This window comes from Phocoena sinus, chromosome 16 (genome assembly GCF_008692025.1).
Source record: "Phocoena sinus isolate mPhoSin1 chromosome 16, mPhoSin1.pri, whole genome shotgun sequence".
In the NCBI taxonomy this organism is placed as follows: Eukaryota; Metazoa; Chordata; class Mammalia; order Artiodactyla; family Phocoenidae; genus Phocoena; species Phocoena sinus.
Window position 1 is genome coordinate 13,188,539 of NC_045778.1, and position 576,716 is coordinate 13,765,254.

The window sequence follows — 576,716 nt, forward strand, 5'->3', positions numbered from 1 at the left end:
TGAGATGAGAGTTCCTCTGGCAGAGGGTAAGTACAAATAGGAATGAGATGAGGAGGAACTTGGCATTATTTGAGGAACACAAAGGAAGCTAGTATGGCTACAACTGTGCTATGCAGAGTTCTGCACAAGATAAGGAACAGTCTGTGACAGGATAAGGAGCTTGCACCAGATTGTAAGTCTGTGCACCCTTTCCTTCTCAAGAAAGACTTACTATATTAAAAAAAAAAGTTAACTGAAATAAAGAACATGCTTAGTAACACAGTTGCTTTAAAATCTGGATCAGGTTTTGTTTTCTTTTTTAAAAAATTTTATTTGTTTTTGGGCTGCATTGGTTCTAAGTTGCTGCGCACAGACTTTCTCTAGTTGTGGCGAGCAGGGGCTATTCGTTGCGGTGCTCGGGCTTCTCATTGCAGTGGCTTCTCTTGTTATGGAGCACAGGCTCTAGGCACATGGGCTTCAGTAGTTGTGGTGCACAGGCTCAGTAGTTATGGCTCGCGGGCTCTAAAGTGCAGGATCAGTAGTTGTGGCGCACGGGCTTAGGTGCTCCACAGCATGTGGGATCTTCCCGGACCAGGGATCAAACCCATACCCCCTGCATTGGCAGGCGGATTCTTAACCCCTGCACCACCAGGGAAGTCCCTGGGTCAGGTTTTTTATCTCATTGCAACAGGCAACAAAAAAATCCTCAGACTAAGACCAGTCCATGGACTATACTTTATCACTGGTTTGGAGTGTAGTGAGAGAGAAGGGCAGGATGGGAGGGTTTGGTTATAGAGGTGGGCAGAGCCACATTAGGCCCAGGTGGACAAGTGAAGGTCAACTCTTCACTAAAATGCAATAAAATGCATGTAAAAAAGTCAAGTGACTTCTTCAGACACTTAATGAGAGTTTCAGCGTTGGCAATGGTACTTAGAGAACAACCACGCTGCACTGAGGTGGGGGTGATAAGTCATCCATCAGCTGACTCAGGAATTCAGACACTTGCTTATGCACACCAGCTTCAGACTGTGTAGTTCAAAATCACATCTCAGGAGGTGTGTATAGCATGATCCAGGCGTGTGTGCATTCTGCAAATGCCAAGAGCCAGTGGCTGCGGTTGAACACCAGTGGCCCATGTTTTGTTTGATCCACACAACATTACTGGGTAAAAATAATCAAATTAACTGCCAACGTTTAAAAAACTTGACAGCTGGGCTTGTACTCCCACAAGGGAGACTCTTAGCAGGGGAATGGGCTTACCCAGTACCTGCCACCCCTTGGTGTCTTCTGCCTGACCTGTATATTAATTGTGGGTTATGCTATACTAACGAATGACTGAAGAATCTCAGTGGCTGACTAGGAAGGTTCATTTCTGGCTCACACTGCATGCCCAGTGTGGGTCGACTGAGGTTCGTCTTCACTGCAGGCCAGGGAGCAGTCCCTCTGTGGAGCAACTCTGGTGTTGCAGTAAGAGGAAAGGGAGCATGAAGAAAAGTACACTATCTACATGGCCTCGAATGGGTTACGGTTTCACAGGCTTTTCCTTAGATACCCATTATTGACTTGCTTTCAGCTCCACCTGGCAAGGCGCGCCAACCATGATGGCAGTGTTAGTGAGCCAGGCTGTGAGGCAGCTCTCGCGCTGCTCTTTATGGCACTCAAGCATTGACTTCCAGAGGGTGGGATGTATGCCCAGACTGAGCATCAGTGTGTACTGCAGCATCGCTGGGTTCTGGCAAGACAACCATAAAGAACAATAAGTGATGAAGCCTGTGAAGGGCATTTATCATACCCTCTGTGCATCCAGCTTTGCTCTTGGGACTGTGGAAAACACAGTCCTTGTTCTTGGAAGTGCCAGATGTCCAGAGGAACCATCAAGGATGTAGACTCAATGAGTGCTGGGTACTCATGGGGTACTCGTTTAGTTCACCTGAGCTACCAGTGTGGGTTGGCATCAGCGGGGGAGGCTTGGTGAGGCCGTCAGAATTAGGGGGGACTTGACGTAGGGAAGGTGAAGAACACGGAACATGAGTTGAAAGTTTCAACTGTTTTCACCTAAATTTAGAATCTTTGGAAGCAAGATGGCTTGTATTCCCTTGTAGAGTTTTAAAAATACCTTTGAAATGTTTTAAAGTTTTCTACCGAAATTGATACTTTTGTCAGGCTCGAGTCTCACTTAACTGTGAAGAGCAGGTGTGCGCAGGGGCTGCCTGAGCAGCATGGGCCGTTCCTCTCCATCCGTCACGGCCTGCCCTGTTCTCCGGCATGCACTGCTGCGGAGGGGCTGCTAGGAGTTTTGTTTGCACAAGTCATTCCAGGGCTTCCTTTCCCGAGGAGCCCTAGATTTCGATTTCACGCAGAAGCTATTTATGTCCTCCTCATTTTGAAGGCAGTGGGCAGGAAATTGGTGTATCCTGTCCCCAGGAGAGCACCTGAAAAGTGGCAGGCAGTGACTACACGTTGTTGAATGAGATGGATGGATGGATTTGGAGAACCACATCATTCATCTTCCTCTTTCCAGTCACTCAGTCTTCTATCCCATCTTCTTATTGGCCCCGAGAGAGACAGGATGAAAATGAGGTTGACGTTTGGCTTGCCGTAAAGAAGGAAGAATTTAAACAGGCTCTCATCAATTTGCCTTCTTCTCCTTCCTCCCGTTAGATCAGAGACTGGGGATAGAAATGAATAAAGTAGATTGAGTTTTGGAAGCTATAGGGTAAGGAGGGACGGTGGTGAACAGTGAAACACAGCTCGTCCAAAGGAGGCAGGCGTGGTTCAGCTTTACCTGGCTGTTGTCCTAAGGCATTTCAGGAAGAGCACTGTCACTTCTTCAGATCTTAAAAAGAAGCTGAAATCCCCTTTTCATCTACAGTCTCCTGATTTTTAAAAAATGTTGGTTTTTTCCAAACTCTTTGTGGTCCAAACAAAGCGTTGCTGTAGGCTGGATTTGGTCCAGGGGCTTCTAGGGTGTCATTTCTGGACCTCCGGTCGTTTATGGGCCTAACGCTTAGCAACGCTGAGGTGGGACTCTTGAGGTGGTCAGACATTTTAAAACTTTTGGATATTATGTCTGAAAGAGAGGAGGCTCAGCTGACTTTTTTGATAGAGATGAGGGTTCATGATGGGTTCTCCACTCTCTCGCCTGGTTTCTCAGTGGCCTGTCAGTGAGGAGGACTAAGGCCCGTGACCGTGGGAGAGACGCTAATTCAGCAGTGTGACGGACGCGCTGTTTGCTTACGAGGTAAACCCAGGTATTTAAGACTTTGTGGCTAACAAGGGGATTGTGCACCTGGAAAGGGCTAGTGCAGGACGGTGACACAAGTCAGTCCTTGGTGAGTTAAGTCATTAGAATCAACAACAGTGTTTTCTTTTGATTCACAGCTTGCTTGAACCTGTAAAGAAAGTGGTGCACAAGATGGTGCCCAGAGTGACATTTCCCGTTTACTGTTCCTTGCCCTTCGACATCCGTTGATTGATTCATTCATGTACTCAGTGCATGTTTTTTGAGTACCTACGTATGAGGCGTCAGGCAGTATTCTAGGTTTTGTGGATACAGCAGAGAACAAAACAAAGTCCCTCCCTTCAGAGTGCTGTGCGGTGTGGTGTGAGGACCTGGTGGTGTGCCTCACGTGCTGGAACTCTTTTGAAAAGCTGGCAAATCATCATTCCTTCCCAGCTCTCAGAATTACGCCCTTGCTTGAGTTAGATGTCAGGAGAAAAGTGGCAGTTGAGGATGGCGGGGGAAATTAGGCCAGGAGATCACCTGTTTTTCTGGATGTCAACAAGATGTTCTAAGGTGGTCCTGGAGAAAAAGCCCTAATAGTCCTTGCGTCTGGGGTGCCTCCTGTGGGCCCAGTGGTTCCTCAATCCTTTCGAACCCCCTGAGGGTATTCATCTCTGCTGTGCTTGGGAACTCCTCTGGAATTGGTGAGGAGTCTCAGGATGTCCTGTGGGAAGTGTAGCCCTCAGGGTGTTTATTCCTTAACCCAGGAAGCACCAAGGGATAAGGAAGAAAATTTCTTCACTGCAGGTTCACCTAGTTGTCGTTATTATTCGTAGCCGTCCGTCATTGAGTGTAGCAGATATAATGGCAAATTTCTTTTTGCTCCTATGTTGAACTGTCTGCATTTAATTCTCTGGAAAAGAGGGAAAGCTATTGGGCCTGTTACTAAGAATGCTCGTCCGAGTCCACTCTGTTACTTACTGATTGACTTTGTATTGGTGCATGGTTAGCCGGATAACCTTTTGTCTCCGTTATTGAAAGAACTCTTGTAAAAAGTTGGCCTCGAATCCCAGGGTTGGAAATGTTTACTTACGGCCTGTTTGATGATTAATTCGTGAAAGAGAAGCAGTGCCATATGACCAGGAAACCACACACCTTTTAATATGCCAGGGCCTCTTTAACAAATCAAGAGCATCCAGAGCCACCCAGATAGGAAGTTATCGTTTAGATCACTGGTTTCTTCAGAGACTCACAGGGTGAGTTATCATTCCTGTGGTTTATATTTCTGGGCTTCTCACATATCCCTGTCGTATAGCCAGATGGGACTTGATGCTCATAATAATAAAGGCAAGCAGACAACTTTCTCTGTTTGTTTATTTGCCCTGGAAAAAAACATGTCTTGATGGGACCCCAGGATGGTACCAAAATGAACATGGTGGAACATCAGGATGCCAAGGCAGAATTTATTAATAGAAGGCTGGCTGATTATGTGTTCAGGGAAGTAGATCCCTCTGAGAAATGGTGAAATAACCCCGCACAGTATATTGCCATAACTTGGCAATACAATAATGATAATACATTTTTTTTTTTTTTGTGGTACGCAGGCCTCTCACTGTTGCGGCCTCTCCTGTTGCGGAGCACAGGCTCCGGACGCGCAGGCCCAGCGGCCATGGGTCACGGGCCCAGCCGCTCCGCGGCATGTGGGATCCTCCCGGACCGGGGCACGAACCCGCGTCCCCTGCATCGGCAGGCGGACTCTCAACCACTGCGCCACCAGGGAAGCCCTGATAATACATTTAAATGTAAGAAACTCAGGAGTTTGGTAGGATTATAAAATTGAAAAACACAGCAAATATCAGAATCTGTCAATCACAGTTCATTTTTTTTAACAGCAATGTAAATCAAGGAAAGCTAAAATATTTTCATAAGCTAGCAGGCTGGAGACTGTATATAACGCATGCCCGCATTCAGTCCACGCACACATATATAAATATATACATATACCTATGTATATGCAAATAAAATCGTGATTATCCTACTTTGGATACTTCCCTTTTTGAGTAAATTTATGAACTTTTGCTTGGCCTGAAGTTTAGCCCATCACGTGTCCCTGAAGTCAAATTTTCAGGTATATAAACGTAACAACCATTTAATACCCAAACAAGTACACTTCACTGAATTTCTAGTTCAGGGTAAATACCTTTCTGTCAAGGACTGTGAGTCAGAAATTCATAACACTTAGATGGGAAGTTAGGATACCTGGATTTTAAAAAATCTTCCTGGGGTCTCGGTTTGTTCATCATAAGATGATTGTGATGCAGGGCTAAGGGCGCCAAATGAATATCTTTTTATTGGGGATGCCGTGCAAATGCAGTCTAGCCCCATTCTTTATGCACAGTAGATTCCCTATACACGTGTTCTGCATTGATACTGAAACCTGACTGGGAACAACTTGTCCCGTTTGGCAATAATCCTAAATGGCAGAAAATCTGTGCCATTGCTGGATGGCTCTAAGCACCCATTGAATATTTATACAGGGACGATTACTATCAAAGACAGTATCTACTTCACAAAGTTGCTATGAGGACCGAGTTAATAAGCGCAACATACTTAGAATCGTCTGGCATACTGTGAGCATTCCAGTTGCAGCAATGGTGATGACAGTTGCTCCTACCACCGTTACTATATGCCAGGCTCTGGGCTAGAATAAAAATGAAAACAGACACGGTCTCCGCCTTGTTGAGTTTATCATGTAGTGTCTGATCACAGACTGCAGCACCTACAGGCCAGCCAGGGCACTCACAGTGTGAGGAGTGGGGACGGGACTGTGGTGCCTGGAGACCCCAGGCCTGGCTGGAGCGGGCAGGGGCAGTGTGGCCCAGCAGGTTGGGCCTTCTGGCAGTGAGACTCGTGGTTGCTAAATCTTGCTTTTCAAGAGAAGTGAGAAATTTGGGTTATTATGTGAAATCTCCCAGCTCACAAGCACGGACAGTGAAGGTCAATTTAAAAACGATTGCTTTATGGGCTACAGACAACTGCTGTCTGAATGGTTCCTGGAAGTGCTCTTTTACAACTTCTGTACGTGCCAGCTGTTACAGCCCCGATTCTCCACGTTTTGGGGTGGGGGGCAGAGCATACCAGCTGTGGGCAAAGATCACTTGTCAGTCAGTCTGTAATTGTTGGCTTCTCAATGAAACGCACAGAATTTGTGTTAAGTTGGGAGCTGGCAGGGCAGGACTGAATGTTGGGGCCTATCTCTTTAGTGACCACAGAGGCAGAGGCACGAAACGGGCTGGTGAGGAAGACGGCTGCGGCCAAGAGACAAGGAGTTAAGACAATTACCTTTTGCCAGAGAACACAAGGACACTGTAGAGCACAGATAGGTGAAGAGTTTAACACAATTTATTTTATGCTTAAATAATCGACTAGGTCATCCAGTGTATGGTTTCTCATACATATGTCATTAGAGCTATGTGTCAATAAATGCCGATTTTATATGAATATAATCAACAAATTAAAGAATTTCACCAAAACCCAAATAAAAATGCCCTTTAAAACACAGCAGCCTTATTAACCTAATATGACATGGCTAGAATGGTTACAAATGATTGGCTTACTGAAAGGTGTCTACATCTTACAGCCAGTACACGATACAGGAATAAGTTTACAGCGTGCTGCCATTCTACTAGCTAAGAATTTCTGTGCAGTCCACTGAAAATACCCCTGACAGGGGCCTCTTATGAGCACCATCCACCTCTAAAGCGGCAAGCATTACCCTTTTAAACACTACCAGCACCCCCCTCCCCCTAAAGCAACTACCGTATAGGTTATTTTTTTTTTTCATTTTTAGGTCATTTCATTGAAAAATTGGCAATAGCAACAAATATTAGATGAAGGGCTTTGTGTTTACAGATAAAATCTTCTGTGTCGCAGTATACTGTAGTGTTTGCAAAATTGGAAAAGATTTAATCAAAATAAGGTCATACACATGCATCAAAATATTAGTATTCTGAAGAAAAATTTTTTTCACAGAACTACAGAATTCCTCATTTGGGGAATTATTTAAATTTGCAGCAGATTTTAAAGATTTGTTTTTTTAAAATCAAGCTAGCAGTTTTGCGTATACAAACATTATAATTGCTAATATACAAGAATCGGTGAAGATCCCCCTACCCATCACCCCTCCTCCTCCTTTTGGGGTGAAGTCACTTGAGACCCCCGTTATGTTAAATGCATCTGCAGTACTCTCGTTGTGTTCTAAGAGGCAGTGCCTTATTGACATTTATTCCATTTTTTCTGTTAGAATTTATACAGTGTTATTATTTACAGCAAAACTATAGATGTTTTAAAAAAGAAACAAATAGTGTTTATACCCTGACAGTTTGGGTCCAAGAAAAATAAGGCGAGCTGTTGTGGATTTTTAGTAATTTTAGTGTTTCTCCATGATTTGATCATTCCATCTCCTTCTGTCTCTTCTGGCGGCAGGAATTTCTTCCTTTTGTAAATGACACCAAATTACTTTGAGATAAACTGGTAACAGCATGGCTTCTCGTATATACACTGCATTGCTAATTGCACACGTGCCAATCCTGGGAATGAAAGTGAATTTTCATGCTCTGTAAATTGGCTCATGCTAAATTAAAATGTGGGTGGTTTTCTTTTCCTTTTTTTTCTTTGTGCATTAAAAAAAAAATCATGCCATGAATGTGTGGAAGCAGCAAACACACACACCCTTCTCCGTGAATTTTTACTTCCTGCTGACTTATCTTCCATGAATTTCTCAATACTGGCAATAAAAACAATATGATCCTGTGGATAGAGAAACAACAGGTGGTGAGTTTAGCTTTTCCCCCCCTTCCTTTTATTTATTTATTTATTTTAAAGAACTTGCCAAAATCTTCCTTGCCCTTCAGCAGAAATGCCTCAGAGAATGGGGGCCCTCGACTTCCTAACGGGGTGGTTTAACATACTTTTGACTGAGGCGATTTGCTAGATGCCTCAGAGAACAAAGCCCTGAAGTGTGCTAGAAAGCTCTTGGAAGGCAATGACCTTCTCTGGGTGACCCTGTCCCCTCCACAGAACATTGTTTCCCATATTAGGGGTTTCAGGGATGGAGTCGGAAAGACCCTCTTCTAGTTCTGAAGTCTCTGATGCTCGGGTCACTCACTCAGGAACTGGGGAAAGCCATTTGCAGACCTCTGGGTCTCAGTCTTATCTGTGAAGTAAGGAGGCTGACAAAGGTGCTCTGAGATTTCCATCAAAATGTCTGGGGTTTTCAAGGGCACACTGGGCCAGGGGTACGGAGTCAGGATGGAGCATCTCGGTCATGCCTCTATGTTGTATAATAAGCCTCCCACCCTGCAAAATGCAGCCTTTCGAGACGGGAGAACAGTGTCCTTACTTCATTTACTATGAAATTGCTTTTCCATGTGCAAATTCAAATCAAAGACTATCTTCTGCCATTGCAAAGAATACCTTCCCTTCTCCTGCCTCATGTCAGTCATGACAGGGTAAATCAATTTTATTCGAGCTTTTTTATGGAGACTCCACTAAGAACGTCTTGCCTTACTGGATAATACCTGCATAAAGTTATCAGTGTTTTAGAGCCAGTCTTAATAAGTCAAAATAAATCAACATCCTTTGGCAGAGGTTTTCATACTCTTGTGCAGTATTGTTCTTGGTAGGAACTCCTCCTCCATAAAACAAAGTTCTTCCTTCGTATGTCCCTTCCTCCCCAGCAGTGTGAAAGGGTGACACCTGAATGCCTGCCCGAGAACAAGACATAGGCCCTAGAGAAAAGGCGAGTCAGGCAAGATGAATTTTGGGAACAACCCTGTTCACTCCCATACATGCAACAGACTATTTTTGCAGGTCCAGGAGAACCTCTAGAATTCTGCTTCTGTTGGGGCCTAAAAGTGTTCTCAGTGACCTTGAGGTTGTTTACTTACCCCAGAGAAGTTTCTTTCCCTTTAGATGGGTCACCCAGGCTACCTTGGCTTCTGTAAACATGTTAGTACAGCACTTCCTCTGCCCCACCATGGTCCTGCCTTCCTTTTTTGAATTAAAAGTGGCACTGACCTCCAGGCCCCAGGTCACTAAAGCTTGGAGCCAAGAATATCAAAGTATCAATTCCTTCTGGGGTGATTTCAACACCTGCCCCACTCCCATGACTCTGCAGAGGTTCCAGAGAAGGAAAGTGACTCATTTGGGCAGGCCATGTCCCAGAGAATGTGCAAATCAGAGTAAGAAGATCAGGATTTTCTCACCTCTGCTTTTACCATCTATTCCTAACCTTCCAGGCACCAGGCTTCTCAGATGCTCCTATGATAATGTTACCCTGGTGATGTCACTTTGTTTTCTTAGGGAGAATTCTTAGCAATTTTTTTCTAATTGACCCTCCCCCCAACTTTTTACAGCTTAACTGATATATAATTTATATCCCATATCATTCATCTATTATATATAGCTTGATAATTTTTAGTAAATGTATATAGATGTGCAGTCATCACTACAGCCCAGTTGAACTTTTTTTGTTTTGCTTCATCTTCCAAAAACCAGTCCAGCTTCCCAATTAATCTTGCAATAAGAAGCAAGGTCTTTCTCTCAGCACCTCAATGCACGCGAACATTATCTTTCTAGAAATAGTGGATGTGTTTCTATAATTTAAAAAAACTATTACTGATGCCCATTTATATTCAGGTATAATGTGGGTGATAGTTTAAAAAGTTGGGTGTTACTTGCCCTTATAAATCTCTCTTGTTCTTGGTCACGCAATCAGGGTGTGTAGACCCCAGCTACACGGGGTGCAGGAAGGTTATTCACTGGGCAAAAGCCTATACCAAGTACAGTGTTGCACAAAAAGCATGAGCGCTTTGGCTGCTTGGCCGTGGACCTGTTATAAAATACTGACAGTGTATAAACTGTGATGAGATCGCCATCTGATGGAAAGGTGCAAGGGCAGGATCCATCAAGATGACATTTCAGAAATAGAATTTGAGTCATCTTCTCTTTCTGGGTTTAGATAGTGGATCTGAGAGAGAAGCATTTGCATTGAGGAATCTGTCTGTCCTTGGGTTTTCATGCTTTTCAAACCCAAGTGTAGTGGAAAACAAGTCAGAAAACCAATCGTTCCATTTAGTCATTTCACTATACATTTTAAAAAAATTTTAAGAACCATTTAAAATATAGAAAAACAGCTGTTCATTGGATTCTCATGGTTATAGTTCAGGTTATATTTCACAGATGAATGTTGTACTTTCCATGTCACATTTTCAAGTCAGGAATATATTTAGGTTAAAACCAACCTTTCCTCTATAGGTTCACATACTGGTGGTATTTAGCCCCTAGTGGCTAGCTAAAAAAAACCCAACAACAACCCCCCCACCCCGGCTCCACACACACCCCCTTACGCCTTTAGCGCTCTGCAGTTCATCCCAATAAACCTTTTCATGCTTAATGACCATACTCTCCACTGAAAAGCACTGTTTGACAATCGCCACTGCTTCTCAAACTTGGGTACACATTAGAATTATCTGGGGAGATTTAAAAAATCCCAGTGTCCAGGCCACTTCCCTTACCAGTTTATTTAGAATTTCTTGGGGTGGTGCCCAGCATCAAACACTTAAAAAAGAAAACCAAAAAACCTCTGTAGATGATTCCGATGTTCAGCCAAGATTAAGGGCCAGTAATACGTTCTGGAGCAGCACTTCCCAAAGCTTAAAGTGCATACGTGTCACCCCGGGATCTTCAAATGTGGATTCTGGTCGAGGAGTCAGGGTGAGCCCAGAGATGCTGCGTTTCTAACAAGACTCCCAGGCGATGCTGATACTGCTGGTCCACAGACCACACTGGAGGGTCTAGAGCATCTAGACTACAGGCCAGTCATCAACCCGTTGGTTTCTAACTTCCTTTTCCTTGCTCACGATTTCATATCCACTTATAATCCCCTGCTGTCATCTTCATTTATCTCTAACTTCTCTTTACTCTTCAGGTCTGTTTCAAATGCCATCTCCTTGAAAGTGTGGTCTATCTTCTCCCTAGTGAGATCCACCTTTGCAGGCTCTTTTATTTTTTTAATATTTATTTATTTATTTGGCTGTACCGGGTCTTAGTTGCGGCATGCGGGATCTTTAGTTGCAGCATGTGGGCTCTAGTTCCCTGACCAGAGATCAAACCCAGTCCCCCTGCATTAGGAGCGCAGAGTCTTAGCCACTGGACCACCAGGGAAGTCCCTGTAGGCTCACTCTTACTCATCTTTCAAGACTTAGCACTGTCATGCCCTAAGGAAAGTCTTTTCTGATATGCCTTCCCTATAGCCCACTGAGAACAGAGAATTTGTTGTTCTAGTTCTCTTCCTAACCCACCTCTCTCTTTCCTTTCCTTCTCCTTTTCTCTCTCTCTTCTTAAGGAAGTCATGGAGCTAAAAACATTTTTTCCTAAGCATTAATTCTAACTACTTTATGTAATCATAATAAACTACTGCACCATTTAAAAATAATTCCCAGTTTGTGTAGATTTGTTCTTCAACTAATACCAATAAGTGGGACTTAATTTTTGTTTGTTCTTCTCTAGTGACTTGTGATTAAAAAAATATCTGAGGTCACAGGGCCAGTTTTAAAAAAATGAGAAGTAATTACTGGTAAAGTACTGATGTACACGTTGGCTACAGAAGAAAAATATAACCCTAATAAAGTTGTATAGTTAACTTAGTAGTACAACTAATAATGTTGTTATTATTAACAGGCACTGTTCTAAGGTGGAGCTCATTTAATCCTAATAACAGCGAGGTACTATCGCTTCCATGTTACAAATAAGAAAATAGAGCCATACAGCTATTATACTGGTGGCACATTTAGTACATGGGCGAGCCAGAATTGGAAGTCAAGCCACCTGGCTCTAGACCCCTGCTTTTGGTTAATTAGGGATTTTTTTAAAGGGAAAGGAAAATGAAAAACACTACCTAAAAACATTATCTACTTCAGATGAATTCTGGAAAAGATTCTGGAGGGCAGGGTCCTGAATCGGGAGTGAAGCAATTCAGACCATAGTTCTGACTTGCTGGAAGCAGAATCAGGAGGTCTAGGTCACAAACCAAACCTGTCATTTATTAACTATAGCTCTGGCGATTTTGCTCTCTCTCCTTAGTAAAGAGGAATGAGAATACCTATTTTAATGATTTCCCAGGGCTACTGTGAGAAACGAGTCATAGGAAATAACTGAAAGTGTTCTGAAGTATAAACTGACGTGACATGCAGAGGACTTCAGCGATGCTGCTGTCCCGACCTCTCCCACTGTTGTGTTCTAGCACACCTGGCGGCTGCTGCTCTGTCCACTGGCCTCCTGAATCCAGGCTCTTCGGGTGCTTGTCTCGGCTCTTGTCTCACCTCTCTTTAAAAAATCTACATCATTTTTAAAGAATTGAAGTAGAGTTGATTTACAGTCTTGTGTCAGTTTCACGTGTACAGCACAGTGATTCAGTTATATATACATATATATTTTTTCAGATTCTTTTCCGTTACAGGTTATGACAAGCCATTAAGTAGAGTTCCCTGTGCTATGCAGTAGGTCCTTCCTTGCTGTTTACCTATTTTATATACAGTGGTGTGTATATGTTCATCCCAAGCTCCTGATTTATCTTCCTGCCCCCACCTCTTAGCACTACTACTAATAGCTGAATTTACTGAGGGCTTACTATGGGCTTGCCAGTCACTGTTAAGTGATTTACATGGATTCACTCGTTTAATTCTAACAACAGTTCTGTGAGATATGTTACTCTTATCCTAACAGAGGCGAGGAAATTAAGGCACGGAAGTTAAATAAGCTGGCTAAGCTTACACAGCTAGTAAGTGTGTGATTTATGTTCACTCAGGCCACTTCTGTAACCACGTTAAGATTGCTAGCCCAGATTTCTCTTCCTCATCACTGACAAATATTTAAGGCACTACAGATTGACCTATTTCAGTCCCGAATTTTGTTTTCCTTTTCTTAGCTTCTATATTTTTGTTAGTAATTACACACAGGATCACAACCCTCACTCCCTCTATGGAATTAATCTGGTTGTTATACTTCTGAAATGTCCCTCACATCAGCCCTCTCCTTTCTGTCGTCTCTGCCCAGGGTCAGGCCCTCATCCTGTCTCATAACTGGGGTCCTAGTGTTCAAACTCTCCTCACCGCTAACTCCTTCTCCTACCAGTAGAGTTACCTAAATCCCATCTGACTGTATTATTCTCCTTCGACAACACTTCCAGTGGTACCTTACTGTCTCTGGGATAAAGGCCAAACTCCTGGGCATAGCACGTATCACAGTGCCCAGTCTTAAATCCTACCCTTTCTTCAAAAGCCAGTTCAAATACGCACTTCAAGAAGCTTTGCAAGATCTCCTCCATTGCTGTTTACTACATCTTCCAGTGGATTCTCCTAGTGATATTTTTATATCTTTTATCATAGCTCTGTACTTTGATTTGTGTAACTTACTATCATGTTTGCCTCTTGGACTAGACTGTACAGTTATATGCCCTCAAGTGAGTGGTGATGCTGGGGATAATGTCTTTTTTTTTAAAATGTATTTTTAAAAATTGAAGTAGAGTTGATTAACAATGTTGTGTTAGATTCAGGAGTACAGCAAAGTGATTTAGTTATATATATATATATATATATATATATATATATATATATATATATTCTTCTTCAGATTCCCTTCCCTTATAGGTTATTACAAAATATTGAGTAGAGTTCCCAGTTCTATACAGTAGGTCCTTGTTCATTATCTATTTTATATACAGTAGTGTGTATATGTCAATCCCAACCTCCTAATTTGTCCCTCCCCCTGCCCCCCTTTGGTAACCATATGCTTGTTTTCTATGTCTGTGAGTCTCTGTCTTGGAAATAAGTTCATTTGTATCTTTTTTTTTTTTTTAAGAGTTCACATATAAGCGATATCATATGATATTTATGTTTGTCTGGCTTACTTCACTTAATATGATCATCTCTAGGTCCATCCATGTTGCTGCAAATGGCATTATTTCATTCTTTTTTTAACGGCTGAGTAATATTAGGATAATGTCTTCAATGCTGGACTCCCCCGACCACCTACACAGTGTGTGTCACAAACTAAGAAGTAAAGGGGCTCTAAATGTGCATGGTCAGTTATTTACAAAAGCTTATCAGCTAATCTGCATTATAGTAAAGTTCCTTTCATCCACTGATACTAAACTGCATGGATTAAAATATTTTGGGTAAAACCAAACAAATATACTAGAGGACCAGGGGCACAGGGGAAAAAATGAGCAAGAACCAGCAGAAACAGTCCTGCACTGGGTTCCAATTTAGAATTATTATACACAGAATATGAGAGAACTACATTTATAATGCATAAAGGAATAAAAGTAAGATTAGAAGTATCTTCAGAAAAGAATATGCTATGAAAAAAATGTTAAAAATATATACTAGAGGGCCGAGGCTGAATATGATTATAGATTAGAGGAGCTAGCACAGCTTGGAGATCTCTAGGAAGGAAGAGGTCAGAGGCAACCTTTTACAGCTCTCTATTCCTCTTCAAAATGTTGTTCTTTGGGGCTCGACCCTGAGCCCCTTCTTTGCTCACTTTCACCTTCTCCCTAGGTAATCACACCTATTCTCTGGTGTTCCCTTTCTCTGATATTCAGTATTCACCTCTTTAGTGATAACACTCACGTTTTTATACGCCTAGTCCAACCTTTCCTCAAAGCTCCAGACTTGTGTATCGACAAAAGCCTGAGTGCTTGATATTCTTCTTAAAACCCATCCTGTTTCTTTTTCCATCACCCACCTGCTTACCCTTGAAACCTTGAGTCAAGGCATCATCCTTGACTCAACCCTTCTTCTCCATCCTAACCGCAAGCCATCAGATACTGTTGACTTTCCTAAAACTGCTGCCCAGGTCCTAGCCCTGCCACCATGGTGGCTTAGTTGGACTACAGCAATAACCTCCTAGCTCACCTCCTTCAGTTTATTCTTGTTTTCCCTCCAATCCTTCTCTACATAGCTGGTGTGCTTAAAAAAATAAGTAAAACATCAGGTCAGACTCTTGCTTGAAATCTTTCAAAGGCTTCACATTTTTTTAGAATGAAATCCAAATCCTATATTCTGGCCTATGATGAGGCATTTCTCACTTCATCATGGGCCTGCCTCACCCCCCACCAGCTCATCAGGCTCTGTTACACTAATCTTCTTTCATTTCCTCAAATGTGTTAGGCCTTTTCCCGCCTCAAGGCTCTTGCACACTTTGTACTCTTTGCTGGAGTCCTCTTCTCCTTCTCCCCATTCTTTACATTGTTGGCACCACCTACGAGGTCTTAGCATAAATGTCATGACTTCCGAGGGAGTTTCCCCAGCCCCCAAGTCTAAATATGTTTCTGTGTTATTCTTCCATTGGATCTTGGAGTTTGCATTTTTAGCCCTTAAACAATTCATGTTCCATCTCTTTCCCCCTTGCATGCTGAGAGATGCAGAAGGGTAGGGGCCGTGGAGGTTTTATTCACCACTGTATATTATTACTAGCCTTTTCACTCTAAACAAGGTGGAAGGTCAAGTCCTTATTTTTTTCCAAACTGTATCCAGCTTTATTAAAGATACTTTTCATAAACAATCGTGGTATTTCAGGCAGGACATGGGCAGACAATCGTGAACAGTATACAACAACTTTCAAACTCCCTTTTGCAATGGACTACCAAAATCAGAAAGCCACTATAAAACCCCATGAAGTCTTCATGTGATGCTCTGAACAGGGAAAGTTTAGAGTGAGGGTTGACATTTCACATTTAGTATGTTGTTTAACAACTTTTCACAAGCCGACCCTGACTTTCAGGAAATGGAAATGAAAATGGCAAAAGTATCAATCTGAAGATCCACAATCTAAAAAAGGAGCCGCTGCTCTTCTGAGGGACGCCATCTCAGTGGTGACAATGCAAAGTCCAGATTGCCTGACATACTGGTAACCAATTTTGGGGGGTCAGCTTCCAACAGGTCTCTGGGTTTAAGAGAGTCAAGTCTATGCTGAAGGTGGAGAGGGAGAAGAGGACATAAAAACTAATTTTCGTTTTTCCACACCACAAGGCGTTTGTGCCAAGGTGGCTACTGTGTGTCAACATCAAGGAACCCCTCCTTCCTGAGAACCAAGAGGAAGTCTCTCAAAACCAGACGGGAAAGGTGTTTCTTTCCCATGTCAATCCAGCTTCAGAGACAATCTATTAGTGACATGTGCTCTTTCCCCAAAAAACAACAATGAAGTGTTCTGTATGCTAACAACATAGCTTAAAAGAAGAAAAAGTAAAACAAAATTCTGCATTTTTATAAAACTTGATAAAAAAATAGTATTTCAAACTGTACAGTCACCAGAAGTACACAGTTGTCAAAAATGCACACTTCACTTGGCCTCTCCAGCACCCTCAGCTTTCTGTGCCTGGTCTGTTTCGGCATCTCTGTTTTCTGCAGGGTTATTCCCATCCTTGCCAGCATCAGCTTTCCCCCTTTTCCTTTTAGGTACCTTCTCTCCCTTCTTTGCAGGGGTCTTTTTAGGCTTGGGCTCTGGCTTTGGAGGAGCAGGTTTAGCAGATAACCTTGCAGGTCTTCTCTGTGGTTCATCCTTCACCTTGGTTTTATCTCCTTTAGCATCCCCTTCAGCCTTTCTCTTGGGCATGGTGGCGACGGCGGCGGGACATAGGCGCTGGGCACGGGGATGCAGTGGCGCGCGGCTTTGGCCAGTCCAGGGGTCGCTCTCGCCTCTTCTTCACACTGCTGGCCAAGTCCTTTTTAGAAGGTGTGAATGAAATGAGTCAACTTTTTGGCCTCAGATAAAGTGTCTCCCCCGGCAAGCCTCGTGCTGTTGCTGCTGCTCTTGGCTTCCATGTGGCTGTGAGGTCCTGAGCATTTCCCTAAAAGAGGTTTACAGTACAGCTGTTCCAGTCTTTTCCAACGTGTGTCTGGGGTACCTCCGTTGTCACAGCCTCACTAATCAGTTCTCTAAGGGTATTTTTGAAGGTTATGGCTATGAAGTTTTGCTTTATTTAAAAAAACAAAACCAAAATGAATATTTTCACTGTGTATTGTATGAAGAAATTAACTACAGTTTGCGTTTGTACGTACATTTGATTCAAAATTTGCTTTTAGGTTTCTGATAATCATCAAGTACTATTCAACTATTAATATGAATAGTTAAGAGCTAGGCTCTGGTTAAGTTAAAATTTTATCCTTTTGCTCATTAACTATAGGACCTTGGGTAACTCATTTAATTCTTCTAAGCTTCAGTTTCCTTGTTCATTAAAAAAGAGATAATAGTACTTATGTTATAGCATTGTTTTGGGGACTATATGAGGTAATGTATGTAATGATCTTACCTAGTACTTGGCATACAGTAATCTTTTATAGAATATGACTATTATTATTATTATTCTAACTAATTTTAGAAAGACAGCTTAGTGGAATCGGACACTAGGTGAAGTGTCAATAATCTTGAGGCCAAGTCCTAGTTCTTCCAGTCACAGCTGTTTGAAAGAAGAAATGTCAGATGACCTCTCCGAGCCATAGTATCCTCATCTGTAAAAGGTAGCAATCAAAATTGGTCTACTCTTCCTGGAGGCTTGTTTGAAGGATTAAATAAGACAAAAATGTAAACGCATTTTATAAACTATAAATCACTATATATTACGTATAAATTTTATACTTATTTTAAGCCATCAGCTTTTCCCTTACATTAAAAATAGGATGGCTGTGACTCGGTATTAAAGAAAAGTAGGTATAGGGTTCAGATAGCTCAAAATTCAACTGGTTGCAGAATAAAAATTTTGATGTCACCATCTGAGACTCAGTGAAATTGGGTCACATTCCATGTGCTTAGTTGTTCTTTAAAAAAAAAAAAAAAAAGCCAAGCAGGGCCATAAGAACTTTCAATATACTTGCAAATTGATTTTTCCAGAGCACACATTCAGTGTCCTGGAATTCCAGGCAGTCTTCTTGGACTCATTTCCTAAATTCACTTATGAAAGGCAAATACCACCCTGGAGAGTAAAATGAGGCTTGCAGTCAAATCACTGTTCTTTCCATCTGACACATTAAGTTTGCTTTATGCTGAAGCTATTTTCACATTCATATGAATTCTCCTAGTGAGTTTCTCTCTCCTTTGAGTGGTGTAGCAAGTGAGCCAAGGCCCTGCCAACTGCTTTACAGGGTGGATTATTTATCATCTTAGTCTCTTGTACATTTAGTGACCTAGTCATTTCTGTATTAATTCACTCTACAGGACCCTGGAAGCATAGCACTGTCATATATTTTTTGGTATCATTTATTCATAGATATTAGGTATATATTACTCTAGAAAAATGGCTCAGCTGGTGTCGATAACCTTTTTGGTTCTCTCCCACCCAGAGTCTGAGTCTATTACTGAACAAGTTGCTAAACTTTTAGGGGCATACTAAAGCTGACTGAAGTCTCTTCTAGGTTTTTTTTTTTTTTTTTTTTGCGTTATGCAGGCCTCTCACTGTTGTGGCCCCTCCCATTGCAGAGCACAGGCTCTGGATGCGCAGGCTCAGCGGCCATGGCTCACGGGCCTAGCCACTCTGAGGTGTGTGGGATCTTCCCGGACCGGGGCACGAACCCGTGTCCCCTGCATAAGCAGGTGGACTCTCAACTACTGTGCCACCAGGGAAGCCCTCTTCTAGTTTTATTTAATTTATCAGAATTGCTTAAACACAGCAATTTAAGACGGCAAAATCATGCTTAGTGTTTTATTAATCTGCTGTACAGCCAAAGCAGTCTTGAGAAAGAACAGAGCTAGAGTTATCATGCTCCCTGACCAGACTATACTACAAAGCTACAGTAATCAAAACAGTATGGAACTGGCACAAAAACAGACACATGGATCAATGTAACAGAATAGAGCCCAGAAATAAACCCACACACTTATGCTCAGTTAATCTATGACAAAGCAGGCAAGAATATACAATGGAGAAAAGACAGTCTCTTCAATAAATGATGTTGGTAAAACTGGACAGCTACATGTAAAAGAATAATATTAGAACATTTTCTCACAACATATTAAAAAAAAAACCCTAAAAATAGATTAAAGACCTAAAGGTAAGACTGGAAACCATAAAAGTCCTAGAAGAAAATATAGAATACTCTTTGACATAAATTGTAGCAATAGTTTTTTGGATCTGTCTCCTAAGGCAGAGGAAACAAAAGCAAAAATAAACAAACGGGACAGAGGAGTGGATAAAAAAGATGTGGTACATATATACAATGGAATATTACTTAGCCATTAAAAATGAACTTCTGCCATTTTCAACAACATGGATGGACCTGGAGGGTATTATGCTTAGTGAAAGAAGTCAGAGAAAGACAAATACTCTGTTATTACTTATATGTAGAATCTAAAACATATCCAAATGAATATAACAAAACAGAAATAGACTCACAGATACAGAGAACAAACCAGTGGTTAACCAGTGGGGAGAGGGAAGGCAGGAGGGGCAAGACACGGGTAGGGGATTAAGAGCTGCAAACTACTATGTATAAAATAAATAAGCTACAAGGATATATTGTATAGCACAGGGAAATATAGCCAATATTTTATAACAACTTTAAATGGAGTATAATCTATAAAAATTTTGAATCACTGTGTTGTACATCTGAAACTAATATTATAAATCGTCTACACCTCAATTTAAAAAAATCTTGTATACGTCTTTTACCAGATTCAGCTGTAAGACACGCATAATGGGTGGGTTCATTCTAGATATTGCTACACTGATGTCATCCTTAATTTTCTCATCTCTCACCCTTGTCATCTGACAAAAAGCAATTCATGTCGCTATCTCTTGATTCAGCCTACCTCTTACCATCCTTACTGCCCAAGCCAGCATCTTCAGTAGTTTAATAGGTTTTCTGCTCATCCATTATTGCCACCTCCAATTCATTCTGTGCCCTGCAACTAGAGTGTGTGATGAGAACCTAAACTTTTAGTGAAAAAAGGCTTATGAGGCCCAGATATTCCGATTTTTCCTACCTCTCCAGACACAATGACAAAACCTTCTGCAGGCTACACCGACCTGTTCTCCTTTCTTGTTTCTTCCCAGTTCTGGCCTTTGCAGAACGCTAGAGCCTGTGCCTAGGAGGCTACCCCAAACACCATCAAATTTCCTCCCCTTCATCCAGATGAATCCTGTTCATCCTTTAAAACTAATCTCAAGCATCATTTTCTTAAGGAAACCTTCTCTGTCACCCTCAGACCAGGTCAGATCTCCAGTTAACAGGGTTGAGTGTGTGGGCTCCAGAGGCAGCCTGTTAGGGTTTGTATCCTGTTTCTGCCACTTTTTATTTAGGTGACCTTGGGCAATTTGGGGCCTGTTAAATGGGGATGATAAAGACACCGATCCAAGTGAATTAAATGAAGAGTACACCTGAAACACTGGAAGAGTATGTATGGATAGCAAATACTGTTACTTCCAGAGCACGCTGCAGTTCTTAGGAGTTTTCTCAATGCCTTAAATACTGAAGTGACTGACTACCGTTAAATCTCCAAAATGTAAGGTCAGCGAGGGCCAGTACCTCCCTAGTGTTGTTTACCGATGATTTCCCAGTGCCTAGGCAGAAAGCGTCACAGAGAGGAAGTGAAATAAATCTTTAAGTGAATAAATAAAGAATAAGTTGTTTTTGGAGGTGGAGGGATTAAGAATTTCTTTGGGCCTTAGTTACAGTTACCTTGCATACAAAATTTGGGGCAGTGAGACTCCGTGATTTCTCAGTTCCTTACAGCAGCACTCCAAGTACCAGGATTCTGGTAACCGGGGAACAGCTACTGAGTGAAAGTGGAAACTGGGATCTGTTTGCTCTTTGTTACTTGGGGCTAGGAGAACTGTTGGTGAGCAGCCCTAAAGGACTCATCCTGCTTTACCTCCCAGACTTACACAGAGCTTTTCAAAGCTCTATCTGCTTTTTCACCCCAAATGGGCTTTTGAATTGTAGCTACACAGAAAGAAACAGCACAAAGTTCAGAAAACAGTGTTAAAGGAAAATATCCTTCTCCGTGAAGAAAAGTTCAGACAACCTTAAACAAAGCTCACTAAACATTTTAACTTAGAAAACATAGTAGTGCCATTACCCTCCTATTTCATTTGCTTTGGTTTATACAGAATATATGAAGTAGTATATAGGGATTTTGCTCATTTAAGCTTGGCAACCACTGTATTTCAACCGAAATTATATTCTTAGATGCTGCTGTGGTAAAATGGTGAAAAGCTGGTCAATACAAATCTCCAAATACATTTGTATGAACTGTTTGTTGCCAAATAGTCTTTAGTCTTCCTGTTAGAGTGAATAATGCTACTGCACTTCATACCGAGCCTTCGCTCTTAAGAGAAGACTCGAGATCACTATTTACATTTGCTTCTGCAACCATCATTTAGATTTAAATTCCTAATTTGAGAAGAGAAGGTTTATGGACTGTGAGCTAGAGGCCTTGGTTTTCGTGTGCAGATGTATGTGTACATGAACATGAAAATGACCACCAACTGCTTGTTGGATACTCAAAGCTGCAATCCAGTGAAAAAGAGAGGAAGGGGGTGGCGGGGGGATGGAATCACTTATTTGGTGAAATTAGAAGTTTCACAGGAAGTTACGTCTTACTGTTGTTGATAAGAGCACACTTACCACCTTGACTGACCATTTACTGTTATGAGTGACTCTTCTTTTCCACATGCCGGATTTCTTTCTTCGTCTTCATCTTATAACCTTCTCCCTGCTTTAAAAGGAATGTACACGTTAAGATTTCATGGTGAAAGGGTTTTCGTTAAAAAGCAGTTTCCATTCTGGTCCCTTGAGGCTGGATTAGGATAAGCGAAACACAGTTTCAAGTACTTTGTCACTTCACGTCCCCAGACATAATCTATCTGCCTCGACCACACAGCTCAGCAGCATCAGGGCGAGTGGGAGAGCACCGTCAGAAGGAATACGTTACTGTACTTCACAATAATGCAGTAGGTTAGTGATCAGTCAAACAACTGGACAGCCTGTCCAGTTCCTGTAAAACTAGAAGAAATCATCACTAAAACTCTCAAGGCACTCAAACCCCAATTATAAAAATATTAGTAAGTTATAATTTATGCCTTTTTAAGCCAGCAGAATGTTAAATAATCTGTTGCAATGAGACTGAAATTTCTCAGTAAAGCACTAATCGTGAACTAAAGACCATGGAAATGCTGTTGAGCATTTGTGGAATTACCAAGCCTGTCCTCTTACTCCAGACCAAGCAGGCATCCCTTTTCCATAAAATGAGACCTGTCCTCACCAAGCACCAAGGACACACTTCTCTGAGAGCAAAGTGGTTGCACAGATACTCAGCTTTTACCCTGTTTTATAATGGAACACACAGTAGCCTTTCCAATTTTCGGATTTACTCCTTCTGAGAAATTTTCAGTTTACTTTTTTCTTATGTAAACACAGGCTATTGAAGTTTCTGTTTTTTAAATGCAAAGGGTAAAGGTCTGAGAAAGGGAAAGAAATGAAAAATAACCAGAGATGTTTTCTGTGGGAGCTAGAGGTTCACTTGCTGAGTTACACGGCTCAGTGATGACTTTAGTTCTTTAACTGGCCCATTGGAAATGGGCTGTTATGAACCCAGAGAGGAGAATCCTCCTCAGGTTAAGATGGGGGAATTCATATATTTCCCTGTAGAATATACTGGAAAGAGAAAATGTATAGATTAGATGTAAGGATTTTGAGACGAGCTTTTTGTCATTCTAACTTTTAATTAAACCCTGTGCATTTGCTGGAAACAAGTGCTCTCTCTCTGGGTCCCAAGTAGGCTGCAGGTAAAGCACTGGGCAGGGGTGGGGCATGGCCGAGGGGTTTGGTGGTGGTAGAGGGTTTTTAATTTTGTCTCCCATGCTCGAACCGGCATGTTCCAACCTCCATGAATGAGATGATCGCTGTGAAAACTCTGAAGGTAGTAAGAGTATATTAAAGAATGTTAGGAAGGAAAATCTTTTTCTTTGACCCTGATCAAATGCACAAGATGTCAAAAGCAGCAAATGCTTCAAGCTGCCACACTGCAGACGCCAGCCTGTTAGCAGCCTATTCTAGAGAGTTCACAAAGCTTTTATTCTCTACTTTCTTTACGACAGTCCCTCTCCATTACCACGTCATCATATTTTCTCTCTTGTGGGATAACAATTCGTCTTAGTACTTTCCGAGTGATCTGTAGGAAGCAATAGTGAAAAGGAGAGATTTTCCTGTTTTCTATTTTAAGATAGTAGAAAATCTAAACCCCAAGAGAAGCATGAACCCCAGTGATGATTACTTTTCTGGTGATGAGGTTGCCTTCTTCATCAGTAAACTGTTCTTCTGTGACAGATTCACCAGGAAGGTTTTTTGCTTCCTCTCCCTAAAGGATGTGGCATAGAGATTAGCAACATACTAGATGGATAGATCTCCACATCACTCCATACACCACACACATGCTCTGTGGCATTTTAGAAAAAGAAAGTATAAACTCTACTTGCAATTCCAGGGCCAGGGGAAAAGGCTGACTCCATGGATGGTTATTTAGCAGTCAACAGCATTCAAAGCATTAAACCTCAAGTACGTACAAGAATGATGGTTAGCAACAAACTCCAAGAAGGAAGAATTTGAAAATATGTAATCACAGAATACAGTTATACATAGACAGACAAACAAAAAGGTTTCATTTGTTGAAAAAAGATTTAGCTAATGATTAGAGCTCTAATTAGATCATTTCACTTTGGATAATGTTTCTTCATTAGTCCTACGAAATCTCTCATTTTGGTGGATTTCCTTTTGTCTGATTTGAATTGAGGTAGCACCTTAGTTGGGGTGTTAATCACCCTTTGTTAGTTTGTTAAATTTAAAAATTCCTTACTAAAGGCAATATTTTTTCAAATACTATGAGAAAAGTTCAGAGTACAGAGAGAACCTTATTTCTTTTTTTCAGACTGAGCCTTTCATAAGTTGTAAATGAGAATAATTAATGTCTGATGAAGTACATAGTTTCAGAATATTATCAAGTGAATGAGTCTTATGTGATGACTGACTAATTACTAAAGGAATGTAAGACGACAGCCTTTCAGTTAGTGACTGCTATCTGATTTAGAAGGGGAAACTGTCAAGGATCTTCCTCTGGTGAGTTAACAAAAGAATGGGATAAATTCTTAACTTGCCAAGTGGCATCATATTTTCCTGCTAATAGGCAGGTCAGTAGATTTAGATGGCTCCTTAATGTCTGTTAGCTCTATGATTGTAGGAAAAGAAAAACCACTGAGAGAGCAGACATAGGGCTGTATTTGTAACACATTACCTTCTTCACTGGTGTCAACTTTAGGTCAGTCTCACTTACAGTTTTGGGGAACAAGGACAAACATCTTAAGTGCAGACCCACTCTAGAGACCTGCTGACTTGTTAGTCATACTTCTTTTGTTGAAGAGGTGACCTGTACAGTGCTATAGTACTGTGTACTGTAGTTATTGTACACCTGTAGGTTTTTTAGGAAAAATGGCAAATCACAAAGAAGACAGCTGCCTTTCTGGGAGAGCCAGGATTCTAACCCTTTCAGTGTTATTGTCATGGGAAAGGTAGTAGCTCTGTTAATTTTGTCAGTGGCAGCCAATGGTGAGAAAATTCTATGATTGTTTTATGTCACAACCAGTAGAAAGGCAGTTGTGGTTTAAAATAACAGAGTAGAGACTGAAACACTACCTTGTTTTGCTAACAAAATTCTGTTTTTGTTCTTTTTTCTTTCTACAAAGTGACTTTGTATTCTGATAGATTGTGGGCTCATAGGTCATGGGTGGGATATTTGACTCATTTTACCTCACTGTGGTATAAAGATGAGATGAAAATAAAACACGATGTTTCTTGCTGCTCTTGTTTGCTTCAAGGTTCACCTTGAACCTTGCGTACGATTAGTTTCAATTAGCACAGTTAAGCGAGGGAAGGAAATTGGAAAAATGTAGAGGTCTCCTGCCTGAACGCACTAAGATCTGCAACACATTCTTATGGGAGTGTTATTTATGTTTCCTATGGTTGATTTCACATACCTGGAAAAAAAAAAATTCATTTTATTTTACAAGTAAAGGCTTAAAGACAGCAGAAAAGCCAAAAAAAGGGTCATGAAAAGTTTCACTGTAGTTTAAACATGTATAAGTGAGATGTGTTCGAACTAACTCTTGCACATGTCTAGCTCTTTGAGTGTTAAGACAATTCCAGGATCCCAGGAAAATCCATTCAAATAGCATACTATTACGTATGTTATAAATTGACCCTTTGGTGGGGAAAGATGCCAATTAATTTGCAGACAGTCTCTGAAATGTGAAGTAGGTATTTTTATAAGCATAGCGAATACATTTAAGTACATTGATTTATATTAATAGCCTTAGAAAAAAGCAAAGCCCTAGTTATAAATAACAAGCCATATAGGTTGTTGAGATCTGCTGTGGTATGTGGGCATTTTCATTATTTCCTACTGAAAATTCATACTGCTTACGTATAATTAAAGGTGAAGATACTTCTCTTAGTCTTAATGGGCACTAACTATAGTCAACTAGTGCTTTACATAAGGTCAAAATAAGATATATGATTATGTAGAAACTCACTAAACTGAGGGAGTGGATTAGATAGTAGTTGACTGGATAGATGGGAAAGTTCGTAAGGAGTCACAAAATACATAAAAAAAAATTTCATCCATCTTTAATTCTGTCAGGTACATTGGAGAGCAGGTGTTACCAAGGAGAGGTCTTTAGGGCCTCTCTTTAATGAGAGAAAATAATCTCTAATTAGTTTCTAAGGTTCTTGAAAACCTTTGTACTTTTAAGTAAATAAAATTTCCCCGCTAGTTTTGGTGATGGCATTATTTTTGGCAACACCTACCCGCACTTTTTTTCTTTCCTATTTCAAAGGAAAATTACAGTATGTATGGTGTCACAGTATCATTCCTGGTGGCCACCTTTGTGAAGACTACTGTACTTTCCTTTGGACCCCTGCTGGAAACATAGCATTTTATAATTTTTATTCCTCTCTCCTTCTTGAATAAAATGAAAAAATAACATGAAATGTACCAATTTGCTTCAATGTACACAACATTAAAACTTGAACTTTCAAAAAAATGAGATGAGAGAAACTATACACATAAACTTAGCAAATTACTAAGCAATGTGTATTCTGAGAAACCCACTTGCTGGGGATGTATGTGTATATGTATATAGCACATGTATATTCTATATACACATACATATTGGTATACGTATATAAAACGATCTGAAGCTTGTGAACAATGGTTACCTTGTTCCATTGTTCCAGAACAATGGTTATCTGAAGCTTGTGAACAATGGGAAGTGGAGTGGATAGATTGAACTTTTTGTACTTTTGAGTTGTTTGATGGGGGGAAACATACACGTAAACCCTTATTTTGAAAGTCAGTAAAAAAGCTCAAAAGTAGAAATAAAAATATAGTTGAGGGCTTCCCTGGTGGCACAGTGGTTGAGAGTCTGCCTGCCGATGCAGGGGACACGGGTTCGTGCCCCGGTCCGGGAAGATCCCACATGCTGCGGAGCGGCTGGGCCCGTGAGCCATGGCCGCTGAGCCTGCGCGTCCGGACCCTGTGCTCCGCAACGGGAGAGGCCACAATAGTGAGAGGCCCGTGTACCGCAAAAAAAAAAAAAAAAAAAAAAAAAAAAAAAAAAAAATATATATATATATATATATATATATATATATATAGTTGAACCATATAGTAAAAATTCAGTTATTTGAATCTAATCAGACTTCACAATGGTTTCAGTTAGTTTAAAGTTTTTACCTTTGTAATCACTGCATTTGCTAAGCAAATAATGTAAACAAGCTCATAGGACCGGTCAATTTAAACTGCTTCCAAGCATTTGAAACCACTGTGATATTATCATATTATATAGACATAAATGGATATGCTTATAAAATTTAAAAATATGCAAACAAATGGGGGAGTTTGTTAACTTGACTCATTTCTTAAAGGACTTGAAAATATTAAATGTAAAAATACAAAAACATAAAAAAGAATGAATGCACATGTGAAATTAAAGAGAAAAATCATAAAATTCTACTTTCACTCCATTTATTATACTAGTTGAATGGCTAAGAACACAGATTTGCCTAGACTTGTGATAATGGAATCCTGAATATATCTATTGCTTTCATTGACATTTCCTGGCCAAAGCTAGCTCTGGGAAGGATGGAATAACCACCAAATAGTTTTCCGCTCTAGGATTCTAAGTGCTAGGGGAATTACTGTGGCTGGTTCAGTCCAAGGTTGGATAGCCTCCATGAAGTAGGTCAAATTCTTAGCATTCTAACCCCATCAAATAGTTTCCAGGAAAGATAGCTCAATGCTGCCTTCTCCTATGCCACCGGAAAAGTCTAAATGGCCAAGTGCCTAATTTAGTCCAGGAAAAGTTATTCCTTTTTAATTTGTCCTGGACGAGAAGGAATACAGTGTTGTGGAAAACGCAGGTAGAAGGCACTTCTCTAGAGGACCAGGGGTTAGGTTCTGGTCTCAGAACTGTTACTGCCCAGCTGTGTGGTTTTGGGTAAATCAATTCATCTCCTATCCTTGGTTTTTGTCATCTAGGAAAAGAAGTAATTTTAGTCTCAATGACTCCTTTAGGTCCTAACACTCTCATTTTATGTGTTTTGACAGAGATGGATCCCATGTCACATTTACCGTGTAGTACTGCAGTCTCGAGCTCTTTTACATTAAAAAGGTACCAACATATGGAATAAAGAGAAAAGGCAACAGAAATGTGATCTTTTTCAACTGCCCCCAAAATCTGAACAGAAAAATATTAACCAGAAAGATTTCTACGTATGTAATTGACAAAGATTTTTTCTTACACCTATAGCTTCCAATTATAATTGTAGCTATCCTTTAGCTTTTGTTTTCTCTGTCACATATGAAAGACATTTCTCAAAGCTTGTTTAAGTGATTCCATTGTTTATACAACGCCCTCCCCACTTATGAAACCCGTTCTCTGATGATTCCACTCAGCCTCCCTAAAATTACACTGACTTCAAGAAGTGAAGATTTGAAGAGAACACAGTCTCCTCTGTTTTATGAAGCCTATAACATCAGTGTATTTCAGTCTTTTAAACTTAAGCTCTTAATAAAAATGTTAATATATATAATTATATGTTAAGCTTAAATATATAAATAACTCATTCTAACAAAATTACTTAAAAGCTAACTTGCTAACGCATGTTCTGGAATTCTAGGAGACCAAAAGATATAACCCTCATTGACTTAGGGAGGGGGTTGATGTTTCTATTGTTTTGTTTTAGTATTCCCCAGAGTAAAACTTCTCTACGCTTTCTCCCACTGTCTATGCAGGATTGTGTTTATTTTCTTCTGTCATATATAGAGGAGTCAACTTCTACACTGGGCAGCTATTATAAAGAAATGAGGTGAATTTGATGCAACATGAGTATGTCATATGTTAAGCATAAAAAGCAAGTTACAAGACAGTATGTCTGGTGTGCTTTTTCTAGATGTTTCACTTTAGTGTCTTCAAGAAGTAATATTTTAATCATGGGACTAGCAAAGCCTGAACAGAGTTTGGCTTTAACATGTTCAGAAAAACCAAATTAAAGATTTCTTCCCCCCTAATCCCAGCAAATGTGTGGGAGGTGACTGATTATGAGGACTTCATAAATAGGCCAAATGCTTGCAAATATGCTAGATAACAGTAAGTAATGTGGATTGCCCATGTGGAATTTTCAAAGTGATTCATACTTTTTTTCATGGCCCCTATTGAGCTTAAGGTTGATTTGTGGATAATTTAGGATTTAGACAAGGACTTATTTTCTTCCCTAATGTTTCCAGAGTCTTAGAAAAACTATACTACAGCAGATTTGGCAGATTTTCTTCTCTTCTTTCATCTGATCTACAAGAAAAGTACAAGCAGCAGGATTAAGAAGTTTTGGATACCTAAGCCAACTTCCCTACATCTCTGGTTTGGTGTCCTGACACTTTGGAAATGGGTGATAAGTTTGATAAATGGTTTTCAATAGATATTTCCTTTCCTTTCTTTCTCTTCAGAACTGCCAACCAAGGAGCCTCAAGTTATTTGGACCACATTCAAAGGACTGTGTATTGAAAATGGCTTCCTAGTTCTCTGCACTCAATTATTCTAACATCAAGAAAGATCTCCCTAAAGGCAGAGTAATGAAGACAAGCAGCAGACTGCAAGAAGCAGTCGGTAGGGACCTCCCGTATGTAAGGTCGGTGCTTCAAAAGGCCTTTGTGGGGGAAATCAAGGTTTATTCATAGTATTCAACTGTGCTGTAACAGGCGAGAATTACATTTTTCACTTCCAGTAAGAGTTGCTTCCTCTAGTTAAAAATACAGCCTTAGAAAAAACCAGCCTGATTTTTTGTATGTCAGTCAAGTTAAAAACCTATTTCAGAAGTTTTTGCTTGGTTTGCATTATGTCATATACATCCATGCCAGGCTATAACACTGAATTCTTAGTCATTGATTGATAATGAAGAACTGGTTTTCACTTAAAAACTGTTAAGGCTGAGAAGGGAGCCTTTTAATTCTTTCACTCTCTTTCGTCTTCATCTTACCTCATACCTCATTACAGCCTCTGGGGTTTCAGTTGAACATTTCATTGGATATGAACTATTCTCTCACCAAGGTAGAATCTTTGTTCACACATAGAACACTTCTCCAAGGAAAGCAGTATACAAATGCCAAGAATTCTCGGGTAAAATTACAACTGCCACACGTCAAACACAGGCCTAGACAGAATACTCACTACCATGCAACGTGAGTTTTTCCTTTCGGTGGTTGTTTTTATAAGTTTTCAAATGTGCAAAGAAACATACAGAGCCATTTAGTTACCAAGCATGCTGAATTTTCCAAACCACAAGAAAGGTTCTAATAATACAGCGTTGCCCCATACTGATCCGGCTTCGGGATACCTTTATAATCAAACGCCGGCGAATAACTCGGGTAGTGACTCTCCGTTCTTCCTCTGAGCTTGAATCACTCTCACTGCCTTTCAAGTCCTGAGTAAATGCATTTTTAGTAGAATTTTACCATCACATTTAAAATAAAAGACATTCTGAGAAGGGAAATCAAGAAAGAATTTTTTACTTGCTGGTTCCCCACACTTGAGGAAAATCATGATGTATATTTGCGGAAATCTTAAAAAAAATTTAAGTGGAAGAAAGTTTTGAGCAGAATTCTAAATGAAATTACTCTGTATTTATATGTATATATGTGTATATAAATATATATAAATTATACATAAATAATATATATAATTACCTTGATCTTTACCTGCATATGTATATGCATATATATACTTGTGTGTATATATAAATGCAATGCATCTGTAAATGCTTAAGCATATATATGCAGGTAAAGATCAAGACAATAAAATTGTAAATTATTAAAAATAACAACGATGGAGACTTTGGCATCAGAAACTACATACATGCTACTAATTATTAGTTTGGGGAAATAATATAGATTTAAAGCTAGTTTAAAAATAAATATTATACATTTGACATGAATGTATAACCTTACAGTTACAGGCCATCTTTCACTTGATCTACAGAAAGAGGCATAGTATTTCTGACTTATATGATATTGTGGTCAGATTTGACAACTTTATCAAAAGCTATTTTGAACTTTATGAAAAGTATACAATTTATATCAGCATAATTTGCCAGGAGATTTTTATCAGCATAATTCATACCTAATACATAATTGGAACTCAGTAGGAGTTTATTCAAATGAGGAATGTAAAAGATTTGAAAGCCTGAGGTCTTATTTTAAAGAACTGATATGAAATTAGAATAGAAACAACATTGCACAGACAATAAGAATACAGTAATTACACAAAGTATTACTTTTTAGGAAATAAGGATAGGAATAAGGAAAAACTACCGAGTGATAAACAGCTCGTAAGTCAAAGGGAAAATTATCTTCAGCTTCTACTTAAATATCATGGTCAAGAGTGTACACGGAATAATTTTATTTCTAAATTTTAGTGGTGGAGTTCTGAAAACAATTCTAGTATTTTATTTTCTAAGTGTACTAGTTACCCCAAATCTGACAGTCCCAGGGATAGAAACGGTAGTTAATATCCATTGGAAAAATCAATGGCAGAATTGGTAAAAATAGGAAAAAAATAAGTAAAATTGTTACAGGAGGTGTAAGTGTTAGCAAAAATTATTAATGAAATGTTAGTCAAATAGATAATAAAGTAGGCCATTCTTCACTAAAGGTAAACTTACCAAATATTTTAAAATGTTATAGTAATATCAACCTTAACTTTGTAGGAAATTTCATCTGAACAAAATGCCCTACTGAATAATATGGTATCAAAAGGAAATAGTTTTCAAGTTTCTTACTCCTTGCAAAGATACTGGCTACTAAATTCCCCATTACTTTAAAATTTTTTTAGAAAAGGACCATAAATTCAGGACACTTAGAATGACCTAAATATTGTGAAAGGAGGCCCTACAATGGCTCAGAAAAGCAGAAAAAGGTAAGACGAATTCAGATTGCAAAAGAACTACTAATCAGCATTTAGCAATTAATAGATTAGATGAGGCAGAAGAGAAAATTCAATCTGAATTATCCATACCCAGAATCTTAGACTGGGGAAAGGTTTTTCACTTGAAACATTTAAAAGCAGAAGAACATATGTTAATGCAAACACTGACAACAAACCTAGATGTCAATTATAATCCTATCAAGAGTCATCTGAGACCAGCCCCTCACATAAAGAAAAAGTGGCCATTTGGCTAATGTTTGTTTCCATTTTCTCCATGGAGTCTCTGCCAGTCTTAAGGTGAAGGGTAGAGAGAAGATGGTAGTAGAATCTTGACCAGGATTCCTTTTAGAGAATTCTCTATGCAATGGCACAGAGGGTAACTAGGAGACCAAATGGAATTTTCTCAGTACTCCTTGCCATGGGTTGCGGCATGTATAGAGGTGGAAAGCAGCAGGATTTTTACCTTGTAACAGCAGGCAGTCATCCGTTTAAGAGCTGCACCCGGACTTTTGACCTGATTTTTCAGGGGACAAAAAGGGGGCTGTTTTCTGAGATCATACATCCAACGACCTAGTTGATTACTATTGTACTATGGTCTAGCCACAAAAAAATACATCCTGGACATCTTCGAATTTCTTGTGAGGTCAGACTTTTATATTCCAGAAGCTTTAACTTCACTGTGAATTGCTATGCTCCTGAAGCCTTTATGCATTGGAGTAGGACCAGTGACCAATGCGAAAGGCACAAACTCATTTATAAGAAATCTCGAAAACATTTTCTAACAACTAATTATTTTCCATTACTGATGAATTCAGCTGCATTTCCATTCAGGGTTAAGACTTTCTTTCTCAAATCCTCTTTATGCCTTCTCCAAGCTTCCCCAATGGGCAATATGTAGGCACATGTATGCCGTCGAAATGCTTACTTACATATTTCAGAACTTCCCTATCGATTTTTAATAGGTTTTTGCACAATACATTTTCATAGTTAAAACATCACTATGTTACTGCTCCTCCCTATATTTTGCAGGCTCATTTTAAAAGGGAACATTCCATCCAAAGTCATATTGCTTAAACATGCTACGAGTTAACTAGAAGGCAGAAAGCAATACTCAAAACAGACTTGTCAGGAAGGAAATGAAAGAAAGTCCTGAGGATTTTATTTCCTCTCACTTTCCCTCCTAACAAACAAGCAGGAAAGTGATCCAAAAAAACAGCCTGCAGGAGGGAAAAGGAAAGGATATGATTAGTTAATAAGCTGATAATTAGCTCCTGAGGGATTAGGAGTTTACTAAATTTTCCTAAACCTCAAATTAGTCACGGGCTCATTATTTTTACAAAAGATTTGTTTCTTTTTTTTTCTACCCAAAACACTGTAGAAGATCTTAAGTAAACTAGATGTTTTAGGGAAAACTTCAAGTACTACTATTCCAAAGATGTATAACTCTCAGTCTATTTCTACTGCATAGTTCATGAAAAGACACAAAAATTGAGAGAGCAAAAAGCAGTCAAAAATATAGGAGACAGAACTGATCTTAATTTTCTTATATCCATCTATGAATCATAATTTCAATTAAAAATTTTTTAATATCTAAAAATGTCTACCCTCAAAGAATAATGAAATCTATTAGATGGTGGCACAAAAACATATAAGTACAAAAAGCAAGCAAATAATTATATGACAGTAAGGTTTTTTAAATTATTAAAAACAAATATTAAGATAATTATCAACTTAGATATAAAAATAATTAAAATGATACTTTTAATGTTGCATTTCTAAATGCCGTCAACCAACAGTAGTATGCCCACCTCATTTTAGGCTTGGGAACTGTGTTTCTTCAATTTTTAAAACACCCTTTCAGGCAACAGACCTTGTAGGATAGAACTCTTAGATGGGTCAATGCTAGTGACTCTTTAAATTGTGCAAAAGAACCAGAAAGGGTCAGGATAATTATCCTCCATCCTCAAGAAAGAAGACTAGGTTGGGAGTGAGGAAACCTAAATCCCAGACAAAATTAAAACTGGGCCTTAAGCTACTTACTTAACATCGCTGTATTCTTTTCCCTCCTGAAAAATGGCTACGAAGATGTTTATTCCTTTTTTCTACCCAATGAAAGAAGGGATGACAAATAGCATATATTTTACTCATTACTTTCTTTACCCCCATTATTAGTATTACGATTTTCAATCACACATTGATAATCTGGAAGTAGTAACGAACACTGGGCCCAGTGCTACAAGATTATAAAAGAATCGAAGCGTCAGTACTTTCAGCTTAAATGACAGCACAGTGGAAAACTAGATGACGTACCTTTTGCTCAGACCCATTGGATCCCTCTTCTTCATGGAGGTTAAGCCTTGGCTTGCCATCTGCAGGAGTAGTCCTACTCATCTTTTTCATACTGACAGGCACACAGGGTTTAGGCTCTTCTATGACAAACTTGCTGGTTTCTTCTAGAGCTTTCTGATATGCCGCTAGTGGTGATGCTGGTTCATCAACACGACCAGAACCTTGTATTTTTGGTTTCAGAGTTTCCTTTGCACTCTGTTTCCCTATATCATTTTGGGATTCTGAAAAGTAAGATTTTGTCTTTGCTTCTGGAGTGACTTCTGCATGGCTTCCATTTGCTTCAAATTTTCCAGGTTCCCCTTTGAGATACGAGGTAATGGAATCTCTACACTGGTCAGGGCTGCAATAGAGAAGATGTGGAAATTTATAATGGTAACATATGGCTGCAAATGGGCTTCAGAAGCTCTAAATTTTCAACAGCCGTGTTTTTAACTACTTTTAAAGAAAGACATACAGTAGAAACGCATGAAAAATCTGGTCATCAGATTTCAAACTCTGAGGGCCTGTTGTGGGTGTGGGTGTGGGGTGAGGAGATGATACACAGGCTCCAGGCATCCCCTTCACTCCAACTCCCAAACTAGCTGGCTGGCTATGCTGTCACTGTTTTTCTTTTGTTTTGTTTAATTGTACTGATACAGCTCCTTGGATTCTGTATCTTTTAAAAAGTAATCCTGAGAGGTTCATGGACATACCCAGAGTTCCAGACCCACCAATCTAAAAGAGGAGGAGATCTCCAAATGCTTTTCTAGTGCCAGTGAGAAAACTGATGACAAAGAACAAAATGAATTCCTGTGATGAGAGCTCTGGCATCCTCAAGAACCCTATGTTCCAGTCTTTGTATGTGTTTCCAATTGTGAATCCTACCGTCATGCTTTTCCCACCGTGGAAGAACCGTGAGAACCTTCCTTGGGCTCTCATCTTTCTCCACTCCTGACCTCTGCTGACTCTCTCCGGTGATAAGGCTGTGGGTGCTCACCTGCTGCTTCTACTACCTGTGAGGACTGTTTTCCTTTTGACTCTTAAAAATCTTTCTCTTCCATTACTTTCTTTTAAATTGGTCTCTAATTTTTACTAGTTTCAATATAGACTTTTACTTTATTTTATAGTTTGTATATTGGGTTTTTTTTGTATATTGTTTTTATTAGCACCTTTGCTTATTACCTGTAGAATTCCGAAGGCAATAAAACTAGTGCAATGTTTTCTATGTACAATATATGTACTATGTATATGTATGTGCGTATCCTTATAAATCAAATTCTGATTAAACACCTTTATCAAAAAATATTAATAGCACATCCTATTCCGGATGTTTAAGGACAAACAGTCCCAGCATACTGTGAAGACCCTGTACGATAACTATAACTCCTACCTATATCTAATTTCCTGTTATGCAACTATAAATTATGTGATTCTATCTGAACCTAGACATGAAAATTAGTACTATTTCTTGTCTCCATACTCTATTCTGTAGGCTGAACATAGAATTTCATTGATGCTCCCATTCTTCAAAGGGAGTTTTGCGAACTCTTTGCAAATGTTGTCACCTCCCTCTTTGGGAATTTCCATTGAGCAAGAAGCTTATCAGCAATATGAAAATATTAAACATGGTTATAAAATAAGTTGTATGAAAAGAAGTGAGGTTTATCACTAGTTACCACTGAAGTAAAATATATTTTATGTGTGCATAAATAAAATAATGCCAGCTATCACTGAGATACTGTCTGTACCAGTCATTGGGTAGGCATGCTACAGGCTTTCTTTTTCAATCTATAAACCTGTTTGAGGAAAGTAGTAGTATTCTTATTTTTAAAGCCAACTACAGTGGCGTTCTTAGAGCTTAGAAATCAATCAAGTCGAAAAGTGCAAACCTAATGGTGGTGGGGTTTGAACCAGTGTCTCAAGGACACTAGAGGAAGATCACTGTAAAAAGAACCAGATTCATGATTAGGGAATTATTTTGGTTATAAACAAATTTCTATCAATCATGCCCATATTATTTGGGGGTAAAGAATTACATATGCCATATTGCAAATTATATAAAATATTCATGTAGAAAAAAGGAAGGATATATATACAGTGTTAGTTGTTTTTCTTAGTATGATAAGGATAGATGAGTTTTTTGCTTCTCTGCATTTTTCTGTGACATTTAAAAACACGTATGTAAAAGAAATTCACCAAAATTTTAGCGGTGGTTATTGCTAGATGATGGCATTGTATTGATTTTTTAAATCTGTATTTTAAAATTTTGTATAATAAGCACATTTATGTTTGAAGTCAGGAAACAATAGAAATGCTTATATTTCTAAAAGACAGAATTCTATTTATTACATTATTTTAAATGAGCATTAATTTCTGGCTATGTGAAAAGAATAATACTACAGGTAATAAAGTAGAAAAGAGTAACCTTCTAAAGTAAAGAAAACGTATTAATCTTTAGCATGTGTATAATAACTTTTTGCATTTTACTTCAGCTAATTATCAGTAGTTTTAAGAATTATATTTGAGTTTAATGTAACTTTCCCTCTCCAGATTAGCAGAATGAACTAACCTTTAAAGCATGTATTATCCTGAAATTGGAATGGTAATTTAGAAAAACAGTAATTGCTAAAAAGCATACATTTAAAACAAACTACTGGAATTCCCTGGCAGTCCAGTGGTTAGGACTCCATGCTTTCACTGCCAAGGGCCCAGGTTCGATCCCTGGCCAGGGAACTAAGATCCCACAAGCTGCATGGCACAGCCAAAAAATAAAGAAAGAAAACAAACTATTAACATGTAACCTGCATTTCACTTTCCTTTTTCTGACCCAGAGCCATACCTGTCATCCAGTCGATCTAGTAACCCACCAGTTATTCTTCGAGCTTGAGCAGGGGACTCTAGGTTTCCACTTGATGTCTCATTCTGCCAACCTGTAATTGAAGACATTTCCAGTTCTGCTTGCTGAACACGTTTAAGAATAGCCTGTACTTTTTCTTCTGTCATCTCCTCAGACTCTACTCCTTCTTCAAGTTGAATATCCTCAAATAGAGATTTGAGTTTTTCTTCCGTCATCTCCTCATCAGGACCAGATTTTCCTTTCTCTTGCTGCTCAGAGCTCACTCCTACTTTTCTAGTCTGTTCCAATGGCTCTGCTGGTTTAACATCTCTTGGGACCCCAGCCATCCTTCCGAGGTATTGAGGATACTCACTCAGACATACATTCTCCAACTGGCTCTCATGTACATCCACTGCTTCAGGTATTTCTGTCAAAGGCATTGAGTCTTCAAGTCTGCTGTCTTCCAAGGACGTGTCTTCTGCAGTTACGACTGGAGGTCCGTCTGCTGAATGCTCTACGTTTCCCTGGGAAGGCACTACCCCATCACTCAGTCTACTGGGGGTTCTAAGGGGAGATTCTATGCTAGAGAGATCACTAAAATAATCATCTTGCTGGAAAGGGGTGGGTGGTGTGTAGTGCAACCCTGTGGGAGTTTCCAGTTCCACTTGAAGGGGAGGATAACCTATGGAAGACAGTACATTTGGACTGACTGGAATGAATTAGAGCACATCAAACAAAAACACATGGAATGACTTAAATTATATTAGGTATGAAAATGTGTGATGAATTACAGAATAATGTTGATAAATTTATTGGTACAGTTCAAGTATATGTAATACAATGAAATAAAAGACTAGTGCAAGCTACAATAAAATAGAATACTGGTTAATTAAGATATAAATTGTTTATCGATCTTGGTAATTTTAATACAGTAACTTAAATACACAAGTTTGATCCAATATAAAGTTAGCTGTCATTACGTAAGATACATTTATTGCATGGCCAAATAATATCTTTCTACTTTTAGCATGCAAAATCCACATTGTGGTGGACTGAATACAGCAAGCCACAAGAAACCAATTTTTATAATTAATTACTTATAACTTATTTTAAGAACTGTACATAAGAGTGATGCTACCCAACTCTTAATTCTTAACTTATTTCCCATGAAATTTACAGCAAAGAAAAATGAATTTAATCTTTGGAAAGAAATGACCATTAGATTTTAGAGCAGTAGTACTGGGAAAAAAATCTAAAAAGATGTTAGGAAAAGGATTTAAAAAGCAGATAAAGTAGAAAAGACTCCACGTAAACTCTTCAGGTGTCGTAATGTGACAGAGATGAAAGGGTTGTGTACGCATGGAAGTCTTGGTGAACTTGGTGGTAGGGGTCCACTCAGAAGCATGAATCAAATAAAGAGAAAAAAGAAATGATACACAACAGAGACAGGAGGAAAGCCGTTTACAGAGAGCCCTCTGAATGTTCATGACAATGCTATGGAACAACAGAAGTTTACTACCCAGCCTACACAAAGGGGAAGGAGGGAGAAATTGCCTCGTTTTAAACTTTGCTGCGTGGACTAAGGGAGTTATTTTTCTCCTTCAGCAGAGAGAAAAGTCAGCAATGGTCTGGTCATGGTGAGGAAAGGAAGTTTCACAGAAGTTCAACGAAGAGGAGAGACCAGAACAAAAAGGCAACCAGGCACACTTTCTGACTTATTGGTCTAAAAAACTAAAGCCTAATTTTTCCATCAGTCCAAGATAAATACCAACTTAGCTTTGGTTGTAAATTCAAATTACTATAGGTACGTGAACATTTTTCTGTTACGGTCACCCATAAACCAGAATGTTGAACATTTGTCTCAGACTACATGAGGTTTATAATCTGCACAAGTAAAATTTACTTCATAAACATAAATTTCCCTAAGAATTTTAAAAATAGAGAATATAAAATATTAAGATGTAGCAACAAAAAGCCCTTGTGGATTTATTTAATGATACTCTTGATTTTAAAATGTTAAATGAAACTTTCAATTCCATTGAATACTTCCATTGTTTTCTGATCATCTTGTTTGTTAAAACTACTTTTCTTAAAAAAGTTTCCCAGTAAAGAATATTAAAATATTCTATAAACTTGGCAAAAACCCAAAATTTGATATAATACTGGTCTGTCTTTATCTTGTGCACAGAGAGTTTGGTCATCAATATATGGCCTCACATATAAGACAGGGCCTTGAAGAGAGCATTTTTCCAGGTTCTGTGATATTTATAAGCTTAAAAAGAAACCACTTTTGACATTATTACCCACATGTTTAATGTTATGGGGATAACAAGGTACACTTTAAGTTTTCTGTTGACTTTAGTAAGCAGAAACTTTCTAAGAATTTGAGATGTTTTGTCACATATGCAGAATTATAAGTTATTGATTATTGGTGGTCTAACTTTGCTGTTTAAAAATGGAAAAAAAATCACCATATTTCAAAAAAAATGAAATAGTAGAAAAATATCCCTAGCTCCTCTTCTTGCCTCCGTAGCATCAACATTTTTGTACTCAAAATTCATTATAGGAATAAATTTCCATTTATGAACATCTTGAAAAATATAGTAAGATATTTGTCATACTTTTCTTAATACTTTGTTGAAAAAAGCCCCAATTTACATAATGAAGGAAAAATGACACTATTATCATATAAATTAAGCTAATGTAAAAGAGGAATTATTATGTTATTCGCGACATCTGTGCTCATTGAATTAGAAATTACGCTACCTTTTATATATACGATGGGTCAAGTAGTGTTTTTCCAAACAAAAAAATGGCAGCATATGAAGTTAAAATAATGCTAAATAACGAAAACACCTGTTTGAGTGATACATTTGTCTCTTTCAGTACATGCTTAAATACTTGTTCTCAAAACAGTAATTAACCACTTTACCTAACAATTTGTATAATAGCCCACAACTTGGTTTTACCTAAATAGGAATAAAAGAGTTCCCTAGTTTTTTAGGTTAATATAAAAATGACAAAAGCAACATATTCTCTAGATATTAAATTTTCTTCCATTTGGTCATGTAAAACATTTGAGATACCAACTCTTTCAGTTAACTTATGCCTTTATATACTTCATTATTTGTATTTTATATAACAGAGACATTTATCAAGTTTGTTCTATCAGGGTGTTTGTTGGCAGACTCTGGCAGAGAATATGCCGTGAAAGTGAGAAATTAAGTCAAGCAAATCATAATTTAGTTGGTTTTACGTGACTGCCTTGTCCTACTGCACTTTCAAATTTTATCAAATGATTAAGTAAATATGAACGCTAAATTCAGTTACCATCCACAGGGTCGTGGAAAACGCTGTTCTCATCTGCAAAACTTCTGGTGCCTGAAATGTTTCCATAATCAAATATTGGTCCTTCTAGCAGAGTCACTATATCTATTCGATTAATTTTTGTCAAGACCGCAGTTAAGGCATCAGCTGAAAGAGGAGGGAAAAAAAAAGGTTGAAAACCCAATTAAATGATTTTCTTCTAAGTCATCACAATACCCACACAAAGGCATGGCTCTCTTGACCCTCCTAGCGTCTTAGTTCCGCCTCACTGCACCTCTGCGATATTCACTACCCAGAGGGCTCAGAAAGCTTGCTGCTCCAGGGAAGATACGTTAGGGTCTTAAGAACCATTTTGTGAAGCCGTGTGTGATGACAGCCACATTTGTTCCGTCTCTGTAAGGCGCAGAGCAGATAGGCCTCAAGACAGCGACACTCCCGTTAGTTATAAGGGGATCTAATAAACACATTCCTCTCCTGTTAGACTGTCAGAATAGGTCACCCTTATGTTTGATGCTTAGCATTCATGACTTACTAAGGTCAGGCCGACCCAGGCAAACCCCCAGTAACTGATTCCACATCGTTATGGGTTGGCATTTGTCACAGTATAGCACCACTCCCCTACCACCACCTAAACCACACAAAACCCAGGAATACTGGGGAGTTCTCTGCCATCACAGACCAGGCTGGATAAAATGATTTGATCCTATCCTTTTCTCTATTACCTCTCTGCACATCCATTTCTGGCCATAGCAGTAACTTCACATTGTTTCCCACTACTGCCCCATGACTGAACAGCTAGAATTATATTTTCATTTTTGACGGTCACAGAGAAAAATGCAAAACATGCAAATATAGACAAAATGCCAAAAAGCCCCTACTACTTGCTTCCTAAAAAGCTTCCTAAAGACGCACACAATTAAACAAGTATAACTTGCCATTACTTTATGATCACTGTGATCTTATTAACGGTAGGCTTATCTGAAATATTAGACATATGCAATTTTGCAAGTTAAAGTAATATAATTTCAGCATACTTGTAGCATTTTTTCCGTCTCTGGTAACCCATTTTTTTAATAACATGAAGCTTTGAGAAATTAAAGAATTTGGATTTTCCACACGTATTTGATTGATTTCATCCACTGAAAAATTCAGCTCCCTTGCCAGTTCTGTAGAAAAGAAAAGGAGTTACTAAGATTTCATATTGTAATTTTATCACATATATTTCATAAAAGTAATGCTCAACTGCCCCCCCCCCCCCCCAAAAAAAGGAAAGGATTTTATAGTAAAACCCAAGTACAGCCTTGGGCATTAATCTTTATATACTTGATTTCACAGGAAAATACTGATAATATACAGGCTGTGACTTATCTCTCCTAAGATAATTCCTTGGTTATAATCAGATTCCCTTTGGAGATTATTTTATAAAGATTCTTGCTCTGTTCAAAGAGGATGTTGCTAGATTCTTTTAACTCAGCCAAATTATTGTCTGCAATTTGAGCAAACTTCATACAAGATACGTAGGGATATACAATTCATAAACATGGCACAAGAGGAGCCGGTAGAGTTTTCTCTCGGCAACCTCCATGAAGTAGATCTTTTACTCACATAATACTCTATTCTATATGCCTTCAAGTTTCATCAGTGCCACTTGGGAGGTTAAATGATGACTCCAAGCCAGATCATTGTCTATGATACGCTGTCACTTGTGTAAAAAATAAAAGGGAGATAAGCTTTCTGTCCAGCTAAGTGTATATAACCATACACTCAATCTTGTAAATGCAGAGTGTGTCTTCGGAAGGATACATACGATATGCGTAGTTGCCTTGGGAGAGTTAAACTTGGGAGTCAAAGGTGAGAAGGAGACTTACTTTTCACTGTATATTTTTTGTACATTTAAAAAAGATGTGTCAGGTGTTTATTACCTTAAATGATTATAAAAAGTAAGAAATGGGAAAAAAAATCCATGGAAAAGGAATTGGACGACTCTATCCTGCTTAAGAACCGTTTCCAGCAGTTTGGCAAAATGTATTCAGAGGCTCAAAAATGTCTGTATCCTTTGACCAACTGATTTCACTCCTAGAAATCTATGGTGAGAGTACATAGGGTTGTACACAATTATTTACATACATGAATGCTCACTGTAGGCTTGTACTACTGAAAAATTGAAAACAAAGCATGTGTTGAACAAAAGGAGAGAAGTTAATTAATGTAATGCAGTGGCTGGCAAAGTGATCACAGCCCACAGTTAGAAATACATTGTATATCATGATGCTTACATAAATGAAACCACATCTTTATGGAGCAAAATAACCTTACTATATGTGATAGACAGACATTTTCTTTTCCTTTTAAAAACAAAAACAAAGCATGAACTGATTTCATGACTCACTAGTGCATTGTTACCAACAGCAAAACACCATTGTAAAGTATGGCTATTGGATGTTATTTGTCCATTAAAACCAAGATCAGAAAGTAAATAAAAAAGCAGAAAATTACATTGTGTATATAACATTTTAAAAGCTTTTTATTTAAAAAAAAACCCACCAAAGTACATTAAGTTGCTTGTTAACAGCGGTTCTGAGGGATGGATTTAAATTTTGTTTTTCTAAATGCTAATTTTCCTAATAATCTTCATTGAGCATATAGTAATTCGAATTAGAAAAGTTAATTTTTTTTAAGTGCCTTATCTCTTTGTGTTTTAAGGGCAGTAATCCTTCCTGCCCTCGTGACCGAACCATATCCTTTGTCTAGAGACTCAGTGAAGAGCAAAGACACATTGTCACTAAGAATTTTACAGTTTTATGACTTTGTCTCGCTATTCTTTTTTTTTTGCGGTACGCGGGCCTCTCACTGCTGTGGCCTCTCCCGCTGCGGAGCACAGGCTCCGGACGCGCAGGCTCAGAGGCCATGGCTCACGGGCCCAGCCGCTCTGCGGCATGTGGGATCCTCCCGGACCGGGGCACGAACCCGTGTCCCCTGCTTCGGCAGGCGGAATCTCAACCACTGCGCCACCAGGGAAGCCCTCTCGCTATTCTTATGTCACATATTCTCCAAGAGTTTACTCTGACAAACTAAGGACTGGTTTTGCTTAAAGAAAATAATCTAATAGTTATGGGTAAATAATACACAAAATCAACATTCGCTCCAGGATATTTTCAGGTTACAGTGTCCACTGTTAAAATATAATACTATTATTAATTTTATGTTCAGAAATACTTATACATAATGAATTACTGTTAACTCTCAACAGTCTGCAAAGGATTACTCAGACCCACTGTTTCTTAAGAGCTCCACTAGGCCAGGTCAGTAGCAGTGTGCCTGAGGGCAGGGCTGGGCGGAAGGAGAGAGGAGGCCTTAATATGCGGAGGGTGGGGAAGGCCTGGGATTCAGGGCATTGGAAGGAAATAAATGTAAATGACCTTTTGTGCCATGATCTAGTTTCATGTTGTCCATTTTGATAGCCTAGATAATTGTTTCCCTGAGTAGAGAATGTATGTCGCTGATAGTATGCAAGATGACTTTAAATAGGACAATAATTAACATTTATTTATATTTAACTGTTGTTTTTTGGCTGTGCATTAAAAAAAAATACACTCAACCTATAAAACTTAAAATTTCTCTGATTCATGTGAAGTAGGATTTGGGGGGCCCAGTTAACATCAAAACTACAAAGCAGGGGCTTCCCTGGTGGCGCAGTGGTTGAGAGTCCGCCTGCCGATGCGGGGGACACGGGTTCGTGCCCCGGTCCGGGGGGGGATCCCACATGCCGCGGAGCGGCTACGCCCGTGAGCCATGGCCGCTGAGCCTGCGCGTCCGGAGCCTGTGCTCCACAACGGGAGAGGGAGGCCACAACAGTGAGAGGCCCGCGTACCGCAAAAAAACCCCAAAAAACCAAAAAAAACTACAAAGCAGTATTGTCCAGTTGACACAGAGCCTTATCTTCATCTTTAATGAAGTGAAATCAAGCCAAAAATTCCTCTTCTACACCCTGATTATAAAAAGTTTCATTCATTTCACAGAGCTCAACTATTTTTGTAAATTGAATAGATTCATTCACCTGTATCCTATTTTTTTCAATTTTAATTCAAAATTTAAGCTTAACCCTCATCCTTTGTTTTCTTGTTTATCATTATCAAAATGACATGAGTTCCTTTTAAATAAATCTTTGAGCATAAAAGTGAGCCCGCTTAAAAGTATCAGCTCAATAAGCATGCAAATAATTTGTGTATATCGTAAAAATTGTGACAGTGACTCATGAATGATTAAGATTTGTGAAACCTAGGCATGGATTAGTTGAACTATTGCCTAAGAGAGCTGACCTAAGGGCATAAACCATAGCTAAAATTTTTGGATTATCTGAAAACCATAGGCCTTAGCTACGTTTTCCTATATGCCACAAAATAAATTTGCTATTAGGTAAAAGGTTATCCCATATTACCAGAAATGGCATTGTGAAGAAAGTGCTTAAAATGAAGGTAAAATAAGATTTAAATGTCTATTCTTTAGGGTATGTGCATAGAAAAGTTTTGAAAAACACAGTATACTATAATTAACTCTGGGTAGATAGAATTACAAGTGATAAAAATGTATTTTACTCATTGCTATTTGTTTTTAATGATAAACTGCTTGTGAAAAAGACAAACTAAGAAACTGTTTGTTTCATTCAGGTGTACACACACTTACCTGTCCAACTGAGTCCCAGGTGATCGGCTACTATTGCCATCCTGATATCTGTCCGTTCACATGGACTCTGTGGACCTACGATTTACAATTTCTTAATTAAAATAATCATCAAGAAAGACACGATACTGGAAAATTGCTGTTAGCAGTATTCAGATTTTACAGAGAGACTACTGCTAACACTGTACACTTCAATGTGTCCTAATCACCTACATGAACACTTCTCTTTTCACATGACTCACTTGATTTTCACCTGCATCAGGCCAAATGTCAGACTACATGGATGCTCAATGTAATGGAATTCAACATGCTGACAAGCTAGCTACTTTACAGTAGTTACAGAAGTGTCGTGTTGGTGAAAACACCACGATGGCATTTCAACATCTGTGCTCTTACTTTGACAGAATCATATCCATTAGCACACTGAAAAAAAAAAAAGTTGCTCGTCTTGAATGACACCGATATCTTCAGCATGCTTCCCTAGCTGTCTACAGTGTCGTTGGGTTAAGAGGAAGAAAGAAGAGTATATAGACAGCACGTACAGATGACAATGACAGAATGAGAAACTACGGTTAAGTCACTCCACAGGCAATCACAACAGTTCATGCACTAGGGTCTACGAGTTGGAAAGTGTTTACAAACTATGCTCGTTCTCCAGGATGTGAGCAAAGAGTGCTCGAGAGACCTGACTGCCTTCATTCTCACCAGTCCTCCTACTGCTCCATTTCTCACTGCCGGCCTTTTCACTCTTTGATTTTAAAGGTGCTGCCTCTGTTTTCTTATCTCTAGCAGACTTCGCTGTAACCGAAGGCTGGCCACCCCGGGAAGTCTCGGACAACGACGTGTTTCTTGAGGTACTGTCTTCCTCATCGGACAACTCGGACTGCATCTTTTTGTCTTCTTCCGAGAGGCGGTCCACAAGCTTTAAGGTCTCACCACTAATTCCCTTAAAATATTCAATGGAGTGTTTACATACTTCCTTAAGCTGACTTTTCCTAACTTTAACTGTGGTGGTGGTGGTGGTGGTGGTGGTGACGGTGGTGACACAGGTGGATCTTACCTTTACTGGCAACTTGGATGGAAGCTGTTTGGCCTTGCCTCTGTCTGGCTGCCCCTGCTTTTGTGTAGCACACGGTTTTCTAACTGAACCTGTGTTTTCCCTGTGTGTATTCTTCACTGGAATTCTGGACTTTACGTCTACACGTGAAGAAGCAGTAAGGGTTTTGGTTTTCTCAGATTGACTAACCTGCTTCATTTTACTCACATGAATGTTTGGCATATGATCTGGTGGGAAGAGATCTTTTGGTGAAGTGGCCTTTATGGGAAGTTTGGATTTTCGCCTAATCCCTATTGATTCCTTTGTCTTTTGCTGCTCTCCAAGAACTTTCTGTTTCTCTCTCACACAATGTCCTTGCAGTACCCCTGTCCTTTTTCCTGATGAGCTTTTCACTGGATTAGCTTTCTCTGTGGTACAAGTGGGTGCAGAATGTTCTGTCAGAACTACGTGACTTGTAATGTTATCTGTCTGTATAGTGGAAGAATCCAAATTGTTGTTGTTATTAAAGTTATCTTTTTGAAAATCATGTTTTTCTTGGGGCCTAACGCCCATGTGGCTATCGGCTGTATTTGAAATCACTGTTACAGGTTCATTCTCTAATCCCTGACCACTGGTCATCACAGCTTCTATCTTATCTGTCACTTCTCCAGGGCCTTCTTTCTTCAAGGTCATGGTGGACGCAGAAATTCCCATTTTTATAGGCGTGCGCAACTTGGGGTCAAGTTTAGAGGTGTTAGTGGCCGCTGCTGCTGCTTTCTCCTGGGAGCCACTACCGGATGTGCCTTCCTGACACTCTCCGCTGGTCGGGATGCTGGGGTTAGGTTCCACTGTAGGTGCCTCTACATTTCCCTCTAGATTGGTTTCTACAGTGGTGTCCCCTGCCTGTGGCTGTGGTATGGCAGTGACTGTACTTTTATCCCCTTCCCCCGGGTCCCCTGACTTCCCTTCAGAAGTATGCTCACCAATCTGGAAAAATTGGAGCCTCTCTTCCACAAAATCCCTCTTGCTCATGTCAATTGCACCACTGCGAGTCATCTCAAACATTTTTCCTTCATGAAATGGGAAGGGGTTAGGCTCACTAGTAGGGGTACTTTCGTCAGTTGGCGTTCGGGCTGGCGTTGTATCGGGGGTGGTGGCTGGAGAGCGGTCTTCCACAGCCAGACCAAATGGCTTAGTTTCATCTTCCCGTGATTTACTGTCATAAACGTCATCATCCCCTCGGTTATTAGACCAGGGGTCAAAATCTAGACCTTTGGTAGCTACTGTCTTAAAAGGAGTGGCAAATTCTTCATCTACTTTGTAACTGAAATAAGTATCAGGAAACACTGATCTGTCAGGATGTCTGCCTTCTAGTGTGAAAAACTGGGCCCCCGACTTCTGATCAGTCTTAGCGGGAGTCTTTTCAGATGAAGGGCTTTTGGAAGGTGGCTTCTCTTCATCTGGCCCCACCCTTCCCTCCTCCTCCTGGATAACTTCCAACTTGCTTTGGCTAAAGGAGCGATCAGCTGGCTTCAGAATGCCCTCCGTGTTCCAGACATCTTTCTTCAGCTCCAGGGTTTGACTTGGGAATTTAGAATCACTCTCTGTCAAGCCGTCATCTTCGTCTTGCAGGTCGTAGCCATCCAGAGAGTCGATCTCTGTGGCATCTGTGTCGTGAGAAAACTCTGCCGTGGTGGCAATGGAACACTCTGTGATGGACTGGTCGTTGTTCCCATTCTGGGCTGTTTCATTCTGAGGTGAATCAAGGCCAAGGCCAAATTCAGTATCTCTTCCAGATCCATTCATTTCTGATTCTTTCTGGGTGGAAGCCTTTTCAGCGGAGGCTTTGGATTTTGTCACTTCTTTTTGTTCGTCGTCGACCTCCTTTAACTTGAAGGTGTATTTTTTGACCGGGACTGGTTGATAAAGGGATTCGTCATCGCTGGAGTCACTGACGTCCGCCCCAGGAGGAACTGGGGAAGGCGGCTGCACCCTGATGACCGGTTCCGCCAGTCGGTACTTGTCGTGCTCGTCTTGCAGACTGACTTCAATCATGTCGACCTCTCTTTCAGGGAGGTAAGGATGTTTCTTATCGGACTCCATCTGGTCTGCGTCCAGCGGTGGAGGAGGGGGAAATTCAATGTAGGCAACTCTGTTAGCCCTGAGTCTTTGGTTAGAGTCTGTGCTCACACTGCTAGGTGTGTGGCGCCCGACTGCTGCCGTCTCCTCCACTGCAGTCTGCTGTAAGGAGGCTGACCTGGCCTGTCCCTCCTCCTCAGATTCCTCCGAAACCTCGGGAATTGGGCTGGGTTTGCCTGGTATATAGGCTATAAGCGAGTCGGGTGTCTTAGATGTAAATTCATAACTCACTTCCTCTGAACTGGGCGTCTCTGGGGTTAAAGGGCTTTTCCCAGAGCTGTCTAGAAAGGACACTTGCTCTAGAGTATCATCTTCTGGACTAGCCTGGGGAGAAGGGGGTTGCTTTTGCTGTCTAGTTGTATAAAAGGTCCCCCTGGTCTCTTGTACCGTCTTACATTCCTGACTTATGATTTTTTTTACACCTCCTTGTTGTATCTCCTTTTCATACTGCTTCCCCACCTGTACAAAACTGACATAAACAGGTAAAGTTTTTATCTCTTTCCCTCCCTCCGTCTGGGCCAGTGGTGCAACTTTTTCCAATCCATCAATGGGACTGTGGTCGAGTACATCACTAGAGGGCGATTCCTTTCCTGGGCTAAACTCTAGAGAGTCAGGAGACTTGGTCGGGGAGAGCTCGGTTTCATCGAGAGGCGGGCATAAGCCTACGTAACTCTGACGTTTGGAAACTTTGCTGATTTCTGAATAGGTAACTTTTTCATCTTCTGTAGCATTAAGGTGCTGTGTCTCAACTGTCTCTTTACTCATACTTGAGTGGGGTAACTTTTGTGATAGTTCATGTTTTGGAAATGTCGACTGCTTGCAAAAACCATCGGGAATGTCAGAAGACGGCGTCCTCCTTTCCTCCGCGGCCCTGACTGGGATGTGCGACACTGCCGAGCTCTCACTTCTCCTGGAAGGTTGGTCAAGAGATCCACCTGGATGTTCCCCGTCTTTAACACCGTATTCCCTGTATAAGACTTTTTTGGAGGGAGATTTTACAGTCATTTCCTTAATTTCTGAGAGAGAGCCATTTGTTAACAATTTGTGTTCTCTCTCAGTCACAGACAAAAATTCATCCCTCTGATCAACAGTTTTACTCTCCGGGTGACCAACGTGATTCTCTCTTACATCGTGAACAAGCACATGCGAAAGTTTCTCTTTCTGCGACTTATTGTTAGTGGCTCCAGGACTTTCCCACGTTCTAAAGACCTTTTTGTCCCATGGTCCCTTGGTTGCTAACTCTGCGGTTACGTGACATGCCAAGTCCTTAGGCTGTTGCTCAGAAAAATAGTCAGGCATTGCTTTACTTGAGATTTCAGTTCTCTGTTTTTTCACATCATCAGAGCCAAAATCATCTACAACCATTTCATGGCTCTGGGCATGCTCATCTTTAGCTCTGAATACCGTAAGGTCTTTTTGCACAGGGACACTTTCATCCAAAGGGTCTATGGCCTTCTGCTGTTTCTCTCTAGCGAACACTTGGTAGACAGGTAGCTTGCTCTCCTGGATTTTTTTAACTGGGATTCTAGATTGGCCATCCGGCTTTGTGTCTTCTTGAGAAACGTCCTTACTTTTGGCCTGCGCGCCTTGTTCAAATTTTAATCTAATGCAACTGAGTTTCGATTGTTTGAGCTGAAACCCAGACTGGGGCCCTTCTGATTCTTTGCTCTGTGAACGACTTCCTTTGGCTTCCTCTGTGGACTTGCTGTCCTCAGTCTGTTGGGAGGGAACCACCTCTGGGCTGCTGGGCAGACTGACTGCGTCCTTCTCGTCGGCTCTGGGGAAGCCTTGTCTGTCACAGCCACGCTGCCTCGCCTTGACCCACTCGTCACTGTTGGCCAGCAGTTCTGTCAGCAGTGCTTTCTCAGGGCTGCTACCGGTAGAGCTTTGAGATGAGTATTCTTTGCCATTCCTAGGGTGTGGCTTTTTCTCTGGGGACTGCAGTTCATCATTGAGCTTTTCGGTTCTGTCACGAAAAAACTGTGACACTTCAGTCAGTTTTTCTTCAGCTTCCTTCACGGTCCTGTCCACCCTATCTTCGTATATCAACTTCTCTCTACCTCTGTCTAATCTGTCCTCAGCAAAGCGCATCCACATGGCATGTTTTGGACTACTAACATCGCCAGAATAGTGCAACACTGTCACTTTATCAAAATGCTCATCCTTAGACACTTTACCTACACCATTTTCAGACACATCTTTATAGATTTTGGAGAGAATTTCTTTTTTGGGGGCAGTGACTACTTTTTCTCTGGCCCGCTTATCAGACCCCTGTAACTCTGAGCTAGGGGGTCCCGCATGGTCTGTAACTGATTCCTCGGTATCAGAATGAGACACATCTAGCTTTTCTGACAGAAGCATTTTCTCAGCAAACCTGTAAGATTCCCCTCTTAGTTCTGACAACTCATCGTCATGGTATTCTATTGAGTGCTGACTCCAAAGCTTCAGTGTTTTATAAGAGTCATCAGATATGAGCTGAGCAGAACTAGGGCGACTATCTTCTTCTTGGGACACGGGAGTGTTTACTCTGGAAGACTCCAGATAAGAAGGCAACGACTCTTCAGCAGTGAGTTCTTCTTCTTCTTGCTGACCCTGTTCCTCTGAACAAGGAAAAGCATCGTGCTTTTCTGGCAGAAAATCTTTTAGGTTAATATCTCCCCGGGATAAGTCTTTCTGATATACATACATTTCCTTTTCGGGATGCTTTTTGGTTTCTCTAATAATGACTTCAGTGGGCTCAGCTTGGTTACCTTTTTCGATGTGGACTTCTATTATACGCTCCAGTTTGGGTTTCATTTGGTTGTCCTTCTCTGCGTGCTGGGCTGAGGTTTCAGCAGCAGACTTGTGAACGTCTGGGGACACTGCCGACTTATGTTCAAACAGACCTGCCAGCTCTTTGGAAGGGTCTCGCCCGGACTGAAAGGCCTTCATGATGTCGTGGACTGACATGGTTTCTTCAATTCTCTCAGAGGCGCCTTCACTGCCTGGTGGAGAATGATAAACCATTCTGGTGGTTGTGGTTATGTGAGTCTCTTCTTTAACACGCATGCCTTTGCCCAGAACGTGACTGTGGTCGTCGTCTTCGCTACTGGTTTTCATTTGAAACGCTTTGACTTTTTCTTTAATACTAGAAGTGGTGGGCTTTGGTTCCAGCTCCATAAACGTAGGTGATGGTTTGGGTGACATGGGCTCCTCTGGTTGGGACGGGGGAGCCTCTCCAGCTGAGGGCTCATAGCTCCTGATAACATGAACCACTTCAGTTCTCGTTTCTGTAATGACCGGAGGGATGGGGACTTCCTGAAAAAGTGGTTTGGGACCAGTGCTTTCAGCGCTTTGTGGGGCTGAAGGTGTTTTCTCACTTCTTGTTTCAAAGCCACTGTCAGACAAGGGACTTTTATCTTGGTCATGTTGAGAAAAGTCATCTGGAGACTCTAAAATAGTATCTGTTCCAAAAAAGGAATCGGCCATCTTACATAACTCCTTCTCGGAGGTGGAAGACCTCATGGAGGCTGGAGGCATTTTGAGTTTGTGTTCCTGCAGGGCGATTGCTGGTTTTAAAATTCGTTTCTGTCTCTCTTCACCATCCTTCTTGGCATCCTCAAACTTGTACTTGAAGTTCGTCAGTGAACTACTCCCGATATCATTTGTTAGGTAATCGATAACTTGGGTCAGGTTATAATCCTTTTCGGAGGCAGCCTTTGCCTTAACTTGGGCGCTCTCTGGCGGAGATGGAGAATGGCTCGCAGCAGCCTGTTGTCTTGCCTCTCTTATTTCTTCTGAACTGAATTCTATCCAGTCGTCTTCGGGAGAATGTCCTTTGTCACTCTTTGGTGATTTGAGTGGTCCCTTATTATCCACACAGACATCCTTTTTAAGGATTTCACTAACTTTCACTAAGTCTTCCTTCACTTTCTCGACAATTTTGAAAGGTTCTTCATCGTCGATTCTCCCTTCTTTGGGGAGTTCAGGTTGGAATGGCTTCTCCTCAGGCACGTCTGTTTGGAGTATTGCCGTCATCCGCATTAGGTCCTCCTTCATTTCAGCCACGTCTTTTAGTATCTCCTGACTGGAAGACAGAGAAGATGGCGTAGACAGCTTGAGGGCAGATGGTGCAAGGAACAAAGATGACTTAACTGGAGATGAAGTTCGATTGAAATGGGGCTGAGGAAGTGTCTCCGTAGTCAATGTTTTAATGGGCGACAGCAAGGCTGCTGCTGATTTTGTAAGTGAATTAGAGTCTGGAAGTTTCTTTAATGCTGGTTCCGGCAAAACATTGACTACAGAGTATACTGGCACTGTTATTATTGATGAAGTTACAGATGAGGTAGTTGCAGATATTGACGACCCGAGGGATGTATAGAGTGCACTTGCCGAAGGAGTTCTTAGAGACTGAAAAGCTGATGGTGCTGGAGAAACATAAGACCTGAGTGGGGAAAACGGCATTGCTGTGGTGGTCGGGAACACTTTCTCAACTGTGTCAGTGGCTCCATTAACCACAGAGCTCACAGAGTGTGTAGCTGTAGCAATTTTTTCCTGTAACGTGGCAGTGGCTTTGCATCCGTTAATTAAAGTTGAAGATGATGGATATTTCAGAGGGGAAATAGATCCGTTGACTAATGCTACCTCTGCGTGTCCAGGCATCTGTTTCACGGGTGATGAGAGAGAAGAGGCCATCGTAACTTTAGCTGATGAAATGATATCAGCTGTTGATTTAGCTGGAGACACCAGTGACATTAAAGGTGAAGAGATTAGCGGTGCTGTGGATGTGATAATTGACTTAAATGGCAGACTCGAGGAATACATATTAATGTTTGATTTGGGGGAAGCAGGGGGTGTCATGGTAATGGACGACCTCTCCAAAAGAGATCCTGCTGTAGTCACCGGGGACGTTCGAGAGGAAAATGTAGAATTGGATGCCAGCCCCTTTAAAGGCGAGGCCTCCGTGACTGTGGGAGCTCTAACCAGGGTACCAGAGGAAACTTGGATATTGTATGGAGACTGTGACACCACTGTTTTTATTGGCGAAGAAATTGTCCGAAAGGATCTAATTGGAGATGCCACATCACTAATGGATTTAACCGAAGATGTAGTTGATGCACCTAGCGTGGATTTGATTGGAGAAGGAGTCGAAACAGACCATATTGATTTTAATGGAGAAGCGGATGGCGTATTGGAGGAGGAACTTGATAAGGAAGTGAAGCCTGACGTGGCCGGCCCGGGCACTGTCATCGGAGCTGCTGTGCAGGACTGGTATGCTCTTGCAGAAAAGAATGGCTTGTATGAGTAAGTGGTGGGGAGGGATCTCGTTGGTCCTGCGCTCCGTTCAACTGTTTCTTAAATTTTAAAATGAAATCAAACACAAAAATCAACAAAAATGGTTGAGAAACAGAGAGACCAGAGAAAAAAATTGGTCAGTAAACTTTGAAATATTACAAAAGCAAGTACAATTGTTTGCATGATTTAGAATGGAAGAGGCAAAAGGAACAATTAAGAGGAAAAAAAAAATTGCTACAGACATAACTAATCCAAAGTTAAAAATAAAACTAAGTAAAACACAGAGCAGTGTGAAATGAAAAGACAGGAAAAGCACGTTGCAACCAAATAGGCCAACAGTGAAAAAAACAACAAAAACAGAAACACAAGGAAACGATGATGAGAAAAATAACCACAATGGAAAAACTGTTCCCTTACTTCCTATTGACTTTCTTATGTGCTGGTTTTGAAATATCAGTAGCCGTTCTGTTTTGCCCGTATAGGTACATGTTTGTTTCGTGCAACCATATAACTCTCAGTTTAGTAAGTTCTAATGTTCCATCTCCTTGGACCTCTTGGTGATACAGATTGCACCTACTTAGAACCATATCAATGTGTGTAGCTATACATGAAATGTCTAAAACTCTTATTTTAGAAAACCACTCAAGCCTATTTCATGCAGAATCCAAAATAACTTTTAAGTGACAGGCAACTGATGTGCAAACTGTGAAGCCACTGGATTTTAAGTTTGTATCTTCCATGCACAACTCGGTTATGCTTCACACCCGTAAAAAGCCAATAAGAGCAAGAAGTTTTCTGAGTCAGAATTTTAAAAGAAAAAAAAAACAAACAAAAGGAATGTTTGCATTTATCTTTTCCATGCAGTATATTCCTTTTGGTGAGGAAAAAAGGAACGTGACATGAAATGATTTTAGAATGCATGTGTACGCACACACAAAGGGGGGAAAAAAACCCAGAAATATGGTTCATGGTTACCATAAGCAAGCAAAGCAACTGAAAACATTTTCTCATGCGCGATATATCACGGCAAACGAGCCAAAGAAGTAATACAATTTTTATGCCATATTATGCACAATGTGTAAACTTTAAAAACACTTTCACAAGAGTATTTAGAAAGAAGAGTACACTTTTTCCATGAGATGTGAAGTCTTGGTACCTTTTGAGATTTTTTTTTTTTTTTTTTTTGGCCGCCCCTTGCAACTTGTGGGATCTTTAGTTCCCTGACCAGGGATCAAACTCGTGCCCCGTGAAGTGGAAGTGCGGAGTCTTTTAACCACAGGACCGCCAGGGAAGTCCCCTTTTGAGATTTCTTTAGGAAAATATTTAATACTGCATATGAAAAATCCATCTGCAACTGAATATATCCATGTCTGGTGTTGTCTTCATTACGGATAAAAGCACATAGTTTATATGTCAGATATTTTTCCTAATCCATTTACTTCTAATTCTCAAAAGGTATCATGGTGGAAATCTTAAAAGCAGTCATATTTTTAACACCCCGTATTTAACTCTCTACAGTAGGATACGGTATATATCCGTGTATATATTTTATCGATAGCAAAGGGACCAATTCTGGCTCCTTCCCAGAATATTCATGGGACTCATGGATACCCCAAACACTGGCGCAACCATGAGGCAGACCTACCACTAGGAAGGATGGATTTAGTACCAGCATTCTTCTGGCAACGGGATAAGAAACATACGAATGAGGTAAGCACCCTCGCTGGGGGAGAGCAAGCACACACTGAGTCCTCTCTACTTCTACAGTTCTAGGAAACAAACTGAGCTGGTCACAGAGGTTCGGAATGCCTGCCAAGCGCTAACGTTCTATGTCAAAGTTGAGTAGAGTTTCGCTTCCAGAAAGCACTGGTGTTCAGAATAAGAGTGAAACTCGAAGAGGAAATGAGAATCTGCTTCATCTTTACGCTCTTCATGCTGTGCTCGTGCCATTGCTACAATCCAGTCCTTGGATTAACAGCGACTCCCACAAGGGTGAAGATTTTCATTCCTGGTGTACATTTAAATTCAAACATTCAGAACATATCCTTTTCTAGGCTTACATATTATTCTAAAGAAAAGTGGAAGAACTAAGGAAAAAAACTCACCCATTCATTACCCCTCCTAGTCACAATTCTCCATATTGGCTTAATTTTGGAAACACCACACTGCAAAAGGAAGGTTTGGGGATTCCTTCAATTCAGTGATTTGGGCTCCGTTTAATGGCTCAAGAGAACTTATTTTTATAACTACCAGAAACTGGCAAAGCATCTCTCCTTTACCACTGATGTCTGGCTTCACCAAGCAGAGCAGTCTTCTGAGCCACATCTAGGGTTTTATACTTTGCACGAAGCAACCAATTTACTGATTAGTTACATATTTTATGCTTTAATGATACATATTTTGTGATACCCTTTATAACAAAGGGAATTCTGGGTGTCAGGCACTGAATTACAGCAGAATCTTTCTTCTGGAGGGGGGCGTTGGAAAGGACAGGGTAGTACGGGAAAAGCTGCTTTCACTTGGAGTTCTAACACCAATTCAGGGGCCATAACATTTCCTTAGGTTTTCTTTTAGTCCTTTCTTAGTTCTTCCCATTCTTCTGTCCACCATTCTGCTCCCTCTCGTAAAACAGAGAGAAAAGTACCCTCTTCCTTCTATCAAAAGTCAAGGAAGACAAACTACATTTACCTTAACTGAAGCTAACCAAGAAGTAGCAACCCTTTCAGAGGTGGGAAAAATTCAGTTGTCTCAGCACACACACCTGACCTTACAAATCATATATTCCCCAAACAAATACCTTAGGGACCAAAATCGGATAGGAGCTTGCCTGCCCAGAGGTACCCCAACCTGAAGTAGCTGGTCCATGGAGACTGTCCAAAGCTCAAGGCTACTGCCTGGGAGTGCCAAGCATCTACACCATGAGAACCTTAGCTTTGGAGCAAAAGAGCATCCCAAGGAAAACTTCCACCCAGGAGACTCAGTTGTATTGAAAAACCATCTAGTTACATACACACATACGTTCCCTGCTTTGTAGCATAATGGGAGTTAATTTCAGCTCTTATGGTTTTGGAAAGATTTAGACATTTATGCTAGAGGAAAAAAAAGAGATCTGGAAGAACATTCATGAGAGTGCTTGGGTTTCCTTTCTCTTATGCTCCCCATTTTGTGTCTGAATATAAAAGCTTCCCTAGTATGTACACTCCGGGAGCTAGACTGCAAAAGATTATGCTAAGACCACCCGAGCAAAGCAGTAGAGTAGTTTCCTGCTGCACATTTAATATGCTATGTTGGCCCACAGAAACAAGAATTCAGGAAAGATGGGAAAAACCAGAGTTGTGGTTCTTACTGGTAAATTTCCAATCCTCCCTGAATTCAAGTAACTGTGAGTAATGGAAAGCAGCTAGAAATGATTCACTAATTTAAAAATAATTTTTGTATAAATCCTCCTCTGATGGTTCAAGTGGCACCATGCTACATCGGTCAAACACACTGCTGCTCTCAGCACTCTTAGTTCCTGTTGGTGGAGAGGGTTCTCTTGAAGGCAGTGATCACCAGAGGTGATAAACATAAGGATGAGGGAAACACAGGGACGGGGGGAGGGAGACAGAGAGAACGAACGAATATGACTGAATGAACCTATGCCTCGATACTTGCAAGCCAGTTAACGATGGACCAAAACAATCACTGAGAGAAGAAAAGGGTTTAACCCGTCTCGTGAAGGCCAGCCTTAGAGCTGATATTTAATAAAGAGCAGAGGGAAAGGGAGAGAGAGAGGGAGGGAGGAAACAGCAATCAGCAAACAAGTGCTACCTCAAGAAGGTAGGAAAATATAATTCTTGCCAACTGGGACAAAAAGGAATCAGGACTAAGATATAATGACCTACCTATATTAAGAAAAATGAGATGACCAGAGTTACTTTATCATCCTTTATACCGTCCCACATGGATGAAAGTAAATATTCTCTCTTTTGAGCACGGATTTAAAGCAACCTTGGTACAACATTATCTCCTAACACAGTTAACTACCAAGGTGAAATCAAGGTTTTCGTATTCAAGTGATAGATGTTTCTAATTAAAAAAAAAAAAAAAAACTACTGGCTTAAAAACACTTTTAAAGCTACGATCTGGGGGTGTTTGTACCTCACATCTCCAACTATATACAATATATTACTTATATCTCATGATAAAGTTTTCCCACAGGCAATTTTCTTCTGCCATTGGGTTTTCACATGACCCCAAAGTTCAGTTAGTATAGAAAAAATGTCTCTTCTTATAAAAATCCACATAGATTAGTAAATGTGTTAGGAAACTCACTCATTCCAGGCTCAGTCAAGTAGCTGTAGCGCTTACGTAAAGCCAACGATGCAAAGCTCTGTCGTCTATCCGTTTTCTCGTTCTGGAAAAGAAAAAAAAGAGGAAGATTATGTTCCACTTCCTTGTGACACTTTCATCATTTTGAAACATTCTGTAGAATGGCATGTTGATATCTTGTTTATCCTTATTTTTCTTCTTACGGATTTTCCTCAGGGAAATGCTAATTTCCTACTGTGGTTCTACAACCCCACCCCAATTCTTAGCCAAATAACCATCATTTAGCAAAATATAAGAGCACCAACACAGCAGACTACAGGGAACTACAAATAAAAGACAAGCATTACAGAGACTTCTGATGCTGAGCAGTAAATTTTCCCAAATTTGTTCGTATTGAAAGCACATACATCATGATGTACACTCACTCGTTGTGAGTACATTCAAGGAAAAAAAGGCACACAAAGTTTATTATTATGATTACTGCTGTTGTTTCTATATGTTAATAGGTGTAAAACGTAGACGAGGAGATTAAGAAGAGGTTAATGGTTTTACTGAAGTAATGTTACTGAGTCTTAAGGCTACTGATTCTATTTATTATTACTGAGGTGTGAGTTTTAAAAATCCAGTGATCTGATAACTTGGAGAAATACTAGGAGATAACTTATAAGAAAAAATTTATTTAAAACTTAATTGAACAATTATACTCTTAAAAAATGGCCAAGATAAATTTCTTTAAATAGAATATCAAATATTTGTCAATAGCCACTGAGCGCATATTTTATAGTACATAAAACATGTAAAATGTCATATATTATCATCATCTTAGATTTAAAAGTTATAACAGTGGATACTAGGTGAAAATATGCACAAATGTATATTTATCCATGCCAATCTATCACATTTAAGAAATGCTTAAAGAACTTTAGCTCCTCTTTTTAAGTCATTAGCTGGATTTTGATTCTATTGATTGTACTAAAGTACTCTTCTGTACATGTGGAAGAGTAAATTATTCTTTAAGGAAAAGTACGCTTTACCTCATTTAAGCTAAGATCTGCAAAAATATAATACATTTCCCACACTTCAGCCCTCTGCAACTTCGTTTATACAGATTCCATTTCTATTCTATCTCTGATAGAGTAAAAGCAGAAGTGTTCATATTACCTCATCCTCTTGATCTGACTCTGTCTCCTTTTGGTTCCAAGATGCATTGCAGAGACAAGGAATATTATAATGGACAGCAGGGAAAAGAATATCAGGATATGAAAAGGACTGAGTAGGGAGCACAAAATGCAAGCTGCTTTAGAAAGCAAAGCAAACCAAAAGAAGCCAACAAAAAATATCAAAGCTATACATCCATGGCAAATTAATGTGTGACATTATTTGAAAACAAACAAAATCTATGAACTACCAGCAGAAGCAGAAGCAATAAACAGAGGACTCCATCGTACAAACCATAAGAATCTGACACCACAGTCACAAGACTTAGTCAGTCTACACAAAGAGACTAATAAAACTTGAGTTTCAAGAGCTTTAATCATGTTACAAAGCATTCCTTAATTGCATACCAAGGGCCCACTTCTTCAAGGCCAGGGAAAGAAAGTTAAAATAAACCAGTATTAAAAGATACCTTTTTATGTGCGGGCAGAGTGATGTTTAAGTTGCAAACAGCTGTTTGAGGCAGTCCTTTTGTTGTCTTTGGTTCTTTCAGAAAAGACAGACGACCACAGGGCTCTTGGCTGGTGTCTCTAATCTAGAAGAATTTAGGTAGTTGACAGTTATAGAAAGAGACCCTTTTCTGAGGATGGCCCATCTGCACAAGAGTTAAGCGTGTTTGTTTTATGGAGCCCTTCAAGAACCAGGAATAGTAAAGGGAAAAGGTGATAACGATTACACGTCAGCCGACATGGTCACATTTAAACTTGGCAAGATTTAGAATGCCCAATTCCTAGTCTAAACACAGGAATGTTATGTCTGCTGGTCTCATCCTGACAATCCAGTGTATAGTCTGAGTTATATGTATTTTCTTCCTGTCTAATAATTGCTTTTTTTTCAAAGCCTCAGTGTTAGCAACCATAACAGCAGCAAATAGTAATAACAATAAAACAATTCTCCTTTGTCCTCTGGTTCTCTGAGGAGGAAGATGGTCTCTCCAGAATGTCCCCGGGTTCCACCAGAAATAAAGATGAAACTTGAACAATCAATTTGGATTTCATCCATTATTTGATTACGGAGCAGTCCAGATATGATGCATTTTGTTATTCTAGATTGCTTGGTCTCACAAACATTTGCCTACATATAAATGATCATTTAGCTGTTTAAAAGGTAGAGACTCTTTTTACTAATTATAAAGCCTTCCTGGCTCTAAAGTACACTCAGGTAGAACTAGGACAAAAATCTGACTTTGTTCCTATGAATTTAAGTTTGGTGGGATATTTCCAACTGAATAAATCATTAGAATCTTTTTTATTCTTTAAGAGCATTTAAAAAAAAATCCACAGAGTCTCTCTTGAAGGTGATTTACCTTGATGGAAAATGGCAGTCTATTTTCTTTGAAAGCATAAAAGTTAAAAACAAGTTGCTGTCCTCCTTTGGTAAGTGCGGCCAGGTTTCCATAACAATCAACATAAATAGGCTTTCCTTCCAGAACCTTTTGGAGTAAAAGAAATACATAATTTGATGGTAAATGGAAAGAATTCTGAGATTTTAAGTCATATAACCTTAAAAGACCGACATGTTTCTATGTCACATTTGCCTTGTAATTGGGAAATTACTTCTGGTGGTGCTATTTGCCACAAAAATAACTCTGTCGGTTCACAATTAGTAACTGCGATTGGAAACTGCAACATGGACATGTACAAGACAGAATTATAGCTTTATTTCTCTTCTACCAAATATAAATATAGATTTATTTCTATTCTACCAACTTTAAACATATTTGAGAAAGTGCCTGATATCAACCACTTACTTACCCATAGAGTTTGAAAGTTTTTTTGGACTCTTAGATACTTATCCAGTGATTGAAAAAGGAAAATCATGGTGATGTGTCTAGACAGTGAACGTGAAAATAACTCAAGTGGCCACAGGAAAATCGCAACCATGACCTAGATTCGTTGGTACTACATTTTAACCAACTAAGATAACCTCGAAGACATTTAAAATCATTTGAGAGTGAATCTGCATCACATTTTAAAACAAAAACTAAAATCAATAATGTATTTGATATTTATAGTACATGCTGTATTAGGACCTCAAAAGAAAACTCAATGTCTGGAGAATGTAACTGTTTACAGCACTTGCTGTAAACAAGGTACCTCAATATCTTTGCTTCTTGCAACTTCCTCAAAATTCTCTTGCTGCTCTAAAGTTTTGTCCACTTTATCATCTGTCATGCAGAAACATCGCAGAGACGATTCTACAGGATCATTCATTTTGGCAAAAACAACAAACTTGGCCATATACGGAACACATATTAATTCTCTGTACAGTTGTGTGGCTAACCCCACAGTTTCTAAAACTTGATGGCAGTCTGCAAGCCAAAATCTGAGGGAGACAAAAACAAAATATCAAAAGTATAAAAATAAGGAGATTTCAAAGCCAAATCACCATTAAAACAGAGAGTATATAAAGGAACTAAACCAAAACATTAACTTGTTCATTTGAACAAACAGCAAAGATATTTACTCTGTTTCTCAAATACAGAAACCCTACATTTATTATTTGTTATGCTTTTGCTAAGAAAATGCTAAGGATTTTTCTCCTCTATTTTCTTTTCCATAAAATTCTTTTTCCCCTCTTACACATACCCACGGCAAGCCTTCCTTTCTACTCCTGCTTCAGAGTTTATTACTTCACCTTTGGAAGGAACAAGAATTTTATGGGGGAAAATGGGAGAGAAAGGAAGATCCTATCCGTTTTTACGAATTGCTAAGAAGCAAGTTCACTACCTTATGGGCTCCCTGTGAGAACCGGATAAAATGACATCCAAGTGAATTTAAAATTTCTGAGTTAGGCCCAACTTCACCATCAGCATTTTACAGAACAATCACACTGGTATTAAGCACAACAATTTTTACTTTCCAAAAGGTAATAAAAATAATTCCTAGTACTTTTTGGAATCCTTTTATTTCCATACCTGGCAGAAACATTGGTTGTAAAAGAGACACAATCCTTTATAAACGTCAAAGGAGTAGTTCCTGTGATGTCTTCCCACTGAGCAGGCGATGTGCCCCCTGAGAGAACAACACCAGATATGTGACTTTATTATGGGAGATGATCCTTGTAAAATTTTTAACGTCATCCTGTTCTTTCTGTATAGCCAGTAACTCGCAAAACTTCAGCACTTTCATTAATGACACGTACGAAAGATAGTTCTCCTCTCTCCTCTCTTTCATACTTTTACCAGCCTATGGTAATATTAGGTTAGGAAAAAAATCACCTTTCTGTTTGCCTGCATACTAATGAATGGCTTAAACTTGGGGCACACAAGTTTAAGCCATTCATTTTAAGCCACAATTTACATGTGCAAAGATCTGTTGTTGCAGATAGTATAATTCTTTTATTTTTTATTTATTATAATATTATTTTTTATTTTGGCGGTACGCGGGCCTCCCACTGCTGTGGCCTCTCCCGTTGCAGAGCACAGGCTCTGGATGCGCAGGCTCAGCGGCCATGGCTCACGGGCCCAGCCGCTCCGCGGCATGTGGGATCCTCCCGGACCAGGGCACGAACCCGTGTCCCCTGCATCGGCAGGCGGACTCTCAACCACTGCGCCACCAGGGAAGCCCATTCTTTTATTTTTTTAAAAAGTCAAGAACTATCAGGAACGTTAAAATGAAAGTCATTTTATACTTCCTGAATCATTTAACTTTCCAGGCTAAAAGGGAAACCAGCCATTAAAATTACTCTTTAGAAAAAACACACAAACAGGAAAACCTATCTTTAAGTTATAAACTCATCTCAGGTTAATCAAATGATGAATTAGCTCTGGACTCTGGGTGCTTATCACAAAATGTGTTCACCTAAGTCCTGCATATTTAGTCTATTGGATTACATTTGTGAATAGAGTAGGTGAGAAGAATCATATACTCACTTGGCTCTTCCCTACTCCTGGCACTCTGTGGGAGCCTCTGTTTCCCCCAAAGTCCATCCAATTTCCCATAGCCTAAAGGGTGGTGCTAGGTCTGTTACCTCAGTCACCGAGAGATTACCTAGATGCTCCAGTAGATTCAATAATACCTCAATACCTTAAAAAAGCACTACTATTAACACTAAACTTAATAGGAAAAATGATACCACTGAAAAATGTCATGCTATCAGCATCTTAAAGAAATAATTACAGGGATAATAGAGATGAGGTGATGGACAAGTAAAATGCTTTATTCTTTTCTTTTTCTACGCTTACAATGTTGGCAGGGATGTTCAGAGGTTTTCCATCTTTGTACAGAATCATTGCGAATGCCATAGCATTAATAGCAAAAACAGCAACAACTTAACCAAACCTGTAATGCTACAGAGAAGGCGCAGATTGGGTGTGGTGTCTCCCTTGTACCCATTGGAGACACCTTCTCCGGAGGCCGGGGGCACTGGAATGGTCATTGTGATAGGCTTATGGAATTTCCTTCTTCTGGGTTCCACAGTGACAATTGGGCTAAACGTTGCTTTGTTTCCAAGGATCTTTTTCACAGTTTCATCTGGAACAGGCTGGGCCTAGAGACGAGAGAAAGGACCTTACGTGAAAGTGGACATTTTGCTCTTATCAGAAAGTGGACTTTTTAACTGAGGAGAAAAAAACCAAAAACAACCACCCAAAAAATGTCTTTCTTTTGCTATTAACATTCTTGTGTATGCCTTCTGATGGCCACATGTATGGGTTTCTGGTAGTTATATATCTAAGAGCCAAATTGCTATCTGGTACACATACGACCACCATTACGACGTAATTGCCAAAATGTTTTCCAAAATGCTCGTTGCGGTACCAGTTTTTATTCTCATCAGCAGATGTGAGTGTCCTAGTTGTTCTACGTATTTGCCAACACTTGGTAGTTTCAGTCTTTTTTTATGTTAGATATTTTATTGAGTCAAGTTTAACATTTTAATATGTTTATCGGTATTTGGAAATGGAAGAGAATATAACTTTCCAGAAATTTTGTTATTTTAAAGAAATCTTTTAAAAAATTTTATGGGGCAAAAAATAGTCGTTCTTTTTCATCCTTTCTCACTATTTCAGAAAGGCATAAAGCAAAAACAAAAACAACCTAACACTGTAGCAGGGCCTACAGCTAGAGTATGTCCCCAGTAGAACACAGACGGCATGGGCTTGCATGAAAGAGACAGGATGTCAGATCTCACGGCAGAGAAACCTCTCAGTCTAATCCAACGGACAACAAATATTGAGTCCAGTAGTTTTCAAATCTATGCAGGGCGTTCAGTAAAACATTACAAAGGCAACTTGTACCCTCAATTTTTATTGAGGTTTCTAGAGTTAAGTAACAAAAAGGCGTACAAGATTTCAAAGGATATCAGTTCTAGTCTAACAATTCTTTTCATTTCTTTGCAATTTGGTAGAATATTCAATGTGGGAGACAGTTGCAGGGAACTTCATACTACTGAAATGTAAGGTGGTATCTTTAGCTCCAAATGTTTACTGAACTTTCAGTTAAACTATTAATTACTATATTAAGTTAACAACACAAATTAAGTTATTTCAGGTTATTTTCTTTATTCAATAAGAAAAAAAAGTACTGGTTAAGTTCTAACAGAAATGAATAAATGGAAGAAAGACCATTCTTGCCAAGATTTTCAGCCAGCTTTCCAAACCAAAACAAGTTCCAACTGGTTTGGTTAAAACCCAGCATTTATGATTTACTTGAACTAAAATCTAAAAGCTTGCAAGTTTCACTATTATAGATTTTTATGATGTGGCATATTATAAACCAAATCAAATATACTTTGTTTCTTTAATGGTATATGTGCTGTTTGGTGCTTTGTTGCTCCACATACTGAGACCAATAACCTATGGTTAAAAAATGATTTTTCATCAGAAACCAAGTGATACATCTAAACAGAAAAACCCTAAAATATGTACCTTTTTTTATAAGCCAGTAGGCTAACTTTATATGTAATACTTTTAATTTAAAACAGGTTAATGATTCCCCAAATGGCCCAAATGCTTCGATTAGCAATATATCATAAGGATGAGTCATGACAGCAGTTTTCAGAGCAGAACATGCTCACATGCTCTCTCCATGTACCAAGGAGAACAACTTTTTGTGAACATTACCTGGAGGCCCACTCGAATTCTTTTGGTTAAAGCACCCTCTGGGAAAGAAGCTTGGACGAGGGGCACGGTGGTACTGCTCAGAATGCCACCTTCAGGACCAATCTGATTGCTTTCCTGCTTAATCCGTGAAACCACTGCGAAGTACTGGGGGAAATCCTTAGTGATAATCCTGCAGATACGCTTTTTCCCTAACTCTTCTGGGCTGTCAAGTTCTGAAAAGAAAAATGAATGAAAAAGCCATGAGAATAAGCCTATCTACCCAATACCTTGAGACACACTGATGTATAATGTTGACAGTTAAAATTATTTAGATTCAGTAGTACAAACAGTTTTATGATAAAGAGAAAACTATAGTGACCTTAAAATAATACCAAGCTTTGCAAAAATATTATAAAGCTATTCATGCACAGTATTTGTAGAAAAATATTTCTACTGAAGAGGAATAAACATTTTCAAAGACTGGCATTTTACCACATATGGACAAATTTCTACTCTTCAAGAAGGGATACCTTAATTCTGTGCTTCTTTACAATAACCTGCCCTCAAGATGCCCAAAGTAAGAATGAGTCAGAAAAAAGTAAGGCCTCATAAGAAAGTAAGGAAAAAAAAAAGAAGAAAGTAAGCACTTCAGTATGTGTGAAAGGCTCTAGAACTTTATTTGAAAACCTCTTTAAAATATTTTAAAATTACCCAAATGATTTGTATCATCATCGCCAATTTCTGTCTGCTCATCAATGGCCCTCATACATCAAGCTCAACCTATTTACAAGTGGACACATCTTCTTCCCTTCTGTCCACCTGCAGACCTACTTTTTGCCTTGTAGTCCTAACTCTGGTCGATTTATTTTACACTTTGCCCAGTCCTCCAGTCCAATAGCTTTGACTGAGTGGCTTTACACTTCGCATCCAAAGGTCAAAGTCCCGTTGATTCTGTCTTGGAAAGGGCTTGCTCTCCTGCCACCCCTTGTTCAGGTGCCGTTTCGACTTGCGTAGATTACCGGCACCACCGCTTAGCCGTCTCCCTGTCACTCGCCTCCCCTTTGCTCCAGTCTACCTCCCGTGGTGCAGCCAGATGGGTTTCTTTCAAAAGCCCAGCTTTATGCAGAATTCTGGTAGGTTTAATTGAAATAAACCATTAAAAAAAATCGTATGCAATAATATTTGAGAGTAACCAAGAGTATTTTGGAAAAGTAGATTTGTGAGGGGGAATTTATAAGATTTGAAAACTTAACCTAGAAGTATCACAATAAAACAGATATAGAGAGAAATATAAGAAATAGATAATAATAGACAAATAGGTCAGGGGGACAGAAACAGAGAATCAAGAAATAGATTCAACTTTATCAGGACTTCTCTGGTGGCGCAGTGGTTAAGAATCCGCCTGCCAGTGCAGGGGACGTGGGTTCGAGCCCTGGTCTGGGATGATCCCACAGGCCGTGGAGCAACTAAGCCCGTGTGCCACAACTGCTGAGCCTGCGCTCTAGAGCCCGCGAGCCACAACTGCTGAAGCCCGTGCGCCTAGAGCCCGTGCTCCACAACGAGAAGCAAGTGCACTGCAATGAAGAGTAGCCCCTGCTCACCGCAACTACAGAGACGCCCACGAAGACCCAACGTGCCCAAAATAAATAAATTTTTAAAAAGAGATTCAACTTTATATATGTGTATACATAAACACATATACATACATATAGTATATGTGTAAGTCATATATATCTACTTTTATATATATATTATGTATTTAGTATATTTAAATCAAAGTCATATTTAAACTTCAGTTCAGTGGGGGAAAGATGGTTTATTTAAAGGACAGTGTTAACATAATCGAACATCTGTGTGGAAGAACAAAGCTAAATCACTATATATCTTATCATATATTAATACAAATTCCAGCTGGACAAGAGACTTAACTACTTAAAAAATTAAAATATTATCAAAAAGATCAAGAGAATACCTTTTAGCCTTCAACAGGAGAAACTTTCCTACTCAAAACGGGATACCCAGAGGCCTAAAAGTCAGTTCTGACTATATAAAAATGTAAAGCTTTCTATGACAAGAATAATAAACTTGAATGACAAAAGGTAGACTGGGAAAGGTAATAGCCACACATGACAAATGAAGAACTGATATGCTCAATATCAATGGCAGCTACAAGTTGATAAGATGACAGAGAAGCCAATGGAAACTAGCAAAATGTTATAAACAGGCGATTCAGAAAACGGCCAATAAACTTTATGTTACAATATTCAAACTCGGTAATTTACGTGGAAATACCAATTCCAACAAGATACAATCTCCTGCTACACCCACCTCCTGGTAAGATTAAAGACCAATATCTTGTCGAGAGAAAACTGGGGGAAAACAGATGCTTTTAGTCATTGCTGGTGGGTGTGAATGGCAATAATCTTTTGACAGTGTAACTGGGCATCTTCTATTCAAAACGAAAACGCATCTACCCTTGGACCCAGCAATCCCATTCTCTGACGTCTTTCTTACAAAAGCACAGGCAAAGCGGCATTGCTTGTAATGACTAAAGCTTGGAAGAGCCTGCGTGCCCATCAGTAAGGGCTTGGTTAGATAGGTCACGGTTCATCCACACTCGCGGCACTCCTGCAACGAGTGAAGAGGAGGATTCAGGTTCGTCCATTTACCAAATATTTACTGAGGACCCACTATGTGCAGGCACTCGTCTAGTCACCAGGGATACAGCAGAGAGCAAACTAAAGTCACCGCTCACAGGGAGATTACATTCTAATGGGGGGAAGGGGGGAAGGGCACATACCACTGAGCACATAGGAAGAAAAAAGAAAATCAAGGGGTGGAAATAGAATGTGACGGGGGGTGGGGGTGGGGAGGGTCAGGAAACACCTCTCTGAGGAGGTGACAGGAGAGGTGAGCTCGGAGGGAGGGAGGGAGCCAGGCAGGTAGTGGTTGATATGTATAAAGTCAGGAAGGAAGCAGCAGGCAGAGCAACGTGCACAGTATGATCCTTTTTAGAGGAAAAGTGTAATCTGTATGTTTGTATATATATATATTTTTTTTAATTAATTTATTTATTTAGGCTGCGTTGGGTCTTCGTTGCTGTGCACAGGCTTCCTCTAGTTGCGGCGAGCGGGGGCTACTCTTCATTGTGGTGTGCGGGCTTCTCATCCTTTTTAGAGGAAAAGTGTAATCTGTATGTTTGTATATATATATATTTTAATTAATTAATTTATTTTAGGCTGTGTTGGGTCTTCGTTGCTGCGCACGGGCTTTCTCTAGTTGCGGCAAGCGGGGGCTACTCTTCGTTGCGGTGCGCGGGCTTCTCATTGTGGTGGCTTCTCTTGTTGTGGAGCACGGGCTCTAGGCACTCAGGCTTCAGTAGTTGTGGCACGCGGGCTCAGTAGTTGTGGCACGCAGGCTCTAGAGTGCAGGCTCAGTAGTTGTGGCACACGGGCTTAGTTGCTCCGCGGCATGTGGGATCTTCCAGGACCAGGGCTCGAACTCGTGTCCCCAGCATTGGCAGGTAGATTCTTAACCACTGCACCACCAGGGAAGTCCCTGGTTGTATGTTTTTATAAGAGAAATTTGCAGACGAAACCTTCTACGCTATTAACACTGGCAACTGGAGTTGGAGGTGAGAATAGGGTGGGAAATAAGATAGCATTACCTTTGGGTTTACGTAGCTGGGGTGGTTTTAGTTGCTACAAAACAAAGGGGAGATTTCCACACTTCAAGGAGGGGTGTTGGTTTTACTTTTGTTGTTTGCTACTCACAGAAGCCTCTTTTCATTCCTCTGATACCTACAGCACATGCCTACCGTCCCTCCACTATGAACACATTTGCCGCCTCTGTTAGACACAGGGCTGAGATAGCGGCATATTCCACACAGAAATGTGCAGAATGGTAAAATGGATGGTTAGCTAATTGGATCAGAGACATCTCATTTTACAGATTAACCACCGCCAAATTAATTGTCAACTAGGAGAGAAACAGGGTTCATCCCAGATCAAAAATGGAACTGGAATCTTGGTCCTTTTTGTTTTCTAACCATCTCCTTCCCCCCCCCCGCTCTGTCAAAACCTAAATACTGAGTCTCTCGTGAAGGAAAAGAAAACAAAGGTAAAGAATTTAAAAAAAACCAAAAAAGCTAGTATAGAAAAACAGGAAGAAATCAAAGTTTGCTCAGGAAAATATTCTGGGGAAGTTTTCACCTATTCACAAATTGATAAAGAATAAAAGTTTTCCATACAGAGCAGGTATATTTCCTTTCCCATGATTTGGTTTATTTTAAAAAGTCCAGGGCTTCCCTGGTGGCGCAGTGGTTGAGAATCTGCCTGCCAGTGCAGGGGACACGGGTTCGAGCCCTGGTCTGGGAAGATCCCACATGCCGCGGAGCAACTAGGCCCGTGAACCACAACTACTGAGCCTGCGTGTCTGGAGCCTGTGCTCCGCAACAAGAGAGGCCGCGACAGTGAGAGGCCCGCGCACCGCGATGAAGAGTGGCCCCCGCTCGCCGCAACTAGAGAAAGCCCTTGCTCAGGAACGAAGACAGCCAAAAATAAACAAATAAAACAACACAGCCAAAAATAAATAAATAAAATTTTAAATGTAGTGTCAAATCAGTTTATTAAAAAAAAAAAAAGTCTGGATTTCCGGAGTTCATAACTCATGCTGCAACTGAAAAAGTTCTGATAATTTGTTTAAATTGCTGTGCAACTCATCACCATCCGCTGAGTAGATACTTTTTAAATTTCAGCTGCAAACCTGTGATTATGTTCTCCTTTAGAAAAGACTTAGGACTCCACACAGTGCAAGCAGTTTACATGGACTCTGCCGTGAAAGTACACCCTTCAAACAAGACAGATTTCCTAACTCTGCCTGTAACAAGCATGTATCCTGTGAGTATTAAGTCTACTCAAGATTATTCTGGACCTACCGGTGGGAGTGGGGCATCTTTCGGAGGAATTGTGATAACGTGCACTTCTCAGCTGCTTGTGTGTGTGTTTGGGTGTGCGCACATACATCTGTGCGGAGTTAAGGTAGAGACGGAGGTATCACCCCTGGAAACTAATAGCAGTGGATTGGGAAGAGCTACACTTGGCGCACAGAGGTCGCTTGACCACACTTATGCCATCTTACCTTGGATGAAGCATTAAGGCCACCCCAAACAGAAGGTGAGGGGGTACCCCTCAGATGCAGCAGATGAGTGGTAAATGGAGAAACTCAGATTTCTGACGTCTTTCAGGATTTGCCAGTGACTCAGGGACCCTCTGTGTTGTACTCTATTTTGAAGCTTTTAGCAGTTCCTCTGTCACCATTAAAACTTGCATAATTATTGACCTTCAATGTGTATTTTAACGGGTACTTTAAAGATAAGGCTTAACCTAATGGAATAACTAACGTGTGGATAAAAGGCGTTGGCGTCTCCACGCCCCATTTTTTTTTTTTTTTTTTGCTGTACACGGGCCTCTCACTGTTGTGGCCTCTCCCTTTGCGGGGCACAGGCTCCAGATGCACAGGCTCAGCGGCCATGGCTCACGGGCCCAGCCACTCTGCGGCATGTGGGATCTTCCCGGACCGGGGCACAAACCCGTGTCCCCTGCATCGGCAGGCGGACTCTCAACCACTGCACCACCAGGGAAGCCCTCCACGCCCCATTTTTTAAGTAGAATCATACACCTTCTTGAATTACTCATATTCCCAGGCCTCTGCATGATGAAATGGAGAAAAGGTATCTTCCCTTAACCAGATTACATTCTGTATATATGTCTACTCAAAATCTTTTTAACTTTTTTCCTCTGAGAAGAAAAGTTAATAGAAGTATAAAAATACTAATACTGGTTTATAATCTTTTCAAGAGCTACAGTTGAAGGCTGGGCCATTACACTCTAGGATATCTGCACAAGTAAGAAAGTAAATGATGTGGATAAGTAGGTGAACGTGAGGAGGGAAGAGGAAGAGGTGAAACCAGTAAAGTCACTGCAGCATGCGTACGGCCTGGGCGCCTGCCACAAGATTTTACTGGCTATCGTAGGACAGAGGTTAGATAAATTATGATATATTCATACTATGGTATACTGTGCTGTATTGCTATTTGTAAGCTAAAAAGGCATATTAAAAAAAGTCAGATTTCCAGGCAAATAGGAATGAAGTCTGATCATGTAAAAATGAACAACGCCACTGTTCTGTCCAGGACTGTATTTAATCGGAGTTTAAAATGGTCTATTACTTCGACCAGAGAAGCAGGAAGATATTACCAAGAATCTTTGCTTTGTTCCCACCCTTTACATACAGAGATAAACTCAACCAAGTAATGTGCACCACAAACATGGTGCCTGGATCATATTCCTACCCACAGAGAACCTAGCTCCCAGAGGAGTGTGCCCCAGACTGGCCAGATCAGAAGCAACACCGGTGCTACCTATTTAAAGCAGAGATTCCTAGGCTTCTCTCATGGAGATTCTGAGTTGGTAGGCCAGGGGTGGAGCCTGAAATTTCCATACTCAACTCAGGTGACTTTATGACTTGACACATTTGAGAAGCGAGGTCTTAGTAGACTCTCTCCCTGTAACTGTCCTTAAAAATCCAGAACCCAAATTATTAAAAATATGACAACAGGATTCCATGAAAAACAACTCAAGGATGTTTCAGTATGAGAAGAGGAGCTTATGGGGCAACAATAAATATCTACTAGCTTAAAATAGTTTTATTTTTAAAAGGATATACTAAACCACTCCATAGCTATAGAATTAAAGGAGGCAAGGGCATAAAAAAATATTAAGAGCTTTTTAACTTTCAGGGTGATTCATAATGCCTAGCCTATGAAAGAACCCTGGATCCCTCTCTTCCTTTTTAATTTGTTACTAGCAAAGTTGCCTCTCTCTCTCTCTCTCTCTCTCTCTCTCTCTCTCTCTCTCTCTCACACACACACACACACACACACACACACACACACACACATCACAGGGAAAAGAGAGAGGTGAGTTCTGAAATAGGTTTGGCCAGGAAGAAGGTTAAAATTTACACTTACTGCATGTCTACTTTGTGGCGGGTCAATTACTCTTTTGCCCACATAGCATTTTGGTAAAGTAAGTGTCTGAAATTCAGAGAGGTTAAGTGACTTACCCAAACTGACTTAGCTGGTCTGCTTTAGAGCTGAGATTAGAACCTAAGACCAGGCTGGGGGAACGGATGAAATCACACAGACGTGGACTCCAACCACCATTTAACACAGTGTCTTTGCAGACTAGCTGGCACGTGTGTAGTGGTTGATAAACGGATGAGTAATGGACGGATGTGCAAACACCCTGGTCCAAAAGGTGACATGACTTCGTACTGGCCCACTCCAGGGGCACAGAGCTCTCGTGATAGTGGCACTTTCTGCTGCATAAGACATGGAAGCTAATGTTCTGCAGCATTCTTGCCTCGCTGATGAATGATAAGTTTCTTAAGTACCTTGTAACTCCTTTAGTTCATTTGTAAAAGCTGGGACAGCATTCTCTGTAACAGGTTTTGCAACAGAGCAAGAAGGATCATAAAATGCTTTGCAAATATGAATGGGTGTGAAGGTCATAATACAATGAATCCTAAATAACACGACTGAAATCATGTTTCCACAAAATGAGTTTTTCTTAAAAGCATTCAAATGATCACACCGATTAGTTCTGCCTCACTCTTACATGCACTAAATGTCTTGATAACATGGTCCAATGGAGCCATGACTCTCTTTCCTGTATGGAATTTGTTTTCTGAAGGCTGTATGTGATCTGGTCAGGTTTCAGTGTGAACAGTCTATAGAAGGAATACAACCTGGAGTTTTCACAAAGGACGATTTCTTTTCTTTTCTTTTTTTTTTTTTTGCGGTACACAGGCCTCTCACTGTTGTGGCCTCTCCCGTTGCGGAGCACAGGCTCCGGACACTCAGGCTCAGCGGCCGTGGCTCACGGGCCCAGCCGCTCTGTGGCATGTGGGATCTTCCCGGACCGGGGCACGAACCCGCGTCCCCTGCATCGGCAGGCGGACTCTCAACCACTGTGCCACCAGGGAAGCCCAGGATGATCTCTTTATCTAGGGTTTCATTTCTGGTCATGTGAATGTTCTCTCGGCTTGCTCTTCTACGAATGGAGTATTTGATACTGAGCGGTGGGAAAAAACGGGAGTCTTAGAATGTCAGAATTCAAAACGGCATGCTAGCTAGTATGGGTCTGTGGAAAGTCTTTGTAGACAGGTACCTTCGGTTCAAATCCAGTTCTCAAACCAGTGAGCTTGGATCTTGGAGGAGTTCCTTAACGCTGAGCCCTATGTAACTCGTTTATAAGATCAGGATAAGAAAAGTTACCTCTGGGGTGGATTTGACAAATAAATGATACAAATCCGCCAGCACAGATCTGTTGACATAATAATTTAGATTACGTATTCTTTCCAAGGTCATACGACCCTGGAGATAGAGGAGAGCCATAGAGCCAGTCTGTGGCAGATCTAAGGTTGGACTGTTTTGTTTTGTTTTTTTTTTTTAAATCACACTGTCTCTGTTTTGCATCTCTACAGGTATATAAATCGGAACTGCTATCATTTTAATTTCATTCAGTTTTTAAGGGAAAATATCACCAATCATAGAAAATTAAGTAGCAGATAAATTGGGGGAAATGAAGGCAATAAAAGATAAATTTATAATATTTAACTCTGGCTGTAGAATATGTGGAACAACAGAACAGTTGTAATATATTCACTGAAATATTTCAGAAAATTATAGACATTCATAATTCCATTCTTTGGAATTAAAGTTCAGCTCCACCAAAAATGCAACTTTTGGAACGAGCCCACCCTTGGATGTTACAGGAAAAAACCCTCAAATGATATACTTGACCCTCCTTCCTCAACATAAACACAGTAGGAAACTTTTCAATTTTTACTTTGAAATAATTAGATTCATGGAAAGTTGCAAAGACAGTACAGAAAGGTCCCATCATTTTAGTAATTTAACTCATATTCTTATTGAATTCTGGCATCTGCTATATGTGTGTCTGGTTCAGCATTATTTTACATCTTTAACTACCCAAGGTAGGGACCTTCTTTGTTATTCAGATCTGCACAAGTAACTGAGTGCTAATGATGCAGAATGTCTGGAAACAATGACATACCTGTTTGTTTTTCCCTCCAGTTTTGGCAATCCGTATAATTGCTGACAATCACATATCTTAAAGTTATTTTTAGAAAACTAATTCCTAATCATTATGTGCCCTTCCCCGGCTTCCCAGACCTCCTCTCCCCGTTTGTTTGTGGCATCTGTTCTTTTAGAAAGTTGCTTCCTGTCTTGGGTATGGGTCACTGAATTACTGAGGAAATGTATTTCCAAGAGTGGCAGCACATGCCTGGATACAACTCATTCATTTCTTCATTTCTCCAACAAATTATGACGAAGTGACAACACTGCTAAGGGCTGTTACATTCATTGGGCATAAGGACTGTCACCAGTCAGAGCCGTTCCTTGCCCTCATGGACTTTACAGTCCACTAAGGAAGGGAGCAAAGTTCAAAATTGCTTGTTACAGAAGAAGACAGGTCAGGTGCGATAGAAGTATTTACCAAGTGTATCTAACTTAGACTGGGGTTTAGGGAAGGCTTCCTGGAAACAGAGAAGTGAGAGAGGGTGTGTTTGGCCATGCTGGAATAATCATTCTAAGGTTTTCCTCCATGATTGCAGAAGCCTTGTATTCTTTGCATCTGCTTCTCTCTGTTATTTTCCAGAAAAATGTTCTTCCACATCTGCTTACTCTTCCACTTGTGCAAATGAAAAGGCTTTCAGGCAATTAGCCCCCTTACAAACTTTCTTCAACCCTTCGTTTAACCATCGGTACTATATCCAGACAAGGAACAATTTATATAATCCTATCTTCAAAATCCGGATCGTATATAATGTCTTAAAGCTAAACACCATCAATCCGTAACCCGGCATATGCAGCAAACACAGAAGTGCACTGAGCTCTAAGGGGCCTAGACCTGCCGTGTCTGGCACATCGGCCTCTATTCACATCGACACTAAAGGCGACGGAAGCTAACACCCGGTCTCTCAGACCCCTTCACTGTCCCTGGAGGGCACAGAGCCCTACTCTGTCTGACACATGGGACAGGGTGTCTCATGTCATTTTTTGACACACTAATGTTTCATAAAGACATGTAATTGCAAGAAGTACATTACACAGACATATATAAAACCTGGCATTATTAATCTTCATCTGCTTCGGTCCCGTTTTCATTTCCTGACTAGTAAGGCGTGAGGGAACTGTTCTGGCCCAGTTATGCACCTAGTGGGCATCGCTGAATCCACTTAAAAGTAAGTTTTCTGGCAGTGGACTGAAAGCAGATTAGCATCTTGTTATGGTTTAGTTAATAGTTTGGGGCTGTTTCGCTTTTTCTCTTTTTTTCTTACACCCCAACCACAGTCCTGATTTGGTTAAGTTCAATTTTTCCTTTTTCCTCCAGAATTTTTCAAAATTGTTAATCGATTTCCCCAACAGATGGTGCTGTGTACAACGTGAAACTACATATTTCACTTTTCAGTGCTCAACTACTTCTATGAGCAGTTCTTAAGATCTCTAAGGAGGAAGGATTCTTCTACTAGTAAATATCGTATTCTTTTCCATGCTGGCTTATCATAGGATATTGAATATGGTTCCATGTGCTATATAGTAGGACCTCATTGTTTATCTGTTCTATGTATAGTAGTTTGTATCTGCTAATCCCAAACTCCCCATCCAACCCTCCCCCGTCCCCGTTTCCGCCCCCCGCCCCGCCCCCGGCAGGCACAATTTTAAACATGTTGAATTGAACTTTGTGAGTTTAACTCAAGTAAGGTTTTAATTAAACTTACAAAGTGGATTCAATTTGGTGATTTTAAAGATGATGTCTTTGTGGGGAGCAGAATGAGTATTTTTTTGTTTTGCGATATCTTTCTCTCCTGAGAAAACACGAACGAACAAGTGCTAGAACAAGATCTATGTCTGCTGCCAAAGAGAAAAGTTGCTCCTGCCACATGATACCTCAGTGGTAACAACAGGTTCTTCACACCCAGACCAACTGTCCTCTGTGTCATTCTAGCCTGTTATTTCAGTAGAGCTGCTCTAACACACCTGCTTCATTAGCATAACCACTGATGCCTTTATCTCTGAGGTTGCTAGTGCCACAAATAACTCTTGATTCCACCCTATTCTGCAATGACAGTTTTTCCTGAATACATGCCATGTCCTTTGGAGTCATACAAGAACTAGGAGGGTACCTTGATTCATAATGGAAAATTTAAGGAGCAGCAGGCATTCATGTCACCTTTTGTTCCACACAAAGCATTCTCATAGGCATCCTTCATTTTAGAAGATACAGAGGCAAGGGAGTATCGTAGAAAAACGGCTAGATTTGGAGTCAGAAGTCTAGATCTGTCTGCTTACGATTTCCTGACTGGGTGGTAGTCATGGGGTAATCATCATCAACTGTGACCAGGGATTCCACTAGCCCTGGAGGTGTCCTCGTGGGATCTGGAAAAGCGTCCATGTGGAGTGGACACAGCCCTGTAGGCAACTAGAGAGTCACTTTGAAAACATTAGATAAAGGTGCCCCTTTGTCCTGAAGGCCAGTGTCGGAGCAGATGGCTTGGAAAGTGGAAGAGGCAAGATGTCTGCCCCCCTCGCTCTCCTGCACAGCTGTACGTGGCAGCCGTGGCTATGGCTAACTTTGAGAGTGGTTCTCATGTGTCAGACATCATGCTGAGAAATTCACACGTATTAGCTCATCTATTTCCCATTAGTTCTCTATGAGCTTAGAGAGATCAAGGGCTTTCTTGGAGTCGCACAGCTAGTAAGCCGTGGAGCCAGGATGGGAATTCCAGTCTGTGTGACATCCACAGGTCGTGATCCTCACGACCACACCACGTTGGGCAAACTATCCTCCTCCTTGGACTTGTCTTTCCCTGGAGTTACAATTTGTTTGTTTGTTTGTTTGTTTTTGGCGGTACGCGGGACTCTCACTGCTGTGGCCTCTCCCGTTGCGGAGCACAGGCTCCAGACGCCCAGGCGCAGCGGCCGTGGCTCACGGGCCCAGCCGCTCCGCGGCATGTGGGATCTTCCCGGACCGGGGCACGAACCCGTGTCCCCTGCATCGGCAGGCGGACTCTCAACCACTGCGCCACCAGGGAAGCCCTGGAGTTACAATTTGATTGTGCACATGGAAAGGCTTTGCAAGTTTTAAAATACTATAGAACCATAATCTAATCTTTACAATTGTGTTGTTCAGTAAAAAAATCACTGATCAAAATACTGGCTAAGATGCTTTCTAAACACTTGGGTTTTAAGATGTTCAGAGAAGACGGTGCAACAGGACTAGTTATAAAAGTAGAATACAGATTACTTATAAAGTAATGAGTTCATTTATGGAAAAGAGGGTTAAAATGAGACATTTATAATAAGACAGGTATTATCAAGGGTCACTTGCCATAGATGGCAGATAAGGCTTAATTGTTATGAACTGGGTAAACTGATAGGGTAAATAAAATAATAGTGGAATGATTTATTTCTCTTTTTCTTTAAGGAATTCTTGAGTGATCTGGTCACTGGCTTATTTTATGTACTATTTTTATCTTGCTAATTAACAGCTATCCAGGGGCACAGAGTGGTGAGGGTAGAAATAACACGAAACCTCCTAAACCATGCTTATGCTTCTCTCCCCACAAGAAGTTTGACTAGTTGGACCTTGAAGGAAAAAGAAGGCTTGGATTTTTAGAGACAGATTGATTTTTATTTTTGCCTGTCTGCTTTTAGAGGAGGGATGTTCCAGTAAGAGCTAAGTTTCTCTGGGGACAGGACAAGAGTGGTGGTTAGTGGTGAGTGAGCTTGGCATGAAATCTGATTAATTGAGCTTCAGTTATAAAATGTGTGTCTTGATTCCTTCATTATCACTGCTTTTATAGATTTAATATATGAAGAAAACCATGGTGCCTTGAAAATTTCGTCCTCAGTTTCCCTTTTGTGGCCTCCAGTGCTTGAATCTTTAAACTTGGAAGTATTTGCATTTCCTTTTAATTGTCTAAAATGGAACCAAACTTTATCTGGTCTTAAAAACTGTAGCAAAGAAACTCTATCCACTATTCCCAAGATAACATGCAGAATCCAGGATAGGGCTAGATCATCATTTCTTTAAAACATCGGACAGATGCCCCTAGTGTGGCAGTGTCTGGGGCGTCATTTGTCTAAGCAAAGATAGGACTAACTTCCTATTTGAAAACTGGCTTATTAAAAACAAAATGCAAGAAAAATCAAAAACAAAACAACAACAAAAAAAACCCAAAATAAAGACATGTCAGTATGAAATCATGGAAATCCATTCCATAAATAAACCTTAAAATTAAAAAAAAAAAAATCTGCCTGTGTCTGATACTATAATCTGCGCTCAAAAATGAAGAACATGTTATTAGAATCCGGTGTTTTTGTCAGAACTGCGGTGTCTAATGAGGTGGCCACTGGCCACAGGTGACTATTTGAAATTAATTATACAAAATTAAAAATTACCTTCCTCGCTTGCACTAGTCACATTTCAAGTGCCCAAGAGTCTCCGGTGACTAGTGATGGCTGTTGGACCACACAGGTATGGAATATTTCCATCCCCATAGAAAGTGCTATTGAAAGGACAACACTCTCTTAGAATATTCAGTATTCTTCCTAAAACGTTAATGAAGTTTGGGGGAGAAGAAACAGACTAACAAGAGCTTTCTTCCAGACAGCTATATATAATTTTTTTAATTTGAATTTTATTTTATTCATTTATTTTTATACAGCAGGTTCTTATTAGTTATGTATTTTGTACATATTAGTGTATATATGTCAATCCCAATCTCCCAGTTCATCCCCCCACACCCCCCAGAGCTATATATTATCATAAGGTTCCTCCTTCTGCCTACTCTCCAGGATTGGGTGAGCGTCCGAATCAGCACTGTGCCCGATACTGGTGACTCAAAAGCGATTAAGACACGTACTCTGCCCTCAGCTACTTACAATATCAAGGTAGCTATTGGTTAAAAAAAAAAAAAAAGAAATCCTTGTGGAGAGGATGCTGCATTAAAAAACTAGTAATCTACAATAGTATTTAAGAAATACTGGATACATGAAAATATCTTTATACCTTATTTTCCTTAAAACAGGAAAAAAAAAACTATCCTCTGGAAAACCCATTTATCTTATTCTCTCTATTTTTTATTCTCAATCACCCATATTCTTTTACTCTTTTCAAAATGCGAATTCAGTTCTTTCCCTTAGGATTTATTCATTTTAAAACTTTTGATTATGTTTTCTTATAAATTTCCTTATAGGAAACTATATTTCATGCTTTATAATAAATTAAGGTAATAACTATTAGAAATCTAAATTGCCAATGAAAGTTCCCATCCATCAGAAATTATCTGAAGTTGTGAATGGTACGGGATATACATGTCAGTATTATGTATAAACATTTAATGTATACTCATAACATGTATAACATTTAAAATGACTCTTCTGGATCTTGAAATCTAGAGGTTTGTAGGAATTTTATCCTTTAGGTTTATTTTCTTCTCCACAGGACACATATTTCTGAAGTAAGTGGGATAGTTAAAAGTTTTTGAGAACAGGTAGAACGAGATTTCAGCCCCTGTGCTGCTACTGAGTTGGGGGTAACCTTTTGACTTGTTTGAACTTCAGTTCCCCCATCTATAAAGTGGGATTAAAACTACCTACTTCGCAGTACTATGCTTTCATTTAAAATTTCCATACATAGAGGTATTTATCAGTGCCTCACGAATGCTAGACTCTCAGCAATGATTAGGTTCCCCCTACCCTGCTGTAAAGACATCTTTAAATTCTTGGTTGGCTGTGATTCGCTGTGTCTTATACAATACCTTTGGCATGACAATTTTTTCTACGGAATGAATATAATAGTGGATATTTATCAAGGGCTTAGTTTGTAACAAGGGCTGTATCTGAAAAGCGCCTCACATAATGACTTTATTTCATCTCAACAGCAACCTTATGAAGTGAGGAAGGTAATCTCCACTTTATAGAAGTAACAGAGGCTCACGGGGATCCAAGAGCTCGTCCGAGGTCGTCCCTCAAACACCCTCGAGTCTGTCTAGCTCCTTTGTCCACACTTCACAACCAGTAGAGACTATGCTAGATGCATTCCAAAAGCTAGTGAGCTAAATGCTAAGAGAGTGAATTTTATGGTATGTGAATAATTTCTCCAGTAAAGCTGTTATATAAAACAGTTGCTGGGCTTCCCTGGTGGCGCAGTGGTTGAGAGTCCGCCTGCCAATGCAGGGGACATGGGTTCGAGCCCTGGTCTGGGAAGATCCCACATGCCGCGGAGCAACTGGGCCCGTGAGCCACAATTACTGAGCCTGCGCCGAGCCTGTGCTCCGCAACAAGAGAGGCCGCGATAGTGAGAGGCCCGCGCACCGCGCACCGCGCACCGCGATGAAGAGTGGCCCCCGCTTGCCACAACTAGAGAAAGCCCTCGCACAGAAGCAAAGACCCAACACAGCCATAAATAAATAAATAAATAAAATAAAAACAAAAACAAAAAACAGTTGCTGGATTTGTAGTGATTAGCAAGTCAGTATAAAGATTAGCTTTATTTTATGATGAGCTCTCTCTCTCTCTCTCTTTTTTTTTTTTCTTTACCTTTTTAAAGGAAAACGCTGCACCAAGTACCCACTCTCAAAACAATCTATTCCCAATATCTACCAAGAAAAACTGCTACGATTCTAAGGGTCAGACAGCCTGAAGAAGGTGTGTATGAGAGAGTGACATGCTCGCTATAGGCCAGTCTTACCAGGTCAAAGAATAAGACACTGGAAGCACCACAGACTCCCCAATCATTAGCCTGAAACCTTTTCTTTAAAAAAACTGATTAGAACCCAGGAGAAATTAAAAATCCATAAGAATACTGAAATAATCTGCGAGAAGACTGAGATAAAAGAAGGGGCACGAAAATAATGATTCCAAAAATAAAAAGTGAACATATTTTCTTAAAAATGCTCTGCGTGCTTTGCATACCTTGCATTATTGTTTCACTCCCTCCTTACACATTTTTGACTTAGAAAACTTTCTTAAGCTTTGGAAAGATTGATACAGTTGATTTAAGACAGAATTATCAGAAGGTTTATACATTAATATGGGGGGGGCGGAGTTTGTTAGATTAAATGGAACTTCATGCCTTAGACGCAGAAAACAATAAATGCTGAGGAACCCGATTCCCAGTTTAAAATACAAACGTGTGAAATTCAAGTACTGTTTCCTTTAGTCTAGCCATTCCTTTGATTTCTTCCTGCAGACATTCAGAGAAACAGGGAGTCACTGTAATTACCTTCATCCATGCCATTAAGTAATTCGGTTAAATCTTCATTTTTACTGTCAAATTGATGCTCCTTCCACGTTTCACCATTTTCACTTCGAAGAACAATGAGTTCTCTCTCTTTTCCTCTCATAGACCCAAAGTGAGGGATTTCCACTATGACAGGGCTGGAAGAAAAAAGCCACATTATTTTGGCATCAAAGGAAATAGGTTTATAGTTTCATACTTTTAAAAGTGTTTCATTGACGGTATTCATTTGAAAATCAGAGGTGCCACTAAGGTTGGGAATGATTTCAAAGCTGCAGAATCATTTGCTAATTAAATAATATATTAGATACCTGAAAACATGCCATCATTCATTCATTCACAAACAATTCTTGGGGGCCTATCATACGTTAGGCATTTGATTGAATAGGGGGAAAATATTCAGCACACATAAAGTAATCGAGGAATTGAAAGTTATTAAAATAGACCATAAGAAAGAAAGTCGGTCCATTTTTTAAAACACAATAGTGTATTGCATTATACAAAGTGCTCATGATTTAAAAGGACACAGTCGTTTCTTGAAAAAAGTAATTCTGTAGATTGCCTATTTTGAAAGATTAATGATTTTTTTTTCCCTTAGCAAGAAAACAATCAATATAACAATCCACTCCTTCCAACGGTCAGTTTTCATAACTTTCATGGCCTGTATAGTCAAGACAGTTACTTTGATTTTTACGTTGTGAAATGGGCAGTGTAATTTCCTAGCTCTCGTAGGGCTGCATAGGAATTAAACTTTCTGAAAAAGCGTTATTGGTTTGAAACTGTCATATAACGATCTAGTAATTTTTGACAGTGTCCTTTTGCAAAAGAAGGCGAAAAAATGGCTGCAAATTGAAGAGAGCCAATCAAGCACAGGAATAATTTTGTTAAATTTTGAAGTAGGATAAATGCTAAAAAGGATGAATGGAAGTAAGCAGACCACAATCACACACAGTTTATGTAGCTGGATTGTGCAGCTTTATTTTATGACATTTAAGTAGACAGTATCATTATTCTCCTACAGAGGTTGTATATAACCTCACCTCTTAGCCTGTGTGTTTATGTACATGTGGTGACAGAAGATACAGGCTTAAATAGGTAATAGCATAAAAAAGGATAGTAGTTGTAATGACCAAATGACATAAATAAAAACATATTAATATTTGATTTATTACAAAAGCATTCACTTAAAATGGGATGATAAATATGAAAACTTTCCTTTGGGCAAAATAATTATAATTAATTCAAATTAAGGGTTTGAAACATTTTTTATAATCCCTTTATTTTTCAGTGGGTAAGAACAAAATCAACTATTCCTAATAGTGTTAGTAATTTCAAGAGTTATTAAGATGTTCACCTTAGTTTTTAACCACACCTGGTGATTAGACATTAAATTTTTCTTTTTTTGAAAACTAGATACAATCTTTGCAGGTTAATGCATCAGATACTGTCACTCTACATATTTCAGGAATGTGGCTTTGTGTATGACATTCAACAATATTGGAGAGGAGAAATGAACAAGGGTCTGGGACCAAGGTGAAAGCCAAGCATAACTTTTCATAACAGGTTTCTTCATGCAGACTGCCAATGCAAACACACCAATCAGACAGATAAGCAGACAGACAAATACCAACACATTTCAGCTTAAACAGAACAAAACAAAACAATTTAATAACTTTAGTAGAATATGCTACCTGCTGCCTATTGGATTTTCTTTAAATATCTTGTATTCCCAACATTTTTTCAAAATCAGTTTACTTATTGATGACTTGTCCTTCTCACAGCCCATAAGTACTTTTTAAAAAAAAATGCAACTCCACACACATACATATATATATACAGGTATATATATATATACACATATATATCATTTACAGCAAATGTTGATTCAAAGCCTGCATATATCTTCTTTTACACTGGGTTAAAATTAGACTATCAGTCTGTCTTAAAAACTATCAGCATCAGTTGAAACATTTCAAATTAAAGCAAGGTTTACAGAAGCACAGAGTTATGAAAGCAGAATGCTTGCAGTGAATTCCACATGCTTGAAAAGCACAAGAGAGGTAGCGGTGCTGCATTAAGTCAAGCCACTATGATTTTTTTTTCTTCTTTCAGTGACACACATCAACTGAAAGCATTAAAAACCAAAAATAAAATTAAGACAAGAATAAGACCATGGGTGTGACAGAAAAAAATTGAAAATGGAAAAAGAATTGTAGACATTCTGTATCTTGTCTATAAAGATCCTACCCAATAAATTTTGTTCCTTGAGGCCCAAGCTGCAGGATTCGGCTAACCAAGCTCTCACCCTCATTTACAGGGGGAGGATTGGTAGGAAGATGCAGTTTACTGAATAACATCCATGCAGCAGGAAGAGAAACAAGAAGGGGAAACTGTGAACAAACTGTCCGTCACGACAGAGCCTGCCTGATTTGCACCCAAGTGCCACCTCAGAAAATAAATGCATTTTTTCCTTTTGTAAAATACAATATCACAATGGATTGTTCCCCAAAAAATGATCATTAAAAAGACATGTACCCAAAATAGCCATTTATTCAACGTGGGATATATAAGAGTGGTGCCTTGACTTCCACGGGGGCCGCTGGGGTTCCGTGCACTCACTGAGCAGAGAACATGCTTCTCGGTTAGTAAAACCTTTGGCCAGCAAACTGAGTTAAGGAAGTACCAGCCTACCAGCTTTTCAGAGAATTACACAGCTTTGTGACCTCTGATACTACATGAAGGCTGTACTCGACTGAAATGGTCCAACTCAACAGATTTAACTGTTAACTACTTGAGTTGACAAGGGTAAAGAAAACCAGAGATGTGGTACGAGGGCCAAGATGAAAACTGACAAATGACTTACCCTAAAAATTGTGCCCCTGCAGGACCCATTTCTACCAGCCTACTGGCTAATCCCTCTCCTTCCACCATCGGGGGTGGGTTGGCCAGTTTATGTCTCTTTACCAAACGGCAGGTGATACGGGTGGGGGCAGTGCACTTGCGAGGAGGAATGATGATTCTCATCCCGTGGTGCCGGCTTCCCCTCATGGAGCCGCCTCTTGCATCCACCATAAAGCTAACCAGAAACCTGCAGGGGGGAAGATCAGAGGCCAAATCAAGGAGAGACAGAAGCCGTTTTCACAGCAAGTTTGGAAACCGAATGTTAAAGTGACAGACAAGGTAGCTATCATTCCCCCTCTTTAAGAATACATTGGAAGTAAATACAGTGGAGTCACATCAAACATGCATTTGACTTGTGAACTGAGCAAAAAGTACAACACGACACTTTATTTTTTGATGGTGTGTGGCCTCCGAACAGAAGCCAACCACTGTCAGATGCTCAAACTGAAGGAAGAGTGACTGTTTCAAAGTTGGGATAAAAACCGGCTATTGAACGACTGTCTTGCATTTAAAAACAAACCCACTGTATGTGGTCCCTGTGGGTGGTTTAAGTTTACATTCAAGGGTCATTTTAACTATCAATGGTTTTAGCCATGTGCTGACTATGGAATCTCTCCCCCTCGACAAGTAAGATGAAACTCCACAGTATGTCTTAAACATGTACAACTCATAAAATGAATGTATCTTTAATCATACCAACACTCTAATTTTTACTATTCTCACAAAGCAGAAAATAAGAATAAAAGCAGAAGGTGACTAAAGTTAGTATTAATTACTAAGGCAATTTTGATGGAAAGGGGTTTAATCTTTTCAATATCAATTTGGCTTAAAAACTGTTTAAAATAACCTACATTTGAGTATCTGTATAGCAATACAAAAATGATTGAACAGACTTTTTAGAAAATATCTCTAAGTTATATAATTCTGTCATTGGCTGTTATATTAAAGCTAGGGAGGAAAAATTATTTGTCTGCATGTAGCTATGAAGATGTAAAGAATTAACTGTGTCATATTTGGGTAATATCTTTTAAAAAAATTTTATTGAAGTATAGTTGAGTTACAATGTTGTGTAAATTTCTGCTGTATAGCAAAGTGATTCAGTTATACATATATATATTCTTTTTCATATTCTTTTCCCTTATGGTTTATCACAGGATATTAAATATAGTTCCCTGTGTTATACAGTAGGTAGGACCTTGTTGTTCATCCATCCCATGTATGACAGTTTGCATCTGCTAACCCCAAACTTATTTGGGTAATATCTTGATTCCTATCATGTGTTCGTGAAAAAAAGACCTCCGTGACTCCTCCCACCACTGTCACCGTGTTGTAAAGCACTCTGATGAATGTAAACCACTGAGCCCAACATATGAAGGAGTGCAAGTCAGAGACTGGGGAACAGAAACATGTATTTTTGCATTCTAATTTTCACATGTGAAAATACGCTTATTAGTGGAAGAGCACCAAATGTTGGTATTTAGAAAATTGTCTGAATACCTACAGTATTTGGGCGGGGGGCGGGGGCGTGGAAGGGGGATAATCCCATCCATCAAAATCCTCTACTGTTTACTCTTCTAAAAAACAGTTCTAACATCCTACAAATAGATTTCAGACCTTGCTTGGCGGTCCTAGCTGGTGACCCTTTCCTAAAGAGTGATGCCTCTTGACCTCGGAAGAGTAGCCTCTTCAACAAAGCAAATGGACCCACCATCCCCATGGAGAGAATCAAGAGCGTGGGGATCACTTTTCAGCCTATCAGATTTTCAGAACCAACTCTGGTCATCAGTGAGGTGGAATCAGCTTCACACCCTTTTGCTCATTTTGGATTTAGCTGTTTTCCTCTGGATTCATTAATGGTTTCATATGTTTTTGATATCATTATACATACTTTGAGAGACGGGAACCACTAGGATATTCAAAGTATGAGGGCAAGAGACTGAATCTCTCAAAAACAAAACAAAACAAAACAAAAATCACTCCTCCCTAGTCAAAGACAAAGATGCTTGTTCACTTGTACAAGTGTCCAGATGAATTGTCTCCAGTGTTGAGTGGTAAAAGGGTCACTTGAAACTGCTCTGGGGAGCCTATACTTTTTTAGACATATACATACTTAACAACTACTTTTATTCAGTAATAAAGACAACGTGGCATATTATAAGGAAGCCCAACACAAAAATCTCATCTTTCCCAGCTTCCAGTAGTTAAAAATCAACTTGTGCTTGGGACTAAGAGTAACAGAATGAATTACAAATGATTCAAGATAAACTCTGGGTTTGAAAATGCAGTTGTAGTAGTATTGATACAGATAAACACCGGAGTGTTTACACTGAGAGGGCTGTGTTTGCCCTGGCAACAAACAGCTGAGTCTCACTAATACAGATAATAATTCAGATCAGGTTTTGTCTCGTTCACTGCTTAACCTACAGAGCTGAGCACAGTTCCCATACATAATCAGCACACAGTAAATGTTTACTGAATAAACCAATGAACAAAACCATTTTGTTAAGTGTGCTCAGAAACTGCCTAGGTCAGACTTGGTTACTAACACTGAAAAAAAATAGGGAAAAAATATATACATATATAAATATTTTATATATATAAAGTATATATATGTAAAGTGAAGGTAGTGTAAGAAGGGTACCAGTGTCAATATAAAAATACCCCAGCTACGAAGAATATCAGAACCAAATGGAAAAACCATGGCTTAGAAGATTTTAATAAAATTGGAAGAATCTCTTTGTGTTCTGTGTAGCAACCAGTGCATAGTTGGTGCTCATTACTGATTATTTATTGTTCTATGGTTTTCATTTTTATAGAGCCAAAAGACTGCGGAAAGATGGGAGTAGATGTTTAAGCCTGATATTGAGTTCTGTTAATGGCATTATGAAATATAGTGATTTGTTTTCTAAACTCATCCCTTACATATTGTGTGCAAAATAAAATTTCATGCAATATCATTTATAGAAACAAATGAAAAGGTGATATTTAATCATATTCATTGTATCTTATTAACATTTAAACTAAAGCAGGAATTCTACAAATGATCCTAAAACTAACACATGAATGAATGTTTCTAGCTTTAGGAACAGCAGGGTGACAAATGCTGATACACTACAGACATTGACACAAGCTAACTGTGGGAAAAATTCACATAAATTAAAAATACAAAAAGGGATGGTTCACATAAAAGACACAGTTATCACCTTGAATCATACTGAGGAAGTGGAGAAGAATAGCTGCAAAATAATTTAGAAAGCAAATGGGAAAAATTAATGTAAGATAATTAGAAGCAAGCAACAGAAAATGTCAATGATAAGCAAAGGAAAAATAAAAACCATCAGAAAATGAAACCAAGGCATTTGGCATTTGTGGGACAACTTGGAAAAAGATTTGCCTTAAATGGCTATATATAAGCTCCACCATAGACCTGGCATTAGTGAGCTATTTCCAAGTGTATACCGAGTGTATATTTTCCTTTTCAAATAAGCCCAATTAGCTGCCATTACTTTTCCTTTCTTGCAGAAGTCTACTGTCTTCAGTGAATTCAAGGGGAAGGAGACATTAGTTGCCTATTCACATACTACACTGCCTCCAGTGCAGGGGAAAGCTCGTTTCTGATTTTTTTATCCTATGATCCCTCAACTTCTCAATTTACTAAATTAAACCCTAGTGCTTTTCTTTCCTATGTAGAATACAAAGTGCTGGTTCTAGATTGTTTGTCACATGGTGGCAATTCACCAAGTTTGGTTCAAAAAACTCTTCAGTACGTTTGCCCACTTAATGAATGTATTCTGGGTGTTGTTTTTTAAAATTTATTTAATTAGTTTATTTATCTTTGGCTGCGTTGGGTCTGCGTTGCTGTGCGTGGGCTTTCTCTAGTTGCGGGGAGCAGGGGCTACTCTTCACTGCGGTGCGTGAACTTCTCATTTCAGTGGCTTCCCTTGCTGTGGAGCACAGGCTCTAGGTGCACGGGCTTCAGTAGTTGTGGCACACAGGCTCAGTAGTTGTGGCTTGCGGACTCTAGAGCATAGGCTCAGCAGTTGTGGCGCATGGGCTTAGTTGCTCCGCAGCATGTGGGATCTTCCCAGACCAGGGCTTGAACCCGTGTCCCCTGCAATGGCAGGTGGATTCTTAACCACTGTGCCACTAGGGAAGCCCTATTCTGGGTGTTTTATATTTTCCTTCTCAACTTTTTTTTTTTTTGGTTTGTTTTTTGATTTTGCAATTTTAGACCCAAATACATCTACTATAAATCGTGTAACTATTTTAAGCAGTTTAAAATGTAATATTACTGTAATTAAAGCTTTTTCTAACTGAATTAAAGAAATGCAATATTAATGATTCAAAGACCACCGTGTAGTTTATAGTTTATAAGGCACTTTCATGTGAATCATTTCCATTTAAATGACATTGCAGTGACTTGTTTTTCACAATTGTGGTGTTACAAGCCACAATTGTGTAAGAATACTTTAAATAACCTGCAGCATTACTTGGAGTCTAGGACTTTTCCTCTCTAATATGGGGATAATGAGTAAAGCCTATCTCAGTGTCATTTTAAGGTTCAAATAAATATTAAATAAGATAATACATGTAAAAGATTTAGCACAATGCCAGATACATGAAAAGCACTAGGTAGGTTAGCCATTACAATTTATTGTAATTAAAAGCAGCAAAAAATACTTCATAAAATATATAAGGCACTTCACAAATGTTAATTATTGTTAATTTATTTAATTCAGGATTAAATAAATTGAATCTGCACTTGTCCTGGATCACAACTAATTTATGGCCTAAATGTCAATTTCAGAGGTGAAAATACTTTGAAATTTTCATCATCTTAATGAATTATTTCGATTCCATTTGTATGCGAATCAATTATCCCAAGTTTAATTACCTGTAATAGGCTAAGAATCCAATATCTAAAAATACAGTAATTTTCAATTCAGCAATTGAAGCAGGTCACCTTTTAGCGGCCTGCCTCAAATTTTGCTGACTAACAGGGCAGCAACAAGGAGCCTGTTTGATGTGGTTTTTACTACAGCACTTCCAGGGTACACACATTGGTACATTCACTTTTTCCTTTCTTTGAAAAATTCATTTATGCAAAACAATTTTAATTTAATACAGCTTCATTATCATTTTATTTCAGGAAAATCAGATACTCAGAAAAAAACTTCATTTGAATACAGTAAAATTAAGAGAAATGACTGTATTAAAATTTTTTTTATTGAAAAGGAAAATTAGAGACCTAAAAGTAGTGCCAGAATAGCCAGGAAGTGGTTATGCACCTCAGTAACTTCCTTTCTAACATGGTGCTTTTACCAATAAAAATAGAAATGCAGATTTGTTTAGCAAAAATATTTACTAATGACTTACAGATATATGCCACATATACTCACTAATGAAGTCCTTTAGAAGGTCAATACCTCATACATGTGAAGTTTGTCAATATGAATCTATAACTGCAAAAGTAAGTGCAATGTTAACTTAATAGGAAAAGTGACTTTTTGGTTACTTACCCAGAATGAACAGGACTTGAGACAAGATTGACATTGTCCAAGGTGTCTGCAGCCCAGCTGTAATGTCTAAGAGAATCTGAATCAAATTCTCTTGTGAATGTTAGATGCTGAAAAATAAAACGATATATTGTGTCAACAACCCATCCAAGACAGTGGTTTCTCTGTACGTACAAAATACACCTGTATGTCTCCATAGTCCAGAGAGTCTAACATTCAACGTAAGCATATATATATTTTTTTTTTTACAGTTGCCCCTTAGTATCCTTGGGTGATCAGTTCCAGGACACCCCTCCCCCCCCATCCCCGTGGATACCAAAATCCAGAGATGCTCAAGTACCTCATATAAAATAACTAGTGTCATTGGCCCTCTGCATCCATGGGCCTGACTGTAAATTCCTCCACAGGTCTACATTGAAGTTTCAAGAATTAGAAATAAAGTTCATTGATATGCTGTATTATCTCAATCTTTTAAGAAACCATCTTGAGTAACTGGCATGGCACAAGGAATATCACAGAAGTAATGCTAACCATGATTTTAAGTACTTCAACAATCTCTAAATTAATCTGACAATTGTAAATTTCTTTTCCGAGTCTCAAAATAAAAATAAAAAAATTCAATCTTGATGACTTCTGTTTCCAAGTGGGGTAGAGAAGCCAGCAGCAGCCTAGTGCTGTACTAAGCACAACACATAAGTGTGGAAATCATCTCTGCGGGCAGCAGAGAACAATTGAGGTGCAAAACTGAGGAGCTACATTTGGAGAGGTGGTTACCTGGAAGAGTTGAGTTTTTTGTTGCCATTTTTAACTTGGGGGCATTTGTCAATTACCAGTGCAGACAGAATTTGGGCTTTGTGCCTACAGGGGCTACCTGCTGGGGAACAGAAAAACCAAGGGAGTTTTGGTGGAGAGTTGGGTGGCCTCAGGCATGCTACAGATTTCCGTTCAGAACATTTGCTAAATGCTGGGGCTGGGGCTTCCCTGGTGGCCCAGTGGTTAAGAATCTGCCTGTCAGTGCAGGGGACATGGGTTCAAGCCCTGGTCTGGGAAGATCCCACGTGCCACGGAGCAACTAAGCCCGCGAGCCACAACTACTGAGCCCGAGAGCCACAACTGCTGAAGCCAGCGCGCCTAGAGCCCACGCTCCACAACAAGAGAAGCCACTGCAATGAGAAGCCCACACACCAAAACGAAGAGTAGCCCCCGCTCGCTGTAACTAGAGAAAACCTGAGTGCAGCAACAAAGACCCAACACAGCCAAAAATTAAAATAAATACATAAATAAAATAAAAATAAATAAATAAACTCTGGAGCTGTGCAGAACAGGAAGCTAAAAAACTAACCAGAAAATCTCTGAAAGGCATAACAGAGCTTTTGGGCAGTTTCATGAGAAAAAGATTTAGAGTGTGAGACTTGGAAGGGGAGGGGACCCAAAGATCATACCAGAATTTCAAATAAGGACGCTGAAGGGCCAGGGACAGACCAGAGGTAGCCTGAGATTTACCAGGGCTGCAAACCAGCCTCATTTCAGCAAAATCTTGACCGGATAAGAATCAGCCACCACTCTTTGCCTAGCAGAGGGATGGCGAGTCCTCTTTGAAGGAATATTATCATCACTGGGTGCGTCATGTCTACAAACTTGTTTTTATACATCATGTCCAGCACGCAATGCAAAACTGCCAAGCGTGGCCAGACAGAGCACATGAACAAAAACAAACACAAAACAAACCCAGATACTATAAACAGACTCGCAAGTCATCCTACATTTTGAAGGAAGTTAATAAGAACTTTGATTATAGTTATCATAATAACTATGATTAGTATGTTTAAGAAAATAGGAAAAAAGATAGAGAAAAGAAAAGGTGGATGATTCAACAGAGGACTGGAATATACGTAAGGAAATCAAATGGGCCTTTGTTCAGTTCTAAGTATAATGTCAGTTCTTAAACACAATAGGAAACAGGGTTAATATGTGGGAAGTGTTAATGGAAAAATATAAAAAATGAAGGGTAGGTTTAAAAAAAATTTTTGTTTTATATTGAACTATAATTGATTAACAATGTTGCGCTAGTTTCAGGTGTACGGCAAAGTGATTCAGTTATACGTATACATATATCCATTCTTTTTCAAATTCTTTTCCCATTTAGGTTGCTACAGAACACTGAGCAGACTTCTCTGTGCTATACAGTAGGTCCTTCCTGGTTATCCATTTTAAATATAGTGGTGTGTATATGTCAAGGATAGATTTTTTTAAAGAATGGAAAATACAGAAAATAGTAATGAGACGTAGAACACAGTGAAAGGTTTTAACGTGTGTGTAATTGGACTCTCGGAAGTAGAAGAGGAGAATAAGGTAGGGGCTATGTTTGAAGAGAGAATGGCTAAGAATGTTCCAAATCTGATGAGAGATATTGGCTCACACACCAAAAACGAAATCAATCTCAATTTTCGTCCTTCTAAAGATCTGCTTTCTACTGAAACCCCAGTAAAATGACAGTCAAGAATTCACACACACACACACACACACACACACACACACACACACACACACACACACAGGCAAAGAGAATAAGAGAAGACATCAACAGAAAAACAAGGATTGGTTGAAAGTCTCTCTAAAAAGGGACCTGATCTCCATAATCCCCTCACTGATTTATCAGTTGCCAAATAACTCACCCCCCATCAACCCTGGCAGAAATCTAGAGGCATAGAAACCAGAGGCAGAAGATTAGAAGGTCAGAGGCACCATAATGAAAATGGAGATTAATTGAAAGTTTATGTAATGAATGTTCAGACCCAGCCTTCTACCTTTACTGGTCTCCCAGACAGACAGTTAGGGACAGAGCCTTGAGGCAGAAAATGGGGAGTCTTCTCTGGGATTTTCCAGTGAAATGTCTCAGACTTATTACTTCAGTGGAAATCACAGGTGCTAAGCCCTCAACCATGCAGAGAGCATCCCATAAGCTTAGTACTCAGTCATCAAAAGCTACCCCGAGCAGTTGTCTCTGGAGAGGAGAAGTTGGGGGCTGAAGGTGTATATGGGGTTGCTCTTTTTAATCCTATTGAGTATGTCTTGTAAAAGAACATGACTTTTTTTGTTTCTTTCCCAAATGGAGAAGGACCTTTATTTGAACGGTTAATTCTCACGTGTTGAAACAGCCAAAGATCATTCTTTGCCCAGAGTGCTGCAGACGGGAAATCTTCACGTGCCCCTTTCCTTTTAAACACCAGATCCTATGGCCAGGCTAAGATATTTGGAAGCAAATTGTGAGCCAGTGTGCCAGCTGGGGGCCTGCTGAGACAAAGGGAAGATGCTCGCTGGCCAGGAGACCCTTAATCCAGTCGGAGTGACTTTAACACATTCATTTCCAGGCTGCTTGGATCTTTCCTTGAAGATGCTACTCCAAAAAGATCTTTCCTGCTTGCTATCAGCTTAGTCACAGTTTTAGATTGAGCTATAGCTCGTAGGTTGTATAATTCTAGGCCAGCTGAGGGGAAATCTCCACAGGGTTCCGTCTAAGGTATAAATAAATAGGTGATGACTTTTTATTTGTGTGTGTAAGGTTCATAATAAGAAAACTTAAATTTTAAAAATTACTGTGAATTACAAAGATTAAAAAATAGCCCTGGGCTTCCCTGGTGGCGCAGTGGTTGAGAGTCCGCCTGCCGATGCAGGGGACACGGGTTCGTGCCCCGGTCCGGGAAGATCCCACATGCCACGGAGCGGCTGGGCCCGTGAGCCATGGCCGCTGAGCCTGCGCGTCCGGAGCCTGTGCTCCGCAACGGGAGAGGCCACAACAGTGAGAGGCCCGCGTACCGCAAAAAAAAAAAAAAAAAAGCCCTGAGATCAAATGGAACAATAACTTGCAGAGCACTTATGTGTAAGTCACTGTCCTGCCTAGATCTTGGGAAAATGCAAAAATGAATGAGGAGCAGCCGTCTGTGCATTCGGTGAGAGAGGACACATCTGGTGGATGGGTATGCGATCAATGGTGTTAACAAGAGTTTACAGAACTAGGGTCCTAACCCCCAAAGATGAACACATCACTTCAGAAAGTTCCCAAATTCTTTATGGGTTAACCAAAGATTAGGTGTTGGTTTCATCTGGCCTCATTTACCAATTTTACTGACTTTTTTTTTTTTTTTTTTTTGCGGTACGCGGGCCTCTCACTGCTGTGGCCTCTCCTGTTGCAGAGCACAGGCTCCGGACACGCAGGCTCAGCGGCCACGGCTCACGGGCCCAGCCGCTCCGCAGCACGTGGGATCCTCCCGGACCGGGACACGAACCCGTGTCCCCTGCATTGGCAGGCAGACTCTCAACCACTGTGCCACTAGGGAAGCCCCCAATTTTACTGACTTTTAAAGACCCCAACCAACCCACCCTCAGAGTGGGGCAAAATATTTAATACAAAGTAGGTGGTGCCGCTCACTTTATTTTTTAGCAAACTGCAATTCCTCCATTTGGGGCAGCCCTAAGGCTATTTTCCAAAAGACCTATTCTTTTTCAAGTTCTAAGCAATAAATAATATCACTCCTCTTTGGTAATTACAGTAAATTATTTACCTTTGGTACTCTTAGAAACATGCACTGGCGACATTAATTATTGAAACAATGAATTGTATCCCACAAAAAGGTATGACCGCCGTCATGTAATATTTATCGAGGCTGGGGTGTGCCAGCACATGGGGATCCCTTTGACTCCTTTCTAACTCCCCGACTCTCACACCTCCTAGTCACTCACAGGAACTTTGTCATAACACAAATGAGCAAGTGTAGAATCAATTAAAAGACTTGTTCAAAACAATGAGCCATATGTCCCGATATTTGTCCCAGTTTTTCTTTTTTTCCATAGAGTTTTGCAGAGGCTGATGGGCAGGCCTAGCAATTTTAATAACCTAAATATAGACAAATAAAATGCTCTTCCTACAATGCATCCACTGAAACACAAAAATAAGGCACTTCATCTGAGCCTATGATTTTTATACAGATGAAGTGGTAGCTTCATTTGCAAGCTACCTGTCTCTGAACACTTTTCTCTACAGACTAATGTTTACTTAAAACAGAAACGTGCCGTTTGAACTGCTTACTTATTGTGGTCAACAATATGAATTTCAAGATGTTGTGACACGTCATTGTGCCTGGTACCATGGTACCAGGAGAAGCTCTTCTTCTGTTTGGTTACTGAACCAATAGACATTTAAAATGATAAAAAGGTCACTACGTGTGATGATGGTTAAAAAAGATGAACTAGAGATGGCTCTTAAACTTCCCACAGCAAGTAGGGGTGCTCCCAGGGCTTCATGGAAAAGACTGGCTTTAGACCTGAGGCACAGACTTGGATTTGAAAACTGCCTTCGCCATTTGTGAATAGAGAGCACTTCTTTCCCACTCCTAAGTTTTCCATTTTAGAAAGGCAACTCAACTGTGTCACTGTGGGCCTCGCCCTGTCCCTTAATGTTCAGGAAATGTGATTTCTTTATCTAAGTGGTAGATTTGGGAAAGGTAGCTGGGAAGGCTCCTCTCAGATCCAATTTTCACTCTCATGGGCCTGAGCTTGGTCACAGAGGGCAGACATCCCCCTTCTGCTCCCCTAAACAGACCTCCGTGAGGGGGCTGCCTGCCCTGGGTCACTGATGCTGGCCACTGGGTAGGGGGTCTGCTCACTTCAGGGGTTCAGTTACCAAGCCCACTTGGCTCAGACACTCAGCCAGCCCTCATCCTGGCCTCCATCAGGAATAAAGGAGGTATTTTGCCTTTGACTGTTCTTTTTCTTTATTTATTAAAAGCCCCCTTGGAGATGCCCCAACATTACTTACTGCTTTTATGATCCTCAGAATGTCTCTTAACTTTTCTCAGTCTCAGTTTCCTCATTTTCAAATTGATGATTGGTTGATAGGAAGATTAAATGAGAACGTACACCAGAAATCTGGCACCAAGGCCAAGGCTGGCAGGCTGTGGTCGCTTCTACTTTTCAAAGGATTTTCAAAGGACATATGTATGATCGCTTCTATTTTTCTTTTTTTTTTTTTTCAGTTGCTCCTACTTTTCAAAGGACTTTTATTTATGTCAGCTCATTTGTTAAAATCTGATAATTTGTGGAGAAAGCAGGGCAAAAACAAACATACTCCAGGACCAGCACTGGTCCTTTACAGTTATATACACAGGATGCCTATATGAAATCAACACAGCCCATTCAGTTAGAAGGATGCACCTTCTAAATGCCTAAGTCTTATTTATTGACTCAAAAACATTTAAATTTCTATGTTAACAGCAATACTGCAACCTACTCTGTCAACTCAATGTCAGGGACTATCCTAAGCCTTTACATTACTTTGTTCTTTGACTCTTCAGGACGGAGTGGCCTTGGGAGATAATATACCGTTTTACAAATGAGGAAACTGAAGTTCAGAGAGAGACTTGAAACATTTGACAACATAAAGTGAATACCCGGTGCTGCGTGGCTTTAGTAGAACACTACGTGAAGGAAAAGTTCACACTGACTTAAGAAGACCTTTTACTCCCAAGTCAAAAATGATTATGAATAAGCACATCATTTTTCATCTTGGAAGTGATATCAAGGATACTGTTAAAATCAAAATGCACATTACTCAATAGAGTCCAACGCCTGACTAATGATGATATCACTGTCTCCAAGAGGTTCATACTTTCCCAAAATAGTTTCTCACTAGCCCTGTTCCTCAGAGAAAAGAGGAGAGCAAGTACACACTGGCCTCACCAATGAGGACACACCCAAATGCCCAGGACTGGAAATAAATGTCCAGGCACAGAAGAAAAGAGGTAGAAGGCAAGAAAGTACTTGCAAGGAAAAGAAAAAGAAATCCAGTTCATTCCAGTATCAGCTAATTCTCCAGGCTGCTGACTGTCAACCTCCAGTGCTGGATGACACCGGTTAAGGTCCTTGTCTGTCTGCTTGGCTAGCCCTGGCAGAAGGTGGTCCTGCGGATGAACTGGTGGTCTTGATATTGCTAATGTTACCGGCCCCAGGTAAAACTCACAGCAACAGGTCCCACGGAGAATGAAGTGCATCTAATCTGAAAAACTGTAAACACGATCTAGTTGGGAAACAGCTGGATGATGTAACCAGACTGGGAGCCCAGGAGAGCAGAGGCTTCTCAAAGTCAATACCCGGCACTCGGTGGCTTTAGTAGTTATCCTTGTCAAGGATAACTTGAGCCTGTGGCCATACATCGGACAGGGCCAGGGCAGGGGGACCCATGTGGGTGTCAGATCCCCTAGACAGAGAACAGATGATTGGGTTTGAGGTGGGCTGCATCACTTCATAGCCCAGTGAGTGCAAGGTCAAAAAACCTCACTGAAGAAAACCTCATTTCTGCATGTGAGTAATGGGTGGGTAATGTTAACTGCCCCAACTCACCATGAGAATGGAATGACCCAAGTAATATGAAAGTGATATGAAAATTCTAAATCGCTCTGCAAACAGAATCACAGATAATAATAATAATAATAATCTTGATGCTCCCAGATGTTTTATAATTGAATTTATTTCTTAAATTTATATAACACTGTGGCCCCGTATATAGCTTTTTAGGATGGTGTATGTTTGATCAGAGTATAGGGAGTAGCCTGCTGGATTAACAAATAACAGTGGTCTTTTGGCCGTGACAAAATACTTGTCTAAACGCTGACGCTTCCAGCTGAATATGCTTCCCTCAGGCTGCCATACTTTGCTTATGAGAGTGGCACTGCAGCCTAGGGCAGCAGCAGAATGGGTTCAAGCAGCCATCAGACCTAAGTTTTATTCTCAGCTGTACCACCAAATGTCGCCTAATGTGACAATGGACAAGGAAAACACTCAGTCCCAGGCTCTTTTGTCTGTGAAGTGGTACTGATAGTACCTAGTCCGTAAGGTGGCTGAAAGCACAGAGTGAGATGATCCGTTTAAGAAAATGTAGGGCAGGTGCTGCCCTGAGTATTATAATTATCATGATCTATGGCAGATACTGAGTGAAATGGCAAACTGCTGCTGAAATAGACAGTAGGTCTGTCTGGACATCCACCACAACTATCTGGAAATATTCTTTTAAGAAATGGATTCCATCTTAAAAGAAAAAAAAGTCTAATTCATAGTAACAGAGAATAGAATGGTGGTTACCATAGGCTGGGGGGTGGAGGAAAAGAGGAGATATGGATCAAAGGGGACAAACTTTTAGTTATAAGATGAAGAAATTCTGGAAACCTGATGCACGGCACGGTGACTGCAATGAATAAAAATGTATTATATACTTGAAATTTGCTAAGAGAGTAGATCTCAAGTGTTCTCACTACACCCCCAAAAATGGTAATTATGAGAGGTGACTGATGTGTTAGTTAGCTTGACTGTGGACATAATTTCACAATGAAGACATATTTCAAAACATCACGTGTACCTTAAATTCCATAAAAGAAAACCTCATTCAAGTAGCAAAATAAAATACAAATTAAGAGCTTACTAAAGCAGGTCTTTTTTTCCCCTAAAGTATTTCTTTTCTTGAAATCAACTCTTATAACCCCCAAGACTTATTTGAGACCAGAATACAAACCAAAATGAAGCTGCGTTCTGGAGATTTCCAAATCGGATTGATTTCAAGATAATTTAGCTACTAACTTCAACAAGAGAAGGTGAATCAAGGTCAGCATAGAAGCTGAGAGCGTTAACACATCAGCATCTGGCTCAAGACATCCACACGAACTGCACTACCTTAAGTTACAACACAAACCTCTCTGCGTTTAAAAAAAAAAAAATCTGTAATCTTGATGACCAATCTGTGAGAGGTGTTGAGTGGATCACCTAAGTATTGCTGGCAAAGCACCCTGAAGAGGAAAAAGCAGGATATTAAATATCACTAGTCAAAGGTGCTTATCTTCCAAGCGACTATCTCTAGAAAATCTTTAATCCCAGGCTGGTGACCTTCTGCCACCATGCACATTTCTGAGAGCCCTTTAGAAATTAGCTTCAAGGAAAGAAATAGGAAAGTTAAATCTGCCGATGGAGGGGGAAGGGGGCGGGCAGGGGTGGAACGGGGTTGGCAGGGACAGGAGGAAGGATTATTAGCATAACCAGCCTGTCGGGTTGTTCATTCCTCTCCTTTTCTATTACTGAGGTCATGGGAAAGGGCGGGTCTTGAAAAAATAAACATGAATTTCTCCCAGAGAACTCTCCAATTTGCACATTCCTTGCTAATATACCAAGTATTAGTACACAGCACAATATGTAACTAAATATACATGAGATCATCCTTAGCCTGCCAAAAGACCAAGTCCAACCCAAAGGATCTGGAATCCTAGACTGGGAGATAAATGCGAAGAGTTAGGGGGTGGTAACAGTTAGGGGTAACAGCTGCTTGAGGTACAGGGACGCTATCAAGAGGCCTCCACTACTGGCTCCAGAATGATCTCCACTATTACCCAACAGCCAGTGCAACTGTTTACACACTAGTTTAGTTACATCTTCCAAACTGGTCACCATTGGAAGCCGCGCGACTAGTCCCCTTAGGCACAAACCACGTGGGCGAATCTGTTCTGAAAAGGGAAGTCTGAAAGATGAAAGCAACCTAACGAGAGAGGGACAGGGCCCCACAGCTGCCCCGTTTTCTCTCTTTTTGTAGACACATGGCATGTATGTCAACAGAACTGAAAGGCAATGGAAGATCCTCATTCCTTAGTGATCAACTGGTAAAGAATGCCTTTCTAGATATTTTTGCTGGGAAACACCCAGGTTGCTAGCTATTAAATCACAGCTCATTTTCTAAAAATATATTATTTTTCTTTATTCTTTTTTTTTTTTTTTGAGCTGTGCCACACAGCTTGTGGGATCTTAGTTCCCTGACCAGGGATCAAACCCGGGAGCCCAGCAGTGGAAGCATGGAGTTCTAACCACTGGACTGCCAGGGAGTTCCCTCATTTTCTTTGTATTTAGGTAAAATTAGATTTATTCCTAGAGAGAAAGCATAAACTAACAGAATCTCAAGGTTGAACTGTACTTTGAGATTCTAGAAGACTTTCTACATTGCCCTTGATAGGTGGTTGTTCAGGCCAGGTTTGACCACCACCAAGAACAAGCACATTGGTGAGGACGGAAGCCCAAATTAAACTGGCTTAGGACACCCCAGGGGTGGGGGCAGGTTGAGATTAGTGTACTGGCTTATATAGTGGGAAAGTCTGGGGGGTGCAACTTCAGGCATGGCTGCATCCAGCCGCGGCTCAAAAGATGGTAGGAATGCTTCGTCTTCACGCTCCATCCCCAGGAGCTTTGGGTTTACATCACCTTTACAGCTTAGCAACCCCGAAGGCTAGACAAAATCTCATTAGGCTGGCTGAGATTTTATATCTCACCTCAATGTAATCATTATAACCCAGGACAAGGAATCCTCTGAATGGCCAGGTTTGAGGCCCATCCTTGGGGAAGAGGTGAGGGAGGGATTCAGCCCCTTCTAAACTACACTGACTGAGAAGAGAGTGGGTGTAGGGGTTTGAGCATCAGATCCTGTCACTGCCACCTAAAGAAGGTGGGATGGGTGTCTGCAGGTGAAAACCCATGTCCCTAAGTGATTTCCGCTCGTCTCCCATCTTTGAGTAACTGCCAGAAATGATACTGAATTAAATGTGTCTGCCCACAGTACACATCCCAATGACTTGTGGGGTCACTCAAGGGAAGTGTAATTAACTGGGTAGCCTGCACAGTATCTTTAGAGCCCTAGTACACCTTCTACTTCATATCTATGTAAAGGCCAACTATTTCCACTCCTTTAATTTTCTCCATAATTTTCATAACTTGCTGCTGAATATAAGCTGTAACTGTTGTCAGTTCCTTTTAAAGCACGTTCAATAAGAACTTAGAAACAAGCATAATGAAGAACATGTGTCTAAATATAATCTTTCATGCTAAAAAAAGGGATACAGAGGATGGCACCGCCCCATGGTAAGAATACTAACAAGCCTGAGATCCTGGAGGGCAGAGTGTGAAGTTCTCCGCTGGCTCCCTTCTCACACTGAATCATGCACATAGAGAGTGGAGTGGTGTGAAAATATACATGTATAACTGAGTCACGCTGCTGTACAGAAGACATTAACACAGCGTTGTAAAGCAACTATACTTCAATAAAATTCTTTTAAAAAAGGAGGCAAAAAGGAGGCAACCTAGAGCCATATGGCCAGTGATTATCTGCCACTTACCAGCTGTGTCCCCTGGGGTGAGTTACTTCAGCTGTCTGTACCTCAGTTTCTTCATCTTTTTAATGGAGCAGAGAAATGATCTCATAGGGGTTTTTGTGCAACGTAAATGAGTTCATTCTAAACTATTCAGTACTAATTCCAAAACACTTAGAATAGTGCCCGGCACACAGTAGGAGCTGTTTTCAGCACCATCACCACAAGCATCACCACCTTATCTCCCGATGCCATGGCATCTAATGAACAGTACTCCATTTATGTCATGGGGGCTGGCTGACCTGGATCACAACACGGCAATTACAAGAGCCATACCAGACAGTTGCTTTCAATAGTTATGTCAGAAGAAATGAAAGAACCTGTCTATTATACTCATCCTCGACAACCAGGCTTCAGCTGAGAGTAAACCCTGTTCTTTATTACCTCCTATTGGGAAAGGAATGTTTCTTAGAGCAACAGATGTTACTCTAAGACATCCTGACACACACAAATCTCAGCTTATAAAACAAATACGTTAGACTGACCAATATACAAAAAGAACCCAGCCACAGTTGCTTTCAGGCAGTGGTTCCTAACTAAAGGTGCCTCCCAGTATCATCTGTGGAATTCTGAAAAACACATGTGCCCAAGAGCCCAGCCAGGGAGACTCCAATTCGGTGCACATCTTAATCTCCAAAGAGCCACTTGGTGATTCCAATGTGTGCCCTCAACTAAGAACTCTGACTAGGAATCAGGGGCTTTCAACTCTGGGTGCATTTAAAAATTGCATGACAAGGCCCCCAGGGCCCCGGTATGAGGAACTGAACAATCATGACCTTAAAGGTTCTCCGGGTGATTCTTGGGAGCAATTGGGGCTGAGTGTTACTGCCTTAAATAATAAAACGTTCTGACACATGCAAGACATGATTTATCTACATACACATTTTCAGAAGCGTATTTACAGGCGATTCTTGATTACAAGGTAAAGGGAAGGTAAAGGGAAACAGAGTTCATGGATAATCCAATATCACAGTACAAACATGTCAACTCTTAATATCCATGGGGGAATTAAGTAGTTTACAAACTAATCATGACTAAGGCCTAGCAAGGAACGGGGATGGGCTTCCTTCTCTCAGCCTCACTCCCCAGCTCTGGCCTCCACACTTCTGGCCTCCACACCGGCCTTCAAACCAGCACAGGTTCTTAGGAACATGGGGGTGGCAGGCCTAACCACCCTGGACCTCAACTGTACTTTAACTGTGGTTAATGTGCAAACGGATTAATCAGCGGCAGAATAATAAAGAGGCAACTATGCTTTGTATGGGTGAACGCTACTCTTGTTAAAAAAAAAAACAAAACTCACGCTAAGTTAATTTTTATTCATTTTTCACCTTTTCTTGTCAAAGCAACTTTAACTGGGCAATGACAAGGCAGTTTTAAATCGGACAGTAAGTCATATATCATTGCTAAATTTAGGAATTCTAAATATTTCAGATTTCTTGCATGCTTTCAGACAAAATCAATACTGTGGACAAACTCCATTTTGAAATTTGTCCATGCAGATTTTGAGACATGATAGACATCAACTAATAATTTTTTGTCATTTAATTCTAACATAAAGTGTTTAAATGCACTTCTGAAGTAAATGCTTCTCATGAGTCATGCCCAGTGTAACTAGACTCTTCCCTCTTAAAGCCTCTCTTTTGAGGAATTAGCCTTTTCTCTCTCTTCTATGATAAATGAGATATGGGATGAAATAAGTTAATACACCTCTTTCACAATTTGTTTTCCCCTTTCCTCCAAGTTTTAATTTTAATTTAATTTAATTTAATACAAAATTAAAAAGTTGAAAAAGCTGTATATGGAATATTCATATACACTCAGCCTAGATTCAACAATTAACATTTGGCCATATTTGATTTTTGTCTCTCACTCCATGCATACACTTTTGGCTGAACCATCTGAAAATAAATAGCTGACAAAGATTACTTCATTCCTGAAAAATTCAGCATGCATACCCCTGGAAGAGAGATATTCCCTGTATACCTTCAATACTATTATCACTGTTCGGAAAATGAACAATAATTTCCTAACAGTATAGCTTGTACATTTTCAAATGCCCCCAACTGTCCCTAAAATGTCTTTATGATATTCATATCTTTTTTTCCAAGTCTCCAGTGAATTTATCATGGAGTCATGTGATGTGCTCATTAAACGTGCTCGTTCCATGAGAAATGCCTGTCAGACCACGGATTCTCTGTGGCCATTACAGAAAGCAGCTTCCTGCTTCTGCAGTTATCAACTTAAGATTTATCTGTAAAGCTTTCAAGGTGTCCTAAGCTCTCCTTTCTTCTGACTGGCCTACAGAGGGTTTGTGATGCCCACAGAGGCATTTTTGAAATCGGAGCAGGAACAAACTATACAAAAGAACATCAGCTTTACCTCAAACGTTCTCTCTAGCCTTCATTTCTTTTCACGAATCCTTCATTCTGAGTAAATGTTGCCCCGCCATTCTACCTGAGTAAGTAGGTCTCGGCAGTAGCTGACAGGTCATGGTGTGAGAACACTCAGAAGCCTGTTTGTAACCTTGTAGCATCGCAAGCATTTATATTTTACTTTAAGGTTGATGTGCAGAAATTGAGAGGCTGTGTAACTATGGTGGTAAACGTGGTGGAGATGGCGGTGCAGGTGATGGTGGCAGTGGAGGTGAGGTCACGGTGATAATGGTGGTGGCGGCCTCCATTTCAGGCCCTTGCCCCCCAAACAAGTATATATTCAGAAATATAAACCACAATTAGGGTCAACTGACAATTTGCTACTCCATTACAATAATAGCAAAATGTTCAAGGAATCTCCTTTCACTTGCAAGTTTGTAAGTTTTGTGGGGTTCCCTTAGAGCACAGAGAATTTCACGTATTTCTACACTTTTAAGTGTTAGCAATATATCCACTAACATTTCATTTCAGTTGGGAACATAAGGAGATCAGGATTACCCAACTAGGATAATGACCACAGCCAACTAAGCAGAGCGTTCTTCAGAAAATCTCAACCAATCCCCGGGCAACACTTTACACCCAAGAACTTAGCTTCATCATTTGAGATAAGTGCTTTCTCTGGTGCTAACACCCATTTAAACCATGGCATGTACCTATAATCATTCTACAGAGGGTGTTTTTTTGACCAAACACTGAAGAGTCACTGCAGTCAGCTCTGTAAGACCTGCTTGCTGAGAATGTTCCAGAGAGTATAAAGCATTAACATACGTATCGTAGGTCCCTATGAAGTACAACGTACATCTGTGTGTCTGGAAGTCGGCATCTCCAGACAGATGGGAACCCTCAAGGTGTGACGACCCGCGGCTTGACCTCTAACTTGGTGATGATAAGTATTCATCACTTATTCATCTGCCCCAATTTACCTTCATTATGTAGTGAATCAATAAGTCCAGCATCATTTCACCATTTACATTGTTTAAATATTACAGGCCACCTTCAAAATTAGTTTTATGGTCCAGTTGCATCCATCACCAGCTCCTGACTGTGCACAGTTAACAGCAGGTATTGTGTGAATCTAGAATAATGACCCATCCTGAGCCCCTACGCAGCAGGACTCTGTTACTGAGTCTTCCTGTAATAAACCAGTATCTATTCAACCACAGCTAACGGAAAGAAGAAATTGCATAAACACCAAATGAACCTAGCAGAGGTTCTAGTAGAAAGCAAAATGCTGGCACGCCTTGAGAAGGCCCATCCCAGGCAGCTTTGAAGCGAAGGGACCAAAAACATGACCAATCTAATCTTTAACTTGCTAAAAACAATTTCAGCAAATTCCAACATGCATACATAGTCTGTTGAGCGAAACCTAACCTTCATGTGGATAATGTCAGCAACTTTAGCTACCAATTATTATTACCTCTCTTTCATTTACTTATTTATTTTATTTATTTATTTTTGGCCTCGCTGCACGGCTTGTGGGATCTTAGTTCCCTGGCCAGGGGTTGAACCTGGGCCCTCAGCAGTGAGAGCGCGGAGTCCTAACCACTGGACCCCCAGGGAATTCCCTTAACTGTCTCTTTTAAAAACTGCAAGATCTGGCCAAGAAATGAGAAAGGTATCCATGCCTTTCCTAGAACTTTTCTAAGTTCCTCTTTGTGGGATGAGATTGATATGCAGAAGAGAGGGATATTTCGATTTATGGTACAATGGATTTTTTCTTTAACTGGCAGTACAGGAAGACTTACAAATGCAAAACCAAACATGCAGAAACAGAGTTTTTGTCATGCGACAGAGAACGTGATTCCATCATACAAATGAAAGTTTAACGACGGAAGAAGATTTGACAAAGAACGCATACCTGCTCTTTGGACGGCACCAGGAGTTCTTCAATCGTCATGCTGTCCCGCGCGAAGGAGCTTCTGTTCAAGGTGTAAGACCTATCCGAACTGAAGGAGCGGAGGCTGTTGTAGTTACAGTTAACCATTCAAGAGTGGGAGATGACGATGAGATGGATAAAAGAACGTTAATGCATGCAACTTTAAGAACAGGCAAGATGGCCAAAAACATCAACCAAAGTCGTTCTTGAAAAGACATCATCAAAAATAAAATCCCTTAGACTTTAGGAAATTTCTTAAGCTTAGACAACCTCACGATCAGGTTTTGTTTAAAATTAGGCGAGTTGGTGTCCAATCTTTGAGAAGGTGAAATGTGTGAAAACTTGGATATTTCACTATGACAGTCAAACCAACATGACTCCAGATGACTGCAGATAATTTGATAACTAGAGAGATTTTTCTTGGTTAAGACCTTCTTTTAGAGTCTCCTCCCTTTCTGGTCCATATCTGTCTATCTTGCACTACTGAATGGAATCATGGTGCTGTAAATGTATCTGTTAATAAGGCTTTGGGAACTAGATGTGGATTTAACCTATCGAGAGCTCTGGTTTATAGTGGCTTGTCATGGAAAACATGAAGAGGGAAGGAGGGTTATGAATACACCTTACATTATCTTCATTGCCATCTCTCTGGCCTGGAAAAATTCAAATTCCATGTATGGTTATCTTGTCTTTCCTTACTGTATGCTTTTTTTCTTTGCTTCTTCTCTTCTCCTTTCTAGCCTCTCTCAAATCCTCTACACAGCCTTTGAATTTCCCAGAATGCATGACTCCTGACGTCCTGAAGTGCCCCTCACCACCTTGACCTCTAAACTAAATACCAAGAGGGCTGGGGGGATGGGCAAGATGGGTGAAGGTGGTCAAAACGTATAAACTTCCAGTTATAAAATGTGAATACTTCACATTTAGTTACTTGCTTATTTTCATTTTCTCAAATCACATTTTATTTTATATGACTTCCAGTTATAAGTCCTGAGGATTTAATGTACAGCATGCTGACCATCATTTATAATACTGTTTTGTATGTTTGAAAGTTGCTAAGAGAGATTTTTCTTTTTTGGCCGTGCCATGCAGCATGTGGGATCTTAGTTCCCCGACCAGGGATCGAACCCGTGGCCCCTGCAGTGGAAGTGCAGAGTCTCAACCATGGTACCGCCAGGGAATTCCCGAGAGTAAATCTTAAAAGTTCTCATCATAATAAAAAAAAAAAAGTGTAGTTATGAATGGTGATGAATGTTAACTAGACTTACTGTGATAACAGTTTTGCAATATATATATATATATATATTGAATCATTATGTTATATACCTGAAACTAACATAATGTTATCTGTCAATTATATCTCAATTAAAAAAAAAGAGACCAATAGAGTCAGGGATGCTGGTAACCCTGCATATATCCACAAAGGGCACACAGGCAGGCTGGAATGGCAGCTCATCTGAGCCTTGGCAGAACCCCTGTGATCCTTCAGGAACAAAGAGGATGGAGGCTGGTGAGCTGCTCCGAGGCCATCTTCCACTCACCTCCCTACCAGGTAGGCTGTCGTGAGGTAGCTTTTCACTGCCTCCCATTTTGAAAGAGGTCTGAGGCTTCCTGCCATGCCCTCCTTGGAAGAGAGCGGTCTGGAATTGGCTCCTTAGCAATGGGGCAGCCCACAGCTAGCGTGGCAGACATACAGCCCCTTTGGTTTCGGTGTCATCCTTTCTGGTGTGGAAGACAAGGGCCACAGGAAGTTAGCCTCGCCTAGGAAGTAATCAACTGTCTGAATTTAAACGTGGCTGCTCGAATCTTCACCAGCCGAATCTGGCAGACTTTGGCCTGGCCATGCCTTTGTCTGTGCTTGACAGGGGAAAGAGCAAAGGAGAGGCAACTAAGGAGTGATTCTGTGCTTTTGCACAAAATGATTTCTTCCCCCACTGCCTACATTAAAGGCATATATGGATATATTGTAGAGACACCAAAGAGTATCCAAAAGTGGGGATTTTTATATCAAGATACAGAGGCCCCCAAATGACAGACATAATTCTAAGTGTCTACACAAATGGCTAGGTACATGCTTCTAGGATGAGAGCCTTACTTTCTCCAAAATAACCATCATTCTACAGAGTCATTATTTGATGTATTCAGCAAATACTTACTAAGTGACTATTATGAGAGGGACACGATATCAGAAAATGGATATAGAAGCAAAAAAAAGCATTATCCCTGCATAGAGCTTACTCAGTAAGCCACGTGACTCTGAGCTCTTGCATCGTTGGGCCTCCAGTGCCCAATCATATATGACCCATCACTCTTTGTTTTTTTTCCTATTTTTGTTGCAAACTTTTGTTCCTCCTGTTTCTAGCCCCATCCCTTCTCTCAGACGCAGTATAAGCTTCCTAAAAGCAGGAATTCTCTTTCTACTTTCTAACTCAACACCATCCAACAGAACTTTCTTTTCCAACAGAATGATGGACACGTACTCAATCTGCTCTGTCCAATACACTGAGCACCTGAAGTGCGGCTAGTGTGGCAGAAGAGCTGCATTTAATTTTATTTAATTTTAATTCATTTTAATTTAAATAATCCTATGTGCCTGGCAGCTAGACCATTAGACAGTGCAACTTCCACGTACTTATAGCAAGACTCCATTTTGCCCCCGTGATGTGATTTGAGAGGCACAGGAAGTTCCACACTCTGCATTCATTTCTTCAAATTTTGGTTCCCATGGCACATGGTAATATTGGTGGTACGTGAGAACAGTTTTTTTATTGTATATGTGAACAAACACAAGTTTTTTTTTAATGATGACACATTCAGTTTAACTTTAGTTTTTAAACATATCTAAGATGTGCTTTTTATTTTTTTAAAAAACATCCTTTCTTTCTTTTAACTTACGTAGGAGTGCCAACGAAAGAACAGAGCCTAGAATTGGGAGCTACCAATGGAAAAGTCTAAAGATGTCCTCATTTTACATAATGTCACTTGACATAATTCCTACTCCTTACTAATTTACATTAGGCAGATGGAGCCGATTAACGGCATCAAGCTGCACTCTGAATCCTTGAGAGATTATTTGCATGGGGGTCCGGAAGGCATTAGGTTGTTTTTCACTGAGGTCAACGGTATTATTTGCAGCCATCAGTATACCCTAAGTGTTAAACAGGGGAAATGTTAGAAAAACACATGCTTCAGGTTTCTGAAGTTATACTGAAGTACCTAGCACAGCTCAGAACAGAACCCAGCAAACAAACAGCCCTTCCAATCAAGACTTTTCCTTTAAACCCAGTGCAATTTCTCCAGTTACTTCATGCACTATACAGCTGCGTTAAGAGAAATAAATTCCTCACGTATTCAGTCAACTTTGCGTAAGTAAACGTTACTTGTCATACATTTAGTTACTTGCTTATTCTCTCAAATCACAAAACCGATTTTCTAAAGCTGAGCAGAGAGATAAAAAAGAAAAAGCACATGGTAGCACAGCATAGCACAGCACGATGCTGGAGAAAATAAAGATGAGAAAATGAGTCAAGGAAGAGCAGAGAAACACTGTCAAGGTGCCGTATTTTCTTACCTGATCTTGGGACTATTTTTAAGTATTTTTAGAAAAAACAGAAGAAGTAGAAAGCAAAAAAATCAGACAGGGAAAAAAGAAAAAAAAATGTTATGGTCGAATGAGTTACACATTTAATGTATCCCTTTTTAAATGTTACACTCAGAATATTATACTTGGTAACAGTTTAACAGTACTTTAAGAAACATATCGGCTTTATAGATAATTTGCCTCTGAGCATAACATCAGTTGCCAATGTAAAAAAATGAGTTACATATAATAGCAACAAATAAGAATGGTGCAATCCAAACTAGAAGTAGGGAAGCCTCAGACATGTCTTGTGGAAAATTTATAAGAGACAATATACTGGTTTCAACTCTCACTGGAGGTCAGCTGCTACAATTCCCTATATACAAATGATTGAGTCATGAAATGTAGCTTTTATATATTACCTGAGGAAGAGAATCAGCTAGTTATTGGATTACAAAAGCTCTTAAATCTCTAAATAGACTTTTCCCTTGAGGTCCCTTAAGATTCTGAAATATTTTCAGTTGTAACTTGTTATCTGTGATTACCTGAAATAAGACATGTTTTTAAAAACTTATTTTCCCCTTCTTATTAATGACACCTGCTACAATAAGATTTTAAGGCCTTTTATAAATATATATATAAAGCCAAAATTCTAATAAGTTACATGAGGCTCCAAATTCTATTAAACAAAAAAAGATTAACTCAAAGAAAAATCAATTCAGTGTCTAAACTGGCCACATCAACGGACACTGAGAATAAACTCCCAGGTTTACTTTGAGGGAAATGCCCTTTACTATTAGACAATGAAACTTTTAACCACAGATCCTTAAACTATAGGAAAATGTCCCCGGGGCGCTAGCTTAGAAGGTTTAATTATTAGCTTAAACTAACTTGACTGTCAGCAAACAGGCTGTTAACCCAACCAGGGAAAAGAAGTCTCCAAATTCTGGACAAGGTTCTGTTTCTTTCAACCAGTGTCAGGCTGGAGCCAAAGCTTTCCACATACAAAAGCTGTAGCTTCAGTTTTCAGAGCTGAATTTGCTACCATTCTACCTGTAACTTTTGGTTAAGTCACTGTTTCACTCTTAACATGTCCCTTCTAAACAAAGTAATGGCATACTTTTCAAAGAGATAGTTGACAGACAATTCCAATAAACAATACGTAATTTTTTCCCAAGAATGCTCTTTTTTAAGTCTCAATCATAAATTGTTCTTTCAGTCACGAAGAGAGAACAGTGAACAATCAACACAATATTTCTTACTTATTGGAAAAGAGGATCTTTCTTTCACTATGGAACAAAACTTAATTTTAAAACATGTGACCTAGATTGGTTCTCTCCGTTTTGCCAGTGAGCTCTTTTGCTATTATGCTTGAAGCACTACTGCCACGTGGGGAAAAAAAGAACAAACGATTAACACATTCAATTGCATAAAATTAAGGACTGAAAACCACAAAAGAAGACAGCAGAGCATGTGTACATTTCACCAAATTCACAGCCTTATCCAAAGAGCAAACTTGGGGATAATGTGAAAAATGAAAATGATTTCGGTTTATGACACATCATGGTTGTTTTAAATTAACTGTGAGAAAAGAGCAACGATAAAATACCTGGCAGAGCGGGCCCCCAGACTAAAGCCCATGTAGCCCTCTGCGGGCAGAGAATCATCGCCCAATTCCTTAAGGTCTTGCGGCCCAAGATACTTGTCCGTGTCGCCTGTCATTGCATCTTCACCTGCGGATGCACAAAGCAAGCCCAAATCAGAAGCTTCCCTTTTGAAAACGTGTCTGTTGGGGAGAAAACTGTTCCTCCGGTCATTGGCCAATCACCCATTTTTCTCATGTTCATTTCCCCTCATCCCCCCCCCCCCCCGGATAATATTTGAAACTGCCATTAGAAGGAAAAAGTATAGGTAGAGGTTAGTTCATCATTTCAATAGTGAATTTATTGTGACCACCTAGAGGGGTGGGATACGGAGGGTGGGAGGGAGACGCAAGAGGGAGGCGATATAGGGATATATGTATATGAATAGCTGATTCACTTTGTTATAAAGCAGAAACTAACACACCATTGTAAAGCAATTATACTCCAATAAAGATGTTAAAAAAAAAATAGTGAATTTAAGCAGCAGAAAGAGCTCCTGGCATTAGGTACCAATTTTAAACCGTTTCTGTATCTCCTTCCTCCCTGTCTCAAGCCCCAGCTGACTAGAAAGGTTGACCTCTTCTGTCAGCTAGAGTTTTCCTGGCCCAACCATGATGAGGGCAGCTTGTTTGAATGGACCTGGATTGCAAAATAAGAGGCATCTCTTCATTACTGTTCTGCAAATTGTATGTGGGAAGGGAACCGACTTTATTTTAAATGTTCTTCTCACACCCAGGATTTCAATTTGGAGTTTATGTAAAAAACTAGCAAGTTATTTAATCTGGAACTACAACTGCTCAACTGGGGAACCTTGAAACACATCCATTTTGAACTGTTTCGAAATCTATCAAATTAACAACTCAGTCCAGCTGCCCCAGTGCTTGAACCCTGCTTGGAAAGCAGCTCTACCTTCAATAGAGATCAAATGGGGGCTTCAGTAGTTGTAAAGAAGGATGATATAAATTGCTCTTGAACCATCTATGCAAAGAGTTAATTCCATAAAGTACTTTTACTAGCTACACACGTACAACATGACCTCACACAGGAATAAACCACATTCCAGGGGTGACAGGGCAGGTTTTCCAGATGGCTTTTGCCCTCTGGGATATTTCCCATCCTTCTCAAAATGCAGCACGGGCTGTGGAAAAGTTCCTTTCACAAACAGGCAAACCCTATCTCCTTTTTCTGACTCTTGTTCTACTGGATACAAGCTTGGCTGGCCGAGCCGGATTTCAGAGGAGTACATGTTATGTTTTCTCAAAGGTAAGCGATTTCACCCACTCCAGCTCTATTTTCCAGTCCTTCATTCAGCACTGTTTATAATTTCCATTCATTTAAACTCGGGAAACCACAAGAGCTCAGCTTTTAAGCTACCAATCAAGTCTAAAAATCCAATAGCAACTACTGTTTTCGCAAGTGTAAAAACCAAACAGATCAACTTTCCATAGCTACCCGGTACCGAGAGATTATTTTCAGTAACTATTTACAGCTGGGCTATTTGCACACTCACTACATAGGAAACAAAAACAGCACACACCAAGTACGACTTAAAGAAAGATCTTACTCTGTGGCAAAGCCATTTCCACCGGGCTGGGCTGATCAAATGTTTTCCTGATGTTTCCAGGAATCCCTGAAGCAGTGATTTAGACTGTACCTCCAAATCAGCCCAAACCAATCCCTGGGTTGGATCCACTGTCTTCACCACTTCCTCCAAGTTCCTCTCAGCATCTTCGCCTCCTCGCCAGCAACTGAAGAATTACACATCTTTTCCTGCCCATCAGTGTTCAAAGATTTTCAATCTTTTAGATGAAAAAAAAAAAAAAAAAAACCAAACCCCAAATCTGGCTACATTTCATTGAGATCAAGATCCTTTTTGATCACTCCGCAGACATCCTTTTAAAACTCCTTCTGATTGGATTAAAAACTCCTCTGGCAAGCCTCTAGCAGGATCGAATGGTGACATAAATGCAAGCCCCTGAGTTATTTGTATGTAAATATGAGGACTGCTCCAGTGTAGACTTTCGGTAATTTGATACCGATGCCCGGTGCCTAACCGGGTAGCCGAGGCAGCCTGAAATCTAGGGAGGGCCGGCGAGTGAGCCACTGCATTTAATTAGGAGGCGACTCTTCTCCAACCTGAAGGAAGAAACGGCCAACCCAGGTAGAGAGGAAAAACAGGAGAAGAAAACAAAGAAGCGGCCCAGGCAGGGAGTGGCAGAGAGCTCCAGGCAAACTTTAACTTTGTTCTCAGCTGGGAGCCTGGGTTATTTATGGTCCCTGTCAGGTGGAAGGAGGGGAAAAAAAAAAAAGAGAGAGGGAGGAAGGGAGGAAGGGAGGGAGGGCGGACCTGCCCTCGGGTTGAGGTTGGGAAACTGTGGGGCAGAGGGAAGCGGCTGGGATCCTCAGAACTCTCCAAGAAGCCCTGGAGAACGAGCTCATCACCGCTGCTTTTGATCCAGAGCTGCAGGAAAGGAGAAGTGAGACAAGCCGGGAAAATGGAGTGGATATTGTTTTCACTTCAGCACAAGCTCTTTCAACTCTCTGATCCGATTAAAGTCACTAACTGGGCCTCCCTCCTTGAGGGGTCCCTGGCGAGCGGGAGAGGAGGAGGAACCGGGTTGGCTGGGGAGGTCTTGGCTGCGAGGGGCTGCAGGCAGCCAAGGAGGCGCTTCTGTCACTGCGCTGTTCCGCTGCTTCCCTCTCTCTGGGGCTCCTGGCCTCCCTTCCCAGCTGTTCCACCCTGTTTTTGTTGGCAGTGGAGGGAAAAGCTAGCCGGACTTCTGCATCCTCCATCTGGGTACACAGGAGAGGCAATTTCAATTGCTTTTTCTCAGAAGAGCTGGAGCGTCAGCCTAGAAAGGGTCAAGGGTTTGGACATTATCTTGAAGGAAGTGGTCTGCAGCACTTTTGCATATATTGCATCTATCTCTTCAACTGTTACCTAAATATACAGAAATGTCAATCTGTAGAACTGAGGAGGTGGGGTACAGATTTGTGGTTCCTGGATCAATGCGTAAATAATGACTCATCTAATATTCAGACGGTATGACACCTGGTGCTTTAATTTGACCCGCCCGGCTATAATCAACACTGAAAATACCCAGAAAGTGAAGGGCAGCCATTTATACTGCCTGGTACATATGGAAAAATATTCCCCCCAATAATAATATAAACAAAAAGAATCATTTCCAACTCTTTAAAGAATGGAAGGGGAAGTCATGGGTAACATGGAGAAAATGTCTGAAGGTCAATCTGTTTTCCACAAGTGCACTTAAAATCCAAACTACTGGGACTTCCCCGGCGTCCAGTGGTTAAGACTCCGCGCTTCCACTGCAGGGGGCACGGGTTTGATCCCTGGTCGGTGAACTAAGATCCCGCATGTCACATGGTACGGCCAAAAGAAAGAAAAGAAAAGAAAAATCCGGGGCTTCCCTGGTGGCGCAGTGGTTGAGAGTCTGCCTGCTAATACAGGGGACACGGATTCGAGCCCTGGTCTGGGAGGATCCCACATGCCGCGGAGCAACTAGGCCCGTGAGCCTGCGCGTCTGGAGCCTGCGCTCCGCAACAAGAGAGGCGGCGACAGTGAGAGGCCCGCGCACCGCGATGAAGAGTGGCCCCCGCTTGCCACAACTAGAGAAAGCCCTCACACAGAAACGAAGACCCAACACAGCAAAAATAATTAATTAATAAACTCCTACCCCCAACATCTAAAAAAAAAACAAACAAAAAAAACACAGATGCAATGCCTCAATCAAATATATGAATGAAAAAAAAGAAAAGAAAAATCCAAACTACTTAGCAAAGCCTGATTCAATGGTGCTCGCTCATTCAAGCTTCCTAACAAGACCTGCAAAGAGAGGTTCCTTCCTCACGACTTCTTGGCCAGCTTCTCTCCGGCCACTCCTACACACCCATCCTGCCCTTCTGTTACATATAATTCTTTCAGTCCCTAGAATTCCTGAAACTCTTTAGACTTTGAACCACTACATAGGGTGTACTCCCCTGATGGAATCTTTACCCCTCTTCTTCCCCTGAGTAGTTTCTCCAATCTTGGACTCTTTCTAGAACACCTCCCATCCTCCACTCACCATCCTAAGTTTGGTGTCCCTCATGTGGGCTTCCCTTATCAGAGTGTATTGGCGGGAAGAACACCTGCTTGGTCCCTCCCATGGAAGAGTGAGATGAGAACCCCAAAACTAGAACCCAGGTTTTCCTGGACCTGCCATATTGTAAATGCCCCATCAGTATTTTTGGAATTCATGATTGCTTTTATTAAAGAGGTTGGTGGTTTTGCTTTATTTCCCATCTACATGCCACAGCAACTTCGTATTCATTTGGCACGCCAAGCTTGACGACTGGTATACAGTAAAATTTCAATAAAATTAAGTTTCTGTTCTTTCTCTACATATCCTTCTTAGACTTCAGAAATGGTCTCTATGAAACCAAAAGAAGCCCAGAGTTGGGATGGGGATGGGAGGTGTTAATACATTTGGCCGAAGATTAAAGTAGTCTTATGACTATTAAGTAACAGTAATTAAGTAATTATGCATTTACCATTTTAGAATGATGAAAACATTTCTTACAAGGCATGGAATTTAGAGGTAAAGGCCATGGTCTTATTTTAATGCAATTTTGCATAGTAGGCGGTGCCTGGATTCAACTTCAAGCTTCATCACTTATTGATTAGGTGAACTCTGGGATACTGTTTACTCTGAGTCATAGTTTCAACCTCCACCAAACTGGGATAACAACTCTGCCTCTATCCTAAGACCTCTTGGGGGGATTAAATGAAATAATGCACAAAGAAAGGGTTTAGTCAGCACTGTCAGTAGTATTCAGTAACGCAGCTTTCTTTAGTGTTCAAACATCTGAATGCATGAACTCATACAGTTAGCATTTAAAATGCTACTATTGATACTGCCTGGGGCAAAATCTAACCATAGCACCAGGCCTCCCTGCTCTGCATTGCCTAACACAGGGCCAGGTTCATCACAGATACTCAACAAATACCTGTTGATTGAATGAATGGAGGAACAATGTTAATACAACTAACTCTCATTTCAATAAACAAAATATTCTATGATTATCGTATAGTACGACACACTAATATACCAAAGATTAGAAAGGAATGAGATGATCTCTGTTGAGTATCTTGTTAACTGCCTCTAATCCATTCTATAATCCCCAAATATTTTGATTAGAAACAGCTTCTGACCAACGGGTACAGATAATTCTATTTGTAATATAACAAAAGTAATATTTCTATGAATGAACAACACTCATACAATATCAGATATCTTTAGTTACAATATATGTATTACCAGAACCCACAGATTTTCACTTACGAAATACTCGTGTGGGTTTTTGTTTCCTAGAAGCGTTTGGTGCAGTGGCATAACCGTTGTGTTGAAGATAAATCTGACTATTTTCTAGCAAAGAAGGTGTGGTAGCTAGTGTTTAAAAATGCCCTCTTTACCCCATCCAATGAACCAACTCTCCTTGTATCCATGCCTGTGTACTGCCCTTGTTTAAATCTGAACTGGCTCAATCTTTGAACACTAAAATGCAGGGGAAGTGATGTTACGTGACTTTGGACTTTGAGTTCAAGGATGCCTTGCAGTTTCTGCCTGAGTCTCTTTGGAGTATTTGTTCCAAAGGGGAAGTTAATCCCAAGGCAAGAAATTTGACGACCATGAGGCCACCTCGTGTAAAGGTGTAAAGAAAGTCAAGGTAGCCATGTGGAGAGAGATGCCAGTCAGCTCTCAGCTGTTTCAGCCATCCCGGCCGAGGTGACAGACCCTCGAGCGATGACGTCACATTGAACCTCTGGCCATGTGACTCCCACCTTAGCTACCGTCTGACTGCAAACTCCTGAAGGCTGTCTAGAGCCCAGCTGAGCCCTGTTAACTCACACAACCACGGGAGACGATGATAATAAATTAAACCACTGAGCTCAGAGGTAATAAGTAGTGGGAACAGAGGGGAATGAAAAATAACAAGGTCCAAAGGTAAGGCAAAGTGGTCACAGACAGGGTGCCTAATGCACCCCTAATCAATGAGAGTGAGCTCTGCAGTGCGTTCTACGATTAGTGTAGACAAAGTCTGGGGGAAGCACATGGGTAAGTGCCACCAGAGGAGGCCTCACCTATATGGAAGGGACTTTACACCTTTCAAAATTATGAGCGCTGATGTTTTTACTGCTAATCCATTTCTGACAATAAAATACCAGAGGCTGGAAAATGTTTAAAGAAAAACCCAGGGCTGCCCTGGTGGTGCAGTGGTTGGGAGTCCGCCTGCCGATGCGGGGGACACGGGTTCGTGCCCCGGTCCAGGAAGATCCCACGTGCCGCGGGGCGGCTGGGCCCATTAGCCATGGCCGCTGAGCCTGCACGTCCGGAGCCTGTGCTCCGCAACGGGAGAGGCCACAACAGTGAGAGGCCCGCGTACCGCAAAGAAAAAAAAAAAAGAAAGAAAAACCCAAACACCCCAAATCTACCTTGATCTCACCATTCCCCAAATAATAAAAGCTGTTCAGAGGCATTTCACTTCAATTTCGCAGGTACCCCTTCCTCCCAGTCCTATGATGACTAGGTTCAGAGAACAGGTTTCCCGTACTACAGTCAATCCTCCAAAGATTCATACGCTCTGTCTACGAGGAAATAATACCAAATAGAATCAGGGACAAAGGAGAGAAAGAGAATATATTAAATGGTTATCAGGACTGTGGTTGGTCACGTAGCTGTGCCTCATTCCCTGGTCCAGAATCAGTACATGGGGGAATATACCTAACCCAACTTCCTTGCAATCTTTCATTATGCCCGCTAATGATTTTTCATGGTGAATAAATGAAACAGTTCTTGTCTTATTGTTTAAGTGTTTTTATGCCCTAGGACGTCTTTTCTTCTTTTTCTTTTTTTTTGCATGTAATTTTCTTCTATTCTTTTCCATCTTAAGACCACTACCGAGGAATACTTTTGTTGCTTTTCCAGCGGTTGAAAGTTGATTTCCCATCTGGCTGGAGACTAGAATCACAAAGAATATTCCTTAAGGTAACTATATCAAATTATATTGTCAGAAACTTTGCTCAGATCCCTCTGATGCAAAATGCAGAATCTCCCCAAGGAATGTACTTTGTAACATTATGAAGCTGAAAATAATGGTACAAAACACCTCCAAATGAAATGACAGTAGAAAATCTCCAAATTACATGGGATTTTTTAAAAAGCTAGATTAAAAAGAATAGAGGAACACAGTCTCTATGCTCTAGTGATTGATTAGGAGTTGATTACTTCATAGAACTCAGTAAATAGTCTAACTGAGAAGCAGTTAATGATCAGAATTGAGAAGACAAATTTACTGTGCTTGTTCTGAAAAAAGTGTGTTTTTTGATCATCACATAGCAAAGAGAGGAAATGTAAGCTACTGGGAAAATAAATCCTTTAGCCATTTCTAGTCTACGTTATAGAATAGTAGAATGAGATCACATCATTATAATCAACATCTATATTTATTGAGCATTTACTATGTTCTAGGCACTGTTTGGTGCTTTATAAGTATTATCTCAAGTAATTCTCACAACAACCTTATAGAATAGAATTGTTATCTCCGTTTCAAGATAAAGAGAACCCAGTTCACAGTGGTAGAATAAACAGCTAAGATTACTTAGAACATGGGGAAAATTGGATTCAAAATTAGTTGGTTTGACTACAGAGCCCTACTTTTAACTACTGCCAAACTCTACGCTATTGAACAAATACAATAAGAAATCAGTAACCAAGATATCAGCTCCATGGAGGCAGGGGTTTTTGTCTTCTCCTTCCATATCCAGTGCCCAGAACAATGCATGGCACATATTAGGTGCTCAATAAATGTGTGAGATGAAAGGTCAGTGATTGCTGTTGGAGAAAGGAACTCTATTACTGGAGCAAGAAGGAGGGAGACTTACTTTTCACCGTAAACTCTTGTACCTTGGGAATTTTATACCATGTGCGTCTATCACCTATTCAGAAAATGAATAAAATTAACAAAATAAAACAAAATACAGGGACCGCAGATAAGTCATCTGTGTGTTCCATACACCAGAAAAGGTATTTTGACAGATGTCAGTCTGCCAGGTAGACATTAAGATGTGTATGTGCACCAGCAAGTATCCGGCAAAGAGGAAACGATACGTACAACATTTGACCTTACTTGCGTCTTTAAGACATGGAAGAGAAGAAATGAAATGAAACAAGGCAGGAAGAAGGGGATGCACCATATTAATGTGGTACTTCTGGTAGCTTCCCAGGGTTCTAAAGCAGTGGTTCCCAACCTGGAGGATGCATTAGAATCACCTGAAAACTCGCATTTCCGACAAGTTCCCAAGTGAATCCGATGTTGCTGGTCCAGGGACCACACTCTGAGAACCACTGGTCTCACGGGTCCTTACAAATGACAGTGATCTAATGGCAGTACTGATTCTATAGCATTCAGTGTCTGTTTTCCGAGTGGCTATTATGAGTATAATTAAAGTACCAGCTCAGCAAGTGAATTCAAAGAATGAGTGCAGTGTTTCTCAAATTTCAAGGGCTGTATTTGATCAGCTGGGGACCTTGAGAAAATGCAGACGCTGACTCCACAGGTCTCGGGTAGGCCCTGAGATTCTGCATGGGTAACAAGTCCCCAGGAGACCTGTTCTACTGTGTAACCACTTTGAGACGGCAGACAGTGGAGCGCTGGGCTAGGACCTATGTTAGGAGTAAAGCCAACTACTGCCTTTGAGGCATTTAGCCTCTAGTGAAGAAGCTGACACCAGGACACAAACCATGATACAAATACTGTACTCCTGATGCTGCCGGTTCCTCCTGAGATCATGCCTTGTGTGTGCTCCATGCTGTGCTTGCTAACTGAGCACTTTACATGCACGTCTCGTTTAATACGCAGCCCTGGGAAGCAGGTACTAGTATTTCCAGTTTATAGATGAAGAAACAGATTCAGAGTTATTTGTCAAAACTCACACATCTAGTTAGCGGAGGAGCCTGGATTAGAACCCACGCAGTCGGGTTGCAGAGACCAGGCGCTTCCCCACCTCGCCACCAGGACAGAAGGTGTGTGTGTGTGTGTGTGTGTGTGTGTGAGAAGTTACAAAGTATTACAAGAGCACAAAGGAAGAGGGCAGCACATAGGACTGTAGACGTGGCAGATGCTGAACGGAGAGTGTGTGAGTACAGGCAGGGAGAGAGGGGTGGAAACGGGAAGTTGGCCATCCCAGGCCACAGGATGCAGCCCAGAGGAACAGAACGGGAATGCTGGAGACCAGCGAGCAGCCGGCTTTACTAAAGTTACAGGCAACTGACTTGTAGGAAATGGGCTGGTTGGGTTGGATTTTTAGGGCCCTTGAAATTGGATTATAGACTAACAATTGCCATCCGAGTGACAAGTAACATAAACCCGTTAGGGGGGACAATGCAATGACTTTGTCGACCCACATTGTTTTCGTTTTTGTTTTAACTGAAGACTTAAACACTCAAAGCTCTCTCTCTTCCTCTCGTGCTGTCCCGGCCTAATTCTAATCCTAGAGCAGGAAACAGGATACATAGCTAGTCGTATCCATCTGATTAAGGAAAAGGAAGGACAGACATTTTTTGAGCATCTACTGTACGCTGGTCACTGTTCTAAGTGCTTTATGTGTATATTATTTCTTTTCATCATCTCAGCAACTCCATGGTATTAACCCGTTTAGAGACAAATAAAGGCAAAGAAGACTCAGCCTATTTTATTTTTTGGAAGGTTCAAATAAGGAACATAAAAATCCGAATAATTTTGAAGAGAAAATCTTTTCCATAAATTCAAAACTTTATGTCTAGCCCCCCTAATGTTTAGACAGTAAGTTTTACCATGAAGAAACCAAATGACTCTATTTGCTCATGTCTTTTCCCTCAATCTTCCGATATTTGCATTGTCAGAAGAGCAAGGAAGCAAGAGTGAGAGGGAGGGGCTTCCCTGGTGGTGCAGTGGTTGAGAGTCTGCCTGCTGATGCAGGGGACGCGGGTTCGTGCCCCGGTCTGGGAAGATCCCACATGCCGCGGAGCGGCTGGGCCCGTGAGCCATGGCCACTGAGCCTGTGCTCCACAACGGGAGAGGCCACAACAGTGAGAGGCCCGCGTACCGCAAAAAAAAAAAAAAAAAAAAAAAAAAAGTGGGAAGAGGAATATGATAGTACGAGGATGCTGACCCACTCAAACTTTAGTTCCTTCTTTTCTTTTCTTTTTTTTTGGTTGCACTGCGTGGCTTGTGGGATCTTAGTTCCTGGACCAGGGACCGAACCCGTGCCCCCTGCAGTGGAAGCACAGTCTTACTGGACCGCCAGGGAATTCCCAAACTTTAGTTCTAAAAGTCTAATTCTAACCTAGAGTCACACAATAAATAAGGGAAAAGTTACTTAGATTCCAGATGCTCATGCATTTCACTTTTCATTTTGCAGTTTGCAAGGACTCCCGTGCACATTCTGAGAGGCTGATAAAAGGAAGGAGATGTCGTGTCGACAGCGGAGGGGCTATGCCACCCACTTCCCGAGGTCCCCGTGTGTGGCACAGGCACTTCTGGGTCAGGCTGGAGGACCAGTGGGCGCTTGGGACTCCATTATCTTCTGGGATGGAAGGAGGCTCAGGGCGAGGCTGCCCAAGCCCAAGGTAGAGAATGCAGTGAGCTCTCTCTCCTGCCCCCTCCCCTCCCCAGCTGCCTCCTCCGTCAGGAAGGAGCAGATGCTGGGTCTTTTGCTTCAACCTTTTGTTTTCCAGCATCTCCTGGCAGCAGCGGTTGTCCTTTCAAAACAGAAAGTAAGTTCTGGAATATACTGTTTTCTTGCTTTCCTTCTCAAAAGATGTGAGAGCAATGGGGTAAGTTGAGACAATGGTTAGATGAGCAATGGGTGACACAGGTGGTCTTAAGAAGTGCGTGTCGGGCTTCCCTGGTGGCGCAGTGGTTAAGAATCCACCTGCCGATGCAGGGGACAGGGGTTCGAGCTCTGGTCCGGGACGATCCCACATGCCGCGGAGCAACGAAGCCCGTACACCACAACTACTGAGCCTGCGCGCCACAACTACTGAGCCCACGGGCACAACTACTGGAGCCTGGGCTCTGCAACAAGAGAGGCCACCGCAATGAGAAGCCCGCACACCGCAACAAAGAGTAGCCCCTGCTCGCTGCCACTAGAGAGAGCTCATGCGCAGCAATGAAGACCCAAAATGCACCCCCCCAAAAAAAGAAGTGCGTATCATTTTAAGGGATTCGTGTATCTCTCACGGGAGGGCCACCCACTGTCTTCTTTCTTTATTTCCCTAACTTCAGGTGCCGGTAAGATCCTGGCTTCATAGATGGTCAGAAAGGAATCAGACTTAAATGGCAAAGTTTGCACATCTCTTAAGCAACGACAAGAACAAGTAGCCATTATCCCACAGAGCAAATGACTCTTTTCTGTTCAGGATGATTATTTTTTTTAAGAGTACAAAGTCAATTTGACTCTTTCCTCTCAAACATGATTCTGTTCTTTGTGGCTAGATGTACCTCTTTTTAAAAACTGTATTGCAGTTCACTATTCCTTAATCCAGGCTAGATATCGTTTCTAAAGTAAGCACGCATGACTCAGTGTTGGAACCTTTCCAGATGTAGCAATGAAAAACGTCCCCTGTGATCTTGGTTCGGTTAATAAACAAACCCATCCCAGAAAGGAAAAAGAATTCTGTGTCTTTCCTGTAAAGAGCCAGAAAAAGACAGTGTTGGGACAGACACTGTAATTTTTTCCTATTTTTATCAGTACTCCTTAACCCTAATCCAGAAATTACCCTCAGTCACCTAAGTAAGATTAGATGTTATACTGACTTGGTCAAACAGACACCGAAGAAGAGAGATGGAATGCATACCTAAAACCTATGCCCCTTTTAAAGAAGACTAGAAAATGAATAAATTACTAGCCACAAACTAGCCCTGTGAAATCAGGCACTAAAATGATTCTTATGTACAGGGAAATTAGGTTGCTACATTCAAAGTGGCCGTGTCATGCCCTTTGGTTCCTTCTGTTCAGTCCTTCTCAGCTATTCGTCTAGACTCAACCCCACATCCAGAGCTCACTGCTCTTGGTTCTTCATTACCTGGGTGTATAAGGACCGTGTGTGCAAAACAGGAAGATGCTCACTGCCCCCAGGTATAAAGCAGTGCCAGCATCATGTACGTGCTGTACGCAAGGATCTGGCCTCTTCCTTCTCCTACACCCAAAGTGCTTTTTTTCTTTTTTTAAAAAATTTTTATTTATTTATTTTGGGGGGCTGCATTGGGTCTTTGTTGCTGTGCGCGGGCTTTCTCTAGTTGTGGCGAGCGGGGGCTACTCTTCATTGCGGTGCACAGGCTTCTCATTGCAGTGGCTTCTCTTGTTGCGGAGCATGGGCTCTAGGCACATGGGCTTCAGTAGTTGTGACACGTGGGCTCAGTAGTTGCAGCTCGCGGGCTCTAGGCGCGCGGGCTTCAGTAGTTGTGGCGTGTGGGCTCTAGAGCACAGGCTCAGTAGTTGTAGCACACAGGCTTAGTTGCTCCGTGGCATGTCGGATCTTCCTGGACCAGGGCTCGAACCCGCATCCCCTGCACCGGCAGGCAGATTCTTAACCACTGTGCCACCAGGGAAGCCCCACCCAAACTGCTTTTCACCATGCAGGGCAACAAGCACCTGTTATTGGTTTGTTTTCTGTCTCCTACCTCTACCTACAGGGTGTGCACATACAAGGTAAAGACAGGCCAGGCCTGTTGTCAACTCTCATCCTCAGTGTGCTTCTGGCCCAGGTGCTCGGACCACCCCTTCCCATGTGTTCACATCTTCCCTTGGTTCTCTAACCCCTCCTGTTCCAGACCCTGTGCCCACCATCCTGCCTGCCCCCGGCCAATCATTTTCAGTGCTGATATTCCGTGGTGTCACCCTCCACTCTCTTCTTTCTCTGTAGTAAGAATCCCAGTGTCGGGGGCGGGGGTACAGGTGGCCAGGTGAGATCCCACTTCCCCATGAAGCAGGTCAAACGTTCTGGGTAGATGGGCAGGGACTAAAAGAACTGGGGGCGTGGGGGAAATCTTATTCAAAATTACAACTTGTTGGGCTTCGCTGGTGGCGCAGTGGTTGAGAATCCGCCTGCCGATGCAGGGGACACGGGTTCGAGCCCTGGTCCGGGAAAATCTCACATGCCGCGGACCAACGAAGCCCGTGCACCACAACTACTGTAGCCCATGTGTCTCAGAGCCTGTGCTCCACAAGAGAAGCCACCACCATGAGAAGCCCGCATGCCGCAACTAGAGAAAAGCCCGCGCGCGGCAACGAAGACCCAATGCAGCCAAAAATAAATAAATTTATTAAAAAAACAAAATTACAAGCTGTTTTGGGCAAATGAAGAAACCACCTATTGACCTTAGTCAATAAACATGCTAATGCCCTGACAGCTCTTCAACAGTTCCTGTTCCCCCTCGTGCTGCAGGCTGCTACAGCTGCTCACCTGTCACAGCTTCTTGAGGAGAAAAAATACACTACGTGAGAGCTACTTATTCTGGGTCTCAATCCACGAAGTCCTGGACGTGGCAGTTGCTGAGGTCAGCAGGGATTCCCAAATGGCCTGTGCGTCTGCTGGAACTCACTCGTCTGGTTTCTCTCTCCATATCCTCTGGCACTCCTCTTCTTTTTTTTTTTTTTTTTTTTTTGCAGTACGCGGGCCTCTCACTGTTGTGGCCTCTCCCGTTGTGGAGCACAGGCTCCGGACGCGCAGGCTCAGCGGCCATGGCTCACGGGCCCAGCCGCTCCGCGGCATGTGGGATCTTCCCGGACCGGGGCACAAACCCGCGTCCCCTGCATCGGCAGGCGGACTCTCAACCACTGTGCTACCAGGGAAGCCTGAGCTGGAAATTCTTTTAAATTCACCAACTATTCTTTGAGATGCAGACACCCCTTGGGAGAGTCATTAGAAAGCTGTTTATCGAGTCAATACGTAGCCTAGGGCTGTCTCAGTGAGAAGGGGTATAAAGGCAGGAAAAGGGAGCAAGGAAGCAAATTTTCTCCATCTTGCCTGTTCTCAGAAACCTGTAAGACTATCTTGTCCTTTCAGTCTCCCTCCTCTTGGATGCAGCTGTGTAAACACATATTGAAGAGCTGCTGTGTGCAAGGCCCTGTACTAGGTTCTGGGGATACACCAGAGACTAAGATTAGGTCTCTGCGTCTGGTATTTCATTTTGACTTTATGCCGAGAGTAGCGTGCAACTATGTAATGTCTGTTTGAAAGGTCAATTGCAAGCAGAGAGATATCAGGCAAGACGCTGGCTGGTTGTTAGGATTTAACGAGTATTTGTAAAATGATAAAATTTCAGGTGAAGGACAATTTCTGCCTAACAGTCACCGCTCCCTTGGAGGACGTGGAGGCAAGGTAATCTCCAAGGCTTCTTTCCAGATCCATAAAGCTAAAAACATAATAGTCTGATTTATTTATTACGATGACCAGAAGATCAGGATAGTCCAAAGCATTCGGTGAGAAGAGGTCCTATAGGACATTTCCCCCAATAAAAAAAATTCACTCTTGGGTTCTATATATAAGAACACAGGTCACATTCAAGTAGCTATGAAAGAGGTGACCTAATTCCACAGACTTTCACATCTGTCTTCTTGTCCCACTCTGCCACTAACCTGGTTGGGTAAGTCACTCAACATTTATTTGGGCTTTACTTTCTCATCATGATAATGGAGAACTTGGACTACAGGTTACTAACCTGCCCTTTGAGTTCTCTAAAATATGTGGCTTTCACTTTGCTGGGGCTTCCATTAGGCACTGATTTGGGTACAAAGCTGAGGTGAGCTTGACTCTCTCATGATATCTGATGAAACGTTAGTGCTTTATTATACCTCAAACCTATACCTACTGACAATTATTTTAAGTTTTTTAGAATTTTTAAAATACGTTTTTATGAATAACGTATCCAAAGATTTTGACCCACTACATAAAGTATTTTGTTGTCAATAGTTCCAAGGAGATCAGAGCCTGAATCACTGAGTTAAAGCCTGAATCGGTGACAAGGATGCTCCCTAAAATGAAGAATTTTTAAAGTCAGAGTTGTTCACATGGAATAGGCAGTCTGGGAATTAGGCAATTCCCATCATGGAGGCATTTGGGCACAGGACCTCGTAACAGAGGTAATTCCAGCACTGGGTGACGGTTGTTCAGACTGAGTGACCTTTAACCAACTCCCTTTCAACATTAAACGCTACAACGTTATGAAGTCAAGAGCCCTTTTATTCCAACAGCCCCCGGACACATCCGTAAAGCAAGGGCTAAGTTTAAAGAAAGATGGATAAAATGAGAATGAAAATTTGCTTATTCATTTCAAATTCCCAAGCTGAGATCAATCTAAAGGAAATGATGGTCATTTCTAGTTAAACAGCTAAATGGAATATCTTCAAATGAAGAGATTCAAAATGTCTTCTTTTTGGAAATGAGTTATCCACATGTATAAGGTTGTTACATGGTCCATTCAAACTTGGCCTCTCATCAATGCAGCTATTTGGGGATATCTTGTTAGACACTAGCAAATTTTTAGGTCTGTGACTGTCATATTATATCTCACAATAATTTCATTTGACACCATATTTTGTGAGTGTATGCATCTTTGTGAGAACATCACTTTCCTTTTATCTTCTGCACAGGTGAAATTACTCTGAAAATGTTGCATAAGAAAGCAGCGGAATATAATATGAAAGTAAGGCACGTTACTCGTAGAGTCCTAACGATGATGCAAATATTATCCACTGGGGGATAAACAGAGGTAAATATATAGTTGATGGTTTACAGAAAAAGAAAGAAAAATGATGAGTAGAAGCCTTTAATATTTATCAAAACAACATTTACAAACAATGTGACAGGTACTTTCAGGTCCCTAAATGACCACCAAGACATTAGCTCTCCTAGGCAGGCAATCCCTGGCTACAACGCACTTACACTTGGCAGTTATTGGAACTGAAAAAGCTAAAGTGACTTTGGATCAGGTAGGCTGTCCCACTATTTAGGTTTCCAACGAAATCTGGACAAATCAAAGAAGGAACCGGTAATTACAATACAGACAACCCAGAGGCAGAGAAAGACTAGCTGCACTAAGACTGATCCAAGAGAAAAATACAACATGAGAGACGGAAAATGGAGAAGCAATCAGAACACTGGGAGAGTCAAATGATAGAGAAAAGAAACATAAATATAATATAAATTCTACTCTAAGTAAACATTTCATTATTTCAGTAAAAAGGCCAAAAATTTGCCATCTTTATCATATTTATTTACTGTAAAAATGCTAGTTTTCCAAAGAACAATAAGGATGTCATTCATTAATATAACTACATAACATGACCTGGTCATACGCACTGATTTTTAAGTAAGGCAGAAAACTAGTAGTTTCTTTTAAGCATATGAAGAATAGCTACAGTCATCTATAATTTGTCTCTTTCATGAAATCAATATTGAAAACTTACATTTTGAAAGCAGTTTTGTTCGGGTTGAGGTTTCATTATGAGTTCAAGTTCAAAAGCAACTTTCACTGCAAAGCTTAGAGTACGTCTTAGAATGGGCATTTGATCCCTTCCCTTATAAACCCTCTCTTATTAAAAAAATATTTTAGATATGAATATTAATCAGATTTTACTATCTAGATTTTCAAATGTAAACAATAAAAACAATTTTTATGCTTAATAGAAACAAATAGTAAGAAAGTAATCCAGATAGTTAGTAACACTTGCATTTTCAAATTGACAAATGCGTTCAAGGAGAGGGGATTCAAAGAGACTAAAAGAAGACAGTCAGCGATACCAAATACAGGTTGTTTAAATGATACGTCAATTAATGATTGCAAGATAAAATGAAAAGTTAGTAACTCAAGGAAGGGTTACATTTCAAAGATAAGAAATGAAAGATAAAGCTGGTAGTTAAATTTTATCACAATAAAAATTCACAAATACCTTCTTCAACATCTGAGATATATTCGCCATCACTGAGCATTTCAGGGGCGTTGGCTTTACGAACTGCATGATTTAAGTGAACAATGTAAGTGTGAACAATGCACGCTCTTGATACTACAACGAAACACGTTAATGCTTCTAAAAACATTTTGCAATGAATTTTCTTCAGGAAAAAAATACAAAGTCACTCTTTGTTACTACGAACTCAAAGGAGGTTTTCATACCTTCGTCATCAGACATGTCAAGAACTTCATTCATCGTTTCTGGAACATTCATTTTGTGCTTCTCTATGACAGTCTAGTAACAAAGAAAGCAGTCATTTTAGTATGAGCAGACAGGATATTTTACTGAGACTATTCATTTCTTCCTGAATTAATCTGTTGGTTTACTGTGGGATTTGTGTGTTGAATATCTTGAAGGCCCCCTCATACAAAACGACATCAAAATTATGCCTTCATAGCACTAAGTTCCTCATCATATACATGGCAGAGAACGAACACAAGGTGAAAGAATTCTAGCGGCAAAGCGCACCAGCTTAAAAGCTTTAGGTCCGCAATAAAGCTTTTCAAAGGAAAAAAAGGAGAGAGATACTGCCTCCCTTAGTTCAATGCTATACTTCTTCATGGTCTTCATGGATCTGCCACCCCGTCCCACTAAAAGTCTCAGCTGATGATAAGCCAAATGATTGGCAAGAAGCCTGTCTTTATTGCTTGTGCCAAGCCAGCCCCTTCTCGTTTTCCCTTCCTATGTGTATGTTTAATTTCTAGAATAAATCACAATATTGAGATTCCAATAACTTTTACAACCATGTGTTTGCAGAAAATATTTTAGAGGTAATGCATTTGCAGGATAATTTTAACTGCCACAAAATTTTAGAGAATGGTATACAGTATGACAGAGCAAAGGCTATACTGAATCTTTTAATTGCTCTTTGATGACTTTTCGCCTAGATAGATTGTATCCATCCAAAGAACACTGACGGTATTACTTGTTTGAAAATATTAATGACTTGATATGTTTTAGTTTTAAAATGAATCCTCTTTTAATCTGAGCGTATAAAAGACTAATGGTACAAGTCATGTTGAAGTAAAGCATTATTTTGCATTTTTTCCAGCATGTAATACTGTCATTGAACATTTTCAAAAAATGAATATTTTATATTAGAACAGTTTTAGATTTACAGAAGAATTGCGAGGATAGTAGAGAGTGTTCACCCAGTTTTCCCTATGATTAACACATATTAGCATGGTACCTTTGTCACAATTCATGAACCAATATTGATTTATTATTATTAATTAAAGTCTATGTTTTATTCAGATTTCCTTAGCTTTTGCCAAATATCCTTTTTCAGTGCTAGCATCCCATCCAGGATACCGTGTTATCTTTCGTTGTCAATCTCCTTAGGCTCCTATGGCTAAGTTTCTCAGACTTTCCTTGTTTTTAATGACCTTGACAGTTTTGGGGTGAACTGGTCAGGTATTTTGTAGAATGTCCCTTAATTGAGATTCGTCTCATGTTTTTCTCATTGATTAGACTGGGGTTATATGTTTTGGGGAGGAAGTCCACTGCGGTAAAATGTCATTTTCGTTACGTCACATCAAGGGCATATACTGTCAACATGATTCACCAGGGTTGACATTGTACTTGGTCATGTGGCTGAAGCAGTGTTGGCCAGCTTTCTCCCCTGTAATCTACTCTATTTCCCCTGCTCTCCACACTGTTTTCTTGCCAGGGAAGTTACTACACTCAGACACACTTGAGCAGTGGGGAATCGTGAGCCACCTCTTGGAGGGGAAAGTATTTTCGTAAATTATTCGGAATTCTTTTGCCTGAGAAATCTGCCTCTTCCTCCATAGTCATTCAATCATTCATCCGTATCAGTAATGAACTCACGGATATATATTTTATACTTTGCACTATACCCCGATACCATTTTATTTCTTTGGTTCAAATTGTTCTGGCTTTGGTCATTGGGAAGTCTTTCAGTGGCTTCCCGTGTCCCTTTAACACGTCCCATCATTTTGTGTATGTATGTTTATTTATTTCTTTACAGGGAGGGCCTTACTTTTTGGCACTACCAGAGGTTGCAGGCTCATCTTGTATATTTCCTGCCCCAGTTGTAGATTTTGTCATTTCTCCAAGGAGCCCTGGTTCCCTCCATTAGAGAAGGCTGTTAGAAACCAACATCTGAGTGATAGAAGTACTCTGCTCGTTGCTACTGAGGGAATTTTAAACAATGCAATTTAAATAGCTTAATTCGTATCTTTTGGATAGCCGCTCCTAGCCACTCAGTTTCCTCCTCTGCCGTGATTGTAATGTCATTAACTAAAGCATCTTTCTCAGAATTGCCACATCCAACATGGCACTCCTATCAAAGATGCAGTGTTCTTTTTAAGGCTGCTGAAGAACTGGTGCCTGCTTAAGGAGACAACGGTCGCTGGGGCTTCCATAACGTCTGAACAGAGACCCACCTGCGGGCGGCTGCACTGTGCTTGGTTAGCTTAAGGGCACACACCCCACCCTGAATCCCGTCAGTCCTCTCTGAGCTAGATGACAGGCAACTGCAAAGGCAGGGCTGACAAGGTGGTGTCTCCGCTTGAAATAAAGTCTCAAATACCACAGTGCTGGACTAGGTCTTAGGGACTTCAATGGCCTCTTTTCTAGTCAATGTGAGCGTTTCATCTGGCGGAAGCCTCATTTACTTCACCAGGCAAACTGGACCTTCCTGTTAGCATGAGCAATCTTTTCTGTCTGGCAGAAAGTCACCTAGCAAGTCAGCTGATGATGTTGAGTGAGAAATGGCATGACTCCCGTGCACATTCTTTCACTAGGAACTGGAGCCCTAAAACCCTTTTCTCTCAGTCCACTTCCTGAGGCTGTAACTTTACTTTCCCTGTCTGTAACTTTATTTTCTCCTAAAGCTCTTTTTGATATCAAAGAAACATTTTGAACTTTCCTAACAGGTGAGAAAATCATTGACATTTAATCAAATAAGATTTATATTTTGAACTATTATACCATCTTCAATTCTCTAACACTGAAACAGGGGTTTCACGTATTTATTTCAGTGACTTCAAGTCTTTTATAGCATGGTGACACTTGGTTGTTATTTAATACCTTGTCCTTCTCTCCTTTCCTACTCTCAAGAGAGTTACATGGCATATCTATAAAATTAAGGTTAATAAACATTATTTATTTAAACTCTCTTCTCGAGAATTTAATGATAGATTTTAAGATGATGAAATACTCAAGAGGTATATGAAAGCAATATGTAGGAATTAATTTCTATTCCAGCTATATCTTAAAGTTAGAGACGTGCCCTGGCTGACAACCATTGCTCTAGTCCATTAAAGCTACTGTTTTCTCTTTTGCAAATTACAATATTTCTCTTTTGTGATCAGCAGGCTGAAGTTTTAGCTTCTAAAACCTGTACACAGCCAAATAACTCAACCGGCAGGTAGCAACAGAGTCCTTCGAGCCATGGTGTTTTGTACGAAGCACTGTATATCCAGACTGCAGACGTGAACTATGCCTTCTTCGTGTTGGAAGGTGGCATATGAGAAAAGGAAGCACAGCTGATACTTCCAAGTGCTGCAGAGTCCTAAACTGACACTGTACGGACTCAGTCTCGGGCCTGTGTGTTGAGTCACGCAGTCAGGAATAACTCAAGTAAACCTCTGACATGGGGCAGTATCTGCTATCGATTCCAAAGTTACCAAATCCTGATGGAGTTCAAAGGCACCAGACGGGGTTCCAAAGAAGTGATTGTTTTTCCTAGGAAAACTCCAATAGGTGAATGGAAGAGAAGCGAGCGTGGTGGGAAAAACTGATTTGGAACCCACCTCTAGTGTTTCTCTAACAAGGCCAAAATATGTTTACAATAATGATGACAATGTACCCATTATCATTTGTGAGTTAAAATATTTTAAAGAACCAACTTAGGGTTTTCATCTTTCTTGCACTGTCAAAGAAGGATGTCAAAACATCTCATTAAAAAAGTTTTTTATATCAAAATAAAGAAATACATTCAGCTTTCTATGGAACTAAAACCTCTGTAGCTTTTTGAAAGGTATAACTTTTGAAAAGGTATTTTTAGTGTTTTGAATTTTTCTTCCCATCAGAAATGAGAGTTTTGCTTTGCTGACTGCCATCAAGGAGGTGACAGCATTTGGAAATACGGTGCTTAGTTTCTGAATGGAGGAAAAAAGGTTCATCTCCCCAAAGCCTGGAAAAATCTACAGTCTGAGAACTGGCTCTTGGGGTAACGGGGTTACAAGGTCTGGCATCCACTACTCACAGTCGTGGTCACAGTCTCTTCAGTTACCACCTTCAGGGTGTCCACCACTGAGATGTAGCCAAGCCTCCGGGCAATGGCCAGGGCAGTGTTCCCATTCTGGGAAGAGGGAAACATGGTCAAGGAATTACAAGTCATTCCACGTGTCTCAGCGCCTGTGTGTTTCCACATGTTTGCCTTTACAAACGTAAGGTGAGTGTCTCACCAGTCCTTTCCCACTGTCATACCCAAAACGCTGTTTCATTAAAGACATACCTTGCACAAAACCCACCTAACCTGTCCCTACTCATAGAGCAGAGTCTGGGCTGCTACACATGGAATCCGAGAGGCTTTTTAATGTTTTATGTAATCAAGGAAACAAACACGTGCTTCTTCTTATGTTTGTACTCCCTACTGGGTAGCAGTGGGTTTGTAGTTTTTTTTTGTTTTTTAGTTTTTTCGGTACGCGGGCCCCTCACTGTTGTGGCCTCTTCCGTTGCAGAGCACAGGCTCCGGGTGCGCAGGCCCAGTGGCCATGTCTCACGGGCCCAGCCGCTCCGCGGCACGCGGCATTCTCCCGGAACCGGGGCACGAACCCGTGTCCCCTGCACCGGCAGGCGGACTCTCAACCACTGCGCCACCAGGGAAGCCCGATTTGTAGTTTTTACGTGGGAAACATTAATCACATCTCTGTCTCTGGACAACTCACAACAATACAGTTATTGTCCTTTTCCCTTCATTCTACTGAATGCTCTGTTTATGCCTACTAAACATAGAAAGTCAAAGAGCAAACCTGTCCAATAAAAATGTAAGAAGGCACCAGCACCCAGGCCCAGCTCCCCCCTCATCACTTAGCTGGCCCTTTGCTCTTACCACAGTGAGTTCATTGGGGGAGGCATTGTTCTGAAGTAAGACATTGATTATATGCGTGTGTCCCTGTTGAGCTGCTTGGTGTAACGGCGTATACCCATTCTGTAGAAGGAAGATGGAAGAAAAGACTCTTACTTCCTTGGACACGAGATCAATGACTTGGTAGATACAAAGGAGAAAGGAGTTTACCTTTGTTTTGGCATTCACTTTTGCAGAATGCTGGAGCAGGAAGTTAACAATCTTGATGTTTCCATAGTGGCAGCCCACATGTAGTGGTGTGTATCCCATCTGTAATTATATATATATAACCTTTATTAAGAAATAACCTTTCTTAACGAGGCAGAAAGCGTTTTTTTCCCCCTATATAAAACAAATGTCATTGACAGAGCTAATCTAAGGTATAAATAACAATACCACCTCACATGGAAATAGTTACTAAATGTCCCAAAGTGCTCACTCTAGCATCGGCTCATTTTATTTCCATAACAACTTTTCAAGATAGGACGAAAAGATGGAACGACAGCCTAGACAGAAGGATCCAGTGGCTTCTTGCAGAGGGTCAGAAGCGTGCTCAATGGACAGACATGGACTAGCATTTATTCAACACTCTACTCTCTCAAGGCATAAAATTGAGGTTAAAAAATGTGAAGTGGTTAAGTGATCATGAAAGCAGTAGATGATGATCAGAATGCATGACGGAGACAGGAAGGATAGAAACACTGAAGCAGGAGAGGCTGGTGTGAGTTCAGGAGGTCTGCGATATATGAACTTGGTCTAGCAATAGATGCTCTAGTTAAAGTCTTCTGCCTACCTAGGTAGAGCCCCACACTTTGAAAACCACTCATTTAGACAAAGCAATGGATTGCTTCTCCAATTAATATCCACTGACCCCTGAGGGGCTATAAATTCCATCTATTAAAAAATATATCGTGTGTGTATGTATGTGTACGTATATATAGATACACACACACATATATTCTAGATAATTATTTTTTTTAAAAAGGATATTCCAGATATTTTTTCTAGATGGCCATAATGTAACAGACTCCACCACACAATTTCAGTGCCCATGGCCAATCTCTGTTTACGATGACACTGGCAGCACCAGATCACTGAAAGGGAGAGCACAGACTTTTAATATTTCTAAATGGTCATGGGTCAAGGGTCCATGTTTTCAAGTGTCTGCATCTTGTATGTGATGGCATTAGTGTGTCTTTATGGTGACTCTGTGCTACAGACTGAATGTTTGTATCCCCTAAAAGTTGTATGCTGAAACCCTAATCCCAGTGTAATGGTATTTAGAGATGGAAACTTTGGCAGGTAATTTGGTCATGAGGGTGGAGCCCTCATGAATGGGATTAGTGCCCTTATAAGAAGAGAAAGGAGACAGCCTGCCCCTTCTCTTTTCTACCTGCTACCAGCACCTTGATCTTGGATTTCCCAACCTCCAGAACTCTGAGAAATAAAGGTTTGTCCAGGCTATAGTATTCTTGTTATAGCAGCCTAAACTAACTAAGACACTCCAGCAAATGGGTGTATTTGAATTTGAAAAGGGGACGTCCGGAACACAGCTGATTGTGGAAGGTGAAGACACCTCAGCAGGGATGTGCTGCCCTAAAGAACTGACTCTGGTTAGATTCTATTCCATGAACTGAACTGTAAGTGCAGCCACACTGACCAGACCCTGTTGATAAGCTCACCGTAACCACATGTATATGAGTCTGACTTAGGACCCCTAAAGCTGCTTCATGCACGATGAAGGGTATCCCATTTTGGGGACCAGAATTCACCTGCCTGCTTTGCAGGGTTCTTTCTTGGTACTGAGGAACTCAGGATACTGTGTTAGGAATCAGAATGCTGCTTAGGGAGGGAGGCATGAAAACAGTTTTCTCCTACCAGTTCTCAGTACAATTAGCTTAATTGACTGAAGTAACATTATTCCCAGTGTTAGTGGCAGAGGACTGATCCCAAACCAAAAGATTACAGAAAATATTTTAAAATTTTAAATATTAAGGAACTCTTCAAGTTTCTGGTCAACATGCCTAAGCAATGATGCAACACTTTCCAATGGCTACTGTGCTACTGTATTGATCAGATTTTTAAAAGAAATTGAATTATTCTAAGTACCTTAATGTACAGTTTCTTCTCATCCTCATAGCTTCACTGTCACTCCTAGTAAAACCCTAAGTCATTATAGTGGACTGTTAGGACATGGTTGGTCTGGACCCTGCTCTCCACCTCCCATCTATTACATCTCTGAGCTCGTCTCCTACGAGTCTCTCCCTTGTTCACGCTGCTCTAAGACATTGGTCTCCTTGCTGCTCCACAAATACTACAGTATTTTATTAAAAATACATATGCATGCCAGGAAGATTTAGTTTTCATCCAGAGAAACCAAAATTGGGGCTCCTCTATTCATTGAGGGTCACAAAGTTCCCATGGTAAATGGCACCTTGCACATGCCCAGAGAGATGTGATTTGGGAAATTCCCTTCAACTAGTGGCAATACATTTTGGAAAGACCAACTCTTCTTTCTTTAATAACTAAGGAACAGTCATAGTTCAGATAATTGAGCAGTCGTTGCTTGCTTTTTTCACTGTTGCCTACTTATACCATCATTACAAGCTGAAGTTAAGTCATCTTCTTTAGGCAATACTGAAAGGGTGTATTTGTGTAGGAAGAGCAAACAGGTACAGAAGGAATATTCAGGCGGCTGTTTCTGATCTATGGTACGTGAGCATGAGATCTTACTGAGCAGTAGTTAGGTGCCTCCCTATGCAACATGGTTTGAGAAAGCGGGAGCAGGAAATCCACACTATTTCCTCACCTCCTAAACCTGTGCTCTCTCGAGTCTGTCTTTGGCCTTCCTTGCACTTGTCATAGTCTTCCTCAGTGAACACACCCACTCACAACTACAATTATTCCCTGATTTTATTTCAGTTAAATTTTTTGTTTTCAAATTTTTTTATGTTGATACTATTGTTTTAGGGAATACCTTTCTCTTGTCACACTAAATATTACTTAATAATATGGCAGGCTGTAAGATATTTCTATAAATAGCTTTTTCATAATTTTACTTCAATAAAACTGATTGAGATTGAAAAGTTGCATTTAGTAACAGACAGAGATTTTTCCTTTAGAAAACAAACTCTGAAAATAAACTCTCAGTATCTCATTTCCTGAAGGTGCTACAGTTGAACGTCTTAGCACGCTAAAAAGGTTGAAAAAATTTCTCCTGTGATTTTTTTACTTTATTGTTTACCTCCAAAATTAGTGTGGGGTTAAAATGGAAAACAAAACAAAGATCCTCTCAGGGACTACAGAAGAGTCAAAGATTATGAAAGAGTATTTCCGTAATGATAGAAGAAAAATAAGGCAATTGTCATCTCCATCCCTAACCCAGCCTATCCCACTTCTGACATCCCTTATAACTTCTTTGACCATTTCTCTTTCTACTGGCACCTTCCTCTTAGCCTACTAACATACTGCCATACTTCCAAACTTGGAAACAATAATCACTCCTTTCAAATATTTCTCTCCTTTCCTGGGTCTATATTCTCTTAAAGCTTCTTGAAAAAAAACCCATTTTCATTCACCATTCCCTTCCATTTTCCCCATATCTCACCGTCCCCACTACTCCAGTGAGACTGCCTTCTAATAACCCCGGTGCCACTGCAGTGCACGTGTTTTAGTGCTTTCTCTTCTGTGTCACACTCTCCTTGACAGTCTTCAGTTACTTGGCATCCATGTCATATTCTTTCCCCATTTCCCTCCTGCCCTCAGTCAGGCCTGCTTCCTTCCACCTCCTCCAACCACTTTAAAATATCGTTGATCCTAGGGATTTTGTCTTTGATTTCCTCCACACTGTTCCTCAACGATCACGTCCACATTCACAATTTCAACGGATACATTTATTCTGACCACGTCCAAATCGGTATCTTTAGTCCAGACGGCCCTCCTGTATCCCAGACCAAAGCTTTAGTCATTTACTAGCTGTCTCTACCTAGAGAGCCCCTAGGTCATGTAGGAATCAACACACCCAATACAGAACTCAGGGTGCTGTTTCTCCAACCAGCTTCTTCTCCTTCACTTCCTGTCTCGCTGAATGGTCACCTGGTTACAGAGCCACATCCTCAGGTTCGTCCTGAATTTCTCACTTTTCCTTAGTCCCTATATACACATGGTCTCAAGTCTAATTGTTTGTACTTGTTAAGTATTTCTTCAATTTCTCTCTTGTTTACCAATATCCCATCTGCCCCTTACTTGAGGCCTTCTCTATTCTTCATCTGGACCTCAGCAATTGCCTTCTAATGGCCCCTGCTCCAAGCTCTTTTACCAACTCCTTCTTTGCATTGTCTCCTAGGATCTTTCTAAACCAGATATCTGATCTTATCATCTTCTGTTTACAACCTCTCAAGGCTTACCAGTACAAACAGGATTAAAAACGTAAGCATGGCACATCAAGGCCCTCTGAGATCATCTTAATTATCTAGCAGTATCTTGGGGCGTGCCCCCAATTTTTTCTCATGTTCCTGTGACGCTGAACCAGCTATAGACCCCTCCTATACTCCCACCTTTGTAAATAACTCAGTTAACGCCAATAACTCTAAATTTATTTATTTATACATGGGGTCAAAATCAGGCTTTGGACCAGCTAGCTATGTTACCTTACATGAGTAATTCCTTTTCTGTGCCTCAGTTTCTGTAAAATAGGGATACTAATTTTATCAACCTTATAAGATAGTCATAAGGATTAAACAAATTAATAAGGGTAAATGCTTAGAACAGTATCTGACACAGAGAAAATGAGTAGTAAATTTTGCTATTATTATTACATTTTTATTGTTGTGTCTCCCTCTCTAGACTATGAATTCTGTGAGGACAAGGAACGTATCACCCAGGTAAGAATCGAACAACTAGTAAGAGCTCTAGAAACAAATGTGAAATGACTATGTATCAAATAAACATTTTTCATGATTTTACACACATTAAAAGAAAGCTAATTTAACTATTTACTTGCTAATCAGTACCTCTGAGAATCAGTGCTTTGGTGTGCTTTGGGGTGGTCTAAATAAAATGTTTCCAGAGATTCTCCTTTTGAAAAGCAAAAGAGGGCTTCCCTGGTGGCACAGTGGTTGAGAGTCCCCCTGCCGATGCAGGGGACATGGGTTCGTGCCCCGGTCTGGGAAGATCCCACATGCCGCAGAGCGGCTGGGCCCGTGAGCCATGGCCACTGAGCCTGCACGTCCGGAGCCTGTGCTCCGCAATGGGAGAGGCCACAGCAGTGAGAGGCCCGCATACCGCAAAAAAAAAAAAAAAAAAAAAAAAAAAAAAGCGAAAGAAGTGGCTTCATTTCAGCTGTACGACACTGAGCATTAAACCCTGTGCCAGCCGCACAATTTAGTCTGAACTGATTTGGTGAACTTCAAATACAAAGTGAGATGGAGATATGGTGGGTCAGCAGGCCAGTGGGAAGGCTGCACGGCTGTTACCAGGATGTTCTGGTCTCCTCCCCACAAGAGAAAAGAGCTCCCGATAATTTAATTATTACTATTTTAAAATTGAAGCCAGTGACTCAAATGGTACCATACATTCTACCTGTCGGCTGCTTGGGGATGTCATCTTTACCAGGAAGAATTTGGAAGCTGATGGGATACAATCAACTCCTTATTTACAAGGCTAGGAAGCAAATCCAAGCAACCCATCTCTTTGCACTCCTGCTCTACTCAACTATGGGACAATCACAGCCTCACTTCTTTTTGGTGCTGTGATCTTTGCTGAGAAGAAAAAGGATGAGAGAGTGATTTTTTTTGTCTCTAATTTTTTTAAGAGACAGAGAGATGCTTACGGAACTACATCACTTGTAAAGGGCAGGAAAAGGTACATGCTTCAGAAATATTATACTGAGTACAAAAATGATTACAGACTGTGACCTGAGTTGGACAGGGTTAGAAGGAAACCCTGGTGGAGACCCAATACTCTTAAACCGTGGGGTTGCTTTTGCAAATCTAGAACAGAAGGTTCACAGCACCATTTCTTCTCCTCCCAACCTGCCCTTGAGAATCACTGCCTTAATCCCTGACTGAATTTTGGTGGTGTATATGTTGGATGTGTTGAGATAAAACGTACTGAGAAACAGAACCCTGTTATTGTCTTCGCAAATTTTTCATTTATAAAGGGAGAGGGAACCAAATAAAATGTTTATAAGTCTGTGTGTGTGTGTGTCAATAGAACAACACAGGGTGAATCTATTTACCATGAAGTTGCAAATTTCTAAAGTAAAGATTTCTTTTCTGATGAAAGTGTACAAGCACAGTAAAGAATATAAGCTAAATCCAGTCTGAGCTTTTCAGATTGAAAAATGCTTGTATTTTCATGGAAAGTAACAAGAAACCATTCAGCCACTACTGTTGCCTTTACTGGTTTCTCTGTTAAACATTCAGCTATCTAGGAAGGCATCCGGGGCTAAGGGGTTCTTTTAGAATGAAAAATTTGGAAAGAAACAGAATAGAGAGAACTGGGCACTTAGGCTACCAAAGAGGCCATGGGGACTTGAAGGGCACGAGGCATTTCAGAAATGGGAGTGAGGGAGGCTACCTGGGTCACAGCTCTATCTAAGACTACTCCAGCCAGGGACCATTATATTTGCTTCACTATTTTAATACAGAGTTAAAAAAGCATAAAGGATCTTGCCTGGTCACGTCTCTTTTGGGCAGATTCTTTCTAATAGAATGCAGTATGGGTGGAGAAGCCACAGCCCTAGAGAGTCAGAACACGGTGCAAAGGGTGTAGTCTACTCAGGTCTGCTTCCTGTGCTCGTCCCGTAAATCCAGCCTGGTTCTGATGCCTGCAATACCTTTTTACCTGGCTAATTCCTGGTGACCCTTCTATGTTATTAATATCTTCAATATCTGTCCACACACCTCAGAATCCATCTATATTATACACAGAAATGTTCGTATTCACAGTATAATAGGTAACAAGTATTCATTTTTGTGTCAAAAATGTGACACACAGAAACAAAGTTACATTTTGAAGTAGATACAAGTTTGACATGAAGAGTAACAAAATTAAGTGCTGAAAGAAAATATTCAGAGAAAGACTGATATGAAGTCCTATCTTTGATGATGACACAAAACACCCATTCGTCTTATGTGAGTTTGAAATGGCGGCATTCTATGAGATTAATCAGAAATTTCTTTTTGAAAAGATAACTATTTTGGCCGAGAGAGGGAAGGAGCTGCTAGCGATCATATACACCATAAGAAATTTAGCAAGTGAGTAGCAGTTGAATAAAACCTAATGTATCCTCTTCCATAGACTATGCCTGAACAAAGTTAGAAGTCATCAATTACTGACAACTTTTTCTGTATGCATTTCTTAAAAGTCAGTCACAAAAATTAAAAAAGGTACAAGCTTTCACACTCTGCCCTTGATGGGCAGATGTGTTGTAACAAGGATTAAAAAATTGCATTAACACAGGAGGCAGCAACATGCAGCTACATAAAGTATTCAGGGCAGTAAAGGTAAAAGCACCTGGGACACCACAACCAGAGACACTGGTGTCCCTTGTACAGATACACGTTTGAAATACTGCGTACAAAAGACATGATGGAAGATGTATTTTTCCCCCAGAAAATTGTATTTGTTCCATACAAGGAGTCACAATGACACTCTGGATGGGCACCATCTTTTTGTGTACCTTTGTCTGGACGTCCACGTGTGCCCCCTGGTTTACTAGGACTTCGGCCACATTCACTCTGTCTTCTTGAGCAGCCAGATGGAGTGGGGTCAGGCCACTCTGCAAAAGATGAAAGTGGTCATCTTACAGGAGGGATGGAGGACACACCGGCGTGCTGGAGAAACAATTTAGGACTTCAAGAAGAGTAAGTCTACAATTTCTATGTTTAAAAAAATCTATAGGGGCTTCCCTGGTGGCGCAGTGGTTGAGGGTCCGCCTGCTGATGCAGGGGACGTGGGTTCGTGCCCCGGTCCGGAAAGATCCCACATGCCGCGGAGCGGCTGGGCTCGTGAGCCATGGCCGCTGAGCCTGTGCGTCCGGAGCCTGTGCTCCGCAATGCGAGAGGCCACAACAGTGAGAGGCTCGCGTACCGCAAAAAAAGAAAAAAAAAAAAATCTATAGAGTAAGTTTATATACTAGCATGTGACAACATGGTTATCTGCAGGCTTAATGAAAAATTTCAAACATCCTCAAAAGTGGAGGGAATGGGCTGAACCTTGTGTACTGATCACAGATGCAGCAATTATCAAGGTTTTCCTACGTTTGTTTCATCCAGCCCTACTTCCTGTTTGTTCTTTGCTTTGCGGAAGTATTTTAAAGCAAATCCCAGACATTATATCATTTTCCTCTTATGTACTTCAGTGTTCACTTTTTTAAAATAGAGTCTTTTTATTTTTTACAAAATTATGCAAGAGTTCTAACGCACTACCAACGCATGACTAGCTTTAGAAAAATTTATTAAAATGAAAACTGTTTATAAATTGAATACTGACATATGATGATATCATTTTCTCCATTAAATATTAATACCCTAGGCTGACAAATATTTTCTTTATGTTGCTTCTGGGTAGGAAAAATGGTCTGTGAAATGTTATATAAATGCTGTCTCATGAGAATGTAATATGAAGGCTATCTTGTGAAAATTTCCAGGTCATTTAATGAGACCAGATACTTGAAATTGACTCTACCACAGAATGGACAGGCTATGTGGTTATCCCAATGGCCAAGAAAAGAATCACCAAGACTGCACCCTGGTTTAAAAATCCTCTGTAGCTGCATTTTTCATAAATAACATTTAAGAGAACGTAAGCTGGTGTAAGTGCGTCCAGATTCTTTTCTTTCATCCATTATGAGCACACAAGTTAATGTCCCGAGTCCTAACGGCCTCTTTCTCCTCCTCTGCATCTGTGTAGCAAGGCCATCAACCTGTCCTATTTGTCAGAGGAAAGGCGTGAACCAAAAGCAGCACCAGGAAGGGCACAGAACCCTCGAGATGCTGAACAGTATTTATTTAGGGGCTCCTATTCCATCAAACTAATGACAGGACTCAGGAAGAGTCATTCACTCTTGACTTTCTAATACTCTTTACAGACTTTTGGAAGAAGCTCACCCAAACTGGATAAAAGAGGAAACAGGAAAAGGAGGACTGGTGCCTTCACTTGAAATCCAAGAAAAATAAGCCTGGGGCCAAAACTGGCACCACCCAAACACTGACATAATCATAGAACAATGTTCCACGTTCCACTTTAGAGGCAACAGATATTTGCAGCTGTAACATTATGTAAAAGTGTCACAATCCCCTATTCTAAGTTTGAGACTTTCCAAACCTTCTGAAGAGCTTTACTGAGTGGTTCTCAGCACAGCTGGGGGAATGTACCGTGGCTGGTGCCCTACTTTCTCGCGTTCCCCCGTGGACATTCGTGCTGTCCACTCTACCTTTGGTCTGGAGGCACCTCCAGCTTTCCTGGGCTTCCCTCTCTCTCCCCGGTCTCGAAAAAGGCTTCACTGTTATTATTTACGTGCGAACCCCCTGCGTGCTCACTTCCGTCGAGAGCAACATAATCCTGCATTTAAACTCTTTTCTCGTCTGTATTCTTCAAACCACTGTGAGTTTCTTGAGGTAACTACTGTACCTTTAATCCTTGTATAACCAGTCGAGTATCTAGCGTTTAATCCACCCACTAATCGACTGAGTCAGAGGAAAAAGCAAGCATCTTTCGGTAACATAGTATAAATTAAATAAAGAAAAAATTATTTTTACATTCATGATTTAAAAAACAAAATGTGATGGTTAAAACAGCCCTGTGTGAGTTCAGAAGTTATCTATTAACCTTTTATAAAGGTTTTGAGCATGGCTCTTTTTAAAAATGGCATTTATTGGGCACAGAGAGAATACCACCAACTTGGAAGAGGAACAGCTCTGCTTCGTACTCTATTGGCTGTGTAAAGAAATACAGCTACTTGTGGTCTGCAGAATTCGTGTGGGAAAGTGGGAACGTCAAAAGCAAAATCGCACCAGATCAAACACTAGTACTTCGGCAGGAACGTAGGTTCATGGGCTCTTTTTCTTAAAAACCTGGGAACTGCTGGTGAATAGCAGGAAGAGAAGTGAAAACAATCAAGTGTTTGGTTCAATCATACTTTTCACGAAAGCTAAATCTTTCTTTTAATATTCATTGTTTAGCAAGTGTGAAATGGGGAAGTGGGATGGGGAAGGGGGAAGGGGTGGAGGGAGAGTAACTGATGTTTAAAACTCTGGCAGCTTAGGAAAAATGGACAGAAAACCTGTCAGAGTCCTTATTGAATAGAGCTCTGCGGATTTTCTGTTTTCACACTGGAACTTATTTAATACTTGGTACAGAAAATGACTCCTGAGAAAGGAAGCAAAGACTTACAAATGCCTTCTTATTAGACCATTTCTAGGTACTGTGAAGTTCTTGAAAGTTCCTTAAGTACAGTGTGCCAATGGGAATTTCCTTGGTGATATATTTGCTTATGTAGAGTTTGTTCAGGAAGGTGGCTGGGCATTTCCAGGCTTTCTTGGTTTGCTATGTCTTTTGGGCCTCAGAATTCCGTTGGCTGATCTCCCTCTAGTCTACCCAAGTAGACACTGAGAAATTCTTTCTGAAGTGTTCTCAGCCTAAATTTTTGAAAAATGATTTTAAGGTGAATTCAAGGCTAAATATGTATATTGCCATGGGTTAGCTAAAGGAATTTAAAGGAAATAAATGTTTATGACACAGTACTTTGGTGTCAGACCTATAGAAAATGTTCACCTGTTAACCAATTGTTCAGGCTTGTATTGTCTCTGGGAGAATTAATGAGATATAATATTCTGGGCTCCTAAGAATAAATACACTGATGGATGCCAGAATGTGGCATCATTTGAGAAGGCCACGTCCTCCATCTCATTAAGACAGGTTGAATTTTGCAGCAAACTATTATAAGGCTGGTCTATATATTAGTATATGAACCTTAGAAATTCAACAGCTCAAACAAATCCTGATTATAATGACTACTTGAAATTGCTTCGTGATTCCCGTTAATGCCGAGGCATACATTCCAAAGGAATGTTTAAAAAGAAAGATATGACAAAAGCAAATCAGTACACGAGAAAAAATAAAAGAAAATTGTGTTTGGTTTGCAGTGATCACAAAGGATTTTCAAGATACTAAAACTGATAAAAGGTTTTCCTATTCTCTTACGTATGTCTTTTGGTTCATAGAATTTGTTAAATTACCACCTTGGGAATTCAGATTAGTGCAGAGTAACCTTTTCCCCAAACTGTGAAAAGTCTAAAATTAGGACAACTATTCTTTTTCCACTTAGAAGAAGGTGCTGAATGTTAGTCATCTTCCTGACATTTCTGGGAAGTAAAGAGTGTTGTCTTTGTTTATTAGAGAATGAAACTGAGGCTCAGAGATGTCACATAACTTGTCCAATCAAGTTACACGTCAAGTAGGAGTCAGATTTCGGATTCATACCCAGGAAATTCAAAGCCTCTGTGATCACAAAACACAGGCCACATATATTAAAATATTTAAACTACTTATTATTCATTGCCATAAAACTACTGCTATCTTGAAACTCTACTCCAGTATCTGAGCTGTGGCTGAGAAATGTCATAGCTGTGCCATCACCATCCTGTAGAGGAGAAGCTAAATAACAGGGAGTTTGGATTATCGGGAATTTGGGGACACTCTTGCAGGTTGTTTTAAATCTGAAGACTAAGGAATATCTGTCTTGTATTTTGGGCAGATCTCAGACTCAGGTATTAATAAGCGGGTCAGCAAACCCAAATTCTCTGCTATACACAGTGGAGGCAGAGACCTCCTTAACATGTCTCTGGGTAACTGTGGGCTGGACTTTCACAGAGCTCTTCACTAACCATGGGGATGTCGAACATGAGGTCAGGGGAGTCTGAAGACTTCTGGGAACAGAGACTTAAAAGTTCCCTGGCACTGCCAATTTACCTACAGAGACTAAGCTTTTGATCTATGGAGTAAGACAGCTACTCTAAATTTCTGTTATTAAAATGAACTCTCTGAAGGCAGACCTGTTTCCAGTTTCTTTTTGTAACCTAGGACTTAAAACTGGGACAGGCAGTAGGTACCCCCCAAATGTCTGTGGCATAGATCAACTTACAACTTTTTATTTACAACCTACAACTTCTTATTTACTATGTTCTGGTTGCCCTTTGACTTTACATTATAACAAAACATCACGTTACTAGAACAATTTTGTGGACCTCATTTTTATGGCTCTGTCACTCACCAGTATGACTTTGCAGTTATTGACTTAACATTCTCTTATTGTTTAAACAGATTTTTTTCAAGTTCTTCCTACGATAAATAACATGTTGGTACATACTTTTGTGCATACTACACTTTGCACTTTCTTTTTGACCTGAATTTTTCATGACTTCTTAAGCGATCTTTTGAAGGTGAGGTTTTGCTGCGCTGGATGCTTTGCAGAGGAAAAAAAAAAAAGGTTACCTTATTGCTCAGGTTCATGTTAGCATTCCTGCTGAGGAGCAGTGACACCATGTCCACATGTCCTTCCTGAGCTGCAAGATGGACAGAAGCAATTCCTTGCCGGGTAACTGCGTTTGCATCAGCACCATATTCCAGCAGAGTTGTCGCTATGTCCATCTGGTTCTTTTTGGCAGCAATGTGCAGTGGTGTATAACCATTCTGTCAAGAGAAATCACTTGGTCACATGCCCAGTCACAAGATAAAAATGTGTGCAGTGCATTTTCAAATAGTATGCTTCCCTTTCTAGTGATTTTCTTTGATGGTTTAAAAAAATCATTAGCAAGTAAGCAAACACTGAGAAATCAAGAAGTGCTAGTAACATAGTGCCCTCACATCTCCCACATTCCTAAATAGGGAAAACGTACTATAGAGAGTTTAATGCAAAAGAGTCAAGAGTACCAGTGGTTTTACAAATGGATGGTAGCACCCCCTAGCACAGGTAGTTGTGTTAGTAGGTGCTCAATAATTACTTGCCTCATATATCCGGAATGAGAGGAAACCTAACTAGGAAACAAACAAATGGTACCACCGGGGCAGGTTCAGAGCCATTATTCAACCTTTAAAATCTCTTTACTAGCCTATTGCTTACAAGTGGAAATTTTTAATTTTCATGGTAGTCAAGATACTGTAATCTACTCCCATTTGCCATTCTGATTGCCTCTTTTATGAAACTTCAGTCACGCTTCAGCTAGACTGGTCCCCAAACAACATATGGCTCATGCTTCTGTCTTGCCTTACTCTACCAAGAATGCTTTTCTCCAACATGCCCTTGGGACCTGCATCTTTCATTTGAAGGTTCACCTCAAGGGTCACACCCCCATGAAGGGTTTCACCTCCCCTTCCACTCTTTTTTTTTCTGCGGTACGCGGGCCTCTCACTGTTGTGGCCTCTCCCGTTGCGGAGCACAGGCTCCGGACGCGCAGGCTCAGCGGCCACGGCTCACGGGCCCAGCCGCTCCGCGGCATGTGGGATCTTCCCGGACCGGGGCACGAACCCGTGTCCCCTGCATCGGCAGGTGGACTCTCAACCACTGTGCCACCAGGGAAGCCCCTCCCCTTCCACTCTTATACCTGCCCCTCACTTGGCTGACTCCAGTCAAAATCCCGGAGATGTTTAGTGGCACTCTTCTTCATATATCTGTCTCCTCCTACTAAAATGCAGATTTGTTAAGGGCAAGTATTGTGCCACATTTGTCTTTGTATCTCCAGAGCCTGGCAATGACTGGCAAATCCTTAGATTTGAGTCAAGCTTACTAGAGCTTTCAGAACATTCTGGGATCCTTCTCTTGGTTGACTTTTGATACTCAGAGGTGGAAGGAACCAAAATTCCTTTGACAAATTGTTAATAAGCTGCTTCAGGAGCCCTCAGAGTCCCCTGTCCTAAGAAAAAAGGTCCCCTGCCTTAGGAAACCCTGTCCTGACTCACAGTCATTTAAGAGGAATGCAAGATTACATTTTGACATGGGCCTGAATCTAATTACATAAAAAATGCCAATGAAAAACTAGAATTTTTTTTTTTTTTGGTATAGACAAGAGGATTTAGAGAAAGAAAATAGAAAGAAAAAAGAATAATTAGAATTTATAAAATACAAATAGGATTTAGATTTGGGAATATGATCCAAATCTGGACAACAGATCAGTCACAATCTTTCCAAGCCATAAGGATGGGTCAGAAATAACTCAAGAGGGCAGTGGGGGGCTACTGGTCGACCAGCCTGCTGTAATTAACCCTCATGTTTATGTCAGTGGTATGTTCTACTGTGACAGCATTGCTCCCTTGACAAACATTCTTTCTATATATGATTCTAGAAGATTTAAGGTTGCTGGATATCAACTGAAGAAAGTGGAAATGCCACTTCTAGACTCTTCTGAAACCAGCCTCTGCCGAACAGGATGGGCCAGGGTAGAAGATTTTATGCTCTTATTTTTAGTTTTGACCTATTGCCATCTGGAAACCCCAGCTGACCTCAGAAGCATTTGGCCCTCTGCTCACACACACCCTAAAGAGATCGTCTTCAGAGCCTAATGTAGATCTCGGGATTGAGCCCAACTCTACAGCGAGTGACAGGAGGGGGTGATCTGTTTTACTACCATCCCCACCCCTGAATAAAAGGGAAAATTCAAAAAGCAGTGCTAGGAAACCTGATTAGTCAAGACTCTTAACACGAACTAATTAGAGTGGTAAAGGCAAGATAAAGTCAGAGCAGCTTCTAACCATGCATCTTATCAGTCAGCAACTTCTCAACCTCTAAAGGTAAGTCAGTATCCTCTGAGATGTGACAATCCTCTTGATTACTTTTAATTCCACCAAGAAATCATTGACTCTTAGAAAACAGAGAAGCTCTGACATCTGTGTAATGCATGCCAATTCCAGACAAGTTACTCATTATTACTGAGGGGTTTATTCTGAGCTCCTTACCTGAGATACAAAGGAAAGTATAAAGCAAGGGAAAAACAATTTAGGGTATTATTTTAGAATGGCTAGCTCATCTCAGAAAGGCTTAAGAAATATTTCGAATAAGAAACAAGTAGTTTATCTTGAGACCTATGATAAAATTTTCTAAATTTCCTAACTTCTTTCTAATTTCTAGAAAGTTAAAGGATTCTTACTTGCCATACAAAAGGAGACAGATACATTTATCAGAAGAGACATAAAGTAGTGAGAGACTAAACTAGAGAATAATCTCAATCAATACTCTTTTCCTCTTGATGTAGAGGACAAAGTGCATGCCATGTGTCCTTTTGCATTTCAAGATTAAAAACAAGAGCAGATGCAATTTTAAATGATTAAAAGTAATATATTTACACTGTACTTTATATTTTTCCCCCAAACCTTCATAATCTCTACTGATCCATGCCAACAGATATACTGTACAGCTTATGAAAGAGAAATCTGACAAATAGTAAGTTAAGGCTCACTAACCCTTCCACAACCTGTGCCCAGGTTATTCCTGAACTCAAGCCAATCCTCTTTCCAGCACAGTGTCCTGTCTCAGGAAATAGATCTGGCTAAAATGGATTAGGGAAGCCCATCTAGTTTTTCAGCACCCTCCTTCCTCTTCCATCAGCTAAAGTCACATCGTGTTTCTAGGGCACATGTGGGTAAGAAAATATGCCCGCAATTCTACAAAAGGGAAGAAAGGGCAACAAGAAAGCATCATGTACTCCAAGAAGAAAGGATGTGAATAAGGAAGAGGTAGCATGGAAAGCACGGCTGTCTGTCATATCCATATGCCTGCTTAGCTCTGTTGAGTTTTTGGCCCTCCTTTCTCACCACTACCTGAATTCAGAAATGCTGTAGCCTCCCTAGAGGAAAGAAGGTTATTTGCCTACCCTATATCCATTCTCCTTCCTTCCTTACTAAAAGAACCTTTGGTGTTGTGCCCTGCTGAAAACTACATTTCCCAGCTTCCCTTGCAGAAAGAAGTGGCCAACGAGATGTAAGGAGAAATGGCTGGGTGGAGCTTCTGGCAATGCCCTGCTGTCTGACTTTCTTTCTTCTTCTTCTTTCTTTATTTTTTTAATGTTGTGTTTTCTCAATCCATCCTACTGGTGATTAGGGTACTTAATACCACGTTATGAGGGCACATTTATCAGTCTGCTTTTCAAATATTACTCTTCTACCTTCTTCCAACCCACTGTTCCTCTTTTGCGATGTCCTATTCAGTTTAAAGAAATCAGAAAAAAATGACAAAACAAATTTAATTTTGTTTAAAAAAGTTTAGTCCCTATGAAAACCCATCCTACCTATATGTGACAGGCCCTCCAAGGGGGCCTGCCTGGACAGTAAGAGCTGCCCCTGTGGGCTACCTGTGTCTGACTTTCTTTGCTACCTGGCAGCCTGAGCAACAAGAGCTGGAAGAAAGACCCCAAAAAAAATCACAGGAAATTTTCTTTACACTCTGGAAACACTGAACCAGCAACAACACCTGCCTACCTCCAGACTGGTTATGACAAGAGAACAAACAGAACCTCATCAGTTTAATCCACCGTAGCTACGTCTTTTTTCTACCAGGTGAACCAAACCCTAACTGATAGAACTGGCTTTGCTCAGGATCAAAGACTAGAAAAAGCTCCTGACCAAGGACCACAGCCTCAGAAAGTGGGGATGGTTGGACATGTGTCAGACATGGCATACAGAGACTCTTACGGAGGCAACTGCACTATGGGAATGAGAATGAATGTCCTCTTAGAAAAGCCTGTGTTCAATTGACTGTAAAAGATATGCTGAAGGCTAAAGGGCTGTTAAAGAACTGCTTTTCGACTCTTTGTCAAAGATGTTTTGCAGATAGGGAACCGTGAAGTCTTGTTGGACAAATACGAAGCTGAAAATCAACTACAAATATATCAACTATTGGCCTTTTTCAGAGGATGAAAAGGTGGATTGGACTCATTTTGTTTCACTTATTTATGACTTTTGTCAATTCTCAACTACTTGGCACTAGTTATGACAAAATTATTACTCTCATGTGAGGAATGAATAGTTCACTTATTAATTATTTACTGGTTGCCTGCCATGAGCCTGAGGGTATTTATAACAGAAGAAAAGTGGCCCAGGCTTAAAGGGACAGGAAAATAAATGAAGTGGACAACTATTAAATTTCATTGTAAATTTTTCTCATTTTAAAACTTGTGGTCAAATATACATTACATAAAACCTACCATTTAAGTGTACAGTCAATGGCATGAAGTACACTCACGATGTTCTCTGTTCATTGCCACCATCCATCTCTAAACTGAAACTCTACCCATTCAACGCTAACTCCCCATTCTTCCCTTCCCTCGGCCCCTGGCCACCAGCATTCTACATTGTGTCTCCACATGAAATCACACAGTGTTTGTCCTTTGATACGCCTGGCTTATTTCATTCAGCGTAGTATCTCTGAGGTTCATTCATGTCGCAGCACGTGTCAGAATTCCCTTCCTTTTTAAGACTGAATAATATTCCATTGCGTGTATAGACGACATTTGGTTTATCCATTTCATGCTTCCATGGACACGTGGGTTGCTTCTACACTTTGGCTGTTGTGAATAATGCTGCTATTCATTTTTTTTTTTTAAATAAAGTTTTTTCAAAAGTCAAGGGATGGCTTTATGATAGAAAGAATGTCAGGGCTAGAAATTATGGGGAAAAGCTGCTCTTAGATGAAAAGCAAGTTTGGGGGCTTGATTTTGAATTGTAGATTTCACTGGGTACAATTCTGAAGACGATGGGGCAGGAGATGACTGAGAAATACAGGAAAAAAGGTTCTGAAGAGAAATAACTTTCAAAGATCACATACTCTCTAAATAGAGAAAGTACCTGAAAACTTCATCTCTGAAAGTATCCAAAGTAATTTAGAATAGCCCAAATTCTTTGTGTACAAGAGATTTGATCTAAACTAAACACTAAGTTTAAAGGAGAACACTATAGCTGCCCCCAAATGGAAGAGCTAAACAAATATAAAAAGCCGGAGGGATGCTAAAAGTTCCTTCAACCAACAGTATTTAGGAAAAGAATGGGATAGCATTTAAATTGTGCTCTGTATCATTCCAGTGTTCTCTGATCATAACTACCTGCTCAACAATAGCGAACTCATTAAACCAACAGCACTATGCTAACCTATCTTTAAATAAACTCCTTATGATTTGCTTCTCAAGTCAGAACACCAGAGTCATAAGAAAGCCATTCACTCTAAGTACCTCTTTTCTGAGAAATCTCTGTTATCTACCGGCCAAAAATGACCTAACGGGGCTTCCCTGGTGGCGCAGTGGTTGACAGTCCGCCTGCCGAGGCAGGGGACGCGGGTTCGTGCCCTGGTCCGGGCTGGGCCCGTGAGCCATGTCCGCTGAGCCTGCCCGTCCGGAGCTTGTGCTCCGCAATGGGAGAGGCCACAGCAGTGAGAGGCCCGCGTACCGCAAAAAAACAAAACAAAACAAAAAAGACCTAACAATAAGAAGAAAGAAGAATAACGATTCTCCTACTGTATAGCACAGGGAACTATAGTCTGTATGCTGTGATGAACCATAATAGAAAAGAATGTGAAAAGGAATGTATATATCTGTATAACTGATTCACTTTGCTGTACAGCAGAAATTAACACAACATTGTAAATCAACTATACTTCAGTAAAATAAATTTTAAAAAAAGAATAAAGATTCTCCTTAGCAATAATAACAACACATGAGCAAAACCTCTCAACTTATTTTATTAAGCACACATAAACCACTTGAAGGCAATGTTTTATGGCCAGGAAAATGTAACACATATTTTATAACTTTGACAAATGAGCACTTTCTTACTCCCTCTGGCTGTTCTTACGTTTTTAGTCTGGCTAAAGAGGACTTCAACTTTTTTTCCTGGATTTTCCTCAGACTCCAGGACGTCCTGGATTTTCAAGGAATATCAATGGACGAGTAAATATTTATTGAGCATCTACCACAGGAGTTGACTATAGCCGAAGGCACAGATTTCCTAAGGCACTTATATTGCCATGATCTTTAAGGGATGCCTAAACTAGGAGGGTGATACAGACGAAGCCAAAGTAAACATACATATAGAGACTGCCCGTCAGTCTCCTCATGCTGTCACATTACAGGTACCTTTGCAGCCGCGTGGGGTGAGGCTCCTTGGTCCAGAAGCAGAAGGGCCACTTTCTGATTATCGTAATGTGCAGCTACATGCAGTGGGGTTAGCCCGCTCTGAAAACACGTGCAGAAACAACAACCAGTGTCAAAGCGCCTTAACGTCAGAGGCCTAGATTTAGGAGATGGGATTAGATTGGATACAACACACACTGTAGTTTACATTCCAGTTTCCACAACACTTGGACCCCAGCTTTCACCTCCTATTTCTGCAGTCATCTTCATCCTATGAGACTTAAATATGGATTAGTTATAATTTAGGTGGCTGTTGGTGAATGTTAGCAAGAGCTTGTTTTTTGTTATCATGGGAGTGGCCTGTTACAGGTTGGCCGATGATCCCATACCTTCCCAGCGGCATCTGGAGATGCACTTTTCTGTAGCAGGAGACTGGCTACTTCAAGCTTCCCGTACTTTGCTGCCACATGAAGGGGAGTAAATCCTTTCTGAAACGATAAACATAAAAATAATGAATAATAGGAACGATACAAAGGTATCACTCTTCTAGAACTGAGGCATTATTCTAATGGTGAAGAGCAGTTAAGCCTGTATTTAAGGACCAAGACTGGTAGATAACAGTTAAAGAATCCTCCTTTCAACACAGATGAGCAGCATATTTAATCTTTCTCGTTCTGTTGGCTCGGCCACGAGACACTAATCCTGGGGACTAGTCAGGTATCTGACAAGGATGAAGTTGGAAAGCTGGATCTGGGGCTTATTCTAGGGCCATTTGGGGATTTCACATTGTGGGAAGAATAGGTTATAGGGTCCAGGCCCAATTTGGATTTGGAGGGCTTGGAAAAATCTAGGACAAGTCTGGACCTCCCATAACCTCCCACATCACCAGACTGGAGCCTTTCTCTTCCCCTTTCTTTATTGCCACACGTATACACACGTCTGTATGTATGACCCAGTCCTTAGGGGTAGGAGTCAGAGGTTCTCACACTTCAGCCACCACAGGTGAACTGAACAATAACACAGGGTTCTATCTCAATAAATAGGCGAGAGTTGGATACTGAGAGTTGAGCAGCTCGTTCTTCTTGCTTCCAACTCTTAACAAGGATCTGGGTATCGACCGGTCAGTCACCATGCACAGCTAGGGCCCCAAGCACGAGGCAGGGATTAGAGGGTCGTCAACATATTTGACCCCATGGGACTATAGCCAGTTAGAGTAAGCTCGTATGGTGGAAAGGCCGGGACACTCAAAACCCCATCACCCATTCCTCTGTTTCACATGTTAAATGAGATCCAGGAACTTGCATGTCTACTGAGGAGCCTAAAGAATCACAGGGGGCGAATTTTGAGAAAGTCATCATTTGTTCAGATAGTTTTCCAAGTATTTGTAATCACTGTAATTAATGCGTCTTCTCTGCATCTAAAAAAGGGTGTAACACCGATTTCTAGCTTTCTAAGACATGCCATGGGCCAATTCATCTTGCTATCACACTTGCTAGTTTATGTAGGATCAAAGAAAAATGAGCTCTAAATTTTGCATTCTGCACTTGAAAAGCAACTGTGTGGTGGGTCATTACTGTAAGGCATCAGAGCTGAGATTAAAAACAAAACCAAAAACCTATAAATCAGAAAAGAAAACAACAACAAAAAAAGCAGCATCAACAAACCAAGAAAAATACACCTCCTGCTTTGAAAGTATTATAAAAGCATTAACCAACTGAGCTTTGATAATGTGGTTTGTATATCTGGCCTCGGCAACAGAAATCTGTGGCTGTGTTTTTAAAGCACCCTTTAAATCTGTCAAACAACTTGCAAGAAATATCTGACTCCAGACATCAATAAGGTTTCGTTAGAAGATAATGTACTGAGAAACGTAAGATATACACACACACCAAATCACCCTGCCCCACCCCAGGGCTTTGCTGGCCATGTTAATCCTGGGATCCAAGTATAGCTGCTGTTGTACACCTTTTGTACCTATTACCACGCAGGAAACTGTAAAGAGAATGTTTTTTTGGGGGACACAGCAGGATTCTAAGGCTGGCTTTCATACCTTTGTTGTTATAGATAAAGATGCGCCATGATCCAAAAGGAAGGCGGCTACGTCCTCATGCCCCTCTCGGGCTGCAAGGTGGAGTGGGGTGTACCCAGAAGTCGTGGCTGCATTTGGAGATGCTCCTTGCTGTAACAGCTGTTGTACTATATCTGCTTTCCCCAATCGCGCAGAAATGTGGAGTGGGGTTTGGTCATCCTATAGGACAAGTAAAAGTTCAGGGCTGATGAGCTGAGAAAACAATGGTGCCACTCTGAAAAATACAGGAAACTTCACTGCTTGGTATCAGAGGCTACATTCAACTCTTTGATTCAATACTAAAGAGAACCTCATTTATCTTTTTCTTTAAGTTTCAGAAAGGTGAGGATGGCAGATCTAAGCACCTTAAACACCCTCTGAGTAACCTATCAGCGTGAGAACTGTGAAAGGCAGTTCTATCTAGAAATTATCCCCACTCCGTCCTGCTATACTTTAGCAAGTTTTAAAACTCTGATGGCTCCTTTTTGGGGGAGATAAGGGAATGTATCCTGGGAAAACGGAAATACCTGGGAGGGATATTATACCTCCACCAGTTCTCATGTACTCATATGTAATGAATTATTTTATTGGTGCTGCCTTCCCACAGTCAAAAGTGGGAGGAGGGGAGAGGGCAGTGTAGGATGGTTGAGGAAGGTTCCCAGCTACGATGGGGGCTGACAGCCAGCCCATCCTCTGCTTGCCGAGCTGTCATCCAGGCTGCATCTGCCTGGAGTGGAGGGCACCTTATGACAGTTCACCCAAGGACACAAGGCACTCCTAAGTCCTGCACCCTGAGGGCCTTATCCCCACGTTGGAGGGGTATCTTTTCCTTGTTTGCCCAAAGATGCCCTCTGGAGAGAAATCCTCTACCGGGACGTGAAAAAGTCCCGGTAAATACTTTATGTAGGGCAAGTAGAGAGAAGAGGCTGGAGCACAGGGCACTGCTGCGCAAAGGTCAAGATCAAAGCAAGAGGGTCTGTGTAACTAGTAGGAAGTGTGAGAAGTTAGGGGAGATGCCACTGGCTATGAAAGTCAGGCTCTTAACAATGATACATACTATCTCTTTAATGAGATAACTATGCATCTTATGGTCAATTTCAGCTTGTGGGTGAAACCATTTCCTAGGCGAAATGCTTCATATGTAACAACACTCAAAAATGTGAGGTTTCTTGTAATGGTAGAGTACAGCCTCTCTTAACCAATCTACTTAACTGATTAACCAACATCCTCTAGATCAGGGGTCAGAACAGTAAAATCCAGGGGCCAAATCCGGCTGCCACCTGTGTTTGTAAATAACGTTTTATTGGAACACGGTCATGTCCGTTTGCTGATGTATTAAATTATGTACTATTGCTGTTTCCACTCTGTAACGACAGAGTTGAGAGTTTGTGGACAAAGACAGTATCCCGTGAAGCCTAAAATATTGATGATCAGGCCCTTTCCAGAAAACGTTTGCGGAGCTCTGTTTCTAGGTCCTCTGTAAAATCTACCAGCTGGCACCACGATACACTGGATACTTAAGGTTTATAGTCTGCTGACTAGAATGTTACCACTACCTTTGTACCCACCTTTGTGGATTTTATGTTTACAAAGACCTAGTTGTGTTTGTTCCCACACTAGTGTGTTTATACTAGTACTTTTCTAGCTTGTACTATGTTTACACTAATTATATAATGACATAATATGTTAACAGGTAAAGTATGAGTACGGAAGGAAAGGCTTTAAGGACACTTAAAAGCCTTGGAGAGCCTTGGTAGACGTTGATGAAAAACCAACTACGGGGGCTTCCCTGGTGGCGCAGTGGTTGAGAGTCCGCCTGCCGATGCAGGGGACGCGGGTTCGTGCCCTGGTCCGGGAAGATCCCACATGCCGCGGAGCGGCTGGACCCGTGAGCCATGGCCACTGAGCCTGCACATCCGGAGCCTGTGCTCCGCAATGGGAGAGGCCACAGCAGTGAGAGGCCCGCGTACCGCAAAATACAGAAAAACAAAACAACTATGGGACTTCCCTGGTGGTCCAGTGGTTAAGACTGCATGCTTCCAATGCAGGGGGCACAAGTTCAATCCCTGGTTGGGGAAGTTCTGAATGCCACACAGCCAAAAAAGAAAAAAAAACACCAAAAAAAAAAAAAAAAAACCCATGGGCAGGAGAGCTGAATAGACTGGGGGAAAATTATAAAAGTTGAGAAATATCCTGTACTCAAACTGCTTTGCAAATGCCTCAGTTTTCTCTTCTTTTAACCCTAAACTAGAAGCTACAAAGTATGTAATTAAATGACAAATAAATGTACATTTGTATATTGAAGGGCTAAAATTAAATGGTTGAGGTATTTACATATCTATTTACGATTCTTGACCTAAACTGCCATTTAAAAAAAAAATTGGTAAATTATAGTTTATTCATTCACTGAAAAAATCATTAAAAAAAAGCTAAACATCAATAAATAAACAACAAATTTTAAACTGCCATTTTGATAACCAGACCAACTACCATCAAGACAGTGACAGATGTTTCTTCTGGAGGGTAAATGCCAGGCAGAGAATGACGCATGCAGACTCAGCCCTTGGACTTCCCCAGCTGTCCAGTGGTTAAGACTCCACCTTCCAATGCAGGGAGCGTGGGTTCGATCCCTGGTCTGGGAACTAAGATCCCACATGCCGCAAGGTGCGGCCCAAAACAAACAAACAAACTCATCCCTGATGTTCTTCTATATTCTATGTTCCATGAACAACTCTGACCAAGTCTCAGGGTTTATGGTTTCACAACTTGCAGGGAAAAAGTTCAAACTCCCTTTTTCCTTTTGTGGCTCTGACAGCTGACATCTAGGTCAACCAAAAGAACTCAATTATGCTTCCAAACTGTGCTGGTTTTAGAAGCTTTGTGCATGAGCCCTTCTCCATAGAGTGCAAACAACTCTGGGCCAATTCTAGGTTTGTTTCCTAAGCCATTAGGGACGAGCAATGTGCCAAGGACACAAAGTTCTTGTTCTATTTCATTTTGTTAAATAATTGAGTAGATACACATACAGGGAAGGGATGTTTTCAATATCCCTTGGGTAGAGACTTTTGTCATTGGTGGTGGTTCATTACTTTAAAAGAGTGATCCTAGAAGAAAGCATGCCTATGTTTAAAGGTTTTATTAAAATCATTTCTTCTCTCGGCAGCAAACACTTCCACGCTCGGCACATACCTTAGCTTTAGCTTCTACCTGAGCGCCGTCTTGCACCAGATACCGCACGACTTCGGCCTGGCCGGACCGAGCTGCCATGTGCAGCGCTGTTTCTCCTCTCTGGGGAACAGGAGCCGTTAGGTAACTTAAGGTAACTTAACGGCAGCTCTAAAGAAGACTGGCCTATTTTCTTTGCATAAAGTTGATGATGGAGGGTTTTTTTTAAATAAAAAGTAGTTCCAAGCACTTCCTTATTGAAAATAGGAAAGATAGGAAATCAAATACACAAGAATTTCCCAGGAACCTGGTCCATGATGGAAGACATCAGTGTGAGCCCAGAGCGCACGGCAGGATCAGAAGCCGTGCTCAATGATCTACAGTGTAGCCTCACTGGGGGTTCAAAGGCAAATGCTATGGGGCCAAGCAGGAGGGTAGGCGAGTGAAGCGGGCAGATGGGGGAATGCTCCTGGAGACAGGCCAGGCCTTATCCTGGCTGCGGGGGGCGGGGGGGGGGCGCTGCTAGCTGGCGTCAGTGGGCTACTCCAGCAACTCTTTGCGATGCCAGCTGTATCATGCCATACCTTCCTATTTTTCAAACACAGCGGCAGTCTGCATATTTGTGGATATTTCTTGAATGCTGGTCAAAAAATCAGAGTTCAAAACAAAAGAAAACCAAAAATGCTGCATAGGCAACACAAAACACACCCAAGGGCCAGACGTGGCTTTTGCCCTTGGTTTGCATTTCCTGCTTTATCTCAACAGGTCATTATCCCTTGGGGCATTATCCCAAGGGGTTATTTTCTTTGCCACTGGACTTCCCCCCCCCCCGCCTCTGCTGCTTTTCACCAAATGGACTTTAATTCAGATGATCTTTTCGTTTATGTAATAATAAAAAAAGGAAAACAACATAGAAAACACATATGGATTGAAATGTAAAAAGTAATAAAAATCAAATATATTCTGCCCCACACAAGTGATGCCCACCTTTATTCTTTATTTTAAAATTATAAATTTATTTCTTTATTTTTGGCTGCATTGGGTCTTCGTTGCTGTGCACAGGCTTTCTCTAGGTGTGGCGAGCAGGGGTTACTCTTTGTTGCGGAGCGCGGGCTTCTCATTGCGGTGGCTTCTCTTGTTGTGGAACATGGGCTCTAGGCACGCGGGCTTCAGTAGCTGTGGTGCGTGGGTTTCAGTAGTCGTGGCTCATGGGCTCTAGAGCACAGGCTCAGTAGTTGTGGCGCACAGGCTTAGCTGCTCCGTGGCATGTGGGCTCTTCCCGGACCAGGGCTCGAACCCACGTCCCCTGCATTGGCAGGCGGATTCTTAACCACTGCGCCACCAGGGAAGTCCCAGTGCCCACCTTTAAATTACTTTTTATAGATATCGCTTTGCTTTATAGGACATCCACCTCCATGGAAGGATATGCAGAGATACAGTTCACACGAAACTTGTTGCTATGTTTCCTGGAAAGGTGCTGAGGATGTAGGTGACCATGTTACCCAGTGTTCTCTTTGTAAAGGAAAACCTTCTCTCCTGGTGTTAGTACCAGGAAAGACTGCATTTCAGCTGAGAGCTGGTCTGACGTGGATGTGCTGACTCAAGCTGTTGGAAGACATAGCGTCTTTCGGGGGCCCACCCTCAGGGTGAGGACACAGGACCTTATGGTTTGCCCTTTCTGTGCCAGAATGTTCCTCGTTTTATTTTTATTTCTTTGGTGCTCATGAGTCCAACAAGTGTTCTTATGCTTGTGGTCTGGGGTGCTAAGATTGTTATGATGCTAAACTTAAAATTCTGTAAAGCAATGTCAAAGGCCACATGCAGGCCGAGGGTGATAAGTTACTCCTCTGACATTTACTATGAAGTGGGTCTCACGGTTCTGCAGAGCAATGCTCAGTGTGGGAAAACAACAACATCCGATAATGAACTGAGTTCCATGGGTTTGCGATAACATTGTTGAGCACGCTGAAGAGAAATTCCTTTGAAGTTACTTGAAATCACAATAAGGAGAGTGTTGGAACCACCTTCTTGACATGCAACACTTATTTTTTAAAAAAATTTTATTCAAGTATAGTAGATTTACAATGTTGTGTTAATTTCTGCTATATAGCTAAGGGACTCAGTTATACATATTCATTTTCATATTCTTTTCCATTATGGTTTATCACAGGATATTGAATATAGTTCCCTGTGCTACACAGTAAGACCTTGTTGTTTATCCATCCTCTATATACTAGTTAGCATCTGCTAATCCCAAACTCCCAATCCATTCCTCCCCCAACTCCCTCCCCCTTGGCAACCACAAGTCTGTTCTCTATGTCTGTGAGTCTGTTTCTGTTTTGTAGATAAGTTCATTTGTCACATTTTAGATTCCACGTATAAGTGATACCATACGGCATTTTTCTTTCTCTTTCTGACTTACTTTGCTTAGTAGGATAATCTCTAGGTCCATCATGCAACATAATGCTTCCGTTGAAAAGAAACTCTCCCCGTCCACAAAACTTTATTTTTTAAAGCATGATATTCAGTAGTAACATACACAGTCCCTAAGTCTCAGCAATTTGTGACCAGCTAGTGATCGAATGGATCTTGCCTTTGAAATAAAGGAAACCACAGGTATTTTCAAAATTCTGCCCTTTTCTAAGTACTCAAGTTAAATGGGAATTAATTTACCTATAACAAAAATAAGTAGATGGAGAGCAATCGTTTCCAGTTTCATAAATGCTCACAATTAGACCTACTTTGTTCAAAGGATACTTACCACGTTGGTGGTATTTGGTGAGGCTCCATGATGCATTAGTTGTGACACGATATTTACATGCCCCATGAAGGCAGCAACATGGATTGGGGTAAGGCCCGACTGGGGAGAAAGAGGGAGATGTCAGTTTGTTGGCTTATTTTAAAAAGGGTTTGTCTGCCTGCCCACCTGCCTACCTGCCATCCATCCATCCAGGCTAAGATAACCAATTTATCAATCAGATCAGAAAACATCAAGACATCACCATGACGTCATAGATTTTATAAGGCAAACGTATCAATATTCATCATGTCTCTAAAGCACGTTCCGTGATTATGAAAGGCCTATCTCATAACCATTAAAGAAGAGAGATGTATTTCACACATTCTATATAGCTCTATAAAAAATATTTAGAGAAATACCTTGAAGGTTTTTTCCCTTTGCTACTAAGCCTTCCTTATCCATATGACTGTGTGTGTGTGTGTGTGTGTGTGTGTGTGTGTGTGTGTGTGTGTGTGTAGGGGGGACACTTGTGTGATTACATACACAATAGCAAAAATTCAACTTGTATTTCAGATCCTGTTCTGGTCTTTTAGTAAGGACTCCCATGCTCTCAGAATCACTGATCATATTACACGTGAAAGAGCAGGGTGGAAACACAAAGCCATCCCTCTAAGAAATGAGCAGATCAGCATTAACTGTCCCAATCATTTAAATTTTTATCTTTCTGCATATTATAAATCAAGGTGATATAATTAAGGCAAATAGAACAATGGTCACTAGACCTTAATTTTCATGTGTGCTTCAAAGTCCTCACACACACCCCCTCACACACGCCCCCACAACCACTGGTGCTTCTTGCGTAAAATGATTCCACTTTCAATTTTTCAGAATTTAATCCCACTTATACCATGAACATCATAATTTGGAAAAAAAATACTTAATATGGCTAGAAAAAGCTGAGAGAGAAGGAGACAACTAATTTCAACAGAAATTTGAGTAATGTCAAAAAATATGTTAAAGGAATTCTATACAATGAAAGTAAGAAAGAAAACAGAAGAGGTAGAATTTTGGTTGCCCAGACTTCAAATAGTGGGAACTGAGGAAAACAGGGGGAAGGAGAATTTTGTTATAATTCGGCACCTATTCCCATCAGCAGGGGGAGTTGTGAGGACATGGTCTGCGTCGCCTTTCCGAGGGAGTAGGGGGCTGGCAGTGGCAGCTTCTCATCACAGGCTGGCATCTCTGGACACTTATTCAGACGCCAGTGAAAAATCTTTTATTTCAGAGCCCATTTTGATCTTTAAAAAGGGCTGCCACGCACTGAGAATAAACTTACTATTTTATAATGAAAATAACTGGATGCCTACCATAAAGCCAGAAGACTCAGAAAAGAGCGAATCGGTATTAATATTTTCTATCATTTAGTATTTTGAAGTTGTAAGTGTTAGAAATCAAGGCAAATACTTCATTTGCAGATGAGAAACTGAGGCAAAGCAACAATGACTGGACTAGACCTTAGTTTTTACGTTAGCTTTGAATCCTAGAGTCTTCATGGTTGCATTCAACAAAACTACTGAATGATCTACTATGGCATCTACTGTGTTGCGGGCATATTAACACCAGTAAGACTCTGGCCTGCCTTGGTGGAGCCTGCAGTTTTGGGGCGGGGTGGAGGGGAGTGGCTGGGTCATAAGTAAGCCAGCTGGACTAGAGCTTTGACGGAAACATGCACAGGATGTGGCAATGGTCCCAAGGAGGAGCTCCTGGCCCAGGCCAAGGGTTACGGGAGGATTCCCGGAGAAGGCAGCCCCAGATCTGGTCCTGAAAGACATACAGGACTGGCCTGGAAAGGGAGGGACGTGACGCGTGGAGGGTGTAGAGATATGGAGTGAAAAAAAGGGAGTGCAGCCTAGGGAAGTGGATGCCAGGCTTGGTTTGAGTGTTGCAGGCTCAGCCCTGATCCCAATAAGTCACTTCTCTGAGTTCTATGTCAGTTTGTATGAAAGAAACCGAGAGCTACCCTTTTACTAACTTCAGCAACTCTGTGTTTCGTTAATTCTGAGTGTTTCCCGAGAGCAATCCTCACTTCATCAGTATGCAGAGGTTATGTTGTGCAGGGGTTCTCAACCGTGGCACACGTGACATTTTGAGCCAGATAATTCTTTGTTGTTGGAGGCTGGGCTGTACGCTGTAGAATGTTTAGTAGCATCTCTGGCCTCTGTCCACTAGATGCCAGTAGCACCATCCAGTTGTGACAACTAGAAATACTTCCAGACATGAACAAATGCCTCGTAGCGGGCAAAACCACCCCTAAGCACTGCATTACAGGATTTGAGAAGCAGTGCATGAATGGGTTTCATGTAAATTACGCTTGGAGTGATGGCACCCCCCCGTCCCAGCGCCTGCCTTGAGCACGACACACGTGTTTGGGTTACGCTTCTCGTCATGGTGATGTATTTGCATGCTCCTCCCACTCTTGTCTGCTCTCCTAAGCACTGGCAGCCCCTTGGATGAAGGGTTCAGAAAGTAGTAGGACACCCACACACAGTAAAACTAGCTGGTCGTCAGGGAGGGCACTGGGCCTCTGCCTGCTGAGGCTATACATGGGGAACCCCAGAAATCCTCCTCTTCTCACCTCGGTTACAGCTTGGATGGATGCACCATGTTTCAGAAGGAGTTCCATTACTTTAATTCGATTCTTCTTGCAGGCGATATGGAGAGGGGTAAAGCCATTCTGCAAGGGAAAAAGACGCAGACCTATTGGATTACGTTCTGTTGAGATCTACTTCCACTGTGTATGGTAAAATATTTTTGCAAAAGTGACGTTGTGTAAAGATTTGGAAATGGGCGGCAACAACGAGGGGTTAAACCGAATACAGATTCTTTTCTGGAAGCACAGGTAGACTACCTGCTCCCAGGAACCCAAGGTGCCCTGCTAATCACGAACAGGAAGCAAATTTTTGTCATAATCTCCTGGTAGTTAAGGCAAAATGGTCATGCGTCTTCTTAGACTATTTTATTCTGGAATTTATTTTCCAAATATGTCCCTCCTCTACCTCATTTCAAAGACAGACTAAAAACATCTCAGCCAAAATTTGTCCTCACAGCCAAAACTTCACCACTGCCCATTGTGACTTCTCTGCTGCGTTTAAAAACAACTTCAAGACCTGTTCTGAAACGTTTTTATTTCTTCCAAGTTTTAAGATTCAAGTAGATGCTTACTCCAAGGAAGCAGAAAGTTAAACAACCCAACATTAGTTGGATCATTTGGTTTAATATTTAATCTAGTAAAAGAACCTGCTTTTTAAACAAATTACTTACCAAACTGTACTGCCCGCTAAGTGAGAGAGACCACGGAGCATATTTTTGTCGCCACAGAGAACTACAGAATATCAGGGCCCACCACACAAGTTTAGGTCAGAGTCACCGCGAGTGCTTCTATGGAGGTTTTGAGACCATTTACCAGGCCTTAGTCCATCCGGGGGTGACTGCCCACAACCTCCAGAACCTCTTAATGTTGTGAAATCTTCAGTCAGAAGAAAATGAGGATGAGAGCCCACATCCTGTTGTAAGGCTTTTTTTCTTGTATGGAAAAATAAGTCACGACTGCTCATTTCTTTTCCTCCCTTCTCAGAATTCAAAGATATGCTTGATATCTGGGGCCAGTCAACAGCTCTTAAAATGCTGCTCCAGGAAAAGCATTTAGAATTACGATGGTGATGGAGCTGCCTGGGGTCTGGAGGGCTCCTCTCTGCCCATCCGTTACTGCCCACTCCAAATCTCAGGGCCCACAGAGTGCCAGAGGTGACCATATGAACCGCAAGGGAACAGAGACCCTTCCTAAAATGGTTGATCAGATGACAGCCTTTACCGCAAAACTGCTAGCAAACGCACACGTTTTCCCTAGCACTTGGTGACATATTTTTTTCCTAAACATGAGTGCTTCTTCTGAACTAAATTTAAACAGCTTACTAACTTGGGACCATTTATTTTTCTAAAGACAACAAACACCATCTCCTTGTGAAAACCAAACTATATAGCAAAGCTCAAGGTTAAAGCAGCATGGCATTCTAGGAGTTAAGACTACAAACTAGACCAAATTTTTGATTCGCAACTTGAGGAAACAATGACAGGTGATATTTCATTACCTTACATGGTTAACATCCTCACATCGAATTTCTGCTCACAAATTCCTAGACCTTTCATGTTTAAGATGAAGTTTTCTGATCATTTTGCCTCGTATTTTTAGATCTCACAAAAAACTTTTAATTCACAGTTATCACTTTACCTACCAGAAGATAAGCTGACCAGCTCAGTCCTTTTGTACTTGTACAGTCTTTGGGTTTATTTATGTAAAAGAATCATGAGTGTGACCATAAAGAAGTTAATGATTTAGCCTCACCAGTCTTGCTAATGTTGGAAATAGAAGGGTTTACAGATTTTCCAGAAGGTCATTTGAAGGTTGACAAGAAGTACACTTTACTTAACTAGACCTTCCATTTTCACCTCCCGAAAAGGAATCCCTTTACGTGCAGGGGTAGCGCGTGGTCAGCAAGACAACACAGGCTGGACTTGTGAGCTAAGCTACTCACCAGGGCTTTGGCGTTGGGGTTAGCCTTCTTGTCCAAGAGAACCTTGGCGACTTTGTAATGGCCACAGTGGGCAGCCACGTGCAGGGCAGTCAGGTAGTCATTGGTGACGTCGTCCACAGGCACGTTATGCTGGAGGAGAAGCTGGACGCAGTTTAAATGATCCCCCTGTGTAGCCATGTGCAGTGGAGACAATCCATTCTGGAACACAGAAGACAAGCAGAGTTTATTGTTTTACCTTTCAAACGCGAATATGCCCAACATAAAATACAGTACAAATGTGAACAGATGAAAACCCTAGATTTGCACACGGAAATACCTTCTCTTTTTAAAAGGTTTTGTGGCAACTGTTTTGAACTGCAGCTACTTTCCAAACTGGTCCTCCTACTTCTTAAATCAATCAAAAATAAAATTTCAACGATAATTTCTTTTTCTGATTTAAAAAACAGTGTGAATTGCACCAAGGTCCACTACTGATTGCATTTCCAGTGAATCTGAATTCTTAATATTTAAGACTGAAAACCAACTACACTTCAATAAAAAAAGTACTGATAACAACAACAAAAGAGTGAAAAGGATAAAATAAAGGCAGAAACAGAATGGTATTCACTAGACGGGTTTTTATTTTGTGCTTCTGTGTTATTAATGCTTGATATTGAATATTATATTGATCAATTTTTAGAAAAAAGATCTGACTACAACACATTTCATCTCACATCAACGTAGAAAGGAAAACTTTGCCCTTTTCCATCAATCTGGTGCCCCCATGTGTCTATGGCAAGGAAAGGCAAGACTGTGACGAACTCATTAACTAATTAATGCTTGCCTCAGTTTAAATCAATTGGGCTCAATGACAGGTCTTCATCTGCAATACGGATAAGTAAAAAATTCATTTAGAGAGCTGAGAGAAGGCATGAGTGGGGTCAAAGGTAACTAAAACCATTAAAAAGATTGGAGGGACATTTAGCATTCAACACACGTTTTCTAATGAAGGCAAAAACAAGGTATTAAGATATCAGTCTTTCCAGGCACGCTTCCTTTAAATATGCAGACAAAGTGTTGGAGCCTGGGAAGTTCCTAGAATCCAGTTATCAAGAGAGGCTCTAGTAATTACTGTAACCTAGTTTAACCTACGTGGGAGGGAAAAGTGATGGTAAATTCAGTTTCCAAAAAAATCAACATCACTGAACTTTGAAAATAATGATATACTAAGTATGCACCAAGGAACTAGGCATTTCTGAATCCTCCAGGCCGAGTTAAATTCCCCTAATCTATCTGAATGACATAAAGCAAGAGTTCAAGGGGGGAAAAAAAGCAAGCCTTCCTCTGGCCACTCTCATGGCATCATTCACTCACCATGTCATGTATTTCAGCTATTTTTGTTTCTTGAAAACAGGAGGTTCATGGGTTATAATTTCCCCATATTGCCCAGCAGAGAGCCTTGTATATATAGAAAGAGCTCCATAAATAATTATGTAAATTTAAAGCCTTCATACACTGCCACTCAAGCAGAATATTTCTGCCTAAAAAATTCCACTCCAACATTTTGCACCAAAGTAGAAACTAAGGTGCAGGAAAGGAGGGGAACATTTCTCATTTGAGATACTGCCACCCACTAGCATATGCACTTGTTTATTTCCTGCCAAAACATTCCTCCGCTTTATGTTTTGATACAGTCTTAGAGGAAAACACAAAGTAAACAAAGAAACAAAATGTGAGAGAACAAATGACAGTGGAGAGTAGAAATGGGAGGCTGTGTCAATAAAAGAAGGAGCTTCTCTAATGACACACAAAACAACCACATATGAGTGGGTAACTTATAGGCCACTGGGGAAGGACCAGAAGAAAGGAAAGATTATCTGCCGTGTGGAGAGGGGTCATATTATGTATGGCATTGTCATCAAGCTAAAAACATGGATCCAGTGTGATGGCTCTTCTTAGCTCAGAAAGATGAAAGTCTTGAAGAATTAGACAGACGGTCTTAAAGTTCAGAATGCCTTCATTCGCTTCCTATTCATTCAACAAATATTTGGGGAAGGTCTCCTATGTGCCAGGTGCTGATTTAGGTCCTTGGGGTACTGCCCTGAATAAGACAAAGTTCTTGTTTTCATTTCACTGAAGAGACAGCAAACAGGTAAAGAAACTAAGAAGGCCTCTCTGAGAAGATGACATTTGAGTTGAGAAATGTGTGAAAACTGCAGAGCTCTGGGACAGACTGAGAGAGGTCAGTCTGAGGGAATGGGAAATGAAAACAAACTTGGTGTATTCTAGGAAGTGAAAGGAGGCTGCTTGGCTAGAAGAAGGTAAGGACCCGAAGGAGAGATGAGGCAGAGAGGTGGTCAGATTCTGGTAAGGAATTCTCAGTGCAGTGGGCGGGGCAACTTCCAGATAAACATGGTAGATGTGACATGCGTGTTTATCCATCCTTTCACAAACTCCACTAAAAAACATGAACGGAATTGAAAAGGTAAAACCCACAGGGCATGCACACCCACACACTCATACAACATGGCAAAGGAAACAAAAAAAGATGTGTGATATCTATAAACTTTGGAATATGAGAAAATATTTTAAGTGTTACCTCATCCAGCAGAGAGGAAAAGGCTGACACCTAAGTGCCTGTCGAGGGGTATAATCCGTGGTGTGCTGGTAAACGTTTCACAATAGCTCTTTAAAGAACAGCCCTGAGATATGGCATTTGCCAATTTCCAAGGTGTAAAGACCTCTATGCTATGACCGATTTCAAGCTATCAACATGATGTTACTGAATATGGAACTGGAAAGAGATGTACACAACGGGCTCCAGTATATCATGGGGTATGATACAGAGAATGTTTACCTCTCAGATGCCCCAAAGGCAGACAATATGGAAACATAGTACCTTGGAGGATAAAGATGAAGCTTGGGGCCAAAAGCAGGATTGGTTTAGCTGCCTATGGAGTGGTCAGGTCTCCAAGCCCTTCCAACCCAGCAAAGCCTTATGACTGCCCCCTCATAACTTGCAGGAAACCAGGAATTTAATTTCTGGAGATTCTGGATGTGGAGGCTGGGGCAGAGCGGAGGGCAGTGGTTAGGCTCAGGACTGAGAACAGGTGTTCACAGAAGAAGGAAGGACAGCATAGGTGTTAAGAGTAGGATCTCTAGACTAAGACTGCCTGGGTTCAAATCCTTGGTCTGCCACTAGCTGAGACATCTCGAGAAAGTTACTTTCTCTTTTCGGATCTCAGTTTCCTCATCTATAAAAAGGGCATAATAGTAAAATCAGTACCTCATCGAGTTGTTGTGGGGAGTAACTGGGTTAGTATATGTAAAGTGCTTAGAGCCTGGTATGTAGTAAACACTATGTAAATGTTGTTATCATTATTACGATTAAGGTATGCACAGAGGACCAGGAGAATGACAGCTCCTTTTCCTTTTTCCTACTCAATGTATTCACCTGGATGTACACGGCAAAAGGTTAGAGGACTCATCCCTCAAAAAAAACCAAACCTTCCAGAGAAAAGGGCAACTTATCCCGACGTTAGGGACCCCTCCAACCCACCACCACCTGATACACCTGAGAGAAGCCCTGCCCACACTCTCACGGAGCTTCCACTCAAAGGTGAGTGCTTGACACGGTCAGGTACAGACATTCGTGGGCAACCCCCATCGTGAAAAAGACAGCCAAAGCCAGCAAAGAGAAAAAAGGAAATCTGAGGAGTTAGGGACAGATGAGAGGCAGAAAGAATTTTAAAGAAATGTCACCTTGAATGTTCTCCAAAAGGCAACAGGATGTATAGCATCCATAAAACAAGAACTGGATGCTTTAAGAAAAGAAGCTGTCAGAGGCCAAGAAAATGTTCTTGCATATTAAAAGCATCAAAGAAAAAAGTCAAGGAGATTTCTCAGGAAAAAAAGTCAGATAGATACTGAGATGAACGACGAGACAATGATTTGCTTTTAATCGTGCTTATACTGCTTTGATACAATAAAAATTAATTTTAAAGAGAACGACGGGAATTACTTGGAGGCTTTTTAGGCAAGAGGTTGACATGATTTGGTTGACAGTTTATATGGCCACTCTGACTGCAAAATGGGAACTGGATTGGAAAGGAGCAGGTGAGGAAGTGGGGGACCAGTAAGTGATTATGATGGTTCAGGAAGATGATGTGGCTCAAAGATAGCAGTGGGATGTAGAGAAGATAGATATGGACTGTGTGAAAAGAAGAATAACAAATAGAATGGTTTAGATGAGAAGCATTCAAAAGTCCAAGATGTCATCACGTGCAATGAAAAATGGCGGCTGCTTAATTCTGTTGGATAACATCTCCAACAGCTCACCAATCTAAACCTGCATTTCAAATGAGTGATGGAATTGTTCAGACCACCTTGACCCTGTCCATCTTCACTAGAGTTGTTGAGTAAACACCAATCAGAGTACAAACAGGAGTAATACGTGCTTTTGGGGTTTTTTTTTGGTTAATATTTAGAAATTAGGGTTCCTTATAAAGCTTGACATAGCTTCAAAAAATCACTGGTTTGATTTTAAAAAAAAAACAGTAATGACTCTGAGGTAGTGTTTATATGTCCCCAAATTTATTTACAAATATTCTCTTTTTCAAATACTGTCAAATGGTTTTACCATTTAAAAATCCAGAAGACACTTAGTAAAACATTATTTTTTTTCGGGCCATCATCACGTATTCCCTTCACATATGTCAACTTTTCCAAAGGCCCAAGCAAGGTATAGTCTTTCCAAAGTTTCCAGTCTTTTTCAGTTAAATGATATCTTGGCCTTTTTAATAGTCTGTCAACTCTCAAAAAATAAACTGAAGGGCTGGAGAAAGTGCACCAGCACCCAGACTTTAGACTGTAGATCTTGCAGTCTTTCCTTCCCCAACAAGCAATCATTTCTGAGCTATGAAAGTTTCATAGAATAAAATCAAGCAGTAAGTGTTCCTGAAACAAAACAAAATAAAAACAAAAGCAGCACACACGCAAATGACTTGGTGATAGAGGGCATGCATCTGAAGGCCTCATAAACGCAAACTTAATCTTGAGGGTCACCAAAGATTGGGTGCACAGAGCCACGCTAATTGCTAAATTCAAACTACGGCATTTCTTATGTGATTGAAAGGCTGGGTGAAATAACCAGTCAAGGGATTCAAAGCTCAATACAGCGTGATGACCAAACACCTGGGGAGAAATTACCTTGGTTTTTGAGAGAATGGGGGCAGCTCGATCAAGCAGCATCTCCACCACCTGCTCATGGCCACTCCTCGCTCCACAGTGCAGTGGCGTCAGCCCGTCCTATCAAACAAGGCAACATCTTCAGTTACAGTTGATGGGAAATTCTATAAATGAGTGCATTTGGTCAAGATTCGGCGCGGCACCCAATGTGCTGTGGGCCAGTGAGCTTCAAACGTTTACACATGTATCTCATAAAACAATTCTATATTTTCAACTAGAGGACAGAATTTTTCATAAGTTTAAGTAGTTGCCAAGTGTGTGATTCCACACAAAACTGACATTTAAAAATATAACTGTTCCACTACCCTTTCGACTATTCAATGGAATCTAAACACTTAAGTAATTTGATATCCACCATTTAAAAAAATACACAAATCTTTTTTTTTTTTTTTTTTTGGTACGCTGGCCTCTCACTGTTGTGGCCTCTCCCGTTGCGGAGCACAGGTTGCGGACGCGCAGGCTCAGTGGCCATGGCTCACGGGCCCAGCCGCTCCGCGGCATGTGGGATCCTCTCGGACCGGGGCACGAACCCGTGTCCCCTGCATCGGCAGGCGGAATCCTGTGCCACCAGGGAAGCCCCACAAATCTTTAAAACAGGAATTTGTAACAGAAATTTTACATTGGTCCTTTTTGCTCCTGCGTGTCTATTTCCATTCCACTTCCCCCATATAATTTTATCTTCGTGTAATATAATTTTATGCTTGATTGTTTTTTATTGATTACGGTATCATATTTCCCTGCTGCAAAAATACATAAATTTACTTTTTAAAAAGGTTTAAAGATTTCCTGAGAACATAAGCCTTTATTTAAGAATCAAAAATAAATCTCCTGATTGGCATTATAATTATTCAAACACAATGGATCAAAACAGCAAAAATATATTACACATTTTATGATTATTAAGCAAGAGTAACAATTCATTAAAAATTCCTCTCTGAATGAGATGTATTTTTTTCACAACTAGTTCATGGATCTGCTAATGAGTATTATTTATTGCTAAGATGAGACAGGGTTCAGCATCAATACTTCCCTAATTTTTGTTTTTGTAAATGCTAGTGCTAAGACATCTTGCCTGCATAAAGAAGTAGTTGGACTTTTGTTTTGGCAGTGCCGCTAATTCTCTAAACTCCTGAATTACATGCCAAAAGTCACTTAATAAACTTTCATCAAAGATTTCTTCCAATGATCCATCATAAGACATAAGGACCATTAGGTCCTTCCTTTTTGTTGGCAGCAATAGGACTTCTAAGCATTTGATATGCAGAGAATTGCTTATCTAATCACCAGACTCATGAGTTCTTAATAGGACACCAGTATTTCCAACTCTTCCCTTTTCCCCCTCTCCATCTCCCCTTCCCCTCAGAGGTTTTGCTCCCTGGGGCCCTGCGGCTCAGAGTTAGACTCAGGCCTTTCCTTTGGACTAGCGGACTAGTGAGAAGGGCTATTGTATTAAAACATAGGTGGGACAGCAGAATTAACAGGGAGATGAGGAAGTGGAAATTTATTCACTTAAAACTATCTAAGTGGCTCCAAATCGTATGGAGAAGTTTTCACACACCCTGGCTTATGTGTTCCCCAACTTGAAGATTCCTGCTGTTGACACTTAATACCTACCCTAAGGATAGTCACATTTTACAATACATCAAAAGTTGATTTAATGTATTCAAATCACTTTCTAGATTGTGTGAGCAGATCTTGAAAGTAAGCCTAATTATCCTAATATATAATCAATAAGGTACAATCTTATTTCTCAACTACTAGCTAAATCTCAGTAGAATTAAAATTCCTTGAAAAATGAGATATGAATTGCAAATATGACATGAGCTGGTTTGTATATTTTGAGCGTGTTTAAATATTCTACCTTTTATGTTGATTTAAAACATTTGCTCTTCGAAAGCAAAGTTAAGCAATATAACTGTCTTTCAAGTGGAAACAGCATTTTCTTAATAAAATAGAATAAAATAAAATTTGAGAATAAATTAAAAGTATACCCTGAAGGCCAAATGTCTTCCCAGTAATGTAAAACCTGAAAATATCTGAAGGAGAAATAATACAATCATCGCACCTACCTTGCGACACACAAAAAAGTCACATTCTCCGAATGTGATTGCCTTTTATGAACTAAAAGGTCAACTTTAATTCTCTCATTTTCTCATAAGTAGACTCTATGATATAAGGGGTGACAATATGTATAGGCATTTTCAAACTATGGTCACAGACATAAAATTATTTATCTTTGAAAACTCATTTATCTTTGAAAATGATCTTCCCCCAAGCAAAATCCTACATACTGAATAACAAAGTGCTTGGCTATCTAAGAGTAAAATCTATCTCAACTCCTTAATCCTTTGAAGTACATTGTTCCTTACAGACATATATTTTTGCTGACTTCATCTTTTTAAAAAAGTTTTAATTATGAAAAACGTCAAACATATTTCAGACTAAAGTAGACTGTATAGTGTAATGAATGTCTAGGTACCTGGTGGACAGCATCAATAAATGTCACCTTAAGCTCCACCTTGATTCATCTATATCCTGACCTCTTCTCCTTTCTTATACTGTTTTGAAGCAAATCCACAATATTTGATCACTGTATTCTCACAACTACCCTTATACGGAAGGTACAACCTTCTTTTTGTAAGTGAAGACCCTGAGGCTCAAAGAGGTTAAATGACTCATCCAGGGTTCCATGGGCTGAACTCAGAATGAGGCCACTGCTGACTGCCATGCAAATAAGGCATATCTTGGGAGGAGTTATTAAGACAAAGCCCCTCTGCTCAAACTTTTAGCCACTCAGCGCCTTCTTCTATCTACATTCTGCAGCTGCTACCTCTGATCTCTGGTGCTTATTTGTTAAAAACTTATAGAATCTGGAGACTCAGCCAGGAAAGGTGACTTTTTTTTCTGCAGTGTCAGAGCTGTGAAGGGCTTTCCATTCTAGCCACTCCTCCTTTCATCACCTCATTTCAATGATAAAGTCCGCAGAGTTCCCCAAGAAAGGCCTCATCATCCTTGCTCAACTGCAAAGAACTCCCTGAAGCAGAGCTCTTTCAATTGGAGTTTTACTTGCAGTGTTTTAAACACTGATTGCAAATGGCTGACTCCTTTGGATCTTCTGCAAATTTGCTTTGAAACTTTTCAAAGGTGCGTGGCTCTTCAAATAGCCAGAAGCCTGGCAGGAGAGAGCCCTTTCAGCAGGAAGCTCTACAAGATGTCACGACTATCTGGTTGCACAGACAGTGCCAGCCTGGCTGCTGGGACAGTCACAGGTCAGCGGAAAACCAGTGCCTAGAGTTAATGTAAGATCTTTAATTAGCACCACAGTTTCTACAGTGACGAAGACCGACACGACCAGCTAAACCACAGGAAGCTGGAAAAGGATCTGCCATGTAGTGATTCACAGTTCAGTTAAAAAAAAAAAAAAAAAGCAGGCATTGCCATTACTTAATACCAATTTTGTGGGTTGGGGGGAAGTAAACATTTAAATTTCGAGCTAATTTCTTTGGCTTTGAAACAGGTGTGGCTTATCATTCATGTTCCTGATGGACTGTTCTGATCACGATACCCCTGTGTTCAAGAAGATCTTTCATAACTGTCATTCATTCCTCAGCCAAGTCTGAATTCCTCAGGTTAGCATTCAAAGCCTTCCAGTCAGTCGCTGCTACACTTGACTCTCCCCTAATTCCCTCCTCTTCTACCTCAATTAAACTCTTCGCAGTTCTTGGAGAAAGCCTCTCATATTCTACTTTCTCTGCTTTGCACACACTACTTCATGTACCTTGAAGTTCCCTTTCTACTTTTGCCAAGATCCAAATCCTTACCGTTTAAAGTACAGTTTTTCTTTGAAGATTTTCCCAAAGCTAGACATAACCATTCTACCATCAGGATTCCCCTCATATTTTATCTGAACCTCTGTGGGGGAACCTAAGACTTTTTATTTGGTATTTTAGTCTTTGTGAGCTTGAATTATGATTCCAATGAGTCTGTTTCTGACGACAAAGTCACTAGCTTAAAAGGGATACTTGAATCTCACAGATACGGTAACTCAGTATCATGTTGGTGAAAGTTGCTTACTAAAAATGACTGAGTGAATGAATGAATGAGTGGGCGAATGAATGGGTTTTTGGGGCTAGTCTTCTAAAAGCGTTTTCTAGTTAGTTGCTTAATAATTCCTTTCCTTCTTATCCTTTATGTTTAAGACTAGACTGATTTTGTGTGTCAGAAGTGCTATTATAATACCTTATTGTCCCAGAAAAATAAAATTTTCAATAGATAAGTGACTTATAAATTGGAATTACACTGAAGAATATGCCTCAGTCTTCTTAGCATTAAGAACAGCAAAGTAAGACCATAAAAAAAGAACGACATAATGCCATTTGCAGCAACATGCGTGGAACTCGAGACTATCATTCTAAGTGAAGTAAGTCAGAAAGAGAAAGACAAATACCATATGATATCACTTATATGTGGAATCTAAAATGCAATACAAAGGAACTTATCTACAAGACAGAAAGAGACTCACAGACATAGAGAACAGACTTGTGGTTGCCAAGGGCGAGGAGGGGTGGGGGAGGGATGGAGTGGGGGTTTGAGATTAGCAGCTGCAAACTATTATATATAGAACGAATAAACAACAAAGCCCTACTGTATAGCACAGGGAACAATATTCAATATCCTGTGATAAACCATAATGGAAAAGAATGTGAAAAAGAGTATATATATATATAGAATATATATATTATATATAAATTGAATCACTTGGCTGTAGAGCAGAAATTAACACAACACTGAAATCAACTATACCTCAATAAAAAAAGAATACGAAAGTAAGAGAAATATGAGAATACTTGCTCTAAGATATTTTCCTCTTTGTAATTCAGAACATTGTAAGCTTAAAAAAGCTATTGTGGATGTTGTGTTTTGCAACAGTAGTGAACTGGTTTACATAGCAGAGAACTCCTTTCCTTAAAATTAGAGGAATGCTTTTTCCAATACAAAATAAGGATTCTTACCTGCTCCCAATTCCTGGAAATTTACAATTAATGTACAGTGTCACTTTGAATGGGTCCTAGGCTAAAAAGCAGTTCTTCAACCATATAGGACAGTATATAGCTTTGACCTCCAGTTGAGAAACGCTTGACAAAGGCAATTCTTGAGGCTCTAGGGAGGCTGCCTCAAGAAAGGCAGCATATGCAGTTGGACAGGAGAGAAGGAGAGAGGATGTGGAGTTGCCATAGTAACATTATGGGAAGGAAATGAAACTGCATGGGGTTAGTGATTTTTTTTTTTTTTTTTCCAATTCCCCTGATTTCTAAAGCGCTAACATAATGAACAAGTATTCCCTTGGGCAGAATTCTGAAGCAACACAAACTGGTGAGTCTAGATCTCATATTTCATTTCAGTGACAGTAATCTTATTAGTGAGGTGGGGAACTGCACTTTATTGGCTGGAAAAAAGGCTCTTTTGCACAAAGAGCACAATCCTGCACACTCGAAGGTCAAAAAGAGTTTCTTTCGAGCCTGGTTTTTCTGAAAAGCATGGAGCGGGACATTAAACCATCATACTTAGGAATAATGAACCCAGAATATGTCCTTAACAGGTTGAATTTGCCCGAAGCCAATACTGAAATGACACAAATTCATGACTTGGGAAATACTTTCAGAAAGAAACATAGTTTATTTTGATTACTGTCCTCTAGATTTCTTTCTATTCTTCCTTTTAAGCAAAAAACATACTCAATAGAAGGAAAAGGAAATCAAGCAGAGAGAACTCTGTGGATATATACTTTTTTCTGTGTCATGGAGATAAAACAGGATGTGATATTTAACTGAAGATTGAAAACAATGAAAGAGAAGGCAGGTAGTGCCCATAAGACGACAGTTATAATGATAGCCAGAGATCAATTAAAAGGCACCATTACATTCAATAGCAAAGCTATTCTCATACCTGCATTTTTCTCTAAAAATTCTGACTGTGTCCCCATTTTGTGCATGTTCGGTAATTGTAGATTTGGCCTGAGAGAAAGTGAAATAACATTTTGAAACCCCTCTGCTGTCACGGGCACTTTATATTTGTGATCTTAGTGAATTTTTATAACAGCTCATGAGAAAGTCATCAGAAGTTCCATTTATAGATGAGAAAGCTGCTCCACAGGATTAATGTAACTACCCAAGGTCACAGGCAAGTTAATGGTTCGCATTAGAACTTACACTCAAGGTTGCCTCTGCCAGAGGGACTGGATTTCTTCTACTCTACCAAGCAATCTCCTTTTAAGATCAAGAATTCATTGCTGCCATTTATACATAGGAAAGAAAAAAATCTCTTTCTAATGCTCTTCCTTGCTGTCATGCCGTACATTCTACATGTTTTGAGTTAAACTAAAATAAGGTAAAATCCTTCTGTTGTTCTTTCTCCTTGGAAAACTAGAGTTTTCTCTCTGAGCCTAGAACACATCTGTTTACTATTTGTTGTGTATTTCTCCAGTCTGCTCTTTGTTTTCTTTTTTTTGTTTTTTTTTTTGCTGTACGCGGGCCTCTCACTGATGTGGCCTCTCCCGTTGTGGAGCACAGGCTCCGGACACGCAGGCTCAGCGGCCATGGCTCACGGGCCCAGCCGCTCCGCGGCATGTGGGATCCTCCCGGACCAGGGCACTAACCCGTGTCCCCCGCATCAGCAGGCAGACTCTCAACCACTGCGCCACCAGGGAAGCCCCCTCTTTGTGTTTTTTGATCCTTCTTTCTTATCTTCTTTTGGGTTAACTGAGTATCATTTAGTATTCTAGTGATTGATTCATCATATATATCATTAACTATCTCTTCCTTTGGCTTTTTTTTTTTTTTTTTGTGGTACGCGGGCCTCTCACTGCTGTGGCCTCTCCCGTTGCAGAGCACAGGCTCCGGACGCGCAGGCCCAGCGGCCATGGCTCACGGGCCCAGCCGCTCTGCGGCATGTGGGATCCTCCCGGACCGGGGCACGAACCCGTGTCCCCTGCATTGGCAGGCGGACTCTCAACCACTGCGCCACCAGGGAAGCCCCCTTTGGCTTTTTAACTAAACTCTTTTTTCTTTTCTTTCCTTTTTTTCTCTAGTGGTGGTTCTAGAGATTAAAATATGTATCCTTGGACTTCCCTGGTGGCACAGTGGTTAAGAATCTGCCTGCCAATACAGGGGACCCGGGTTTGAGCCCTGGTCTGGGAAGATCCCACATGCTGCGGAGCAACTAAGCCCGTGTGCCACAACTACTGAGCCTGCGCTCTAGAGCCCACGGGCCACAACTACTGAGCCCACGTGCTGCAACTACTGAAGCCTGTGCACCTACAGCCTGTGCTCCCCAACAAGAGAAGCTACCACCATGAGAAGCCCGCACACTGCGGCAAAGAGTAGCCCCTGCTTGCCGCTACTAGAGAAAGCCCACGAGCAGCAAAGAAGACCCAACGCAGCCAAAAATAAATAAATAAATTTATATATAAAAAAAAGTATCCTTAACTTATCACAGTCTAAATAATATTATTAATTATATAGTTACAGTATTTATATATTATGTATTGAACCAATATTATTCTCATGCATGAGAATTCTGCAATAATTCCATTTACATTAGTAGTTTCATCTTTTGTGCTATAAATATACATTTAACTTTTACATGGATTATAAACCTCATAACAGCTATTACTTAAACAATCAACTTTTTAAAAATTTAAGAAAATAATTCTTTATCTGTTTATGACTTCTAACTCATCTCTACTTTATTTAGATCCACATTTCCACCTAGTATCATTTCCCTTCAGAATGAAGAACTTCCTTTAGTATTTCTTTTAGTATGGGTTTGATGGTAACAAGTTATCTCAGCTTTTGTTTACCTGAAACTGTCTTTATTTTATTTTTATTATGGAAATATACTTGTACTGGATATAAATTCTAGGTTAACAGATATTTTTTTTCAGCACGTTAAAGATATTTCACTGTCTTCTGACCCCCAGTGTTTCTGATAAGGAGTCAGATAACATCCTCATCATTGTTTTTCCATTTATAATGCATCTTTTCCTCTGGCTGCTTAAAAAATTTCCTATTTTTGACATCCAGCAGTTTCAGTATGATGTGCCTCTGTGTGGTTTTCTTTGGATTTATCCTCCTTGGTTTGCTAAGTTTCCTGGGTTTGCAGTTTATGATTTAATTTGGAGATATATATATATATATATTTTCCTACCCCATTCTCTTTTTCCTCTACCTCTTAGATTCTATTGTATGTATTTAGTTGGCTTGCTGTTATTCTACAGATTGTTGATATGGTGTTAATTTGATTTTTAATCCTTTTGCTTTCTCTTCTTCAGTTTGGATGATTTTTATGACTTGTCTTCAAATTCACCAACTCTTTCTTTCTTTATACTCAATCAGCTGTTTATCTCATCCGATGACTTAAAAAAATTCAGATATTGTGTTTTTCTATTGTAGGATTTCTATCTGGTTCTTCTTAAATTTTTTTAAAGGTTTCCTTATTTCTCCTGAAATTCTTCTTTTCTTCATCCATTATATCTTTTTCCTTCAGATTATTTAACATGTTTAATGAATAATAATTTTTTTTTTTTTTTTTTTTTTTGCGGTACGCGGGCCTCTCCCGTTGCAGAGCACAGGCTCCGGATGCACAGGCTCAGCGGCCATGGCTCACAGGCCCAGCCGCTCTGCGGCATGTGGGATCTTCCCGGACCGGGGCACGAACCCATGTCCCCTGCAGCGGCAGGCGGACTCTCAACCACTGCGCTACCAGGGAAGCCCTATAATAATTTTTAAATTATATACTGGGTATTGTGAATTGTATGTTATAGCAACTCTGGAACTTGTGGTGACTTGCATTTTGGCTTTCAACAATAGGTCTATTTCAGTTTTGTCCTTATTCCCAGAGTGATTCCTTTAGTCCTGGGCCAAAGATGTTTAGCAAGCCTCTCTGATGTGGTAATTCTGTCTCCTGTGTAGCAGGTAGCTGCTGAAGTTTCTTTGAAGGTTTCAATCTTTTAGCTGTTATTTTCCTCTGACCACCTTGGAGTTTTACCCTGCACATGCACAGTTCAGGGGTCAACCAAGGATTGTGGAGAGTTACATGTTGATTCCCCTCCTTTGTGGTTTCCTTCTTTCAGGGATTTCCCCCCTAAATGTCCAGCCACTCTTATAGCCCCAAACTTGATCCTCTGTCCTCAAGACAATAAAACTGACTTTCTCCATGAGCTGTCATAGTACGCTGTACTGACTAGTGAGGGCTGCCATGTAAATACAGATCTCCTCCTGTGTTATTTAGTTCTTTCAAAAGCTGAATTCACTCCAATTTATTCCTGCTGTCGATGCTTTTCAATGTCTCCAAACATGTTTCTTTTATTTTTATTTTTTTATAAATTTATTTATTTATTTGTTTTTGTCTGCGTTGGGTCTTCGTTGCTGAGTGCGGGCTTTCTCTAGTTGTGGCGAGCGGGGGCTACTCTTTGTTCTGATGCATGGGCTTCTCATTGCGGTGGCTTCTCTTGTTGCGGAGCACAGGCTCTAGGTGCACGGGCTTCAGTAGTTGTGGCGCACAGGCTTAGTTGCTCTGCGGCATGTGGGATCTTCCCAGACCAGGGCTCGAACCTGTGTCCCCTACGTTGGCAGGTGGATTCTTAACCACTGCGCCACCAGGGAAGCCCTCCAAACATGTTTCTTAAAAATATTTTTCCAGGGACTTCCCTGGTGGCGCAGTGGTTAAGAATCTGCCTGTCAATCTACAGATTCAATACAATACCTGTCAAACTACCAATGGCATTTTTCACAGCACTAGAACAAAAAATTTCACAATTTGTATGGAAACACAAAAGACCCCGAGTAGCCAAAGCAATCTTGAGAAACAAAAACGGAGCTGGAGGAATCAGGCTCCCGGACTTCAGACAATACTACAAAGCTACAGTAATCAAGATAGTATGGTACTGGCACAAAAACAGAAATATAGATCAATGCAACAGGATAGAAAGCCCACAGATAAACCCACACAATAATGGTCACCTTATTTTTGATAAAGGAGGCAAGCATATACAATGGAGAAAAGACAGCCTCTTCCATAAGTGGTGCTGGGAAAACTGGACAGCTACATGTAAAAGAGTGAAATTAGAACACTCCCTAACACCATACACAAAAATAAACTCAAAATGGATTAGAGACCTAAATGTAAGGCCAGACACTATAAAACTCTTAGAGGAATACATAAGCAGAACACTCTATGACATAAATCACAGCAAGATTCTTTTTGACCCACCTCCTGGAGAAATGAAAATAGAAACAAAAATAAACAAATGGGACCTAATGAAACTTCAAAGCTTTTGCACAGCAAAGGAAACCATAAACAAGACAAAAACACAACCCTCAGAATGGGAGAAAATATTTGCAAACGAAACAACTGACAAAGGATTAATCTCCAAAGTTTATAAGCAGCTCATGCAGCTCAATATCAAAAAAAACAAATAACCCAATCCAAAAATGGGCAGAAGATCTAAACAGACATTTCTCCAAAGAAGATATACAGATTGCCGACAAACATCTGAAAGAATGCTCAACATCATTAATCATTAGAGAAATGCAAATCAAAACTACAATGAGGTATCACCTCACACCAGTCAGAATGGCCAGCATCAAAAAATCTACGAACAATAAATGCTGGAGAGGGTGTGGAGAAAAGGAAACCCTCTTGCACTGTTGGTGGGAATGTAAATTGATACAGCCACTTTGGAGAACAGTATGGAGGTTCCTTAAAAAACTGAAAATAGAATTACCATATGACCCAGCAATCCCACTACTGGGCCTATACCCTGAGAAAACCATAATTCAAAAAGAGTCATGTACCAAAATGTTCTTTGCAGCTCTATTTACAATAGCCAGGACATGGAAGCAACCCAAGTGTCCATCGACAGATGAATGGATAAAGAAGATGTGGCACATATATACAATGGAATATTACTCAGCCATAAAAAGAAATGAAATCGAGTTATTTGTAGTGAGGTGGATGGATCTAGAGTCTGTCACACAGAGTGAAGTAAGTCACAAAGAGAAAAACAAATACCGTATGCTAACACATATATATGGAATCTAAAAAAAAAAAAAAAAAAAAAAAAAGGTTAAGAAGAACCTAGGGGCAGGACAGGAATAAAGACGCAGACGTAGAGAATGGACTTGAGGACATGGGGAGGGGGAAGTGTAAGCTGGGACAAAGTGAGAGAGTGGCATGGACTTACATATGCCACCAAATGTAAAATAGATAGCTAGTGGGAAGCAGCCACATAGCACAGGGAGATCAGCTCGGTGCTTTGTGACCACCTAGAGGGGTGGGATAGGGAGGGTGGGAGGGAGGGAGACGCAAGAGGGAAGAGAAATGGGGACATATTATATGTATAACTGATTCACTTTGTTATAAAGCAGAAACTAACACATCACTGTAAAGCAATTATACTCCAATAAAGATGTTATTAAAAAAAAAACAAAAACGAACCTGCCTGCCAATGCAGGGGATGCGGGTTCGATCCCTGGTCCAGGAAGATCCCACATGCCTCAGAGCAACTAAGCCCATGTGCTACAACTACTGAGCCTTGCTCTAGAGCCCATGAGCCACAACTACTGAGCCCACACGCTGCAACTACTGAAGCCCACACACCTAGAGCCCATGCTCTGCAACAAGAGAAGCCACTGCAATGAGAAGCCCGTGCACCGCAATGAAGAGTAGCCCCTGCTCACCACAACTGGAAAGCCCGTGCACAGCAACAAAGACCCAATGCAGCCAAAAATTAAAAAAAATTAAAAAATCAATAAATATTTTTCCAGAGTTTATGATTTTTATCGGCATGAGGCTCAGTTGAATACAAACTACTCTATCGTTATTTAAAGTCAGAACTTTGCATTTGAGGAAAAACATGAATATGTGGCTTCTACACACTATACCATCAGAGTTTGTTTTTGTTTTGATCATACACTACTTTAGGAATACTCTTTCTATATAGATGAGAGAATTCTTGAATTTTCAGTAAACAGAAACTGAATATAAAATATAATTTTAAATATGTAAAGTTGCTTTTTATAAAGTTCTTAGAAGATGTTACATGAGGAAAAAAACAATTCAAATTAAGATTCCCAATTTTAAAAAAACCCCAATAATGACATTTATTGTATCTCTCCATTAAGGAAGGAAGGTAACTGGAAGACGTTTATAGTGGATAACTGTAGAGTGCTTGTGTGCCTAATAGATACAGAGTTATTTAAAAGAAATAGGATGTGACCATTACCAACATACATCCAGGGAAAACAGGAGACATAGTAGATTACTTTCTGAGCACCAGCACTTGGAACCATATAGCAGGTAACTAAAATAATAACTGTCCTGGGCTTCTCTGGTGGCGCAGTGGTTAAGAATCCGCCTGCCAGTGCAGAGGACATGGGTTGGAGCCCTGGCCCGGGAAGATCCCACATGCCGCAGAGCAACTAAGCCCGTGTGCCACAACTGCTGAGCCTGTGCTCTAGAGCCTGTGAGCCACAACTACTGAGCCCGTGTGCCACAACTACTGAAGCCCGCATGCCTAGAGCCCGTGCTCCGCAACAGGGGAAGCCACCGCAATGAGAAGCCCTCGCACCACAACGAAGAGTGGCTCCTGCTCGCCGCAACTAGAGAAAGCCCGCACGCAGCAACGAAGACCCAACGCAGCCAAAAATAAATAAATTAATTAATTAAATTTATTAAAAAATATAAAATAAAAGAATAACTGTCCTGAGGCTGCTTTGTAGATTCTTCAAGAGAGCCAGGCTTCAGTGGCACACGGAAGTTACCCAATTCTTTCAGGTCTCTAATTTGGTAAGGCAAATGAGGGTTCCAACATGGTGTAAAATCATTAGGAAAGAGAGAAAGGGAAGAAAAAAGATGCCTCTGTCATGTTCCCAGAACTCTTTGCAACTCTCAAAAACAGTCTTTCCTTCAAAGATATTTTCATGTTTGGAAGCTAAGAGAATTTCATGATTACTTGTTCGTTCTTTATTTTTTTATTAAGACTTTATTTTCCTTAGAGCAATTTAAGTTTTACAGCACAATTTGGGGAGGGTGCCCTTGTCTTTCTGTGAATCCAAATAAATACTTTCAATTAACTTTTAATATTTATGATATAAAAATTAAAAATGAATATATTTTTGAATGACATAAAGAAATATTTTCAAATTAGTCTTGACTAATGTAGAAACCCAGAGTCTTCTGCACTATTTCAAATGTTCTTGTCAACATGTCTATGTTAGAACTCAAGGAGCAAGTATTGTATTAGAATTTTCTCTTTGACAGAGGTTATTTTATGACTATGAAATATTTAATATTTTCTTTAAGGATTTATTTTTAACCAAGGCAATCACACTCTGAAAATACAATAAAAGCAAAACTCAATACCAATATTTATTTTTCCTTCATATTTAACCTGAGAAATATAACCAGTTGCACTTCTGGGAAAAGATAAGCTAAAACTACAGGACATCTAAGTGACTCCTGACACCTTCCCAGAAGAGTAAGAATTTAACAACTGACAGATTGTTAGTTCATTCATACTCTGAAAACACTTTATCTACCTATGCACACATACCTTTATTCTTATAAAACCACTGGATGCCATTAACTTCAGGGAGCAAAATTACATTATCGCAGGACCAATATAAAGTCAAATAAAGTAAGACCTTTTGGCAAATGTAACATTAAGAAGTGTGTCTTATTTATATACTCAGCAAATACTTATTAGACATCTAGTATGTGCCAGGAAGTGTGCTAAGTGCTAGAGCTTTAAGATGGACGTGTGCTGCTGAGTGTCATGGTGTAGCTTTGGATGTAATATTATAGTAATGGGATTATATGGGGATGTGGGCAGCGGCACCTTGCTAGAAAGGCTGGAAGTTGGAAGAGGAATGGTTAGAGCAGCATTCTGGGAATCAGAGTATTATTATTAGGAACTCTACCTGGAACTCCTGAATGTTCTCTGAAGCACTAAATAAAAGCACAGCTGCCTTTATTATTGGATGGAGAAGAGTCAGTGAAAGGAGATGGAGAACTCAGAAGCTGTCACGAAGTCTTAACCTGGTTCTAATTTAGGGTCCATACTGAGCCTCTGATTTGGCTGTGAATTGATGCAAATAATCAATAAAGGAGAATAAAAATGACAAGAGACCACCCATTGCAAAGTATCTTCCTTCAAAAAGGATACAGATACACGTGCTAGCTTTGCAGAGAGAGAGTTAAACTGGAAGAAATAGCGGCTACCGTAAGTAGTCATTCTTATCAAAGCATTTCTATAAAGAAACAAATTAGGATGCTGCATATAGACCAGATTGAAGCGTTTGCCTTGACGTGTGTATATATCTTGGCACATTTGCCACCACTATTGCCTCATAAATTATGTTGTTATAGTGAAAATATGAAAGCTCTGCTCTCACAGCAACGTTCGAGTGTACAATACAGTATCATTAAGGGTACAACACAGTAGCGTTAACTACAGTCACCATGATGTACCTTAGATCCTTGAACTTATTCATCTTATAACTGACATTCTGTATCGTCTGACCAACATTTCCCTATTTCCCCCATCTCTCAGCGCCTGGCAACCATTCCATTCTCTGTTCTACGAGTTCCATGTTTTCAGATTCCACATCTAAACGATATCACATAGTAGTTGCCCTTCTCTGTCTGACTTATTTCACTCAGCATAACGCTCTCAAGGCCCATCCATATGGTTGCAAATGGCAGGATTTCCTTTTATTTTTATGGCTGAGTAACATTCCATATATATTGACCACTGATGTCATTGATGGATACTTAGGTTGTTTCCATGTCTTGGCAATTATGAATAATGTTGCAATGAACATGGGAGTGCAGGTATCTCTTCAAGATAGTGATTTCATTTCCTTTGGATATATACCCCAAAGTGGGATTGCTGACCTTTATTGAAATGTTCCAAAATACCTTTTGGAAATGCAAATGCTATATTGAAGCTTTATCAGTTAATCAATAAAGCTCTAGTGGGTTTTTTTCCCCCATAAAACCAGTGGGTGTTTTAATAATTTAAAAAACCCCTCCAATTCCTATATTTCAGGGGCACCACCTTCTTTGTCTAGTCTCCTCCCCTGCTGACTCCCAATAACTTCCCAGATTTGAGGGTGGTGTCATCAATCTAGTTTACTGATTAAGTCATCAGTGATTCTCTCTCTTCTTCTGGGACTCTCATGATGGGTAGATTGTTTTCACTTAATAGTGTTCTGTAAGTCCTGTAGGTTTTCTTCATTCCTTTTTTTAAAAAACATTTATTTATTTATTTCAGCTGCACCAGATCTTAGTTGTGGCATGCGGGATCTTCATTGCAGCATGTGGGATCTTTAGTTGTGGCATGCAGACTCTTTAGTTGTAGCATGCAAACTCTTAGTTGTGGCATGCAGGGCCTAGTTCTCCAAACAGGGTTCGAACCCAGGCCCCTGCATTGGGAGTGTGGGGTCTTACCCACTGGCCTACCAGGGAAGTCCCTTCTTCGTTCCTTTTTATTCCTTTTTCTTTTGGTTCTTCTGATTGGATAGGTTCAGATGTTCTTTCTTCTACTTGGTCCAGTCTGCTGTTGAAGCTCTCTACTGAATTCTTCATTTCAGTCACTATAATCTTTAGCTCCAAAATTTCTGTTTGGTTGTTTTTTTATGTTTTCTACCTCTGTATGGAACTTCTCATTTTGTTCTTGTATTTTTCCCGATTTTGTTAAACTGTTTACCTGTGTTTTCTTGTAGCTCTCTGAGCATCTTAAGAACAGTTATTTTGAATCCTTTGTTGGGCAATCCTTGTATCTCCATTTCTCCATTTCTTTCGGTTGCTGAAAGCTTACTGTGTTCCTTGGGCGGTGTCATGTTACCCTGATCCTTCATGATCCTTGCGGCCTTGCACAGATGCTGTGCATTTAAAGAAGCAGTCACCTCTTCCAGACTTCATGGGTTGACCTTGGTATGGAAAGACCTTCACCTGCAGGTAGCATGCTCTGACCTTGGGTCTACTGGTGCAGGGTGCCAAATGCAGGATTGGGCGGTGGGGGTGATGTCTCATCCGCTCAGGCCACTGGGGCCCACAGCATTGACCATAGTGACTGCAAGGGCTGTTGGAGACCTCAGTGGCACCACAGGTCCAGTGGCTTGGGATTTGGGCAGGCACTGGTGGTGGCTGGAATTGGTGGTGTGTACAGACTCGGTTGCAGGGGCCAACTGCAGGTGCCTATGTAGTGCCAGGTGCTCGTTTAAGACATACACATAGAGATGGGGGCGAGCGCCAGCTGCGAGGGTCTGGGCTAACTGCAGCCGTTGGGGCCCTTGGCTGTCAGCATTCATGACTGTGGCTGCAAGATCACACCGTGGGTGCACTGCAGTGGAGGCTGGTATCGGGAGTCAGGCTGGAGGCATGCAGGTACACAGCTGGAGGGGCCCACTGTAGGTGAGCCTGGTGGTGCAGGCCAGTAACAGGAGATAGGGCCAGGTCTGGCCCAGAAGAGCCATGGGGGCCCTGGCTATTGGTGTGCACTCCTGTGGCTTCAGGGTCTCCCCAGGGGGGTGCGTGGCAGTGGAGGCATGAGGGTCTGGTCGGGAGCGTGCAGGTGCACGGCTGGGGGCTTAGCTGCACATGTGCTGAGTGGTGGAGGCCAGTGACCAGAGCCAGAGCCAAGTTCAGGTCCACGAGCAGCTGCGAGGGCCTTGGTAGTCGGCCTGCCCTTCCGTGGCTGCAGGGTCTTGCCACGGGTGTGCCCACAGCCGTAGAAGCCTGTGATGAGGGTCAGGCCGGCAGTGTGCAAGGGCACAGCTGGAGGGGCCCGCGCCAAGCACATGCACAGAAGTGAGTCACCCACGGGGGTCCAGGCTGGCGTCTTGTACTTGTGCGGCTGCAGAGGCCTGGGCCGGCTGCTGGTGGGGATGCTGGGCCGCAGCGGGGCAGTGGGAGGTAAAGAGCAGGGAGGGGCCCAGGTGGCTGGTGTCTGCGAATGTGAGTGTCTGTGGGGCAAAAACCAGTGACGTCTGCAGGGGCTCTGTGGCCGCTGTGCTGGCCATCAGTTACTTTGGTGGCAAAAGGCGCTGGGGTCTGCAGAGCAGGTCACAGGGAACCACAATCATTTCTGCTGCGTGGCTGATGCTAGGAGCCCTTGCTCTTTTTCCTTGTTTCTCCCCATCTCTATTCATCTCAGCTTTGCCAGTCTCTGGGTGGGGTGAAACCCAAGTGGGTCCTTTGTTCAGTGCCCCAAAAGGCGGGGAAGCTGGCGGTTCACCCCACTCTCCCTTTCTTGGTGAGGGGAACTCCTTCTAGTTGGGGAGGCTCACTCTTGGTCCTGAGCAGTGCTGGCCTGGGGAATGGGATGACACAGGCAAAATGAAGCCCTTCTTCCTTGCCTTTTTGTGCAGTATTCTCAGGTTTTTTGCTCCACTGTATTGCTGGAGTTTCTTAAGCGGACTCCTGAGCTCTCTTTGATCGTGGATCACTGTCTAATTGTTGATCTTCCTGGGTGATGGGGGCTGGGGTCTCCTACTTCGCCATCTTGGTCACATCATCCCAACGCATACCACCATCCTGACTTTCACTATAACTAATTATTCTTAAAGTTACAGCATCCAGTGCCCCAGCAGCTGGGAGAGCTTGGGAAATCATTGGGAACAACCCACTAACTGTACTGAGATGGAAACTAACACTCAGGAGGATCAACTTTCCTCAGTTCATGATCTCACTTGCTAGTCACGCTTAAGACTAGAGATCAGGCACTAGGGTAAAAAAAATTCACTCATCCTGCTTTTCCAGCTGGTCAGATCCCACTTAAAATTACTCTGACCACAATTCAAATTTATTTCGCTGATTGAAAGGGCACTAAGAAGCATCTGCTTTTAAACTGAATCCTTTATTAGGTCGGTAAGGCGTGCAAGGGGTCAGAGCAAGCCAACGAGGTCCCTTAGAGTGTGCTGGCCCCTCAGGTGAAACCCAGATTCGTTTTCCTGTCCCTAAACCCAAGGGGATTGGCGTGCAGCAGGTCAGATTGTTGATGCAACAAGGTAGCTACAAAAGTAGGAAGTACCTGGCAGGAGGTAGGTGGGTAGATAACAATATTTATTTTCTAAAGAGCTACTGGATTGAGTCATTAGAACTTGTATTTATAAAAAAATTTGCTTTCCATTTTGAGGCTTGTTCCCAGGGCTTTCTGACACTTTATGGCTCTCTCCCTTTCACCCACAAACCCAGTCACTACTCAGCAAGAGAGCAGGGAAGCTCTGATGGGGAGAACACAAAATAGCTGACATATCTGGGGTATGTACTATGCTTTCTTCCACAGAGTCTGCCAGGAATTCAGTCTGTGCCCGAGTGACACCCCACACCCCGTGCAGGACAACAATAGAAGAATGACAGGCTTTTCTGTTCTCGGTTTTCCAAGGCTCCTTCACATCCACATGGCACTCACATAACACAGAAGAAAGGTAACGCCACGTTGAAACCGAATGGATGGTAAAAAGAAGTCTACATCTTGTTTAACATAAGACAGCCTTTCAGAACAGGGAGGCAAAAGGGCATAGAAACTAAGTGTATACTGAATTCGCCTATGTCCAGTATTCCGTAGGTCTGATGCTTTGACCCAGAAGTGCTTGTATGTTTTCACCCTGGTCCTCCCCTGTGATACCATGTGCCCCTTTAAGATGGGACCTGAATCTCCTATATGCTGTCCTCCTCCCGCTGTACCAAATACAGCAAGTAAGTGTTTGATAAACGATGCGAAATGACTGACAGGCAATTTTGCTGTGTTGGTGACTGATGATTGTATCAAAAGAGGGAGAAATAAGGTCATTTCTAATCCACACACTCAGTTAAACCCCAGCTGGATATCCAGGTACAGCCCTCCAAGCTTCTCTGTTTGCCTTGGCTCGAGTACCCCTCTTTGCTCGTCACAAAAATTCTCCCTATTCACAAGTGACCCGTTAGCTCTATTGGTAACCAAGTGGCATACACAACGATTCTCTAACTTTTATTGTTACAACTACTTTAAGCAGCCTGTACTCAGTGGAAGACCCCTGCCATTTAAAACAACAGTTCTAGCATACTGGTGATGGTTTCTTAGCAAATAATACCAAGACAATGCAATGAGACCTTCTCTTCAATTTACTTCCCCAGTCAGACAGTCTTGCAGGGGGTCAACCTTCAACTTCCTTCATTCCTCCTCTCCAGGAAGCTTGTTTCTTTTACGCTACATACATGTTTTTCAGGTTTAATAGTTACCAAGAAAAAGAAGTCCGGGTCTCCTGCTAAATATTCATGGCTGGGCTGTCTTTGGGTCACAGCACACAGCAGACAAACTACCCATCGGCTTCATGAGGGTAGGGGAAGTGTCTTGTTGTTTTGCTCTGTTAATCAGCTGTGTCTGGCCCACAGTGGGCACTCAATAATCATTTACTGATTGAGGGAATACATGCAGGGAATAATAAAGTAGTGAATCCAGGAGCTACGGGAATCAAGTTCAGGTGGCTGGGCCGGTTTTAGAAACATGGAGATCAGGATTCTTGGAAAGAGGAACCAGAGGATTGTGGGAGATACAATTACAGGACAGGGAAAACTCTCCGAAACCCTTAGAGAGGAGGATGTTGAGGAGACCACATTTTGCTCTTACATGAAATGCTGAAAAAGAAAATCCCTGGTTAGCAGTTTAATGTTAATTGGAGCTCTGAGTTATACAGGCACACCTCATTTTATTGTTCTTCGCTTTATTGTTCTTTGCAGATACTGCTTTTTTTTTTTTTTTTACAAATTGAAGGTCGGTGGCAACCCTGCATCAGGCAAGGCTATTGGCACCATTTTTCCAACAGCATTTGCTCACTTTGTGTCTCTGTGTCACATTTTGGTAATTCTCGCAACATTTCAAACTTTTTCATTGTTGTTTTATTTGTTACGGTGATCTCTGGTCAGTGATTTTTACGTTACTATTGCAAAAAGATTATGACTTGCTAAAGGCTCAGCTAATGGTTAGCATTTTTTTTTTTTTTTTTTTTTTTTGCGGTACGCGGGCCTCCCGCTGTTGTGGCCTCTCCCGTTGCGGAGCAACAGGCTCCGGACGCGCAGGCTCAGCGGCCATGGCTCACGGGCGCAGCCGCTCCGCGGCATGTGGGATCTTCCCGAACCGGGGCACGAACCCTTGTCCCCTGCATCGGCAGGCGGACTCTCAACCACTGCGCCACCAGGGAAGCCCAATGGTTAGCATTTTTAAGCAGTAAAGTATTTTTTAAATTTAAAGTATGTACATTTAAAAGAGGTAATGCTATTGCACACTTAATGGACTATAGTATAAACATAACTTTTATATATACTGGGAAACAAAAAAATTCCTGTGACTCACATACTTTCAATATTCGCTTTATTGCAGTGGTCTAGAACTGAACCTGCAATATATCTGAGGTGTGCCTCTACTAGTAATGGCTGAGATTATTTCTGGTCTACTTTACGCCAACACAGTTTACGAACAATAGCTTGATCACTGCAACAACCCTTCAAGGTGGCCACTGATTGTATTTTCAGATAGAGAAATTACATGCAGAGGGTTATATCGCTGACCTAAGTCAACCAGCTAAGCTCACCATCCAGGATTCCAACTTGATTCTAAGTTTCACTTCTTTCCCCTCCCCACACAGTGCATCACACAGAACAAGCAACATGTCAAACACCTGGCTAGACTGATCTGTGTTTAAAAAAATTTTTTTTTTTAATTGTGGTAAAAAAACACACTGTAAAATTTACTTTCTTAACCACTTTTAAGTGTACAGTTTAGTGGTGTTAACCGTATTCACACTGTGTGTAACATCTCTAGAACTGTTATCTTGCAATATTACACTCTATCCCATTAAACAACAACTCCGCATTTCCCTGTCGCCCAAGCCTCAGGCAACCACCATTCTACTTCTGTGTCTATGATTGTCTACTCTTGATACCTCCTGTAAGTGGGATCATACAGTATTTGCTCTTTAGTGTCTGGCTTCTGTCACTTAGCTTAATGTCCCCAAGACTCATTCATGTTGCGGAATGTGACAGGATTTTCTTATAAGGCTGAATGATATTCCATTGTATGTACACGGCACATTTTCTTTATCCATTTATCTGTCGATGGATACGTGGGCTGCTTCCACCTCTTGGCTATTGGGAATAATGCCTCAATGAAACTGGTTGTGCAAATATGGCTTCAAGATACTGCTTTCAATTCTTTGGGGGTACATACCCCAAAGTAGAATTGCTGGATCATATGCTAGTTCTATTTTTACTTTTTTGAGGAACCTCCTTACTGTTTTCTGTAGTGGCTGCACCATTTTACATTCTCACCAGCAACATGCAAAGGGGGACAGATTTGTTTTTAAATACAATAACCGTCAGTCTTAATATCAAACTGGCCCAACAGCCCTGCCTGCAATATCAAGTAGTGATTAACTGCTTAAAAATTTAACTCAACTAAAACTCTGGACGTAGGTCTTAGTTTCTATAATTAAAGCCAGGTACTATTTAAACGTGTATTAAAGATTTATAAATATGGATCATTATCCCATTGTACGAAGAATCAACTTAGCAGTCATTTTTTAAAGAGACTACCACAAAGGACATAAAGATAAAGCCAGGGCTGAACCAGCAACAAAAGTATTAGGAGAAGTATTCCTGCTTCCTGAAAATAAGCGTAAGCATGCACATAAGTTGCACTCTTACCCTTGTTTTGGCATCAATTTTAGCTCCTCGATCAAGCAATAGTTTTACCATATTGGCGTTTCCTCGTTTTGATGCAACATGTAAAGGAGTGATGTCATTCTGTGGAAGAACAGAGAAAAAAGTAGTGTTACCCGAGTTTAACCAAAACATTGCTTCCTAAACCTTCCCCAACACATCCTCACACTTTTCTTACCTTTTTAAAAAAATATCCATCGTGAATAGAATACTTCCCAACATCTCTATCTGACGGTAATTTTACTCAGAAGGAGACCTCAAAAAGGGATGAATTTTAAGGGACATGCTCTGTGGGGTAGGGTCCAAGTTTATTTCATTTGATTGACGTTATTGATGGATGAGATGGTGATAGTTTTTATTCTAACATCCTGCACATTTAAGTCAACATGTTTTCCTATTAATGTGTGTGACGCACACTGGCTACTGAATGGTTGACTAAGTGGCTGTATTAGTCAGCTGAGGCTTACTGAAAGGAGTGTCACGTTACTCAGAGCTGGCTCTGGGTCATCTGAGTACAAGTTGTCAAGGAGAGACAAGAGGAACTCAAACTGGGAAGTCTGTCAGTGCCCTACACGGTCACAGGGCTTCCTTCCCATGCGCGATGGGCTAAAAAGCGTTCACAGGCATTTATTAGCAATTGCACAGAAAAATGACTATGTTGATTTTTTTTTTTTTTAAACTACTGTTGAGGGCTTCCCTGGTGGCGCGGTGGTTGAGAGTCTGCCTGCCGATGCAGGGGATGCGGGTCCGTGCCCCGGTCCGGGAAGATCCCACGTGCCGCGGAGCGGCTGGGCCCGTGAGCCATGGCCGCTGAGCCTGTGCGTCCGGAACCTGTTGCTCCGCAACGGGAGAGGCCACAACAGTGAGAGGCCCGCGTACCAAAAAAAAAAAAAAAAACTACTGTTGAGGAATAGACATATGGTCAGGACAATCTGACATTCCAATCAAGATCCCCTGGATACCACAGTCCTTTCCTCCACTCATCTGACAGGTGCTGTGATTATGTCCAGACTGTCAAGGAAATACGTGCACATAGTGAAAACACTCTCTATTTTGGCTCCTTCTTCTTGTGTAGCAACAACATGGGTTTAAGGTCTGCAGTTCACAAAAGTCAATTACACGATAAACGAACGAGGCTCATAAGGGGTTACATTCTTGTCATGTGATGGCAGATACAATATAATAACTACCAGGTATTGATTCATGTCCTGTGAATTATGCTGCACTGCCTTAAACTCTTCACTATCTCACTTAGTTTTCATAATCCTCACAATGTCACATACAATCGGAATCACAATGACCATCTTACAGATTAGAAACAGCTGGCAAAACCAAGATTCAAATTAAAATATGACTCTTAAACTTATGCTTTTGAAAAAACGCTTTAAAATGAAAATTTTCAAACAGACACAAAGTTTGAGAGAAAGCCATAATGAGCTTCATGTACTCATCACTCTGGTTCAATAACTGTCAAACTTCTGCCAATATTATTTCTTCTATACTCCCTACTATTTTTTCTGCCTGAAGGAGTTTAAGAGGAGAAGGAAAATCCTAGGCATCATATTATTTCACCCCCAATCACTGCAACTTAATTATCTCTAACTGATAAGGATATTTGTAAACAAATAATAACAATATCATTAATTTTATCCAAGTAAAAATAATTCTTTCAAAAAGCCAAGATCTGTCAATGTTTACATTCTCCCATTCTCCCCAATTTTCTCAGTACAGTGGTTCAGATTAGAATATCCACAACTTGCATTAGGTTGAAATGTCCCTTAAATCTCTTTTAAAATCTCCATAGATGCCCTATTCCGCCTTCTTTTTTCCATGCCCATATATTTACTGATTAAACTGGGGAATTTACTGTGTACTTGCATCCTCATGGAGAGCTGTTTAACACATTCTTTTGTATTTTCTATAAGCTTTTCTAGTTAAATGCTTTTAGTCATTATACATTCTCCCGTGTGAACAACTCTTTACCTCATTATTCTTAGGTGCTAAAGTATAAATCAGTTCCACAATAATTAGTTCGTTAAGTCAAAGAAGGAGAAAGAGATCTGAGTAAAAGCGATATGCCTTAGTCATGCTGGTGGGGAGTGGACAGGGCTAGTATGATTGCTCTAGACCAAGTGGTAGGCATACTTTTTCTGCCAAGGGCCAGATATCAAGTATTTCTGGCTTTGCAGGCCATACCATCTTCATTGCAATTTGTCACTGCTGCCTTTGTCAGCAGCCCCACGTGACATGCACAGAAATGGGAGTGTCTGTGTTCCAATAAAACTTTATTTACAAAAACAGCTGGTGGTCTGGATTTGGCCTGTGGGCAGTAGTTGGTTGATCTCTGCTCTAGACCTATCAGCTTGTGGCTGATGGTTTCAACGGTGTGTAAAAGGTGACAAAAGAGGAATTAAAACTATAGAGGCTGTGCATTGTATATGCTTTGGCCCTCTTTGGGGTGGATGATTTTGCGTATGAATGAAAGCTGGCAGAAAGAAACTTTCTGATGGTCTTGCTTGTCTCCGTTGTCTGAGTGTAAGTATGTAAACGAGCCAAGCAGCACTATGGATGAATTCTAGGCCTGAGACAGCAGATGCAGCATCAGATTAGGTCTATAGGAAACACAGTCCAACAGGAGAGTTTACGGAGCTCAGAGTGGGATACAACACAAAGACCTCATCACTCCCCAGCGTGAGTCAGGGCTGACATGCTATTTCCCTTTAAAGATGTGCCCTTGCCTGGTGGAGAAGGACTTAATTAACCTTTATCACAAGGAGGCTAATTTTAGTGAGAGGAAAGAGCTCTATTTCTAATTTTGCTCTCTTCCATATTCATGGACTCTATCTTACGGTAATGTGTAGATGTCAAAAGGGTGCCTTGAAATTCAAACTCCCACATTTTTCTACACTGCTCTGACCCCTCCTAGAGTACTACTTTCTATTTCTACAGCACTTAGTAAGTGTTGTAAATTACTTATGTAATTTCATTTTATCTTCACAACAATCTACTGGAGATATATATCATTAATCCCATTTGATCAATCAACCAAGGGATAGAACTGATCAGTAATCTGTATATTAAGAGACAACTAATGAGAGGCAGAATCAGCATCAGAATTCAGTTTTCTAGATCCTCGGGGTAGGGGGTGTGTGTGTGGTATTTCCAGTCAGGGATCATAAAGGCTTTGCCTAAAGACTAGGCTTCTCATCTCCGTCAAATGGAGCTTCTGGGGGCTTCCCTGGTGGCGCAGTGGTTGAGAGCCCACCTGCCGATGCAGGGGACACGGGTTCGTGCCCCGTCCGGGAAGATGCCACATGCCGCGGAGCGGCTGGGCCCGTGAGCCATGGCCGCTGAGCCTGCGCGTCCGGAGCCTGTGCTCCGCAGCGGGAGAGGCCACAGCAGTGAGAGGCCCGCGTACCGCAAAAAAAAAAAATGGAGCTTCTGAGTGAAACACATACTTTTGTATGCCTGAATCAGGTAGCGACTGCTTCTGCCAATTAGGAACAAGTCAAAATCAAAGTGGGATTTTGGACCAGTCAACAGGACATTTGGACCAGTCAACAGGACATTTCTATTTTGATTCCTCAGTTAACCAATAAAAATCTTTTATGCTCTACTAGGTACCAGGTCCACTGCTGCATTTCCATTATACAAGCGGGTCACAAAATTATGGAATCCCACCCAATCAAAAGAGTCCAGTGATGTTAAAGACAAAAAGGAGGAACCTTTTAGGAGGAACCTCATTAGCTGCTCGGGAAGCGTAAATGTGTGCCTGCTTTCTGGGATGCAGTTTGGCAGTATATATGAGGAACCTTCAAATCTACAACTGAGACAGGAGATAGATGGGCCCCAGGCTGGGCAGTTGGAGTTTGTCCCCTGTGGACAGATACTCCAAGATGAACATAATACAGGAGGAAGGAGAACCTGAGCCATGCCCAGATAAAAGAGACCACATATTCCTCATTCTTGAGGTCAAGGAGACCTTCCCAACTACACGTGTGCAGAAAGCCTCCTGCGGGGGCCAAAAAGGGAGGGGGCACATCAGAGTAGGTGATGTCAACCTTCCCACAGGCCTCTGGGCTAATATCCATCTTGGCTAAGAGATGCATGCGCACATAGGGTAGGACCGTGAGTTTAACCCAATACAGACTCAGAGCCAGGAAAAGCAAGATGCTTGGCCAGAGGAAACCCGGCAGAAATGCCCCATAAAAGTGATACAAACTACCACAAAGGCACGACTCTCTCTCTGAGTCTGCCCGTGTGTGTCTATTCACATGTACTCTTTTCCTCCTAATATACAATTGACTTGTTTCACTACTTTCCGTCTCTTTGTGGAAACTCCTTTCTACAAAGCTGATGGGCCAGGGCCTTGTCATTGGCTACTGGCCCTCGTGATCTAGCGGCTAGGATCCAGCACTCTCACTGATGCTGCCTGACTTCAATCTCTGGCCAGACTGAAGTCTGGCTTCAAGCCGCTGCAGGCTGAGGCCACCCGAGATCACAACCACGTATACAAGGCAGAGGTTGGCTGCCGTGGTAGAAAGGGCGAGAGTGCTGAGACAGACCCAGATCTGAGGCCTAGGCATACTCCCTAAGACTGAAGTGGATCCAGAATGAAAGACCCCTCAGCCCCAGCCTAACGTAACAAGCAACTGTAGCCGGCTCCTGAGGTCGGGCAGGAGCTTGGTGAGAGAGAGACTCTGTGCTACAGGGATGCAGGTAGAGCTGAGCGGGGGAAGCGCACCAACCAGGGAAAATCTCTGACGGCCGGCCCTCACCCTCAGCGTAAGGCGGTGCAGCCCCGTCTAGAGGAACGTGAAACCTGTGGCGCAAACAAAATGTAAACTCGGCTCAACTCCGGACTCAACCGGCTTGGGCTTCCACATTTACAGCCTGACAGGAGAAGGAAGACACAGGCCGCTTCCAAGCAGGGATACTATTTTCCTCAGTGTCTGCATTCTATCTAGTGGAACAGGTGAACGACATGCAACAAAAGTTAGGGAGTTTACGTCAAATGGAAACACTTGATAAGAAAACCACACTATCGGAAATGAAGCATTCCCAACCTAAATGTCTGTCAACAGAGGAATGGATAAAGAAAATGTGGCCCAGATATACAACGGAATATTACTCAGCCATAAGAAAATGAAATAATGCATTTGCAGCAACATGGATGGACCTAGAGATTATCATACTAAGTGAAATCAGACAGAGACAAATATCATATGATATCAGTTATATGTGGAATTTAAAAAATTGATATAAATGAACTTACTTACAAAACGGAAACAGACTCACAGACATAGAAAACAAACTTATAATTACCAAAGGGGAAAGGTTGGGGGGAGGGATAAATTAGGAGTTTGGGATTAACATATATACACTACTATATATAAAATAGATAATCAACAAGGACCTAATGCATAGCCCAGGGAAGTCTACTCAATATTCTGTAATAACCTATATAAGAAAAGAATCTGAAAAAGAGGGAATATATATATGTATAACTGAATCACTTTGCTGTACACTTGAAACTATCACAATATTGTAAATCAACTATACTCCAATATAAAATAAAAATTAAATAAAAATATAAAGTAAAAGTGAAAAAAAAAAGAAATGAAGCATTCCTTTGATGGGTTCATCAGTAGACTTCACAGAGCTGAGGAGAGAATCAGTGAACTGAAAGATACACCAGTATGAATGATCCAAACTGAAACACAAAGAAAAAAGAAAAAAGAATGGAAAGAAAGAACAGAGCACCCAAGAGCTGTGGGATGATATAAAAGAGCTGATCGGAAATGCATTAGGAAATGAGAGAAAATAGGGCAGAAGAAATATTTGAAGAGATCATGGTAGGGAATTATCTCAAAATAGTGAAATATACCAAACCACACCTCTATGGACTTATATTCTCATCTGTATAATGGACATAATACCTCCAGTGCCTCCATCACAGGACTGCCAAGGGGAGAGATGAGATTAATTCAAAAAGAGAAAGGAAACTCACAGGTATTCCGTAACTCTTATCTCATTTAACCCACTCAACAACCCTAATAAGGGGTATCATCTATTTTCTTTCTTTATGTTATAGATGAGGAGAGTAAAACTCAAACAAATCAAAATAACTTGTTGGGCTTCCCTGGTGGCGCAGTGGTTGAGAGTCCGCCTGCTGATGCAGGGGACACGGGTTTGTGCCCCGGTCCGGGAGGATCCCACATGCCACGGAGTGGCTGGGCCCGTGAGCCATGGCCGCTGGGCCTGCGCGTCTGGAGCCTGTGCTCCGCAACGGGAGAGGCCACAACAGTGAGAGGCCCGCGTACCGCCAAAAAAAAAGCTTAATTGTTTAAAATGAGTTAATCTAATGATATAGATTTCCTGTAATCTTTCTAATGAATGCTGTAACTTTAATAACAGTCTATATTTTTTTCTAACAGTCTACTAGTAAAATTTCTTAAAAACATAAAAATGAAGGCAGTTTATAGTTATAAATTTTCCACACTCATATCATTTCTAATAAATCAGAAATTAAATTAATCTCTGTGCTGAATACTTTTCTTTCCCCTCCAGAAAATAAATCATTCTTTCAGGCTTTGGAGATGTCAGTGAACTTGAAACTGTTAGTCTCTCAAGTATCCTACCCTCAACTTGGCCTTCCAATAAATTAGATTCTTGCTGAAGTTTCAAACACGTCAAAAATGAAAACAATGTCTTTGAAGTTTCTAAAGAAAGATGGTTTGGAAAGAAATAAAGCCAGTCTAGTGCAAATGGCTTTATCTGTGTACTCGTTCTAAGGAGATGGAGCTCCTTCAGGGACCAGCAAGACCACAGCTACCCAGGGGCCAACACCCCGGTCTCAGCTTCCATCTGGCACTGCTGCTGGGGGCTGATGGTCACACAGTGAGACATAAAAAATGAGTTAGAAGGTCTGGATGCACATCCTTGTTCTTCCATCTTACTCTCAGTAGGATCTGGGACAAAGGACTTCTTGGGATCTCAGTTCTCATCTGTCAAACTATCTATTCTTGTGGGTCTCAAATGATGCATTGTACATAGAAGTATTCTGTAAGCCAGGGGTCCCCAACCCCCGGGATCTGACGCCTAATGGTCTGAGGTGGAGCTGATGTAATAATAATAGAAATAAAGTGCAGACTAAATGTAACGCTCTTGAATCACCCCAAAACCACACCCCCCCCCCCCCGCCCCCAAGTCCGTGGAAAAACTATCTTCCACGAAACCAGTCCTTGGCGCCAAAGAGGTTGGGGACCGCTGCTGTAAGCTGTAAATACGCTGCACATTCAAGGTTATGTTATTATGGGCTTATAAACATAAAGGTCGTTTTTACAAGCAAAACAATTACTGCGATTTCTGTGACTCAACTTTAGACAATTTATATGAAGAAAATATTTTCATAGCATGGCCTCAGTCAGTGTTTTCTAATATGCTCGATCAGAAGAATTACCTGAGGAACTTGTTAAAAAAACACAGATTGCGAGGCCCCATCCCTGAAGCACTGAATCCCGGTCCAGGGCAATGGGAAGATGCTGGCCAGCTAGGGAAAACCGGCTGCAAGGCCTTGGCTTGGAGGCTATGAATAAATGGTTTTTCATTTTCAAACTCAGAGGCATGTGCTCCTTGGACAAGCCTGCCTTGTATTTCTTACCAGAAAACGTACATGATACCTTTTTGTCATAAAGCCATTACGTTTCTAAATATCGAGAGTCCATTTCAAAGCATGATCGTTGGGGGTTCAAAAATGCAGAACTGATAGAGATAATAAATAACATGTAGTGGAAATATGAATGCGTTACCTTTTAGAATGAATTTGATCATTTGTCAGTCTTTTTAAGTTTGCTCATCTTTCAATTAAAACGTCCTTAAATGTGAGATGGGATTTCGTAGTGAGCTAAAAACAAAAAAACCTTTAAAATCTTGAAAAATGTATTTAATTCATTTTGCAACTGGTGCAGGCAGCAAACGAGTAGCCAGCTGGTCGAAGAGAGACTACTGGCAGTTCTGGTTTTCCTGGGATGACCCTGGATTAAGTCCAAAGCCCGGTACACACTCCCTCCGATGTTAGAATATTATGAACTACACGGTCTGAATGTCGTTTATTTTACTTGCTTGTTTTTATTGTCTTTTTTTACTTGACTGATTTACTTTGCTGTTCTTAGCTCAAGCTCTGCCACCTTGAAGCCGTATAGTTTAATTGAAACACAAGTTATTTAACTTCTTGCTCCCTGGTGTAAAATGGAACTCATACCCACATCTCACGGGAAAACTGTGAAGAATAAAGGAAATAACGTATAGGAAACTTACTGGAGTACGTAGTAATAAATGAAAGCCATTTCCTAAATTAGTTTGAATTTTGGATACGTTTTTTCCACCTCCTATTTCAAAGTCTCAGTAGTAAGAGCGGAAAGGACCCTCAGGGTCTTCCAGTCCAACCAACTCTGAGGGGTGCATCACGGGGGAAGCTTGCTGCCCTCTGCAGAGCAGTCCCAGAGTGAACACGAACTGCCTGGCCCTTCTTTCCCATCTGGGGACATTCCCATCTCTCCACCTCTTGGCTGTAAAGAGATGATCAATCCAGCAATGCTGTCTCGGGGGGGGCACCACTGGCTCCACTGGCATTCTGGTTGGGACACTGTCACTGGCATGAGGATGTCCCACGCACTGAAGGGGGTTTAGCCATCCCAGCCCTGCCCCATTACATGCCAGCCATCATTCCACTTCTCCATTTAAAGACCCGTAAGAACAGAGAGTCGAATGGGGCTGACCAGGGGCTGCGGGGTAGTGGATGAGTTGGGGAGATGTCGTTTAGGGGTACAGACTTGTAAATAGTAGATAAATAAGTTGTGGAGATCTAATGTACGGCATAGTGATTACAGTCAACAAGACTGTATCATCAACTTCAAAGTTGCTAAGAGACGAGATCTTAACTGTTCTCACCCCAAAAAAGAAATGATAATTATATATGTTAGCGTTATTAGCTAACAAAAGCTGTAGTAATCATATTGCAATATACAAATGTATCAAACCAACACACTGTATACCTCAAACTTATACAGGGTATCATGCCAATTATCTCAAAAACAAACAAACCAAAAACGCTGCAATTACTCCTTTCTACCTGCAGGATCCAGGCCAGTGCCCTCAGCCCAGCCAGGGGTTCGGGGAGTCCCTTCCCACAGGCTTGGACTCGCCATTCACCTCCAGCCTCATTTCACATGTGCAAATGGGCCTCAGCCTCCACTTCCTGGAGCTGACTCTAATCCTTTTATGTCCATCACAGCTTAGCTTTTCAATTTGTTTTTTTCAACTATGATAGTCCATGCTGATCTCCTACCTGAACTTGTTTTCTGGGAACCTACTGCTTTGATTTGTGAGAGAGCCAATAAAGGATCGCGCATGTGTCCCCAGTTCACCTCTCTGCAACGTTTGGTTCTTCAAAGTCCTAAACGCTTCGCTCTAGGTGCCCCTTCGCCCTTCCTGTATATGCTTCAAACCACCAGAGGAACAAGAGCAAGATTTTCTCATGAAAGAACTAAGATGCCCAGGAGGGGACCAGGGTGCATCTGAGCTCATCCAAGTGCACCTTCTGACAATAGGAAGTGTGAACAATGGTCTGAATGTTCAGTGGAGGGCTGCAGTGGAGGAAATGAAAATTCTACAGCTAATGAATTATTCCCTTTTAAAGTGCAAATGAATAAAGCGAGCACTGCCAACTCCTAACTTAACAGAACTTTATTTCACAGAATTTCAAAATAGGATTTATTCGGGTCATTTGAACATGTTCTCAGAGCAACGATTCTAGAGCTGTACTGCAGGAAGCAGGGCATACATTCAAAGACAAAAAGTGAAAGGGAAATATGTACCTTCCAATTTCTATGATTTTTTTTTTACTGGCGTTCTTACTGTCTCAAACAATGTCACGTTAATCGTTTGGTAAAGGCTGCCCTTCTCATGCTGACAGACACAACGCAAACACTGTAACTCCAACATTCTGGGACGCACCATTTCTGACTAGCTCCAGAAGTACTCTAGAGAGCTGACATGATGTCACTTGCTTGACATGTGTCACGCTTGACAGGTGACTGTGTCTTACACTGATGGGTCTCCTCCCAGATGTAAGCATTAATCACCACCACCAGCACAAACATGGCTAGGACCCTGGCCCACATGCTAAGCAATTTGTATGGATTATTTCGTGCGGTCACAACGATGCTATGCATTTGGTACTATTTTCGGACCCATTTTACGGGTGACAAAGCTGAAGAAGCATGAATAACTTGTCCAGGAGCACACAAGTAAGCCACAGTACCAGTGTGGAACTCCAGCAGTCTGACTGCCTTGCTGTTTGCTTTGACACTGTACTATACCTACTCTCTTCTGCGAAAGGCCTCCATCCCTGTCAGATAAGGTGGTCAGGCAGAAGGGAAGGGCTTGTGGTTGATTGATCTCTCTCCTATCTGGCTAATAAGAAAAATGCAGGGCTTCGCTGGTGGCGCAGTGGTTAAGAATCCATCTGCCGATGCAGGGGACATGGGTTCGAGCCCTGGTCCGGGAAGATCCCACATGCCGCGGAGCAACTAAGCCCATGCACCACAACTACTGAGCCCGCGTGCTGCAACTACTGAAGTCCACATGCCTAGAGCCCGTACTCTGCAACAAGAGAAGCCACCGCAATGAGAAGCCCGTGCACTGCAAGGAAGAGTAGCCCCCACTCGCCACAACTAGAGAAAGTCCGTGTGCAGCAATGAAGGCCCAACACAGCCAAAAATAAATAAATTTTTTAAAAAAAAGAAAAGAAAAATGCAGCCTACATGATGAAGAGGCTTGCCCTGGACCACATCAGTGACCGATGATACAGCCAGGATGAGAGCCAGGGCTCCAGCACGTATCTGAGAACTTTCCTCCTCAGTCTAGGCTGCTACAGCTTAGAAACTTCAGCTCCTCAGACGACAACAACACACATCCCATACCACAGGGTAGGATGTTAATAAGCTCCAATGTACTAATGGGTTTAAGACAAAAACATTACCTTAAAAAATTATATAGGAGATTCTCCTTTGATGTGGCATTCAGGGGATTAAATGAAAAAGGCAGGAACAAGATTGCGTGGCATGCAGAGAGCAATTCTCTAGAAAAGGTCTATCTCCCACCACTCTGGCCTCCGCTTACTGGTTTTGTTCTTCCTGAGATGTTAATATCACCATGGTAACAAGAATATGGGTAATGCAGTAACCACACTGAGACTCTTCCATAACTCACATTTCTTTGCTAAAGGCTCCCAAATCTCCATTTTCATTCCAAAGGAGGTTTATATAACCCGTTAAAAATGTCTTTACAGGAATAAAGACATAGACCTACTAGAGAACGGACTTGAGGATATGAGGAGGGGGAAGGGTAAGCTGTGACAAAGCGAGAGAGGGGCATGGACATATATACACTACCAAACGTAAGGTAGATAGCTAGTGGGAAGCAGCCGCATAGCATAGGGAGATCAGCTCGGTGCTTTGTGACCGCCTGGAGGGGTGGGATAGGGAGGGTGGGAGGGAGGGAGACGCAAGACGGAAGAGATACGGGAACATGTGTATACGTATAACTGATTCACTTTGTTATAAAGCAGAAACTAACACCATTGTAAACTAACCATTGTAAAGCAATTATACTCCAATAAAGATGTAAAAAAAAATGTCTTTAATGCTGTTGAACCTATACTAGGAGATAAACATAAGTTATTTTATATTTGAAAATACGTATCAATAAAAATGAATGTGTGTGTGTGTGTGTGTGTGTGTGTGTGTGTGTGTGTGTGTGTGTTTGGGCTTTATAAGGACAGACATCTAAACGTTAACAAAATAGGACTCTTATGGACGGTTTTTCTTTTCTTTCTTTTGCTTTATTGTATTTTATTTTAAAAATAACTTGTATAATGCAGGGAAAATATTTTTTTTTAATGTATTTGCAATGGCATCGCCACACAAACTACAGTAGCGTCTCCGGAAGCCCTGGACCCTTATAAAAACATGACAAAAGCCACCCTCCTGCTGAAGCGATGCTCACCTCTTCTCCACGTTTGAGTGGCTGATGATCTTCCTAGCACTGGCTGGTGGTGGCCTTGATTGGGCTTTGATAGCTCAGAAACTGAGGCTCTGCTTCAAACACCCTTAACTGAACAAAGCCTGGCAGCAGACCTTGGTGACTAGCCCTTTGTTCTAGGCGTGTCTTCCAAGGTCAACTACACTGCTGAATCACAAGACTCGTGGCTGCTCAAATCAACTTGCCTCTCAGTGTCTGACATTCAATACTTGGGTTTGGTGTACTTGCCTCTCCCCCTCTAGTAGAATCCTATGGATTTCCCATCCCCCTTAATGCAGCTCACATCAGTTCGGGAAGTGGGTCCCTAACACCAAGTAAAGCTCAGCCTGAAATTCTGATAGACCAGGGAGAGGACTGGGGCTTGAGGAAAGCAGGTTTGAATAGGTACTGGGTGCCCAGGAATAGTGGATAAGGAGGCCTGGAAGTTATCTGTTGATTCATTCTTGAATTCAACAAATATATATCGAGTCCTTCCCAGTGCTAGGTACTGGGTTACACTCCAGGGATCCCAAAATGTGTAATAACACGTAGGTCTGCCCTTGAGGAACTCAAAGTCCTGCAGGGGAGGTGAAGCACAGGGTGTGTGAGGCGTATTTCACGACACCTCTACTTCAGCCTGTATAGGACTGTTCAGCTAATGCACGCACAATGCTTAACAAAGAAGCTGGAACTTACTAAATACTCAAATCACGACTATTTTCTATCAGGATTACTACACATTTTTACCTACAGAAGAAAGGAAGAAAATGAGCATACGCTGAGCACTTATTCTGCAGCAGGCAACATCCTGGATGCTTTCATGGTACCACCCTCTGGCTTAATGGAATGCAGCTCCATCTGTATGTGAAAGGTACCACTCAGGGAGGCAGATCAAGGGCGTCCAGGCAGCAAAAATACAGGTCCTGCCTTCCCCCAGTACCGTGAGGAATGGTTCTCTGAAATAAAGTGCCTACCTCTCTTAAAAAAGTCTAAATGGCAAGAGGCACATTCTCCATGGCTGAGTCCTTCACTGGAGGATTGAAAAGATGAAGTTCACGTTAAAGTCATTATCACAGAGGCAGGAATGTGGTAAGCATTTGGAAGGAGGATATTTACCAGGTGAGGAAAGATGTCCCGTGGAGGAGCTGGAGATAGAGGGTGAATAAGGCATCTCAGGCTGCAAGGGGCTTAGGTAATAAACACAGAGTGCAAGACAAACACTCCCACAGAATTAAGTTTCAAGGCCAATCACGGGACAGGACCAACAGGGCACGATGAGCACACACACTGGGGCAAGGAGGGGAGCGACCTATTTTGGGGGGTCAGAGAGAGCGTCTTTGAGGAACAGGATACAAGCATCTTTTACCCAGATTAAAAAAACAGAGGCTCACAGAAGTAATTGTGGCATAATCTCTGGCAATTGGAGACCTCTCTTGAGACCTATCTCAATCTCTGATATTTCTGAACTCTCCATGGCATGAACTGGGGAGAAATTACTATGTTCAAGTTGCCAGCAGTATTTTTAGTCCTCTTTGGAAGAAGATTTCAGTTTTATTGCTGTTGGTGGTCACGGCAGTCTCTGCTTACATGATGGGAAAGGCAGCAATCTGCTTTTGGAGCCGAAAGGGGCAAGTCTATTAGGAGTAAAATTGCTTCTGCTTAAAGCATCACTTTCCTTGGAGGGGAAAGTTGCATTTAGAGATAATTATGACACCGAAGGGAAGGAAGACTGAGACTGATGGTGTCTCAGCTTTGCTCGAAAGAACTTTCTGTGATGATGGAAACGTTACGTATACAGTGTTAAATTAATACAATGGCTGCTAGCCACACGTGGAAACTGGGCACCCGAAATGTGGTTCTGGGGAATGAGGCACAGAAGTTTACATTTAATTTAAATTAAAGTTAGTACTCAGTTGTTAGTGGCTACTGAATTAAGAGAGCCCAGGTGTAGAGGAAATGGGGTTCCCCCTCTCTCTGGGACCAGAGACTAGGTTAAGGGGCTTAGACCCTGACCAGAAGAGACATAGTGTTGGTAAAAGGGGTTCTCGCTAAGGGAAGTAAGAGAGACTCTCCAACACAGTGGCTTCAGGGGGCTCACAAGGGAGCCCTTTCCTGAGGAAGGGGTCATAGCCCACGGACTTTGGGGACAGTGTTATCCAGAAGAGGTCCCTCAGCTCTTTTTTTTTTCATCTCATTTTTAAAAATTAATTTTTACTGGCATATAGTTTCTTTACAATGTTGTGTTAGTTTCTGCGTACAGCAAAGCGAATCAGTTACACGTATACATATATCCACTCTTTTTAAAATTCCCTTTCCACCTAGGTCACCAGAGAGCACTGAGTAGAGTTCCCTGTGCTATACAGTAGATTCTCATTAGTTATCTATTTTATATATAATAGTGTATATATGTCAATCCTAATCACCCATTTCATCCCTCCCCCCCATAACCATAAGTTTGTGCTCTATGTCTGTGACTCTATTTCTGCTTTGCAAATAAGTTCATCTGTACCATTTTTCTAGAGTCCACATATACGTGATTATTATATGATATCTGCTTTTCTCTTTCTGACTTACTTCACTCTGTCTGACAATCTCTAGGTCCATCCATGTCTCTGCAAATGGCACTATTTCATTCCTTTATATGCCTGAGTAATAAGCTCTGCCTTTCTGTTCTGAACTTCCTTCATCAATCCCAGAGTTTTTAGAGAAGTCTTGTTGGGCACTAGAGCCAAGACTTAGTTGTGCTTTGGGGAATTAAGAGAGAGAGACTCTTTGGTATGGTTGAGCACATGGGGGCCTCAACAAATTAGCAGCGTCAGGTCAGTGGCTTACTTGAGTCTGGACTTCCAGGTCTAGCTTATAGGAGAAGTTCTTTAATATTTGCTAGAATGAAATTAACTGAGAAAGGAAGTCTCCAGATAATGTTTATCCACGGACGTCGTTTTGCTTATGCATGGGCCGACCCCTTGTCAACCTCTTATTTGGGCAGACCGTAAAATCTGACACTTGTATGTTTCCATCAACAGGTTTAGGAGTTCAACTGTCTAAAAACACTGCTCTCACTTTAACAAAAAGAACTTTAGATAAAGTAGCCTTTATCTAAGAATTTTAGATAAAGCAGCCTTTCTTATGACATAATTGAGTTCCACATGTGGCCAAGGCCCTGCTAAAGCTTTGTTCAAAACAACTGCTATTTGAGAAAGGCAGTCCAGTTGGACATGTTCTCTAGTCACAGACCTGTGGCACAAGTGCCAAGTTCTATCACACGCAATTAGAACACCACACAGCTAAGTACCTGGGCCATAGTGTCTCAGCTTCCCTGGGCAAGGCGCCTTCACAGATGGAGATTTAGGCAGTATGGGGTAGTAGGAATGGAACCTTTTGAAATGTAGCTATTAAAGATACTGTCAACTATGAAACTTTTTTTTTCTTTTTTTTTCATTAAAGTATAGTTAATTTACAACGTTATGCTAATTTCTGCTGTATAGCAAAGTGACTCAGTTATACACGTATATACATTCTTTTTCTATATTCTTTTCCATTATGGTTTATCCCAGCAGATTGGATATAGTTCCCTGTGCTATACGGTAGGACCTTGTTGTTTTTCCATTTTAAATTTAATAGTTTGCATCTGCTAACCCCAAACTCCCAGTTCATCCCTCTCCCTCCCCCACTCCCACCTGGCAGCCACAAGTCTGTCTTCTGTGTCTGTGGAAACTCACTGCTCTTAATAGAATGATTCACATGATATAAAAATCACATATGAATTATTTCACACACAAAAAAACCTGTCTCCATAGATAACTAAGACTTCCTTTGTCAGAAAGTGAAAACTATATAACCCGTGCTTCCTTTTCTACTACATGTATAAACGCCCTTAAAGCCTAAATTTAAGGGCTTTGTATTCACTAGCTCTTTCCAGTTGCTTGGTAACATTTACTTTTTCTGTTTCATCCTTACATGTCTTACTTTGTATATTTTAATCTGTAAACCTCCTGAAATCCTTTTGGAAACAAATAGGTATAGCACTCAAACACATAAATCCGTAATCCTTTCAGAGATCAGAACAAAAAAGTACTACATACCAAGACCAATAGAAGGATATTTTATTCAATTATCTTCCCCAGATGGGAAGTTAAATAATAATTTGCAAGAGAAAGGTTAATGACGAGAGTGCAGATTAAGTTAGGTGGTCCATTGTATTTGATGAAAAAATGTCTTAGGGCTTCCCTGGTGGCGCAGTGGTTGAGAGTCCGCCTGCCGATGCAGGGGATACCGGTTCGTGCCCCGGTCCGGGAGGATCCCGCATGCCACGGAGTGGCTGGGCCCGTGAACCATGGCCGCTGGGCCTGCGCGTCCGGAGCCTGTGCTCCGCAATGGGAGAGGCCACAACAGTGAGAGGCCCGCATACCGCAAAAAAAAAAAAAAAAAAAAAAAAATGTCTTAGCTAGCAAAGCATTCATCTATCTTCTTCAATGAAGGGAATTTTGCAGGCATCCAATAATATCATTTGGCCTTTACCTACTCCAGGGCATCAATGCTCCTTACTGGAAAGCGAATCAGGAGCAGCTCTGGTGTGCCTTACTTACATTCTCTTCCCCAAGAGAGCTAGGATGACTTGCTAAGAGAGCAAGCATCACGCATAAATTCAGACGGTGTCAAGGCCATCTCAGCAGACACAATTCAGAGAATGCAGCCTGCTGACCCTGCACTGCAGTCTTCAGGAGCTATTCTATTAACTCCCTGCTGTGGACCCTTGAGGCTGAACGGGTCTGGATAATCCGAAAGGAAATATTTACGATGTCAGACAGGAGATCTTACGCAATATATAAACACGGCAAAATTACAACACAAAAATCAAAATTCACATTATAATAAAAATCTAAGGAAAGGTGTTAATAGAACAAGTAAGTATCCTATAAATCAGTTACCATCACTGCTGCTCGGGGGTAGACATTCACCACTGGCGAGGATCTGCTCTCTTGCTGCCTGAATTAGCTAGCACTACAAAGAAGCATAGAAAGCAATCCATTCTATTGTGTTCTCTCTTTAGTCACACCGCGTTTGGCTCTGCCTCGCACCTGCCTCGTATCTGCACATGGACTACACGCAGGAAATGATTCCAGAAGGGTTATCCCTACTCCTATCCCCAGCTCTCTTCACCAGCAGGTAGCTATTCTTGAGGTCCCGCCCTCAGCCCACAAAGAACTACAAGACCGTATCCGCCTTTCTTCAATGCTCTGTCCCAGCCAGGAAGCAGAAATCACAGCCCCCCTAAGACAAAGGTTGCTGCTGTCATTTTGTAACTTGACCTCTAACTTTCTAATCTACACCTCTATCTCAACCCAGTTCCTGAAGCATACGATTTATGGTTATGATTTGCACCTAGTTCTTTGCAACTCAGGCTTAATGATCCTTCCTTTATTGTTTTGACCCGGCAAAATCTGATCCCATCTGTGTTCTAGGGCATCTCACTTTTTTCACCTGCTACATCCCTGAGAGAACTCTGACCTAGAAGGACCCCACTCGAGTTGGGAAGGGAGAGGTCTCTGTAATACAAAAGGCTAAATGCTGGATTGTTACATAACAAAATTACTGGAGATTTGGAACCTACGGTGGGTTTCTGGAGGCAACTAGCAGTTGCCTCCAATTAAGCTTTTCGTGAAGACCAGTTCTGCTCAGACATCCTACTGCAAGCCATCCATCACGTATGGAGGGAAGCATGTGTTGTAGGGTGTAAGCAACAGTACAGGCCTCCTAGTAAGTAGGATTAAATTCCACCCCAGCCTTCAGTTCAGAATGCTATGAGGCCTCGTTAATTAGGAATGTCTGGAGAAAATGCTTCTCCAAATCAGCAAAAAAGTCTGAATTTTAACATATTTTAAACAAAAGCACAATGTGACTTTTAAATCACATATGGTAATTCAGACAAGGTTAACAAGGTAACAACGTGGGTCTGAGGTCTCCACTTTTTTTTTTTAAACATCTTTATTGGAGTATAATTGCTTTACAACGGTGTGTTAGTTTCTGCTGTATAACAAAGTGAATCAGCTATACGTATACATATATCCCCATATCTCCTCCCTCTTGCGTCTCCCTCCCACCCTCCCTATCCCACCCCTCTAGGGGGTCACAAAGCATGGAGCTGATCTCCCTGTGCTATGCGGCTGCTTCCCAGTAGCTACTGATTTTACAGTCGGTAGTGTATATATGTCCATGCCACTCGCTCACTTCGTCCCAGCTTACCCTTCCCCCTCCCCGTGTCCTCAAGTCCATTCTCTATGTCTGTGTCTTTATTCCTGTCCTGCCCCTAGGTTCTTCAGAACCTTTTTTTGTGTGTGTGTGTGTTTTTTTTAGCTTCCATAGTGTCCACTCATCTTTAATCAATAAATTAGCATCATTTGTAATTACCATAGTCATTGTTTTAATGTAAATTGATGCTTTGGAATTGTTTGAAGGAGTCTGAAAATACTGCAATTTGTCCTCTTAAATTGCTTAAACATGACCCCAATCTCCTTATTTTCAGCAGCATCAGGAAATTTCTGAACAATGGCACAAAGACAAAACTTCCAACACTACCCTGACATGAATTTTCCAAATGTCCTAATTAGAAGATGTGACTTAATGAGGTTTTCTGTGAGTTAGAGATATAAAACCAGAAGGATGCATCTTACAGACACGAGCTTCAGTTTTCACATTGGCGTGCCCTGTATATACATGACTTAAAGAAGTACTTAACTTTGTCCTTCAAAATGTCACACTAGGCCTCGGGTCTGCCATGTTGCTGAAACCCAAGGATGCTGTTCGTGCAATAAGAACATGGCTCTAGAGTGACATGAGCTGCCTCATTTCAACTGATAAAGGATTTTAGCAGGCTGATGACAATAGGATAGGAAATAGGTTTTTGGTTTTTTTTTTTGCCACCAATAAACAAAGATTTATTTGGAAATCTCCAAACCTGCCAGAAGTGGCACTTGCCAAGCCCTAGGCCCACTCTCCTTCCCAAGCTCCAAAGGGGAACAACAGTCCTCCCCACCGCTTCCCTGCCCTCCCCCAGCACACTCACCCATGCCTCAGGCCCCGCCAGAGAACTAGCATGCCCTCCCTCTAGGAGGCGTTACCCCTGGGCCCAAAAGCTGGGGGTGGCAGCCCTCTGGCCTCTCAGGAGATGATGGTGGCCAGAGCCACTTGCATAGACTGAGAAAAGAAAATAAGGAAGGAGATACCAAGTAGGGCTCCCTGAAAAACCCCAGCTTACTCCTGTACAAAAAACGTGGCTCCTGCATAGAAAAACCTGCTCCACGAATAGTGCAAATACCCAAAGGAGAGGAAAAAAAAACCAGCAGCAAGGCTGGGCTGGTAGGAATAGCAAAGAACTTTGGTTTGGAAAGGCTACAGTAAGAGTGTGAGCTGTGCCCCTTTTCCTCGCCCAGCTGCCCAGAGCCAGCGCTGACTCTCACTCCAAGGGGGTCTGTAAACAAGCAAAGCCAGGGGCCTTTGTGATGTCAAAGCACAGCCTCCAGGTCCTACTTGGGCCTGCCTGCAGGGGGCAAAGGAGGCCTCTGCTGTGAATCCAATTAAAGCCAACGTGTGAGTAGTAAGGCTTTGGGGACTAAGCAACACGGAATCCTCTCACTACACTTATGAAACTAAAGCTGGGGAGCAGAAGGTGACAGGAGACACCCCTCACCCCCTCCTTGTCCTACATGTCTGTGCCCCAGAGGGTGGTCCCCTTCCAGGCTGAGGAGGGGGGTGCTCCAGGGCTGGGAAGAAAGGAAGGGATCCCCGAGCCTGCGGTCAGGCGGATTCCCGGCACCTGTTCCAGTTCCTGCCTTTGCTGCTGCACCTTGGGAAAGATGCACCTCCCCACTGCTTCCTGGGCCCAGGGCTGGTGGTAGAAAGCAGCTCGTCTCTCCTCCTCAGGATTCCCAATCACATCAGTGATGATCTTGGGAACGGAGCCATGCCGGGATGAAGTCCTGGGGGTCAGTGCTAAAATTGAGCATGAGATCCCTCTGGGTCTTCAGCTGGTTGACGGACTCAGTGGTCTCATGGAGCTTGATATCAAGGGCTGCGATCTGCTGATTGGTGGTAGAGGCCGGAAAATTGCTCATCTGGGCCTTGAGTGGGTCATCCACCTCCACATCAATGTCATAACAGCCTGTCTTCTTCTGGTCGTTAGGGTCCACGCTAATGACATGGTTGATGACAATGGGGTCTGGATGCTGCAACAACCCGGCCAGCTTCATGGGAATCTCAGAGAAACGGAGTCGGCCAAAGCTGAAGATCCGGCAGAAGTACCGGTTGCAGTTGACGTACTCCCGCTCGTGGCCGTCCTGCAGCTGGTTGTGTTTGACGTAGGGCCACAGGGCCTGCATGGTGGCAGCCCTCGTGTGTGTGTGTGCACCCCCAGCAGCCTCGCCAGTCGGGGGTTCGACTTGTAGTGGGGAGGCTGATGATCCAGCATGAGCAGGTGGCTGCACCTGACGTTGAGGTCTCGGGCCGTTTCACCTGGAGGGCATCTGTCTCCTGGGTGGTGGGCATCCGGTGCCACTCCAGCAGGTGGTTCAGGCCCGTACAGTTCCTTTGTCCAGCTCAATGACGAGGCTCTTAAAGACTGAAGAAAACTTCCTCTTCTGTTTCCTAGGATCACCCAGCAGTTTTCCCTCTACTCGGAGTTCCCAGGAAGCCACCTGGTCCCCTGCGGGGTTTCCCCCCGGGGGTCCCTGCGGTTCCTGCACTATCACCCTCTGCCTTGCTGGGACTGAACATACTAGAAATATCGATCTGCAGCTTTCGTTTTTGCGTCAGGGGCTCTCTGACGGCCTCCTGGATCTCCATCTGCTTTCGAGCAACAGGCTGGTCCAGCTTCCGCTCAAAAGCCAAGAGATCCATGTACGCCTGAGGCTCTGGGACAAGATCCCGAATTCGCTGAGGTAGAACTTTATCTGCCACCTTCCTCCTCTTTAACCCCCGGCGCTGGGCAGGCATCGGGGGCTGGGCCTGGGGCACAAGCAGGCGTTTTCGGAATGGGTCCATCACGGTGGGTGGCATGCCAGGTCGAAGTGGAGCAGCTGTGCCAAATGGGGAGCCTGCAGGGGTTCCCACCTGCAAGCCAGCCATGGGCATCCGGCTCCCTGATGACCTGCCAGGCCTCTGGTAGTGCGTTGCAGGGCCCCGGGGTCCCCCCATGCCTCTAGCCGGCCCGGGCCCCCTGAGCGCCGGTCTGGGCAGCACGCCGGGTCCCGATGGCAGAGGTGGAGCTCCCAGGGCCGCGGCCAGACATCGCTCTGTCCCTGGAAATAGCTTTTATATTAGCCCATTCTGAGTTCGTATTAATTTTTATAGAACTAATGAATTATAAGAAGGAAAAGAAAAATGAACCCTTAACATCAGCGGAGGGAGGCGGAAGACTGGAGGGGTGAAGAGCTTTGGGGCTGAAATTCTGCCATTTCTCATTTGCTAGCTCTGTGATCTGGACCAGCTATTTCTTATCTCTAGGCCTTGGTTTCCCCTTCTGTAACACAAGGATAAGTAACACTTTTCTTGATATAAGAATAAACGAGGTAAAAATGCTCAGCTTGGCATCTGCTTCAAAGATGGTATTACTTTTACTACTGCTACAACTACTGCTGGTACTAGCGTTACGATTGTTCTCTCTATCGGGTCTATTGCCACTTCTCCCCTAACAAGTGAGGTTTTTAGCAAAAATAATGCTTCAAACGCTACGTGCAAAATCACAGCGCTGCTGGTGCTGGTGTGTCAGGCGCCGCGCTAGGTGCTCTGGGTACGCTCACTCCTATTTCTCAGTGACCCAGTGCAGGAGTGCTGTTATTATTTTTTTTATCACCATTTATTATTTAATTTCATAATCCATATTAACTTCATCTTACCAGTGAGGAAACTGATGGACACAGAAAGAAAAGTTAAATCCAAAACTGGAACCCAGGGAGTCTGAATCCTGAGTCCCCACATCCAGCCACTTCTGTGTTCTGCTTCCCACCTTGTTTCTACTTCTGATGATGCTGTTGCTGACGATCAGGCCTAGAGCTAGACCAGCTTTTACATTCAGGGCCATATTACTCGGGATGTCTGAGCGGCTGTCCAGGAGTACACACGACCCAGTAATTCCTTTCCCTATGATTATGAGCTTACTCAGGTTACAGAATCGTGTTACTCATTCTGAAAGTTTATAGGGGACAGAAGATAAGAGCGAAAGGTGGCCTCTATTATTTGGGTTCTAAAGTCTGGGCCTTATCCAGACATTCCAAACTCATTCCCACCTGGAAGATCGAGACCCTGATTTCTAGAGCACTGTTAGTGCCATCCGACCCCTTTCTACAGTCTCAGAAATTTCAACTTGGGGGACAGTGTGTAGTGTTCAGTCATCATTATTTAAATCACATTTTCTATATATTCACTTAGATATTTATCACCCACCCGTACTCCCGACCCCGATCTTAGTTTTCTTTTCCTCCTAGGAAATAGGCACACCCCTATGCAAGCAAGAAAACGCACTAGGATAAGGAGACATCACACCTTCCACTGACTGGGAGGGCCCTTGGAGGTCAACTGTCTTGACCTCCTCCTCATGTTGGGGCAGGAGGGTTAAGAATCGTTTCAAATGCTTGAAGCGCACATCAGACCGCAGCACTCTTACCCGCGCGGTGAAGTCCACGGCTGCCGCTCGGTTTAACAGCAATGTGGCGACGTTGATATTTCCATAGTGAGCAGCTATGTGGAGTGGAGTGAAGCCACTCTGGAAAGAAAACAGAGCAGACGTTCAGCTGATTCCTGCCGGCCCCTTGCCTGACATGTTAATACCATAACCCTGCCCAGATAAAAACGGGGAAGCAAAATACGCTGAGGTCCACATTCCATTCTGTACTAGGTTTCTTTCCGTTAGTGCCAATTGCTCATAGGATTTCAAAGAGATGCCAAACTCACGGGCAGAGGAATAGCCAGGGAGGAACCAAGGGTGGAGACTGAGCCATTTTAGTAATCCAGGAACAGAACTACACAGAAGCCAATGTTTCCAAAAGTTAAAATAGGGATGACAAGAAATATCTGGACAGCTCAAAGAAAGTTCGATTAGTACCACTGTTTTATCATTCATAGGATCGTCCATTGAAACTCTGTCAAAATTTAACTTGCTTTATATATTCAATGTAGAGTCAAATGAACGAACGGTAAAAGCCAATCTTAATGATGAAAGCAATTTGGGGGGAAGAGGGACTATTACACATTGGTCTTGAATCGTGGTGAACGCATTTCATGAAGAAATCGACAAGCTGGTCTCTTCAGTAGCAAATGCCTACTCGAGAACACGTTTTTCTGGATCATTCATACCAAGGTCATTTTACTTCCTTAAAAAAAGTGGTAAAACATGCAGCGATTCACTTAGTCCCCAAAGATTTAAACCTTATAGGAACTAGATGCATTTCTAAATTGTTAGCAAGCTTCTCAGCCATGCTAGCGATCTGACTGACTCTTGTCAAGGGTGGGTCATATGTGTGCCCTTCTGAGGTAACTTTCATCTTGCTGACACCACTGAGGGTAAGTGTCATGCAGTACTCTAGAGAACCAATCCTAGATGAGTAGAATGACAGGGTTGTCTGCAGCTTTAGGTACAGCTGATAAGTTTCTCAAGTGTCAAAACGCTTCGTGTCACAGAACGCTATTGAAATACCCTTAAGTTTCAAGGCTTCCTCATACTTCCTTTCAAACACCAGGTTCAGCTGCAGAAAGCCCTGGTAATCAGACTACTATCTTCCCTGGCACATGCTACTTTGAGGGCGGGGGTATAAAGCAGGTATCTAGCCTACAGAAGGCAATGCAAAGAAGAAGGGAAAGAAATGAGGTAGCAGCTCTAGGAAATGGGAAAATGATGATGCAGATATAGATCATATGTACACGTATGTATATATATATATACCTCTGTTGTTCTATTCACCACCATCTAGGTTAACACATTTGGAAGCAAGGAGGAGGAAAAAATGAACGGTTAGTTTGCTGTCGGTGATAATGGGTGGCAGAAAGCTCATGACAGCTAAGTGACGAGGGTGAAAGCTCTGATGGAAGCACGATAGGCACAGAAAGAAAGCTAGACTGAATGAAGGCCTATGTGACGGCCTATTCCAAATGCCACATTTCCTCCACCGACACTTGCAAGTGTCCAGACAATGGGAGTCGTTGGCTGGGACCCTGGCTGCTGGCATGGTTTCCACAGCTGATCAATACTCAGTGCATTGCCTACCGTCTGAGATAGCAACCAAAGGTTGATTTTGTGCACACCGTGGCTAGCATTTTGTAATTTTTCACCTTGATGTTTGAGCTGACGTGTTAACTACAGTAAAAATATATGTTCAAAGGAAGGACACTGTTGGGTACATATCGATTGATTTCTTTTGAGGTGGCCTCCATGTTAGCACACATAGGGCAGCACCCACAGTTCCCTCCCAGCTTTAGATGCCAAGGGCGGGGGATGTGCCTTCGGCTGGATGACTTGGGCGCTTGATTTTACTCCTTTCAGTGCAGTTAAGTGTTTGGCATAAGCTCCAAAGGGAGCCCAGGCATTCTTCACATTTGGGTGCCTAACACAGGATGCTGCACGAGGGGCTCGTTTCCCAGGTCCTCACCTTCGACTCTACATCTGCATTGTTGTCGTTCTGCAGCAGCAGGGCGGCAGCTTTCGTGTCATCTTTCCTGGCAGCGATGTGAAGAGCTGGAAGACGCACTTTTCCTTTCGTGTCGTTTTCTAGCAGGAGTGACACTACTTGATCGTGACCTTGTTGCAAAGCTACTGCCAACGGTGTGAAGCCATCCTGCGAACAGATGGATGGGTCAAGACTGGTCTCTATGGATATTTTCTTCTTCATTAACAAATAAGAAGGTGACCGACTGACCAAATGTCAATTTTTGTTCGGGGTTATTAAAGCTGACATACTCAAGTAGACATATATGTGGAAAGAAATTTAAAACGACACATATACCGAAGCAGGAAATAATTAAAAAATTTGTAATAAGTTTATGGGTTTCTTTCTGTGGAAAAAGTGGGTAAATTTTGAAAGTCCTACCTAAGCAAGAAAAAGACGGCAGAATTTCAGTATCCATAAAATAATCTCAGCGAAAACAATTACCTCTCGGGTTAAATCCAGGCAAATTTTTCAAAGGAGTTCATTTAAATAAGCTGTAAACATTTCCACTGATAATTTAAAACTGTTTTATCCAGTACCTTGTTGCCTAGCATACCCTATCTGCTTCATCACTGTACCTTGTGGCCTAGCGTATATCTGGTGCTCAATTAGTATATGTGAATTAATGAGCTATACTCACTGCTGTTTTAAGGAAGATATACATGAAAGACTCACGGTTTCTCCGACCAATGAAAGAAAGGATCATACAAAATGTGACTAAAGGCAATTCAGACATACACACACATCTATACATTGAGCGTTCCCACTGTATGGCCCCGGGACTTGACAAAGAGAAGACAGCTACGGATTTCACTGTGGTTAATTAATTTGTGGATGGTCTGCTGACTGTAGAACACATAGTACAGAGCAGAACATCCCAGGACTGGCTCCCAAATTTTAATTCTGCAATGCTTTCATTATCACACACTCAAAAGAACATTTCAAAATTATTTTTACTAGACAATTGGCAAGTAAGTTACTTATTATTTTATTCGGGTCATGGTATTTTAGATCTGTAGTCCCTGTGGCACAAATCGAGGGCTGCTCTGATGGAGGAGCGCTTATAAGGGAGAAAGAAAAATCAGAATTACTTGCATACTCATGTCTTGTTGGCTTTCCTAAAAGACTACTTTCACCATTGTATTCCTTGCTGGAAAACACCTACCACTCCTACCACTTATTTGGCTGAATGCAAATCAGCACACTTATATTCAAGGATGTGTAAAATATTGGCCCCAAGCGCCTAAGTGACAGTATTGCCCAGGCTCTTCTCGTACAAATCATCTCCATTCTCCTTACTAACTGTGGACGTGCGGACCATCCCCACCCTGGCTTCTAATCTCAGGCTATTTGCTGCACCCTGAAATGTCCTCCTTGGTCTACATACACAAATTCTGTCTATGCTCCAAGCCTCAAGATCTGGCTGAAGTTCCACTTGCCGCTTTCAACTTTTCCAAGAAGACCCAAATAAGGAAGAGGATGAGCATTAATGCAGCCGGAAGGACATTCCCTGCAACCATATGTAAGATAATGGAGAAAGGCTGCATACAACCTGGGCGTCATCAAAATGATATCACAGGTTACACTGAGGGACATAACGTTTAGAGTGTAATTTAATGTTATGGGAAAAAGAATCTACATAACCATGTAAATATATGATCTCATTTTCATTAAGATAAATGTGTGCGCTGTGAACATGGACAAAAAAATCTGGATGAATAAACAGAATGTTATCTCTAGGGAAAATTAACCATGGCTTTTTCTTCTTTTTGCTTTTTATTGTACTTTCTCATTTATTTAATATATTACTTTTGAAAAAAAAAGAGAAAAATACATTTAAAAAAATGGAATGGTGAAAGGAAAATTGTGTATTAAGAGTTAACGTTGCATCTCACTTTTAAAACCTGAGCAAAACCTAAGGGGTAAAAATGACAGCTCACTTCTGTTCTGCAGCAAAATGAAATGGCTACATTTCCACTGATAGGAATTTTTCAATTCACAGGGCCTATACATAAAGGAAACTACCTTGCACCAGAAAATCAACTGCAGCTGAGACATTAGCACTGACAAGAATGTGCTTCCTGCACAAACCAATTAAAGACACAAAGTACCAGCCCTAAGGTGTTAACAGCTAAAATTAGCAGCTCTAGATTTTGTTTCCAAACCAAGTTTAAACGGTTTGGTTTGCTCTGTACAGTTATTCTTAAGAGAAAAATACAAGCCGAAAGAAAACGTGATAGGAGCTCCTTGAGAAACTTCACTGCCTTGTGGACTGTCTGGCACATAATAGGTGCTTAATAATTACTTGTGCCATATAAGTGAACAAATAAATTTACCTCATGCTTCAAAATTTTGATTAGCGAAAGAAGGAAGATATCCATGGAAAAGAAGGAAGATATACATGGAAAAGATATAAATGTAGTACACAGTAATACAGGAAAGGTTTCGAAAACCACAACCATGCCAAGGACTCGATACATATATACAAGGTACATATGGAAGAAAAAAATGTATTGATGGACCTTGGCAATATCACATCATATAATAAATTAAAAATCCTATTAAAATTTTTCCACCTAAGGAATCCTTTCATTGCTCACTACTGTTCATTCTGTAAATACAGACTTCTGTATAAATGATACCAATATTATTGCAAATCGTTGTTAGAACACTGTGTGAATGAAACATCTTATTTCTTGCTGTTCTTTTTAGTCTCTAGTACTAATAATCCAAAAGAAGAGATAAAAATTCAGTCAAAGCTTCAAATAGCTCTAGATAATCAGATAGATGTTGTTTATATAGTGATGTACTAGTACCCTCATGAAGACATGGATGTGATTTGTTCTTAGAACATTCATTCATTCATTTATTTTTTAAAGCTACCAAAACCGCCCCCCCAAAACCTCTTGAAATTAATATAAAGGAGTAAAAAAGAAATCTATCTATCTGCATTATCTATCTATCTACATATCTCTATCTACATTTCTATCTATATCTATCATCTACATATCTACATATATATCATCTATATATCTATCTACCTACCTGTCTACATATCTACCTATCTACATATCTATCTACCTACCTATCTATGTACATATATATCTATCTACATATCTCTATCTATCTACATATCTATCATCTACATATCTATCTACCTATCTAGATATATATCATCTACATATCTATGTACATTATCTATCTATCTATCTACCTACCTATCTTCTTGCTAAAAGACTGAATTAGTTGTTTAAGGATTTCATACAATATTTCTTTTTACTTGGTTGTAGTGCCTCTTTTGGGGCCTTGAAAGCTTAAAAAAAATTGGAGAACTCAGTGAGTTACTGATAATTAGCTGACAAGTTAACTCTAATCTATTAGCAGTTAATTGGGTTTATATTCGCTTCTAAAGGAGATCCTTGATGCTCTGTCCATCGCAGCCTGAAAAAGAATACTACTTGTCCTTCACAGACGAAAACAGTACTAAGGAATTGCTGTCATCAGGACATTTATATTATTTCGTATTTCCGTCCAAAAATGCGAATGGGTTTCCTCTTCTACAACAACCTCTGCCGCCCATTCTCCCTGCAAAGCATGATGAGACCTGCACTACTTTGTCTTTGAGGGACTCACTCAGGCTACTTCCTCCCAGTGTGAGGATGGGCCCTGCTCGACGTCTACAAATGTTGGTTCCTTTGTTATTTCTTACCGAGCTCTAAGGATATTATTGTTTAGAAATACATTCTCAAGATAAAAATCACCAAGAGAACTGAAGGGTATGAAGTGAAAAGTAAGGCTCCCTCCTAATTTTCAGAATAAACCATTGGTAACAATACACTACGGACATTTTCTTGTATCAGTACATACAGTCTTGTCTCCTTGCTAATAGTGCAGAAGAGCGTTTTACTGTCTAAGTAGAGCCGTATTTATCCAATGACTTCCCTATTTGTCCTTCCTAGTTTTTAAAAAATTGTCATTAGTAATCGTATTGTTGAGCTTCTTATATAATAATTATTTTTTTGCGTTATCTTCTAATATATGTGACAGAAATTCTTTGAAGTGGAATTGCTATGTAAAAAGGTGTATAAATACTAATTTTGATAGTTATTGCTTCTGCAAAAGTGTTGCAACCAATTGTCAACTTCACCAATAAGGTAGTTAAGTTCCAATTTTTTCTACCCCTTGAATTTCTTCCTCATCCTGTGGGCAAAAGACTGGATCTCATTCTTTATCTGATTAATAAATTAATACTTCTTTGACTAGGAGGGAGGGTGAGGTATTTTAAACATTTATAGTTATTTGCATTTCTTTTTGTGTGAACTGCCTCTTCATTTACTTAGTGATTTCCCCTGAAGGCATAATCTCAAAAAAAAAACAGTGAGGTTATATGCAATCCCTGTATTGTCATCTTTCTTGTGCCATTCAGGAAATACTTCAGAATGAAAGTCAGAGGAGTGGTATTATGACAGGGATAACCCTACATCTGTTCTAATTCATTGTTTTGTTAAAAATAAAGAATACCCAAACGTTGGTCCTTTATTATTAGCAATAGATTTCTAGTGATACACTTTACAAGGGATTACCATCTTCCATCCAAATTAGTTTAAAAAATAAACTGTATTACCTAAAACAGTACCAGTGACTTAAATAACTTTTTATTTTTAAATAACTCTTCTATTCCTGACTGCAAACATTTTTTTTAAATACCACTTTTATCTAGTATTTAAAAATGTGTACTAGTTTTGTTTAGAAGTGAGTTTAATTAGTTTACTTTAGAACTATATAAATCCAATCATTATACTTATGCTAGCTTAAATTTGGAAAAAACCAGATTTAAAACTTATGTTTTATCACAAAAATATTTCAAAACAGTGGCTGCTTTTGAGGGAAAATTGTAAGAAGCAGATACGTGTTCTCAAGCAATTATGTAAATAGTAAATAAACAGCTCAGTTATAGGGTAGAGCCAGGCATTTAAGAACAGAGAGGGTATCTCTGCAATGGAAGATTCTTGAAAGACTAGGAATAGAGTTTTCTAATATATTTCATAAAACCTTGCGAGCCCACACGTTAATATACATCTGCAATGACATACCAGTGAGACAAATTCTCAATTTATAGCTTCAGGTTGATAAAATGCCCTATAAACATGTGAACTTACCCATGGAAAGAACCAAAGTGTCTTACCTCCGTGGCCAGGCTCTGGCTTGCACCATTGTCAAGGAGAAACTTGACAACTTCCAGGTGGTTCTCCTGGGCCGCCATATACAATGGTGTGAAACCATTCTGCAAAATAAGAATTTAAATGTTTGTGGCTTTTTAAAGCAAATCTATCCTTCCACTGTACTGATGATATTATATATTCCAGGAAATCTCACACGTAATGATTTTAATAATAGTTTAATATATTCATATTTATTAGAAAACCTAAGCACAATGATTTAAGCAGAATGTATAATTCACAATTATACTTCCTAATTCATAGTTTGAGTGTGGTTCATTGCTACATGTCTAAGTATAATTCATACCAATACATCCACTTTAGATAAATATGCACCTTCATTTAACCATCAACTACTTACTGAGTGTTTACCATGAGTAAAGGATTTTACTAGACGCCATGAGAATATGCAGAAAAATACATTTGGTCATTGTCCCAATGAATCTTTTTTTATCCCAAGCAATAATTATGTACCTTAAATAAAATATGTAATACTTTTACATAAAATTAAACACCTGAAATAGCTCCTACTTTGGAAAGAATTTATATTAATTTCCTACAGCTTCAAACTTACCACAGACGGGGTGACTTAGAACAAAGGAAAGAACAGCAATTTGAAAAGGGTATATCTTCAACTTTAAAGTCGAATTCTATTAGTAGTCTACTCTTTATAAGTATCCTTCCTTGCATTTTTTGCAAAGACGTGCTCAGAATACATACACACACATTCATATATTATATATTCTATTGTGCATCTTTGTCTGAAATGTGCCCAACTGCCAAGGAACTTGGAAGCAAATGAATACATCCATCTTAAGCTTCTTAGTAAAAATATGCTGCATATATGTTTGTTCTCTAAAACAATGTATTTCACATCTATGAAATACTTAATATTTAAAAAAACTTATTGTAAGATATATACACCAAAACGGGTATTTTTCAAACTATAATAAATTCTCTTTGAATAAGCTTTTCAGAATTCAGTCCTATTTAACTGAATGATCTGGAAATTTCATTGTTTATATTATGCAATCTCCAAGAATAAATGTAAATACATTCTAAATTAAATGTTACCAAACATTACTCAAAACTTTGTGATTCAAAAGGTCTAGGTTAATTACTATAAGTATTAATTACTATATGATGAATAACATAATTCAGCCTCTGGTAACCTCACTTTTTTGGCTTATACCTCAGAATTAGGAAATAAGTTAAAAATATTCTTGATAAAAGTATTACACGTAACAAATCTACCATAGCATATATACTTTATTCATCAGAGAGTTCCTCTATTCTACTTATTCTATTTTACACATAAATGTAATGAACTAGGTCATTGGGCTGCCAAGCTCAAGATTAGAGACACCAAATTAGAGGCAGTGGAATATGACACAGTAGTCAAGCTTCTTCCTTTTAAATTATTTACCTAGTCACATCACTAAGTTCACGGCTGCTTTGTTCTGTTATGAAAGATTTTATCAATTTTAAACATGAAACCTGGAAAAACTGCAACCCAATGTGTGTGTGTGTGTGTGTGTGTGTGTGTGTATGTGTGTCTGCGTGGGTTTCATCTCTGTCACTCTTCCCAGAGCTATGAAGGAACCTGAAAGCTGTTTAGGATACCCTTTATCGTACTGCTATTTTCTCATTTTCTTATCTGACCAAAATGAAAGATTGTTTAATCCTTGGCTGATTTAAATATCTCTTAACCAAAAAAAAGGAAAAATATTAAAAAGAAAAGAAAGGTGAAAACCAGCGTGGATTTTTATCACTCTATGAACTGAGTATACATCTTGCCACATCACCCAAAATTTCCAGATGGAAGATTCAGATTTTAGGAGTAAAGTCCTTAAGGAAAAATTCCAAAATGGATGTCATTCTCTCGGACATAAATATCAAGTAGATAATATATGTCAGTGGATCCTCAGCTTCAGGGCAGAGGTCTGCTGTAGTTCAAGTTACCTAAGAAACGCTGGTTCACAGCCCAGTGTACCTGCCCTGTTCTGGAGGAAACCTGCCAGAACCAAGCAAACATTTCATGACGCCTGAAGGAAACCCCAAACTAGGCACTGAGGTTTAGGAGATGCTGTTCTTACAGACCTAGAGCTTCCAAAGAGTGGTTCTTAACAAATACAACTTTTAGATCACTCCGTGTGCCCTTTCCACAATGGCAGAGAATGAAATGTGTACAACTGGAATTTCTCAGAAATAATACGTAGACACGGGTCACAGCAAGATGGGGCTCTGTAGTGAATAGTTCCCACAATAGATTTTCTTCTTGTTTTTTGAGTGCTTGCCATTGTACCGCTATTACTCGAAAGCTGGTCATTTTCTGGATGGTCATTCTTTCATATTGTTTCATTTTTATATATTTTTATGGATATATAATTCACTCACCAAAAAACTCACTCTTTCAAAGTGTAAAATTTAGTGTTTTTTTAAGTCCGTTCACAAAGTTGGGCAACCATCCCCACCATCTCACTCCAGAACATTCCATCACCTCATAAAGGAACCCTGGACCATTAGTATTCACTCCTCATTTGCCCCTCCTCATGTCCTCTGGCAACCACTCATCTGCCTTCCATCTCGATGGATTGGTCTGTAGTAAAAATTTCACGTCAATGGAATCATCCAGTATATGGCTTTGAATGGTCTCATTCTACTTCTGCTGACCATATTGACAAAATGGTTTTGGCGAGGCCTCCATAGTGGAAATTTCAATTTTACACTGGGTATTTGAGTGTGCGTGTTTGTGTATTTTGGTCCCTTCCTTTGGCAGTATTGTTTCTGTTTTCTTTAGAGGAACTACATCTTCACGGATGTGTAGGTAGGACTTGTCTTGGTTGGACTTTGAAGTAAACTGGCCTGCCCTTCTTCAACCACAGGGTGGACGCACGTGCGGCACGCCTCTCCTTGCTCTTCCACGTCTATTCTACGTCCTTCTCAATTCTCTTTTCTACCAAATCGCCCCTCCCCACCCTCGAATGGCCTGTAGGGACTGTATCAAAGGGCAACCTTACCCTTTAGCTTCTGATTAGGTTCTCTCACTCCAACCACCTAGTTTCCAAAGCTTTCTGAAAGCTTCTTGAGCCTTCTATTCTATGGGTTCCTCATATAATTCCAAATTGCTGAAGTTATTTGGATGAAAGCAATAGAAACTAACACGAATTAATACAAATTTTGTGTATTGGGAAAGGATCAACAAGGCGTGAGAACACGTACACACTAGATATGGTTCTAGGAAGATAATTATAAGCATCTTTTTGAAAGAGTGAATAAAAATATTACCATTACTCTCTAGTGCAAAGAGGGTTAAGGCACAAGTAATCCAGTGTGGATGACCTAGAGCTGTAATGATTTTTCATGAAATAGTACCTGGATTGGGAAGATGGTAATATTTCAGAAAGAATGTTATTTTTCTCTTAAGAGAAAAAAGTACATCACTGGTTTTTTATTAATTCCCTAACTTAGGAAATTTCCAAAACAAAGAGCTGACCAAAAAGGAACATATGGGTGGCCCAATTTACATTTGCTTTTCTGTAGCAACAATACACTGAATTCTCAAAAGGCTCAAGACTGAGTATGCTTTTTGATGTCTGATTTTATCCAATATCTTCAGTACCTTCTGCTCTGATTATGCTGTTATTGTAAGTATTGTGGTGTTATCATAAGTATGCAAAGTTGCAGACTTATAGTTTTATAGACCGTACTGAGGCATGCTACCTAATACCCACTAAAATAAAACAAAATAAAATAAAAATGAAATGAAACAATATAAATAAGGGCTTAAATTTCATCCATGCAATTTTATCCATCCTAGTTTCCTCCAACCAAGCCTTTGTATATCATAAAGTGCTGTTATTAATTAAAATGTCAAGGGCATGGTGATATATTTGTACTGATTTACATAAGGTACTAATTTTTGTGAAGACTGTTTACATCAGAGGTGTGCTATTAGTTTAAAGGTCAGAAAGGCTCTATCTGGACCACACCCATTGTCTGACTTCACCAGGACCTGACCTCCCCCCACCCATAGGAAACATTAAAAAACCCAGAAAGGGGCTTCCCTGGTGGCGCAGTGGTTGAGAGTCCGCCTGCCGATGCGGGGGACACGGGTTCGTGCCCCGGTCCGGGAGGATCCCACATGCCGCGGAGCGGCTGGGCCCGTGAGCCATGGCCGCTGAGCCTGCGCGTCTGGACCCTGTTCTCAGCAACGGGAAAGACCATAACAGTGAGAGGCCCGCGTACCGCAAAACAAACAAACAAACAAACAAAAAAAAAACAAAAAAACACCCAGAAAGACCACGGAAGCATTGGTTTAATTAAAGGGTTTTGTCTTTGTTAAAACCACTGTGAAAACCTGTCAATTTAGAATACTTTGATAGTTAAAAATATTATACGAAACAGACTTTGCTTCTTTATAAACATAGTTGGTACCTTATATTATGGAATAAAGACAGAGAAGGAGAAAAGCGTAAGGGATGTCATTTGACATGGCAGTTTGAGACTTTTCAAGAGCAAACACTGTTAATCATTGTTGTACTTCGTATAAAGTATTAAGAACTTAGTAGAGTTAAGAAGTTAGGAATCGTAGTAGAGTTCTTTAAAATCACAATTTAGTTATCTAATCCAATTTCTTTCTTAGGGTAGGCCTAAATGATTCCTGGAATGTTAAGTAATATAAGAAAGAGTTAACTAACTTATTAAGACCTAAGATCAAGGCAATGACAAAAATTATTACGAGAACATCCACAAATTCCTAGTGTATAGAGCCTCAGTTCATCAGAACTTGATACTGTCCCATGCCATTTTTATTTTCAAGGAGAATTTTTATATTTAAGGAAGGTGAGGGGCTCTCTTTATGCTGTTTCTTGTTGGCTATTAAATATTGTCTATAGGATAAAATTTCACTTAGATAGGGATACACTTTCTTTTATTTCTTCTTCTTTTTTTTTTTTTTTTTTTTTTTTGCGGTACGCGGGCCTCTCCCATTGCGGAGCACAGGCTCCGGAGGTGCAGGCTCAGCGGCCATGGCTCACGGGCCCAGCCGCTCCGCGACATGTGGGCTCTTCCCGGACCGGGGCACGAACCCGCGTCCCCCGCATCGGCAGGCGGACTCTCAACCACTGCGCCACCAGGGAAGCCCGGGATACACTTTGTTGAATAATAATATTCCTGGGATGTTTTATGTTCTGCCACCAAATGGAATTTCACTGCATTTCATGGCATTATTGCTTGCTGTTCTTTAAAGTTCCTTTTGAAAAGCTGCTACCAGGAATTATCTTTGAAACTCCATTCTGCTTCATGGTGATCTCATTACTTATCCTGTCCACAGAACGATGCAGTTCAGAAAGCTTCTGGGGGCAGGTGTCCAGAGGAAAGGGGGGCAGGTTTTCTGTCAAGTGGGTGGCTGGGTATTCCAAGCACAGCTGCAAGGAACAGAGAATTTCACAGCCCACGTTCTCCTTCCACACTTCATCATCAGGAGAGGATGTGTATACACTGAAATCAAATATGGTTAGGATTTTATTTCGACTACAGCTTCTCCCAGACATTTCAGAGAAGGTTTAAAACCACGCCTCCTCTGAACATTAGTCATGAATGAGCATAATGTTGAAAAGAAGGGAAGGTTAATTTTTCCCTCCCTTGGGGGGAAGATAGGAAAATGAAAATGGACTCAAGAGTTTTCCCACTATCTCAGAGCTTAATGCTAGCTATTTTCTAAGTAAAAAATTACAGGGGCATTTAAAAATAATTGGTTGAAAACCACAATGCTCCCCTTGTGGTCAGCTGGTCTGTATTTCTCTTCAAGTACCATACGTGCCACTATTCAACTTTATATCACTCCTTTCTGGAAAAGCTTTATTACTGTAAGTGAGCTAGCAAAGGGAATCAGCACAGGTGGCATAGACCATGTAACAAATGCCCAACCATGGGGAACTTAGAGGTTAGACCAATTGTACAAGAAATCATGCGGTCGCAAGTGCGGTGCCATTTCTTTTCCACGACACTGTTATTCAATGGCATCAGAGCTTTCAGCGCTACAGCGGGAGTAACAAGGGAGAGAATCACTACGATTCTGTGGACCCATAAAATATAAGAGGCTCCTGTTATCCAAAGATAATCAGTACTGGAAAAGACTGAAGAAGTCAAGTGCATTTAAAGTGGGGATGAGAAGGCCGCAGTAAATAATTTAAAGAGTTAGATTGAGACTTCATCTTGAAAGAGAAAAGCAGACATTGTAAAAATGACTTTATGTGATTTAACAAAAGGTAGGTTACAACTGCATTCATGTACAGGTTCTCCGAGTGAATGAAGACTAAACCAACTATGATTCTGGGGGAGAAGATGTATGATGTTCTTCCAACAGAAGTGTATGACGGCTTGACATCCTTCACTTTTTATTTTCAGAGCATAAGCAAAAAGATAGTCCTTTTGCAAAAACTACTTGGGAACCGAAGGCCTCACCTAATTTTTTTTCTTCATTTAATCTTTTGATTTTTCAAATCATTCGAGTTTGAAACACTGTCAGGAAATCATCCAAATTCTTCACACAGTCTGGGCAACTACTGCCAGAAAGTCACGACACCACAGCAGTCCGCCAGCGTCACTCTCCCTGACTTCATGAAATCCTACATCTTTTGCAAAACTTGCAGCTTTGTTCTACAGTCAATTGGTTCAAAATCTAATACCCTGGGGTAGATACTGATGAACCAGGATAGATGTCAGCCTTCAGCTGGGAGGAATGTTTGAGTAGGGACCAGTTTTAACAATGGTCAGGTCCTTAGAGATGATCACACTAAGTGAAGTAAGTCAGAAAGAGAGAGACAAACACCATATGATGTCACTTATATGTGGAATCTAAAATACGACACAAATGAACCTATCTATGAAACAGACTCACAGACATGGAGTCTGTTTCATAGATAGGTTCATTTGTGTCGTATGTGACATACGTAAGTGACATCATATGGTGTTTGTCTCTCTCTTTCTGACTTACTTCACTCAGTGTGATCAATACCCTTGATAAACCATAATGGAAAAGAATGTGAAAAAGAATCACTTTGCTGCACCGCAGAAATTAAAACACTGTAAATCAACTATACTTAAAAAATTTTTTTTAAAAATGGTCAGGTCCTAAGTGGATATTTGTACGTTATGATGGTGTTTGCTCTTCTACACAAGCTCACATCTGTGGGGACATGAATAGTAATGAATAATTTGGATAATAAGGACCTATATTTTTAGAACAATAAAGTGAACTTAATTTTTTTAGACTCAAAGTCTGCCAAATGATAATCTATTGGTATTTTCCTTAGAACTTCATGGAAGATTCTGAGAGCTTGTAGGAGGATCTTCTGAATGAATTATCGGTGTATATTCATTACTAACAATCTGGAAATTTTAAACTTCGGGGATTTTAAAGTTTCTTCTGCTTGTTTTTTTTCTTTTTAATCTGTTTCAGGGAACAACGATGATGCCTGAGTTAGTAAACAGGAATTAACTAGTGTCTTCTCTTTTTTAACTAGATAAAGCACCGACATATTCTGAACTTCTAAGGGCATTTCCTCTTTTATAGGCCTCCTCATTTCCTTTGTCTGTGAGTAAATACTGAGACTGGATCTGAGCTAACATCATAAAACAGAATAAGTCTCTACATTACAGAGGTCCTCTAATCATTTGTGTCTATGACTACTAGCCATACATACCAGTTTTACAGATGGATGCCTTTTAAAAACCTCTACATCTCACACAAAGAGTACTGCAAGTGAGGATATACATGAAATTGAATAATCCAGAATAATATGGTTATTCATGGGATATAGCTCTTAAGTATTATATTCTTAGAAGATACATAAACCAAGCAAGCACCTGACCCAGAACATTGTTTGTGAACCATTATAACAACATTTCTTGGCAGTAGAGCTGTAGGCTTACCTGGGATTGGGCATTGACATTGGCTCCATTTGTAACCAAGACCTTTACCACCTCTGCTTGCCCTGCCAAAGATGCTATATGCAACGCTGTGTTTCCTTTCTGTAAAACAAAAGGCAAGATACATGAGCTCACCCATCTTTCTGTCTACTTTCAACATTTTACAAAATATCAAATCCCTCTATAAGTTCCCCAAAGAGAACAAGGTTGACAGGTATCTCATGAGAAGCATGCCCCAATTCTTATCGAGGGCTGAATTCTCACTGAATTGGGCAATTGATATAAAAAGCACAAAATGTGTCATACTGACCTTTGTAGCTGCATCCACGTTGGCTTCTCTCTGTAGCAGCTCAGAAACAACTTCTACATGGCCTTCTTTGGAAGCAAGATGGAGAGCATTCAACCCATTCTGATTAAGTGAAGGGAAAGCTTTACTCAGCAGGTTGAAAACAGAAGAGTAAACAGTCAACCGAGAACTCTGAAGAGTTCCCACCAACAACCACTTGTATGTGTTTAGTGTAGGAACTTGAATTAGGAATAAAAGTACTCGTGGCAATTAGATAGGTTGTTCTGATGTCATTACGTACTAAATTTTAGGAATTAGTTATTAAAAGATACATATCTACATTTCTGAATGCTTCTCTAACAAAGCAGAGAATAACTTGATAATTCAAGCTGGAGACATTTAATAGAAAACACTGACAAAAAAGAGAAAGTCTTGGTAATATCTAACGAAAGATTTAAGGAGTTTGAAGTCTGGATTTTTAAAATTTTATCTAAAAACTTAAATAACCATTGTAAAGCAATTATACTCCAATAAAGATGTTAAAAAATAAAAAATAAAAACTTAAATAACAACAACAATCACCACAACTAACCTGATTGCAAATGTTGATGTCGACTCCATTTTTTATGTAGTCAAGGGCCTTTTCTAAGTGTCCGGCTCGAGCTGCTCTTAAGTAACTTGCATTGGCATCCGACTGAATAAATAAGAAAAAACGTGTTGATGAAAAAAGGAAACTAATATGCATGTTGCTAACTATGCAGAATTATTGTCCAAACTAAAACGGAAGTAAAACTGAGATTTGTTTCAATTGAACTATTTTATTTCTAACGTGAAAACACTAATAAAAGGTCTTCATAAAGTCACCAGGAAAAGTACAAATTCTTCCAAAGTTAGTTTCAAGTGTATAAAGTTACCCCTTCTGTGATGTCATAACTGATTCTGAACCGAAAGAGAAAATTTCCATGATGTGTAGGTACGTTAAATCAACACACAATTTCATGAAAGTTAAGGAAAATCCTGTAACTTTCTGGTAGTTACATTATTATAAACCTCACTGTTCTCTTTAATCAGAAATTTAATTATACAGATGTTGAACTATAAGGCTACACCTGAAACTCATATAATTAAAAAAAAAAGAAATTTAACATCTACTCCATTCTTTTGTACCTCTCCAACCTTTCAATTAATAGCTTCACGAATACATTTAATGTCACACTAGTTTAACAGGAATTTGTGGGTAATGATGTTCTCTTGAATTTTCCTGCAGGACATAGCCATGTGTTGGAACACAGACTATCTGAAAAGCATTCATTTATAAATGTCTACACAGTTTGTGAAGCATACTTTCCATATATTTTCAAGCTAGCTAAATCCACAGCGTGCAGAAAACTTTATCAGAAGCAGTAGCAGGTTCAAACAAAGAAATATATACACATTTTTAAAACAACAAAAGCCAAGCCTGTAATTCATTCACCGAAAGCATACAACTCTGAACTACTGCTACACTCTAGTACCTACAATTACGCAGCTGAAATCATCTACTATTGAAATTTTTAATAGAAAGAAGGTGATGACAAGAAAGTCTGCCAAGTTGAGTCTGTACAATTTGTAAAGGAAACTTGCTCCATGTCAAACAACACAGAAGCAGATTTTCTTGAAAGGGCCGCCCCAAACATCACTGGTTATAAATGCAATCATGCAGGGTATGGCTTAAAAGAGGAAAGTGTCTTCTTTCAGCCATTTGCCAACTACGTCCTTCAAACTCCCATTCACTTACCACCTCATCTGTAAAGGCTTCCCAGACCACCAGGCAGAGCTTTAATTGCTCACTGCTCCCAAGGCACTGATTTCATTGAGCCCTCTTGGTATTTATCACCCAGTATCATAGTTTTTGGTATACCTGTCCTTCTTCCTCCCTAAACTGAAGGCCCTTTAAGAACAAGCAGAGGCAGATTTAAGGGGTAGGCAACTTGAAAAAGTTAAAGTCACCAAGATGCCAATCTTTGAGGAATACTAATGGAACCCTGGAAATGTACCTGAGATGAAGGAAAGGATCCATCCCTCAGAAGGATCTTTGGTTCTGGCGCGGGTCAATTCAGCTGAGTTGACTTGATCAACACCTCAAAGAAAAAGGGCACTGTCTTCAGGGTCTCCTCCCTCCCCATGTACAGCAGTGTGCCTCTCTCTGAAGGAGTACTGCTTCTTCTAAATGGGGGCTTCTTAATCTCAGCACTATTGGCATTTTGATCCAGATAATTCTCTGATATGGGGACAGTCCTGGTCACTGTCTATGGTCACCAGTATTTCCAGCATCTACCAACCAGGTAGAATCTCCTATTTGTGACAACCAAAAATGTCTTCATGTCTCCAAGTTTCCCGGGGTGAAGGGTAAAACCGCCCCTGTTGAGAACCATTGCTCTAAATAAATGGTAAACCAATTTGCTGAAAGATTGTAGGTTTCAAAAGTCTTAAATCTTTGGTTTGCCTGCATTGCCATATGCCTTGACCTAGCACAAGGCAGTGACTATATGTATAACATCCATCTTTCTCTTTCCTCTACAGCTGGAAGCAACACTGGCACACAGCAGGTGCCTATAAATGTTCTGTGAATGAATGAATCAACAAATAAGTAAATTATGTGGAAATAACTGATTATTTCCTAGAACAATACAGGAGGCTTTATTAACAACAACAATAGCAGTTACTTAAGTTACTATGATACAAAGCTGAACGGCAGAGAGCATAGACTGAGCCATGAGTTGGGTATCTGGGAACACATGTAGGTGCTGCTAAAGCAAAATTGGGATCTGAGTCAAGCACGCAGATCACTTAATCAGGGCAGAGAGTTAAGTAAGAGGAAGACAACAGATTTGGTTCAAATCAGACAAAGAACAAACCAAAGTTTCCAGAAATGTAAAGAAAAATAAAATTCAGTCTTTAAACAGCTTTGGTACTTGGAGAAGGTTAGTTTTTGTTTGGTTTGTAAGTTCAGTTAGAAATAAATTAGCTGTGCAAAGATGGGTCATTGTACCATAAAATACCATCTTCTTTGTGCCAGCTCAGTGACTTACCAGGGAATTTGCCCAGAAGGGCTCTGATGCTGTTCTGAAAACAAATGACATGAGCCTGCCTGGATATTTCAACAGCCAAAGATAATAACTGTGAGTTAAGTAAGCACCCCAAACCACTGACTTTGAGTACACAAAAACAGCAGCTAAAGAAGTTCAAAAAGAGGTGTCAGAATTCAAGGAAAGCCCCTGAATTGATTCCAGATCTGAAAAGGTTTGGCATTGCTATATACTGTCATTTTTCTCCCACATTTTCTCATAATTTTCCTACCAGAAATTCTAAAGCAAAACAAAATACAGACAATGTAAACCAAATCTTCTAATTCAGTGGTTTCCTACCTATCTGGACCTCAGATTCTTTAGAGACTAACAAAAGTTAACGAATAAATTCCTTTCCTTCGGGCTTCCCTGGTGGCGCAGTGGTCGAGAGTCCGCCTGCTGATGCAGGGGACGCAGGTTCGTGCCCCGGTCCGGGAAGATCCCACATGCCGCGGAGCGGCTGGGCCCGTGAGCCACGGCCGCTGAGCCTGCGCGCCCAGAGCCTGTGCTCCGCAACGGGAGAGGCCACAACAGTGAGAGGCCCGCGTACAGCAAAAAAAAAAAAAAAATTCCTTTCCTTCAACAATTGCACATATATGCATACACATACCAAATCTGCATACACACAGCAAATTTGCATACAAACATCAAACCTGCATACACACATCAAACATGCATATGCAAACACAACTTCCACGGCTCAGGATTGCTAAGCCTGCTCACAGATTTAGGTTTAAGAACACCTGCTCTAATGATAAAGAATTCTCTGGTGGATACCCTCCCTATATCTATTTCAGCCAGTAACCCTGGTATCAAATATTTCTCTGAGGTAGCTAATTTATCACCTGAGAACTTTAGGAAGAAGAAAAAGGACAAAGATTTATTTTCTTCATTTCTCCCAGCCCTCTGTTACGTGCAGACATGTCCAATACACCAATACATAATAATCAGCCACTGCTTGTACTTCAAAGAAGAAGTCTAGGGAGAGAAAGAGGAAAATACAAAGAAAAAGCAGGAAGAGGGAAATGAAGACTGCCTTGAAGAAACATGACAACTTAGGAAATGCAATTATTACAGCCCACAGACAAAGAACCAAGATCTTCCTTCCACAAATATTTGTTGAACATCAATTTTGAACTAGTCATGCCAACATCTGGCTGTACGGTGGGGAACAAAACAGATGTGGTACCAATGAACACTCGCTGGCCTTCATCTCACCCTTACTCTTTCCCAAACTGTGCTGCTTCACTGGCAGGATAAATAATGGAGTCTTCATCTTTTTCTTTTTTCAGATTTGCCTGTAGTACCTATATACTGTTGTTTATTTCCTTAATGTTAAAAATATATACAGTATTTTGTATTAGGCTTAATATCAGTGTGTTGCATCTCTTAGCTATTATTCCATCAAGTAACTAGGGGTTACTTTTAACACAGGCTACAGCCTGTTTTTAATCTGGAACATTCTATCCAAACAATGTCTCTTTTAAGCTAACTGTAGACAAATTACTATGGAAGGAAATTAGGTCCCATGAGAGGCTGAGCGCTGTCACATGGAAAGTCATACTGAGGAGACCATTGCCTACGGAGTTAGTTGGTACAAAATGAATATGAGTAAGTTGGTCATCATTTCATTTCCCCCCCGAGATGATGAAAACCTGAAGGGAGAACTTGGAAAATGAAAGTGTCTTTCACCACTTTGATGTCTACTTAGTAATTTTACTAGACAGGAAAGAAATATGAACCTTGTGTGTTTTTCAACGAAAGTTTTTCAAGGATAGAATCAAACATCATAAATTAACCTACTAACTCAGAATTTTCACCTGTACTGAATATTGGTATTATTCAGCAAAAAGCAGTGATTGGAAAAAAATAAGCATTTCTTGAGTGCCAACCTCAGGAATAACTAGTACTTCATACCTCTGACTATGTGCTACGTAATATTACAAGCACTTAGATTAACTTAATTTTATTATTGGCACTTGATTATATCATTAGTCACTTAATATAATATGGAATAATTGTACAAGTACTTATATTAACTTAGTCCTTATAATATTTCCATGAAGTAGTATAGTGGGGTTAAGTCATGCGGCCCCCCCCCCCCAAATTCACGTCTACTTAGAACTACAGAACATGACCTTATTTGGAAATAGGACCTTTATAGACATAATTATTTAAGATGAGGTCATACTGGATTAGAATGGGCCCTAAATCCAATGACTGATGTCCTAATAACAAGAGAAGATATACAAATATAGAATCATTATGTTGTACACCTGAAAACAATATAGCGCTACATAGCAATTATACCTCAATTACAAAAAAAAGAGAAGGAGACACAGACACATAAGAGAAACCATGTTAAAATGGAGGAAGAGACTGGAGTATTGTTGCCTCGAGACAAGGTCTGCCAGGAACCACCAGGAGCTGGAAAAGACCAGGAAGAATCATCCCCTAGAGCCTTTGGAGGGAGTGTGGCACTGAGGACACCTTGATTCTGGACCTCTGGCCTCCAGAACTGTGAAAGATCGATTATCTATTTATTTATTTAAAGATGTTTTTGATGTGGACCATTTTTAAAGTTTTTATTAAAGTTACAATATGGCAACAATATTGCTTCCGTTTAATGTTTTGGTTTTTTGGCTGCAAGGCACGTGGGATCTTAGCTCCCCGACCAGGGATAGAACCTGAACCCACTGCATTGGAAGGCTAAGTCTTAACCACTGGACCACCAGGGAAGTCCCCTATTTATTTATGTGCTGTGTCTGGTGCAGCTTGCGGGATCTTAGTTCCCTAACCGGGGACTGAACCTGGGCCACAGCAGTGGAAGCATCGAGTCCTAACCACTGGACTGCCAGGGAATTCTGAGAATACATTCCATTGTTTTAAGCCACTTAGTTTGCGATGGCTTGTTATGGAAGCCCTAAGAAACGAATGCAAGGAAGCACTACTAGCTCCATTTTATAGATGAGGAAACCGGGCTATAGAATGAATGACTTTTGCAGAGACACACAGCTTGTGAGTGGCAGGGAATACATTCAGAGAGTCTGACTCCAGAGTCTAGGCTGTTAATCACTACTTTAAGAAAGGGCTTAATAAATATTTGGTCAATAGTCTATGCCCCGTAACTCTTGGTTAATTAGTTCATTCGTCTTCCATCAATCAATCCGTCCGTCTGTTCATTCATCCATCGAATTAACTATCTAGGCAATACTTCAGGTACATCCTCGCTGGAGCACAATCCCTTCACTGAGTTCAAGGCTCAAGATCAGGCTAAGAGTAGCTCGCCAGAAGAAATGTAGACTGGCGACTCAGTGATACATAACAGAGCTTTGCTCCACTGCCTCTAAACAGCAGGGAGCAGTCTCTGAGGCCTATTAATACCGGATCAACCAATTCTCCAATCCTTTTCCTACATCTCATCTTCCCAACTATCTGGGAACCATGTGAAGCGAAGATGACCCTTCCTGTAAGCTTCAGGTTCTTTTTTTCTACTGGTGTCCTGTTCCCTGCCTACCAACATACTCAGGTGTTTCTTAAGCCTAAAGCAAACAAACAAACAAACTACACACATACAATCCAAAAGCCCCTTTCCTTCCAGTCTTCTACATAGCACCCATGCAAGGCATGTCTGTTTCTCAGTGTGGTAGACTGGTTAATTGGTCTGTATCCCAACAACTCCACTTACTAGCAGTGTTACCTGTGGCAAGTATCTTAACATATGTGTGCTTCAGTTTTCTCAGCTGTCAAATGGTGGTAAACTAATCTATTAGAATGAAATTAGTTCATGTAGGGTAATTAACAGGGTGAGTGCATAGCAAGCACTCAATAAATGATTATTATTTTATTTTAAAATCATTCTGTGAATATCAAACGTTTTGAAGGATTGGTTTAGGTTAGTCCCACTGCTTCTATATCTTAATACTATTGATAACTCATCTTTGAGTCCCTAGCAATATGGCGTCTCTCACTAATCAATAAAGTCTCTGTATGCAATCACCAATGACCTTGCAATCATCAAATCCCGTTACTTAATTATACTTCTCTCTCTGAATGGTGAATCATTGGACAGTACTGATCGCCTTCTCTTTCTTCAACATCTTCCCTTTAGCTTCTCTCAACTCTTTGTTCACACCTTTGTGTTCTTCACTGCCTCAACCCATCACTGAAAAATGCGCCTTTTCCATTTTCAGATCTCACATTTCTTTCCTTCCTGTTCTCTTTCCCAAAGTGATTTCATCACTATCACGACTTCCACAATTCTTTTTATGCCTAACACTCTATATCTACACTGTGCTCATCTGTATCTATCCTAAAACATTTCCCTTTCCATGTCTCACAATTTCCTCACCTCAACAGCAACAACAAACATTTACTGAGAACACATTTCTGTCACTGCAACTAAGTACTCATGGCAGAGATGTGAGTAATAAACTCCCTTGATCTCCTTATTTCGATTTAAAGGTCCCAAGATTATCCTAACCCCTCAGGCATGCAACTTTGGTGTTAATCGTTTTTATTTTAATTGAGGTATAACTGACATATAACATTATATTAGTTTCAGGTATACAATGACTTGATATTTGTATATATTGAGAATGATCACCGTAATAAGCTTAGTTAACATCCATCACTGTACATGGTTATAATTTTATTTTTCTTCTGTTGAGAGGCGTGAATCCTTAATTACATCTTTCCTCTCCCTTCTCCCCCTCAAACCCGCCCAGAAAGTTACACACATGAATCCTATCAAATATTCTGTCACTGGGGGCTTTTACAGTTTCCATCTTCCTTTTGAAAAGTGCTTATCAGAATGTGTATCATACATACAAAAGACCGCATAAAACATATATGAACAGTTTAAAGAAAAATCGTAAAAGCAATACCCACATACCTGGTCAGCTCAAGAATCAAAGTTACAAGCAGCTTCGTAGACCTCTAATGAGCCCTTCCTTAACTGGCTCTCCAAAGGCATCTTCTGTTCTAGTCAATCATTCTCATGACTTTCTTTATAGTTTTAACATCTACATAAACCTTGATAAGCCAAATATGATATAATTGGCTATCTTAGCACTCTCTATAAGTAGAATCATACATTATGATGTATATGATGTATACATTAGGATATATGTATATACATTATATATAATATCATACATTATATATAATCATACATTATATATATCTTTCTGTGACATGTCCCTTTTGTCTAATGCTGTATTAGAGTCATCCTTGTTGACACGTGTAACTGCAGTAGGTTTATCACTGCTGCTGCAGAAGGTATCATTATGTGACTGTAACAGAATCTATCCACTGTGGAGTTGTTAACTGTGCTGTTCCTGTCTACTATGAACGGTGCTGCCATGAACATTATGGCACCAGTCCTGGTACACACAGGCAAGATACTAAGGTATATACCTAGGACCATAAATGCTGGGTCATTGGGTATGTGCTCATTCAACTTACCTAGTTAATGACAAATTGTTTTCCAAAGTGATGGTACCAATTTACACTTTCTGTAGTTTGTGATTATTGACTGTGAGCTCATACTCCTTAGAAACTAATCTTTGGGAATACTTTAAGGTTTGGGTTAACAGTGCCATCTGCCAAAGAGGAATTTTAGATTGTGTCTGTCAGTTGCCTAGAGGCACTATCAACCCAAGATTATTTCTGAAATAAATGCTTGCCTTGAGGGCTTTTTGTTTTTGTTTTAAAGACAAAAACAAAAATAGATAAATTTAGACCTCAAACTGGTATGGATATGAGGGATTCCTTGTGGTTACAAATTCTCAGGGGAGATTTTTTTCTTTCTATCTGGTAACCAATTGAGACAGGCAAGTTTTTGCTCTATTCTTCTATGCGGTGGGTTTATTTCCTGGCCACCTTTTATATTGGGAGCTACACCCTTTGGGGTCCAGCTTATTGGAAGGCTCACACTAGACCGTCCACCTTGGTCTCCCGTGTCCTGTGTCTATGCAGCCAAGTAAAACTGGTCCTTGGTTTCATGTCATTTTTCACCTCTAAAGATCCCTTACCTTTGTGCCAGTTCACAGTACTCTTCAAAAGACTTATTTTTATCATTACCCTAACATCTTCACATTTTTTACAGCTGGAAATACACTTAATTTTTTTTTTTTTAAATTCACCCTGCTACTTGCCCAGTTTGGGCCCTAGCCATGTGACGCCCAGATCCGTCTAAAAACCTCCAGGAGGTAGTAGCCAGTTCGCTGTCTCTGGCTGAATATTCCAGAAGCACTGAACGCTATTCAAGAAAGTGTGAGGAGCCACTGAGAGCTCTGAGAAAATTATGACAAGGATGATAGCTGCATATTAATAAGGGTCTATTACAGGTCAGGGACTTTACTGAGCATTATATATATATTATTTTTCATCGTTATACATGCTTTATTATTATTAATTTCTTAGCAATTCAATCAAGATAGGAATCTTCATTACAAATGTGAAAAACTGAGTTTCCTAAAAGGTAAGTGACTTGCCCAAGGTCATGCAGCTAATAAGTAGGCAGCAAGAACTGAAACCCATAACTGCTTGATAATAAACCCAGGCTCTTTCCTCAACAGCAGAGGTTCTGTGGAGCCCTAGGGTTCACGAATCCTGAGGTCAAGAGTAAGGCTGAGTATAGAACTAACATATGATTCAGCAATCCCACTCCTGAGCATATGTCTGGAGAAAACCATACTTTGAAAAAATACGTGCACCCCAATGTTCATTGTGGCACTATTTACAATAGCCAGGACATGGAAGCAACCTAAATGTCCATCAATAGATGAATGGATAAAGAAAATGTGGTACATATGTACAATGGAATATTACTCAGCCATAAGAAAGAATGAAATAATGCCATTTGCAGGAACATGGATGGACCTAGAGATTATCATACTATGTGAAGTCAGAGAGAAAGACAAATATCATATGATTATCATCCATATGTGGAATCTAACTAAAAAAAAATGATACAAATGAACTTATTTACAAAACAGAAACAGACTCACAGATTTCAAAAACAAATTTATGGTTACCAAAGGGGAAACATGGGTGGGAGGGATAAATGAGGAGCTTGGGATTAACATACACACACTGCCATATATAAAATAATCAACAAGGCCCTATTGTTTTGCGCAGGGAACTCTACTCAATGTTCTGTAATAACCTACATGGGTAAAGAATCTGAAAAAGAATGAATATATGTATATATAAAACTGAATCACTTCGCTGTACACCTGAAACTAACACAACATTGTAAATCAACCGTACTCCAAAAAAATTTAAAAAAAAAAGGAAAGAAAAAAAGAGTAAGGCCAAGTAAGCAGCGTTCAATGTCAGCCCAAGTAGATCTACTTTTATCTGGTTTCTGTATTAATGTTTGATGACATGCTTCATTTGTAAAAATGTTTCTGCTTTTAAACCATAGCATTCAATCGATTCCTATGGCATAGCCTCTAAGGCCCTCGAAAACCTGCCCCCAACACTTCCAGCCTGAATGAAAACACAAATACTGATCTTGAGGGCAATCTAGACAGCTGACCATCCCACAAAGGCTTATGATTTCTCAACAGGCTCCGTAATTCCCCGGCACTGTGGCATCACCCACGCATCCCTTCAGCAGTCATGCTCACCGCCACCCCTCGCTCCCCTCCCCCACCGAGAGATTCAGCCACTCTACCCTAGATCCAGCTCCAATGTCACTGCATCTTTGCTATTTTCCCTGATAAACACCAGACATGACCCCTTCTCTCTCCAGACTCCTAAAGCACTTGGTTCAGCTTAGATGCCAGCTGTCGCCTCAAGATGGACTCTGTTCTCTTTTAGGCTAAGTCCACGTCCTGTGCAGAGCTGAGTTTTCTACGTGACAGACTCTCAGGAAACGCTAAATGAAGACATGCTCGTCTCTTGCCGAGTCCAGTGCTCTAACTGTTCCTTGAGAAATAAAAACCTACACTAACTTAATTGGGAAGAAAAAAAGTCTATTTCGTATCTTCTCTAGTCTCTTGCAAAGAAAGAGTCTAGTGACAGAATTAGAAGTTCCTCCAAAATTGAAGAGAAGAAGAAGGAGTGGGTCTGAGTTTATTCTGGTTTCTTCATTCACGTTGGGCACATGGCCTGATTTGTAATATGCCTGCTGGGATCACCAATGGAGCAACGTTTTTGTTTTAGGCGTAACTGTCAGAGAGAATCTGCAGGTAAAGTCAGAAAGAGAAAGACAAATACTGTATGATATCACTTATATGTGGAATCTAAAATATGGCACAAATGAACCTATCTATGAAACAGAAACAGACTCACAGACACAAAGATCAGACTTGTGGTTGCCAAGGGGGCAGGAGGTAGGGGAGGGATGAACTGGGAGTTTGGGATTAGCAGATGTAAACTATTATATACAGCATGGATAAACGACAAGGTCCTACTGTATAGCACAGGGAACTGTATTCAGTATCCTGTGACAAACCATAATGGAAAAGAACCTGAGATCTGAATCGATTTGCTGTACACCAGAAACTACCACAACATTGTAAATCAACCATACTTCAATAAAATGAATTTTTTTTAAAAGAAGAAAGAATGTGCAGGTAAAGTCTGCATTCTGTTGGCCTAATGAATCACAAGGCATTTAAGTGTCCTGTATCTAACAATATGGTAACGTAACTAACAATCACTGGGCACTTATAACACACAAGGCATGTTCATTGATTGCCACATACTTATTCTCAGTGGTCTGTGAAGTCTGTGCCATTATCACCCACATTTTACAGATTAGAAAAGTCAGGTTAGGCCACTTTTCCAAAGGGCATTCTTCTAGAAACTGGCAGAGCCAGGATTAGAACTCATGCCCACCTGGTTGTAGAGCTCTGGCCTTAACCCCTAGTATCTAACGCCTTCCTTGGCTAAATGTTCCAGACGTATCAAAGAGCAAAAAGGAACTTAGAGGGCTTCCCTGGTGGCGCAGTGGTTGAGAGTCTGCCTGCCAATGCAGGGGACATGGGTTCGTGCCCCAGTCCGGGAAGATCCCACATGCCGCGGAGCAGCTAGGCCCTTGAGCCATGGCCGCTAAGCCTGCACATCCAGGGCCTATGCTCCGCAACAGGCGAGGCCACAACAGTGAGGGTCCCGCATACCACAAAAAAAAAAAAAAAAAAAAAAAAAAGGAACTTAGATTCACTAAGATAAGAAGGAAAGAAACAGCAGCAACATTTATTTAGCGTCACAGGAGAGGCAGGCAAGCACTCGGCTAGACACTGCTCATGGATGAACTTATTTCAGGATCCTGAACGTCTGATACTTCTGTGCTTTCAAGGAGAAGACAGAAGGTCAAGAAGCTGTATAATCTTCCACACCACACAGCATTGGAACGAGAATTCAGATTCAGGTCTGTGTGATGTCACCTCCAGGGAAGTACAGCTAGAGCGTGCGAACTGTTCTTTTAACCAGGCTCCCTCGCTCACCATTCCTTCTGTCCAACAGGACTGATGCCCAAACACAGGAGACCTTTCCCACACCCACCTGCTCCTACAAGTAAGTCGATTGTGTTTTTTTCCTCTACCATGTTTATGTCAGTTGTTCTGGATGTTATCATCATGTAACTTAATTAGGTATTATTCAAGCTGTGAAACAGTATATAGAGAAAGAGTATTTTTATGCAAACGAAATTAAATGCTTTGGAAAGACTCATTAGAAAGACGTTCCTAAAAATGTCGCTGCTGAGTCAGATATAGATGACATGACTGGAAAGGAGGATAATACAAATCAGAAAAATTCGGAAAAACTCTGAAGTCAGATTACATTAGTTTCTAGCTTTCCTTTAAAGACAGCGAACCTGAGACTCGCAGAAAAAGTGTGGGGAGTCATGGGAGGACAACCTCCCAGTCAGCGGCTCTGCGCTCAGAAAACAGTCCTCATCTTCACCTCCCACATTTGGCAAATGGATGCATTGATACATTTATGTGGCTTCAGATAAAAATCGAATGTTCAACAAATATGAATAACTTTACGATTCCTGGCTACTAACCATTTAAAAAAATTAACCCAAGAACTACTGCTATATAAAAAGGCCTTCTAAACAAACTTACGGCTACCATAGATGAAAGGGTTGGGGGAGGGATAAATTGGGAGAGTGGGATTGACACATACACACTACTATATATAAATTAGATACTAATAAGGACCTACTGTAGAGCACAAGGAACTCTACTCAGTGCTCTGTAATGGCCTATATGGGAAAAGAATCTAAAAAAGACTGTATATGTGTAACGGATTCACTTTGCTGTACAGCAGAAACTAACACAACAGTGTAAATCAACTACACTGCAGTAAGAAGATTAAAAAATGACATCTGCTTCCCCAAAATAAAAAGATTCTTTTATCTTAAAAAATAAAAGGCCTTCTATTTGACCATGTTTTCTACTTCTCAGAAAGATTCCAAGACACCTCTAATAAAGCTTCTTCCAATAAAAATCTCCGTAAGTAATAATCTCTCATCTAGGCGACCAGATCCAACAGACCACATTGCCTGGTTTCTGATCACACATCAGAAAATACGGCCCAGGAAGAGCACAATTTTCCAAACTTCTCATATTGGATGTACTAATATAAATGTGAATGGCAGTACCAGTGTACTTATGCAGACATACCCAGAAAGTCAATCTATCTGTTTTCTTAAATCCACATGGTTTACCTCACTGGGAGGTTGTGCTGAAGGCGAAATCCACAAGTCTGGGTCTTGAAGTCATAAATATCTTTACTATTAAAACACATCTTCAAAGCGGCTGTTCCATCGTTTATTCCATCACCAGGATTAAGAGTCCATATGCAAAAAAGGGTTCAATACCCAGCAGTTAAGGAGTAATGCCTACTTGGCCTCTACCTTAAGGATGCAGTTATGGCTTTCAATGACCTGGAGGCAGCACGTGGAGTGAGAATTCATAGAACCTGCAGCAGATGATAAAGCCCGTAGAAGCTCCCTGAGAAAAGCATTTCTGCATCCTGGATACAGGTGGGAAAAGAGGTAAGAGGAGGCGGCAGGACTTCAACAGGGGACTTAGTCAGTGGAGACGAGAAGGAGGGAGCAGTGGCCAGAGATTCAGAAATGGAATGGTTGAAAAAATGGTGAGTAGACGATCTCTACTGAAAAGGACAGTCCCCTGAGGAGAATAGCCAAGGAAAGGTTCACAGAAGGTTTGGAATGGCAGATAAATCTGATTTAACTTCACCCTAAAGATACCAGGAGAGAATGAGGGTTTTAGAGAGTGAAAAGGAGTCATTAAATCTATCTTTTAGCCCAACAAGATGGCAGATTAGAGTGTGGTGGGGGAAATGAAGACAAAAAGATCTGTAGGTCAATGGTTGTCAATCTACCATGCTTCAAGGATCTCCAGGAGAAGATTAAAAAGAAACAGTCAGGGCTTCCCTGGTGGCGCAGTGGTTGAGAGTCCGCCTGCCGATGCAGGGGACACGGGTTCGTGCCCCAGTCCGGGAAGATCCCACATGCCGCGGAGCGGCTGGGCCCGTGAGCCATGGCCGCTGAGCCTGAGCGTCCGGAGCCTGTGCTCCGCAACGGGAGAGGCCACAACAGTGAGAGGCCCGTTTACCGCAAAAAAAAAAAATAAATAAATAAATAAATAAACAGTCAAACCACTTAGGTCCCAACCGGAGATTCAACTGTCTGAGATGGGACATTTTGATAAACACAACTCAAGTGATTCTAATACACAGATGGAGGTGAGCACCACTGAATTAGGTTGCTGTAAAAATATGGCTCTATTGATTTGGAGATTTGGGGGAGGGGACAGCAGATAGAACGGAAAAGAAGGGAGTGCTATGAGAGGCCTTTAGAAGGTCTGCTGACCAACTTTTAATTTCATGTAAAAGATTAAATTCTCAACGCTGAATTTGTAAATTTTGGCTTTCATGTTTGCCTCTTGTCCCCTTTTTCTTACTCTTCTGTGGCCCCCCTTTTTGAAGCAAACTTTTACAGGCAGAAATGAAAGCTATGAAGCTTTTCTTGGCAGCATTAGCAGTAATTTTTGATGGATAAAGTAATACAGATTTGCAAATTCTTCTCAATCAGGAAGTAGACTTACACAGTGTCGCGGCTTGCTTATCAAGAACCCAAAATCCTCTATGGCATTGCTCCTTAATTAGTGATTTCAGCGTCAGTTACAGTTTTGAAATAGACATGGAGCTGCTTTGTGGAACTTCTCAAAATCCACACCCAGAGTGTTTACCTGGAATAAAACCATGTTCAATGGAAACAAATCGAGTGACTCGAGAGTCACATCCTTCTGCGTTTCAGGCTTTGAGATCAGATATGGGGTCGTGGTGCTTCCAAGCACATGAGGTGGGGAGAGAGTGACAAGGGATGGATTTTTTTCTCACTAGATTGGAGCAGAATCACTGCTTATACCCTGGATGATAGCCATTCAGATAGTACCCATTCAAAGTTTCCAGTGACTTTAGAGTATGATATTATGTGCTGATATTTCATAAGTATTTTACACAGTGATCTAATTTCTGACCAGTTTCAAAAGAATGCGACCAATTGCGCAACTTAAAACAACTGTGACTTTCATGCAACAGTCTGCCCCCTGTCAATAAAAACCTCGGACTTTTGGGAGACTGGTTTTTCCTTTTTTCCCCCCAAAGGGGTATTATGTCAGCAAGTAGATCCGTTTTAGGTGTGTGTTTGGAGGTGGGGTATAGGGATATTAAACAAAGGGAAATTATGTGTGTGTCTTTTGCATGGCAAGTATTTGGAAAAACTTGAAACCTTTTATTTAGGGAAGACCTGTGGTTATTAAGATTTCATTCTTTTTTGGGAATTTGCTGGCGGTCCAGTGGTTAGGGCTCTGTGTTTCCACTGCAGGGGGCACGGGTTCGATCCCTGGTCAGGGAACTAAGATCCTGCATGCCACACACCCAAAAAAAAAAAAAAAAAAAAAAAGAAGTTTTCATTCTTTGTTATTTAACTGCTACCTAGTTATTGGAAATAAACCAGCATTTTCCATCCATAAAGCGGGAAGAGGAGGAATACAAGGGGCTGGGGGCTTACCCAGTAAAGAGAACGCTCCTAAAGGCTATCTACATTTGTAATCATCACTATCAAAACGACCCCAAGTGCAAGGGGCTGCCGCCACAGATTCCTCTGATCGCTACAAGGCTGCCTTTGTTTGTAGGGATTTTGATTGGAAGTAACGTCAGTTCATCCCTGAAAATGAGGTCACTGTCCCCTAACACATGTTAGGCATGGTTAGCATCTTTTCACTGGGACCTCTGCCAGGGAGGCCCCTGCTGTTGTACATTTCAAACCTGCCAGGGCGTCTGCACACAGTAGCCCCTCTGAAACTGAAAGGCAAGACAGCATTCCTACCTTTATCTTTAGGTAGAGGGGAATGGGAATCCTTTAAAAAAATAAATGCAGTGCCGGCAGGCTTTTGTTTTTATAAAGGCAGTGGGTTTTTTTGTTTTTTTTGTTTTACAGATTTACCTTGCCGTGCCGATAAATCCACTCTCATCAAGTGTGTCTATTACGATCTGGCTTACATTAAGAAGAAGACCCAGAATACAGGCCCCTTATGATATCTTTGCTCACCCAGAATTCAGAGCCCTAAAAATTCTCCTGGAGACTGATTAGAAATGAAAATAAATACAGAGAGGAAAGATGTTTCTCACAGAAAAGAAGAAGCACGTCAGTTATCGGTGGTGGGCGAGTGGGTACTTCCAATATTCCTCAACGTAAGGTTGATTCTATTCAGCTGTAGAACAGGATTTATTTCAGTTTGTCTGAAGTTTTCTGAGAATACAAAGTAGGATTTAAAGAGCCAGTTTCACCTGCCTCCCAAGGGATATAAAACCATATGTGTCAGGGGAGGAGAGTTTTCTATGTCTTCATAACATGAGGGCAATACAGTAATCTTTTGTCCTGATTTGTACTAGCTTGGAGCAGAATTTCAAATCATTTGGACTTAAAACTTTCATTTAAATAAATTTCCTCACACAGTAGAAGCTGTACGTTCTCTTAGTGTGCTGGAGACACAGATTATGTCCTAACACTATTATGTGTTAGGTAGAAACCATAAATAATGTTAGGAAATTGATAGAGTAGAATGATTTGGCTAAATGATAGGTGAGTCCCCACTTTCCCTAAAAGCTCCCTGATACTACATGATGTGAAAGCACTCTTACAGCTCATGGTAAATAAATGGTTTATTTCCTCAGTGAGTAAAAATGGAAAAGTGGTAATGAAAGTTCTATTGTAGCCAGAATACTTCACACAAGTTGTGGAACGAGGTATAGCTCTTTATCCAAAATACTTTTGAAGTTTTAAACGCAAACCAAATGAACTCTTCATTCCATTCAAGGACGTTGTAGGACAGGGTGAGTCAGTCTTGACTCACATCAGAGTGAAGGTATACCACAGGGATATGTTACCTTAAGATTTAAAATATTTATCTCTGGTTATTCTGAAACAATAAACATCCAGATAATTAAGTAAGCCTGGGAAATAGCCACAGATGGAAAAATAATTTCTGCAAGGTCTGTTTTGCAGGTATATTCATTACCAGGCTTGTTTGATATCTCTGCTATGTTTAGACATGTTTCTGGTTATCCCTTGGGACAAAGAAGCACTAGAGAAACGGTAACACATTGTTTGGAAAAAAATCAAGTCTATCCGCAGCTCTCTCAGCGCTCAGCAGTTCAGAATATAGAACAGCCCTGCAGAATTTCCTTTTTTTTTTTTTCCTGCATTCATTCGCAAAGATGGAACATTACTATGAGGAAGATTTAGTCCTTTTGGAAATTTTAATCATCTTATTTCAGGGAATTATTTTCCCCATTGACTTAAAACAAGAATGCGATGGAAGATTGCATAAAATAGCTAGCTGTTCCTGTTGGTTTGTAACATGTCCGTTTTGTAGATGTCAGGCTCTCTAAAGTATGACCAAATGCCGTTTTCCATTTGTTAGGCAGAAGGTGAGTGCTGAATAAAAAGTATATAGAGCCACTCGGGCTCTCAAAATTTCTTATTATCAGTCATTCCTTCCTCCTTTCTTGCTGTGCTTGATCTAGTTCATCTGTCTCAATTATTTCCCACGTGAACTTGTCTTTCAAGAAATTCGTTTTTGCTCTCCCACGAGTGAGGCTACCTATAAAATACTTGATGCATAATCTGTACTTCATTGTTCATTTTGGGAAGTGGCCGTCTTACACGAGCAGGCTGCGCCACCCCGGGAACGATCAGTGGACATGTATCTCATTGCGCCTTCGTTTACAATTGTGTTACAGCATGAGTGTCGTTTATGTACGTGCCCTTGACTGACCTCAACAATATTTACTAAATCTCAGGACACATAGCCCTGAACTAGTACACTGGTAAGCAGAGATTTAATATACGGATGATTAAATCTTAGTCTTAAGAAATAGCTTTGCTTCGTATTAACAATAACAACGAAAAAGGTACATTTCTGTTGTTGTTATTCTTTGCACACATCTTGTTTTTTGGCGTTAGGTAGAGGTCACCATATCACCTCTACTGTATAAAGAGGAAGCTGAAGCAAAAGCAGGCACGATTTGCTTAATTAGTTAGAAAATTGCTGAAAATAGAATTTAAGATTTCTGAATTTAATGTTCTCCCCATTACCTCGTGGTTCAAGAGCAAGAATGAATTTGTGCACAGTTTTATGGTTTGAACTACAGGGAAAAGACCTGGCTGAAGATTTTCCTGCCAGACTCCTAAGATGAATGGGATTTGCAAGGTCACCTAGTCCAACCTCTCCATCCCCAGCCTCCCATCCACACTGCAACTCTCCCTACACAGCCATCCTGAGGATGCTATCAGGTACAACAATGCATCTCACCAGTGTGACCCCACGCCTCACAGACAAGGAGGGCTAAAAACAACAGACAAATCTGTCTCTTTAGACGTCAGATGAAGCTGCTCTATGACCCAGTGGTATAGTATTATGCAGTTAAAATCTGGGAGTCTGTGGGCACCTTTATTTACAAAACAAATACCAGGTTGTTGCACACCTTGGCTAAACAACAACGATGATGACAAATTGCAGAGTCCCTTAGAAATGCACCTTGTAATACTAAGATATCGCCGCTTACCATTCAGGAAACACAGAGCAGTTACTTCTGGCATCACACGTGGTGGATTATATAAAATACATCAAATGTTTGGGATTTTTCCATTTATTTGGTATGTTATGAATCAGAACGAGGATGTCAGGGCTTCATACCTAAGGATCCTTATTATGTAGGAGGTATTGGCACAAGTCCTAAAATATTTAATCCAGGGAACTATTCACATTTTAAATACAACAACTGAAAACAGTGATAAGCAAATATTGGTCTAGGTATCAGGAGAAAAGAGAAAGCATTTACCGAGGAGATGAACATTTTCCCGACAGTTTTTTGTCGTTGTTGCTTTTTGGAGATCAGGAAATAAATCGCTAGGTTTTTAGTGTGGATAGACAATGTTGCCAACATAAATAACTATTTTCTTCCAGTGCATAAATGTACTTTATATGGAGGGCGTCAGCCAGGAAGTCACAATACGCTGGACTTTGCTTCCCGGTCAGATAATTAGAGGCCTGGGGTTGAAAGCCCAGAGGAATTGAAGGATGAGGCCCAGAACACCAGAGGGAGAGGAGGCGTTAGCTAGTGAGAGGAAGGGTTCTTGAATTTAGCATCCTAAAATGTTGCGTACCAGCTGGTGCAGCTGGAACCTTGCTGGTATGTGAAACTATCTGCCTTTTTTCAGGATCCTTGCAGGGAGGATGTTTCATACTGATTCTTTTTAAAACCAATATACTGAAATGCTATTGTTCTTTTCCATTTTAACTTTTCATTCCTACTTGAGTCTATGATCAACAAAGACAGCTAACTAAGTTCTTATATGAATGAATACAATTTAAAAATAAGGTTAAGTCACTAGTGAAGTCAAAGCTAGCTAGCTGGCGAGATAGATAGAGTTGGGATTCTTAAATATTCTTCAAGTGACATTTACGTTTTTCCAGGACAAGATTTGTAATTAAAAGACGTAACATCTTTACACTGAATGCAATAAAAGGGAAGAGAGAGAGAAAGCAAGTGGTGCTCGGATGTCCCAAAGATCTTTTTAAAAGTACAACGAAAACACGTGGTAAAGACAAAGAAGGATTTTTTGGTTTTTTTTTACTATATAAAGTGAAACATGTAAGAATAGACTTTATTCCAAAGTTAAGTACCCAATGGAATGTGTAGTCATAAGTAGTTACAACATGGTACGAGACTTTGAAATGTCTCCTACCAACATTATATATAACATTATATATAATGTTATATATTAATATAATATAATAATATAATATATATTATATATATAATAATAATATAATATAAAATTTTATATATAATGTTATATTATAATCTAACAGCTAAGACATACTACATGGATCCTGGGAAGGATGGCTCATGTTTAAGGAGCTGCCCTTCATGTAGAAGATAAAGGTACTAAGTCAGGGATAGCATGTCATACGTGTTTTTTAAGTGTTTGGAGTGAGATCTAACCTAATTCATCCGTTCCTATCAGCAAGTCAATATATTTTGATGATTTCAGAATTCAGACTCCAGAGCCAAAGTGCCTCAGTTCTGAATCTGGCTCTACAATGTACAAACAGTGTGACACTGGATGAGATACTTAAACACACTGTAGCTCAGTTTCCTCATCTATAAAATGAGAATAGCAATAAAATTTAACTTGTAGGGCTGTCGATAAGATTAAGGGAGATGATATATGCAAAGTAGTTAGAAATAGCCTGGCGCACAGATGGCCCTCAATTAATGTTATCCACAATTACCATTTAAAAAAGTTTTTTAAAGTTAAGTTTTTAGCTTGCTTGGCCGTGGCTATGACCATGAGAGCCAAGTGAACATAACTGGTCACAAAGGAACTAAACTCATAAATTGACCTGATTTGATCAATGCCTCAGCAACTCAGCTAAGCATACAAACCAGGCCAGAGAATGTCCACAGTGCCTTCTGCCTACAGCAGTGCTTATCGAACTTGTTTGTCTCTGGGTCCCTTTCCACTCTTAAATATTATGAGAATCCCAAAGAGCTTTTGACTAATAGGGCTATAATTTATACTACTGACCATATTAGAAGATAAAACTGAGAAACAAATGTTTACTAATTTTATTTTGAAAGGACACGTTTCTTACCTGGTCACATAAAATATATACCTCATGAAAAGTACCTAGACTTTCCAAAACAAACCAAAAGGTGAGAAGACTGGTAGTGCTTTGCAGTTTTGCAAATCTCTTTAATGTCTGACAGTAGAAGACACATTCTTATATCTACTTCAGCATTCAATCTTTGGCCATGTGTTGTTTTGGTTCAAGTATGCAAAGGAAATCTGGCCTCAAAGAATAATGTAGTTAGAAAAGGAGGGACCTCATAGGTGCTCTTCTGGAAGGGTGCAGGGACACCCAGGGGTTCCTGGACCAACTTTGAGAATGGCTGGTCTATGGCTAAGTTGTCAAAGACTTACTTCATGGTACCAAGGACTACCACCTCCTAACAGGATAATATGGGCAAGAGCCACGAATGAGCAGGGAGGCAAGGCCTAAATAAATTCAGCGCTGCTATTTTCACAAAGTACAGACTGGGATCACTCTAATCGCTGCCTATTTATTGCCTTTCGGCTACCTTACTTCACCCCTCTTCCTAGATAGGGTCTTTCCAAGGGGCCACTGTCCACACACTCCAAATACTTTGATGCTACTACACTTTCTCAGTGGATAACACAGTCCTCAGAATGTCAACTTAACATTGTTGGAAGCGACACGTGAGAAACAACACATCCTATTGCACGTGGTGCCACCATATCAGAACGACAGTGTGAAAATTCTTTATAGAAACTTTGTCCTCGTGTAAGTGCAGCTCTAGATACCAATCCTGTATTCTGGGAAACTTCTGGACTGGAAAAAACAGCCTCATTTTGGTCACTAAGACGGAAAGTTAACTAGTACACTTTTCTGCTTAAAATATTGAAATATCTAAGAAAATTGCCCTTATTATAAGACTAAATGGTGGCTAGAAGGCCAAACATTATTTTAAATCTAATTTATGAAAAATTTCTGGCTCCTTTTCAGCTATGTAACTAATACCAAGCTTACTTTCAATTTAATTCAATATTCTTTTGAAGAGAAGCTACACTCTTCAGAGATGAAGAATTGTTTACAAAATTCTAACAAGTTATTTATTGAGCGTTTAATATGTGCCAAACTCTGGGGATCAAAAGATGAGTAAGACAGTCCGTTTAAAAAGTTACAGTGTTTAAAAAAAAAAAGTTAGTGTTATTTAAAGTATAAGTTATCTTTGTGCTTTCTTAGTGCTTTCAAAATATGACAGAATGATCATTGAATTACAGAGCCTTGCAAATCAATAATATATCAGGCTGATGCTGAGTTAGAACATAATATAATAAAGAATTCAAGACTAAAGAAAACTGAAGCATACCCAGATTTTACAAAGCAGGATTTAACATTATTGACTTTTCCTACTTTTTAAATGGTCACATCACTCACTTGCCACTTGGCCAAAGAAAAATGACATTTATTTCCCAGTATTATTCTCTGGAAATAAGTGTCTCTCTTGAACATCTACACACATCTATACCTTCATTTCGTAGAATAGTAAAAAGGGGCTGCTAAAACAAAAAAGTTAGAATTCTTTATAGACTTTTATGCTTAAAAATGATTACTTAGTAATTGTAGATGTGTCCCTGATATATTCTGAAATTTGTTATATAATCTAATAATATATTTATCAACAGTCTAATTAGATGGTATAGTTTAATTTTTATTACTAGCTTTTGCAATATATTCTGGGGACCATAATAAAAAGAAAATATAACAAATAAATATTTGCATTAGGATAAAAGAGTTGGCAAATGTATTTTGCTTTGTGACTAAAAAGGCCTTAACATTATAAAGAGAATGACTGTTTAAAAAGACATGACAGTTAGATTTTAAATTCTTTTGTTTAATAAATGTTGCTTAAACTTGGTTATTGCCCAAATTTATAACTGAGAAGTAGTATTTCTGTATCATCACACAGAAGAAAACAAATTTAATTGATAAGTAAATATCATACTTACTACAAAACTAAAAATTTTCAAGTTGATATAAGAAACTATATAGTCTCAGCAGTAAAAAGATAGGTTTTGTGATTCCTTTTTTAAGTTTGATTATATAAATTTTCCTACTTGCCCCCAAATTCCTAAAGTGAAAATCATCAACAATAAAGTTAGGGATTCTCCTAATAGATAAATATGTATTTATTAATGGATTACTGAAAACCAGATATACGAAATAGAACACATCCAAGTTGGAAGATGGAAAATAAAATAATACCAAGAATTTCTATAAAGTACCTTTATAGGATTTAAAAATAATTCACAGCTATTGAAAGATCTTTTCATTAACTGCCTCTAAAATGCACAATAAAATTGTATTAAATTTGAGCTTTGCTCAATATTAGAATCTAGATTTTTTTTTTTTTTGGCACGAGCATTATTTAAGAGTTAAAGTTTAAGAGTTAATTTTTCATCAATCATTTATGGCAAAATGAGTTCTTCCATAAAGGCTTGATTATTAGCAACCCATGAGAATCTCTAAACTTGGTAAATGTACACATATATCTACACTTTTAAAAGTTTTGTGCTGCAAATGTTTTACAATAAGAAGTTGTCAAATCCCTGGAAGTTTCTCCTAAAACACGACTAAGCAATCTCGTAGAAAAGCTCTAAAAAGTACTACAGAAACTATAAGCCAAACAGAAGGAGCAAAAGAGGTGTTAATGATCATTTGGGAAAAATGTAATTATCTACTATACCCTTCTCGCAAGGACTTGATCCATAGTTCAGCTCCTGCAGATGCACTGTTCAGCCTTCAAGACAGAGATGAAACCAGGAGATGAATAATTCTTATTCATTGTCCAACTAAGCCCAGTCCAGCAAGAGTACGTATTGAAACGGGACTTCTGTGTGATCTCTATCAGGTCAGCAGCCTTCCAGAGTCACTGCTTAGGGCAGGGTAATTTCAAATTCAGCCTGTCATTTTATTACACGTTTTTTTCAACAGCATGCCCACCGAAACAGAAAATGCTGCACATATGGGCTGAGATCAAATGCTTTCACCATTCAGTTGATATATTCTGATATGAGGCAGAAAGAAAGATGGTCTGCTTTTATTGATTTTTTCCTTTCAGATCTCAGATCTTTGTTTTTTAACTTAACTTATTAATTAATTCACAAAAGGCCCAAGTTTTTCAGGTACGTGCTTTAAGATCTGTGATATTTGCACTGGGTTCAAAGCTTCCTCGCAATTAGTATTCCTCAAAGCCGAGTCTCGCTAGGTAATCAGCAAACGTCATTATGATTATATGTAAAGTTTTCAGTTTCACAGCTAATGGAACAGAATGCATATTGAAAATTCAACCTTCAATATAGCTCATCATTTTTGACGGGTGAGTTGATTATTTAAAAAAAATTTTTTTTATTGGAGTATAATTGCTTTACAATGTTGTGTTAGTTTCTGCTGTCAAAGGAAGTGAATCACCTATATGTATACATATATACCCCTCCCTCTCGGACCTCACTCCCTCCCAGCCCATCCCACCCATCTAGGTCATCACAAAGCAACGAGCTGAGCCTCCTTTGCAGGTTCCCACTAGCTATCTATTTTACACATGGTAGTGTATATATGTCCATCCTAACCTCCCAATTCATCTCACCCTCCCCTTCCCACTCTGTGTCCACCCATCCATTCTCTATGTCTGTGTCTCTCTTCCTGCCCTGCAAATAGGTTCATCTGTACCATTTTTCTAGATTCCACATATATGCATAAATATATGATGAGCTGATTATTTTTAGAGTGACATAACAGGATTTTTAGGACTCACCTGCCAATATGCTTATATTACTAGTAAATTACAATTGATGCCAGGAATGCATGAACATTTATATCTTTATTCTGAATCTCAGTGTTTAATCTAGAAAGGCCTTTCTCTGAGGCACACAGAATGTTTGCAAAGTCTCACTCAAATTAAAATCTCATAAATGTCTACTCTGGAGTACAGTGACTTTCCATAAAGATCATGAAAGAATACTCTTTGCTAAAAGATTAATCTATCTTTAAGAATACCAAGATTCAAACTGAATCCATTTAATATAATGTTCCAAGCTGTGAGAGACTTCTCTGAATTGCTTTTTGTAGCACTAAGAAATGACAGTTCTTTTCTCAAAACCATTAGCATGTCTGTCTGCCTGAGGTTGGATCTAGCACCAGTGTCCTCATTTTCATGATTTCTTCTTCTAGTCATTATGAGTATTTTATACAAAATGCTCATCTTACGCTCAGGATTGAATATATTGTATTAATAGTAAATACTTCTCCCTTCTATTCATAGTACATGTGTATTCTCATGGTTAAACTGGCACTAACTGAAAAGACACAGGTAGAAACAAGAGATCACATGAAATCCTGAACTCTGCCATGATCTAAAAAGAATTTTATGAATCCCTCAGAATCAAGTATGTCAAAATTTTATAAACATAAACCAAATATCAACCCCCTTTTCCCATATAGTATCCCGTAAGGGGAAATGGCTTACTATGCTAATTCTTTAAAATTAAATGAGATGACTTATTTATACCCATGTGCAATTCTATTAAAAAACAATAAAATTACATTTCCAACCTCCAAGTGACATCCTCCATCTACTATTTACATGCGTTTCAAAAACAGATTTTAACTCCATGTTTCTCTCCCGACTGTAAAAGACCATCCTTCCCCTTGTAATTAATACACCAGAAAAGGCTGAGTTTCAAAGCTCTCAGATTTCTCTTGAGAAAAGTCTGACAATTTAAACCTTCTTACATTCCCGGGTCCACTAGGCCCTTCCTGCACCCCGAATCGCCCACCAGCTTTTTGCATTTCAATAAGCATCCTCTTGAGACGGACCTGAGCTGAGCACACTCCAAATTATATCAGAGGCAAAACATACCTAGAATCCAGACCTCAGCAAAACAGAAAGAAAGGACAGCCCATTGTCCCTGCCCCACACACACGGAACTCAGGCAATCCACAGTGCAGAGAGGCAAGCTTCCTTCCTATCTGCCCACAAACATTTTGTAAAAAGGCACAACCATTCCGGCCCAAACGGCACTTCTGTAAAGAAAATGCATTTCATTTGGAAACCGTATATGCTTACTTGTTCTGGGAAGCTCTCTCCCTCTTCCACTGCCATTCTCTGTGGCCAAGTATGAAACCTGATAACTCAATTAGTTAACACTTTGGACAGAGCATCGCGTCTAAAAATATCTGCCTTGGGAAACGTAAAGATTTTCCCTACCTCCTAGTAAGGAGGTCGGAGCTGGTCAGAATACTCTTAACTGTTGAAACGAAGGGTGGGCGGAGGAGAGAACGGATGATGTCTTGGTCCTTACAAACAATCTAGTACCTCCCAGCATTCCTCACGGACTTACCATATCTGTGGCTTGCAGTCGAGCTGTGTGTATTTAGTCATGATATGGGGATACCGAAAATAGCAGGGCAATCAGCTGGGAGTGTACCCTGGCTGCTGGGAACCACTCATGAAACCAGCTTTTGTCATTCTGCTTATCAGGGATTCACTCAGGCCTGCCCTTTACTATTGGGCTTTTGAAACTTTTCATTTCTTTTGCTGCATTAGCTTCACTCTTGAATATGTGGATGAGTGTATACACACACACACACACACACAAACACACACAGTGAGAGCATACTGTACTGCCAAGGAGAGTTAGCTTACAAATGTAATTAATTTCCTTCTGTCTAAGGACAAATACAATCGATTATCTTTTTAAAAATATCGCACTCTGATGATCTGTGTATCATCATTTTCTGATGATCTGTGTATCATCAGAAAAAAAAAAAAATATTGCTGTGCACCTGGAACGAACACGACATTTTAAATCAACTATACTCCAGTAAAAAGAAAATGAAAAAGAAAAACATACTCATTGAATGCTTCTGGTCAATTTTTTTCAATTTAGGTTTTTTTTTCTTTTTTAAATAAATGAATTTTCAGATTTGGGGCACATAATACTTACACAACTTTTTACTAGCCTTACCCTTGAGCTCAAGAGTCAAAGCCCTAAAAAACCATCATCCTAAGAACTTGCATTTATGTTTTACTTAGAATTGTTCTAATCAATGCGTCCCTCAAACCAGTCAGACTTGAAGGAAAAAGCCTCCATGGTGGACTGAATTCAATTTTGCGAAGGCCAGGGTGTAAGTCTATTCATTCCCTGCCTGTTTATAGAGAGCCTACTACGTGTCAGACACTCCTCTAGGTGCTGGGGTGGTGTGGGCAGAGAAAAACAATGAGCAAAATAGAAAAAAATCCCTGCCTTAATAAAGCCTATATACCAGCAGGGGGCGGGCAGACAGACTCTAAGTCATAAACATAATAAACAAGCTACTGAGTTTGGTCAGCAGGATAGGTACTGTGGAAAAAGAGAGTAAAAAAGGGGTTCATTGGTATGTGTTTAGGGAGTGGGTGTGTAAGCTTAATATTAATAATAATGATAAAATAATAATAATGTATACAGGGTAGGATTTTAATCTTGATAATATAATTATTAGTATAATCGAATTATACTCTATAAAATTAATAACTGCACGGAATTGCCAGTTTTGTAGGTCGCATCCATGTACATACCAGCAATTTCCTATGGTTTAATCTAATAATAATATAATCACGGCCATCACTGTCATTATCATTTAATAGTAATTAAGGACTCGGCAGGCAAAGCACTATGTTAATTTCTTACACATCACTACACTGCAGAGCACTCTTTCTACAATTGTGAGCGAGACATTAGAGTTCAGAGAGGTTAAGGAACTTGCCAAGGACGCCAGCTAGCAAGTAGCCAGGATTTGCATCTAATTCTATAGGATTCTAAAGGGAAGGTCACATACTGGCAGCAAATGCATGTTTTCTTGGCCCTCAGTGTGTTTTTAAAAATATTTTCAGTTGTCACCACTTAAAAATTGAGATGTTTCATATCAAAATCTAGAGTTCCTGTTTAGAAAAATAAGTAATGCAAGGATCTGGCAAGTCTGGGCGCACGTTTCTCTTGGGCCGTGTCTCTACATGTCGAGTGATGGCTTCCCGCCTCTGCCCACAGGACTCCCTGCAGTCTGACCACGGTCTGCTTCACTCCTTGACTTTAGGGGCCTGGCTGCCCAGAGGCATGTCGAGGTGGGCCTCTGTCCTAAAGCCTGTGCTTCTGACCATAGCGCTAGCGATTCCCAAGGGAGTGTGTCATCCCAGAAGGGCTCAGGGCCCCCAAGAGGGGCATGACCCCCTTGGGAGGGTCAGGGGTCAGGCACTGCTCTGAAATGCCTGGAGGAGCCTGCCGACTGCACACCTCTGTCGTTCCCCCTTCCCACATCCAATCACTTGTCCAGTCACCCCATAGGAGGTGAGCACCTGATGCGTGCTAGCAACGACGCCTTGGCAGAGAAAACCAGGAAAACCCTCGCTTGCTCTGTGCCTCTTTCTGGACTGACACACAGGGAAGCAGAGCCAGAGTCAGCTCTGGAACATCGCGGGTCTGATCCTCCTGCTGTAGACCCGAGGTGGGTGGGAGACAGGGCTGGGAAGGGGAAAGGTCCCTCACCCTCCCCAGGCCAGGTGTTGCCCGACTGAGGACAAACTATTCTTCTATCAAACTCTAGGCTGCATCCCCAAGCCCTGCTCTTTCCTCTGGAGCTGCAGGTTTCCTTCCAACGACATTGGCTGTGTTTCTCTCCTCTTCGAAGCCTCCCTTGATGTCTGTGTTAACACACCCTTGATGTCTGTGTTAATATGCCTGGTTTATCAGAATGCTGGGGGCCTGGGAGTGCAGGTCTGTGGATCTGTCCCTGGGATCCTACAGGCCACCCCTCACGTTCACAACGGAAATCAGAGAGGAAGACTTCCGCCTCCAGACAGGTGTCAAAACTCCTGTCTGCCCAGACCTCCCCTAAGGAACTCGCTTCGGGGCATAATCACGCTCACTAGCAAGGCCTTCTGCCAATTTCTTCATCTCCTGTCTTCAGCGAGAAGACACAACAGTTGGTTATCATCTTCCAAATACTCAAAACTGTTACTGAGTTATCCGCCCCCCCCACCCCTCCGGTCTTCTCACCCCTAGGGATAAATAATCCCAACGGATTCAACCTTTCCGTGGAGCTCTTCAGAGAAAAACACTATATTTACACTAAATAAGAAGAGTAATAATTCCCATAATGGTCTCTTTCAACCCACCCCCTGGCCAGGACATTTTGTTTCCCCTGTGATCAACGGTCATCTCACAGGTACCGTAGCTGCAAAAGGAGAAGCAAAGACAGGAGGTAACTTCCTCGAACAGTGAGCATGGGCCGACGTGGAAGGCTGGTGGAGCCTGAACTGGGAGGCTGGTGGGTCTATGGAAAAAACTAAACGTTCCATAATGAGATATGATGGTCACATTTTCTATCATGTTTTTTTTACACCTTTATTGGAGCATAATTGCTTTACAATGGTGTGTTAGTTTCTGCTTTATAACAAAGTGAATCAGTTATACATATACATATGTTCCCATATCTCTTTTTCTGAAATCAACTGCGTACTACCTCAAGGAAACCCAATCGTTCAAAGTATTTTTCTCACAAAAGCTAAAGAGTAGAGTTAATCACACAAACTTGGAGTTCATTTACTCAAAACGCATCGTTTGAAAGATAAAGAAATGGAAGGCCAATGGGTTCCACGAGGGTACACTGTGAATCGATGCTATTGCTGTGCCTAGAATTCATAATGGATTCCGGCAACAAGCACCAAGACGTAGGGTTTTTACCGAGTGATTTAATGTCCAAAATGGGATTCAACTTGTGATTTTTTAAGGGTCACTGATACTGCTCATGAAGAATAACGTTACCCGCATCCTTCAGGTATTTGTCATTTGGAGGCTCAGACGAACGGGCAGAAACTTGCATCAGGCTGTGTAAGGAAGAGCCCCGGGCTTAAAGCAAAGTCTGGTGATACTTTTCTACATGGATCTGTGAAGTACAGAGCATCTTAGAAGTTACGGCCTTTTACATCAATCCAGGCTCCCCTCTAGGAACCAAGGATCCAGGGTCCACTCATGTCAAGCCACTCTGAATCGCGAGTCACTCAGTTGGGACTGGCCGGGGAAGTTTTGTCTGTGAGCGAGCAGAGGATGGGGGCGGGGCCGGCGGAGGGCTGGGGGCGGGGCTGCTTCTCGCCGCACCTCCCTTCCAGCTGCTCATCCGACGTGCGAGATCCTCCGTTCACTTCTCTGGCCCTGCCTACAGGCTGTGAGTGCTCTGTGCTATCTGGGTCTTATGTCACCAAGCCCCCAGTCAGGGGCTCCTCTGTGTGCTCCCAACGGACATTTCAGGAAGGTGAGAGGAGGCAGAGAAGAAGTGGGGAGAGGTCGGTAGCATCTGCAGAGCTAGTGGATTTTGGGGATAACCCCCAAGGTCAGAAACCATTCCAAAGAAGAGGAAGAGGGGTTTTGTGCCTGTGCTGAAATCATTCCTGAAATCCCACTGCTTCACAAATCCTTTCAAGACCCAAAAGGCAAACGTCTGGAGAGTTGCCCCTCCCTCATCCTGTCCATTCCAGACGTGGGCCTCCCACATCCTGGCTTTTTCATTGGGAAGGTCGGTTTGTCCGGAGATGTCGCTAGTATCTAGGTCAGGGGGTTTATGAACTATGACCTGAGGGCCCAAACTGACCCTGTTTCTTTTTTTTTTTTTTGCGGTACGCGGCTTCTCACTGTTGTGGCCTCTCCCATTGCGGAGCACAGGCTCCGGACGTGCAGGCTCAGCGGCCATGGCTCACGGGCCCAGCTGCTCTGCGGCATATGGGATCTTCCCGGACCGGGGCACGAACCCGTGTCCCCTGCATCGGCAGGCGGACTCTCAACCACTGCGCCACCAGGGAAGCCCTGACCCTGTTTCTTGCTGCCCGTGAACTATAACCGGCTTTTACATTTTTACATGGCGGAAGTAAATTAGAAGAATAACATTATTCTGTGACACGTGGAAATAATAGGCAATGCAAATTTCCGTGTTCACAAATAAAGTTCTGTTGGAACTTGTGGGAGGCTGTATGGCCAACAAAACCTAAAACACGTACTTTCTGCCTCCTTTCAGAGAACGCTCGCTAACCCCTGATCTACCTCCGGGGGTTGGAGGTTGCATCCCTATGACACCTTTGTGAAAGGCAGTGGAGTGTCCTGAATACTTAAAATGCTGTCTGGTCTTTGAGGTTGAAAAACGGCAGAAACCCCACAAGACCCCAGTAGGATGCATTCACCCACTAGCTTTATGTGACAGAAAACATCACTGTCTTTTCACGCAATAATTTGAAGTACTAATATACTCTCTATCCTCTCTTTGTGTGTCGCACACAAAATATTGAGCATTAGGACCTAGATCCTATGTAATTTTCTCTGTCCAATATTCAGACAAAACATAAAATGTGTTTTGAAAGGAAAACAAAATGATGGCAGTATTGACATCACTGATGTGACTCTGGAAAACTTGTAGTAACAAAGTGTGTTCTCTCTTCTCCTTGTTTTCCCCCTTCTTTCCAGTTGAGACCAGGACACGGGCACCATTCACAGGAACACATGGAAAAAGCAGCTCATTGAGCTTCTAAGAGGGCAAATGATCTAATCTACAAGGGAGCTTTTAAAGAGCAGAGGAATCCGGATTGGCCATATTCAGTATTTTTCATATCTTCATCAGGGCATATTCTACTCTCCTTTATCAGCAGCAAAACACACAAGATGAAGGATAAAAGAAAAGTTTAGGGATTCAGATGGGACAGGAGCCCCTTGACTTTGGAAGGAGACTGGTTTGGGACGGCTCCTGTGGGAACCATGGGGGAGGGTGGAGAAGAGAAGCCCAGCGGTCAGGAAGGAGACACGCCCCTCCCCTACCTCTCCATTCCCAGGGCCCCAAGCCCTCACCATCCAAAATCCAGTGAAGTGTCATCCAGGCGGGAACACACAACAGCTATCTCACAGGTTACTGTTACGAAAACAACCGATTCTAAGGTGAAAATGACCAATTCATCAAACCCTCAGGAGGCTTGGTTTATCCCCAACAGAAAGTAGCCACAAATTCCTCTTGCACTGGATGTCTGGGACACTTTTTCCTTCAGGGGCTAATCCTCCACTTTCACAGCTTGCTACTCTTATCCAAACATTTCCCTACTCCTCAAGCCCCACTACCACACTTCCTTAAAATCTTGTATTCCAGGAGAAATGAAATGGATGGACTCAAGAGAGCTGCTCTCTTCTTCCTTCCTTTTGCAGATGGCTCTGTATGCAAATGAGGCCATAGGCATACAAAGATACAAGAGAAGAAATGACATGTGGTAACCTATGTTGTCTTCAGCACTTCATATATGTGTGATCTCAATACCTGCACACTTTACTGCTAACAGATTACAAAAGGTGCCTCCATTAATGAAGAGGGAACACTGGTTTTTATGAGCCCGCATTGCATGAAGAAAGCCAGGTTATTTCTGGGCTACCAAAGCTGTGTTCAGTGTAGCCTGAAGAAACAGAACGGCAAGATAGCTATTCATTATTTCATAGGCTCTTGAACGTATAAAGACGAAGCATGCAAAATTCAGAACAGACTGTGAAATGATCACCCCCCCCCCCCAGCTCCAAGGGGCTCCACTGAATGTACATATTCTCAGATGAAACTATGTTTCTATGGTTGTGTACGATCAGGGCTTGGGAGTCTGAAAGCGTGATGAAATCTGGGGGTCCGACTGGCTTAAGAACAACACCTTTAGAGATGATCAACTTACAAGTTGTGCATTCTCAACACTGACACATTACTCGAGGTGGATGTCCAGAAAACGTGACACGCATTCACATTTCCGAAGGTGAACCAGAAGGCTGGAATAACATACCCTGTTTCACACTTGTGAGTAAAGGAAAAACACCTGCAGAAATATACCAACCGTTTAAAATTTCTCTCTATTTAAACCATCAGAAAGGAAGAAACGAAAGGTAAGAAAGAGAGGAATTGGACTTCGGTGCACAAAATCAACCGAGCATATAGTTTTCTAAATTGTGTTTTATCAGAAATCAGCGTACGCAGTTTCTTTAAATATCTTATGGCATAGAGTTAAAATGTGCGTGCGCACGTGCGTGTGCGTATAAAATGACCTAGGTTTCCAGGAATCTTCTAATGGTTCTTCAGCTCTAATTGCAATGCTCTCATTCTGACTTATGGCTGACAGATTTTCATCCACAAGTGAAATGAAGAAATTAAGATCCTTGTTCCAGATACTGCCTTTGTTACAAATACACACACACACACACACACACACACACACGTTATATGAGATATAGTAAATGTGGATAATTCTTTGACAAAAGCTGGTTGTCTTTTTTCTTTTTTTGGACGCACTGCACAGCATTTGGGATCTTAGTTCCCTGACCAGGGATCGAACCCATGTGCCCGGCACTGGATGCATGGAGTCTTAACTGCTGGACCAGCAGGGACGTCCCTGGTTGTCTTTTATAAATGGAAAACACTAACTATTAATCCAGAAAATTATTCCTTAGAAAAAAATTATGCATGATTTGGATAGATTAAGGAAAAGAGTAAATAAAAGTTTAATAGGAGGAACTAAAAATGCACTTATCAACATAAATTCAGGAGCCGTAACAATTTTTTTTAACATCTTTATTGGAGTATAATTGCTTTACAATGGAGTGTTAGTTTCTGCTGTATAACAAAGTGAATCAGCTGTATGTATACATATATCCCCATATCCCCTCACTCTTGCGTCTCCCTCCCACCCTCCTATCCCATCCCTCTAGGGGGTCACAAAGCACAGAGCTGATCTCCCTGTGCTATGCAGCTGCTTCCCACTAGCTATTGATTTTACATTTGGTAGTGTATATATGTCATTGCTACTCTTCCACTTCATCCCAGCTTACCCTTAGGAGCCGAAACAATTTAATAGGTCATCATGACTTATTAAGAAGCAAGTCTGGACTCAGCAGCCCTGATGCTTTCCCCAAACAGACCTGCAATCGGACAGCCATCAAGATAAGCCCCAGATTCTAACACAAGCAACTCCCAATGTCTAAAATGTGTAGAAACGATAGAACCACGAAAGTTATTTCCTTTTTACTGAAAGTACATTTTCCCCAGAAATTCAACAAGGGGGAGAACTAAATACTAAATATCTTCACACATCATCCTATCTGCACTGTCCTTTTCCTCAAGTCTGGAACTGAAAAGGTCAAGTGGCACAAGTCACATGATGGCCCGCTGCTGGGCAGAAAGGAACGGCGTCTGTCATGTGTTGTGTTCTAAGGGGTGAGAACACTTGATGACTCCAGCCCACATTCTGACCATCTTTCATCTCTCCCAGGCAGCAGGGCACGAGGGGGTGGCGGGGGGGAAGCAGCAGTCAGTTATCAGAGAAGGCCAAAGACCTCCTCCTTTCCCCAAAGTGCCAGACTCGGGGGAGAAAGGCCATCTTGGGGTGGTAGCTGTTCAACTACAAAGACTTGTGTTAAGGTCCCTGCTTCTTTATCTCCTAAACCAGATGGAGGTCTGCTGGCCACTGGCTCCAAAGACACATGCAGTCAAAACAGCACATGGATAAACTAGGAAGAAAGGGAAGATCATATGTACTCATTTGGGTACTGCTGAAACAGCACCTGGACAACAATGTCCCCCCTGCACACCTCCTAGGCTATGAGATGTACCCCATAGTGAATATTTCTAAATCAAACCACACTGAACTGTAACTCCCCTTTGCCACACTAAAGGATAAGTTCTTCATATTCAGTCAATTAACTAAATATTAACTGAGGAACTGGGTACTACAGAGGACCAAAAAAAGATCGATTTAGTCCTCTGCCCTTTAAGGAAATGAGACTCTAATTGAGGGAAAAGAAAGCTTATTTGCATAAAATAATTTTAAAACAATCTATATGTAAACAAATTCTCTGAGATCACTTCTTATCTCTACACTCTCACCCCACCCACCCCGAATTTATGCTGAGGCTGCACGGGTTTCTTTTTTTTGTTTTTATTTGGCTGCGTTGCGTCTTTGTTGCTGTGTGCGGACTTTTCTCTAGTTGCAGCGAACGGGAGCTACTCTTCGTTGCCGTGCGTGGCCTTCTCATTGCGGAGGCTTCTCTTGTTGCGCAGCACGGGCTCTAGGCACACAGGCTTCAGTAGTTGTAGCGCCGCGGGCTCAGTAATTGTGGCTCGCGGGCTCTAGAGCGCAGGCTCAGTAGTTGTGGTACACGGGCTTAGTTGCTCCACGGCATGTGGGATCTTCCCGGACCAGGGCTCGAACCCATATCCCCTGCATTGGCAGGCAGATTCTTAACCACTGCACCACCAGGGAAGTCCCATAGGCTTCTTTTACATCCTTCCAAATGCTAATTTTGTTCCTGCCCCAGGGCCTTAGCACTGGCTGTTTTCTCTACCTAGAATGCTCCTTTCCCCTAGATCTTCCAGGGCTGCTGGTTCCTTCTTATCAATGAGGCCAATGAATAAATAGCCTTCCTCAGATGGGCCTTTCCTGGCCCTCAGTCTACAGTAGCCCTAATATAACTCCCATGATACCATTATTTTCTATGTAACACTATTTGATAAAGTGTTCATTTATTAGTTCACAGTTTGTTTCTTCCTTCCCACCCAACCCCCACAGAATTTTAGTTTGTGAAAGCAGGGCCTTGTCTGTCTTGTTCACTGATAGAACAAGATCAGGAATATAGCAGATGCTCAATAAATACTTGTAAGAGAATGAGAACAACCAGAGTTCAGAGATCGTGGGCAGGAATGAAAGAGGACAGGCTTGAACTGTCTTTTGAGGGTGATTACAATTGCTAAAGGAAGATGAGCATATCCTAGCTGAAGGGAAAAGTCAAGCAGAGTGAGTTCTGGAAGTATCCTCCATGGGGACAGCCTCAGTGAAGCAGGAGAGGGATGGTAACAATTACTGAGCCCTTATTCTGAGCCCAGTATTGGGCTGAGTGCCCTGCATTTCAGAGTTGGAAAGAATAAAAATCTCTTTATCCACATAAGGAAGCTGAAAGGATGGTGCCTGGCACAGGGCTTGGCACAGAGAAAGCCCTCAGTGTCTGTTAAATGTTGAAAGCATCTATCCCCTATATTACTAGTGGCCCAGAAAGGTAGGCGTGTTGGATGCTTTGTTCCTGCAATAAAGGGGGCCTGTATAGGCAAGGTGGGCACAGTCCCATTACATTCTGACCTTGTCATGTCGTATCTATTTGACTGTGATCTCCAAGTGGCAAACACTGAATCTTAGACCTCGAAGGAGCCTCACAGACAACGGGACCCAATTTCCCCCATAAGAAACCCTTATGGGATTAATGACTTGTCCAAAGTCACACTGCTCGTTAGTGGGTTCCACATTTTCCTTCATTAAAAACCTCATTAAGGCCCTAACATTAAAAAAATATTCTAATTATTGCCAACATTCAAAAATAAAGATATTTCTCATAAAAAGTCAGATATCTGCCTCTTCTTAAAAAATCAGATGCTTTGCCAAAACCAGCCCTTTACTTCCATGTGGCAATGACTAATTGCAGTTGAGCCAAAGCTATGACCTTTAGCTGGGCAACTGCTCTGCAGTTTGCTCCAGTGCCTTGGCATGGCCTCACTAGATAGTAGACTTCGCAGCTCCGGGGTTGAAGGCCATCAACGAGGCCCACCTGAGAACAACTGGATCCTCCCAAGGGTACAGAACACACATGGCGGGGCGGGGCTCTTGCCAGGAACATTGGACTTGGTAGTGGTTCAACTCCAGGGAAGGTGCTCCATTCCCCTTTGCACCTCTTTTAATTATCACAGTACCCGAGACCTGAACCGAGCACGCCCAGTTTGGAAACGGCCCTCACTGCAGGGCCAGGAGGATGACAGGAGATGCGGTTTTGTTAGATTCAATACACAATTGGAGAAATATCCTCCAGAGATTTTGGAGTTCCAAAGTTACAGGAAGCCAGTGACTTTTGAGTAATATGTGAGTCATAGGAGAAGGAATAGGCACGTTTCTTGTAAAAACTGTATGAACATAATACCCTAAAACAGAGTCAAGACTGAAAAAATGAACTTCACTTGACTCAAGTGGATAATGTCCTTTACAGAGAGAAGGGAAAAGTGCTGACTTCACTGTATCGTTAGTTATCTTTACCGCAGGAAATGGTAAGCTGGGATATATAAGTTTTCTCCTGCTATCCTATGCTTATCTCTCCACCTGTCCTCTGGGGCCACTCATTTCCCCCTGAACTTCTTTAACCATCAATCACTTGATTTTCTGGAATCTTCAATTTGCCCTTGGCTCTCCCCCTGCAACTCAGCACCTCCATAAAATATTCCTTCCTCTGGTTTCAAACCATGCTCGTTAAACTCAGCTATCATGACATGTTCCATATTTACAGAAATAGTTCTGCAAGAAGTTTCAAATGAACCAAAGAATAAACAGTTCAACAGATGACACTGTAAGAAGCTTATAAATCACTTCTAATTTTTTTTTTTTTTTTTTTGCAGTACGCGGGCCTCTCACTGTTGAATCACTTCTAATTTTGATCACAGCATCTCAGATGTTACCTTGTCATAGACGACTATGGTAAACATTTTAGCTAAAAATAGCATCTCCAGCCCTCCCCACTCATTACTCTAGCTCCTGATTCTGTCTTACTTTTCTTATTGGCTCTTATCTCTATATGAATTAATATGTATCTCTATTACTTTATTGTCTATCTCCCTGCTAGAGTTTAAGCTTCTCCCAGACAGGCGGCTGTTGGTTAACACAGTTGGTTGGTTAACACAGCAACCCTCATGTCTAGAACAGTGCCTAATAGTCAGTACATAATTTTTTTTTTTTTTTTTTTTGTGGTACGTGGGCCTCTCACTGCTGTGGCCTCTCTCATTGTGGAGCACAGGCTCCGGACACGCAGGCTCAGCAGCCATGGCTCATGGGCCCAGCCGCTCCGTGGCATGTGGGATCCTCCCGGACCGGGGCACAAACCCGTGTCCCCTGCATCGGCAAGCGGACTCTCAACCACCGCGCCACCAGGGAAGCCCAGTACATAATTTTTTAGTGCTTGAATAAATAACAGTTACTTCAGTGGAGAGTCTGACTAGAAGAATACTTTGAGAGAATCAAGTTAAAAGGTCAAAAATTTTCAGTTACATAGATTGTATCAAATGATATCACTGATGAACACAGATGCAAAAATCCTCAACAAAATAATAGCAAACTAATCCAACAATACATTGAAAGGATCATACATCATGATCAAGTGGAATTTATCCCAGGGATGGAAGGATTTTTCAACATCTGCAAATCAATCAACGTGATACACCACATTAACATAATGAAGAATAAAAACCATATGACCATCTCAATAGATGGAGAAAAATGCTTTTGATAAAATTCAACATCCATTTATGATAAAAACTCTCCAGAAAATGGGCAAAGAGGGGACCAACCTCAACATAATAAAGGCCATATGTGACAAACCCACAGCTAATATCATATTCAACGGTGAAAAGCTAAAAGCATTTCTTCCAAGATCAGGAACAAGACAAGGATGCCCACTCTTACCACTTTTATTCAACATAGTTTTGCAAGTCCTAGCCACAGCAATCAGAGAAGAAAAACAAATAAAAGGAATCCAAATTGGAAAGGAAGAAGTAAAACTGTCAATGTTTGCAGATGACATGATACTATGCATAGAAAATCCTAAAGATACCATGAGAAAACTACTGGAGCTCATCAATGAATCTGGTAAAGTTGCAGGATACAAAATTAATCTAGAGAAATCTGTTACATTTCTATACACTAACAATGAAACATCAGAAAGAGGAATTAAGGAAATAATCCCATTTGCCATCTCATTGAAAAGAATAAAATACCTAGGAATAAACCTACCTAAGGGGGCAAAAGACCTGTACTCCGAAAACTTGTAAGACACTGATGAAAGGAATTGAAGACCACATAAACAGATGGAAAGATATACCATGTTCTTGGACTGGAAGAATTAATATTGTTAAAATGACCATACTCCCCAAGGCAACTTACAGATTCAACGCACTCCCTGTCAAGTTACCAATGGCATTTCTTACAGAACTGGAACAAAAAATTTTTTAATTTATACGGAAACACAAAACCCTGAATAGCCAAAACAATTGAGAAAGAAAACAGAGCTGGAGGAATCATGCTCCCTGACCCTACTATAGTATAGTCAGACTATACTATGTATAGTACAGCTTCAGACTACACTGTGAAGCTACAGTAATCAAAACAGTATGGTACTGGCACAAAAACAGACACATAGATCAACAGAACAGGACAGAAAGCCCAGAAATAAGCCCATACGCTTATGGTCAACTAGTTTATGACAAAGAAGGCAAGAATATACAATGGAGAAAAGACAGTCTCTTCAAAAAGTGGCGCTGGGAAAACTGAACAGCTACATGTAAAAGAATGAAATTAGAACATTCTCTAACACCATATACAAAAATAAACTCAAAATGGATTAAAGCCCTAAACGTAAGACTGGATACTATAAAACTGCTAGAGGAAAACATAGGGCACTCTTTGACATAAATTGCAGCAATACCTTTTTTGGATCTGTCTCCTAGAGTAATGGAAACAAAAACAAACAAACGGGGCCTAAATAAACTTAAAAGCTTTTGTGCAGCAAAGGAAACCATAAACAAAACGAAAGACAACCTACTGGAAAGCAGGAAACATTTGCAAATGATGCTACTGACAAGGGATTAATTTCCAAAATAAACAAACAGCTCATACAACTCAATATCAAAAAAACAAACAACCCAATCAAAAAATGGGCAGAAGACCTAAATAGACATTTCTCCAAAGAAGACATACAGATGGCCAACAGGCACATGAAAAGATGCTCAACATTGCTAATTATTAGAGACATGCAAATCAAAACCACAAAGAGGTATTACCTCACACCAGTCAGAATGGCCATCATCAAAAAATCTACAAATAATAAATACTGGAGACGGTGCCTCCTACACTGTTGGTGAGAATATAAATTGGTGCAGTCACTGTGGAGAACAGCATGGAGCTTCCTTAAAAAACTGAAAGTAGGGTTACCATATGATCCAGCAATCCCACTCATGGACATACATCTGGAGAAAACTAACTTGAAAAGATACATGCACCCCAATGTTCACAGCAGCACTATTTACAAAGCCAAGATATGGAAGCAACCTAAATGTCCATCGACACATGAATGGATACAGAAGATGTGGTATATATACAATGGAATATTACTTAGCCATAAAAAGAAACGAAATTGAGTTATTTGTCGTGAGGTGGAGGGGCCTAGAGATTAACATACAAAGTAAAATAAATCAAAGACAAATATTATATCACTTATATGTGGAATCTAAAAAAAATGATACAAATGAACTTATTTACAAAGCAGAAATAGACTCACAGACAGGAAACAAACTTATGGTTACCAAAGGGGAATGGGGAGGAGGGATAAATTTGGAATTTGGGATTAACTACTATATATGAAATGGATAAACAACGAGAACCTGCTGTATAGCACAGGAACCTATATTCAATATCTTGTAATAACCTATAATGGAAAAGAATCTGAAAAAGAATATATATACATATATATATATATCTGAATCACTTTGCTGTACACCTGAAACATTGTAAATCAACTATACTTCAATAAAAAATTAAAAAATTAAATTATATAGCTTTCATCAAATGATACCCAGTTAATGTGATCAGTATAAGCAGAAATATGTAATGCTAGTGATATTAATTGAACATTTATGATGTATTTCAGGCCCTTCAATAAGCATTGTGCATTCATCTTCCTATTAATTTTCATAACGCCATAAGAAGTCACTGTTACTCATTCTATAAGTGAATTGTGAAAGGTCTCTTTATTATTGTGTTATACTGGAGAGAACATGCAGAGCAGTAACCCCAACAGAAGGGAACCAAATTAACCCTTCGAATAACAATTTTTCAATCGTGTTATGTAAATAGAGCCAAGTCTGGGTCAGGCAAGAAATGTAAATGAGGACACAGTCCTGGGAATATGTGTCTTATGAGTAATACGTGCCTCACCAGAAAAGGAATAAGCATATTTCTGTGGAGCAGCCCCATGAATATGAAACTGTAAAAGCACAATCAGGACTGAAAACATGAGCCTCACTTTCCTTGGATGAATAACATTTTATGCAGGAGTGCAGGGCATGCTGACAGAAGGCCCAGGCTGGTTTTACCAAACTGAGAGTGAGCTGGCCCCATTTATCATCATTCTCCCCTTAACTAGCATGTTAAGTATTTGTTTTAGGTGTTCCGACATGATTTTACCAATGGATACTATGAGCTCAAAAGTGATAATTCAGAATGGTCCGATGGTGATATTTCAGGAGTATATGAACTCTCCCCAGCTTTCAAACTATGCGTTGAGGCTAATTCTGATGGAAATGTTAAAGAACAGCTTTTGATTTTCTAGTTTACTCAGGTCAGCACAGAAGATAGGATTTCCAGAGACCCAGGGCTCCCTCAGCAACAAAAGACTGCTGAAACCAAGGTTCCCATGTCACAGCTTCTATGGAGAGAGACAGGGAGGACTGGAGAATTCCCAGAGCTTGGCGAGCCATGAGGAGATGCTTACGAACCTGTGGATTCTTCTGAGCTGCCATCAAGGCAGGCTGTAGGGCAGCCTGATACTTGAGCCTATGAAAACTGTTAACTGTCGGGAACAGAAACAGGATAAGAAAATCTAAGTGAAGTTATGGTTCCTTAGCAAACTAGATGTCCTCATAAAAACATAGTGGCAGTGAGTGTCATGGTTCAGTAGGTAAGTTCAAGGGCCAACCACCTGGCTTTAAAATGTGCTCTGCCCCTTCTTCGCTCTTAATCTTGAACAAGTTACTTGGCCTTTTATTTCTCAGTTTTCTTATTTTTATTTATTTATTTTTTTTTTTGCGGTACGCGGGGCCTCTCACTGTTGTGGCCTCTCCCGTTGCGGAGCACAGGCTCCGGACGCGCAGGCTCAGCGGCCATGGCTCATGGGCCCAGCCGCTCCGCGGCATGTGGGATCTTCCCGGACCGGGGCACGAACCCGTGTCCCCTGCATCGGCAGGCGGACTCTCAACCACTGCGCCACCAGGGAAGCCTTCAGTTTTTTTATTTTTAAAATGAGGATAATAATAGCTTTACTTCATAGGGCATTTACAGGGAATAAATAAGCTAATGTATGCAAATATATGTAACATACAAAGAGCTTATTTAATATATGTACAGTAGGTATTCAAAAATGTTAGTTGCAATTACCTTATTAATGTTTATAAAAAGGAAGAGAAAGTGCTTTTAAAAATATCCTATTAAAATCAATATAGTTCTATGACCTCACTTTTATGTGGAATCTAAAAACAAAGAAACAAACAAACCCAAGTTCACAGACAGAACACATTGGTGGTTGCCAGAAGCTGGGGGCGGGATGGGCAAAATGCGTGAAGGAGTCAAAAGGCACAAATTTCTAGTTATAAGATACGTAGGTCCTGGGGATGTAACGTACAGCATGGCGACTATAGTTAATAATACTCTATTGTATATTAGAAAGCAGCTAGAAGGGTCGATCTTAAAAGTTCTCATCACATGAAAAAACCAATTCTGTAGCTATACATGGTGATGGATTTTAGCTAAACTTATTATGGTGATAATTTTGTAACTATCAACTCATATATTGTACACATAAAACTAGTATAATGTTGCATGTGAAATATACCTCAACAAAAAAAGTCTGTATAAAAATAGAGACCAAGCATGAAAAAAAACCCAAACCTAACACATACAGTCCTGTATCATATATATCCATATCGCAGAGGTAGTTTATCCATCCATCCATCTCTCCCCCTCCATGTATTATACGGATTTGCACATTAAAGGGGCACACTGCACATGGCAGGGGGCAGGGCAGGAAAGGTTGCCCCTTCCCTGCCCTGCCCCCTTTCAAAACACTATCTCTTGACGCTAATAGTGATCTGATACTTAAATGTCTGGTTTAGAAAATTACAAAATACTAATTTTGGAAGAAAACTTTCCTCAGCCTAAGAAACCCTGACAATTACCCCCGAGTGCCCGTGGCATTTAAGATCAGTGCGATCCTAAGTACAAAGCCATTTAATGACGCCAAGTTCTCAAGAACACTTCATTCATCAGCGACGCGGCCTCACAGAGCCTCGGGTACTTGGTAATCAAGGCTCCCACTCTCGCTCACTCACTGCGGAAGAGTGGTGAGCTCGTGTTCTTATTACAAACGATTACTGATTTCTTCAAAGTATTGCCAGATTATATAGTAAATTAAACTTTAAAAACACCATACCTAGACTGTTATAATAGCTATGTATTTGCAAAAGGATGTTTATAGTTTCCAAGGTTGTGTTACATGTATTATTTCATTTGACTAGTACTTGAGATATGAGGTACTCTGACCAGGTCCTATAATCCTCCTTTAATAGACCTGGAAACCAATACTCAGTTTAACAGCCTTTCCCCAAATCAGGTGGCTGGATGGGATCTGGGTGGACTAGAATTTGGACTAGAACTAGGTCTTTTAATTTCTAACATATTAACATATGTTAGGCATATCAACACAGCCTCCCTTCACTGGAACGGAAACAGAAAACAACGCAAAAATGCCAGATTGAGGAAAAACAAGTGGACGGCCCTGTAGACTCTGTTACAGTGAAATATGTCTTCTATTCTGTACATTAATATGTATTTTAATATATATTTTGGGTAAGCTTCCAGCTTGCTCTAAAGCACTTTCACTTATTCATTTCTTTTCATCGTGTATATGACAATCACTAACCAGGCATCAGGAACCATGCTCGGTGCTGGGCTAAACAGTGAACGAGGCCTTGCTTTCAAGGAGCTTACATCCTTGGGGGGTATATGTATTCCACCCAGTTAATGGGCATAGTCTTTGGAGATAACAGCTATGCTATGAAGAAATCTTTCTCTATTTGGTTACAAAAAGCCATTATGTTCAGATTTTGGAGAGAAAAAAAAAGTATACATTGAGTAGCCTGAGAGTTCTAACTCTATCTTGTCCATAAACCACGCCTATTCATTCAATCACCTGAAGATGATTATTCGCAACCTAAAAACTCTTCTACAGTCTCTTCCCCATTCACTCCAGCTTCCCCCTCACAACCCTAGATCAGTGTTTCTCAAACTGGTGCTCCAGGAAATGGACACGATTTTCCCTCAGCCTTCAGTGCTTCTCCTTCACACCTATGATGTCTTCCTAAGCCAGGCTCTCCTTCCTTAAATGCCTTCAAGTGACTTCCTTCTGCTCCAGTCACTTTCTTTTCTGGAGTAGCCAAGGAGCCGGGCTCTGTGTCTACCTTCGTGGCAATGGCCCTACCACCTACGCATGTCCCCTGAGAGTGGCCTGGAACCATGTGCATGACTTCGTGTCGACTCTGCCCCGACCTGTAGCCCACTTTGGGGACTTTTAAGCAGAGAAACATACGGCTGGATAAAGTACAGAGGCTCCCACTGCAGCCCTCCCTCTGCTTGTACTCAAAGCGCTAATTCATCTGAAAGTCACTGTGTGTACAGCACCAGGGAGTCTCAGTGGTGACAAAGATCTGAAGGGAACAGCCAGGATGTGGCAAAACCTGTCGAGGTGGCCTTCGCTGTCTGTTTTGGAGGGGCCGTAAGCGTGGACAGCAAAGGTTCACTGTTGCTTATTTTACACAACTGTGAAACGCCACTCAACAAGGTGGACTTCACCTGTGGGACACAATCCCTCTCCTTTCCTCTCCCCACCCCACTTCTAAGAGTGGCTTCGTGTGGCAGTGACTCCAAATCTCTAGCGGGTATGTGTAGAGTGACAAAATCCTCCCAGCCAGCTCCTTTGCAATGTCCGCAGCCGTGAGGAAAATACTATTATAGGGAAACTTTCTGTGACTCCTTAGTAAAATCAAGATCATTATACCTACTCTTCTGATTACGGAGGTGCTATTTTGAACATGAAATGTACAAAGCATGAAAAACTGTGGAAAGCATTATACAAACAGAATCATGATGCTATGAGAAAGCCCAGCTCACGTCTTGGAACTTACAGTGTCGTCTGGGACGTACGACAGGTAAATACAGAAACCAACCAGAGAAGGGTATTTCACACTTACTCAGGGCTTACTCGGTGCCAAGCATTCTGCTCTGAATACTGCATGTATTAGCTCACTTAATCCTCACAACAACCTCATTAAACAGGCACCGCTGTATCTCACCATCTTCGTAACATAGCATCTTACCGTGGTCAGACCCTATAGTGTAATCCCCAGAGGATTTTTTTTCTAACTGTACCAATATTTCAATAACAAACAGACAAGTGTGTTCTGGAAAAAAAAAAAAAAAAAAGCTGCATTTAACATCTTTAAGCATTCTAAGTAGCATCTTTTTACCCTTTCATCCCCGAAGCATTTTCTCATGAATCAGTTTTTTCAGGATCCATGCAACGCATTCAGCAAATATTTGAGGGTTCACTGTGTTTCAGACTCTCTTATGGCCACGGAATATAAAACAGTAAAAAAAACACATGAATATCTCTTTCCTTATGGATTTATATTTAATTGTCTGGAGACAAACAATCTTTTTTTTTTTTAATCTATTTATTTATTTAGTTTTGGCTGCATTGGGTCTTTGTTGCTGCTACCCTTGCACTGGGCTACTCTTCCTTGCGGTGCGCAGGCCTCTCACCGTGGTGGCCTCTCCTGCTGCAGAGCACGGGCTCTAGGCGGTGGGTTTCGGTAGTTGTGGAGCATGGGGTTAGCTGCTCCACGCCATGTGGGACCTTCCCGGACCAGGGCTCGAACCCATGTCCCCCGCGTTGGCAGGCGGACTCCTAACCACTGCACCACCAGGGAAGCCCGAGAGCATTTTTTTTTTTGATGAAAGGAGACAGGACACATGAAAATGCTAATGGGAAATACCTACAAAGGAGAGAAAACTTGTAACAGAAAGAGAAGAGACAGAAATGCTGGAATGGTGACCTGGAGTGGGCAAGCGCAGAGGGATCTAGTGTCCACGTCAAGTGTATGGCCTTCGGGAGGAGGACGGACAATTTGGGCGGGGACAGAAGACAGCGTACAGGTGGTGGGTGAGCAGATGTGGTGGTCGGGCCTCCTGAGTTCGCTCACAGAGTTTTCGCCTGGCTCCCGGGTGTAGAATTCCACTCAAGGTAACCTATGGGGCCCTCTGTTGCCAAGATGAAATGTTTCCTCCCTGGTGATAACGTTGCTCAAGTTGTCTCATGCCAGGTCTCTGTTACCCAAGGACAACTTTACTTTATTGGACCCTCATTAATTCAATGAACTTTGGAGCTGGAAGGAACCGAAGCAAAGGTTGTTCTGTCTCTCCCTCTCACATCATATAAATATTATAATTATATATAATATTTATAATATTATTAAGATAAATGTATATAAATATAATATAAATGTTCTAACGTTTGCAATAAATGGCCAGTCAGCGTCAGTTTGGAATCGTATAGGAATGAGGAACACAAAGACCCTTAAGGGCTTCCCTGGTGGCGCAGTGGTTGGGAGTCCGCCTGCCGATGCAGGGGACGCGGGTTCGTGACCCGGTCCGGGAGGATCCCACATGCCGCGGAGCGGCTGGGCCCCTCAGCCATGGCCGCTGAGCCTGCGCGTCCGGAGCATGTGCTCCGCAACGGGAGAGGCCACAACAGTGAGAGGCCCGCGTACCGCAAAAAAAAAAAAAGAACTTAAGCTTTTTAAAACCATTTATTTTTGAGAGCTCTCACTTTGGCTGCCCAGACCACATGATCTTTACCTATCCCTGCAATTCCAGAATATTCTTCGCGCCAGCAACCAATCCACCAAGCACGATTATCTGACCACTGAAACGGTAAGCTGAGCGAGAGGGAAGACTGTGTCTGCTGTGCTCACTGCTCTAATCCATGGTTCTCAGAAGAGCACATAGTAGATGCTCCATAAATACTCAGTGAATACTGAGAAGAGAAACTTCCCGGTGCCTCTCAACTGAGGTGGATCTTTTTGCTGTTTAACAAACATGCCCTATTCATACGCTGGGCTGCTGCACCTTGATTCCCTTTGAATTTACCTTTTACCCGTCGTCACTGCCCATCATGTGCCCGGCTACCCAGGTAAGATGGGAAGCAACGCAACCCAGTTAGGCCAGTCGGACGTTTCCTCCCTGACATGTGACTCTTAGAGACAACAGTCTGGACTATTGTTGGGCTTCATCCATCCCAACAGAAGCAAGCACCCAGATAAGACCACCCAAGACAAGGCTCCTGGTGTTCCTGCTTCCTGGGCTTTGCCTCCTGCCCACCACAGAGGCACCAGAGGTGCCCCTCTATCTGGCTTTCCTCACTGTCTGTGCTTTTGGGAGGATACCCTCTCTTTGCACTTGGGAGGAGACAAATGACTAATTTTGGCCAATGGGTTGTGGGTGGAAATGACACGTCATTTTCTGGATGGAGCATTTAATTGCCAGGATAACCCTCCAGCGCTTTCTTCCCCTGCTGCAACGAAACGTAAACATGAGTAAGATGCTTTCGAAGAACTCTGGGGAGCGGATTTTCCCTTTCCCCACCCCCGACAGGTAGCACGCACTATCAACTTTTCTGGATTCTCTGCTGTTTTCCAAGCCGGAATCGCCTCCTAGCAGAGAGCTCCAATAGTTTTCAGTAAGTCACCTTTTGCTTAAGAAAGCCACAGCTGGTGTCCATTTGCTGCATTGCAAAAGCTTCCATACTGTCCTTACACTCAAGTTCAATGGTGAAGCTCTGATTATTGTCTTGAAAAGTTTCCACCAGGAGCCTGTCCCTTATCTACCCACTTTTGTTTCCAAAGCCTTCTCTATCCTTATGTGGGTATCCATCCTTGCTTTCCCCCCCTCCCCTAAGTATCTGGACTTGAGAAAGCATTTTCCCCTCCAGTTTCTAATATCACACCCCTTCTCTCCTTTCAATCACAGATTGGGCTCCCAGAAGCAGCCTCCTACCTCTACCACATGATCTCTGAGGATCCCAGGACCACCTCCCTCCCCCTGACCCTTCTGCCGATGCTCTTCAGTTGTTTATATGAACAGGTAGATGTGGACGGCTTGCTTATCTTCTCTCCCTTATTAAAAAGTAAGTAGGCTTCGTTGGGATTAGCAGGTGTAGCCTTTTATAAGGATGGATAAACAACATCCTTTTATAAGGAATGGATAAACAAGGTCCTACAGTATAGCACAGAGAACTATATTCAGTGATAAACCACAATGGAAAAGGATATAAAAAAAGAATGCATATATATGTATAACTGAATCACTTTGCTGTACAGCAGAAATTAACCCGACATTGGAAATCAACTATACTTCAATAAAAAAAATACTGATAAAAAAAGTAAGCTTCAACATGGCAGGGACTGGATATATTTATTTTTATCTGAGCATGGAGCTCTCATACAAATATTCACGGAATGGGGAGGGAAAAAGCCAGGAGCCAGATCAATTGATTTAGTTGTAGGATTAATGGAGTGTAAGACGTCAAGTCATGATCACTCTCACTGCTATGTCTATCCTTTAACATGTGCCTACAGTCAGTACATGCAGCGAGTTCAGTAAATAAATATTCAAGGAGATCTTCCTCTCTCTTTTGAGATAGGGAGGGGGCAAATAATTTTCTCTTAGGTAGGATACCAAGCTATGTTTTTTTGTTTGTTTGTTCTTTATAAGCAGATAGATACAATACATATTAACATGTACATTTTGAACAGTGGGGTGGTGAATCCTGCCCTATACGAAAACTTTTTTGGGGGGTAACGACTCCCACATTCTAATCTTTTTTTCTCCTTACAATGAAGCAAAATAGTCCGTAAGAATTACACAGTCTTCTAGATCCAGAGTCCCTCATTGCCGCTTTTAACGGTCTAGAAAAGAACAGGGCTCAGGATATGGGAGAGTGCCATGGGATTTCTTAGAAATAAAAAAATAGAGGCTTAAAGGCTGTGATGCCTTAACTCGTAGAGTCTCCTGGCTCTTCCAAGACTCCTTCCTTTTGTTTGATGTCTTTCTAAAGCTAAAAAGCATCATAGGATAAAGGCGACAAGATGCCCGTGGCTGTACAGCTCTCCAATCTGGCTGATCTTCAGAATCAAATGATCGGATTTAAAAAATACCAATTCTCCCGGACCACCCCTCAGGTATTTTGACTTAGTGGTCCTAGTAAATTGTATCGTTAAGACATTCTTCGGGTAACCTGGATCCGCAGCCAGGTTTGCAAAAACTACTTCACAGCCCAGACGGTTTATTTTCAGAAAGGTGTGCATGCACTAAAGTTTACTGAATTCAGTTGTATTTTAAACACACTTGGGTTGGTACCAACTAAATGAACTCTTGAGTGAATCTTTTCTTTAAAAAGAATCCTTTCTATAAGGTGTGCAATCATCTTCAAATTTGTTTTGTCTATTAAAAGTTAGGCTTGACTCATTTAAAGTAGGTATTTCCAAGATAAAAAACTGACGTCGATGTGGCTGGTGATACTTCTGAGAGAGAACAGTTGATATAACAATGTAAGTGAATACAACAAGAAATAAAAGTCTCAATGACATTGAAACTGAGCAGGACCCTATGTCCCTTCCCTGGCATGTCCTCAGCCGGCCTCTTGTCTGTAGAAAAACTTTATCCAAAGAATAAGTTTAATCAGAGAAATGAGAAATACCGAAGCAAAGAAAAGCACTCAAACAGGACAAAATGATAATAGTAATAGTTTACTCATTAAACAAAATCAAGGACCCTTCAGTTCCTCCTCAAGGGCTACAGATAATATTCTGAGGCACATCCTTTGAGCTGTCTTGCTGATACTGAAACCCCCAGCAGGTGGAAAAAGTTAACTACATGATGACCAGAGTGTAGCCATGACGTAAGCTGCCACAATTCCTAGAACTGGCCTCAACGAAATGGGAACAAACCGACCCTGGAACTGAAGAGTAACTGTCCTCAAAACAATCGAGAGGACGCCGATCAGGCCGCCCCAGGACCAATTTCAAGACGGCTGTCAGAGCCGGCTGTGCTGTTTCTGCACAAGGCCCCTTCCCTCCACCTATTCACCCCTGAAACGCCCATTTCAAAGCCCTTGCCCACTGATTGTCAGTGGGGAGTTGACCTTGGGACATGAGTCTGCCCTCTCCTCCGGTTGCCAGCCTCTGACGTAAAGCAGACTTTCCTTTCCACCAACCTTTTGCCTCTCAAGTTTTGGCTCAAGAGGCAAGCAGCGAGACTCCACTTTCGGTAACAACATTTTTAACGCCACGTATCTCTTCTATAGACTTATGTAGGCTTGAAATCAATTTTTAGGTGGTGTCAATTTTAGATCATGGGACAAAGATGGAGTTGAAAGTGTTATTGCTAAAGATATAATATTACATGTGGATGAGGATTTACCAGTATGTTCATTGCAACATTATTTATAAATAAGGAAAAAGGAGAAGCAATGTTTAATAATCAAGTAGTGGTTAAATAGAAGGGTTATATCCTTGTGGTAGAGGGACTTCCCTGGTAGGTCCAGTGGGTAAGACTCCGTGCTCCCAATGCAGGGAGCCCAGGTTCGATCCCTGGTCGGGGAACTAGACCCTGCATGCATGCCACAACTAAGAGTCCACATGCCGTAACTAAGAGTCCGTATGCCACAACTAAAAGATGCCGCAGGTCGCAATGAAGATCCTGTGTGCTGCACCTAAGACCCGGGGCAGCCAAAATAAATAAATAATAAATAAATAAATAAATAAATATACCCTTGTGGAATATCTTGCAGATATTAAATCAATATTTACAAAAATGAGAATGATTACTTCTATATGTTTCGTAAAAGTTAAGATGTCATTAAAGTAGAAAAAAGTAGAGGAAAACCTTGAAACTACCATGATGTTAAACCAGCCTCATTTTTTAAAAAGAAAGGTTGCTATAGCTACCATCCAGGTCATCTATCAATCCTGCTTGTGATTCAGAATCTAGTTTCCACTCATCTTTCTTCCACTGTGAACCCACACAGGTCATTCTTTTTGATAAACACATTAGCCTGTCCTTGAGTTACCACAGGCTAATAAATACACCAAATTTATTCTTCCAGGAGATTTAAAAAATGAGAGTTCACAATCTAAATTAAAATATACTATTTAAAAAAATAAAATAAAATAAAAAAATAAAAAAAATAAAAAAAAAATATACTATTTTATCACAAGTGGCAATCAATTAAAACGGAAGTGACCTAACTGCCTTCAGATATGAATATTAAACGCAGTTCACTTCTGCAGAGAAACTATTTTAAAGATAGTAAATCATAAAAGAAGAAAGGAATTGGCTCATCTCTCCCGAGGACAGGGTCACTACCTTTTTTTAAAAAATAAACTACAGATCTAGTGTCTGAATAACTCATTTGAACAACTCACAACATCAGGAAATTGATCCACGTAGGTAACACAAGTTCTTCTGTTGCAGTCTAAGCCCATTTTCTATTGTGCTAAGCTCAGCACAGATGCACATCATCTAGTTACCATTCCCCTCATGATGAAAACTAATTAAGACACTCCTCTCTCTCTGCTATTATAAGTGCATGCAAATGGGCACATTTCCTTAATGTCTGCTCCTAAATTGAGAAAAGTATAAAGAAGCAACTCAGGGCTTTATTCAGAAAGATTAGAGAGTTCCTGTTGAAGACATATGCAGCTTAATTACATGCAAAATATGTTAATACAATGTGGAGAGCAAATGATACCCAGTGATTTTCCTTTAGAAGCTAATCTTAAATCTTAAATCTAGTACGAATTCACCTAATGCAAGGCTGTGTCTCAGGGCTGTGCCTGCAGATGTTGGTTCCACTGCTCTGATGTAAGCATCTATCTAGTGCATAGAGTGTGTGTTATTTTCTAACTTCAGAATGATATTTACTAATTTCTGCTGGTGGTACCTCTCTGTAGTCACCTCATTGTTGGCCCAGCTAGAGGGACACATGGAGGGGGAACAGAAGGGAATGGCAAGGCTGCTTCAAGTAGCAACTGTCAGTATTGCCAAATTTGCTTGGCAGGAGCTGCTGAGGGGAGAAAAGAAGGAACACAGGCAGACACTCAGAAAAGGCAAAAACCAAATATATAAATAAAAGCACCTGATTCTAAATTCTAAACCATATTAGATAATGGCATCGTTCTATTTTGATAATTGCCTTCTGCAACCATGAGTCTGAGGCTGTTTGTTGGCTGTGTGCTGCCTCTGGGGTTTCTGGGATGCTGTTTAATTTCGACCCTTTCGAGAGAAATGGTGCCTTAAGGTAGTTATCAGAGAAATCACTGAGCTGTGAGAAGTGATTACAACACAAAGAGAATGGATCCGTTGAAAGGATAAAGAGAAGTAAGAAATTGCACTGTTCAAATGTTATAGCTCTGAGCAAATTTTAGACTTATTTGGCAAGGTCTATTTAAAGTGTGTATATACAACTACAGATCTGATAAAGTCTCTTTAATCTTTTAATTCTGATAAAGAAGTCTAAAATGGGTCACGTGGATATATATCTGCAGTCCCCAAATCTCCATAGTATATTTAAAGTGATTTTAATTTTCTTTTCCACATAAAAGATGAAACAAGGCACCTATAGTCTGCTATTCTGAATCCTGGATTAATTTCTAATTATATCATTCTTTTCTTTATTTCCATCAATAATCCACTAATGATGTACAATACATTTTAGCTATGTTTTGTTTCATTTCCTAGCTAAATGCTCACTAGAATTTCAAGAGAGCAGAGATTAAACTTTTTTAAAAGGTTAAAAAAACCCAGGTGACAACAATTAGGTAAATTTCTGTTAGTATTCACAACCCTTACACAATGTTTGCAGTCTTGGTTATGTTGGGTACCAATTATCTTGTACTTTATTACCTAATAAAGATTTTTACCAACACTCAACACAATGAACAGGGCTTCACATATTTACAGTCTGACCACATTAAATAATCTTTAAGATTTGTTAAATTTGCAAGTGTACTTCAATGAAAAATGTTTCCCTTGCTAGCATTTTATGGATATAGAAATAATTATCTAAACTCGAGGTTTTTATTTATTAACTTGGATTCCATGGGCCAATGTCAGGAAATTCACGAACCCCCCCAAAAGTATGTGCCTACTAGGTGTTAATGTAATCTGGGGGGGGGGGAAGGTGGAGTCTATTGCTCTCATGAGATACTCAGAGGTTAAATTCCCGCTATCAATGTCACTCTCCAGGAGGCACTTGGATTTTTATTAAAGATAAGGTCCTAGGGATTAGTCCTTTAGGAAGACTTATGCCACTTTGAGAAAATGGGACTTTAGCAAGCGCGTGTGCACGTGTGTGTATGTGTGTGTGTCTGAGAATTGTTAAAGAAAAAGAGCGCATTCCAGGGTGCAGGATGTTTTCCAGGTTGGTAGTAGGGGTCCCTGGGAACCAGGAACAAGCATGAGTTGTGGGTACTGGGGGAAGTGAAGGCTACAAATAGGAGTCTTAAGGACAAACTTGTCTACTTTACTTTATCCAAACTCTAGGCAGCTTAAAAAAAAGAGTTTTTGTTTTCTCAAGGAACAATGTTTTCTCGGAGGAATATATATACACAAAAAATACATACACAATACATACATCTATATTATATGGATATATTAGAGCAAATAATTTCTGCATAGAGGAGGGAAGATGTTTTGGTAGCACTTAACCTGAATGTTGTTCTCTTCCAGGTAATTAATCTAGAAAATTCTGTCCCCTGCCAAGGAGAAAAGTTAGACCTGATCCATTCCTGTTGATCAGCAGAGAGAATGAGGAAAGTTGTTGCACCTAAATTCCAGACTTTACAAACAGCTGTAGAATAGCAAATAAAGGCAAAGAGTCAAGGCCATATAAATGCAGGCAATGAAGACAGTTCTTGGAATGTAGAATTTTGAGCAACTATGAATGGAGTGATCAGAATTTTAATGAACCCATCAGTCTTGATTCAAAACCTAGCCCGCATGGAACGAGCAGGTATGGGAGAACATCATCTACACGATCACGAGCATTATTTCTTCAGTAGTGTTCTAAGTAATTTGTAACTTTTAGTTCATTTGATCCTTATAAAAATCCTATGCCGTAGGTTCTATTATTCTCTCTAATTTACAGATGAGGCAAACAAAGCACAGAGAGGTTGAGACACTTGACCAAAGTTGCACAGCTACCTCTAGGTGGCAACCCAGGCTTAATTTAGATTGCAAGAGAATTGAGCATATTTGCAGGGAGACGTGAAGGAACTTGAGAAGGAGAAACGTAAAATGCAAGAGTGAGAGGGAACACATGAAAACCTGGGGTCTCACTTTCTCATACTGTATCCTTCAATTCAATAAATTACAGCATTGATAGCTCACAATGGAGCATACGAACTATGGGACTGACATCCTTTCCCACCAATGCATTTTCCTGAAGGAATGTGTTTACTTTTGCTAGGATGCAAACACATATACATACCAGAAAGTGCCATGCTGAGATGATAATTATTTCTGGTTTGGTGGGATTTAGAGAAATCATAATTGTTCTTTTTTGCTTACTTATATTTTCTAAAATTAACAAGCATTTGAAGGAAAAAAGTAACAGCAAACTCTCAAAAACAAAATAAAACATGTGTTGAGCTGATGACAACTGTAAATGAGTAGCTGACAAAGCTACTGACATTAGCTGATACATTTGACCCTGTAGCATAGGGCCCACTGAAGCCCTGGAATTGGCTGAGAGCATCCCCAAAGCACAGGATATGTATTCAGTGAGAAAAGGATCCAACCCCGAAACAAAGAGAAGGAATCCTTCCTTGGACCACTTTGCCATCAGAGGCAGCCAGGTAAATGGGCGACGGCTCCTGATGGAAGCTCTGGCCCTTCCGTCTTGGTTTTCAGGGACAGATTAACAAGACTGAAGAAAGGGATTGCTGCTCAGTGGCTTGTCATCCAGAGAGAGCCTCTAAAACCAGCTGAAGAGGAACAATTTCCATTGCCAAGGACCGAAATATCCAGCGGAGGCTCTCAGGGAAGACGGTGGGGCAGCTACGGGGCGTGGACAGCTTAATTGTGTGAGTTGGACTTTGATGAAACAATAAGGCAACAATGAACTTTCAAGTCCTTAAGTCTAGCTGATCAGATAAAATTCTCATCCCCACCCCCTCCTCCACGCTTTTCATCTTCTTTCCTACCGCTCACGGTGTTCTCGTATCCTCCATCCCGTCTTTCCTCTGCCACTGCCACCTCGCTCCATTCTGTTGTCTGAATGCTCTATTCTTGTCAAATGCTATAATCTGAGTTCCCCTCTTCATACGCAATGCTTTCTCTTTTTCTCCAAACATCGCATTTCCCTACCATCTCCTTCCCTTTTGCAATCACAGACTCATACTTCCAATCACAGCATTTTCTCTTATCAGGCTCCCACTGAATATTCTCCTTATTAAGTGCCATGCTTCCCCTCGGACCCCACAATCTCTTAAGCTTTTCCCAAGTTTGTGTTCTTTGCCTGTTTCCCTTTCATGCTCAGTGATATCCTACTTGGCAAGCGAGCTGCTCTCCCCACACCAGAATGGTTTGCTTCAGTTCAACAGATACCCATTGAGCACCTAATATGTGTGAGTCATGTACTAAAGGATACCAAAAAGGAATAAAGCATGGTATTCCCTGCCTTCACAGAGTTATGGACATAAGTTAACCAGTAATCTCCATACATCATGGTTAGGGCTACAGCAGAAATACATATTCCTGGAGTGGTATAGTAGTTAAAAGCAGATTGTACCTAACTGTCAATAGAGTAGCCTCGAATTTGACCTGTTACCTGCTTTTCTGTTTGACTTTCCAGATGACATTTTTTGTCTTGCTCCGTTTTGTAATTTCAGTTCCACAGTTCAAAAATGCTCAAACTGCTGCTGTGAACTATTAGGAAGAAGGCTGATGCCTGAACTCTTTCAACTGTGTACTAAGTTCCGTGTACCTGGTCCCTTGTTTCTCTCTCCATCCCTGATTTTTTCCTGAGTCTTGGGTTCCACTTCTCTGCACACCGAAGTGCAGTACAGCACAAAACAGAGCACTGACTGCCAAATACAATGAAGCGTGATTAACTAGTAAGACGACCAGAGAAGAGGCTAGAATAAACCTCCACCCACCCAGGAGGCACTCAAACAGAACTCAGGCTAATTCAACGCTTTAGCCAGTACTTAGACCCGTGGTTCTCAAATGTCCATGTGCACCAGAATCACCTGGAGGGCTTGTTTAAAACGCAGATTACTGGGCCCCTGTCTCAGAGGTTATGGATTCAGTAAATTTGGACTAGGGCTTAAGAATGTGCATTTCTAACAAGTTCCCAGATGCTGCTGAGATGCTGGTCCAGGGACCACACTTAGAGAATTTGTATTGAAGGAAAGAAGGGCAGTAAACAAACTCATTTCTCAAGTTGAATATCATAAAGAACATTTTTGTCATTGTTGTTCTGTAATGTCAATGGCACCTGGGCACGTCCATGATACGTCACCACGTGCCAAGCAATGGGAATACAGTGGTGCACTCCCAGCCCTTATGGGGTCGACTGCTACTCCAGTTTTCACTGTGTACTATGATGAGTTTACAAGGTAGAGAAGACCGGACTAAATGTTCCCTATCCTTTGGTTAAACTCTTTACATGGATTTTCTAAATAAATCCATGAAACAGGCTTGTTCTCTGCTTCTTCCTAGAAAAACAATTCCCCATAGAAGTTTAACGTAGAAAAATTTGAGGGTTTTGTTTGTTTGGGTGTTTGTCTCCAGATAAATGGGAGTCATATTTAAGTCTGGAAGCCATCAAGTCTGGGGGAAAGCTTCACAGATGTTTGGGGACTTTCCAAAGAGAGAATCGGAATATACTCCAAGAGCAGAGTGCAACAGAATGAATGTGTGTTTGTTTCTTTGCTTTGTTAGTACAAAAATAGATTTGTGTTTATTTGCTAGAAAAAAAATTTTCCAGCGTGATTAAAAGGTTCAGAAACAAAAGAAGGTTCAGACATTAAGTGGTACGTCTTGAAAGTGCTGTATAGCTATATGGCTTCCACTAACATCCGTGGGAGTTCAATCCTCCACGTTGCTATGAAAATGTAGTCTACTCAGAGGCCAAGAATATTTCTGGGCTGTGGAATAACAGGAAAATATTAGCAAAGAGATAAAACATCAGTGAGCCTTCTTCACACCCCACGACTTCTCTCTCAGGAAAAGAGAGGCTCTAGCCTATGACCTCTACCTGCCTGTGTTGATGGGAATTCCTGGACAGCCACACTTAGATAATGAACATGTCACCACTTCACGTTAACATAGTTTTTAAGACTTTTTTTGACGTGGACCATTTTTTTTTTTTCTTTTTTTTTTTTTTTTTTTTTTTTTTTTGGTGGTACGCGGGCCTCTCACTGTTGTGGCCTCTCCTGTTGCGGACCACAGGCTCCGGACGCGACGGCTCAGTGGCCATGGCTCACGGGCCCAGCCGCTCCACGGCATGTGGGATCTTCCCGGACCGGGGCACGAACCCGTGTCCCCTGCATCGGCAGGCGGACTCTCAACCACTGCGCCACCAGGGAAGCCCCCTTGACGTGGACCATTTTTAAAGTCTTTATTGAATTTGTTACAATGTTGCTTCTATGTTTTGGTTTTTTGGCCACAAGGCAGGCGGGATCTTAGCTCCCCAACCAGGGATCGAACCCATACCCCCTGCATTGGAAAGCGAAGTCTTAACCACTAGGCTGCCAGGAAAGACCCTACATTCACATAGTTATATGACCATAATCCTCTCACATGATCTTTGAGTCAGTTCTGCCTGTCATTGAAAGCAAGGATGGGCATTTCACCTGGATATTAACAGTATGTGTTAATGGGGTAAAAAAAACGAAACCAAACAGACAGACCTGGGTTTATATTCCAGCTCTATCTTGTTATTGCTTAGGGGTCATGGGCCTTTCAGCAAGAAAGGAAACGTTTTCTTCTCTTATAAAATGCAAAACACAATGTTTAGCCTGCACAGTTTTACAAATACTAAATGAAATAATAAAACCAGAGTAGCTCTTCTGACTGGTCCAGACAACTTCCTCCTTCTAGGGCAGAGCTGAGGCTTTTGGAAGCAAGCAACGTGCGCAGAGGTAGAACGAAAAATACTAGGGGCTCTAGAGGTGGTAACAGTAGTAGCAGCATTAGTACTAGCTAGAGTTGACTGTGCGCTCACCGCTAACCAACATGACGACTTTGTGCAAATATTGGAAAGATCTCCTTTCTCAAGAAAATGTACTCATCACTACGTGTATCTGTGACGACCATGAGGGGCTTGATTCCCTCTGGAGATGTGCAAAGCATAAATCAGATGAGAGTAAGCTGCATCCCTGGCGAAGCATCTTACGTGCTTCTCTCCTCCAGTTCTCACCCAAAAAGTCTATGGGGAGTTACTATTACTATCCTTTTTACAGATCAGGGAGGAGACTGTAGAGGTAAGTAAGAATGGAAGCAGCGCTGAGCAGCCAGCATTGACTGAGCACTTAGTCTGTGCAAGCCCTGTTTTATGCACTTCCTGTGCGGTATTTTTTATCCTCACAACGACCCTCTACATTCTGTAGTCATTCTCATTTTACTGATATGAAAACTGAGGCCTAGGAGATTAAGAAACTTGCTCAAGCCTTCAAAATGAGCCAAGTAGTAGACCTTGGGACTCAAACCCAATAATAACCGAGAACAGAAACTCTAAATCATTAGTCTATTCTGTCTGCCTCTTCGTCTTTCTTGCGTCTGCTCAAAACCCCTCAAAGCCTAACCACTTCCTTAGTAACTCTGCTCCTGAGAATTCTGACCTTTATTTTCTCTCCAACCTTGACATGGGCTGCTCAGCTCTACACAGTTATTTCTTCTATTATTAAGCATCTGGGACATTCCCATTTCTTGAGAAAGTATAAAAGACCAATGGAAACCAGGAGCGAGGGCTTTTGAAATGCAAATCTACGTATCTGTGATTAATCACGTTCTGCTTTATAACAGCTCATACATCTCTTGGCTTACACTGGTTACCTCTTCTATCATTGCCTACGTGTTTACATTCGTGGCTTGTCTCCTGAGCAAGTGTTTCAAGGACACAAACCAGGTGTTATGTTTCTTTATATCCTTCCCAGCATCTACTAGTTAGAATGCATCATCAGTTGATATGATTGGATAACATCAGAGGTTCCATGAAAATAACCTATGTATGTTCAGAGAATTCCCCATCTGCAAAAAAAACTGGGTTTGTGGTCCAGTTACATGCATGCCTCTGCTTTGCATTTTATGTATTTGTGCACGTCTAACGTTCCCACTTAAAGAGTGGGCATTTAAGGGTTAGGATAATGTCTTGTTCATCTCTGTGGGCTGCTCTGTGCTTGGCTTTAAACAGTGCTTTAAATATAGTGCTTAAAATATAGTGCTTTAAACAGAGGAGCCACTGAGTGATCGGTTTCTGAATGATTGGTTATGCAAAATACTCAATTTAGGCAAAGGAAATAGGAAGTGCTAATTTTAGGTTCAAAATATCTAGATTGGTTTTTAAGTATCCCATGACTGGGTTAATCCACACGAAGGCCTGGGTTTCGCTTGGGAATGTCAGGTTCTAGGATACGATGGTCGGGTTTACGAAACAAAGTGGCTCAAAGGAGGCTCAGCTGGGGATACTTTCCAGAAAGATAAATATAAACCTGCTCCTTCCGACTGACAAATTATACATTTATGAGAAAGGGGAAAAAACAAACAAAAAACCCTGAATTTGTAGGAGCAAAGGAAGGCAGCTTTCATTCTGGTAAAATTGATTAATAAATAATTTTATTAAAATCTACTCTGTGTCCATTTACTGTGCTCTCCTAGATTCTGCAATATGACAAGGCCCATGTCCTCAAGAATGGTCTAATTTATTCTTGAATAAATCATGAATAAAGCATGAATCAGACCGAAATGAAATGTTCTCCTATATTGTCATATTTCGGAACAGTGTTTTCCAACATAAAGGACCTTTTTATTTAAGTAGATAAGAATTCAGATATTGAAATCTAAGAACTAAAAATGTACTTCAGGGGTTTTCTCATTATTAAATGAGTCCATTAATTATTAAATGGCTCTGTTTTTCGGAAAGAAAATCTCTTCAGAGGAGGAGGCTGGTTAAGGTCATTATCTCTAGGAGAAGTTGGAGGAAAACAAGAGAAACCAAGCCTTTGGGAAGCATGCAAATCCCAGTCATATTATCTGATACAAGAAAACCAGTGGCCAAGTATTTGGACAGAGGCCAAATGGTGCTGGCAGTACTCGACTACATCATAGGTCATACACATGTGGCTCTTAGAAGCTATTATGGTAGCTGAGGAGAAAAGAACTTTCTTGGTCCAAGTCAGAGCTAGGATCTCAGTCAACAATGGTTCACTAAATCTGAGCACTGACCCAACAGGCAGTATGCAGAGTCCAGGTGGAAAGGAAGCCTTCTGGATCGGAGGACCCACAAATTCCAGAGGGCAGCGCTTCGCACAATGAGTTGCACATCAGACTAACTCCTTGAGACGCCTGTGAAACAGGGGTTCCACTTGAGAAATGCGATATGCCAATCCCTCTCTTGAAGATTCATAATTTTTATTAGAAATGAAGAGGCTCTGAGCCTGCCCCAGAGTTCCTGTTAGAAATGTAGGCTCTGAAGAGTCCTACAGTAGTAGGTTTAAGTTTGTTTGGGCTTTTCGCAAACTCACTTAGCCACATTTTTGCTTCACCCCTACAGAAAACACTTTGGGATGTGTTGTCATGGAATAATCTAAGGCTGTGGACCAAACCCAGGCAGCAGGCAAGCACAGGAGGACACACACCAGGGGGACGATGCATTAAGTCAAAAGACCTTCATTCTGCAGCCAATAATATTGACATCACCATTCTACTGCAAACGCTATTTCCAATTTTCAGCAGCAACGTATAAACTTATTACCAAGTGATTTATCATAATAAAATAGGAACGTCGACGGCCTAAAATTATCGGAGAGAGGGAAGGGAAAGGAGAAGGTGGGGCAGTGAATGCCAATTTCTTCACTTTACATAGTACTAAGTTCAACGGTGAAGACTTAAGAATTGAAGTAGATCACTGAAAGTTATAAAGGTCATCTCTGGAAGAACCAAAAATTAGAAAAAAATGTACGTGATAAAAAATTCAGAGGAGGCAGGGAAAAGGGAAGGGAGTATAAGTAAACTAAATCCTTAGTTCTCAAGGAAGGTAGCAATAAATACTTTTACATAAAGAAGAATAAATCTTAGAATAGGGGAAGCACTGCTAATGTATCTAAAAACAAAAATGATGAAAATGGCTCCTCTGACGACTGGGGGTGGAGGTAGATGTGTGCCTCCCCCTAACGTTTGAACTCATTGGATCTTATGAATTACGCAGTCGTAAGTAAAGACGATGGTGCTAAGAATGTGCTTGTGGGTTAAGTTTCTGTTCTTGTAATGGTCATGGTTGTTAAACTTGAGTGTCCATCATGATTACCTGGAGGGCTTGCTGAAACACTCTCTACTGAGCCTGCCCCAGAGTTCCTGATTCAGTGGGAATCTGTATTTCTAACAAGTCCCCAGGTGATGCTGTTGCTGCTGTCCAGGGACCACACTTTGAGAACCACTGTTCTAGGGCAAATGCCGTCCTGATAATCCACGGACCTGAGCTCTTATTTTTGGAGTGGCTGCTCATGGTTGAATGTATGAAGGGGCAGAAGTAGAAGCACATCCTAATAACCACTTAGTTTTAAACCAACTCCATAAAAGCAGACCCTGCTTGTCCTTCACTGACATTTCCACTTAAATGACCTGTTTTCAACATCCAAATTCCAACAGGTGACTCTTTGTACAGGTGCAAAGAGAGCGTTCAGAGCAATCTGTGAACTGATTTCAGGTGTCTGATATCATGTCCACGGCTTCATTATTCCCCATGGAAGCCAAGACCAATGTCATCAAGAAAGGTTCTCCTATGGGAGTAGAAAACTGAAGAATAAACTGAAACATAGCTATTGAGCTTGTCCTGATGCCAAAGATGCTCTGTGAGAATCTAGATTTGATGAGGGATGTGAGGAATAGAGATAACAGCTCAACAGGTACAGTTTGAGGAACGAAGCAAAGACACACAGGAAATAGGTCAAAGTGGTCTACCCCCATGGTATTCTCAAGGATACAGCCCATTACAAAGAATGCTCCTCTTAAAAATGTCAACATTCCACCGCCCCCCCCCCCACCAAAATATCTTAGATCTTTTACATTTGCTATTGGTATGAAATACAGAACTTCAAAACTCTTTTAAAACGTTTTAGATCAGAAATATACAGTGACGCTATTTGACCAAGAGTGAGATTTTACTAAGTGTATACAACTTTGAAAACAGAGTTCAGAAATGGATAATCAGTGGGAGGCAGCTCATTCCCTCTGACTTTACAGCCGCCAAAGAATCTAGAGATTAAGTGCAAGCAATCAAATGGACTGTGTGATCTGTAATTTCAAAATAAATGTTGAGTTAACTCTGAAAGATGAAAGGGATTTAAATAAACGGCTCGTGTGTGCACACAGAGGTTAGAAAATATACATCTCTTTTGGACTTCCTTATTCTCTAAAGGCTGGCAGAACTTTCGACATCTGTATAGGTGGGTCTTCAACAATTCACCCTGACTACAGATGTCATTCTGTTTTACCCATTTCTCACTGCATAAAGCTCAGAATGTTGGATCAGCAGTCAGTACTGTAAAGCAATGCCCAATTACACACGCCTGTGCCTCAGTCGAGCACTAAATTAGATTTACGGTGCTATTCATTTTACGACAGAAGCAAAAAGCTAGCGTTATAAACATCTGGAAAAAAGTAGGTGGCGAACTTTCCCAGCACAACTAATCATTTAGCTGTTGCTCCTTCTAGCCTTTCACTGTAAGTGGTTTTTTTTTTTTTTTGCGGTACTTGGGCCTCTCACTGTTGTGGCCTCTCCCGCTGCGGAGCACAGGCTCCGGACGCGCAGGCCCAGCGGCCATGGCTCACGGGCCCAGTCACTCCGCGGCATGTGGGATCTTCCCGGACCGGGGCACGAACCCGTGTCCCCTGCATCGGCAGGCGGACTCTCAACCACTGCGCCACCAGGGAAGCCCGTAAGTGGTTTTTATAGTTGGTATACTATATCCTGATTTATGCTTTTTAATTGCTGTTTTCAGTCATTGATCCTATTGGCCATTTTGGTTCCTTGCTATCAAGATATTTATGATATGAAGAGTGCTATAACGAGAATTTTTATACATGCAATTTTCCCCTTCCTTTTTGATTTTTTTTTTTCCTTTGGAGAGATCCTTAGAAGTTTTACTGGGTTAAAGACTATGACAACTTTTACGGCTTTTGACACATTGTACCAAATTCAAAACAGCTGAACCATATCCATTTCAGTGTACTGCTTCTTTATCTAGATGAAATACGTTAATCCTTTAGAAAGTGAAAAGCAGACATAATATGACGATACCAAACTACCAATTCATTCATTCAATTTATTGAGAATCTATTCTTCTCTACGCGTCGCTCCGTAATCTCACGCGTCTCACATTCTTGGAGAATATATCGTTAAAAATCATGAACCCTATTATCATTATATGATTATATTTATTATACTATTATATTCTTGATGCACGTACCCTTTAATAGTGTTTATATCTCTCTCCTTTTCTATAAAGTGTACTGGAGGCAGTATTCACAGGAAGCAAGTGTGGTCCTTTATTAACTAGAAATCCATTCTAGGACTACAGACTAAACTGGGGAAGATGGCAGGAAGTCTTAAAATTGGTTTAAAAATAATGAAATCACCCAAGTAAAACTGAGAGTTCAATATACAATAGAGGTGCCATCTGAAGTCAGTGAGTTATATATGATGATTGGGTCTAGAGTACTTGGTTGGTCATTGGAAGAAAAAAATGAAGTTAGGTCTCTCGCTCACTCTTTATACTACATAAAATTTAGCTTTCTTTAAAAAGTGTGTAGAAAATAAAACCACAGAACTAGTTGAAAACATGGGTGAGTATTTTTAATAGTTCTACAGCCAGGAATTCCAAGTAGGAAACAAAATCCACAAGTCATAGAGAATAGAGTTTGTATACTTGTGTACGTAAAAATGCAATACTTACATATGGCACACACAAAAAATTAAGGTCAAAAAGAGGACACAGGAAGAAATATATGCAACTCATACAACAAAGGGCTGCCATCCATGGAGTACAAAGAATTCTTACAAATAAGGAAACCCTCCAATGAACGATAACAGGCAGATGAAATTAAAGATAAAATAAGCATATGAAAAATTACTTAAACTTGTAAATCTTTAAATATAAACAAGTAAAACATTATTTTACTATTAAATTGGTAGAGATTTAAGAGTATTGATAATAAACATCCAGTCATGAAGAAGATAAGGTTATCATATTTTGTTAAAGAAAGTACAACTACATCCATCCATTCAGGGAGCAGTTTAGCAACTATTGTTGGAGTTTACTTGTGCATAGCCACTCTCACAAATTGGAAATATACATATGCAGATCTGTGCATACATGTAAACACACACACTCTCTCTCCCTTCCTCCCCCGTATCCCTCCACTCCACACACACACACACACACACACACACACACACACACACACACTCACTCACTCACTTAGAGTAAACTATGCCTCATGCCTCTTTGCCCCAGGCCCAGAATGACAAACTTCAATGTACTGATTATATAGACTTATTCTCCTGTAAAACACTGGTGGGTGGAACGACTATCACTGATCTCATCCTTTATTCAACCCCGGTTGCATCATATTACTTAAGCCCTGACATTCTATCTTTTATTGTTTTCTAATGATTTCATACAAAGATTCTTTCAAGCGACTTGAAACCATCTATTATTATTATTATTTTTTAGCTTCTACCCAGTATCTAATGCAGTACTGAACACACCAGATATATGTCTACTGAATGAGTGTGCATACTAGCAGGTTACACAGTGTTCCAAGATTATGAACTACAGACAAGAAGACTGCATGTTTCATCTCTTTACCATACCTCTTTTTGAGAAGGGCTTATGTGGATATTTTTAAGGGAACCTTCACTTGGCTAAGTCTCTGGAGGCTGAAAAGGTTCATTTCACTACCATGAAAGCATATAGACGTAGTAGGGTTTCTAATTTTTGCTGTGTATCCATTTTCCTGGCTTGACTGTGAGCTCCCTGGGATGCAGCCTCTTGTCTAATTCTCACAGCACATGTCCAAAAACTTGGTTCAAATCCCAAGATGGCTGTATGCTGTTGGACAAGTCACCTAATATCTCTAAACTTCTGTTTCCTCAACTGTAAAACGGGGATAAAGAACATCCCACAGGATTATTATAAGGATGAAATCAACTGCCATCTGTCAGAGTCCTTGGCAAGAATAAACGAACGGTTAAGTTCCAGGTAGGTGAATTGATACTATTAGAAACCAGGCCCTTTTGCTTGTTTTATTAGACCTATTTGCAATGATGAACAAAGGTGTACCTTAAACCAGCGGTTGTCACATTTACAGTGCATCAGAATTTCCTTGTAAAAACATAGACTGGGCTTCCCTGGTGGTGCAGTTGTTGAGAGTCCGCCTGCCAATGCAGGGGACGTGGGTTCGTGCCCCGGTCCGGGAAGATCCCACATGCCGCGGAGCGGCTGGGCCCGTGAGCCATGGTCGCTGAGCCTGCGCGTCCGGAGCCTGCGCTCCGCAACGGGAGAGGCCACGACAGTGAGAGGCCCGCGTACCGCAAAACAAAAACAAAAAAAACATAGACTGCTGGGACCCACCCCCTGAATTTCTGATTTAGTGGATGTGGGGTAGGGCCTGAGAATTTGTATTTTCATCAAAAGCTGATGCTAATTCTGCTGACCTGGGGAGCAAGCTTGAAGAACCACCACCTTAAACACTTAATAATGTGTGACCATTTTGAAACACAGCTTCTTTTTAGTTTTAGCCTAAGTGAAAAAGGCTCTGAGATTTCAGGTGTGACCTTGAACTCGTAAGCCCTGTTCCCTCACCACCACCATGTTCTCCCTTGCTTGCTGCCCTTGCACTGGAGGTGCCAGCCAGGAACTGGCTTTGTTTCCTACATGTTCCTTTTGCCTCATTAGCAACAGAGCAAGGATGGCTAACAAATTCTTCGAAGGGCAGAAGGGGCCCCTGCATCTGGCTTTGCTGCTCTTCCCCAAGCAAACTCACGTTGAGTGTTAAGTCTCTGTCACCCCAGCTAGCCCGTTCCGAGTCTGGGTGGTACAGAAACCTGGGTCCTTGGGTTTTAATTACTCATGTACCTGTCTTACCTGTTGCATGAAAGAAAACCCCAGAACTACATGGAACCTTCTGGCTCTTTCAGGATATATGGCACTTGACAACCTCCAGGGAGAGTAGGAGGAAGTGACTAAGGACACAGGCTTAGGGGTAAAACAGGCTTAGGTTTGAACTCCAGCTCTGAAACACATTAGCCATGGGACCCAGGACAAGTAATTTAACCTCTGTGAACCTCAGGCTTCCCAGCTGTTAGACGGAGATAAACACCCATTGCAGAGGGCTGAGAAGTTTAAATGGGATGTTATACCTCAAGGATGCATAACAGAATGTAAGACCCCTACACTTGGTAGGTGCCAACAGCAGTAGCAGTAGTAGCAGTTTTATAACTCATGAGATACTATATTTCTATTTTATAGAAGGGGTTCCTCTAAAAAAAAGTGATTTCATAAGCCATACAAGCCATCAATGTACAGTTGTTCCATACAGACTATAGGCCCACAGTGCCTGGTACAGTATGACATGCACATGACAGGTTCTCAGTAACTGTATCGTCAGTGAAGAGGAACATATCCATTATCTGCTAGAAGAGCTTAGACTACAACGTCTAAAGACAGAAGAGATGCTAATGCAACGTGCATATCTCCCCCACATATTTACAGCCCTCTATTGCCCTTTCGGTCTCCCAGGCATGCACGGGTTTCTGAGGAAGGCTTGCTCCAGGACTGAGTAAGTGGTGACAGTACAGGCTCATGAGAGAAACAAAGAAAGAAGAACACATCAACACAACTCAGCAGAGCAGTAGTTGCTTTTTTTTTTTTTTTAAGTAGTTGCTTTAAATAGAGAAATGCAGAACATTTTTGGTGCAAGCTGTTTGGTGTTACAACTTGGCCTTTTATTTGCTACTTGAACTCCAACCTTTCGTTTAACTTGTGATCTCATGAATTCAACCAGAGAAATCAGAAAAAGATCTTGTTCTGCGAGATGTCTCTGCAGATCGTCTGAATGCTGGATTTCATTGACTACTGGAAAAGAAGTACAAAGACCTCGTGTGTTATAGCTTTGGCAGGCAATTCAAAACTGAAGGAAATGTCCTTCAGTTCTCATGAAAATAGTAAACAAAGATTAGTTGGGGATAACCGTTTGATGCTAAGGAAGATAACTGCTCAATAAGTAAATCCATGAAATATTCAGTGCGTCTAAAATCCACCCCCATATCCCCCCTTCTTAAAACACCAAAAAAACCCTAAAATATCTGAAAATCTTAATCCTTCTTCTTCACATAAATCCATGCTTCACATATAGATGGCCTCAAAATAACTCAAGTTCCTTGGATACAAATAACTTGGCTCATTTGCTAAAATCCCGTGTGAATCTTATTTTTTCTAAACACAATGAAAGAGAGGAGAAAATTAAAAAACAGTAGCAATCATTGCAACAGGAGCTAGAATGAGGTTAAAAGTAGAGATTCTCACCCTCTCTGCTCTCCCTTCTAATTGACACAAATATTCATGGAAAGAAAAGAAGCTTACGAGCACTGACTCTCTGGACAATTCACATCTTCGAGAGGTAAGTTGAGACTTAGAGGAACATGTGATAAGATAACAGCAGGAGACTGGGATAAAAAGAACCCTATCCAGTTAGTAAGCACTTTCCTAGAAACAAATGGAATAGCCCAGAGTGGTGCAGAGTACACACCTAATAACTAACATATCTATCATTTACATTTTTTTCAAATCGATTGAAAACCATAGTGCCGGCCACGTTTATTCAGTATGCAGTATGTACTATGTATAAGACGCCATACTAGGGAGAGTCAAAGATGGCTAATGACTTGCCTTTAAGGAAATTACAATCTAGTAGGGGACATAAGACAATGTGTATAGATTAAGACAAATGTCGATAATATAATATGCATAGTAAGGTACACAGTAAATAGCCAATAAATGTAGGCTAATTAATTATGAGCTCAGATGGTAGCTAAAGGTTCTGGCTTTCAGAAGAGACTGAATGGGTATGAGGGAGGGGGAATAAAATGGGCAGGGAGCAGCCTAAAGGAATAGAAGCAAAAAAACCAAAGAAGTGCCATGGCTTTAAATGAATGTGATTAAACAACTTTAGAGGATGAAAAGATCTTTACCATATGGTGATCAAGCAAGACGGGATCCTCTAACTCTTGGCAAGTTACAGATGAGGGGAGACAGGAAGATATTAAGTAATGTGCAGGAGCTATTCCAGGTTTGTCTCCATAGATGAAGGAGGCCCCTTCGGTTGCTCAGGCCAGTCCTCTCAATCCTACTTCTGCAGGAAAGAGACTTTAGAAATCTAACCCAGAGAGTCTCTTAAACCCCAGCGCAAATCTCTCAAGGAAAAGCAGCTGTGGAAAGCTACAAATGGAACTGTTACCGAGATAAAAGAGAAGGTTGGAGAAACAGGAAAAGGAGAAACGTTACAGTGAGAACTTTAGGTCAGTGACCAAAATGGGGCCCCTGGGTGCGTGTCCCGGAAAAACTGAACTGGGTTCCTTTATGGTTCCAACAGCCCCTCACTCACCAGGTGGGAGAAGATAACAATGCTGACGCTGCTGCCCCACCTTTGAGTTCCCTGTGCCCTTCCATGCTTCCCAGGCCATTGACCTGATGGTGTTCCAGGGAGAAAAGTTTAGCTCCAATTACTTAAGCTGCTTTATTGGTTTCACAGAAACAATTCCCTGAGTCCACTTTCACAAAAGCGAACAATGCCACTCAAGAGAGCACTAATGTACCTCCTCAAATACTTTCCTTTTAGAAAACAATTAGAATGTAAGCAATGAAAGAGGCCAGGCTTACTTCTCTTAATTCAGTGGAAAACCTCCAATCCAAAAGCTTCCTACAGTTAACAGGACCACAGACATTTAAATAGAAAAAAGTTCACTTAGGGATTCCGACTCCGAAGGTTTTTCTTTGAGGACAATTGCTCAGAAGATAAAACGGCGAGGAGGGAACTCCTCCACTCCCTTTCCTTCGCCATCCCCCAACCCCAAATCTGCCAGTAACCAGTAAATAACTCCCCAGATGCATGCTAATGGCAGCCACCCAGAGCGTACATCTGCTGCGTTTATGAGACTTGCTTTGATATATAACTGCCAAATATAGAATTATTCACTTCAGTGCTAACATAGATTGCTCCATCCAAGGGCAGGAGCATTTGGGAAGTTCCCTATTTGAAGAGACGAAACAAAAGACCACTCATTTGCATCTTTTGGTCCAGGTTCTCTCACTAAAATATGCAAAAACTACAGACGCCGTCAAGATGTTAATTTTTATTTGGAATCTTATTGCCTTGAGATTTTAGGGGAAAACTGTGTGGCAGGATAAGGAAAGGAGGCAGCTACCTACAATTCAGGCTCCTGAAAGATGAAGGTGAGTCACAGGGAACTTAGAGGGGGGCGGGGGCAGTCAGAGATGGGCAGGCGACAGCTGCTCCGGCCAGCAGGGTTCCACTGAACAGCTTAGCAAGCATCCGAATGAAAAGGTACATCCTTATTACTTTAAAAATTGCTTTCTAACAAGGATTATAAAACAAAAAGCTTAGCTGCCAGTGCATTGAAAACATCCAGAAATTGCATTTAAAAATGAAAGAAAAATAATCCTACTTTAAATTTAAAATATAGGTGTGCAATGACAACGTATTTCTCATGTCTATTTGAATTATCAATGAAAATAAGCAGCAAATTGAAAAACAGAGCCTGAGTAAAAACCCTCCCACTTCTGATAATAAAGCCCTTGCTGAAGGTCTGCCTTCGGACCTCACTCATACCCCTACACAAACACAGATACTTGTGAACCGGCTGAAGAGTCCACACCTAAACAAATACAGACAGTTTCACTTCATAGTAACTGCACAACTTAGAAGTTCAAGTTGATGAACAGCTGAGCAGGTAGATCCCAGGAAACCATGGTGCCTGACACTTACTGATTAAAATGAAGCCCCAAGAGCATAGGTGAGAACCTTCTTCCGGTGGTATTCTTATGAAATGACCCCAGTACCTTTGGACTGCTCCTTCAATGCTTTCAACATTTGTTTCTCCCTCCTTCCTTCTCTTTCAAGAAGAAGAGAGGGTGGGGTGATCAACAAAGAGAAAACAAAGTTTCTCTTTTACTTTTACTTTTCTCATTTACTTTCCTATTCCACTAACGTTTCTAAGTCTCAGAGACAGCATCGACACCATGTGGCTGTAGGTACACACGCACAGTGCGGCTGCGTGAGGCTCCTACTTAGCTTAAGTAAAGCAAACTGGGTTCTCCTGGTGGAAGGAGAAGAGGCACAAAGGGATGGAGAGAGAGAGAGAAAGAATATGAGTAAGTGAATGAAAAATAAAAACTGAATCTTAAATCCTAAGTTCCTTTAGTTCACACGAGCCCCCATAACTATTACAGCATGCATTGTAATAAGCCAGGATTGGAACATCATCTAATTAAAAATCTATTTATTTCAATGTAAACTCCTTCGTAAAAATTTCCTTGATGACCCTTGCCCAGTATATTTCTGGATTCTCATACTGTTCACTGTCTACAGGATTTCTGGCCACACAATCTCCCTTTCATTATTAAATTTGTTGATTGATTAATATAAACTGAGACTATATCTATCTGGAAGATGCTATGGGTGACTGAGACCTTTGGCCCACTGGCCCCAGTTGAGCACCCAGGCAGAATATGACAGGCCCCACCCCTCATTCCAATCCCTGCACGGGCCCCTGCGCGTCCTGGGGGAAGGGGAGGTTGGCAACATTCAACAACCACTCCAAGAATACGAAGATCACAGGGGCAAATTTTAGAATGAAGCCCGATTCACAAATAAACGCTGTCTCAGAAACCTACCATTTCTCCCCCATGAACCCCTGCAATTATGGTCTCTTAGGATTTCCCAGGGAGATCCCAGCCTGTTAACAGCAGCTGTCAGCAGGCAGGACCAGGAGAGCCACATGTATTGTCATCATCAGCGCAGCCCGTGACCAGGCACGAAGTGGCTGTGCTTGGTTGGGGCGTCTCCGTGCCCACATGCAGTCCATGATGTCATGGGGACTGTGCTGTCCCCTGCAGAGTACTGTATACCCTCTATCGACATCTAAAGAAAAGCCCAGTTTTCAGTTCCATCCCACCTTCTACAATCAGCTAGACTCGATCACAGAAGACTCTGTGAATTGTGAATTGTTCAATGATGGTGGAAATAAAGCATTAGGATTTAAGCCATTCTCCCCCTCCCCCAAGAGAGATGCCCTATTTGTTAGAATAAATGTGAGAGAAGATCTGAGAATTTTTTTTTTTTCAGAGAGGTTTTTTTTTTTAACATCTTTGTTGGAGTATAACTGCTTTACAATGGTGTGTTAGTTTCTGCTTTATAACAAAATGAATCAGTTATACATACACATATGTCCCCATATCTCTTCCCTCTTGTGTCTCCCTCCCTCCCACCCTCCCTATCCCACCCCTCTAGGTGGTCACAAAACACCGAGCTGATCTCCCTGTGCTATGCGGCTGCTTTCCACTAGCTATCTGTTTTACTTTTGTTAGTGTATATATGTCCATGCCACTCTCTCACTTCATCCCAGCTTACCCTTCCCCCTCACCGTGTCCTCAAGTCCATTCTCTGTGTAGGTCTGTGTCTTTATTCCCGTCTTACCCCCTAGGTTCTTCATGACCTATTTTTTTCCCCTTAGATTCCATATATATGTGTTAGCATATGGTATTTGTTTTTCTCTTTCTGACTTACTTCACTCTGTATGGCAGACTCTAGGCCCATCCACCTCACTACAAATAACTCAGTTTCATTCCCTTTTATGGCTGAGTAATATTCCATTGTATATATGTGCCACATCTTCTTTATCCATTCATCTGTTGATGGACACTTAGGTTGCTTCCATGTCCTGGCTATTGTAAACAGAGCTGCAGTGAACATTTTGGTACATGACTCTTTTTGAATTATGGTTTTCTCAGGGTATATGCCCAGTAGTGGGATTGCTGGGTCGTATGGTAGTTCTATTTGTAGTTTTTTAAGGAACCTCCAAACTGTTCTCCATAGTGGCTGTATCAATTTACATTCCCACCAGCAGTGCAGGAGGGTTCCCTTTTCTCCACACCCTCTCCAGCATTTATTGTTTGTAGATTTTTTGATGATGGCCATTCTGACTGGCATGAGGTGATATCTCATTGTAGTTTTGACTTGCATTTCTCTATTGATTAATGATGTTGAGCATCCTTTCACGTGTTTGTGGGCAATCTGAGAATGTAAGTGAGAGTGCTTCAAGCCTTTCAGACAACTAAGTGATTACCCCGGAATTACAGGTTTCCTTAAAGACGAGAGATGGCATGCATCTTCACTTGCTGGAAAAACTCTTCTCGGGAGTGAACCGCTTTTATTACCACAAAAAAGGGCAGACACTATCTTCAAACTCAATAGAAAACTGAATTTGACATTGGTAAATCCATAATGAAAAAATAACGAGAACCCATATTACCTTAAAATAACACTTTCCAAATAAACTAGAGTTAAGAACAGCAGTCAGGAAACTCTTTGCCATCATTTTTTTCCTGCAAATCCAAGAAATAAAGAACATAAAGCATAAAAATAGCTCCTTGCCCTAGTTCTTCTTGGCTCTTGCTTAGATACTGATTGAGAGAAAGGACTGTGATCGAAATTGTTAATTCTTTGCTTTTATCCTATTTTAAGGAAGTTCCCCCCCCCCAAATGTGGTTGTATAAAAAGTGGAAACTTTTCTTGTAATACAAGTTTATCATATGCTTATGGGTTTTAAAATTAAAGATACCACTCCTTTTGTATTAATTTTTAGATATTGATAGTTTTGTATTCTATAAAGAGAGAATTCCACGTTCAATATTTCTGCTAAAGAAGATCTGGGAGGGATAAATTAGGAGTTTGGGATTAAGAGACACACACTACTATATACAAAATAGATAAACAATAAAGACCTACTGTATAGCACAGGGAACTATATTCAGTATCTTACAATAACCTATAATGGAAAAAAATCTGAAAAAGAATATGTACTTATATGTGTAACTGAATCACCTTGCTGTACACCTGAAACTAACACAACACTGTAAATCAACCATACTTCAGTAAAAACAATAAGTAAAAATAAAAATACACAGAAAAAAGAAATAGCCCTGAATCCAATAATCTTCATAATTAATTTTAGGACACTAAGATCTTATATTTTGTGGCTTAATCTAAGAACAGATTTCAAATTTATTTTATCAAGACTGTTTACAGAATATAACTTAGCTACTTAAAAATATAGGACATCGAAAAAAAGACTGGAAGGTAATACACTGCATTGTTAATAAGAGTTAATCCTGGGTGTTGAGACTATTTCTGATTGCTTTTTTTCTTCATATAGTCTGTATTTTTCACAGCTTTCAAGAATTGTAATTTTCAAGAATTATTTAAAAATAAGCAAAAAACAACCACTCTCTCCAAAAAGTTTAACTGAAAGCAAACCTAGTCAAGAAGTCAATGTATTTGCTTTCCCCTCAAAGACAGTGAAGAGGCAAAAATCAATGATCAAATTTTTTTATTCAAGTTTGACTTTTATGCCACTGTCTTGAGCAGCCTGTTAGCCTTTCGTGGCCTAACTAGTCCTTATGTGGGTTATCACTGTTCGTGACCTCAGAGAGGAAGACTTTGTCAAATGGAGCCCAGGTCTGGGGTAAGGTCTTTGCTACAATTTTATCATATTTATTCTCTGCGAGACATTCGAGGCCAAACACAGTTCCGAAAACACGTCTCTAATTGAGAAAAAAACAAGCTGGATGAACAACTCCCTTATAGGCTCCATCTTCTCCTTGCTCACACAAAAATCTTAAACTACCCTTTCACCTCCATAGTCATAGTATAATATTTCTTTGTTCACATATGAAAGCTGTATTTTAAGACACTTTCCAACATCTTTCTCCTGGCTCCTTTTCTTCATATGCCTAAATGTAGTCCGTACCATCTTGCCCTCTGATCACTTTAAACAAAGTTCTACATTTCGGACACAAGTGCAAAGTGAGACCAGTAAGGGTCCTCGCCCTTCTTTCGTTTCTCCTTCCTGTCTTCTCACGTTGGCTTTCCTGCCCTCCCAGAAAGGACAAGGGAGGAACAGAAATGACACACTTCCGAGTGCCTGTCAGGCAGTGTGATATGGAGATGAAGATATGATTTCAGGCATAGTCCTGCTTTCCAAGATCTTACAGTCTAGTCATTGCAATACATACATAAAAAGTTCACAAGAAAGAATGAAACATGTGCTTGGCTGATTATGTGGGAGCCCGGGGAAGGGGCAGTGAGTTGAATGTACTTTTCCAATAAAAATGGCCTCAAGGATGATGGGCACTGTAGCCTCCTTAGATTTCTGGTTTATCCACCTTGTGTGTGAAATGTCTTCATGGACTCCCCTGAGAATTTGACACCCTGCACTGTTACAACACAGCGTTCCCAGGAAATACATTCTGAGTTCATATACTTATAATTTATAAATCTCTGAAATGATCTGGGAGTTGAGTCCTCACGCTCAACTTCCTAGCATGTATTTATCTACTGGCTCCACTCTACACTTAATAGTCAGTGGTACTCCCACTGCCACTGGAAAGATGAGATGCCCAGAGATTTCCTCTGGCTGCGTGAGCATCTACGGTAGATGTAGGCATGGCATCTATTGGCCTGAGGGAAACTGCTCTCCCGGTTCCTCTCTTGGGTACCCCGGGCTCAGGAAGCTGCCTAACAGAGCAGTCCCCTGAAGAAGTCTCTGTCCGCTCACCATGTCTAGTGGCTTGAGGACGGAACAGCTATGAGGTGGCCCCAGCTAAGTGCTCTGAAATCTGTCGGGTGACACCCTTCCTCTGAGAGATTTCTAGGTGCAGTCCCACCCTACCTAATATCCAACAACCCCTTGGCCCCTATCAGAAGTCCAGGCATCCCAGACACACACTGCATCTTCTCCTTGGCCTGTTACGCTAGCAGAAATGGGCTGGCTTCCTTAGATGTGTCTGCCATCCTTTCATGTGTCTGTTTTACTTCCATGCCTCCCACAGTTCAGGGCCTGGAGTGGGAGTGGGCATCGTTTTTGCTCTCTTTTGCAGCTTGCAAACCATTTCTCCTCCCTCCTCCTTCAAAAACACAGATCCTCTGAAACATTAACCCATCACCTCTTAGTCTTCCTTGTTGCATTCATCCACTGATGATGGCATCCTATGGCCCAACAGCTTTTCCTCCATCACCGCTCCTGGCAGATTTCTTAGCAGCTTCAACATTCACAAAGCTATTCCCAAGGCTCTGATCTCTCAAGTCCTTGACCTCCTTTACTCCAGTCCATTTCAGCCGTACACTCACACGGCCATACACTGCACCTTATAACCTCCAGCAGCATCACCTCCAAAATACACACTGTAAGCCTCACAGTCGTCAGTCACCACCTTGTGTCTCTTGGTTCTAGGACTCCACTCCATTCAGCCCTTTCCACTATTCCTCTATCCAACACCTCCATCTTATCTTCAATTTCTTCCCTATTAGCTTATATTTCACATCCTAGCGTGACTAGCCAACCACTCCCTTTATACACTATGCCCTGGGCATTTCAACCACACCCTCCTGGAAACTCCCCTGCACATGTATAAGCAAATCCAGTTGCACCTGGATCTGACTGCTTGAACAATTCCAGAGAAAAGCATCTGAGCTCACAGACTGGACTGACTTCAAATCTGTTGCCATAAATCGTGAATGAACACTCCATAGTGCCAGATGGTCTTATAAAACTTCCCTAGCACACGATTTCCCAACCAAACAAAGCAATGATTTCACCCCTAGTCTTCTCTCTTCATTCTCCAAAACCTCCTTCCCCCACCCCACCCCCACTTCCTGCTGCCTCATACTTTAGGGAGGAAACAGACACATTAGGGTGAGCACGACGTCATCTTCTGACCGGCAATCCCACCAGCCTTCCCAAATCGGTTCTAGGTCCTCTGCTTTCCTCCTCTCTGCAACAGAAGTGCCCCCGCTTTTTCCTCAGGCCAACCCTTCCACGTGGACAGTGGCTCCCTCACATCATCCAGGGCTCCTCTTGGCTTAAGCACTTAGCTCCTGCCATTATCCTCTCTCTTTTGTACCGTCAGTTTCTTCACCTCTACAATCTCCTTCCCATCATTGAGATGCTTTTCTCATCCTCCCCAAGCTTAAACACCAAACCAACCAAACCTCTCCCATGGCCCCACTTCTCCTCTATCTACCACCCCATTTCTCTCCTCTCCTTCACCATAAAATGTCTCAATATAAGGTCCTCTCACTTCTTTTTCTCCCTTCTCTTGAACTCCCTTAGTAAGATCACCAGTAGCCTACACCTTACGAAGTCAGTTGCCAACTCTGTTTAACACCCTCCTTCGTAAGTTACTTTCCTCCGTAGACAATCAGGCAGGCTTACCTGGTCTTCTTCCCACCTCACTGGGTGGTCCTTCTCAGTCTCTTTTTTGGTTCCTCCTCTTCTAAATATTACGGTGCCCCAGAGCTCTGTGCTCTGTCACCCTCTGTTCTTTAGTTACCCCCTCATCAAGTTCCATTGGTTTAAAATCACCCAACACATTCACAGATGACTGTCTCATATTTCAGGTTTGGACCCCTGACTGTCATCCATCATCCAGACTTACATATCTGACTGTCTTGCTGATGGAGCTACAGTCGGCTACAGAGCAGGCATATCAGGGTTCAATTCAACCAGACTTTCTACCACTCTTCTTTTGTATGCTTTACTCTTGGAACTTTGGCCACCTTTTGGAGCTTAGGACATTCAGCTATGATCCATCCCCAGGGCCTTTTAATAATTCAAAGCAGAACTCAAGCGACATTTCCTGAGTGGCCTCCTCTGACCATTCTAAATAAAGCAGTTCTCCTAGTCACTCCCTGGGTTAAATTTGCCTTCTTTGTGGCATGTATTTGGACCTGCAATTGTCTTATTGGCCTATTTGTCTGCATGTTTATTAACTCCCTCCATTAGATACAAGCTCTATCCTTGGAGGGCTTGGAGGCTGCCTCAGTCAGTGATGTATCCCTCGTACTTAGAAAGGCGTCTGCCACAAGGGAAGTGCTCAGGGCATATCTGACGTTTGACTTCTTGTTGTGTCTACATAAATGGTAACAAGGATTAATATCAGTCAGTAAACTGTTCTGACTATATACTCTTTATATAAGCACCTGTTATCCTCACTTTCACAACCGGGTTGACACTCAGTGATATCAGTGGCCTCAATGGCACTCTCTCTAGCTTGAGCCTATGTACCACCTTGATTGAAAGTGCTGATCAGAACAGTGTCCTTAGAATAATTTCTCTCTGCAAATACATACCAAGCTTTAATGTAGTAAAGAGCTAATAGATAATCTCTTCAAATCATATTCAAAGGAGCTACTACATTTTATTAAAGCACCCGGTCATGTCAGTTTGACGTTCTCTGAAACATCTGTCACGTGTATTCTTAACCCCCAGGTTTATTCCATTTGTGTGCTTTGCACTTTCCTTAGAGTAGTTCAATCGAAGTCCTTAGCAATTGGCCCGTTGAAGATTCCTTTTAAAACAAAGCTAATTTAAATCACGTGCCAGTTTGAATGGAAAGCGTTCAGACGTGCTACCTGAAACTTTAAAATTCACGACCGTAACACCAGGAAATCTAATTTTGACCAAATTTAGAAGGTTAAGCACAGCTCTACTAGTCATTTCTAAGATTTCTAGCGTTTGGTATCATTAATTCTCTCCACACCTCGCAACTATAACAAAGGGACAAAAAAATGACCTGACTCTGAAAAAACTTTAAAACACCCTTTTTTCCCCCAGAATCCAAGCAACAGTTCTGATAGTTATAGTTTTTAACCACAGGTTTACATTTCAACGTGTTTGGTACTGTGTATGTGCATGTTTCCGTGTGTGTGTGTGTGTGTGTGTGTGTGTGTGTGTGTGTGCGCGCACATGGAAAGGCAAGTGACAACTGCACCTTCAGCCTTCCTGCATTCACCTGTTTTGACCAAGACTTTAAGGAATTAAGTGCAGATCTAACTTTATTTCCATTTTATTAATTTTAATTTTATTAATTGGTTTTTATTAATAAAACTTGTTTTATTCCAGGGAGCCAAATGAACAAGACTACTCAGCTAAAAAGTCAAGACGCTTCGGGGCTTCCCTAGTGGCACAGTGGTTAAGAATCCACCTGCCAACGCAGAGGACACGGGTTTGAGTCCTGGTCCGGGAAGATCCCACATGCCGTGGAACAACTAAGCCCATGCTCCACAGCAAGAGAAGCCACCGCAATGAGAAGCCCGCGCACTGCAACGAAGAGTAGCCCCTGCTCGCTGCAACTAGAGAAAGCCCGCGTGCAGCAACGAAGACCCAACGCAGCCAAAAAATTAAAAATAATCAATTTTAAAAAAGTCAAGAAACTTGGAGTGTGATATTTGTTTCATTTTGTTTAAATAAAGTAGAAATGAAATATTTCTCACCACATAAGGAGCAAATGAAGGGTACCACCTAAAATACTCTCTTTTCCTTTCTAGTGACAGGAGATTTAAGGAGACAGGTAACTGGATTTATTGAAGGCAAAAGATATTTTGGATGAAAAATCACTTTTAACTTTTGAATCTAATACTGCAAAACCTTTACCTAAATATGGAAACTCGGAATTATTTTTCTTGGTTTCTACCTATGATCTATTCATAAAAGAAAAAGGAAGTTGACATTACAAAGAAGGATTCTTTGTAAGAGTTTCTTTCTAAGAAAGATGGATGAAAATAAAAAATAATACACCTGCTTAAACTATTAATGAAAAACACAAGTCCAGATGGATCTATTTTATTAAGTAATACGACATTAAATCTTCAGTCTTTAGCCTGAAAACTCTACATTTGTATGCAAGCTTATATCAACAAGATGATGAGTGATATCAAACAGGGTCTAGAATCAAGACATTAGATCAATTCTGTTTTTTGAAATCTTTCTTCTGGGACCTTCTTTTCATTCTCAACCACCTAAGGAATCTATTCAGTCTTCCACGGTGCTGACGTATACCCTCATCTTTTCTAACACATTTTGCATTTGAGTCAATCAGAGTTTTTGCCACTAATAATTATGCTACATAGAAAAAAACAAAACAGTAGAATATAAGTGATCTGCTCTTGGAAGTTTTCACTTATCCTTGTGGTCTTTAGTAATATTGACATATTGGAATTCCAAAGAGGAATTTTAAACCACTTCTGGTGAATGGTTTATTAATTGGAATGTTGGGGGAATGGAATTGTGAATTTAATTTTTGTTCAATTAAAAACTTTTCAGAAAATACTTTTCTGTTTAGCCCTTGATGTTGAAAATGTTTCATAAATGCCCTAGTCCACTTGTGTTTCACAGAGTTCAGCTACTTTATTGAGTAAGAAAGGAACCTGCAGGAGTTCACGGTCATGGATATTACTCACTGTAGGAGAATAAGTTATTGAGGGGAACGGAAGAGATACATTCCAAGACATAGTCTGAAAACCATTATTTACAATACATTCCTGGTAACAGATCATTTTGTTCTCGTTTCCCACTTTTGTGAACATAAAGTAAAGATAAAAAGATCTGTTCATTCGAGTTTATTGTCAGTTTGGTTCTAGTCAGTAGAAGTTTCACGTATGGTTACCTCATACTACTTTTAAACTGAAGTATATTTTTGTGAAAATTATTTACGAAAATCATATTGCCTGATTGTAAAACATAGGCACACACATTGTTTTAAAAATTAAACAATGCAGAAGAACTTAAAGTAAAAAAAATATCATGCCCTAGAGACAGTCATCGTCTACCTTTTCTGGTGAAAATGCATAATCTCAGCTTTGTAAACCCATATGGAATCATGTCTCACATCCACATAGCCTACTTGATACAACCAGCAACATTTCTGTGCTATTAGGATAACCTACATGATCATTTTTAATCCTTCCATAGTGTTCCATTATCTACTTAACCCAAATCCTAGTGATGAGTTGGAATGTTTCCAAATTTTATTATAAAGCACTGCTATAAAAATCCCCCAAACTTTGCACATATATCTTTGCACACTTGTTTAATTATCTGTTTAGGACAAATTCCGAAAGTATAAACTATATTTTACATTACATGCCTATTCAGGTACAACCAAGAATATTTCCTATGAATAGATTATTTTGTATATTTTGTCATTTTGGAGAACTGTACACTGATTGCTATGCTGAGTTCAAATCTGTACCATCAAGAGCCCAAATGACCATCAATACTTAAACCTGTGTATAAAAATTCTAGGAAAGCAGAAAGTCTACTGTCCCAAACAAGAATAATTCTATCACACGTGAGCCAGCAGTGCTTTGGCAAAAAGCTCCCCATAGTACCTTAATGAATACAAGTGGTCAGGGTTGTGGTTTCGCATTTCATCAGGGGAATATCCCCTGGACCAGGATGGCATGTCAGGTGGAAGGGAGATTTCCTCATTCAGCACTCTCTGATTACCTCCAGCAGCTGGCTTTGGGCAACATCCAGGGGATCTGTACACCTACACATTCATTCATTCTTCCAGCAGCCCTCACTGGGCACCGTGTATGGTCATGTGGTCCTTGTTCAGGGAGCATTCTCTGTCTAGCTGATGACAAGTGCAGGACCAGTAGGTTCATAGGGAAAACCTCTGCCTGAGCAATTCACTGAAGTCTCCACACAAGGGACATTAGAGCTGGTCTTGGGAGGGTGAATGGGTTGGATTACCTCGGACAGTGGTAGACTTGTTCTCTGGTCTTTTATTGGATGACTCGCCCCACCCTCTTTGTTTGCTACCTCCACAGTAGAAAGGCTAACTACTCCCTTTGCCAGCCTCCCTTGCAGCTAGAAGCCCGCGCACCACGATGAAGAGTAGCCCCCGCTCACCGCAACTAGAGAAAGCCCACACACGGCAATGAACACCCAATACAGCCAAAAATAAATAAATTAAATAAATTTATATTAAAAAAGTACCAAAAACAAAACAGACAACCCAAACGTGAATTATAGAACCAAAGGGTAAATATAATGTAAGAATCAAAAGTGAGAGTGAAATCAACTATACTTCAATAAAATACATTAATAAAACAAGTGAGAGTGAAAAAGGCAGTGGAACCAGGCAAAAGGAATGTATGTGTACAGTGTCCTTTCTATGTCCTGTCTTCTTCTGGTAGAAACACGAAATGTTTAAATGAAAATATAAGGCCAGTTTTTTTGTTGTTTTTCTTTTTAAAGCTAACAACCAAGTGCTACCAGCCCACTGGAGTTAAATGAGAGAAAGTGATTGTTTTTTAACTTTAAGAGAAAAGCAAACAACAGCCTCTAGACTATCATGTATCTTGGTCACCTGAACGGTCAAAAAGTAAGATTATTCAAGGCTGCTCAAGGGATCTAGACATGATGTAAAGAGGCATCTCAGGAGAAGAAAGAACTAATGATAAACATGTATATAAGCTGTTAGAAAAATAAGACGATGGGGGCTTCCCTGGTGGTGCAGTGGTTGAGAGTCCGCCTGCCGATGCAGGGGACACGGGTTCGTGCCCCCGTCCGGGAGGATCCCACATGCCGCAGAAAGGCTGGGCCCGTGAGCCATGGCCGCTGAGCCTGCGCGTCCGGAGCCTGTGCTCCGCAACGGGAGAGGCCACAACAGTGAGAGGCCCGCGTATCGCAAAAAAAAAAAAAAAAGACCAAGAATATGCAGACTGTTGTCATAACAAATCGTATGTCCTAGTAAACTGTTTCCCAAGGTAATGGGAAAACACAGCAATTATTTTTAATATGGACAATTTATACAATCATAAATAACTAAGAGGAAACACATATTTTAAAGAAAACAATAACAACAAAAACAATGAAACCTAAACATAGAGACGTTTCCTACATTCCCAAAGAATGAGAGACAATATCCTAACAGGTGCTATTCTGTGGCTCTGTTTCTCTGAGAAATAACCAAATAACCAAAAATCACCACACATTTGAGTGTGAAATAGAAGATGTGCAATCAACTTGTAGGTGTGAAAAAACATAGACTTTAAAATCTAAGAGAGTAAGGCACTGACCACTATTTCCCAGCATCTTGCACAGAGCCTGACAAACAGGTGCTAAAATATTTGTTGAAAAAAAGGGCAAAATAGAAGGAAAGGAGAGAAGAGGAAAATGGAAAACTTCCCACGTGAACAAAAAGTTCTTTATAAAGGACTTGGTTTTTTCAAGTCACAGAAATATCATTCAGTATAAAATATACATAAGTTGCAAAATGGTATTAATGAAATCAAAACCAACAGTGGATACATTCTTATGAAGTAGGTTATGGATGAACATGTTTTGAAGATCACTCTCAAGTTCCGTTCTCAATTCTATTAATCACAACCTGATAGATAATATCTATCATCATTTCCACTGAATGATTCTCAAGCAATCTCTAAAACAACAAAGGGCAATCTGCTCTGAGAGGGGAAGATCGAATTATATCGAATGAGGTTACAAGTATTTCTCACTTGTCAGAAGCATTTCTCTCTTGGTTGCCTAATGTTGAAGAAATACATCCTGTTGCCTGACGAGAAACTTATCTGTAAGATTCTCAAACAAGATTTAATCTGAAGTACGTTCTTTCCTGGGACAATAAGAAAGCATCAGAGATTTATTTAGCCCTTCCAAAAGTCATGCTAAGGTTATGCTGACCATTTTAGGAAATTTTCCCAACCATCCCCTCAAGACAGAGATTACTGCTGTCTTCATTTTATTGATGAGCAGACAGACTTTGTGAGGTTAAGGAACAAATCCAAGTCCACACGGTTAGCTAAAGCAATGGAGACAGGAGTAACATGCAGAGAATCTGGGAATCTGACTACATAGCTGACTTCTCATCACCGTGATCAACTACAATGGTGTCAGTGATAGTGACAGTGATAATAATAATTGGTAATAATACTACTAATAAATTACCGTACACAACAGTCGCTGGAGCAACTTCATGCATACTTAATCCTTTTTTTTTTTTTTTTTGCAGTACGCGGGCCTCTCACTGTTGTGGCCTCTCCCGTTGCGGAGCACAGGCTCCGGACGCGCAGGCTCAGCGGCCACGGCTCACGGGCCCAGCCGCTCCGCGGCATGTGGGATCCTCCCGGACCGGGGCACGAACCCGCGTCCCCCGCATCGGCAGGCGAACTCTCAACCACTGCGTCACCAGGGAAGCCCCATACTTCATCTTTGTAAGATATATCAAACCTCAGTTATCCCTCTGCTGCCGAGGGCAAGATACTTATTTTTTAGGACTAAAGTATTAAATCACTCTACTTGAAAATTCTTGATCAAAAACGAACTGTTCTGTCTTCCTTTTAACCTTGGTGCTATTGACCTTGCCAGGAGAGGAGACACTTCTAACATCTCCTCCAGGCCTCTAGGATACTATCTAGACAGGGGCAGACCTTTCTTCACTGCTCCTCCTGTGGTTACAAGCCTGAAGTTGTCACACGCCTGAAGTGGCTGCTCTGGCAGAGAAAGAGAGTAGGTACTAGATTCTTCAGTTCTTTGGTGCCAGACAGAAAATGAATAGCTATCCTAACTGTACTGTGAGTGCATACTTAAGAGATAGCATCTCGGTTTTCTAATATTATAAAGTACATGGAAACAACAAACTAGATGTGTTCGTTCACTTGGCTTAAACAAATTCTGGGAACTGCTATTCATAGCAGGTTATGCCATGGTCCTAACTTGGCCTTGTTTATCCTATCTGAAATATCAAAAATCAGTACCTTCTGAGTTTCTGTATTTCTAGTTCCTTGATCAGGGTATTCGCTATTTAAAAATAGACCTCCGCTTTAATGTTTTATGTTGATACCAACTCAATCTCTACATGTTTATGGCATGTCACAGTCATCTTAGGACCTCATGAACTGGCCTTCCTAGTTACTTCTGAACGGAAAGACAGGGATAAACATAAAAAGTAAAAACGAACAACTGCAGGAAACGTGAGTTATGTGAGAGGCAGCCTGCAAACGAGAAATGCAAACGGCTAGCAAACCTATGGAACGATACTCATTTGCACTAAGAATGAAGTATTACAAACTGAAACAACAATGACAGGAGCAATGTTCAGCTACGGAGCTGGCAAAGGAGAAAACAGTTAATGCTGGAGAGGATGTAGTGAGGTCAACACATGGCAGAAGAGTAAACTAGTTTAACTGGTATACAAAACAATCTGATGGCTTGCTTTATCACCGAGCATAAAACTCTCCCTGAATCTCCAGTTTTAGTCCCACGTAGGAGATAAACACACACACACACACACACACACACACACACACACACACACACACACAATATTTACATTTTAAATTTGAGCTCAAATACCACTCCTGTGTCTCAAGGCTTAAACTATTCTCAAGAGAAACACTGGAGCCTAAGGACGCCTGGCCCAGGACGCCCATATTCAGAAGAGAACATTTTATGCTCTCACATGTTGAAAGGAGGAAAGAAGGAAGGAGGGAGGGAGGGAGGAGATCATTCAGGATTCAAAGTAACCTGGTAGCTAATGGACCTTGAGCTAGTAAAAGAACTTCTTGAGTATGAGAATATCCTTTTCACAGAGTTACAAGGATCAAGTGTGATAAGGGAGGTGAAAGTCCTTTGTCAATAACAAGTCAATACACATGTTTTGAGATTCCAAAACTTTGATTTTTCACAGCTTCTCTGTTCAGTGTCCTTAGAAGTCCCTCTCAAAGCACTGCAGTACCCTATCACTTCAGCCAGTGGGCAAACCTCCTCTGACATGCTTTTTATTCTTACTAAATTTCCATGATTGTACCAGTTACATTGAGTTTTACCCTCTGGGGTAAGGATACCCGCAAACCCAAACCCCACCCTGGCCAATGCTATTCCAGCAGAGTAACATTAAAATGTTCTATTACATGTAAGTTACCCAAGGCAGAATGCCCATGAACATGAAGTCTTCAGGGAGAGACAAACCAGCACGAGAGCCTTGGACTCACGAGAGAGGTCTATTATTTAGAGAGATGGCACAGAGCACCTTACGTAACCGTTCCTACCGAAGCGGAGCTTGGCGTGACACCTGACAGAGGCTTGCTCCTAAAAGAGTGTATTTAAAATTTTCATCAGACTGCCTTTATAAAAAATTGAAACAGAATATTCTCCAAGTGAGGGAACAGTTTGCTAAAAAGAAGATTAAAATTTACAATTACCTTTTGAACCACCTTTTCAGGACTCTCTGCTTTCTAGGCCTGAAGTGTCAAGCGAGTGTTTGGCTTTGAAATTAGCAAGAGTAATAGTGAATTTTCCCGGTAGCCCAAGAAGGAGGTTTTCACTTTGCTAGGCTTTTAAATAATGGCAAGTTCCCATTATCAGAAGCCTTCGTCCTTCAGGCAATGGCAAAAAATGTGCTAAAATGACCGTGCGCGCTTCACTTCCGGACTAGGCATCAGTACACCGTGTCAAAATGCCTTTTGTTTTCCTTCTCAAGGTGATTAGGCTGGTGATGTGATGAAAGCAGAAGTACAGCAGAACCACCAAGCCGGGAGCCCATTCATTTCCCTCTGCGGCACTGCAGATTCTTTTCGACCCAACTCCCATGTCCTCAGTGACCCCCTTTGAAACGGATGCAGTAATCCAAAGGGCAGATGAGGAGATCCACTGCTTCCGTAAATTAAATATTATAATTCTGTTGGTCTCCAATATTAACATGTTTCAGTCCTGGGTGTTTTAGAGAGAAGGGGTTATTTCAGAGGGTGGCAGCCTGCTGTGAATGCAGATGGCCATTTTAGTGCTTGTCTAATGCTTGTCTATTTTAATAAAGAGAATTACGATGGCAGTGCAATTTCATTCTATATGCCATGGGTTGCAATACTGAAGTGAAAGTAGCCCTCCATCCTGGAATCTTTTCTCTCTCTGCGTTGTTCAGTCTATTCTAACCCTGTCCCTGAAATTTATTTATCAAGAAGAGCACATTAGCTAAAAGGAGAGAAAAGAAAATCTCTAGGGGCAATATGGATCGCTCTCTCTCTCTCTCCCCCCATTCCCGTACCCCAGGGGAGAGAACAGAAGTACTCTTTGTCTGGTCACTATGAGAACCAAATGATAAAGCCTCACCTTTGAAGCAATGGTACATACTCATGGAGAAGAAATAGATGTGAAGAATATTTTACTTATTCTCCTATTACCCCACAGAGGCTGAGAGGATACCAGGCAAACACTGCTTCTCTACATTTGGGGGGCGTTAACTGAGTTTGTCAGCTTCATCCATGACACTTACCGATCATTCGTACTAAATTCCCATTGATGGATCATTTATCCCACCCCACACAAGGGTGTACACACCACACAAGGTTAAGGTGACAACCACAAAGCATTGCTGGCAATCTTTAACAGTCTGGGAATTAAAACAGAACCAGATTTTAAAATGCAATGAGAAATAAAACGCCTTGAAATCTTTTTGACAGTCTGGAAATGGACCTGTTCCTCTTCTAGTAACAACTGAACACTTAGGATGCTTGCATGTGTTTTAGAAGCAATCCATTGAAATTCTATGTAGCTAAGTTTTTGATCCTTATTCTTGGTCAATGCATGTACTTTTGGATGATTCCCTAAGGGGGAAGTATTCCTTAAAAAGAAAACATAATTTTAAAGATCCTTCTTTGATCTTTGATCAGCAATGGTCCTGGAAATCCTAACACTGGCTGCTTCAAGTGGATGAGGGATGCTGACTGGGAAATGGCACAGAGGAACTTTCAGAGGCGATGAAATGTAACACCTTGTTGGATGAATGGCTTAAATAACTATGCATTTGTCAAAACTGAGTAAATATATATTTAGCATCACTGCATTTGACTAAAGTGAATTATAACTTGATTTAAAAAAATTCTCCTGGAAACATTAAAAAACAATAAGATTCCATGCACAGAGTTCCTTTCAGAATTTTCCAGACATACAGTTGCAAGGCAAATCAGAAAGAACGCCTTTTGCTGTAAGTTCCCATAAAAGCCGAGGCATTCCTGGTGCCACACGTCTCTGCGTTGGTGCTACAATTTACTAAGACATTACCATGAACGGTTTGCTGTTATGATGAAAGTAAACATTGCTGAGAATGCAATTAAAAGTGTTACATTAAATTGCAAGTTCAAGCTAGAATTCTGGGCTAGGCATTCCTGCCACATTCCCCACTAGGACATGAGGGACCTCGGGACTCCCCAGCCATATCTGAAGTAAATTTCCCAGCTGTGGTCTAGAGCACAAAACACTGAGGCTAGGAAGGCCTCTCTTCATAAACTGTGTGCCTCATTTATGATAATTGGATAGTGAACCTCAAAGACAGATACATCAAGACACGATTATCCTAATATAAAAGGACTCCTTTAAATTGTCAAGGGCCAACATGTATTTTGCAACATTCTATCCAGGGGAACTTCCTGTTTAACATAACTATCTATTACATTGAGCCATAGATATCTGTTTTATCTTTAGAAAAACAAACTGTGCACTGTTTTCTCTAATTTTATCTGTGTTGACTCTCAACTAAGCTGAACTCAGATTAGACGTCTGTTCATTTCTGCTAGAACTAATAACTGCAAATACTGATATGCAGTTGTCAAGCTTATGAATTTAAAAATACAGATATACAAACAGACACAAACACAACCACACAAGAATTAGGAAAAAATTAATCGCATGAATTTGGGGGTAATGGCATTCCTTACGGGTATTTGGGCTTTAATACTTAAGCAACATTTTTCATCGGAATACTATGTACATTTCCCAGAAGTGGTTTATAAAAGGTCAGCCGAGCACACTTGATTTTTGTTTTTTTGCAGAAGTCTTTAAGATGCAGCTTCAAACTTGAACTATTCTTTCAGTAAAAGTAGCACATTTCAGAAAAGTGAAATCTAGTGCATGTTACTAGAATCAGTTTGGCAAACTTTCAGAGCGCTTTTATTTTTCAAGCGAAATCAAGCCCATTTTTGTTAATGAAGGTATTTGTTGGAAACAACTGTTCTCCTATTAAATTGTTTTTCGGGATCTTTTCTTTTTCATTTCTCTAAATTTCTGAAAATTAAACATTTAAAGATGCTTTGTGAAAGAAATGGATTGATCATGTAGTTTATTGTGGGCGACTTTCTTCGATTTTTCTACTTCTTTTTAAAAAATCACTATAAATACATTGTTCGCAAAGAGGAAGGATACACTAAAGCGTGTCACGGTTATAAAGAGTTGATTGTGAATATAACAAATGCTTACAGTATATGGCTGGACACGAATATAACTTCACAGTTCTCACCGTGAGGGTTGTCACAATCTAAAGTTAAGAAGCCTTTCCACTGGCATTTCTAAATTCATCATGTCCGATGAATAACAGCCTAGACCAAAAGCAATGGCTTCAACATGTCTCAAGATAATTCAGTAATTATTCTCTAGGTTTCTAATTGATCAGCTGAGTGGATTTCTCTGCTCTCGCGTGGTCCAAGTACAGAACTTCAATATCTCTGAGCTAATACTGAAAACCCAAGTTAAAAGTCACCATACAATAACATTTTTTACTTTGCAAAAATAGTAACAGTTGACAGGAGCAAGGGAAAGCAGGAAGATGGGAGGGGGCACATCTTGCATAAATGTAAGCCAAACCCTCTGCATTCCCACACAGCCTGTGGGAATCTTAGTTCCCCGACCAGGGGATTGAACTCGGGCCCTCAGCAGTGAAAGCACAGAGTCCTAACCACTGCGCCACCAGGAAAGTCCCTGCATGCCTTTCTTAATACAAGGTGTACCAGCCTCTCAGATGCCCACATCTGACATCTCCAACCCATCCTTCTTGGCTCCTTTCTTTTCCACCCCAATTAAGCCATCACGTCCGATCCATCCTACTTCTGAGAGTTTTTCTAGCTGTGCTCTCTCTACATCATCTGCCCACACTTCTCAGTCTTCAGGAGCCACTTCAACGGCTGCACCTCTCTGCCCTCTGTCCTGAGAGACCTGCCCCTTCCTACGACCTCCATTCACTTTCTACATTTTCTATATCAACTAGGAGACTATTTCAAGTCTTTGAAACTTGTCTCCTTTACGAAACTACGAGTTCCCAAAGAACTGGAAGCACGTCTTGTTTCTCTTTGCATTCCTAAGGCATATACATATTTGTTGAACTGAAACGTTTCTGAATCAAAACAATATGTATATTTCACAGTCAGTGGACCATAACAAATTACTTCAGAATTTTATTCTTTTTATGCCCTTATTAGTGGCTAATTTTTCTGTCAGAATAATTCCACATGCCTTAGTTTCTAAAGAATCAGTTCATAAAAATTAGTCTCTAAGAAGCCAAGTGTTTACCTATTAAATTGGTTAATCTGAAATATATGAAAAATCAACCTTTGATAAAGTTTACCACATTACAGAATTTGTTCCTCTCTGGTATCCAACTGATAAATGAAGTATTTCCATCTGTTCTAGTGCATTCTAGTAAATGTTTTTACGATAAAGAAGATAAGAAAAAACAAAATGGAAGGGCAGAAGCCAAGCAGGAAAAAGGAGAGAAAGTACCATGCAGGACATATGGTTGGTACTTAATAATCACTTAGAAAATAATGACTAAGTATGAGGGATAATGTAATGGGAGATATTACAATGGAAGATACAGAAGATAAAGTATTAGAAGGAACAAAGCTTTTCCTCTTTATAAATCTATTTTTAGGTACTGTTTATAAGTGTTCCAACATATTCACCAATCAGCCAAACGTATACACTGCATTTCAATGCCAACCAGAAGGCCAAACTGAAAGTTAAGAAGGAAGGATAAAATCCATATGCAAAACGGAAACAAAGTTCCCATGAAAAGGGACTGAACAGGCTCTCAACTGTCTTCTCCCTAAAACGACTGTGACCTTGGCCCCTTTTACAAATTAGTGGCAACAGCTGAGGCTGTGCTATATCAACGTCCACATGCCAACTACTATGTCAATTCAGGGTACCACATGATTCCTAAGTGGGGATCCTTAGGATTCCTCGATTAATTCACGCACCTAATTCCTAAATGGGGAATTAACGGGTCTTGCAACCGTCTCATGAGCGCCGGCTAAAGGAACAGCGAACACTGAGCTTGGAGGGAAGAAGCAACACGGGCACACCACTCTCTCCGTCTCTGTAAAGAGCTGGCATATGGGTGGACATAACAGGGTGCTAGATTTCGTCTCAAAATGAGAGTATACTCTAACATTTAGAACCGTCCCGAAACAGTGTGGGCTACGTTTAGAGGCAGGACGCTTGGACTCACAGGCGACTCACACACTGAGACTGACAGGCAATTCGTAGACTGTGTCGAGGAGAGGCAAGCTCTGCAGAGGGCAGCTCAGCGACCTCAGAGGCTCCTCTCACCTCTAACGTTGCACAGCTCTAGACACTCTGCGGGGACTTTGCATACTACTGCACCCTTCAAAACCCATGCATGTGCCCTTGACGTAAGTCCTATAGGTTCAAATGTAGATTTCCACAGTAGCTCTTCATTGAATTGAAATGAAATCGGTCATTCACTCCTTCTAATGAAGTGAAGTAATTGAATCATATATTTTAATCTACAGTCCAAAAGAGTCACTTCTAATCCATTATATATGATTTGAGGGGTTGGTATGAAAATGGAGGCATGATAAATGAATTTTTAAACTCAGTACTTCAACTTGTTGTAAACAATCACGTGTGTTATCTTAATCATGTAAATCACGGTACAGTGTGAGCCTCCTACACGTGTAACATTTTAGTTACGTCGATCCATAGCGGCCCCCATCTAAACATTTCCTAAAAAAGCAATGGTGGCTTCCCTCTGACTAGGATGTGAAACTCTAAACCGGAGTTAAATTGAAAAGTAGTAAAGTTCTTTCTGTCTGTGTCAATGCCCCATTACATGGTGGAAAGTGGCAACCAGGCCAGGGCTTCTCCAGGGATGAGACTGCTGGCAGGTTGGGGTGTCCTTCCCTGGGCTCAGGTGGGCGGGGGAGGAGACAGCTTCGGCAAGTCAGAGTTGGGAACGCTCAGAACAAGAAGGTGAGTGCAATACACGATCCAGGGAGTTAAAGAGGCAGAGGGAGAAAAGCCAAGCACAAGCGATTGGGTCCTAGATGAGACGCTATATGATGAAAGCACGAGTTGTTTCCCAAAGCTCAATTTTATGTACTTTCCTATACTTGCTCTGGCATACATAGTATGTGGAATGGTCCACTGTGCTTAGACAATCAGGAAATGGTAGAAAATTCAGGTAGAAATAATGCCCACTGAAGACACTGGAAATTAAAAAATGGGAATGTGACTCCAGAGGAGAAAGTGACATCATAATTATAGATGGAAGGCAAGACCCTCAGAGGAAGCAAGGCTGAGAGGGTTTTAGAGACAGGGGCCACTGAGGACCTCCCCCTTTGCTCTACTATTAGACCCCCACCCCCTCCCCAGCCATGTTCTATCAATTCTAATACACCCTTGGGGAGACAGGCAGGGCTGTCCCAATTTCAGCACTGAAAGTCCTACACGCTGGGGAACCCCTCGGTCCTGGACAAAACAGGCTGGTTGGTCACACTATCCCAAGGTGAAATGTGACATGGCCTCTTCTCTGGCCAGTTAAGAGCCATGGGCCTAAGAACTTTCGACTGAAGGCTGGAGGAAGGGCACAGATCCCTGGGCAGAGAGCTGTGTGGTCACTGCCATTTATTCATTTAACAGGACAGGGCCAAGGGGGCCTGGGGAGGACGTGCTATCCATCAGTAATGATCTGGATCCAAGGAATTTGTAGTCCAGCAGGGGCATGAGAGAAGGCTGGGAGCTGGGAAGGCCTCTCCATAGCACTGTGCCACGGGCCTCAATATAAAATGCAAGGAAAAAGCAGCTGAAGTTGCAAACTTATGGGCCTTGCCAAGATTCAAAATCAAGACTTGTAACTTTTCATGGAGAGCTATTCATTTACAAAAGAATGTAATTTCATGGAGAGTACCTTAAGTTTCCTAAGAGGTACAAAGAGTTGTAATAGTTAAGAGGAAAGAGACAGTCCAGCTGGTGAACCAGTGTCCCAGGAAGAAGGCGGGTTTGGAGATGAGCCCTGGCACTTGGAAGGGGAAGGGGGGGAAGGAGATATTGCAGGTAGAGCGACATGGAGATCCGTGGTGGGAAATAGGAACATGCTCTGGGATGCGGGAAAGAGAGTCATTCCAGCTAGAACTAGGCTTAACTAGTGGATCCGTGGAAAATGACGTTGCAGACGCTGGCTCTGGTTTGAGAACGGAGGACCCTGAATGTGATGCTAAGGAACCACCAGAAATAAGAAGAGCTGAAAATGAGAACACTTTGGTTTCAGGAAAAGACGAAGCTGCACCGTCCTTTGTGCCATGTTTCATAATAACAGAAATTGAAACGAACTCAATATATTAAAAAAAGGGATCAGTTGGATACAATGTGGTACATCCATTAAGTAGGATACTGTATAGATCCACTGAAAGCCTTACAGAAATATCTTTATTGACATGAACATACGTTTATATTGTATTGTTCAGTGAGAAAAAAATGAGGTCACAGAATAGGAGATACCGCTATTGCCTCCTTTCTATTAATTCTGGGGAAAAAGGGCAAGAGAAGGAAAGGAAGAAAAGGGAAAGAGAGGAAAGAAGACACTAAGTATATCCACGCATAGAAAAAGACTGGGAAGACATATTTCAAAAAGGTCACAGTAATGCTCTCAGGGCGATCTTGGCCTCCCTGTGTGGAATGTCGTGTTTACAATGGACAGCAATGATTTACACGGTAAGAATAACTAAAAGGACTCAGAGAACATCCTAGGAGATGACAAGTAATACAGCAGGGGGTAAAAGTGGCACAACGGGCATTAAATACCGTCAAAGGCTCTCAAACAAGTCTTCTGTGATTGGACAGTAATATTTAGCAAGACACCCTGTCTGTCCGTGGTTTGCCTACGTCTCTTTCTTTGTCCCTGGGAAACGTGTATCAGAGACAGGCTCTGACACACTTAGAGGAGAGTCGCTAAAACTGAACTTGCGCTGGCTGCTTTCCTCCAGGTGGATTTCACTCCGGGAGCCAAGGAGCAGCTACCAGTGCGAGACCTTTAACGGGAAGGCAAAGGTAAACCCATGAAGGCCGACCCAGGGAAAAGGACTGGATTCTCACTCAGCCTGGCAAGTCCACCAAGCAGACGGAGACACCTGCGTTGGATGTTGGGTGCCCCGTGCTGAGTGATCTTGGGAAAGCCCTGCACCTCCCAAGGACCCTAGTGTCCCACACCACCTTCAGTGACCACCTTCAATGCTCTAGCCGCAAACCACATTTCTTCCTAATGGAAACTAATGAAATCTGGCTCCGGGTTTAACTGTCCTCTGTGGAATCTGTCTACCTATGGCATGAATATATATATATATATATATATATAATGTATATGTATAGAGAGAGTATATAATATAGATGTAAATATAAAATTATTATTACATTTTATATAAATATCTATTTTTTCTCTACACACACATATACTCTTTTTTTTCTGCGGTACGTGGGCCTCTCACTGTTGTGGCCTCTCCCGTTGAGGAGCACAGGCTCCGGATGCGCAGGCTCAGCGGCCATGGCTCACGGGCCCAGCCGCTCCCCGGCACGTGGGATCCTCCCGGACCGGGGCACGAACCCGTGTCCCCTGCATCGGCAGGCGGACTCTCAACCACTGCGCCATCAGGGAAGCCCTACACATATACTCTTTACTTTTTACCCCCTGCTTTATGATTAACTTCAGCAAACTTAAGTTCCCCATTTTAACTGACAACTCTCACTAAATATGCTCAGGCTAGAACAAGACTCTCATTTCTTTCAAGTGGACCAGGGAAAGAGGAAAGGAGTGGGGAAGTGGGAGGAATTAACATTCGTTGAATCACTGCTCTGTACCAGATACTTCACGATCAATTTAATTTTGTCTTCATAACCTCTCTTTGCACTAGGTGTTATTAAGGAAGAGGGCACGGAGGCTCAGAGAGGTTAAGTAACCACCTTGAGACTACTCAGCAAAGAAGTGACAGTGGTGAGATTCAAATCCAAGCCTGTGTGACTCCACAGCTCACAACCAGACCATTCGCTCTTTCCACAGAAAATCAGTTTTCCTATGATTTCAGAGATCCCCAACAGCACTTAAAAAATAAAAAAAAAAAAGAGGCTGGATTAGGCACTATAGGCAGACACAGCACAGATCGTATTAATAATTTAGGTTCCACTAAAGCTGAAATGAAGCTCTAGGAAAGCAGGTCAAAGCCCAGAATGCCGAATGCACCTAAGAACACTCTCCCTTCCTGACACTGCAAACCAAATCCTAACTAATCCACCAGAAAATAAAAGATCATCAAATGCTAAATGGATGGCTACATAATTATTTTAATCTTATCCCACAGAAAATCCACTAAAACGTGTTATGTAAAATCAAATGACAACCAGCCAGTGAAGACAAGGCTCCTCCATGGAAAGCTCGGAAAAAGACCAGGATCTGGACCCACACACACAGAGGAACAAGAGAAAGCCCGGCTGTGTTAACCACACCAAATGTCTGCAGAGAATCTCCGCCAGGGCTCACATTAACCAGGTCATAACACAGTCACCAGGGAAAATACCTATTTTCAATGTATTCATGGTCACCCTCAAAGATCCAATTTCAGCTAAGACAAGGCACAATCAAAACCTTTTGAAACGAATCACAGACTGGAAATGAGAAGGATGATGATGATCACTAATGAAGACAAGCGAATATGTGCATTTCACATGCCTGAATTACCAGTATTAATGCATTAATTCCATTTGGAATGAATGTGGATGGAATCAATGTGCATAACGAAACCATTTATTTTTAGATGGCAAACAACGACGCCAGCCGAAGAGCCCTAGTAGAGCGGGGATCGTTAACAATGGCCATTCTTCAAAGGGAAGAAATTAACTGCATTCAGCATTTTTTTTTTTTTTTTTTTTTTTGCGGTACGCGGGCCTCTCACTGCTGTGGCCTCTCCTGTTGCGGAGCACAGGCTCCGGACGCGCAGGCTCAGCGGCCATGGCTCACGGGCCCAACCACTCCGCGGCACGTGGGATCTTCCCAGACCGGGGCACAAACCCGTGCCCTCCGCATCGGCAGGCGGACCCTCAACCACTGTGCCACCACAGAAGCCCTGCATTCAGCATTTTTAAACATCAGTATGGTTATCCTCCTGTTACTTTAGGGCGGGCAAATATATTTTGAGTGTTGACAGAGCTAAGTAAATATACTCATGATGTTGCTGAATTAGGCGGCCGTGACCAAGCCGCCTGCACACAGGGACAGCAGGTCTTCACAGGAGAGGGAGGGAGCAGTGGTCAGTGACCTCAGAACCTTCCAGCACATCCTCTCTCCTTCACCTCTCAGCAGCCAGGTAGCAGGAATGTAGCCGGGAATTATGAGACTGGACATGTTGAGGATTTACTAATAGAAAACAAAATGCATTGTTCAAGGTCATGGCTTGGACAAATGTTGCTTCCCTGGACTATTGGAAATCCATGGTGCGAACGTCAGTTATGATCTTTTTGTACCTGATTCAAAATTGCTGTGCTTTGCAATAATACTTAAAGTCCCCGTGTAACACTGGAAGGTAAAAACATAGAGCTTAAGTCATGCGTCATTATTTAAAAAGCACTTCTTATCTAGTACTTACCACATAAAACAAATGAATGATAACATTGGCGACAGGGAGGCATAAAAATGATTTAGAAACTGATTAGAAAGTAAAATAACGAAAAATGAAAGTAAAAGACGTCTCCAAATGCGAGAAGATTGTATGACTGGTGAGTAATCTGTAGGCAGAACAGTGAAATAGGGGTGGGGGACGGCCTTCGAGTCTGACAGCCATGGTTCAAGTTCTGCCTCTCCTTTTTGCTCTCTGTTGCTTATAAATTCAATGTCTGAGCCTCATTCTCTTGATCTGCAAAACGAGAATAAAGCCACCTAACTCAGGGGGTTCATGTAAGTATTAACAGAGATAACAGCCTTTGGCACCTACCAATTATTTTACTGTAAATGGCACCTAACTTTTTATTTTATATGGGAGCATGGCCGATTAACGATGTTGTGATAGTGTCAGACACACAGCAAAGTGACTCAGCCATACATATGCATGTATCCATTCTCCCCCAGACTCCCCTCCCATCCAGGCTGCCACAAAACACTGAGCAGAGTTCCCTGTGCTATACCTCAGGACCTTGTTGGAACCTAACTTTTGCTAGTGAGTTTCCTGTTGATTCACTCTGCGGCTCGCTAGTAAAGCCTAAAATCATCTATTCTAACTAATACAATTTTTGGACACTCCGATTTTTACCAACTCCCCTCCCCAAATTCAAGTTTTTTACCCATTGTTCTTATTGTCCAGGACAAAAAGGAGTTATCACTTCATAAGGCCTAAGAGATCTTTCCTCTCCTGACGATGACAAAAGAATCTGGCAAAGCAATGGTGACTCAAATTCTAACATTTTGTCTATGTCATCGGCTGAAGTAGATTTTTGATGTTGGTGTTAATTTCTTACCATCCTACAAACCGTATTTTAATTTTTAATCTCTGAAATTTCATCTGTTTTGAGGCCCTGAGTGGGTTATTTAAAGCCAGCTTCTTCCACAGTTTTCTTATTAAAAAAATGATAAGCATGAGATGGAGGGCATCGGCAAACACGTGGGAATATACTCATTTCAAAACCCAAGAAATCAGCCAACACAAAATGATTTCACCGCTTATCTTGGAAAATACCAACATTTGGGAATTAATTATATTTACATTACTTTATTGTACCATTAGCACGATTATGATTTTGTTAAGGTAGGATGCAGTTCAAGTAAATGTGTGAAGTGAAAGTGGCTTGAAGTTATGTAAATTGATTTAGCGCCTTCCATATTACCAGCCTCCCATGCTCCATGCCCCATTTTGTATTTTTCTTTTGGTGGGGGAAGAGATAAATCACAAGAGGCATCCTATTAGGAATTTTCTAGGGAGCAGAAACCCCAGCAAGGCATCCCATAGTCCAGGAAAGACTGATTTCAGTATTCCGGGAAAATTATGATCGGGCTGATCTGGGTCTGAACTCGAGCTTTATACTTGCCAGTTGTGCAAGCCTGGGCTTGCTGAAACTTTCAGAGTGTAAGTCCCCTAATACAGAGAATGAGGATAATACCACCCATGCATGAGGATTCAATACGATACTCAAAGCACTTGATAGACTGCCCGGCCCATGGTAGTTCCTCAATGAATTATAGCTCGATAAATGAAAGGGTAAATTATATTCCATATACTTTTGCTGTTCAGTATCTCACTGTACAGTCCTCTTCAAAAAGTGAAAAAAAATCACATAGAGTCTTTAATAAAAATGTCTTAGGAGAGAAGTCCAGGTTTCAGGTTCGGTTTTTCTATTTGGTTTAGGATGAAGGAGAGAGTTTAAACACACAGGTAATTCTTTGTGGCAGATACTGAACTGGGCCAATCTGGTCCAAGGCAGGGTAACATGCTGTGTCTGACTGAAAATGGTAGAGGCCCTTCCCGGTGGCAGTGTGAGAAAGCAGCGAGAAGAGAATGTGCTGGAAAAGGAAGACGGTCCACAGGCCACTTTGGGTTCTGAAACCAGGTATAAAAGGTGATGACTTTATACTGGCCAGATTATCCACTCTTCCTTCGGTCCCCAACTACCCTGCAACTCTCTTTAATGGCCGTGCTCCCTAGAAGGGGTGATAATTTACTTGGTAATGAAATACAGTATATGTATCTTACAGACATATTGTACAGGTAACGTTTTGTTTCTTCTCATTAGTTATAATGTATAAACTCTCCAGTGAAGATTGTTTCATTCAGCCCAATTAAGTACTTTCCCTCTATAAGTATTTCAACCTTCATGCCCAAATCTGCAAAATAAAGTTCATTTGCTAAAAGAATTATCTGATACCTCTATCTGTACATATGGTTCTTAAGCTTTCTTTAATATCTACCTAGGCTATCATTTAACTACTGAGAGAAGCCAATTAATAATAGTGTTAATGAATGGAAAATGTATTTAACATATGAGTCTTTGGGAGGCTTTCTCAAAATGACAGATGTCAACTCCCTGAGGGCTACAGAAAAGTTTGCAAAGAGCTGAACTGCAGGACTCAAATGACTGTTTGAGGATACAAGTCTATGAGTAAAATTTCATTCATCAAGTAATTTGAGTACTTCCTGGGTGTAAAGCTTCTTCAAAACATTCCCCCCCCCCTTTTTTTTTCTCAGTTCCTCTGCCCCCTTCTTGGCTACAGTCACTTGATTACATTTGAGAGCCCACACTATAAGGGAAGCTAGGAGACCTTGTAAGGGCTCCCTTTATGCCAGGAACTTGGTAAAACGCCTTTACGGTATTTCTACTCTTAATGATATGTATGCAAGTAAAGGATTAATAGCCCCATTTGACCAAGGTAGAAACTGAAGCCCAAAGAAATTTAGTTTAAGGCCACACAGCTAATCAGAAGCGGCTGCCATGTGAACTCACATCTAGCCCCAAAGCGCATTCTTTCCAGAACCATGAACTGTAGTACTTAGCTCTCTCCCCACATCTTTCTCCTTATTGCTTGCCTACTTTGTTTTTAATCCTCTACTAAACAAAATTGACCATTTACCTCTTCCACTGTCTAGGGTTCTTACAAAATTATCTTTCATTAGGATAAAAGAATGCTGTTTATATTAACATCACAAGGGTCTTGGGCATCTACATGTAAATTATAAATGTTTCCACGTCACTGACTTCCAGTCACTAGAAAATCTTGGGCTTCTTTCCATCCAACCCTCTCTAGCCAACCCCTCTCTCCCAGTCCTTTTCCACGCAATCCGCATATCCTTCTCATATGGTGATGGTGCGAGTTGCCTTTTGTTCTGCCTAAAGGCAAGCCCCAGAGCTGGCAGATATGAACATTAGTCTCTACCCATTCTCATGGGCTTCATCTAAATTCAAACGGAACTGGCGATATGATCCTCATTAGTGGAAGGCCACCTAAGACTGAGAAATAATTCACTGGAACCAACTAAATCTAAATTGAAATCTACACATTTTATAGGCAGCTCCTATATTTGGCAATGATGGACTTTTCTAGCTCATGACACCACTTTGGGTCCAGGAAAGCATAATCTTGAGTGAATGGGATAAGTGCCAGAAAAATGTGATTTACATGTAAAAGATTCAAGCTTGATTTCCATTGCTTTGCTTTCAACTCTTCTGCTTTTCATTTGTACAAACTAGAAACAACAATTTGGGTAAAATTAGAGCAGACTGCTTGTTTCCAAATGTTACCTTTCTATAGAAATATCTCTAGAATAAAGTTTGGATTACGTAACTGACAGTGTAACATTGTATTTAGACATTCTCTTTCAATATTTAACCTATATATTAGTCAATAGGTATAAGCTAATGATTCTTTTTATTTCCAGTGACTGAATTTCCCTTAAAAATTCTTTTAAATGTAGAATTACACTAACTTAAGTGTAATGGTTTACACAAGATTTAGACTTTGCAGTTAAATTTAAATGATTAATTTATAAAACTCCCAATTACTAAATAACTTTTTTTTTTTTTTTTTTTTTTTTTTTACTAAATAACTTTTAACATTTCAAAGGTGATGACTCTTCTCTTGACATAAGAATTCACCATAGATGTCTATTAATAAGAACCTCCCTTAAAGTAATCTCTTCTGTAGAGGTTCTGATGGCCCAAGCAAGGGACTTACAACCACAGAGACCCTGGCCTTAAGCCCAGCTATTTCTGTAACTGAGGCAAGTTACATAACAAACTTGAGCTTAGGCTAATACCTCTGTACATGTGGATGACATTATGGAATAGCGTTGACATAAATTCAGATAAGATGAGGAATGCAAGAGGCACTCAGCACATTGGAGGCCCACTAAAAAATACTCATTTTCTACTTCAGTCCTTCACCCCGACCTGTGTAGAGTAATACAAGCAGAATCCCAAAGAGAGCAAGCAGATGGACCTACAGCTTCCATCCTTTATCTTACCAGTTCCCCGTACAGGGACAGGCACAATGGAGGTGCACAATACATTTGTATTAAATGAACAGATGCAGGTAAAATGTGATAATGATTGATGCAAACTTTTCTTATAACTGTAAAGAACTTAAAACACTGCCAAATCCTCATTTTCCTCAAGCATACCTATGAAAAGGTATTTCCATATTGAAATTTCCATATTGAAATTCAATAAAACACACACACACAATAATATACCATCATGCCAAAGGAAAATTAAAAGACAGAAAAGGTCAAGGGCCTGGAGAGTGAGGAAGGAACAGTTCAATCGCTGCAGTATGTCGGCGACAAAACTAACAGAAAGAACTTTAAAATAACATATTTGGACATTAATAAATGCAGAATTTATCCCTAACGTGATCCTGTACTGGTTATAAAGGTAATCGATCAAGAGCAAGCCAGTGTCTTAAGTCTTGGGCTTTACTGGGGAGGAGTATTATATACATTTATTTTGTAGTACTAGGTTATAAGCAATCATTTCGAAGCCATAATTAATCACATTATGATACACTGCTATAAAATCATTCCTGATCTATGTTCAGCATAAAGGTACGAGTTATTTTGGCTCTAATCTAATAGCATTAAGTTTTTTTTTTTTAACGAACAGATGACTTTACTGAGGAAAAAAATTGTACCGTGATGGTAACAGAGTACAGAGAACCAGTCGGCTGACGTCTTATTGCACCGCCTCCCGACGCCTAAATCTCTGGCACACCAAAGGACAAAGGTTTACAGCCTTGCCTACGAGAGAGCTAAGCCTTCTTCCACCCATCCCTTTCCAAATGGGGAAGAGTGAAGACAGGGCAGCAGCAGCCCGATGTGCTCCTATAGGGAGCTTACCTGCCCCGCTTCAGTGAGCTGACTTGTTGGCACAATCCTTCTTGAAGCCTCAGGTTGGAAACAGTCCATTCATTCTTCTGTTTATGTGTCTGTTCATTATGAACAGACACAACAACTACCACTCTGTGACTCTTACTTTGTGCCAAGCGCTGTTCCAATACTAATTCACTGACATCTTATTACAACCCTGTGGCTAAGTACATACTATTATTGTTTTCATTTTGCAGGTGAAGAGACTAAGGCATCGAAAGGTTAAATAAATCCCCCAAGAACACAGCAGCTAAGTGATAGCACCAGCACCTGAACTCAGTCTGACCCTACGGTCCATGTTCCGAAGCATGATACCGCCTCTCATCCACCCATCCGTCCTGCCAGCCACCCAGCCACCTTTCTCCCTCCCTCCCTTCCCTTCCCCCCACCCTCTCACTGAACCACCTGCTCTGCAAGCCTCAGTCTGGCAGTAGGTGAGTACGATACCACCTCTGCCCTCAAGGAGCTCGTAGTTTCCTGGGTAGGACACACATGTAAACACATAATTACAGCGCAGAGTGTCAAGTGTGTTGAGAGAGAAACCGGGCTCCCTAGATATCTGGAGTCTATGGACTCAGCAAAGCAGGAAACAGACTAGGTTCCCTTTGTCCCAAAAAGGTCCATACAATCCTCTTCCCCAAAGTCCAGGTGCTGCAGTAAATGCCTCACCTCGCGTGGCATCTCACATCATGGGTGCCACAGGTACCTAGGTAACCAGGCATGGGAGAGCCTGTAAAATGTCAGGAAGCACCAAGCTTCTGTGGCAAGAGATCACACTCAGTAGTTCCGGTCTCCCGAAATCTGTTCTCAAATCCTTCAGTGGCTTTAACTCTTAAAGAGACTGAGAGAGTTTCATTACAATAAGCCCAGACTGACAGATTCCAAAGTCCTATGACCCAAGTTTAAGTCTAGGCCCTCCAGTTACTAGCCAGATGACCTCAGGCAAGTTACTTAGTCTCTTTAAGCCGTGGTTTTAGCTATGAAAAATGGGGATGAAAATAATACCTGCCTCACAGAAAAATTGTGAGGAAAAAACTGGATAATCCATGGGACTCACTCTGCACACTGCCTGGTATACAGCAAGCACCTGAGACACTGTTATGTTTTTACAGCAACATGTCTTTGAGGATTTGATATCCTGGTGTTGGTAATTTTTCACTTTATTTTTCAAAATTAAAAAAAAAAGAAATTCCTGAGGTAGAACATTAAAATCTATTTCAGAGGGTAAGAAAAAGAGGTTCACTATGATACTGGATTACTTAGAGATATAAAGCCTGTTATTCAAGGTTCCAGATGTTTAGAAAATAGCTTATCTTTTAGAAGATTCTCTGACTCGAGCCCACTTTGATGTGTAGCTGTGAAATATTAACTACATACACTGTATAGTGTAGTAGTTAAGAACACAAGCTGGAGAGTTAGGCTACCGAAATTGCAATCTCAGCTCTGTCATGAATTAGTGTGGAGACTTTGAGGGAACAGCTTAAAGGCTCATGCCTCAGTTTTCTCATCTGTAAAATGGGGATAATAGAAATACTTTCTTCGCAGGGTTGTTGTGAAGATTAAATGAGCCTCCACCTAAAAAAGCAATTTAATAACACCCTACCCGGTGCATTTTTTAAGAGGTCAAGAAATGTCCTGGGAGAAAAGAAATGAATCTGGGAAATTTAATTCTTCATCTTCCGCTTCAAGCCAGAAACTTGGCAGTTACCCTAGAATCCGATCTCTCCCTCTCACATCCTACACACAATCCACTGCCAAGTTCTACTGAGTCTTCCTCTAAATATCTCTCGTATGCAACACCCGCTTCTCCATTGGCATCATCTCTGCCCTGGTTCAGACCCTCAGCATCTCTCATGCCTGCATCACCGTCGGTACTTCCTGACGGCTTTCCCAGCTGCTGTCTACAGCACTGACGCTTGAGGGATGGTTCTAAACTCAGAAAATTCTTCGGTCTCCTCTCCCTACCATCACCACCAAAGGTGATTTAAGTCCGTCTCTCCTTTGAGCAGGTTAATTTCCAATCCCGTAAGATGGCAAACAAAGACTTTCCTGATCTGGCCCCTGACTACTTTTCCAGCCATTTTTCCTACCATATACTCATGTCCCCTTTTCTCCAAAATACCGTTTGTTTCTCACACACCTGAATGTTCTCTCATACTTGAACAGCTGCGGGCCTGGGATTCCTGTCCTTCTGCTTGTCTATCTCGCTCACTCCTCCTCCAAGGTTCAGCTATGCTGAGAACCTTCTGTGAGCCCATTCGAGTTGAACGGGGGGTCTTACTGTGGCTCCTTGTCTGTAGGGTATCTCACGGTGCTCTTCTCTTCCTCCCCGCTCTGCAGGGAGCTACATACCGTTGCCACTCTGCCTTGTTTAGCTTTGTCTCCAATGGGGAACGCAACGCCTGATGCCAGAAATCACTCAATAAATATTTACTGAATGAATGCACGAATGCAGAAATGAAGCCGTGAAATAGTCACTCCTGCGTTGCCCCTGAACAGCTGTATGAGTCTGACACCAATATCAGAAAGGATATTAATCATACAATTAACTGCTACTTTATCCTGGTATATTCCTGTGTCAGTCATACAGAGAGAGAAGGGAATTCCATAAATGTTTCTTTTTTTTAGTATAAATTTTCATTGGTCACCTCAAAGTTGTTGCTTTTTTTTTTTTTTTTTTGACGGGATGTATTAAGTACATACAAGCCTACATAAAAAATACTGAATAAATAAAGGTCGATTCTCCTCATACTCCTCAATATTGAAATGTATGTTATAGCTCATGTGGAGAGAGGGCAAACCATGTAGGTAATATGGCACCAGAAGCCAAAAGCAACAAGGAAAGTATGGGGCTGAAGAGCGTTTGTGAGTCTAACCCTTGTGGGTTCATGGTGGCTTGGACCCTCTACTGACCACTACCTGTGCGCCAGGGACCTGCTGGGTGCAGGAGATACAGAGTTCCTCCCTGCAAGTTGCTTAGTGAGGGCATAGATCCAATACGGACCCGCCCAAAGGTGCTGTCTACCTTTGTCATGCCTCCCACTTGCTGCCAAACTAAGTCCCTCAGGAGAGAAGGAGGATGAAGGGGAACATATATCAGGGAAGGGCAGTGGGAAGTGTGGGTAAGGAACTTTTACACTAGATACGCATTGAAACTTTTTTCTTCTGCTTAAAGTCAGAAAACTTGATGATAAATGATTAAGGGTTCATCCTTTCAACAAACAGGAAGATTTTCTTTTTCTTGACACGAAAGTTGTGATGCCAAGAAGAAAATATATCATTATTAAAATTCAACCAATTATAAATTCCTAGAAGTTTCCTACTTTTTGACAGCTAATCACTTATTCATGGTTCTCAATATTCAAAATATCCAAATGTGCAACTCACTGGGTTTAAAAACACTGATGAAACCTGAATCCTATGTTCATTTGACACGTGTATTATGATTTGATTATAACGCTTAGTAGCGTCCCGTACTGTAGGATTCTGTGTCACAGAGATATAATCAAGAAAGGTTCGCCTTCGGCTTGCTCAAACCTGAACTGCAGGGGTACCATGAGTCCAATTCCTTATTTTATAAACTAGATACTCTTAAGTTTTTCTTCTGTGTTTGGTGATTCTATGAGAGCGCTCACTCTTCCCTTAGGTAATTAAAAGATCCTAGAGGATATTTCTGCATATGAGGAAGAGCAGTGATTCCCATAGCAACCCACAACGTATTTAAAAGCAGCTTTTCCAATTGACATGGGGCTGACAACATGCAACAAAGTAGCCCAGAAGCCTGAATTAGGATTTTAGGAAAAGGTAGGAAAAAGAAACTCAAAGTTGAAACAATTCACTCTGGAGAGAGTAAGTGTTACATATGCTGTGTCACGGAAGGAGATCTAGATTGTGTCTTCAAAGCCGTTTAATCTTAACTTTGCAAATTAGAAGCAGTCCATGCGATCATTTGACTATGAATTAAATCTTCTGTAATACAGGTACCTTTGATAGGGAATATACACACACTATATTGTGTTATGAATTAACAAGCGCAACAGCAATGAAAGTGTTATCCACCAGCCCCTTTCTGGATCTCCTCTGTGAGTGCCCCGAGAACAAAACATTTAAATCCGCCTGCACGTTGACAATAGAGATATTGATATTTCTCCATGCTCCCTTCTGGTTGCTAAGAGATTTACATTGGACAGACTCTGTTGTACTCATAACAAAGCATTTTGGTCCACAAAGCATTTGCTTCAGCTCAGTGACCCCAGAAACTCCCTTTGCCTCACCCCTTCCCTCTTTTGCTTCTAAGTCAAATTAGGGGACCAGGCACAAGCAACGGACCTGGCATTGCTTCCACAGGAAACTGCTATCCATAAGCCTGGCTTGGCTAATAACTCTTAAGTACAGTATCGACATCAACGATGAAACTATATCTTTATACAGATGTATGTTCCTGGCCTCGTGTTTCTCAGAAGCTAGCTTACCATGGAGTTGGGGTGGGGGGGAGATGTGCAGAGAGGGGTCAGAACTACAGTGACCGACCCACAGACAAACCTAACTTCAGTAAAATTAGACCAGAACCTAGCAAACCATGGCGATCTCACAACAGCTCTGCTGTGCGAGGCTTTGATAGACACTTGTGGAGAATTTCCTCACCTAAGCTTGTACTTCCATGAAAATACGTTCAGGAAGTTTATCTACAAGAATCCCGAAGCAGGAACCATCTATATTTAACATCTTGCAGCAAAACCACTGCAGCCCTCCAAACTCAGTCTCAGAAAGTCTGCCAGGTAACAAAAGGCAGAGGGTAGATCCACACTTGGAAGAAAATGGCAAAGGCACCGAAAATATTCATGCTCCCTCCTGAGAAAAGGGGCATGTGGTGGATGAAATCTGCATGTCATTTGCAAAGCACAGGCATCACTGCTCAAAGCAAATGAAGATGATCTTTCCTTTGGGAACTCTCACAAAGAGACATAAGAATGCTTTATGACCTATTCAGGTCACAGAGTTTTAGTCAATTTTTATTAATTGTCAAGGAAGACAAGTGCTTTGGGGCCTCACTCCCCCCGGTCGCTTTCTAGGAGTCATATTTAAGGGCACAGCCACCAAACAGTAAGTACTCCCAGGCTGTAATAAAACACAACTGACCTAGAATAGTCCTCCTATTTGCTCCCTTGCGTTGGAACATCAGTAGAGGAGGATCGATGCCCATGCTTTGATCTAAAGCAATCAGTGTTGAAGGCTGCAAGTCCCTGCCCTGTCACGGGAATTCCTGCATTCAGGATAATCACTCTCAGCCAGCACAGAAAGACCAGCCTCTCTGGTTTTAGCTGCACTTAACAAAAGAAAGTTATTTCCAGCAGTTTATGTCCATTGCACAACCTACCTAAAAGTACCTTATAGAAACGAGAGGCAGAAGGAGAGAAGAAACAAACAAACCAACCAAAAAAAAACAAAAACAAAAACAAAGCGGGAAGTGACTTTTCTGCTACATCTTTAAGGTCACAGATCTGCCTGAGAAATGCACACATGTGACACAGTTCTAGCACAAAAGCTCCTTTTCCACGAGACAGAACTGTAAGAAGTAAAAAGGCTGGTTCTCCAGCCTCTCCCTCAATCCTAAGCCACCGCAGTGCATTTCACCTTGACCAGGCTGGAAAGAAACTCCTTTTAACTCCCTTGCAACTCCTTTCTGTGTCATGGAAGCGTGCCCGTGCCTATGTAAAGTGCAAGGCTTCCGCATGAGCACTGCAATCATCCCCACACAGGATAAAATCTTCCCTTGTCTTGCCCACCCTACACCGGTTGTCCACCATAGGGTTTCTATCGTCTGTCCCCGACTTACACACCCAATTTACACTCCACACAGCATGTAAAAATAGCCCTGAATGCTTCTAACGGACGCCAAGAGGAGATTAAAACAAAAAGGATCCAGGCAAGATCTAGGCGCTGGCATACATAGCTACCTTTTTCTTCCGATCCCGGGACCGTTTGCGGTGTTTCCTTTTTTTCTCAGTCTCTTCTTCAGCATTGATTTCTAAATCCCTGTTTTTCTTTAATTGTGAGGCTGCATGAGCCATAATGCATTGAAAAAGATCCTCTCAAGCACGCAGGGCTTCCTGGTAGAAGGTGATATCTTCAGGCACCTTTAATCAGCCTTCCAGCAGCATTTCAATCAGTGGAGAGAAACCTTGGACCCGAAGCAGGAAGACATTCAAAATGCCAAGATGCTGGGGAAGCTGAAGCCTTAAAAACCCCAACGGCGGTCTCCAGACTTAATCCTACACCTCCCTCTACCTGAACCTTTACACGAGAGTGCAGCCATCGTAATGCATTTAGCGTAGTGAAAAAGACAGCTGGGACAGAGGAAGCTGTATTATGGCTGTATCCCCTGCCACCAGCTGGAAGTGTCTAAGTGATTCCTCGGAAGGGGGAATGCTGCAAAGGAGGCTTCTCCGAAAGGAAAAAATCAAGAGTCACCACACATGCAGGAGCAAAAATCCAGCACTAATTCTGAAAACCTATTTTAGAATCCTTCGAAAAAAAGACAGGGCTGCAATTTATACATCACCACTAGGTCTGCACAGAGCAGAATTTAACCCATAATAGAATGGAGCAGTTCCTACTTTAGTGTAACTGCTGATGGTGACAAAATATATAAAATAAGATTTTACACAAGACACTCGATTTTGCTATGGTGATACTGACTGCATGATGGGGAAAACAATGCATGCATTGCCCGTCTCCACAGGGTGTCCTTTATGCTCAACTACCAGCCTAAATGCATCTTATGGGGGAGGATGCACAGAAGGGCCTGTTGTCTTTTAAAAACAACATGCTGATTACAACACATCATACAGCAAGCCGTGAGCGTGTTGGTGTATGGAACAGATGCCTGATTCAGAGGAGTCCCCAGGACCCTCCTCTCCTGAGGTCCGAGGGTCAGAGAATGGGAAATCTGTGCTGTAGTCAGGGGTTCTGAGTCGCTGAAATGTGGACTTGGCGTTCATGTCAGGGTGTGCTTCCATCACCTTACTATTTTTGCCACCTGAGTCCTCAGTGACTGCAGCCTCTGAATATTCATGATGTGAAATAAAGTAGCAGCAGTGCTCAAGGCCTGCTGGGCTATCTTCTGCTAGGATGGACACACACACTGGAAGAAATTTACTCAGTCAGGAACCATTCCCACACACACACACATGGTACCCACGCAGCTTTAGCAAGAAATGGCTGAAATGTCAGACTGGACCTAAAACCTTTCGGGTCCTGGTGAGAAAACCTAAATCCGCCCAGAAGGTAAGCAGGAAGAAAAAAGATGATGCTTCATTGAAAAGATTTCGTGTGTGTGCTTCTAACACTCAAAGCCCTTGATTTTGGAGATCAGTGCATTTGACTTTGCAGGACTGACTGTCAAAAGGTGTGGAGACTGAAGCACAAGCGCAGAGGTGTTGTGCAAGGATGTGGCTGGGGGTCTCTGGAGCTGCTGCCCGCCTACTTCATTAAGGGCCCCAAGTGTGAATTCCTGCCAACGACTACTCACTGTATGTCTGATTTGGAGATCAAGGACCTTCCTCCTTCCTCCCTTGCAGGGGGTCTTACTTTCCGCTGGGCAGTGACAGAAAATGGAAGGGAAAGGAGGACCACGGCCATGACCTTCCACTACCAGGGGACTGCATGCTCCTCTCGGGCCTCACTGCAAACCACATGAAAACCACTCTGGTCCAACATTCCCGAGGGCCTACTGCGTGCACTGACACTCATGCGCTTGCCTTCCCACAGAAACTATCTACATGAGGGAAGAATTCTGGAAAGGTCCTCCACTGCCTACAAACCCAACATCTGACAAAAGGGGGAGGGGGAGGAAGGTGGGGGACGAAATGTGACTCAGATCCAAAAGTGATAAACTCTATTTGGATCTTCATAATAAAAAATAAGTGTGTTTTTTGTCAGAAGAATTTTTATTGTAATAGCAATAGGCGAGGCGGAGAAAAGAATAAAAAGTAAAACTTTTGTATGCTTTCTCCTGATAGAAATCATTCTGGACTTGTGAAGAGCATTTGTACAATTTCCTTTCCTTATTTTCAGTAAGCTGAAGTGGACAGGCAGCTTAAAAACTGGCTGATTTCCTACTGGCTCCAGGACCTTCCTTTTTTTCTTCCTTTATAGACACTAATGATACTTTAAAATATATTTATAAGCACCCTTGACCTTCTCCATCTAAGGCTGGCAAAGCTATACTCTCGCATTGATCTCTACCAGCAAAAGCATAGCTGGAAATTAGGAAAACAGGCTCAGGTATTTTTCAACTGGAATAATTCCTTGCTTTCCCCAAATGTTCAGAAGTTGAGAATCTGTCACAACTTTTATGCTACCATAATATGAATTTTTTGTTACATTGGAGTTTGTGGTAAGGGACTGACCCACCAAAAATAAATTCTAAGACATAGCTTGTTTAGATTTGCTTCCTTAAAGAAAATATGGGCTTTTGTCCGCCATTTCTAAACTAGACGAACTTTAAACAGCATCACTGCCAAGGAGGGCAGCCCTGTGAGTCCTAGATTTGATGGTAATATTACTAAAACCTTAGTCACCTTCTCCCTACCCAGCACACACCCTGGCAGGTAACTCTCATGCTCCTGGTGTACTTACTCTCAACGCAAAGGCACTTACCCAAGATTGTCACAAATATTAGCTTTTATTCCTCCCAAACTGAATTGACAGTTCTGTCAATAATTATAGAAAGCAAGACCTTATGATAGCTGAAACAAAGAAGAAAACTTCATTCTTTGGCTGAAGTTTTATAAAACGTTTCCACTTCAGTCTCAAGAGACTGTTGTCTTCTGGGTGATGAGCAAATTAGTATGAATCTTCAAAGTAAAACTGTGCAGCTGGGGCTTCCCTGGTGGCGCAGTGGTTGAGAGTCTGCCTGCCGATGCCGGGGACACGGGTTCGTGCCCCGGTCCGGGAAGATCCCACATGCCGCGGAGCGGCTGGGCCCGTGAGCCATGGCCGCTGAGCCTGCGTGTCCGGAGCCTGTGCTCCGTGGCGGGAGAGGCCACAACAGTGAGAGGCCCGCGAACCGCAAAAAAAAAAGGTTTCCTCATCATCTTGTTCAAAATAATTCCTGATTTCTTACCAGCACTGACATGTTTCATCGAGCGTTCTTCTTGTCCATGCGTTATTAGAGCATAAAACTAGCACAAAAAAGTAAAAATCACTTTCCAGTTTGGCATCTCGAGTAATGGTTATACCCCACCCCAAATAAATTCTAATCCAGGAATCAAAACACTGTGACTAAATATGCCAATGAAAATAAAACCAAATCAATACACTAGACGTTTTCCCACTGCCAGGGAACTGTTTTCCCCTTAGTTCTGGCAAACTCCTTGCCAGGATTCCAAGACAAGCTTTGACTATTCTTCAGTCAATTAAACTACTCTTGGTTGTCATTTTATACTGTGTCTCCACATGGCTGGGCTGAGCTGACACACAAACAACAATGTATTTGATTTCTGTGGAGGTGATACTGTCACTTGGGGATCTTGAAGTTCCAATAGTTTCAAAGTGCACTTTGAAAAAAAATATGACATAGCGAGGTGGAGAAGTGGAGGGTGGGGAGTATATAGAAGAATGGGAAATGCGAGCAGGAAAAAAATGAAAAAGAGCGATTCTTCCAGTCACCAGGGAGGCTGCAGCATCCCAACCCTGCCCCCGGCTCTTGATAATGAGGAAAGTGCATGTTTTGATAGGCTGAGAACTATTTCGTGCTGCACCCACTTCAGTTTTCTTAGAAGCAGACCAGCCTCACCATAAGAGAGTCAAAATATTTTTCCTTCGGAAAGAAAAATGGATCCATTGTCATTGCATTAATTTTGGCACCCTAGATAAAGATGATGTCAAGAGATCTTGAGCGGGTTCTGAACAATGTGGGGAACAAGAAAGAAAAGTACTAAACCTGTCAGTGGTTATAAATGACAAAAAGGCACCCTAGGAAATGCTTAACTCGTAGTCACAGACGATTCTTCATTTTCAGATGAGGCACATGAAAAAAGAAAAAAGGCGGTGACTAAATCACACTGAGGGATTGGTGGTCCTTTCCACAGTCCTTGTAGGAGCAGCACCTTTGGATAAATGAGCGCTGGCCTTGGTTCCATCTGTCTTTGCACTCGGTCTGCCCTCCGTCCCTGGAGCAGGCTGTCTGTCCAACTCACCAGCATGACCTCAGCCTGGAGCCAGCCAGCTGGTCCAAGCTGCCAGCTGCCTCTGCCACCTCCCATGGGCGGCAGGGGTAGGCGGCCGGGGACGGCTCCCCTGGGGTCCACTGGCTGGCAGAGAGAAGGGAATCCCTGGCTGTGCACGGAAGATCCCCTGCAGGCACAGGCCCCGGACTCTATCCCTCCCAAAGGAGGGAGCTGGCACTGCCTGGTGGAGGAGTGAGCGAAAAGCCGGCACTGAGAGCTGTGGACAATCGTACTGGACAAGCCACTTCCTCTCTGCGCCCCTGGTCCTATAGGAGGAGCAAGTGGGACCAGATGACCACAAAGACACCCACTCCGGAACGCAACATGCAGCGATCTGAAGTGGTAGAAGGTGGTGGGTGTTTGAAAATAAAGGAATATATATAGAAAAGGTTTATTTAAGAAGTGCTTACACTATTATATGTACAGGATAAATAATGAGGTCCCACTGTATAGCACAGGGAACTATATAGTCAATATCTTGTGATACACCGTAATGGAAAAGAATATGAAAAAGGATGCATATATATAACTGAATCACTTTGCTGTACAGCAGAAATTAACATGTTATAAATCAGCTATACTTCAATAAAATTTTTAAAAAGGGAAAGAGTTTACAATCTGGGGGCTGGCCAAAACAGTAGCCACCAGCCACATTTAGTGACTGGCAATAAAATAGTACTAGTGTGACTATAGAACTGAGTTTCTAAGTTTTATTTAATTAAGAAATTTAAATTTAAAAACATTCTCCATTCAGATACTGGAACAAATTTAAGTGTTGGAACAATTTGGATATGTGAATCTACTATTTCAACTTTCAATTTCATGAAATAAAATACAGATCAAGTATTCCTGATGATAATTTAGGACCCACATTGAGATATAAAATACACACTGGATTTCAAGACGGTATGAAAAAAAGCCATGTAAAATATCTCAGTAATAATTTTATATATTGATTCGTGCTGAAGTGAGAATATTTGGATATGTTCAGTTAAATAAAATATATTAAAATTAACTTCACTTTTTAAAAAGTTTTTTTTTTAAAAAAAATTATTTATTTATTTTTGGCTGCTTGGGTCTTCGTTGCCGCGCACGGGCTTTCTCTAGTTGCAGCGAGCAGGGGTTACTCTTCGATGCGGTGCGCGGACTTCCCATCGCGGTGACTTCTCTTGCTGCGGAGCACAGGCTCTAGGTGCGCGGGCTTCAGTAGTTGGAGCACATAGGCTCAGCAGTTACGGCATGCGGGCTCTAGGGCACAGGCTCAGTAGTTGTGGCACATGGGCTTAGTTGCTCCGCGGCATGTGGGATCTTCCCGGACCAGGGATCAAATCCATGTCCCCCTCATTGGCAGGCGGATTCTTAACCACTGTGCCACCAGGGAAGTCCCTAAGAAGCTTTTTAAATGTGGTGATTTGAAATTTAAAATTACAGGTGTGGCTCACACTACATTCCTACTGGACAGTGACAGTCTATATAAAGAGCTTATCTTAACAAAAGGAGCCCAACTTGCAAGCAAGTATTTTCCTGAAGGCAGGTATTTCTCCAAACAAGTATTAAAAGACACTTAGCAGTCAGTCATTATGCTTTCTACGTGAAAAGGTAAAGCACAAAGATACAGTATGTTCTCAGGCACTTGTGCTAAAAGCAGCATGCGCGTACTCACGGACTCACTCACTCACTCTGCTGGTCACTGCATTTAGCATCTGGGACATATAGGTGAATGGGACTTGGTCCTATCCCTCAAGTCATCAATGGGAGAGAGAGAGAGAGACAAGGAAACCGACAATTACAACACACGTACAGGTACTGTGGAAGCAGGGGTGGGGACATTTGATAAAGACCCAAGAGGTCAGCATGCAGAATGACGCTTTTGAGGTCAGTTATGAAGACTCTCTTCCCCATCCATAGACTTTACAACCTCACAGTTCAACACTTCACACTCTAGTCAACATGGCCAACTGCTCCTGCTTGAGCAGGTAATATGGAATTCCTTTCAGAGCCCAGGCACTGTCATAGGTGCTGGTGATACAATGGTGAATAAGACAGACGAGGCCACCTTTCTGCAGCTTCCATTCTTGGCAGTATGGGACAGGGGAGTAAACCGGTCAACAAATCAACGAAGAAGAAAATTTCAGATAGTCACAAGTGTCAGGAAGAAAATAAAGCATATGACTGGAATGAACGTGTCAAGATAAGGAACAATTGTTCAACCCTACTTCTTTCCATTTTTAGATTCTCTAGGAAAAATAAATCAAGATAGTGAAGAGCCAGTTGAGTTGAGTCTTCCACTCTATTAGGGTAGTAATTCCCCCCCAAATAGCCCTCTCAACCAACAAACTGACTGATAATGAATGGGAATGGTTTCTCAAGTAATAGGCTCAGTTCAAATATATTTATTACTGAAGATAAAGAATAAATATGCTTTTGTATTACTTTTCTCCTAAACTGTCTGGATAATTATAGCTTCTGTCACCTTCTATTATCTTATAGTTTAATAACTATTCCAAAAAAGTTGACGTAATATATCCACCAAGTAATTTTCCTATGCATCCATGGAATCAAGTCGCACTGTTTCATAGCCAAACAGAACATATTCTAGGAACAGATATTCTTGTGACATTTCACTGAACCCTTGTAATTTAATGTTTATATCAGAATCATACTTAAGGTGGCCCAAAAGGAAGATAACGCAAACAAACAAGGAAGGCAAAAAAGCTCTTCTCCCAAGTTTGCTACAAGTAACTGTAAGACCTTAGAGAAGTCCCTCATCCTTCCTGAGTCCCTGGTTCCATATCTGTAGGGACGGAAAGGAATTCTACAGTCTCTCTGCCGGCATACACGTTCTGTGATGCTGAAATACCATTACGGTAGGACGCAATGATCGACTTATGTATGCTTCCTCTGCTGGTGTATTCTGATTGAGATACAAGGAGAGTGAGTTCACTTTCAACACATTTCTTTTAAAAGACAACTAAAAAGGCAAAGGTATGAAGAAGGAGGTGGGATTTGAAGATGCAGGAAACTTCTGGCCTACTCAGTGACCATTTGCTGACCCCAAATATGAGAGAGTGGTGCACAAAAGAAAGCAAAGACTCTTAGTTTTAGAGAATGAAGTATCTAATTAGTTGATTCATGAGGTCACATTATAGTGGCCACGGGCAGGATAACAACTAAACACTATGCCAGATGCCACAGAGGAAATCACACTAAACAGTCAAGTATTCACATGAAAACTCAGGTAATAATTCTTTATCATACTGCGGACCATATCCACCATGCAGAGATTTGTGTGTGGCAAAAAAGGAAAAAAACCCCTGCATTTCCTTGTATCTGGCACTGATTTGCTGCCATAGAAAGAGCTACATGCAGAGTTTACCGCCACTTCCTTCTGGAATGGAAATAACAGTATGTGCTTCTTACCAGTATGTTCCAATAGCTAATGTTTATGAAACAACATGGTCACAAAAGTCAAAAACAGTGCACACACACACAAGGCATTATCAGGTCGGGGCAGACTGTAATACAGACAGATACTCAGGGTCCCGAAATGCATCTGTGATTCCCCCTCTTCCTTCCTGTCCTACAAACTTGGTAAGTCTTGGTAGGTTTTCTCTTCCATGTTGATTCTTAAGGCAAATTGTAAATCAGACTAAACTTTCTGTTATATGTTCCACCACTTGGCACCTTTTGACTTGCCCTTCCATTATATCACGCCAGGATATAATCACAAGAGTAACTACTGGGACATAAAGTTATGTTTGGTAAAGAAAAAGTTATGAGGCCCTTTTGAAAACAATAAAAGTTGACAACAATTTTCTTATTCTTTTCTAATTTCTCCTAAAAGAAAGGGCGAATTGGGGAAATATTTTCTCAAATATTGTGAGGTGTGGCTTCAGCCAGGTAGATTTCATCCTACTCATTTTTTTTTTTTTTTTGCGTTAGGCGGGCCTCTCACTGTTGTGGCCTCTCCCGTTACGGAGCACAGGCTCCAGACGTGCAGGCTCAGCGGCCATGGCTCACGGGCCCAGCCGCTCCGTGGCATGTGGGATCCTACCGGACCGGGGCACAAACCCGTGTCCCCTGCATCGGCAGGCGGACTCTCAACCACTGCGCCACCAGGGAAGCCCATCCTACTCATTTTTTGTATCTTCTAAGGTAGGGATCAGCAAATCATTTTGTAGAGGGCCAGATAGCAAGTATTTGCGTTTCTGCAGTCCAGCTAGCCTCTCTCACACCTGCTCGACTTCCCTGCCATAGTGAAAAAGCAGCCAGAGACCGTAGGTAAATGAACGAATATGGTTGGGATCCAATAAAGCTTTATTTGCACACGCTGAAATTGGAACTTGAGGTCATGTTCGTGTGTCACCCAATAGTATTCTTTTGATTTGTTTTCAACCATTTTAAAAAGTAAATACCATTCTCAGCTGGCCGGCTGTACAAAATGAGGCTGTCTCCTCTTCTAGGGTCTCACAATGCTGGGGACGTACCATGGTGAGGGGCTCTGAGAAAGAGGGTGAACAGACAGTAGGGTCAAAACCGGATGCGAAGAATGTTTATGTGTATATACATGTATGTGTGCATACATGTAAGTACACACAGGTGTGAATGAGTGTGAATTTACGTAATATCCATGGAAATCTATCTTTTTCATTTGAACATAGTAACTGTCATTGGAGTGATGGAAAGACAGAGTATGGGCATTTTCTATACTGTATACACACAAACTTTCTTTATGAATTCCCTCATTTATGAATATTTATTGGGCACCTCCTTTATTGAAGTAGCAAAATCCTACACGTGTATTTAAGACACCCAAAAAGTTAACAAGCACTCAGGAGAGTGAGAATGAGTGAGAGCAACTTGCAGTAGTACAGCTGATCCCATCTGCCATTCCATTCAATGGCCATCTGCCCTGGAGTGAGCCTCCAAAAGGTCCACAGCCATGCTATTCTCTATGCAATGCACGGGACAGACACGCGGTTCACTATGTTCTGTTTCCTCCCCTGGGGTGGGGGCAGGGCAGAAGGAGCTCTGAAGCCTTCTATTTTATTAGGCACTTACTATTATAGTCTATGTATTTCCTACTAAATTACTTCAGTTCCTTTGCAGAGCAAGGCGTGGGAATAAACTAATATTTATGGAGTATCTCCCATATTTCTAACAGTGCGCTAAACCTAGTGGAAAATTAAAGGGAAAACACATAACCTTTTAAAAAATATAGCAGAATCACGATTACAGGCTTACATGCTTCTTTTTGCATTATTTCATTACAAGAACGAAACTTGGAGGTTTGTCAATAGTTAATGAACGGTGCGAATTTCCAACAACGATCTGACAATTGAAGATGGGGAACCTATGGAAAGAACGAGCTTAAGTCTCGGACCTACAAGAAACTCTATCTGCTCTGAAGGAAAGTGGACCGTCCTTTAAGAAATGTAAGATCGGTTTGCTCCTCTTCCTCTGCCCCCAGCTTCCTCCCTCCCTCCCCACATAAACTAAACTGTTATTCAGAGAAAGGGAAAGCGAGATGGTTTTGGGGATTAGCAGTGAGGAAAGGCCCAAATTTCACCTCAAGGTTATTAAATTCTAGTGCGGATTGGCAGAGATACACAATTTGGGCCATCTGAGAGCTCTTTGGGAGTCTTGGTCCCGTTCCTAATGAACAGGTGTTGACACGGAAAAGGCTGCCTGTACATCGACGCTGCAGGCACGGAGCGCTGCGGGTTCCTGGGTGTTACCTGGGTGTCGCCCCATCCTCCCCAAGACCTCCTCCCGCCCCAGGAAACCGTGCACCCAACTCTGCACACCAAGCCACGTTCTGTTCCTTCTGGCAGCAAACCCAATAAAATAAATCAATCAAACGTTTTAAAGTGTTGACTATTCTGCACATGTGGTGATTTCACAACACTTTACCCCACTTCTAAAAATCCTCTCCAGCACAATCCAATTTCATTTGGGTCCCAGAAAGTTTCAACACGCCCTTGAAGATGTGCTTGTTCATTACAGATGACACACTATATTAACCATGTCTTAGATGGAAACTGGCCTAAACAGTCTATTCAGCGACAATGAAACAGACATCAAAACCTCTAATACAGGGTTTTGTTTTGTTTTGTAGCCATGGTAAAATCTAGTAGAATTTGGCCAAAGTCTATATTCCACCAGTGATAATAGTGATAATGGTGGAATTTACTAAATAGAAACACCACTGTACTACAGATGTGTAACGTATGCCACCCTGTCAGGGAGCTTATCAATTAGACTGGCAAGAGAAGCACAGAATCATGCCTGGCATTTTAACACAGAAGCAATACCTGTGTCTACTTTTAACAGTAATTTTCTAGCCAACAGATTTTTTTTTAAAGTCTCTGGATCCTACAATTATTCAAGTTATAAGAAAGAAATAAGAATGCTGATTCTGCTTCCAACCCAAACTTTTACAAGACTTTTTTACAATGGTGATGTTTTAAAATAAAAACATGACGCTTACTAGAGAAAAATTTCCCTGGTCTTTATGAGTTATTGCAAATGTTAACAGCAAAACAAACATCCTAAAGGAACTACTGCATTTCACGATGCCATGTTCTATTAGGGTGGCAATAAAACCAGTCTTTGGCCGTATCACGTCGCTTGCAGGATCTCAGTTTCCGGGCCAGGGATTGAACCTGGGCCGTGGCACTGAAAGCACCGAATCCTAACCACTAGGCCACCGGGGAAGTCCCAGTTCTGTAGATTTTAAAAGCTCAAAAGCTCTTATTACATAGAGAGTAGCAACTAAAAATACAAATAATCCTGAAATTGTGGCTCTGTAGGGCTTTACAAAAAGTAATTTTTATTTACTTTTCCCATATCTTTCATACATATTCATTCTAAAAATTTCATATCATGGATTTATAAACAGGAAAATAAAAACCACTTTGCCATCATGGCTTTTCACCTGTTAGAATGGCTACTACCAAAACCACAATTCTACTTCTGTGTATATATAATAAGTGTTGGCAAGGATGCGGAAAAGGGGGAACCTCGTGCACAGTTGATTGGAATGTAAATTAGAGAACAGTATGGAAGTTCTTCAAAAAACTAAAAATAGAACTACCATATGATCCAGCACTTCTATTTCTGGGTATATAGCTGAAGGAAACGAAATCACTATCTCAGAAAGATATCTGCACCCCCACGTTCACTGCAGCATTATTTACAACAGTGAAGACATGGAAACAACCTAAGTGTCTATCAACAGATGAATGGATAAAGAAAATTTTATACTTACACACCCACACACACACACACAAATGGAATATTATTCAGCCATTAAAAAAGGAAATTCTGCCGTTTGTGACAACAAGGGGTAGATCTTGAGGGTATTACGCTAAGTAAAATAAGTCAGAGAAAGACAAATACTGTATGATCTCACTTATATATGGAATCTAAGAAAAAGAAATCAAACTTATAGATACAGAAAGCAGACTGGTGGTTGCCACAGGTAGTGGGTGGAGGGTGGGTGAAATGGATGAAGGTGGTCAAAAGGTACAAACTTCCATTTATAAGGCAAATAAGTTCTGGAAATCTAATATACAGCATGGTAGCTAATGTTAATAACAGTGTATCATATATTTGAAAGTCGCTAAGAGAATAGACCTTAAAAATGCTCATCACAAGAAAAAGAATTTGCAACTATGTGAGGTAATGATGTTAACTAAACTTACTGTGGTGATCATTTTGCTATATACACATATATCCAATCATCATGTTGTACACCTAAAACTCATACAATGTTATATGTCAATTATATCTCAATAAAACTATAAAAAATCATATTGCTATCATTCAGAAATAACCACCATTAAAATTTTCTTGTATATTCTTCCAAGCCTTTCTTTTAGCATACATGTATTTATATATAATTATCTACCCAAAATGTAATCATACAAGTAGAAACAAAATCTGCTTTTAAGTGTATATGTCAACTATATATAATGAACATCCATGCAGCTCACTAAATACTCTTCTGTAACTTTTAAATGGTTGTGTATATTCCACGTGATGAATATGCCATATTTTAAAAAAAATCAATCCCCTTTTATTAGACATTTAGATTGCCTTTAATTTTTCCATGAGAGAAACAATGCTGTAAGTGACCTTACTCATCACCAGATGAGTTCACACAACCATAGGTAGCGTAGGATAAATTTCTAGAGGTAGATTTCTGGAAAGGTAAAACAAATTTGAATTAATGGATAGGCTTAACTGTATACTTTAGAGACTGATAAAAATTCAGTTTAATTCTATCATCCCATTCCCAGCTCGACTTTTATTTTCTGTGTCCAAGAATTTCTCTATTGACATGCTGAGAAACCTAGAGAAATATATTACCTATGCCACCTAAAAAAGCTATGCTTTCTTTTTACTTATAATTTACCCACAGATGAGAATTACTTAAGACCCAGATTGTTTCTTAAGCCCAAAGTCAACACATCTATGATCATTTTTACCAATGCCAGATTTTGAATTCCGAAAGTATTATGGACCACAAAACAGCTTGAATCTCTAACGGTTTGAGGCTGTGTAGACAACCAAAATATATACTGACTTATAAAACAAAAACCTGTAAACAATCAAAATCTTCCTAAGTATTAATAGGAAAAATGGGGTTTCTTTTGATGTAACACCAAAGAACTTAATGTTCTGTATAATCCAGAAAGACGCAGGAAGACTGTTGTATCACAATATTGGTAAGACCAGAGTATTTACACAAAATTGCTGAATTGATAACAGTTGTTCTATAACAATGTACCTGAATACATGAAAGATTGCCAAAATGGTGTTAATTCTCCCCTCCCCACACTCACAGTTGTTTGGAATTGGTGGTAGGTCTGTTTCTCCACCTTATAAATCTGAGTTGTTCTTGTGACTTACTTTGGTCAAAAGAATGTGCAAAAAGAGCAATTACAGTCCTACACCTAAACCTTAAGAGGACTTTCATACCTCCATTCTCTCCAGGGACACTGCTGACTCATCATGCCAGCAAGAATGGGTCAGCCTAAACGATGAGGCGACACATGGGCCTGCCACCCTCATTGCCCCCGCCAAAGCCACCCAAGCCCCAGAAGCGGAGGCACCTAACTGACAAGCAGCTGTCCAAAGACTCCTGCGTGAACCTGCTGGACCCTAAGAACTTACTAGCTGATCCTAGCCCAAATGGCCTACCCACAGTGAAATAAATGGTTACTATTTTAACTCATTAAGTTTGAGGTGGTTTGCTACACAGCATAACTGATGCCTCCAAAGTCAGAGAATACAAATACTAAGAATCAAAGAGGGATTATCACTACAAAGCCTACAGACATTAAAAAGATAAGAATATTATAAATGACTTTATGCCAATAAATTGAAAATTTAGATGAAATGGAAAAATTTCTCAAAAAAATACAACTCATCAAAATGTACACAAGATTAAAAACGAAAAGCAGAGTTGCCATGTGATCCAGCAATTCCACTCCTGGGCATATACCAGACAAAACTATAATTCGAAAAGATACATGCACCTCTGTGTTCATAACAGCACTATTTACAATAACCAAGATATGGAAATAACCTAAATGTCCATCGACAGATGAATGGATAAAGAAGATGTGGCACATATATACACAACGGAATACTACTCAGCCATAAAGAGAATGAAATAATGCCATTTGCAGCAACATGGATGGACCTAGAGATTATCACACTAAGTGAAATAAGTCAGAAAGAGAAATGCCATTATGATACCACTTATATGTGGAATCTAAAACATGGCACAAATGAATATATATACGAAACAGAAACAGACTCACAGACATAGAGAATAGACTTGTGGTTTCCAAGGGGGTGGAGGGGGGTAGGGGAGGGAAGGATTAGGAGCTTGGGATTAGCAGATGCAAACTAGTATATACAGAATGGATAAAAAACAAGGTCCTACTGTATAGCACACATAACTATATTCAATATCCTGTGATAAACCATAATGGAAAATAATATATATGTATAACTGAGTCACTTTGCTGTACAGCAGAAATTAATACAACATTGTAAATCAACTGTACTTCAATAAAATTTTTTTAAAAACTTACACAAGATGAAGAGGAAAATCTTAATGGGCTTTTTTTTTTGTTGTTGTTGTTGTAAAGAAACTGAAATCACATAAAATCATCCCACAAGGGGAACTCCACACACATATGGTTTCTCTAGTGAGTTCCACCTAACATTTAGGGAAGAAATATCAATATTATACCAACTCTTTGAGAAAATAGTGGAGGTAGAGACTCAACTCATTTTACAAGGCTTGCATAACCTTAATACCAAAACCTAACAAAGAAATTAACAACAAAAAATAATACAGAATTATCGCTCTCATGAAGATAAATGCAAAAATGCCTTAGAAAATATTAGCAAAATTGAATTTAGCCGTGAATTGGGGTTTATTCCAAGAATGCAAACTTGATTTAACAAGTCAAAAAACATCAAGGAAGACAATGTATCACGATAACTAATAAAGGAAAAAAATCTATATGATCATTTCAACAGGTACAGATGATTCTTTTAACAAAATTCCAACCACTTACGATATTAAAACAAACCTCACCAAGATAGAAACAGAAGGAAATTTCCTCAGTGTGATTTTTATAAAAGTCTGTCAAAGACCTACAAAAGCTATTATTATACATAATAGTGATATATCGAATACTTTCCTACTAAGGGTAAGAACAAGGTAAGTCTGTCCACTCTCACCACTTCTATTCAATATTATACAGGAGATCTTAGCAGTGTAAGAATGAGGCAAAGAAAAGGAATAAAGTCTTAAAGATTGGAAAGGCAGAGTAAACCTGACTCTTCACAGATGACATGATTATTTACATAGAAAAATGCTAAGGAATTTACAAAACAATTTCTAAAACCAATAAGTGAATTTAGTTTGGTTTCAGAATATAAGATCAACACACAAAAATCACATACGCTGGCTGTAAACAATTGGAAAATGAAATTTAAAAAAAGAAACGTACTTAAAAAAATGAATTTATTTATTTATCTATTTTTGGCTGTGTTGGGTCTTGGTTGCTGCGCGCAGGCTTTCTCTAGTTGCGGTGAGCGGGGGCTGCTCTTTGTTGTGGTGCGCAGACTTCTCACTGTGGTGGCTTCTCTTGTCGCAGAGCACGGGCTCTAGGCGCACGGGCTTCAGTAGTTGTGGCACGTGGGCTCAGTAGTTGTGTCTCGTGGGCTCTAGAGCGCAGGCTCAGTAGTTGTGGTGCACGGGCTTAGCTGCTCCGCGGCATGTGGGATCTTCCTGGACCAGGGCTCGAACCCATGTCCCCTTCACTGACAGGTGGATTCTTAACCACTGCACCACCAGGGAAGTCCCAAGAAACCCACTTTTGAAAGCACCAGAATCCATAAAATACTTAGGAATAAATCTAATGAAAGACAGGCAAGACCTCCACATTGAAACTACATTGAAATCATTGCTGAGAGAACTTAAAGATCTAAATAAACATAGAGATATCCCCCATTCATGGACTGGAAGTCCCAACATTGTAAAATATCAATTTTCCTCAGATCTATAGAGTCAATGAAATTCCAGTCATACCTCCACCAGGTTTTTTTAAATAGACAGGCTTCTTCAAAAATTTGTATCAGAATGTAAAGGACCTTTAGAATATCTAAAGTCATCTCGAAAAATAAAAACAAAGTTGGAAGACTTACACTACCTGAATGTAAGACTTACTGTAAACCCACAGTGATCAAGAGATTATGGTACTGGTGTTAAGAGAGACAAATAGATCATTGGAACAGAAATAGACCTGCACTGATACCTCTGATTTATTTATAATAAAGGCACAAAGCAATTCAACAGGGAAACAATGTCTTTTAAACAAACTGAGTAAAACAACCACGTACTCATATGGATAATAACTTCTACCCCCGCTTCACACCATACACTAAAAGGAATTCAACTTCACCAGACACTTACAAAGGTCCAACCGACAGAACGTTGCTCATCACTGTTAGTCATCAGGGAAATACATTAAATCCACCATGAGATACCACTATCATCTACCAGAAAGGCTAAAATTAAAAAGACTGACACCATCAAATGTTGGCAAGAACGTGCAACAACCAGACCTCCAATACATTGTTAGTAGGGGTGTGAAATTGTACAACCACTTTGGAAACAAAGATTTCCCAGTTTCTGACCTTATGACCTAACAACTCTACTCCCAGATGTTTACACAAGAGACAAAAAAGCACGTGTTCACCCAAGACCTGTGTAAGAATGTTCAAAGTAGATTTATTCACAATAACTTAAAAATGGAGACAGCCCAGGTGTCCATCAACAGGTGACTGGATAAACTACGGTGCGTTCATAAAGTTAATATTCCTCAGCAACAAAGAGCAACAAACTACTGTTATACACAACATCACAACACCACACTGAGTCTCTGACATACAGCGCTGAGTGAAAAAGATCAGAACAGTAGTTGCCTCTGGGAGTGGCTGAGAAGGGGCACGAGGGAATTTTCTGGGGTGACAGTAATGGTTGACATCTCAACAAGGCTCACTTGTAAAAATTCATCAAATGGTACATGTGCATTTTCGCACTCCACTGAGTGTACATCTTACCTAAAAAAAGTAAACACTGATCTCCAGTTAGTCATACTGATGTCAACACCTTACTTTGAAATGCATAAATAAAAAATAAGATGGATTGATGGGTGGATAGAGAAAGTGGTAGATGGATATATAGGTAATAAGACAAATACAGCAAAATGTTAATTGTTGAGTCTAGATGGTGGGTAAATAGGTGTTCACTGTACAATGTTTCAACTTTTTTATATATTTGAAAATTGTCTTAATAGCATGTTGGAGAAAAAGTAACTGATGCTACAGAGTAGACAACTTTTGTTTCCATACAATTTTCACATGCAAGAGGTTACTTTCTTACAATCCTGTAAGATACACAAGGCTGGCATCATTAATTCTGTTTCACAGCTGAAAAAACTGTCTCATAAAGGACCTGTTTAAAGTTTCAGGGCGGTAAATAGAAAAGTAGTAGTTTAGAGGATGTCAAATACTTTTGTAAAGGGTCAGATAGGAAATATCTTAGGCCATACAGTCACTGTCACAACTAATGAACTCTGCTTTTGTAGCATGAAAGCAGCCATGGACAATTTTGAAATAAAAAGACATGGCTGTGTTCCAATAAAACTTTATTTACAAAAATAGGCAGAGGCCAGATTTGGCCCATAAGTTATAGTTTGCTGATCCCTAGGATAGTTCAAGTTTTCTCATTACAGAGGGTGTAGATAAAAGGATTGATTTTAAAGCCAGACTGACCTGTGTTCTACTTATTACATGGGATTATTATAACAATTAAATTAGAAAACGCTTATGAAGTAACTAGCATAGTGCCAGTTTTGTAGTGCATATTCAATAAATGTTGGTTTTTTTCATGACCTTGCCTTTTTCTCATTCATTATTTTTGCCACTACCCCTCAGGGCCTGGATAAATTATAATAAGAAAACAAGCTGCTTAATGTTGCTCCACGGAACTGATCAAGCATAGTAGACCTTTTATTTAGGAAATCTATACCAGTTGCACTGTCAATGGAAATGCATCATTTTCCCTGCATTTTCTAGCATAACCTTCACACAAAAATGCACTGAGAGCCCCTCAGGTTTTCTGCTCTGTTTAAACACATGGAAGTCCCACTTAACCACCCCTCACTCCATATTTGAGTGAGTTAAGTTGGTTGAGTTTCTCTCAGGCCATTTCTCCAACCTGCTTGATTTCACTTACTTCTTGTTGCCCAGCTATGTTATTTGTACCCAAAATCCCACTGAAAATCAAGTTTTTCCTGAAGCGCCTGGTGCCTCCACATTCTTTGATCTTTGGCCTCTCTCCAAACACCTTGAATCAACTGAGGCAGCAAAACGCTAGTGATACTTGTAATGTATTCCGGTCTACAGAACTGTGCAGGTGCAAATTATCCAACCAAGTCTTAATTATTTAGCATATCAATGGGCAAAGCTGTAGGAGTATAGCCAAGCGGTAGGTTACAAGCGAAGAGCCATCTTCTGCCTTCTTTAAAATGGCTTACAAAATATTGTAATACCATCAAAACAATAACAGATCTATTCAGTGAGCATTTACTATGTGCCAGGCACATTGTTAACCATTTCATTCTGCCATTCATTCATTCCTTCATCAACATGTAGGAAATACCTCCTACGTGCCAGGATTTACATAAACTATCTAATGCATCCATACCCAAACTCTATAAGGTAGGTATTATGATTCCTTTCTTACAAATTGTGTAAACTGAGGCTAAAAGTAATTAAATTACTTTCCCAATGTCCCATGGCTGGGCATGAGAGAGCCACTGTCTAGCACAGATGGAACGTTCTGGAGACTTGTAGTAACTACTGCAAATGTGCATTTAATATCGCTTGTTTCCCGTGTTTCTGTAATTGCTTTGCCCTTTTCTCGTACATCTATCTGTCCTGTATCTGCCACTTTATTAGCTCGGTGAAGGACTGGGCCAGGAGGCTCCCTTCCCATGCCCATCCTCCGAATCTCCCACACTGCTGTGTGTGCAGCCCAAGGTCAATAACGTCTGTGAGGCTAACCCTCATCCGCCACCACCATCTGTTCAGCTCACTTTCCAGCATGGGCCCCACCTGATATTTTCTCATTTTATTCCCAGCTTCTCTAGAATTAAACTGTGGAAGGCGATAGAGTCAGGGACTCCCTCTCCTCTGAAACACTTTAAACACATTGAACGTGGCCCATGATACTTGAACAGTCAACTACACGGCTCAAGTTTTCTCATTGTAACAATGAATGACTGCAAGAGTGAGTGAAAAGGAATGAACACATCAGTCTATAAACTTTAAAGAGTGTGCAATTTCAAGAGATACTTCCTCCCAGTGGATATGTACCAAACACACTGGTCCCTGCGGCCTCTTGCTGAAGCATTCCTCCTGGACCTGAGGTTTCTTCCCTTTCTTTCTTTGCTTTCTTCCCCTAGCCAGGCTTTTATACCAACTCAGAGCCTTCTGGGTAAAGACTCCACCTTCTCAGATGTGCTTCTGAGATCAGCTAATAACACCGGGGAAGTGAACTAATTAACAACAGTAAGGGGTTCAGAAAACAAACACGCGCATGGAGCAATGCTATTATTATGTGGCTTCTGCCTGACACTCCAGTCCTCGTTAAGCGAGCAGCAATGTCAATATATCCAGGAAAGAAGGCAAAGTAAAATTTGTGCTGCAAGTTACCAGCTGGGTTCAAATTCCTCTTTCCTGAAATGAAAGAGGACAGACATAGCTACTGCTGCAGTGAGGGTTGCAGCTGATTTCTCCTTTTAGTTGGATTTTTTCTGAAGTGTGGATGGTAACTAGACTTGTTATGGTGATTGTTTATGCAATGTATACAAATATCAAATCACTGTGCTGTACACCTGAGACTAATACAATGTTATGTCAATTACACCTCAATAAGAAAATTAAAATTTAAAAAAGTCTCCCTTTACTGCCCTAGCCATGCAGTCTCATTTTGCATTGCTTGAAAGTTTGGTTCATGAAGCTTCTCACCAACCCAAATGGCACTTTCTCCAGTTCCAGAACGACTAAAAGAAAATGACAGTATTATTTTCCCCTTTCTCATCAGCTGGTATCCTCGCATATATCACATCGCCGAGAATATCAGTCTATTTGTGTGCTACTTGTTCAAAACAAAACAAAAGTGAGTTCTTTTCTGATTAAGTATATAAAGGCTTTGGCCTGAGTTACTTTCCATTGGTTAGCTATTGAAACTGAAGTTTAGGAAGTAGCTTTTGTAAAGGAGTTTGGCCCCCTCTCTGTCCCCTTTGCAGACCCAGCCTGCTTTCCCATGGAATATCAGAGTCCTTCCATCCTGAGCCTTCTCCTCGTCCCACTCTAGATCATCTCATCCACACCCACTGCTTCAACTATCACCTACATTAGATGACGCCCAGCCCAGACCCCTCCTCTGAGCTCCCAACCCCCAAAACTCAACTGCCTATTTGACACCTTCCCTTGGATGTCTCAAACTAATAACATACAAGAGTAAACACATGATGTGCCTCCCCTAAGTCTACCACTGTTCCTTTGCTCAGACAATGGCGCCATCATCCATAAGACAGAAGCTTCTGCCACCTCGCTTAGGTCTTGGGCCATGTGGTCTAACCCTCGCCCAGCTTTCAGCTTCACCTCACACACGCGCTCTTCACTCCTCAGCCCTCCTTCAGGTATCAGCTCAAATACTACATCCTTGATATCCTGACCAAGCCAACTCCAACTCCTTTCCTCGTAGGTTTTATAGTATCACCTCCCTTCAAAGCACGAGTCAGAGATGCACGTTTCCTTTTTGTGCGTATTTGATTAATGTCTGAATTCTTTACACCAGGTTGTTAGCGTCACAAACAAGGGGGGAAGGGACAATGTCTCTTTTTGTTCAAGTTGTAATTCTGTAGAGCTTAGAGGGCTTGACACTTACTAGGAACGTCTCATTAAACATCTGTTGGAAGGAAGGCAGGGAGGGAGGAAGGACGGAAAAAAACCAGTGAGAATATTTGTGCTTATCAAACTTTGCTTGGTATAGCAGATACCACCTAGATGGTGTCCATACAATTTCCATTTTCCTGCTGAGTGCATATCTTGACTACCTTTCCTGTCTCCTCGCAGCTGGGTGAAGCCATGTGACTGAGAATGGAAAAGGATGAAGACTGATGTGACATGTGGCACCTCCAGGCCTGGCCCTTTACAACTTCCCACACAGTCCTTGCCCTCCTACCTCCCTCTCTTCTGGTGGCTGTTGGCCAGCTACCAAGGATCCACTGATGGACTCCAAGGGCCTGGGTGATGGGATCCCAAGCTGTTCTGCAAGTAACTGCACAGCCCCTGCACCAAGCCCCACTGGACTGTGAAGTGGACCAGAAAGAGACCCTTACTGTATTAGATTTCAGGTGGTTTGTTTAGCCGTGAGGCTATGCCAATTCATAGAGTTCAGAAGAGACAAGATAAAGCCGTTCTCACCCTCTGTCTGTGAATTTCCTTATGTAGACTATTTTGCTTTTCTCACTTGGAGAAAAGTTATGCTAAGTTTACGGCTCAGAAGGTAAATATGTTTCAATGTGAAATATACAACTGGTTAGCAATAACTGTACTTTCTGGTCAGGGCAACCTAAACAGAGAAATGTTAGAATCCTCTCTGCCAGATAAAGTTGGGTATTAAGGATAAAGACATTCTGTTTTCTTGCTGGTTCTTTTGTGTGTACGAGATGAGAACAACAACTCCAAAAGCAGCACTTCTAACAGAGCCATCTTGGGGAGAAGGGACCAGTTTAGAGGTGGTCTGCTTCTAATACTCAGGAGGGGTGGGTATGGGGAACACTGGAACGGAGCTGGACCCTAGCTGGGGGGTGAGGCACCTGTGTGCAAGTCTTACCAACCTTGCGACATCTGAATGTGAATGAAGACGCGGAAGTTGTTCAGAGAGTAGATCATAAAAGTTTTCATCACAGGAAAAAACAATTGTAACTACATTTGACCCCTGAACATGGGTTTTTGCATGGGTCCACTTATACATGGATCTTTTTTTTTTTTTCAGTATTACGTACTACAGTACTACACAATCCATGGTTGGTTCAATCTGCAGATGCAAAACCACAGACACAGAAGGCTGACTATAAGTTACAAGCTGATTTTTGACTTTGGGGAGGGTCAGTGCCCCTAACACCCACATTGTTCAAGGGTCAACAGTATATGAGATGATCGATGATAACTTATTGTGGCAGTCACCCTGCAATATATACAGACATCAAATCATCACTCAGTACACCTTAAACTGGCACAAAGTTATATGCCAATTATATCTCAACAAAACTTGGGTTGGGGGTAGAAGCCACAGCATACTAGAGATGAGCCCAGATTCCAGAACCAGGCTGCTGGGCTTGAAACCCAGAGCTACCACTAACTAGAAGAATGGCCTCAGACACATGACTTCACCTCTCTGTGCCTGTTTCCACATCTCTAAAACGTGGAAATGAGGATATAGAAGAAACTACTCATAGTGTCTTTACGGAGATAAAATGAGTTAGTATTTGTAAAGCACTTATCCCAGTAAGTGCTATGTACGTGTGAGATAAAAAAAAAAAAAAAAAAAAAGACTGAGAGGCGGGGCAATGAATCTCAACTATGTACCATCTACTTATAATGGGTCCTAGAGTTTTTCTGGAAGAGAAACTAATACTTTTGAATCTCTCAAAGCCTTCTGAGTACCACAAAAGAACCAAGAGAGGGGGATTCCTCACTGACTGCTAGTTAGGAAGCATTTGGGGAGATGCTGATAGCCACCAGGCAGATAAACTATGCAAATGTTTAAAACTCTCACCGTCAAGTATTACCCAGCTATTGGGAAGACTGAGCCATACCAGCTCCCTGAGAGCTGATACTGTCTCTTATTTTCCCCATGGTACCCCCAGTGCTGACTATTGCACCTCCACAGAGAAGATCTGTAACACATATTTAACTGATTGGTTTTGTCTCTCTAATGACATCGAAACTTTCTCTTTAGGACTATGATCATTTTAACGTGCCCGCCTTATCTCTCTCTCAAGTCACTTGAATGCAGTGACTTCATACCTCATCTATCTTTTCATTCTCACTTAGCACAATGTCTGGTACATAATAGAGACTCAAAATACAATGTGAAAGAATTAATGCATCAACAAAGCGATGGATCATCCATTGTCAACTCATTAATAGTCTTCCTCTGCCATCTGTGAAACTGTAAAATCTGAGTTTATAAAACTGAACGGCGAAGTACAAAATAATCACCGCTTTCTATGACACCAAGCTTGAGCCCTTTTATTAAGGGGATTGTGGCAATTCTAGCCACTTCTTTCTCCCTAGAGTTTTATGACCTTGAATGAAAACTTAATTTTAGCCAATTTACTAGAAGGCATACTAGTTCAAAAAAGAAGTCTATTTCCTCTTCTGAAGTTATGCCACACAGTACACAAGTAATGAATTCATGATGCGTGAAAGTAGTGGCTGCCATGTTGCTTTAGGTCTGTATCTGTAGTACTTCCATGCCAAGTTCCTAAGCTTAAGCGCTAAAGAACACGTTGTGAACAGATGATAGATAAAATCTTTATTATATGGACAAGCTTCTCATCTAGCTCCCTGGGTCATTATTAAGTAACTCTCCTTTTCTTTGGAGACAGTATAGAAATCTGTAAGACTCATCACTTGAATTCCAAAACATCGTTCACCAGCAAATATCACCCTAACTTTGGGGAAATCTAGGGGATCTTGCAAAATAAAATAAAGTACGTGATTCTGCAAAAGTATGGAAGAAAAGCAATTTTATTTCCAAAAAAGGAGTTGAAATGTTTTATTCAGAATGACAGACTATTTAATAAATATTTGATAAATGGAATAAGATATACTCAAGTGCTAATAATTCACAATGAAAATTGAGCACCCAAGGAAAAATTGGCTTTATGTCGGCACTATTATTTTGTCCCAAATTTTTAAAATCTTTGTATTTTGAGAAAGAAAAGATGGTTTCTATTCTTCTCACAACACAGAAAATATGTCATTTTAACTTAGCAACATTTATATTCATCATGTAAAACATGCCAACAAGAGATGTGTTCTGCTGAGTAGATTCAATCCTATTCTCAGCAAGTCCCCAAACGTACCTCCTGCTGGGCAGGGACACACTGAACTGTAGGCTCTTTGTGTTCAGCCACTGAATGCATTTCCCACCCTCACGGGGAGTAGACTCCAGAATGTAACGGGAATCCACAAATCCTCAAGTATCTCTCAGAAGTGTACAAGGTTATTTATTTAATAGAGATTGATCTTCAGTGCAATTTAACAAACACAAGCCATATCCACAAATAACTACAGTAAAAGACAAGACCTCATAAGTAATTACAGAAAGAAAAGGTGGTACAAACAAGGGAGATCACCTTTGAAGATCAGAGAAGGAAGCCACCGTGAAGGAATGGGCTTTGGAGGGTGGGTAGGGCTTATGTTAATATACCTTCTCTCCCACACGCAATGGACCACTGCGGAAAGACCGATGGTGTAATAATGCTGGTAGAAATCATACGTGTCAAAATTGTGTATGTTCAACAGGATGGTGAATGAGACTGCTTCAATATGCCCCCAGCCAGGAGAAAACGTCACTGGCAACCATGTCCACCCTTGGAAGTGAGGTGTTAGAGACCTAAGCAGCGTTTGTAAAGGGAGTGTCTGAGAGCCAGTTCTGACGTCCTGGTTTACTTCCCGCCTCTAGACCGTAAGAGACTAGAAAGGCTGAGAGGAGACAGTTGAAGATCAGAGGGGATCCTTTGGAGAGGTCACTATGCTCTGAGTTTCCCGACCCACCCACCCCCAATGACCGGGAGAGCAGAACTGCCTTGCAAGTCTGAAGCATCAGGGGCCGGGTGAGTCTCCATGCACGCGGCTGTGACTGTGGATGGAGGACGCAGGCAGGGAAAGAACCAAGCTGCATTGGCCGCTGCCCACAATCCCCTGTCCCACCTGCAGCAGAGCCCAGGTGTTTCTGCTGATGAGTTGTGGGCCACGGGGATGAAAAGACTCAGCCCAGAGCTACTGAAAATCCAGTGCAAGAGGGCTCCTGGAAGAAGCTGCAGGCCTCCGGTAGTCCCAGAGGAGAAGGAAGGCAAAATGAGAGCCCAGCCCGGGGCATGGGAAGTGCAGTTGAACGTTTTCAAAGGGGACCCCCTAAATACTCCAAACAGAGGCAGCCCTGATCATCTGCAAAGCTTTTCAAAGAGAAGAACCTTTAAACTCCTTGTAAACAGCCAGAGGGAACCACTGCCAGATTTCATCAGGGGTGATGCCTCTTCTCCTTCCATGTGCGAGCCGGGAAGGGGAGGCTAGAGAAACTGGGAACCAAACCCGCACTCCCATCCGTGCTGCAGGCTTCCACTCAGGCTGGAGCCGGAAGGAGGGAAGGGCTTTCACTTCCAGTGAAGCTCCAAGGTTTTAAATTATTACTGTATTTGAATGAACCTATTAATTTCCTAAATGGGAGTATTCCTGTGATAGAGAGTGACCCAAAAAAAGTCATGGAGTTTGTCCTAATATTTTACCCAAGCAGCAAAGGAAATAGCACCTCAGAAAAGATTTCACTGGGCAAGTAGGGGCATCGAATAGAGTCGTTTCCGATTCATGATTCCTGCTCATTCAGATACTGGCCATACTCCATCGACAGATGAATGGATAAAGAAGATGTGGTACATATATACAACGGAATACTACTCAGCTATAAAAAGGAATGAAATAATGTCATTTGCAGCAACACGAATGCAACTGAGATTATCATACTAAGGGAAGTCAGAAAGACAAACAGCACACGATATCACTTATATGTAGAATCTAAAATATGACACAAATGAAGCTATCTACGAAACAGAAACAGACTCACGGACATAGAGGACAGACTGGTGATTGCCAAGGGGGAGGGGGTTGGGGGAGGGATGAAGTGGGAGGTTGGGGTTAGCAGATGTCAACTTTTATATAGAGAATGGATAAACAACAAGGTCCTAGTGTATAGCACAGGGAACTATATACAATGTCCTATGATAAACCATGATGGAAAAGATTTAAAAAGAATATATATATATATAAAACGCAATCACCTTGCTATACAGCAGAAACTAACACAACATTGTAAATCGACTATACTTCAGTAAAAGAAATAAACAAATTTCGGAAAACATACTGTACACACATGTAGCTGGGGCTACAGTCATCATAATTTATATTTTGGTTTTCTTTTAAGATAGAAAATACATAAAAATGACCACCTACCCTTGCGTGCCATTACACAGGTAAATCTTACAAAATATTATGTTAAGTGAAAGAAGCCAGATGCACGCAGGTCTGTGAATACACTGAAAACCACTGCATTGTACATTTTCAATGGGTACATTGTGTGGTATGTGAGTCATATTTCAAAAAAGCTGTTTGTAAAAGCTGGACATAAAAGAGGACAAACAATATATGAGTCTAAGTTCTAAAGCAAGAAAATTCCGTCTTGGGGGTGCTTAGTGACCAGGCATGGGGGATTGACTGGAAAGAGGCATTAGGAACATTTGGATGTGATGGAAAAGTTCTCTATCTGGGCTGCATATCAGACAGCCATATTTTAAATGTATTAATTTTTTTAAAAATTAAATTCATTAAAATTTAAATTTATTTAAATTTTAATTAACTAAAAGTTCAATGCCTAAAATGACCCTGACAGAGTAACTATGAAGGGAAGTAGATGCAGTTACAGAAAGGATGTCTGTCTTTGACAAGGTAGGGAAGGTCTTTTGAGAAGGCAGGAAGATTTGTGTAGGACATTTTGCAGGATACAGCAGACTGAAAATGACGTCATTCCCTGAACAGAGGTGAGCGGGCAAGGAGGAGTCTGAGACCTAGAAGATGCCTTTTGAGAATACGCATATTCAGGGGAAAAGTAGGTCCTGGAAGAGAGCTGCTGGACATAAAAGTTCTGGAAAAGTGTCTTGAAGAAAAAATGAATCACTAGGCTGAGATCTGGGTGGTTTGAGAGCAACCTCCCTGGGGCCAGCAGAGAAAACCGAGTGCCTCAAGGGTTACAGAAAAAGTCATCGACACAGCCAGGGTCTGAAACATGGAACAAAAACACCTGTAGAAGTTGATCTGTTTGTCAAGCTAGTTTAACAGCACAGGCCTGATTCCTGGGAGCACAAGTATTCTGGATAGGGTTGGTGTTTTGAATAATTGTTTTGAACTCAAAAGCAGATGTCTAGGCAGGCATTGTTTGGAGGAGGTTGTGGCTCCAATGGATCCAGAAAAATGGCGGAAGTGAAAGGGTGATGTGCCACCTATGACGTGGTCAGCATCCTGCAGAAAGAGTGATGAAAACCTACGTGAACTTCGGTGGTTTTCATGGAAAGCTTGCTGGTACTACGGGGGGGGGGGGGGGGGCATTGGACAGACAATATGGCGAGTGGATGATGCCACAACAAAAACTAACAGAAATAAATCAGATCCTACTCCCTATAGAGAATTTTGGGGGAAGGAATTTTGAGAAAATGAGCACCAGTGTCTTTTTCTTGAATACCCTTAGACCATTTTCACCTGCCTGGTAAACAGGCATTCATGTATGTATATCAAGATAATCACTCAAAAGAAAACTCATGCATTTACTAACTACAGTGGAAAGGGTCTTGTAAAACTTGTAGATACTTTGACGGCACATTGCAATCCTGTTGCCCTGAAGTGAAAACACCTGTCCAGTTATCACCTGCTACTTGTGAGGCCCACAGCTAAGGAACAAGCAAGGACTGGTGATTTTCTCTCTGGAGTGTTTGTGTGGTCTGTTCCTTCTCCTTCAATGACCACAGCCTTAGTTCTGACTCATCATTTGCAAGGTGGTCAGTAGCCTCCAAGCTGACCTTCTTGCGTCCAATCCCACCCTCCTGAAATGCAGCTTCCAGATCACACCAGAGCAGCCTGTCTGAAGCATGATTCTGACCACACTTAAAGCTCTGTCCACCCTTGGACCCTCACCAGGTCCTCAACACACACACACACACCGCTGATTCACACTTCTTAGCTTTCACTCTTCCCATTGCTTCTGCCTGGACCACTCTTTCTACGTCTCTTCCTGTGGTTAACTTTCCCTCATCTGTTAAACCTGAGCCCGGATATCATTTCCTGGGGAAGCCTTCCCTGAACCACTAGGCTGGCCAGGTACCCTTTTTCTTTGCTCCCATAGCTGCACTTAATGCAATATTAGCATGATCTGTTTAGGTCTGCTCTAAACTTCTTAAAGGAAAAATGTATTTTATCCATTAAAAAAAATAAATTTATTTACTTATTTTTGGCTGCATCGGGTCTTCGTTGCTGCGCACAGGCTTCGCATTGTGGTGGCTTCTCTTGCTGTGGAGCACGGGCTCTAGGCACGTGGGCTTCAGTAGCTGTGGCTCTCTGGCTTCAGTAGGTGTGGCTTGCAGGCTCTAGAGCACAGACTCACTAGTTGTGGCGCACGGACTTAGTTGCTCCGCGGCATGTGCGATCTTCCCGGACTAGGGCTCAAACCCGTGTCCGCTGCATTGGCAGGAGGATTCCTAACCACTGTGCCACCAGGGAAGCCCCGTGTTTTATATATTTTGTACTTAGCACCTAAACTACTGATGATCTAGATATAATTTAAAAATCTAAAAGTACAGTAATATTGTCAAAAATTATAATAAAAACAAGGCTGCCAAATTTAGCAAATAACTTACGGGCCTCCCAGTTAAATTTGAGTATCAGATAAACAACAAATAAATATTTTGTATAAGTATGTCCCAAATAATGCATGGACATGCTTATACTGGAGAATATTATGTTTTAACTGAAATTCAAATACAACTGGGTGTTCTGTATTTTACACGGCAACTCTAAATAGAAATTTTCAGAGAACTGAAAACATTATTTTAGTGCTCTTTATTTAGGGTGAGCTTTTCAGAAGTATCAAGTACCCTAGGTTTCATAACATTCCATCTTCTTAAACCGATCAAAACCCATGCTCTAAATCCACATTTTTATTAAGTCTTTCAAAGGCAAAAATGTTAGAGCTGTATTTATAATCTCTATCGGGGAAAAGAATCCTCTCCTAAGTGTTTTTAATCTGAAAAATAAAGTACATCATTTATTATGTAATTTAATTTTAAATTAAAATTAAAATTCTCAATTTGATTATTTCAAAGAGCTAATGTGTGAATTCAATCTTCTACTGAATACAAACATCTGTGTTCTCAAACTAAGTTTAAAGTTTTGGAAACATTTATCAATGTCCCACAAGCTCTAAAACACATCCTTGGAAAAGAGATGAATTTAATAGAAAAAGTACTGGGCCAGGAGTTTGGAAGTCTCACTCCAGGCTCACCTCGGTCATTAGCTTGAAATGTGAACTTGGGCATGGCACGTAACCCATTCTCTCCATCTATGAAATGAAGAGGGATTTGTAAATGATTCCAAAAGCCCCCTTCTCCAATTCTACCAGTCTATAACTGGAGGAAGCCAATGCCATGAGACCTGGTAGGAAGGAATGAGCACAGGCTGTGAGTCCGCAGACCTGGGCTACTCCTGAGTCTGCTGGGAAACTTTCATATATCAAGTACACCTGCCCTCCAGGACTGGCAGGAAGTCTCCACGCACCCTAGTCCTTACATCACTGAGCTGCCATTCCCTCTTGGGCTCGTCGCACTTTTCAGATACGACATCACCGAAAACAAGGGACCACTGGAAGCAGAGTCTGCATCAAGATGGCGGGTGCCCTCTTGGTGTGTTCCATGCAGGGGGAAACAGAGTCCCTTCTGCCTAACACGGCCTACTTTCTGATTTCAGATTTTTGGTTCAGCCACCTGCCCCTTTTAGAGACAGACTTCTGGAAGGAACCCCTACCCTCTGGGAAGGTACTTTGCCTATTTTCGCAATGAGGTAGGCCTCAGGAAAATCGCAGTGTCAGAATACAACATCATAACCCCAGTGTTCTTCTGTGAAGGTCATTCTGTTACATCTCCCCTCTCTGAGCCTTACTTTTCTCTATACATCTTAGCATGTATCTTCTAATAGCCATTATCCCTGCTTTGCCATTAGGATTTCAGCCTCAGCTGCAGGAAATCACTCAATGGCGTCTCGCCACCAAAACCGAGCATCTTACCTGGACCGTCTCTGACTAACATGTCCACCTTGACACCATTGAGCAGAATGTCAGACCAGGGCAGCTCTGTTCAGACACCGCAGGGAAGACCTAGCGAGCAGACTCGGAAAGGCGCCCAAAGTGGGTTGATTCTCTAAACACCACAGAGGCATATTTTATCACCCAACGTATTAAATGTCCACATGAGGCTATGTGAAGGCGGAATAAAATGCTATACAAATCACTGGTATATTCACCAGCATTTTACTGTGAAAACACCACGTTCGAGGAGCCCGGAACACAGAGAGCATCTGTCCTCAAGATGAAAAGCATCGGAGGGAGAAGAAACTTTATGAACAAGCATCAAAAGAGAGGAAATGACCCCAGCCTTATTACTACTGTCTTTCCTCTTCGAGTGTGGATGTTACAAGCTAGCGGTACAATTACTGGTCAGCCTACTGTAGGGATACAGTGAACACCCAGAGCAGAGGAAACAGGTGTTCTGTGAAGTAAGCACGTAGGAGGAAAACTTTTTTTTTTTTTTTGCGGTACGCGGGCCTCTCACTGCTGTGGCCTCTCCCGTTGCAGAGCACAGGCTCCGGACACGCAGGCCCAGCGGCCATGGCTCACGGATCCAGCCGCTCCGCAGCATGTGGGATCTTCCCGGACCGGGGCACAAACCCGCGTCCCCTGCATCGGCAGGCGGACTCCCAACCACTGCGCCACCAGGGAAACCCAGGAGGAAAACTTTTGCAGGACAATACTGGGCCCTGTATTAGTCTGGATCAAAAGGAACTGTTATCTGAATCTGACATTCCTTCCCCCCGCTAAATGAGCAGTTATTTACACATAAGGCAGAGATACTGAGGTATAAATAAAACTATAGAAAACTTTAATAATGTACCTGGTCATCTCCAGACTTGGTGAGAGAAGGAGATGATCTCTTTCCCAAAAGGGAGTAAAAGGTTATAGTTTGATGGTTCCTCAAAAAGTTAAACACAGAGTTACCATATGACCCAGCAATTCCACCACTAGGATTTCACCCCTAAAGAAGTGAAAACATGGATTCAAACAGATGCTTGTATGTGAAATGTTCCTTGCAGCATTATCCACAATAGCCAAAAGGGGGAAACAACCCAAGTGCCCATCAACTGATAAATGGATAAACAAAATGGGGTACAGACATGCAATGGAATATTATTCTGCTATAAAAAGGAATGAAATTCTGGTTCGTGCTACAATACGGATGAACCTTGAAAACATTATGCTCAGTGACATAAGCCACGTTCAAAAAGATAAGCATAGTACGATTTCACTTACATGAAATATCTAACATAGGCAGATTCATGAAGATAGAAAGTAGATTAGAGGTTACCAGGGGCTAGAGAGAGAGGGCAATAGGGAATTATTGCTTGATGGGTACAGAGTTTATGTTTGGAGTAATGTAGGGGTTTTAGAAACAGACAGTGGGATTACTTTTACAACATTGTGAATATAATTAATGCCATCGAATTGTACACTTAAGGTTACAATGGCAAATTTTATGTTTTATGTATTTTATCACAAGTTTTAAAACAGGGGGGCTCTTCTTTAATAATATGGGCCTGGCAAAGCGGGTTGGGGCGTGGTTAAAACCTCAGCACTCCATGCGATTTAGTGACACAGGTGGAGAGCGAAGAGGGGCATTTGCGCCACCTACTGGCCGTTGGGATTAGAGAAATCAGGTCTTGATTTCTCGAGGGAAAATTCAGTAAGGAGGCGCCCTAACAGAGGAAGTGCAGTTATACCAGGGGGGTGGGAATCTCTGCAGATGCAACAGTGGCATGGTCCTGTGACCTCACCTTTCTCTCGGGTAGCACCCCTCAAGCCCTCACTCTAAGGGGATAGTTAAGTGAAACCCTGTCGCTTATGCTGAGCAGACACTCAAGGAGTATGCTAAACAGGCACAAGTCATCCCAAGAGACTTTGAAAAATTTATTGTTAAAATCCAACCTCACTCTCACATTGTAAACATAGCACCTGTGCCGAAATTAAAATTTGGTTGTAATCGAGTTGCATCAGTCAGCTCTGTATTTAAAACCCACAAGCATCAATTAATTTAGGGGGCACAGCGGTGGCCAAAAGGAGAGTTTGTTGAAATGTGGCTTTTCTTTAGAGGGCCCAGATCCCAAAGTGGATTGTTAGAAATAGAGAGTAGGAAAATATAGAAGGGCTTGGACAAAAATTCATTGTGGATATTACGGAGCAGGGTTTTGGAAACGGGCTGGGTTTTGGTGATGAAGAAGACATCCACTTTCAGGCTCTGATCACTGCTTGGAATATTTTTTAAATGTTGACTTTGTCTTGCTTTTCGTTTTGAGTAACTTCTACCAAAGCTCCCCCCCCCCCCCACCCAACAATTCTCCCTTTGATAACTTTTGACTATGGTTTAGAGCCATAGAAGCCTGGCTACTAAAAAGCCACAAGGAACTTTCTCTTTCTTGTTCGCTCTCTTTCTTATCTGTTGACCATCTACTACCTACAGAATTATTCTGTTTTCACCTGTGATTAGCAATATGAATTTTAACTGAGAAAGACTGCTCTAAACTTTGGGTGATTTGCCAAGAGATCCAGACCCTATATGCTATCCAAGTGAGTAGAAATAATCATAGATATCTGCTTAAAATCCAAGATTAGGGGCAAGAGATAGAACATCTTTTTATAAGATTCTTATCTTTTGTATTTCACTTCCTTTTGAATTTAGTAACAGATTATTTTACTATTTCTAAGTCACAAAGCTTGAGCAAAACATTTTCCTTTCGCCTTCCCTTAATTTGCTTCATAAATATAATTTCTTTTTTTCCCCTCCTCATCCGTAATGGCTTTTGTACAGCTGTCGCAATAAGGGAAGTTTTTAAAATGCAAATAGGCAGTAGGTATATTGCACAAGCTAATAGAGAGAGCTTTGCCAAACGTTAAAAAAAAAATCTCAATTAATCACACTGGCTAACAGAATATAAAAAGCTTACCCTGGAGTGATCTTCAGTGACTTTAAAACCTGAAGACTTTGTTTCACCTCTCATACATAAGGAAAAACAGAATATATACTCTCCAAATCAGAACAGTATACGCTTTCCAAGGCATTTCACAACGGGGCACCACTGACATTGGGGAAGGGTGATTTTTATTGTGCAGGACAATTGTGTGAAGTGAAGGATGCTCACTACCTGTGACCTCCACGCACTAACGTCAACGGTATCACTCTGGTCACTGTGACAATCAAAACACCCCTAAATAATTCCCAAAGTCCTCTAGGGAGGTAGTATTAGTCCAGATGAAAACCAATCTGTGAAATTCTCCAAAGGTACATGTCCTAAATACCTCTGTAGGGCAAGAGGAGAACAGAAGAAGATAAACTTGAGTCTGAAAAACTTGTGGTCTATTTCCAGCTCAAGTATCTGCACATGACCTTTCCTTTATTACTGACCAAGTCGGTTTACAAGAGAGAGAGAGAAAAACAAACACGTCCACAGCTGCCTCTCAGTCAAAAAAAAAAAAATCTTAATACAATGTGGGGTAGAGCAAGACGAAATTCCTACTCTGCAATAGCACTTCCCAACCTTTCTGTTTGCACAGCACACTCTAGTATTTTATCACCAGAATTTTTAGTAACCATAGCGACACACTGGCTCACAGTGTCTATGACAGCATCTGAGGTTGTCCCAATCTTCATACGGAGACCCTTCATGCTGAGTGACTATTGGAGGACAGTTGCTTTGACTGTATCTCTTACGTACCATCAAAGCATAGTTCTTCCATCTTCCAGGAAAAACACCTTCTCTTTGCCAGCGGCTTCATGTTGCCAAACATTTCCTCTCTTACAGCAAGTTGGTCCTGCCTCTCCACTGCGTCTCATGACCCATTACGTCAGTGAGGATGCCATGCCGCAGGCATTCTAGTAAAGACATGAAGACCCACGATATACATTTTACACGATGATCCAAATTCGGCAGTATTCCCAGGAAAGGTTTATGGAATACTACAGTTCTACAGCACCGGCTACGAAAAACTCTCCCACTACCCTTTCATAAAATTTATCTCCAACGGTGGTTTTCAAGAACAACAAAGTTTGAAGTTCATACAAGCATATTAACACTAGCAAGTACATATTACTTCTTTGGCCATTTCTGATTTCCCCTAGGAAATTTACATTTTGAGAATATGTGCTAGACGACCAGAGCTTTTCTACAATATGAGAAACTCAGAAGACAATACAGTGTGATTTAAGGATTTGGTCAAAAACTTTGTATGAAGTCTCTCCTGTCGGTGATTTCATTATACTTAGGGGGACCACACATCCTGGTTTGCCCAGGAAAGTTCCATTCCCATCTGTTCTCTTGATGTCATTATTAATAGCACTCCCTTTCATCCTTCAAAGTTTGATCAATTATGTAGTCATCCTCATTATATTCAGAGTCACTGGGAGATAGATGACAATGTCACCAAAAAAAGGATCTAGAAAACTAATATTAGGGGAAACTATACATAGTTTGAATAGTGACTATTCACTCTTGGAACATACAGTATATATTCAAAGGTAAAGATGGCCTCTCTCTCTAGAATAAAAATAATCAAAAGGGGTATAGGAAGAGAATTCAGGTCAATCTCAATGACCATTATTGGGCATCTACTAAATTAATATGCTGGGCTGCAGGGAATGAGAAAAAAAGCTATCATTCGTGTACTTGGGAACCTTAAATTCTGTCCATACAATTTGGTGCAGTAGGGTAGAAATCCAAGCAGAATTTTGATGTGCAGTGTGGTACAGTGGTTAGCTCTCCCACTTCCTAGTTGTGAACACCGGGAAAGTCACTGAATCACTCTGAAAATGAGTTTTATCAAAGGAAAGGTTAGATAATCTCTCTCACAGGTTCATTGATTCTATTCCACAAGCCTTTCCTGACTGCCTCCTTCTTGCCAAGTATGAGGCAGTGACAGGGAGGAAAGAGACATCGGCACAGTGGTGGTGCATGGTAAGCAATGAAGTTTAAAGGCATTATTAGTATTTCAGGTATTCAGTGTATTATTTCAATTACTGAACAGTACACACTCACAGATAACTCCTAACTAGGGGCTCTTAGGCCAGCTAGGGATGGGAAAGACGTACCGTTCAGGGCTGAGCTCTGAGGAGAGGCAGAGCTGAACCTTGAAGGATGAGGAATAGTCAGTCATGTTAATAAGAGAGATGAAAGCTATCCAGGTAGACAGAACAAAAGAAGTAAAGATATGAGAAGGTGGTGTTTCATAGGGAGCTTGTGGAAATACCAGCAATGTGGTGATACATTTCAAAGTAGGTGAGTGACAGAAAGGGATGCTGGGGGGCTGCATGGAGGCCAAATGCTGGGGTCTTTGTATATCAAGCTGAGGACGCTGGCTTGCTCCTTTAGGCCAATGAGGAGCTACTAAAGGGTTTTTGTAGGTAAATGACACAGACAGGTTGTACCCCACTATCTCTGGTAGTGTTAGAAAGACAGATTCGAGTTCAGAGGACAGTAACACAGGCAGGCAAAAGAGTTTGGAGGCTATTGGTGACACCGTAAAGTAAGCATTGGGAAGTCATATTGGAATATGCAGTGATTGTTTCCCCTCCCACATCTATTTTCAAGTCCTGTGGGTTTAAATTACAGATTCCTTGCAGCAGCTATGGCTATTAGCAAGTAGGAAAGGTTCTGCCTTTCATTTCACCTCTGGAAGCCACGCTTGTTCAACACTGTTCTTCATCACATGCCTTTCATCTTGGCCAAAGCCCTTGCTGAAATAAACAGCCAATCCCAATGAGAGAGTCATACTGAATTTAAGTTTTTGTTCCTGAAGCAGGCTGTTGCCTCGGTTAAAATATATACAGTAAGCAGCTCATGAAAGATTAATGCAGTTAAGGGGGGCCCCTCCGGCATGCAAGGGAAGGACTGAGGGAAGTCAGCAAATGCCCCAGAAAGGACCGGGTCTTGGCCATCACCTCAAATAGGCTCAGAGATAACAAAAGAGGAAGAAGAGGAAGTAGAACAATGAATGTGAGTTTCCAGAAAATCAGGAGATATTAGGTTTATGACTATGAGAAAGCTCCTTATCTTTCCTGAGCCTTAGTTTTCCCATCTAAAATGGGTAGAGTACTAATCACCCTATCTTTCAGGTCTGTGGAGAGGAAAAAAATAGTGGACTCTCGTTGGACTAAAAACCAACCTTAGAGATTATACGGGAAGTAAAAACACTTGAAAAAGCTTGAGGTGGTATGCAAATGTATACCAATTTTAAACTGATTTTCTTCCTCTTCAGTTGATTTGTATTTTTACCTTTGCAGCCCACCACATTCTCTCACCTTCTCCCTTGGTCTATTCTTGCTTCCTGCGGCCCGTAAAACTCTGGCTGTATCACTGATGCCTCAGCATCGATCATAACCTTAGTTCTCTCTCCTCCCATCTCCTTGCTTTAGCAGAAGTCTATGTTCCACCCCATTTGCTCCTGCAGCCGCTAACTCCAGTTGTAATTACCATCTTCCACTTTTCATAATTTAGTGACCTCTGCAAAGCCTCCTGATGGTCTCTTTCTTGTCTCTTAATGGTCTATCGTATTGTAACCATGAGTCAAAAGCCAGGATTTTGCCTTATAATTTTTTAAATCCCAATAACTTAGATTTTAGTTTGCAGGCAGGACACATAGTGCGTCATTCAACAAAGCCTTGATCAAAGTTTTGTTGAATCCCTTGGATGATCAACAGATTGTTTCTGTAGCTCCCCAAGGATGCTGAATGTAAGTGTGTTAAAATGTAAGAGGTGCTTTCGGCTCTTTTAAGAAAGAAACTATCTATCCAAGAGATTATTATTTCAGCTGAAAGGCCATCAAGCATCTTCCTACAATTACTGATTTATAGCTTTAGAAGCTTTTAGCAAAGCAGAAATCAGCATGCTTAATTAGGTCACCCAAGTTCTACATTTATGAAGTACAGAAGCCCGTATGTAAAGAACAGCTGATGGCAACAGATCCTATGAAAAACTGTAGGTATCATATAACCATATTAAGAGGGAGACCTTGGCTTGAGCAAAATCAAAATGACTGACACTCAAAGAGGCTCAATTTTAGAGAACTTGGAGACTCAGTTTTCTATTCTATGAAAGCTAGAGGGTTGAGTCTGATGCTCTGAGTTCCTGTTCAGCTCTAATGTTCTACGCAACCAGGCCGGCAAAATAAGTGATAAAGAATGTGCTACCATATGGAAAACTAACAGAACATTTGATGAAGGTAGTTCTGAGAATAACCCATAGACTCAGGACAATACTGACACCCAGCAGTCCAATGCAGGTAACCAAGTCAGCAAAACGTTACATCTAAATCAAGTAAGCAATCAGAGATTATCAAAGAAGATGGCAATAAACATTTCTTTCCGGCACAAATTAACTCCCGAAATGTATCGAGAGACAGACACATTCTGACCCTCAGATGGGTAGTTCATACCCAGAATAAAGTGAACAATGAAGTGAGCTTTCCTGATTTTGTCGATGAACCAGAGAGATAAGAAAAACCACGTGGTGGTTCTTTTAGAAGCACTTTTGTGTCAGTAGGTCTCATGATGTAGAATGTAGGGTTTCAGAGCCCTCAGAAACCTCCCAAATTTAAACTTGGGAAGTGAAAGAAATGGCATAGCAGAATCAAGTCTGTGAAACGTCTTTCAAAAATAACATATTCAGTACGATACTGTTTTGATTGTAGGCACCACGGGCGTTCTGTGATTTTAAAGAACAGCAAGGGCATGAAATTTTAATGACTTTAAAAGGGTTCATGGGTTCATAAAAAGAAAAAGGGTGGAAAAATACTCATGCATCCAATCTCCATGCTCGGAGAAGCCAAGTGACTTTCCCAAGGTCACCAGGTTAGTTGGTGGCTTAGATATAGAGCCAGACTGGAACCCAGAGTTTCTGCAGGTACACAGACTACGTGAGCACCACCAAGTTCCTTCTGGAAAGAACACATCTACACCAGCAGTTAGACAACACGGAGCCTGGTGAGCATCCGAGAACTCTTGTTTTGAAAAAAAAAAATGGGGACTTCCCTGGTGGCACAGTGGTTAAGAATCCACCTGCCAGCACAGGAGACACAGGTTTGAGCCCTGGTCTGGGAAGATCCCACATGCCGTAGAGCAACTAAGCCCATGGGCCACAACTACTGAACCTGCGCTCCAGAGCCCGCGAGCCACAAATACTGAGCCCACGCACGGCAACCACTGAAGCCCGCGTGCTCTAGGGCCTGCGCACCGCAACTACTGAGCCTGCGTGCTGCAACTACTGAAGCCCGCACGCCTAGAGCCCATGCTCCGCAACAAGAGAAGCCACTGCAATGAGAAGCCCACGCACTGCAATGAAGAGTAGCCCCTGCTCGCCACAACTAGAGAAAGCCTGTGCACAGCAATGAAGACCCAATGCAGCCAACAAAATAAAAAAAATAATTTAAAAAAAATAGTTTTCTAAAAAAAAAAAAAAAAATGGAGGCAGCCAGCATCTAGCACAGAAGACAGTCAGCAGTGCTATGTCTTACCCAAGTCAGAGCCCCCAGCAGCAGTAACCAGCTCCACCACTTCTCCCAACTGCTTCGTTTCCTCCAATACCCAATTCTGAATGGCTAATTCAATTGCATTTTCATGCAGTGAGTCTAGGCGGTGAACTCGCGGCTGTTAATAAAGTCCCTCCAAAGCCTGTTTGGACCATCACTGAATTAAACAAGCATATCGAACAATCAAGTTCCAACAATGAGGCTGTCTGAAACACTACCAAGCATGAGGAGTGCAATTCTAGCAAATGCTAAGAATGTGCGGCCACTCCTAGACTCTGTGCCCAGCATCCCTTTCAAATATGGTTAGCTTCTGTAGACACAGCTCATCATTTTCCAGGGTGCTGTGCCTTCTTTAGTGGCTCAGGCCATAAGAAGCCACTGAGCTAAAGCACCCCCAAACAAGCTGCTCCCCGCAGTTTTCATGCCCCCTCACAGTTCACCTTCAAGGGGTCTAATTGCTTCACCACTGTCCTGAGACGTTTCCAGGGGTGCCAGAGGTGTAAGAATGACACCACAACCCTGAACGTGGACTGAATGGCAAAACCACGCGACACTTGTGATAGGGACAGAGTAAAGGGACAAAGCAGTTGACTGAACAGTTAATCAATAGATTACTTATAATCCCCTACTGGGGAACTATTTAAAGAAAATAATATGGGAGACCCCTGTAAGTTAATGATCACTCAAGAAAACAGGTTTGCTTAACCACAAAGCCAAGCAGGCTTGCTTCGCAACAAAACCATGTGACAGAAGGAAGAGACATGCCCCCAGACAATAAAATAATGGTGGAATGAGACCCATATCTTGCCCAGTGAGGTCAGTAAGTTAATGATTCCTAGGACATGCTCCTCTGCACACACTAAAAACAAAAATGTAAGGAAAAGGTGACATTATACTGAAACCTGAGATGATTTACATATTTTAGTATATGTTACTTTTTGCTCATTTCCATTGTGCCATGGTAGTCCTAGCTTGACCATGTAGGGACAAGAAGAAACTCCCCCACCTGATGTGGAGGAGGGACTGATGATGCAAGTGTGACGTCTACCCAAGAATGAGGAAGAAGGGGGTCTTCTCCCCCTCCCCATTCTTCCTTTGATTATACAACTGTAACCCACTAAGTTCTTGGGGTGGCACTCCCTTGCCTGCCTGCTTGTAAATCTCACAAGCGTCCTATGCTGATAAACTCTTTCCTTACCTGTTACTCTGCCTCTTGCTGAATTCTTTCTGCAACGAGACAGAAGAACCTATGCTCTACTAAGTCCCTGAACACGTTCTATGGTTTCACTTGTTTCCAGAAACTCCAACGGCGTCGCAATCACATCCTAAGACTTCAAAAGAGCCTGGATCTGAGACATGTTCGGTTTCCCTGGATAAATCAGTACGATCCTCTCCCTAATAAGTTCAGTAAAAGAGCTGGGTGGTTTCCAACCTGGTTTCCACGGGTAGAGAATGGGCTATGGTATTTTAACAACTGCATCAACTTGTACCAAATATGCACAAAAGAGAAACTCTAACAGGCAGGTTTTCTCTGTTTGATAGAAAGAAGACATGTCTTAACTTGCCTTCCACGTTTTGAGAAAGGCAATTCAATTTCAATTACTATCCAATTCCCAGGAATAAGCACTTCTCTTTATGTTGAGACTTCTACATATTTTATTGAATAATATTACCAACGAATGCATTTGGCAACCCAAAAGTTCAGTATTAAATTCTGGCTGTAATTCCACTGCCAAATATTAATGTGATTATAGACCCCAGGGCCCCATCTTCAGATATGAAGTCATGTGGTTTTGAAGTTATGATCCTGAATCTCTGTAGCCCATCAGATCCAACTAACTGACAATTGTTGAGTCACTTGTAAACAACATAACTTGAGGAGCATTTATCTTTTTCTATTTCTTTTTCCAAGCAGAGTACCTACTTCTCTAAAAAGCTAGAGAACGTAAGAGAGGAGGTGAAAAATTTATGTAATGAGACGCTGAATAGGAGGGAAACACAAGGGAGAAAGAAAGTACAACCACTCCAAACAGAAAAGGGTAACCCACTCCAAACCTAGTGGATATCATTTTCTCTAGAAAATTCTTTATGCATCAGTATTTTATTTTTGGAGGAAAAAAACAAGAAGTGAATATAACCAAAGCAAGCATGATTTTTAAGCTTTTCAGTGAACATGTGGATGAAATGGAAATGAACAGTCAAGGCTTTCTATGGTTTGGTGGAAGAGGTTTTGTCGGGGAGGAGAGTTCCCGGTTTGGGCCTTAGCTTTACTTGCAAGCGACAGAAAGTCACTTAGCCTCTCCCCAGCTCAGGTGCTTCCTCTATAAAAATAAAATTTCCTGCCCTACTTTAATCCCAGGAGCGCCGGAGGATCAAGTAAGGTAATAGATGCAAAATTGCTTTGAAAAACCAGAGCAGTATATGCAAATATGTTATTAATAGCATACATTATTCAATATTTCATCACTTTTGAGTTAAAATATGGGATGAGGTGAAAGTAAAAGAAAAAAACAAAAACATTACTTTGATCCTCATACTCTTTTTCTCAAGGGCAAAACAAAGTTTGGAAACTGCTGGTCCTACTTAACTGTGGTGCATGAGAGGATCTGCTTATCCTATGTGGTTCCAGAATTGCTTATGGACAAGTGATCAACAATTGTATGATGTGGTATTTTTGGAAATTTTACTTAAGCATCTTATCTCGTCCATCAGAATATAATGTTCATTATTTAAAGTTTTTCTGACTAGTGCATTTGACTAGCACCATTGATTGGATCTGGAGTGGTCACTGCCTCGTAGCCTTGGAAGTCTGGACAGAAAGTTTTGACACTTCCATAAGGCTGACTGCCAAGAAAATCAAGAAGGGAGATTGAAGTGTTTGGATACAGGGAGTGCAAGGGAACACCAGCCCGAATTTACTGATCTGCAGTGTATAATATCTAGACTCAAAAGAGTCCAAAGACAAAAAGCTGTCATTCCTCTAAAGATGCCTGAAGTGGACTGGGGTAGGTAGTCCACAGGAAAGCAAGAGAGATGGGTAGCCCTCTGCTCACAGACTCCCAACTGACAGGTCTTTTCTCTGCTCAGATCTGCTCTGACAGAAATGTGGAGATTATATATAGGATGACCTTATAATTTGTTGTTCCTGATTGGGACACTACTGAAAGGGAAAGGGTTTGCTCCCAATAATTACACCAAGGCAACGGATATGAACAGTTTGTCCCGGGCAATCCAGGAGTATCATAATCTTAGTTACATGTATTATTACTGTTTTGTTATGGAATGGATATTTATGTCCCCATAAAACTCATTTATTGAAATCTAAACACCAATGTGATGGTATTTGGAGGTGGGATCTTTGGGAGGTAATTAGGTCATGAGGGTGGAGTCCTCATGAATGGGATTAGTGTCCTTGTAAGAAGGGCCAGAGAGCTAGATAGTTCTCTTTCTGCCATGTAAGGACACAGTGAGAAGTCAGAAGGCTGAAACCTGGAAGACAGGCCTCCTCAAAATACAACACCTTGCTGGCACCCTGATATCAGGCTTCCAGCCTCCACAAGTATGAGAAATACATTTTTGTTTATAAGTCGCCCAGTCTCTGGTACTTCATTATGACAGCCTGAATGAAGACATGTTTTTTTCCAGATAATTTATTAGAATAGAATATAGTCAATCAGCTTGGGGGAAATGAGGGGAAAAAAATGAACTCCTGTTCCCTCATTTCCTGGAGAATCAGTTTTATAGAGTCTCAAAAGCATTTTTCATAAGTCAAAATCTTAACTTTGGAATCAAAGATTTGGAATTGAATTCTAACTTTACTACATCCCAGCTGGTGACCTTAGGCTAAAGAAACAACCTCTCTGAGCCATAGTATCCTCATCTATAAATACAGGGAAAGAAATGTGTGCCTTATAGGTTTAAGTATTAAATGAGCTAATGCTTATAGGGGATTTATCAAAGGGCCAAGAACATACCAAATGCTAAGTTACACCATTATGATCATTAAAATGTAAATTCTAGAACAATGTCTGGCACAAAAATGTCCCATGTCCAACCATATACTTCTCAATGATTCTTCACTTCCTGTGTCTTTGCCCTTCTGACTCGTTCTTACCCATCTGCCTTTAGCCTGTTTTCCAAGCCACCTGGACCACAACCTGTCTCTATGTCATACTCCATCCTATGTATTCATGGATTGAAGGAAAAATTCAGAATGTTCAGAGAAGCTTAAAATACGCCTAGGGCTTCCCTGGTGGCGCAGTGGTTGAGAGTCCGCCTGCCGATGTAGGGGACACGGGTTCGTGCCCCAGTCCGGGAAGATCCCACATGCCGCGGAGCGGCTGGACCCGTGAGCCATGGCCGCTGAGCCTGCGCGTCCGGAGCCTGCGTGTCCGGAGCCTGTGCTCCGCAACGGCAGAAGCCACAACAGTGAGAGGCCCGGGTACCGCAAAAACAAACAAACAACAACAACAAAAAACGTCTAAAGAGGTGATCAATAAACACTGTTCCGATGGCAATTTGCAAAGTAGATGTGACTGTCATCACAGCAAGGAGGCCTAATGTGTAGGGCTCCGGGCTGCCATCTTCACAAATGGAGCAATAATTCAGTGATTACTATTACGTATGAAGCTGATTTTTCTTTCCTCAGATCAGATTTTCTCTAGTTTTATATGAGGGCCTTGAGAGTGAAGTGTCCTGACTGCCCAGAAATAAGACAGTCTGCAAGGTGTTTTGTATTTTCTTGGGGATAAACTTTCAGAAAGTCGACCCAAAGGTCTTCTCTGAGGGCATTAGGCTGACAGGATCTAATGTCCTATAACCGGGACTTCCTAGGTCCTTCTCTGATTCCAGGTGGCACTCAGAGTAGTACACCTGCTAACGCTTGTAAAGCTAAGCATCTCCATTGCACTCTTCATTCAAAGACATCCGTTTTATTCCTTACTAACCCCAGGAAGTGACTAGACATACAGGAATATGGCATCTCCCTTCTTAAAAAATGATGACAAAATAATAAAAATGGACAGCTTATAAAACATCTGAGCTGCATTTGAAAAAGCTGAACAAGCATGAGACCGAATACTGCAGTTCTTATATATTAAGGTGGGAGCCTGGGAGAGGCCCTGCATGAGGTCAGGAACAAAGTGTTGATCAGCATTATTCTAAGATCTCACAGTAATGAGGAGAGTACGGCAAGTTCTTGCCAAGTGAAATTACCCAAGTGTGGCTCCACCACCATTCTGAGAAAGTCACGTACAGAATGAACTACTACAGTTTCCTAATTACGTTGAAAACTTTGCCCCCGGGCCTTTCCTCCTGCATCAGGCCACGGCATCAAAAATCCTCTTCTTTTTCCAGCTTCGGCCAATAGTTGGCCATGGAGATGGAGCTTTCTTTGAGACAGTGTGATAATGACAACTGAAATGCCAATGCTCTTTAAAAAAAATTACCCCGCTTGGAAGGCTGTGTGTATCTGGGGGCAGACAGTGTGTGGGAAATCTCTACATTCCACTCAATTTTGCTGTGAAACTAAAACTGCTCTAAAAAAAATAATAAAATCTATCATAAATTTTTTAAAAAATGCTCCATTTCAGGTGCTAATCACAGCCTAAATGGCTAGAAATTGTAGACAAAAATAAACATTAAAAAAACACAAACGAGGGGCTTCGCTGGTGGCTCAGTGGTTGAGATTCTGCCTGCCAATGCAGGGGACACAGGTTCGAGCCCTGGTCTGGGAAGATCCCACATGCTGTGGAGCAACTAGGCCCACGCACCACAACTGCTGAGCCTGCGCTCTAGAGCCCACGTGCCACAACTACTGAGCCCGCACGCCTACAGCCCGTGCTCCGCAACAAGAGAGGCCGCAACAGTGAGAGGTCCGCGCACCGCGATGAAGAGTGGCCCCCGCTCGCCGCAACTAGAGAAAGCCCTTGCCCAGCCAAAAATAATAATTAAAAAAAAAAAAACGCAAATGAGGAAGAACACTGAAAAGGGAAATGTAAAGAGCAGAAATGATCCTTAAGTAACCTGGGGGTGGGGGAGTGAGGGGGGTGGAAGGAGGGAGGTGCAGGGCAGAGATAGAATCAGGAAACAGGAAAAAGGCCTGAAATTACTTGATCATGCTTACGGACTGTTTTAGAAAAACATTTTTACTACATCACTGATACAATCCCCCAGAGTAATCCAGGTTCTTGATCTGTTTCCACATCCTGAGCACACATCAAATGCAGCTCAGATAAATATTGCTTTCCTTGTTGAATCCTGCCAGCAGGATTGGGATTGGCATGGGCTGCAGAGTAATTCTGTCTCTCTTACTATGCATTGTCCCAGCTGGTAAAACTTTCTAGACTTGATATGTATCCAACGGGTTTTGTAGAAATTCACAGCAAGTATCAGCTACATTTATTGCTCATTAACTCAAAAAAAAGTCAAATGTTTCATAAAAGTGAGGCAGAGAGAGTAAACAAGCAAGTGATTTAAAAATATGTTTAAAGCTATGTACAGCGCTTCCCTGGTGGAGCAGTGGTTGAGAGTCCGCCTGCCGGTACAGGGGACGCAGGTTCGTGCCCCGGTCCGGGAGGATCCCACATGCCACGGAGCGGCTGGGCCCCTGAGCCATGGCCGCTGAGCCTGCGCGTCCGGAGCCTGTGCTCCGCAGCGGGAGAGGCCACAACAGTGAGAGGCCCGCATACCGAAAAAAAAAAAAAAAAAAAAAAAGCTATGTACAATAAGGAAGGTTTTGGTTAAACATTCAAAATCTCTATGGAATATCAAAAAATACTTTTGTGATCTCTCTTATTTCTGATTAAATAATATGGCTTTACCTCAACTTGTGTATATTCATCCTGATTTCAACACAATACGCAGGTATGTGGAAGAGCTTACAACTAGTTTTCAAGTTTATTTTTATGTGTGACTATCTCAGCCCACATTTGCAATATTTGGAAGCAATCTAGTCTAATTACTGTGCTATGGGGTTACTGGCGTGTGGCATGTAAATCCAATCACATGTTGAATATTGTACATGAACTCATATGTCAAGAATAATTGGGTTTTTTAAAAAAAAATAGCCAAAATATTTGCAGTGTGAATCATTTTCCACCTTGTGTTTTATTTTTAAAATCTAATCCAGTTTATCACCAAATTAGGAGTCAACGTTCAGAAAACAGGCTTTTGTAGGTAGGGAGCCTTACATTCTTTAGCAGGCCCTGTTAGTGTACCAGAATGTTCACTTTGAATAGACTTTTTACCAGACTATGGCTTTCCTGCACTGCCCCCCTGTGGAATATTTTGAGAAGACAGTTAGACTTGAAAGATGAACTTTATTAGGAATACCACAAAACCATGCCTCCCAAGAGCACTCAACTTTTTGTTATTTACTACTGTACGTGCATTTTTGTAGAAGCTCAGATCAAATGATTTCAGAATTTATATATCTACAAGGACTTTATACTACAGAATTTCTCACTAAAAACTCACTGACGTCCCACTTTTGATTAATGTAACAATTTCTGTTTCATGTGAATGGGAGTTCCTTTTAAGCATGTTCACTTTTTTTCTGAATAAGATTTTACATGTAAATCTCTGTGAAAATGTCCAATAGTAGTAACTGAGGGAGTTCATGAGGCAATGAGCTATAATAGTTAAATCTTACTGAAAAGATACTTGTGATCACCTAAATACTGCATCTATTCCTATGGTCCAACCTCATTCCTGAGAACTATGAAAGGGTTATTATAATAGTGATAACAGGAATAGCACAGGAAAAAGTGCTTTTCATCAGAGGTCATAATGTTTTGCCCAAGATTTTAATATATTTTTTTCTGGTATTATAAGACATTATAGAATTATGGGTTGATATTTGATTTTCATGTTGGTTATTGGAATGTTTGTTTTTGGAAGTCTGTATATAAATTTTCTTTTCCTGTTGGTTTGATATAAATGATGTCTTACATTAGAGATAACGATCCATCTATCAAAAAAAATACATAATTAATGCCTGATAAACAAGTGTGTTTCTGTCTCCCTATTAATTTTTCTTACGTTCAAGCACATTCTCTTTCCTTATAAAATCTTTTCTCTGGATGAGTTCTAATCACCACAGAGGGCTTTCTCAAAAATCTTCCTCGGGGAAAAATCCTAGAATATGTAAAAAAAGATTCTTACAACTCAATAATTAAAAGATAAATAACCCAATTTTTTAAATGAGCAAAGAATATGAATGGACAGTTTTCCAAAGAATACATACAAATAGCAGACAAGTATATTAAAGATGCTCAGCATAATTAGCTGAGGCAAATGTAATCAAAACCACAATGAGATAGCACTTCACCCTGACTAGGATGGCTGTAATTAAAAAGATTTACAAAACAAGTGTTGACAGGATGTGGAGAAAATGGAACCATCACACATGGCTGGCAGAAATGTAAAATGGTGCAGTGCTTTGGAAAACAATTTGGCGGTTCCTAAAAAAAAAAATTAACAGAGTTACCACACGGCCCAGAAATTCCACCCCTAGGTATATTCCCAAAAGAATTAAAAACATACTTCCACATATGGAAAACAGTATGGAGGTTCCTCCAAAAACTAAAAATAGACTTGGCATATGATCCAGCAATCCCACTCCTGCACATATATCCAGACAGAACTATAATTCCAAAAGATACATGCACCCTTATGTTCACAGCAGCACTACTTACAATAGCTAGGACATGCATGGAAGCAACCTAAATGTCTGTCGACCGATGAATGGATAAAGAAGGTGTGCTACATATAAACAATGGAATACTACTCAGCCATATAAAAGAATGAAATAATGCCACTTGCAGCAACATGGATGCAACTAGAGATTAAGTGAAGTTAAGTCAGAGAGAGAAACACAAACCCCATATGATATCACTTATATGTGGAATGTAAAGTATGGCACAAATGAACCTATCTACAAAACAGACTCACAGACATAAAGAACAGACTTGTGGTTGCCAAGGGAGAGAGGGGTGGAGGAGGGAAGGATTGGGAGTTTGGGGTTAGCAGATGCAAACTATTATATAGAGGATGGATAAACAACTAGGTCCTACTGTACAGCACAGGGAACCATATATTCAATATCCTGTGATAAACCATAATGGAAAAGAATATGAAAAAGAATATATATATGATTAACGGAGTCACTTTGATGTACAGCAGAAATTAACACAACACTGTAAATCAACTACATTTAAATAACATTAAAAAAATACTTCCACACCAAAATTTGTACACAAATGTTCATAATTATTCATAATAGCCAAGAAGTGCAAAAAGTGAACCATCCATCAACCAATGAATGGATAAACAGAATGTGATCTATTCATACAATGGAATATTCTTTGGCCATTAAAAAGAATAGAATACTGATACATGCTACAACATGGATGAACCAGCAAGATGTAAAAGCACAAATACCGTATGGTTCCATTTACATGACACAGGAAAGAAGGGAGGAAGTGGGGGTGACTGCTAACGGGCACGGGAATTTTTTTTGGAGTGACGAAGACGTTCTGGAATTAGATGATGGTGATGACTGCACAGCTTTGGAAATACACTACAGACTATTTGTCAAATGATTTGCAAATATATCTCCCCCTCTGTGGATCTTTCAACTTTCTTGATGGTGCCCCTTGAAGCACGTTAAATTTTTAATTTGGTAAGTCCAATCTATTTTTTTCCCCTTTTGATTGCTTGTTTTTGCTGTCATAACAATACGATCTATCTTAATCCACAAATCCTGTGGTGGATTTAAACAGAAACAGAACAAGAATAGACCTAAGCTTGGTACTGCAGAGAGTGTGTTATCAAACAACGTCCGTCTTATCTTCATTCGGTCAGGTGAAGACTGGGGTCAGAGTGTACCATTCTCATCAGTACCCTCTGCTCAGAGATTCCGTCCTTAGCCCATGTTGTTCCTTCCTGTCACCCGGAAAACTGTCCCTTGTCACAAAGGCTCTGTTTCACAGGGCTACAACCGACTTCAGAGTGTGTTTAGACGTATGTTTACACATCAAAAATTACCAATTACTATGTAAAACTGGTTGAAAGCAAAGGCAGTCTTCAGACGCATCATGCCAGGCAGACAGACCTAATCAGAGGAAGTTATCAATAGAGTCCACGAAGACTCAGTATTAGCCCAACAGCAGATGGGACAGGATTTCTGGGGGCCGTGTTTTAAGGAAAATAAAATATTGAAATATAACCAGTTGCTGGTGGACAGGAGAGTGCAGGGGCTGGCGAACACAGAAGACATTTCTTTGAAGAAAAGAGGCATGAAAGACATGAGGATGGTTTGTACTCAGCCAAAGGTTGCTTATGTTGGAACCCTGCACTGGTGCAGAGACCAGAAGGGGCTCCCGAGGACAGAGGTTCCAGGGAGATCAACTCGGGATTCCATATAAAGAAAAGCTAGACTTCAAGCACAGTGCCTGGTACCGAGGAGGGGTTCAATTGCTATTAGTGAATAAAAGAATGAGTGAACAGGGCTTCCCTGGTGGCGCAGTGTTTGAGAGTCCGCCTGCCGCTGCAGGGGACGCGGGGTCGTGCCCCGGTCCGGGAGGATCCCACATGCCGCGGAGCGGCTGGGCCCGTGAGCCGTGGCCGCTGAGCCTGCGCGTCCCGAGCCTGTGCTCCGCAACGGGAGAGGCCACAACAGTGAGAGGCCCGTGTACCGAAAAAAAAAAAAAAAAAAAAAAAAAGAATGAGTGAACAGACTCAAGCTTCCCAGTTATGCAAATGGCTATCCACGGAATTCATGAATTCCTTGTCCCTGGAAATACTCAAGCAGGAGGAGACGGTGGAACAGAGAGATGACTGTATTACTCTCTTGACCCAGAACAAGTACTCATAACAGCTTCTGTGTTCAATCTCTTCATTCTCAATGTCCTGTCAGACGAAGACACAGACTTAAAAGGATTAAGTGTCTTGTCTGGGACTACTTCTCTCTCTCTGCAAAGTGAGATTTGATTGATGTTTGTCTCCAGAATGCCTCTCTTTCCCTTGACTCACACTGTTGTGAGTTAGCACAGAAGTTCTGACAAACTCCAAGATTCTGTGCTTCTATCAAAATTTTGACCATTATTATACAACAGAAAGGCACTATTTACTAATTTTTCCCTATGGAGGACCTGAGTTGTCTACTAAAACTGAGAGGAGGCTGGACACTCCCTAAGGGACATTCACTCTGAGCCCTGGATGGGATCACTGCGCGTGCTTCTCTGTTCCCAATTCCTAGATCGACTAGTGCCTTCCAAACATACCTAGCTCACGAGTAACTCTCCATATAGCAGGTTGTTCTCCTCCAAAGTCGCACACAAGCCTGTGGGTCTGAGGAGTGAGGCTGGGATGGGTGAGAGGACAGGCATCAAAAACCCAGGACTCGGGCTTCCCTGGTGGCGCAGCGATTGAGAGTCCGCCTGCCGATGCAGGGGACACGGGTTCGTGCCCCGGTCCGGGAGGATCCCACATGCCGCGGAGCGGATGGGCCCGTGAGCCATGGCCGCTGAGCCTGCGCGTCCAGAGCCTGTGCTCCGCATCGGGAGAGGCCACAACAGTGAGAGGCCCGCATACTGCAAAAAAAACCCAAAAAACCAAAAACAAAAATAAAAACCCAGTACTCTGCTTCGTGAGATAACAGCTCTGCAACCCTGCCTGCTACCAGGTCTCCACTGAAAGAAGGGAAAATAAAGCTCCTACTGAAATTTATTCCCGCAATTTCCCCCTCCTCTGCTGTATCCCTTTCAGCATCTACCTAGTTCCAGACATTCCAACCTCTGGCGCTCTATTTCTTGAGTTAAAGCAGTAAAAAGCCTAGTTTCCAATTCAAGGACGGGGAGGAATCAGGCAAACGTGAAGGTATAAGCCACCTTCAGCCACCGATGACCTCATAATGATCAGTCTGACTGGTCATTAGATTAAGGGGAAAAAGTGCATTCTAAGAGAAGAAGACTGAGTCTGCGCCTGGTACAATACCTGCGTATAGTCCCTGAGCAGCCAGCAATCGCTGCGCAAGGAAGGAGCTGGGAGAGAATAGGGACACTGCTCTCTGTAATTCACCACAAGGGAAAAGGCGTCAGAGCTGTGGGGTCTTTCCCCTCATCACATTTTGCTTCTGTTCCCCCAAGAGCTCGTGAGTTGGTCCCTGGCTGCTGGGAGTGAGCGAGCCACAACTATAAAGGCATGGAAAATTCCTCTGGCCATTCCACAGAACGAGCATATGTTCCCCAAGCCCCGAATCAGGTGAGCAGAGTCTGTCGTGCCCTCAGAAAGTCTCAGGATCTCCAGGACATGGGAGCCCCTGTGATTCTCGTGTTCAGATGACTGTTTTTCTTCTAACACCATCCTCAAACACAAACCAACCAATTCAACCAAAGAAACAAAGATCTATTCCAAAGCTGGAGGATACGCTGGTGTTCTTAAAATTACTGATGACACGTTACTAAGAGCTTTTCAAGGCTAATTTTGATACGCCCTGACTCTTAGACCCTGGCCACCGAATGGGCCTGACTCCACTGTAAGTAAGATTCAGTGTGGTGGTTTAGTGTAGCTACTTCTACAAACTGCTAGGGAAGGGAAAATTTTATTTACCAAACATGCTATCAGCTTGGTGCTTTGTGACCGCCTGGAGGGGTGCCATAGGGAGGGTGGGAGGGAGGGAGACGCAAGAGGGAAGAGATAGGGAACATATGTATATATATAACTGATTCATTTTGTTGTAAAGCAGAAACTAACACACCATTGTAAAGCAATTATACTCCAATAAAAAAAAATTTTTTTAAATGCTACATTAAACAGAGTCCTATAGGAGAGATTGGCATACAAGTTCTTTAAACATCACACAATAGACCTTGTTTGAGAACTTCTGTTTGGGGTTGGGAAACTCTGGAACCAGGTACCACAGTGGGTATTAAATACTAAACCCTTGGGAGCCTCAGGGATGCATCCAATCCTGGGTAAGAACAAACTCTAAACAGAGGAGGCAGTACTCAGGGGGAAGAACTAAGCCCTGGCTCTGACTCTGACCATAACTTGCTGTGCAGTCTTGGGCAAGACATCTCACCTTTCTGGGCTTTAGTCCCCTTCTCCATGAAACAAGAACATTGGTTCCAGGAACCTCTGAAGTCCCTGCAGCTCTGACAATTCACAATTGTACTGGAAGGTTTTCCTAAATTCCCACCCACCTCGACATCTTCCTTCTAGGAGCTGAAAAACCTGTGTGAAAACCTAAACAATTTGTAGCAAATTCCATTTCATGGGGGAAAAAAATTAGTTAATTAACACATTCCGTACACTGAGTTTTTCGATCTGTACAAAGTACATTTCAATATGTCCTTCCCCGCTGAGTGCCCCCCAGCAACCGTCCATGTCACACAGAACACTCAAGCTGCTAGTAGGTATTCACAACCTTGGATGCTCCAACAATTTATGCAAAAACAAAACAAAACAAAAAAAAATGGGGTCTTCCCTGTTGGCGCAGCGATTGAGAGTCCGCCTGCTGATGCAGGGGACACGGGTTCGTGCCCCGGTCCGGGAAGATCCCACATGCCGCGGAGCGGCCGGACCCGTGAGCCATGGCCGCTGAGCCTGCGCGTCCGGAGCCTGTGCTCCGCAACGGGAGAGGCCACGGCAGTGAGAGGCCCGCGTACCGCAAAAAAAAAAAAAACCAACGGGGTGAGCGTGGGAGAAAGAGAGAATAACAACTGAAAAAATGTTCATCTGCTTGTCCTTGGTGATATGTGGAGTGTTTCAAAATACAGGCTTGAGACTAGCTGTCCCCAATCCCCTGGGGGTGTGGGCAGTCTGGGGTGCAGGCATTCCTGAGATGCTCACCAGAAGACCCACCAGCTGAGGCTCTCCAGGACCGAGTAACAGAAATTGCTCCCTGAGTGATTCCTCTGCAGTTTGAGACTTTCCAATGTGGAGAGACTTACGTGGCAGTTTTATCCAAAAGCCTAAATAAAAGGAGGAGGTCCACTGCGTGAGTCCACAGACCACCTCAACGCCTGGAACTGACATTTGAGGCACTGTATACGGGAAACTAAAAAGAGGTGGTTTTCCATAAACCCACCTTCAAATGACATGGAGCCTGACGAGCCTGTGGGACCTTCGAGTGGCTCTCAGGAGACACGTCTGAGCCAGCAATATTCATTCAAGGGTTACTGCTTACAGGCAGGAGGATGGCAGCAAAGGGACAGGGCAAGAAAACAGAAGGTAGGAAAATGTGTAGAAAGATATCCACCAAAGCATGAACCATGGTCATGTCTGGGTAGTAACATGGGTTGTGGGTGATTTCTACTTTCTTTGTAAAACCATTCCTCTTGTGTTGTTTGGATTTGCTTTTCAATGCGCTTTCCTACTTTTACAACCATTAATCAAAATATCATTCCATGTCTGATATAATAGAGAGTAGAAAATTGTTATAAATAGCCTGAGAACAAATCTCTTAAGAATTGAAAATCTAAAGAAAAATCTAAGTAAGATGTTACTTTTCTTACTATGTAGTAAATTAATATAATATACAATGACACCTCTGATTCACGTTATCAAAAGCTATAAATTTTCCTTTGGCTCTTTTGCTAATAAGTCAAATTTCTCCAGCTTAATTTCTGCTTCCTAAATTTAGCATTTTCCTCCCAGCAATGCTGTATGCAGGTCCTACACATACACAACAGCAATTGCATGAGAAGAATTCCTACAAAAATCTGTTCAGTGCTTAAATAACTTACTCAGGTTTAGAAAATGTTTATATCCAACATAATAAATAATAAAATTAAATATAGTTTTATATTTATAGTAAGTACAATAAGATCTCTAGTAATTCTTACCTATTTGTGTTCATTTGCTGTTTACAACACTTCCCCCTAGTATCCAACTGAAGGAAAGGCATAGAGGTGGGGAAACAAAGGACCTGATTAGAACACGAAGTGTGTGTGTGTGTGTGAGCATGCGTGAACGCAGGGGAGGTGGGTAAGGACGGATCATTCTTGTCTTATGACCTAGATGAAATGCTTAGCTTTCTCTGCCCTGTATCTGATTCCTTACTAGGTCCCTGAGACAACGATGAAAGGGAAAAAAGATTCTGCACAAGCCTTGCAAAACTAGCAAACCACAAATTTCCAAAATTTCCCTATCACGTCTTTCAATGCTCACTCCGAACCTTATCTTGATTCCAGGATCCCCATTCCCTCTCACCCAATTTACTTCAAATTCAAACATTATTCCTTCTGGGAATTGCACTGAAGAGTAGATTAAAAATAAAAGCCTTTGAAATCTCAAGGAGAGTGCCGGACTGTGACACCAACAGAGGCTTGGGGGCAAGCAGAGCACGCTGTGGATCTTGGTCTAGTATCATCACAAAGCCCTGCTCCACTCCACATTCTTTCCGCCCTTCAAAGCTTGTCTCAGCTGTGCACTGCTTCCTTCATTCTCTCAGCAGACAAATCTGACCCCCTGGCAGGTACCAGGCAAGATGGCAGCCAGTGCTTGGGGGACCCACGTGCATCTCAGAAGTACTCGGATCAGAGCATACACAGCCCTATATACTTTCCTGAGGTGTCTTAAGCCCTTGAACTCGCTTTCATTTAACCGGGGGCCACCCCATTGCTGCTTAGACACTGACATTAAGCATGAAAATGTTAGCTTTTCATTTAAAAAAATGAGAGAAGATACAGATCTACCTCAAAAGTCAACAATGATGTTTCTGAGGAAGGAGACGGAACGGTTTATTTTCTTCTCTGGGTTTCTTTATTGCTTCTACCTCCACCTTATATCCATTTACTGTGTATGACTCGTACTGAAATCCGGGCAAAGTGATATAGTATCAGAACTGAAATATTTAGCCCCAGCTAAAAACCAAAACTGAATGTTACTGAAGTTAAAAATTGTGAAAGAATTCCAAATCAACCTCCAAGATTTTACATTTAAACCCGTTCACAGGACATACTGCTTCTCAAAAAAAAAGCTAGTATTATGAAAGTAAAGGCTTAATAAAGGAATGGAGAGAGAGACTAGACAGGGAGTGGCTATTAACACTTAAAAACACAGAGTGAAGGCTTTCCACACACCCATTTTTCGATATTTCAATCTCTGTTGATTTCAGCCATAAATCATGTTTCATCTGAAACACAGGGTTTTTTATTTTTTGGTCCAGGATTTAGAATTTTAACCCAATCTCATTTTGTTGCTAATATACAATTTGTCACTAGAGGGAGCAGTTGTTCTTTTCTTTTTAAGTTTTTAAATGGCTAAGAAAAACATTCTCATTTTTGTTCTTTAATATGCTCAACATATATTTAAGTACTGAGATGTGAATAGGTCGTAAAGGTCATGGATGGCCATGTGGTATCTGGAGGACCTTCTAATTTTCTGTGTTGCTTTGGTTACAATTTTGTGGCACCTCCAGCTGAATCCAGCACAATCTTGATGCTGATAAATTAAATCTCTGACATTCTTTTTTGCATTTCCATCATTCTGAAAACGAATCCCTTCTGCCAGCATCACAATTATATAGCTGTAAAAGTACAAGTTACAAGCAAAAGTCACTGTTCTGAGAGCCAATTTTATTCTTTAATGAACTTGATTTTGAAGCAATTCTGAAGCCCAAATTAATGCAATGTTCCAGGTCACAAGAAGAACATCATTTGAAATTCCGTGTTTAGGAAAAAGAGAAAACATGATTACGGGCACACACTGGGATCACAATAAATACTTATTAAGCTGCCAACACTGATTGAAAAGAAAATTTCAGGGGTCCAGGGTTAGTCCGCCTCTAGTCTATTCCCCTCCATCTTCCATCTTATTGTAAAATGAGAAGTGAAATTCAGATGTAAATACCATTCCTGGTTTCACAAATCTCACTATCAAATGCAGGTTTCCCATACCATCGGCAAACAAGATTTCCTAGGTAACTGTAATAAGAGCTTCAAACAAGAATTTCTGGATAACTCCCAATCAGAATAGTAACCTAAACAATGTGCCATCCAGGTTCATCAGAGAATTTTTTGAAGGAGCTGATGCAGGGTTATATCTTGCCTCCCAGGACTGTCATGAGAACGTCAATCAATGACAAAAAACCAGACACTGACGGTAGACAAAGGCTCTCTCATATGATCATGGACCATGAAGGAAAGCATGCAAATCCAGAGAGCTAGAGTGTTTTCTCCCTGCCCAGTGCAACCTCTGACATTTATATCAACATGTGTCTCCATTAACGCTGTTTTTAAAATTATAACCCATGAGTTCAAAGAACCAGGAGGAAGGGAAAGCAGAGGCGATCTCTGGCCTGCTATCAACACCCAGTGCCTGGGTGCTTTGATGCCTTGGTACTTTTGACAATGGCCAGCCACTTGGAATTTGAAACCATGAAGGGTTTTGTGCTTCCCAATCATGGAGAGGTATATTTTAAAGAGCAATTTTTCTTGCCTGCAGTGAAGGAAAACACTCCCACGAAGCAAATATCTCATCCACCAGAACAAAATGCACCCATCCAGGGCCAACAGGGTTTGAGAAAATCGCATCTCAGGGCATGTTCCATAATCCCTTGGGAACTGATTCATCTCCAAGGCTTAAGCAGCTTGACTTGGGATCAATTAATATGAATTCTGGGTAGCATCTGATAGGCTCGGCGTGCTCGCCTATCCTCTTCATCTCTTAATTCCAAAATTAGCATAAATTAGTATGAGTTTTCATTTTAGAGATGGATTAGAGATTTAGAGAGTTTTGGGCACTTCTTTGGGTTCAGAATAACATTCAGACGTTTGGATTCTGAAGGAAAGCCAGAATGACATATGAAACAAAGTATTTTATTCCCCCTTCTCTCTCTACTTGTTTGTTCCAGCGTTTCTATACAGCCAAGGGCAAATAACACGCACAAGCTATTGAGCCTGACACTGTTTTGTTTTGTTCTGTTTCAAATAGCAATGCCATTGGTTGTTTTAAAAGCAGTTCCCACTTCAAAGGTTAATTTGGGGTTGTATCTATGGTAAAGAGACCAGGATACTGCAAGGTATTTTGATATTATTCAGACCAATTAAGCCTTACGCCAAACTACCACACCCAATGAAAATACCTTTGGAAAAAATAATATGGCATCCAAGAGGTATGTGGAAGTAGAGTGCCACTGGAGATTAATTTACTTGACCATTTACTCGTTCCGTTTGATCCTGAGATCAGCCTGTGTCTTGGGTATGAGAAATGCTCCGGAAGCCGGAAGTGTCTGCTTAAAATACGAACCTTCACGGGTTAGGAAGGGTAACAGGAAAGAAATTCCACAAGTGACAGGAAATATCAGTGGAGTGTGAGAACGGGCACTTTCCCAGGGCCACCCGCTTTGCCAAGTGCCACGTAACCACATCACAGGCGCCAGTGCACCGTCACACATACTTCGGGGAAAAGGAGACGTGTGTTTAAGGAAGACCAGAGGGCTCCCCGCAGGGACGAGAAAACCACCAGGAACATGAGGCATTTCACTTTGAAGCACTGTGAAAACGTCACAGCCTGTGTGTGACAAGCGGGGAATCAGGACAAAGGGAGGGTGGGGATTAAGTATCACCACTGAATGTGGTGAGAAGTATGGTGATGGTTCAGGAAAAAGGCAAAAGTAGGAGCATTTCCATTGCTGCTCGAGAGGGTAATTCTCCCCAAGGAAACACACTTCAGGAAGGATACTAAATTCACTATTTTCCCCTGTTGAACAAGAAGGAGAGGGTCCTTTGCTGTTCCAGTAAAAGCATCTCAGTACTTATCACCTATATTAACTGAAACAAATGATGTCCACTATGAAACAGATGCAGCCGGGAATCCCCAATTCATTGTGAGACTAGGTGTTCCCTGTGTCACAGATTTCCACATTTAATAACCCCAAATGACAGTCACTTAGTCCTGACCTTGATTTAAAAATAGGCTCATGGGGCTTCCCTGCTGGCGCAGTGTTTAAGAATCCGCCTGCCAATGCAGGGGACACGGGTTCGAGTCCTGGTCCGAGAAGATCCCACATGCCACAGAGCAACTAAGCCCATGTGCCACAACTACCGAGCCTGTGCTCTAGAGCCCACGAGCCACAACTACTGAGCCTGCGTGCCGCAACTACTGAACCCATGTGCCACAACTACTGAAGCCCACACGCCTAGAGCCCATACTCTGCAACAAGAGAAGCCACCACAGTGAGAAGCCCACGCACCACAATGAAGAGTAGCCTCTGCTCGCCGCAACTAGAGAAAGCCTGCACGCAGCAACGAAGACCCAATGCAGCCAAAAAACGAAACAAAACAAAACAACACAAAAAACTAGGCTCATGCCGTTCAGCTTATTCCTGTGGATGAAATGAGGACTTAGAGAGTGAATGGTGAAATGTGAGGACCTTCCATGGTGGGGAAAGGGCTGGGCTAGCAGTCAGAAGACCCAGATTATGTGACACTGTGTAAATGATTTAACCTTGCTGGGTCACTTCCTTTAAAAATTAGGGGGTGACACTAGATGATTTTAAGAATCTTTACCATCTGTAAAGCTCTATGGTTTTTTTCTTTTTAGAGGAATGGTCTTAATGTATATAGGGACCCTTGAAGTTAACAGTGTTCTGTAAATGAAGGAGCAGCAGACGGGCACCCCCCGCCAGATGAAATTCCCCCTGACATCGCTTACAAAGCACTTTCATTCCCAGCATAGGAGTTTAGCTAGGACTCGGTCCCAAGCACCTGCGAAATCCAGAGAAGAAATGGCAGGAAACACATCCTGCAGCATTCTGCCACTGTTCAGAGACCACCATAAATGCCACAGCCTAGGCACAAACGTCTAGGCTCAGTGTCTGCAAAATTGGGGAGATTCATGATGTTTCTAGGGGTTGACAATCAGAGAAACTTAGAGCACTGAAAAAAAATCTGAAATAATTACATGAAACTACAGCACCCTGGAGAAACATAAAATGTCATCATAACACTTTTGGAATTTATTTCTTCATTAGAAAGGCAGGAAAACTAGGGCTCCCACAACTTTCTTTCCTTTTGACTCCGACTGGAGTGTACGAGAGCTCCCCTGGCATAGAAACAGAAAAGCAGGGAGGCTGATGATTCATTCACTGACATTTATTGGTACTCCATTTTCTGTTTTCCAAAAGATTTGAACTATTTATACAAATCATACATCTTCTTCCGTTACTATGGGTCTCTTGTGATAACCTGGTGGGGATAGAATGGCTAACCCTTAGTTACCGGCTTTGTGTATTTTCTCTACTCAGCTGTTTGAAAGTGATGACTCATCCCCATGACCTCAACCTGCTAGTTGTGGACAGCTGTGGTATTCTAGCAGGGCCAATGCTGTGCTTACTGGAAGCAGCTTCCTGCCCTAGAGGAAGCGAGGAATCGATTACTAATTCCTTTGAAATATCTTCTTTTCAGCTGTGGCTCCCCTCAACTGAGCATACGCTCAGTTCTAACTATTGTTAACATATTCACAGATTACTCAGAGATAACATTTTGGCCAGTGGCCCAACCTTCTTCCATGATTCCCTGGTTGCCTGACCTTTTCACAAGATGCCAATCTGACTGAAGCACTGACCTTTATCCCTTTATCCACAACAAAATGCCTAGTCTCAAAGGGTCAGTGAAATGCCCAAAAGGCAGATTTCAGAGGAAGCCAGGGACATGTGAAAGAGTCTCTGAATTGTCATGTCTTAGCCCTACATGAAAGGTAGATCTCTTTGGATATAATGAAGGCTAGTATATAATGCAACAGTCAGGGTACTGCTCCAGGTCCTAGGAAACAGCCGTCTATGCTCCTATAGAAACATAATAGAGCCACATGTGTTTTTTCAATTTTCTAGTAGCCACAATAAAAAGGTAAAAGCTACTATATTTTATTTAACCCAATATATATAAAATATTACTCTTTTACCATTTCAGTATTTGCATTCATTTTCTTCACACTATCTTTGAAATCCAGTATGTGTCTTACACATCTCAATTCAGATTAGCCACGTTTCAAGGGCTCCATTGCCACAGTGTAGCTGGCGGCTACTCTACTGAATGGCGGAGGTCTGGGATAGGACATTTCATCCTATTCAAGAAAAATTTAATGTATTTAAGAATTTTGGTTTGTTCGTAGCAGCCCTATTTACAATAGCCCAGACACGGAAACAACCAAAATGTCCATCGACAGATGAATGGATAAAGAAGATGTGGTATGTATGTGTGTGTATACGTATATAGACACAATGGAATATTAACTCAGCCATAAAAAAGAATGAAATAATGCCATTTGACGCAACATGGATACAACTAGAGATTATCATACTAAGTGAAGTGAGGCAGAGAAAGACAAATATTATATGATACCACTTATGAGTGGAACTAAAATACAACACAAATGAACATATCTATGAAACAACAACCGACTCACAGAGTACAGATTTGTGGTTGCCAAGGGGGCGGGGGGTGGGGGAAGATTGGGAGTTTGGGATTAGCAGATGCAAACTATTACATAAATGATGGATAAATAACAAGGTCCTACTGAATAGCACAGGGAACTAAAATACATTCAATATCCTGTGATAAAACATAATGGAAAAGAATATGAAAAAGAATATATATATCTGAATCACTTTGCTGTACAGCAGAAATTAACACAACATTGTAAATCTATTTCAATAAAATTAAAAAGAATAAACAAACAAACAAAAAGAACTTCGGCTATGGAGTCAGACTATGAGCTCAACTACTAGCTTTGTGACCTTGGGCGAACTACTCACCTTTTGTTTGCTTGTTTTGTTTTTTCTATACTGCAGGTTCTTATTAGTCATCCATTTTATACACATCAGTCCCAATCGCCCAATTCATCACACCACCATCCCCACCTCACCGCAGTTTTCCCCCATTGGTGTCCATATGTTTGTTCTCTACATCCATGTCTCAACTTCTGCCCTGCAAACCGGTTCATCTATACCATTTTTCTAGGTTCCACATACATGCGTTAATTTATGATATTTGTTTTTCTCTTTCTGACTTACTTCACTCTGTATGACGGTCTCTAGATCCATCCATGTCTCAACAAATGATTCAATTTCGTTCCTTTTTATGGCTCAGTAATATTCCATTGTATATATGTACCACAACTTCTTTATCCATGCGTCTGTCAATGGGCATTTAGGTAGCTTCCAGGAACTGGCTATTGTAAATAGTGCTGCAATGAACTCTGGGGTGCGTGTATCTTTTTTTTTTGTTGTTTGTTTGTTTGTTTGCGGTACGCGGGCCTCTCACTGTTGTGGTTTCTCCCGTTGCGGAGCACAGGCTCCGGACGCGCAGGCTCAGCGGCCATGGCTCACGGGCCTAGCCGCTTTGTGGCATGTGGGATCTTCCCGGACCAGGGCACGAACCCGTGTCCCCTGCATCAGCAGGCGGACTCTCAACCACTGCGCCACCAGTGAAGCCCGCATGTCTCTTTTTGAATTATGGTTTTCTCTGGGTATATGCCCAGTAGTGGGATGCTGGGTCATATGGTAATTCTATTCTCAGTTTTTTAAGGAACCTCCATACTGTTCTCTATAGTGGCTGTATCCATTTACATTCCCACCAACAGTGCAAGAGGGTTCCCTTTTCTCCACACCCTCTCCAGCATTTGTTGTTTGTAGATTTTCTGATGATGCCCATTCTAACTGCTGAGGTGATACCTCATTGTAGATTTGATTTGCATTTCTCTAATAATTAGTGATGTTGAGCAGCTTTTCATGTGATTCTTGGCCATCTGTATGTCTTCTTTGGAGAAATGTCTATTTAGGTCTTCTGCCCATTTTTGGATTGGGTTGTTTGTTTCTTTAATATTGAGCTGCATAAGCTGTTTATATATTTTGGAGATTAATCCTTTGTCCATTGATTCTTTTGCAAATATTTTCTCCCATTCTGAGGGTTGTCGTTTCATCTTGTTTATGGTATCCTTTGCTGTGCAAAAGCTTCTAAGTTTCATTAGGAGGTCCCATTTGTTTATTTTTGATTTTATTTCCATTACTCTAGGAGGTGGATCAAAAAAGATCTTGCTGTAATTTATGTTAAAGAGTGTTCTTCCTATGTTTTCCTCTAAGAGTTTTATAGTGTCTGGTCTTACATTTAGGTTTCAAATCCATCTTGACTTTATTTTTGTGTATCGTGTTAGGGAGTGTTCTAATTTCATTCTTTTACATGTACCCGTCCAGATTTCCCAGCACCACTTATTGAAGAGACTGTCTTTTCTCCATTGTACATCTTTGCTTCCTTTGTCATAGATTAGTTGCCCATAGGTGCGTGGGTTTATCTCTGGGCTTTCTATCTTGTTCCACTGATCTATGTTTCTGTTTTTGTGCCAGTACCATATTGTCTTGATTACTGTAGCTTTGTAGTATAGTCTGAAGTCAGGGAGCCTGATTCCTCCAGCTCCGTTTTTTCCCCTCAAAACTGCTTTGGCTATTCAGGGTCTTTTGTGTCTCCATACAAATTTTAACATGATTTGTTCTAGTTTCGTAAAAAATGCCATTGGTAATTTGATAGGGATTGCATTGAATCTGTAGATTGCTTTGGGTAGTAGAGTCATTTTCACAATATTGATTCTTCCAATCCAAGAACATGGTATATCTCTCCATCTGTTGGTATCATCCGTAATTTCTTTCATCAGCATCTTATAGTTTTCTGCATACAGGTCTTTTGTCTCCCTATGTAGGTTTATTCCTAGGTATTTTATTCTTTTTGTTGCAATCGTAAATGGGAGTGTTTCCTTAATTTCTCTTTCAGATTTTTCATCATTAGTGTATAGGAATGCAAGAGATTTCTGTGCATTAATTCTGTATCCTGCAACTTTACCAAATTCATTGACTAGCTCTAGTAGTTTTCTGGTGGCATTTTTAGGATTCTCTATGTATACTATCATGTCATCTGCAAACAGTGATAGTTTTACTTCTTCTTTTTCTATTTGTATTCCTTTTATCTCTTTTTCTTCAGTGATTTCCGTGGCTAGGAATTCCAAAACTATGTTGAATAATAGTGGTGAGAGTGGACATCCTTGTCTCGTTCCTGATCTTAGAGGAAATGCTTTCAGTTTTTCACCATTGAGAATGATGTTTGCTGTGGGTTTGTCATATATGGCCTTTATTATGTTGAGGTAGGTTCCCTCTATGCCCACTTTCTGGAGAGTTTTTATCATAAATGGGTGTTGAATTTTGTCAAAAGCTTTTTCTGCATCTACTGAGATGATCATATGGTTTTTATTCTTCAATTTGTTAATATGGTGTATCACACTGATTGATTTGTGTATATTGAAGAATCCTTGCATCCCTAGGATAAATCCCAGTTGATCGTGGTGTATGTTCCTTTTAATGTGTTGTTGGATTCTGTTTGCTAGTATTTTGTTGAGGATTTTTGCATCTATATTCATCAGTGATATTGGTCTGTAATTTTCTTTTTTTTTTGTAGTATCTTTGTCTGGTTTTGGTATCAGGGTGATGGTGGCCTCATAGAATGAGTTTGGGAGTGTTCCTTCCTCTGCAATTTTTTGGAAGAGTTTGAGAAGGATGGGTGTTAGCTCTTCTCTAAATGTTTGATAGAATTCACCTGTGAAGTCATCTGGTCCTGGACTTCTGTTTGTTGGAAATTTTTAAATCACAGTTTCAATATCATTACTTGTGATTGGTCTGTTCGTAGTTTTTGTTTCTTCCTGGTTCAGTCTTTCTAAGAATTTGTCCATTTCTTCCAGGTTGTCCATTTTATTGGCATAGAGCTGCCTGTAGTAGTCTCTTAGGATGCTTTTTATTTCTGTGGTGTCTGCTGTAACTTCTTTTTCATTTCTAATTTTATTGATTTGAGTCCTCTCCCTCTTTGTCTTGATGAGTCTGGCTAATGGTTTGTCCATTTTCTTTATCTTCTCAAAGAACCAGCTGTTTGTTTTATTGATCTTTGCTGTTCTTTTCTTTGTTTATATTTCATTTATTTCTGCTCTGGTCTTTATGATTTCTTTCCTTCTGCTAACTGGGGGTTTTGTTCTTTTTTCTCTAGTTCTTTTAGGTGTAACATTAGATTGTTTACTTGAGGTTTTTCTTGTTTCTTGAGGTAGGCTTGTATAGCTATCAACTTCCCTCTTAGAACTGCTTTTGCTGCATCCCGTAGGTTTTGGATAGTCGTGTTTTCATTGTCATTTCTCTCTAGGTATTTTTTGAGTTCCTCTTTGATTTCTTCAGTGATCTCCTAGTTATTTAGTAACGTATTGTTTAGCCTCCACGTGTTTGTGTTTTTACGTTTATTCCCCTGTAATTGATTTCTAATCTCTTAGCGTTGTGGTCAGAAAAGATGCTTCATATGATTTCAATTTTCTTAAATTTACTGAGGCTTGATTTGTGATCCAAGATGTGATCTATCCTGGAGTGTTCCGTGCGCACTTGAGAAGAAAGTGTAATCTGCTGTTTTTGGATGGAATGTCCTATAAGTATCAATTAAATCTATCTGTTCTATTGTATCATTTAAAGCTTCTGTTTCCATATTAATTTTCTGTTTGGATCATCTGTCCATTGGTGTAAGTGATGTGTTAAAGTCCCCCACTATTTTTGTGTTACGGTCGATTTCGTCTTTTATAGCTGTTAGCAGTTACCTTATGTATTGAGGTGCTCCTATGTTGGGTGCATATATAATTGTTATATCTTCTTCTTGGATTGATCCCTTGATCATTACGTAGTGTCCTTCCTTGTCTCTGGTAACATTCTTTATTTCAAAGTCTATTTTATCTGATATGAGTACAGCTACTCCAGCTTTCTTTTGATTTCCATTTGCATGGAATATCTTTTTCCATCCCTTGACTTTCAGTCCGTATGTGTCCCTAGGTCTGAAGTAGATCTCTTGTAGACAGCATATACATGGGTTTTGTTTTTGTATCCATTCAGCGAGTCTGTGTCTTTTGGTTGGAGCATTTAATCCATTCATGTTTAAGGTAATTATCGATATGTATGTTCCTATGACCATTTTCTTAATTGTTTAGGGTTTGTTTTTTTAGGTGCTTTTCTTCTCTTGTGTTTCCCACTTAGAGAAGTTCCTTTAACATTTGTTGTAGAGCTGGTTTGGTACTGCTGAATTCTCTTAGCTTTTGCTTGTCTGTAAAGCTTTTGATTTCTCCATCGAATCTGAATCAGATCCTTGCTGGGTACAGTAATCTTGGTTGTAGGTTCTTCCCTTTCATCACTGTAAGAATATCATGCCACTCCCTTCTTGCTTGTAGACTTTCTGCTGAGAAATCAGCTGTTAACCTTATGGGAGTTCCCTTGTATGTTAATTTTCTTTTTTCCCTTGCCGCTTTCAATAAATTTTCTTTGTCTTTAATTTTTGCCAATTTGATTACTATGTGTCTCAGTGTGTTTCTCCTTGGGTTTATCCTGTATGTGACTCGCTGTGCTTCCTGGACTTGGGTGGCTATTTCCTTTCCCATGTTAGGGAAGTTTTCGACTGTAATCTCTTCAAATATTTTCTCGGGTCCTTTCTCTCTCTATTCTCCTTCTGGGACCCCTATAATGCGAATGTTGTTGTGTTTAATGTTGTCCCAGAGGTCTCTGAGATTGTCCTCTATTCCCTTCATTCTTTTTTCTTTAGTCTGTTCCACAGCAGTGAATTCCACCATTCTGTCTTCCAGGTCACTTATCCGTTCTTCTGCCTCAGTTATTCTGCTATTGATTCCTCCTAGTGTAGTCTTCATTTCAGTTATTGTATTGTTCACCACTGTTTGTTTTTTAATTCTTCTAGGTCTTTGTTAAACATTTCTTGCATCTTCTCGATCTTTGCCTCCATTCTTTTTCCAAGGTCCTGGATCATTTTCACTATCATTATTCTGAATTCTTTTTCTGGAAGGTTGCCTATCTCCACTTCATTTAGTTGTTTTTCTGGGGTTTTATCTTGTTCCTTCATGTGGTATTTAGCCCTCTGCCTTTTCATCTTTTCTATCTTTCTATGAATGTGGTTTTTGTTCCACAGGCTGCAGGATTGTAGTTCTTCTTCCTACTCACCTTTTTAAGTTTCAGTTATCGTCTGTCAAATGGGTCTAGTAATAGTACTGTACACAGCTGCTGTCACAGAGAGAGGGCTCTATAAATGTTATATTCTTCATACCTGCATCCTACTTAATTGAATAAACATATGATATATTGAGCATTTTGTATGTACCAGGTGCTATATTAGTCTGCTTGGGCTACTATAACAAAATACTACCGACTGGGTGGCTTCAACAACAGACATTTATTTCTCACAGCTATAGAGGTTGAGAAGTCCAAGATCAAGGTGCCAGCCAATTAGGTTTCTGGTGAGGGCTCTCTTCCTGGCTTATACATGGCTGCCTTCTTGATGTGCCCTCACATAGAGAGAAAACAAACTCACCCTCTGGTACCTCTTCTTATAAGGACACTAATACTATTATTATCAGGGTCCCATGCATATGACCTCATTTAACTATAGTTCCTCCTTGTAGCCCCTATCTCCAAACACAGCCACCTTGGGGGTTAAGCCTTCAACATATGGATTAGGAGGTGGGAGGGACACCAGCAAGTCCATAGCAAGTGCTATGAGATACAAGACAGCCCTACAGGACAAAGAATACTCCTTTGGCCTCAAGGAACTCTATAAGAAATGATGGCTATTTACATTCTAAGAATAGCATATAATGTTTAATATGCTAAAATAGAGATAAAAACAAAGTGGTATGAAGGTGCAGAGGAGGGAAAATTCAGGGGTGTGCTGGGAGAAAAAAAGGGAGAGAGACAAAGAAGGAAAAATAGAAGGAGGGAGGGAGGAAGGGAAGGAGGGAGGAAGAAGAAAGGGCAGGAGGGAGGGGCTTTCATTTGTACAGACTGCCCATTTCCATGATGTAAATACTCCCTGCATGGCTTATTTTAAGCTGCCGATGTATCACTGAATATTTAACAATCAGCATTCAGCTCTGATCGGTGTGAGATAGTTCCAGCACACTCCTGGAAAAATTTCAACTTAGGGGAAGAATAGTTGGTCAAAAGTGGGGTATCAGCCCAGGCTTGAAAGATAAGTAGGAGAGGAAAGAGAGCTCATAGTAAGGTGGAAGAATACATGGGAAAAGCCAGGAGGATGAAAATACATGATGATTCAAAATACAAGTCATCTCTTTGGGCTGGACCAAATACCTTAGGGAATACGACAGGAAATGAACCCAGCAAGATAGCTTAGGATCAGATGATAACAGAAATGGATTACAAGAACAGTGAGAGGCTTTCTTCCATAAAAAGAGGAACTTACAAAGGCCTCCAAGTTGGAGAAGACAAAGATACAACATAGCACTTGAGCTTTCACAAGACGCATGTGCCTTAGCTCACGTTTTCCTTACACGGACCCGTGCAGTAGGCTGAGCAGAGAGCACCATGCCTGCAGTGGGTTGAATACAACAAAAGTATGTCCACTTGGACTTTCAGAAGGTAACCTCATTTGGAATAAGGGTCTTTGCAGACGTAATTAAGGTAAGGCGCTCAAGAAGAGATCATCCTGGATTAGGGCAGACCTTGAATCTGATGTCCTTGTAAGAGACAGAAAAGGAGAGACAGGGAGATACACAGAGGGAAAGGCCATGTGACAATGGAGACAGAGATTAGAATGATGTAACTGTGAGCCAAGGTGCACCAAGGAGGGCCAACCACCACCAGAAGCTGGGCGAGAGGATTCGAATGGATTCTCCCTCAGAGCCTCCACAAGGAGCCAACCTGGCCTCCACTTTTTTTTTTTTTTTTTTTTTTGTGGGATCTTCCCGGACCGAGGCATGAACCCGTGTCCCCTGCATAAGCAGGTGGACTCTCAACCACTGCGCCACCAGGGAAGCCCCTGGCCTCCACTTTTATTGAGGACTTCTTACCTCCAGAATTGCGAGAGAATCCACTTTTGTTGTTTAAGCCACCCAGTTTGTGGTCATTTGTTACGGTGGCTTTAGGAAACTCCTAAAACCTCTAAAAAGATAAGCATTAAATAAAGGCTTCAGAGAGGTGAAATTATCTGTTGAAAACCATTGGTCTAGAACTTGGTGAGGCTGGAACTGAAACCAAGTCTCTTGGCGGTTGGTCCGGTGCTCTATCTAGTATTCCACACGGCCTTGCCTTTCCAAGAACAGGAGCTGCACAAGGCTGCCTCAGGATGGGAAAAAGCAAGACGTAACCTTCACTTCCCACCAAGAATATGGAATCATGCTTTTTAACCTGTCTTTTCCTTATAGCCCCGACTGCCTGTGCCTGTACCATGATCGTGTGTGTGAGCACCCAGACCAGGGCAGGCTGCTGGTCCCTGGGCAGGGTGAGTTGGCCTCATGGTAGTGCTGGGCTTCTGGGCAGCTCCAGAGGCAGCCGTCTCTGGGCTGTTTGCTCTCAAGATTCACAGCCTGCTGGTGTGTGTGGCGCCAACCTTTGGCCTGGCCCGAGAGAGAAAAGTCACTTAAGGAACTGAGTGATTTTTGCCATCACTGAAGGATCTGACAAGTGTATCCCAGGGGCTTCTGCCATCTTCTAGGACACTGGAAGCCCTGTAGCAAGGTCACATCTAAAACCAGAGAGGAATCTCACCAGCACATGGGTGTCAGGCACTCTCCATGACCTGCTCCGTAAACTCTGAAGTGCTTTGCCTTCTAGGGGAAAAAAAACAAACCCAGAATGCCACATTCCTGCAAACTCGCTGAAAATGTTACTTTTAAACTTATAGAAACCTTGATCATCCCGGGGGGTAAGAGAGGTGACATCCATCCCGTAGAAGAGAGCATGGTACAAAGCAGCAGAGTGGATTGATCACCCGGGGAACACTTTAAGCCACTTCCTTTGCCAGGGACAAACCTCAAGGAACTGTTGCTCTGCCCTCCACGCTGCCAGGAATGTGCCCCCATTGATCTCAGTGTGACCACCATTGCTACAGGTACCCTCAGCACCAAGAGGTCTTCTCTTAGCAACGAGCATGGTCGATCTGGGATGAAAATCTGGCAGGATCCAGAAAGGCGGCTCGCCATCAAGACCAACAGCTGTCTTGCTCTTCCAAAGAGATCTTTGATGAGCAATGGAAGTAACACCAGGAGCCCAGAGTTTCTTCTCACTGTGGATGAGACTCTCCTACAGACATCTGTATTCTGATAAAGGTGCTAACCAGAAGGGTGACCTCACAGAGAGAAATGCAGGAACGGCAGAGCCAGCCCAAAAGAGTGAAGCCATGGCCAGAGTCCCAGGCAGTATTCTCTGCTGGATCTTCCAAAAGGAAGAAGTATCACCTACTATACCCTTTTAGTATTCTTGATACTCTATACCTGGTGAAACAAAGACAGACCTTAGAGAATATTCTTTTGGCCAGCAATGTCTTAAAAGTCTCAAGAGGGGGGCAAGCCCTTGTAAGGAGCCTGCGTAACATCTCCAAGGAGTCATGAATGCCAAACACAGTCCACAAAGTGAGTCTTCTCATCTTAAATCCTTCAGAACTTTGTAAAGCTGCCTAGAAATTCCAGCTTCATCCAATTATGAGGCTTTGTATTTTTTCAATGAGGTTTCCAAAGACTATACTTCTGCTCTAAATTGTATACAGGTTGCCTGTAGAATTTGGCAAGCAGCTCTGCTTACCACTATACCACCAATACTGCACTGTCTATAGAACTTGGATGTCTCTTCTCATTTAATTTCTCCTTTTCTAGCTCTGTTGGGAAGATTTATTGTTTTGTGACTATTGGAAAGTTTCACGTAAGCTGAATTCAAAGAATTCAGGTGTTAGAAGCTTTTGAAGAAGGATGTCATCACATATACCTGGACACAGACCATCCTGGACACACTTCTGTGGTACCCAGGGAACTGCTGACCATGTTGGTAAGATGTCTGCTCTGTTTCACACAGCAGCAGGGGGGCTGAAAGAAACTCTGCAAGTCCAATTTGTTGTTTGCTTCAAAGAAAACTAAATATATGGAAATTATCTCTAAGGGAAGCAGCACAGTGAGTGGCTGAAGAACTTAGCTTTTAGAAACATGAAGAGTTGAACTTGAATCTTCACTGCAGCATTTCCTAGCTGTGAAAACTTGGGTAACTTGCTTAACCTCTGAGCTAGTTTACTCTCGTATAAAGTATCAAGGATAATATGCAATCTGCAAACTGGTTGGGAATTTTGAAGGTACGCAACCCTGGCACAATGCCCAACTAGGCATTCTCTCTCCCTCTTTCACAGCTCTGTCCCCAGATGCTTTCTGGAAAATAAAATCCCATGACCGACTTCCATAACCCATACCAATTCCTTCAAGTTAAGAACTCTTTGTTTAATTAAATACATTTTCCAGTCATTTAAATTGTTCTCATGGTGTTCTGTTCTCAAAGGAAATTAAAATATGTCTCAGGTTTATCTCTCTCTGTGTGCAGCTATCAAATTCTCTGTGTCTTAGAGACTTCAAAGCTAAACAGTAAATGACCTTGGGATTTGGACAGGATCTAGAAGACACACAAGAGAAAGAATGGTTTAACAACGGTTTGAGAAAGTTAAACTCTGCTTGACATTTTTCCTTGTTTTCCCCTTTATTCCAACTGAAGATGGAACTTTTGTGACACTAGAACCCAAGCAACAAGAAACAGCCAAAGAAAATATAGCTAAGTGGGAACTTCCTGGGTTGTGATTACTTCTGAAGTTGTTGTGATATCCTCATTTTTCAAATCTTTTGTCTAAATATTAGCAATCATCCTGGATGTTCCCATTAGCACTGATTTCTGAGAATCTGCTTACTGTGGGTAACCAGACACTGAAAACAAGTGGAAAATAAATTTTACAGCCAGACTGAAAAGGACTGGTTTACAGGTTTCTCATCATTTAAGTTTAACAATGAATCAAACAGCTGGCATGTTTTCTTTGTTATATGCAAATTAGGTCTTTTAAAAATCATTTTTATCCACCACTCTTCTGAAAGGGTGGATATCAATGCACAAGGAACTGAATGCTTCCTTTGCATTTTGTTCCATCTACATAATCATACGCGTGGTTGGAATTCTGACGACTCAGCTGTCATGCTGCTTCAGAGAAGGACACTCTCAAGGACCACAGCTTCTGATAACATCGTTAACGGTACGTGAAAATGTATTGTTTTATATATGCTGGAAAGTGAGGGGGGGAAAAAAGCACAATCCACGGAAAGTCTGCAGAGGGAAAGTACTATCTAGAGTGCCACTTTTCCTTCTCTTTTCCTACCCACAGACTGCCCTCTGGCTTTTTCCTTCAGTTTCCATTAGTGGCCACCCAGCCATGTGTCTCGTGGCTTCGGAGCCCCATGAAATGGTAACCTCAACATTGATAAGGACAGGAAGAGCGCTTCCTTTCCAACAGGGAAGAAGGCCAGGGAGGTCAGTTTACAGGATGCCCCCTGCCAAAGAAGCCCCATTCAAGGCTCTAGGATGAAAATAGGCCACCCTTGGCTCCGCCTGAAGTAGGACAACCTGGGATGATGTTTTTACTACAGACACAAAACGTTCCTCTGTTCGACCTGCCTCTACTTGAAAATCAAGGATAAAACAGTCTCTCTCCCTACCTGAAGTCGTTGTAGTTCACAAATAAGCTTTTTGGGCCTGAATCACTTATTGAATGAGTTACTACCAAGAAAATTCTCATGGGAAGACAGTAAAAGCTTATACAGCATGCTCTCCTCTGTTTTTTTTTTAAATCACTCGAAACAAGTTGAACAAGTGGGAGAAATAAGAACACATTCTTAAATTTGAAAAAGTTGTCAATTATTGTGAAAACTGCATTTCTCCATCGTAATATGCAGCAATAAGTACCATTCTTTAGTGTGCTGTGTCCAGACATCTGTTTTGTTGTTGTGAAAATGTTTTTAAAGCAAGGTAACCATTCTCAAAATCTTAAGAAACCTTTAATGCACAGAACAGATAAAAGATGTTTTAAGCATGAAAAGTTGTAGAAAATCTCATTTTACTACTGAATTTACTCACTATGTAAGGTTAATTAGGGAGAATAATAAGGCTGCTTTGATTTACTTTCCAAATTTCAAACTGAGCATTAAAGATAATCTTACTTGTTTCAGCATTCACATTATGTCTGTTTTCTTTTGGGTTGCCCAGTACTCAAAAATGCCTAATTAATACAGAATCATTAGGGCACCACTATTAGTAACTATTAATAACTAATGAAGAATAGTTTTTAATTTTTTACCCTGCTGTTCAATTAAACAGAGATGATGTTACAAGCTTTATTCAGAGTATATACAAAATATTTCGACCAGGCCACAAAAGTTAATACACTAGAGGGCTTCAGTGTGCCAACATCTTTTATTTCATTATAGTTTTTAAATGGTTTATAACTGGTCACTTTAAAACTATTATCTTTATTGCTTGATAAACACAGTTTAAAATTTATTTCGCCTATAAATAGAAATCATTTGTCCATATCACACTCAAAAATTACTTTAATACAAGAGTTAACTCTGTATAACTTTAATTATGTGCCTGTCTCCTCATTATAGATCGTAATTTCCTACATTCGAGGCACTATGATCCCATCAACAGGCTGAGCTCTGACACCCCTCTTTGCCTTCATAGGCAATGTCAACTCAGTCCTGGCTGCTGGTCTGAAAATAAATCCTTCCTAGGTCTTAATGGTGTCAATCCTCTTTCCACTCTAACTTCCTTTAAGAGTCACTCCTCTTGGGAGACATGATAATATGGGTGAAAACATCTGCAATGAGATTTTTAAACAGTACCCTCCTCAATCTATCCAAACAAGTCCTTTTTGGCCCAAGGCGAATCTATCTTACGAGCGGCCCAGGCAGGGAATGCTTGGTTTTCATAGCTGGTTTGGCTCAGCATGTCATCTTTTTTTTTGTTTTTCCTGCATTTTACGGTTATTATTATTTTTCATTTTTATTTATTTATTTTTTGCGGTACGCGGGCCTCTCACTGCTGTGGCCTCTCCCGTTGCGGAGCACAGGCTCCGGACGCGCAGGCTCAGCGGCCATGGCTCACGGGCTCAGCCGCTCCGCGGCACGTGGGATCCTCCCAGACCAGGGCACGAACCCGTGTCCCCTGCATCAGCAGGCGGACTCTCAACCACTGCGCCACCAGGGAAGCCCAGCATGTCATCTTTTTAAAATGTCATGCATGCCACATAATTTGGAGGTCCACCTATAGTAAAAAGCCTCAATCAATTATCCCCAAATCAGCGAAGGATCCCTGCCAGGGGTTCCTTCTGAAATCACACTCTTCTTCCTTGCCTCTGACCAGGGAAATAACATGCCCGTGAGAGCTGGCCAAAAATCCAGTTAGGAGCCAGGCCACCAATGCCCCTTTTGGATACACAGAAATAGCTCACCTTCCCAGGAGACTGTAATTTACTTCCTTGGGAGTGAATCACTTAATTTCCTACCACTAGCCAAAAAGACCCACGGACCTTTAGTTTCTACATTTTGCATTACAAAAATAATACGGCTGTTGATACCCTGAGTAAAAAAATATTATACGCTAATCAATATTTTTTTTTCTAAACTACCTACCTTCTAGCCTTCCAGCATTTCTCCCATATTCCGATGTCTCCCAACACTGCTCACCTAACCAAACTAAGCAGGGATCAATACGGTAACAATATGGTAACACGAGACCGAAACCGCACATTGTGATTTCGTTTACATGTGTGTCTCCTCACCAGGTATCCTGACTTCCTACATTTGAGGCACTGGGATCATCAACAGGATGACCCTGTCGCAGGTGCTGGACCACCTTTGACCTTCATCAACCAACATTAATTCAGACTTAGCTGCTGGTCTTGCTTTGATCCCTACCCAAGTTTCTCCAAAACTCAAGTCTTGCCTTGTGAGAGTCAACTCAGGGATTGACATATGACTCCTGCACCCCCATTTCCAAAACTCGGTCTCTGCTTCCTGCTGTCAGGTTCCTAATGTTGACCAACATTTACCTCCTATCTGATTGCCCTCTACCACTCAAGAGGGTTCCTCTTCCCCTCTATCCTGAGCCTGGGTCTTGTGCTAATTTTCCTGCCTAGAATTTCAACTAATCCACACCATTTGGGACTTCTCTTCTAGCCAACAGACCAGACGTTGGTGGGTTTCCACTTCTGGTGTCCATCACTTGAGGAAGAAGCAACTCTCTTAAGAAGCTGGACCAGTCAGACAGCCTCAAATAAGAGACAAGGAGGACCTCTCTACCTTGGCCTTAAGCATGGTTTGTCACAAACAAGAAGGGGCTCCTGGGCAGACAGTGACAGCACCCTACACGTAGAAAGTAGCTAAACACGTGCAAAGCGAGAGCTGAACTGTGGCTACCAGAAAGGGGTGGCAATGATGAGCACGGCCATTACAAAAGGCCTACAAATTCACATGTGCAACAAACATTGTCTGTGCACTAAGTAAGTAAACTTGTCCTCATGATGGGAAAAACCATTAGGACTCACCATGGTAACACATGGATATGGAAGGAAATGAGCAGAAGAAAGAGATCTGCCAGTCCTGGTAGAAGGTGAAGTCAGGTGAAACAGAAGCCTGGCATTTGTAGGCTGGATTGCTAACATGGTCTAAAGTTGTGTTTATAGCAGTTTTGTTCTCCCTTGGCATTTAGCAAGTTCCGGTGGTCTCTGCTACATTCATGGAGCCAAAGAAGGGGATCGTCCCATATTACTCCGTAAGTCCTAGGGTAAAGAGATTGCCAGTCTCCCTGGGGCAGGGTGGTGGCTGGGTAGCAGGAAGAGAAGGAGCCTCATGGGAAAGGTGAAACAGAGTGGGGGAGAGAGAGGAGAGAGGGAGAGGGAGAGGGAGAGGGAGAGGGAGAGGGAGAGGGAGAGGGAGAGGGAGAGGGAGAGGGAGAGGGAGAGGGAGAGGGAGAGGGAGAGGGAGAGGGAGAGGGAGAGGGAGAGGGAGAGGGAGAGGGAGAGGGAGAGGGAGAGGGAGAGGGAGAGGGAGAGGGAGAGGGAGAGGGAGAGGGAGAGGGAGAGGGAGAGGGAGAGGGAGAGGGAGAGAGAGAGAGAGAGAGAGAGAGAGAGAGAGAGAGAGAGAGAGGGAGGGAGGGAGGGAGGGAGGGAGGGGAAGAGGAGAGGGGAGGGGGAGGGAGGGGAGAGGGGAGGGGGAGGGGAGGGGGAGAGGGGAGAGAGTGAGGAGAGAGAGGAGAGAGAGGAGAGAGAGAGAGAGAGGAGAGAGAGGAGGAAGAGAGAGAGAGAGGAGAGAGAGAGGAGAGAGAGAGAGGAGAGAGAGAGGAGAGAGAGAGGAGAGAGAGAGGAGAGAGAGAGGAGAGAGAGAGAGGAGAGAGAGGAGAGAGAGAGAGGAGAGAGAGGAGAGAGAGGAGAGAGAGGAGAGAGAGGAGAGAGAGGAGGTAGGGGGAGAGAGGGGAGAGAGGGGAGAGAGGGGAGAGAGGGGAGAGAGGGGAGAGAGGGGAGAGAGGGGAGAGAGGGGAGAGAGGGGAGAGAGGGGAGAGAGGGGAGAGAGGGGAGAGTGAGAGTTAGGGCCTCACGGTCTCCTTCAAAAGAATCTCCTTGAAGGTTCTGGGTTCTGTATTCTTATTAAAGGAAGCATCTCTCCCTTCACACCCGGAGAATCTCTGGATCCTCACTGTTCCTCGTCTGGTGTAAAGTGCCAGTAACCAATTGATTCTGAGAGCGGATCAGTGGTAAAGTGTCGGGGGAGGATGTACAGTATAGAGTTAAGAGAAGATGTGATCTGGATCGGAAACAGGCTCAGTCACGGCTCTGTTGTGCTATTTCCAAAGTGGCCTTGGTGAAGTTAATTAACCTCTCTCTGCAAATTCTCACTTACTGAGGAATGTACTATCTTTTTAATAGGGTTACTGTTAAGCATTAAAACAGGGAAGGGATGGAAAGAACCCTTAGCATATCTAGCACAACAGGAACAGAAACTGTTGGCTGCTATTATTATTTCCCACTTGTAAAAATATTCCAGTGTGCTATTCTGTGCAAAAAGCATCTTCTCGGAATTGGCATCCTTACAAGCGAGGAAGGAAACTGCTGAGAAATGGAAGTATAGTCTCTCCCGTCACGTTTTTCTGTTTGAAACTAGCTCCTTTCAATGATCTCATGTTGCCACCAAAGTCAATTGAGGAAATGAAATTTGCTAGCGGCCCAGCTGTTGTGTATTCCCTAAGTGTGGTTCATAATTCCCCTTAAAGGAAGGTACCATTGAACATTTCCTAGGGTCCTACCTTGTATCTGCTACAGCTTGGGCCCCTGTGATGAATAATGATGAGACATCCATCCCCCCCAAAACAGGAGTTCACAATGCAGAGAAACGAACAGACAAATGCGGGCTGATTGTGACATTACACACAAGGGCTGTATGTTACAACAGCTGTACTGAGAGAATTCAACAGGAACATAGGGGAGGTAAAGCCAGAACACTGGTTCTGTCCTTTGGGAGAGGAGGAGATTAAAGCAGAAAGGTTATTTTTCCGTGTGAACTTTCAATATTCCTTTGAGGAGATGAAAGGGAAACAAAAAAATAAGCTTAAGTAAAAATACCCAGCACCTAGCAATGAGTAGTCTAAGGGAATGGAAACAAACAAAGTTATTAACGTGTCCCAGAGTCACACAAGGCTCCCGATCATTTCCTGGGAGCTTTGCCTGCATGAAGATGAGAAAATCAGGCTCATGTTTTAGGGTCTATAAATAATGTAGGGAAAGTAGGAAACCTGTTATTCATACCCCAGAAACCACAAGGAGTTTATGGATATGCATCTCCTTTATCAAAGAGAATTGCATTGGCCTTAATGCTACTGGTAAAAATATATATATATGTAGATGATGTCTTTATTCTATTTATGGGTGGGGTTTTTTATACGAAATAAAAAGCAAACTATGAAGTACCACAAAATCCAGTACATCAAAATGAGTGATGGAGCATGTATCACAAAGAACCTGAAGTGAAAAGTACCCAGCGTTACCTTGGGACAATCTGTTTACAAGGAACAAATCTACTTCCTCTTCAATAGATAGATGTGCTATAGAAACAACAATATGAGATTCTATTCCTGTGACGTTTAATAGGTCTCTTGGTCTGAGAGGCAGACCTTTTGCTAGTATTTTCAGTTTTCCTTCATCTAAAAATTGTCTACATCATCTGTAATAAGCAGCACATCTATGTCTCTTTTACCATATCCCTCCCTTCAAACCTCCCTAAGACCTGGCAGGTCTGAGAAACCACCACTGGGTCCTGTACTAACTAGAAACTTCAACCGGAATCACACACCTGGCTGAGATGTGTGAGGCACGGTGGACTTTTCCAGATCCTGAAGCCTTACTTGTTTTTGCACTTGCTTGGGAACCTCTTCTATCCAATTTTAATCATCTGCTTTCAATGCTAAAGCACGATTCTCGGTCTTTTCTCCTTCTGACTGCTTCTTTTGTCAGCTTTAATTAACGATGCATGACGGTGTTTAAAACTATTTTCTTAAGCTTTCACAGCTTTTATCACCCAGAAAGTAAAATGCAGCCCCTTTTTGGAATATGGCCTTAATTAGCCCAAGTGATCTCTGATCAATCACCCCAAATTTCTTCAACAGACTGTCCAGGTGAGGACATCTCCAGTAATCCACTGCTTTTGGAAAGCTACACACACTGTTAGAAATGTTGTCCAATTGCTCTTTGTCAAAGTTGTTGTGCATGTCTCTGAAATATACGAGAGCTCCAGTGGCAGCAGCTTCGAAAGGCAAGTCGAGAGCATGAGACACAAGACTGAGAGTGGGAACCAACACGTCAGCTCAAAAGAGCAGATGGCACACCTTCCTTCTAATGTCGGGAACAAGGGCTGAAGACAAAACCCGTGCAGAACCTGTCACCAATTCCTTTGAGCACGTTCACCACGCCATCCCCTAGTCCTGAGCTTAGCTGCACACTTGCTCTGCAAAAACTGTGATTCATCTAGAGAGAAGCCAAACAGCAAAAACACCTGAGCTGCGAATATGCCGGTGATCACTGCTTGTCAGGAGTGACTCCTCTGGGAAATAACAGCATGTCTCCCAGAGACATAGACAATGATTCGGCAAAACTCAAGGAGCCAGAAAAGCAATATCTAAGAGAGCAAAAATCATTAGGAACTCAGGGAGAAAATACAACTTTGCATGGTACTGACCTAAGCAATGTGAAGGCACAGAAAGAAGACGGCCAGAAAGTACTATGTTAGAATAAATAAACCCAGAGCATCTAGAAAATGTATGGTCTTAGAGGATTACTTTAAAACAACATCACCATCACCACCAAAAAAAAAAAAAGAAAAAAAACACAACCACCATCTGGGTTATTTGGTCAGTGGTCCTAGCTGGCCATGATCAATATGCAAATTCTTATCTTCCCAGAATTAAAATTGTTATCTGCAAGGGGTGGGGTATGGACCTATCGTTCAAGACACAGTAGAAATCGCACAGCTCCAACAGACAGATCATTTCATTGTTCTTATGTCTCTTGATTATTTCTTAAAAAGCTGACACGTTGTCTTCCGTGGTACAGTTAGACTGGCTGGTGTTCCCATGGCTTTCTGAAGGGCAGTGTTCAAACTTCATGCTCCTGGGTTATCTATTTTGTATCGTTTTATACCTGTATTTATGTTATATTTATATCATCACTAATATTTTGAACTCTCTAAGAACTTGAGGGGAAGATGTCTTAGTTCTCCTGATTTTGAAAGTATTACCCCCCCAAAAACTGTACCTCAAAGTTCTTATGACCCATAATCCTAAGAATTCTTTTTATTCTCATCATTTCTGTGTAAAGATGTCAACAACACTATGTAAGCAGAACCAAGTTTGAAAATAGGGATGAACATCGCAATTACTACTAAATCTTATGAAGATACAATTCTGATACTATATACAAATGAGGTATGGTTTTATAATTATAATACCAAAATTACAACATATAATACATACCATGTAACTGTAGACACAATACCAGTTTTTGAGGAAGGAGAGATTTTAGAATTATTTACATCAAATACTCTCACTTTCTAGAGAAAGATATCAAAGCCCATAATTTGTGACCTCTAGTCAATGATTGGCTACAGGCAGGGGTCTGATCTGAGCACAGGTCACAGAGCTTTCATTGCACACCCATTTTTAATTGTGCACCAATGTACCCTGGATGGTCCCACTGGCATTTATCGTATGGCCTCCCCATAGCATCACATCCTATCACAGGCGGCTAACATTTCATTAAAAGGAAGGCCCTCGTTTCCGACCCACTCCCTCATGGAGCAAGCATCCTTTCCCTGACACTGAGACTGAGGGAGAAACTCTTTTCTCACACTTCAACAACTAATGAATGCTAATACTTCCCGTGCCACTTCATTACACTGCCAAATAGTAAAGTTAGAATTAAAATAACACGTTACTAACTAATGTTTCACAGTTACTACAATAGACTCACCATAAAATAACCAGACCAAAATGATCATTTCGATGCATAGATTGATTGCAAATGAGTAGCAACGTCCAGACATCTGTTATGGAGAATTTCTCCTGCCGATGTTGTAGATACTTCAATAAATGAGGGAAAGTAAAGCCTGTCAGCCAGGATGGGTTCAATACTACACTGGCTGAAAGTGAATTCAAGGCACATAAGACACACTTGGGTGGACTTTCTAGTCGAGGTATATGCCCTGCCCCCAATATCTTATCAAAAATCACAGCAAAACTGTCATCAGGAAAAGTCAATCAGTAACTTGAGGACCAGTTTGCAACAGGGCAAGTATAACAAGTCTTCAAATGGCTCAGTATCAGCTCGAGTGTTTGCAATGACTCCCTCGCAAGCTCAGATTGGGCCAGGTCAAACGTCACGCCATTAAATATAAACTCACACATTTCAGTTCCGACAGAGTAAAGGGACTGAAGTGAAAATAGCCTCCTCTCACACTATTCCCCGTTCTGTCATCAGCAAGCCAGCCTCAGCTGCCTGTCTACCTCAAAGTGGAGAGAAAGGGGAGGTTCTTCATAATACTTCTCAGATGGGAGAGAAGCACCCAGCACTTTGGGTGCCCAAGGGAACCAGAAGAAGAACAGAGGAAGCGCATGCTTAGGGTTTTGAGATTTGTGCTCCAAGAAGGAAACCAAATAAAGAAGAGATTTATTACCCTATTTAAAACAAGGTGTGGTAAATGGGAAGATTTGGTCAAGGACTGGTAGCAATGAATACTTTTCCATGACTGGACAGCCAGGGTTCCATATTCTAGACTAGTCTGTTGACAAAGTTAACATAGACACACATATTGATATATACACACTACTATATTTAAAGTAGATAACCAACAAGGACCTACTGCATGGGGCAGGGAACTCTGCTCAGTATTCTGTAATAACCTAAATGGGAAAAGAATTTGAAAAAGAATGGATACATGTATACGTATAACTGAATCACTTTGCTGTACACCTGAAACTAATACGTTGTAAATCAACTGTAGTACAATATAAACAAAAATTTTAAAAAATTTCACAGCTGATTATATTACCTTTTATTCTGCTACCATAATGAAGTCTTTGGTGACTTATCTAAAGATTGATTTAAAACCTGAAATTATGAATATATCATTATCTTTGAAACAATCAAAAAAAGACCAGAAGGGTTGATACATATGTACAACCCCAAACTGTCAAAGACTTGTCAAAATGACTTGTTTTAATTAGGCTCCTATTTCTAACAAGAAATTCTCTGTAATATTCAGATTCTTTGTAGACAATCTAGCCTAATATTTTTTGTAACATCCCCAGAATAATAACCCAGAAGCTTTTCCTTGATAAACCTGAGTATAAAGGTAAGCATACCGAGATCTCCTCTTTAAAAATGTTTACTGCCTTACATTTATATTAGCCATGTAAGCATTCACAATTTTCTACACAGTTTTCAGACAAGACCCTCCAATCACTTCACCATTTTCACTTTGTTCTTCCTGAGTACGTCTCCTGTTCCATACAATAGCCTAAATGTGGTCTGATTATTTAAGAAAAAATTAGCTTTTGTAAAGAGGTAGACAGTGACATCTTACTGTTACTTCCTTACTGCATTTATCCACACAAGAAAGTCAGTAGTTTTCTAGCATAGATGCACAATAAAATCATCTGGGGAGATTTTGAAACATACCAATGCCTGGGACTCACCCCCAGACATTCTGACTTAATTGGCTGGAGTGGTACCCAGGTATTGGCATTTTTTTAAAAGCTCCCAGGTACCCACACATGTGATTTTAGTGTATAACCAAAACTGAGAATTTCTGTCCTGTATTCTTTCCCTTAGGTTTAACAGCTAAGAATTTCTTCTGGACTTGTTCCATAGATTTTCTTGACTCTTACATTTATCCCTATGAAGAATCATCTCTTTGATCTACTTTTCCAGATCGCTACCATCTTTTTGTCAGTCAATATATTTCCTGCCCTTCCAGATTTGAGGGGATGTGCATTACAGAAGCATTTTGCCTACGTTTTATCCTGGCCACTGACAAAAATAATGGCTTGGTCAAGGCCTAAGACAGAATCGCGTGGCATGTGTTTTTTCTTTGTTTGTTTGTTTTTAATAAACCCTGTCATCTTTAGATAGGATCATTCAACTATTTACCATTCTCTCTCTTCCTGGCATTTCTCCATCCTTTCCATAAGAAAATCAAGAGCGAACTTCACAAGCACTGAAATTCCCTTATCAACCAGGTTAGCACCCTGTCAAAGCTAAGGAAAGTCTGACATGGCAGAACTGCTTCATTTCATTCTCAGCTGTCACAGTTCAATAATCGTGCTTTTTAGAAAATGAGATACGCGAGAATTTTCCAGATTTGAGAGAGTTGATAGATATTCTTTGCAAATACTTTCCATTTTCACTTTTTTCTAAGTCTAATTTAATGAACAAACATAATAAAATTGACTCGACTCCTCCTCTAGGAAGAGTGTATATTTATCTGGAGGAGAGAAGCTCTACATGTATACAGGGCTCCATGAGGACCGATGGCTTCATTCCATCAACAAGACATTTTAATTCTCTGCTGAGGAACTCAAGCTTCTTTCTTCTTTGCCAAGAAACGCACTCCTCTAAGACTCTGAAAAGGTCCAGCAGCACAGAGAAGACAAGGGTTGTTTAACATGGAGGATTTATCTCCACACTGTATTAAAAGTCCACCTCCCTTCTGGGGACCCTAGGCACACACATTAAGGAAGAAACACCTACAAGTCTACTGGGAGATGATAATGCCAGAGGTTGGGTGTGCTAATTGGTGCTTTTGTCACCATTCATTAGAGCAGCTTATATCATGGAGCTAATCAATCTTTCCTGAATTACCTATTCAGGAAAGAAACATTCTACTTATGAGATCACTGGGGTTTTTTCCTTCTGTTTTTACATTTTTAAACAACATTTTTGTTCATTTCTCACTTTAAAATGTGGTGCTTCAAATGAACCAATCTTTTTGTAACAAACAATTTTTTGGTAAACTAGGTAACAGTGGACAAAGAAACAACCTAATTATTTCAACATTTCTGCCATAATTGGTCAAAGATTACAAAACAAAAACAGACTCACAGATTTCGAACACAAACTTATGGTTACCAAAGGGGAAACGTGGGGGGTGGGTAAATCAGGAGCTTGGGGTGAACATACACACACTACTATACATAATAGATAACCAACAAGGACCTGCTGTGTAGCACAGGGAACTCTACTCAATACTCTCTAATAACCTATATGGGAAAAGAATCTGAAGAAGAGTGCATATATGTATATGTACAACTGAATCACTTTGCTGTACACCTGAAACTAACACAACACTGTAAATCAACTATACTCCAATAAAATTTAAAAAAAAAAAAAGACAGGGAGATAGGCGATCTTTACAAGAGTATCCTCCAACTAAAAAATCTTAAACATTATTTAACCAGAAGTTATCCATAAGCAGAGAACATCCTGACATAATGTACTGAGGAGCTACTGTTTGCCAAAGTGTCTGTTTCTCTTCTTTAGCATTTGAAGGTGGAACATTTTTGCTGTATTTCAGAATATACTAAGTTATTTAGTATATTAAGTTGTACTAAATTATTATAATTATATTAAATTATAATTATACTAATTTATTCAAAATATACTAAGTTAAGTCTTCAAAAACTTAGTATACTAAGTTTAACTTGACTTGGTATGCCCCAATGTCAATTTGCCTCATGGCAGATATTCAACAACAAAACTGTAACACAAATGCCACTTGTAATTTGGTTGCAATGTGTAGAACTAATTCTATACACATGATACTTAAAAATGCAAAATATATACCCTAAAAATTTGAAAAGTAATGCTTATAAGAACATTTCCTTCCCTTTCTGCAGCTAATTCTTCATCTATAAATCAATGAGCTACACCCTCCATCTGTTAGGCTCTCCAAAGCAAAGGATACAGGGTTCTATTTTCTTACCTTGTTTCTATGATAGATGAACTTCTCATGAAAATCTAATTTACTACTGAGACCTGTATAGTTTTGCCAGTGAGTTACCAAATTCCAGGAAGCATTTGGAGGAGTATTTCCCTTGGGTCTAACAAGGAAGAAACTCCAGATTGCTGGACCTTACTTGGGTCATGAAAATTCCTATGTGCCATGCACAAAATTGTGGAGCAATCTTTATGGTTTCCAAGTTACTTAGAGTAACATAAATCCATATCTACCCATTCAATGTCCAGCTAAAGGGGATATATTCCTGATCAGCCCTCATTTATTGTGCCCATAAGGCAGGAAACTGAGTGCAGAAGAAAGGAAAGACATTCCTCGAGGAGAATTTTGGAACATAATTAAACCAAATTCAAATGAGCAAGGGCGTAGGATCAGAGGAAGAAGGTAGGCTGCTTCTGCCACCTCCGCTGAACATTCTAGGATACTTCTTTGTATTAAGAGGCAGGGATATCTATTCTTAAATGATTTCTGAGTTTTTGGAATTCAGTAGTAAAACCTGATGAAATGCTCCCCAGCATTGCAAGATCTAACGGGAACAAAGCTTTTCAGTCAGAAAAAAAAAAAAAAAAAGACGATGACTTAGGAGAAAGGCTTAAGGTATTTCGCTGGGAAAAGTCAGGATATTTATAAAGTTAAGCTACTTTTCTGGCTATATTAGAATTCAAATATTAGAGCTGGAAGCAACCTAGAGATCATCTTGTCTGAGTCCTTACTTTATAGACGCATGAAGTAACAGTTCAATGACTCACAGTTAGTGGCAGAGATGGGAGTAGATTCTACACAAGAGTCCTTACCCCTTCATTACACTGAGGGTCACACCAGTCACTCCTTGGTCCTCCTGAACACTCCCATAATTATAGAAGAAAGACTATGTGGGTCTATTTACATACAAGGTACAGCTAATCGGGATAAGGTTGAACTTGTTAAAGCCAAACCTTGGATAAAGAGGTTATCCTAACTACCTTCCAGAATCTGAAGGGCTAGCTTTGGGAGATGCAGTCAATTCATTCTGTTTCTCCTCAGTGGGATTCCCGTGGCTCCAGGTTTTGGCTCAAGATAGAAGAGGTCTTTCTAACGACAAACCAATGAAGGGAACATTTAGTGAGCCCTTACTATGTGCCCACACCACCCTAACCACTTGACCATAGGTTGTCTTGTTTAATCTTCCCAACAATGGTGAAACAGGTTTTATTATATTCCTATTGTAAAGATATGAGAATCCTCATACACGGTACAGCTGCTTTGGAAGGAAAACAGTCTGGGAGTCCCTCAAAAGGTTAAATATAGAGTTACCATATGACCTAGCCATTCTACTCGTAGGTATATACCCAAAATAATTGAGAACATAGGTCCACACAAAACTTGTACATCAAAGTTCACAGCAATAGTCTTTCCAAAAAGTGGAAATAAGCCAAACATCCATCAATTGATGAACAGATAAATAAATGTAGCATATCCCTATGAAGATATTTATTCAGCCACTTAAAGGATGAAGTATTGATACATGCTACAAGATGGATGAAATTTGAAAACATTATGCTAAGTGAAAGAAGTCAGTCACAAAGGACCATATAAATATGATTCCATTTATGTGAAATGTCCAGAATAGGCCAATCTAGAGAGTCAGGAATTAAATCAGTGGTTGCCTAAGGGGTGGAGTGGAGGAGAATTGGTGGGTAATGGACAATGCCTGCTAATAGGAAGGGGGCTTCCTTTTTTTTTGCGGGGGGGCAGGTGATGAAAATGTTCTAGAGTTAGTACTGATGACTATACCACAGTGAATAAACTAAAAAATACTGAGTATTAGACTTTAAATGGGTGAATTATCATGTAAAGTCTATCTCAACAAAGCTATTAAAAAGAAAAAGATATGGTTAATGAAGCTCAGGGAATATATGCAATTTATCCAAGATGAAAAATGTATTAACTGACTAAAAGCCAATTACTTGGCAATTTAATGTGTTATTGCAGCCCTGTTACTTGACACAAAAACAACAAACTTTCATAGGAGAAAAGAACGAACTCAAATATCACCTTGGAGCCGTTTCTTATGCTTCGACTCAAGCATTTCATTCATGTACATTAACTCTTCCTCTCCCTATGTAGCCACTGCACAAGTTTCATTTCATTTTGATAAGATTATCCCACCAACATTTATCACGGTGATCCTGAATTCTTTTTTTTTTTTTTTTGCGGTACGCGGGCCACTCACTGTTGTGGCCTCTCCCGTTGCGGAGCACAGGCTCCGGACGCGCGGCTTAGCGGCCTTGGCTCACGGGCCCAGCCGCTCCGCAGCATGTGGGATCTTCCCAGACCGGGGCACGAACCCATGTCCCCTGCATCGGCAGGCGGACTCTCAACCACTGCGCCACCAGGGAAGCCCCTGAATTCATTTTTAACAGAATGTGGGAACCATCACAAGATCTGTGGAGAAGTATGGCTGCATTACTTACAGAAGATTTCAAAAGTAATTGCCAAACAATTTTGTGTTTATTACATATTTAAATGTCAAAATTATTAACGAATGTATATTTAGTCACAGCCTGGCATTGTTCATCTTTCATGGGAACATTTTTCACCTAAATATTTATAAGAAACACTTAAAACACCTCTTAGGGCTTCCCTGGTGGCGCAGTGGTTGAGAGTCCGCCTGCCGATGCAGGGGACACGGGTTCGTGCCCCGGTGTGGGAGGATCCCACGTGCCGCGGAGCGGCTGGGCCCGTGAGCCATGGCCGCTGAGCCTGCGCGTCCGGAGCCTGTTGCTCCGCGGCGGGAGAGGCCACAGCAGTGAGAGCCCCGCGTACCGCAAAAAAAAAACAAAAAAAAACAAAAAAAAAACACATCTTATATTAATGTTTTTCATAATTTAAGAGTAAAATTGGTTAAACTGTATTTTTTTAAACCAAAAATAATTCCCAGTATATCATGTAAACTATCTATTCATACTGTTTCCTCATGGCAGAGAAGAACATGTAATTAAATGAAGAGGAAACCAGTTTAAAAGCACAAAAAACCAAAAATAATTTAATTCCATAGAATTCTTAGACTATACAAAAGTTGGGGAAAACTAATCAACAGAGTTGCAGATCAAAGAAAGATCAGCTAATTGAATTCACATACACACAACGTTGAAATTAGTAACTAATACAAAGTTAAACGTAACAATTGTATTTATCGATCAAATGGAAAAAAATAAATTTTACATATTTATGTGATCCAACACCATTCACACTTAACATATATAATGCCCATAAGTTGTAGGGAAACTTTCATTGGTGAGTTAAGCAAAACAGATTTTTGTACAGCATATTTCTGAAAGACAAAGGAGCAGCTATAATTAGGCTAGAGTCATATTTAAGTATGACTATCTGATATTCCACAAACCTACATTTCAACTAAAATTGCAAAATCCCATTATGAAGGTCAGTAGTCTCTTCCTATTCCATCCCCCATGGTCTCCAAACCAACCTGTTGTTTACTCTGGTTATCGGTTCATCCATAAGGGTATTCTAGACTGGTTTCAAATCCCAGCTCTGCCACTTACTAGCTGGGTGAACTTTGGTAGGTTAACTTTCCTTTAAAACGGAGCTGATGGTGAGAATAAATGACATGCCGCAACTAAAGCACTTCATCATAATACCTTACATGATTCAGTAAACACAGGTTAGTATTATTTGTTATTCTATGCCATACATTAACTAAAAGATAATGCTAAAATGAAATACTAAGACAGCATTGTCTTGATCAATATTCTTTTCAATATTTCTTTGTGGTCATCATCCTATAGACCACTTTGAATTCACATTGAACATGAACTGAACATAGGCTTTTTTTTTTTTTTATAGTTGTGTACTTTTGTTAGTATTTAAAATCCAGCTATCAACACATTATCAGTAAGTCACACCCTTTCATTTACCATGTTGGAAAATCAATCTGTTCCAAGGTAACCGATTCTCTCACCAAATCAACTGTGACACATAGATGGAACTCAGGATCACAGGCACTGAGCTTTAGAGGCTAGAGCGAATACTCACAGATGAATTCAATGATAACCTATTTATTTGTGTGTAATTTCTTTCCTCAAGCTCTTAACTTTAGACTCGGTGATACAGAAAAGCCAATGGAGACCAGAATCAGAGTTAAATGCTGTCTTCCTCGTACAGATAAGGAACTATTTATAATAATCCTCCATACTGGTGTGCAAAGTACTTCGGATTTTCTTTGGTTTACCAACTAGTCAAGTCAGAAAAATCACAGTAACAGCGGGATATTAAGCTTTTGAGCTTTGAGAAACGCACAGTATCACAAGGGAAATGTGCATTTTACAGCTCAATGTTGTTTAATTGGATAGGGATTAGTCCGTTTGGGTAACTGTGTAGGTCTCAGCTGTTCAATTATATGATTACAAGTAGGGGGGCTGTGTTTGGTAAATTAAGTTAGATAATCGTGACACTAAATAAACCACCATGGTTTCTTGCAAGTCAATATTTTCTTCTACTAGGCAATACTTCATTTTCCCATCTTATCAATGAAGTATCATGCTTAAGCAATTTCATAACCATTTTTGGAAAAAAAAAAATCCAGCAAGCACTGTCTCCTCCTACAAGGCTAGACAACATCAGAACCAGTTGCTGTAATAAGGAAAAGGAAGTTCAGAGGGTAGGATGAGGGAAGACATCAACCGTGTGTGTGGCCAGTGGCAAGTGCATGATCAATGCTAAGGTCGTCCTGGTTCCAACACCCAAATCCCCCGCTCTTCACTGCGACCCTAACCTGACAAGAGAACAACAAAAAGCCACCTGGACCAAGGATGGGCATCAGGAGAAAATAACAGCACAGAGATGGAGTTCAGTGCTAGAAGCTGAAGAATAAGGTAGAAACGCAACTGCAAAAGAATAAGATTGACAGAGAGAATAAAACTTAAAAGGGAAGAAAATGTAGTTGGTGAAGTTTTAAAAAGCCACTCTTTCCCACATTTCCCAAACAAATCTTCCTTTTCATATCTTTTCCCTGTTTTCCGCTCCTCTGACTCTCCACGGTATATTATGTTTCATCTCCTCTGGCCCTTACTACTTCTGAACGACACTGATTTTTTCAAAATCATATTGAAATATCGATGGAATACTGCTCTAGGCTTTTTTTTTTTTTACATGTGTTATCTCATTTAATACTAGAAAAAACCCCATCATACAGATAACCCCATTGACAAAAAAAAAAGTAATAAATGCAATGTTAGGAATTTCAAATACAAAAAAATATAAAAGGCAAAATACAAGCTAGTAAGCCCCTATGCCTAAAGCAAACAAAACCAGTAGTTCTTGTGCATAGTCCTTGGTAAAAAAAACCTATATACATACATATACACACGTGTGTATGTATTTGTGTGTTTGTGTTACAAAAGTTTAACAGTTTTTGTTAGCGTTCATTTTAAATAAGAGGTACCATCCTGTATAAGCCTCTTGGCGTTTTGCTTTTATCAACTTATTATTACACGTTAGAGATCTTCCCATGCAGATATGTTTATACGTTTTAATGGCTGCCTGGTATTCAATTACATGGATGTAATGACATTCATTTAATACCTTACGGGAAGACAAAGCTGAAATGACTATCCTTGTACATTACCTTGGGAGCTTCTTTTTATGAGAATTTTAACTGGATAAATTCCTAGCAGTTAAATTGTTCAAAGATTATAGATATTTTAACTACTGAAAAAACTGTCAACTTGCCTTCTAACAACATTAGGATAATTTAAAACTCCCATCGATAGGATAAAAAACTACCAATTTTCCCATACTTTCTATGCCTTAATATACATTTTTCCCCACAGACTGACAAGAGGATACATTTCAGAAACACAGTGCACGCGTACCTCATTTTATTGTGCTTTGCTTTACTGCACTTCTTATAAATTGAAGGTTTGCGGCAACATTGCATCAAGCAACTCTATACGCACCCTTTTTCCAATGGTATTTTAATTGAAGTAGCATTATGTTTAATTAAGGTATGTATGTTGTTGAAGACATCATGTTATTGCACACTAAACAGACTGCAGTATAGTGAAAACGTAACTTTAAATGCACTGAGCAAAATTCACATGACTAGTTTTACTGAGAAATTCGCTTTATTGTGGTGGTCTGGAACCAAACCTACAGTATCTCTGAGGTATGCCTGTGCCAGAAAACACTTACGGACCCCAAATAATAAGTCAGCTGAGATGGAAATGTGAATTATCAACACCCGTCACAACTACTTTCATTTAATGGTGCCACCACTGGCTACTGGATGCTTGCTGTACTGTTAATAAAGGTTCCCAAGAGTCACAAGTAGGAGCCAAGAGCAGAGCAGATTTAAAATATCACTAATATTCGATAAGGAGTCATCAGAGAAAGCCCTTGCATTCTCAGAATTTATTTCAGAGAAACTTAATAGAAAAACTTTTAGAGAAGGAGGCAAGATCTTACCAGATCAAGCAGCTTCTAATTTAACATTTCAAGTCATGCTCTGACAGATGTCAAATAATGGACTTGGAAAGGTCTTCAGGGGTTCAAGGCAGAGGCTAATTGAACTGTCTGTAAGCAGACGTACATGGCTAAGCACCACGGCAATCTTCTTCACAATTATGAAGCAGTGCTGAAATCTCAGGATAAAGTGTTGGCATTGATGTCCTTAGGCTGTTGTCTTGAGACTAACTCAAGACAAGGGAACGTGTCCACTGGTAATTTATATCACCACATTGATTTTTCCAACCTAAATTTAGACCTAAAATTTTTCATAAATATACAAAAACAATAAAAATTCTGTGGTGCTGAATAATTCACGGTATTGGTTAGGAGAATTTGGGAGACTCCTAGTGTGTTGGGATAAATATTTTGGTGATAAATTCAAGAAATACTTGATTTAATAAAACTGATTTTTTTTTCTGCAAGACTTTTTTGAGACTTAGTAAGCTCTATGAGTCTGTAAGAGTGAGATAGAGTTGCAGCATTTTGCAAACGTATCAGATCAATGAATATCTCTCCCCCTAAAATACTCACTCACGTCTTAAGGATCAGCATTGCTACTTTGAGCAGAGATTCACTCCTACAACTGCACATTCCCGAGGATGGAACCATGTCTTACTCTTTCCCTGACGTGCGTACATTCCCTGGCACATGGTGGAAACTCACTAAGTGTGTGGTCAACGAATAACTCAGCATCACCGAGAAAAACTGAGGTTTTTAATTTACCCCACATTTGCACACTCACAGCCCTCACTGCTGGTGAGAGCATTTTCCCTTCCACACTGTGCCTGTGGAGCTTCTGGAGAGCATCTTGAAAACCTTGATAACAGGAGCAATAACCATTTACCAAACCGAGAACCTACCTCCCACGATGTCCCCACCCCCTCCCCACACACATATTAAGGTAGGTATTATCTAATGTACAAGTAATAGAGTGCACAACTGAGAATATTTTTAAGACAACTTAAGAATACTGAATGATACCAACAAATGCTCACAATATCAAATGAAAAGAGCAGGATACAAAATTGGATGTAATACACGATTCCAAGTTTGTAAATACCCACAGACATGTCTACATTCACCCACAAACATTCACACTCATATTTGAGTGGAAAAAAAATACTGGAAGGAAATGCCTAAAAAAGTGATTTTTATCTGAGTGACCGATTTTCTCTTTATATTTCTATGTTCTACATTTTTACAAATAACTACAGTAAGAGTCTGTATTTATTCATTTTAAAAAACAGGATATAAAACTACTATATATAAAATAGATAAACAACAAAGTCCTACTGTATAGCACAGAGAACGATATTCAATATCCTGTAATAAATCATAATGGAAAAGAGTATGAAGAAGAATCACTTATAACTTCTTACTTATATGTAAGAAGAATCACACATATAACTGAAACACTTTGCTGTAGACCAGAAAGTAACACAACACTGTAAATCAACTATACTTCAATAAAAAAGTTTTTTAAAGTAAAAACAGGATGCAAATCTTCTTTCCAATACTTCAAAATTTCCAGAAACCTAAGTATTCTTTGCCTACATATTAATTCTATATTGAAATACACAAATATAACAACTTCAGGGTTTTCTTTTTACTAAGATGACTTAGAAAACACTGAGGCAATCATGCTCGTCTCCAGTGTGATCTTATGACAAAACTAACAATAAGGTGAGGGTGAAGGTCCCCTTGAGAAAGGCACCACCTTCCATCGTGTTCACGTAGGAACACTGGGTGATGTGCTTCACTGAACAAGTGACTTCAGCGGCTTCTTAGCCTCATGGACACATGCTGGAGGTGAGAAGGCTGGAAGATGAAAACCTACGGAAAACCGTGGATATCTTCCAGGAGTGCCTTTTAACAACCTAGGGAGGAGTGGGTGGTAATGGCTTGACCCATTACCCTTCGATCAAAACAAATGCTGTCTTATGATAGAATAGAAGGCCAACAGACAACGAACAAGGACCTACTGTATAGCACAGGGAACTCTACTCAATATTCTGTGATAACCTATATGAGAAGAGAATCTGAAAAAGAATGAATATATGTATTATGTATAACTGAATTACCTTGCTGTACACCAGAAAGTAACACAACATTGTAAATCAACTATACTCCAACAAAATTTTTCAAAAATTGAAGAGAATGAACTTCAAAAAAAAAAAAAAAAGAATAGAAGGCCAGTATAGTACAGGGAACTCTTCTCAATACTGTGTAATGACCTATATGGGAAAAAAATCTAAAAAAATGAGTGGATATATGTATAATTGAATTGCTTTGCTGTACAGCAGGAACTAACACAACATGGTAAATCAAATATACTCCAATAAGAATTAAAAAAATAAAATAGAAGGCCAAGTTTACATGAATTTCCAAAATAAGAGAAATATTTTCCAAAGTTTCTAATGGAATTTCAAGCTTGCTACAGTTTGTGATGGCTATCAATTCACCGTCCTTTAGGAGTTTTTCCAAAAAGTCTGGGGAATGCAGGAAAGGGAGGCGAATACGTACCCAGAGAGGAGGGCAATGTGCAGACTTCTTTATGCAGACAGTGCTCCCCTGGACCCCCAAGCATACACAGAGTTAGAGATCTTTTGGGGGCTCTAATGGCAGAGGAGGGCCAAATTTCCTTTCGACTGCTAACGTCACTCCAAAGAAAAGGCAGCCAACAAGAAAGAGGGGATCTGGGAAGCCCCTGGCGGTCCAGTGGTTAGGACTCGGCACTCTCACTGTGGGGACCCTGGTTCAATCCCTGGTCAGGGAACTAAGATCCTACGAGCCACAGGGTGCAGCGCAAAAAAATAAAAAATAAGAAAGAGGGGACTCAAGACTCAATGTGGCTTTGCTTCTCTCTGAAAGCAGGAGTGTCAGTGACAGGAGCAGCAGGTGTGATCAAATGCAACACACATTGCCCAGCTTTATATTAGAACCTTCAGGGACGTGCAGTAGAATAGTAAGGCTGGACAATTTCAGGATCTGTGTTCATACTTTGGCCTCCAGCAATCATGGGCTTTCAAAGGACTTAGCCCTGAATTTTTCTTTTGGTTAAGAAAGAATATGACTTAATGAGAGGCTCTGTGGGCTTTTAGGGGGTTTTCCAGTGTGAACCTAAAATCTAATTATTATGCATACAATTGCACTATTTTAAAATATTCCATGCTCATTTTGAAAGAAACACACTTGTATGTGTATGCTTTTTTAGCACATATACACTACTATGTGATTAGTAGCTATATTTCTAAAAGGGGGAATATGAGAGATTTTTGCTTTCTTTTTATTTTTCGGCATTTAAATTTTTTTCTCTAAGGTTTTTATAACTAGACGAGAAATCATATATATATATACATACACATATATATATATACATATGTACTTATATAATATAAATATTATTTTGCTAAATAACCCCAAATCTTCATTGACTTACCTACTGAAATAATACGTGCCATTCAGGAGCTACCATTCAAATCCAATTAAAAATTCAAATTAAAAATTCATAAAACTTGATGGCAGCATTGACTCATTCAAAAATATTTAAACACACATACCAGCCATAATCCTTACTGGAAAAACACATGTGGGATAAACCATGACAAGACAACCGTTACCATCTCTGCATTTCATATAAAGCCAATTGAAAATAATCACCCCGTAACTATGGTAACCAACTGTAGACAACAAATGCATTTCCCGTTTACTGTGTCCATAAATTTTGGCTTCTGTTTGTTACATCAGCTCTACAAACATGTTTTAGTTCTATTTCAAAACTGATAGAACTCAGATTTTACCTATTCAAGACAGAAAGTATATTTCTATGTTATACATTTTTCCTGGCCCAAATAAATGCATCTGAAAAACTGCTTTTCACAAGGAGACTATATAGTTTAATTTTGAAGTAGTCTATTAGCTTTGTAAACAAAACCCAGTCATAAAGTTTAAAATGATGTTTTTTCTCATCAAAGAAAGAAAAAGTAAGCCATCAATCCCAATTATACAAAGACGCATTCTGACTAAGAGCCCATCTCAAAGACCGACCGTATCACACCAATGCATCTGTCCGTCTTGCCACCCTTTGGCCTTACGGCATGCAACTGCTTTTTAAAAAGTCTAGTTCCATAGTAGCCAAGGAGCACCGAAGCACAGGAGATACTCCGGCTCAACCTAAAAGAAGCCACTTTAAAAGTAAGCATTCTTGTAAAAAAATAAATAAATAAATCAAAGTAAGCATTCATAACCCCAAACATATCATCTCTGACCAATGTGCAGAGAGGACAAGTACTAAAAGGAAATTTTTCAATAAAAAGAAAAAAATAGGACTCCGTATCTTCACAGTTTGTTGTTGTTGTGTTAATATTTTGTCTTCAGTTGTGAGGCCAGAAGCTAAGAGAAGGAATAGGATACTTAGAAGTTTGTTATGAATTTGTTAACGAGGATCTCAGAATGAAATTAAGCGTTCTAAAAAGGACTTGAATGGAGGAAAGACAAAGAACGCAGAGTTTTCAATTTGCTCTCCAGAATAGTTTTCATGATGAAGAGGGAAGGAGGTAGTAGACGTGAAGGAACAAAAGCAGTAACTTTAAGACCCATCTACATTCCAAATGTACGACAGCCCACACATGATTTGATAACGTAAATTGTATATTTAGGTGATAAGCAGTAATGCCATTTCTCTAGGCATAGCTGATTATAGCATTCTTCTTTAAATGATTTCTTCTTGTTCAAGAAACAATAAAGAGTTTTGCCCCAACTAACAAAGGACTTTATATAAAACTACAAGCTCCTAAGGGTAGTTACTCTGCTATTTTAAACTATCTTATGCAATGCCAAAAATTATATGTAGACACTCACCATATGCTCTTGATGAAGTTAATGGGGGCAATTTCCAAAATCAGAGCTCTACTTTAATGGTGAGAATACTACATTTATATGCAAAAGTCTGGATTTGAATCCTGGCTCTGTTATTTACAGGCTGTATCAACCTGACCCAGTCGATGTATCTCTGGAGACTCAGTTCTTTCATCTGTAAAATGAGGTCCTCACTTAAGAATTAGAGTATGAATACAAAATGAAAAATAACAATCATAGCCGAGATATGGAAGCTACCTACTTGTCTATCAACAGATAAATGGAGAAAGAGACACACACACACACACACACACACACACACACACACAGCAATGTTACTCAGCCATAACAAAGAATGGATACATGAGGGGAGAAGAAGGGCAGAGGGTCAAGATAGGCACAGGGAATTAAGAGGTACAAACTACTATATATTAAAATAAGCAAGCTACAAAGATATATGGCACAGCACAGGGAATAGAGCCAGTGTTTTGTCACGTTAAGTGGAGTATAACCTATAAAAATATTGAATCACTATGCTGTACACCTGAAGCTAATATAATACTGTAAATCAACTACACTTCAGTAAAAAAAGAAAACCAACAACTATGTGTTTTCCAACTCTAGTTGAAATCTTACTACCGTGAATGGATAGAATATTTCTTCTCCTAAGTTTATAATGAAAGATTGTTGATGAGCATCTTTCAGCTTCAAGACCGCTACAGGTAGCACACTCAAGGCAATCAGGCCTGCAAGCAATCTTTTAGAACACTCACCAAAAAAGGTCACGTTACTCTCCAAGTGAGCCCCCTTTATAAAGCAATACCGTAATTCTGCATGTCACAGAAAATTACTAGTTAAAATACACATTTTAATTTTAAGAATGGGAAGTGTGGATTGGGTGGGTAACAGAGGGCCTTTGACGCTACCGTCTCTGAAAATAAACTTTTCCCCTGGAGACTTCATAATTACAGGATTTAACTGGCAGGGAATAAGTATGGCAACAAATGAGAAGCATAAGGGGAATGGCCAATTTCTGTTTGAAAAAAGGAAAGAGACTTATATTCAATTGGACCTGGAATAAGGTCTTGGCCTTACAAGGCCAAATTGGAATAAGGTCTTTGGCCTTACAAGGCCAAATTCCCAAATTATACAGAATGAGCAGCAAAGTGCAACAAGGAAAACAAGTCCAACAGTCACAGAAACCATTTTTCTATATTATTAGGTCCTGAATTATGTTTTAACTTCTGAAGGAAAAAAAGAGATCTTGGGACACAAAGTGTAGGTGAATGCAAAACAAAATTTAAGTACACACATACCCAGAGGAGAATGAAAAATAGCAGAAAATACCAAGTGCTACTACAGGGCCATTGCAAGCAACCAGAGCAGTAAGATTGAATACTGGTTCCGGTTTGGTTGCTTCAATCCGAAACAAATTCATATATGTTGAGAGCTTTCAGAGAGCTCAGGAAACTCCCACATTAAACGTCAAAATGACAGAGAAAATAGGTAAGCAAAAAAAGATGGTAGTGTCATTCTGAAAACCATTTAGGGAACTTGAAGTGTATGTCCCCATTCTTTCTATAGTGCACAAGCAGTAAGATTTAAAAAGAGGTTGCAAACAGACAAGTTGAAGCAATTTCATGGAATCTGTAACTATCCCAGAGGAAGGACATCCTGGGATAATATGAAGGCAGGTAAGCTTGTAAAGTGTAAAATTTATACTTGATAATTATGTAAGAAGTCAATTACCAATACCCACTAAATAAGATGTTCTTTTAATGAGAAAAGAGAGACCATCTTCATTTGGAGAAAAGGATGGGGGAGAATGAATTCATCATTAATCCCCCAAAATTTCAGCTTCTCTACTGGGACATAACATTCAGGACAGATTTTTCCAAAGAGTCCATCTGTGAAACAGCCAACAATCAACATTTTTAGCAAACGAATCCGGGTAGGTTATTAGTCTGACCAAATGGGGTCCTTCTCATGGACTTATTAAAAGTTCAAATTAAAAACTTTTTAAAAAGCCATTCCCCATACTTTGATTCTCTTCATAAGCGTCAAACATTTTCAATAACGCTAAAAAAAATTCTGTAGCTCTATAGTGGGTTATATGGTAGAGGATCCTATACAATGATAAAAACAAAAACCAAACGGAATGAAGAGTAAGTAATGGCACGATGTGAAATTACCAGCATAGCTCTACATTTCAAATCTGACAGCAATACTTAAAGACAATTGATGATGAAATCAGTGGTACTTCTTTCAAATATATACAGATCATTTTTAACAATATGATCACATCATTTGAGAATGTGGGAAAACCGTACCAGAATATAAGTCTTTGATACCTTAATTCACCTTGACAAATAATTTTGTTAGTCTAATAAGTATAAGAAAGTGAGAGGAGAAAATGATGTTTTTGAGCTAATCATAGTCATTGATGGAACCACTCTTGTTTAAAAAAAAGCAAAATTTGATAAATATATTTCATTAACACACATCAGAGAAATGAAATGTCAACATGTTAGTGGTTAAGAGCACAGGTTTTAGGGTCAGAAGGCCTGGGTTAGGGTCAGAAGAACCTCTCTGAAACTTAGTTTCCTCATTTATAAAAATAAGAATTATTATACCTATCTTGTAGGATGGTTAGGAAGTCTGAATAGGGTAGCACATGAAAAGTACATAATACTGTTCTTGGCTCATGAAAATGGTGGTTGTTTTTATTATCATCAATATTGTTGATAATTTTTAGAAAATGCAGCTGTTCCCAAACCACTATCTTACCTGTAGTAAGCAAATATCTCTAGCCACACGCAACTAAAGCCATTTCCAAGATTTTATTTAATTCACCAATTTTTAACAAGTTGAACTACAACTGTGATTGGTTGTACCAGGAAGTGATTGAAATTCAAATAATAAAAACTGATCATGGGAACTGAATGATTCTTTCTCCTTCAACAAAAGTGTGTACTGAGGAGATGTACTGACAGCTTCATTTCCGGGTTTTGAGGGTTTTAGAAACCAAAGGATCAAATCACAAAATTATACGTCACCTAAATATTTTTCAACGTCATCAAGTGAAATCTATTTCCTTATTACAAGGCAACAATAGAAAACTGAAGAGCCGCAAAGAGGTAGAGACCTTCCCATTTAACTATCTCTTTTTATAGACTGGTGCCATATAAGGGGATTTTGCCAACAATGCTCATCGAACATCAGGCCCTTCAAGGCTTAGTCATGCCTTACATTCTGCTGCTTGGCTTTGGAGTGAAATTCCATGGTCCCTATTGGCTATGAACACAAGTCACACATTTGAATCTATTAAACCTGAGAGCAAAAACCATCACATCGTACTTCCGCTTGCCAACTAGCGCCAACACCAAACATACTGTCTTTATCTCCAGTAAGTAGCAAAGATTTAGAGCTTCCTGAGAATTGGGGTTGATAGTACACACTCACTGAAAGAGATTCCCTTAAAAAAGTGTATTTACCAGAAGCAATAGTGGACGTTGCTATGAAATCCTGGCATTGCTTAAAAAGTAAGTCAGACTGAAGTTCTGGCACTGCTCCCCCTTTCTGTTCTTTAATTCTCTTATTTCCTTCCACTCCTCATATTGCTTGCTCCCTTCATTCTGACAAGTAATACCTTCTGTCATCTGCTGTTGTTCCTGAATTCCCAGCTCCCACCCATAAGCCTTGCTCCTGTCTTGCTCTCTCTGAGGCTTAAATGGCAAAGTGCTACCTGCCCAATGACAGTCACAGTATGTTGAAATGCAAAGCGTCTGCACCATCACCTATTCCAAACCCCTCCTTCAAACAGAGGACACAGGCGTCCCGACAAATTTAGCAAGGGAGGTCAGGGAATTGGTTTCTGTCAGAACCCAGATCTCCCAGTTCCCCAGCCATAAGTATTCCCAGTCTTTCCTTCACATCTAATCCCCAACCATCTCAAAATAAAATCTCCATCAGATTTCCAAGTGTTCTCAGAAGCTGAATCAAAATAACCACAACTACCCTCTATCAACATCTAAGATGTTTCATTTATTAAAGAGAAATAAAAATTAAAATAATTAAAATTTTAGTCAAGATAATAGACTGATCCTAAGGGGGGAAAAAAGCCCACAATGTAACACATACATAACAGAAAAACAATCTGTGAACTGAGAAAAATTAGGGAATGAATCACAGGATTATACTGAATTCTGAGTTATCAAGGAGAAAGCTACATCCTTCTAGGGTTTATCATGTATGTGTCAGTGCGAACCTCTGTTAGGTCCATTATCTTGTTTAATTCTTGTAACAATTTATAAGAAGTATTTTTCTATTCTGTAGATGAATAAATGAAATTTGGTGAAGTTATGAATTTTGTTCGTCCCGAGAGAAATGTTAGTGACAGAGCTGGGATTTACAACAAGGTCGGGTTGACTCCAGGGCCCAGCCTTTCAATCACCCTAAAATGTCATTTTTCCTGGGGGAAAGGTAGGAAAAAAAAAATCAGGGTTCAGGGTAAGCAAAGTGATTTCTGCCTATAATATCTCTATCGTTAAAAGTTAATTCTGAAAGTAATGGAAATACCTAACACTTGCAAAATATTTTACATGTCATACCCCATGTAATCTTCACCAAATATATAACTATCTAATGTGTAGGTCAGTAAACAGTATGTCATTTTCCACTTCCTGCCATTTCCTCCTATTTTCACACTCATGTTTCTTCATAGATGATTTTCTTCATGGTGAGAGAGAATGCAACAAAGCTTTGATCCAATGGACTCCATTCAGTTCTTTTTGTATGTTTACAAAAGTTAACTGACATTTTTTCTCTTTTTCTTTGTTTTTATATCAAAGACACAGCAATTTGAAAATAAAACTGTATTCTGCTATGCTTCTGCTTTTAGTGAAGTAATAGTTTTTCAAGTGTATATGCTTTTCCCTTGATCTCTCCCCCCAGCCCCCAGAAACTGTTGTGGAGACCTTCTAACCATGGACCCAAGTCAACTGCACGCTCTGCAAGCTCTGTCTATTCCAATGACCAAGAACTTTGGAGAAGACAAGGAGAGAATGTGTAATTATTTATGCCAGGGTTTAGGCCAAAGAGGGCTAGGCTACACTTGTGAAAGTTAAATATAGTGGGACAAAATTATGTCCAGGACTGACTACATTTTACAGATAGAAATTCAAAGGGACTAAGAAACTTGCCCAAGTTCTTTCTGTTAAAAAGAGTAAAGCGAACTCGAAGACCCTGAACTTTTACCTCCTCATCCACCTGCATGCATTTAGAGATGTCTTTTCTTCTTATTAAAGTAACATCCCAAATAAGCAATAATAAAGTATTGCTAAAACTTACCACCACCAATGGTGGTAGGTAGAGAGGTATTAAAAATCTATGAGGCTTTCAGAGATCTAGTATGGGCAAATTCAGAGAACCGAGAGCACAAGGAAATCTACAAGTCAGTGGGGAGGATAGAGAATAATGAGAAACCACTACAGGCAATGTGTGTGATGGCCACGCTTACAAAGCAAAGGACACAGTGCAAGTGAAGTTTTATCAGGTTAGTTAACAAAAGGTGGGGAGCCAGCCTAGAGGATTCACGATTCAAATCTTGGCTCTTCCAAATGGCCAAATTTGAGTAGACAGGTGTTAGGTGATTTCAAAGGATTATTTTTAAATGCAATAATGGTTTTTTAAAAAAAATATTATAAGTCTGTATCCATTAGAGATACATACAAAAGTATTTACGGATGAAATAACAGGATGTTTGGGGTTTCCTTTAAAGAATTCCAGCAACAAGTAAACAAATAAATAAATAGCACGTGTGATGGAGGAGACCAACAAACCTAGAGTGGCAATGAATTGATATCTGAGTGACAGGTGAGAGTGGTTCATTATATTATTCTCTTAAAAGAAGTCTAGGCTGTTCATTACCAGAGAAAATTAAATAAAGGCTTAGGTAACACACATAAAGGAAAGACAGGAATGTTTAATTCATTGAAAGTACTTCTTTTCCCCTGATGATAGATTCAATATTACTACTGTGCAAATAAAAACATAAGATTCAAGCAACTTCCAACTATCACACAGTGAGCCACAGAATTGAGAATTTCCAATTTCTAACTCTAAGTTAAGCTTTTGAGAAATTACTACATGGTTATACAATGAATTTAAGATGACCCCAATGTACTTTTCCCTTACCATTATATCGAGTAAAATAATGATTGTGAAATTATACATATATATATGTATACACATGTGTCTATATTTTCACACTTGTAAAAATGAAACTTACTTAACTCTATCATTGATATCATTAAATCTGGTAATAGAACCCACGAGAATTACCAAAAAAATAATAAACTATTAATTTCAAAGAAGCAGAATAAATGAAGAATTAGAAGATACAAGTCATCATACTGGCTGTAACTTTTACTACGTAAATTTAGGCAAGTCATTCAGTGCTTGAGTCCCAGTTTCATCATCTGTACTATGACTGGATTCTATTACATGCCATCGAAGTTTCCTTCAGTTCTAACATCCCAGAAGCTGAAATCTGTCTCTCCCATGGCTACACCTGTTCAGGAACCCAGTGCTCACCACAGCTTATGACACGTCCAATTTTAGGACAGCTCCAGGTCTCACCAAGTCTGACTGACAGAGCAGCAAAGAGCAGTCTATTTCTGGCCCTTCTCATCGGATGTGGATGGATCCATGCAAACAGGCAGGGAGTCTTGGAGTTATATCCCAGTCACGTGGATGGGATTATCCCCGGGGAAGAGTTAACAATGTGCTTAGTTCTGTGACAGACTTGTTTAAGGGGCTTTTAGGGACACCAACGAAGGACACGAGATCTCTGGGGGAAACGGAGGGAGACAGGTGGATAGGGAAGATGCTGCTGATAAATCACCTGTGAGCACAGCTCTCCCAGGGTGAGTGAGGTGTCCCCACCTAGCGTTTCCTGTTAATAAATCTGTGCATTTGCTGTACTGATTTGTAATTAGCTCTGTGAGCTGTTGGGGCAGAGCCTGTGGCTTTCTGATTCACGGTGTATCTCCGGCATTCAGAACAGTGTCCGGCATTCTTGACTTATGTTTGCTGGAAGAGTAACAATAACACAGGAGGGCATGGAAAATATGTGCATAACTGGCACATTGAGAATATTCCATCTGAAGCAGCTGTAAATTTCAAGTAGCACACTTAAAAACTTTCTAGATACTAAAATGGGAAGGGATTCGCAAAGTTATAATTAAGAGAGGATATAGGAAGAAGTAGAATTGAGTGGGTAAAATGAAGGAGAAAAGAGAAAGGAAACCAGTGAAACAGGAAGGGGGCTCTTGAAGAAAGATACCTACTCAGAGATTGCAAAAGAAAACTTAACTCAAAAAGAATGGAATATAATATCTTATAGGCTGATGCTCCAGGTGTGCAAACTGGTGAAAGCTTTACCCACACACTAGAAGCAGGATCTCTGAATAGGAATTCCCTGACCATGATATCAATACATGCAATAGGAAGATTAATTAATTCTCACACTCTAATAAAAAGAATAGTGAAGAAGCGTTGCTTATCAGTTTTAAATATTAAGCCCCAATTAAAATTTTTGGTTATTAGTAGTAAGAGTATGATCGAATCTTATAAGCATATTTGAATTTCAGACTTTTCTGATTCTATCTGGAATCAGATAGATCAGATAGATTCTATTGGAATAGAATAGAATCAGATAGATTCTATTGGAATCTATCTGCAGTCAATACTTTCTTCTTAAAGACCCCAAGCCATGGGATTGAGAAGAAAATGTTCTTCAACAATATATATGGAAAGAAACTAATAACTTCTCTTATTGATCTTATTCATGCAAACATAAAGAAATCTCCAACTTTCTGTAGCAAACACAGTAATACAATTTTTAAATCACGCTTTTCAAAATAGGCTTAATTTCTAAAAGTTACATGGTACATGCTAGTTTTTATTATTATAGTCTTCTAAACAAAATAAAATTTTAAAGCTAAAATTCCACACTACTTATACCAAATTTTTAAGCTGAGCAGCCGTATGTCCTTTTTTCTAGATTTAATAATGCATATATATTATTCATTCTAAAACAGTTGGAGAGAAAAAAGAAACTTCAAGATCTAATTTTTTTAAGAGGGGGATAAAACTAAACAATGTTATGAGAAACCGGTACTGTAAGTTTTTTGAAGATAATCAACTGTATTTAATTCATCCTGGGATGCCCAGAATATCTAGTTCGTCACCTGGAGTCACCCATTATATTGTATTAAAAAAGAGAAAGAAGGAAGTAGAAAGGAAATAAATTAAAGAAAAAAACTAACACATGTTAGAAGCAGTCTTCAAAAGTAAATCAAACCTCTCAGATAACCATTTTGGCCTAACTCTTCATGAAGCAAACACTAAAGCAAAGGAGTTTCCTAATACCCAGAAAGAACAAACCAAATGAAACAGGAAAGACATGAACAAAAGTTGAGCATCATAGGTGGGCCAGATCTTTAGTAAATTGATTTTCAAATTTTAGTGCAGAAAAAAATCATCGGAGTACGGAAAGAATACTTCATAAAATCCATTATCTCCAGTTGCCAGCAAAGAAATTTTGACTCGGAAAGCATATGTGGTAACCCCCAAGAATCTCTGCAAATTGGACTTGGGCTCTGCATTTTTATTTATTTTTTTTTTTTGCGGTACGCGGGCTTCTCATTGCTGTGGCCTCTCCTGTTGCGGAGCACAGGCCTGCATCGGCAGGTGGACTCTCAACCACTGCGCCACCAGGGAAGCCCTGGGCTCTGCATTTTTAATAAGTTACTCAGATAATTCTGCTCCTGTTGGTTCCTGGGTTATCCTTTCAAAACCCGGGGCACCTCATCAAAATTTTTTTCATATGGGACGAGAAAAATTATACCTAGGAATAGAATATAGTTATTGAGTGCTTCTCCTACTACACCCAAAGAGAGTCAAGTACAGGAAAAGAAGAGGTGTGGCAGAGGGTAGAAGAATTAGGAACAAGTTTTAAAGTTATTTCATTATGTGAGATAGATAACCGTCTGGATTTTCTGTGCCTATCAGCTAATTAAAATGTTTCCCAAGGGCTTCCCTGGTGGCTCAGTGGTTGAGAGTCCGCCTGCCGATGCAGGGGACACGGGTTCGTGCCCCGGTCCGGGAAGATCCCACATGCCGCGGAGCGGCTGGGCCTGTGAGCCATGGCCGCTGGGCCTGCGCGTCCGGAGCCTGTGCCCCGCGACGGGAGAGGCCACAACAGTGAGAGTTCCGCGTACCGCAAAAAAAAAAAAAAAAAAAAAAAAAAATGTTTCCCAGAAGTGATTCTGTTTAAGAAACTCCCTGAGGCCAAGTTCCCTTTCACTTCAAAGTATAAACACTCAGGCAAGTTTGCGCAGGCCGTGGGGGAGGAGTGGGCAGGTGAGTGGGGAAGGACCCTTGAGTGGATGCCTGTGGTCGTGCCTCAATCAGTCACCCAGGGAAGGTGAAGATGCACCACACAGCAGATGAAGAGCTCTTAAGATGGAGAGAAATGTTTAAGAAACAATTTTTTAACAGTTTTATTGGCGTGTGACTCATATACCATATAGTTCACCCACTGAAAATGTACAATTCAATAGTTTTCGTGTATTCAGAGTTGTGCAACCATCACCACAGTTTTAGAACATTTTCACCCCCAATAGAAACTCCACACCCATCAGTAAGGACCCCTCTGCTCCAGCTCCTGCCTCCTGTCCTAGGCAACCAGGAACGTACTTTCTGTCCCTATACATTTCCCTAGTCTAGATATTTCATCTAAATGACATAATGCTTGCCTTTTGTGTCTGGCTTCTTTCCCTTAGCCTAACTTTTCAAGGCTCCTTGCAGCATGCAGCATGTTCTTCAACCTTTTTATTGCCGAAAAATGTATTTTTAAACCCAGTGTTAAGGAAGGAAGAATTCTTACAGAAGACTTTATTTACGTATTAGACTAATACATCATATGCTGGAAGCTATTAAGTTGTTTAAATCAAAGAGTTGATCCTAGGTGGTATGATTCAGTATTATATTCAGAATTTTTGCTCATATCTATGAATAAACTCCAACCTAACATGCATACTATATACTCTATTTTTATACTGATCAAACAGATTTGTTAATTTATTGGAGGCAAAATTACAGCATTTTTTTATAAATAACAGTTTCTACAATGCCCACAGTCCATCATCAAGAAATTTACAACCCAAAGGAGGCAAACAACATAAATTAGAATAACGGTACTTCCAACCAAAATATAAATTTGCACCTGTGCCGAAATATCCAATAGTATCACTAGCTTCAATAAGATGCAGTGAGTTTCATCACTGATGCCCCAAAATATAAATTCTGAAAGGACAGGGCCGTTTTTCTTGATCATAGATACATCCCAAGCACTGAGGACTCAAGGCCAGTGCATTAAAAAAAAATGTATGTTATTACTTATTACATTATGTTATATTCACTATTATGAATACAGTTTGTTTTTTAAATGACCTATGAAAATAACTTAAACTCATTTTGTAAGCATGAAAAAAACAAAAAGATTAAAATCATCTATGGTCACACAAAAAAGCCACAGCTAATGTTTAGCACATTTCCTTCTAGCTTTTCCTGAGAATTAACAGGTCTATGAATGTGTATACTGTATTTATAGTTCAAGTCCCATATCACCATAGCTTTCCAATAGATTATACCTACTTTAAAAGGCCTTTAAATATTAATTTCATGGATAATATTTTTGCAATCATATTCCCGTGATCGTATTTATAATTTGTGAAATATACATACTAGGTCTGAAGGAAAACATGTGATTGCAAATGAAGTAGGTACCAACCTTTTAAAAAATGCGATCATACCTCCATTAATGTACTGCCTAAGAGCAAGCCTCCTTTACAGTAGAAAAACAAAACAAAGCCTTCCTATAATCCGAAGCTCTGCTCGTGTATACTTATCAGGGCGAAACAATTTCTTGTCCACATTTATTCATCAGGGCTCAGGGCACAGTCAACCAAGGTGACCTGAGCCAGAGTTGCTTTAGTAACCCCAGCTTCTTTCTCCTATGTTTCCCTCCTAGTGCACGCCCCCTACTTCACCTCCAACATCCATGGCTTTCCACTGCTCTCCCTTAGTGCAGTCAGAGAGGACATTCAGGATAACCCAGGGCTGGAGACAGCAGCCTGGACTACTTCTCACAGTTCTAGCACCTTAGCTGAACCATTTTATTATTCAAAGCCTGACTGTCTCGGTAATGAAAATGCAAGCTCTACACCAGTGGTTCTCAGAACCGTGTCCAGATCGGCATCGTCTACAAACTTCTTGGCACATTCTCAGGGTCTTTCCCAGCCCTGCTGGACCGGAAACTCTGGGGCGGGCCCAGCAAAATTGTTTTAACATGCTTCAGATACAGTTTGACGGCCACTGTTCTACACTTCCTCAGATCTCCTGCACCTCCTCCGCTACCCTCACTATCAGCTATTGTCCTGGCCTCCTACTTCTCCCAGAAAAAAAAAAAAAAAAAAAAAAAAAATCAAAGAAGACTTGTAGAGACTTGCAACACCACAACCAACCATCCACCATCATTTGCAACTACATCACCTGCCCCGACACCGCTGTACCCACGGCCTTCCTGAAGGAGTCCCGTCACTTGTGCACTTGACCCCAGCCTCTCTCCTACTCAAGTAACATTCTCCCTCTCCCTCCCTCACTAATTCTCCATCCTATTTTATTCATCCATATATTTCCTTCAACTGGATCATTTTTACTAGTATACGAACTTGCTATTATTTTTCCCACATTAAAAGAAATTTCTCTTGATCCCCACCTTCCCTTGCTAGTTCCTGCCACCATTTTTTAAAACTCAGCTCTGATTAACACCCAATAAAATGCATAGACTCTAAGTATTCAGGTTAACAGGTTTTGATAATTGTCTACACCCATGTAAATATGCCAAAATCAAATCATAAAGCATCTCCAAGAAAGTTCCTTCCTGTCCGTTTCCAATCAACTCCACTTCATCCACTCAGGCCACCAGTGATCTGGTTTATAGAACTAAGGTTAACTTTGCATGTATTAATTTTGCATACAACCATGTATGTCTTTCTGTAGACTGATTTGTATTTAATAAGAAAACATCTACAGTGAGGGAACCTGGCTTATGTGTCCTGAATAAATCACCTGTTCTTAAGTTTCAGATTCTGCAAAATGCAGGAAGACCTCTTTCCGAAAGACACGATTCAATCAAAAACCCTGCTATTGTGAACACGAGGTGGAATAACAGTTTTAAAGTGTCTGAGGGAAATATATGACTCATTTGTTTATCCACAAATACAACACCAAACATTCTTCCCACTCCTTTCTCACCTTACCAACACTCTGTGCCTACTGAGTTTAGAACCATATATGAATAAGAATTACTCCAGCCTTCATGGAAACTTTGGTAGAGTTGGGGATGTAAGACAGAAAACACAGTGCAGTGAAATATTTGAAGTACAAGAAAAAAAACATCCAAAGTACAATGATGCCCAAGGAAAGACTGATCACATGATTGACACACTGTAAGGTGTGGTGCCAAAGAGCACAGATCCAAGAGCCAGCCTCTCTAAGGTCAAATCACACGTCATTGCCTATCGCTTCCGAGTCCACAGGCAGGTTGCTTCATCTCTCTGTGCCTCAGTTTCCTCATCAACAAGATACAAATTTAACAGTGCCTACTTCAGAGGTAGTTTTTGTGTGGTTTAATATGAATAAGGCACTTAGAACCGTGTTTATCACGTAGTAAGCCTGAAATATAATATATACTAGTTATCACCACCACCATACCCTCCTCAGTTCCCCTAGGGATGTGAAGGGAGTCAAAGAGTAGTGAGGTCTTCAACAGCGGATACTGATTGAGCTGAGGCATAAAAGATAAGTAAATAAAACAGCATAAACACAGGCACTATCAGGAAGGGCACTCCACATTTGGCGGGGAAATAAGAAAAGCCAACTGACGGAAAATGCAAGTTTTGCAGCTGAGCATACTGGGAAAGACAGGGCATGAGATGAGCCTTGGATATGGAAGATCCCGGTACGTCACGGTAAGGAATTTTCCTTGACAAAGGGGAGCTGCTGACTCTACGTGCGAAATACCATGTTCAGGTATGACTTTAGAAAGTTGACTGAGCAGATGTGAAGAAGAAATTGCAAGGCAGAGTGGCAAGAGTGGAGATGGAGAAATCGTTACAAGATGATGTTCATGACCGGCAACAGCAAGAGCCCCAACTGAGGCAGTAAAAACACAGAAAGGAGAAGGATAACAGACCAAGAAAAAAAAGAAGAAGAATCAACAGAATTTGGTTACTGACTGGTTGAGTGGTTCAAGATGATGCCGGGGGTTTTAACTGAAAGGACTTGATAAGTTGGGAGTAGAGGAGTTGGGATTTTTAGGTCAAGATAATAAACTCGATTTTGGATTCTCCTGAATTTGGGACTTTGTTGGCAATCCCAACTTGAGTTTTCCAGGAGGAAATTGAATGCATAGATGTGAAATTCTAAAAGATTTGAATACAGTACATTGAATACATCTGAATACAATACAAGACATTTGAATACAATACATTGAATGTATTGACATGAGAACCGTCATCACACATAAGGTGGTAGCTAGGCCATGGGAGTGGATCAAACTACAGAGAGAGGATGCAGTAAGAATGGAAGAGGTTCCCAAACACAATCCTAGGGAATATAACATTTTAAAGTTGGCAAAATGGCCGAACGCCACCCTCCCTCACCCCCCCCATTTGATTATCCTAGTGGATTTTGGACATTCTGATCAGCTACGTCCCTGTTACCCTGACTGAGGAAGCAGAACAGATAAAAACTCGGCGTACAATTTGAAACCATAAGGACTGCTCTGCACATTAGAGAGAGTGAGAAATTAACTAAAGATCAGTCAGAATTCAGAAGCCTTCCTTTGCTCTGCGGAACTCAATGTACTGAGACTCTGCATTTGTGAGGACTAACCTGGGGCCGCGGATGGTCCCCTGTGAGGTCGACTATTGCATCACCTTCGTCTGCATCGCCCTCTGCTCAGCACGGCATCAATTAGCACAGAAACGTGTTGTCTGGATTGAACTGAAATGTCGTTGGAGCTGCTTTGGAAATACCTCCCCCATTCTTTGCAGTGTCCAGAGCTCAAGTGATGGCCTTTTCCTTTGGATTGGGTGGAATTGTGAACCGACAATGTTTCTATGTTCACTGGTTGTTTATAAGCTGAAATGTAATTCATTCAACAAATGTTTATTGAGCGCTTGTTCTGTACCAGGCTCTGCTCCAGGCACTTGGGATTCATCAGAGAACAAAACAGACAGGAATTTCTGCTCCTTTGGGTCTTATATTCAGTGTAATAAGAATCTGCAATGTTAGTTACAAACATAAAAAATAAATAAATAAAAATAAAGTTGGCAAAGTGGCCACCTTGCCCAACATCCATTCTACCTTACCAGAAATGATCGGAACACGTCAATCACGATCATTCAATTTCCCCTGCTAGTAACTAGGACAGACATGGGCCCAATTAAGGCCAGAGAGAAATATGGCGGGAGACTTACGGAAATTTTTCCTTTGTTTTAGGAGAGGAAAGAACCTGACCTCTAATGAAACTCCTGAATTAATGTATCAACCAGATCTGAAGTCTGTCCCACTTTTGGACTTGCAGCCATGTGAGAAAATAACTGTTTTTAATGTGTGAGCCAGACTGAGTCAGAGTTTCAGAAGACACACTGACTGATGAAAGGTATCCATGCTGGACATGGAAGGGGACCATTAGACTGGAAATAGGAAGACAGTGCTATTATCAAAACAAAGAGGAAAAAAATTTCCATATGAAAAGTGTAAGAGATATACTACCTGATACGTGAGTCATGTGTACGTATGTATACATAAAAAATATTTATATTGATATGTATTTCTGTATACCTCAACATAGGCACTTTCTCTTTTTCTTGATCATTGTATTTAAAAGTGCATGATTAAGAATAATAAAAATACTAGTTACCTGTTCTCTCTCCAAAGACTATCCTGGTGTCTGGCATAATTTCTGCAGTAAATACGTATTTGTAGGATGAGTAAAAACTGGTACCAGTAAGGGAAAGTGTTTAATTTTAGGCTTTCCTTTAAAAATTTGATTGATAAGTTTTATTTTTTGATTAGTTACTGTGAAAGATGGTTTCTCAATTACACTTAATAAATACACACTTTAAAATGTAGGACAAATTTATGTCATGACTTGATGTTTTTAAGTACTACTACTTAAAATTATTATATACAACACAGAATTGATGGCAGATAGATACAGATATAGGTAATACCTAATGCAAACTGACTTTATCATTCTAAAACATCACCACAGAATCAGATGAATTCTATAGGGGTTAGCAAAGACATTTACAAACGTAGATAACTCTACCTTTAAAAGGAACTGAGAAATCGAACAACGCCTTCTCCAAAAGTTCAGATTAATAGCAGAAGGTGGAAATAAACCTGTAAACCCTCATTCTTTTGTAAAAGAGAGAGATGACTATCTCCTACAATATCCACACAGTAGCAAAATGTTCAGATCAGCAGCAACTTGCAATTGTCTTATATAGACAGGGCAATTTTAAGCAGCTCCATCCAAAGCTTTATAAAGCAGTAGTGACACTTCAAGGTCAATATCCTATAAAACTATACTAAGACCCCTCAAGTTAAGACTTACGTCAGGGTTGTAGAACCTCACTACTGAAAGAGTGGTCCGTGGACCAGCACGATTGGCATCACCGGGGAGTGTGCTGAAAAGCAGATTCCTGGGCTCCACCCAGACATACCAAATCAACATCTGCAATGATGACGATCCCTAAATGCTTGGAAGACATATCACAGTTTGAGAACCATGCTTTGAAGAGTATTCGCCATTTGACCTCTTGCTTAAGTTCTCATTGAAATAATACAGAACCCATGACTCACGACAGCTAGTCGCGATTTGAGTGCAGCGCTCAATTGTTCATTGTACACAAGGGCTCCGGCAAAAAGCAGAGGGCAACAGTCTGACTCAAGACCAAACAATGACATGACAGCTGCCTTTTTATGAAGTACTGTGAAAAGCACTGGAGGTAATTATTAATACTTAGAGAGGAAATTTCTGTAATCCTATCGCAACTTCCAGTATAAAGGGTAGAAGAAAGAGAAGAAAAAAATTATATAATTATATATAATTATAACATGAAGTGGGGCAAAGAATTAAAAGACAGCAAGCCTCAAGCAAGGAGGCAACCGTTAGTTATGAATTCTTTAGGAAACTCCAGAGGCTCGTCTTTAATAATTAACTTGTCTTTGCAAATCCCTATTCCAAAAGGCATTTAATAGGTGTTCTTATAGCTGATGTAATCTGAATTAAGGACAGATCCCCGGTGTGTGAGTGTTTCCATTTTTCTTTTTCTTTTTCTTTTCTTGGGCCCCCCTTCTGTCCCCAGATTTCAAGAATAACAAAACTGTTTGCTCCTAATTTATATGACCACGGTGGGCATGGTGACTGGCACATAAAGGAGCTCAATACTGAATGAATGAATGAATGAATGCCCACAGAAGTGAGTCTTTGCTTCTCCTGATGAATGATTTAGTATTTGGAGAGGGACCAGTAGTGACATCACCAAGGTTCAACATGGAACCATGGAACTCTTATGGCTGTCCTCTCCAGTCTCCGGTCATCTACTGAACCCAAGAGCTGCCCTGAGTAACTCAAAATCAAGTAGTGCTTACAATTCAAACAAGTACTGGGATGTTAAGAAACATTTCCTTTTGCTTCTCCATGTATTAAACAAACATAGCTCTCCGCAGATGCTATTATATTTCTAATGGCAGAATCATGAATGAAGCTCTTTCCGATGCTTTGAGCAATTTGGTTGCTACCAAGTAACTGAAGATAAACTCCAACAAACTGTTGTTAAAGCAAGCAAGGAAAAATTAGTTGTATTCTGCTATTTCTTTTTTTAAATTAATTAAGTTAGTTACTTTTGGCTGTGTTGGGTCTTTGTTGCTGCACGCAGGCTTTCTCTAGTTGCGGCAAGTGGGAGCTACTCTTCCTTGCACAGTGCACGGGCTTCTCATTGCGGTGGCTTCTTCTTTGTTGTGGCTCGCAGGCTCTAGAGCGCAGGCTAGTAGTTGTGGTGCACGGGCTTAGCTGCTCCAAGGCATGTGGGATCTTCCCAGACCAGGGCTCGAACCCGTGTCCCCTGCATTGGCGGGTGGATTCTTAACCACTGTGCCACCAGGGAAGTTCCTGCTATTTCTTTATAATTATTATTTCTTCATAATTAGAAACCTGCATAGCATTCTATCTCTGGGGAAACTTAATCTCTCACTTTTCTCCAAAATGACTTCAAGGAAAACTTCCACATAAATATTAGCTTTCCTTTTTATTATTATGGCTCAATTTATTCAACTTTAATTATCCTACAGGCGAGAGAACCTTCCTTCCAAGATAAACTCGGTGAAGTTCCATTTGGTATTCCTTGCACAACCTTTTGAGACCAAAAGAAAAAAAAAAAAAAGATCATCCTAACTTACAAAGGAGAAAAACACAAGGTGGGTAAAGCTGAAGTGCTTGGCTGGGAGGGGGCTGAGAAGCAGATGCAGGAACAGGGCCTGAGTCTTATTTCTCACCCATTGGTACCACATCTTTTCCTCTTCCTAATTCACCAACATTTAGACAGACTACCACCCACGTTCAGTTCTCCCCGAGAAAGGACTTGTCGCAAGAAGAATTTGTTTCTGTTTTTGAATACAACACAGGTTTTGAAAAAAAAAAATGGCCCAAATGGTTTGTAATCAATGTGCACCTGAGATCAACCCTCTCAATGGCATCCTCAGAGATTATGGCTGTCCTGGTACTCACTCAGGTACACTTAAAAATACTCAAATTGCAAAAGTCAACAATAGATGACATACACACTGAAGTCCCAGGAAGCCAAGTGTGCAGGTTGTTGTCTGAGTTTGTGATACAAGTAAGCACAAAAATGTAGAAAGCAAAATCCTACAAGGGAACTCCATGTATACATGATTATTAAGCTTTTGTTCTTATTTCATTTTGGTATTCCTATACATGGTTCTCCAGGAGCTTATAAAGAACAGTGAGATTTTGCTTGGGATTTTGTGTGATAATATTCACCTACTAAAAAGTTTCAGTTGATTAGCACTGCAGCCATCTACTTTAAATCAGATGCTCAGGTCCCCTTCACAGCTTTAACAAACTACCTAAGTGATTCTCATAGCACACAGTTGGAAAAGCATTGTCCTAAATGATAATATAGGGATTAAGATGTACCATGCAAAGCATAGAAAATTCAGCAAGATAAAACATCGTTGCTACAAATCAAGACAATTTCACTCCTCTAACTCAGACAATAGAAATTCCAGCATCTCTCAGTAAAAGAACATATTTTTAGAGGTTTATCTGCGTTAGAGCCTCCCCCTTGTGGGAGCATCCACTATCATCGTCGGATTCCTGACAATCCACCCACAACCTCTACCTCCAAAGTTGCTTCTCATCTCTTTTTTCTTCCAGTTTTTCCCTAAGCCTCTCATTTCTACCTCTACTCTCAGACCTTTTTCTCCCTTCTTTCTCCTTCAACTATAGGCAGTGGTTCACCTTCCATGTGGGATTAGAATAATTGCTCTTCACACACTCCTGAGGTCCAAGAGAATTTCGTAAGAAAACAAACTTTCATTTGTGAAGCACTGTTTCTTCACAATGTGTAGTTCTTTAAATATATTGAATCTGCATGTATTACCGTTTAGACAATAGTCTTTTGGAAGAAAACTGCAAATTTGAAGGTAGCCCATTTTTACGATTAATTTTACAATAATACATCTTGCAATGCATGCGTTAACTCTTTGTTTTTTCGGCCATGCCATGCGGCATGCAGGATCTTAGTTCACCAACCAAGGATCGAACCTGCGCCCCCTGCAGCAGAAGCACGGAGCCTTAACCACTGGACCACCAGGGGAAGTCCCGCATTAACTCTTTTACGGAACATTTTATGCCATTCCATCATCATTAGCTGACTTGCCTGATTTTGCTAGGTAGACTGCCATGCAAAGAACTAGATATTACTGTATGTTATTAAAAATACCAAATTTCAATGTGGCCAATTACAAATATATTTATAAAAAGATCAACACAGCCATGTTAAGGATAAAGATATTAGAATTACTTCACACTAACCCAATGAAAATGATTGATTTCAAAGAATACATACTTGTCCTACCAAGTGACTGATTAAAACAATCTAGGCACGTCATCTTCTTAATCACAGTATGGTAAAGTGGCATCTCTTTTAACCACTGTGCCCTTATTTGTTGTCGTAGTCAAGGTCCCTGTGATATTGTCCTCAAGATGCTTCAGGGGAGAAAAGACAAATGAAGACATGTTCCTGCCCTCACAGGGTCTAGCAGCCTAGATATGTTCATGAAGATTAATTAGCATCCTGGGTACTTGACCAAAAATATACAGTCTCTCTTGCAAAGATCATGTATAAAAAGCCATACCAGTCATTTCCGAAAGTTCACAGCTATCTTATTTATAATATGCCATGCCAGAAAGAAATTTAGATAGCTCCTAGTCAGCAGCGTTTGGGCACCTCTTAGGAATTATTCTTCTATAAAATGTATGATTTATACTATTAGTTATATACACAATATATTTTTTCATAAATAGTCAAAAGAAAGACTAAAAAGCTCAACTCTTTTGAAAACTATGAACAATTCATTTGACATCGTGAAATCTCATCATCAAGGACTGAAACAAACATCCAAACGTCAATTTGGTTTGACCTTTCCTGTCCAAATTGAAATGAGAGATGTGGGAGGAAAACGCTGCCTTAATACACTCTACTTAAAACAAAATGTTCTCCTAACACTAGTACGTCTTCCCCTCCTGTGCTCAGCTCTGCGGTGTGTAAGCCTGGCCTGCAGAGGAGCTGGGCCCTGGGAGTGTAAGAATGCTCCTTTTCTGAGGGACTAGTTCCGAGACAGCAAAAAGGAGAGCTGGACCAAGTTTAGTGAGAAGCTTTAACCTTATTTTAATTTACTGTCTTACTAAAAAATATCTCCAACCCATGGAACATAGAGAGAACTGTATAATTAAGCACGAAGTCCCCACGACTTAGCTTCACTGATGATCAACCCAAGGACAGTTTTGCTCCAGCCAGGATTCCCACGATCCCTTCCACCCTCATACCTACCGATTTTAAAGAATACAGAAACATCTAGGTTAACTAAATGCTATCCACTATAAAACAATCATGGTGGGCTTCCCTGGTGGCACAGTGGTTGAGAGTCCGCCTGCCGATGCAGGGGACACCGGTTCGTGCCCCTGTCCGGGAAGATCCCACATGCTGCGGAGCGGCTGGGCCCATGAGCCATGGCCCCTGAGCCTGTGCTCCACAACGGGAGAGGCCACGACAGTGAGAGGCCCGCATACAGCAAAAAAAAAAAAAACAAAAAAGAACAATCATGGCACATCAAAAATCAGAGAGCTTGACTCAATTAGCTGAGCTGCTGCAGCATCTGTTACTTTCTTAAATTGAAACATAATTGACATATAACCTTGTATTCGTTTCAGGCATACAACATCATGATTCCATATTTGTATATATGGTTGCATATATTATTGATCAGAGAAAGCTACCATCTTGGTTTGGTTTACTTACTAATAATACAGCATTATTGATATGGGTGATCTTGCTTCCCTAGGTGGTATGATTGGAATAGTTCCAGAAAGAACGATCTTTGATCCCAATCATTTCTGCCTGCACGCCTGTCCTCCAAATCTGTCTTCTTAGCTAAATTTTCACCATGAGAGTTATTCATCTGACTTTTGTAAACTGCACTCTGGGAAGGGGTAACACATGGAACACGCACCAGTCACGCGTACCCCCCCTCAAATTAGTCTCTTGGTTTTTATTGGAGACACCTAGCTATGGATGATGAAGAAACAGGAGTTTCAATTTGTGGAAGGAACTGGGAATATATCTGAAACACAGATAACATGATACCAGATACCCTGTGTGTATGCACGCACACACACACACACACACACACACACAGCGGGGGGGGGGGGGGAGATAAGGTTCCGAGAGCTATTGAACTGCTTACCAATTCTCAGGTCCTACCCTAACAGTAAGTGCAGGCACTGAAACAGCATTAAAAACAGTACGGTTTTGAGACAAAGGACCCTAGAGCAGCGATTCTCCATCTGTGGTAAGAGGATTACCAGCAGAGAAGCAAGTGGAATAATGTTCTAAATAGACTCCTGAGCCCTGCCCTGTATCCACTCAATCAGAATCACTACCAGCGAGATCTCAGAAGCTGCATTTTATAACGAGTACCTCTGGTGATTCCTACAGCGCCAAAGATTGAGAATCATTGCTCTAGAGGGTTCTAACAACTTTCCTTGAAGGACTAAAGTTCTCACCTTGAGATCTGTTACAGACATACATAATATAGCACTTCTCAATTAGATGACTGTGGTAACTTTACCCGTTTAGTAAACAAATATTACTATTTGCAAATACTATCTTGAGAGATGCAAATAAACCATATAAATATTCTGCCTTCCAGGACTTTACAGTCTCAACTTAATTATGTAATCATTACACTGGGTCATTTAAAAGTAGGAAAAGAAAAAAGGACATCAAAAAACAAAGTGGCTTCTCTATCCCAAAGTATTCATTACTAATAGGGGAATTTGCAAGCCCAAATCAATGTTTGTAAGAGCTTCTGACTTTAGGTAAGCCAAGGAGGAAGCAGGTGGATAGGACAGGGCCTGAGAGCAGACAGGAGGTCGGGGCAGAGGGCAGAGTTAAAGTATCAACACTGAGAACTCCTTCTAATCTGTATCCTAGTCGAATGCAAACTACATTAAGGAACTCACTTTCTTTCCATATTACAAGCCACAGTGCTGCCAAAGGAGATCCCATTTCTTCATATAAGAGGGAATATTCAGAAATGAAAAGTAGTCTTTTTTTTTTAAAAAAAGACACATTTCAAATGCTCTCTTAAATGACTACAGAATATCTTCAACTCAACTGAAATAACAAAATGCTTTATCTAGGAATTTTGACTACATCATGAGAGATTACTACAAGCAACAATATGCCAATAAAATGGACACCCTGGAAGAAATGGACTAACTCTTAGAAAAGCACAACCTTCTTAGACTGAACCAGGAAGAAACAGAAAATATGAACAGACCAATCACAAGCACTGAAATTGAGACTATGATTAAAAATCTTCCAACAAACGAAAGCCCAGGACCAGATGGCTTCACAGGCGAATTCTATCAAACATTTAGAGAACAGCTGACACCTATCCTTCTCAAACTCTTCCAAAATATAGCAGAGGGAGGAACACTCCCAAACTCATTCTACGAGGCTACCATCACCCTGATACCAAAACCAGACAAAGGTGTCACAAAGAAAGAAAACTACAGGCCAATATTACTGATGAACACAGACGCAAAAATCCTCAACAAAATACTAGCAAACAGAATCCAACAGCACATTAAAAGGATCATACACCATGATCAAGTGGGGTTTATCCCAGGAATACAAGAATTCTTCAATATACACAAATCAATCAATGTGATACACCATATTAACAAATTGAAGGAGAAAAACCATATAATCATCTCAATAAATGCAGAGAAAACTTGCAACAAAATTTAACACCCATTCATGATAAAAACTGTCCAGAAAGTAGGCACAGAGGGAACTTACCTCAACATAATAAAGGCCATATATGACAAACCCACAGCCAACATCGTTCTCAATGGTGAAAAACTGAAACCATTTCCAGTAAGATCAGGAACAAGACAAGGTTGCCCACTCTCAGTGCTATTATTCAACATAGTTTTGGTAGTTTTAGCCACAGCAATCAAAGAAAAAGGAATAAAAGGAATCCAAATCGGAAAAGAAGAAGTAAAGCTGTCACTGTTTGCAGATAACATGATACTATACATAGAGAATCCTAAAGATGCCACCAGAAGACTACTAGAGCTAATCAATGAATTTGGTAAAGTTGCAGGATACAAAATTAATGCACAGAAATCTCTTGCATTCCTATACACTAATGATGAAAAATCTGAAAGAGAAATTAAGGAAATACTCCCATTTACCACTGTAGGAAAAAGAACAAAATACCTAGGAATAAACCTACTTAAGGAGACACAAGACCTGTATGCAGAAAACTCTAAGACACTGATGAAAGAAATTAAACCTGATACAAACAGATGGAGAGATATACCATGTTCTTGGATTGGAAGAATCAATATTGTGAAAATGACTATACTACCCAAAGCAATCTACAGATTCAATGTAATGCCTATCAAACTACCAATGGCATTTTTCACAGAACCAGAACAAAAAATTTCACAATTTGTATGGAACCACAAAAGACCCCAAATGGCCACAGCAATGTTGAGAAAGAAAAATGGAGCTGGAGGAATCAGGCTCCCTGACTTCAGACTATACTAAAAAGCTACATTAATCAAGACAGTATGGTACTGGCACAAAAACAGAAATATAGATCAATGGAACAGGATAGAAAGCCCAGGGATAAACCCATGCACATATGGTCACCTTATTTTTGATAAAAGAGGCAAAAGATACAGAAAAGACAGCCTCTTCCATAAGTGGTGCTGGGAAAACTGGACAGCTACATGTAAAAGAATGAAATTAGAACACTTCCTAACACCATAAACAAAAATAAACTCAAAATGGATCAAAGACCTAAATGTAAGGCCAGACACTATAAAAATCTTGGAGGAAAACATAGCCAGAACACTCTATGACATTAATCACAGCAAAAGCCTTGTTGACCCACCTCCTAGAGAAATGGAAATAGAAACAAAAATAAACAAATGGGACCTAATGAAACTTAAAAGCTTTCACACAGCAAAGGAAACCATAAACAAGATGAAAAGGCAACCCTCAGAATGGGAGAAAATATTTGCAAATGAAGCAACTGACAAAAGATTAATCTCCAAAATCTACAAGCAGCTCATGCAGCTAGATATCAAAAAAACAAACAACCCAATCCAAAAATGGGCAGAAGACTTAAATAGACATTTCTCCAAAGATATACAGATGGCCAACAAACACATGAAAGGATGCTCAACATCACTAATCATTAGAGAAATGCAAATCAGAACTACAATGAGGTATCACCTCACCCCAGTCAGAATGGCCATCATCAAAAAATCTACAAACAATAAATGCTGGAGAGGGTGTGGAGAAAAGGGAACCTTCTTGCACTGTTGGTGGGAATGTTAATTGATACAGCCACTATGGAGAACAGTATGGAGGTTCCTTAAAAAACTAAAACTACAACTACCATACGACCCAGAAATCCCACTACTGGGCATATACTCTGAGAAAACCATAATTCAAAAAGAGTCATGTACCACAATGTTCACTGCAGCTGTATTCACAATAGCCAGGACATGGAAGCAACCTAAGTGTCCATCGACAGATGAATGGATAAAGAAGATGTGGCACATATATACAACGGAATATTACTCAGCCATAAAAAGAAATGAGATTGATTTGTAGTGAGGTGGATGGACCTAGAGTCTGTCATACAGAGTGAAGTAAGTCAGAAAGGGAAAAACAAATACCGTATGTTAACACGTATGCATGGAATCTACAAAAAACAAAACAAAACATGGTTCTGATGAACCTAGGGGCAGGACAGGAATAAAGACACAGATGTAGAGAACAGACTTGAGGACACAGGGAGGGGGAAGGATAAGCTGGAACGAAGTGAGAGAGTAGCAGCGACATATACACTACCAAATGTAAAATAGATAGCTAGTGGGAAGCAGCTGCATAGCACAGGGAGATCAGCTCAGTGCTTTATGACCACCTAGAGGGGTGGGATAGGGAGGGTGGGAGGGAGATGCAAGAGGTAGGGGATATGGGGATAAATGTATACATATAGCTGATTCACTTTGTTATACAGCGGAAACTAACACAACATTGTAAAGCAATTACCGTCCAATAAAAATGTTTTTTAAAAAAATGCCTGACCTTTGAAAATAAGAGGTAGATATATAAAATATGTTTTTGAAAGGGCTGACATTTTACCTACAGACTAAAAAAATTTATATTAAGTTTGTTCAATGTTAATTTCTTCTTGTTTTGTCCACTAAGATTTTCCATTAGTTTGTCATTAATATTTAACTCATGAGGGCTAATTATCACTCAAATTAAGCATTAGCTATTCCTCTTGGAAAGTTACAAGGAAAATACAACTGAAATTCTTCCTTGTCACTATTGTGAGTTAAGCCTTATATTTACTGACATTTCTAAACTTACTGGTAGCTATTTGATGTGTAATATGTACAGTTACTTATGATGCAAAGTCTATCAGAGGCAGGGTCCAGTGGTACCGTTGAAGTGGGAAGAAAATGAGGACACGTCAACTGATTCACAATCTTCCAATTTTTGGAAGGGGGGCTGAGGGGCAACGTTTCTAGTATCTATACAGGAAAACTCTGAAATAAGCTAAAGGAGTCAGAAAAAAATCTTTTGATTTTATAGAAATTCAACTGTGTATTTTCCAACAACAAAAACTATTATTATCCCAAACAGATCAACTCACCTATCACAGTTCACACAGTGAAAAGGTGAGTTTCACTGCGTGAGTTAAGTTCAAACTTGTCTAGCCAGCCCTCAAAAACACCCTGCTTCTACAGCCACCCGTATCGTTTCCTCTTGTAGTTAAGTAACTACTCATATTCATAGTAACCCCCTCAAATCCATTTCCTTAGAAGAGCACAGCAAAGCAGAAAAGGGACTGGATGATTACCTCATGTTTTCAAATGTCAACAATGAAACTCATAAGAATGCTCCCTGACATAGAAAAATACGCAAATACAACTATTTCCTTCCCCCACCCCATGGCATTATTTTAATAAAAGAAGGCACTGTCCTGCAATAAAGACCACCAAAATGATGCAGCTCCTATAAGGAAGGCATCTTGGTTGCCATCAGGACCACTTAAGGACTGTGCAAATGACACACATTGCAAATAAAAATCACTCCATTCCAGAGAGGCTCTGGAAAGCTCACCCAAGACAGCTGGGGCATCTTCTAGGACTAAACGAGATGATATGGTATAAACCATATGCTCCGAACATAAAACACAATTCAGTATTTTAAGTGATATTTAAGCTTCTCAGAAGGTTCTAAAGAACCTTCGATTTCCCCAAGGTCCCAGGCTCTGGATTTCAGCAATTCAGTGACGCAGACCTGACCGCTTCTAATCAGAATTGAAAACTCGTGTGCCTGGGAGTTCCCCAGTGAAATCCGTGCTATTAGGAAGCGATAATATGATGTTTATTGCGTCAAATCACAATGTTGATTGAGTTTTCATTTCTGATGAATAAACCAGTAATAAGACTTACAACATACAAGATTTAAAAATCCGGAAGATCAACTAAAGGTTTCACGGGTCTGAAACTCATGTCCAATGCTCTGAAGGCCTCATTGTGAAAGTTCAGTTTTTAAGTCCTTTTTTAAAGGAGGTTTACCATTAGCAGTCAAAGTAGTCACGTTACAAATAAATCAGTGAGAATAACGTTCATTTATAAATCATAGCTCCCCTGTTTGTGAAATGTGAATGACAACACTTCATTAAAGAACATGGCCACCATTATAAAATGAGATTTAGACACACATCCATCCAGCATTTAGAAATTGGCTGTTTGAAAGTGATCAGGTGTACCAAACTTGGTGCTTTGAGAGAGAATTTTGTTTTCTATTAAAATAATCATCCCCCAAAGATTAAAGTGTCATAGTAGCATAGCAATTAAGAGTTAAAAGAATCACTCTCAAATATATAGCATCTAAACATAGTCTTAGAAAAAAAGTTAAGTTGAAAGAGGTGAGCATTTGGAATACTCATAACATTGAGCCTCTACAGAGTGAAATTTCTAAAGGGAACGACAATATTTCTATTCATTTATTCCAGATGATGCTATAACAAGCCAAGGCATCCAGATATTTTCAAAGTATATCAACCTGAAAACACGCTAATGCATACTTCAAAAAAACACTTTTATGCAATATATTTTCCAATAATAAATGAGAAGAACAAAAAACCCACCACGTATTTATATTTAAATATAGCATATCTGGATCTAATTTTTAACCAAAGTGAAAAAATCACCATCATCATCCTCAACACAAAGAAGCGGCCAGCTAGTAAACTGAATTCCCAATTTCGACAAAAAGACAAAAATGTCACTATACTTATAATTCCAAGGGAATTGACAACGGAAATACATACAGGATTTAGCTCTAACAGTCCTGTAATAATAAAAAGCTACTTAATACTTTTAAGTTTTTAACGACAGTACATCCTTTCAATAGTGAATTGAATAGGAATTCACATTCCTATTTAGCTTAAAATGCTTTAAAATTCCCTTCTAAATATAGATCTAGTATTTGAACAGTAGAGTAAATACAGTCCTCAAATATTTAAAAAGGAAACTCCAATTATACTTCTTTGATTTAGAACTGTGAATTTAAAAAAAAAAACAACGATCTAATAATACCCTAGACTTTAGGCAACTACTAATTCAGAATTGTTTTACTTCGGGTGGGACTTCAGGCTCTTTCAGCCTAGCATTTCTTCTCTCTGAGCTACAAAAACCATCTCGTGGGCAGTTACATCACTGTAGTATCACGATATACATTTCATTCCAAACCAGCCAGATGTGAAATACATCGCACTGTGACACAGATGTACTTAAAACACCAACAATGCCAAATGATTTCAGGCTTTCGGTAAAAGACTGTCCTCCATAAAAGCGTATCCAACAGGCCTGAAAGTGAATCTCCGTTTTTTACCCATGCCAGCTAGAGATGCTTACTAAACCAATAAAGCCACTTTTGCTGGGAGGAGGGAGAAAGGAGTGGGGCTGCCCACCTCGGTACCATCAGGTAGGGTTAAAATAGAAAACACTTACCATCTCTCTTGGAACAGACACTTCGAGAGTATCCACAGTACCTGCATATTTCTTTTTAACTGCCTTGTTGAGTTTTAGTCCATAAAATGGCAACATGAGTAAAGGCCAGACGGCAAGTATAAGGAAGGAGCAGTGCCCAAAGCCATGTTCACTTACCTGCAAAAGGAAAAGCAAAAGGGTTAAAACTCTCTAATCATGAAGGCACAATTATCTCTTCACATCTCTACTAATTAGCTTTGATGTAAAGCAGATTATGTGATAAAAGAAAAGACAAATATAACCTCGGGGCCTTTAATAACACCATTTGGAAACAGAAGTTCCCTTCCCCCACCGATAAACTGGGACTTCTTTAACAGGTACAAGTTAATTGGATACAGAATCACTATTTCCTTTATGATGAGTTGATAAACAATTCTTCTACAGTGTGTTAGAAGGATGTGCCAATAGAACAGGAGATAGAAATCTTAGATTCTATGCAACAGAAAGATCTTGAGGGTGTTTCCCTAAGAGGTATCTAATGATTGTCAGTAGATCAGTTGCAGCTTTTTCTTTATAGGATAAAATGGTGCTAGTTATTGCTGAGACTTTGCCAATGATCTCCGAGGCAACTCACAGTTAAAGGAGCCATAAATAGAACAGCAAACACCATCACTGTTTGCTAACCCAAAGAATTTTGCCCTTATACATTTAAGAATGCATGTTTTAGCATGAATACTCCTCTGTCTCAAAGCATAGGAAATACCCAAACACCAATGTCCCAGGGACACAGAAACAGCAAAAACAACAAAAAAGTAAATGTAAAATGAACCATATCTAGATCTACCTAAAATTATAGTAATAGCTTATGAGTTCTCATGTGCCAAGTACCAAAGCATCTTATATGTATAAACTATTTTGTTTTATTTTTTAAACAATTATTTGAGGCAAGAACTAGTGTTGTTCTCATTTTCTATCAATCGAGAAGAAACAGAAATTAAGAAATTTGCTTGGAGCCACATGGTCAGGAGTGACAAAGCTAGAATAAAGATACATTTTTATCATCAACTTCAGTTTCACAGACTCCCAAGTCAAGACATAAAGTTCTTTCCCTCACGGGATTCATTTTGACATGTTACTGAAAGCTTGAAGAGAAGCCTGTAATTGTGCGCTTCAAAAAACATCACAATAACAATAATGTGGTTTTACAGCTGTTTTCTGTAAGATGGAGAACATCATTCCATTAAACTATTAACAATAAGTGCTTGATAGAAATAAAATGCTTCAGTGGATCAAAGTTTGCAAGCATCAAATCATTATTTGTCCTTAGACTGGTCTCACGAAAGTTCCCTCAAGGATTATTCCTAGCATTAATACCTAGTATATAGGTTATATAATATTATAAATATACTTAATAGAGCCTTTTATAGTCAATGGCGTCTTTCAATGCATTCCCTACATGGAAGCCATGGGCTTACTCCACTGCAGTAGCTTTTCTCTAGCTAGTTTTAGAACCCTTTTTTGGAGCTATATTCAGACATGAGTTCCACAAGACAATGGTCTCATTACTTTACGGTAGCATTTATTTTTGACTAAAAACTTTATTACCTGGGGAGTGGTCCTCTACCTACTATCAGATAACATTTTCAAAAATCAAATTCACCCTTATGAAACATTTGCCTTCATTGAGGTTATCACAGAGACAAATAAGCAGGTAGGGAGACAGATGATATCTAGGTAGATGAATATAACTGTACACAGATATCTATACATCAAGGTAAGTATCTCTCGAATATGCATAGCACGTTCTAGAGCAAAGACTTTGAAGGGCATTCCTTTGAATGTTCTGACGTGTGTGGTTTTTTTCCCTCTAATAACCAGCTTCTCTTTGAGGCCAGTCATAGAATCTGATTCAGTTAATAGTCATTGATTACTAACATGTTCCAAGTACAATGGTAAGCATTTTCATACAGGTAAGCTCAACTTACTTCAGTAAAAATTCTCTTAAGATAAAAGATTCCTATTTTACAGATAACAGATTTAGAAATGTAGCAATGAGGGGCCTAAGACCACAAGACATTCTTTGGACCAACTGCTTCCATCCAACTGCATGACTGACCATCTCCTTTCATAAGGATAATGTGACCTATGTGTCTACTGAGCATTTTTCTTTAGAAGGAATAAAATAACATCTATCAGGCCTCGTCACCTTCTTTCTTACATCTGTATTTTTGATCTCTCTCCCACACATGTTGACTGTCCTGGATACCACCTGAACCCTCTGGAGAGAAAATAAGCATGTATATTCATTTACACCCCATTTTAATTCAAATAGATACCAACATTGTCCAAACTTTTTCTTGTCTCTTCTCTTTTCTGCTCTGAATTTGCTAGCAAGAGAATGCTGGTCACTGACAAATATGTCTGTGACGGGCACTTTGTTACTATGGCTCTAATTTTTAGTCATTGGAGAATTACAGAGGGAATATGGTAAGACAAGGAGTCAGACTAAAGCAAAGAAAAAGCAGCTCCAAAAGTCATTGTGTTTTGTGTGAATTCCACAAGATCCTAGAAGGTGATGGTTGTGGTAGAGGAATAACACCAATGGGAATTCCCTGGTGGTCCAGTGGTTAGGACTCCATACTTCCACTGCAGGGGACCTGGGTTCGATCCCTGGTCGGGGAACTAAGATCCTGCAAGCTCTGTGGTCCTGCCAACAAAACCCCCCAAAAACAAAAAGAAACCCACACCTATATCTGTGCTTTGTCCTGCTAATAAAGTTCCACTGTGGAACTGCATAATAACAGCTATTAGCAGCGAGAGGTAAAGTAAGTGCTTAAGGCACCTTACAGATTCTTTACTACAGGAGTCACTTTTATGCAAATAGCCATTAATGTCTCAGAATATTACTTTCAAAGCATTTGTAGGTAATTGCACATGGCCTCCAGCTTCTTTTTAAGCACATTCTTCCAGAGACCAAACCTCAACTCTTGTATAATATTGAGACGATGAACCCAGTTTCCAATTCCTGACGGCCATCCTGCTTTTTATCTACCACTTTCAACCCTTTACACAAACATCAGTAGGAGAGTGGTGAAGCACTTTTTTTTTTTTTTTTCCAATGGTAGGGGATTTTGCAAGTTGAGTAGTATACAGAGTATTTTCGTTTCTAAAGAGGAAGTCAAACATCCCTGGTAGTGACAGAATTTCTGAAACATTTATACATCTCAGACACCAATGTCAACAAATCTTAGGCCCACTGAGTCAAAAACAAATAGTCATCCTGGAGTAATCTACATTCTAGAAACATTAGCAGCTCTCCATATAGAGCATAGGGTGTGTCCAACTTCACTACAGATGACACCCAAGGAAATCGCCTTTCCTGGACACAGATACATGTCACTGGTTTCAGAGAATTTACCTTTTCCATCCATCCATTAAAAAAAAAAAGAAGTACAACATGCAGACATCAATCTGGTCTTATCCTGTGTAGAAAAAGGTCATCTTAACCTCTCCAGAGACAGGGATGTAAAACAAGACAGAAACATAAAAACAGAATTGAAGAGCGTCATTTTGCGTCAGGTGCCTTAACGCAGTGATTGAAAACCAACACTCACTCGTATCTTGAACTCTTTTTGCCCCTGTATCAAGCAATGCTAATACTCCTTGTACTTTTTTGTTTTTAACTAAAGAATTTTGAAAGGAAATACTCATCTAATTAGTGAAAAAACCCTACTGGTTTTAGATGTTAAAGTTACCACCGAGTGAGAAAGTGTCATGATATATACGCCAGGGGTTATTTTCACACTGAGGAAATAGCAAAAAGACCTTTCCACAGGAGAAAAAAACTTAAGAAAAAAAAAAAAATCAATGATTCATTGCAATGTACGAGAAACAATTTTGCTGTTGGCTTAGGAGGCTATCAATAATTTCCTGGCTTTAGACGTGCTTGGCCTCTTAATTTAACAGGAGGATAATTCTTTCAAAGATTTCTGACAATCTGGAAAAATCGCTAAGGGAATAAAATTTTACATAACAATATTACTGACTGCTATGGTTTTGACGCAGAACAGAGAAATGACAGGCATAAGAAAACCCTACTTGGTTATTCCAAAAAAATAAACAAAGTTAAGACTGCAGAAACAGCTGGGAAAGAGACATGGTAGTCTGAATTGGGGGAGATGCAGGAAATTCACCTAAGGTAAACTAAACATAGAAACAATAAGGAGGAACAATTTTTCATAATTTAAATGATTCATGCCTACTAATTTTCATTAATAACCTGCACTTAGGAATTTTCTAATCATGAACAATTTTAATGTTAAAAACAATAGCTTTGTTTCAATTCTTGGGATGAGGAATGAAATCAACTGACAAAGAAACCTGAATTTCTTTCAAGAGGTACATATTTCTATTAGTGGTTTTCTCACTCAACTATGTGCCTGCCTCCTTCATGAAATTGTTGATAATAGTTAGAACAACTCATTTCTAGAACGTAAAACAGTACTTGCCCCACATGTTGTCCTCAATGTCACTCAATAGACGAATGAGGACCCACCTAGGTGTGAGGTGCTCTGGTGGGCCCAAAGATGGTAAGACATGGCCATTGCTCTCAACGACCTGAAAACCTAGTTGGGGATATTTAAATATAAAAGGCCGACTACCGGTCAAGATTCTCCTTGGTACTTGGGTAACTATTCGTTCTGATATAAGTGCCATCACCTATGGAAGTTCACACCACAAAGCGACCACTCTGGATTGGCAGAGGGAATCAAGTGAGGTTTCCTTGAGGAAGTAAAACTCAAAGCAGGTGAAAACTAAAGGGGAATGAATCTTTGGAAGTTAAAGGATGTTTGGCTAGAATAAGGGTTAGTATTGAGTAGGGGGGGCGGGAAAAGGTTTAAAATGAAATATGGGTCCGAATTTGAGAGTCAAATGCCTTCAAACTGATAACATACCAATCTCCCACTAAATGTACTTTACTGTTTGCCTTCTACATACTGTGAAAAATTAGAAACTCCATCTGTATAATATTCTTCAAGCACTGTATAGCATTCATGAAAAGGGAACACATTTGTTTTTTTAACAGACATTCTTATGTATAATACCAACTCAGGCAGCAGTAAGAAACAAGTAGTTATTACAGAACTAGAATAGCCTTAAAAAGTGGTATATACTATCAATCAGCTGGTTGATAAAATGAAATTTCCCAAAAGGGGGGAAAAACTCTCAATCAGGAATGATATTCCAAATGTAATAAGCTGTCCAGTTTAGGCATAAACAATCACAAGGGCTCACTGGCCCATCAGAACAGGGCCTGGTTCACCTGGTGGGTTATCAGCCTCAGTTCTAACATTTCTTTGCTCAAAATTGCCTACCTTTAGCTGCAAGATCAATTTGTACATCATCATTTTTTAAAATAACAAAGAACAGTGTCTAGTGGTCTGCCCAACTGACTGCATGTGTATGAATCAAAGTCTGGATTAGAGACATTGATGGAGCTGTACAATGACCAGGGAACTGGAAACCCCTGTCTACCAGCCACATTGGTACTGCCCTGAGAGCATCACCCCACACACCTGAACTTCCTTATCTACCAAATCAGGATAAGGATATGCACTTACAACAAAGTTTGGAGGATTAAGAAAGATGCTATATGACAACACTGCCTGTCATCTGTAGCACCTTATTCAAATATAAACTTTCAAAGACCAGAAATTATTCAAATGACCAAGGCCAATCTACTTGAAAAGAGGACACTTCACCTAGCTATGCAGATCTTCTCCTCTTTGCTCTCATGTAATTCAGAGACAGTTGGCCTCCACCCCAGGCTCTCCTGGAGGGATGCACCTGGGCAGTCATATTCGTACCGGATGCCCCAAACCCTACCCAGAGTTGTTTGGAACAAAAGATAGACAACTGATCTATGCTAGTCCAATTTCAACTAAAATTTGAACTTAAAATGCTGAGACCAAGTCAGCCAGCCAATGGAGGCGGAGATGCCTATTATGAGAGGCTATGTGGGACCACGTGGAAGTGAAAGAGAAGAAAAGTGTATCCAAAAGAGACAACAAAGTGGATGAACAGAGGAAAGCTGAGATGGAGATCACACAACTCGGACAAAAAGGAGAGACACTGTAGCTGCCGTTTGACTTTCCTGATCCTCAGAGTAATAACGCTACTTCTTGCAGTGAGATTCCCCAAGATCCATTCTTTTAATGCCTGCAAAATAGGTTCCTTCCTATTTGAGCTTTCTTGAGTGGGTTCTCTTCCTTCAAGTCCGAAATGAAGAGAGAAAACACAGAACAAAGTGAAGACCTTGCTACTCTCCCTCACTGCCTCGGTACACTCCCACACTCCCTCACTGTCAGAGTGTAAGGTTGTAAAGTCACAGCCTTACACTGTGACTGCCCTTGCAAGGTCCTTTCTTCTTTGAAACCCACCCATTAAAAAGCTCTCCAAGTAAAAAAGAAAATGGAGCCACTGGAGGATGAAACTTTTCACCAGACTTGTGATCGGTTTCCAAGTTGCTCATAACCATGTCAACCTGGGTGAGTCAAAATTGTACTTAGTAAGAACACAGCAAATAAATGAAAGGTGCATCTAATGAGCTGCCCCTCTGAGATTTCAAATAAAACGTCAACATTGATTGTCAACGGTTTCACCCATGGCTGATGACTCTAACTTGATCTCTCTATAGGCTCTAAAATAACGAGACTGCTAAGTTTTTAAAGGGAAAAAAAACTGCCATTGGATAAATGTGAAAATGTTGAGCTTAAGCTAAATAGGCTTAACGATAAGTAAGAATACTAGACCATGCGCAGCAACAAAGACCCAACGAATGCAGCAATAAATAAATTAATTTAAAAAAAAAGAATACTAGACCAATACTATTTATTTATTTGGACCAGGAGCCTACAAAAGGTAATGTATTATGCTACACATTGTGGAATGATGCCGGTATGAATACTTCTAGAAAACAGCTGACATCGTAGGCCAAACAAGGACAGAAATGATTAAATCAACTCATCAGCCACTTTCCAGTTTTCTTATCACTTGGGGAATAAAGTGTGACTGCAGGAAGCATTGACCATAAATACTCCCCAGTGGTTCCAGCCTCTGCACGTTAAGTAGGGTCTGGTCTGGCTTGGATTGAAAGTAAAATTAAACTTTTGACGAGAATTGATATTCCAGAGAGCAGATCATCATCCCCCACATAGGAGCCCACCCAAACAAGAGAAATTTTCAAAATAAATCAGTGATAGAGAAGGACCAGAAAAAAGGTTTCATGAGTTCATTTTAATAAAGCGCTTTGATGTAATTTTAAGTCATAATTAAAATATCAGTGCCTGGGATTTACAAGACGCTGTGTGTATTCCAGTGGTTCACGACCAGCAGGGTATTTTAGAACCATCACTGTCCCTTACCAACACCAGGTTCTGTTCTCAAAGGAAATGACTTCAGGATTCATGGCTATAGCAGTGGGACATGAGAAATTCCTCTTTCCACATATTGTCTTGCTTAGGGTTAGAAGTCAAAGAAAGCAGCTAAGCAGAGAAAACTGGAAGCAAACCAATCGTCAAATACTGAAAGCTAGTAATGTCTCATTACATTGGTAAAAGTGATTCATTCCACTGGTATCTTTGGTACCAAGTACGTGCCAGGCACTGTGCTGGTGCTGGATAAACACCAGTGAATAAAGTAAATATATCCTCTGCCTTAAGGGAGCTTACACTCTAATGGTAGAAATACATGACATCAAGCAAAGAAGGCAATAAATGTGCTAATCGGTGCTTAGGGCAAAATTCACAAGGGCAAGGATAATGTAATAATCAGGGAACCATGATCAAGAAATAATGGGCAGGGCTTCCCTGGTGGCGCAGTGGTTGAGAGTCTGCCTGCCGCTGCAGGGGACATGGGTTCCTGCCCTGGTCCGGGAAGATCCCACATGCCGCGGAGCGGCTGGGCCCGTTGGCCTTGGCCGCTGAGCCTGCGCGTCCGGAGCCTGTGCTCCGCAATGGGAGAGGCCATGGCAGTGAGAGGCCCGCGTAACGCATTAAAAAAAAAAAAAAAAAAAACGCACATGTAGAGAGCACTGCTTTATCTTAAATCAAATGTTTATAAGGGTGGCTGTGAAAAAGAAAAAATATCAAGCATTTTGTGCTGAAATAGGAAGGAAAACTACTTCTAACACAATTTCATATGACTAAAGGGACAGGTATTGAGAACCAAGACCTATTCTGGTAAACCTCATTTCCTCTTCACAGTCTTACCAGTGTCACCAATGAGAAGACTGAGGATCAGAATGGATCAGGTAATTTGCCCAAGACCACGCCCAGCTGGTAGACTGAATGCCTGGAGAAGCTCTATTCCAAAGCCCTTTCCACTGCCTGCATTTTCCTAAGGTCTGCAAAGGTCACAGCGGTGTAAGAACTGCATTATCCACCACCCCCTTTTAAAGTTTTTTATTTATTTATTTATTTTGCAGTACACAGGCCTCTCACTGCTGTGGCCTCTCCCATTGCGGAGCACAGGCTCCGGACGCGCAGGCTCAGCGGCCATGGCTCACGGGCCCAGCTGCTCCGCGGCATGGGGGATCTTCCCGCACCGGGGCACGAACCCGTGTCGGCAGGCAGACTCTCAACCACTGCGCCACCAGGGAAGCCCCACCCCCTTTTTTTTAGAAGAAAATTCTCCTTTGTGACCACCTTCAGGGACAGCCAAACGTACATGTCTGCATGTTGGTGCCTGGTAGGGGTGGGTAGAGATGGTGAGAAACGATTGTTAAAGCACCACATTTATTTTATCTAGAGGACTAAGTTTCTACAGTCTTTCAAAATATTAGGCACTTGGTTAATCAGACTTTGCAGTGAAAACTATAGATAGAAGGTTACTGCAAGCTACCCTGGAAGAGAGCTACAGAGCAGTGGGGAAACCACAAGCTTAGTGTCAGCAGACCTGCTTCCAGTCGTTTTGCCTCTGGGGAAGCCCCATGACTGTTAACGATACTCAGGTGGCTTACTCTTACCGGTACTCTTTGTACCGGTGGAACTTTGCACCATTTGCATTTATTACCTCTTCAGAAAGTTTAATTCAATTATTTTAAAAAGACAAGTAAAATAAAAGAGTAACTGCAACTCTGAGCAAGTCATTACCTTTTTAAGACTCGTTTTTCTCATTTATACAACTTGCCTCTCAGGATTGCTGTGGGGAATCACATACAACTTGACATTTGAAAGTACTTTGTAAATTGTAAAACATAGAACGATATTGGAAAAAAAAAGTTTTTCACAAGAAACGAGAGAGAAGTGCATTGTGTAAAAAAGAACAATTAAGTCCTGGGGGTACACATGGAACAACCATTAGAGACCCCCCTCCCCAGTACACAGCAGAGGGTACCACTTCAGAGCCAAGCTTGGGAACCAGAGAATCATCACACTGGCTAGTGTGTAACCTCAAGCAAGTTGGTCACCTGTCTGTGCCTCCATCTCCATCTCGTCATAAGGATAAGAATAATACTAAGTCTCAAGAGTTCGTGGAGCCTAAGAAGCATCATCTGTTTGCCTGGCAAAGTCATGGAACCTACTGAATCTTACTAAACGTTGCCTAATTAATCTGAGTAGCCAAAGTACCTCGGCACCACACCATCCTAGAGGCTGCCGGAGCCAAAACCTAAATCTAAAGCCTGGGACAAGAAAGAAATCATGAGAGAACTTATTTCACATTGCCGGAAGCTTCTGGTGTAGTCATCAGATAATTGACGTAAAATTCACTTACCTCTTCTGTCTTCAAATAAAATGGCTCGTGTGAGCCAATATCAAAAGGGTTTGAAAAATAGCGAGCTCCAGTCTCCCAGAAGATAACACGCTTGTTGTGACGAGGAACAGAGCCGTACCGCTGCTGCTCTAGACTCTGTCTGAGCCCGTGCTCTCTCGTGGGACCACTGCAAACTGGGTTCTTTAAATACCTAGGAATAGGCAGGGTTTCTCACACCCCATCATCAGGATCACCTGGGACGCTTGTTAAAAATCCAGCTTCCCATCCCTACCACAGAATCCCTGAATCTGAATCTCCTCCGGGGGAGCCCTGAGAATGTGTACCCCAAATGGGGCTTCTGATTGGGCCTGTCTGGGATACACTGCACACAGAGGCCTGGCCCGGTAGACTACTAGTGACAAGTCAGTATTTGGTTACCCCTTTCCCCTCTCTCCAACCCCTAGTCTCATCGCCTGTGAAACCATTCTCTTCAGCTGCCTAGAATAAACCTTAATGACAGGAAGATGATTTTCACCTGAAGACTACCAATGGCTTGAATACACACTGGTTGCTGGAAACAGCTTTTAATTATCCAAGCCAATGTGCAAACCTGCCCCCAGTGCCTGTAGGCATTTTGATAATTCATAGCTGATCCAAAGGATAAAAGGGCCCAGCCCCAGTGTTGCTGGAAAGCACTGGATGGCTTCCCCATCTCACCCGTGGCTCACTTCCCAGCCTTCTTTCTACCATGTTCTCTGCTGCCTCTGGGCTGGGAAATGAAGGTTTTCTTCCCCCTTCATCATAAAAGCCTTTCCTGCAGATGGTGGAGAACACAGAAAATCTTACCTTCGCCTCCCTCCTTGCTGAAGGCATAAGGAGAATAAAGAAAAGCAAGGTTGCAGTATCTAAGGAGCTGAGAGGTGCCCTTGGCCCAGACCCAGTGCCCTGGGTGAGATATGAAAGAATAGCAGCCCCAGCACAGAGGCTAACATGGTACCTCAGGGCACAAGCTCTGCTGTCCATCCAGAAAACTTGTCCTTCTGAAAATTTATATGATATGACCCCTTGGCAAAAGTAAACATCAAAAACAGCTTTGAGATATTAACAGACCAATTACATGTAGAGTTTTATGTTTCAAATTCTCTGAATTCATACCTGACCCAAAAGTCTTAGTCCTTTTTCCATTTTGCAATTTTGCCTTAAATATTTTTTCAAAATTCGATTCACAAAGTAGCTCAACTCATGATATCGATACATATGAGTACTATGTTTCAGCAGCAAACCAGCCATTATTTTCTACAAAATCCATTATTTCAAAAATAAAAGGAGTTACAGTCATCTGATGAATACAGCCAAGTTTCATCTCTTCACGGGCAAATTATGCCTGTGAATAACCAGGGACTTCTTATAGTTTTCTTTTCTTTGTGTATCAGCTATAAAAGGGTTATTTTTCTTCTTTATAGGAGACCTTCAGTGTGTCTGTATCTCGAGTTCTAGTGATTCTATGAGTCAAGTCACAGTATATTAAGAATGAATTGTATCATATTGCAAATAACTTTTTAAGCTACCTAGTACAGAGACTTCCAGCATATAAAGGAATGTATTAGACATTATACAAGGCGAAAAACTAATGTGTCCAAAGCAAAGAAGTACTCTCCTAATTAGCCATTAGCTACTTAGGTTTCTGATTAGAGAAGACTCAGAAAAAAAGCAGACTTGTACTAAGCATCCTAGAGTTTCGATACAGCCTGAAGTTCTGAGCAGAGGTTAAAACCTGAGCACAAAAAATAATTAGCAAATTTACGACAGGTCTGATTACAGTTCGTTTGTAATTATGATGAGTTAACTTTGCAAGATCTCATAGTTAAAATTAGAGATTAATGTAAAATGGTAGTTGCATTATTGGATAATGATGTGGAATAGAGCACCCAAGTCACTTTCAACATCTCACATTTAAACCGTTATTCACGGTTTCTTGCAAGCCATGCAGGGCCGAATCTGGAATCACTTATTTCCTTTGTAATGTAATTGATCAAAGCTGTGAGAAGAGCTGCCTTAATATGAAAATCGTCTTACCCCAAAAAGTAATTACCAAATCACCACTATTTCCTAAATTACTTCCAAAACATCACCATTTCCTGATTGCTGAACGCTACCAAAATACCTACTTTGCTTCCAAATTAGAATGGCAGCAGACATAACTTCAGGAATAATTTAAAGTCAGGAAAAAAAAAAAAAAAAAAGACCAGGTAACATTGCTACCATCAAGAGACTAAAAATAGCTTGGCCAGAGAAGTTTTTTTCACTTTGAACACAGTTTGATTAATCAGGGTGCTAAGAAAATGTCAGCTCCATGGGGAATTGGGGAAACTGTACAGTTTTCTGAAGTAAACCACATGGCTAAAAAATCAATGCAAGTGCTTGCAGCTGAGCCCAGCTGAAGGCCATTGTCCTGATGTGGGTTGCAGGAGTCCCTGCCTGCCTCAACCCACTAGCTCCCTCACTGGGCCAGGTGTTTCCAATTTTATGCTTAGTTTAAATGCCCACGCTGGGGTTGCTTCCTGCTGACACGGGGCCACAGAATGGCTCTGACACAAAGAGACTGCTAAGGCTCTACATCAAGATGCACTTTTTGTAAGCAATGCATGCTGTTTGGTCAGATTTCTGCTTGGATCATGGGCTCCTTGCTGTCTCGCCCCTTTGCTAGATTCAAACTTTGCAGCTTCTCTGCCCTATGTCCCACAACTGCTGTTTGTTTAAATCTTTGATACTTTACCTTCCACCCTAGACCCAGGTTTTGGATTTTTGCCCACTGTCTGGCTTTGGCCTACCTGAGCCTTCACTCTAAACTGCTGAGCTCCATATCCTCTGGTCCAGCATAACCAAAAGCTCCTAAGTATTCATCCAGTTCCACTAGATGACTGGGATTCCTAATGCCATCCACTGGCGGAAATTTTCTCATCTGTTAAATGGAGACAGTAATGACCATTTTATATATCCTTATAAGACTTCATAAGGATGACATGATTCATCCTTAGGATAATCTTTTTAAAGGTTAAAATGATGATCCTTACATGAATATAAAATGAATGTGTTTCAAAGATTTTACAGAAGTCATTCAAATAATAAAAGAACCAATACGAGATTAAAATCAGGTCAAAGAGCAGATACATACATAAGCAATCTGGAATGCTGAAATGAATTAATAGATACTAAACTGGCCTCTTCCACAAGGAAGATGGGTAAGTGTCAACTGCGTCTCCATAAGACAAAATTTATTTGCCTTACTATCAGTTTTCTGCAACCTACGTTAAAGATAACAAAAGATACACACCTCTGCAGAATTAGTAACTTGGAAGAAAGAATACAGTAGACTTCACCTAACATTCCACTGAAAAGACACCTAGTCAACTTTATTTTGCCCATTGCAAAGTCTCTGACAACTCTGCCTGGTGTACACGTACGTAAATTTGTGCAAAAGACCTTTGTGAATGAAAACATTTATCAAAAGTAATTTCTCAGGGCTTCCCTGGTGGCGCAGTGGTTGAGAGTCCGCCTGCCGATGCAGGGGACGCGGGTTCGTGCCCCGGTCCGGGAAGATCCCACATGCCGCGGAGCGGCTGGGCCCGTGAGCCATGGCCGCTGAGCCTGCGCGTCCGGAGCCTGTGCTCCGCAACGGGAGAGGCCACAACGGTGAGAGGCCCGCGCACCGCAAAAAAAAGTAATTTCTCAGAGACATATATTTTTCTAATGGTAAAAGATGTGGTCATGTACTCTTTTCATCACCACCACTAAAAAATTGTTGTAGCATTAAATGAGACCGTGCATAGGGCCTACCAGGGCTTAACAAATGGCAGGTATTTAATAACAACAAACATGTATATGTGCAACCACAGGTATAAACATACACTGGGCTGTTCAAGAGGTATACACAACTTTGGCCTGGCCTTTTCTTGTATTAAGTTAGAGGGTTGCTGTGGAACTCCTGTGTCCACGAGGCAGTAAAATACCCAGTTCCTTCTGGCCTCCCCTCTCTTTCTCCCACCTCTACCATCTTGGTTATCTCTAGGTCTACCAACTGCCTGCCCTAGGCATGGTGGTATAATCAAAGGGCTACAAACTTCTATGCCAAGAATCTCCTAGGCTAACTAACATCCTGTCTCCAAGGAAAGGTCTTGGGAATCTTAAGTATTCCAGGTAATTTTAAAGATCAGGCAAGTTGGAGAAAAACTAGAAGGGGCAACACCTTGGTGCCTGGCAAAGAAGAGAGTGGTCCACAGAAGAGAACAAACCATAAAAGCTCCTGGCTGAGTAAAGCCCCATGTTTAACCAAGGCAAACAAACAAACAAAACTGAGACTGGGGTCAACTGAAATTCTATTCATCTCAAACTCTTGAGAGGGCACACTCTCAAGGCTGAAGGGAGAATCACCCCAAAATATAAACAGTCCATGATCCTACAGCTCACGTGATGAACTGAAACCATAAAGTGAGGTGCTTTGCAATGTAATTGGACACTACAAGCTGAATCAATAAAAGCACATATTGTCCTTTGTCAGTTTCTATTTATTGAAATCACTGTGATATTCAACACCAAAACATAAATTTAGACACTTTATTTTCCCTCTAATAATTTCATTTGACATTGATTTCTTTTTAGAAACCTCACCCCAAAGAACAATTCTTTAAGGGAAACTGCAGGAGGAACTGGTTAAGTCTAAAAAGCAGGCAGAAGCTTCCTATTTTGAGCCAAAATCTCAGAGGATGTATTATAAATGAAAACATCCGTCTTGCAAAGAGACACGATTTTATCGTTTTCACTCCCAGAAACCATGTAAAAATTTCAAATCACATTCCCAGTATTAAGAACCACAGCTGTCCTTCAGCAAGTCAGAAAATCCATGCAAATACTGTTTATTGATAGAACTGCAAGGACACTAGGGCAGATCACTACACATTCCTTCAATAGAAGAAGCAAGAAGGCTTGAAGAGACTGGTACCTTTTTAAAGAAAGAGAACATGATGTTAAAAGAACTCAGTATTAGGCATCTTTGGAAAGAGATGCCTAATGCTTTCTGAAAGCCTACTGTGTGCACAGAACTGCACTGTTTGCCAACATTCAAGACATGGGTTCTGCCCCGGTAAGTTGCAAACCTTTTTGAGGGGAAACGTATTAGATTTTGTCAACTATCAGAGTCAAGAAAAAGGGATGTTTCCCCATTTACTACCTGTTTTGGTTCTATTTGTGTCAACTCTGTGAATCTGGACACTCAATTTAACTTCCTTGAGCCCCGTGTGCCACATGAGAGAACAGGATGCCTCCATCATCTGTGTTTCTGCAGGGAGCAAAGGGGATAAGGCATCTTGTAAATGACGAAGCCCCTCCAGAAGGCTCATGACTGTCAGTTCCATTATTCTACACAGACGTGACCTCCATGACATTATTTGTATAAAAAGGAGCTGGGCCAGACTGCCTGGTGCTGCATCAAGGGAAACCAGGCCCTACTGATCAAGCCACTTCAGAGATTGTAAAGAAAGGATATTTGAATCTTAAAAAGCACGGATAACCTATCTGAGCTAGCCCAGGTTATATGGCATTTGTCAGAAACTGACTCCTCGTGACAATATGAAACAAGTCATCCATGAAAGAATTCCCAAAATCCTAATGGTATTTTTTCACTTGTAAACCTTCCTTCGTTAACTGACTCCTGGCAGTGAAATCAAATATACTCATCTTTCTACATAGAGTAACAGGGAAATGAGAAGGGCTTTGGAAACTCAGTTTCCTCACTATGCAATAGATGCATTTAATCGATTGTTCTCAGAGGACTATAAGGTACGTTTCCCCAGAATGATTTCATCAATATTATTGGAACAGTAAAATCAGCAGCAACTTTAAAGACAGAATCCATCTCAGTTGAGGCAACTATAATATGTAACAGATTCCCGATACCCTGATTCTGTACATTTGAGTCCCTTTTAGTGTGCATTCCATCACACATTCTCTGAATTTTGCAGTGACTCATAAAAATGTCAGTAGTGATTATTTTAGGCCATTGTGATAAAACAGCTCTTTCATATAATATGCTTACCCATAAAGAATTTGAAACAAAAAAGGCATTGTTTTAAGAATACATCAGAATCTTTCTAAGGAGGCTGTTAGGAGACAGCTAACCAGCTTTCCCCAATGAAAAATTAATATTTTCTTCAACAGATTTCCAAAGAAATTATGTCAATGCAGTGGGAAAGGAATGAGAGACCTGCAGTGGGAAAGGAATGAGAGTCCTACAGTGGAGTATTTAGAAAAAGACTAATATGAAGAAATAAAGAATATAGATTGGGGTGTTATCTGTTGGTTTTGCTCTTTTTTTTTCTTTTTGGCTGTGTTGGGTCTTCGTCGCTGCGCGTGGGCTTTCTCTAGTTCCGGTGAGCAGGGGCTACTCTGTTGCGGGCCTCAGGCTTCTCATTGCGGTGGCTTGTCTTGTTGCAGAGCACAGGCTCTAGGCACACGGGCTTCGGTAGTTGTGGCTCGCGGGGTCTAGAGCGCAGGCTCAGTAGTTGTGGCGCACGGGCTTAGTTACTCCGCGGCATGTGGGATCTTCCCAGACCAGGAAATAAAACCCGTGTCCCCTGCATTGACAGGCAGATTCTTAGCTACTGCGCCACCAGGAAAGCCCAGGTTTTGCTCTTGTTTTTTAAAAAATACGTTCTCGGGAGAAAATGCAAACCAGACAATTAGTGAGTCTCCTTTCCACACCAAGCTCCAAAACCCACCCGAGGGATAAGTACTAAATATTTTGGCATATCTCTCCATAAATTCTTGCCTGAATATAGGTATATGCATAAGTGCCCATCTCATGTATGTGTATGTATATACATATAATATATCCATATCTTGTGGTTTTTTCCACTTAAATATAGATATTAAAGACCTTTTACATAAAGTGCTAGAGAGTGAATTATATTTTTAAAAAGTCACAGAAAACAAATGTATTTAACTTCTAAATCAGAGGCTCTCAGCTCTGACTGAAAGCTAGAATCACCTGAGGATCATTTAAAAAATACTGATGTTAGGAACCTTCCCCAGATCAGGAATCTGCATTTTTAAAAGCTCTCTAGGTAAGTCTAACATTTATCCAGTGCTTCAGTGCTAAGGCGATAAACACTGAATTTCTTCAACGTGCTTCACAAAATCATTGCACACCATATGCAGGGAGAGGCCTTTTGTTTTTAGTAATCCATATTCATTGCAGACAAGTTAAGAATACAAAAGAGACAGCTAAGTTCAGAAACACCCACACCCAAATCAGTTCTTAATAAAAGCACTTCATAAACCAACGGAGTAAAAATAGTATATAAACCTCCCTGAGAATAAGAACCTTGGGAAAGTCGGATTTTTTTAAGGAGATGTTATTAAGAGAAAAGACTCTCCTCTCTTGAATTAAAAGTCCTCCTCAATTCAAGCAGAATGTCCTCTGGAGTTCATTCCAGAGAGCATTTATTGACCTGCCCCTGCGTGCTACATACTAAGGACACAGAGAAAGGAGATAGTCCCTCACTGCAGAAGGTCACTGCCCAGTGCAGTGGTTGTCAAAGTGTAATTTTTGCCTGCTACGCCCTGTCTATAAATGCAATCTGAATGGATGCTTAATATCTAAGCTTTGCAGGGGAGAGCTGCCCTGATTGAGGTGGCAAAAAAAGATCAGAGCCAGATTCCTACAGGTCTACCCTATATGCAGCAGCCAGTTACCCCAAGAACCCAAGAACTATACCAAAGAGCACAGCACAGCACTGGGAAACCAATGGCCATCAGACAAAACTTCAGCTTAAACTAGTCCACAGCAGTACTTTCCAAGGCGGGTATGTGCAAAATGATCCACAGGGACACAAGAAGAAAATATTGAAACTACACATTTATTTTCATAGACTCTAAAAGAGCCTATTTGTGAATTTTATAATGTAAATAATTCATCAGTAGAATAGTTCATTCATACAATCTATAATTACACACATTACGTTGAAATGTATGAAACTACCACGTTTGTAAATAAAAACTGATGGAACATCAACATTTTATATGGTTCACCCTCATACATATAATTAGAAATTGTGTGCAATTTCCTACGGTTCAACTTGTATGTTGGGGCTGCTCAAACTCAGCACTGTTGACATTTGAGGCCACACAATTCTTTATTTGGGGGGGGGATGTCCTACGCATTAATACGTTCAGCAACATCCCTGGCCTCTACCCACTACATATCAGTAATACATCCCCCTCCCTGCTGGTAATAAACAAAATGTCTCCAGACACTGTCAATTGTTCCCCAGGGAGACAAAAGCATCCCCTTTGAGAATCACTGCTATATACTGAGGGCATGGGCTGGTTTTTTACTAATGGACTGAATGATTAAAATCGTGTGGACACCCAGGCTTGGAGAACAGGGATGGCTGCCATTAACATTTATAATCATGCCAAGGTGCTAACCCAATATGGACATTTTCATGAGCTTCACATCTGAGCCATCTGTGAAAGATAAGACAGGTCCATCAATACCACGGATGCCATGATCTACCTACCCACCGAGGATGCTCACAAGAGCACCATGCTACCCACGGCAGGCAAAGACCCATTCACAGGCGAATGCAGAAGCAGCTGCTCTCTCAAGCTAACCTGGGAGTAGACAACAAGGGTGAAAGAAAACATGTCTGTGAAGCACGGAAAATAGCAATCTCAGAGAGGCCGGCCCAGCATGCAGTCGCCAGGCCTGGGTACGCTCTTCTCCAGCAAAGGCTTTCGGAAGGCTCTGAACACCAGATCACAGAATGTTCTCAAATGCCTAGTCATAGACACGATAAGAGTGCAGTCAGGAGCCAAAGGACTGTCTTCCCAGATGCACAGGGTGGAAGAGATTCTCAGTCACAAACAGATCTTCCACGCACCATCCCCACAAACTGATGGAGCCCTCATCAATATCCTTTATTTTTGAAAATTAAGATGGGTGGCTTCCCTGGTGGCACACTGGTTGAGAGTCCGCCTGCTGATGCGGGGGATATGGGGTCATGCCCCGGTCCGGGAAGGTCCCACGTGCCGCGGAGCGACTGGGCCCATGAGCCATGGCCGCTGAGCCTGTGCGTCCGGAGCCTGTGCTCCGCAACGGGAGAGGCCACAACAGTGAGAGGCCCACGTACCGCAAAAAAAAAAAAATAAGATGGGTGATATGTGGGCTCCTGTGCGCACACTCCAGGGTATGTACCTATACATATATACAGTGCTGAGCTACGTCCCTCCTATCCAAAGCAAAAATGGCAAAGTTCAAACACATGCTCATGTGATCTGAAGGCACATTCATTCTCAAAGGAAAGAAACACACATGCCTTAAAACCATTCGTTGCACAGCTTTTCATCATGAATCAGCTCGCCCTGGTTCCCATGAAGGACTGGCCTGTATCAGATGTGACAATATAGCTCTTAGACACCATCACCATCTACACACAGACAGCAGCTCTGTTACATTTTAAACAACTTACAAGTGCATAGGGATACATGACAGACATTTTTGAAGTCGTTACTTAAAAGCCTCAGAATTCACTTTCTTTCTCAGGCTTTAATATTTTGGGATATGAGGAGGAGGAAGTGTGGGGCGGAGGGAATTCTCAAAAGGAACTGAATCAAAGCCGACATTAAATAGGAGATGGGATTCCCCGCAGCCCACCTCCTGCTCTGAAGGGGAAGAAAATAAAAGTGGAGTCACAAGGAAGCCTGCCCCTGGCCTGACCCCTTGGGGCAGAACAACCTTTGCAAGAGCCCTGCCATCTAGCCCCCCATCCCTGAGATAGAAGCCAACCTCAGTGGCCAGAGAGTGGCTTCTGTTGGGGTCATCTTTGGAAGATGATGACCTAAAAGGAGATGTAAGGATCTTCTTATTCAAGTCGGATCATAAAAGAAAGCTCATAAAAAGCCACAGAAATATTCTTTTGTTCTTTTGAAAATTTTTTTTAGCTTCCACAGTCCCACTTCTTTAAGCAGGATTATGACTGTTCTATATAAGTGAATAATCAAGAAACTGACCTATAATTATAATTAACTTGAACTAGGACTTACTGTGGACCACGTAGTATTATAAATACTTTATGTATGTAAACTATGTTAATCCTCAATTTCTTTAATTCTCACCCCCCAAAAAACCCAAAACCAACCCTATGAAAAAGGTGCAGTTTTTATGCCCATTTTATAGATAAGAAAACTAAGGCACAGGGTCTGACTAGGGTAAGAGAATGAAGCACACAGGGCACAAGTACAGGACTCCAAGAGTGAGCTCCTCCTTGAATTTTGTGCCGTCGGTGGCTCACTGACCTTAGCCTAGAATGAGCCCTTCTAAGAAAGATGCGCGCTCCACGCGGATTGGGAGTGCTGGATCTGTCATTTGAACCCCGAGGTGTTACACACATCCCTAAACTGAAGATAGTCATGAGGGAAAGCACAGGATGCTGGAATCAGTAAAAAGTGAGTTAAAACCTTAGCCCACTATTTACTAGCTGTAAACCTTAATTTCTCTGAGCCAGACGCTACTTCTGAGAAAAGAACATGACGGCATTCACCAAAGCGTTGCCTCTTCATGATTGAGTTTGAGACCATGTTAGTTGAAAGCCCGGCCCCCAAGGTGTACATATTAACTGTTACTTTCCACCTTTCCTCACCCACTAGAACTCTTCATTTAATATTTCAATCCTCACCAAAGGATTATTCAAGACAGGTCAGAAATTTTACATTTTTTCAAGTCAGGTCAGGGAATCTTAAAAAATTATATTTTGCACGGATCAAAACTAAATGTTGTTCTTGTTTACTTAGAATCAATGAGAATATAATTATTGAACAATGCCACAAAACAATCTCTTCAAGAGCTAATGGAGAATATAAAGCAATTTGCTCCAACATGGTTTTTGGACTTCGGGTGTTTGCTCTTTGGTTTATTTGTGGACTCCATGACTGGAAATTCAATTATGCCCATCAGGAGGAGGCTGTTTAAATAGATGATGAGGCAATCAGATGATGAATACTACACAGCTGCCCACAAAGAACCAGCCAGGGAGCCCTCCATGTACTAAAATGCAAAGATTCACACAATATATTAGTTGGGTGAAAAAAACAAGGTACAGACCAGTGAGTGCTAGCATTTTAAATAAAAAGAAGGTTTAGTATGTTAACGTTTATGTATGTATACCCGTGTAAACATAAATATCTCTAGAAAGACACAATTTACTAAGAAAAAATCACTGGCCGTGGGGAAGTGAGCTCACATAAAAAAAGTGTGACATCTATTTAGGAGCTCAGAAGTCATCCCCTCAGCATTTGAGACCAGTGCTGAGGGCAAGAAGCTGCACCACCCGGAGGCTGTTACAAGAGCAGGTTCTTGGTCCCATCCCAGACCTAGTGGAGAGGGCTCGCTGGAAGTCAGCCAGGAACCTGTCTCCAGAAGCCCTCCAGGTGATGCTAATGCCCCCACAGAAGCACAGGTCTAGAATCACTGATTCACAAACGATTCGTAGACTGGCTGTGGACCCACCTGGAGAGTTTATTTAAAACAGATTCCTGGGCTTCCCTGGTGGCGCAGTGGTTGAGAGTCTGCCTGCCAATGCAGGGGACACGGGTTCGTGCCGTGGTCTGGGAAGATCCCACACGCCACCGAGCGGCTAGGCCCGTGAGCCATGGCCGCTGAGCCTGCGCGTCCGGAGCCTGTGCTCCGCAACGGGAGAGGCCACAGCAGTGAGAGTACCGCAAAAAAACAAAAAACAGGTTCCTGGACCCCATCCTAGACTGAATAACAATAATATCCAGGATGAAACACAGGAATGTGTATTGCTTAAAAGCCTATGACACACAGCCAGAGTCTAAGAATCACTTCCTAAAACCAAAGTCTACTGTGATAATCCAAACGTTTTACTGAGATGAATTTGCATATGGCAGCCTCAGTCCCATGCCTGCTTCTCACCATTCGTTAAGTTTCTCAGTTGAGTATATGTGTGGTAATAACTCTCTTTGTACAACAGATCTCAAACTTCCGCATCCATCAGAACGACCTGCAGAGCTTGTTAAAACACAAATTGCATCATCCTAACTGCAGAGTTTCTTCTCATTCAGTAGAGTCAGGGAGATGCGCTGCTAACCTGCATGTAGAACACGCTCTAAGGGACATTCCTGCTGCTGCTACGGTTGTTGGTCCAAGCACTTTGAGAACCACTCATCTAGTCCACGGGTTCTCAACCAGGATGCAACATGCCCTTTTCGAACACGCTGCCAAATATGGTCACCACATATAAGAATTTTTGCTTTAATCAAAGATGCAAAATTTTACGGGTGTACATGTGAGTCAGAACTTTGAGCTGTGCAGGTTACACTGTGCAATTTGAACTGGGTACACCTGATAAACGTAATTAATTAGAGGTGTGTCTAAATGTTTAACAGGTGCCCTCAGGAGTATGTAAGAAAGCTGGGTTACGATTACAAAGTCTTTCTCAACCAGCAGAAAATTCATACAGTAAAAAGGGTAATATGGGGACTTCTCTGGTGGTCCAGTGGTGAAGAATCCGCCTTCCAATGCAGGGGACGCGGGTTCAATCCCTGGTCAGGGAACTAAGATCCCACGTGCTGCAGGGCAACTAAGCCCGCGTGTCACAACTACTGAGCTCATGTGCCTCAACTAGAGCCCGCGTGATGCAACGACAGAGCCCACGCGCCCTGGAGCCTGCACGCCTCAACTAGAGAAGCGTAAACCCGCACGCCACAACTAGAGAGAAGTCCGCGCGCCACAACGAAAGATCCTGCACGCCTCAGCGAAGATCCCGCATGCCACAACCAAGACCCGACACAGCCAAAAATAAATTAAATAAATAAATAATAAGTAAATCTTTTTTTTTTTTTTAAAGTGTAATATGTAGGCATGCGAGTTAATCTCTTAAGATGCCCCTCCAACATTCCTTGTGTGTGAAATTGATCCTTGAACGCTAAAGGCTGGGAAGCACTGCTCTCATCAGCACACTTCCTGCCCGTCCTGCCTGCTAAGATTGCTGCCCAGTCTGGACTGGGCTGTGAGACCAAACGGAGACAGCGCCAGGCCTGGGTCACACAGGGGTCCCTGGCTGTGTAAATGAAGGAGTGACTAAGACTGATGAAATTTACTAAGACTCACAACTGTAGAGCTGGACTGGATCTCTGTGATGCAGGAAAAGCCCACCATTTTACAGTTGAGGAAGCCATGAACCACAGCAGAGCGGATGCTCAGTGGCTCCCAGCGGCCACTGAGAGCCTATTTCTCCTCCAGGGCGGGGGCTCGTCGGCAGCCTTGTCTAATCCACTTAAGCACTCCCACACGTATCAGTAAGTGCTTCTCAGAAACGAGAGATAAAGCTCGGGGATATTATGGCTTAGTAGCACCATAGGAGGTAGAGTTAAGAGGAAGATATTTCTGTGGGTTCTGGAGGAAGCATCGGTGACATTGGAAAAAGTAGCTGGGAGCGAGAGGTGACGGGGTGGGGGGTGGATAAAGTGCAGAGTAAAACTGAATTCATTTCTGACCCCGTTATTTGCAATGCATATTATTTTTGTCATGAGCTGGGCTGAATTATGTTTAGGAAATGGTGGTTTTACATTCCAAAGGTAAGTCTTTTTTTCCTCCCCGCCACCCCCCCCCACGCCCACATTGCGGCACCCAGGATTTTAATTTCCCAACCAGGGATCAAACCTGGGCCCCAGCAGCGAAAGCACTGAGTCCTAACCACTGGACCTCCAGGGAATTTCCCCAAAGGTAAATTTATAATGTAAAAAGATTAATTGGTAGGGGAGAAAAGTGGGGAGGAAGACATAGATTGCTCTCAAGCCCCTTTACACCATTCGACTTGTATTTATCTAATTGCAAGAAAGGCTTAAAAATCATCCCATCATTCATTCAAACATCAACAAGATTTCTTGTAATTTGGTAACACTGGATATATGAAAACAATTAATAAGAAATTAAGGGGTTTTGTTTCTATTGTTATATTTCAAGCCTCATTCCAGTGGGTTTCTTTTTCCAACTTTTTTTTCTGCCCATCACACCTGAGGTTTCATGACACTATCACTATGGAAGTGATTCTCAGGAGGGCCACGTGAGAATCTCCAGTTGGTGGTAAGAATGGCTGCTCTGATGTTTCAGAATAGTAATGACAATTACAATATCATGATGATATATACAACCAGAAGAGCCAGAGACATCTGTGGCTCCCCAAGTTCATGGACCCCCTCCTGCATATAATTTTCTCCACACTTTGGAAGCAACAAAGAATACAGGACAATTTCAGTGCCATGGGTGGTAAGGCCCTGAGTAGATGAATGGACTAGCTCAGCAAGTCACCTGCTTCTGTGCACCAGTCTTCCAGAACTCCAAATACATCCATGTCTCAGGAAAATTGCAGATTACTCTGGATCACTTGGGAAACGCTGGGACTATACCGTTAAATTTGCAAAGGTCACGAGTCAACCATACAATGAGAGATAAATGGAGATTCTAAACTGCAATAACGAGTCAAAGAGGCCGTCCAGATTTTTTTTTACCACTTAAAATTGGTTAAAGAGTCCTGTGCATAAAACATAGACACACTCAAGAAAAATAATACATCTCATGACAGTAGGTAAGGGCATTAAATTTGCAACAACCTAAATTTTCTCTAGGGGATATACAGAGTTTCCACTTCTCAGAAGCTGGAAGTTCCACGGGAGAGCGATTATTAAAAACTTCTAAATTAGAGCTCTTAGTATATGTGAGAAAACTATAGTCCGGAATCATAGCCCTAAGCCAGCTATAACAGTTAAAATGACAAATTCCTGTCTTCAAGTATGGGGGAAATGCACGTATCTTATTACTGCAATTGGTGAACTACCGGCTTGTAACAAAAGTCCCAAGGCTGTAGGATGCAAAAATATTTCCCTAGCCTTTCAGCCAGAAACAGACTCAAGAAAAGAACCTCAGCAGGATCAACCAGTGTCAAACAGCCTCCACTGTTAGGCCTTCATAGATTCTCACCACCAAACCCAATTTCATCACAGCTAGGTGAATATCCACACAACTGCAGAGGCTAGCTGCGCTCACTGGAGCTGGGTCTGCAGAGCTGCTGCTACCTTGAGACACATTTTTCTTTTCATCAAACCATTGAGTATTACCACAGGAATGGTCACTATAGGCTGGTGACCTGAAATCACAGCATTTTTCATTTTTAAAACAACAAAACCTTTGGCCTCTGATGTTTGCAGTTTCATCATCACTCAGTGCCATTGGGCTTTTAGATTTAGCCCAGATATTAAATTACTACACTATGTGAGCCAAGTCCTGCCTGGGAGATCCCTTCCTTTCCATTTCTCTAGTTTATTAGCAGTAGAAGAAAATAAGGTCATCTGAAATTTCTGATTCAGTGATGTCCAGCCAAATCAGTCCTCTCTGGGCACAGACTCTCTTTACTTCAGAAGGCTCTGGAAGCCCCTTCATCCGAAGAGGCTCATCATTCTTTTCCCTTTGAATCACAATTTGCAAATACGGATTAGCTCTATGTAGTGGAATGACATGACAAGGCAGCCTAATGTTATACGTAAGGACATTATGTATCCTTCACTTTACTTAGCAATAAAGAGAAGGGGCCTTAATTTCTTGGCTTGATATTGATCTTACCTCAGGTAGGGACGAATGGAGTCTGCTCTGGACCTTGCATTCTCAATGAGGCAATAATGCGCCCCCAACAGGGAAAACACTGGTTGAGGGAGGGGTGAAACAATTTTAGATATTACACATGATTTTTATATATAAAGCACAGATATACTGTACATACAGTATATTAAAAGATATATAGTATATCCTATTAAAATTTCATTGGGGGAGGGGCGATTAGGAAAACATGTCTAAAGAGGCTTCTTGGGGGGGGGATAATGAAACAATGGTTGAGAAACAATGCTCTAGATATTGGCAAAGCAACTGTTTGAAACCTCCGGCCAAAGCAATCACAGTATTTATTCTGGAAATAACAATTCGTTGTTGAAACTCAAGCTTGCAATAACAATCAAATTATTTTCATCTTGGGATAGCCACTGGAAATCGCAACAAAGCACAAAATAATTCTATATGGTTACAAATATTTTTACCAAGGGTTTGTGATCTTGTTAGGAATGACCAAAAACTACTTTTATTAAGTTGATCGTGTCGTTTTATAGGAATCCACATACTATTCCTCTCTCTTATTAAACATAGTAAAATAGATATAATTATCTTCTATCAAATTCCTAATCACAGATCATTTCATAGTTTGCTGATGAAAAATTTAACAAGCTTATTTTAAAGACGGAATGATCTGCACCCCTTCTGTTAAACTCCAGAATGCTTGTTTTGCAGAATAATGCACAAATTTCAAAAGCATGCATGAAAAATTAAGAAAGCCGTGTACTGTTACAATGATGTAATAGCAAAAAGAGACAAATACCGCCCGCATCTCATCTGCTCCCCCCTTCAAAAATTCTTTCAAATCAAATTACGAGCTAAACATAAAGATATTTCCCTCATTTAAAAACTTAGTAATAGGTAAGTTTCTAAAACATTTCATGATCAAGGAGAGGGACATTCTTTTCTGAATACGCTGAAACATACTCAAAACAAGTTTAGGCACAAAATTTCCTTTTCTGGGATCTCCTCATGCAATTAACATACACAAACTACTACGTATAAAATAGATAATCAACAAGGACCTACTGTATAGCACAGAGAACTCTACTCAATATTCTGTAATAACCTATATGGGAAAAGAATCTGAAAAAGAATGGATATATGTATAAATGAGTCACTTTGCTGTACACCTGAAAGTAACATAACATTATAAATCAACTATACTCCAATATAAAATAAAAATTAAATTTAAAAAAAAGATGAATTTTATAAACAACAAAAAATGGCCACTTCTGCCATTGGAAGGAAAGGTAGGCAAGAAGCTTCCAACCAGTTAACTGCAGGTCAACTGGTGATCTCCACACAGAATGCATCATCTCTAATGATAAGTCATGCCCCATTTCTTCCAGTTCCTTCTTCTTGAAATAAGAGTGCATCTGAGAATTAAAGAACCAAGAAGACAGGTCTGCTGGCCATAAAAACTTTTCATTTGATTTATGCAAGAATAAATCCTGCCCACAAAAAGGGAGCGGCACTCTTCCAAATTAAAGTAATCCCAATAATTACAACCGAAGTTCTTCAGCTGGCTGAAACAAAGCCAGCAGAAGCATTAACCTAAATGCCTGCTTCAGCAAGAGGCAGAAGATGCTAATGTTGACGTTCAGCTTCAAGAAAAATCATACAAGAAAAACAAATGGCACACACAAAAATCACACATCAGTAGAAGGACTTGTAAGAAATGAAAATGTGGGGAAAAGATTTTAAATTCCACATTCAACTAAACAAGAGTTTTGTTTTCATGAGGGGACTGTCATTTTGTAGAATGAAAACAGTTATCTTATTTTCCAAAATGGCATTGTTATAGCCCGTCAGCTTCTTAACTGTTGATGTAAGACTTGGGGAAAGAAAATTAAAAAGTGACGTATTAAACAATTCAGCAATTTAATGTAATGCAAATCTAGTTTCAGGTTTTCCATGTATCTCCTGAACATACTAATTATTTTAAGATTACGATATAAAAGTACTTTTAAAGAAAACAATGAAGATCATCTTCAATTGAGAATCTCAAACTGCCACATGGGTATCTATCTTATGCACAGAAAATGGAGGAAGTGATGGTGCTGAGTAAAATTTCTACCACATAAACCACCAGATTAATCAGTCACTCTTGATATGATAATACTCCAAGTCATTGGCCAAAAGAAGTTTGCTTTTGAAATTTACAAAGCGTACTTACAACTTTCTGTATTATGAAAATAAATTATTGATCAAATAGAATAAATATTATTGAGCTCCATACATTACAGAAATAAACATTTTCATATTTGATTTTCAAAAATATAAAATTGTAATTGCATTAGCCATATGCTATATCCTCAAATAAAACCTGAATTGTAAGACACACTTAACATCATGGAACAAACAAGGTGACATTTCATTTTCTTTCATGTTACCATTTCATTTGTATACAATGACTAAGATGCTCCCATAATGTGTGATTCATGATGAGTCATTCTTACGAAGGAATAAATTTAAAATGTATTAGCGAAATGAATAAATTCTAAACTGTTTTTAAAAATAACAGTAAGGAATCTGAGCGCATCCAAACCACTTTCACAGAAATGCCATTTCACTCTGAGCAGGGCAAATGTGGTTATACTGACTTTTGTGTTACTCACTGACCATGAGGCCACCAACCATGGCCTCATATTTGGGTTGGGTCACATGTCCGTTGACAGTTGTTTTTAGAAGTAGAGTAGATATTTCAGGATGATGATTGAAATTGAGTAGGGCAAAGAAAAGGAATCAGTGGTGAACAAGAATAACAGATGAGGGAAATTTACTTTACAGAATTCCAATTAAAAACAACCAACTGTCTACCACTTAAGAAAAGTCTTCTACACAGGACCTGTCCTATAGTTTAGGGTTCATGATTCTTAACAGCCAGCTCCTCACACTCATGTTTGTCCTCGGGTTTTATGCCATAGTACATTATCTTTTGTTTCCTCGGAAGAGGAAATCGTTACTCATGTGAATTCAGTATGCCTGGAATACTCATCTTCTGGCCACTGCATTGTCTCTTAAAATTTTGCTGTAATCACTCTGCTTGGAAGTTTGTTCAATTACTCAGTCATTCACTTACTTAGTCACTTAACAAACACCTACATAGTCTTTTCTACATGTTATGAAACCACTAGACACTGGGCCAGATACAAAGAAATGTTCATATACATTTAACATACAGTATTATGTATGCAGTTATTTTTTGAATGTAACTTTCCTTTTACATTTAAAACTTCCAAAGGCAAGGACTATCTCCTATACAGAAAGCAGTAAATATACATTTACTGCTCATGAGACCCATATCAAGATTGTGCATTTTAACTACTTTTACACCTTCTCAAAAAAAGTAGTACATTTAAAACGATAATCTCTGTATTACAGTCATAGAAACAATTTCTAATAGACACATTTGGCATTCAATTTCGTGTTTACTATTGGTTTTTACACATCTAAGCAACCCAAGTTGTATCCATGAAGCTCCTTTTACACAACACGCAGTATCTCTCTGTTAACACAAGTGAATGAGTAGTGGCAAAAGCTAAATGAAGAAGGATGCCAGTGTCATAGTATTTGTTCTCTGGTATTGTATCTTCAGAGATCCATAACCAAGGGAAACATAAAATAGGTCATCAATACAAACATGAAGTTAACACTTCACTACTGAAATGTTGCAATTATATTGACATAGTATTAAAATAGACATTTATGAAAATACGGCTCTGATTATTAGAAATTTCATATATATAAAAATGATTCCACAGGAATTTTAAGGTATATGCTATAATACCATGGTTTTTTTTTTTTTTACATGATCTTTTGCTGTTTTACTTTATTAAGAAATAGCACCTTGGGGTCTGAACTAAAAGTTCCTTCCTAACTCCAAACAATGAATCCTAGGAGCTAGAGATTACTGAGATTTAACCCTAGCATAGGAACCAGAAGGCCTGGGTTCTAGAGTGAGATCTATCACCTACTAAGTTTCTGGCTTTTAACAAAGTACGATATCTTCCAGCATCCCAGTTACTGCTGCCACCGAACAAAATGATACCTGACTTCCTTATCAGGTAAGTCTGCCGTGAAAATTAAATTAACAAAATGTAAAGCAATTTAAAGCTGGCAAGCCCTACTGAAAACAGGAAGTAGTGAAAGATATGGTTCTCCAAATAAGAGAAAGAGTCAAATACACATGAAGGAGAAAAGCACTTCCCAGAGAAGCTGAAATGTACAGTTTCACTAGTCATTAAACATACCCATGGGACAGCCTCTGCAAGATACAGGAGCACCTTTTAGGTCTGTCCATCTGTGCCTTCATTCAACATGTATATACTGAGTGCCTACTGAAAACCAAGCACTATTTTAGGCCCTAGGATTATGGCAATGAATAAAATGAATATTTTCCTTATGCCATGAACCTAATATTTTAATGGGAGCAAAACAAGTAACTCAAGGTCAAGTGCCATGAAATAACAATGCATAATCATGAGAGGGAAAGTCACGGGCAAGGGGCACAGTTTGGGAAAGTGCTCTCTGAGGAATGGTAACACCTAAGGAGGAGGAAGTGAATGGTAAGAAGAATCCTCCAGGCATGTTGCTCCTTCACCTCGGTTCCCTGATGATCTAGGGGTGAACACGTGACTGAGCCAACCAGTGAGGGAGTCTGTCCTGGGAGTTTGGAATCAGGACTCCTGTTATCTTTTGAAGTGGTTAAATCAGTCAGTGATGTAAAGATGGCCTGGGGTAACTTGTTTCTGGTTGGTGGGCCAAGACCATGGATCATGAAAAGAATGAAGGAGATGAGCTCAGAGAAGAGCTGAGAAACCACCCGGTCCTAGGGAGATGGAATGATCTCAGTTCTGCACGGCTCTCCATGGTTCTAATCTCTTTTGAAGTCCCATGTGTTTTAAGGCCATGGGTCCATGAGATCCATGTGGATCCTTCAGATAAACTCCTCTCTTTTTGTCTTAAAGTATTACAAATGGGTTTATCTTTCCACCACGTGGTTATTACAACTGGGTTAAATTGCTACCCTAGCTCCATCTGGAAGCATATTAGGAATCCATTCACCAAATTAATCCTAAACACTGCCAGCTAAGAGAGAGCACGGGATGGTGAGATGGAGATGTGATGACAGTGACCCAAAGGGACACCATGGTGGGAGCTTCACAAAGGTACACAAAGGACAGCTTAGAATGCCCTGAAAACTCAGGAGATTAGGCAGACTCCTGCATCATGGTACCCTGAATGGAGAGTTACTGGGCCCTACCACCAATGGAGCCACTGGCTTTAGTCTCTACTTGGTTTCCTAAAATAACTCTACCTTTGCAAAGCCTGTCATGACAGTGCCAATTTGCTCAAAATCTTCAGTTTTTTTAACGTGTATATTGAAATTTCACTCCAAACGTATTACAGAAGTATTTGCATTCTGATTGCAGCAGCTTCTAATAGTGGAAAATTGGAAATAACATAAATATACATCAAAAGGCAATTGGTTTACTAAAGTATAGCACAGTCCTAACAGAACGTCAGATAATTAAAAAGCTATTAGGTAATTCTACATGTACTGGCATGCAATGACGATCAAAATATACTGGCAAATGGAGAAGAGCAAAGCTTCAGAAAAGAATATATAATATTATCTTGGGTTCAAACATAAGCATATATGGGTGTGCACTTATCTATGTAATCAGAATATACAAAAAAAAAAAAGTCAGGGTCTCCTCCAGACTCTTCACTGAAGAGAATTTTGTTAGACCTGGATTAAAGGGGGATTTTCATTTTCTGATTTGTTGTTTTCTACATTGTTAACATTTTCTCACAAGTGTGTGGCATGCCTCTGATCGGTGAGCCAGTAAAGATACTAAATTTAATCCATGCTTGTTCAGAAAATGTCCAACTATATGGAAACGATAAGCAGACTCACAGATCTAGAAATGTGAGGGAATATAAATTTTTCTTTCTTTCTCTCTCTCTTTTTAACTGCACTACAGTCCTGTAAAGAAAGAAACCTAGTGATTTCACAGCCTGCTCATAGAAGCCGGCAGTTTTAGAAAGTGCTGAAGGTACAAAAAATAATCTCCATACCACACAGTACCCAGCTTTCATTTAACTCCCTATGCTATAAATAGTTTGAAGAATAACACCCATACTCTCTAGAGTACTCCTAAAAGTGAGGCTGGAGAGGAAGTCACACTACTCTCTAGGCTAGAATATGGCTTTGGCAAAGGAGAAGCTCCTCTGGGGAATGAAAAATAGGGCTGTCATAGCATTCTGACAAGCCTTCCCCAAAAGGCTAAATTGGGAGATCACTGTACTGAGGGTAAAAATAAAGCCGAGACTTTTCTGCAGAAACAGGTGACTGGGGCTTCCCTGGTGGCACAGTGGTTAAGAATCCACTTGCCAATGCAGGAGACACAGGTTCGAGCCCTGGGCCGGGAAGATTCCACATGCCGCGGAGCAACTAAGCCCGAGCGCCACAACCGCTGAGCCTGTGCTCCGTAACTACTGAAGCCTGCACGCCTAGAGCCCATGCTCTGCAGCAATAGAAGCCACTGCAATGAGAAGCTCGCGCACTGCATCGAAGAGTAGCCACAACTAGAGAAAGCCCGTGCACAGCAACGAAGACCCAACGCAACCAAAAATAAATAAATAAATTTATTTTTTAAAAAGAAAGAGAAGAAACAGGTGACTACAGTTTTGCCTGTTGGTGAGGATTCTTTCGTCTGGCACAACAGGCAAAGCTCCTGGCAGGGCCTTTCCATTTGTGAGCAAGCAATGGAGATGCACTTCCTTGGGACTGGGCTGCCATAGGCAAGTGTGTACTTCATTTGTAAACACATTTGTAGTTTCTTTAGGAAAATGACAGTCGTGCCAAGAAACATCCTCTCACTTCCCCTCATACTTGTGAATACCACACACCAATTACCAACTGTTTGGCTGTAATTTTTTAAAAATTTCTTTTCTCCCTTTCCTGTGAATTTTGGACTCATCTGATGGTACTTAGAAAAAAAATACAAGAGTCCCCATCCCCGGCAACTGTCTGGTTCTTTTGCTGTGTCTGAGGTCCACATCACAGTAACCACAGCAGAAATTTACCCTAAAATCTCACCTTCATCGTCATTTTCTTTGGGGACAGTATTGCCTTCAATACACCAGCCCACGTGAAAAATGCTAAGAATGTTTACATTGGCTGGATTTTTCCCTTGTAAGCAGTTTTGTTTTCTTACTAAAAACCCTACAGCTTTATTAAGTTACAAAATGCCTCATAGCAGGTGTGGACCTAAAGAAGGAGGTAAAATCATACAAAGAAACCCAGAGCCATTTTATCTATAAATTACATTATATGTGGTTGCAGGAGACCAAGGGTGATATAATGCATGTTCCTTCACTAGTCTTTGGGAGAATGAAAATAATGAGATTAGACTAGAGAATAAAACTCGAGCAGGAAGTTTGTCTTTTCAACCTCGGAAACCTCACCTTTCTAATGGTTAAGATTCCCATTCACGCAGTGGGTCATTCATCCCAGCAGTGAGACCCCAGCCAGCACCAGGCTGAGGTGTGAAGCACTGCATTCCCTCTTGCTGATTTTAATGGTGTTTCAACTGTGGAAACCAGAAAACTGCAGACCTAATTTGTAACCTATATACCCCACACGATTCAGCTCACCCTTAGTATGGCTTTTTCATATCACTGAAACTTGATCCAATGAGTAATCCTTCTCGTAAAAAATTCACCACAAATCTTTTTAAAATGTCCTGTTTTAAACAGTCTATGAGGAACCACGCTATTTATATTACTTAAATTCTTGTGAAACTAGGAAATCAAATTTAACTACAGTGACATATGTTTTTCACTTTTCATGTTGACAAATATCAAAAAGTCTGACCACACTCTGTGAGGATGGGGCGGTGGGGAAACAGGAACTGCTACATATTGCTGATAGGAAAAGATGGGACCAAATGGAAGATGGTCTGTGGAGGAAAATACGGCAGTATCTGTACGTTGACAATGTACCCATCTTTTGCTCCCAGAATTACACTTCTGGGAATGTATTCCACAGACACATTGACACATATGTGCAAAGATAAATGTACAAGGGTGAGTGGATAAAGTACTTAAATAAAGTATACTCTTTCACATAAAGAGATGAGCTGTAGCAAAGAACAAGGTATCTTTGTGTGGAAAAAGGTTCAGAAAAAAAGAGAGACAAATTGATAGACAGACACACACATACACACATTTCAGTGTATATAAACTATCTCTTCTGGAAGGAAAATGGTAATAGTGATTGTCTCTTGGAGAGGGATTTCCTTGTCACTGTGTTTGTACCACTCTTTATTTATACATTTAGATTTTCACCATATACATGTGCTACTTATTCTTAAATTTTTTTTAATCTCATAAAATTTTATCTAAAATTTCCAAATAATTCAGCAATTTTTAAATTCTTAATACAAACGCCATTTTCTCACAACCTCTATTTTCTCCCAACTACTTAATTAAAACTGTCAAATTCTTCAAGCTTCAGTTCAAATCTCAGCTCCAACATGGAACTCTCCCAGCCACTCAGACTAAACTCTTGTCTCCTCTAAACTTCTACAGGACAGACTGTATGCCTCCCTTTTGCTTTATATGTTACTTGCTTTGTTGTTTTTGTTGCTTAACTACCCATCCTCTCAATAAACTCCTGAGTGGAAGGAAGATGGGGTGGGGGAGAAGCTTCGACTACATCTCTCCCTGTGACCTGCTACAGTGCAAAGTATAGATATGTGTATCTACATTCGGGATGCCCAGAGATTCAGAGAAAGCAAACTGTACTGGATAAATGGCAATATCCCAAAGGTAACCCAGAGAATGGGGCAGGCATCAGTAAATATCCATATCCATATTCATTCTAAGAGCTGACTCAACGTGTGCTGGCACGAAAGAATATTAATCTTGTAATATTTCAACCCACCTAGAGCTATTACCCTTTAAGTCAATAAACCATCTGATTTTAATGAGAATTTAAAATTAGGATATCATTCCAATTTCTGGGAGATAAAGAAGAGTAGTGAAAAGATGATTCCTAAACCCTAAACATATAAACGAAGAATACAACACTGTCATTTGCCACCTTTACCACAGTCCTGCTTTCTTCAGGACTTCAGCTGAAATACTGCTTCCCATTTTTCTCTCATGTTTAATCACCATTAATATCTTCAATGCTGACAGGTTAACAAATTCTTCCTTTAAAAAAATAATGACTTTGCAATGAACTTGAAGTTATCTCTAAATGGCAGTTACAAATATGGAAGTATTATTAGACAACTCACTTTAAAGTGACAGACTTAGATTTTAATCTAAAATAACACATGGAAAACTGAAATAATATAACATGAATGTGTTCTAGCCATTTTTTTCTTATTTATAAGGCTGTCTTGATCATTTTGTTCGTGTTAATCTATAGTACTGCTTAACCTCGGAAATTTGAAGAATTCTAAATATTCAGGACAGATGGGTACAAATTTCCATATTGCTTGGTCTCAACAAATAATATTTTAACACAAATTCATTTAAAATCCTCAAGGAAATCAGTGGTAGATGTGGAGTTATCTGATTTTCTAGTGAACTCAGCATCATAGGGAGAAATGTTTTTGAAATTAGAAGAAAGCACCATGTTATTCTGGCTAAGATTGCCCCTTCTTGATTCTTCCCAGGAAGATTCTCTTAATTTACCTACAAAGACCTCTGCATTAAAAAATTAAACAACCGGGCTTCGCTGGTGGCTCAGTAGTTGAGAATCCGCCTGCCAATGCAGGGGACACGGGTTCGAGCCCTGGTCTGGGAAGATCCCACATGCCACAGAGCAACTAAGCCCGTGCGCCACAACTACTGAGCCTGTGCTCTAGAGCCCGTGAACCACAACTACTGAGCCCATGTGCCGCAACTACAGAAGCCCACGCGCCGACAGTCCGTGCTCCACAAAGAGAGAAGCCACTGCAATGAGAAGCCAGCACACTGCAACGAAGAGTAGCCCCCGCTCTCCACAACTAGAGAAAGTCCGTGCGCAGCAACGAACAGCCAAAAATAAATAAATAAAATAAATAAATTTTAAAAAATTAAATCATTAAGTATAAAAGATACAGGGGGGCTTCCCTGGTGGCGCAGTGGTTGAGAGTCCGCCTGCCGATGCAGGGGACGCGGGTTCGTGCCCCGGTCTGGGAGGATCCCACATGCCGCGGAGCGGCTGGGCCCGTGAGCCATGGCCGCTGAGCCTGCGCGTCCGGAGCCTGTCCTCCGCAACGGGAGAGGCCACAACGGTGAGAGGCCCGCGTAACGCATAAAAAAAAAAAAAAAAAAAAAAAAAAAAAAAAAAAAGATACAGGGAATAGGAGAATTTGTATCATGAGGGATACTAATGGTATTAGGGCGGGAATAGGAACACTCAAGAGTGTAAAGTAGGGCTTCCTTGGTGGCGCAGTGGTTGGGAGTCCGCCTGCCGATGCAGGGGACACGGATTCGTGCCCCGGTCCAGGAGGATCCCACATGCCGCGGTGCGGCTGGGCCCGTGAGCCATGGCCGCTGAGCCTGCGCGTCGGGAGCCTGTGCTCCGCAACAGGAGAGGCCACAACAGTGAGAGGCCCGCGTAATGGGAAAAAAAAAAAAAAAAAGAGTGTAAAGGAAAGGTACCGATGCTAGAAAGATGATCAGCAAGATCAGATGGAACTCAGATGCAAAGAAGAGATAGAAACAAAGTGATACAAGGAAGGGGCCAATGTCCTAGAGAAGAACAGAAAAGTAAGATGACAGAACTAGCAGCCTCAGAAATGATCTGTCCAGGGACAGCAATGTTATCTTGGGCTCCAGCTCTGGGTCTCTGGAGAGAATACCAGAATCTTTTATTGAACTAAATGTTTTTTGAGGTACTTGCAAAACTGCAGTTCTATGGTTCTAAGTCAAATGAAGAAAAAATAGTTACTAGGGCTTCTGGTCAATTTTGTGCCAGCAAGTATTACAGACCTTGCTTATCAAACCTGAAGAACAAATATTCCAGAAGTCCTTAAGACTGCAAATATGATGACAGGAAACATTCACATGATGAGATTTCCAAGGGACTGAAAGAAACACTTGACTTGGCCTACTGTATTCATCAAGTCAAAGTTAAGGATACTGTGTGTTAAGAGCAAACTCACAAGGTCAAAGGTCAGGACAGACACAGGGGGAGAGCACTGCAAATTAAAAACTGAGCACATGAGATTTAGATTTCATCAAATCACCGACACTGCCCAGTAGCAATATCGCCTCCGGTTTTATCATTAAAATTATACAACTGGCACAATCTTAGATCTGTGCCATTATCCACTTAGAAGGTAAGATGATGCTGTGATGAATTTCCGTAAGGGGGCCTCAGCCCAGAGGGATTGAGGAGTAACAGGCTCTACAAATCAGCTGCTAAATCTTCCAGAAAGCAGGGCTCCCAGGTAGAAGGCAAAAGACACAACAGATAGAATAACTAACACCTTGATGGCCTCTTTATAATTTACAAAGTATTTCCACGTTCATAATTTTTGTGACATTGCAATACTATTGCAATCCTTAATTCTGTTTCTATCTTTCTGAAAGCAATTGTGTTTCTCTAGTTTAGAGCTTCTCCCTGAATGGAAGAGGATCCACAGAAATGACTGCCCATTTAATAACGTAAGGCGAACAAGAAGCTTTGTGTACCTTCAGGATAAACTGTCATATTCCAGTACGTTCTGTCCTCACTATAACTTAGCCATTACTAACATTCTGTTCCACTCAACTGCCCCTCTATTCCCGCACAACCTTCATTTCTTTCAGACACACGACCCTCCTGTAACAAGCAACTGAGCTTAATTTCTGCAAGGCAAGAACACACACAAATAGGAAAAGCAATAATTACAAAATGGAAAGCATGCAGAATACATAATCACATCAAAAGAAAAGATCAAGAAAGGATACATCAGGCCATTTTATTTGGCAAACTCTCACAGAGTGCCTTCCAGTGCCAGGTAATGTTTTAACTCCTATATAAAGTAGATAATATTAACCCCATTTTACAGAAGATAAAACTGAGTGACAAAGAGGGGAAGTAATTTTTCCAAGGTCACACAACTGGTAAATGCCAGAGCCTAGATTTGAAACCAGACATACTTTTAACCACTGTATATGCAAATACTGCCTTTTGTTTTACTTTTTTAATAGCTTTTTAAAATTGAGATATAATTGACATAGAACATTGTATTACTTTTAGGTGTACAACATAATGATTTGATATATGTATATATGGCGAAATGATTAACACAAGTCTAATTAACATCCATCACCATATACAGACACAATTTTTTTTTCCTGTGATAAGAACTTTTAAGATCTACTCTCTCAGCAACTTTCAAATATACAATACGGTATGTTAACTATAGTCACCACGCTGTGCGTTACATCCCCAGGACTTATTAATCTCTAACTAGAAGTTTGTGCCTTTCGACCCCCTTCATCCATATGCTCACTTCTCTTTATTGTCTCCCTTACCTGTTTCTTCAGTGAAATCTTTTTGAACTTTTGCAGCTAACCAGAAAATATATGCATTTAGAGGAAAAGGGAGAAGGAAATTGCTCTATTAAGTAGATGAATAATGTGCTTAAGAACAGGAAACTGCAGAAGGCAGGATCTTATCTATTCAAACTTTAAAATTTATTATAAAACTCTGTTTTAGGAACCACAGGCAATAGGGAAGGGTGGGGTCAGATCGACATCACAGGCCTAGGTTTGATTTAATTTCTAAGGAAAAATAAACAGTATATGAAAAGGAAATAATTAGGGAAAATTACAAGGCACCACACAGGGAACACACGCCAAGTCTGAAACAGCATAATGAGCACAACTTGCCCTATGGACAGGTTCCTGATTATTTTCTCCCAAAGAGGAAAACACCCCCAAGTAGATATTTGAAAATATTCACAGAGGATATTCACAATATCCAATAATCATACATACATAATTTCAGAAAATCTCAAACCACCTGTGTTACATAACCAATGAGTCTCAAACCCAAGTCTCAAACCCATTTTCACATATTTCCCCCAAAACTTTAAGTCTCGTGGTTCAAAAGGAGGGCTACGTCTTGATTTATTAACATCCTTCATTTATATACTCAAGTAAACATATTGTACTAGTTCCTACTGATTGTACTCTTTTATCACTCCATTTCTCATATGTAGCTAATTCTTAAAATACTACAGGATAGGATTATTATGGTTTACATTTATACTACTGTTCTACAATGATGACCCACAGAATACATTCACATTCACAGTCTCATTTAATTCTTAAAACAATCTCATGAGGCAGACAAGACATCATCCCTATTTTTAAGGATGAGGAAACTGAAGCTAAGAGAGTTCAGGACATTCTGTCATCAGAATTTATAGCTTCTCTTCGCTTAATCCACAACTTCATATCTAAAGACAAATAATACACATAACAGGAAGTATAACTGTCAAATTCACTAATTGCACTTTCATGGGTATTCTAATTTCAAAAGAAATTAAATAGGAAACCCAGTCTTTATTATCAGTCCTTCTGAATTATAGTTTTCTTTTTAAGCAGTCAGTGATCTTTATTGCCTCAAAATGCCCTTCATGAGGAATTTAATTTTCTTTTTTTTTCCTTCCAGCCTTATTGAGATATAATTGACATTCAGCACTACGTAAGTTTAAGATGTACAGCATAATGATTTAGCTTACATCCATCATGACATGATTACCACAGTAAGTTTAGAGAACCTCCATTTTCTCATACAGACACAAAATTAAAGAAATAGAAAGAAGTTTTTTTCTTGTGATGAGAACTCAGGATTTACTCTCTTAACTTCCATATATTACACACAGCAGTGTTATATTCATCATGCCGTACATTACACTCCTAGTACTTATTTATCTTATAACTGTGCTTTTTGACCGCCTTCAACCAACTCGCCCTCCCCCATCCTCTGCCGGCCCCCCAGGGGAATCTGATCTCTTTTTCTATAAGTATACCTGACCTATAAGGATAATACAGTTCTTTAGGAAACCAAGCTAATCAAGCACTGCCACACATATCGAGAGAGAAGGGCTCATTCCAAACACACACACACACACACACACACACACACACACACACACACACCCTACCATCGTGATGACGTGTAAACAGAAATACCATGGTTTTCCAAGAGATGTTACACACCATGAATCTAAAATATTTAACAACTTTGAAATAGGTTTCAAAAACTATAGTTTAAAACATTAATAATTAATAATTGGCTTATGATTCAATAACGTTATCATGTTCTGGAATATCATTAAAATGTTGTTCTTACTATTTAAGTTACTATGGTTTAACATTTTATTCTTGCTCTTTAAGAGTGTAAATGTTATAATAACACAACATTTCTCTTACAACAAATGTAAGTGCTGTTCAAAGACAAAAACTCTTATTTCTCCATCAGGGAAAACACCTAATAGTTCTCCCTAAGGTACATAATTAACTGAACTAATGCTTGCAGTATATTTTAAACTCATTTAAACCTTATTCCAGGCACAAAGATTAATCTGCCCAGAATTCTAGGCAATTTGGCCATTTAACTTGGATTCTATAGAGGGCTATCACATTTCTAATTAGGTCAGGAGGAATGAAATTACACGTTGAGGTTTTTTCTACATCTAATCCGAACATCCTTATCACAAACAACATTTGGGAATATAAATAAAAAAGAAGATCCAAAACAATACATACACAGGTGTCGTTCAAAAGCATTTTGATAACGACCTATACTGTGAAATGGCTCTAATGCTTGCTGGATTGTTGACTGAAAATTGTGACTTCTTTATGGGGTCACTAGGTGGCATATTACTCTGGGCTGTCTGTACAGGTACCTTTAAGAAGTTTGTTAACAAGGACAGTAGCAGAAGACAGGGAATGCCTTCAAAGAAACAAGCAAGAGTACTTACTACACTTTCACAAAGAAACTTTGTGTTGACATGAGCTAGGACTAGTCAATAGTCTATAAAGAGCTATCCAGTAATCTGCCATATCTTATGAAAAGGAAGTCATTGAAACTAAAAATCATGAGAGCAAAATCATGTGTGAATCATACCATACCCTTTTACTTAATAATTGCAGGGTTATAAAACATTATATATACATATACACATATTTATTTACTTATATATTATGCAAATGTAGAATATATTTATATATTGCATACTTATATTTTATATTATAAAAACATTCTTGTGTGCTACAGATAAACAGGTTTGATTATAGTAAGATACAAGAGCAGCTTTTTTTTTCTTAAGTGGTTTTAAATTGTAACAGATTCCTTTCCTATAAATCAACAGAATAAGAGGCATTAAATATATTCTGAAGAATTTTAGGTTAATGTGTCATTTTTATAAAAAGAAAGATAAAATACATGTATTTAGAATTTTCTAAACAGTCTAGAAAGAATGAGAATTTCTAAAAAGTCTAAACATGAAGTCGAATTTTTTAAATGTTTATATAGCTTTCTATTTTTTGGAGGGGGTGTATTTTCTGGTATTTCTAGGACAAATTATATTACTTGTATTCTTAAAACACAATAAAGTACATTCTCTAAAAGATAAACATAAAACAAAATGGCAGACTGAAAAACAAGAATATAAAGGTTTTAAATAAATGAATTTTAACTCCACCATCATGTGTCCACCTTGTATATCCAGCAGAAAAGCATAAACATAGCATGTCGTGGCAGCTAATTTGTCTTTGGAGAAGTCATTGCTGTAGAGAAGTGAATTTCACTTTATAACACTATGGCATTTTCACAAAATGGCAAGGTTTTTGTTTCTGCTTTTACTTTTTACTTATGTACTGCATACGATGCCTTTTAATATTTCTGCCTAACATGTCAACCACATCACTGCAAATATTGTCCAGTGTCTCTTCAAAGGTGAAATCACATCACTTCTGTACAGCTGTGGGTTGAAGAGAAGGTTTATAGCAACTTTATCAAGAATTTCTACAAAGTTTAAAATGTCCTATTTCTTCAATCCCATATTCTACCAAGATCATGATATTGGTTCTCTTTTCGATACATCACACAATAAAATGTCTGGTTTGGATTTTCTGTTTGCTTGTATTTTCAGCTTAACAATATTTAATATGTGGATTTAGAAACTGAATATTCAAGGACATCTGGCACTGTAATACTTCAAAAGTACGCTTAGAAAATGAAAATTTATGGCCCAAACGTTCAATAACAAATTAAAATACAATTATGTTTGAAAAAGGAAGAATTAGATTGAAAGAAAAAGAAAGGGCCACTATTGATGAAAAGGTATTTACAGAAGGAATTAAAGTGAGATTCAATTAACTTCCAGGTCATTTAATTATGTTTTTACATTTGATTTGGTCTTGTAAGTTTCAGTTGGCGCACAGTGTAGACCCCTGGGCTGTCATTTACAAAGTAAAGTGAAAGAACTTGAAAAGAAGGTATGTACAGCTCATATATTTACTTTGACTCTGGTTTAAACTTGAAGAAAAATATTAGCTTCCAGAACGAAACATTTTAAAAATTATAGTTTAGTGACACAGTATTATTAGAGCATATAGCAGAAACTTAACACCATTAAGTTTCTAATTTTAGCCATAAAAATACAAACTATTTCTGAGCAGGCGTGTCTGGTGGCACAGTGGTTGAGAGTCCGCCTGCCAATGCAGGGGACACGGGTTCGTGCCCCGGTCCGGGAAGATCCCACATGCCGCGGAGCGGCTGGGCCCGTGAGCCATGGCCGCTGAGCCTGCGCGTCCGGAGCCTGTGCTCCGCAACGGGAGAGGCCACAACAGTGAGAGGCCCGCGTACCGCAAAAAAAAAAAAAAAACAAAACAAAACTATCTGAGCTTCGAATTTTAACTTGAAAAGTTAATTATTCTCCATTGTATTTCATCAATCTATGAGGCCACTGATTATGAGACGCACCATTTTAATGTAACATAAAGCAAGAAAAAACTGTCAAATGATGCCAATACATTATCACGTGAATTTTCAAATGTATTCTTTTTAAAAGTATTTATTTTGACTCCTTTATACATAGACTTTTCATCATATGTAACCCTTAGACATACTAAAACAGGAAGATACAAGTGAAATAAACTGGCTAAGGTATTCTTAAAACTTCTGCACATTCAGAGACTTCCTCTTCAGTATCATCAATGCCTGAGGTTGAGTTATCAATGCGTTTTCACACCCAAGATCAATCTCTGTGCCATCAAGATGGTAGTTGATACAGCATTTCTTAAGGCGCTCCACACTGTCTCCAGGATTTTCTCCTAACCCACAGTCACCCCTTCTGCAAATTCTTCACTCAAAGGATCTTTAAATAGTTCGTTGACTAAAAATTTGAGGCACAGCAGTCATGTCATCTGAAATAACAACCACGTGTGTAAATGCAGGCAATGACAATTATATCATGGCTGATGCCTGGCCAACAGCAAAGACTTCATCCATGGTAAGATGCACCCCAATTTCAGAGACTTTAAAATGTGTAAGACACTCTGTCGCTTAGAACTGAGGAAATAACGATATTCATTTCGTTCCCTGTTAATCTGCAGTTAGAAATTGGAGTCTTCATACATTTTCTATCCTATAATTATAAAATCTAAGCTAATTTTTGTGCTCTCCACTAAGTATTTAATAAGATTGAATACATAACACTTTTTAAATATCCAAGTCTGAGCTTTCACAGCCAACTAAATTATACATACATTAGGTTTCAACAAAATGCTTTTATTACAACAATACATATAAACATCACTGCCTTTAAGTTTTATGTGTAATGACATAGTACAAACATGTTTTTGTTAAGAATCTTGGACACCTTGTGAATTTGGTACGGCACTTCAGCAAAAATAGATGTACTTGCTACAACTGTTCACGTACAGTAATGAACTCCAAATACGTGTGCTGTTTTACGAGTCTAGTTTGCTGTAGAATCCTAGAAATTTGCGGTATATAGTAATAAAGTATAAAGAACTTAATTATTTCGCTAAATGTAAGAAAGGTATTTCTGCTTCCTTTACTTCATGTTAATAACAATTAATTGATAAATTACAATGTCTGAAATTTAACTACACTGCTTAAATGGTAAACTTCCTTGAAACAGGAAAGCCCAAAAGGCAGGAGGGAAGGAATCAGGTGCTGGATAGGTGGAATCCTGGGTCTGCCGCACACCCACTGGGTGAGCTCAGACAACTTTCTTAGGTTGGGGATAATCACTCATGAAACAGAAGAGAACACCTCACTGGTTTGCTGTAGGACTTAAGAAGAGGAGATCAAGTGTGTAAATCTCATAGACTATACCTGATACACGGCAGGGATTCAGAAATGTTACCTTTTATTTTTCTGAAATAGTTGATTTACAATACATTTTTTTTTGTGGTACGCGGGCCTCTCATTGTTGTGGCCCCTCCCGTTGCGGAGCACAGGCTCCGGACGCGCAGGCTCAGCGGCCATGGCTCACGGGCCCAGCTGCTCCGCGGCATGTGGGATCTTCCCGGACCGGGGCACGAACCCGTCCCCTGCATCGGCAGGCGGACTCTCAACCACTGCGCCACCAGGGAAGCCCTACAATACATTTTTAATAAAATAAATTTCTGCCTGACACAAACTAATTTGGAAATCCGGAATTTCAGCCTCCATTTAAAGCTCCTGAGCTTCTCAAGGGTCATCCAAGTTCTTCCAGCAACTTCTCTATTGTTTCCACCACTTGAAATAATCTATTAATTGCCTCAAGGATAATTTTCTAATTATTGTCTGGGGCGGGGGTGTGGTAAAATCTGATATCAGCATCTGAACAATCAAAAGAGTAAAAAAAATTTTTTTAACCAATAAAATAAAGGAAGATAGATTTATATTAGATAAATATTTACCACAGAGATTCTCTACAGAGGACCTCAGTTCTAAGGTTCTACTCAGAGAGAACTGAAGACAGTATCCAACCCTTCACAACACAGCTAAAAACAGAGGTACAAACTTGGAGTCCAGGAGATCGGTTGATTATCAGTTTGCATGATGGTTTTGGCTTTTAAAAATTATTAATTAGCTTCAATATCTTAATAGCAAGAGATTTCTCAGAGAAATTCTAGCTTTTCTTGAATAATCACTAAATCTGGCCACACTGATTACAACTTATTCATTTATATTACTTCTTTGACTCTGTAATCATGTGAGGTTGACACCGAGACAAGCTCTCTCCAGAAAAGCCTTTTCAGATGAAAACCAATTTCAAGTCACACACCATAGTACAAAATATACTTAGGTCTGTGTCTTTATTGGTCTTATGTTATTCTTTTATTTTTTACATGTATTACCCTTTTCAAACTACAACACCTAGAGCTCTTCCTCTAAGTAAAATTCTAAAGTCAACCATGAGATTATAATGTCCCTGACAGCAGAGACAGGAGCTCCCACGGAGCTCCGTACCGTGTTTCACCAGAAGTGCAGGTAACCACAGGTGATTCTTCCTGGGATCCAAGAGCCCTCATGCTGAATCCTAAGCCTTCCTTTCCTGGAGGACCTTTCTACAAACAGTATCTACTTATTGCCCACCAGTTTCAAGACCATGAAGCCAGAAACCAGAGTGGCATAAGGTTTCGTAGTTCAAAGTCCAAGGGATTAAATGACATTTTAAAGTCCATAGACAAGCCAAGAACCACTGTGAATCTCATTAAAAAAATCTAAAACCCACCCAATAGACCCTGACGTCTTCAATGATATGTATCAAGGTGCATTCCAATGTGGATCTTCTCCTACATCTGTTTACTAATAAACTTATTTTCCTGATAAAAAATCAACCACAGTTTACCATTTATCTTTATAGTGCTATCTTTATAATTACATACAGTTTTCATAATTACTACACACTTTTCTGAGTTATATGCTATAACATCATATCAAAATCATGAGTCAGTATACGTGTATCATATAAGACCTTAGAAGAGACCTGGGGAAATTTTTATTTGAAATTAAAATACAAAATAGCTTCTAAGTTGATTCTCTCAGGAGGAATATTTCTAACTTTTCAGTTTTGTCTTTGTTCCATCATTAAGTGGGACCTGAGTTCAAAATTCTTAGAGAAGAGGGTAGGAAATAAAGAGAAAAAAATGGTTAAGAATAGAAAGTATAAAAATTTCCAGTTATAAATCAATTTAAAGCAAGAAGCTCTAAGAAAACTTAGATAAGGAGGCCATATTTCATTGTAATATATCCTCTTAGAACTGAAATTATAAAAATTCTCTAGTTATAAATAAATTTAAGGCAAGAAACATTTAAAAACCGTTCAGGTATAAAAGTTAAATTGTATTTTGCACTGGAAGACCATAAGGCTTTGAATGGCTTTCCAGAACAGTTAATTCTAAATCTTCAGTACTGTAACATGACCTATAGGGTAACACCAGTTTTGCCCAGTGGGCAGCGGAATAACTTGACTAATTGCATATTTTCATGAGGTTAAGTGCCACGAAAGAAAGAAAAAAAGGAAGGAAGGATGGAAGGAAGGAAGGAAGAGAGGGAGGGAGGGAGGGAGGAAAGGGAAAAGAAAAGTAAAAGAAAAGAAAAGAAAAGAAAAACAACAAAAGACCTACCCTACCTAGAAGAGATTTAGGAATCTAATACCTTGGGAATTTTCCTGCTGCTTCTGTAAAGATCCTGTGACCCATAAGCAAATACCTTTCCAATACTTTTCTCTCTTGCAGTGTGTACCACAGAGCAAAGCAGGTAATTCTTGCTCATTTTGATGTCAACCTTCTTCCTATTACAATCACTATTCGGTAGCTCTTAGAGGAAACTCTCAGCAGTGCAGCTCACCGGGTCTTGCCCCCAAAAAGTTGACCAAAATTGTGGCTACAGTTGTCAGTCACAGCCCACCTGGTTCAGAAACCTCTTCGGGACATTCCCAGGGGCATCCTCTCTTTCCAGACGTTGAAAGAGAAACAACTGAGAATGAATGAAGCTACACTATGAAATGAGAATTATATACTATTTGCTCTACAGTTAACCATGAACATAGGCAATACAGAGTCATCTGATATTTTAAGCCTCTAAATTACTTCTCTCTGGGAACCTGAAGCCAGATGTGGCTCAACGCACCATCTACTTTTCTGGCCTCATGTAAAGAACAGATTCCATTTCACACACTCTGTTCTGGGACAGCCAGGGACTTGTGCTAAGGGATATAACACAAAATTTCTCAGTTCTGCCACTGTTCAAAATTCATATTTCAAGTAAAAGTTCCCATCAGGCATGTTGCCAGGATGATGATTTTACTTTTCTCTGATGCTCCAGGGTACACCTGCTGCCGTTCACTGAAAGCCCAGAAGGGGCTCTTCTCTCTGTTTGCAGTAGATCAGTGAGTGTCACTGTCTTTCTCCACAAACTTCCTACTATCTCTCTCTGTATAATAAATATATACAAATTTTCACTATAATTTAGCCCCAAAACTCCAAAAGAATAATATATCATGTGACTGGATATATAATAAGATATAGAAATATGAATACAATAGAAATCAAACTATAAAAAAACATTCTGACAGTTCTTCAATAAGCTTTATAATGTTTATGGAATTACTGTATGACCAAGCAATTCCACTCCTAGGAACATAACCTAAAGAACTGGAAACAGGAATTCCCTGGCAGTCCAGTGGTTAGGACACAGAGCTTTCACTGCCGGGAAACTGGACCTGGGTTCAATCCCTGGTTGGGGAACCGAGATCCCGCAAGCCACACGGCACAGCCAAAAAAAAAAAAAAGAACTGGAAACAGATGTTCAAACAAAAACCCGTACACAAATGTTCATTGCAGCTCTATTCACAACAGCCTAAAAATATAAACAACCCAAACGTCCATCCACAGATGACTGGATAGACAAAATGTGGAATTCCATACAATGGAATACTATCCAACTAAAAAACAGAATCAAGTACTGATACACATGACAACACAGATAAACATTTAAAATATGCCCAGTGAAAGAGGCCAGACACAAAAGGACACGTACTATATGGACCACTCATATAAAATATACAGAATAGGCATAAAGCCATAGACAAAGAAAGCAGATGAGTGGCTGCCGGGAGCTGGGGACAGAGGGAGTACAGAGCGACAGCTTAACGCGTGTGGGGTTTCCATTTGGGGTGATGAAAAAGTTCTGGAACTAGATAGTGGCGATGGTTGCACAACATTGTGAGTGGAGGGAATGCCACCGAATCCCCCTTTTAAATGGCTGCAGTGGTAAGTTTTATGCTATGAGTATTTTACAGCAGCAAAAAAAAAAAAAAAAAAAAAAAAAAAAGCAAACAAACAAAACAAGTCAGAGTAACCAATTGTCCACGATCCAGATGTAAACAATGCACAAATTGCTCCTGAGTGGATTTCGATGAAAGGCTCAGAATTAAAGGGCCTGACTACGCACTTCGACATCAAATAGGGTGGTCTTTCTAAAACTGCTTTAGGTGCCAGACTTTAAATTCAGAATGTTTCATGTGGCGGTGTTGCTCAATCCAATAATGGAATGGCGACTGGAATTCTACTTGAAAGGTGAAAGGTTAGGGGCTTCGCTAGTGGCGCAGTGGTTGAGAGTCCGCCTGCCGATGAAAAGGACGCGGGTTCGTGCCCCGATCCGGGAAGATCCCACATGCCGCGGGGCGGCTGGACCCGTGAGCCATGGCCGCTGAGCCTGCGCGTCCAGAGCCTGTGCTCCGCAACGGGAGAGGCCACAACGGTGAGAGGCCCGCGTGCCGCAAAAAAAAAAGGTGAAAGGTTAGGCGATGGCTCCTTGTTTTCTTCACACCTCAATCGTAAAAACGTAAAAACTAGAACACAAATTAGGATATAAGGGGGCTATATTGTTAGAGGCAAAATGACATGAGAGATGTTGACTAGAAGAGAAGAACTACAGCGAGGGGGGCTCTCAGGCCTTTTCCTCCCTTCAGCAAACACACAGCGAGCACCGCCCTGCATCTCGCCTATCACACTACTGCTTTGAAAATATGAATTCAGTATCTTTGGTAGAAAGTAATGTCTTAAAACCCATAAGCATCATAGGTATCATCTGGTTCAGTTACATTTCAGACATTAGAAAAGGGGAGGTTTCAGTTCAATGTCACATAGATAAACTCATTGAACATGTTTATATTTTCATATAAATTGTCTTAAATGTCTTCAATGTACATATCTTTGAATCTCATGTTCCTTCCACCCCACTACCTCTTGCTGCCGTCACACCAGAGCCAAGAATAAAATCCACAAAGTGTTGTTCTTTCTTCCATACCACCCTGTTCCCTCATCCTAAATGGTTAAGTAAAATACAGGGTGGGAGGACTTTTACAGCACAAACACAAGCGTGAAATAGACACTACCATGTTAATATAACACGAATGTTAATAATCCAAATCCTATCTGACAGGTACCATCAGAAGTTAACATTACACAAAGATATCACGAGCTATCTCTGCCCATTTTTATGATTGTAAGGCAGTATGTTCCACAAATCTGTTCCTAAATCAAAATTTTACTAGAGATAGACTAAATATGTAATTTTCTAAAACAAGTCAAAAGATACTTTTTTTAAAAGATCATTATGTTTGGAAGACAATTTTCTTAATAAAGAGGTAGGAAATCAACATGACACATTAATTTTACCATCATAAAACAAGCTATTCCGATTTGTAAAGAGAAAGGAGAGCACATCATATTAAAATTAGACATAAACATTCTGATTCAAGGAGATGATGAACTATAATTATATCCCTCAAATTCTGATTTTCTTCATAGGTAATAAGCAGTACCCAAACTAATCTCATACTAGCAATGCTTTTAACACTAACAACTACAACAGCTACTCCATGCTGTATGCCTACTTTCAGCCAAGAGTTGTACCAAACACTTGACATATACTATTTCTATCCTCACATTAAACCTCTAGGTAAGCGAAGTATCCCCATTTTATACACTAGGAAACAAGGAAAATTTAAGTAATTTGACTAACTTTAAATAGCTATTAAACGGTGGGACACAGATTCATACTCAAGTGTATGTGATTCTGTTCTCTGCTCTCACCAGTTCACCACGAAGAATACCTTACTAGGACCCTAATAAGCCCATGATCATAATAGTTTGAGGAGAAGCTCCACTTTTTTTTTTTTTTTTTTTACAGTACGCGGGCCTCCCACTGCTGTGGCCCCTCCCGTTGCGGAGCACAGGCTCCGGACGCGCAGGCTCAGCGGCCATGGCTCACGGGTCCAGCCGCTCCGCAGCACATGGTATCCTCCTGGACCGGGGCACGAACCCGTGTCCCCTGCATCGGCAGGCGGACTCTCAACCACTGCGCCACCAGGGAAGCCCTCCACTTTAAAGATTACAGAAAAGCTTTAAAGGTAGAAGATAAAAGGCACATGTTGACACATTAGTTTAATTCATCTACATTAGTATATCTACTTTCTAAAGAGAAAACTACAATTGGCATGTTTATAAATTACGTTAAGTATTGTAACATAATGCCTAAAGTTTACCCCAAAAGACCTTTTATAGAGATAAGGGATTAGTGCTAAAAGCATTTTCATCAGGTAAACTACTGAGAGAAAACTTATTAATTTAAGCAATTAAAACATTTTGTAATTTTTATACTTCAATAGTATGGAGGACCTGCATTTTTAGAGCTTTGTTCTAGAGATCCCCCAAAATAACAAAATTCTGTGAAAGACAGTGAAAACTTCTCAAGCACAAATGTGGTGAAGCAAGTTGCTAGCACCTAGTTCAAGCACACTCACATAACTGAATTTATCAAAAGACTTATTAGTAAATTTTTTTTAAAAAGGCAGGAATCCTGGAACCTATCATTACTATTCTAATTTCATAAATGCCCTCTACATTTTTTTCTAATTTTAAGACATAAAGAACCGACAAGGAGGATGAGCCCCGCTTAATGGGAGAGAACAGGGAACTTCGAATATCTGAAACCAAGCTGTTTCCTGTGCTTCTCTATTTGTCCAAAACAACAGATTGAGTGAAATAACCCCACATGTATAGTAGGAGGCAATCCATTAAATTTCTGATAAACATCTCTGCAGCAGCAGTGGGGTGGAATCCATAAAATCATAACTGCAGTTGCTTTTGCTTTTTTTTTTTTTTTTTTTTTTTTTTTTTTTGGCGGTACGCGGGCCTCTCACTGCTGTGGCCTCTCCCGTTGCGGAGCACAGGCTCTGGACGCACAGGCTCAGCGGCCATGGCCCACGAGCCCAGCCGCTCCGGGGCATGTGGGAGCCTCCCGGACCGGGGCACGAACCCGCGTCCCCTGCGTCGGCAGGTGGACTCTCAACCACTGCGCCACCAGGGAAGCCCCTGCTTTTGCTTTTAAAAAGAAACTTTGAAGTTATTCATAAATATTTACTTGAATACGTGATTCACTTAATTACCTATAATTACACACAAGATCTTTTTCATTAATAATCGGACCATAATGGTTCAAATTCTGTATGTATCTTTAATGTTCCTTCTATGTTAAAGTGAACTAGATTGAAAAACAGTGAAACCATCATTGAAGATAACGTGATAATGTTCCAGAGAGACTTTTCATTTCTGTAAAATGCCGAGGTAAATTACCTAGTGATGAAATCACTGCATGTAAAGACTAAATAAGCCAGTATCATGAAAATAACAAAGAGAAATTATACAATGTTCTGGATAAATTATCTAGAGATGAAGCTTTGTGTCAGGAATTTGCTTGGTTTGCTACAATTACTGCTTAATTTTTCACTAAGTACCCACAAAATACTGACAGTAAATATGACATAATATCATAGACCCTATATTCTAAGGCAATGTATATTTCATAGGCTACATACATGCAACTTGCAAAATTATTGTACACAAACATCATATCAAGGGTTACTAAATTCAGTTTCTGATGTGTGCCTGTATTTGTATTTCTAATTTATCAAGTAGACTGTGTACCAAGGGGGAAAGTAATTGTTAATTGGAGGCTTAAGAGATGTGGGTTTCTGCAAGACGTTTTTAAGTTCCTCATTGTAGTTACGTCACAATCGTTAACAATGGGTAGCACTGAAGGGAAAGCGAAAAGCGGAATAAAAGTTCATCCTTTTCACAAGTTCACCGGGTGCTACACTGCTCAGATACCACAAATCCCCAGCTGACTCCCTAAAATATTATCCCTTAGCCTTAAAACTCATAAAACATTAACTGAATTCCAGGAGGGAAAACAAACAAACAAAAATAAACATTTGAGAGCTGTGTGTAGAGATCTTTAAAGTTCAGGGCCACCGGGAAAGTCCATTAAAGTGATGTTCTTTCCTCGGAACCCAAACACCACAGGGGCCCTTTTCCCAAACAGTTCCTTCTGCCTAAAATGTCATCTTTGCACAGCTGACCAAATCCCTGTGGTGAGTGAGCTCACGGCGCAGGGTCACCTTCTCTGCCACCCTGGCTCTAAGAGTTGTCCCTTCTCTGAATCTTCCTCCAGCATAGCAGCCTCAGGTGGAATTTTTCTATTGAGTTATTGCTAGTTATCCATTTTGTCTGTTTATTGTCTGTCTTGTTCCCTGATGAATCCCTTGCACTAGAATAGTAAGTGCTCAAAAAATACTTGTTGAAAGAATAAATGGTATGATATGGAGACAGAACCAAAACGAAGAACTAGATCTATTCAATAGCTTTGCTTGTTTATACTGTATTTTAAAACACACACACGGCAGAAATGCCTGATGAACATCTCTCGTGTGCTGTGGAACATGTAATTAAAAGATGAGTGAGCTGGGAGTGAAGGATGAAAGTTCTGTCTCTGTAGACAAATTGAGTTTCCCAATCTAAACTCTACTCAAGCATTAAAACTGCATAAATGAGTTAGAGTTTTATTTTTCTTAACGATATTGTGAAAGCCAGTATACCCACTGGTATCTCTAAAATACTGAAGAGATGTCTTATGACAGTATGTTTTAAATCTTCTTTGTTCCTACTACCTCCCAGGTGGTGGAAGGACCAACGGAATCCAAAGACGAGAGTTACAAAATTAATAGAGGAATAGGGAGTTGAGAGAAACTTCTAGCTTTTAAGCTATTAACATAGCCATGTAATAAGTTGCTTTATATTTACAATTATGTGAGACAGAGAGGAAAAAATAGAATGAAAACTTTAAAAATTAAGTTGGGTACAATATATGCCCCCCCAAAAATATGTCCATAAATGGGAAATTTTATTTAAGATGGATGCCAGTGAAAGTCATTTTATGTGCTCATTGTGGGAAATTAATTATCCTTCATATGATTAACAGTATTTTCTTGGCGAGCAGGCGCAACAATTCCAACAATATTTTCCCCAAAGTCTAGATTCTTTTCTTTCAGAAAATCTATACTGGAGTTATTTCTTATGACCTCATCTAATGGTCATGAACAACAAAAAATTAAGAATTTCCTAAATAACATAAACAATACATTAGGATCTTTTCTTTTTCCTTCTAATTGACAAGCCACAATTCACTACAAGCAAGCAAGCAAGAAAAAGAAAACCAGGCTTTATAAACATCTTCAAACCCCCCTGTCCAAATGTTCAGATTTATTACCAAGCAAGCCAGTATCTGTTACAATGCTCCTGGAAATAATTTTTCCTACAAGACTGAAAACTGCATTAGGGACCTTTGATACAATGCCCGGCATTACAGAGCTCCATTCTATCTGGAATTTATTAAGGACAAAAAAAGCCCCCTCTCCTTCACTCCAAACTAACCTTTAGTCCTACTGGCTCACCCTAGTCCCAGCTCAGAAGTCTATACAGATTTACATATCTGGACTCCTTGCAGCCAGAAACACTTTGGAATTCAGAACTTTTCAGATTTCAGAAAGGTATATATCAATACTATGGACACCCCCAGCAGCATCTTCGGACAGCACCCCATCAACACAGAATTTCTACTTCTGCAGCAAAACCTATGAATATTCACGCTAAGGAGGATAAATAAAGACTATAAATAGCTTCACATAAGGTCAGTACAGGTTTTGTTGCCAAATGAGTTCAGGTTAGGGCAGATTTTGCCGCCAAAGAAGTTAGGAAGAAATTTTTAGGTTTTTGGTTTGGATTTTGAAATTATGGGGAAGAGATTATAAACCTGTGGAATACCAGTCCCTTGTCTTAAAAGCCATGCTCCAAGCCCAGGCCCCAAGGCTGCTGCTCTACATAAAAGAAATTTATACCAAGCTTTAACAAAAAATTTGAAACAAAATCTCCAGGTAAACCTACCTCACTATAGTTGATTTTTTAAAGATGGTATTATAAAGAAAGTCTATTACTTCATGAAATTCTGAAATCAAGAAGTTATTTTCCAGGTTCTCTGAATCCATTCAATCTCTCCCTACAAAAAGAAAGTTTCCAAATGCACAAAAACCTTGGACAAAGACAACATGGAGATCTGTGCACTAAAAGCAGAAAACTCCAATGCTAAGTTCAAGAAAATACCATTACAAATGAATTATCGGAAGAGTCACAATTTCTGCATTTAACCATTGGAAGTGCCTGTGAACTACAAAGTTGATAGCATTTGTGATAGAAGGATTAACAACTGAGAGGAAGACTATTAAGAGAATAAAAAAACATTAAAAAATTTCTGGGATTTCCCTGGCAGTCCAGTGGTTAAGACTTTGCCTTCCAATGCAGGGGCTGCAGGTTCAATCTCTAGTCAGGGAGCTAAGATCCCGCATGCCTCGGGGCCAAAACACCAAAACATAAAGCAGAAGCAATATTGTAGGAAATTCAATAAAGACTTCAAAAAAATGGTCCACATTAAAAAAGAAAATCTTAAAAAAAATTTTTTTTTTTTTTTTAAATTTCTAACTATAAAAGATTGAGGGCTTCCCTGGTGGCGCAGTGGTTGGGAGTCCGTCTGCCGATGCAGGGGACGCAGGTTCGTGCCCCAGTCCGGGAGGATCCCACATGCCGCGGAGCGGCTGGGCCCGTGAGCCGTGGTCGCTGGGCCTGCGCGTCCGGAGCCTGTGCTCCGCAACGGGAGAGGCCACAGCAGTGAGGGGCCCGCGTACCGCAAAGAAAAAAAAAAAAAAAAAGATTGAGAGAAAAAAACATTTGACGTGGATGCATATAGTGAAATGGTAAAAGATATAAGAGCCACTTGGGGGGAGCGTGTCATTAGCCCCTCGGAAGTTACACTGCATTGGACATGTGATCGTGCTCAGTGAACCATAACTTAGATAATTCATCCCAATCACGAGAAAAGACTCGGAGGAGATATCTACTTGTAGAGCAGTTGTGAGCAATTGAACAATGTCCAAATACACAAATAAAAACTACAGGTCAACACAACTGCCATATGCTCTTGGTATGACAGCACACCATCACTCTAAAGAGGGAACCAGGTACTGAAGGCACCCTCATTGGAGACCCTGGAATCAAAGAAAAATTTAACAGTGCAAATCCAGAAGCATTAGGAATACTGAATGAAAATCAGAAATGAACATTCCCTTGACTGTCCCTCAGAAAATGAGTACACATTTAGATAATTTAAGCTACATCACAGAAGAAACAAGTACAGCTCTCACACATAAGGCAAGGATGTGACAGAAAAGAGAAAGAGAGAACATTGTGATGTCCACCCTCAGAAGAAAAAAAAAACTATAAAAACAAATTTACATAGAGCAAGTTATTTGGGGTTCTGAAGATGAAAAAGGGAACTGAACTAAAATGATGAAAATCCCTTTACTGAAGTACCCTAGAAAACAGGCAAACTTATGGCATTCATTAACTAGTAGGGTCTAAATAAGTATTTTTCTTCAGTCTAACACTGAAAAACAATCACTGAATGTAACACTCAAAGGACCAATTCCACAGTCATCATTGGCAATGAAACAATATGACATGATGACATATATTCCTACTAGATGGAATGACGGTGTAAAGTACAGACCTAGCATTTCTACCAAATACTAGGAATGCTTTTCTAAGAAGCAAATCTTACTTTGATAATTCATCTGCTTAAAGTCTTTTGTTAAATACCAGGACAAAAAAAAAAAGAGGTCTTTAGCTTAAATTCCTTGAGATGGTCCTTGCCTTTTTTCTCCATTCTCATATCTTGCTAAAGCACATCACTGTCCTAATGTTTACATCCCTAGGTATACCTGGCTACTTCAAATCTTTCTCTTTTATCCCACGCTCTCTATCTGGAAGCTTCTGACCCTGTGGGGAACACTGGAAAAACAGATATCTTTTAAACATCAATTCAAGCATGCCTTCTTCTACCTATCTTTTCCTGATTTCATCCTCAAATGGATTCACCACTCCCTCCTTTCTGCCACCAGTGGAACCTGAACTCACCTTTATTTGGTACCCGATACTTTCTGCAGGGATTGGTATACTATAGTTGGCTCCAGTCCAGTAATGAGTCTCAGGCTTTCTACCATATAGCATCTGCTGAATAACTAAATTACTTGAAAGAGCTTCAATCACTGTCACGTTTTTTATTAAGCATATTTAAGTTGGGGACCTCGACTTCTTTGGAACCTTCTTTGGATGCTCCTATGGACTGGAATTGCATCTCCCCCATGCCCCTAATTCACATGCTGAAGCCCTAATCTCCAGTGTGTCTATATTTGGAGACAGGGCTTTTAGGGGGTAATTACGTTTAAATGACGTCATAAGGCTGAGGCCTAATCCAACAGGAGTGGTGGCCTCATAAGAAGAAGCAGGGAGAGACCTTCACTCGCACACACCAAGGAAAGGCTACGTGAGCAAGGAGGCGGCCATCTACAAAGCCAGGAAGAGCCCTCACCAGAGCCCAATCATGCTGGCGCTGGATCTCGGACTTCCACTCTCCAGGACTGTTAGAGAATAAATTTCTGTTGCTTAAGCCACCCAGTCTGAGGCATTTTGTTATGGCAGCCTGAGCTGGCTAACGCAGATGGTAAATAAATAAAATCATTACGTGCCACTTTTACACTTCCTCTTTGGCGGCTAGTCAAACTAAGCGCCTCTGGCAGTATAATATGAGATGGGACGATATGTCCTCATTTGTCATTTCGACTATAGAATCAGCCATTCTACAGCAAGTTTGAAATTCCACGACGATAACCACTTTGAATTTAGATGTTATCCTTTTAAAACCTCTTTGGAAAACACAGTCTTACTATTTTTATTTTACTTTCATAATATCCCTGACAGCTATGCCAGGTATATGAACCTTATTTTATAAATAAAGAGTTTGATTATTTTATCCAGACAAGATACTAAGTTATAAGCAGGACTAGTTTAGAACTCAGGTCCCCCGACTTGCAGTAAATGCTTCTCCTGTAACCAGCATAAAAAAAGAGAAACAGCTATGGGATGGGGAAACATACAGACACAGACACACACACACACACACACACACGCACACATCCTCTTCACATTCCAGAACTAAATACAGAAGAAACATTTCCTAACATCAATTTCAATCCTTATATCTCTGAGCAAAATCCAAAATGCTCACTATGTGCGAACAAAGGAATACTACAATGATTCCATCACATTTATCTTGCTGACTCCAATATTAAACATGTCTCAGGAGAGACATTATACCCAAATGCCCTTAAGCATGTAATCTGCTTTGAAAACACTCAACAGAAACACATAATTTTTAAGGCCATTTTGAGATATATTCCTATACAAAAAGGATTCCACACTAAACTTTATATGAAAATAACTCCATAAATAACTAGGAAAAATTTTAAATACTTGGGGAGCTCGCTGCCAAAAAATTTGGCAGGTTCCATATATTTCCCACCTGAAAGGCTTTCATTTGACCACACCCACCAGTGCTACAGTGTAGGTCATCTGAAACACCCAGAGTCCTTGAGAAATATTTGGTTTAGGAGGAAATGGAATTCTCTCACACACACACACACACACACGTGTGTGTTTATTTAAGGACAAAAAATGTTGCATCCTTTATCCAGAAAATATGAGAAGAAAAGGCCTATTCATTTAAAAGATATCTCCTATCTGATACGCATCTGCTCTCACACTGAAAATTCTTGGTGAACTCTGGTCAGCAAATGGTAGAGACAGCTCAATGAGACATTTATTAAGTGCCAACTGCATACGAGGAGCATGCTGAGTGCCTTGTGAGGCAAATATCGGTGGGTTCAGTGTGATGAAGGGAACAGAGCAGGTACATGATAACTTGAAAAAGAAGTAGAAATGTGTCAGTTGTCCTGAAAGGACCCGGTGCTGTGTCAGTCCGTAAGACTGACTGACTTCTAACTAGGGTGAATTGACAGATTTCAAGAAGAGGGTGAGATCTGGGTTGCACCTGCCAGGATGGGTAGGATTTCATCAAGGGGCCGGCATAGAAATGTTTTCTCCATGCATAATGTTTCCTCCGTGCATTTCTTCTGATGCTTCTGACAAGGATCAGAAGAAATGGATTCATTCATTCAAGGACCGGTAGGAACTCCAGTTTGGATGGAATCAGATATGAATGAAGTCAATGGTGAAGGGGAAAAAAGTCCAGGATGTGGGTTCAGGTTAGATTGTGAAGGGCCTCACGCTCCACAGTCAAGGAATTTGGGCCTCACTGAGCAGGTGGGAGGGGGACTGGAAGGTCGTGGGGCAGAGCGTGAGGTTGAAGGTTTTCGTAAAGAGGATCCTGGCAGCAGCTGGCAGAATGTGGAAGGGCTCAAAGCAACTGACTCGATATTGTGCTCTGAGTAGGCTAACCTGATAGGAAGAGAAATGGAACATGGCTGGAAAAATTTCAAGGAAGAGAGAGAGAAAAAAAAAAAAAAGCCCATGTTAAAGGATTCCACATAAAAGCTCAATGATTTACAACTGACCCAGCCACTGCTCACTTTAATCCGGGCTGCACTGTCAGGCCTCATGATGTCTGTCTGGCTTCCCTTGACACTCTGTGTTCAGAGTCATGGTGGGGCCTGTCAGACACTTAAGGCCATACGTATCTCATAAACATGAGCAGAGCTGACACCTTTCCTGGAGACCAGCACCACTCTGCCACGCGTTAAACAAATTGTATGTGCTGGGCAGCTGTGACCTGCTCCCTTGGGAAATCAGAACAGCACCTTTGCAACATCATCAGTCCTCGCGGAGACAATGCACAGGGAGTCAGGGCTGACTTCAAGTCAGCCTGAACAGCTTCACCATCTGCAGGATGTCGAACCACTGCCCTAGAATGTTGGCATGTTCATGAACGTGTCCTCAGAGTAGTCTGCTGACAGAGTAGCTCTTTTAAGAACACTGTATTCAAATGAAGCTTTTCATAAATAATAAAGAGATTATGAAAAAAATTTTTAATGCCTGACAATTCAATGAGTAGTTGAAATCTTTATCTTCTCTACTCTAACCAACCATGCTCTATGTGTCCACTGGCTGAGCATACATTACACTGGGTCAGGGAAGCATTTAAAGAATCACAATTACATATAAGAGTCCTAATGATTAAAATATAACATCTGAAGATTTTGAGTATGGATTAAAAAAATATCATCCAAATTTTCCTTAAACAGCTATGAACTAGAATCCTATTTTAAGGATTTGTTTTTCTTTGTTACAGATATACAACTGTCTTTTCCATTGGTGGCACGCCCTATGGAAGCCAGTTTATAAACCACAATGGATCAAAAGCAAATGTCAGACCTAGGGAATTACCTCTTTCACCCATTTCAAAAGGTATGCAAAAGTTAGGAGAAACATTTCAAGATATACACATGCAAGAAAACCAAAATGAATCTACAGGTTTACAACAATCACCTATTGCTATTTCGAAGATTTTTCAATTTATGTGTCAAACGAAATTGATTTTATAAATTATAACGGACAAATTAGGCACACGGCTGTACCACTGCAGAGTCGACTACAAATCTGAGATTTGTCAACCATAAGCTGATAAATAATTAAAATGGAGCTCACCTCCCTGCTGCAATTTTAAAGTATAACTACAGGTTTCCCTCAGTTTGCTTAAAATATGCGTTAAAGCTAAACATCTATACCATAGTAATATTCATTAGTAATTGTACCCTGTTGATTAACAAGCATTCTGAAAAATTTTAAGGGAAAAAAAACCCCACCCACCCACATAATTAGGACATGTGTTTGCTTAATAATCCCGAATATCACTATGAAAAACACACCACTTCAGTGAAATCTAGATGACTGTATTTAACCGCTGAAATATTTTAGCAATGTATCCGAGTTGTGATGCTTTTCCCCAACACAGAACACACCCATTAATAGACCAGGAAAACAAAAGCATTCTGATTCTAGCAGCTTCTTAAAAATCCCATCTCTTAAAATCCAGCCTAAAGATCACTCCCTTCCCCGGAGCCAGTGAACAATACAAGAGAACATGTTGCTTATTTATTTCTTACCTTTTTCCCTTTCCTTTTCCTGTGAGCAGGTTTTGCATTTTTCTCCTTTGGTTCTTCACTCATCTTTCCTTTAAATCAGGTGAGTTTATAAAAGACGGGAGATCACCGCCGGTATTCCCACATCCAAAGCCACGACAAAGAGTCACAGCATTGAGCCCCAAGTCCATTTACGGGTGCTCCCCAGGCCAGCAGCCGCTGCTGAAACCCAGCCCCTGCTGCTGTCAGAGAGCCACGGGCTGCAGTCGCCCTGTTCAGCTTTCCTCAGGAAGAAACTGGGGGTTCTCTACATCAAACAGTCAATTCTTCCTCTAACGAAAATCGGTATCCCTGCCTTTCATTTTTAAACTAATCATTACCCTGAGATAAAATCCTGACAAGACTCTGTTGCTTGTTCCTCCACAGTGATTCCAGCCTGTAAATGTTGAGAGAGAGAAACAGAGAGAGAGAGAGAGAGACACACACACACACCCCCTCACACACACAGAAATAAGCTACAGACTGCTGACAAGTCTCCGAAGCCTTCCCAGAGGCTGATTTGCTGCCCCTCGCAGGCTGGGAAGCCGAATGTAAATTGCTCTGGTGCTGCCGGGCCTCCCAGGAGAACACATGTGTTGAATGCATCGGGCAGAGCAGAGAAGGCGGGTCCCCGGAGTGATAAAAGATCAGGTTACTGGTTCTTAAAAAACACTCAGTGATTCAAACAATAAAAGAGACCTACTACTACTAGAAAAACCACAGGTTACACTTCTCCATGATTACTTGTTTTATGCGATAAGCCAAAAGATGGGCAAACTGCCAATCTTCAACTGAAGATTCCTAACGAAGGGCTAATTACAGAAAGTCCCATCCCCAATGGGCCACTGTTCATATCTAATCATTGGTCTCCTCCCATGAATATACCAACCAACCAACTAGAAGTCTTCCAGAATATTCAGGAAATACTAAGAGCAAAGCTGCTGTCTATGCTGCAGAAACATTCTGTGCTTCTTGACCGTGGTAACACATTACACATGCCATGCTGCACGCCATCCCAAGCCCGAGGCTTCGGGATGTTTTCTCAGTATCTGGGGGGCTTCACACCTAGGTGGAAACTCCCTCCGCAGGCCTTCCATCCATTTAAACATAGCTGAATTCCTACCAGAAGGTGTCCTTTAAGCTCTCGTGGAGAGTGTCAGATACATTCTGATTCAGGAAGGAACCAGGTTCTACCAGCTACCATGGGCAACTACTGAGATTGCTATGGACCTCGTTGAGCATATAACAGACACGGGTGCAGGGCAGGAAGACAGGGACGAATGGATAGGGGAGAAGAAAATGGAAAGCAGGGCCAGCCCATCCTTAGGGGCCCAGAAGCTAGTAATAAATCATATTACTTCCTCACTCGAACTTGGATTCAAATTAATATTAACATTTTTAGTATTTGGGAGTAAGTGGCTTAAAATTAATATAAAGCACAGGGAAAAATATGTCCCAAGGGCTTATTTTCAGTGGTGTGTGTGGGAGGATTTAGCTCTGGTTTGAGGAAATGATGCTAAAATATTGAACCAAAAGGACAGACGTTTATGCTAAAATATCCCCCATTCTTTACCTATCACACAAAAGGGGTTTGTGTCTATATGCAATTAATATTCCATCCCTTACACCTCAGACCACAAGTCCCCCAGAAAGAGCTGAGGATGAGGGAAGCTTGAGATGGGTCCCCACGTCCCAGCACGCCGGGAACGGGGATGTGAATGACCCTGCAAAGAGCGATATGGATTTCACCAACTGTGGGTTAGCTGCTTGAGCCACTTTTCCACTGTGAGGTTCCACATTATTTAATTCCTTACACCTCAGTAGGTCTGGTGTGGCCAGAATTTTGAATGGCCTCAGGGATCGAAACTATTTCTGCTGACTTGGAACTGCTACCTACCCACAGTTCCTACTTTCTGCTCTATTTCTCAACATTCCTCATTAAGCAATGAAAAGTAGAATACCATGATGTGGCAGAATAAACCTTTCAACTTCTTCTATGATTCTTCCCTTGCTCATGTTCAAAACACAGGGGAATCCGGGAAACTGGCTATATACATTTACTGTCGTGATCCTTCATTTACTACAATCGGATAAGCCTGGGTTTGTTAGTTGTGGCCCTTTGGAGGGACAAAGGTGAGGTAGGTGCTTTATACAAATTCTGTGTAAGCTAAAGCAGGGGTCCCCAACCCCCGGGGGAACCCCTTAGGAACCAGGCCGCACAGCAGGAGGCGAGCCGCAGGTGAGCAAGGGAAGCTTCATCTGCTGCCCCCCATCGCTCCATTACTGCCTCAGCCATCCCCACCCCCGCACCACCACCCCCGCCGCCCCGGTCCGTGGAAAAACTGTCTTCCACGAAACTGGTACCTGGTGCCAAAGAGGGTGGGGACCGCTGAGCTAAAGGATGTAAGCAAGAGAACTGAAGGAAGACTATCTAAGTCTCTGCATTCTTCACTAGTCAAGCAACAAAGATAGCGTATCCATGTATAGTAGAATTCTGACATTTTGATTCCTAGTGTCTAAACAATTACTGAGTTGAATCACCTCCCCAGGGAAGTCTTAGTCAACAACTATTTACTGAGTATCCACAGAGTAGGAGTCTATTTAAAAACTCAAAAAGTGTACAGAAACTGAGACTAAATTTAGTCCATTCATGTAAAAATCTACAAACTAATTAAGATTATAAAATATACAAAACAAAGCTAACGTGAAATTTTCTGGCCAAGTAAATAATGCAAGAATGTGTTTGGGGAAAATGTCATTATAATAACTTTTTTAAACTAAGAAAGTATGCTTAAATTAATGAAAAATTTAGGAAATTGATGAAACAAACTGGAATTGACAGGAAAGAATGAGGCTATGAGTAAAGATGACTGTCCGCCCATTTCTTTGATAAAGCATCATCTTGACTGTATTCACTTATATATACAATGCTCATGTTACAAGCTAAAGTGCTCTCTGCTGGTTAGTTGGGAAAAAAACAGGACTTTTAATGATAGGATCATATGGCCCAATCCTACAAAAGATCATTTGAGGAAGGAATTATCTTTACTGATGATGAACTCATAAATCTGACTGAACAATACTTCAAGATGTGATATTGTATAATCAGGTCTGATAGAGAGCCCAGTTTTGAAAATTAATTATAAAATATATCAAATTATATACTTAAGTAACAAAATGTATTAAACTATATTTAATATTTAATAATAAAAGTATGTGATATATAACATGTTTTATGTTCATTTTCTGTAACTTAAGTTCCAGACTTTTTGGAAGGAACAAATAATTACATCTCTAAAAGTCTGTAAGGCAAAAGGTTTCTTGTTAGAATTAAGGCCTTAAAACATCACAAAATCAATAGTAAGTTAATTTCTAACCATATAAGCCCTTTTTTTGTAAAATCAGACAAACAAATTTTGTTTAAAGGTTGAAAAATTAAAACAACTTAAACTCAATAAGTAGAAAAATTATACCTTATTATTGTTTAATGGTGTTTCATATCCTTATACTCTAGAAATACATATTCACAGAAACACTGATTGTATTTAATACACCCAAAACGTACAAATGCATTTTAATTAAAATTGCTCTGGGTTAAAGAGTCATTTGATTGATGTAAAAAGAGTTTAGTGATGATTACTTGTTATAAAAATGTTAATGACTTTCCAACAATAATCTCTTTTTCATCCAAATTATAAAATTCCCCCAGCCCTTGAGGAACTTAAATTTAGCCTAAGAAAAAACTTATAAGTTAAATACACTGAAATCATCAACTTGGACACAAAAGCCTTCTGTCAGGTCACCAAGGAGGAAAATATAACTGGATTATAATGCTTCCAAACATGACTCCACAGAACTGCCTGCCTAATTAGAGTTTATTCCAGATAGAAACGATCAGCAACTAGTTGATACAGATCTACTGAGACAGTTCTATTTTTAAATTAAATAACTCGCATAAGAGGACAACCACCAGGGCCAAGTTAAGTCTCGTAGAACAGATCTATTTTTAAAATGAAAGTGGCTTACCATAGGAGAAATAACAGGAATGGGATTATCAGGAAGTAAAAAATGTTAAGCTATGTTCTGAATAAAATTTGCTTGAAAATACACTGAATTTAATTTCTTGGCTAAAATTAAAGTAGGTCAAATTAAAAGTTAAAAAAAACCTTTCCATTTAAGTTCAGCAGAAATGCCTATATGAATAGACTAGTTTTATTTTTAAGGCTGGACATCATGTACTTACTATAAGTTACACTGCTACTTGGCAAGCTAAATAGTTGCTAAATCTTACTAATAGCATTACCTTAATACCATTCATTAGTCCTTAATGTTTGAAATACTTGTAATGATAAGGACAAAACTACAGGCAGATTAGCTCTTTTCTGGAAATGGGGAATCTTTAGAGCCACCTGCAGCCCTGACGGGTCTTCCCTGGGGTCATCTGGCCAGTTAATAGCAGACTGGGAGCAGAGGCAGTTGTACTGACTCTTCCTCCTAAGGGCTTTCTTTTCACTATACAAGTATTTCTCAGAAAGGGTAAAATGAACCCACAGCAAGGTTTGAGAAAATATTCAGTGGTAAGCAAACTTGTCCTCAATAGTTATGCATGTACTTTTTTTTTTTAAGACATACTTTTTGTTTGCTCTGTTTTTTGCGATACGCGGGCCTCTCACTGTTGTGGCCTCTCCCGTTGCGGAGCACAGGCTCCGGACGCGCAGGCCCAGTGGCCGTGGCTCACGGGCCCAGCCGCTCCGCGGCATGTGGGATCTTCCCGGACCGGGGCACGAACCCGTGTCCCCTGCATCGGCAGGCGGACTCTCAACCACTGCGCCACCAGGGAAGCCCTAAGATATTTTATTTATTTATTTATTTGGTCACTCTGTGCAGCATGCAGGATCTTAATTCCCCAACCAGGGATCGAACACGGGTCCCCTGCAGTGGAAGCTCAGAGTCTTACCCAGTGGACCACAAGGGAAGTCCCTATGCATGTACTTTAAACTGAAAATAGATAGATAAATAAATAAAAATTTTTAAAAAACATAACTAGGTCTCATTGGGTGCATCTCACAGAACCCTCACTATGGGGTTCTGGTATTTACCTCGCCCTATTCTGTGTGAATGTTGGGCCATCCCTACACTCATGAATATGAAAAGTATCATAGTGTAATTGTATGTATCAAAGCCATTATGTTTTATACGATGTCTTGATATATGTAATATGAGTGAAAACATCTGAAGAAACATAGGCTAGGTACTCAAACTTCCAGTCTTCTTGAGTCTTCATAGTGAACAATGACACATGGTGACACCTGTACGTCTGCTTAGAGGAACTGCAAATTCAGGTAGGTGTGGGCATGAGGGGAAGCAGAATGAGATGACGAATTGAATCTCAATTTTCAGCCCATTTTCAAATACCCATTTCAAATATTGTAATTTCTGCCATAGTCAGTGGCCATCTGTACTACTCATTCATACATGGTTAAAAAAATTTTTTTAAACCTAGCTTTGCTCTCAGCAAACATTACCTGTGAAACAACAGTTTTGATATGGTAGTTCCACTTTTGACAAAGCATCGGAAGGCTTCAGGCAGATCCAGAGCAGGGTCTTCCCGTTTTGTCCTGGATGCTCCTTCTTTCCCCATTATTCAGCTATGTGCCCATTAAATATATAATGATATAATCAAAGTGTTTTAGTAAAACAGGGAGAGACAGAATGTTCAAAGAGTCAGAGCCTGTAAAGGGATGGTTTGGGTTTTTGTTTATTGTCTGTCCTGAACCTTTGCATTTTCATCACTATGATTTTCTGAGCAGGGTAATTTTCTTTCACTAGGCTAACCATCTCTTTTTTTTTTTTTTTTTTTTTTTTTTTTTTTTTCGGTACGCGGGCCTCTCACTGCTGTGGCCTCTCTCGTTGCGGAGCACAGGCTCCGGACGCGCAGGCTCAGCGGCCATGGCTCACGGGCCCAGCCGCTCCGCGGCACGCGGGATCCCCCCGGACCAGGGCACGAACCCGTGTCCCCTGCACTGGCAGGCAGACTCTCAACCACTGCGCCACCAGGGAAGCCCTAACCATCTCTTTTGAAGCTCGGTGATATTCAGATGCCAGACATCCATCCTTTTGTGAGGTGATGGACTGATGACTCATTGCTTTGATCTTCCCTAAATCCATGTGTTTTACTTAATAACAATAGAGACGCTAAATGATTTTAAAAGAACCATGGTGACAGATTCTAAAGACATTCCCTTGCTTTGTAAAAGATAATCTCCAGCAGCATTAATATTAAAATGATGAAGAAGTATGGATGCTTATGTTGGGTTCACACCCAAATGCATGGAGTTAGTGGTTCTGCTGGGTTTTCTTTTACTGTTGTAGAAAAGCCATGCAGAAGAGGGCCAGACACAGCTCTGCCGGCATCCTGTTTCATCAAATGTTCACCCAAAATAGCAGCTTCTCACCTCTCCGCATCCCAACCAGCTTAGTAATATTGAGACCTTTATTCTTTCCCCTACAAAAATAAAAGGAATTAGAAAAGCCTCAGATTTTTAAAAACCTTATCTTAAGCCGTATCTCATAGTATCTTAAAATTTTATACTAAGGTTAATACTACCTTGACTCAAGCCATCATGATTTAGTGATGAGTCTGTCTGCATACCTCCTACCTGTTATTTTGTTCTGCTTAATAGTTGCTGGCACAATTTCCTGAAATCATTTGTTTAAGAACAGGAGAAGGAATGAGCTTGAGAGATTTTTCTAGCAGCAAAAACTAAAAACTAAAGGAGAAACTACAGTGAAAGAGGAATTGGCTATGGAAGTGGAGAGTCTGTGGAATGAAAGTCATGACAGCTGCTGGAAGAGGCTCCTGCCTCACCTCTACCCACATACCTGTGAAACCAGGATGTTGCCTCATTTAGCCCCATGGTCAAAGACGACGGTGGATTAAAGCCATCAGTGGCTCCAGCCAATGATGTGCTCATCATGTCATGATTAATCCTCAGATTAAGTGGAATTAAGAATTACAAAATTAAGGTAATATCCTTAATTTTAAAATAAGTTTATATCAATTGCCACACAGTACTCTGGATCTCTCATGGTCCTTGACCTATATTCCTCCAACCAAATAAGTGAGAACACAAATTCCCCTTCAAGTGAGGGATTCCAGGGCAATGTCCATCCTTTTACAATCGTCCTCAGATTATTTTTAATATTGATGCTTTTGACACAATAAATGTGCCTCTGATTTAAAATGGTTTATACGTTTAAGACATGGTAAGATTTTTATTCAGAAAATCACATCAGTGGTACACATATACAATGGAATTCTACTCAGCCATAAAAAAAAAAAGAAATAATGCCATTTGCAGCAACATGGATGTAACTAGAGATTATCATACTGAGAGAAGTAAGCCAGAAAGAGAAAGACAAATGCCATATGATATCACTTATATGTGGAATCTAAAAGATGACACAAATGAACCTATCTGTGAAACAGAAACAGAATCACGGACATAGAGGACAGACTGGTGGTCACCATGGGGAAGGGGTTGGGGGAGGGCTGGAGTGGGAGGCTGGGTTAGCAGATGTAAGCTTTTATATATAGAATGAATAAACAACAAGGTCCTACTGTATAGCACAGAGAACTATATTCAATATCCTATGATAAACCATAATGGAAAAGAATACTTAAAAAAAGAATACACATATACATACATATGTATAACTGAATCACTCTGCTGTACAGCAGTAATTAACACAACACTGTAAATCAACTATACTTCAATAAAATAAATTAAAAAGTAGGCTTCCCTGGTGGCACAGTGGTTGAGAGTCCGCCTGTCGATGCAGGGGACACGGGTTCGTGCCCCGGTCCAGGAAGATCCCACATGCCACGGAGCGGCTGGGCCCGTGAGCCATGGCCGCTGAGCCTGCGTGCCCGGAGCCTGTGCTCCGCAAAGGGAGAGGCCACAGCAGTGAGAGGCCCGCGTACCGCAAGAAAAAAAAAGAGTGAAGAAAATCACATGAGGATAAGGAAGAATGACATTCCTCTAGAGTTTATCATTTGTTATCAATCAAAACATTCCTCAACCATGTATAAAGATGTGTGTTTACTTACACCTTCACCAACATAGGTTAGCATCAATCTTTTTTAATATTTGTCAAATTGACAAGAGAAAAATATTATAATGCTAGGTTTTAATTTGCATTTCTTTAATTGATGGAAAAGTTGAATCTCTTCATGTTTACTAACCACTTGTATTTCTTATTCTGTGGATTTTAATTTTGTGACTGTACTCAAGTTTATCGAGATAACCACTGAAGACAAATTTATTTCTAGGCCTAAGAATCAGAGGACTGGAAATCATATAGCCTCTACTCTTGAATCAAAATGAGAAATGAATAAGTGATGAGAAAGTCTCAACTGATATCTAAATCAGTTTCTAAATAGTCCTATTCAGATGACAGCCAGCATATACAAGCCACTTTTTGGCACGCCATTGTTAGTTAACTCAAACCCAACATTGCAATAATAAACATGTCCACATTCTGCTCCTTCCTAAGTCCCTCTATAAAAGAGTTTTTAAAAGAACAAGGAAGTTTCCACATAAATCAAGTTTAGCTTGACATAATTAATCTTTATAGAATGATTCTGCATGAGAATTTATTTATTCTCTGGGATAATTCACTACAACATCCTACGAAGTTATAAAGAAAGCACTCCACACAATTGACCTCAGTATACATTCTTCATTAATCAATCCTTGTAGCACATTCTGCAAAAAAAAATGTCCACAAAAGCAAATTCAACTTCTACACCAAATCTGACCTAAAAACCAAAGATATGCTTATCCAAAAACTGCAAATGTTCTCAAATAAGTAGACACAACCCCTCCACAGGGAGTCTGGCCTATCCTATCTGAGCAGGCCTTTTTCAGGCCTGAAGGGCAAAAAAATTTCCTTAAAAAAGCTGACTCCAAGTTTGTCTTCTCTACCTATGTGGGAGAAGAGAGAGTATTCCAGGGGGAGATATCCATGTCCATGCAAACTTTATCACCTTTGAAAATGTTATGCCCAATATTACGGTGTAGTACAAGATTCTGAAATTTAATAAATGACATTGTCTGTAAGCTCCTGGAACAGCACGTGTATCACACTGTGTATATATCTTAAGTGCCAGCACAGGGCCTGGTACAGAACAGGTGCTTCATAAATACCACCTGGATTAACAAACAACAGAACTGTGGAGCCCTGGGGCACGTCAGGCATTGTCCTACACAGGAAATGTCATGCCATCTACCGTCTGCAGTCCTATCTCTTTACATTCTGATACGGTGTGGGAGAGGGCTTCGATACAGCAATCTCAGCAGGCCACTTCCCATTCCGCATCAAAATAGAACGATAGTAGTTTTTGTTTCCCTAAACCATCCCTTTCCTTAACCTTGGCCCATCTCACCCCAAGTATGACCAACCCTCCACCCAAAATGAAGGTCAGAGATGGTGAAAGGAAGAGTGGGAACTAGAGCTAAGGGGACATACATTGGGTCAATTATTTGGTAACGTTTTTAAACTAAATATTAAATGGCTTCTTATTAAGACTATATCAAAGCAGCTATCTCAGAGTGATGTCATCAAAATGTCCTTAGTGGGCTTCCCTGTTGGCGCAGTGGTTGAGAGTTTGCCTGCCAATGCAGGGGACATGGGTTCGAGCCCTGGTCCGGGAAGATCCCACATGCTGCGGAGCAACTAAGCCCGTGCGCCACAACTACTGAGTCCATGTGCCACAACTACTGAAGCCCGCGCACCTAGAGCCCGTGCTCCACAACAAGGGAAGCCGCTGCAGTGAGGAGTCCACGCACCGCAACGAAGAGTAGCCTCCGCTTGCCGCAACTAGAGAAAAATAGCCCATGCCCAACAATGAAGACCCAATGCAGCCAAAAATAAAATAAATAAATTTTTTTAAAATGTCTTTAGCATTGTGATTAAGATCAAAAGCATGAAAATGTACAAAAGCACACAGGTCTTCTAACCTATATCTTTCTTGAGGTATTTTTATTGAAGTTCTGTTTCCTGAATTTTCCTTCCTTCCTCTCTTTTTGTCTGAGCCTCAGTGATGCTGTAATAGAGTCAGAGCACACATTCCCAGTTCAGCTGGAGATATTCATTAAGCCTGTAGCAGGTGCCAGGCTGAGCTAAGGGCTGAAGGGGCAAAGATGGACCACCAAGGTCCTGTCCAGCTGGTAAATGTATGGCCCCAGATCACTGTGTGCCTCTGGGCAAGCCTCACTGCTTCTTGTCTTGGTTCCTGATTCCTAAAATGAGGAGGTGGTTGTACTACAAGGTCTCCAAAGTCCTTTTTTAGTTCCCAGATTCTCTAATTTGGTGACAGTCTCTATTACAGCAGCTAGCATTACCCCAGCACATACAGAAATTAGTACCTTCAAGCAAGGTGCTGCCATAACAAAAATCTAAAATCGGCCTTGCAGTCAGGCAGCAGGCAGCAAGCAAAGTGATGCTGGAGGCTGGAAACCTGGCGATTCCCGGGGTACACGGTGGTGGAACACTTGGTAAGTCCCACCTGTGGTAATTTGAAAGGCAGACGCCAAGCTTGCTGTGACTGTATGTTTTGCATATGTTGGTTGCTATTGGCAGCATCTAGCAAGGTTTTGGAAGAAAGGGATGAGCTTAGGTAAAACTTATGAGAAAAAAAATGGGATAGAGAAACTCCAGAAATGTGGGGACTTGCAAGGATGGAAACGCTGAGGACACTAAACAGTAGGACAGAAGGCTGAGAAAAGCTTTAAGGTCAAGGGCCCATTGGGCTTCAGCCTCGGGGTAATGATCAGATTAAGAACGCGGTCCTCTCTGACGATTACAGGTGGCCTCTCAAGCGCCACTTTCAAACGAGAGATAGAGCCAAAGAATCGAGGAAGCAAAGACAGGAATATGTGACAGTCACACCTTGACAGATCTTTGGGAGAGGTTACTGGCACATGGAACGAACTACAGATCATGACCCTACCAAGGTTTTGAAAGAATTATATGCTAAAGAAATCAGAGCCTCTTTTAAAATAGACTTAGGTAAGGGAAAAGGATCTGAAAAAGAACAGATAGATGTTAGGTAGGGAGATAGATAGATAGATAGGTATAGATATCTGAATCACTTTGCTGTACACCTGAAACTAATACAACATTGTAAATCAACTATACTTCAATAAAATTTTTTTTAAAAAAACAGAGTTTGAGCCTTAAAAAAAATAACCCTTTCAATCTCCAAAGTTACCTTCCAACTCGCAAGAACAGGAAGCCGACTGCAGAAAACATATAGCTCCTAGGGATGGCATAGTCTTCAATAACCTTCAAATGTGGATAGGTATGAAAACGGATAAGGACACTGAGAGTAGAATTCAAGGCTAATCAAGGAATTTCATTCAATGCCAGCGTAGGAAGACCTCATAACGTGTACACAAGAGTTTCCAAAATCTCTACGGGCCGTCAACCTGTGTTCCACATCCTTCTGTCTTTTCCGAATGGGAGTGTTTATCCTGGTTGTCCTGTCTGTGTTCCACCATGTATTGATTTGGGGTGCGGGAAGATGTTCCACAGACATCCCTCAGAGACACTGCAGTTGGTTCCAGAGCATTGGAAGAAAGTGAGTATCACCATAGAGTGAATCACACACATTTTTTGGTTTCCCGGAGCATCTAAAAGTTATATTTACACTATACTGAAGTCTATTAAGTGTGTAATAGCATTATGGCTAATAAAACAGTGTACATACCTTAATGAAAAAATACTTCATTGCTAAAAAGTACTAGCCATCGTCTGAGCCTTCAGTGAGTCATAACCTTTTGGCTGGCGGGGGGAGGGTCTTGCCCCAATGTTGATGGCTGCTGACTGGTCAGGGTGCTGGTTGCTGAAGGGTTGGGGGACTGCGGTCATTTCTTAAAATAAGACAGCAGTGAAGTTTGCAGCATCAATTGACCCCTCCTTTCACTGAACATGTCCAGGCCACTGCAGACTTATTAATTAGTCTAATTTCAATATTGTTGTGTCTCAGGGAATAGAGAGGGGCCCTACTGAAACTGAGTCCCCCTAAAACAGAGTTCCCTTACTGAGTGTGTGATTAATCTTGGATCCAAAACTTTATTCCCTTTCTTGTCCTGCCCCTGTTCCCCTCAGGACTGAGAGGTATCAAAGAAAAGGGGGGATTAAAACAAAGCAAAAGCCTACTGGGCCTTCCAGGGTACAAAAGCCCCTCTGGGTCCCCTATTTCTTGTTTATAGAAAAACAAACAAAAAAGGCTTTAATCTCCTAGGCCTTCCCGGAGTTCTGAAGAGCAGGCTCAAGCAATGAATGATTAGGAAAATAGAGTCACAGGCCTGCCAGTCCCTCCTGAAGGGAAAGAGATAACAATGTGATGCCTATCTTTGAGTTGTTCTGTAGAAACTAAGACGGCCCCAACCACAACCCAGGTGGAGGATGGTGACTACCTGCTGACCACAAACACACAGACCTCAGACTGGGTGGAATCAGAAGGTTGATAACTGACTTTTTTTTTTTTTTTTTTAATATTTATTTATTTATAGCTGCATTGTGTCTTTTTTTTTTTTTGCGGTACGCGAGCCTCTTACTGTTGTGGCCTCTCCCGTTGCGGAGCACAGGCTCCAGACACGCAGGCTCAGCGGCCATGACTCACAGGCCCAGCCGCTCCGCAGCATGTGGTATCTTCCCGGACCGGGGCACAAACCCGCATCCCCTGCATCGGCAGGCAGACTCTCAACCACTGCACCGCCAGGGAAGCCTGATAACTGACATTCTTGATCACCACCAACCAATCAGAAGAAAATCCATGAGCTAATCACACATCCTACAATTCTCTCCCCAACACTGTCTTTAAAAACCCTTGCTTACAGCCATCGGGGAGTTCGGGTCTTTAGAGCATGAGCTGCCCGTTCTCCTTGCTTGGCCCTCTGCAAATAAACCCTCACTTTGCTGCAAACACCTGCTGTCAGAGTTTGGCCTTCTGCACTGTGGGCACACGAGCCCTTCCTTGGTTAACTGAGGAGAGCGAACAGCTGGTTGGTGGAACAGTCAGAACACATACAACATTTATCGATTAAGTTCACTGTCTTATATGGGCATGGTTCCTGGCACCCGAAAAGAATTAACAAATAGTTACATCAAAGATCACTGATCACAGATCACCATAATAAATATAATAATAATGAAAAAGTATGAGATATTGCAAGAATTACCAAAATGTGACACAGGGACATGAAGTGAGCAAATGCCACTGGAAAAATGGTACCAGCAGACCTGCTTGATGCACCATTGCCACAAGCCTTCAATGTGTAAAAAAAAAAATGCATTATCTGGGAAGTGCAATAAAGCAAAGCACAATAAAACGAAGTGTGCCTGTACTTCAGCTGGATGCAGTAACTGACTGAGACTTTGGGTTGTCTCTTTGGAGGCAGTTGGGTAGAGCCCATGACTTTCGATGGCAAAGTGTTGGTTTCTGGCGGAGACAGCCTGACATTCAACGAAGATGTGCGCTCTGCCACAGTGTAGGGTTCCCCGGCCAGGGACTACCTTTACTGCCATGTTGCTTTGGGACAGGTCCATATGACTAGTTCTCACTAATAGAATGAGAATAGAAATGATGTGTATCACTTCCAGGCCAAAGTAGTTAAAAAGCAGGTGCCTCCACTTTTCCTTTTTGCATTTCTCAGCTAAAAGAAGACAATTCTGAGGCACTACAGGTTGTTGGAGTTACAGGATAAAAGGATTTGGGGTCCTTAAATCACTGCCTAGAGGACTGCCTGCCAATGCACGAGGCAAAGATAAACTTGGATTTCACTAAGCCACTGAGACTGGGGCTACTTTCACTGGAGTTTTCCTAACTAATACAGGCTCCAGATTGAAAATTTCTTAAGCTTAAAACCTGAGGTGCCCAGGTATGTTCTCTAAATACCATTTATTCACTTAAAGAAACCAGGACTCCTTGGAGAAATGGCTGATTCAAGATCTGGGACAGAGAAATGTAAGAAGAGCCTAGAATATCTTGGCATTCCAGAAAGCAAAGAAGCTATCAAAGTCCACTGGAGGCCAGTTAAAAGGACTCAGAGCCAACTTCAAGAGGCTTCCACTAGTCAGAAGCGGGGCATCAAAAAGAGTAATATATAGAATGGTTTGAAATACATCAAATATGTTTAAATCCATGAATTCCGATACTAAAAAAGAACATTATTTACCTTTGGAGGATACTTTAGGGGTCAACTCATTCTGAAAACTACTAAATAAAGGAAAAGAATCAAATATGAATCCTGTCCTTGCGATACAAACTGCACCTCAGATGAGCCAAACTGTTGATAAAGCAATGTTTCTCTCTGTGGAAATATTCCAGCTAGTAAATTAAGAAGAGATTACAGAATTAGAATATCACTATTATGCAATCCCTCGTGAAATGATGGATCAAAGCAATGATCATGAGTGGCTGCTAAAACTATTTGTTGAAAAGTGGAGAACTTTCTAATGGCTGGATGGTTCAGGCTGCTGACACATGAACACGCCCATCAATGTTAACACTATAGGAACTTCCCTGGTGGCACAGTGGTTAAGAATCCGCCTGCCAATGCAGGGGACACGAGTTCGATCCCCGGTCCGGGAAGATCCCACAAGCCCGTGCACCACAACTACTGAGCCTGCGCCCTAGAGCCCTCAAGCCACAACTACTGAGCCCACACACCATGACTACTGAAGCCCGCTCACCTAGAGCCCATGCTCTGCAACAACAGAAGCCATCGCAATAAGAAGCCCGCGCACCACCACGAAGAGTAGCCCCCACTCATTGCAACTGGAGAAAGCCTGCGCACAGCAATGAAGAACCAATGCAGCCAAAAATAAATAAATAAATAAATAATTTTTAAAATGTTAACACTATGAAAAGAGAGATAGCCACAGATTATGTGCTTCCACATAAAAGAACACAACAGCATCTAGGAAATATTTTCACCAAAACAAACAAACCTGAATCTGGTGAAAAAAAAAAAAAAAAAAAAAAAACTTTCGATCTAACTATCATTTTACAAAAAACGCAGGGGATAGAGCCATATGATAAGCAACATCACAGGGATGCAATCAGCAAAATCTAGACTGTAAGAAACTTACAGAACAAATTACCTAGTTCTCTCAACAATATTACAAGATGGGAAAAAAAGAAGAGAAGGAAGCCTATCAATCTAATGCAATAGGTACAGACTATATCGTGATTCAAACGAGCTTACTATATTCAAAAAGGAAACTGCGGAAATATGGACATTGACTGTTTGATGATATTATAAGTATTAAGTTTTAGGTGCAATGTATTTTACTGAAGATACGAAAATTACTGATGAGTTGCCAATGATTCTGGAATTATATACCTTGAGGTAACTGGGGACACAGCTATAGATGAAAGGAAATTAGCCATAAGTTAATAATTGTTGAAGTTTGACTAAAGGTTATATCAAGCTTCATCATCCTCTTCTAATTTTGCATATATATGAAATTTTCTGTAATAAAAAGTTCAGGCAAAATAATATTAATCTCATGTAAATCCTTGACGATTGTGACCCAAAAATGCAAATGCCTAATAAATAAAATGTTTATGCTTCTTCTCTATGTAATGTCATCACATAAGCACGGTGTACATGATTTATAATAAATTAAGTTATTGATAGAGGCTTTTTTTAAAGTTTCAGGTGGCACATTGACTTGGGTCATCAACCATATGAAAGACAAGTCACAGATGACTGTGGCATGAAAAAATTCTAGCAACAGATGGCACGAAAGGAGAGAGTGCCTTAATCTCTACACAACTGACTTCATTCCACTGTAGACCATATAACTAGTATAAATAAAAAAAGACAGTGGTACCCCCAATCAGAAAGCAAAAAAACACTGTAATTTCTCATTGACTATTATGGGTAATTTATCATACGCATTTTTAAAAGACTGCTATTTCAACCAGCTTCCTTTCAACACCACTAAATAGCTGTTGATTTTCTTCCCAACCAATAATAACTAAAGATATAACCCTCCTTTAAGTTTCCACAATTTAGATCTCGCCTAACAATTCTTAACTGCTACTTGGATTTCTGCAAATAGCCGACACGATCTTTGATCCACAAACTCTTTTTTTTACGTTTACCATGAATAAGCTTTATAAAAAGCACATATTGAAAATGCACTTTACATAACTTCAATTCATTCTTTCTCTTTCTGTATTTCTCCTTCAAGGTGAGGATCTGAGAATAGTCCAAAGCTCTTTACTGAAGAATTCATGGCTAAGTTTCAGAATCTAGTAACACAGTTTAGCCTTGCTCTGTCCACTGTAAGTTGTCACTCGCCAACACGTGTAGAGATTAGGCACTTGAAAGGTGGTGTGAATAGATGTGAAATGTAAGATACACACTGAACTCCAAAGACTTAGCATGAAAAGAGGAATTAAAATATCCCATCAACAGTTCTACATACTTATTACATGTTGAGATCATGTTATTCTGGATATGGCAGACTAGATAAAATATATTATTAAAGTTAATTTCATCTCATTCACTTTACTTCTTTATGTAGTTACTAGAAAATTTAAAATTATATATATGATATTTGTGGCTTACATTATATTTCTATTAAATAATACTAATGTAGTGTTTGATGATTTTACATAGGCTAAATCTTAGTGCATTGAGGAAGTCAGGATAGGAGGGAACCCAGATGGGGGAAGAAAAGGAACAACTTTTATGTGCCCAGCGTTTTACCACTTCCCACCACTCTGTGTCCTATAACAATGGCCCACCACTCTGTGTCCTATAACAATGGCCAACTATAAACCTGAGGTCAAGGTTAGCACATCATGTGAAAAGCAGCATGGTGGGCTTCCCTGGTGGCACAGTGGTTGAGAGTCCACCTGCCAATGCAGGGGACACGGGTTCGTGTCCCGGTCCAGGAAGATCCCACATGCCGCGGAGCAGCTGGGCCCGTGAGCCATGGCCACTGAGCCTGCGCTCCGCAGCCGGAGAGGCCACGACAGTGAGAGGCCCGCGTACGGCAAAAAAAAAAAAAAAAAAAAAAAAAAAAAAGAAATCAGCATGGAACCTTGCTCATAGTAGGTATTAAAGAAATACATGCCAGATAAATGAACTCTTAAGGAAGTCAGCAGCACAGAAAATCCAATATGGAAGTTAAAAGCATTTACATTTGGCATTACTTACCCTCTGTTTCTATAATTAAAAATTGTATAGGCTTTTAAATATGTATTGGCTAATATTATTGAATGGTCGCTATATGTTACAATTATTCAATTACATCCATATAACAAGCCTCTAAGACATGTAGTATTTCCTCCATTATGTAGGTGAAAAAACAGGGTTAGAGACATTAAATGACTTGTCTAAGGTCACTCGGCTACTGGTGTTCATAGCCAGGTGGTCTGGCCCTGTTCTTAGCCACATGAAATATTGCATCTCAAATCTAAGGCTTGAGTCTGCTGCTCATAAGTGTGTCAAAAGAAATAATAAATCAACACTGTGCTGACGCAACTCAAAAGAATTAATCATAGGACAGTGTAGTAGTTTTCCACCTTCTCTACTCCTGGTTTCTTATTCACTTGCTAAGAATGGAAAGCACCACCTCCCCAGACGATTACGGCCACCAACCTGTTTGGAAGTAAGAATGACGTCTATACTATCCAACCTCTTCTAGGCTACAGTGAAAGTAGATCTCATGTCAAGAACCACTTGAAAAGAAGACTGGCCAAGATAAATGGAAATGCCAGTCCATTCACACAAATAATTAGGAACTGAGTATTTCAGATTTAATGCTTCTATCTTACTATATTTTTAAGGTCAACTTTAAAGTGATGAATGACATTAACAAAAGATATATGTCTTTTATAAATCTTCAGTAACGTCATAAACACAGTTCATGAATCTTCTATCCAGCCTTCTTCAAAGGACTCTGTGGCTGTTTAGCAGACACGGACACTGGGGGAAGGAAAATACCCAGGCCTCTTAGGAATTATTGGGCATATAACACTGCACTCTTAACAGTCAGGATGGAGGTTTCTGGGGTTCAAGTTATAAGTGAAGTTTAGACCCAATCTACTTCCCATGAAGCCCAGTGGCACCTCAAACCCACGCTGCGGTTATTTCCTCAGTTCTCGAGTACAGAGTTGCTAGAGATATTCCTAAGAAAAAAACCCACTGAAGCATGAGATAGCGGTTACCTCGGTAGGAACAGCCAAGTGGAAGCCCTTTGAGCTTTGTTTCCTTGGGGTCAAAATTGTAATCAAAGTAATATAACATCCCTGAAGGAAGGGCAGGGATTAATGACAGCATGAAAGACCTGAGACATGCAGGGATGGTGAGTCCTCCTTTGTGCAGAGAGAAAATGGAACTTGAAGAAGAGCAGTGTATTGTCATATGTTTAATCAGGTGGGGAAGGGACTTCTGCCTGCCATGCCGGTCATGGTCTGCTCACCAGAACAAGCTGTTTCAGCCCCTGAAACCCACTAGGCAACCACTGGCTGTGCAAACGCTGAATCCTAAAAAACAGAAACACCAGACACAGTCTGCTTTACCTAGCAGGGATGCTGTAACGCCTTTAGCGTCTTGCCTACACTCTGGCCGTGTTCCAACATTTAGTCTGCAAGAACTCTGACCATCCTGCCAACCTACAGGAAATCACAGTGGTTAACGACATTGATGACACCATACTGAGAGTTCCTGAAGACCCAGCAGTTATCCTAGACGCCTCATAGGACACATGGGCGCCACCGACGCAAAGCATAGGGGCATAACAGGGTTATTCACAGAAGCGATGAGAGGGCTTAGTGTCCGGCAATGATCATGCAAATTCCATTAGGAAAGTCCTAACCAGAACATTTTCTGTGGCATGAGTGGCTGTCTCACTCAGCTTGTCCACATTCCCAGGCTTCTGCCATAACTCCAAGCTTTGCTGTCCAGGCTTCCATTCAATTCTGCAAGCTGCCAGATATCCTTCAGCAGATTATTTTTCTGCCCCAGTTAGCCAGAATCAGTTCGTTGTTTGCAACCGAGAACAAGATACTAAATGATTTTAGAGTATAGAATTGATAGGGCTATGAACTAGAAGGTAAGCACAAAGATGAGGGTGCATGATGGTGCCTGAGGGCACACCATATTCGGTCAACTTGCAAGGTAAGGTACAGAGGGACTGCAGGGGAGTCCAGGGAATACCAGAGTAGCTGAGCTACTCAAAATTTGGACTGAGCTACTTCAAGACAGATCAGAGTTTGAGAGTGTTCCCCTCATATATTCCTTCCAACAGTTCTGGTAGGCTCTCTGGCCTGCTGGCTGGCTAAATGCTCTACGAAGCTATGGCTGAAGATAGCATTCTACAGCTAACCCAGGGAAAATGCCCTCTGACTTTCTTTCCAAAGGCACAGATCCTGGTGGAGAGAAGGGGCAGAAAGGAAATGAGGGGCTCTTTTCCCTTTGCTTCTCTCTCTTCGGAAGCTACTTAGCATTTCTGTTCATCAACCTGTATGGATGACGCCTAGGTCCTTGTTGAGATCAACACCACATAGAAATCTTTAGAGTTGCCAATGGCTACAGGAGTGCCTAGAAAGATAACTGATATTTAAGTAAACATAACAATTCGTCTTAAAGGAGTTTTATGTCCTTATTAACTCTCATCGTTATAGGTACCACCCCATCTAAGGAACTGATGACAATTTTTTCCCTACCCTTTTAAAACATTTTGTGCTTATCTTGCGGTTAGGAAGTGAAAAAAAAAACATGTTTTAATCAAAATGTATGAAGTATTGCCTTATGTAAAAGATTATTCCTAGATTTTTTTCCCCAGGATGTCTTGCCTTGATCTCTAAGAACTCACTGTAAAGAGAATCAAGTACGTGAGGGTGCCAGAGAAGTGTAAAATGCAGATACAGGGCAAACAACAGCTCCAAATCTTTTTCATGTCACAAAGAAAATTCTTTAATCCATAATCAGGAAAAGGAAAATGATACGAAAATTATAATTTTTTAGGTTCCTACTGCTTTCTGGCCATTCTCAATACTTCCACAAGTATAAACAATGTTTATTAATTTCCTTTAGGATCTTTAAGGCTGGCTGGCCAAATGTGGGTTTACTACAAGAAAATTAAGTATGTACTGGAGGCAATTTTGATGAAAGTATTCTAAGAAAAATACTCTTGTTCAAGGGAAGTATGGTGAACTGCTGATTTTCCTCACTAGAGTTTTAATCCCTTTATTTTTCTGCTGACATAAAACACTGAAATAGACACGGAAAAAAAATGCAGTTGTTTTCATGGGTTTCTGTGAGTGAAATGCCTGTAAGCTTTGACTCAAAAGCTATTACAGTGAAAGCACTTACTTAGTGCTTTACATTATACATTAAAGGTAAATGACATGGAACTAATATCACTTTCCCCCGTACTCTAAAATACAAATTTGGATAAATCACATGTTGATATACTCCCTTTGAGGCTTTCTTCCCTGTATCCTGGCATTGGGTAAGTGACCAAAATCCACAGAGGGGATTTATATAAATCAAGTTCATCAAGGAATTATCTATTTTAATTTTTATATGAACATGAAAATAATCTAAAATAATCTGTCCTCTCTCTCTCTTACCTGTCCATTTACCTATATAATTCTATCTACCTTTCTGTCTCTTTCCCAAAAAATCCCCTCAATCTTTCCATCTGAAGAGAGTTAAAGCAGGGGCTGTAGCCACGGAAAGACTCACACAATCTAAGGCTAATCCCTGGACCACCGCTTTCACTTCTACCAGACTTGGCAGCATTTACTAATCCAGTGTATGCTGCTCGGTCCAGAAGGTGCCTTCCTGAAAAATAAGTCCATGTTTCAGTTGTAGACTTTATTAACCTCTTCCAAGAGAATGGATCGCCACATGTACCTGATGTTTTTAGTCTCATTCTTTCAAAATTATGTTTCAAAGTCATTCATTATCACCCATTTTGCAAAACAATGTTATTAACCTAGTCACTATCATACTTTCTGCCTTTTACCTATAAGGAGAAGGATATGCCTCTTCTGATAGATACACATCTATAAAAGTACAATGCACATACAGAACACTTTTAACACATCTTTGCCATTTTGTGGCCTGTATTTTATCTGCAGAAAATTTATATTCATAGCAAGCCTCTTTTGATTCCAGATATACTTTTGTTTGGACTAGGATGACACAGCAATAGCCTCACTGTGATGAGGTCTTTGAAGCTTACAGGGTTAGCCCTTGATTTTGCCTGAGAAATACATGCTCTCTGGTTTCTTTGCAGTCACCTTACAGGGAGTGGTAATTGTTCCTTTGGTAATCATTAGCAAACACAGGCTGATTCTGGCTTAATGGCATCCCTTAGATTGTTACTACTTCCAACAAGGTAAGGACCCACTGAAAACTCTTATATCTGAGAGAATGGCACATTCTAGAGAAAGAAACTAAATGTTCAGACCTTGATATTAAGCATAGGGCCTGTCAAACAAATCCTTGGAAGATTGAGTTTTTTTAAATGGCAGGTGAAAGAGATCCACATTTTGCTAACAAGAAACTCAAAGAACCTAAAAGACCAGAAAAAAAAGATTGACAGTTCATGCTGAATCTTTTCTTTCCATGTAATTCTGCAGAGTGAGGTTCTTATCAGCCTTTTTAATATTCCTGACAGCATGCCTGCAGTATCATGTACTGCGTCCCTGCTAAGAGGCTCCATGAGGAAAGGAAGAGAAATTTAGAGAAATGCATGGATTTTACCCAACATGAATAAGACTGTAATGCAAATAAGAATATAACACTTGTGGGATTGTCTGTTCTGCACGTGTGAATTTGTTCTACATACTGTGTGCTCTCTTAATAATTAGGTGCTGGGAAACTGTTCAGAAGGAAAAACAAACGCTTGAAATAGATCTTTAACAAGCTGTGAAATGGCTGAACACTCAACATAATGAAATACCAACATTGAAATTAAAATCTGCCCCCCAAAATCCATTGTCATGGTTATTTACAAGAGCCATATTTTCTATGTCAAATATGCTTGTTCTCATCAAACATGGAAGTAGATCTACACTCATATCATTAGCTTACCATGGACTCCGTTTGAACAAACTCATATTTTTATATTGTGTCAAAAACAATTTTCCAGATTATCTATTCTCCAAGCCTGATAGGGTTCTAGAACAAAATGCTGAGAGGTACCCATAGACTTTTCCACTGGATGCTCTAATGGGATTAATATAAACGCAGCAGAATACTGAACAGTTTCTACATGAACTGAATCCAATACACAAAAGTACAACCTTTTTGAAACCAGTTCATTCTAAGAAAACTATTTAACCTAAAAAATAAAAAGGATCCATTTCATATGAGAAAGGATTCACACTGAACATGGAATTCTTCTGACTAAAAAAATAAAGCTTCTTAAATGTATTCTTCAAAAATCTCATTAGAGACCTTCAAGATGGTGGAGGAGTAAGACGCAGAGATAACCTTCCTCCCCACAAATACATCAGAAATACATCTACACGTGGAACAGCTCCTACAGAACACCTACTGAATGCTGGCAGAAAACCTGAGACTTCCCAAAAGGCAAGAAACTCCCCCATGTACCTGGGTAGGGCAAAACAAAAAAGAAAAAACAGAGACAAAAGAATAGGGACAGGACCTGCACCAGTGGGAGGGAGCTGTGAAGGAGGAAAGGTTTCCACACACTAGGAAGCCCCTTCGCGGGTAGAGACTGCAGGTGGCGGAGGGGGGAAGCTTCGGAGCCACAGAGGAGAGCACAGCAACAGGGGTGCGGAGGGCAAAGCAAAGAGATTCCCGCACAGAGGATCGGTGCTGACCGGCACTCACCAGCCCGAGAGGCTTGTCTGCTCACCCGCCGGGGCGGGCGGGGCTGGGAGCTGAGGCTCGGGCTTCGGTCGGAGCGCAGGGAGAGGACTGGGGCTGGCGGCGTGAACAGAGCCTGAAGGGGTTAGTGCGCCACGGCTAGCTGGGAGGGAGTCCGGTGAAAAGTCTGGAGCTGCCGAAGAGGCAAGAGACTTTTTCTTCCCTCTTTGTTTCCTGGTGCGCGAGGAGAGGGGATTAAGAGCGCTGCTTAAAGGAGCTCCAGAGACAGGCGTGAGCCGCGGCTAACAGCGCGGACCCCAGAGACGGGCATGAGACGCTAAGGCCGCTGCTGCCGCCACCAAGAAGCCTGTGAGCAAACACAGGTCACTATCCACACCCCTCTTCCGGGGAGCCTGTGCAGCCCACCACTGCCAGGGTCCCAGGATCCAGGGACAACTTCCCCGGGCACGGCGTGCCTCAGGCTGGCACAACGTCATGCCAGCCTCTGCTGCCGCAGGCTCACCCCACACTCCGCGCCCTTCCCTCCCCACGGCCTGAGTAAGCCAGAGCCCCGAATCAGCGGCTCCTTTAAACCCGTCCTGTCTGAGCGAAGAACAGGCACCCTCCGCGACCTACACGCAGAGGCGGGGCCACATCCAAAGCTGAACCCCAGAAGCTGTGCGAACAAAGAAGAGAAAGGGAAATCTCTCCCAGCAGCCTCAGGAGCAGCAGATTAAAGCTCCACAATAAACTTGATGTGCCTGCATCTCTGGAATACATGAATAGACAACGACTCATCCCAAATTGAGGCAGTGGACTTTGGGGGCAACTGCAGACTTAGGGTTTGCTTTCTGCATCTAATTTGCTTTTGGTTTTATGTTTATCTCAGTTTAGTGTTTAAAATTTATTATCATTGGTAGCTTTGTTTATTATTTGGTTTCTCTCTTCCTCCTTTTTAAAATATATATTTAGATATATTTTTTCCCTTTTCTCTTTGTGAGTGTGTATGTTTCTTTGTGTGATTTTATCTGTATAGCTTTGCTTTTATCATTTGTCCTAGGGTTCTATCTGTCCAGTTATTTATTTTTTTTTTAGTATAGTTTCTAGCTCTTGTTATCATTGGTGGATTTGTTTTTTGGTTTGGTTGCTCTCTTCTTTCTTTTTATTACTTTTCTTATTTATTTTTAAGTTTTAATAATAATTATTTTTTATTTTAATAACTTTATTTTATTTTATTTTTTAATCTTTCTTTTTTTCTTCCTTTTCTTCTGAGCCGTGTAGCTGACAGAGTCTTCGCGCTCTGGCTGAGTGTCAGGCCTGTGCCTCTGATGTGGGAGAGCCGAGTTCAGGACATTAGTCCACCAGAGACCTCCCAGCTCCACGTAATATCAAATGGCAAAAGCTCTCCCAGAGATCTCCATCTCAACGCTAAGACCCAGCTCCACTCAACGACCAGCAAGCTACAGTGCTGGACACCCTATGCCAAAAAACTAGGAAGACAGGAACACAACACCACCCATTAGCAGAGAGGCTGCCTAAAATCATAAGGTCACAGACAACCCAAAACATACAACCAGACGTGGTCCTGCCCACCAGAAAGACAAGATCCAGCCTCATCCACCAGAACACAGGTGCCAGTCCCCTCCACCAGGAAGCCTACACAACCCACTGAACCAACCTTAGCCACTAGGGGCAGACACCAAAAACAATGGGAACTACAAACCTGCAGCTGGCGAAAGGGAGACCCCAAACACAGTATATTAAGCAAAATGAGAAGACAGAGAAACACACAACAGATGAAGGAGCAAGGTAAAAACCCACCAGACCAAACAAATGAAGAGGAAATAGGCAGTCTACCTGAAAAAGAATTCAGACTGGTGATAGTAAAGATGATCCACAACCTTGGAAACAGAATGGAGAAAAGACAAGAAACATTTAACAAGGACCTAGAAGAACTAAAGAGCAAACAATGATGAACAACACAATAAATGAAATTAAAAATTCTCTAGAAGGAATCAATAGCAGAATAACTGAGGCAGAAGAATTGATAAGCGACCTGTAAGATAAAATACTGGAAATAACTAACGCAGAGCAGAATAAAGAAAAAAGAATGAAAAGTATTGAGGACAGTCTCAGAGTCCTCTGGGACAACATTAAACGCACCAACATTAGAATTACAGGGGTCCCAGAAGATGAAGAGAAAAAGAAAGGGTCTGAGAAAATATCTGACGAGATTACAGTTGAAAACTTCCCTAATATGGGAAAGAAAATAGTTAATCAAGTCAGGAAGTGCAGAGAGTCCCATACAGGATAAATCCAAGGAGAAACACACCAAGACACATATTAATCAAACTATCACAAATTCAATACAAAGAAAAATATTAAAAGCAGCAAGAGAAAAATAACAAATAACATACAAGGGAATCCCCATAAGGTTAACAGCTGATCTCTCAGCAGAAACTCTGCAAGCCAGAAGGGAGTGGCAGGACATATTGAAAGTGATGAAAGGGAAAAACCTACAACCAAGATTACTCTACCCAGCAAGGATCTCATTCAGATTCGACGGAGAAATTAAAACCTTTACAGCCAAGCAAAAGCTAAGGGAATTCAGCACCACCAAAACAGCTTTACAACAAATGCTGAAGGAACTTCTCTAGGCAGGAAACAAAGGAAAAGGAAAAGACCTACATTAACAAACCCAAAGCAATTAAGAAAATGGTCATAGGAACATACATATCGATAACTACCTTAAATGTAAATGGGTTAAATGCTCCTACCAAAAGACACAGATTGGCTGAATGGATACAAAAACATGACCTGTATATATAATGTCTACAAGAGACCCACTTCAGGCCTAGGTACACATACAGACTGAAAGTGAGGGGATGGAAAAAGATATTCCATGCAAATGGAAATCAAAAGAAAGCTGGAGTAGCAATTCTCATAGCAGACAAAATAGATTTTAAAATAAAGGCTATTACAAGAGACAAAGAAGGACACTACATAATGATCAAGGGATCGGTCCAAGAAGAAGATATAACAATTGCAAATATTTATGCACCCAACATAGGAGCACCTCGATACATATGGCAAATGCTAACAGCCATAAAAGGGGAAATCGACAGTGACACAATCATAGCAGGGGACGTTAACACCCTATGTTCACCAATGGACAGATCATCCAAAATGAAAATAAATAAGGAAACACAAGCTTTAAATGATACATTAAACAGGATGGACTTAATTGATATTTATAGGACATTCCATCCAAAAACAACAGAATACACTTTCTTCTCAAGTGCTCATGGAACATCCTCCAGGATAGATCATATGTCAGGTCACAAATCAAGCCTTGGTAAATTCAAGAAAATTGAAATCGTATCAAGTATCTTTTCTGACCACAATGCTATGAGACTAGATATCAATTACAGGAAAAAAATCTGCAAAACATACAAACACATGGAGGCTAAACAATACACTACCTAATAACCAAGAGATCACTGAAGAAATCAAAGACGAAATCAAAAACTACCTAGAAACGGGGCTTCCCTGGTGGTGCAGTGGTTGAGAGTCTGCCTGCCAATGCAGGGGACACGGGTTCGTGCCCCAGTCTGGGAAGATCCCACATGCTGCGGAGCAGTTGGGCCCGTGAGCCATGGCCACTGAGCCTGCGCATCCAGAGCCTGTGCTCCGCAATAGGAGAGGCCACAACAGTGAGAGGCCCGCGTGCCGCAAAAAAATAAATGAATAAATAAATACCTAGAAACAAATGACAATGAAAACACAGCGACCCAAAACCTATGGGATGCAGCAAAAGCCGTTCTAAGAGGGAAGTTGGTAGCAATACAATCCTACCTCAGGAACAAGAAGCATCTCAAATAAACAAACTACCTTACACCTAAAGCAATTGGAGAAAGAAGAACAAAAAATCCCCAAAATTAGCAGGAAAAAAGAAATCATGAAGATCAGGTCAGAAATAAATGAAAAAGAAATGAAGGAAACAATAGCAAACATCAATCAAAGTAAAAGCTGGTTCTTTGAGAAGATAAACAAAATTGATAAACCATTAGCCAGACTCATCAAGAAAAATAGAGTGAAGACTCAAATCAACAAAATTACAAATGAAAAAGGAGAAGTAACAGCTGACACTGCAGAAATACAAAGAATCATGAGAGAGTACTACAAGCAACTATATGCCAATAAAATGGACAACCTGGAAGAAATGGACAAATTCTTAGAAAAGCACAACCTTCTGAGACTGAACCAGGAAGAAATAGAAAACATAAACAGACCAATCACAAGCACTGAAATAGAAACTGTGATTAAAAATCTTCCAACAAACAAAATGCCAGGACCAGATGGCTTCACAGGCGAATTCTATCAAACATTTAGAAAAGAGCTAACACCTATCCTTCTCAAACTCTTCCAAAATATAGCAGAGGGAGGAGCACTCCTAAACTCATTGTATGAGGCCACCATCACCCTGATACCAAAACCAGACAAAGATGTCACAAAGAAAGAAAACTACAGGCCAATATCACTGATGAACATAGATGCAAAATTCCTCAACAAAATACTAGCAAACAGAATCCAACAACACATTAAAAGGATCATACACCATGATCAAGTGGGGTTTATCCCAGGAATGCAAGGATTCTTCAATATACGCAAATCAATCAATGTGATACACCATAATAAGAAACTGATGAATAAAAACCATATGATCATCTCAAGAGATGCAGAAAAAGCTTTTGACAAAATTCAACACCCATTTATGATAAAAACCCTTCAGAAAGTAGGCATAGAGGGAACTTTCCTCAACATAATAAAGGCCATATATGACAAACCCACAGCCAACATCCTCAAGGGTGAAAAACTGAAAACATTTCCACTAAGATCAGGAACAAGACAAGGTTGTCCACTCTCACCACTATTATTCAACATAGTTTCGGAAATTTTAGCCACAGCAGTCAGAGAAGAAAAATAAATAAAAGGAATCAAAATCGGAAAAGAGAAAGCAAACCTGTCACTGTTTGCAGATGACATGATACTATACATAGAGAGTCCTAAAGATGCTACCAGATAACTACTAGAGCTAATCAATGAATTTGGTAAAGCAGTAAGATACAAAATTAATGCACAGAAATCTCTTGCATTCCTATACACTAATGATGAAAAATCTGAGAGAGAAATTAAGGAAACACTCCCATTTATCACTGCAACAAAAAGAATAAAATACCTAGGAATAAACCTACCTCAGGAGACAAAAGACCTGTATGCAGAAAACTCTAAGACACTGATGAAAGAAATTAAACCTGATACAAACAGATGGAGAGATATACCATGTTCTTGGATTGGAAAAATCAACATTGTGAAAATGACTCTACTACCCAAAGCAATCTACAGATTCAATGTAACGCCTATCAAACTACCAATGGCATTTTTCACAGAACCAGAACAAAAAATTTCACAATTTGTATGGAAACACAAAAGACCCCAAATAGCCAAAGCAATCTTGAGACAGAAAAATGGAGCTGGAGGAATCAGGCTCCCTGACTTCAGACTATACTACAAAGCCACAGTAATCAAGAGAGTATGGTACTGGCACAAAAAGAGAAATACAGATCAATGGAACAGGATAGAAAGCCCAGAGATAAACCCACGCACATATGGTCACCTTATTTTTCATAAAGGAGGCAAGAATATACAATGAAGAAAAGACAGCCTCTTCCATAAGTGGTGCTGGGAAAACTGGACAGCTACATGTAAAAGAATGAAATTAGCACACTCCCTAACAACAGACACAAAAATAAACTCAAAATGGATAAAAGACCTAAATGTAAGACCGAAGACTATAAAACTCTTAGAGGAAAACATAGGCAGAACACTATGACATAAATCACAGCAAGATCCTTTTTGACCCACCTCCTAGAGTAATGGAAATAAAAACAAAAATAAACAAATGGGACCTAATGAAACTTAAAAGCTTTCACACAGCAAAGGAAACCATAAACAAAAGACAACCCTCAGAATGGGAGAAAATATTTGCAAATGAAGCAACTGACAAAGGATTAATCTCCAAAATCTACAAGCAGCTCATGCAGCTAGATATCAAAAAAACAAACAACCCAAGACGAAAATGGGCGGAAGACCTAAACAGATGTGTCTCCAAAGAAGATATATAGATTGACAACAAACACATGAAAGGATGCTCAACATCACTAATCATTAGAGAAATGCAAATCAAAATTACAATGAGGTATCACCTCACACAAGTCAGAATGGCCATCATCAAGAAGTCTACAAACAATAAATGCTGGAGAGGGTGTGGAGAAAAGGGAACCCTCTTGCACTGTTGGTGGGAATGTAAATTGATACAGCCACTATGGAGAACAGTATGGAGGTTCCTTAAAAAACTAGAACTACCATACGACCCAGGAATCCCACTACTGGGCATATACCCTGAGAAAACCATAATTCAGAAAGAGTCATGTACCACAATGTTCATTGCAGCTCCATTTACAATAGCCAGGACATGGAAGCAACCTAAGTGTCCATCAACAGATGAATGGATAAGAAGATGTGGTACATATATACAATGAAATATTACTCAGCTATAAAATGAAACAAAACTGAGTTATTTGTAGTGAGGTGGATGGACCTAGAGTCTGTCATACAGAGTGAAGTAAGTCAGAAAGAGAAAAACACATATATGGAATCTAAAAAAAAAATCTGAAAAAAAAAAGAAAAATGGCTCTGAAGAATCTAGGGGCAGGACAGGAATAAAGACACAGAAGTAGAGAATGGACTTGAGGACACAGGGAGGGGGAAGAATAAGCTGGGACAAAGTGAGAGAGTAGCATGGACTCATATACACCACCGAATGTGAAATAGCTAGCTATTGGGAAGCAGCCGCATAGCACAGGGAGATTAGCTCGGTGCTGTGTGACCACCTAGAGGGGTGGGATAGGGAGGGTGGGAGGGAGACGCAAGATGGAGGAGGTATGGGGATATATGTATATGTATAGTGATTCACTTTGTTATAAAGCAGAAACTAACACACCATTATAAAGCAATTATACTCCCATAAAAATGTTAAAAATAAATAAATACAAAAATAATAGAAATAAAAATCTGTATAAAATTGATGACTAATAGGAACCTGCTGTATAAAAAAATAAATAAAATTAAATTTAAAAATTTTTTTTAAAATCTGATTAGGATTCCTACCACTGAAGTGAGCCCCAAATATAAGAAAATAGTGGCATTAAATCAACTGTTCATGTATAGACTCCTAGTAGACCAGGAGACTAGAAACACAAAACAAAAATCAGATATATAAGAAACCAAGTTTTTTACACCCGTAAATTATTTTTTAAAAACACTATATACATTTTTTAAAAATTGACTCCATGTCATACAAAAGGATTTACTCTGAATGTGGAATTTTTCTGATTAAAAAAATACAGCCATTTAAATGTCTTCATTTAAAATTCTTAGCATTCCTCTCCACTAAAGCGAGCCCCCAAATATTGGAAAATAGAAACATTAAAACAACCATCCTTCTGCAGACTTCCAGAGCAAGAGACTAGAAACCAAAAACTCATCTCAGAGATACCTATCAACATTTATCCAGAGAAATTCTTTTGACTTCTTTTTCCTATCAAATATGTTCTTTCCCCTTCTGCCTTGCAGCAATCAAATCAGGCATTGCAAATGAGATGATGTAAAGTGAATAGAACAGAGTGCTAAGACATCATAATGTGAATATAGTTTATGTGATTATATTACCTTAACCGATTCAAATACACATTAGTAATCTGTATACCGTCAGTGTAAAGATACACTGCGCATCCACGTGACTGTATTTGTTCAGCAGCCTCTCTGCTCAGGGCACTTTGTAAGCTGTTGACCAGTGACCAGGAAAGTGACAGACACGATCCCTGCCTATAACAGCAGAGCCAGAAGAGGTGCTGTCACTTCCCACCTCCGTCGCTTTCCTCAAAGCTCTTGCACCCTGTCATTTCCACTTGCTGAAATTCTACAGCTCCCTCAAAAGTCAGTTCAAATGCCAGATTTTATGGAATTTCTCAGGGCTGGACTTAGTCTGTCTACTGCATGCTCTCCTGGCACAGTGCAGTCACCCTTCCAGGCACAGACACGAAGAGCTCAAGGGAACATAATCAGGACTCTCCCTCCACAACTAGATTTAAATTCTTTCGGAAAAGATTGCTCCATGATCATCTTCATACCTACCATTCCACCTTCTCCAGAGCTTTCCTCTTTGTTCAAGTAGATTTAAAAGGAGCAACATAATTCATAATGGCAACTTATAGTTTGGTTTTATTTTTTACTGTGTGTCACTTTGAGAATAGAATCGCCTTGGGCTATCAGAACCACGATTCTTTCTGAAGAATAACCAGATGAACGGGGCAAGGGGGATAAACTGGGAGGTTGGGATTGACATATACACATACATATACTACTATGTATAAAATAGATAACTAATAAGAACCTGCTGTATAGCACAGGGAACTCTACTCAGTACTCTGTAATGACCTATATGGGAGCAGAATCTAAAAAAGAGTGGATATATGTATACGTATAACTGAATCACTTTGCTGTACACCTGAAACTAACACAACATTGTAAATCAACTATACTCCAATAAAAATTCATTTAAAAAAAAGAATAACCAGATGAAATACCAAAACATTCTTTTGGTATACCAACTGAAGCAATTTTAATATTTCTTCTTTATTTTCATAATTCTTAAAGTATATATTTTTAAAGTAGCTCACAAAGCTTACTTCCTATTTCTGGACTTTGCTCACTAAAATACTCCTAAAACTTTCAGTGAGATTATACTAAAGAATATTTGACAGACAGAGTTAATTACATTCCAAGTAACAAACTTGGACAGAATTCCTTGTTTGATACTAACTTACATTTTCATAGGGAAACCCATTTCAACTTATAGCATCTTATTCTTAAAACAAAAACAAAAAAATATACCCAGTGATACAGGGCTATCTGGTACACTGTAACATAAATTCACTATGTATTATCAAATTAAAGTACAGCTACACCTGCCCTAATAAACAGACAAGAACCAACAGACAGTTTGCACAACACCACCACCCACCTGTTTAATTTCAGTGACATCCATCTACTTATGCAGTACTTTTTGAAAGTTTATTAACACCCCAATGTTCATGGCAGCACTGTTTACAATGGTCAGGACATGGAAGCAACCTAAGTGTCCATCGACAGATGAATGGATAAAGAAGATGTTGTATGTGTATACAATGGAATACTATTCAGCCATAAAAAGAGAATGAAATTTTTCCAATTGCAGCAACATGGATGGACTTGAAGGGCATTATGCTAAGTGAAATAAGTCAGACAGAGAAAGACAAATACCATATGACATCACTTATACATGGAATGTAAAAAACAGTACAAACGAACTTATTTACAAAACAGAAACAGACTCAGAGACATATAAAATAAACTTATGGTTACCAAAAGGAAAAGGGAGAGGCGAGGTTTAAATTAGGAGTATGGGATTAACAGATACAAACTACTATATAAGAAATAGAAAAGCAACAAGGAGCTACTGTATAGCATAGGGAACTATATTCAATATCTTGTAATAACCTATAATGGAAAATAATATATATATATGTGTATATATATATATCTGAATCACTTTGCTGTACACCTGAAACTAACACAATGTTGCAAATCAACTATACTTCAGTTTTTAAAAAGTTTATTAAAAACACAAATATTTCCCTTCTCTTTACCGCATCAGTTCCTTAGCAAACCCTTATTTCTAGAATTCAAAAATAACTCATCCTTATTTTGCCTACTTTACCCCAAAATAGTAAACTGAGACTAATGAGGTTTTTATTACATTAACAGTAATGTTTTCTTTACACAGCAAAAATAAAAATACCTTGAAAATTTAAAACAAACCAAATATTATAATATTAAATCCCAAGTCCTCACAAAATGAATTTCTACCTTTGATACAAAAGTCAAAACGTCAAAACTGTGACTACATTTAGTTACTCATTCCAAAGAAAGGTTTGCAAAACCCTTTATCAAAAGGCATTTTACACGTAATAGCTACAAAAATGATATATTTTCTCCATGATTCCAAAGTGAAACATCAATATATGATTGAAATGTGCTCTGCTCTGCTGAACATTACAATCATTATGACATAAAAGCGATTCACAGTAAACATTACATCAAAAAATATTATTACTAAGATGAGAATTTCCTGAGGGGAAATGATCAAGTAAATGAGATGATTAACTCCCCCAGTTTGTTATTAACCCCTAAAGACAAACTCTTATTGTTGTTGTAGGCTTGGTGGTTATGACAGAGTTATTAGATAATAAAAATGAAGAGCTCATTAACTTGCTAAGCAAGTTTGCTCTTCTGTTACTGATGTGTGAATTAAGTTATAGTGGACATGGCTCCCTGACGTATGCCTAGTGCACTAACGTGCATCTTTGATACCACTCTTCTTTTAAAGCATTAGTCTTGCATGAAAAGATCTGTATTTGAGGCAGTTTATATGGCATCATCATCTTATCTTTCTTGTTGATTCACATCTGCTGTGGTAATTTAATCCAATTCAGCTACAAATTCTGGCAGTCCTGTCCCCCCAATATTTCCCAATCTATCTACTTTTGTCCATCTGACTGCTAGTCCAAGCCACCATCCATCTCTCACGTGGACTCTTACAATGGTCTCCTAACTCATACTATTCTTGCTTCCACTTCTCTCCCCTAACATCCATTTTCCACATAACAACTGGAAGGTTCTTTTAAAACACAGATATCAGATCTTGTCACTCTTCTGCTTAAAACCATCCAGAGACCTCCCCAAAAAGGTAACTCTGCCTGTGAAGCATTGTCTACCTCTACAGCCCCTTCTCTTATCCCACTTGTCTTATCTTATCCCACTTCTCTTATCTCTTGTCCTCACTTATCCCACTCTGGCCTTCTTTTTATTTCTAGAACTCATCAAGCCCCTCCCAACTCCAGGTTTTAAATGTCTGGTCCTCCTGCACAGTGCGGTTTCAGTTCAACTGCCTTCTCCTGAGGACTTCACTGGCCACAAAATCAAAGTGGCCCCTAGGCAACCACCAGGACCAAGTAATGTGCTCGCACTTCACCCTGGTTATTGTCTTTAAAGCACTTATCACTCTCTAAAATGATCTTTTCCATTCACTTTTAATGTGTTTATTGTCTGTCTGTATCTCCCACTAGAAACATGACCTGCCTTACGTCAGGCACCTGATTTGTGTACTCAGCACTCAGCAATGGCAGCTCAGTAAACAACTGCTAACTGAATAAAGAGCCCCCCAAATATGAGTCCCTACTGAAGTTTTGTTTCAAAGTTACACATAAACTTTCATAAGACAGCAGCATCCCTAGATATTAGTGATTTCAAACATGTGGCTCTAAGGCTTCCCTGGCGGCGCAGTGATTGGAAGTCCGCCTGCCAATGCAGGGGACACGGGCTCGAGCCCTGGTCCGGGAGGATCCCACATCCGCGGAGCAGCTGAGCCCGTGCGCCACAACTGCTGAGCCTGCGCTCTGGAGCCCATGAGCCGCAGCTGCTGAGCCTGCGTGCCAAAACTACTGAAGCCCGTGCGCCACAACTACTGAAGCCCACGTGCCTGAAGCACATGCTCTGCAACGGGAGAGGCCACCGCAGGGAGAAGACCGCACACTGCAATGAAAAGTAGCCCCTGCTCGCTGCAGCTAGAGAAAGACCACGCAGCTACGAAGACCCAGCGCAGCCAAAACTAACTAACTAACTAAATAAATTTACTTTTTTAAAAAATGTGCCTCTATGAAGAACCGCTTATTTGGTCACTTGCAGCAAATAATTTGTTGTCAGCTAAGTAGCTTAGCAATTATCATCTATGAATATCAACAGAACCAATAATGTAGTACATGGTCTATTTTAATTTCAGCTCTCTGTACAAGCGTAACCAAAAAAACTAGGAAATTATAAACAGTCAGACAAAAAGCAGTCTCGGGGCAATAAAAGAGAGGTGTCCCCAAATAAGAAATACATAAGGAGGGGAAGGATAGATTTTGGGAGGTAGCTTTTAGAACTCTAGATCTAATTTTTACTCTGAAGAGAATGAACAGAAGCCCAAAATAGACTTTTACATGCCAAAGTCCAAGGGGCTATTGTAAAGTCATTAAACATACACACACACGCCATCCTCCTCCCAAGAAAGTGGAACTTCGGCCCACTTGAGGGTGGGCTGCACTTAGGGACTTGTTTCCAAAAAGTGGAATATGGATAAGGAGGAAAGAGTAACTTTATAGGGCAACACCTGGCAGACACTATCTTGTTCAAAGGACCAAGGTTAGCACCACCACTGATTAGCCACGTCTATAGCATGTACTCTTCTTTTGTTTTTTTGCGGTACGCGGGCCTCTCACTGTTGTGGCCTCTCCCGTTGCAGAGCACAGGCTCCGGACGCGCAGGCTCAGCGGCCATGGCTCACGGGCCCAGCCGCTCCGCGGCATGTGGGATCTTCCTGGACCGGGGCACGAACCCGTGTCCCCTGCATCAGCAGGTGGACTCTCAACCACTGCGCCACCAGGGAAGCCCCTGTAGCATGTACTCTTGATACTGGTGATGAGAAAGGCTCCTCACCTTTGCGGCCATGCTCCCCCAAGCCTGTAACTCCAGTCTCACCGTGAGAAAAACACAAGACAAACTCAACAGAAGGACGTTCCCAAAACTACCTAACCAGCATTCCTCAGAGCTGTCAAGGTTGTCAAAAACAAGGAAAATCTGAGAAACCATCACAGGCTAGGGGAAGCTTTAAGAGACATGATGACTAAATATAACATGGACCCTGAAACAGAAAAGGGGACATTAGGGAAAATGAGTGAAATCTGAATGGAGTGTGGAATTTAGTTAATAATAAAGTAACAGTGCCAGTTCCTTAGATACAACATATGTATCCCAGTCATGTAAGATGTTTGGAGTAGGAGAAATGGGGTGTGGAGAATATGGGAACGCAGTACTATCTTTGCAACTTTTCAGTCAGTGTAACATTATTCTAAAATTAAAAGTTTATTTACAAAGGCAAGGCAACTCTATATGGAGCAATCTCAAAGATATAGTATTTATTGATATGCTCAGGGTGAAGTACAGGTGTGTCGCATGCAACCATTTCTGTATTTAAAAGACTGTAAGTATGTGTACATGAACCTGTATATACATAAAATCTCCCTTCAAAGATGAATCTATTATATATAGATATATAGATATATAGATATATATATCACATTGCTATGAGAAGGGGAATGGGGTGACTGGGGTAAAAGAAAGCAAAAAGGATTTACTTTTCACTACATATTCACTTTTGTATCTTGAAGTTTTACATTCATGTATTATCTATTCAAAAAAATAAGTTAAGTAAGCCACAATCAAGGGCTGATAAGACCCTAAGTGATCACTGTCGTATATGTAAATACAGTTCTTTTTTTTTTAACTTTTTATTTTATATTGGAGTATAGCCGATTAACAATGGTGTGATAGTTTCAGACACACAGCAAAGGGACTCAGACATACATATGCATGTATCCATTCTCCCCCAAACTCCTCTCCCATCCAGGTTGCCACATAATGTTGAGCAGAGTTCTCTGTGCTATACAATAGGTCCTTGTTGGTTATCCATTTTAAATATAACAGTGTGTACATGCTGATCCCAAACTCCCTGACTATCCCTTCCTCCCATCCTTCCCCCCTGGTAACCATAACTTCGTTCTCTAAGTCTGTGAGTCTGTTTCTGTTTTGTAAATATGTTCATTTGTATCCTTTCTTTTTAGATTCCACATATAAGGGATATCATACGATATTTCTCTTTCTCTAAATACAGTTCTTTGAAATAAGAAATAAAGCCTCCACAACAATTTTGTAGAACTCAGCAGTAATAACTTATGCTGGAATAGTAATAATAGCACTAATACAGGGCTTACTATGTGTCAGGCATGACTCTACGTGTTATGTATGTATTAACTTACAAATACCTAGGAAATCAGTGCTAATATTTGTACTGAATACAAAAGATTTCCAATATGACTACTGGCATTATTCACTAATGAGGTGGGCATTTTCCCTTGGCCTCTTACAGGCTATGGAGATGAAACTTCTCCATTTAAATTACGGCTTTATTTCTTATGCTCCTTCAACAATATAATGGAAGACTGGCAGAGGGCCCAAGCATGTGGCATCTTCTGTAAAAATCTGCCTATTGATAATTAGGCCACATGGGCAATATACGTGTTTGAAACTCATTTGCCGCTACTGTTACACGTGCTTAATATAGTTTGAGCTATACACATCAACTGGAATATCCCCAAGGATTTTAATCGCAGTGAGTTTACCATCTAGAAAGAATATATCATAATCTTATATTACTATTATATTTTACTTTGTTTTTAAGACAACTACTTTTGTGATACAATTAATGGTGAACACGTAAACAGGGTTTTTTTAATTGGGGTATATGGACACCCTGCCCCCCCACCCCCATCATGGGTCTATGGACTCAGGAATGGGGAAAAGTACATTTTTATTTTCAGGAACATCTAGCTGAAATCTGGCATCTCCTTGCATTATAAATATAGGCATGATACAAACCACAGGGTATTAACAGTACCTGCAACTATCACCAATAGAAATAACGATTACTTTCCTATCACATACTATAGTCAGGCAGATATCTCATGATATTGCTTAAACTCATCATGATTTCAAAAATATAGCTGATACTAAACTCTTCTAGATTTTATTACTTAATGCATTGGTAAGTACATCTATTACTTAATCACAATTTTTAATGTTTGGTAACTATTCTAATATAACTAACTTCTCATATATTTTATTTTACGTATTTAAAATCTTTTTTCCGAGAAGAGGTTCATAGGCTTCATCAGTTGGCCAGAAAAGCCTAAAAAAAGGTCAGTTTGAGAGTTCAGATGTAACAAGAAAGCATCTATCTTCAAACCAGCGAAGGGCACCACTCAGCAAATGCTTGTGGGTTGAAGAAATGAAAGAAATTCGCATTCCTAACTACTGTTGTATGGTTTGATTTATAAAAATAGTTCACTTCTACAAAGAACTAAGACAAGGTATCAGTCCTTTTTCCAATAGTCACTGGTACACTGACACTTCATACACAAAACCGCAGCAGTGACAAAGGCCTGAGCTAGAACCCCACTTGCTTTGGGAGGGCATGAGTGGTAAATTAGCTCATCCTAAATGCTTTGAATTGCTCTGTCCTAAAACATGAGCGTGGCCTCATGCAATAAAACACTCCATACTGACTGTAAAAAATAAAAAACAATTTTTTCCCATAGTAAGCCAAATTACAAGGGGAAAATGCAAATGATAATGTTTATATGCAAATGTTATATCTCTGAATTTCAAAAACATTTATATCAGTTTTAATGTTGTTTCATTTCTTCAAATAATTTACATAGCCATCTGCAGAAAAAAAAATTGCTAAGTGCTATTTTCAAGCATAAAAGCAAGGGATTGCAGTAATGAAATGTTGATTATCATAAGAAATTTCATCAAACATGTTACTAAAATCTGTATCCCGTGGCTATAGATTTACATGAATCACCCGCATAGTAAAATCATCAGAAAGGAAACAGGTTTAATTTCACATGAGTTTTTCCCAGTGAAATCATTTTGGCTCCTAATTATTGCCAGTTCTTCGTAGTCATCACAGCTATTAGTTCAATAACCCAAGCTGCTATTTGGCCAGATGTCAATATCATGCTCATTGATATGCAGTTTCTACAATCCACCATTTCCTCCCTTGGAACAGTGGCAGAAGGTCTGTATCATTTCAGTCTCCCTACCTCCTCTTCTCTACCTGTAAGACTACTATTCGGAGGCACACTCCTCAGTCGCACTGAATCAACATCAACGTATAATTAAAAATATAAATATCAGTTATAAGCATTTACCCAAGCATTTGTTTAAAAGCTGACTCGTTAGTGTTTGAAAGACAAAATCTGTAAAGGTCAAGGATTTACAATGGGGGTGAGGATGGGGGAATGGGCAAATAGGTGAAGGGGGTTAAGAGGCACAAACTTCCAGTTTTAGAATAAATAAGTCATGGGCATGTAATGTACATGATAAGGAATATAGTCAATAATATTGTAATAACTTTGAATGGTGACAAATGGCTTCTAGACTTACTGTGGTAATCATTTCATAACGTATAAAAATATCAAATCACTGTTGTACACCTGAAACTAATATAATACTGTAAGTCAACTAAACTTCAATTTAAAAAAGGATACAAATATGTTTTAAAAAGAAGGATTTATGGGCTTCCCTGGTAGCGCAGTGGTTGAGAATCCGCCTGCCAATGCAGGAGACACGGGTTCGAGCCCTGGTCCGGGAAGATCCCACATGCCACGGAGCAACTCAGCCCATGTGCCACGACGACTGAACCTGCACTCTAGAGGCCGCAAGCCGCAACTACCGAGCCTGCATGCTGCAACTACTGAAGCCCGTGCACCTAGAGCCCGTGCTCCACAACAAAAGAAGCCACCTCAGTGAGAAGCCCACACACCGCAACCAAGAGTAGCCCGCGCTCACCACAACTAGAGAAAGCCCACATGCAGCAACGAAGACCCAACACAGCCAAAATAAATAAATAAAATACGTTAAAAAAATAAGAATTTACATAAAAGATGGCTCCAAAAAATTAAGTCAGAATAAGTCCTGATTACAAAGGTTTAAATGATCTTCTATTCAGAGATGATTTCCAAAGACAAAAGAGCTGGAGGTACCGCAGATTCAAAGCCACTGGTTTATGTCAGAGACATGCACAATAAACAAAAACCAGAAGCAGCAGAATGGAAAGCTACCTGTATGTTTTCTTAATAAAAGAGTGGCTAAAGCAGTACGTGTGACTCCACCACGTTTTATAAAACAATTTCATCTGCTTCAAGGCCTAATTTCAACACCTACTGGTCACCTTTTTATCTAAAAAGATCAACCCAAAATGCCTTCAACAAATAAAGTGTCTTTGTAAAAGGCATTTCTATAAATATATACTCCCCAAAGGATGTAAATACACAATACCAAAAACAAGAGCTGACAAAAAAAAAAACATAATCAAAAGAAAATATTGTCTCTCGTTTGATTGCTGGCTTGTGACAAAGCTTGTGAACGCCTCTTGGTTGCTTAGCAACCGGTCTAAGAAGCCGCTCCAGCCTGTAAGAAATTTCCATGCCAGAGCTATGGAAATAGACGCTAACTACTCAGTGTATTTTTCAAGGTTACCTATATTTACAAAAGAAAAAAAAGAAGACAGAATACTGCCCTTGGGGTTTCTAGAGCCAAAGACCTAGAAGGAAGTTCTCTAATAATACTTTGAGCCCCTCTATGATAATTCCTCACCACCAATGCTCTAAGCAGACAACTCCCATATTGGGAAGGAAAGGCCCCAACACCCATAGGAAGTGTGTGTCATCACTGAAACAAAACAACCAAGCTCCACAAAACTAAATTACCAAGTTCAACAGTTAGAAGGTAGACAGTGGACCTTTGCTCCATAAGCACCACTATTCATGGCTCACTTTCCATGCTGTTCCCAAGATTGCCATTGAACAACAGAACAAGATTTATTTTAGGTTTTGCTGTCTTCGTTTTCCAATAAACACATCATTATAACTTTCTTTTAGAATCTTCCACCATCCTTGATTATGTCTGATCACAGCACTAGACAATCCCTAAAATGAGCAATTTACTTCCATAGAGACTCATCTTAAAAGCTCGAGCCTGGTAAACATAATAAGTAAACCTACTGGCATCACCACAAGTGATAGGCACAGACCAGTCTGTCTCCATCTTGGTTCCGAAAGGAAAAAACAAGGTGTGATGAGTCCAGACCCAGGTGCTCTTAGAGAAGGGAAAAGCAGAGACACACAGAGAACGGTTCGTGTTCATTGGTGAACTGGTGTTAGTTTCTCTATACTTAGTTACAGATTCTATCCATTCATGTTTAATGTCCAGGCCACCAAGGAAGAGGCCGTGCCTGCTTCTCACAGGGAAATGACATGAATGGTGGCATGTGGTCTCTTAAATGAGTTGGATAGTGGGATAGTGGAACAAAGCACTGGACCAAGGTTTGGGCTCTAGTTACAGGAAGGTCAATTATGGGACTTATGTAAGTCATATAAATTGAGCTTCCATTTGTCTATAAAGTTATATCAAGAAGAGCTTCTCTGCCCATTTCATAAGGATGGCCTAAAAAAAATCAATAAAATAAAGTAACAGGAAGCATATACAACTTCTAAATACTCTTTCCCATTTTGTGCAACACTTCGTGCTTCCTCGAATTACGTTGCAGGGGTTTCATGCTGGTACTGATTATCTCCAGAGGTCCACATTATTAGTACACGGTAACATTATTTCAGCTTATTTCTGTCTATAACGAAGTGCTTGGGAAAATAAAAACACAGCTTTATCATTAGACTTTAACCCAGCAGAAAATATGGTGCTAGCTGTTGATGGGTAGCAACGATGACAGCTAGAAAAGAAACATAAAAAATAAAAAGTAATCATTCAGGAATTCCCTGGTGATTCAATGGTTAGGACTCTTTCACTGCCGAGGGCCCCGGTTTGATCCCTGGTCGGGGAGCTAAGATCCCACAACACACACGGTGCAGCCAAAAAAAAAAAAAAAAGTTATTATTCTTCAGTCTCCTATTATTTCCTGATTTTAACAAATGATGTATCTCAGATTTTCAATGGTTGAATTAGGACAAAAAGCAAACACAACTGTAAACTGTGCTGGGGAACATTCTCCTTTGGAACACCGATAACAGTACAAAATTAAAAATAATTTAAAAGCTCTGATTAGTCCAATTAATTGGTCTCATGAGATGATTTAGAAAAAGTACACATCATCCTTTTTTTTTTTTTTTTTTTTTAGTAAAAGGAGAAAGATTTATTGGTTATGAAGAGAAACCAGAGTATGACATCATCCTTTTTTAAACATATATTTCTATAAAGAGAAAAGTCCTCCCTCATTGAGCGATTAAAAATATTTACTTTTTCGGGCATCCCTGGTAGCGCAGTGGTTAAGAATCCGCCTGCCAATGCAGGGGACACGGGTTAGAGCCCTGGTCCGGGAAGATCCCACATGCCGCGGAGCAACTAAGCCCGTGCGCCACAACTACTGAAGCCCGTGCGCCTAGAGCCCATGCTCCGCAACAAGAGAAGCCACCACAGTGAGAAGCCTGCGCCCCGCAACAAAGAGTAGCCCCTGCTCACTGCAACTAGAGAAAGCCCGCATGCAGCAGTGAAGACCCAATGCAGCCAAAAATTAAATAAATGAATAAATAAACAAATTTTTTAAAAATTACTTTTTCATTAAAAAGTATGCCTTGGAGATATATATATCTGTTGAATTAAAATTAAAAAAAGAGTTGTCAACTTTAATTTTAGATGCTGGAGAGTGTCTAAGAGCTGATTAATTTAAGGTGAAACCTTGCTAGGCGTGTACTCATGAACGGTTAACCTTTGTTTGAACATATTAACATCATTTGCAGAAACTGATGAGTTCACTTAATACGGCAGGCAGGTGGGAAAGGCCAGTCTGCAGCAGGGAGCACAGAATCACAGAAGAGAGAAGAGGAATCTGAACTGGAAAACAGTCGCTACACAGCTGAGAAGTGTTTTCTCCCATGGCTATAAGCCTTGACCTGTCACATTACTCATTTCAGCTTCCTGCACAAACTTAAAAGCATCACCTACGTCCTGATAAATGTGCTTGAATCATCAATAGCTAAGTCTACTAGCAAATGTGACTCTCAGCTCCCTGCACCCCAGATCCGGCAGGAAGAACACTTGCACAGAACAGATGTATGGAATACACCCAACAAGCTGTTGTATGTTGAGTTCACGCCTTATTTCATGCAGAGGTATCAGGGAAATGAGAGAGCTTAAACCTTTATTTGAAATGGAACAGATACAGAACTGCAAAGGAAATACAGTCTTTAGGAGAGGAAAGGCTTATTGAATCAGTCTTTCCCACATATACATGTGTTCACTGAAGGCAAGAACTTAAAAAAAAGCATTGCCTTCCAGGCCAAGACACAAAGAACTAATATTTTCTCAGTAAAGCTCTGTGCTAGGGACCATACTGGGTGTTATAAATAGTCCCATAAGGTAGGTATCACATCGAATTTATAGATGGGTAACCAGAGCTCTAAGAAGTAAAGTAAGGGACTTCCCCGGCGGTCCAGTGGTTAAGACCTCGCTTTCCAGTGCAGAGGGTGTGGGTTCGATCCCTGGTTGGGGAGCTCAGACCCTACATGCCTCGCGGCCAAAAACCCAAAACATAAACAACAGGAGCCATATTGTAACAAATTCAATAAAGACTTTAAAAATGGTCCACATCAAAAAAAAATCGAAAAAGAAAAAATTAGAAGAAGTAAAGTGTCCCGTCTGGGGGCACTCAGGCAGTGAGAGATGGGACTAAAATTTGAGTCTGCATCAATCACACCCTCAAGCTCATCTACACATCTCCTGCCTTTCTAATTAAAAAAATCTTAATAAGAAAGGCCAAATCCAACACAGAATACCTAAATCATTGCAAAAGGCTGCCTATTGAATGCTGGAAACTTTCCGTTAAAGAGCAACATATTTACATGGCAGAAGGTTTTAGCATATGTTCTAACTATATCATTTCCAAGTACCTATCAGCACAGTGCTCAGGAATCCTGACAAGGCTGACATCTTAATTGATGACTCTTTTCTCAGGAGGTGATACATGTCTCAAATTATAGCTGGATATTCCAAACACTAGATCGGAGTAGAAATAAATAAGTGAAGTAAATAGCTGTCACCAATATGGCTTTACCAGTTACAAAGCTAATCTAGTGAATGTTAAAACTTTGGTGGGAGGGAGAGGGCAGGTTAGAAGCCAGAAGGCCGAGGTGAGGCGTGAAGAGCAAGGCTGTGCCCCCCAAATCTGGGAGCAGCTGGAGAGAACAGAGAGAGGGGGGAGCTTACGTGGGAGAGGGAACCCACTTCACAAGGCTCACGCTGTCAGCAGCAGCGCCTGCCGACTTCCCTGCGCGTGGCCAGCCAGGGCCAGTACTTGAAATGTCACACACAGAAAACGCAACAATTTTCCTGGCCTCCCTTATTCAGAATCTAATATGTCAGCGGACAGCATAGCCCTGGAAAGAGCATGATTTCGGGGATCAGTTAAACTGGGGTTCAGATCGGAGCTCTCCTATTTACCAACGACTTCAAGCCTCAGTTAAGGGTAATTAAACGAGCCTAACAGATTCATGAGAGAATCAAATGAGTTAACAGCATGTAGCACATAATGGCCACTCAATACATGTTAGCTCGTTTCCTTTTCTTCTACTGCACGATCTGAAGTCATTAAGTATCAGCAGATTGGTTATATGTTCAAGAGACAAACTACAATCGACTACATCAAGAAGTCTTTTTCTCTTTCGTGAACCTAAGAATGAGTACGTTGGGGGTCAGGGAGCGATGCACTGGGAGTTTGAGGTTAGCAGATGCCAACTAATACATATAAAATGATGGACAGCAAGTTCCTACCTTATAGCACAGGGAACTATATTTAATGTCCTGGGATAAACCATAATGGAAAAGAATTTTTAAAAAAGAACACATATGTGTCCTGTTTTCTTTCTGGCCTGAGACAGAATCACTTTTGAGTTGGAATTGCAGGCTGGGCAGTGGATGATATGCATTACAGTCTACCGTGAAGAAAAGAGCCCACCATCATAGCTTGGAATAAACGGCATTTATCACACTGAGGCTCCCCCCAGGTCCTCCCACTGGATGAATTAGCAGAGCAGCTCTTAGCAAGAGGCTCAGCAAGAATCTGGAATTACGAAGACTTTTTAGAGCTCTAACTTCCATCGCTATATACATTATACAAATACAGACTATACGTGTGTGTGTGCACGCAACCGTGTGTATACATACATACATATATATTACCTATAGTGATACCTATATATATATAGTGATAACATACACATTAGATAGGTGGATAAACATTTATCATTAAGACCAAAATGAGATTAACATTCTCAAATCCTGTTCATCTCTTTCGGTCCAACTTTTAGAATATCACAAACGGTGTGTGTCATGTGCGTCAGGGAAGCATCCATGGGAAGAAGCTTTGATCATTTTGAAATTGGCTTTTAAAGCATCATTGCCCAGATCTGTCAGCAACTTCTTGCCTACTGCTTCATTACTACACTATTAAAAGTGTTAAGTCCTCATAATTTTCTAGGTATTACCACCATTCTCTTAAAACCTACCACATGGAAGACGGGCTTAGAATGCCATCAGCTGAGGAAACGGAAGGAGGACGTGGCATCTGCATGTTGATGGTGATGATACTTAACATTTAGCAAATACATGTAATGCACCAAGAACTTTTTTGAGAATGGTGAGTTCTCATTTTATTTTCATAATAACTCTGTGAGGTAAGGACCTGTTATTATTCCCCTTGAGAAGTGAGAAAATTGAGGAATGTAAACAGTCAGGTAACTTGTTCACAATTCCCAACTAGTAACTAATCTGCCAGACTTGAACCAGTAGGCTACCCTGTTCTCTGGAAGAAAGTGGTTTGTGATCAGGAACCATACCATTCCCCAAGCTAGAACCACACGGAAAGCATCATAAAGATGAGAGCTGTAAGGTGAGAATTTACCTTAGAATTCCAGGGTACTAATTTGAGTTCTAGAGACTCAGTTCACATCTGTTCCGAATGTAAGCCTTTCAGATGTGATCATGGATTTAGATGTGATATGGATTAATTCATAAGAAGATCTGCCACAAAGGGACTTCCATAAGGGTTTAAAAAAAGAGTGAAATTATAAGACAGTGTCCAGGTAGCTTGGAATCTACTCCAATGCTCCAAAGAGAATATTAACATATTCAATACCTTACTATATTGTGATCCGCAATTGCATCCAATTTGATGTGAAGCAGGTCTATACTAGATTGATCTCCTTAGCTGAGAATTCAAAGCCCAGCATGACTCTAGCCTACCTTTTCCGCCACATTCACCATCCTTTTCAGCCATAATTACCACTTTCTGATTTTCAGATCAAAAATATGACCCAATACTGTGCCGTAACATGTTTTCTAAAAATTAACATATTTGAAAACAATTTTACAGTTAACAGTTATACCATAGTTGGAAAATACATGATTGTTTACTAAATTTTTTAATTAAACTTTGCAAGTTAAACATAATATAAAGAGAATTAGAAGGCAAAGGAACTCTAGAAAAATATTTCCACCAAAATGGAGTCAAAGGACTAAGGATATTAATAAATAAAAAGCTCCTATGAATTGACGAGAGAAACGTTAATACCCTAAAACAATAATGCCCAAAGACAAGGACAGACAATTCACAAAAGAAGAGGTTAAATGTTTACTAAGATAAAACAATGTTTACTAAGCATGAAAAAAAAAAAGGATGGGGACCTTTTGGAAAGATTTTTTTATAATATTGTATTTTTAGAAATGGAACTTTATCAGCTGCCAAACTCTTGAATCTAGTAACCAATCCAAACTAGTAGTGTCACCATCATATGTTAAGTCCTTTTACAGGGCAAACATGACAGTCTCACCAATGACTTGAGCAAAGCATAATACACATGCAGAAAAAAATAAAATAGATTGTTCTCTGAACTTTCAGGGAGACAGTAAATAGCATCAGAGATACGGGAGAAAATACTGTGATAACAGACATCATTTTCAAAATCTTTAACAGCTCTAAAGTGGCATGCTGGAAAACAGAGGGTCAACTGAAAAATTGGATTTTCTCATTGTGTAGAAGGATCCTAGGGAGGACCATTTTGTGAGAGCATGAGATTAACACGTTTGGGTTATTGATTCTCTGGTCTGCTGGGCCAGGATTCTAAGCTCATAGGTTCTGAGCTTGCGTAAGTTACTTGTATGGGATAACTAGATGTTAGTTAACTAACGACTTGTCATAAGATGATTTCTGATACAGGTAAATTATATACATTTGTAACTATTCTGAGTAAGAGTTATGATTCTTTAATCTTCCAAATCTCCCTTTTATTCTCTACATACCCCCATATCGCTCCCCATCACATTCTCTCTCTCTCTCTCTCTCTCACACACACACACACACACACACACACACATACACACACGTATTCCTAACACATTTTTTAAAGGACCAACAATAGAATTCTCTTTAGAACAGAAATTAAAGCAAACACATCTTCCTTGAATGTCATGAAGAAATGTTTCAGGACTGATACTCCCAAGAAAAAATGGGAGCCTTTTCTTCCTACTGACCACACACCTTCAAGAACGGTCCACGTGAAGGAGCAAAGAGCAAAGACACGTCTCAGCCTTCAGATCGGCCCTGAACTAAGGGAAGTGACAGCGGGTGCGGCCAGAGCCCTCTCACATCTGAACCTCACGTCAGTCAGTCTCTCCCCATAAAGACCTTCAGGGCAGCGCTGCATCTGCATGGTGGCAGCTCTGATCTGTTCCGAATGTAGACGGAAAACACACTTTCGCAAACACCACCAATCATCCAAGTATTTTTAGTCAGATTCATTGTAACCCATACCCTTAAAGCGGGCACGAGTCAATTCCGACAGTTCTTAGAGTTGTGTCATCAGGAGGCAGACTGCGCAACACCAGGGAGCATCGTTCCTGATGACTCATATTCCTCAGTTCAAAGACAAAAGAATTCTACCAGAGAAGCTCATGCTTTACTTCATCCTCTCTATTAACTAAAGCAAATGTTCTGACAGCACACCTACGTGCAGAGGTCAATTCACACCTACAAACATCTAAACCAAAGGCCTGCCTAGGCAAGTCTTTGGCGGACAAGATTTAAAAAGTGATCTCGGTTTCTTAAAGGCTGCCATTTGATTCACATTCTATAAAAACACATAATCAAAGTAGTGCGGGGGGGGAGTTCAATACCAGACATAATAAAGGGGTTTCCTGGGCTTCCCTGGTGGCGCAGTGGTTAAGAATCCGCCTGCCACTGCAGGGGACACAGGTTCGAGCCCTGGTCCGGGAAGATCCCACATGCCACGGAGCAACTAAGCCTATGCACCACAACTACTGAGCCTGCACTCTAGATCCTGCGAGCCACAACTACTGAAGCGCACACGCCTAGAGCCCGAGCTCCGCAACAAGAGAAGCCACCGCAATGAGAAGCCTGCGCACCGCAATGAAGAGTAGCCCCCACTCACGCAACTAGACAAAGCCGCACGTAGCAACAAAGACCCAACACAGCCAAAAATAAATAATAAATAAATTTATATAAAAAATAAAATAAATAAATGGGTTTCCTTTAATTTTTATTGATACTCTTTTTATCTCATTAAACTCAGAATTCACCCAAGCCACCCCTTCAATGTATGCACCATGAAGTCATTTCTCCTCATTCTCTAATCCCAGGAAGACTTCAGTATTTTAACTGGGTGAGAGGATTCAATAACAAGGATTCTGAAATAAATGACAGGGATTCTATGCTGCCTGCTGGGGCCCCGTTTTGCTACCCGAGTGGGTTGAACATGAAGTGCCTGGAAAGGAAGGGGCTGGTGTGGGTATCAAGCAGCAAGGGACCTCTTTAGAGTTCAGATCTCTGGCTTCTGGTATGTTCTTTGAAACTGACAAGAGAGAAGGCAGACTCAGCTGACAGACCAGTCAGGTTCCAAAGCACCAAGACAGTTGAGTTGATACTCAAACCAAATAGAGGCCAGAAGAGATACTGCCAAGATCCCCCCAGAAAAGCAGAAGAAACCCTTCACTTTGGGGATAAAAGGCATCAGCTCTGAGCCTCTTTTTGCCCCAGTCAGTTTTGATCGCTCGCCTAACTGGATTCCTGATGCTGCTGAAGCCTCTAGAGAAATCATTTCAGCCCGGCATTCCCAACAGCTGCCTAAGGTCTTCAGACAGCACAGGTACAAAGCCAGGACTTCAGTAAAGACGGCATTTAAACCACGCGTAAAAGACTGCTATAGAAGGTAGGTAGCACGATCACACATTCATTCCAGAAGCTGTTTAAATGACTAAAGTCTAAATAAAGCAGGTCAGTCTGTGCACAAATACATGAGTAGAACAGAACAAGAAAGTTCTAAATCCACGCATGAGTAGTTGTTTCATTCTCATAGAAGATTTAAGATCAACAAAAATGTTTCAGTCGTGAAACGTGACAACGTATATTTTTGTTCTTCGCCAGAGTATTGGTAAAATTCATGTTTCGTTCCCTCTGAAAATGGTATCTATTACGAACTATGCTAGATTTAAGATTCTAAAGCAGAGAATGCTTTTGAGCAACCACAGAATCCTAGAAATAGAGTAAAAATGGGGGAAGCTGGGAGACAGCCATTCCTGTTTTGATCCTGCTATCATTATTTCAGACAACCTTTTAAGAGTTTTATTTATCTAACTACATAAAATGAGAGTTTTAAATGAAACCAATCAAAACCCACCTTACCTTTGAAATTCTGAAGATCTCCATTCAGCTCTCTGCAGGGCCACTAACTGGGAGCTATGCTTTTGATCCGTTTCACAAATGATTCAATTTTTTTTAACTTCAGAAAATGAAGATAGCGATACTCTTGTCCCCTAAAATTATTGGAAAAGAAAATACCCTCAACGGGCAAAAGGTCTTCAAGAGGCCAGACGTATGAAACATGGGCAAGACGAAGTTAAGCGTAGGACTCAGATGAATCTGGTTTCAGCTTATCACTAGTGACACAAATAACACAGACCAGCAACACTGCGACATCCTGCAGAGGTGAGACCCTGCCGGTGAGACGATGAGAAATGCCTACTGAACCGACGTAAAAATCTCCACAGATGACATTATCATCCTTATTAGTAGCTCATGACCCTCCAAGGTCAGTATTACTCTGCCATTTCACTGAACAACAACAAAATAATGTGAGTTAAGGAAGGTAATTCAAGTGCACTTATATGTTAAATCAGGGTAGTGACATGTGTCAGCAAAATAACTAAAGGTTCTATAGACAAGAAATGGAAACGTAAGTTATTATTGGGTTTAGCCATATGAAATAGCTGGTGTTTTTGACATACCAAAATGGCAACTTCACATCATTCAACCTAATAAAATCTATACATACGTGTGCGGAAGTCACCTTAGAACAAACAGTAAGCCGTAATAACGTGAATTATATTGTTTGGAATTTATTGAGCTCTTATTATGTCACTGAGTTAAACGCTTCATCTCACAACAAACCTATGAGGTAGGTACTCTTACTATTTTCAAATGAGGAAAATGAAGCATAGAGCAATTCCGTACCTTGTCCAAGAGCACAGAGTCAGGTAGAGATGACATTCAAAAGCAGTCTGTCTTAACTGTTGCCTTAGCCTGACAGTTGGAAAGCATGATACCTACCACACTAAAAGCAGAAAGACCAGTGGAAGTTATGAGCACGTGGAAAGATGAATGGTAGAAACTGTAGGTTTGGTTCCAGATAGCGTAGGTTTGGTTCCAGACCACCACGATAAAGCAAATACTGCAATAAAGCGAGTGACACCAAATTTTTGGTTTCCCAGTACATATATAAAAGTTATGTTCACACTACACTGTAGTCTATTAAGTGTGCAATATTATTATGTCTAAAAAGACAATGTACATGCCTTAATTTAAAAATATTTATTGCTGGGCTTCCCTGGTTGCGCAGTGGTTGAGAGTCCGCCTGCCGATGCAGGGGACGCGGGTTCGTGCCCCGGTCCGGGAAGATCCCACATGCCGAGGAGCGGCTGGGCCCGTGAGCCATGGCCGCTGGGCCTGCACGTCCGGAGTCTGTTCTCCGCAACGGGAGAGGCCACAACAGTGAGAGGCCCACATACCGCAAAAAAAAAAAAAAAAAAAAAAAATACTTTATTGCTAAAAAATGCTCACCATCATCTGAGCCTTCAGTGAGTCAGTAATCTTTTAGCTGGTGGAGGGTCTTACCCCAATATTCACGGCTGCTGACTGGTCAGGGCGGTAGTTGCCGAAGGTGGCAATTTCTTAAAGTAAGACAACAATGAAGTTTGCTGCATTAATGGACCCTTCCTTATGTGAAAGATTTCTCTGTAGCCTCCAATGCGGTTTGATAGCCTTTTACCCACAGAACTTCTTTCAAAATTGGAGTCAAACCTCTCAAACCCCGTCACTGCTTTATCAAATAAGTTTATGTAATATTCTAAATCCTTTGCTGTCATTTCAACAATCTTCACACAGCATCTTCACCAGGAATAGATTCCATTTCAAGAAACCACTTTCTTTGTTTCTTTGCTTCCATAAGAAGCAACTGCTCATCCATTCAAGTGTTATCAGGAGATTGCAGCAATTCAGTCACATCCTCAGGTTCCACTTCTAATTCTAGTTCTCGTGCTATTTCCACCCCAACTGTAGTTACTTTCTCCACTGAAGTTGTGAACCTCTCCAAGTCATCCATGAGGGCTGGAATCAACTTCTTCCAAACTCCTGTTAATGTTGATATTTTGACCTCTTATAAAACTTTTTTTAGGGCTTCCCTGGTGGCGCAGTGGTTGAGAGTCTGCCTGCCGATGCAGGGGACATGGGTTCGTGCCCCGGTCTGGGAAGATCCCACATGCCGCAGAGCGGCTGGGCCCGTGAGCCATGGCCGCTGAGCCTGCACGTCTGGAGCCTGTGCTCTGCAACGGGAGAGGCCACAACAGTGAGAGGCCCATGTACCGTAAAACAAACAAAAAAAAGAACTTTTTTTAGTTTACGTTCTCCAGATCCATCAGAGGAATCACTATCTATGGCAGCTATGGTCTTACAAAATGTGTTTCTTAAATAATGAGACCTGAGAGTTGAAATTACTGCTTGATCCATGGGCTGCAGAATGGATGTTGTGTTGGCAGACATGAAAACAGCATCAATCTCATTGTACATCTCCATCAGAGTTCTTGGATGACGAGGTGCATTGTCAATAAGCAGTAATAATTTAAAAGGAATCTTTTTTTCCTAGCAGAAGGTCTCAACAGTAGGCTTAAAATATTCAGTAAACCATGTTGTCAACAGATGTGCTGTTATCCAGGCTTTGTTGTTCCATTTACAGAGCACAGGCAGAGTAGATTTAGCGGAATTTGTAAGGGCTCTAGAATTTTCAGAATGGTAAAGAGCACTGGCTTCAACTTCAAGTCACCAGCTGCATTAGCCCCTAACGAGAGTCAGCCTGTCCTCTGAAACTCTGAAGTGAAGCCAGGCATTGACTTCTCCTCTCTAGCTATGAAAGTCCTAAATGGCATCTTCTTCCAATAGAAGGCTGGTGTGTCCACATTGAAAATCTGTTGTTTAGTGTAGCCACCTTCAAAATCTTAGCGAGATCTTCTGGATAACGTGCTGCAGCTTCTACATCAGCACTTGCTGCTTCACTTTGCACTTTGATGTTATGGAGATGACTTCTTTCCTTAAATCTCATGAACCAACGTTTGCTAGCTTCAAACTTTTCTTCTGCAGCTTCCTCAGCAATCTCAGCCTTCACAGAATTGAAGGGAGTTAGGACCTTGCTCTGGACTAGGCTTTGGCTGAAGGGAATGTTGTGGCTGGTTTGATCTTCTATCCAGACCACTACAACTTTCTCCATATCAGCAATAGGGCTGTTTCACTTTCTTATCATTTGTATGTTCCCTGGAGTAGCACTTCTAATTTCCTTCAAGAACTCTTCCTTTGCATTCACAACTCAGCTGCTTGGAGCAAGAAGCCTAGCTTTCGGCCTTTGAGGTGAGAGATATCGACTCTTCCTTTCACTTGAACACTTAGAGGCCATTGTAAACTTATTAATTAATTTCAATAATTTCTAATTAATTTCAATATTGTTGTGTCTCAGGGAATCAGGATGCCCAAGGAAAGGGAGAAATAGGGGGAAGGCCGGTCAGTAGAACAGTCAACACACACACTTATTAAGTCTGCCATCTTATATGGACGTGGTTCATGGAGCCCCAAAACAATTACAATAGTAACATCAAAGATCACTGATCACAGATCACCATAACAAATATAACAGTCACGAAAAAGTTTGAAGTATTGTAAGAATTACTGAAATGTGACACAGAGACACAAAGAGAGCAAACACTGTTGGGAAAATGACGCCAACAGACTTGCTTTATGCAGGCTTGCCCCAAACCTTCACTTTGTAAAACAAACAAACAAACAAACAAAAACAAAAAACAAGATGCAACATCTGCAAAGCACAATAAAGTGAAGTGCAATAAAACAAGGGGTGCCTCTACTCATCACTGTATGGGGAAAAGGCACCCACATGGCCCACTGAGCAGAACACCCCTCAAGGTTAGACAGACACATCAGCTTATCATGGCGAAAAAGTCTTTCACTATTAAAATCTTCAAACTGGCTCTCCTTGTTCTAATTCCAGATCTAGTAGCCAATGACCGATCATAACTGGACTCCCATGCTGGCTTTTCAAACAGGAGAGAAGGAATGTACTAATGAAGTAAGCCAAGAATTGGGCTCTCCTGGCATCATAAATGGAGAAATTGACGCCGCATCAGTCTCCAAGGGACATGGCTACTCTCACGCGCCATAAACTCCAACCTCAAACTGCACAGCTGAGGACCAGATGTGGAACACAGTGAACAACCGCAAGGTACCATCCTACCATGAACACGTGTCCAGGTGACCAGGTCACACCACTAGGCAAATTATAAAAGCTTTCAACTTATTCTCTCATTTTCAAAAACTAATAAACTAGTTAAAAGTAGCATCTCAGGGCTTCCCTGGTGGCGCAGTGGTTAAGAATCTGCCTGCCAATGCAGGGGACACAGGTTCGAGCCCTGGTGTGGGAAGATCCCACATGCCGCGGAGCAACTAAGCCCGTGAGCCACAACTACTGAGCCTGCGCATCTGGAGCCTGTGCTCCGCAACAGGAGAGGCCGCGACAGTGAGAGGCCCACGCGCTGTGATGAAGAGTGTGCCCCGCTCGCCGCAACTGGAGAAAGCCCTCGCAAAGAAATGAAGACCCAACACAGCCAAAAAACAAATAAATAAATTTATTTTTTTTAAAAAGTAGCATCTCATATAAAAAATCCATTTGAGTCCATGTTTACAATTACGACAAAGAAAGGAAACCAAAAGTAATATATTTGTTGAAGTCGTTGTTAATTTTATTTACCTTTCTAGAGCTTTGTGAATAGTAGGATCCACAGTCACCCTAAAAACAAAGAAATCAACATTTAGCAAATATGAAAGAATTTCATATATTTACCATGACAGTAGTTTACAAATGCTTGTTATTAATGGACTTAAAAACATAGGAAGTAGGGGAAGGGTAAACTGGGACGAAGTGAGAGAGTGGCATGGACATATACACACTACCAAATGTAAAATAGATAGCTAGTGGGAAGCAGCTGCATTTCACGGGGAGATCAGCTCGGTGCTTTGTGACCATCTAGAGGGGTGGGATAGGGAGGGTGGGAAGGAGGCACAAGAGGGGGGCGATATCGGGATATATGTATACACAGAGCTGATTCACTGTTATACAGCACATACTAACACAGCAATTACACTCCAATAAAGATCTTTAAAAAAAGCATAGGAAATGCCTTAAAAGGGGACACAAAGAAAAACAGAGGAAATATGTTAGATTACAGGGAAAGAAGTCTGCAGGAAATGCTTAGATTACCACACAATAAAGAAAAGCTCAGAAGTATGCACGATCAATCAGTGGCATCAATCATCTGAATAGAATTTTTAAAGACGAAGTTGTGCCAAATGCACAAGAAGTATGACCCTGAACTTGAAATGAATATGCCCATGAGATACAGCTTCGATAGTTACAGTAAAGATAAAGCAAAAAAATTTTCCTCTGTGTGAAAATGCTGGCACAGTGAAACATTTTTCCATACCATTTCCCTCCACAGCTATTATGAGAAATCCATTTTCTTTCTCAAACTTCCTTACCGCAAATATTGTTTACCAAGAGCCAGAAATAACAAGGCATGTAAAAGCCAAAAGCCTGATTATGCAAGAGATGACATGGCTCCTAAAATAATATTACAGCCTCGAAAGAGAAAACTAAGGACCCACTTTGAGAACAGGTACTCCAAGATGAAGGTTATGGCTGACTTTCTGCTTTTACAAAATGCTAACTTTATTCCATCAGGGAAAAAGAAATACTTTTAGCTCGTTTCCTATTAGGATATAGCAATACGTGCAAGATGCAAATTATTCCAACAGGAATCAAAGCTTATGTATGTAGAATATGAAGAAAGGAACATTCTGCATTGGACGTTCAGTTCTAGCGACACTTGCATTAGTTAACTCAGTTCTACCAAAACCAATACAAATTGATGCCACAAAGATTATTTAATCTGTCGGCTTTTAAAAATCCACTATCAACTCATAAATAATTAAATCTGAAATTTGAAGTTTCTATCTAAGGTTCCATTAAAGGAAAATAAAATTAACATTTCTAAAACATTACTTTATTCTTAGCCATATTTTTAAATTTAATCTTTACATCTTCTAAAACAATAACGTTAATAACTTGTGTGTGTGTGTGTGTGTGTGTGTGTGCGCATTGGGTCTTCGTTGCTGCATGTGGGCTTCCTCTAGTTGCTGCGAGCGGCGGCTACTCTTTGGTGCGGTGCGCAGGCTTCTCATTGTGGTGGCTTCTCCTGTTGTGGAGCACGGGCCCTAGGCATGCGGGCTTCAGTAGTTGCAGCACGCGGGCTCAGTAGTTACGGCATGCAGGCCCTAGAGCACGCGGGCTTCAGTAGTTGCAGCGTGTGGGCTCAGTAGTTGCGGCGCACAGGCTCTAGGGTACACGGGCTTCAGTAGTTGTCGCGTGTGGGCTCAGTAGCTGTGGTGCACGGGCTTAGTTGCTCCGCGGCATGTGGGATCTTCCCAGACCAGGTCTCGAACCCGTGTCCCCTGCATTGGCAGGCGGATTCTTAACCACTGTGCCACCAGGGAAGTCCCAATAACTTTTTAGAATTATATATAAAAGCAATATACATTCATTGTAGAAAATATGCAAAATACAGAGAATAAAAACCCATCGTTGGCTTCCCTGGTGGCGCAGTAGTTGAGAGTCCGCCTGCCGATGCAGGGGACACGGGTTCGTGCCCTGGTCCGGGAGGATCCCACATGCCACGGAGCGGCTGGGCCTGTGAGCCATGGCCGCTGAGCCTGTGCGAACAGAGCATGTGCTCCGCAACGGGAGAGGCCACAACAGTGAGAGGGGCCCGTGTACCACCAAAAAAAAAAAAAAAAAAAATCACAACCCCACCATTTAGAAGGAAATTAACATCTTCCCTTGTTCCCTTTCAATATATAAAGTTATACACACGGTGTTTTAAATGAGATTTAGAATTATACTGCACACACAGTGTATCTTGCCTTTTCCCCTTAACATCAAATCATTTATATATATAATAGTCTTTGAAAACACAATCTTAATAGATCATGCATCCAAATCGTCATATTCACAAAATTCATTCAAATATTTTCTGACATTTATCATTTGAATCGTCTTGCTTTTCTTTTTGTCTAGTACATCTAACATTGAAATAATATCCTTGTATAAAAATATCAACTTCCTTAAGTGAAACTCACCAAAATGGAATTTCTGAAGAAAAGGCATAAACTTTTCCCATGGCATTTGTCTATAATTTGCCCACCAAAAGGACAAAAATCTATAGACTGCCCACCAAAAGGAAAATGAACAGTGCAGCTCAGTTCCTATTTCTCAAAATGTTCAAATGTACCTAAAAATTTTCATAAAATACTTTTATTTCATAGTGAAAATAACATCTACCTTTAATTTTAATTAGTTTTTCTTATTATTACTGTGGAGTAATTTTTAAAATTTATGAGCTCTCCTGTTATTGCCTTTGACCGTTTTTACTTAGGAAATTTGTAGTTTTCTTATTGATTTGTAAGAGTTCATTATACAATAAAGATATTAATCATTTGTGTATTATAATTGTATAATTTAATATATTATATTAATATAAATTTTCATTTGCCTCCCTAGTCTGTTCTTTGCATTTAGGTTTGCTTTATAATGGTTTTGATGCACAGAAGTTGAAACTTTATGTAACCAAGCATATCAGTCATTTCTTTTG

At 40.7% G+C, this 576,716-nt stretch overlaps 2 protein-coding genes and 1 pseudogene across 3 annotated transcripts; all 3 read right to left on the reverse strand.

Moving 5' to 3' along the window:
- Nucleotides 1-6,580: 6,580 nt before the first annotated feature.
- Nucleotides 6,581-337,309, reverse strand: ANK3 (ankyrin 3). Of its 2 annotated transcripts, XM_032607988.1 has the most exons (44): nt 337,196-337,309; nt 230,177-230,278; nt 229,609-229,707; nt 229,302-229,400; nt 221,330-221,428; nt 216,088-216,273; nt 214,110-214,208; nt 191,351-191,449; nt 169,568-169,666; nt 164,381-164,578; nt 162,424-162,522; nt 159,810-159,908; nt 157,073-157,171; nt 153,866-154,063; nt 152,205-152,303; nt 151,819-151,917; nt 145,199-145,396; nt 140,385-140,483; nt 132,872-132,970; nt 132,686-132,784; nt 131,837-131,932; nt 127,764-127,836; nt 127,540-127,602; nt 110,510-110,633; nt 105,303-105,405; nt 89,788-89,894; nt 84,231-84,455; nt 81,353-81,507; nt 64,995-65,206; nt 63,214-63,421; nt 61,848-61,944; nt 61,027-61,255; nt 60,237-60,362; nt 59,343-59,465; nt 58,877-58,903; nt 57,719-57,800; nt 45,661-53,457; nt 44,959-45,033; nt 41,310-41,441; nt 40,279-40,422; nt 36,952-37,042; nt 34,095-34,473; nt 21,886-21,976; nt 6,581-8,011 (listed from the first exon to the last, which is right to left on the reverse strand). In XM_032607988.1, exons 1-43 carry the CDS (start codon nt 337,307-337,309, stop codon nt 21,908-21,910), a joined length of 13,119 nt encoding a protein of 4,372 aa, XP_032463879.1. In that variant the 3' UTR covers nt 6,581-8,011; nt 21,886-21,907. The 2 variants fall into 2 exon arrangements, with proteins under 2 accessions (XP_032463879.1, XP_032463880.1); XM_032607989.1 differs by lacking the exons at nt 45,661-53,457; nt 58,877-58,903; nt 127,540-127,602; ... (20 more) ...; nt 230,177-230,278; nt 337,196-337,309 and adding exons at nt 37,322-37,630; nt 112,108-112,234 and having other exon boundaries at nt 6,583-8,011.
- LOC116741457 (non-histone chromosomal protein HMG-17-like) lies at nt 15,889-17,756 on the reverse strand. The gene has a single exon (XM_032607990.1). It carries the CDS (start codon nt 16,877-16,879, stop codon nt 16,607-16,609), a length of 273 nt encoding a protein of 90 aa, XP_032463881.1. The 5' UTR covers nt 16,880-17,756; the 3' UTR covers nt 15,889-16,606.
- Nucleotides 211,152-212,558, reverse strand: LOC116741885 (annotated as a pseudogene).
- Nucleotides 337,310-576,716: the final 239,407 nt, after the last annotated feature.

Coding starts and splice junctions, on each gene's coding strand:
- ANK3 (XM_032607988.1), bottom strand. CDS start 337,309: ATGGCTCATGCAGCCTCACAATTAAAGAAAAACAGGGATTTAGAAATC. Junction 169,667..191,350: donor AAATTGATGCCAAAACAAGG/GTAAGAGTGCAA, acceptor CTTGTTTGATAG/GACGGGCTGACGCCACTGCA. Junction 145,397..151,818: donor CACCCCACGCGGCTGCAAAG/GTACCTGTAATG, acceptor TTCTCTTGACAG/AATGGTTATACACCACTGCA.
- LOC116741457 (XM_032607990.1), bottom strand. CDS start 16,879: ATGCCCAAGAGAAAGGCTGAAGGGGATGCTAAAGGAGATAAAACCAAG.